A 576,716-nucleotide genomic window follows, 5' to 3' on the forward strand; every position below is an offset into this window, starting at 1 on the left:
GCTTTTTAAGAAATCAACCTAACATGTAAAAGACTTTTAGACGAACAGCTGTTTGTTTGGGTTTTTTCCTTTGTCCTTGCCCCTGGCTTCAGGATGTAATATATTCTATGTACTGGGACTGGCTGGACTATTTGTTTCAAATAAATCTTATTAAGAGTGCAGCCCCTTTTTTCTTTAAAATCCTGCAGCCCATATGTGTGTTTGTACATCCAGGTTGGCGTAACTTGCTGAGTGAGGGAGCTGCAGCTCCTGGAAGTCAGTGGGAGGCAGCTGCCAGCCCGCCACTGCTGACAGTCCTGCTGTGTCAGAGCATCTCCTATGCCGCATTTAATGTGAACCTGGACGCAAAATCCAGAGCTGTGACTCAAAGCAGGAGCACTGCCTCATAAACGTGGGGTTTATCTGCCCTTCAGAAACATGTGGGTTTGATTATCTCCACACACACACCCCTCCAGTTCACTTGGGCTTTGAGCTTATGCTTATGTTTTGCATGGGAGCACAGCTAGCTTTTAGCATTTCTTAAAACCCTCTAAAATTCACTTCTCAAAAGTAATATTTATCTGTAAAGGATGCAATTAAAGTGTGTGTGGGGCATGTTGCTGTGCATATCATCTGCCACTCTCTGGACTTCCTGCAGCTCACAGTGGCTTTGAAATGAAACTTAAGGGGAATAATTGACAACAAAGTGCTAGACAGGGGTTAAAGTGTCATTACTGCAGGAGGAAACCTTCAAAGATCCCCTTCAGTGGGGGCTGGCCAGGGCTGCAGCCCGTGGGGACTGATGAAAAGCAGCTCCCCCGGCAGCTCTTGGCATGCTGTCACCTACCTTCTCTCATTCATATATATTCATGCACATGAGCACACGGTGGTTTGAATTTGGTGTGAATTTTGCATGCCTCTTTGGCCATCCATGGGCGAAGTTGGCATCCCCAAGCTATCTCCATCTTCTTTGTGCCAGAGCAGGCGCTGGGCTCTGCAGCACCAGCCTGCCTGGCCACTACACTTCTTACACTGTTCTTCCACTAGAACAGGTTTAGTTACAAAAATAAGCAAGTGATGGATAACAAGAAGGTGTCATCATCTGCATAACTGTTGAGGGAATAAGTTACCCTGCATTTAAGAAGTCAATGGTAGAGCCATGATTGAATCCCAGCCTTCTGGATTCCGGTTTAACATCTTCAGCTTGATGCCATTGCTTACGCCGTTGTGCCTTACGTTGATTCATCTCTGGTTACAAGCATTTTTGCTCTTTAAGTCAACTTGCTTTACAAGCAAGATAAAACCAGAGCTTTAGGAAAGTGATTCCAAAGGGAGAAACAGTTGCAGTTAAACAGAAATGTGTAAGAAAAAAGGGTCACTGGAGCCCACATTAAGAGGCTGCCAGGTGGTCAAATTTTACTGTCCTGACTCCTCTTTTAAAAAAAACACCAAACCAACAACAACAAAAAGAAAAAGAAACAAAAACTTTGATGACCATAAAGTTAGCATTTTCTGTACTGGGTTTTCTGTGAGCTTCCCCCCTCCCCATACAGTTTATACGGTATCATGAGTTAATGTGAACCAAATCTAAACTGTTGTGGCATGTAAAAACAGCAAACAAAGGAAGGCAGCTTTTTTCCCTAACCCCCTGAGATTTATTCTGACAGTTTGCAACTAGATGAAATGGATAATGGAAGTCCCTTGTCACAATAACTCAGTTTAAATGTATTGTCAGATTAATAGACTCAGTTATCCACTCTTCCAAGGAGAAGAATGACTTGTGGTTTCAAATCATGCCCTCGCTTGTGGCATCCAATCAAATTAACCAAACAGGCCAAATTTTGACTCTCAGCAGAAGCCAGGCACTTTATGCATTGTGTCATAAAAATGAGTCTATTTCTTTATTTTTAATGCTGGCCGAATTATTTCCAACTGCTGCGGCAACCTCTGTCAGTGACTGCACGGCTGATGGTGTGCATGGAGCCCCGGTACAGTGTGGTGCTGCACTGCCCGTGCCTCGGGAGCTGGCGTGTCGAGGGGCCACGCACCTCCCCGCTTATTTTAAGTAGCGCTGCTTAAGCAGGGTGATAAACAACTCTTCTAAAGGGCTGGCGGGCTGTGTATTCTGCCTTCGAGGGATACAGAGTGGGTGTTTACAGCTGGTGGAAAGTCAGCTTGCTGGCGTGCTGCAGTTTGTAAAGTGTTCTGCATGACTTACCATAGCCAGCACACAGATACCTGCGGGAAGGCTCTCCCTGTCCTCCCCATTCCAGGGGGGAAGCACGGCGCTAAATAATCTCACGAGATAATGTCGGTCTGTGTGCCCGGTCCGGAGCTGGCTCAGGGCTGCACGAGGCAGTGGTGGCCCCGGCTCCGGCAGCCCTCGTGGCACAGCGTATGGGCTCCGCATCTGCACAACTGCTGCTGCGTCTTTAAGTGGGGTCGGCTGGGGGGTTGCGGGGGAGTTCTGATATTCTGTTATTGTGTGTTGTCAAAAAAACAAATCTGAATTAGTAGTCCATTCATCTGTCAGGCGTGGTGCTGCATTTTAGAAGCAGGGTCATTTATTAAGGCGTGTGGAGTGAATGGTCCTGATCTGCATCTGGAGAGTGGCAAATTGTTGGATTTAATAGCTGTAAGCTCCTCTGATCTGCAATCACTGTCTGCTGGATTTTTTCATCTGACAAAGCACTGTGCACAGTACTGTGAGGATCCTTCCCCAGCCTCTCCGGGGGAATCCTGCTGTCAGGCTGCGAACATACAGTGCATGAAGTGTGTAATTTTGAAGTCTAAACCTCTGAGAACTCACGACACTCTGAGGCAGCAGTTTGCCTTCAAAGTTGTCTCTCTACCTGTACTTACCATCTCTCGTGATACAGCACTACTGCTCACATTTCCTCTGCAGAAAGTCATAAGGTTTACTTTCTAAAAATCTCATCATCTTCTCTTAATTAGGCATTTTCACACAATGATCCATATGGGAGTCAACGACAAAGGTGCTGATGTGCAGCACAGCCTGGCCCCGTGGATGGAGATTGATAAGGCTGGCAGAGGGGCAGACCATCACCTTTGAAGACTGGATTTTCTTCTGAAACCATCAAATATGTAAAGCTGGCAGAGGAACGAAATGGCAGGGAGAGTGTGCAGTGGATGGAGCTCCTTCCCCACATCATCTGAGGGTTGCTCAGGTCAGTAGGGTTTTCACCCCAGTGCTTCCTTCTCTGTGGTTTTGGGGTTTGGTTTGGTTTTGGGGGTTTTAAGCCTATTTTTCCTAATGCCAGCTGCTCCTTACCCCCTGAATATGGCTGGTTTTAAGTGGCTGCCCCTGAGGGATGAAATGATGCCCAGCTCGCTGCCTGAGCATGAAGTCAAAGTCAGTCAGCTTGTCTCCACTGCACTAGTTGTCTATAAATCACTCCATACAGAAGGGTGATGAGACACAACTTCATAAATAACAGTTCATTAGGGGTACAGGTTTTAAACTTAAAGAGGGTAGGTTCAGACTAGGTATAAGGAATAATTTTTTTCCGATGAGGGTGATGAGGCACTGGCACAAGCTGCCCAGAGAGGTGGCAGCTGCCCCGTCCCTGGCAGTGCTCAAGGTCAGGTTGGACAAGATGCTGAGCAATGTAATGTAGTTGAAGATGGCCCTGCTCGTTGCTGGTGGGATGGACTAGATGGTCTTTAAAGGTCCCTTCCAACTCAAACCTTCTTTGACTCTATGATAAATCACGAGATTTTTTAGCTAGTTTAGCCTTCACTCTTGCACTCTTTCCTTTCCTGTTTGCCATCCTAGCTGATGTGTGGGACCTTGTTTTTCTTCTGCTTCCCACGAAGGCTCCATCTTCCATTTCATCTTGTCTTTGTATACCTCCGTCTTCCATTTGCTTCAAGAACGTAGGTACTGTGCCACTATTTTGGCTTTTTCCCCGCAAAGTAACCCAGAATTGTTACAAAGATTTGGTCAGTGATCTGAATTCCTATGTGGCATTATAAACATATTGATTTAGGAAAGCCCTTGAAAAGCACACGAACACCAGGTTTGTATTGAGTGGTTCCTGCACCAGGCTGTTGCAAAACTGTCTTCTCTGAAATGTGTAGGTGGTTGTGTCATTTCTGTAAAACCTCCCCTAGAACCATTAATACCCAGGAACGCCTGGAAGGGTTCTCCATGTGGCTGTGTGGAAATTGAAACCCACAGCATAGCCCTGGAGCACACAGGAGCTCTTTTATTTTAAACTGTAACCATGAAATAGGAAAAAAGCCCAGTGAAGCAAAAGCTTCTGCTTTTTTATTTTGTCTCTTAACATGTAAAAATAGGGGCACCTGCTGCCTGCTGGGCTTGTTAAATATGTCTTTTTATTTTCATAAATCACCACAGTAGAATTTGAATTATTTACTCAGTAAACTCGAGGCTACATTAATTTCCATTCTCCAGTTTTTTGTAACCAATTTTTTGGGCATTAGCTGTGGAGCTGTTTCCCACCCACCTTTTGTTCAGTGCCCACCTTGGCTTCCCAAGCAGGGTCCCTCCCCTTGGTGACTGCAGGGGTTTCGTGAACTTCAAAAGCAGCCTGAAATGTCAGCCACACGCAGCCCTTCTGCAGCCGCTAAATTATGGATCAGAATACAGCAGATCAAACAGTTCGGAATTATTCACTTGTGGGTCTTTGCTTGGTAAAGCAATAAAAATCTCTGCATTTCTTCTTTGGTAGTATGTGGGGTGGTTGTTAAAACATGCTCGAGAGTAATGTTATCAGGGGTATGGAGGGGGGTAATTTATTTTTTTTTTAAGCGAGGCACTTCAATCAAAGCTTCATTCTACTGTAAACCCAATTAGCTTCAGTCTGCCAAATCAGCTTGGCTGTCTGCAAGAATGTATGTAAGGCTATGAATAATTGCTAAACTCAGTTTTCTTTCTATCTAAGAAATGCCATGAGGCTTTTGTTACCACTAGATAAACCCTCTGCACTTGTCTCTGAGGTTCCAGCTGAAGACACCCGTTCAAAAATCATAAATGTGTTTGAATAGTATTTGGTGTGTGAGGAGGCTCAGTGAAAAGCGAGTGCTTGCTTTGCTTTGGAGCAGAAGGTTGCTGAGCCCAGGTCCTGGGCTCCTCCAGACACTCGGGGATTTTGCCATCAGCTTTAGTGGGGGCAGGGCTGAGAGTGTACATAGCTTTATGGCATGTGGCTGCAGAAGCAGCCCGTTGCTGTAGGAAAACAGTAGCAGGGCTGTCTCCCGTGTCATACAAGAGGAAAGGTTAGAAAATTAAATGCTCCAACAATATGTGTGGAAAATGGGTCACCCTACTTTGTGCAAGGAAGCGCGCAGGATGCTCTTGCTGTATTTTAATATGCCACGTGCTGGTTTCGAGCAGTTTGGACGTGGTTTGGCAGCTGGGATGATATCATGTGAGAACATCAGGCTGTGCTGGCGTATGGGGTACTTGGACACCCCTGGCTGGGGGGGCACAGCCAGCAGGCTGGGCTCTGAGGGATGAGATCAGAGGTGTCTGTGGGACTGAGCTGCACAAGCCACCCCCACGGAGAGGTGGGACACGCAGGGAGCCGCTGGCATCACCTGCTCTGAGTTTTGTCCAGGCTCCTTCCTATCATGAAGGTATGTGCTGTAGATCCTTTTGCTTTTGGCCAGTTGGTGAATATAGGATGTGTTTCCTAAAATAAGAAAGGCTGGCCGCGTTGATATATTTGGTTAGTTTAAATAGAACTCACCTTCCCCATCTGCAGTGGGTCCCCTTAAATACTTACTTGCCTTTCCACCATGCATGCACAATATCCCTGTTTTCCCTCTCCATCTCTAGGCTTGCCTAAAAGTCGTCAGAGGGTGGCGAGTCACCCATCCAACTGGAGCTGAGAGTCTGCTTTTTGCTTCTGAAACAGGACCATGATTTCTGTTCGTGTCTCTCAAGGTTGGTCATGTTCTAATTACATCTTGAAGACTCCCCAGCTGTTTTCTTTCCAAAAATAATTTTTAAATTTATTTTCCTTCAAACCTAAGGTTCAGGAAGTGATATACGACTCCGTGTGATGGCCATGGGTGGTGAGCTCTGTGACAAGATTTCAATGCTTCAGGGAAAAGGTTGGATGTTCTGCAAGATTTGGAAATGCTCAGAATTTGATTACTTAAGTGGTAAATGATGTGTATTTACAGTCACAGACATATAGGCAGCATTATTTAATTTTTTTTCGCCAGATACGGCATTACATAAAGCATCACGACGTTATTCCATTTCTCTTTTGTAATGTCTGCCAAAAGTAATATGTTTGCACTAAGACTGAAAAATTTAGATATGAAAATATTTCCAATGCTACAGGTGAAGATGTGATTTTGGCTAATTTTATTATAGCAGGTACGTAAGTGAGCGCCTGTTTTGACAACTATGAACTAAGTTGCACAAACTAGGAGTGACGGTGTGACTCCCAGCAGCAGAAGCCAGCGCCATACTGGTTTGTCACAGCTCCAGCTTCCCTTTTCCTACACAAGTGATGGTGGTGTCTGCTGTCCCCTGTACACAGCAATCTGCAAACCACTACTTTCTCAATTACTTCCAGTGTGTATGTGGGGGCAGCACGGAGGAGCAGGTGATACTTGTAATAGTATGTTATCAACAGGGGAAGATTTCATTTTCTTCAAATAGAGCCCATGTCTGAATACCTGCAAGACTCACAGACACTCTGAAATCTAGAGGGAAATTTTAGTCTTAGCTCTTTCTGTGGGATAATCTAAAACCCACACATGTCCTGTTTCTTTTGGGAAAGGTATTGACAGAGTGATGGCTGCTGCTGCTGTATCTGGGTGCGATCAACAGCACAGACCCAAGAAGACTTGGGTGGTCCTCTAGTGACTCTTCCAAGCAGTGTAAAGCACCACACAGTGTATTGGATCAGGGGGAAAGCCCTTAAAAATAGCTGTGAGAGGAGTTTCATTGGATGAAGGATTTGTCCCAGGCAGCAATTAGTAAGTCTGTTGCTGTTAGGGAATTAAAACCACAGGTTAACGTGATGAGCAGTAATTGAGCATCATGATTGAGTTGGGCCCTGCCTTTGTGCCGGGCAGACCTCATCGGTGCTTTTTTACCCAGAGGCTCTTCAGAGCACCCGCTCTTCACGTTGGTCCTTGGTCCTGGTGGCATCCAAGTAGGTGTGATTTATCTGGAAGGAAATAATAGATGTATTAAACTCGGGGGTTACTGGGCATTGAGAAATGCCATTTGTTATGTGAGGGGGGGGGGAGGTTGTTTGGTGTGGATGCCAGTTATTTTAAGTTGGTTTTTTTTTTTTAAAAAAAAAAAAAAAGAGGAGGTATGTCAGCCTCCTTCGTGAGCTATCAAGAGTGGCCAAAATTGTCAAAGGGCTGCGTTGGGGCTACAGAAAAATGGTCATGCTGCTGCTTCCCTATTTCATTAGTAACCATTTTGGTATGTTCGTTACCCAAGGACATCGTCATAAACTGTTTTGTCCTGACTGGTTATGCCATTCACTAAAATGTCAGTGATAGTGTGTAAAACACAACTGAGAAATTAAGGATAATTTCAGTAGCTGTGAATGAGCTACAGCCTTGCTTAGCGGATAGAGTCTTCAGAGAAAGGAAAGCTGAAGAGATTTTGTCTTTTTCAGTCTTTATACTCCTGGTGATATTACAGTTATTGGTTAGGAGCAAGAGAAGTTTTACTCCCACTTTTTTTCATTTTTTGCTGATTGTGGAGTCTCGGTGTGCAAACCCACTGCATCTCAGGTGAGATGCTCATGGCATGCATCCAGGGGAGCTGATGGAGCCCGTCCAGAGCTACGGGAATTGTGGCATGGAGTCTGAGCCGTGCCCTTCCACACAACCCAGGAGCAGGGCTCCATCTCCTTCAGCATTTGCTTGAGGCTTTTTACTTGTTTTCTGTTTATGTGTCGCTGCTTAGGATGAGTTCTTATAACTTGTTGCTAAAAAGTACTAGGAGCCTGGCACAGGTTGGGCTTTGTGGTGGGGAAGGGGTGGGATGCATGTCTCGGCAGAATTTAGCACGCTTATCTCAGCGCTTTGTAACTGCAGAGAGCTCTGGAATGGAAGAACATGTGGAAGCTATTTTAGATTTATACATACCTATATATATATATGGTGCTTTAAATGCAATTAGGGAGATTCAGCTGAAGGTTTTACATTAGCTGCTTGAGGCACGGCAGCTGTAAGTGATGCTCCCAGCAGTGAGCTGCAGTTTGCTAAATGGAGAGGGGCCACCCAGCTGCCCCTCTCCTGGCCATGTCTAGGGGCTGGAGCGCTCTGGAGGAGGTAGCAGACAGGCTCCTGCAAGGAATTCCAGAAATTTCCTCAGATGGATTTAGCAGCGTGATATGTGATATCATCAGTATATAGAACATTGTTGTGGCTTCTAGTCCAACAAACGACTCGAGCACAGCACGTGCAGGCATAGATTTGTGTGAGGAATTCTGGCAACTGGACTGATGATTGTAGCCAAAGAAAGAAGTGTGGGTTTTCACCTCGTTTGAATGTTCAAGCATGTGCCGTGATGTTTTGATTCATCAGGAGCAATCGGGCGGTACCCTGCAGTATGCCAAACTTGTGGGCAGCATCCACACTCCTCTCATGGGGCAGAACCTACGTGGCACCACAGAAATGAAAACGTTGAGGCAGCTCGGAGCTCTCGGAGCGTCTTTGGGACCGCGGCAGCAGCAGCGGGACCATTGGCTCTGCAGGAGCCCGGCGTTGGGGCAGAGCCTGAGAGGTGTGTGGGAGCCACAGGAGCACCGGGCTGGGGCAGGGACCCGGCCCCCAGGGTTGGCCAAGTGGAACAGATGTGCTTTGGCCACCCGTCACTTTTGATGGCTCAGCTCCGCTCAGCTGCAGCTTAGAGCCAATTAATTTTATGAATCCTATTTGTAGCTCATGTTCCTCCTTATATAATCCTCATTTGTTTCAAATGAGCAGAGAGTGTGCCCCTGAGATTCTAAACATACCTCTTTATTAAAGTTTAAACAGAGATTGTTGCCTACAGAAGCTAAACTTAGCACTAATATATGAAATGAGATGGAGAGAATCCTTTTAAATCCCCTACCAGGTGTTAGGTAACATGGCAGAGTGAAGCGGGGGGAGAAGGTGACTGCATAGTGTCGCAAACGTCAGCATTAATGATCTATTGTACTTATTTCTCCAGTAAGCAGAAGGAGATGAAAAACAAAAATGCAGGAGTTAATTGGGTGGTTGCACAGCGATCAGTCTTCGCTTTTGTTCTCCGCTCCCCGTGAAGCCCTGCGCTGCCGGAGTGACAGCTGTGAGTAGCAGCACGCAGCTGGGGCAGTGCCTTATCCGTACGGCTGCATCAAACACAGGGCAGGAAAACGATTTTAATGAAGCCTCGTCCCATTCAGATCTCAGGGAGTGAGCAGCCGGCGGTGGCTGGGCTGGAGAGGGGTCCGGCGGCTGCCCCCCACCACCCGGCCGGGGATGCCAGCAGCAGGATGGGTCTGTCCTCTCCTCCCTCCGCCCTCAGGAGGGGCTTGGAGAGTGTTTCGAGAGGAGTTTTATAGCTGACAGAGGCAATCGGAGATCACATGTTATTTTATATATATATATTTAGATATCTCTCACGTGAAACTGCTTTCCCTCATGCTGCAGAGGTCGCTGGGTGCCCGAGTCAGGATGTCGATCTCACCTGCAGCCCCGAGGTCCTTTCCCAGGCTTGTGGCTCATCTTCCAAGGATATTCCCGCACAACCCAAAGCGTGAGAGAAACCAGATTGTTTAAGGTATTGAAGTTTTTAATGAACCAAACTGAGAAGCGCTCAGCTTTTCGAATAAGCACACAGGTAAAGAGCACAAGGGGGAGAGGAAGGCAGCAGCCGCTTTGCACTTCAGGGAGCACCGGCTTTGGTGGCCACGGTGGCCATGGCACCCCTCTCTGAAATCGATGAAGGCACCCCTCTCTGAAATCGATGAAGGCACCCCTCTCTGAAATCGATGAAAGTCTATTCTGCCTTAGAGTGATAGATTGCTTTGGGATCCCCGTAGAACTTTTCTCCAAATTGCAAACTGGATGAGAGCCTTACAAATTATGAAAGCCCTGAATTCAGTGCATGTTGATTTTCTGGCCTCTGTTCTGTGTCGCTGTGGGAGCAGCGAGCAGAAGGGAAGGTCAGAGGTGAGCTGGGCTCCCAGCGGAGCTGCGGCACTGGGCAGAGCCGGGGGGGGGGGGGGGGGGGGGCGGGGGGGCTGGGACTGCCCCCAGGCACAGGTCCAGGGGGAAGGCAGTGTCACGTAGGAGTTTTTGGAGATCTACTTTAACAAGGTCTTTTCTATTCTGTTCTGTATTTCTTTTCTGTAGCCCAGTTTAAAGCTGGCTGGGTATGTGTAGAGGGCAAATTCCCTACTACGACGAGCAGCTCTCCCTGTAACAGTTGTCGAGTCAAATTAAGTTGCAGGAGTCTATACCAGAAAAGATTTGCTTTTCCTCTAAGGAACACTGGGATATTTGTCAATTCCTCTCCATTAGAAAGCTAACCCATTCAGAGGTAAAGATGAAAAGTGAAAAGCCCATGAAGATCAGATGGAAGAATCAGAATTATCATTCAGGTAACCCAGCTACCTTTGCACTGTCACCATGGAGATCCCCGTTATCTCCTGCTCCTTGCATGCAAAGTGCTGAGAAACACTGGTTTCATAATTGGCATCGTATTTCTTGGGGTATATTAAGCTTGCCTGTGGAATAATGCCCATCAGGTCCTGGATGGTTTCAGATAACTAGCAGCAATATATTGAATCAGATGATTCGATATTATGATTTTCAATCCAGGGATTATTCCATGTTTCCATGCGCAGTGCGAGGCTGGAGATGACTGACTGTAACTGTGCTGGGGGGGAGCTCAGGCGGTCCGGGGCTGGTGGCTGCTGAGAAGAAAATGGTGGTTTTGATTGACGAATAAAGTAGACTACATTACGCTTTCCTTGCTCTATGTTCCTTATATTTTTCAGATTTCTGTACTCCGACTCTGATTTTCCTGGATTTGTGACTTGGAAAATACCTTTGCTCTGCAGTGCTTGCTCAGAAGGTGTGTGGATCCAGTCTAAACTTTGCCTTTTTTTCTTTCTTTTTTTTTTTTTTTTTTTTTTTTTAATGCAGGTCAGTACATGGGGGCTCAAACAAATCTTTCACACAAGAAATACAATTAGATGTAGCTTTTAAAATTGTCTTTATGATCTGCCTTCAGTGCATTAAGTAGCTGTCTTCGATGAATTCAGCTGGTGCATTCCCTGCATTCCCTCCTTTTCCCATCCAGCACGTTTCAGGGCTGACAGAGGAAAAGTGTCACATTTGTGGCTGTAGCTTTAAATGAAATAAAAATTTGTCTGTCATCCTCTTGTGTCCCTAAAACAATTTAGTCCTACTGTAATTATTAGCATTCTCATTAAGAACAGTTTAGCTGAAAATCAAGACACAAAGATGCAGTGACTTCATCAAAGCAACTCAAATCCAGATAAAGCTAGGTTTCTAATTCGACTTCTATGCTTTGAAATAAATCCTCAGAGCATCAATTACTGTATCTGTTGTAAAGCAATTACTATCACCCCTCCATTTCTCCCCTTTACATGTTTTAATTTAATTATTATTTTTGCTCTGAAATATAGGGTAAAGAATTTTGTAGTTCCTCAAGAAGAACTAAAGCAGACAACAGATTTCCGTAAAAGCAGAAATTGCTTTCTTTTGTAATCAGGTTGATTAGACTCATGTATAATCATACACAGCAGGTGGGAAGATTAACATTTCACTAATTCCTAGTGGTCATTACTGCAAGGAAATTTAATCTGCAGAGTTCACAAGGATTGGAGTTGCATGCTGGTAAAGCTCATTTAAAAGACAGAGCAAAAACAACACAACTTTATATTCTGGAATCCGGTTTTGCTCAAAAATATTTTGGCCTGCGGGCAATACGTGTACACCCAGTATCTTCTACTTAATTGAAAAATAGATTTGTATTGATCGTGAGCACTTAACAAGCACATTCAGAACCCATTCCCGTTCCCAGTTACTTTGGTGGGGAATACAGGCATACCCTCAGCAGGTTAATTTGGTTGATAAGATATTTTTACAGCAAATGTATTTTTTTTTCCCTATGTGTGGGCTGTATTAGTACACAGCACTAATAGATTCAGTTTTCATATTTGGATCAATTTGGAATCATTCTGCTGAAGTTGAACAAGTTTTTATATTTTTTTCATATGAAAACAAAATGTGACATAATTATTATGATCAGATTCTGCTTCACTAACCAAGATGTGTGTGGGTTTAAATTCAAAGCTCCAAAATAAATAAAATGCCCAGCAGCTTGTGATGTGAAAGTTATGGTCATCTGTTAACTCTTGTGCCTACCCCTCTGCTCTCTGGACCACTTGCTTGTAGACTTTACATCGACGTCCAGTGGTGCAGCTCAGGGTGGTCTGTGACTAAGCTGGAAGTGCTTGAAGGAATATTGGATGGGTAAGTAGGGATGACTCCTCTGCTTCTTTACTTGTGTGGGGTCCAGCTGAGACTTAGCTACGTTTTCTGTCTCCCGTGAGCAAGAGCAAGGGGAGATGAAAGACCAGAAAGGAAGACAGTGTTAAGTCCACAATTACCAGCATTATTGAGCGGGAGATGGAAGCCGAGCGGGAGTTTAGCAGGGTAAGCAGCATGCTCCTCCTCCCTCGCCTGGGAGTGGCTCCTTGTGCTGCACCACCTGGGAGATCCCAAGGGTATGAACACCTCAGGAAGCTGGAGTAGAAAGATGGGGAAGGAGAGTTTAAACTGGGCACGTTGTGGCCCCTATTCTTGAACAAATCACAGCACCATGTGGCCCTACCATCACAAAACTAGTAGTCCGTGGCCAGGTGCCTCACTTCTAACATCGTTACCAGTTGAAGTTGCTTTGAAGACATCTAAAAAAGCATCTCGTCCTGTTCATGCCCACTGAAAAGCCTGTCTCTCAACACTGCCCACACAAGAAATTGGGAACTGCGCCGAACCCATGGAGCCTTGTCACTATTCCTGGGCTGCTGTGGACCAAGAAGGTCTTGGGGACAAGAGGTAAGGTGCCACCGCAGGGCAGAGCCGGCTCGGCTCAATGGTTGTCCCTCCAGCGGGACCCTGTCCTGCTGGTCTGCACAGAGGGATTTCTCCGGTCCCCCTCTAAACACGAGGACTGCAGCAACTCTCCTGTTGACTTAGCTGGGAACATCAGGCTCATTTTCTTACCTAATGCTTCAAAGGTAAAAATACACTCCTTTGATCTGTGCAGCTAAAAGTGTCATTGAGCTATGTTGTTAAAAAAATTTATAAAAAATGACCAGATGGCACAGTAGCTGGATTTGGCTGGCTTAGAATAGGGTATTATTCCAACACAGATAACAACGTATCCCTCCAAATAAAACAAGTGACCACAGAGCATATGTTTTATTGAACATCAGAGATTTTTACTGTGATAATTACAATGATACAATGCTGGTGTCCTTTATCCATAGAAAGCTTCGATGAGCCTGAGCCCCGGTGGGGCTGGTGATGCTTTCTTGTCCCTTGCAGGTCCATGAACTCGCATGAAAATGTGGCTGAGGCTTAAAGCACTGGCCCAACCCTGCTGCTCTGCCAAAGTTATGCTAAGCTCAGCATCACTGACGCTGTAATGTGGGTAAAGAAAATCAGAGTAAACTCCTGCAAGAGTTTACTTCCACTTGATTTTTCAAGTTCTGGGTGCAGAATAACAGCCACAAAATATGTGGCATAAATCAAAGCAAGTTAAGTGCAGCTAAAATAGGTTAATAGTGGTGTAGGTGGTGGTTTAAAAATCAGGAACAGCTGAAAATTTGACTGCACTGATGTTAATGCTGTGTTAGCCTGGGAAAGGGATGGTTTTTTGTAAGTCAGTCTTCAGCCAGTTCCAGCCTCAACCCTTGAATGCAGCCTGCTGTTCAGAAGGAGCTTAGCATTCCAGTTTAATCATGGCCAAAATACAAAGTAATGTGTATAGATAATTGGGTGTGTGCATGGTGCTTAACCCACACTGCCATTCATAGTTTGGAAATGTTATTGGGGCTTAAGTGATGGAGTCACCAAGCACTGCTGGAGGGTTTGCCCCTGCGGGAGAATTTACATCCCACGTAAAATCGGGTACCTTGAACCCATGATGGTGGTGCAGGTGAAATGGTGGGGTGACCCACCTGGACTAACAGGGTGCCCTGGGATGGATGGGTGCCTCGCTCCTGCCCTCCACAGTCTGGCATCCTGACTCAGTGCCTCAAGTTAGGCACATCCCGTCTTTGGGTTAAAAAAGGAGGGCAGGAGCCTTGAGGGGCTCCAGGAGAATGCAGGGGAAGAGCAAACGGGAAGACACCAGGGGACTGTCACTAGCAAAGATAACAAAATTAACAAGTAAACTAAGAGGCAAGTTAGAACATCAATATGCACAGCAATAAGTGACAATGAATCACCAGAGATCTGTTGCTTTAATGATGCTGTTGTTAAAATGATGGCCTAGAGCGATTTCAGACCACGTATACTGAATTTTGGCTGATGCTTATCAATTTATATGCAAGAAAATTTATAGCATGCAACCCAAATGAAACAGTCCTTTGGACAAGAAGAAATGGATTGCAGGTGCAAACAAGCATGAAATGAAAATCTACTAATGAGTTTCCATTAGCAGCTAAATACATAATCGAATAATTTTTAGCCAACATAGAGCAATGAGAAAATCAATTTATTCCTCATAAGTACTACTGTGTGGATTGATGCTCTAGTACATCTAAAGCTGGTTTTGTTAAGCGAAAGGCGAGCCTTGGGTTCAGTTAAAGCTCAGCTAATAGCAGCAGAGCATGGGTTAGGTGTTACTGAATATGAGTGCAATAGATTTTATTTGGAAACTCTGAATAACATGAGATAAAATGAGGTATTAGTATGGAGTATTTCCATCTGAAAGCTAGACACTAAAATATTTCAGCAAGATGAACTAGCACTGGCACATCTGAATTTACTTATGACTGTCCATTAATGAAATAAGCATTGTACTTCATCTGCTCTTGAAGCAACGGTATCCTCAATTTCCTTTCTTTTTGCCTTAAACAGCCTCTACCTGAGTTTTGCTTGCATGGTGTTTTCACACCTTATTCAGCTATGGTAAATATTTCTCCTCCACCTACGGAGACCCTGATTCCAAGGCTCTCACAGCCATAGATATAAACAACATAACTTTGAAAAGCCAGTTTGAAAGTGTTGGTGAGGGTTCTGCAGCAGAAGACACACGTTGGTGTCAAAGAGGCACCACTTCAGCAGCACGCATGAGAACGGCAAAACCGTGTGTTTGCGCAGTTCCTGCAGGGAGTGACATTTATACTGAGAAACTGGCTCGTATGTGCAGTACAAATAATGCAGTGTTTCTTCCAGGCCAGGTTCTTCACCTTTCCTCCCAGCAGTGTACGTGTCTCCTGGACCTCATGGGGATACTGGTGGAGAAAATGCCGTTCCACAGAGTGGAGCTCTGATGGGCACGATTTGGCCTCTGCTCTCCAGTGAGTTTAATTATGGAGAGGTTGGTGGGTGTCTGATTCACTCCCTTAGAAGCACAGCGCTGTGAATGAACTAAAAGCACCCCGTACTTTTCAGGGCAAAATACCGAAATTAAGAGGAATTTTAATTGGGATAGGCTTGGAGACTGACATTAATCACAACATTTTAAGGCTCAGTATTTTGTGAGTCAATGTATGTATAATATTTACCAAACCAGAAGTCTAAGGAAATAATAATAATGGAGAAGGAGAAACCCAAGATCTTTATAGCACCTTTTCTCAAGGAAGAATTAATTGTGATAGCTCAGCCTTACTAAGTTTTTTAAAACCCTGATTGATAGATGGGGATCCTAGATCAGAAGTAGTTACTTGATTGAGACAGGTTTCAGTGGACATTATTTCTCAGCAGATCTTATACACGGAGATTGAAGCTTATAATGAGCTGAAAAACAAATAGACTTGCTTGGACACATAATACTTCTAGACAAGCCTTCAATAAATGCATGGCTGCATATAAATCTCCTATTTTAGCATGACAAACGTATCCCTTCATAACAGAAACTTCAGCAAACTCCACGGAAATGCTCTGCCTGGTGGCAGTCCAAACGAGGAAGAAGCTGGAGCACAATTGAGCTAATCACCAGGCTGCATGTCTCGAGTTGGGCGAGCAGCTCTGGCACGCCAATAGCACCTCGCTCTGCAAACCGCCACGTTGAATTTGACGAAGTGACAGCTTGTATTCACGTAGCGCTTTGCATTTGACGGGATCCCTATTGGATTTGCAAATTTGTCAAACTGAAATATAGCCTGTTCACTACTGAAGCCAGCTTCCTTCGGCATGGAAAGCATATAACTCTGCGAGACAACGAGAGCAGGGAGTGATGAACAACGCGCTGCGCAAACTGCAAAGGGGAATTGGGGCAGGTGCAACGAACTAACTTGACATTTGGTGGGAACGTGGGAGTTCTTACAAGACAATTTCTGAAAAATACAATGTGGCATCTCTCGTGTATTCAGAATTCCAGGTGTGGGTTTCTTCTGAAAGCAGAGCCTCTAGCTCCAGGCATCTGTCAGATTCGCAGGCTGTAAGGCAGTAGGAAAAAAATCTTTTGACCCCAAAAAAGATGTCCAAGAAATGACTAAATGCTCTATTTCCTATATTAGAAGAGGTTAGCGACTTTTGTCTAGATCATACCACTGCCACAGAGTATGACTTCGTCAGAAAATGGTGATGGTGGTGAGAACGTGGGGTCTTCCCATGGGCTGCTGCCTGTGGCCATGCGTCTTCCAGATCATCCTTATCCTGGCATTGCCACTGCAGCGCCCTTTGCCCTCTCGCAGATGCACAAAGGTAGAGGTAAATCTTAAATCCATGGAGACTGCTGTTCTTAGGCTCACACTTGAGCTATTTCCTACAGAATTACTGTCACTTACAGCAGAACAAATGCCTGATAGAAAAGAATCAGGAAAGATATCTTTTTTTTATGGTCTTTACCAGTTATTATTGTAGTGATGATGGCTTTCAGGGAACTGGAGATGGCTGTGTCAGAAGTGGTAATGGCACTTGGGAGCTGTTGATTACCTCCACAGTGTGCCATTTTACCACATTGGATAAAGACATCTCTGTTCTCTGAAAGCCATTGGTGATTCAGTGATAATACAAAAATCAAATTGGATTCCAGGTGCTTTCCTGGCATCCTGTGTTTAAAACGGGATGTCCCTGTGCCGCATAGAGTGAGATGATTTGATTACAAACACGCCATAGAAAACACGCTGCAAAATACCTTGTTTCCAATAAGAACCTGTTTATATCTGAAATTTAAACCAAAGTGAGACATAAATTACTGGACATTATCTGGATATGGCTGAAATTTCTGCGACTTGTTTGACATGACTTGTCTGAGAAAATGCCTGCGTTTTGGGCCCAGCCTCCTGACAGTTTCCCATTGTCTCCAGCCTTAGTGTGTTCTACAGAAGGCAAACAAGAAAACAAAGTATTTCTGTGACTTTCTCCAGAACTGGGAATGCTGGGGTAACTTTGAGATACTGGCAAGGTCTCCCCGAATGCACCTGCATGGGTACTATGTGCAGATACGTGATGACAGGCAAGAAACCAGGAACACAAGGAAGAGAAAATGTTAGTTCCCAAGAAAGTTTTGTCAAAGCGCTAGAAATGTTTACACAGCCTACCTCGCTCCACCTTGGAGCACCAGCTAAAGTATATCTCCCTTCCCATCTTCCTCTAAAACTCTAAATGAGAAACAAATAAAATTTTTGTAACCTTATATAGCCACTGCCATAACCCTATGTACCAGCCAGCATCCTTTATCTCTCACTAGCTGGAAATCTCGCTTTTTCATTGCACTGAATCACCAGATGCATTCATCAAACATGACAAATGCCTCCAAAACACTAAATCACACCACTCGATCTCAATGGGCTACATAATCATTGTCGTACCGACAATAAATTTGAAAATATCTGTGTTCCAGACCTAAATACCTACAGCTTCAACCAGGGCTGAGAAACTGCAGAGGGAAAACTGAATCCTAAATTAAGTTTAAGAGTTTTTCAGTCCCTCAGAATTTTGATAAACTCATGAATTTTTGTGAGACTTTTTGATTTATTTTTTAAAAAAATATATTATTTTTTTTCTACCCACAGGAATGATTCATGGAGTAAGAGATATTTTCCAAGAATAAGTTTATATCTTGGTAAGTACAGAAATGTAGAAGAGAAAAACTATTTACTTCTCTCCTGGGGAGCTGCCAGTCCTATGGCCCTCCCCATGCATTTCTCCCAGGTGCTCCTGTGTCCCAGAGGACCCGCACCTGCCCCAGGATGGCATTGTAAGGGGTTGGAAATATCTTCACAGCTTCCAGGGGGAGAGAAATGCAGCAGAGCATCCTCCTCGCTCTGTTGAACAGCACCCTGCACCTGAAGGGCAGTGGCAGGAAAATGCTAAGGGCATCGTAGGTCAGACTTAGGTATTGCTGAAAAGAAGCTGGGCTATGGATGCATGAGCAAGTTGCCCTAAGGATCCCATATATATCAACTGACCTGTGAGAACCGTGTCCGTGAGAGCCAGGCAATGCACGGTAACTTGATAACCTTAATTAAAGAGATTCTCATTCTCTTTCTTTGGCATTGGTTGAGGCTAGAAATGCGGTGCTACCTCAGATAACCTTATTTTATCCAGGAGCACGCACAGGCAGATTATAGCCCACTGTGCAGTAAGGTGTTTTCACTTCCACAGAGCCAGTACTCCGCGGTCAGAGTTTAAACAGACGTTTTGAAACCAGTTCAGTAGAAGATGCATGAATGTAAACATTTCCTCTTCGATGTTTATAACCCAGATTCAAAAGCCTTGTGGTTATATGTGAGATTGCAACATGGACGTGTAGAAAGTCTTTGTTTTCAGTCCATAAGTGAACCTTGATTTTTTTAAAAGTATATTTATGTACATGTATGTGCAAACACAAAGATATTGTCTCAAAAGCAAGTATACCATTTGCTGCTATGCAATCATACAGCATTTTCTTAGATCTCTGATAAGTGCCGTTTATTGCATTTTTAATTTTAAGTCAGGTCAAAAAGGAGACTTGCCTGGGATTTTTCACTGTGGTTTGGTCACCCAGTTCCCACTAAAGCTGAGTGTGTGATTTTGCTGAAAAAAGATGCTGATTTTGCAAGAATGCAAAACCTGTGCTGACATCAGTGGGAGCTGTGTATCTGGAATGATTAAAGACCAACGCCAACGATATGACTGCATGGTATTAACCTGGGATCTGGGAAACGAGTACTTTTTGCTCTGCAGTCTTCTTAATAAAGGGCAGCTTAAGGTGACCAGAAGCCCAGTCCCGCTGATCATCTGCACTGTGAGCTTCCAAAGTCATCTGCTGGCCGCTGGTCAGTTCGACCTTGAAAGCAGTGATGAACATCAAGGGCAGAGGGCAGCTCTGCCCTCCCCTCCCAGCCTGGGTACCTGCCATCATGGGCCAGACCATCCACTGGCGGCAATGACAACCTTGTCCTCCCTGCCAGGCTCACAGGTCCTCACCGTGCTGCTTCTCCTTCCACAGCTCCTGGGGTGAGCTGAGCTCCTGGGGAGCCTCCCCACCAGATGGTAAGAGGATCTCTTAAATTGCTACGGCTGTAGAAAACTTCCACCACTACTTTTTCCCAGGCATCATCTGCTATACTCCAGTGATAAATCCAGTGTTCTGTATAAACAATTATTTCCCTGACAACCTAGTTTTCCATTAGAAAAATGCCCAAACCTGGGACTTATTATGGCAATTGACAGGTAAAAATTCAGCTTGTGTGGACTCATGCTGTTTAGCATATATACCCAAACAGTGAGGGAATGGCATGTGTCAAACCCACAGCCACCTTATTATACTGCGAGAACCACAGGGATGCACACAGTGACAGGGAAGCCAGATTCTTTTCAGCCCTCTGTCATATTCAGAGTGTTAACAGGGCTGAGATTAAAATATCTGAAATGTTTTTCACTGGTAAGAACTCTGGAAGTACTGATTCTTGCAGACTAATTGCCCCAAAAACAATTTTTTAACCCACTGTTTGATACAGCTTTACCTGTCAAGCTAAAGAGAGGTGTCAGAAAGTTAAACCTGTTTGGACGAGGCTTATTTGATGTGAAAAGCAGCCAGGAGCCCAGCAGGAGGGTATTTTCCCAGCTGAGAATTACAAAAGAACATCTTCATTTTAGAGACGAGCTCAGAGGTAAGCACGTAAACCAGCCAGGTGCAGTACCCATCAGCACAGAGCCTCGGCGCGGGCTTGGCCAGGGTGTCTGCCGGCATCCTCAGCATCACAGGTTGCTTCAGGTTTCTGTTTTTAGAGCTGAGCTTTGCCTCATTTCATGATGATCAGACGGTGGGTACTGAGGGTCTGCGGTCCCTGATTGTGCCTGCAGAGCCAAAGAGCCTCCCCGTAAGCCACAAGCTGCAGTTGCAGGCACTCTGGTGGCATGGGCAGGGTGTAATTCCTAAACACCCTTAGGGGCCCCTGTGCCATCAGAAGACAGGGAGGACAGGGCCAGCAGGCTTACCCCTCTTTCTTGTCGGCTGGCAGAGGCTCAGGAGTAGAAGACATGGACCGTATGTGTTGGGGGCTGTTCCAGACCTGCTGGAATGCAGTTACCTCCGTGGTGCTTCATCAGCGGTTTCCATATATAAAGGGTATTTTGGAAGGAGCAGAAAATCGCTTTGTGCAATTAAAAATATCCAAAGGACTGGGGATGGTAGAGTGTAAATAACTAAATGACCAAATTGGCTTTCTCTTCTTGGAAGAGATCCATAACACAGATGCTGTTGGGCATGTTGTTGTTTGGATGACTCTGTCCTGTTCCTTCCTCAGCTGCCTGTACCTCCTGCTCTGCCATGACACTGCTGGGCTCCCTGCATTGCTACACTCGATTTGTTCAAATAACAGTCTTTCAAAGAATAATGCCCTTTTACTCAAGGTTGAGAAGTGGCTGAATCAGTGAAAGCAGCGCTTGGAAGTTTTCCTGGGAGGTTACTGTCTCAAGTACTGGTCAGGACCTCATCGGCTCAGCCTGTTAGAGATGCTGACACTGCAAACCCTGCTGGTGAGATTTCAGACTCTCGTCTTTCCTGATAAAAAGCCCTACAAATAACCTCCCTTGCTACAGAATGAAATATGAACTTGTATTTTTTTCTGATTTCCACAAGTAAACCCATTGCCCTCTAGATGCAAAGCTGCTTTCCACATCAGCAGCCATCCAACCTAGATGCAATCTTCAAGTGAAATTGTCATTAATGTGGCAGTGCCTGTAAATGACAGCATTGAGTAGCTGCAGTTAAGGCGGCTGCTCTCACTTAGATGGGCCCAGAGCATTAAATCTGTGTTCTGGATATGTTTGGTCCAGAGCAGATGTGCTATAGTCCATGTCAGAATCTGCAAATGCAAAGCGATGCTAACCTAAAAAACACCACCTATTTTTTCATAAAAATCAAATCTAGCTCTTAATGAAGCAGTTGTATTTTTGGCACCTAAATTGTTCTTAAAAAAAATAATTAAAAATGAATAGTGCTAATAGTCATTTAATTATGGGAAATGCTCACACTTACTGCTTTGACTTTTTCCATGGGAATGCGTCACTAAAAGGAAAGGATCTTACTTTAATACTGGCCAAAGCAAAACTCAAGCCCAGCCGCTGTTGATGCAACACAGCTTCTCACCTGAGCAAAACAGTTTGCCTTGCAGGAGCTCCAAGAGCAAGTTTGTTCCTTTAAATTAAATTATTTTTGAACCAAAAACATTGATCAGCTACTGTTATTTGTCTATTCTTTCTGTTGATGCCAAAAGGAATCTGTTTTTTCTACCTCTGTGGAGATGCATGATCAGAGCATTCAGTACACATCCATTTTTGCTTCAAGTTTTGTGCATGGTGTTACAGAAGAGGTTGAGAAATGCTGAGAAATAGGACGTTAAGTGCAGGACGCTGCGTATATTGGGTTAGGAACACAGGAGAAACAAAATCTGCTTGGTCTTTAACCTAGTTGTCCCCATCAGGCTGCGCAGACCTTGCAGCCGCTGCACGGGACGGCTGTAGCTGCGTGTGCCTTTCAACGAAACCACCCATAGGCGAGCAGCACTGATGGATTGGGACCCAGCATGTGGCACCGATGGACAAACCCTGCTTTTTCAGACATCAGTACAGGCATCTGGTTTTTGCAAAGCAGATCTCTCTAGAATTGCCTTCACGTGGTATTTGGGGCGGTTTGTTCTCTTTGGGTATTGGCAGGCGTGGAACTGTGTGAGAACAAAATGTCACACAAATAAATGATGACATAAGAAGCATCAAGGTGTGGTATGGGTTAAGGAGGTGGGATTTCAAGTAGGAGAAAAAAATTCCAGTCTTTCCAATCCAGCTCACCAGTCCCCTATGTGTGGAATAATTTTAGAGATAATTATTACATGCTTTCCTGAATATAATGTACTGTTACCTGTGCCCTGCAAAATAAAGCCATGTCTAATTCTGGATAACCACAGGGGTGATTTCATAGTTACACTGAAATGAGAATACTAACTTGTTAATGATCTTTACAGATCACATCATTTAATTCTGGGCTGTTGGTAGTTAAACCAAACTGGTCACAAAGGGGTACGTGCTCCTTCCCGTGCAGGCAGCAGCCCCTCTCGATTCCGACGGCAGGGAGAAAGGAGGATGCCGCTGGTGGCACAGCTCTCCTCCGTGGGCCAGTGTCAGCCCAGTGTTTGAGACAAAGCATGGGATGATTTGCTATTTCGCTTGCGTAACTACTCCACAACCTGGAGCAAAGGGTTTAAAGGCCAGGTCCTGCTGCTGCTGGGAGCGCTTCTGAAGTGCTGAGAGCCTCTGCCTCCCCTGCCAGCGATGTGTGACATGTTCTGAAGCAGGTGGAAATTACTGCCCAGAAAATGCTCGCTCTCACACAGGGCAATTAGGAACAATGGAGCTGCCGGGGACTTGATGGGCTGGAGGTGAAAAAAAACCACTGTGGAAAAGTACCAACAACTCAAGAGGTAATGCTGCTATTTTCCTCCACTTTCCAGCATTTTCCTGGCTTCAGGTGTGATTCTTCACTCAGTGGAACCTTTGAGTAAGCTTGTGGAGGGAGAGACAAATCTTAAGGAGCGAACTACAGAATCACGTTTATCCATGGTTTCCAGAAGAAAAGTAGAAGGGAGCAATCTGTTCTCCTTTCCTCTCCAAAAACAGATCCAGGAGCTCATTACATTGAAATAACATGATGAAGAGGCAAAGTTCACCCAATAAGGTAAAATAATTATAGCTTACTGGAAATCATAGAATCCTTTAGGTTGGAAAAGACCTTTAAGATCATCAAGTCCAACTTGTTAAATGATTAACAGATCTAGATAAAATTTGTCAAATAGTTGTGAACAAAAATGAAAGAATATGATCAGAAAAAACAGCTTTGAGAGATGTTTCTGACTTTTGTTTTTGAAACAGTGCTTCCATGTCACAGTTAGCTAAAAAATGACATCTTGGAAGCTTTAAAGGACTGTGAAACCCAACCATGCTGGACAAAGGCCTCTAAGAGCCCTTGAAGTAAGTTTTTCAAACATTTAGTCAGTAAAACTTTTGAGGGGGGGAATGGGTAACCCAAAAATATATTCAAAAATATATTTTAATGACTTTTTTTTCTTTACTTGCTTTGGCTACAAAGTGGGGAAAAAAATGATGGAGATTTTGTAGAGACCATCCAGCTGGTCCCACCAACAGCAGCTGGTCAGGATTTACCACCAACTTAACTAGTTCTATGGTGTTTAGATTCAATAAAAAGGTCGAACTCTCTTACCAGCTCTTTTAAAAATCCTGCTCACTTTTGTTTTTGGTTTTTTTTTTTTGTTTTGGAAGCCTAGGAGGCACATAAAATGCAATTCTCAGCAGAAGGACGGTAATTGGGAGAAAATGTAATAGATGGTCCACATTTCTCTTTGAAGTTCCCATTGATCAGTGTTTGCTGAGACTACTTTTCTAATCCATAACTCAGGAACATGAAGGAATTGTCACTTTATTCTTTGGGTGTATATGGCTTACCTCCTAAGAAAATAAGCTCTGGACGCCTCAGTAGCCTTTATTCAGGTTTTTCTTGCAAGATGGTGTAAAATGGGAAAGCATCAGGACCCCAGCTGTAATATTTTCCTGAATACACATTTTCCTGATGTTAATTGAAACAGCAGCACTTTTATGGTTTCTTTTTTTATGTTTGAATTTTGTGTAAGAAAACTACATCTAATACCTTCCACTCAAAGAGTGTGCTCGAGCATTGGTGCTCCTGCCTGGAGAGGCAGCTTGTGCTGAAAACCCAAAGCTTTCACAAAGTGCTTTAGACCCTGTTAGACCAGGGAGTTACAGCCAGATGCTGAACCAGCACTGGGAGCATGGACACAGAAAATGTCCTGGTGTTGAAGGTGCCACTTGGATGTAGAAAAGAGTCTCTGCATGGTCAGGCGCTACCAGGTCTTGATTTTTTTGTATTTCAGTGTCTCAACTGAAAACCTGGCGACTTCCTTGGCAGGAGTTCCCAAAGAGAAAATATTTCAGGCTTTGAGGATCTCACATACGCCGCTGCTGCAGCCACGTAAGTACCTGGTATGGGGGAAAGCTGGTCACAGGGAGGGCTGCTGGCTTGGACAAAACTTCTGGTGGCCAGAAACAAAACTGGCTCTATGACACATAAGTTTTCGTATTCTGCTGCTCTTCCCTTGTCTCAAACATAGAGCAAAACGGGCTCCCCATGCCTGCTGCCCAAAGGTGGAAGCACTCAGAACCAGGAGGAACGTACTGGGGTTCCTGACTACATTTTAATGAGAGAGAGAGAGAGAGCAAGATTATACTTGGGAGTGAGGAAATTATGGTGATCCAGAATTCAGAATAAGAATAATTAGTAAATAATGAGTAGAGTTGAGAAGGAAATCAATTTTTCAAGGACTCTGAAAAACGTGTTTAGAGCTGCAGTCTGGAACCTGCAGGCAGAGTCACTGCAAACACCATGTATCTGCTCGTATTAGATTTATCAGAAGTTTGTTAATCAGCTACTTCTAAAATACCTTTTGCAGCTGATCCGGTATTAATGAAGTGGTTTGTATCTCCCACCCCTAGGAGTTCTCCCAAGTCACATACAGCAACTGTCCCCATGCAGAGGAGAGCAGGGATGGGCGAGGGCCAGCCTGCCTGTGCAGAGCTGGGTGCAATGCTGCTCTCCAGAAGCAGCAATGCTTTCCACAATTTTGTCCCAGTTTGAGGAAAAAGAAGGAAAATGCTGATTTCTTACATGGTCAGTCCTACCAAAGTGTCTTCAAGCAGCAGGGGTTTAAAACTCCCGTGCCTGTAATGTGTTGCCCTGTTGCTGCCCTGCTGCATACCCCTGCTTTGACATTCTCTTTGTGCTGAGCACACTGGTTCCCACTCGGGGACTGACTAGTAATTCTTCATAACAGCCTTTCTGGGTGGTTTTGGCATCTATTTTTGCCCAGAAATCTCCTCCTCTTCTCTCTTCAGGAATACTGTAAAATCCTTCTCCATGGTCAGATCCTTCAGGACAAGCTGTGGTCATTGTATAAGTGCAGAGCACAATCAAAATGGAAATGGAAACAATTAAATATACACGACAAGCAGGTATTAAGGTGAGCCTAGATATGTTAATGGTTCATTTCAACCTTTGAACTAAACTAAATGTTGCTTTCATCTATTTTTAAAGAAATGTTTGTTTTCAGTGTGTAGATGCCCTGCTCCATCTGTTCTTTAAATGTTTTTTACTTAATCTTAAATATAGCAGCCACTGGCCACGTTTGTACAAAGCACGTGTGCTTTTTATGCCACCATAGATGAGGATTCACACAAACCTATCAGCCAGTGCATGGGCTAACAGGCAGACTGAGAAGCAATTACCTCCAGATCTCTCATTTTGAAAGTCGAGTGCTCTGTATTTAGGTTGATATTAATTACAAGGTGCTGGCATGTTTTGCACCATTGCACTTCCAGGATGGGTTTTTGGACCTGCTCATTCCAGTGCCCCTCTGCAGCTTTGCCGGCAGTGCTGGAAGGTATGGAGGCTGCAACTGCTTGTGCCAAACCCAGCAGAGCTTCTCAGAGCCATCGAAGGACCCAGCCTGTGCCACGCTGAAAGCACAAGCTCTGCTTTCATTGGCGTGTATATGGCTGAGCAGCCGTGATGGGAGCTGGCCATGGGGCTCCTGGCAGTCGCTCCGCTCAGAGCAGCCCTTGGGAGTCTCATTCTCACTCAGATGGTCTGAAAATCAGGGGCTGGGAAACTAAAAACCGGACTTTGTTTCTGGCCCTGTGCTGATGACAGGGGATCTAAACACTCAGACGCAGCACAAAAAAATCAGGGGACAGCTGATCAAGGTTGAATGTAGAGAAAGCACATTTGGATCTTGCAGTCAGGAAAGAGAGGGAGCGAGGGTTATTATATTTCTTTGAGCTTTCAGGTTGCCTTGCTGTCTCTGAGCAAGATGACAGCGGATGTCTTGTAAATATTTAAAGACGGAGCCTGACCCACCCCGTGCAGTGCTACACTGCGTGAAGGCAAAGACCAGCAGCAATCTTCCAATATTAAAATATGTTGATTCTGAAAATGTAGCTGAATTATTTTTTTTCAGGAAAAAAATCTGAAAAAAAAGCTACTCCTTTCAGGGAAGCATTGGGGGTTTTTTAATCAATATGTGACAGTCTAATGCCACATAACATCTGTGTGGTATTTCTGAGATGCTGGTTAACTTCATTAGTGGAAACCGTTCAGACAAAAATGGGCAGGGTTTTCCCGGGGATGACAAGGTGCTGTCAGCAGAGGCTATGCCAGCATATGAGTCTTCTCTAGATTTTCCACGCTTTTGAAGCTTGCTGCATAGTGGCAAAGGCGTAACTGCTCTTCTGTCCATGGTGGATAGTGACAGGACGTGTTATTTTCTGGCTGGAAGAGTCTTTCTGAATAATCCGTAAGATGTTTTTTACATGTTGCTGTGCCAAAATAGGAAGGCAGCTTCCTATGTGTTCTCACAGAGGATGGCATCGCTTCCACCACGGTGCACAGCAAGGCTCAGGATGCTGGGAGAAAATGCTACAGGCATTTCTCATCTTCCTGGGCCTGTGCTGCACCTCTGATGTGCAGCGCTGCCAATTTCTTTTGCTTCCATCAGTGGGAAATCGGTGCTTTTTGGTGCGATCCCAGCACGTTGCTCTGTATTTCCTGTGGAGGGCACAAATATGCCGTTGACCTTGCTTTCCTCGTTTTCCCCCAGCCCTCCTCATGCCAGCCAGGGACCCAGCCCCGCAGGAGAAGGCAGCCCTTTGCTCCTGTAGCTGGAGTGGGATTTCCACAGCTGCAAAGTTGCCTTTCCAAGGCAGCTCCGTATGTATTTTCCTTCGCCCAGTCTGATTCCTATTATACCTTTTGTTTGTTTGTTTCTGAGAGTTCTTCACCCAAACCAGTCACCAGTAAGGGTTTAAATGACAGGAAACCAACTGAGCGGCTGGCCGGAGGAATGGGATCTCCTGGCCAGCGATGCTTTACGTGCACTGCTGTGGAGCTGTGCAGGAGCGATGGCAATGACAGCAGCCCTGCTGTTGCTGTTGCAGGGCAATCGTGAAGGCAGGTTTCCCCAGCAGTCACTGCTGGCACAAAGAGCACAGGCTTATCGGACGCTGCAAAGGCACGGCCTGCATGGCAAGGGCTGGGCTTGGGCCACCTCGGCGTTCCCAGCCCTCCCCTGCAAGCCCAGGGCTGGGGGAGGGCAGAGGAGGCAGGTGGGACACGAGAAGATAGTGAGAGCCCACGGAGGGTGGGCTAGTGAGGGAGGTGGAACAGGGAGTGTGGGAAAGTGGGAAGGGAAATAAAAATAACTGAAAATTAGAAGAAAAAATGAAAGAAAAAGACTAAAGTGCAGCACGTGAAGAAGGGAAGGAGAGCTGTGTGTTCTTCACTCTTCAGGGTAGCTCAAGCAGATGTATGTCGTGGTTTTGTCTCCGTTTGATGTAGCAGGCATTGGCATTCGGATTCTGATGAAGGTCTAACGGTTCCAACCCCTTGCAGGTGGGGTGAGGGTACGGAGGCACGGCTGGTGGGGTGGCCAGCAGCACCGGGGCATTCCTCGCTCTGCAGCCACCTCCTGCACGCAGCAACTGCCCCGGCTGCGCTGCACAGGGCAGCCCAGAGGAAAAAACTCCTGTTGTAAAACCCAGTCTGGGAGACGTACATATACTTGCAGTTTACCACAAGTACGTATTGATTAGGGCAACAATGTCATTTTGTTTTGTGCTGAACAATTCAGTGTTTGGAATTGAGACCTGTCAGGAGCCAAATGACTTAGCAGAGCAAATTGAAAAGAACAGGGCTATAAATTGCAAGGGAATTCACTTTGTGGTTAACACTCGGGCGTGCTGTGAGAAACAGGGCTGTACACAAACTGCCCTGCCATGCAAATCCCAATCAATGTGCTGACAAAGTACCCTGCTGAACCCCAGTGTCTCACTCAATATGTCTTAAAATAGATGTAATTTAGGAGGCATGGGAAGGCATATATTTTGACCTTAAGTGATGCACGGATGGGAGGTATTGTGGAACTAATGAGGAGTGTATAGATGAGCTTTGTAGCAGCCTTACCGCATTTATTTCATATATATACTGCTAAACGTATTAAAATGGCTCTAACTGAAAAAGGACCTACTTGATATGTATAACACCATTTTCCTTCTCCAGTGTGTATTCTGAAAAGTCAGTACAATATTTTTGCCTAAGTATAAATCCAGGAATTGTCAGAAAACTAGGTCAATACATTCATCTAAAAACCTAGTAACCCTCCCCAGCAAGTTCACTCCCTGTGCCACTCACAAACCCCATGCCACAGGCAGTCACTGCGCAGCACCTCCACCCTTCCACAGTCCCCGGCGGCTTTTCAGGAGCCACACATCTCTTCATGCACTGAGCTGGCGACCACCAACTCAGACCGAAGGTCTTACTCAGCTCCTTGAGTGTCTTGGGCTGGATGATCATTCCCTCCAACTCTCCCTACGGTGTTCTCTGCAGTTGTCACCACCTACTTCTTCATGCTGCTGCAAAAGATGGTGGTTGGAGAGATACTACGGTTTCAAGAGGTGATGGCCAAAGCGTTTTAATGTCTTACATCATTGCTGTTTAGTCTTGGTCGATTAGAAAAATCCAGAAAAACAAGCAAATGCTCACAGAGATATTTGATGCACAAAAGGGACCTATAATGGAATGGTACCAATAGTGGTTGGGCTGCTGATTCTTAAAAGCAGTTCTGTAGTTCTGTACAAGGAGGGGAGCACACTGCAGAGGGGAGGCGGGGTGGCTTTGGATCCTGGTTGTTAGTTCAGCCATCCAGCACAGCAGCCAGCTTTTACAAAATTCCTGCTTGACAGCAAGCCAAGCATCGATGAAGCAGCATCACAGTATCATTAAATTTACAATGCTCATGGTAGCAGGAGCCAAGGAAGTTACACAGTCTAATGGAGGGGACTTCCAAATGCAGGAGATTTCAAGAATTATTTAGATCCCTGTAAAACCTTGTTATCCCAGATTATGCTTCCTCAAATTACAGATTATCTTTCCCACCAGTGTGACCATGTCATGTTTCAACCCAAGGGCAATTTCTCCTTTACTGGAGGGGCCCCGTGAGTACGCTGAAGCCGTAATTCCCCCTTTGGGTCTGGGTCTGCCCTAGGAGGGAGCCGGCTCGGGGGGTGGGGGGTGGGGGGTGGGGGGGGTGTCTGTGCTCCGTGCACTTGGCTGCACTCCCTGGCCTGCTGCTGTATGGGAATTTGGGGGAGGTGGGGGTGAAAAACACAAAATGTAAGGAGAAGCTTGGACTGACACTTGACAACTTTCCTGTTTTGTAAATTGTCGAGGAATTTGAATTGCATGATATGTTTTCACTTGCAAATGTTTTGGATTTGTTATTTTTCCCTTTCCTACATATTTTAAGCTTATAGCATTGCATAATCTCTTTTTTCCTCTGTCCTTGTGGAGCCACAAGCAGATAGCAGTATCTCAGGAATCATTCCCTTGCAACAGCAGTCTGTTTTTGCCTGAAGACAAAATAATCCAAAAGATGTTAATAGTTTTAATTTCCAGGTGTGTAAGAGCTGATGCTTCTGGAAAGGTGTGGTCTTTAAACCTGTAGTAAACTCAGATGTCTCTGCAGAGCTCTGTGGGAGCTCTGTGTTTGTTAGAGGAGCAAAATATTGGAGCTATGAGGTGGTTTTGAAATATGGTACATTGTGGAAGAGCAATTGGAGAAGAATAAGCAGATGTTAAACTGAAAGGACTGCAGTGCAGTTCAGTCCTGGGCTGGTTTATGCTAAGAAAGGGCAGGAGAAGCCAAATGTTTAAGGAGGGCTGGAAGGGAATATTAGACAGCAGTCGGAGATGTTCAGATAAACAATAAACAGCCTGCTGAGCGCAAGGATTAAGAGATCAGTGGGAGAGAGATGTAAAAAGAGATGAAGGGGGAAAAAACAATTGTCATAAAATGCTGAGAGGATCCGGTCCTCAGCTTGTGCAAACTGGGTTAACGTCCTTGCATCAAGGATCACCAGCTCACGGGGTTGTCCCCAGCTCCCAGGGGCAGATAACACGCTCGCAGCCAGCAAGCAGTTTCTCCAAAGTGGTGGTAGAACACACAGGTAACAGACACTCATACATGTTATGGTGGAGAGGAAGATAGAAGGAAATGGGTGATTTTTTTTTAATGCCAGCTGGCACCTCATCTTTCATGGAAGAGGAGGAGGAGAAAGAGGAGGAGGTGAAAGGGGAGGAGGAGGAGGTTGGATCTTCCATGGGAGAGGAGGATGGAAGGATGGAAAGTTGCTGAGGAAACTATTATATTTCCTGGCATGATGCGATGGGGGAATTTCATCATCTTTTGATAACAACAGAAATGTCTTTGCAAAAATTCTGGGCTATCCTGGTAAAAAAAGTCAGGAGAGTTCAGTCCTGTGCCCAACAGAGAGGAATGGGATAAAGCGAGTGTGGCTTTTGAAGGTCCTTTGAGGCAACACACAGCACAGCGTCTCCGGTTTGCCTCCAGCCCACTACGCGATACGTTGCACACAGTGACAGAGCGGTTGTTACACAGGGACAATTCTCTGTTATTTTCTTTCCTTCCTTTTTTTTTCTTTTTTTTTTTTTTTTTTCATTACACTCCACTGCAAGAAATACTCCTAGGATACTGAAAATAAACATCTCTTTCCTGACCATTTACCAGACATTGCTTCTAATTCATGGAAGCCTCTGCCCACCTCGGGAGTGAGGAGGAGACCCTGAGATGCCACCTGCCCCATCTGCTGGCTTTTGCACTTCAGGCTCTTTGCAATCAGGTTAAAAAGCATTTCAGTGGGAAAAGCAGCATTTCCACCTTCTTCCACTGATTTAAGCTTTCCTGTTAATGGCATGCATTTTCCTTTCCGCTGTGTGCAGTATAAATCTGGTTTGAGCTTTGTGCGATGTTCATTGGGCTCTGTGGGCTATTGTGCACAGTTATTCCACTGTTGCTGAGAGAATCTGGATCCCTTCCTATTATTTGTCTTTATTCTAGGGAATAAACATGCCGGCATTTTTCTGCAGATGTGCCTCCTCTACCGAAAAAATCCCCCACAGCACCAGAAAGCATTGCAGGCACAAAAGACGGAGGTGGAAATATATTCTGAAAATGCCACACTGGCTTTTCTGAAATGACGGTGTTGACATTTTGCGTTTACATTATCAAAATCATTGCGTGTGTGCTTCGGGGAGCAAAGCCACGGGACAGGGGGGGTTGCGGGGGGTGCCAGGCAGTTGCTGTTCTCGGTCATCTTTGTCCAGGAGATTCCTCTCAGTTGCCAGTCTCACTCCCCTCTTGTGTTTTATTTAGAAAAGTTAAATTACTATTCCAGTGTGCTAGGATGAACATGATCTGGTCGCCGTATTTAATGTACCCTTGGATAACATTTAAATATGTAATGGCAAACCAAGCTGTGATAAACCTCTCACAATGAGTCAAGAGCAAGCTCATTTACAAAAGTACTTCAGTAGGAATTAAAATAAAATTTCCATCTTCCACAGTTACATTCGGATCCTAGTTGTCATTAACTTACTCAAAAACCCATTTGGTATTTCAAACTTTAGTAAATCATTGTGTCTTCCAATTAACTTTCATACCGCAGACAACATAATGTGACTAATTTCATTCAACTCTGTTGTTTAATAAACATCTAAACAATTCTTTATTTCTGAGTCACAAAGAAATGTGCAGTTATATTCTATTGTGCACGCAGTAATGGGCAAAAGGAAAATTACTGGAGAGAAATTAATCTTGTTCTTTTGGTTTATCAGCTTCGGAGGAGCAATACTCTGTGAGTGATGGGCACAGCCAGAGAATTAGCCACCCCCCCATCACAAGTGCAGCATTATTTGCGAGGAGAAAGTATTGCACTCTTGTACCAAGCCCTGGGATTTTTTGGCTGCCCAAGCAAAGGCACCACAGGGGTCAGTTGGATGTTTAGCAGCCCAGAGGGTGCAATGGATGCAGCAGTAACTATGAGCTATGACTCTTTCCATCAAAGAGACAAGTTAGGGGGGGCTGGGATGCTGGAACAGCAGTTGGAGATGGGCTGGCAGACTCACAGTGTCCTGGGACCAGCCCTGTGCCTGCACAGTGAGCCAAGCTAAATTCAAGTAATAAGACCTATTAAAGTGACATGAGCTAAACAACGCTACTTCAATAACACAGCTATGATGCTAAATTATTCAGTATTTAAGAATTAAGAGAACATTCTCGTAGGGGCACATTTCTGATCCCAGTGTTCTAGCAGATGCCACTGCAGCACAGCTGTGGGCAGGCACAGAGAAGAGCAGTGTATCTGGACAGAGGTTTTCTCACTGATGCTTTCTCGTTAAAAGTGGCAGGTTTTTTAATGTGGCAGTTTTTACAAGGTGGTCAGCACATGTGTGAATTTTTCTGCTGGTGTAATTGCAGAGGGCTCTGTGTGCTCAAGCGGGGAGGTGATCCTGCACGGCTGCTACGCCTCTGCAGGAAAGTGCAGAGTGCAGGCAGATGACCTGAAAAAAAATTATTAGCATTGAATAAATGTCATTCTTCCCGATTTTTTGTTTTAAATATGCTCTCCAGAAGAGTTTGAGCAGATGTCTAATCAGGGACGAGAAAGACTGCAGCGTAACTTATCAAACTGATCACACTTGAGTCTGAAATTTCAGCATCTGTGGCCTTCCCAGTGAGTAGAGCCTCAGAGATGATAAATCCGTTCCAATAATTGATGTCTTTCAGGAGCACGATCTCATCAAAGGATTCCTGGAGCACAAAGCAAAAAAGACTCAATCCCTTCAACACTTCACTAATTACTGACCTGGAGCCGGACAGTGGCGTGCAGACCCCGATCTTTGAGATGGAGGATTTTTGTGGCTGGCAGCACCCATGGTTGGGAGCATCAGCCTGAACGCACTGTGAAAAACCTTCTGGTCCATTTTACGCAGCAAAACTGTATGTATGTCCGTAAAGTGAGGAACTACAGTGCTGCCTGAGCTGTGGGAAGACATCTGCAGAGGCAGTGCTGTGGCGGAATGCGGGCAGGCCATATTGGAAAAAATAAGGAGTTTGTTTAGTGGTAAAAGCTCTGATGTTTTTTGCAAATGTATTTGCAGAGCCATTAAAAGCTATGTTTAATCTCTGCTCCATTTCCATTCTGGTATGCATTATGCTTCTTCTGCAAGGAGCGAGTGCAGTTAATGGCATCGGGCGGCTCTGCCTCTGCTGATGGGGAGGCTGGGCAAGATCTTGTGGGGGCTGCTCTGCCAGGGGACTCTGGAGACCTCTCTGAAACCAAAGCACAGGGCTAAATGCCACTCCATGTTTGTGTGTGCCAAACTAGGATGCCAGCGTTTGTGACTGAATGAAAACTTCCCTGAATTAGTAATGACATTTTTATTTTTAAGGGACTCAAGCTCAGGCAGCACTTTTAAAAATGAATCATGATTTTAGGTGATTTCTTTCTGCGTGGATGCTCAGAACTGTCTGAAAATGGTCTGTTAAAGCTATTAGGACTCTAATGGAGGTGCTCACACTCACTAAACTGATCGGCAAACAATGGCTGTAGTGTCTCATCCTCCTGATTATATTCCCTATTTGCATTTCCTTGGATATACAAAGAAAAAGCAAATCAACAATGAACAGCACAGTTAGAGCAGGAATAACCAAAGTGTGATAGAGGAATAACTGCTGATCTGGAGGTGTCATACTGCACTGCCAGACACACACCCGGGCCTTTTGCAGCAGAGCACCCCGCAGCTTCCTGGGCATCCCGGTGCTGCTTGGGAGCTGCTGGAGCAGTGGGGTGGCTCAGGCTGGTCCCCGACTCGTTCCCTGCCTGGGATGCACTGACAGGAGCAAGCAGTGCAGCTTGGCATGGCTCAGGTGCAAAATGCTGTGGGAGTGTTCTTTTTTGTCCTTCATCAGAAGGATGGAAGCCAAGGTTTGATATGTTAACACTTGGCCTAATATTAGCTAGGGAAATAAAGCAGGTGTACTACATCATATTAAAGATACAAGCAATCTCTAACGGTCTGTTATTAATGTGGGGAGATTGACTGAAAATATTTTGCCTCAATGGCTCTTAAGAAATTCACAGTTCATTTCCAGTCATTAAAATAATTAGGTGCTGCGCTTTGACTACTCCACTAAGGGCACAGCTATAGGGCATGCTGACCTCAGCGTGAGCAAGGGTGTGAGCTCGCAGCTCATCCCCTCCTTGCCTGGATAGCATCCACGTGGGCTCCCGCCCCGCACTGGAGCTGGTCTTGAAAAATGTAAGTTAACCCAGTGAGGCACTGTTAACGCTGTTCAAGTGACGTAAGGATGTGAGGCAGAAGGAGTTTGATAATTGCACTTCTCTTTCTGCACTAGCTTTTCAATTAGTTCTTAATCTGAAAGTCTTTTCTAGTTTTTGAAAAAGCAAAGAGATGTTCTTGTAATTCTGGTGTTAGGTAGCAGTATCTTGAAGGTATTTCTGTAAATACACTTGAAATGTGTAGAATTTGGCTCAGGGGCATTGCTGAGGGCATGTAGAGCTTTTGTCTGCATTGGCAGTTTGGACTTAGGCAAGGTTTATAGTGGTGCAGGGGTGGATGGTTTTGTACGGGTTAGGAATGTGATACCAGAGTCAGGTCAGTACAAGCACAGCTCCTGCTGCAGCATCTGTAAGGGGGCTGTAAGCCCATCGTCGATAACGGGGTGCATAGTGCTTCCATCAAAGCCGCTGCTCTCTGATGAATTAGGCATGGCAGACAAACTTGCATCAGGATCTGCTGCTAAAAGTAGCACCAAAAATTAAGGATGCACCAAAATGACTCTGCCGCTTTGCACTTTTCTCTGTGCCGCAGGGCTGAGGTGCAGGGGGATGTGCAGGCTGGCTGCTAGCTCATCTGTACTGGTGTGGCTGCTTGCCACGTCCAACTGGTCCTGCTGAACCAAACCCAGGTGTGAACTGGGGTGAAAAGCTCTCTGCTACATGACCATACAGGATCTACTATGATGGCATCTATGCCTTTGGGTAGAGCCTGTAAACATTACTGTGATACTATACATAGCGAAAGGAAAGATTTAAGTGGACCTTTCAGATAACCTTCACTTCAGTAAACTAATAAAAAAAAAATCCACTCACTTTAACGGGATCGGAAGAGTTCAGATGTCTGGGTAAGTTTTCTTTCACTATTCCCTTATTTAACTTTGATAAATACCACTCAGTGGAGTTTTAGAAATCTAAATTTTGATTGTGTTAGCGATAGGAAAATAAGCAATAAAAATGGCTGTTGAGATACTTGTACACTGATGAGGGAATTATCAAAACAGCTATAGCTGAGTAACTGTGAACAGCACCAATGTTTCCACTGAATACAATTATATTATATTATTCCCCAATTACAAAGATTATTTAAATGACAAAAGTTATAGAATAATATACACTAGAAGATGTACCTATTTCTAAAATCCCTGGAACCATACTTAAATCTTCAGAGTTATTGCTCACCTTTAACGTAGTTCTCATCAACTGCAGTATAAGCCTTAGAGCTGACACTTCAGATAAGTACATGATATAGTTCAGCCCTAAAACCCTTGACAAAAAATACATCAGGGCTTACTGTAAAATTTCATGGAGGTTTAAAGAAAATATTAAGTCAATAGTTCTTCAGTTATTAGGGGCTTTTACGGTAATCAATACTTTCCGGCCATATTAGTGCCTACGATGATGAAAGATGACATTAATATCCAGCTCTTCTTTTTTTGGTGTATTTGTGTCTGTCCTATCTTTACTCAGTCCTGCTAGAATCAATAGCAACACAAAGAATATGGTTATTTAAAAAATGCCATCAATATTGATTTGTTTATTACTGCCATTTTCAAGTGGAACTTGATTTCAGGAAAAAAAAATACTTTTTCATACAAAAGAATTAACAGTCACCCTAAAACTCTGGAGTACCACGTGACTTTGCTTATGGTGATTTTTCAGTTTAGCAGTGTACTAATGCAGCAAGAACTGTTTTAGGATTAATAAATCCTAAAAATAGGATTAATAGGATTAATTCTAGGAATTCTTGAGAATTGCATGACATTTTATGCCCTCAAAGCATTGCACAGATGTTAATTAAATTTAATTGATATTCAGTCCTGAACTTATATGCATGCAGTTACTAATGATTTAATGATTTTTTTCAATGGAATAGAGTCTTTGCCTTTGATTCTGTTTCAAAAAATTGAGACAGTCATCCTATGTGCAGTCTTTAGGCTCAATCCTTCTTATTCAGGTACCTCAGGAATATGGCTGGTCAAATGACAAAATTTCCGGCCCTTTATAGCAGCAGTGTTTAATGTACTTTCTTTTGTCTCCCACTGCTGGCTTTCTTCTGTGTTTCTCAGGTAAGAATTTGCTTAAAAATTCTGGTGATAACTCGGTGTTTGTCTCTGCGCATCTAGGACCTTGTTTGTGCTCATTTCCCTGGTTGTTCAGTTCCCCAAACCATGTATTTATTGACTGATTGCGGCTTACAGTTCCAATAAGACCAGCCAAAACAACAGAAATATTACAGACGTGTCTGTATCTCTTCACCTGTGATTGCCTTTGCCCCAGAAACTTCTCCAAGTAAGCAGTCAAGACAGAAACTTCCTATAAAGATAAAACCCCATGTGCCACAGGAATTTCAGACTGTACCCGTTGGTTCTGTCTCTGGTGAACAATACCCTGATGTGTTCATGGAAACTGACACTTTACCTGTTCTGTTGCCTTGATGGAAGGGTTTGAACTATGCTGCATCACCAGGACTGTTGCAGCATCAACAGCTATGCACGGCCAGTCCTCGTGTGCTCAGGACCCCTGCCAGCTTGGTCAGCTTCTGCCAACCCTGCACTCCTTTGCCCATGCCTTTCCTGAGCCAGGGAGCCCCAGGCTGGATGCACTATTTCAGATGCAGTCCAAGGAGTGCTGGATAAAGGGGGTAAGCCTTTTCATTGAGCTATTCTCCTGTTACACAGCTTAGGATGCTGCTGGCTGTTGCTGCTAGGGCTCACTGCTGGCTCAGGCTCAGCTTGCTGTCCCCCAGGACACCTGGTCAGCCCCAGCCTCAGTTACACAAGGCGGTATTCCTTCCCAGGTGCTGGGCTTTGCATGTGCCCTTGTTCAGTCTGGTACGTTTGTGGTCAGCCTGTGCCTCCAGCCTGTTTACATATCTTTGAGTCAAAAGCACATTGATTAGTCCCCCGTTTGATGCCATCTGCAAACTTGACAATAATGCCTCCTCCAGGCTGCTGCTAAAAGTGATACACAGGACAAAGCTGCAGCTGGAAAGGAAGGCTTGCCTAGCAGCTTCAGAGATCATGACTTCATCAAAGCACTGCAATAATTTAATGTAAGGTCTCCATTGAATGGCATCCTTTAGTTCTTTTGTAATTAACAAAATCATAAACATTGTCATCTAATTTAGTCGAGAGTGGCTGTGAGATCTGCAGTGTTTGCTATATATATGTTGCAGACAGTATGTGTCATGGATAACTTAACAGCAGGTCTGTTTAATGTAGCAGTTTCCTTGTTTGAACATGACTTCTGCAAGCTATTGTTTCTAGCGAAGCACAGGGTTTATTTACATGCAGTGATTGCTCAGCTTCCAAGTGAGTGTCAGTCAAATGAAGAGTGGATACATTTAACTGATTATGGAATGCAGAACTGCATTATTATGGCTAGATTTAAACAACATTGGAGTACAATTTTAATCTTGTTTCCAACCTGCTTTTACATTCTGATGGACCTAGGAACCCAGACTCTTACAGCAGTTGCCAGTTGGAATTTCCCTTGGAAATTAGCCCCCAGATGCCTTAAGATCAGCAAAGCTGTTTCACATACAATTTGGCCTTTTCTGACCCATTATAAGGCAGCTGGAAGAAGGTCTCATTCTAACTACAGCCAGATTGGAAAATGAAAGCAGCTCCTCCTTAAGAGTATCCCTGAATCCATTGCTTTTAGAGGCGGTATTGGGAAATGCTGCTAAACTACTCCCAAAAATAAAATGGTTGGAAAGAGCAAGAGAGTGGATGTATTATGAAACCACTGAACTATTTATGCTAAAACCAGTTACTCCAGCAGGGCTTTGCGTGGTGCATGAAGCCCCTGATAGGAAGTAAATGAGCTGCAATGCACTGGGAGCATTTCCCATATGCAAACCTATGAATTATCATCAACTTTCTAAACCTGTGTTCCTGGCTGTCAGTGTTAAAATCCTATTGTGTCTCTATCTCTAAACTACTTATGCAGAAAGTACCTTTTTCTTATGAACAGTAAACATCTCTGAAATGTAATGGGGAAGGTGTCTCCTCTGCAATATTGATTCTGCTTCCTCTGGCTGTCGTGGCCGGTCTGGGCTGAATACAATTAGATGCGATCCGTGCACTCAGGGGAAACAAGGCTTCTTTTCTCTAACTAAGCCTTCTTCAACTCCTAATAAATAGAGCATTAAAAGGGAATTATTCCATTTTGCATTTTATAGAATGGCTAGTCTTCTTCCATTTGAGAGTCAGACCCTAATGATCAAGTCAGTAAAAACATTTCTAGTCAGGCCTCTTTTTATTTCAATCTCTACTTATCTGGGGGAAGAACAAAACATAAAGAAACCACAGAAAACACAGCATTTAGCTGACCTCCCACAATACATCATTTGATAGCTTTTGCTCCATCTTTCCAAAAGGCCATTTAGCTTAATAGTCTCTTCCATTTTTCATTTCTTTGTTACAGGTGCTGGGGGGATGATTTTCAAAAGAACAATGGAATGACATTTTACCTGACTTTGGAAATGAATTCACAGCGGTGGTTTAGCAATCTCATGCCTTTTGTGCCTTAGATTTGCCTTCCATAATACGGAATGGGTAGTGAGATACTTTAACAAAGCAATAGAAAATTTAAAATGAGAGGGTACATACATTTTTCTATCCTATTACGAACTCCTAAAGCCATTAGTACATTGTTTATATGCTCATATTTGTAATAAAGGATTGACTAATTGAATTTTCATAAATTTTAGGCAAAGACAAAATGAATTGGCCTCCATTCCAGTTTAACTCAGTGCCCCAAAAAATTTACTTGTAGGCAATACATTATTTAAAAAACACTCTGAAGAAAACATGTCTAACTTTATGATACATATTTAGACAACATGTCTTTAAGCCCTGTATGGACCTACAATATTCAATTTATATGAAATAGAATGAATGAAAAAGGGGCAAAAAAATGGGTATTTACGTGGAAACTTGGACTGCAGTTTATTAATCTGTATCTCGGTATTGGTTGTTACTATTATTTGCCATTGATAATGCTAAGTCATTAAATGAAAGTCAGTTCCTTGTGGAAGAGTTTGTTGGCTTCTTCAGGGTCCTAAAACCTGTGAAGCGTGAAATCAATGACAAATTGTGAGGAGGTATTACAATTTTAAAATGTAGAGCTTATGGTGATTTGGAACATTGTAGAAAATCAACCATTTTGTGAATGGCTAACAAAATATGATATATTGCTGAAAATCTCCTTAAATACTCAGCTATTGAAAGAAATTAATCCTAAGTGGGACTTCAGTAGTAGAACTTCTAATTTGATGAAATTTTCATGCTTGACAGGTAGTGATATCAACTAATAACGTTAATAACCTTACTATTTACAGGTAATTATCCCTATAAATGAGCTGTGATGGTTTGAAAACATCTGTTTCCTTTTGGAATCAGTGTATATCTGCCCTTAAACAAGGTGAAAATTTGGTGTTATAACTCTGAGGACTAAATTTCTATATTTTTCCTGCGGTGCTATATTCCTTGCAATTAGGCAACAGCCTATATGGTAACAGCTTATATGATTACTGCATTTGTATGTATCGCTGTGTACATTATTAGAATGTGTTTCCTTAATCTCACGGTTTTTTTCTGATACTTTAGGCATTAAACAAATCATAGAGTTGATATGTTCAAGATTTTTAAAGGAATTGTTTTATTGTTTTGCTTATGAAATCCTTCCATCCTTTTAACGAGTTTTGCCATAACTGCTTCCTCCTTGGAGGCTCGGACCAGCATTGTGCATATCCACCCACACCTTCATCCAGACCTCTTGAACTTTCCTTAACACACACAGAGCCTGCACTCTGAATGCACAAACACAATAAAACTCTCAGTTGAGAGCTAATTTGATGCCAGCTGAATATTCAGCTAGTACTCTGAAACTACTGGTAATCAAATACCTGAAACATCTTGTGCAGAGTGAGAATTTCTATTTTTCAGAACCTATGTTGCCCTCCCATTCCCAGCAGAAGTTTTCACCATCACTTTATCTGAAGTCCTTTAAAGCTGTTAAGTCAGTTTGGCGTTTTGCTCAGATGTTCTCTCAGGTGGAGGAATCCTTTTAACGTGACAGTTATGCTAGTAAAGAGAAAATACTATTAAGTCATTTTGTAGATGAGAGAGGTTATCTGACAGAGGTTTCCTTATCCATACAGGTGGCAGCAAGATCGCTTTTTTCCTTCCAACAGAGACAAAAGTGGCAGCTGGATGGAATTTAAACACAGGGCAGTAGGGGGATTGGAACAGACACATCTCTCTCAGGCTGTAACTACCCCCCCCCCCCAAAGGGACTCAGCTGTACTGGGACGTGATCACAGGTTCTTATGCTGGGAAATACCAGAAGAGTACAACTGGGCTGGTCATCAATCCACATGGCTGAATCTGCGTGACATGAAGGTGACAGCTCTAATATTAGACTATAGACTGATATAAGCTCAGTATAGCTGGGGTGTCCAGTATGAGTTGTAAGGCCAGATTCTCTATGATTTTACAGCTCTTTCATGTCTCCCATGTTCTTCAAAGTGGCTGAAAAGCAGTGAGAAGGTTTCCTGAGATTTCTTGCAGAGCATGAACGTTCCAAAGCATCGCACCAGAAGATGGTAAAGAACACGTCAAGGCAGATAGAAAGTACAGCTAGTCTTGCTATGCCCAATATACCATTACTTGAGGGATCTAGGCTGCTCTAACCTTTGTGAGAGTCGAGGATGATGGACATCCTGCATATGCAAGAGCAAAATGAGAACAGCAAAAGCATAACAGCATGTCTAGAGTGCCTGTTCCTCTGCTCCTCCCGGCAGAAATCCAGCTGAGTTTGGCATTTATGTCTATTATATGTAGTTTAAGTCCATTACATTGTAGCATTTTTTCCCCACCATCTTTGCAGTGCAACTGCCTTTGGATTGGAGTGATGCAATACTTAGTACCAGTATTAAAAAAAAAAAAAAAAAAAAAAAAAAAAAGGTAGGAAATTATGTTAACAGTGTAACTTTCAGCCCAAGAAGTGGAGAACACCTAAGTAAGCAGACTGCAAAAAGTGTACCCAGTCTCTACTAAATTTCAATACTGTGTGATGAAAAAAACTCAGAAAGGTCTTTGTTTCAAAGCCTTTGCTGTGCCTGTTTCACTTTGTCAATGTTAGCTCTGACTGGGTGATATGTTTTCACTGCCATCACCTGCTGAGGTTACATGCCTTCTTTCCTAAGACAAACTGCAGCCATGTGAAGTCAGCAAAAGCCTCGAACAGAATCAAGAATGTTTTCCCCAAGATTAAGGACAATATTGTTGTAAATGTCACCATATTAACTTCTCTGAACCTTCCTGAGTGCTGAGTGATTTCTCTGCATGGATAATGGGAGTAGCATGCTCTGTATACACAGTGCAAGAAGGACAGTGCTTTTAACTTCTAAGTAGTACTCTGTATTTTAAACTGGTCAAATTTATTAACCAGTTACTTCTATCTAAATGTGTATAAAACCTTTTACATTATTTTACATAATATACAGGAGCAATTTAATTGTCTCTGTTGGTTAATACATATATGTATAAAACCAACACCGCTTGCACTGTGAGTAGGGATTGCTGAAGTGAGCTCTGCATAAGCTCCTGTTCAGACAGGGCTGGTTAGATCTTCTGCAACGCTGTCTAGAGCTATATATACATTGATCTTTGTGCTGAGATGGATGCTGACAGATCCAATAAGAACAACAGGGAAATAAATGTTACAGCAGGTAAGACTCAATGGAGTTAACTCTTGTTTATGCTAGCTAAAGATCTTGCCATCTAATTAACACAAAGACAACCATAATTTTTTTTTTTTTTTTTTATGGAAAGAAATTAAAGGAAAGATCAGACCCTTATCTCTGATAAACCTTTGCAGCTTACACCAGCTGAGGATACATCAGGTCTGTGCTAACCTCCATCTGAAAGCTATGGACACATCTAGGGTGGCCCAGGAGCAGTGCGAACCACAGCAGTTTGCAGAGCAGATTAAGGAAGCCCTAACAGAATTGGTTTCTTTCAAGAAAGAATCCCAGATCAGCAGGGTGTAATGGGAGCTCTGCTCAACACCACTGCTCTTCCCACTGGCGCTTCTGACAGTCTCTTCAAATTGCAGCTCCCCGCGTCTGTGGAAGGGAGGGTTTGGAGCAGCTCTGGATCTGGCTTTAGGGCCCATCTTTAATTTACATCAGGAATTGTAAAGCTGCCTATCGAGGACACAGATATACAGCTCTATTTGTAAGAGCAACAGTCACACAGGAACAGGTCTTGGCCCCTTTTCTCAGAAGGGTACGCTCATCTTTAAGCTGTCTGGAGGCTCTGGATTTATGTAGAGGCAGTACTCCTAAAGGCTGCCTAAAGGACATGGGGTCTCTTTGACTTGGTATACCCTTCCAGCTAGCGTTACCCACAAATGGAGGTTTCCTCATTTTCAATTCTCTTTATTGAACTGAATTTCTGTTTATAGTCGCATTTGCTTTCTATCCATGCTGTCTGTCACTTGTGTTGAATATGGGTTTTGCACACATGCCAAATAGTTTGTTACTTGGCGAGGGTTCACTGGCAAGAGAATTTGCTTCTCCGCATAGTAATAGGCATGTTTGGCTAATAGGCTCTTTGTCTGAAAGCCTTTTGCATATTCAGAGCTGCTCATTTGTCACGCTAGCCTGACCTAGGCAGCAAATATTAAAAGAGAGTTGTAAATATGCCCTGTTCTTACTAGAATGCCAACTGAAGCAAGCATTAGCTGGTTTGTAATGAACTAGTCATCTGCTGCTCTTCAACTTCGCAAGAGTTGTCCAACCACACTTATTTCTAGAGTAGTTCTCCTGTCCATCACAGATTTTTTTTGCTATTGGAATTGCCTCACTCTGTTGTCTGTGTTCCTTAGAGTACATTTAATATTGAAATGGACAACTCTGATGAGTACTAGTAGTTTTAGGCAAAATAGTTCTGCTAGTGAAGCTGACGGCTTAGGATCTGTTCTGGTTTTACCATTAAAAGAAGGAATTTCTCCCTATTTGCTGGGTGTGTGTACCAGGGCTCTCAAGTGGAAGTACTGCACCAAACTCCTGTGCTCACGTGAATGCCACACTCCAGGCATCAGCTGGCAGGCAATACCTGCATTACCTGGCACGTCTTCCTATCTGCGCAACGAAGCTGGGGCAAAAAGAGTCTTAAGTTCAACTGATAACTTGAAAAGCCAGGGATTTCCTTGGGCATGTGGAGACAGCAAGTGTCTTTAGTGTTGGGACTGCCTGGGTGTTGGTATGAAAACGGCTTTGTGGGTTTTTTGTAACTGGCTTTTTTCCACATCTATAAGGTATAGATTTTCTTTTTGTCCTGTAAGGGCTTTCTTACTGTCAGTACTTAATAAATTGTCTAAAGGTTCAGAATTGCTTTTTATTTTTAAATACTTAGACATATTGCTTTGCGTAGAACTAGCAGGTTTGGGTGTATAACAAGCCAATTTATTGGCAGAGTAGAAATCAATGGCATACAGTAGACAGACTTTTCCTATTTTAATTAGACTATACAGACTACTTTTTAAACAGAAGTACTCAAAACAGCATGTTGCAGAAACACACAAAAACCTAATTTAAAGGGATTAGGTTGGAGATCAAACTTCTCCATTGTTTGCTGTGAATCCCCTAAAAATAGAAATCCCAAAGCTAACAGTGCAGCACAGCTGACCGATTCTCAGAAAGAAGCAAAATCTGCAAAAGTCTATGTTACAGCACCATCTAGTGCCTCTTATCTCAGCAATATAGTAAAATTAATTTTCCACTTAATTCAAGTATGTAGGTGGAGAGGAGGGAGTGCATGAGATGCTTATACATTCTAAGAACTTATTTTCTCTCAACTAGTGCTGAGATAGGAGGGAGCTGAGGGATGTAAATGAGCTTTGGCATTTTACAGGGTGAAGATTTTGTCAGTATAGCTGTTGTTTGGTCCTCTTTTATCCTCTTACCAGCCACATAGTTTTTCCTCCCGAGGACCATAGGAAAGTGGACACAGGAGTGTGTATGTTGAGAAAATGGGAGGAAAAGTACTGCACTTAAATACCAAACTGACCAAATGGTGTATATATGGTGTTTGTGTGTGTGTGTGTGGAGAGGCATGTTTTTGTTAAAGCATATATTCTGTTTTGTGTGTATGAATGACTGACAAGTGGGAGGTTTATGTTTGTTTGCAAATACCTTTTGTGACAACTGCACCTGTAATTAATGTGCTTGTCTCAGGTAGACAGCACCAAAACCTTTGCCTTCTTCATGCCAAGTACGACTCTCAGCAACGCTAAATTAAATTTGAACTATTGCTGTGTTTTAATATCCTTTACATGGCTTCCCTTTTCTGTGGGTTTTTTTTTTTTCTTCTAGAAAGGTGATTAACATCCTCTGACTCCAAACTACTAAGAGGTTAACCAAGAGCAACTTTGCAATTAGCCAGTATTCCCAACCAGCAATTGCAAGAGACAAAGGAGACAATATGAATTTGGGCATTAAACCCCACAAGGTCGGGTGGCATGGTATTTAAACTTTGTTTCAAAATCAAGATTCTTACAAATAGTGCTCCTAAAATAAAATGAAAATTCATCACAGCTGGCTGTGTGTATCTTTGATAAACAGCTGCTAAAAAGAAAAAAGCCCTTCATCATACTGAAGTACTCTGACTTCATCTAAATTACAGTAATTTGGGCTACTCTCAGACAGATTGGCACTGACCAGATTAACTAACATACTCTGGGATATACATATACTTGCCTTCACCAAATTTAATAAAATAGCTTGGGATTTATGCAGTTGCTCTTCAGTCTGCAACCTGCTGCTTTCTGTTTTTAACTTGACCCAGGGTTAATACTGCTGGAAGAATAGGAAATGGCTTCCAGTGATTCCAGTCTGTGTTTGGGAGCACACCACATGCTAGGATGGATTACAGTGTAAGATTAATGACTCTCTCACTCTTCAACCTAAAGACTGCCTTTTGTGATAATAAATACGAACACTTATATGTTAAATGTATTTTCTAGCAGGTTTAGGTTTATAAGCTAGAAATCAGTCGTAACAGCACATTTAAATAAACATCCTAACAATAACATGTAACCTAACAGAAGTCACCTGTCTCAAAAAAAATCTTCACAGCGTCTTCACTATGTCCTTGTAGGAAAGGCTGGTGGATAGTAATGTCTGTATTGTATAGTCAGAGACTAAATTAGAGTTAATGCCCGGACTGAGGTTTTGGATTTAGATGTAAGATTTAGATGCAGTTACACATGCTGCACACAAATATAGCTCTTAGCAGTCATAAGGAGATGCAGTGTCATCCAAAATAAGAACTAGGGAAATCTTGGGGTTTGGTCCCAGAGTTTCCAGTAGCCTTATTTTTGTTAAGATTATTATTGTATTTAGTGTTTCCTAAAAGAAACCCCAGCTCGTTCAGTCATGTGAATTATCTGAGAATCTCAGTAGCCATAAAATCCCTCAGAACCGCAGAAGCAAGCTTAAAAGTATGACTCAAATGTACCCCAACAAAAAAAACCCAAAAGAAATAAAAATGCATTAGCATATCAAAAGAAGACAGAAATATTTAGCATAATGTTTTTTGATGAAACCCCAGGGTCTGGGGAAATGGCTTCTATTTTTTTTTTTTAATACTTCAGTTTGCCAGACTGCAATCCAGCCTGACAACAAAAATATTTAATTGTTTTATTATGGGATATGAAACAGATACAATACCCTGACATTATATTATATGGAAACAATGCATAAAAAGTTACAGAATCATAATTAATCATTGAAGTGATTATTGTATTCTTATAAATGCTTAATGTGTCAGGTATGTTTGTGATGCATTCCTTGTCTGGCAAATGTGATATTGACTGTTGCTCTGTAGTATAGTTCAGTATAGATAGATAGTAGTTTGACATTTCCATCCCCTGATGGTAAGGAAATTAGACTGTTGTTTGTCTTTAAAATGTGTTTCTCTAAAACACTTTAATTCTGAAATAAATAAATAAATATTTTGTTTGCTGTCTAATCATTGTTTTATTCTGTCACTGATCTAGGGAGAGTATTATTGCTGAACTGAAACTGAACATGTTGAAGAGAAAAGCAGAAATTACAGAATTTTGCCCTGTGAAAAAGGCCTTACTTGGGAGAAAACAAACAGAGCTGAGATACTGAGGAACTGTGAAATACTTGGGAGCACTGTGTGGGGTTTAGTGATTTGTAACAGTCTCCAGAGAACACCAACTGCAATAAAAAGGAAGCGATGTAATAGAAAGGGAGAAATCCCAGAGCCATGACATGACAGGCTGGTTGGTTTGTTGGTTGGTTTGGTTGTTGTTTTGGTTTTTTTTTAAGGGGAAGGTAATGGTAATAAGCGGTGGGATAGAGCACTTGTGCCAGAGCTGGGCAGCACGGAGGCAGCCCTACTGAACTGACTTTGTCGGGGTGTATCAGCCGGGATTGCATCCTGTGAACTGCTCCTGGTGATCACCGCAACCTCACGTCAGGGCAACGCTCTGCCGTTACAGCTGACAAGTCTCCACTGTTTTGTTTCAGCAGCATGACAAAACACAGTCTTATTTTTTTTAATGTGATTAAAAAAAATGATTTTTACTAAAATCTCAGTTCTCAATGAGAGGAAACCATTACCCTGTGCACCAGCGAGGCCCAGTAAGCACCACACAGGGCACCCCCGAGCGTGGCACTACAGAAGATGCTAAGCCATGGATGCACCTCCAACGCTGCCAGCCCTGGGGATGTTTTTCTAAGCTGGAGCCCGGCAGTGGCACTGCTCTTGGGGCAGTGATGCTGGAAGCCCACACTAAGGGCTCCTACAGCAGCTTGCAGAGCTGTGGTGACACAGCAGAGCTGAGGTGACAGGCTGGGGGGACAGGGTGGCTCCTCAGCTGCAGGACGCGGGTGAGGGAGGCCCAGCAGCGCCTGATCACAGGCACCGAGCTCTGTCCCACAGGTAACGCGGGGTGTTTCAGGGTATTTCAGCCGCCCAGGCCTTGGCATAGCTCCCCAGCTCAGCTTCCCCTCAGCGAGATCTGGCCTGCCTCAGGCATCTCTGTGGGGACTGCAGGCATCTAACCGGTGCGTTTGCATTTTCTCCTTCAAGAGATGTGCTCCCGAAGGTGACCCCCACGGGTTTTATTCACATCCATCCCCTCTCCCAGACCCCCAAGGGGGGCTCGGGCAAGAAGCGCCTCAGCAGCAGTTGTCACCCGGGGAGGCTGTGGCGAGAGCAGCCATGGCCGCGTCCTCCGAGCAGAGGCGGCGCCCGAGGGACCCGCACGGGCTCGTCCCGCTGCCCACGGCCACCCGCCGAGCCCCGGGCCTCCAGGCTGGGCCGGGAGCCCTGTCCCGCCACGGGGGCACACGGTGCCGGCCCCGCCGCGGCCGCCCTCGCCTGAGGGACAGCTCCGCGCCCCACGGAGCCTTTCTCACGGCCTGAGGTATAAAATATGGGCGCGGGGAGCCGGGCAGGGCGGCACACAGCCCCGAGAGCCGACCGACAGGCCCACGGCCGCCGGCAGCACCCGAGCGCCGCGGGAAGCGCCGCTAGAGGCCGCCCCCCGGGACGCGGCTGCCGGGCTGGCTCAGGCGGCGGCTGGGGCTGCGGCTCCTCCTCCTCCCGCCGCCTCCCCCCGCGCTGCCGGCTTCCCAGGCTCCTCTCCGGGTAAACAGCGATGGCCGCTGAGGAAGGAGGTGACGAGCCCCATAACAACATGGGGAATCACCTACAGCTGGTGCCCGGTAATGGCCGTTGCGGGCTGGGGGCGCGGGGAGGAGGCGCCGGGCGGGAGCGCCGGGCCGGGGAGGGAGGGGGCTGGACCCCGGTGCGTGGGCGGGATCGCGGGGAGGGCGGCGGGGCGGCCTGGGGGAGCCGGGGGGAGGCGGCGTGGGCCCGAGGGGGAGCCGGCGGGGCTGCGGGGAGCCCGGGCCGCCTTGCTGGGGCTGCCGTGGGGCGGGTGGAAGGCGGTGTGGCCTCTGGGGCGGCCCCCGGGCCCCGCTGGGCGCTCATAGCCGCCCGTAACGGCCGGGTCAGTCGGCGGTGCACGGCCGGGGGGGGGGGGGGTGGTGTAACATGCAGTGAAGGTGCCACCAAAGGGGCCAAACGCAGATACTCCTCTTGCTAAAGCTGGGCCTGTGTAAAAGCCCAAGTCTGAGGAAAGCATTCGTTGTTTTAGAAAGCCGCCACTCCACTTGAAACCCCCTCTAGCGCCATTAATAAGCAGGGAAGCGAGAGGTGCTGTGCACAGGACGTGAGAGCGGTGCTGGGTTCCACACGCTGTCCAGACTCCTGCAGGATTTATGGTGGAGTTTTGGCTTGGCTGTCTACGCAGACCAGCGTAATTCCTCATTTGGACACCTACTATGTAATAACGTGCGTTTTTCAGGTTTAGTCTATAGTGCCTCCAAACCGACAGGAGATGGTACGGTTTTGGAAGCAGCTCATGCTGAACTGGGAGAAGCACTATTTCAGAATAAGCATGCAGAGGAGAATGTAGCAGTAAGTCCTGCCAGTAACCAGTGTAACTTCCTATAGCAGGAGGTTCTTGTGAGCATTTTATGCCTGTATATTTAAAATAATATGAAAATCCTTCCCATATATTTTAGGAAATAGAGCCTTAATATTTCCTACCCTGTTCCCTTTTTTTTTTTTTTTTTTTTTTTTTTTTTTTAAATGGGGTTCATGTTGCCTCATTTCTGCACAAAGGTGTTGAGAGTAGTTTTGGTAGTGTTAGTGGGCCAGCATGAGCATCCGGGAACACCTAACCTGCCGCAAAGGAGATGTGAGCCTTGTCATGCATGGTACCTTTGGCATTTGCCTTTCCCTTGTTTCTTCGTACTGGAGGTCTCACTAATCTTGAAATTAAAAAAATCAGCAAAAAGATGTAGTTAAGGGTGTAAAAGATGCAGTTTCTTTTGCCTTCCGTCTCCTGTTCCTGTAGTGTGATCGAGGAGGAGAGTGAAGACGGTAGTGTTTTTTAGACATTCACATGGTGCTGCTGCAGTAAAATGAGTCATCGTTCCTCGCTGCCACCACACAGCAGCTAGTGTGCGTTTTTGGCAAGAATGAGCAAAAGTTTGCAGGGCACAATTCTTTCTAATCAACTGCTGTTAATTCCTTTTCTGTTCAGAAAAACAAGTGAAACGGCCTGTCTCTAAAAGGCTATTAAAACTGCTAATGATTGATGCAACTTGATGAGAGTACATGCAAGCCAAAATATAATTTTTGATTGTCAGTTTCCCTCCCCCCCACTGCAGTGATGCCCCAGAACCAGATGAAAACTTCACACTCTCCCTCAGTCATGCTAAGCAAAATGCTGGCTGTTTTGTACATCTTAAAACATTTATGGTTAGGGTTCCTAACTGAATATAATGTAAGAGAAATTTCATCTAGAAATGGAATATTTTTAGAGTAATTAGGAAGATGATATCTTATTGCTTAAAGTTCTGTAATTAGGTAAAGACCACAGAGAGTCTGTAACCTCCTTTCTTGTCATGCTGGATCATTTCTTGTTGAGATAAGTACAATATAGGATGGATCCATTACATCAGCATGTTGTGCTATACCTCTTACAGAGAAGGTTGTGTAAACTATGTGATATTAAAAAAGAAAAAAAAAAAGGTGAAGCAGAAAGGTGACCGTTGACTAAACATTTTGTAAAGAACACATTTAACGAATGTGTCTGAAGGCCAAAAAGGAAAAGACTTACAAAAACTAGCTTACAAAGTCTTCTTCATTGTTCTTTTGTCCTCCCACTCAGAAATAGTAAGATCTCAGTGAAAGAGGGACGTGGTGCTCCCATGAAGACTCCCTTCTGCAGCATCTTTCTTTAGTAAGATTTGCCTGCAGTACCTTTCAGATAGGATAATCACTCCACCTTTTAAATTTTCGACTCTGGAGTATTTCTTAATTGCAAAGGCAGCAAACTGGATACACTATCGTAAAGATTATTTTTCAGCCTAGCTTGTAATCTGATAGCTTTCAAGATCTAAATGATGTTTTTCGGCACCATTGGGATTATCAATTACTCAGCAGCTATTGGTGTAAGAATCCTGCAGACTCATTTGCAAAGTTTATGATAACACCTATTCTAGATATATCATGGTACATAAATACTGTTTGCGTTAACAGAAATAGGATCAAGTAGTAACAGTTACAAATGTGTCACAATTATATTGCTTTTGTTTTGGTGTTTTGTATGGTAATGTGCCAAACAGTCAGTGAAACCAGCATTTCAGAGATGGGTATATTTTTTATTTATTTCAGTGTGTTTTTTAATTGATTTTAGGATATCTACACGGATAAATGTACTATTTATGCTTCCAAACTAAACCATACTGTTAATTCAACTGTCCTCTTGCCTGAAAGTAGTTTTAGGATTAACACTTGGAACTGAGAAATGGGAAGAAACTTACTAATCTTTATAAATAATATTATTAAAAAATAATACTTGAAATCCTTTGCAAAGTCATATTATTTGCTTCTGTAGTAGTTGCTTTTGCTGGGTTTGCATGTGCTGTGGTTTGTGTGTATTTGGCATGCACACAGGAGAGGCTGGCAGCAATGAAACTTTCTAAAAAACCAGCAGGAGTCTTTGCATGAATATGGGGCTTCAGATTACTTTTAACTTGCTTTATGTGTGCAGTTGTTCAGGTTCGTACTACTTCCAGCGTTGTATTCATCATCCTACAAGAAATTATCTGTCATTCTAGTGTACAGACAGAAGATGTTTAGAAATGGGATAAGAAAGTACTACTATAGTGAAAATCTGAACTGACAGACTTTGTGTGTTAATTTTCTTCCAAGAAAAGTTGTTCTTTAGTGTTCCAAAAATAAATTACCAGCTTTTGACCCTTTCTATAGAATGATGATTTTGCTGTAACAGCAAGAAAATTATTTCTCACAAATACAAAAATTGCTTCCCTGTGAAAGGTTGTAACCTGGGAATATTGAATGCATTTCTGTGGTTCTCTGATTTCTTTTCAGTATCTGAGTCTTTGCTGATTGATTTCCACACAATATTCTGTATTTTCTTATTAGCAGAGAGCGAGGAAGAGGATGACAATGAAATGGAAGTTGAAGATCAAGACAGTAAAGAAGCTGAAAAGCCAAACATCATTAATTTTGATACCAGTTTGCCCACATCACATGTGGTATGGTTTTTTATATATTGTCCATTGAATGCATCTTGAAGAGATTTTGGTTGGTTTTGTGTAATTCTATTGTAATATCCTTAAGCCAAAGAGCTAGTTTTATTTTATCTTTGTAAATGACCAAAACTACTTATACTACTGTCATTTCCTTACTTACTGTTTTCAGTATTTAGGTTCTGATATGGAAGAGTTTCATGGAAGAACGGTGCATGATGATGACAGCTGTCAGGTGATTCCAGTGTTGCCCCATGTGATGGTGATGTTGATTCCTGGACAGACGTTACCTCTTCAGCTTTTTCGCCCTCAAGAGGTTAGCATGGTGCGGAATTTAATTCAGAAAGACAGAACGTTTGCTGTTCTTGCATACAGGTAAAATAACATGAGTGGGTTTGCTGATGGTATGCAGCATGTATTTTTAGCACAGTTTTCTTCAGCTCCTAAATCAAAAGCAGATGGTTGCATCAATTCTGTGGTGAATAACATAAGTTGTGGTTTGAAATTGTTTCACAAAATTTGTCTTCTAATACGTAATGAAAAGGTTTTCATGTCATACTGGGTAGCTGCTTGACAGTATCACATTTGTATAGAGAAACAGTGTTGATCTCCTTTCCTTGTTTGAGTATCCTCTCAGTTTCAGTAACTGAATGCGCTGCCCCATCTTGCTTGAAGAATAAGCCTTGATCTGAAATGTAGAAATCTGATTCTTGTTTTGAGAACTGTTTTGTCGTAAAGGTGTATTTGTTTGTTTGTGTATAGATTAACAAGTGCAGACAAATGTTTCATAATAGAGTTCAGAGACAGGAGGTGATAGAAGAGAGGAGGATATAAAAGCTGATCTGTGCCAAAAGAAGTTGCGAGTGTTCCTCTCTCTTTCCCCCCAATTTACTATGGTTTAATTATGTAGAAGGTGGGACGTTATTTTTGTGAAAGTCAAATCTAAGGAACCTTAGTACTTTCAGTATCTGCATTTCAAAGTAACATTGGTGATCCCTGTGTTCCAAGAATTTCACCTCTAGACCCTAAAATAAAGGTCAACTGCCAAAAGCCCCCAACCAAACAAAACATTAGAAGTTGCTTTTAAATTGGAAAAATAATGATTGTGATTAGTTGAAGATATTTCACCAAGTTTACTTTTTTGATGAGACTGATCATGTACAGTCAGTGCAGGTAGACTAACTTGTGAAATCTGAATGAACAGTGCTGTTTGCAGGGTAGGTAACCTTTTTAATTCTGATACTTTCAGTAATGTACGTGAAAGGGAAGCGCATTTTGGAACAACAGCAGAAATATATGCCTACAGAGAAGAACAGGAATATGGAATTGAAACTGTCAAAGTGAAAGCAATAGGAAGACAGAGGTTCAAGGTGCTTGAAATAAGAACCCAGTCAGATGGGTAAGAAAATTATGCGTTTAATTCTACATGCTGCAAATCTTGTTTCACCAAAACATTTATATTTTACTGCAGGTGCGTCTGCCCTGTCAGTCACACAAGTGACTAATTACTATAGATACAAACTGAATGCTTAATCAGTCGCTTCTCTGGTCGTTAAGGACTTCTGACATTTCTTGTTCTAAGACTTTCATGTTTTGGTTGTTAATAACTTGCTATAAAAGTCACTAAAGAGTATCTACGTGTAGCTTGATTTGATGTGTGTGAGAAAACATCTGTCAGATGACTTTGCTTCTGAAAAGTAAGTCAGGAGAAAGATGTTGATTTGCCTGCATTGTAAGTTCTAAAGCTTTATTTCATAATATCTCACATCCCTGTTTCAAACCAGATGTGAAATGAGAGAATACAATATCAAGTGAGTGCCTTCTGTTGTCTTGTGGAAAGCCTCCCTGATAGCAACCAGATTCCATTCCTTTGAAAAACTGTAGCTTTCATTTTCTGAATGGAGACCTTTCTAGAGATAGTCTGCATTGAACCTGTTCCACTTCATAACTTTATGTGCAATTGCAGCTCTGAAAGGCTGCAGGCAAGGGTCTGACACCACAGCTAATAACAATATGCTTGTGTATTCTTGTACTTTGAGGCTTAGTAGTTAAAGATCACTCAACAGCTTGCAGAAGGATTCAGCTGTGCGATTCAGATATGGAGAGGACAGTGTGCCCAGAGGGGTGGTGGTTTTTGTGAGAAGCTTCCCATGAAAGAGGAGGACTGGAGTCTTGATAATAATAATAATGGAGAAACAAGTTGCTTCTCTTATTAATTTTTTCCTTTGTAAAACAGAAAAGCACCTTGAGATTTGTGGACAAATACCTGAATATGGAAACAGGTTCTTGATTTTCACTAACTACAATCATCCCGTTATTTTTAAGTTTCTCAAATACTAAATCTTGTTTATTTTAACCATTGTCACAGTTTAGCACATCCTTACCTTCAGCAAGTCTTACCTCTTCCTTTCTGAGTGTTCACTGGTAGAAATGTGCTGCTGCTCCTGTTACTGGTTGACAGTTCTTTTCATGCGCTTGTCAAATATGCTCAAATCGGCTTTGATAGGAGTATTCTTTTCTATATTCTAGTCCTGTTCTTTTCCCTATTCCAGTGTGATACCTGTGATATTTAGAAGCTCCTCTTCTAGCCAGTTTTATCATTTTATATAAATAATACCTTTGTCCATTTATAAAAGTGACTAAGATCCTGAGCATTTAGTTAAAGAGTATGCTGAGTCGTCTTTTTCAAGTTCTTGACATCATGCTCTGCCCCATGCATTGCATCATGGGCCTCTGTCAACTCACTGTCCAGAGGTGCAGGTTCCAGACATTGATCCTGTGAGCAGAATTGCTAGAGGCTTTCATAATCTTTTCTGCGAGGCCTGTAACATCTTAATCCAAATCTGTAAATCTAATCATCTGTATTCTGCTATTGTTCAGTATATGGCATTGCTTTAGAAGGAGGCCTAGGAACAGTCTGAGCTCAGTTATTGTCATACACTTTTATAACCTGCAGCTGAAGAAATGAAGATGATGTGCGCTACTTGCTATTTCTCACTATGTGACATTTGGTTACAAATAATGTATTCCAAATTTTACAGCTTGGAAAAACCGTTGCTTGAACACAAGATGGCAGTACTTGGGTGACTACAGTAACGACAGCATTGTTACTGAGAATTCAGTATCCAGAAACAGTTAAGATGTACAGTGATTTTTGTTGTGCTGTTGAAGCATTTTATTGTGATGATTTTATATCGACTGACTAGCAGAGATCACTTAGACACAGCATGCTCACAAGCTTAATTCATAAATGCCAATTTTTAAAATTATGAAATAAAGGAGACTGATGTTTTCTCATGGCAAGCTCTAAATTTGTTGGAATGACTTTATATAGAGTTACTCTACTTTCAAATACTGTATGTTTTGTTGGTTTGGAGAGGCATTTAAAATAACATGTAGATTTGGTGCTCAGGGACATGATGGACTTGGCAGTCCTGGATTAATAGTTGGACTTCATGATCTCAAAGGTCTTTCCTGGCCTAAAAGGTTTTATAATTAGTGAACTTGAACCTCCTGCTATTGTCAGTGCATTTTGGAGACAAGAGTCTATGTTCTTCATTTCATCCTGAGCAAATTATCCTCTCTGGGTTATGAGATGCCCTCCAGACTCCTAGGCTTATGTGCTAAGTCTTTCTGTGAATGAACCTGGTAGTATGGCAGTTTGCTGTCACTTTTGACTGTGCATCAGATGGATGTGGGAAGGGAGTTGGACAGAAGAGTGTAATGTTCCATCTGTAGAAATAAATAATTTTCATTAAGATTGTGTTCCTATTTTTCATGTATTCAAGGCAACTAACAAAAGAAACAAGCATTACCAGTCTAAAATCCTTTTTGATAAAGAGGGAAAAGTACTGAGCTTCTTAGCAAGAAGAATATTTCCATGGTTCTTGGTGTTTCTGATTACTAAGTGCTTATGACAAAACATCATTTTATAATTTATAGTGAGTTATCTGAGTGTTGCCCCTGTAAGTAAAATCGGAAATTTGTGATGACGTGCATCTCAATAGTTGAGGTTTTCTGATGCATAATACTGTTAAAATGCAAAGTCCTTCCTGCTAGGCTGTATTCTTAGTAGCCACTGTTGCTGAACTCCTTGCGGAACAGGTGACCTGGTTGATGATAGGATATTAAAAGATGATCAGAGTCTATATCCAATTTCTGCTGAATTTGAACTCTAGGTAAGGACCTAAGCTTTTGTGGTTTGAAGATAGCAAACTGCATTTCAGCTCAACTTCCTTTCAGAGGGTTTGATATGTAATAGCTGACTTTTAGTTTATACCAAAAGTAACTTGAGGAGACAATAATCTAATGTACGGTGCTGAGATGGTAGCATATTCTGCTGTGTTGCCACTGACTACCTTTCTGTCCACCACAATGCTGACAGATATCTAGTGCTCTAAAATATGAAGGCAGCCTGTTGTATCCCATGGAAAAAGTAGCTCACTGTGAAAGTGGGGGGAACAGCAAAGAAACTTTTGCCGAGAAAGTTTAAGGAGTGATCTTTGTAGGGTTCTGTATGCCAGTGCAAAAAACATTTGGAAAACAGCTAATTCTGTTTTTTAAAGGAAAAGGAAAAACAGAGATTGATTCTGTTTTCAGTTTAGGTAGACCAGAGTCCAGTCAGTACAGTGGCTTTAATAATTTAGCCAAGGACATGAGATAATCTGTGTTGTAGAACAGTATTCATTTGGTTGGCTACAGATATACTGTATGTTCCCTAAGATAATTTGATTTACATTAGTACAACTTTTAAAGTCTGATTAAATGGATTGCTGCTTAAATTCTATAGTACTACATAGTAATGAATCTGTTACACCAGCCTATGTTTTTATAAGCAGTAACGTCCGTTTTTGTGAACTCTTGTATGTGTATATGTGTATGTTTCATTTGTGGTTTTTTGCCTTTTATCAGGATCCAGCAGGCTAAAGTACAAATCCTTCCTGAGCAAGTGCTGCCTTCAACAATGTCAGCAGTGCAGCTGCAGTCTCTCAGCCGATGCCATGTATTTCCTTCTTCAAAACCCACAGCATGGCAGGACCAAGCTATACATCAATGGTGGCAGAAGTATCAAAAGGTTAGAAGCTAGTTATGAGTTTGTTGGTTAGTTGTTGGGGTTTTTTTAAATTTTTGATGGTATTTTGAAAATCAGTATAAAATTCCATCTGTTCATCTTTAGGAGAAGATGTACAGCTGGGACACCAACCTCCTGCTTTTGTCACTTATTGTGATTGTTTATCAGGCATCAAAAGTGGGGAAATGCATGTTTTGTATTATGAGTTCTCTTTGGTTTTAAATACAGTACCATTAGATTACTATTACATAATCATGTAGTATTACAATTATTATTTTTTTACATAATCTGACACCTCAGAGAGAATTCTGGTTGGTAAAGCTTGTAGATGATGAAACATTGATGGAAAAAACAGAAAGTTTATAGGATATAATTTGTAGGCAGGTCAAAGAAGCATCTTAACTTTTACTGATGTTGCTTTGGCAATAAAAAATTTGGCAATCAGTGTTGACAGTGCCAGTGCCTTTGCTTTATACTTATCATAATGGTTTGGTTTTAAAAGTGAGAAGGCTTTTGTAACTTCTTCTGTAACTGATTTGGGTAGAAGAGGTTTTTAAAGAACAGAGGTGGTTTAGAGGTGACTCCCAGATTTCAATAATGGAAAGAAGACCTGTGATATCTCAGTTGTTTCAAATCCAAATTCCATTTGCTAATTTTGCTCTAAAATCTGCGTCAGTTAAAGGATTAACTTCTGTACCTGCAGTTAGTCATTTACAGAAAATGTGGGTCTGTGGTAGAATGACAGACTCAAGTTTTTTTTAACTCAGTCAGTTGTTATGTCAACTACCCATATGATTGTTGGCTGACAACTAGGCTGTACTTCACAGTTTTGAGCATGCTTTATGTTGCACTTTCATCATATATAAATTTTTATATAACATATATCTAAAATTCTTGCTGACTTTTATGCTTACTCATTACCTTTGTCAGATCATAATATTTCTATGCAATCAACTTATTCTGGCCAATTGCACATGTATTTTGAAGTCTGTTTTTTCATTTATTACTCTTTAACAGATTTACCTTCTGTGGTAGTACATAATGCACCTTATATTTTTCCTCTTTCTTTTTTTTTTTTTTTTTTTTTTTTTTTTTAACTGGATTTAGAAACTTACCAAAATGTTGTTATGGTACTAAAAGTGAAAAGACAGGAAAGGGTCTTTGAAATCTCTTAATTTTTTTTCATGCACTCTGCATATGTTGACATAGTAGTTACTAGTGGAAGATGATGCTTTTATACCCAGAGTGGGTGAATTAGCAGTTCCATGGTTGTATCAATTTTGTTTCCTAGAGCTGTTTTTAATACGTATGCAGACTTTAGACTTCTTTAGAGAGCTTCCAGAATTTTAGTTGACTGTGATTGTTAAAACAAACTAAACAAGTAGAGGAGAAATAATCATTATCAAGATGTTGGCATTGTCATTAGGGAATTATTCTGCTTTCCTATTTCTGCTTCACTGGCATAAATTCTGTCATTGCTTGTTAACACTATTTTTGCATCATGTCACTGCAGCAGTGGCAGTGCTTGGAATCAGGAGGGAATCACTGAGATTGTAGGGCAGAATTTTCAAGAGTCCTATGTGGCTGATGCCCAGCCTGAGCTACAAACTTTTGCATGGCCCAGAAGAATAATAAGGTGTGATTTGTGCTAGGCACAGCTGTGCTGTTTAAAAGGTGCTAAAAGATGGCTTTATACAAGTGAATGTGCACTTTTACCAGTATACAGCATTTTCCTTTAGGAGTCTGAAATAAAATTACTGTTGAAAGGATAATTTTGTTGGAATAAATGATGTTTCCCTTAATAAGCACCATGATAGTGTATTGTACTTGTATATTTATACCAGCAAAAGCGTTTCAAGTGTAAACCTCGCTCTTTCTCAGGCACAGTGCAGGCTTTTCAAAGACCAGCTATCATTAACAGGGGACAAATACACACAGGGAAGTTAATAGGACAAGAGTTAGCACTGAGGTCAGTAGGAGAGGATGTGGTGAAACAGGGCAACCTGACACTCTTGGTGGGGGGTGGGGGACAGACCGGGAGGGGGACGACACACATGACACACCAACGAAAAAAAAACCACCAAAACCTGAAATTGTGGGTTATTTATCTATTTATTTAGCGCACCATTTCAGTCAATGGCATAGAAAAGAAACTGTATCTTGAAGTCTCAGTATCAGTAGAGATCTTTAGAACTGCCTCCAACAGAGAAGCCTAGTAGCTCTCCTCATTGTCAGATGCAGGTTTGGGTTTGTTTTTTTTCTTCGGTGTTTTTGAACTCTGTTCCCCCCTCCAAAAAAAAAAACCTCCAAAAAACCTCAAACAAAAACCCTTCACATTAATAACAGACCTATTGATTCTCAGAATTATTGAACAAGTTCATCTGAGTTAACAAGCCCAGAAACAGTATGCTTCAGGGGGCGTGGAAATCCCTTTCCAAGTCTGATTCTATCAGGTGATAGCTGAAATGCAGTACACCCGCTTGTTGCAATAAGAATATTATTTTATGGATAGAGATGCAGATCCAGAGTAGGGACGTTGTCCTGTTGACCTCCATCACTCTAGTAATGTATGAGAACCGTGACTGTTTCCAGTATGACAGGCTGTACCTCTGTACGTTTGCTAATATAACAAGAAACATCAGAAAATGAAAGCTGCATTTTAAGAATGGTTTCTGCTCCATCAAGAGCTCCCCCTGTGTCAGCTGTACAGAAAATATACTTTAGCGCTAATTAGAACAGTAACTTGAGTTTTGGTGTTCCTGAATTCTTTCTTCAAAGTACCATTTATTTGCTGTGGATTTTAGTCTCTCTTGCCTGATTTTTCTCATTTGTAAAATAAGGATAGTTTCCCTCAAAGGGAAAATGAAAATTTACTTTGTATTTACAGAACAATTAAGAACTCCTCTTTTGGAAAGCAATGTGGCTGTGCAGTATACCGCTTTTTAGATTTTTGGTAACCTAAACCTATGAATTTAAATGTTCTGAAGTCACTGTAGGGAATTGGTTAACTAAGCAAATACTTTAACACTGCTGGAAATTTGGTGGTTAAGGAAAGCACTTATAATCTAGGGTTTCTTTCCTGCAGGATATGAATAAGCTACACAAGCTGAAGACTTTTTATCTGTGATGTTGGTAGCCACTTGTATTTTGTTCTTCCTAATCTGCTCAGTATTGTTGTATAGATGTTTTTGTACACAATTCAAGTGAACATGTTAGACTTCTTCACAGTGAAGTATAGTACCATAGTGTGGGCCACTGCTATTAGTAAAATTTTTGTTTTGAAGGAACACCCTTCAATAAAAAATAGTTATGAGGCCTTCAGGGGATTTTTTTTTTCTTGTTGTTGTACTCCTCCTCCACATTTGTTTTTACTCAGTGTTCCATTTGGGTCTGAATTTTTCTTTATGGGATGTTGTTAAATAGATACTGTACAATATTTTGTTCACTGTCTTCGGATAGTTATAATAAAGCTGTTTACTAGCTTTTCAGAAGGCTGGCACAAACACTGATGTTCAGTAACTGTAGAAGAATGGCTGCAGAAGCATGGCCTTAGAATCTCTGAAGATCTGCACAATCCAGGCCTGATATTAGAATAGGTCTGTAATCAGAATTGTACTGAAATTGCTGTGCTGAAGTTAACAAGAAAGGTAGCCTTGAGCTATTCTTGAATCCTGAGACCAAGTAATTATGTTGTGCCAACAGGCCGTGGCTGTAACAAGCTACAGCTGCTGGGAAAGCAGGTGCAGGGCCAAGAAAGATAGGGACCGGTATGGGAAAATAGGGAGTAACAAACTACAAGGCTGAAGCACAGCAACACCATTAGCTACATGGATAGAATGCTTATTTTAGTCATGATAATTAGGGGTGGGAGAACCACGCGCGTTTAGAGACTACTAACCAATTATATTTCTGCTTTACGAATATGCATGTGTATCCGTTCTATATAAGTAGTGTTAGAAACTAATAAAGTTGAGCAAGATGCATAACTCATATTGAGCGTCTTCTTGACTCCGGCGAGCCCTTCTTCCAACAAGTAACCATTTCTGAAAACATGATTTCCATTAAAAATAGATACTAGAATGAGAGTGGATAGCAATATGCAATTAAACATCAAGATTGCCCATGTTTTCTTAATCAGTAATTGTTCTGCTGTGAGAAAACATCCTCTGGAACGCCTAACAAGTGTGTTGGTATTTTTAGTTATGTTTTTAACAGATTAGTTTTCCACTTAAAAAATACCATCATACATCCTTTGAATTTATATGTGTCATCTTAAAATGCCTGATACGGCCCATTAATCTCCTCCTTTCATTTTAGTTACTTATGCATTTGACTACATTGATACGAATAGTTTAGTCACCTCCTAGTGATTTGCTGTGGTTGCTGAAGGATAAGGAACAGATGCACTATCTAATAGTACTTAAATCTTCTGAACTGTCTAGATTTCAAGTAGATGCTCTTTAAAAAGGCGTAATTTCTTATTACTAAACATTAACACTTTTAATGCTGAGACAGGTTTTCTGAGAAAATCCATGTTGTCTGTCTTGTACAGAAGTCTTGTCTCTCAATGCATTTTGAGAAGTGGTTTAAAAGTTTCACATTCAAGTACTAGTCCTGATGGTGATAATTTATTGTATCTCTAAATAGTCAGGTACCTCTGTTCTGTTTTATTTGTTTGAATAGAATGGCCCTAAAATCTGGTAATGTTAAAGAATACATATTTGTGGTTTTGGTTTTAGAGGAAGTTCCACTGTGCAAGTCTGACATCTTGGCCTCCCTGGCTCTACTCTCTATATGATGCTGTAAGTTCACCCTGTTATTACCAAATAATCTACAATTAGTTTTGTATGATTTAATGTATAATTATTGAATAATGTAAAAGATTTTAATTTTGTTGGCTCATAAGTTACACTTCAAAGAAGTGTGTAGTTTTCAGTTTACTGGGAGAAGAGCACGAGGGACTTTCCCCTCTGGTCATTCCCTCGTTCCAGAGCATGTGTCTGTGGTGGATAACAGAGGTTTGGGTTCCAGCTGTTTTGTCTCAGAGCAAAAACTCAATCCTCTGTCCCACATGCTCCAGGTGAGTGTTTTAACCACAAGGGTGCTGGGTAGTCTCCATCTTTCTTGTTGGAGTTGCTTTACTCTATAAAGAAATACATACTTCTTGAATACATATATATATTAGTACATAAAGTAATGGGTGTAAGAGAGGCAAAGCAGGGAGGAGGCTAGCCCTCTTCGTGTTTGTACAGTTCTAGAATTTGAATGGTTGCATCCTTATCTCAGATGAGAGTTATAACCACCATAGGCCATTGGTTTATTTTGGCCTGTTTCCCATCCTATCTTACTCTTAATTTAAAATATGTAGATACAAAATGAGTCTGTAATTACTTTAAGTCTTAAAAGCTAATGTCCACTTAGGGAAAATAGCTTACTCTACATTTTGCTTCCTTTTTTTTTTTTTTTCCTAAGAAAACAGAAATACCAATGTATTTAAATTAGGCTTTTCTTCCAACAAAAGGAAACCTTGATGGAAAGAGTCAAGAGGCAGCTACATGAATGGGATGAAAATCTTAAAGATGAATCTCTTCCAACAAATCCAATAGGTATGATGTTGAGCTTATGAACTCAAATTTGGTTTGGGGGTGGTTTATTAAGTTCCTAAGAAAACAAAGCTTAGATTATCTTTTTATTGGCAATCCATCCCTCATCTCCAGTTTCCAGTAAATTTTGATGGTTGACTTTGGCAAAAGGATGATAGAGCTTTTAAAGACATGAACATCCTCCAACTCTGCCAAAACATGTTCAGCAAAAGAACTATTGTGCTCCATAGTGGGAGGAATGTGATATGTTTCATAAGAAAACAAGAGCCAAAAGTGTACTAGATTTTTTAAATAATTACTGCATAAGTCTAAATGTTAGTATGTATAATCTCTTTGTTCTTATTGCTTCTTACCCAGCATGAGGGAATATAGCACCAGTAACTAGTCACGGAAAAGTTGGGATGAGATTTCATGCCTTAGCTGGTATTGGGGTTATGCCCCAGTGAACAAGCCTCATCTCTCTGCAGGTCTCTAGGATCTAATAAGAGGGATTTTCAGTTGAAGCCTTTCAAATGGGGAAAAACATTTTTTCCTGTGTAGTCTCTCAGATGCCTGATAAGGGGGAAGTTTAAACTTCAGCCTTGAGTTAAAGTCAGTTAAGCACCACATGCAGGCCTGGGCTCAATAGTTTTGATGTACTTGGAGCTCTCATTTCTGATTTGCTTAAAGTAGTGGTTGAAAGTACTTCTTCTCTGTTTTGCCTAGAGTGCTGCTTAGAGGACCATATATGGAAAGCATATGAAATAATCAGAAAACAAAAAAATGCAGTATTTTTTTGGCACATCTTTTCTCACGATTCACAGCATATTGATACTTTGCTGACTTTAATTTTCAGCTTTTGAATTCTTTTACAGGCTGTAAGAATGGGATGATTTCCAGCTTAGCCAGGCTTTTGTTAGCTAAATTAAAGAAGCTAAATTAAATTTTTGTTAGCTAAATTGAAGACTGTAGTAAAGTCCACTACCTTTTGTGTTTGTGCCTTTTGATACCAGATAGAAGTTGCTGCCTGAGAATTTACTATCATATTAAAACTTCTTTTTTTAAAAAAAGCCACAAGGTCTGTCTTCTTGACTGAATGTTTTTTGGACCTAAATTTGTTCTGCTTTCAAATGTGGGAAAAAAAACTCCAGAAGGGATTTGTATATAGGGTATGTCTTTCTCCTTCTCACAGTATGCTAGTGAAGAATACTTTCTTAGTACTAACATGAGTGATATAACTGGGGTGTAATTTATGGTGGAGGTGTATGTTTGGGGGGGTTTTCTTGAATTGTCCCTTCTCCAATAGAAACATGTCTTTATTTTTTTTTTTGGGGGGGGGGGGCGGGGAAGAGGAAGTGCAAGCATAAAGATAACCACTTAAGCATTGGTGGTTGGAAAACTCAGTAATTCACAGTCAAAGTGGAAGTCTGTATCAGGCAGTGTTCTCTGGGGGTCTGTTCTGGGTTTAGAATACATTACTTTACCAGCATTGTTCAGTCTCCATCGCTGGTGATCTTCAGTGTGGATTAGACAGCCATCGTAGAGGTTTAACGTGAGCATGATCCAGCCTTAGGGCAGAAGGATGTACTGAGATGCCCTCTAAAAGCCTATTATAAACCAAAGTTTTAGCATTCTATCTGTAACTGAGTAGAGGTAGTAGTTTCTGTTTCTCTCTGAAATTCTAACAGGCCTGCTACTTTCTGTTTTCTAGATTTTTCTTACAGAGTTGCTGCTTGCCTGCCAATTGATGATGCATTACGTATACAGTTGCTTAAAATAGGTAGTGCTGTTCAGCGACTCCGATGTGAATTAGATATTATGAACAAAGTGAGTATTGTTTTCTTTACTTGTCATTAACTTGTTCTCACAAAAAAAGAGTGACTGTTAAAATCTACTGGAAAAAAAGTGTATAACATTTCCAAGCAATACTTCTAGAGAGTGAATCTGTGTGTTCTTTTATTTCTTCCTTCCCCTTTAAAACTTTGCTCAAGAAAGAAAATACTCTCTCAAAACTAGACTTTATATTTGGCAGCAAGCAAGAAACATACAATAATGCTTGCTTTTGTTAGAAATCATATTTCAGCACCTCACAGTACTTTTTCAGCCAAGAGGTGGTGCTAGAAGTCCAGTGTTGCTCCTAACTATCTTACGAACATTGTAACCCCTTATTGATAGTATGAGACACCACAATCAAGTAGCATTGTGCCATGAAAAAATGTGGATTTTGTAACAAAAGATAAATCTTTGTAGTATTGAGCTAATGAGTATAAATAAATCTAAGTATTGGAGTGAAAGGATTTTTGCAAAAGGCATGTATTGACTTGTTAGGCAGTACCTTTTTAAGACATTCTAAAACTTGTCTTCTCTTTCCTTCTTTCCATTGTTATGGCCATGTATGCTCTAAATGTAGAATGTTACCTTTTTTTTTTTACATAGTACATTTCTTTATAATAATAAATACTTTCTTAATAATAGTATCTACTATAAGTAAATTATATATCATAACAGATAATGCAACTAAATGTCAGTCAACTTCATGTTCAATCTAACTGTTTTAGGAACAGTGTTGTCAACAGCGTCTCCAACAGCAGTTCAGCTTGCTATTCTCTTTCCAAGGAGAAAATGCTGAAAAGAGCTATTGGTATAAACACAAGTTTTAACTGTAAACTTCTTTGTGTTGGATAGTGGTAACTGGAATATTTACTGTTCAGCTATTGACTGGAGAGACACATTAATATTTTGTTAGTACACGCATATCGCAAAGAATACCTATGTACATCCTGATAAATGCTCGACTTGCTGGTTGTAAGCTTGCTGGGGATACCAAAGTACTGTTTCAAATATTAGTGTAGCGTAACTGCAGTCACTGTTGTGTTTGTCTGCTGGATATAGTGGGAACTTTAGCTGTTTGCCTAAAGAGTGCTGCTGGTTCCTGGGGGAAGGAGAGCCAGAGTATCATTTTAATATTGTTTCTCTTCCCAAAGTTCATGCATCAAAACTTTGAAAGGGAATATACGGAGAAAAGGAGACAGGAAACATCTCTCCCAAATTCTGGGAGAAAAATGGACATGATTTTTTGTGAGGCTCTGTATTCAGCTTAAACTTCATTTGTCTTTCCTGAGTCAGAAACTCTGAAAATATTATGCTGTTCAGATACTACTAAGAACTGATAATGTTCAGTATATTGTATATTCTATATAAATCCATAAGTAACATGAGGACTTAAGTTACTCTCATAAAATATAAGATAAAGTTGATTTTTAGCCTAGGTGTTTTCTTCATCAACATGTGACATTTTGTTCTGTAAATGTGTTTAACTGTTCTTTATTAGTGTGAGAATGGTGTGTTACGGTTTTTTAGCAACACTTATTTGGTCATTTCTAGTCTTATTAAGCCAGGGTTCTTTAAGAAGGGGTGCTCTGGCAGCATAGCATACATTTTGATGTACTTGAGAAGGATGGACTTAACAAGTTTCATTGTTCAGAATGTAATTTACGGGAATATAACTGATTGTAAGACCTGATCCATTTTCTTTTGTATTTGACATCAGTGAATTGTATTGCACTTTCAATAGCCTTTCCTTCTATGAAAGGCAGTTAACTGTTTCTGCGCTAATTTTTAAAGGAATGTACATCACACACAGGTATAACACTTCTGTGAATTCTGCTTGAGCATGCCAATTGTAATAATTAGATTGGTTTGGAAACGGAGGGATGGAATTAAGTAGCTGTCTAAACTGGAGTCTGAGAGGGATATATGAGCATTAGATTACAATCTGTAATTTAAAAGAGTGAGAGATAGTAGGCATTAAAGGTTCTTGGTAGGAGAGGAAGGCCAGGTGAGCTTTGAGAAGGGAAGTGGACTGGTGTATGATAAATAGTATCTGTATAGTGGAGCCATTTTCTTCCCTCAATCTCCAAGATTAAGTAAGACAGGGTGTTGAAAGTGTAGGGCAGAACCAGTGTCACCTGCAAGAAGGATGCTGGAGGGTGGTAAAATGCAGCAATGAGCCCAGAGCATTCTGAGTGAGGAAAGAGTAAGAGAGTAAAGACTGGCGTAAGCCTGTGTAGTACCACATGAGTGCAGGAGTCGGAGGTCGGGGAGAATCGGAAGCACAGGCTGTGATCTGTGGCAAGTTCTGAAAGGATATACGTTCGCACAGGGACTTGTCCAGGTGAAGATCCTAGGCTCCGCGTTTGGTTCCAAAATATAGTAGATCATTTTTGGGGAGTAGTTTCACATGCCTTAACCTTAAAAAGAGGTAGAAGTGATGCACCTCCTGAAAATTAATGGTAGTGTTCTACTAAACTGAATTAAATGCTTATTTTCTGGGCAATGTCAGTGATGAATTGTTTCATTCTACTTTGTAGAAATTGTAGATGATAGATTAATCTGTTATAATCTTTAAGTGAAAGTTCAATATGTCTTACATATTTTTCATGAGGAAATTAAAACCATCGATCTACACTACTCTCAAATTTTAGAAAGACTTAATGATTGCATTTGTACTCATCTACTTTTCCTGTGTTGTATTTTAGAAGAGCAAAGGTTTTGCTTCTAAATTAGCTTTTGGCGATCTTAGAAGGTTGACTCATTTATTATTATCTGGTGTAGTCAGATCCTTTTTTGTATGTGGATTTTTGGGGCAGGGGAGGGAAGTTTATAAAAATCGGTTTGTCTTTCAGATAACAATTAATGTTTACCACGAGTAAGTAAAATGCCTAGAAAAAAATGCATCCTTTGAAAGGGAAAGCATAAGTGACTGCTGCCCAGATAAACAAAGAAATTGGTACAAATTCTGTTCTGAGGGAAGGGGAGAGGCATTTTTATTATTTGCCACTGTGCTAACAAGCATCTGGAAACGAATGAAATTACCCTCTTTGTTCTTCTTTTCAAGTGTACATCTCTTTGTTGTAAGCAATGCCAAGATACAGAAATAACTACCAAGAATGAAATATTCAGGTGAGTTTATTGCTCTACATCTTCGGGAGGTTCTTGATCAGAAACATTGGCACAGCAAAACAGATTAAGCTAGGTTATGTCTTACAACTACTGTGTTTTCCACATCTCTAATAAAATTTAAGTAAATACTTATAGGGATTTTCCTTTATAAAACAAAGCAGGTTACTTGAGCTTTTTTAATAAGAAGTTGGTAAGTCTGAACATCATCGTGTATATTGTAACAGGAGTTAGTGTGAAAAGCCATGTTATGCCACCTAGTCCAGCACCTTGCCACTATGCACTCAGCGGTAAGTTTTGAAATATAAATTCGTTACGTTGGACAAAAAAATATCTGTTATTTCTGAATGAAGTTCATGAATTCCCCAGTTTTATTTCTCAGCACTTCATCCTGACTTCTGTGTGTCCACAAGCTTCAACAGCAGATTAAAATGCATGAATTGGGTGGTATAGATAAGCTCCCAGGATGTTGTCATGTAAGGAAATTGCCTATTTATGTCATTAAGCATTATGAGACCTTTTTTATTTTAACAGTATATGGTTATTCCTAGTAACTGTACTAGGCAGTATGTTCCCATTATGTCTTTGACCTATACAATATCTTCCATGTTCAATGATGATAAGACTATACATTTTCCAAATAATATTTGCTTCTGGTTGTCTTGTCACTATTTTAATGTTGAATAACTAATATCTGTCCATCATCTGTGATAATGTGAAGGTTAAAAAATTAACAAAGCAAGACTCCCCACAGTTTTCCTTTATCAGTGTGCTAAGAAGCTGATGTGGTAATTAAAAGCTATTTCTTATCTTCTAATCAAATAATAGATTCCAGAAACCATGATTCCTGCTGTGTCAATATGATGTACTTTAACAGAAGAATGAGAAGTTAGTGTAATGAATGAACATTTTTGCTTACTTTTAAAGTTAGATTTTAAAGTAGCAATATAGGTGTCACTTGGTTTTGTTGGAAAATGCTATTCAAAAGCAGCGAGTAAAATAAATTATGAGTCTATCATGTACTTTTTATACTGAGCTGTAGGTTTTTGAGGGAAAGATTATTGACTGCTTTAAATGAGGTAGATTCCATAGCATCCTGTCAGCTGTCCCCTAAGTAACTTGTCCCTTTTAACAAACAGCTGGGTGAAGTTCATCTGAACACAGGAATATTTTAATCCTTACTTGTGATAATATCTTCTTAAAAACCTTTTCTGAAACAGGGTTTTAGCAAATAGGTAACAGGAATAATTTATGTCAGTGACAAATGTGTGGGATTTATAACACTGGACACGTAAATTTCTGCACTTATAAGAAAATTTGACCAATGATACTTTACGTTAGTAACTTTTTTTCCCCCCAGTTTTTAATAATGTCATTAAAAATACTTTTTCCTACAGCGTGAAGTAGTTCTTCTGCTGCAGAAGATAGTTTTAAGCATGGTTGGCAGTTTTTCCTCCATTTACATTTGACAGCCTTTATTTTTCGTTTCTTCCTTGAACTCTGACAAAATTATTAATTATCTGTTATAGTTTATCCTTATGTGGACCCATGGCAGCATATGTGAATCCTCATGGGTACATCCATGAAACCCTTACTGTATATAAAGCCTGCAACTTGAATCTCAGTGGACGACCATCGACAGAGCACAGCTGGTTTCCTGGGTAAAAACATTTTAAAGAAACTCTATTAGTAAATGACAGAAATTTGGTTGTAAGTGTATTCCTGTGATGGTGAAATATTAAACATGCCATTTTTGAAAAATATGTCATCATTTTACTCATATGAAAAATAGGAAAGTAGATACAGACTTTTTCAAATAGGGAAAAAAATGGAAAATTCTGATAGAATGTTTTCAGAATTTTGCTTTAACTTATTTAAAAGTATGGGAGTCTTAGGATTTTAAAACATAGTCTAGCATCGGACAGTTACAGACAGGATACTGATTGTCTGGGACTTCCTTTGTGTATAGTTTTGATTAAGCTGCAACTAAAATTTTAATTGTTGTTTCCATGCAGTTTTCTTTGATCATTAAGTAAGTAAAATACAAGTGAAAACCAGAATATATAAATGCAGTTATTCTACTGAAATACTTTTTAGATCTAAAAACTGGATAAATATTACAAATAAAATAATCAGATTGATACAAATGTTAGTAATTTTTAGATTCACGTATTTGTATTAATCTGATTTCTTTTTTTTTTTATTTAGTCTGGCTCTCTGAAACAGTAGCAGAATTAACTGTCAAGATGTAAAAGTTTGCCTAATAATGACAGGTCTTGCATCAGAATGTCACCCCTCTCCAGTAGCTTAAATTTAATTTTTGTGGCTAGATAGGCATTCATTCTTCAGGCACTCACTCAAAAGTTTGAATATTTAACTCTTAAAAAGACCTGAAATGTCAAACTAGACTTGAACTTTAGTTTCATAAAAATATTCTTTAAACATATTTTCACCAAATCGTTCTTCTGTGTGGTCCTTTTTGTGCCAGAGAGTCAAAAATCAGTCTTCTGTCCCTTTTAAACCAGCATAAAATAATACGTTGCTGTATCTGTAGCCAGTCCGTCGTTCTTGACTAACACATGTATACAGTTACTCTTCCATTTTCTCATGTTGATCTTGGTGGGTCTTTCCTGGATTATCACACAGCACTGAGTAATGACTTGGAGGGTGTATGGCATATCTGTCACAAGACCTGCGTGCCTAGACTCCCTGAAGAAAACTTGTGGCTTATAATATCTGGAGTTCATTTTTTTTCTTCCTTATGTGTTTTCTCAGCTCTTGTCTTCTATAAGGGTTTTGAAATACTCATGTTCTGCCTTTCAGAACTGTTAAAGGAAAGCTCTGTTGCTTTGGAAAGTGCAGTTCCCTGTTAATCTAGGAGCAGTGCAAAAATCACTTTTTATTTCCATTGAGTAACTTACTTTCTCAGAATCATTTTCTGACTCTTCAAGGCAAACAGCATTTCATCATACCGTTGAAATGTTGTGCTAATAAAATACAAAATGCTTTAGTTGCCTTCTCTGTTTAGAGGCTGATCTTTATTTTCTTTTTTTTTTTCCTTTTTTTTTAAGATCCTCCCAGGTTTTTAGATGGGAGCACCTTGATTACCAAAGATTCTTTGAAAATGTAGCTTGAAACTAGTATTACCTTTTACCTGATGAGTGAGCTGTGTTCCAGCAGTTTTGAAGTGTCCTTTTCTTACATGTTGGCATCAGTTTGTTTTTTTGGCTTTTTTTGTTGTTTTTTTGGTAGGTATGCCTGGACTATAGCCCAGTGCAGAATCTGTGGGAACCATATGGGATGGAAGTTCACAGCTACCAAAAAGGATATGTCACCTCAGAAATTCTGGGGGTTGACACGATCTGCTCTCCTGCCTCGGATCCCAGAAACAGAGGACTCAGGCCATGATAGATCGCCGTTACTCTGCCTGTAATCTGGTAACCTGCTTTGGAGATGAACAGGCAGTAGTCTCTCTCTTAAATGCATCTGCTCGGTTCTGCTTCTGATGCTTACTTCAACTTAAAAAAACCAAGAACCCACACCCACACACAAAAAACCAACCAAACAGGCAGGCTTGCTACAGTTGGGTTTGGTGTGCATCCGCATTGCTGTGGTTTCAGCCGCAGTGAAAACTGAAGGTGGAATCTTTAGTATGACAGCTGAGGAGAGGAGGTGGCATGACGCACCAAGGAATCTTATCTGATCCATCTGGACAGAATGGACACTGAACATTCTCTTTCCTTGTGTAATTTCAGAAAATGTTTACTGCTATCAGCTTGCAGTGAAAGAAGGTGGGGGGAAAGTAAAATGACATATAAACAGAGTAATTTATGCAATATATGTATGATGGTAGATACCAGTTACTTGCTGCGGAGTATTTTCCATAGTATACTTAAATGTGTTTTCACTGAGAATCCCTGTTTCTAACTGTGTGGAGTACTTCAGATTTTATGCTTGTGCTGTTTCTCAGATATTCACTGAAAAACCATCGAAGAGAGTGCCAGCCTGAAGTATCGCTGACTGACACTGTGTTGGTAATGTCAGTGGCAGTGCCGTAACTGGCAAAAGCCAGAGTTCCTGCAGCTGGAACAATTCCATCACAGGATGTCCTTTGGAAGGAACCTGTGTGAGGTATTGGTCCTTACACGTCTGAGCTATTTAGTCTCTTGATTTAGGAGTCTTAAAATTTACACTATTTATACAACATATGCAGGTCAGTCCCAGACCATAAAGAAGTACTTTGGCATTTACTGTTGAATGTGCTTGCATTTACCTTTCAGGTTTATTTCTGTGAAGATTAGGTGATCAGCATACATGTCCAAGGTTCTGTGAAGTGCCCTCTAAAATACTTAACTATAGCAACTTTTCAGTAGTGTTTATTTTCACAAGGGGGAGGTAATATCTCTTAATATTTTTTTTCTTTTACATTTTCATATCATAATTAAATTTCACATTATCACCCTTACAGAGAGCAAGATTTTTGAAATAAAACAGAAATAAAAGGCAGTGCTTTTTTTCTTGCCCCCTTTTTTTTTTTTTTTTTTTTTTACTGAAATGCTGTCTGTGCTACAGAAATTGGGTGCCAAAATGGGGCAGCTTTTGTGACTGATTTATTGGGTGTTTTTTTTACCTCAGAATGCACTTTGGTGATGGAAACTGAAGATTTCTTCAGTATGTTTGTATATGTACGCACGTTTTCTTTTGAAGCTTTATCATTCACTCTTTATTTCTTCACAGTAAATCTTTGAGAACTTGTATTGTTATAATGGCACAAAACTACTTAAGATGCCAGCCACCGCTTGCTCATTCTTAATCGTGGCCCTACACCAGACATGCGTAGCACGGCCAGGTTACTCGGTGAAAGGCCAAGTCAGACCTGCGAGACAAGCCGCTGATGTAAATGTGGCCCCGGCTACAGTGCAGCTGAAGAAGTACCCTGATGCAAAAAGATGCTAGGTGCTGAAAGGCTGTTGGAGTAGTTTATCATGCTAGGTATGTAGAAACTAATGATTGTGTAACTCAGGTTTAGTTCTTTGAAGCCTTCTACCTCTGTGCTTCTGTGATAACTTTTGTTCTCTCCGTAGGCATCTTTAACAGTGCATTTAATTTTGTGTGCAGTGCTCTGACTTGCCAGTGAACTGTGAGAAGCAATACTTCTTTGAATACAATTCTGAACAAATAGAGGGTGAATGATGGCTCATTTTCTTCGAGAAAACATTCTGTATTTTGATTGTTTCTATCTATAATAAGCTCTCAAAAGGCTGAAGTGATAAGCACTAGTGTGAGAGTGAGACTGTGAAACCTTTGTGCTTTGATAACCGCTGAAATCATACTTGGCTTTCCCCACACACCCCGCACATGCACACACACGGAGGTGCACACCACAGGCATGTGTGCACACAGACACACACATATCTTAGTTGTAGACCTGGTTTATTTTTCCTTTCGAAGATCCCTAGTATCTGTTGTTCCCTTTACCCTCAACAAGGCTTGGTGGTGGCAGGAGCTCTGAGGGTGCTTTAAAGTCCCTTCTGATGCCATTCCATTTAAGTATTTTCTGAGGGTAGAGTGAGTGAGGTTTTCCAAATTATGTTCTCGGCTGTCGACGAACTTCATAAGGTATTTGGGGTTTTAGCCAAGTCTTTTGGATTGCCTCAACTAAAAATAGCATTACGTTGGCAATGTTTGAATACAAAATAGGCATAATTTTTTGTATTGTGTATATATAGTCAAATGTAAACTAATATAATGAAGTGAGGTAAGTCAAGAGTAAATTTAACACTAATTTAATTTTATTGTTAATGCTGCTGTTCCATCTGCCTAACCTTCTGTGTAATGTTTGCCGTTTCAAAGTCCATGACACTTTCCAGGCTGAAAACAAGCATGGTTCAGGTTGCTGTGAAGATGATGAGTCTTGCCATGGGGAAGCTGGCTGTTACAGTGCTACACATGTAAGAATGCTCAAAACGTACAGTATGTGACTTACAGGGTGGATGTGGAGTTGGGGATGGTTCTATACATTGGTTGTGTCTTTTCTCCTTTTTGGAGAGAAAACTTCTAGAAGGGGATTGTGGAAAATTATTACTGGCAAATATGGACATCGTATGCTTTTGAGAGCTAATACAAAGGAAATCACATTTAATGATAATTTACTACATTCATTGATGGGCGTGTAGCTTCATGCATTATTTAATCCAACTGACTGGCTGGTTGCTGCCAAAAGGGATCATTTTTCTCTTCTCCCCCACCGTAATGTCCGTCCTGATGTGAGCTCTAGGATTCGGCAGTCACAGGATTGGTGTCCTGGCTGTGCAGCCACGTCCGTGTCTGCTCTGACGGAGGGAGGAGGGATGAGCAGGTGTCATGTAGGGACAAGAGGGGGACAGCCCTGTGCAGCAGCAGGTCTCAGCTGGACTGCAGTACATGTAGCATAGAATAGCTTATTTTCAGGCCATCATTAAAATAGCATAAAGATGTCACACAATCAGAGCCTGTAATATTGCAAGTTTTCATATATTTTAGTTTTGATGAATGGGTAGAATCACACACCACACGTGTACACCGGGTCTAAAACACATTCAGATACTTTGCCATTTGTTTTTTAATAATGCCATTTTTGTATGTGCGCAATTAATTTTGTTCCTCTCATTGGTTTTTCACCTTTAATTGCTTTGTAAAAGCTGCGGAAAGGGTAGCAAGTTCTGCGCTTTAACTTTCCTCTGTCTGCCTTTTGAGACAACTTTTCAGGAAAACCTTGTTGCTTGCAAACATTTGCAAAGAATAAAATGCAATTTGTTTCAAAACTGATTTTTTTTTTTCCCTCTGATTGTTGGGAAGAATGAAAATGCTGGGGGTTACACTGTGTTTTAAACTGGTTAGCTTCAAAAAGCACTGTGTAAGGTGAAAGTTCTGGCTTCAGAGAATGTGCTGGCTCGAGTGGCAAAGGACAGAGAAGGTAAGAAACAACATGGAGACAGTGTAAGTTGTTATCCTGATGAATAACCAAACTGAAACATTAAATCCTTCATCTCAAGCTCTCTTCTCACTTATCTGTGCACTTACTTGCTTTAATCCACCTGAGTAATTCTTAGCTTCAGTCCCAAATCCTTCTGTATTAACTTGCCAACATCTAAGATTTATTATTATAAATTATATATTTTTTCTTTATGTGTGTGTGTATAGATATATATATATATATGTGGATTTGTATGTGTGTATAGGTGATCTGTCTCTCTCTGGCTCTAAACATTATTTTTAAGTACATAGTGCATGATAATAAATATACATCATAAAAAATATATACTAATAGTATATAACTAAAAATATATTTTTAAAATATATATATATAAAAATCTATGGTAACTAAACTTTTTATGTGTGTGTATATATATTGAATACCCATTATAATAAATATGTAATATATAAACCAGTATATATACATATACATATTTTGATATGATGACATATTATGTTATCTATTTATATGTAACATATACACATGTACATTATCCATTATATATTTATTTATATATATATATATATATATCTCGCATAGGATAGGGAAGTAGATTAATTTAGTGTGTGTGTAACAAATAACTGCAAGTCCCAGCAGAGGCCCATCCGGGGCAAGGAGGGCTGCTCAGGTGCTGCCCTCCACAGTGCGTCCTCCCTCCGCGGTGCCTAGGAGCACGCGTGGTGGTTGTTTTTCCTCTTCTTGTCTTTGCTTCAGGCCCAAGGTTTATGGGCTCTGCAGGGAGAATTAGCCATGCCCTTTCCCTTTCAAATGCATCCAAGCCAATCTGGCCTTTTAATCATTTTTACAGATCATTACATCTTGCGAGAATGGTTAAAAACCTTCATTAATCCTCAGAAGCCATCTGCAAGGAAAAGCAGTTTATATTATTTACCATTTTGCCCTTCACAGGCAGTTCCCTCCCAGGGCAGCAATGAGCACAGCAGGCGAGGGGAGCAGGCTGAGTGTGCAGGGGCTCTGGGCACCCGGGGAGGCTTTGCTCTGCATCCCCATCCTGCTGTGCCAGGCTCCGGTTTGGCTGAAAATTGGCTTCCCCCACAGGAACACAAGTTTGTGGCGTCATTATTCTTTGCAGACTTTCAGGATACACCCCCCAAGGGCAGGAGGGCGACTGGGCAGTGTTAGTCTTTTAACACTTTTCCAACAAACCCACAGTGATGGACTTCACATCAACACTGGCAGCCAGTTTCAGAAAGGGCTGTCACACTGGGGAGCCAGGATCAGCTACCAACCAGCAATGACACATGGGTGTTTCTGATGTGTAACTTAATTAAAACATTGTGAATATCATTTAATTAATCTGTTGAAGAAAGTACTGTACTTGACCATGTATGTATCAAACTGCTTCATCTCTTATCTCCCAATTTATTTAAATAGTTCATACTCTATAAAACAAAACACATCATTTTTCCAGAACTCATGCTGGTACTGCTTGCTTAAACCATGCTATTATTTTGATTTAACACAGTTTCGTTTTACTAGGGTTTAATTTCTTTGGAATATAGTAAAAGCGATGCTTGATAGACCAACTGGAAACCTCAAGCATACCATGATTTTTCAATGAGCTATTTGAACAAATGTGCCAGCTATGCTGAATTCAAAGCAGGACTGTTCAATTAACATGCTTTCAGAATAATCTGTGCTGTTTTTCAGAAGCGTTGGAGACAGCAAAAGTTTCGGGTGTCTGCCCTTAAAAATCCTCCCTCCGACTGGCATTTGACGCTGACAACAATTTTGGGTAACGTAAAGTGTAGTTGTGTTTTACCACCTCTACAGATGTTACCTTAAAAGATCAGTTTTGTGTTCTTTTAAAAAAAGACTAACTCGAATACTAAATTTTATTACTTGTCTCCCTCCCAAGATTTCAGTAGTTCAATAAATTGCACAAGGAGGCTTCAATTTAATTACATAATTAAATCAAACACAATCATGTTCTTATGAGATTTGCCTTATTAACAGAGAAAAACAGCACTTTTTTTCTTCCCTTGCTGTCTTTCTGAATTTCCTAAATACCTTCAGAATAATTTAAAGTAACTGACTTACTAGGAAAAAAAATGAAAAAGCAGCTGGGAAACTTGTTGATACAAAAGCATAAAATGCTGATTTTTTTTTTTCAGCATCTGGTATTACTGCTACCTCGTGTTGCAAAATGATAGCCAAGGAAAGGGAAATCCAAAGGATTTTACTATTTTTTTGTAGGAAAACTTAAACCTGCAATAAAATTCATACACACAAGAGATGCTCTCAGTTAAAGCTATTTTGCTGTTTGTTTTTTAAAAGCATACCAAGAAAGCCAGGAAGAGTAATACGCATTCAGTAAGACCAGTCAGCAACAGCACTGCTTCCAAAAACCAACTTCTGCAGCGTTACTGGATGGCTATGAACTCTTCATTGACTCCTCCTGAGTGACCAGGTAGTACGTGCAAACAACCCTCTCCTCATCTACATTTCCTTCCCCATCAACTTTAACTAAGAGTCAAACTCCTTTACTTCTTCTATTTTCCAAAATGTTATTGATTTATTGGTTTTGAAAAGAGGCAAGTCACTTAGAATTTCCCTTTGAACAGCACTTTTAATGTGGATCTGCTCAGACAGAAGAAAGGTATGGGTAATTAACACAGAAGCAATACGGAAGACCACTGTGTGACAGTTGTAGAATGTTAGACTTCTTCCCAAAATAATCCCACGGATTTAAACAGAATGCCTGCACATCGGAGAGAAGGTGAATGCCTCTGCGTCTCACTGCTCTGAGTTACAGGCACAGATGCATGGATAATTGCCCTGGCAATTTCTTGTGAGAGTTAGTACTCTGAAGGCAACACAGCTACAGGACTTAGCTCAGGTTCACTCTGTTTAGGCACACCAAACACCATCACCTGAATTCTTCTTGTACCTCACTGGGAAAGAAAAAGGAAAGAAAGTGTGAGTCCACTACCGGAGGTGGCAGGGGAAAGGCAGGGAACCTGGATCTCCCTCTTCTTCTATTATTGACATTAATACAGTTTCACACACCAAGCTGAAAACACACCATAGAACCCTTCACCAGTTTTGTATGGATGTAGTTACTCAGTGATAAACAAGGTACTGAAACACTCCCAAAGAGAAGAGAAGATTTCTGATCTAAAATGGATTCTGGCAATTATGGAAAATAAAAATCTTTATAGAAAACAGACTTGTTTTACAGGGTCAGACCAGAAACTGCTGGAGTGAGTACTTCAATCTGCTATCTAGCTTTAACCACAAAAAAGAGTCAGAGCTCATTATTTCTAGACACTTTGTCGCTATCATAAGCACAATCCCGCCCCCAGCCATGATTTTATCTAGAGGACAGAAACGTTTTAGTGGGTGGGGGTGGTGTTTCTTGGGTTTTTTAGATTTCGCAAAGTCCAAATGAGAAAAACCTTGGTGCCACCTCTAATGCGCCACAATCAAGATAAAATAGTCAATATTTATCATTAAAATACAACAAAAAGAGGTAGAAAATGTGGAATTTGGCAAAGAACATTTCACATCACTATGAAATAAAACTGCTCCCTGTAGAAATTACAAGTTAGCAACAGGAGATCCGTGCTGTCTGAATCTTAAATACAACAAAGGTTGCATTGCCTGCGAGTACAGTGACGAAATATTTACCAGTATCTCAGTTACGTTTAGAACAGTTCTCCGCTGTTACGCAATGTTACAGCTTCTTCAGGCAACTTAACAGTTCTTCTTTATCCATGTGGTATCCACTCTTCTTCCATTCATTCCTTAACTGCTGTAAGGCTGTTCCAATTTCTTTTCCAGAAGACACACCCATTTTTCTTAAATCATGGCCACTAACAGGAAAAGTAGGAACAGTCCATTGCTGCATTTCTCTTAAAAGATGTTCTTCTCCTTGGTATTTTAGAAGCTCAAAGATCTTGGAATTTGTATTAGCTTCCCTAGACTAACAAAAAAAAAAAAAAAAAAAAAAGAGAGAGAGAGAGAGAGAGGATTCACTATGAAATGGTAGAAACCAGCTCGAACTGTGCTCAACATTGCATTATTCCCCTGACATCTTATTAGGCGACATCTTACTAGGCAACACCTGGACAAAAAACTTGGAACTATGAAAGCGAGGATCTCTCCTGCCTCACAAGTTTTAAAACTTAGTCCTAACTTGGAGGCTCTGGAAGATCCTTGGAGAGTTCCTGAAGTCCAGGTAATAGCTGTAACCACCATTGCTGGAGACAAACCGTAACCCTTCCTGTGGGAGACAGGCCTCACTGCAGAAACTGCTGTCTCTTGCCCTCAGTCTCAGGTACTGGAATAAAAGTGCACGACTTCACCTGAAAATTACTTGAACTTTACTGTGGAAGAACATCACAGGTTGCCTACTTAACAGTATGCCTCACACAGAACACGTACTGATGCTCCAGGAATTGCACTGACTTTCAATGCACAATTCAGGGAGTTGAATTTCACATTAAAAAAAGATGGAGTCTCTTGAGGTCCAGATCCTGTCTCATGTTTTAATGCAGAAGGGGAAATCAGCTGGGACAGTACAGCAATTTGTCAGTCCCTAGGTACATGCACAAGCAACTTCTGTTTCAGATGACTGAATATGACATTTTTCAGCCCGACTGAAAGATTGACTTTTAAATCTAGTATAAAAAAAATTGCTACAGAACACAAGGTGCTCAGAACTGCTAAAAATATGGTGGGTTTCTTTGGTTGGTTGTTTTAAACAATTTCTTAAAAAATAATTTAAAGCCTCAGTATTTTGGATGCGAAAGAAAAAAAGGTTTTGAACCCAAGTATGGATGTCTCCCAGTTGTCCTCTCACAAAACTAAACTCTACTAAAGGAAGAGAATCTTTTTATACCAAGGTTTCTGCTTTATGTTGCAGAGACATGCCAGGACACTTGCAACAGCTCTTGTTAATTTCTGGTCCCTTCTCCAGAGGAAAAGCAACCAACCACAAACCAATGCCACCTTGGTTAACTGGAACTGGTATCAATAACACAGAAAGATATTCTTTCAGTTACTGTGACAATGTTACACTGGGAGCAATCCAAATCTGGCTAATACTTTTTGTCAGTACATCCACTTTTCTGATGAAAATATCATGGTCTTTAAAACCCTGGCACAAGTTTGCCTAAGACTAATAAACAAGCCTGGCGATTACTTGACGCTTAAGGCCCTTTCTTTCCACTAGCACTGTCATCTCTGCTACTCTGTAAAACTGGAAACTTACTTTACTGTGAAGAACAAAATAAAGCAATGTGAAACACACTTACATCCATTATGAAGTCCTGATATGGTCTCAGTGGTTCCGGACCCATAGCTTTGGTTAACTCTTGCCGGTGCTTCACTAAGAAAAACCCAAGGTTTTTTTCTTCTTTTGAGATTTTCAGCCTCAGATCAAGGTTTGTAATATCATCCTTCACCTTGAACAATGACATCAGAAGAGTCATCGGTTTTGGACACAGATTTTGAGTATTTTTAGCAACTCTGGCAAATTCCTCTAAATTTCCATCAAGTGGTAGTCCTAAAAGGATACACACAAAAAAAGTGCAAGACAGAGTGTTAATAAGAAATGTGGACGTTAATACAGGTGGGGCAAGAAAAATTAATTTCTGCATAAAAACAAGTTTTATCTTGCTTTGCCATGTTGCCATTCTGTTTGTATGATAAACCAGTAGGTAATCAATCTTCATTTCACTTTACCTATGTATTGGGCAATATCCAGTTCATACATAAGTTGAACCAAATGGTTTACATGGTTTCCAAGAAGAATTTTTTTCAGCTCCACCCAAATCCTTTCTCCTGATATTCCAGCCAAACCTTTGGCGTTTTCTTTAATTGCTTGCAGTGTGGTAGGTTCATGATCACCAGGTTTCTCCGCGATTCTTCCATAAAACCTGCCCAAATACAACCTCTGTATGTTAGATTGAGAACAGTTATTCCATTTAGAATCATTTAGATTGGAAAAGACCCTTATCATCAAATCCAACTACTAACCCAGCACTATCAAGGCCACCGCTAAACCATGTCTGTAAGCGCCACATCTACACATCTTTTAAATACCCCCAGAGATGGTGACCCCACCACCTCCTTGGGCAGCCTGTGCCAGTGCTTGATGACCCTTCTGATGAAAAAATTTTTTCTAACATCCAATCTAAACCTCCCCTGGCACAACTTGAGTCCATTTCCTCTTATCCTATTGCTTGTTACTTGGCACAAGAATTTATTACTGCTATTCAGAGAATTAATATCATGACAGTGTTAAATATCCTAATTTAAAATACAAGAGGAAACAACTCTATGACAATTACAACTCTTTACATCATTGATCTCTTTTTTCACATTTCTAAAACCTGCTGCAATGCTTGGTTCATTTCTTGATCTAGGAAAGGCAAAACCTAGTACCTGAAATATCTCAGGATTCGTAAATAATCTTCTTGTATTCTCTCACTTGCCTTTCCTACAAATCTAATTTTCTTGTTTTTCAAATCTTCGTATCCATTAAAAAAGTCATACAGCATCCCATCCAAACCTAGAAAAAGAGTAAGAAAAAAAGAATATGGGTTTACAAACAAGGTTGGCACACTTAAAACATGTCTTATTTGAAAAGGCAGAAGACAAGTTGTGTGATTTGAACTGGTTTGTCATACCGTCTCATGTATTTGTACAGACCTTTCAGCTGACAGCAGTAGAACAAACAAAATGGAAACAGACAGAGAATTTACCAGCTTAATTTGAAAGGCAGTGTTTCACCTAAATATTTGCTTTTGAAAGAATTTACCTAAAAACATGGAGTTGACAGTTAGATCCCTCCTTTCAGCATCCTTTTCCCAGTCAGTGGTGAATTCCACTTCTGCATGTCGCCCATCGGTGACAACATCTATTCTAAGAGTTGTAATTTCAAAATTCTGTTCATGGAGCTGAAAATTCCACAGACAGCATTACTTCAACATGATCATGAATATAAACGTAAAAGCTGTATATTTTTCTAGCTTCATGTTTGTATAAAGTTATTGCTCAAGCTGGATACATGCAAACCAACATGTGCTGTGTTTTCATACAGAGCAATCAAGAAATACAAACATCTGAAAATAATCTGTTCATTAATAGTTTTCTAGATAGCCTGCAGAAATCTTCCTGCAGAAGATGGAATATGAGGCAGAGGAAGCAAGGTAGAGGAAGCAAGACTTGGGAAATCAGGAGCAGGAAATACCAAGATCAACTTCCCCACATTATCTGAACATGTGGGTGGCCTACCTTCTCTTTTCTAGTGATAACACACCAGCGTAAGCATGTTACGCAGAGGTAACATGCATTAAAATATGGTAATTAACAAAAAATGACTCCAAACTGTAAAGCTGCATGTCATTTAAACTTATTGTGATACTTTAACAAAGGAGGAGCATGCTACCAGTCATCTGTCAGGTATGTGCACATCCACAGATACAGTAAGAAAAGATCCAAGTCAAAACATAAACCAACCCTGGCAGTAATGGTTCCATGTTTTTCTCCTTTGTTATTGATCAGACGAACACCAGCAGATGTGAACATTTCCTTCATCTCTGCTGGTGTAGCTGTAGTGGCAAAATCTATATCTTGTGGTGTCATTCCACTTAGTAAATCCCTCACAGCACCTCCTGCTATTCTCAGCTCATAGTTCTTCTTCTCAAACAATTCTACGAAGGAAAGGAAAAACCATTAAATACTCTCTCAAATAAAACCCATAGCATGCCGTCAGCCATAACCAATCTTTTCACAAATTGACATCATCAAATCATTTAGGTTGGAAAAGGCCTTTAAGATCATACTCAAATACATAGTAAGCAGCATGTAACTCACAGCTTCACACAAAATGCACAAATTAGGTGCACAGCAGAGTACCCGCAGATATTTTCCCTGTCATTTCTCATAAATTTTTCTAGGACATTTCTGATAACCTAAATATTAACAGGCTGCTAATTGCAGCTGGGGCCTCTGGGCTGTGGACCGTTTTTAGCAGTTAGTAGCTGACAAAGGAAACGTGCTTCGCTTACATATGGCAGGGCACAGTGAACCGTGACCCCCGATTTCCTCAGGAACAATACCCCACAACAGCTGATGAAAGCCGAGCTCTGCCGCATCTTCTGGGTCACTTCAAAGTTAACAGCGGCTTGAGCGAGAGAGCGGCACGTACCTCCCAGAGCACGGCAGCTGCCCGGCCGCCAACAGCCCTCTCTGCTTCCCTGGCGAGGGCATCAGGGGCTGCACTACAGCAGGGCCAGGACGCAGGGTGCTGAGCCCACACCCACCGCCCTGGCTCCCCAGGCCGGCATTTTGCCGCTCCTCACCCCACAGCAGGCGGGGACAATCAGTGCGCCGCTGCTGAGCCCCGAGGACGCCCAGACCCAGACCCAGACCCAGACCGACTCACCTGCCACGCTGCGGAGCCCCGGCGTGAAAAGCGCCTGGAACTGAGGGGACTGCAGCTTCATGGCGGCCGGCGCTCGGTGCCGCAGCCGGAGCGGCGGGAGCAGCCGCAGACCGGCCCTGCAGGGCAGAAGCAACACCTCAGCCCACATCTGGGGAGACACAGCCACACCGCGCGTCAGCCACGCCGCACGGCCCGGCCAACCCGCCCCACGGCCGCCGCACGGAAGGACCCGCTTCCCCCACCGGCACAGGGGCCCCCGCCCGGCCCGGCCCACCCGCGGGGCTACGGGACCCACCCGGGGCCGCCGACCCTACCCGCAGCTGCCTGCGCGCTGAAGCGGCGGCGCTAGGCCTGATGAACCGACCCGCGCCCGCCCCTGTTCCGGCGCCGCCTGATGACGTCACGGCGCCCCGTGTCCCGCAGTTTCCGGCGGCAGGCCGCGCTGGGGGGGGGAAAGGCCCGGCCGGTCGCTTGGTTTCCATTTAGAGAACGAAAAAAATTGATAATGTCCATGAAAAAAAAATAGACTAATTACATCGGCACACCACTGACAACCTCACTTCACTCGTCCCCGAAGCAGCTCAACGCCGTAGATAAGCTGGCGGCTGTTGAACTGTGTCCACCAGCTGGTAGTTGCTGAGCTAGGAGAAGCAACTCGTGTAGTTTAAATCATCAGGTTTATGTTTGTCAGTCTGGGTTGGTGTGAGTTTATTTTGCTGTGTGGAGACGTATGGACAAGACAGAATAACGAGGGAGTCCTGAAGATTTAGTACATTGCAGGTGTGTGTGTGTGTGTGTGTGTCAGTCCTCCCCCTCACAAGTGTAGTTCCACAGTGCAAGTGCTGAAATGTGGCTGCCGTGGCCTGCCCGCCCATCCCAGATCCCAGGGCTCATGGACCACAGCTCACCTTGCTCTCACCGTACTGCTCCTGCCAGGAGGCATCTCAGCAGGGTTGGAAGCAGCGGAGCCTGGAGGAGGCGCTCGCCCAAGTTCTAGTTAACGGGAGTGTGGATCCCTTTGAAGCCTGAATAAATCTTAGTCTTGGCGGAGTGCTACAGGTTTCTTGGTTATTGGGAAGAAACCAGACCTATGTAGCCTTTTAAGTACCTATCAAATCAGCACCTCGCTGCAGACAGAAGTATGCTTATGAGCAAAAAGGATGTGTTGGGCTTTTTTAATGACCTGTTCCAAAAGCGCATATGAGCTCTACAATGATGTAGTCAGGCTGTGTAAGAACATAGCTTTTTCTTACCCTTTTTTTTTGTGTGTGTGTGTGACTGCTGTTGCCTGTTAAATTCCTGCTTCACCTTTAGAAATTATCTCCTTTCTAGAGAAACGTTTCAATGTAGATGTCAGAGCTCTCTGCCCAGTAATTAGCTGTTTATTCAAAAACGTATGGGCTGGCCAGATCTTAGGAGGTCACCTAATTTATCTCTAATTATCTGTGCCTGATGGCAGGATTTGATTATGACTGTCAGTCCTGGTTGGTGTTTCTCTACAGGTGCCCAGTGACAGAGTGTCTTTCAGTCTTTGGGCACCTGCTCCACTGCCTCCCTATCCAAAACGGAAAGCTTTCCCTGATATCTAACCTGGATTTTAGTCATCGTTATCTTCTAGTCCCAGCCCAATGGACTTGGAGAGCATGTGAAAGCCTTAACATGCTACATTTCTCCCCGAGTCTTGCCTTGTTTCCTCACTGCTCTCGTAGTACCATTGGCTGTGTACTGGCTTCTCTGCATCTGCTCCATGCTTGCTGACATGCAGTGTCTGAGCTGGACGCAGCGCGTGTGAGTGGAGGCTTTATCAGCACCGTGCAGAGTGGCAGGATTACTTCATGTGTCTTGCAGACAACAGTCATTTTTCGTTCTCCTGGGGTGCCGTTTTTTCGCAAGTGCATGACATAGTTTATTTCTCTTCAGTTTAGGACCCTCCAAACCCTGGATCCTTTTCTGTGGAATAGATAATGAATCAGTTGACTGCTACTAATTTACAGGTGATAATGCTGAAATGCAGTTGAGAGCTCATCCATATTGAACTACACCCAATTTCCACCAATTTGTCAAAAACTTTCTTAATTCCAGTCTCAGCCTCCCAAGCACTCACTGCTCCCAGCTTGTGTCACCTGCACATGTAATAGGGTTTTCTGTACTTGCAATCTAGGTCGTTAATGAATGTAAGTCACTAGCCACCTTCTCGTCCTTCCTACAACTCCATTACATATAGCCCCACTTTCTGCAGGGTCTCCTCGAGGCCCTTGGGTTGGTTTCTGCTCCTTGTCCTGCTTGTGAGCCTGTGTTATCCAACCCCATGGATCACAGCTCAAAGCTCTCAGCATGAGGTGAGGAAACTGGTCTCACTCTGGGACTGATAACTTCTCAAAATGCCACCGATGTCCACATGGCTGTATGGCAAGAGCCTTGGACAAGATGGTATCAAACCACTGGACAAAACCTGCACAGTTTTCCAGCAACGTTTGGATTTGGTTTTCTAAGGAAAGAACAAATAGGGGTATTAACAGTGGTCTGTAGGTAGCTGGCTGTAGTTTATCTCTTTGTAGTCAGACATTAAGCATTCCTGCTCTTGCAAAGTTATTAGAGGATTATCAGGCTATGGTATATAATTAACCTTCAATAAATAAAGTAAAACTATTTCTGGGCTAAACTCTGTGCTTGTATGGAGCTTTCTATCCTGTGGTTAAATCTGTAGTTCCCTTTTTCAATGCATGCTTGTCTAACTTACCATCTACCATCATTTCTGAACTACCTATCACATTTGCACTTGAGAGACAGCAGTTTTAAAAGAAACTCACAGGGAGATGATCCAGGGGAGCTTTGAACAAAGAGAGCAGGCTCTTCACAGAACTTTTGAGACTCTACAGGTAAACTCCTGGGATATCTGTTGTGGTTTGGTTTGGTTTTGTCTTGTGCTTTGCTTGAAGACTGCAAAGGTCCTGCTTTTCAAAGTCAGGTTTGTCTTACACTGGGAAATGCATCTGGAATCTGCTTCTGACCAGTTGCTTGTGAGCTAGTAGAACACGTCAGCTATTGAGTAAGAAAATCATTACCTTTTAGAGGCTCTTTTCTATGGTTTAGATTTCTGTTGTGCTTTAAGGAGCATACCCTTTATGAAGAGAATACCTCCTTTACCTTCTGCTTATTACTTTTTACCATATATAATCAAAACATAATAAAATCAAGGCTTTTATATGTTCTCAGAACTAACTATATCAATTTTTGTGAGGAACATAATCCTCTTGTAGGTTTCTAGTTAACATCTTTATTTGAATAGACTTACTTTGATTCTCTTTTCAGTAATTTCTCACATGAAACACAAAAGGTGTCACAGACTGCCATGTGTCCTTACAGGTTGTGGTCTTACACAGCTACAGAAATACCTCTTCCAAAACCTGTATTTTCAATCCTTTGTCTTATAGCAAGAAAAAGAAAAAGAACGTTTTTGAAAACAAGGCAGGAAAAGATAAACCAAAAAGAACAGAGTTAATTGAAAACTAATCTGTATTACAGTGACATTTTATATCCAGTTTCAAATCAGTAAACTGCTGCTCAGATAATGTTGGGTTTGTGTCTAATACATGCATAGACAGCAAAAGTATCTTTGAAAAGTTGATCTTTAGAATCTTTTCAGAAGTATAGGGAAAAGAGTGTTCCCAGGAAGAATGAGAATCCTTACTTTTTGAAGGACAAAGTCAAAAAAATCTATAGGTCACCAAACCCACTTTAAGTAAACCCAAGAGAGTGCCAGCTTTTTTAGTTGTGCTAAGTGCCAGAGTAGTCCTGAAACCAACATACTCATGTTACTTAAGTTAGTAGATGTGAATCCTAAGCAGCTGTAAAACAGGAGGCTTTTAAAAGATTTTTTTAATAATGTAATGAAGTTACTGCATTAAAAAAATAAAAAAAAAAAAATGACTGCTTTTAGCAGTGGAACTTACGAAGCTTTCCTTAAGAAGCAAAGTCTTGTCATTGCACCTGATGTCTTATTTGATCAAGACTTTGATTGCAGCTGGGGAAGTGCAACCTGTCCCGCTGTCTCGCTTCTATGTGAGCGGAGTGCTCTTTGGTGGGTTCTCATCTCTTGCTCACTAAGGCACCTGGTTCACATTACAAGAGCTTAATTTACTTGAAACCGCTTCCTTAGCTGCTGGGTTTGGTTGTAGCTGGTTGCTGGGAGAGCTGCAATGAACATAGTGGGTAATGTTAATAGGCAGGTAGGAATGCAGATGTGCATGCTTGCACAGAAGCACATGCACACACAGCTGCGTGGTTACAGAGTTGTGTTCTTGGCAGAGTTCTAGTGGGGCTATTCCTAACATGAAAATAAGAAGCTAGTTTTTACATTCAGGCACTTGAAGTTGATAAATTTTTACTTTTAAATAAAGAAAAAAAATAGTGTATTTAATAGTTTCATCAGGTAAATGAAGCCATGTTTTTTGAAGCAGGAAAGAAAGCCTGATGCCAGTGATTTGTACAAAAGCATATTGGAAATGGTGTCGTGTTGTAGCAGGTTGTGTAATTGTTTTTTATCAGAAAAGCAGTATAGGTGTGGCAGAGATCAAGTACCACTGTAAACTTGCGTTCAGTCCACATAATACCCTCCAGAATAACATAACCTTGTGAAGCAGAAGTCTGCGTGGTATTCGAGCGAGAAAATCCAAAAGAACAGACTTTTCATGAATGGTAATGCAATAGAAAATAGTCTTGGAGGTATTGTGTAGGCATAAATGTATGGTGTGAATAATAATTACCTGATTGTTTGTGATTCACATACAGTTTGGAAGAACTAAAATGTCTGGCCAAAATGTCTTTCAATAACCCAGCATCCGTAAAGCAAACCCTGGCTCCCCAGGAATAATCCATTAGCAAACTCCAGAGGTTCAGTTAGCCTTGCACATACTTTGGCTAGCAGAATAGTAAGTACATATAAAATATGTATACAGATAATGAGTGGACTTGGACATTAAGAAACACACTGTATTGTAGATTATGTGTCATTTTAATGAGCTCAGCATTCATACACCATTTTGAAAAATAGTTACTGTATAGTGTAAGCACTCCAACTGTGATCAATTGGAGTGCTTCCAGTCCCTGGGTTATTTATTGGAGGTTCAGAGAGAACTGATGGGTTAAAAATGCTTTCTGTGCTCATTACCATCTGAAAATATTATGTTTTCCATACAAGCAATTGCTGTAGTGCCCCAGGGAAGTAGTGTGATAGGGCTGGGAAGGCACATTTCTCTTTGGCAAGAACATTTTGGAAAGCTGCTATTGTGTATGTCCATGTTGCTTATATTAGGTTACACATGAATGATCACACACAGATTTTTTTTCTCCCAGTACTTCATGAAACAATCTATAGGAAGCATAAGAACATGCTGGTTTTAAGCATTAAAAAGAGTCATTCATTTAAATTAGAAATAAACAAAATAGTTTCTCTTACACCCAAAAATTAACACTGGTGAATTAGCCTTGAGGTGAGCATTGGGACTGCTTCTTTACTGAGCTTTATTGAAATAGAAACTGCAAAGTAAATTCCAGTAAGTAGCCATTTTATATATAGTGGCAGCTAAAAATATGATTATTTCTGTTCTTCAAGTAAATGGGACTCTGCTGAAAGCCAATATACCTGAACTTGACTCGCTCCTCTCTGCGGAGGGATGCTCTGTGACTGCTGCTCTGACCATGCACACATGACAGTGTCTGCGACCAGCAGCTTTTTCAAAGAGGGCTGGCAAAAGCGAAGGGAGCACAATGAATTGTGGTCGGTGGTACTATACTAAATGTAGCTGCGACAAGATGCATTTTCCTGCAAGGAAAGGAAAAGAGTCTGTTCCCTGCAAGGTAGCAGTTTCATTCCTTTGATCATGTGGATATACCATGCTCCATGGTTTGTGTGCTTAACACTTGGCATTGTGTTCTTTTTTAGCTGTCAGCCTCGGTAAAATGTTGACAAGGCACATATGCTGGTACGTGGCCGTTCTCACTTACCATCTAAAGATTATGGCCAGTATGATGAAAGTCTCTGATCCTCCTTCAGACAGCAAACGTGCTCCAGCCAAGCATACCTCAAGCCGCAGGAGGTAAGGCCTTTTCCTTCTACCATTGTGTAGCTTTAGCACCAGGGGGTGACCATGGCCCCTCCACATGTTGGTCAGACACACTATTCTACACGTGAATAAACCAGCCCACGGCATGCCATGAGTACAGGACCGCAGATGACCGTGATGTGTTAACATCCTTCCTGGACCAGCTGTACTCTGTCCCAGATTGCTCCCAGCCAGTGCCTGAGGGCTATTTTGCTTTGAGAGGGAAGAACCATAAGGCATGTAGACACAGCTTGTGCCATTCCACTTCCCTCTGGCTAGACAGTAGTTCCTGGCCTGGTTTATTCAACAATTTAATCCTGCCAGAGCAAAGGCATTATTCTAGATAGCAATTTTACTTCCAGGAACAATGCTGCAGTTATCTGCAGAAACATGGTGACATGAAGCATCACTGGCATAATCATGGTGTATCAACAGCCTTAATGGGGACATTTTTTGTGGGCATCTCAACAAAGAATGTTTCAGGGGGATCAGTGCAGGGTGGTTTGCGTTGGAGTTTTCTGAGCCTTTACGAGGCAGTTTTCCTAATGCAAGGTGCATGCTTGAAAATTGAACTAGTGGGCAACAGAGGTTGAAACCATGGGAGAAGTGGGGACTGATGTCCCTCAACTGCCTTGGAGATGGCATTTAAGGGAGGGCAGGCTCTGAAGAACTCTAGAAGTGGAGGGGAATAGATTGATTATTTCATTGCCTTGCTATTTATAGACTACCATTTCCCCCCAGCATGAGATCTTCCTTATTTCCATATGAGCTCCAGGAATGCCTCTTCCCCCATTGTTTTAAATTATCATTCCCATCCTTCTATATTTTCTTCTATTTGTGCTTAATTCCTCTGTTCATAATTTTATTTCTTCTCTCACACATAAATTCTTGTGGCTGTCAGACTTATCTTAGAAAGCTACCCACATTTTACCCTTCTGCAAGCTTACGTGGGTGTGAATTGTTCGTATGTCGATCACTTGATCAGCCCCATTTCAGTCCAGGTGCCCAGCGCCTATGTGCAATGAGGATCAAACTGAAAATCCTGAACCTAATTAACAAGCCAAAAGTGATACATCCTGGTGATTTTTCAAGTCAAAACTGTTGTAAAAAATTATTTTTAGGCTAAGTTTTAAGTAAACTCTTATTTGATGAAGTTTTGGTTATTATTTAAAAATACTTTTCAAATATTAGAAACATTTCACAAGAAGCTGTTGAGAGAATATAATGTTGACATAAAATTAATTGCTTGTATTGCTCATTGTTTGTAAACAGCTATTGCTTTAAACAATCCACTGGCTTACTGTGTTATGAATGTTTTTGTTTTCTCCTTTACAGTTCAGGTTTTCCCACCTGTTAACTTCACCCTTACAGTCTCCGCATTAGCACAAGTACTTTTACAGTGGAAACCAAACCCTAATCAGGAACAAAAAAACTACACCATTAGATATGATGTGAAAATCCTAAGCCCTGTGCCTGAGGAGGTAAGATAGAAAATAAGTCCAGTGTCCTAAGAAGGCTGAATTCCTGCTGAGTTAAACTGTTGCACCAAACCAGGGTGCAGCAGGCACGATATGTATCTTGAACAACTGGCATATGGCATCACTTACTCTTTTATATCATAAACATATACTGTGAGCACTGGAGAGATTCCCTTTCAGCTAGGCTTGTGGGGACAGGCCTGCAGGGACAGGGGTGAGCCTGGGAGCTGGCAGTCTGCAGCGTTCATTTGGGGGGAAGCTGGATACTGCTTTCAGGTGACATTGCTCCCCGTTCAAGTCAGCTCACTTAATTCACATTAATGCCGGGGTATCGTTAAAATGCCAGATCATGTTTCATCACAGCTGTAGGCTGTAGAGAAATTTTCAGTAATACAAGTGTCCTGCTGTCTCTAAATAGGAACCCTTACACACTAGTGTGGATTATATGTACTCTCTAGCTTTATACACTTAATATAACCAGCTGAGCTAGCTGGCTCGTTTGCCCCTTTGCAAAGCCTGGATCAGTCTTTGCAGGTCCCTTAATTCAGCTTCCATCACCCATGATGCTTACTTGACATTTTATTTCAAGTATGACACAAAGAAGACTCACAGTATCCAAACAGCTGCACTTCACAATGGTTTCTCCGCACAAGTTCGAACGTTACTTCTCCACAAAGACCTTCAGATGAGAAGTGACTGGGTGAAGGAAGAACTCCCACCACTGCCAGGTATGAAGAAATGCAGGGGAGGTCCGAGTTTTGTGTTCTGCCCCGGTCTGTGGACCAGACATCAAAAGGTGACAAGTTTAAAACTTGAAAAATACAGCATTTTCCCCTCTACCTGCTACACTGATCTTACAAAACAATTTAATTCAGGCCTTTCTCTACTGCTGTGGAGCCTGAAGTACAAACTGCAGGTGCAGAACATGGATAAACGATATAAAATTTTCTAAAATTTCCTGGCTGAGTCTAAGATAACCTGCTTTCATACACTCTAGGATATTAAAAGATCATATTAAAAGTTGCCTTGGTGTACATGAAATATTGTAATGGTGCTGTGTGGTGCAGCTTTACACACACTGTTTACTTACACTTCATCCATCCATACTGATAGCCCAGCGTAATAAGGAACAGAACTGGATACAATAGAGATAGACACAGTTGGCCAGAGATTGTAATCAAAGTGTTTTAGCAACATGAGTTGCTTATGACTTTTGTAAAAAGATTTTTCTTTCTCTTTTATAATTCTTTGACTTTCTAGGTGCTCCAGAGACATCTGTCACTAATTTGTCCTGTGTTACCCGCATCACTGTTTCTAGTGCTGTTTCTCTTCATTGTACTTGGCTTCCTGGCCAAGGGGCACCAGAAGATACCAAATACTTTCTATTTTACAGGTTGGTGTTTTCTCCCATTTTAGTCAGCAATGAATTTCTGTAAGAGCATCACGTCTGACAAGTATTTTAATTTAGGTATGAGATGTACACTGAAGAATGTCAAGATTATAGCAAAGACAAGTGGAACAGGAATACTGAGTGCAGATTTTCCGTGACTCATATTGATCCTGAAGAGATTGACAATGTCATTGTAATACACATTAATGGGTCTAGCAAGTACGATGCAATCAAGCCTTCTCAGCAGTTATTTAAACAAAATGCCATTGGTGAGTAGAAACACATTAAAAAAATATTTAAAGATGTCTAGCAAGATTGTCAAAAGATTTGTGAGAGAATACCACTGGATTGAATGGTTCTTGATGCAGGTGCAGGTATGTGCTGGTTTTGCGTAGACATCTTAATGACATTGGAAGAGATTAGAAGACAGAAATGGATGGTTTTAACTAACTTTGATTTTGTTAACTTATTTTAAATTATAAAATGACCAAAAAATCCCCTAGAAAAGGCAATTAGTTATTATGTTTGTTAGCCAAAGCATTATTCTTAATACTAATTTTCAATTCATTTGCTCAATATACCTTCAAGTACAGTTTTTACTACCTTTTATTTTACAGCCTTTCTTTAAATGGAAGAAGACACGTGGTGTTCAAGATAACCGTGTCCTTTTAAAGAAAGGCATTAGACTGTTGAATAAAAGGTAGTATCACCCATGACTGTCTATCATCTATCATCTACCCAATAATTTCTTTTCCTTCATTAGTTCCACTCTTCACTTTTTTGTAAACAGATAACATTTCACTTCTTCATGACTTCACTAAGATAAAACAGCTGACATTTTTCTTAGAAATCATCCTTGTAATAGCTGCAGATCCATTCATTTGAATTTGTTCCAGGTTTTGGTAACTTTCCTGGTTATGTCTGTTTTTTTCCTAAAAATACGTTTTTCTAACTGTTCTATCATTAATTAATGCTTTGTGAAAATTAATTTAATAAATTCTCCCAACCACCGCTACCCTAGTTTTCCAAAACTTCTAAGTCGATTTTAGAAACTGTTTCCCCTTAGCTATTTTCTGCAATATAGTTATTCCTCCTAAATCCTTATCTTTTCTGTCCAAAATGTAAAATAAATTCAAGGATTACAGGTCCTACTTGGAAACACTATCAGGTTATAAAATGCTCCAATTGCTAGTATTTAAACTTTGCTCTGTAAATAACTTACCAGTACAGGTTGTTTTTTGTAGAGAAAGTGAATGTTCCCAGAAATGTCACTGTATTCTTAGAGCAAAATGATCTCCTAGCCACATGGGAGAAGCCATTTTCTCCTTTCCCTGAAGTGTGTTTTGAATATGAATTTTACCTCTTCAACTTGAAGTCAGGTAACAAGCAGGTAATTGCTTCTCTGATGCCCAAGTATTACACAGCATTCCTGTCTCTGAGCTGACTGTCCTGTATAACTAGAATTTGCCTTTATGCAACCTCGTGAAAAAGTCTTCACATTCATGGATATGTTACAGATTCTAAAATATTTAAAATGAAATGCGCTGCTAGCACATTTTGTAAACTATGGACTTTTGGTGAAACTTGTGTCCCATTTATGACTAAGGTTCAGCAAAACTAAAGTCTCATCAATTTTCATGTTTTCCGTCTTTCTCTGCATGTCATTTATGTCTACCACAAAACATCCCCAAGAGACCTAGGAGAAAAGAAGGACAAAAAGTGGAGTTACTGAGTTTTATGCACCTGGGTTCAGATCAGTAGGAGGATGGACAATCCTGAAAATCCAGCATTAGGTGTCTTAAGGAATAATGCAAAAATGAGGCATCTTTCGAGAATTTGCCCTGAAATATTGTTGTATTATGAGAGAAATGACACCTGTAAAAACAGAGATATTACTTCAAAAGCAAGGCCAGATGCTCACAGTTAATCTAGTAAAGAAGTTTTAAAAAAATAAAAAGTTTGTTTAAAGTTTGTTTTCTGAACTGTTTATCTTAAGTAATCTATAACAGCACAATACTGTTTTCCTAACAGATATTGAAAATATCCTCAAATTACTTCAGATTACAGATTGATGTTACTAGCAGGTATTCTATACAGATAAGAGCTAATCATCACATATGTTGTACAAGAGGATTTTGGAGTGACTGGAGTGAAATTATTTACGTTGGTAAGAATGATGTGCTTCTGTCTTGTAATGAATATTCTTACTTTGCTGGAAAGCAAATGCTGCCCGATCATAAGCATGGACAACACCAAGTAATTTTAAAAGAAGCCAGGAAAACAGGTATTTGAAGGAAAAAACTGACCTGTTAATGAAGGGGAGTTAAATCTGTGTTCCATTAAAATTAAAAAAAAAAAAATCTCTCAAGCAAATTTTGGGATGTACAGAGAGTTTTTCCAGACAGCATTTTGTTTTCACATGCTTATGTTTTCAGAGACTGCTTTAAACTAGCTTAAGGTGTAAGTACTAGTTAAAGCCTTTTAGTTGCATTAGTTTAGTTTTTACATGTGTTTCCCTGGCATCCATCATGAGGTTCATGCTGGAAGTTGATATGAGTGACCACGTCAACTATTATTTTATCTGAACTCTTAAATGTTGGGGGCGGGGCAGGGGGGTGGAGGGAAAAGCATGGTTTTAGCATCTTTGGAACATGATAATTTGCCCCACTTTGTTCTGTATTTCCTGCTTGCTGAACATGTTTTTTCTGGGAGTAACAGTTTCCTTATCACTGCACGTTATCAACTGTTTCTTCTTAGACATCCTCCTTTGTTCTTATCTTTTGAGTTTCTTAACTTACTGGTTTTCACTTTTTTTTTTAAAAAAAAGTCCCTTACACTCTCTTGTTTACTATAGTTTTCCTTCTTATATTTGCTAGTGAATGCAAATCTGCTGGTGTTGTGCCTCCTTACTCTAACACATCCCCTTGACCTTCCCCCCTGGCTCCATGGCACTGCAGAGCCCTTGGGAAGAGAGGCTCAGCAACCCAACTGCTCACCCTGGGGCAGGGGGGCTCACCGAACATCTCATTAATTAAGAAAACCACACTTGCTTATTAGCTTCATGCATCAATCAGGGAAATATTCTGATGAGACCAACTTTAAGACCAGTAGACCTCTTCTGAGCCCATATCCTAAGAAAAACACTGGTCCACCCTGCAGCAGCAACCCTCCAACATGTTAAAAACTGATTTTTTTTCTGGATCCTTTCCTTGAGCCGTGGTGCTCAGACCCTGCAAAATGCAGCCATACGCTGCCAAATCGGGTACTGTCAAACTGCACCTCGATACTAGCTCTCTAAAGGGATATTTAGCAGCGCTGCTGTCAAATGAAGCCAGATAAAAAATCATCAGGGCAGCCAAGTGGGCTGGATGCCTTCGTTACCTGCCCGCGGCAGCCCCACGTGAATCAGCTCTGTGAAGCGGCAGGTACGTGTGAATGGCTGCTGCCTGGGCTCACAGTTTAAAAGATCCACGGGTCACATTTGGGGCTGAGAGGTGCCTCAGCCCTTTTGTGCTGCCCTGACTCTGCTGTCCCAGCCATGCTGACAGATTTGAGGGCCCCTCTGTCAGCTGGAGCACTTGTGGGGCTGCCTCTGCTGCTGCTGGCTGAGCAACCTGGCAACGTTGCCCTTACACACACCTCTACTCAGGCACTACACATACCAAACATGGAAAATTCATTCTGATGGTAAAAAAAGTTAGTCTTTCATAAAAATTTACTAAACATAAAAAATACCTAAGGACAGGTCCACTTACTTTGGTTTTTCTTACGAAAAGGGGTTTTTAGAGGCTTGTTGCCGTTCATTGAGACAATACAGGTTACTGCGTAAGTCGCTGGGTTGCAGTACGTACTTCAGCCAGTCTTGTTAGTGTTGCTGGTAACTTGCTCTGTGGCTCCGAGGAAGTTTCATCTGTTCCCTCCATGTCATGTGTCACGTGGACACCCCTCACGAGGCAGGTCGCGGGCTCGTGCTGGTTCACAGTGGTGTGCAGGGCTGGGCTGGCACCTTCAGGTACATCTCGGAGAGAAGCCTGAGGAGGAATGTGCCGGGCAAGTCCCCAGAGCCTCAGCACTGCATCTGCAATTGCTGCTTCTCCTGCAGCTTACTCCAAGTTGCAGTGAGACTTAGTGTTGCCTGATCATGCCTTTTTGAGGCCACTGCCAACCGACATAAGATGGAAGAGACTTAGGACCCTTCCAGTTTTGGTTTGGAAAACAAGAGACACTTCCCAGCCATCATGCTGGGAGGCTTAAAGTTGGTTTATGGGACTTAACCATTTCCCAGTTCGCTGCCCCAGGCATCCTCAAGACTTAGACAAAGCATAACTTGCTGACAGTTACATCCCCAATCTTGTTTTCTTGAAAGGAAAGTGGTAACCCTGAAGAGAAAATAGACCATCCTAACCTGTTTGTAATTGCAAGGTTGACTGTGTACCCCGTCGGGGTGGTGCAGAGGTGCAGGATGGATCTCACAGACCTGCTCATGGCACCGTCCATACGCCGCTCTCGGGGACTGCCCTGCTACCGCAGCCATCGGCAGAGGTGCAGGCTCAGCTCCTCAGGTCTCAGAAACAAATCTGGCCACGACTGAATGTTGTTTTGCCTACAGCACCCATAAAGCCAACGCTCCTGCTGCTGGCCAGTTTACATCCTTCCAGTTACCCGGTACTGGCAGCGCTGACACCTTGATGCATAGGACCGGTAGTTATCATAAGCACACACGGGCTTGGCAGCCTTTGGAAAATGCAGTTCAATGTAAATGTTTTTGTTATATGGCATAATGTGGAAAAAAATAATGGTTGTGGTCACTGAGCAATGCCTTTTCAAAACAGAAACACCGACCTTGACAGAAATACCTGTGTCTGCTCACAGGCAGAGGCAGCAGAGAAATTCTTCCCGAGGAAATGTAACAGCAACTGGCTCGCAAGAAAAACAGGGGGTTTCGATGTCTTTTTCACAAGCAAGCTTGGGAACCCAGACAGATCCAGTTCCTGGCTAGAAAGGACTAACAGAAATGAAGAATGGTTTAATGGAAAACAATCAGTTTGTACCTGAGACCACCAGCAAAGCGTGTCTTTGCCGGCTACCAGCTGTGCGCTAACCGCGTGGCATCGTGTGTCTCGGGGCAGCAGCTAACGGGCTGGATTGTCCTCCTGGCCTGGCCCCTCACACCTCTTGGCTTGTTCTCTCCTTCACATCAAAATGAAAGGAATTTATTGCTGAAATTAGGAAGTCAGTTTGTGGAAATTGTTTTTGAAGCTTTGCGTTTCCTTTCTAATTCTAGATACCAAGTCTTCATCATTTGCATGTTAATTTATGATCTGAATATAATCACATAAAGCAGCTGATGAAATCTTTTGTAAGAGTGTGTTTAAAATAATCCACACGGAAATAATATATTTTATTTCTTTTTTTCTTGAAAGTCAGGGCAAAACAAACATGAGGATTCCATAGCCTGGATTCTCTCAGTGCTTTGTGTGTCCATGTGCTGCACATTCCTGCTTGTTGCTATAATATGCAAAATGTAAGTATCATCGTCTTCTTTTGGATTACAGTATAATTAAGGACTAGTTGTTCAACAAGTGGGTGGGGGATGTTACAAGCTTTGCTTAATTTTAAGAAAGGGCACCGAGTTTGGTATTGAAGCATAATTATACAAAGCAAAAGTACTGTATAAGTAATAATCAGCCTCATTAATTATCAATAATAATATTCAGTAAAATTGGTGGGGTAAGAGTGCTATCCAAGTTAATCTTAAACAAAAAAAAACATATGCTGAGCGAGGCAAATTTGTCTTTATCTCATTTCTTCACTTAAATGGATCTGGTTGGGTTAGTGATTTTCCCAGGAGGACTGTGTCTTTAACCCTGGTGAAAGCTGCTGAGAGAAGCTTTCATGGCTCGCACATACAGACCAGTATTTTCTCAGTCGTGCCTAGTTCAGCTTTCAGCCAGACACCCTGTATCAGGCCCTGGGCTTGTAGTCTGAATTCAGCTGACATCAAGGAGTGTGGTAGATGCTCTGAAGAGGTAAAAATTCAGTGCTTTTGTGCTTGCTGCTCTTCTTGACCTCTTAACAGGAGCAAGTGCATTGAACTACTGTTTGCTTTTTGAACTATTTGTTTAGTTTATTTTTAATTACTACAGAGGCTATGGATGCCATGTAGTAACAACAGATGCCATGGAGCCAAACTTCAAAAAACCCAGATACACTTTGGATTTCTGTAGTTATGACTATAGTCATATCATAAAAGTGATGAATTAAAGCATCTGTGTAATTACAAGCTTCTCCCCTGAAACATGTGGCAAGCAGCAATTACCAGTCCACAATAAACACAGCTCCCAGTAAGTGCTGTCCTTAACTGCTAATTTCTTATTAATTTCCTCAATGCCTTTTAATGTATTGGTCATTCTGATGTACTCTTGGCTAGTTTTCTTTCCATAGCACATTTGCTTTATCAAATAAAGGTCTTGTCTACAGGAACGTTACGTTAGAATAACTGATATCAACTTTCCTTAAAGTGTCTGGTGTCTACAGTAACCTGCTCTTAACTCAATTTAATTAGCATAGCAGGTCTCAGTAAGCAATCCTTTTTGGAACAAAATAGATTAACTCCCCAGTGAGTTTATTCATGTTGAGCGTCATACACACTTGTCCCCAACAGTGCAGCCTTCATGTTTTGGTGGAAATCCCCAGACTGCTCTTACTCACATGGCTGATTCTTTTATGGATTGACCTGTCCATATAGCTGTAGGTCCACCACTGCTCCAGCATCATCTTCATCAGCTCTCTCCTCTCCCTTTGGGACAGCAAAACACTGACATGAGTTAGGTCCAACACCAGTTAGTAGCAGTCATACCGCTCTGTGTTTTCCTGTAGAGTTCTGAAAGTATTTGGATATTATTGCAGCTACTCCCTGTGGAGAGCTTGAAATAGATACAGGGGGAGAAACAGGTATAGGGGAAGACTTCTACTCCAGGACCAGCTTGAAGATAATTCACTAATGCATTTTATGAACTTTAATACATTTGGCAAATTTAAGCTAGCTTTTCCAGGTTCATCTGCTTGATTGCTACATTGCCTGCTTCTAGGAGTTTCTCTCTGCCTGGCTAGTATGTAATTACCTAGCACCCAAAGGCTCATTCCATTCCATCTTTGCCAAAGTGATTAAAATTTTATCTGCCTGCTGCACTGAATTTCGTGAAGTTGCTAGCTTTACTCCACCCTTCCCAGGCTGCTTCTTGCTCAGTGTCCTTGCCACTTCTCTAATCCCCCAGCCTGCCCTGGGAGGAGGTGGGAAGTGTAGGAAGATGAAACACAGTGCTTAGCCTGCTCATTTGTTGTATCTGCAGATATTAAAAAACAGAAAAATAGAACAGGTTTCCTAAATCAGAGTTTCATTAGTACTCTGAGCTTTTACTGCTCTTGAAAATTCATGAAGTCTACCGTGCAATTCCAGCCACAGAATCATTTCAAATTTCATATGATTTGAAGTCATTATAAGGAATTTCATTATAGCTAAGAGTTCTATATTTTTTTCTGTGTACTTCCTGGTGATTGCAGGCATCAGAGACACAAACCACTGTTTAGGAGAAATGCTACAAGGCAAAGTAGCCCTTTGGGACTGTTTGGATAGTCTTTTCCCTTCACTTACTTGCAGTAGCTGATGGGGTTACTGTCTTGATAAAAAGCACAACTGAATGTTTTCCTAGTTTGCCCCCTGTCTTTATGAATGAGCATCTTCTGCACTTCCTTAGGCTGTGCCTTGGAATATTTTCTCCTGGAGGTGAGGCCACAGGAGGATGTCGTTACTAACTTGCTCCCAGCTGCTCTCCACTTAGTTGACATGAGGAGAGTCGGTAGCCCTCCATACCCCGAAATCTTGTGGTCATCCTGACCTCCACCAGGCACCTCTCCCTCTTCTGCACCCCACTCCAGTTCAGGACCAGCAGCCACCATGCTATGGGGAAATCATCTGGAAAATGTCAGGGGGAATCTCAGGGGAGGCAGGACAACACACTGTGAAAACAAGTATTTTATCAATCTCATTGTAGCAGTTAGAAGAGGGAAAAGAAGATCTTGTTCTCCTACTTATTTCTCTTTGTTTATCTTTGGCCTTTTCATGTCACAGCCTGTAGGAAAAGCGGCAAATTTCAGAAAGACAGTCACAGCACAGTAACTGGAGGCCCTGAAATGCTGATCTAAGGCACTGTGGGGTGCTTCCATATCCTGAAGGTCCAAGTAGTGCTAATGGAAAGGGCCATGACCCAACCTGTGTAGAGACAAACAGAGATGCCTGGAACATTCCCTGTGACAAGAGATTTAATCACGTAACTCCAACTTTTCAGTGTCCTGCAAAAAAGAACAGGACCATTCTGAAGGCACCACTGTCACCACCCCCACCAACGCCCTCACTGCAAAGACTCTTGCACCCAAGGGTCAAGCAGCCCCCATGAACACAAGTATGCTTCTGCCTCGTTTCTGTTGGCTTTTTGTACATCTGTCCTTAAGTGTTTCTATTCCAGAAGTGACATGTAACTAAACCTTTTTGCTGACTCAATAAATAATTTTGATGTGGCTCCATCAAAATCTTTTTTTGACAAACAGCACAGCTAGAAACACGCCAATTCCAGACAAAACCAAATATTGTTGGTTGCATTGCACAGCAATAGCATAAGTCAAAGCCACACTCAGAGCTGAAATAAGATGCAGGTGAAATCACGAGGCCTCCTTGGAAGGCTTGGGAGACCCCATGGAGTGCAGGAGCCATACAGACAGGAGCGCTTGCAAAGCTGACCTGGGTTTGGTCACAAAGACCTAACCCTTAGCAGGAAAGCTGGGAAGAGTAGAGATGATGCCAGGCACTGGAGTATTAATACTGGCACTCAGCCCAGTCCCACTCCTGAGTGACACCAGCAGCCACCCTACTGTCCCACTCTGCCGGTGGTGACCGCACAGCCTGACTTGCCCTCTGCAGCCAGCGGTGGTTGCACTGCATTCAGCATTGCAACAAAAGATGCAAATGTCTCCTAAAGCCAACACCCTGCTTTTCCTCCCCATGTTCCCACTTCTGGCTGTGCACCTCCACTACAAAACCTTGGCCATGTGCAGTGATGGGGAGACATCCCATAGTTTGCCTGGTCAGGTCCATCGTGTGAGAAGCGGTATGGCCCTGCCCTTCCCTTTGCCTAGTAATTAGTTAAGCGTCAGTACCTCCTCCAAGGCAGCAGCAGCTCAGCCAGGAAGGGTTAGCTCCAAACTGATAGTCAGAAAATGCTATTCCTCCTCACCTCCTTGGTGAGGGGGAATAATAGGATAAAAGAAAACTTGACAGAACTCAGAAATCTTTTGGAAGAAGAGTACTCATAAGAACATAAGCATTGAACTAACCAGACATCAGCCAGGAGAACTGTCACAAAAAAGACAGGGCAGAGGAGCAGACCTGCCCATGGTCCCAGCAGCCAGGGCTCCACACCATGGCCATGTCTCGGCCTCATGGGTGTCCACAGAACAGGCACAAGATGGTAATTCTGGGATAAATCCTATAATCTTCACTCAGGCCAAGTTCCCATTAAAATCTGGCTCTACTTGGACATTGTGCTATCCAGGGGTAGGGACAGTGAATGTGTTTTGGCGACTGAAATGTGAAGTCTGTACTCAGGGATACAGAAGACAAAAAAAAGTTCACTCTGCAGCACTTGCTGTCACAAACATACACATGCCTGTATGCTTCAGCTAGACTAAAGAGCGTCAGGCAGGGAAGGAGTGTCTCAAAGGGTGTTAGCAAAATGAGTTATTACACTGGTTAGCAGAATCACTGTCAGCTACCTCCAGTCCCATTTCTTGCCTCTTCCTCATTCCCTTGGCACACAATTATTTGCAGTTGTTCTAGCATGAGACACAGGTACATTATGTCCAGAACCAAAGTGTGAGCAAGATGCAGCCTGTCTTGACTGTCCAAACAAGGTACATGACAATGCAGCCCTTGGGAAGAACATAAGCATGAGCAAGAAGATCAGAACAATTACTTTTTTTCCAAGGCAGGCCTATTACTGGCCGTTCAAAGTCACGGCAGTACCCGTTGGGTTGCACCTTCCCGCCAAGCTCTGCAATGGGAGAGGCTGATGGGGGAGAGCATCAGCCCACCTCCTCTTTGTCATCTGCTTGTCCCCAGGGTCAGGAGTGACCTGTGAGGAATGGCACACTGCCTAGTCTTCGGGGTGTCCGCTGGTGGACTATTATCCATAACTTCGACCCCTTTTGAACCTGCTGCCGCCCTCAGATTCCGACGACTGAGTGGGAGGGGGGCAGGAGGGCTGACGGTACGAGGAGACGTGCCTCCTTGCGGGGCTAAACACGTGCTGCTTGTCGGATGTGTCATCCAGCGGAAAAAGCAATTCTTACACATCTCTCCACTACTGTTCTTTGCAGAAACCACGTATGGAGTAAAGTGTTTCCACCAATTCCAACACCCAGCAACAAATTCAGAGATCCCTTCCCAAATGACTACCAGGTAAAATAACATCTTAGTCACACTTCTTTTTTTTTTTTTTTTTTTTTTAGTAGAAGGAACGCTTGTGTTTGTGTGCTGCTCTCTCCCAGAAAGGCTAGGAGCATATAGCTTGTTACTGCTCAGTGAAAGCCTTTTGACCTCTTAGAATTGATAATGTTCCTATTAAATATGGAATACACTGCCAGATGTGTTATGCAAAACACAGGAAATGTGTTTTTCCAAATTCCCAAGTAAGAAACTCATGGGTGCAGTTAATATAACGATACACACAGCCTTTACTACGAGTACATCGAGTTAGCCATTGAATTTAGCACTTTGGGAGGCTGTTTTTGCAATCGTAACTGCTGTGGTTGGTTCTCACCTGGCTCTGTGGCCACCTCCTCTGCCAAGGACAGGTCCCAGCAGCTCTGGATCTGGCCTTGTTTGTAGATGAACTGTTTTGGGAAGGGTTAAAAAAGGACAAAAGGATGAAGTGCTATTGTGAAGTGCTCTTCCGATATGCAATAAATTTCAGGTACGCCTTGCTGTACCTTTGGCTCTGCCATTTGTATGGAAATGTGGTCGCTCCTTCCACCAAGCACAGCCAGGCAGATAGCTCTGCCTTGGCAAGGACTGGGGGTTGACTCTTGGAGAGCAGATTTATTTTGTGAAGCCTAACAATGGGAAATGTTTTGGTCCTACTGTTAAGCTGGTCTTAAGCCTTATTATGTTTGCTGTTACTTCCTGATAAATACATTTGCCTTACAGATAAGATAAAAAGCCTCATTGTCTGCTCAAGGGAAGTGCTGCTCAGCAACTTCATTTTAATTTGTCCCCTTAGAATAGGAGTTTGATTTTTTTGGGGTATTGTTCTTATTCCATGGTCTGGTCAAGGAAACAGGCTTAAAAAGATTATCGTATGTTTGTTTTTAATTAAAGCCACTGGTGTAAAATACCACGACTTAGGGTATCACAAATAAGAATATGAGAAATACCAAATATTAACGCTGCAGCTAGAAAATGTGAGCTTGTGAAGGCTGTTTCACATTACCAAGAGCAGCACTGCCTTGTATTTAGACATCTCTTCACTTAAAGTGAGCTGGGTGCCAGTAGGTGACGCTGGCTGGCACTGTGGCCACCAAGGCGGTGGCACCAGGAAGGGACAGTGAGGACATGGCTGTGGTGTCTCCACTGAGATCACCCAGAAGAGCGAAACCCCCAGCAACTCTTTGTTGTGGGTGTTCAGTTCCTAAATTTGTAGCATAAACAGCGGGGTGAGGTGACAAAAGCCCCGCACAACAGTGGCACTGTGCTTGGCCCCAAGGAGCAGCTCTGCCTCCCACCACCCCTGTGGGCTTCCCAGCAGCTGAACTGCTGCTTCTGCTTCCTCCGGCGAGCCACCCCCTCCCTGCGCACTGGCTCGTGCAGCTCTGCACGTACCAAGGGGTCAGGATGTGGCCCCACGAGTGGGCTTCGCTGCTGCGTATTCAGAAAAATTCATGTGCCTCCTAACACGCCCTCCAGCTCCTCCTGGGGTTCTTTGTCCTTGGCCACAGAGGGGTGTCTGGTGGGCAACTGTGTTGTGCAAAACATGCCAAATGGGAGGTTTGTGGGGTGCAGGGGGCTTCTGGCCCGAGGGACAGAGTGATGAGCAGCACTGTGAGTAGTCCGTTTGGAATGTGGCGAAATTCTTGTGTTGAACCCAATGCTCGGCTCTTACCTCACAAAATGCTTTGAGTGAATCCCTCTTTAAATGCACCAACTTGAAACACGGTGTTCTGCAAAACACGTTAAGTAAGGGTTTTGCAACACTTGTTTCATAACAAATATTCACATGCTTAAAACAATACGCTGTAACTCCTTTCTCTTAATTAGTGCAGTTTAGTTGATAAGCTCAGTTCACCTCTGTCGTGGTTTAACCCCAGCCAGTGTCTGAGCCCCACACAGCTGCTCGTGCATCTGTCCTGGCGGGGTGGGGGAGAGAAGCGAAGGGTAAAAGTGAGAAAATCCGTGGGTCGAGACAAAGACAGTTTAACAGGCAAAGCAAAAGCCAGGCACGCAAGCAAAGCAAAGCAGAGCAAAGCAGAGCAGAGCAGAGCAAAGCAAAGCAAAGCAGAGCAGAGCAAAGCAAAGCAGAGCAGAGAAAAGCAAAGCAGAGCAGAGCAGAGCAGAGCAGAGCAGAGCAGAGCAGAGCAGAGCAGAGCAAAGCCGAGCAGAGCAGAGCAGAGCAGAGCAGAGCAAAGCAGAGCAAAGCCGAGCAGAGCAGAGCAGAGGAGAGCAGAGCAGAGCAGAGCAAAGCAGAGCAGAGCAGAGCAGAGCAGAGCAAAGCCGAGCAAAGCAGAGGAGAGCAAAGCAAAGCAAAGCAAAGCAGAGCAGAGCAGAGCAGAGCAGAGCAAAGCAGAGCAAAGCAGAGCAGAGCAGAGCAAAGCAGAGCAAAGCAGAGCAGAGCAGAGCAGAGCAAAGCAAAGCCGAGCAGAGCAGAGCAAAGCAAAGCCGAGCAGAGCAGAGCAAAGCAGAGCAAAGCAGAGCAGAGCAGAGCAGAGCAAAGCAGAGCAAAGCAGAGCAGAGCAGAGCAGAGCAAAGCAAAGCCGAGCAGAGCAGAGCAGAGCAGAGCAGAGCAAAGCAGAGCAGAGCAGAGCAGAGCAGAGCAGAGCAGAGCAAAGCAGAGCAAAGCAAAGCAGAGCAGAGCAAAGCCGAGCAGAGCAGAGCAGAGCAGAGCAAAGCAGAGCAAAGCAAAGCCGAGCAGAGCTGAGCAGAGCAGAGCAGAGCAGAGCAGAGCAGAGCAAAGCAGAGCAGAGCAGAGCAGAGCAAAGCAGAGCAGGACAGGGCAGGGCAGGACATTCATCCCCACTCCCCACGGGCAGGCCGGTGCCCAGCCACCGCCAGGACCGCAGGGCTCCGTCACGCGTGACGGGCACTTGGGAAGACAAACGCCATCACTCCCCCATCCCCCTCCTATGGCTGAGCATGGTGCCATTTGGATGGGCTGTCCCTTGGGTCAGCTGGGGTCAGCTGTCCGAGCTGGGTCCCCCCAGCCCCCTGTGCCCCCCAGGCTGCTGCTGGGGGGGGGGTGTGGGGGTGTGGAGCAGAAGAGCAGCTCTGTGCTCAGCCGTGAGGGAAACATCCCAGTGTCACCAGCTGTGTTTCCAGCACAAAAGCAAAACACAGCCCCATACCAGCTACTAAAAAGAAAATTAACCCTATCCCAGCCAAAACCTGCACAACCTCCCTGCTCACCAGCTAAAAGCAGTGTTCACTTTCCAAAGAGCACACACCTGCACCAGCAAGACGGAGACCGAGTTCGGCAGCTTCACAGAAGATCTCTACTGCAGCCCCCTCGATGACTCTGTCTTCTGAGAGGCTGCGTGGCCCTGGCACGTCACCCAGCATCACTGGAGTGGGCTTCACATCGCCTCCGCTGCGGTGGTGTTTCCTGCGGGGGGCAAGGACTTGTGCCCATGAGGTGCCCTGTGTAACGATAAGCTACTGAACAAAAAGTCCCAGTTTAAGCAGGATATAAGTACACGGTACAAGGGCTGTGTTGGAAGAAAAAAAAAATCTGGAAAAGAGCTAGTGGCTTTTTTTCCTGGTTGACAGCTTAATCTTTTGGATTTTTGTTTTGTTTTAAAGAACTCTGACAAGGCAAGACGCAAAATGCAAACTGGGACTTGGTGCAGTCCAGTGTATGGCAGCAAGGTAACCAGCCATGGTCCCCGGCAGTGACCAAAGTGCATCAAAGACGAGGAAAAGAATAAAACAAGCTGTAGAGCATCCCAGTGCTGTCATCCCCAGTGCTGCATGGCTATAGCAAATCCATCATGCAAGTGAGGGCCCACACCAATCCGCTTTGTAATGAAACAGTGTGAATTCAGCCGACAGCCTGAATAACCCCCACGGAAATGCAGCTCATGGGTAAGGGAGGCAGCTGTGCGTGTGCGAGCCATGCAGCCAGCCCGCTGCCGCGTGGGGACTGCCCAAACGGCACGAGGGCCAGGCTGCACCCGACATGGCAGCACCTGCTGGTGCTGCATGGAGGTACCTACATCTTGCTTTTCACATCAACGTAGCATCAACTTTGGATGTGGGGAAACGGCTGTCTTCAGTGGCAGGACTTTATAAAATCCAAAAGACTATTTCAGAAAAGGTCGGTTTGCATATGCCACCGATGTACAATTGCTACTTCTGTGCGTGAAGCCCCCACCTTGCCTCGCTGCTTTTGCACACATGGGTAGCGCATCGCCTTGCTGTTCGTGTGCGCACACCCGGTGCCTCGCTGCCACGGGCACAGCGCCCAGAATCTCGGAGTCTGTGTGTGTGGCAGGTCTTGCAGGTAGCTTGGGGTGCTACGTGGGTCGTGTGCACTGCGGGCCTGCGAGGAACCACATTGAAACAGTAAATTCCCAGCCTGGGGACTGAAAACTAGTTGGGTAAATAGCTATGAAATGTTGCAGGAAAACTGACAGTTCCGTGATATTGGTAAAATTGCTTAAGCTTGCGTAGTTTCGCTGCCGTGCAGGCACTCGACTGCTGATGCCCTGGTGCCTGCTGCCACCTCTCCTCCGGTGTCCTGACTGTCCAGCATGCAACACAGTCCTTGCTGTTCACTTCTCTCCTGCCTTGTGGAAGTTTAGTTTTTCTTCAGGTTATTTTCTTCCTTCTTGTAGGATCTGTACAGTTTGCAGAACAAAGTAAGCATTTTTAATATCTTGGCTCCCCTGGGGCTTAAACATCACCAGCTTTTGGCTGTGTGAAGCTGGTGGAGCTGTGATGGCTGATGCCTGCAGGGGGATCAGGGCGGCTGGCCAAGACTGCAACCTGGGTGCGGCGAGACCCCAATTTCAGTATGAAGCAAGAGCTTCACCTGTGCTTCTTACTCTCCCTTCTTCTGCACTCCGGCATGGGGGGGCTTTGAAAGAGCATCTGTCCACACACCCGGTGCTCACTGGCCACAGGATGGGGGGAGGCATGGAAGGCTCACGGCTGACTCCTTCTCAGTCTAGGGCTCTTTTGCAGACTCTTGGATTTGGCATCAGCTGACAGCATCTGCAAAAGGACACGAAGGGACTGTTTGTGCTTCCTGGCACAAAAGATAAAAGCTGAAGTGGGGGAGAGGCAAAACGGTACAAACTGATATACGTCCTACAAAACAGAACACAGCTTGGGAATGCAGAGTTTTCAACTGTGCAGTAATTAAAAAGTGTGCCCAGGACTTCCCGGTGCTTTTCAGCAGCTTTCTGAGCCACAAGGAGCTGGGCTTCTCCTTCACGTGGAGCTTCAGCTGCCTTCAGATCATTCTGAAAACCCAAGCCCGATACTGCAGCCTGTTTTTCTTTGCTATCTGTTGCTCCATCTTCAGTGAGCTGGGTTTGAGACAGCGTCGGGTTCTGTTTGTGTTTTATTAACTTACATGGTGTAATCTGCTGCACGAGTTACCAAATAAACCTCCTGCCTGAAACCACTTGGACAACTCGGGCTTTGACCTCCCGGGCGGGGAAGCTCTCCTGTCCTCGCAGAGTCCCTCAGACTTCCAAGAAACCTCCCGTCGATCCAGCTGGCCAGAGATGGGGTTAAACACATTAAGAAAGAATAAAAAGAAAGATTTGACCCAGCAAATGAATTGTTTGGAAAGTGCCTAAAGTAATGCAGTTCCCAGGTACTACAGTCTAAAAATAATTATAATAAATGAGCTGGTTCTTATCTGGGTGAAATAGCACGGCTCCATCAAAATTAATGTAGCCCATTAATGTAACAATATTTGTGCCTCAAATGTCTCTCCTGCACGTGATTTTAATGGATTTGAGGTGCCCAGCTTTAGCAACCTAAAAATCAGAATTTCATTAGTAAAATCCTAAAAATGAGACTGAAGAGAATTCATTTACTGTAATGTATTTTATGTCATGCCTTCAAGTGGCCTAGTAACTAGGATTTCTAAATATAGTTTCATTCCCATTAATGGCAAGATATTGTGGAGATCTGGACCATATATTTAAGTGTATTTTGCCTTAAAGCGGTGTGTTTGGCCGCATGTGTGAATGCTTGGTACTTACTAGCGCAGGCAGCAGCAGGCTCAGGCAGCCGAGGCGCTCCCGGGGCATGTGGGCAAGTGGCTGGGGGGGCAGAAAATATCCTTTTGATTTTCAATGTCGTTGATAAGGCTGTGTGCATCATGGGAAAACCACACAAACAACTGCAGTGAGCCGGCGACGATGACAAAACCCACGTGAATGTTCATCTGATCAGCAAGGGGACGTCCTCGGTACTTCCCGAGGATGAGCACTGCTGGGCACAGGCAGGGCTCGATGGCTTGGAAGCCGGTAGGCATGTGTTACACTCGCTCTGGTGAGTAAAACCAAGCTGGTGTAAAGCAGCAGGAGCACCTTCATTTTCCCTGCCAGGCTGTGGGTCCAGCCCGCTCGCCATTGCTGGCTGCGGGGGAGCCTGACCTGTGCTCAAGGTCCGCCCGTGTAGGACGAGCAGAGCAATTCCTGGCAGAGCTGCCTGCTCACCGCCACTGTACCCGGGGCCAGCGGGCTTCCCTTCAGGCAGCCGGGGGGAAAGCGAGCGTGTTCGGTACATCCCAGGCAGTTTGCTCGCTCACGCTGCAGCGAGGAATGCAAAGGGAACAGTCCGTGCCCAGGGCTGCGTGTCACATTCTGCCACTATTACCGCAGCCCACACTGCCGGTGATGCTGTCTGTCCCCAGCCTCCCAGACCAGTTACAAGTTTTGTGCCCAGAGTGCAGAGAAATTCTAAAGTCCGAGGTTTTTTTTTCCCTTAAACCCAGCTACAAACCCCATGTGTTCCTCCTGCTGCAGCTCTTTCCCGCTGCCTCCGCAAGGGCAGCCGCAGGAGTGTGCCCCTTGCCCACCTCAGAGATGGCAACTTTACATTTGCTTTTTAAAAACTGAACTGTGTTACCTGGCCATTGTATTTTTAAGCTCCATTGATTGCAAAGCGCAGTATTGCTCCTTAGAAGCGCAGAGCACAATCACACGACTCCACGCTGCCACCCCTAAAAATCAAAATTAGAAACGCAGGTTTGGTGGATTTAGTGATTTTAAGCAGTGATCCCCAAAACCCTCAGAAATCCACTGGGATAAGCAGAGAAGCAGTGCTGTACCTGGAGGGTGTTTGCTCTGGAGCTGCTGCTGCCCACCTTGCTCCAGGAGGGCTGCGATGCCCACAGACAGACGCACGCACTCGAGGAGGGTGAATGCTGTTTTGGTCTTTTTGTTTGGTTTTTCCCTTTCTTTTTCCGAGCTTCCCAAGCTGTAGGAGCTCCACTCCAACAGCACCAGCCCACAAGAGCTTGGAAAGGTCATGACTGTACATAAAGAGACATCATCACCCCAAATTCACCCACGCAGATTTTTTTTCGGTCAGTTTTAGAAGTAGAATTAAACCAGAGATGTATAAATAGATATATTATTTTCTGCCTCCACAAAGTTTTGCCATAAACAAACTCTTCTTTTGTACCTTCACATCAGTGACAATCTCAGCAGGTGCTGCCTATTGCCGTGGTGAAATTTGTCACCAGGTCAAATGAAATGTGGAGGAAAAACACTCCTGAAAGACAGGTATCTTTACAAATGACAGAATATTTATTACCAATACCTTTAAAAAAAGATTACATCTGCTAGATCACTGATAAATATCATTTACACTGGGGAGAAAACTACAGAAGCTTTTTTTTTGTTCCATTTTTCTTTGTTTTGTGTTTTTTTTCTTTTTCTTTTCTCTCTCTCTTTTTTTTTTTTTTTTTTTTTTTTTTTTACATAGAAGTAACCATATCAAACTAAGAAAGGAACACAGCTTGAAATACTGACAATATTTCTCTGGTTAACACCCCTGACTTTTACACAAGTGGAATCCTGATTATGAGTTACTGAATAAATATATTTAGAAGGTCTAAAAGTTAACTGTATTATTTTGTAAGCAAAAAAGACAAGTTACAGGCAAATTCAAGCGATCAGGAAAAAAAATAAATATACCACTGCAGCGCATTTAAACTTGAAAATTTTATAGAAAATTCCGTTGCCTTTTACTAGCGTTATCCCATCTGAGTGAACTTACAAAATTACCCCGTAGTAACAAACAGTCCTTCTCTTAAGAAGAATTATTTTGCTGCGGATATTGTCGTTTTCCAGCGTGACTCTGTTTTGCCTTCAGGCATCTATGAAGAGTTTCTAACTAAATGCAGACTTCCTAGTGGAGAACCACCGGGAGCTGCCACCCCCCCGCGGGTGACCGAAGCATGGCACAGCCCCTCCAATGCTCTCGGTTCGGACCACATTTCCCAAGCATTTTCTATACAGTGGAGTTACGAAGGATGATGCGTTATGTTCCGATGCACGTGGAAAGCAAGCGCGTATTCAGACCACGAATCCAGGGCAGCTTGACGTCTCAGAGATGCTGTACTCTTATTTTCCTCGGAATAAAATCCCCAAAAGCGAGGTGGATTTAGCTGGGTTTGCACCCAAAGGCGAGAACCACGTCGTTCACTCGCTTCTTTGGGTACCCGTTCCTTTTTGTCCCTAGAGGCAGAGCTTGCGTCTTTGCAGTATCTTCATTCCCACCCAATTTAATGCTAATTATGAGAAAGACAAAGCTATTGCAAGACTGTAAAAATGGCCCCTTGCTGCACGATGCCAGAGTATTAGCTACATGTCCTGTAGTCCGCAAACAACCAAAATTCACGCATTTTTTTTCAAGATTATAGTGTTCTTACTGAGCATTTCAATTTTGTCTTGCTTAGACCTCCGAATAAAATAGAACATCTTGTGTGTTACAAGCACTTGATTGAACACAAGAATCATCGCAACCGCCATTGCAATACAGCCACGTTACGAACTGGATCTGGAACGGCTCTGCCTTGCGTAGCCTTGTGAAACTGTACAGTAAAGTTGCAGCCAATTTACTAAGAACAACTTTGAACTCTCCATCATAAAGGAAAAAATTCCAAACAATATTTTCATGATAATGTCGTCCATAGCATTTTATAGCAGAGGAAAAATTAATATCTACATCATATGTTAACTTTAAAAAATTCTATAAAACACTAAATATATAATAAAAAATATGCATATAAGGACATATGTAAACTGCTTTGGTAACATCATATTACAGATGTTTTCAGTGCATTGCAGAGTTTCCAAGGAAACTTCAGACAAAGCTATATTTGCTTTGAGGAAGTACTGTATAATGCCATTCCTAAAGAAGCATAAACATTTTTCCAGTAGTAAGATGTACTCAAACCACAATATTACTTAGTACTGGGTGTCTTCAAAACAACTAGCTAAATGTTTCTTATATTATAAACAAGAAGTCCTGTATGTAATTTTTGTCATAAACTGGACCGAGCTGTGAGCGATATCATTATTGTGCTGATGGCTGACAGTGTACAGGCATTGGAGGTGGAAGAGCCGGATCCTCTCGCATATGCACCTGCGCAAAGGGGAGAGGGGGAGAAAATAAGGCAGGGGTGAAGGGAGCCGCCGTCATTAACCGCCCGCGCCCCAGGTTTTAATTCTGTTTCCTCCGATGAAGCGAGGTGGTGGCAGAAGGGTCAGACCCCATGCGCAGTCCTGTCCTGCTTCAATGACTTCCTGCTCACTGTGCTTCGCTCCTCGAACTGCCTTTTTGGTGTAACAAATTCCTGCCACTGTCACATTGAGGTGACTTTCACAATTATATTACTCTGTGGCTTGTTTACCTTTTTTTTTTTTTTTTTTAACTATACTATATTCAAGCTGTTACTTATGGCACCAGCCTGGCACCTTCCTGTCCAGAAGGAGCTGCACCCCTGCTCTGCGGCCCACTGCGCTGAGCCAAACAGGAACTGGCATGTATTCCTGCTCTCCTTCGCTCTCCTGTGTCTGCTGATTAAATTCCTCTGTATGGTTTATACAGCCACAGCGTACAACCATGGTGGAGATAATTCTGATCTCAGTCAGGGTTTTTTTACATTGCTGTAATTTTAATGCCATATTCCTGCATTGCAGAGACGCCTGATTTAATGCAGCTTATAAACTGTGGCATTATTAATGGAAGATGGGACATGGAGATTTTGCAAAAGCAATGTTGTGTAATAAAATACTCTCCTCTCTGTTTGTTCTTCTACACAGCCTCATTTCCCTAAATAAATATTTATGCATCCAATGCACAATGGAATATGGCTATACAGTAGCCTTATATATTTAAAAGCCTCTGAACACTGCATTTTGTATTTTGTGAATAGTGAATTGCAGTGAAACAATATATTCAACATATATATACGAGTATGGAAGCAAGAGAGTGGAAAGTGTCTAGAAATCTTAAATACAAATACAGCTACTTATGACGGCGTTTCTTATGGTTTAACGTTGTCTCAGGATGAAATCAGAAATGTGGGCTGGAATGACTCCCAGTCCCGGGTAAGCCTGGGCTTCGGCTCCCTGCCTAGGACACAGCCAGCCCTGCAGCCTGCCTCTGCTCAGCCGCCAGGGTCTGGTTTGTCCCCGTCCATAGGCGCAGGGGTGATGGGGGGAAGCAGGTCTGCCCCATCAGTGGGCGAGCAGCGGAGGGGCTGGGGATGCTGCCCCCCTGCCACGGACCCAGTTTTCTCCCATTCTTACTTGACATCTTTGGAATTCGGATTTGTTCACTGCTGCTGCCATCGCCCCCATCACTGAACGGCTTTATCTCGATGATGTAGTCCTCGTCGAATGGCAGGGAGAGCTCCACGGAGGTTTTGTTCGTTTCTATTACGGACGTGCTGCTCTGCCTGTTCCACCTGTACAAAACCTGCAGCGAAGGGGAGAGAGAAGAGGAGGCAGAAGCGGCAGAGATGTCCATTGCCCTAAGGGCGTCCGGATTTGCTGCTGCTCTTTTCCTGCCCCCGATGCTCAGGCACACGGTCTGGTCACAGCATGGCTATCTAGGCTTTGCTGGGGACCCACACCAGTGACACCAGTGCCCGTGTGGGGAGGTGACATCGGGAAGAGGGTGAAGCTGACGCACAGCACCAAACACAGCACCGGTACCTGGTGGAGACCCTCGGTGAAATCTTTAGCTTGATCAAGCTAAAATAAATCCTGAGGCTTATTTATAGAGGTCAAAAGCTTCTTACCATGTTTCTTCAGGTAACTGAGTCGGGTTATTTGATGCAGTGCCACAAACTGCTTCCCAGAATAAATGGCTTTTTTGGATGACCTTCTAAGAGCTGGGAATTTTACTAATTTAGATCATCAATTGTGACACAAAATGTAAGATTTCCAGGAAAAAAAGAGGAAAAAAAGGCACTGTTTTGCTATAACTGAAGAAAGAAATCAATCTGGATATGCCATCCTAACAGTAAGTTAAAGGAGGACTTTTTAGAAACCCACTAGATGGAGTTTGTGTTTTCAGGGTGACAAGTCTCTCTCACCCTCTTTCAGCTGACTTCTTAATTTGCATTTCAAACCTAAAATATGTAGTGAAAAGTTGGCCCAAACTGCTGAGGTTCATCTGAGGTTTTGACTAAATACCCTGAGGAATTACTTGTTTTTGATAATCTGATACAGTGCACCAAAGAGAGTTAAAAGTTAGTGCAGAAATTCAGGAGAGCTGGCACAGGCTCGTAAAGCTGATGCCGCTGGCGTTCCAGATTGCGAACAAAACAAAAAGCGTGTCCAGGTTCTTCATTGTTCCTCGTTCCCTGGTGGGAAACATTTGCACAACTCAGCCCTCAAGGCAACGGCTGACAATTGCACACCAATGTCTTCTTTGGGCCAAATTAAACCCTCGTGTCAGGTGACAGAGCTGAATTCTTCCCAAGATTTCTCTCTAGTTAAATTATACCCTATTAAAACTGCTACTAATGAGCATTCTCTTTCTTTTCCTTTTGGCTTTGCTTTCTGAAGAAAATGGGAGCTATTAAAAAAGCATTTTATTTATCTGCAATTAAGAAGTCAACTACAGCCTTTGGAAGGTTTCCACCAAAGGCAGGAGAGCAGTCCTGAAGTGGGAGCCTGGGGGGAAGGAGCAGGTAGAAGGTCCATGGGACCCACACAGGTGCTCACAGGGGTGAGCATCGCCAGGGCAGGGGCAAGCATCGCTGGGGTGAAGGGCAAGCAGCTGGCAGAGCGTGCTCACTCTGCAGAGGAACAGCCTGTGTTTCTGGAGGAATGCTCCAGTTTTAACCTGGAAAGCCAAGCAAGTACCCTGAAAATCGCCTCGCCTGGTCTTACTGGACACTGGATTCATGGAAATGTTCCCTATAGCCCAAGAGCAGCCCCCGGCGAGAGCGGAAGCTCAGTGAGGATGACGCAGGGCCGGGGTGGTGCAGGACAGTGTGGTCCCGCTGCCAGGGCTGGCAAAGTACTCACTTTGTAGCCTCTCACTTCGGATTCGTTGTCCAGCGCTTTCACTTGGTCCCAGTTCAGTATGATCTTGGAGTCGGATGAATTCCAGATGATGTTCCCAGGGGGCTGACTTGGTGCTAGACCAAAATACACACAGCACTGTGTTACTAAGGAGCACCGTGCCCCAGGTGGATCCCTCCCAGTACCAATGAGGCTTCTCCCACCATAGCCGAGTGTGCCCAGAGTCCTATCGCTCCAGAAAGCTAATGAGCTGTTTCACTGATCTGTGTCCTCAAGGTCACAGGAGGTGTGACACACACAGTGCTCTAAATGAAAAAAGGATTCAGTCAGTTGCTCAACATGCCTGAGACCAGAAGAAAAAAGCCCTCTTGAACGATGAGATAAATATTTAATTTTCTTCACAGCTGTGATTTCAGTTTTGCATGCTCTGCTTACTTAACACAGGGAAGAGCCTTACACAAAAAAAAAACCCCAAAAAAACCAAAACCACAAACAAAAACAAAAAAAAAACCTTGGTAAGTCTTCTGCACAAAAACCTGGCAAAGAGTCTGACAGCAACTTCAGACTCCAGAAAATCTGAAAACGAGAGAGGGGAGCGCTGACAGACACCCTCCCAGGCAAGAGCCCCCCGTCCTCACAAACACTCACGTGGCTTTTTGGTTGTGACGTTGACGGCGGCGCTGGAGGGGCCAGTCCCAGCCGTGTTGTACGCCCTGACCGCCAAGTGATACAGCGCGTTGCCTCTCAGGTTGCTGACTTTTGTAGATGTTGTGTTGCCAACCGTCCGAATCCTTTTTGCATTTTCTTCCTTTTCGTCATGTCTCCAACACCTGACCTGAGAAGCAGAGCAGGCACATGTCCCCTCCACCCGTGGGCTGGCTGCACTAGCTGTGTCCCGTGCTAACTCTGGCGCTTCTGCCCGAAGTGCAGGTGCCACTAGGACAGATCCTGCGCCCTGCTGCAACCGCTTCTTGTTCCTTGCTGGAAAGCAGCCTGGCTGCAGCGCTCCCTCCCCAGGACCTCTGACCATGGAGGCACGTTCATGGAGGTCTGCCCCCAGCAAGCTCTGCACTCCATTTACCGCCAGGTGACACTCGGGAAGATGTGTAATTGTTTACTGTGCAAGAGAAATCTCTGCATACTGAAGAGCCAAAAGGAAGCAAACAGGCCAGAGGAACCCACCCGCCCCACGGCAGGCAGGAGCAGCACCGCAACAACTGCCCAGGATGTATCTCCACATCTCCTCAAGGCTTAGTGCTGAAAGGATGCTGCATTGTGTTTCCATACCTCGTATCCCTGTATTCTTCCTTTGTGCTGGTTCTCCCAAGGGGGAGCCCAAGAAACTTCAATATCTGAGGCAGAAAGGCTTCTGGCCAAAACAGTGGTTGGGGCTCTCGTCGGCTCTGGGTAGAGGAGTTAGAAATAAAATTAAGTTTTCAATGTTACATTCAATTAGTCCCAAAGTTCAAGGGTTTACTTTCGTCATTGCATGAGAAAAGATGCATGTGACCAAAACAAACTTCTGCATTTCAAAATGATAGCCTGCCAGCCTGTGCCAGACAGCACTGCTCCTCTACCTAAGAAATAATAAGATGTCATTACTAAACTCAGCCCAGGATACCATGTACTGTAATTAGGACAAGAGGGAACATTTTCTAATCAGTGGACATTAATTCATACTAAATCTCAGTGGAATTCTTTCCAGATTACATATTACTTTTCCATTAATATCAAAAGATTTCATTACGATTAATGTTATTTTAATGACTATGAAAAGAATTAATCATGGCTCGCCATTTATTATAAATCAGAGCAAGGATTAGGTATGAAAGGATATGTCAAGGTGGATACTAAACCCTGGCAGACCCGGTCAAGCCCCCCGTGTTGGGTGGCGGGGAGGAGGGATGAGGGGTGGGGTGGGCTCTACCTTCCTCTGCTGAGTAGACGACGGTCACGGGGCTGAAGGACCCTTCGCCCTTGTTGTTGTACACCCCGACTTTAACTTCATAGGGGGAGAAGGGCGGCAAGGTCTCGTTGCGGAAGACGTATCTGGCGGCGTCTGGGGAGGCCACAACAGTCTGCATCCAGCTGACGGTGCCGAAGGGGCGGAAGGCCACCACATACCCAAAGCCACCTCCGTTCTGCAGCTCCTCGGGCACCGTCTGTGGGCAGGCAGAGCACAGGAGAAACAGCACGTTCAGCAATGGCACGTGTTTATCTCCCCATCTGCATGCCGGGATTGCTTCTTGGTCTCTAAAGCTACTGTCCTAAACAGAGCATCAGAGACGGGAGGTGGCCGGAGTCCTGCTTCGCATCCAGCCTGAGCTCATCCCATCCCACCTGTGCTGGAGACCTGCGGCTCTGCGAGCTCCCTGCAGTCAGGGGGGAAGCAGCACCTCCAGAAGTCACTTTGCCAAAGACTAAATGCACCTTCGTAGCTGCCCACCTTCCTTCACGGACTAGATGGAGCCTCCAGTAACGATGTGAGTAATTTTTGACACTGCAGTGACTAAGAGTCTGAGGTTTGTTGGGGTGAACCAAGGACACAGCTCCTGCTTTCCCAGTGCAGATGCTCTCACACCTTTGGGATTGCATGCAAAGCCCTGAAAAACATACCCTGGCAATATGGTGGGGCTGGTGGTCCCTTGCTGGCCACAGTGACCCAGACCAGGTCAGACAACTACCCACATCCCACGTGACATGACCTGTTAGAGACCATGATGGCAGGGACTGACTTGTCACAAACATGATGGAGAAGGGCAGGTCAGAGCCAGGTAACAGCTAGAAGAAGCAACCTGTCACCTCCTGGTCACATCTGAACACACTGACACTTCCTACCCTCAGGCTTGCAGTCCCCTGAAAAGGTGCTTCAAAGCCCAAAGCTTCAATGTGTTAAAATAATCTGTAACTGTGGGCCATGCTCCCACAGATGTCCATGGCAATTACGCACATGCAGGGGTTATTTTTGGCGACTGCTTCTTACTCTGTATCATAAGGCTCAAAACATACACCAGACCATAAAGGAAAGACCTCTTGACATTTAAAACAGTAAACCGACTGTTCCATCAAAATACAAATCACATTTTGTGCAAATTACGACACAAATCAAAGGCTGATATTCTTGCCATGTGTGTTTTTGAAACATATTGCGGTATCTTTAGGAGACATAGTGTAGCTAATTAGTCCAATGGAAGAAGAAATTTAGCACACTGAGTTGTGTGGTAAGGACAAATCCCCATTTATAGTTTTTTAATAACCTTAAAAATATCTCTGGCGATTCATTCTGCCAGCCTGGTCAGAAATAGTGCTAAGTGGAAGTGTTAGCATGTCTAGTGAAGTTCATTATTAGGAAAAATATGCCAGCTGCATCGCATCATAACATGAAAATATGAGCAGACAAATGACTAAAGTTCTAACCCTGACTGCTTTAAGAAATATTAAACGTTTTTCATCTCTGTATCTCCTCTTGCTGGCTTTCATTAGCAGCAACAAAAGCCAATGTGCAATGCGTTGTGCTAACTCTTAACTATTTGCTGCTGTATATCCCAGTGCAGGGATGAGGGATGAGGCTTGGGAGCCAGCCACAACAATTCCCAGCCAGGTCAGGACGTGCTGAGCCTGGCTTCACAAACACTTTTTTATCCCTCAGGTGGTTTCTGCTCATCCATGTTTTGCCGTCTGCGCATGGAGAGGCGGTGAGGCAGGGGGAGCCGAGCTCGTGCTGGAGCAGCGATGCACAGCCCGTTCCCCCGGCCCCCTGCACAACGCTGCTCTGCTGCCTTCCTGGCTCAGCACCCTGGGGGTGGGGTGGGGGGTGGGCTGGGGGATGTGCCTCAGCTCCATTTTAAAAGCTAGGCTATTTTCATCACACAATCTCGGCTTTTTTACTGCAAACCATTTGAAAACTATGGAAGCTTCTCTGGGGTCTGGGGTGAAAGGCTGCACCTAGGTCACAACCGTATGAATGTTCCTCTTGGTTTGGGCTCCACTTACCTCCCAAGTAATGACCAGCTCAGACTTGCTCCCTCCACCCCCACTGACGTTAGCCGGGGTCACTTCAGGAACTGCAATAAAAACATGCGGAAGATGTATGTGGCCACTGAAACCAGAAAAGCGCATCGACATGGAACAGACCTATGCAGCAACAGGGCTCTGCCAGCCTTCCCCTGCTGGGTACCCGAAATGCTATTAGGGAATGTCTAATTTGCCATGGCAAACAGTACATTAAAAGTATGTCAATAATAGTATATTAAAAGCATGTCGATTAACTTGTGTATTCAGTCACTAATTGTTTAGTTTAAACATTTATCTTCCACAAAAAAAGGGCTTTTATTTATTTTCCTCTTTCATATTCTGTTCCATTACAGGCTAAAACTGAAGAGAGGAGCCACCTACCAGGGCTTTCCCATGCCTGAGGTACGTCACCCTGCAGCCACCACGAAGACCTATGCCTTGCCTGACCCCCCTCTGCCAGAGCCAAGGACAGGGATAGCACCAAGGAGCAGAAAGCTCTCACTAAAGCAGTGCCTGCGGCATCTGAAGACACAGCGTGGTTCTAGGACTCAGTGGTGTGTTTGGGAGAGGGTTCCAGGAGGCAGACCTTCACTAAGCCCATGAAATCATCCAACACACAGGGCAGCCCTGGGTGGATGCTCCAACACTGATGGCCCAGCAAGGTGGGGTCTAAGTTACTCCAAGAACCACAGAAGCCTCCAGGATCAAGGGACTGTGGACTCTCCAGCTGTGAAGCTCAGACTCCTGCTCTCAGCGTACTGTAGTCTGCACCTCAGTTTCCATCATGTCAATCACGGGAAAACAGAGGGACTGCTAGAGTTCACCTCTCTCATCAGTGGACACTGGGGCAGCATTTTCCAAAAAACTTGCCCAAATATTGTTTTTTGGAAAATCTTTACTTTCTTCAAGGAAAGGGCGTGAAGTCTTCCTATACTGCAGGAGTCATGGAGCGAGCAAAAGAGCCCACCAGGAGCTCCACACCTTACCCTGCCTGTTCAGTACCACGAGGGAGGAGAGCAATGGGCACAGAAAACGCTCCTCAGCTTCCTCCAGTGCAACGCATCCCCTAGTGCGGGCGAGCGGTTATTCCACAAGGTTTAACTCAGCTGCCCACCGCTACTTACGAGCTTCTTCAGTTCTCCTCTTCTCTGAAGGTCTGCTGGGTTCTCCAATCCCAATCATGTTGGCAGCCACTACTCGAAATTCATACTCGACCCACGGGTTCAGACCCACCACTGTCGCTGTGAATGTCCTGCCGTCGATGATTTCTGGAACTAGGAGGCAGCCACACGTCAGGAATGCAGCAAAACCCACTAAAAGCACTACAGACTGCTGAGAAAAGGTCACAGATATCCCATACCCTGAAAAGTGAGGGATTTACGAAAATAAAAAGTGGGTGAAGTTGATAAACCTTTTTCTAACATTTGGTGAACTGCAATGAAATAAAAGAGGTCGTGTTAAGACTGTTTATAGCACAGGAATTCCTGCTATTGAAGAGTTTCTTGCAAATCATCACTTTTTGGAAACAAAAGTGTCAAGACAACAGGTGTGAAGGGTTTTTATTTTCCTCTTTTTAAAACACGCTGTTCCCTCTATTTAATAGTTACTGGAACAAAATTAACCTCTGATGAAATGAGCAATTATATTCATGGGACTTTTTCCTCCATCAGGAAAATAATTCTACTTAAAGATAGGCCAGATGCCATGGCCTGTCCCTGAGGGATGTCTTTATAGACCACAGTTACTGTTGTATATCTCCAGTGTGGCAACAAAAGATAGGAATTCATCCTGTTCTCCCTTAAACATTCATGAGAAAAATGGATGAGTAATGGCACTGACTGCACCCTAAATCTCTGGGTTGCCAAACTTGAAACTAGTTATTAAGAGCAGAGTTCTGCAACCAGTGAAATTACTTTTCACTTCAGGGTGCAGAGCTGCTCCGCTCGGCCCATGTGTGGTCCCGATGGATGCGTTTTCCATCGGTGGAGCTCTCTGGGGGCCAGGCAACGACCTACCTGTGCTCACCGCCTGCCATCCCACCGAGAAGGGGGTCCTGGCTTGTACGACATACATTGTGATAGGGCTGTGGTTGTCTGCTCCTGGCCTCCAGGACAGCTGAGCGGTGGTGTCGGTGACTTCATCTATCGTCACAGCTTCTGGGGGACCTGGGGGACCTGTTGGAAGAATTACAGGAGAGGGGTGCTTGAGGCTTCGCAGTGACTCCAAGAAGGAGCACTCTGGCCTTCTTCTCTTACTCTGGACAGAGGTAACCGAGTCCCTGCAGGGCAGTTAAGTGCAGCCAGCTGTGGTTTAGCAGCTCCCATTGCCTAGATGAGACTGGGAGGCACGGGGGAGACACACAAACCCAGAGCTCAGCAGCTACACCCGCAGCCCCCAGGTCCCTCCGTGGGAGCAGCAGCGCTGAGCTCCCTGGCACACCGAGCCCCCCGGCACGCCGAGTCCCCCAACGGAGCCAGGCACTCGCTGCAGCACACGGGACCAGCTCTGCCATCGCACACCTCCTGCTTTAGGACCGCCCTGTGTACCAGTACGATTTCTGGCTACAGCCTGGATGCACTCGGAGGCTGGAGCAGAACTAAGGACCTGCCTGTAATTAGCATCATGTCCCAGTAGGGACCAGTATTTTCTGCTTCGCTCCTGGGTCCTTCTTAAGCAGAAAAGCACTGTAGGACACACTGGGGAGAGCACGGACCTCTCTCCTGTAGCATATGGCCACTGCTACCAGCAGTGCCACCTAAGGTGACGTCTCTCCCCAAAAGCACCATCTCAAGCAAACTCTCCCCTTGCAACACCGTGGACTAAAATTATTTCCATCTTCTCTCTGGACATGTTTAAATATCTTACATACCCTGAAACCTTCCAATACCCTGTCTTGCAAATGAAAGTTTCAGCAGGTCTAGCCAGATTTAATTTCTCAGAAATTAAAACTGTAAGTTGTTTTGCTGGGGGGAATAGCCACCAATGCAGTCTCACAGAGCAGTCAGCTCCTCTGGTCCCTCACTGCAAGTTACGCCAGAGAAATGAAAATTTATTGTATCCTTCACAAATTACTCCTACTGCTTGGCAGAGGGTGAAAACGGCTGTTTTCACTTCGTGTCTTGGCATAACCATGGTTATTCCCAACATTTCACAATATACTTCTTCGCAGGGTGCGGGCTACAGTAGGGCAAGAGAGGGAAAAATTATCAATTACTGATGTTCCGAGTATTTCAGGGCTGCTGACAGGCACGTGCTTCAGTTCTGACAGCGTGAAGAAATCCCATCCTGAACAAGTCGGCTGATCTGTGTGTACTAGCACCAGGGGTAGCTTCTGTATGCTCTTGTTTGCTGTTCCCTTACATAAATAGTTGATTTTTATTCTAGTATCTAATCTCTTTATATGACATAACTTGAATATTTTAAAAACTTCTAAAGATTATTTTGAAGGCTCCATTTATGCACCAACTGTTCACCTTCCCCTCCAGTCTCGCAGCCCAGGGTATTTCCCAGTTTTCATGCTGTTGGTGAGATGGTACAGCACAAGTCTCTGCATGGCTGTGGGACCACAGGCCTGGATGGAGATGTCCCTGTTGATGTTTTTAGGGAGCAACAAGATCCGTATTTTTACCATCATCAAGGGTCACTTGTGAGAAATTATTGTTCCTGCTGTTTGTTTACAGAACCAGCACTAAGGAAATTGCCTAACCGACGTGCCCATCAGCAGGCTGTTTTGAAATGCTTGTGCAAAAGGAAAAAAAACAACCCCACATTAATCTGAAATCCTGCTGCAGCAAAAACCCGAGAGCCAGAGCAATGGGAAGCAACCTTTAGGTGGGGAGAGCAGCGGCTCGGGGGCCCAGCCCTTTGTGTGGCACATGGCTAAGGATGCCTGCGCTCACATCCCTGCGGGGGAGACATGGTGAAAAGTGTCACGATATTATATGGATAAGAGAAATGGCCAGCTAGAGACAAGGGCACATTTACTTAGTGGAAGTTCAGGGCTAATCTTGCACATTTTGCCCTGGTACAGCTTTGATAAGAGGAAATTGCTTCTTTTTCACACTCTCCTCCTCTCACTGCGTTGCCCGAGAACTCCTGTTACACAGCAAATGCACAAACTATGATTTTGTTGGGCTCTATGAGGACTGAGGGCAGCAGCTACAGAGCAGCACCATCACTTGCTTTCCTCAAAGCTAACAAGCAGGAGAATACATATCATATTAATTGTAAGGATCCACACTCAGGTTAACTAATTGCATCTCTGTTAAAGTGATACTTACAGATCACCTGTGTACAGTAATGAACAGATCTTGGAATATCAGTGAAGTTACTAAATCACTTTTATTCTAGAAAAGGAACAATACTGCCTGGTGAATAAGCTGGATACTTTTTCTGCTGCGCTGTTCATCAAATAAATGAGCTCAGCTGGTGCAAGCTTTGCATTCAGGACATGAACATGTTCTAGTGTGTTTATCTGTGCTGTGTGTCTGGTGTATGAGTACGTATATATGAAAGAATCTCGATGTGCACTGTTTGAATACCTGCTGTGAACCCCAGCGTGTACTTAGAGCTTATTTCTTAGATTAATTACAAGATGCTGGGATTTCACTGAATGTCTCTGAGCCCAGGAACTGTCTTACCAGCAGCAGCAGATAGGAGGGGAAAAAAAAAAAAAAAAAAAAAAAAAAGAAGCAAGCATTTTACAAGAGCAACAGTAACAAAATTCAAATACCTCTTACAATCAGGTCTGCAGCAGCCGATAGCTTGTCCACACTTGTTTGCACCATGCAGACGTATTTCCCAGCATGCTTCAGCTGGATGCTTCTGATCATCAAATCACCAGCTGAATCCTGCTGATAAAGTAGGGAAAAGTGGTTACAATTACTTTCTAATGAGCGCTAAACATCATTATCACATGAAGGACACTGTGACTAATGGATTTACTTTACACTGGCTGATGAAAACATTAGTAATGCAAGCCGTGGCCTATTAAAATTATGTGAGTCTGCCTCGAAGGTAAGAGCGGGAGTGTTTCTAAAATTATGGCTCCTACAAGGGGCAAGGGAGCCCGGTTTAGTCTGCTAAGCAATTTCCCCATTAAAGCACGTGACAAAGCTTATGTAGGGCAGGTTCGCTCCGATTCCTCCTCCCTCTCTCTCTGGCCACCCAGTTTATCGCCTCTCTGGTATTCAGGTGCCCAAGTTGTGTCTACATCTACTTCATAAATGAAAACCAGCCCCAAACTATGAGACATCTGCAATAGTTTCACAGCTTTGTATTACAGCCAGCATTTTGATTGCCCGGCGGTTTTGTGCTAAAGATCATGAGAACAGCACTCTCCGAGGAAATCTTGCATCACCTAACAGGCGTAATTTGTTTTCCAAATGCCAAGTGCAAGTCTGATTAACTGTTGAATAGAACTAATTAGGTTTCTGTACGTATAGGAAGCTGAAAACTCTAAATTTTTCTCCAGACACAAAGCATTCAATACATTAGAAATCTCAGGGTAACCTTATGATTGTGACTTCCTGATTGAAGAATATTAATAAAGTTTGTAATTGTAGCTCTGCACGCCAATCCAGGCGCAGTTGCCGGGACGACCTGTTGGGCCTGCTGTGTGCCCCAGGCATCAATCTTCCAGTGCATCTTTTAATGACTTTTTTTTTTAGGGATAACAGCAAAGCTTGTAAATTGTATTTCCTTTTCCTTTCAGCATTAAATTTCACTCCTGACAGAAGTAAAGAGGGACTGCCAGGCTGCCTGAAACCCAGCGGAGCACGTGCCTCTGTAAAAACTCCCTTGGAGCATCACGCAAAAGCCTTGCAAGTTTTCTACCTCTGCTGAAAAATTGTTGCATTGCTTTCCTTATTTTTCTTGCTAGCTTCACCCAAGAAAAGCGGGAAAAAAAAATCATCACGAGGGATAAGAAAACATTTTAAAATTGCAGGTAAGTTAGAAATTAAACTCCTCAAGTCCTGCCTAATAACACCACAGGCTAAATTAGGTGAAATCTGAATTGCGAAGGAAAACATTAAGGTTACAAAGGAAAACAAACGTTCTACTCAACTTCCGCATAACCTGTGAAATCGCTGCTCCTCTTTTAGAAAAAAAATATTTGGAAATCAATTTTAGCCAGAGGAATGGCGTGAGAAGCTGAGGCAGGTCTGGCAGCCATGCTACCTCCTTGTGTGAACCCCCTTTCTAACAGTGTCCTGAGGTACCTCCTGTACCTACCGACCCTCTCTGATTCCCCAAATTCATGCCACAGCACCTCCAGGGAATCTAAAACTACCAGATCAGCTGAAACAACCTGCCCTTTACAAGTGAGGTAAAAGCAGAGAAAACCAAGCAGGGAAGGAGCGTCGTGGGCACCTTCCCTGGCTGTGGGCTGGCTGGTCCTAAACCTTCCTGGAGAGGCAGAAAACGGCAAATGACCCAAGCTGACTTTCTCCTCTCCTAATGAAGAAAGCAATTCCTACCTTCATGGCCTTTTCTACCCTGTACCTGCCACTTGATCATGGTCTGGAGCGACAGTGGCAGCCAGGGCTGTATTTAATGGGCAGCTGACCCATCGTCACACCTGACTCTCCTCCCAGCTATCGGATTCCCATGCACATGATCTTGTCAACCTTCCAATCCAACAATTCTCCTCACATTGCGAAAGTTTGCACTGCCAGTGTGTGCTGACTGGGTCTCCCATAAACAACCAACCAACTCAAAGCCACCAACGTGACATTGCCAGGAAATGTGCACAGGTAACACTGGAAGGAAATGTCATCTCTGACGGTCGGTGCTGTTTGTAATGCTACGCAGGTTATTTTGCGTAGAGGAAAAATACTTGTTCTAATCATGGGATCACAAGAGACAGATAAACACACCTACAAAAACTGCCTGAAGAACTCTGAGGACATCCTCTGATTTCCTGCTATTTTCTGTATAAACACAAACTTCTATAATAGTATTTTACATTTCTTTTACTATTACAGCCAGAGAAAAACTATTATGGACATCTTCCTTGAATGGGAAGGCAGTTCCTTTGCAATGAGAAAATATATTATAGGTTCCCTGACATACATCCCATCCCGCTGCCATGTGAACGCATGGTTCATGTGAGCAGGTTTAAGTCATGTCACTAAGAAATCATAACAATTCTACACCAACTATAATGAAGTAGTACACTGGCAACGTTCATCTTAGCCTGTAAGACACAAGATAACATCTCCTGCTATTAACTTAGCCAAGCCCACTCCTTCTATTAGTAGCCCTTTTATTTATTACCTACTTTTATTAATGTGAGGAAATTGCTTTAGTATTAATACTTACCCCTCCAACTCTTTCAAAGTGATCCCCATCTTTTTCAAAGTCTATCAGGTGTCCATTAAATGACCAGGTAAACATGATATCTAGCGAGTGATCATGAGATACCTGACAAGGCAAGACAATGCTTTCTCCAACGGTGACATCCATGCTGAAGGGTGACACCATAACCCGGGTTGGATCTACAAACAGCAAAGAAAACAAGGCGGGGGGGGGGGGACGGGACACGACATTAATCCTGTTCTCCTGAGAAATGGAGGCTTGTAGAGATGAAAAATATCCTAAGCAGTCTACCACAACTGCAGAATTGCCACCAGAATTAAAAAATGTGCAGTGGTCACTTTGGAAGATCCTCAATGCAACTAGTGATCTATCACACCTTTGATTTTATCCTCTAATACCTTTCTCCATTTGTTGGATTGAAAGGTATTAATAAACACTCCAGAACCCTCTTCTAGCCGCCATCCTGAAGAACAAGGAGAAAAGAAAAGGCTGGAAAAGAGTGCAGCTTGGTTAAAAAGCTTTGTGATCAGAGATCGTTTTATTTGAATCTTTATACTTCAAAGATTTGTTTCACAGTCATACGCTGCTCACCATGGTTATCAAAACCCCTATTTTGTTGTTCTTAAATTCAATGCTGCCTTAAGAAAACTCAATGTAAAATCTCCAAACCTGGAACAAGGAAGGTTATATTAAAAACATGAGTGATATCTGCTCGGACCTGGAAAGGGAGAGATTAGATTAACGTTATTGTTGTATGTTTATTGAAAACTTGGTGCTTGTTCAGAACACTGGCCACGTTCTCCATCTGACAGATGGTTTTTCACTGTGAACCCAGGTAGTTTTCTCCATGTGAGGAGGGCCGCTGCAAAGACTAAACACCAACGGTGAGTGACGCCAACCAAACCTGTGAGCCACGGAAGCCACAGCTCTGCCCCCCCGCGCCAGGCCCTGCGGTCGCGCCTGCAATCAGCGTGCTCCTGCCTGCAGTCACACTGCTCCCAGTGCGCAGCCCATCCCGGTCGGTTTGCAGGTCAGCCTGACGCGCTTTTTAGGACCTCTGTGGTCTTACAGGAGATGTCACTGGCCTGCTGAACAAGAACCGAGCAAGTATTTTGGGGAGGTGAAGCAGAGCAGGTGAGAAAGGACACTGTCCTAAACATGACGCTTCCAAAGGGAGGTCCCCCAGTATCGGTGAGGTACCACGCTCTGTCTGTTCACTACGGGCAGTGGCACGTACCAGCCTCATCTTGGGCTTCAGAACTAATCCCTTATTCATGGCTGGAGTTCACACGGATCCTTTACCACTGGTTCAATTGTCTATTTTTCACTTTAGTCATGTAGTATGAGCAAAATGGTGGCACAGAAAGATGAGCCATGACACATTATGCAGACTTCAGCTCCTCTTCTGTGCCCGTGAATTCCCTCTGCCTCTGAAGTTAACATTTGTCTTTCATTTCTGTTGACAAAAATGTAGCATTTTTTTTCTACAGGGCCTCAGAGGAAATGAAAAGGAGAAAAAGTATTGCTTAACAATGAGACCAAAAGTCTGAAAATTGTATACAGATAGATATTTTTGCTTATTCCAAAAGTCTATTCTGCACAGCTGTCATGCTAAAATACTACAAACGTTATTCATTCTCTGGTATATGAAACCAAAATCTTAACTACTTCTTCCAAAGACTATTGGCTGACTGCTTAATTCTCTGCTAAAGTAATAAGGATACAGCAACAAGGATATGCACGGGGCAGAACTACTCACCAAAACTCAGGGGATGCAAAGCTGTTCCTGGGTTTTCAAAGACTCACCAGAAGTGTACAGGAGGCGGTGAAAAAGATTTAATCACTGTCTATATAGGCTTCAGCTCAAGTCCTCAGGGACATGGCTGTATTACCTTGGACAAATTGAATTCATCTATATTTTGGTTTCACTTCTAACAAAATAGAGTAACTCTTAGCAGAAACACAGTGGGTGTTATGAGGCTTAACTATTAATACAAGTAAAGCATTTGAAATTTCTCAGGTATAAGCAGTTTAAGCGCACATTACTAAAATAACGTTTAATTATTGTCTAGACCTATGACATTGTTCTTGTGTAACTGATGTATCATAATTTTACAGTCACTTGGGATTGCTACTACTGAGGCGTAAGAAGACCCAGAGCATCCCAAGCTCAGGATGCTCCAGAAATGCCCATACCTGCACTAGGGCTCAGGCACAGAATCACTTACTGAAATTCCTTTCAGCATCAGAAGTTCATCCTCTGCCTTGTTCAAAGCCTGTATGAAATATTTATGAAGGACTTGACTCTGAGATGAAACGGGTGCCTCCCACAAAGCCCTGAGCTCTCCTACACGAGTCCCGCAATGATCCGTGTAAGCTGTGGTCCTTAACAAGTGTCAGCACCGAGGTTTTGCTGTAGCTAACCCTCGCCTCCACGGCGCTTTCTGCAAGAGGCGAGAAGCCCGCACCATAAACCTGATTCTTCTTGCTGCAATGCATGCAGTTTATAAACATATAAAGAATGAAACACGGGTGTTTGCTAAAGACCTGCTTTCTGGAGCAGCTTAACACAGCTCCTGTGGATGCTGTAGGAACTGCAAGTGCCCGGTGCCTTTGCAAATCAGGCCCCTGGGTTTCAATCCAGTCATGTCAAGAAGCATCGCCATCTCCTAGCGGGATGTACCAGGTTATGGGAACGGCTGCTGCAGCCTAGTGACAAATGATGCGCGGGGAGGGCTCTGACCCAAGCCACGCTCAGCAGGAGTGCGAGCCCCAGCAATGCACTTTACAAATCACCCCAAGGAGAATGCTTACCCATCTCTTCTCAAGGACTGGGAAAGCTGAAAAACAAAAACATCCCCTCCCCCCGCTTTAATAACCCCAGCAGAGCAGCAAATGGAAAATGTTATTCAGAAGCCAATTGAGGGCAGCCGAGTGTGGGCACACCTTGGCGATCCGCGGCCAAGTGGTAATCAAAATTATTAGATTTGCACTTTCAAAACCTGTGACTTCAGGCACTTTTTAAATTATGGTTAAGAGCTCTAATGACACCAAAATTGCGTTGGTTAACATCCAAGTGAAAAACAAAAAAACCCCTATGTTTTCTATTTTTTTCCCCTCAGCTAGCTACTCATTTATTTATTGTCCACTTGCAAGGCAAGAGAGGCAATCTAGGGAGAAAGATACTACAGGAGAGCTGATCTTAATGTGCTGTTACTGTCCTGTCCCCACTAAGCACAGGTTATTTTCCTCAGATGACTTTGCTTAGTAAGGGCACTATTGCCAAGGTCAGTTAATTAAAAAAAATAATTGTGATGTTGGTGATATTTTGAGATGATGTTCACCTTTGGAACACTGTGGCGCATTTTGAGATAGTTTTAAAAATAAGGCCGAAAGATTCAGTTGCTGATAAGGAGTAAGAATTTCTATTCCTAGCATCAGAAAAGAATTTCTATTAGAAGCATCACCCCTTGCAGCTGCCTGCAGGTTTCCGAGCTCTCCACAGAGGGAAGCGGCACCTGGCACTTCCCAGCTCTCCTGCAGAAAGAACAGACAAAAAACAAGCAAAAGTGTTCTGGGACACTTCTGGGAAAGTTTGTTTGGCATTACTGAGCTTTTAGAGGAGAAATAAGGGAATAGTGCATGCCAGCAGGAACGTTCTCAGGGGACCGAAAGCCCTCGGCCATCAGGGGGTGAAATAATCTGGGTTTTAGTCTCAAATAGGGAACGGGAAGAAATAATGATGCTGTACATGCAAGCGCATTCAGCAGGTGTCCTGTAGGTGTAGCCGAGGCAGTGCCAGCAGACGTAAGCGAGTTTCCATCAGCCAGGGCTTGGCTCTGCTACAGAGAAAGGGGAACCCCTCCTGCACAGCCCCACGAGGGGCCGCATCCAGGCAGGGCTCAGCTCCGAGCTGGGCTGTAACCTCTGCACGCTGGTTCGCCATGTCTGTAGGTGTCACTGAAGGCTCAGGGAAGCAGGAAAGCTCCCTCTCAGCCTTTCTTTCACACCGGCATTTTCAGGAGCACACTCTCGGTGTGGCACGAATGGAGCTTTTTTGTCCCACATGCCGTTGTCCTCACACGCCAGCCAGGCTGGCAGCTCACGGTGCAGCTCAGCCTGCAGCTTGTTGTCGGAGCCCAGACGGCTCAAACAGCGTTGACAGCTCCTGGGGATGGTTCTCAGCTGGAGCGAACCCACACGGCCACACTGGGACAGCGCTGGCTGCCACCACCACGGGCCCCGACCCCCTGGCAGGGTCACTGAGGCCAGCAGAGCTTTTCTTACCTATTTTTGTCCTCCGTTACATCCCTTCCTTTCACTGCTGCAGCGTATCGCAGAGGATGTGGTGTATTTCTGACCGATGTAACACATTTGGTTTATATTATGAGAGATTTTAACAAAGTTTCCTTGCTAGCTTTCAGTCTGTAAGAAGAAACAATGCTGAGCAGCACTTTCCGTCTGTAGGAAGGTGGGAATCACTTCGCTTTTGTCCCTACCCCTGGCTAAAGGCAGCCCATCATTACCTGCTAGTGCCGCCTGTGCTTCACGTCTCATGTCGAGAAGCTGTGATGCATTTCTGAGCTGCAAACCAGCAGGCTGCAGACATCGTGGGGATGGTCTGAGGGTAACAATTATCCAATCTGGAAAGAAACCATCCCACCCTGATCTTCTATTGATTGGGTGTCCATTAGGAGGGATTATTTGTTTAGGGTAAACAGCTCTACATTGCTGTGCTTGCTTGTTGTAGCTCATGCAGTGCTATGTTGTGTCACATTGATCTGGATGACATGACACAGTGGGACACAATCTACAGTGGCATGACATAAGTGACATAAAATGTATCAGAGACTGACACTCAGAGATAATGCATTTTCCTTTTTTTTTTTTTAAAAAAAAATAGGTCAGTTCAGAGCACGTGAATATCTTTTGAATGATACAAGAGGACCAGGGCAAAACACGAAGCGATGCCACATATATTGTGGCCATCAGCAAGATTTCAACTGACCAGAGGGTTTTTTCCACCTCGAGACAGGCAGACCTGTCTGCGTTAGATGGCTCCTTGGCATCCTCTTTCCAAACACGCTCCTTTCCAGTTTGGCTCAGCTGTGGTGGCTGTGCGCTCCCCTCCGCAGGGAAGGGATTCAGCGATGCTAATAACTGCAGTGCCTTTCACTTAAGGATATCAAAGTGCTTAGTAAACAATGAGATATGCTCTGCCAGCCCTGGCTGCTGAAGGAACATAAGACTATTTTACTTTAATAAAAGATTGAATTGTAACACGCTCAGGAGATACAGCTCCTGTTGTTGGCCTCAAATCAGTAGAATTGAGCATCTTGGAGACAGATTTAAAAAAAAAAAAAGAAAAAGAAAGAGATAATGTCAGCATTTACAATGCTGGTTTCTGAAACCAGTGCACCTAATACCTAAACGCTTATTTAGACATCTATCCCAGCATAGAGGAGCAGGTCATCGGCAAATGAAAAGAAGGGAATACTCAGGTTTTGACATACTTATCCAGAGCAAAAAACTGAAGAACTCAGCACTCCACCTGCCAAGACTTAATGGTGCCTTCAGACTGTACTACTTATAAGGGAAATTTTCCAAGCACTTGCAAAGGCTTGTTCTTTCTTTTCTCCTCCCAGCCTGGCCCATTTCACTTTATTCAAGATTTGTTTGCACTTTCATGCTGCTAGGTTTGATTAATGGAAGCTAATGGAAAATTTGTAAAAGATCTCCATTGAAGGTCTGCTGTATATATCCCTCTCTCCTTTTCTCTTTTGCATAAATAGGAAGAGTCTGTTGTAAATATTTATGGCTTTGGAGGGGAAGGTATTGCAAACGGACACAAATCAGCTAGTAAAAACTGCAACAGCTGCTTACGGACAGAAGAAACATGGTCTGATTCTTTCAAGCGGAAAAAACCCCAACAAAACAGTGTTCGTTTTTGCTGAGGAATATGCACATTTCCTTCAAGTACATAAGGAATATTAGTATCCTACCTATTACACTCAGAGGGCACGCCTGAGCTGAACAGCAGTGAGCAGCTCAGACGCACAATGGCCAGAGGGCTGCTGCAGAACACAGAGAGGAGGGCACTTATCCCAGACTGGACAAGAGGAGACCGTACAGACCAAAGCCATTCCAGCATACGAAGCTCTGACTCTCTGCATCATGTATTGTGATAGGAGCATGCCAGGGCATCTGTTAGCTGTTTAATGAAAGCCAGTGTGGATGACAAGGTAATTTCAGGTTCAAGCATGAATGCTCAAGTGCAAGAGTTTATGTTCAATTACCAGATGCTTCAAACAAGCGGCTAAGACAAAGGCAAGCGATGCCAAGCACACACGGCTGCATCCAACATGAGAGAAAATGGACAGAGCGCTGCTTTTCCGCCAGCTGAATTGCCATTCACGTTGCAGATATTCCTTATGTGGACCTACACAGATAAGCAGGAGTTTCAAGTTTGATTAACCATCTAGCTACCTCATTCTCTTAAAGAGCCATTACTGTTATAATGTTAAAGATCCAGCCACACTTTTTCCTTATCTGCATAAACCATTTAACGTACAAGATTTTAAAATAGGTTTTTCTTGTAGATAAACTATAACTTGAGCATTTGGGACTCACCACTTCTCTTTTTGGAATACCAGCACGTTTAGCATTTCCATTTTGGTTTTTATCAGAGGGAGTTAATACATGCACTGCAGATCAATGTCCTCTATTTGCAATGACATTTTACATTATCATATTGATTTCAAGGCAAATCATGTCTGGAGATAATAAAAATCAGTCCTGGAGGTAGAATCACCTGTTCTCTACACGCAACCAAAGAATCGAAGTCCAATGCCCGAGTACTCAAACGTGCTCTAACGTTTCTTTCTCTACTTGCGAATGAAACATTTATCAAAGCCCATAAAGTCAAAAGCATCTGAGATTTGACTAGCTAAACTTCTCGGAGCTCGAAGTGCTCTGGGCGCCATCAGACACCATGAGAAATGCTGAAGAGAGGAAAACATGGCCCTGAACTAAAGAGATTAATAACTGGTGAAGAACTAAACAGATACTATGAAGTAGCATAGCAAACTACAGCTATCTTAATAGCTTGAGTAGTTTATGGGGCATGGCCAAGATTAAGATTAAAAAGAAAGGGGGAAAGGTGAAGTTTTTACAATATTTGGCCTTTACAATATCAGAGATGTGAGCTGTGATGAGTCATGTACATGCTTTCAGGAAAGGCACATGGCTCTTATGCCAATATAACTCTTCTTTTCTGTATCATCGGCTATTACACACGTGCTCTTGCAAGACAAGTAACTGATTCATGAGGCACATTTCTTAACAGAAAATTCTGCAGCACTTACAGTATTCTCTGGTGTGTACTGTGGTAGTTCAGCCTAATAAAATGTAATCTTATTAAAAGCGAAAGGGACACTCAGTTCACGAAAGGGAATTCAGGCCTGGGAGTAAAGTCACTTCTCTGATTTTAGCAATACATGTGGCCAGTGCTCTAGATCTTTCCACGTAATCAGGCAGCACAGATTTTTGGCAGTGAAGGCAGTGATACACGGCCATGTATTTAATGGAGATTAAGGGAAGGAACATCTGACCTTTGCTGGAAGAGTGGAGACTGATTCAGCAGTACACATGGTTGAGCTGGGCATTTAGGACACGCTAAAACTGCTGTCCTGAAACAGGATCTTCATCTTGCAGTTTACATGGCTTAAATCTTGCCATATGGGACCCACAGCAGCGTGGGGGACATGCAGTTATTTTTAGATAGGGGCTTCAGCGTATTGCCCGAGCCCCTTTCGCTTGGGAAGCCTGTTTTCTGCCAGCGTGGGCAGGGTTCTTGAGGAGTCTGGGTGCTGCTCCTGGTGGCCGCACTCCTGGTACCCTGCCCGTTCTGGAGGTTCCCTTTCAAGAATGGCAGTTTTCTTCTCAGCTTCATTCAGAGCTGAACTGCAGTCCAGGTACAAGTTATTAACCTATTTCTTAAACTGAACATTGAAAAAGAGCTTCCCACAGATTGAAAGCTGTCTAAACTTGATATAAGAGTCTTCCTCCCAGGAATTAATGCCTCCCACCTCCCAGACAGGGACCAAGCAGTCAATCAAGGGATTGCGTTTCTGCATACTCAAATATGCATTCTTTGTGTGGCTGAATAATAGATGAAGAGTAATTTAAATCTGAAAACACATTAAGAATGGAATTGCATCAAAGGATACTGGGGAGGGATGTGCCATTATAGCAAATTCAAAGACAAAATATATGAAAATATATCCATTCCATTGAGAGTACAGAGAGTGTTACTTAAATAACAAGAGGGCACAATACTTCATTTTAACCTCCATTTTACCTAGTGCAGTGCAATCTTACCAAATCAAGCTCTCTCCATACAACTGTGACAAAGAAAATCATGTAATGGGGTTTGGAAATGACAATCAAATCTGTCACTCAGAAATGTGCACTTGCTCTTTATAGCAGCATGCAACAGTGCCTGATTACACTACAAAACCCAAACATCCCTTCTCTATCTCTTTGCATTCCAGACTAAAATAAAAGCTGCTTCACTTCAGAGGTGCCTTAAATGAAACTGGTACATTTGACAAACGATTCAACCGTTTGTGACATGCTTTATAGATAACTCGGTGAATTCGAGGTGTCACCTTTTGTGGGCTATTGATTGCAACTGGCTGATATCCGTCTTTTCAAGCGTGGACTAATCTACTGTCATTGCAAAAATGATGGCCATCTTACCGAGAAGGTTAATCAGATACAGGAGAAATCATACCTAATCTTTGATAAATTGCAAGTCACTCGAGGATCAATCACCGTTCTCCTTGTAACACAAGCCACAGGTAATTGTGCAAATGTAATGCCCTGCAGTTTGCCATGCAGCCCATGTACACAGTGGCCAACAGCATCTTGCCCCTTTGAGCAGTGTAGTCTGCTTTGATTTGTGGCACTTTAAGTATGTTTTGAAAAAAAATCAAAAGTTTTCAAAAAGAAGAGCAAGAGAGTTTTCAAAAAGTTTTCAAAAAGAAGAGCAGCAGCAATAATCTGATATGCAGGCATTCAAACTACAAAATTATGAAGCGGCTGGCACAGTCTCTGCATTTTTGTGGTACAGTATGTGTTTTAGGTCTTCCCTACCCAAGTTCTATGTCTATTATCTACACCCTCCTCATCAGGACCAAGATGTTAGGAATTAGATGACATGCAAGAATAAACCCCAAATTAAGACTCAATAGAAGCGGATGCCTCTTGAGCTGTCAAACTTACAGAATAGCATGAAAATCACTAGCTGGACCTTCCGGCTTCCCAAGGAATGATCCAAAGCTTAACCATCCTTAAGGTCATCCAGATCAAGGCTTACATGTGTCATGCATGTTTTGGGATAGGCTAGTCTTGGTGTACAGGTCATTTATTGAGCAGCCCAAGACACATTCATCTGCCCAAGTACCTGGTGTGAATGCAGTGCATCACCACTCGTATCTAAGGGGAACTGGATGGGAGCACCTACTGACACCTCTGAAAAGAGTCAAAGTTTTTACTTTTACATTAATATTAAGAAATATGGCAAATTCAAAATTATTCTACTTCATTTTCAATGTGTTTTAACTTGGTGAAAATAAACCTTTGCACTAAACTGCTACATCACTTATTTACTTATATATTTACTTAGAGTTAGCAAAACCCACATACATGCTGTAATACAGGTATCTGTATAAATACAATTTTATACAATAATGCAATTTGCAGGAAGACACAATACGTCTTGGTTCTCAAAATTACTACCATTATTTCTCAGTAATACACAATACCTTAGTATTATAATCAAACTATACTTGTTATAGAGCCACGCACAACACAGCCCTAGAGGATGTCACAGGATCATTCTGGTAATATCTACATATAACCTAAAGTAAATTTATTTTCATTATTATACGCATGCGTGGCTGTGTCTGTTCAGGGATGTCCCTAATTTACTTCAGGCACTACCTTCTTTACGTTGGGATTTTGGCTAGCTGCAATAAAAGACACAGACCTCCAACTACCCTTAAGCTGCATTCCACCACCAGGCGAAGGGGCGCACCTCCTTCCACTTCTGTCTGGTCAAGAGTCAAGGACCTACTGCAGTCACTTTTGGATTTGGTTTTAGGGACTTTTGGCCTTGCTTTTCCCAAGAAGTACAATTTGCTGCAGAATAAAAGCAGAACTGAATCTAAGATTTTACTTCTGTGGTATCAGGCTAAAGATCTTTCTGTAATTAAAAAAGGAATTTAGAAGATGTAGTGATTTTTTTGCCTGCTTTGCCAACTTCATTGCCTGGCCCTTGCAGAACCTGTGTTATGGACACTGACTGGAGAGACTTTTAAAGGACAGCACTTAGAAATTTAACTTAGGTATCAGAATTAATTGTTATATTTTAAACTACAAACTCTATGCTACACACCGGCAGAATATACCTAATATTTCTGCTGCTAACTTGGTTTGGCCAAGGTATCCTGAGGGATTACCCTGCATGGATGGAGAAAACCCTTAAGTCCACAAAAGAACAAGAGCTTTGTCCTTGCTAAATCGTCTTCATTGATTTCCTCCAACTGTGAATTTCTTGGTTATAGGGGCAAAGAACTGGGACTGACTGAATATATGCTCATTGTTAAATGAAAACAGCTCCAAGGACAATTCCAAAGTCAGATTTCTGCCATTTAGCAGTTCTACCACTTCTCAACCCTGCTTTTAAAATACAAACCCATTCCGGTTCAGCAGGTTCTCTGCTGCCTTAACCTTGAGGTTTGGTGGGTCTGTGCCACTGAGCTCTAATGAGCAATCAAGACTTGCTCCCTTACTCTACGTTTCCTCATCTCTAATGTACATTTCCTTTTTGCCCTTCCTCCATTCACCTCTTGTGTCATGGTCCAGCCCCAGCTGGCAGCCACGTACCGCGCAGCCACTTGCCCACTGCCCCCCACCCACAGGGATGGGGAGGGAATCGGGAAGGAATGTAAAACCCGAGGGTGGGAGATAAGAACAATTTAATAATTTGGGCAGAAAAGAAAGAACAGTAGTAACAACAACAATCATTGCCATCATCATCATCACAGTTATAATGGAAGGGTGGGCAAAGGATAAAATCCAAAGGCAAAGGGAGAAGGGAAGACCAGTGACGCGCAGGACAACTGCTCGCCACCCGCTGACCGATGCCCAGCCAGTCCCCCAGCCACGATCCCCTGGCCCCGGCCAGCCCCCCAGTTTCTGTCCCAAGCACGGTGTCCCACGGCATGGACTAACTCTTTGGCTGGTTCAGGCCAGCTGTCCTGGCTGTGTCCCCTCCCGATTCCTTGTGCCCTCTAGCCGCCGGCTGGCAAGGCCCGAGAAACCAAAAAGTCCTTGACTTTGTACAAATCTTGCCCAGCAACAGCTAAAACCATCAGTGCGTTACCAGCGTTGTTCTCACAGCAGAGCTGAACCACAGCACAGTACTAGCTCCTAGGAAGGGAATTAACTCCATCCCAGCTGAAAGCAGGACATCTTGCCAGATTAAAAAAAAAAAAAAAATCCTGACAGAAAGCAGGCTATAAGATTCACTAATTTTAGCAAGTACCAAACGTATTTGTTTATTGAAGAGTTTGAAACTACATTGGAACACAAAGCTCTAATTACAAAGACCCAAGAACAACGTAGAGAGAGTCTCCCACTGGATCTCATGGCTATCTGTCATTAGGAAAACCAACCACCTCCATTTTCACCACGGAGCGCCTATCTCCTGCTGGGATTGCGATGGCCTGTCTGCAGGGTGGGCTGCTGTATCCATCCCATGAATGCCTTCAACAAAGTATTCCTCTAAAGCAGCATCTGCTCCTACTATTTTATAATTAGAATATGTTCTCGCAAATAGCTCCCATAGAGTAATGACTCTGCCACAGAAACGAAAGATCTAAAATTCCCAAGCTATTTACATTCTACACTAAAAAGAAAACTGGGCATTTCTATGGTGCCTCAGGAAATAACATCTAGATGACAAGACATAATTAAGAAGTTGTTATGCACTGGGCAGGACGAGGCTTGACAGTCTGCAGGCAGGTAGGGCAATCACTTAGGCAAGCAACTTAAAAAATTATTTTCAGTTTTTAAAAAATCTTGCCAGGTCAGCTCAAGAGGTCAACCTCAAAAAGTCACCTCAAAAAGTCAGACTTTTTAATAAAATAACACTTAGAAAAAAAGTATTGCTGTTACAGGTAGCATCCCATTTCCTTCAAATAGAAAACACATTCCTCTAGTTAATGATAACACTGAATTGTTACTGAAGTTGTGCATATAAAAAACAGAAAAGTTTAAGCCTGTTCAGAACAACTCGAAAACATACGTTATCAAAAAGTACCCGCAAGTTTAAGTCAAGTGAAGAAAGTGCAATAGCACTTGTGCTAAAGCATCCAAAGAACAAGAGTCGGGCACCAGAGGCAGGAAAAGCAAGAGAGGGGGGACGGGAGCTCTGTTCAGCAGTCCGTAAGGAAGTGCATTCAGGCTTGCACATGGCCCTGCCTCGGCAAGCACAGCAGGGGAGCCAGCCTCCTGAGCACTAGTTTGACTATTTTGACTTTGAATCACAACCAAATGTGAACAATTAAGCTGAACAGAATTCCATGGGAAAGACGATTAGATAAGCAAAAGAGGAGGAAGAGCGCAGAGTGGGCCACTCTGTGGGTGAAGGCCAGCATGGGCACAGACCTCAGAGGGAGGGGAAGAGAGCCAGGTCTCCTCCTTGCTTTCTCTCTGACTTTCAGCAAGTCATTAAAAATCTCTGCTGCCTTATTTGCCCAGCCTATAAAATGGAAATAAGAACTTCATTATAAACTATTTTGTCGTCTTATACCACTGTGCACTGCAGATATTTTTATTTAAGCTTATCTTGAAACCCTGTTGAGCCTTTCAGGATACCACAGGCAAGACTGAAGCCCAACACCTCTATCTGAACAGATCAAGTGACACTAAGAACAGAACCAACAAAACAAACTTTGAAAAAAAATTCCCAGGGCCACAGAGGTCTAATTTGTTCCCTGGTGCAGGCGAGATGGTCTCCCAGTGTCCTGTGCTCTCTTGCAAGGATGTGTCTTGTTCCAGTTAATTTGTGACACACCGAGAAGACAAACCCTTCTTCTGACGGACGTGCTACTGGTTTTCTCTCTCGTTGGTTAAGCCCTGGTACCGATGTTACAGGAAGGGGCGAGATGGTGGCAGGATCACATGTGAAATGAAAATAACAACCTGCAAGAGCATTATAACATGCTCAAAACCTCCAGCTCCTACTCTACCAAATAAATATTCGACACAGACCATCATTAAAAAGCACCCCTGACATTTCTCCTGTTGCATGGCATTTTATTTCAAATTAGCCACAAGTTTTTCTTGTGTAAGTAATTTCGAAACAAGAATTGGGATCCAGCTTGCTAAGTACAGAGAAGAGAAGGCAGAAATAGCATGTCAGCGCTACCATCTCTCCTTCCAGGTTTCAGCGATGGACAAATTTGGCCTCAAGCACACAGCTTTGCTAGGGCTTCAGTCATGGTCTACAGCACTTGTCCGACACTTCCACTCCTGGTTCTCTGCTGCAGGGAAGAACGTTCATCGTCAACTGCACCAAATAGTTCAGTTACCACGACTAATGGATTCAGGCTTGAATTTTTATGGAGACTTTCTACTGTGTGCTTAGACATGAAAGGAACTGAAATTTTCACTAGTGAAATACTGCTTACTTCCTAAATGAACTCTAAAAAATATTATTAGTGGGATGTATTCGCAACAAGTCTAGAAGAAAACATAGTACTAAACCCTACAATTTCAAACACTAGTTGTTCACAATACACTTCACAACTTGAAACATAATGAAAGCAAAATTCACGTTCCAAATGCGTGTGTGACAGAGAAAACCAACCCAAGCCATGGCAAGTCAGTTCAGTGGGAAAACTTCCTTGTATTTGAGTCAACCTGCTTTGGAGTCATGACCATTTGTACTTGTGTCGTATTCCCAAACGACTGGCTTGAGCACTGCGATACAGTACACCTAGAACCTAACCCACTCCAGTGGTGCCCAGTACTAAACTCTCTCTACCATCATGATTTTGCTATTAAGACAAGAGACTCTAGTCTCCATACTAACTTTGATGTGATTGCTTATAATCTTGCTTAAGTTGCATTAGAAGAGGGGAAAATCGGGTCCCAGGAGTCCCTAATATTGAAGCCTCAGCTCATCATCATTCAGCAGCGCTGCAGTTACTCTCTGATGTGTCAAAACCCGTCACTCCTAGTCCTTATCCATGTGCCACTTGGCTATTATTATCTGATAAGCAACTTTGAGTAACCTGTTTGCAGTCCGGCTGGGCTCAGGTAGAAAAAGTCACAACAGCTGAAAACCTCATAAGTTTGGTTCTGCTAAGCTGCTTCAAAAAATGCTTCTGAGAAAATACACAAAAGGACTGATATTTCCCCAAGTCCTGTCCCAGATTCTTGTCTGCAACACTCTTATGCTTTTTCCTCCTATGATGGAAAATGTGCTCTCTAAACAATTCCTCTGTATCTTTGATGTTAGAAACATAGCCTTCAGGCCAGTCTGTTCTTAGTCACTACTTTCAAGGATATAACGTTCTTAGGATAAGAGACCCATTATCACTTTGCTCCTTTATTCTCTCACACCGCTTCCTTCATCTGTACCTGAAACGGAGATCGGCAGTCACTTTCTCAATGCATGCCATGCTCAGATCATTATCTCCCCCATCTCCATCCGAACCAGACTGAATTGCTTCTGTGTGGAGAGAATTGGCTCTAGGGAGACCTGCTCCCACCTTCTACAACAGCACCATATGCTACAATGATCTCAGTTTTCTCTGTTGTATTGTTTTCTCTTAGAGTATGGCCCTAATTTACCCAAGATTGGTGGGATTTCCATGAAACTCGTGTCTGGAAGTTCATCCCACTGCTTTGGAAAAGGATGAACTGTATGCATGTATGAACTGTATGTATGCATGAGCTGTATGCATGTATGAACTGTATGTATGCATGAACTGTATGCATGTATGAACTGTATGTATGAATGAGCTCTATGTATGCATGAACTGTATGCATGTATGAATTGTATGTATGAATGAGCTCTATGTATGCATGAACTGTATGCATGTATGAACTCTGGGATGAAGGCAAAACTCCTAATGTCAGTAGACTTACAGTGCAAGATCTTCTTGAGCAAGGAAGAGACAAGCGATCACATCCCACAGCAGTGCAACCATCACGTTTCCTTTTCTAGAAACCAAAATAGTTCCATAAAATGAAAACTCAAGGAGACAGATCTTCCCCTGCCAGAAATCTGAGGTAACTCCACTAAGACACACAAAGCTGCAGGAACTGATATGTCCCCTTATATCCAAGCCCAGCTGGACTCCTTTCTTCTTAAGCAGCCCATTTGTGTGCAGGGCAGCAGCACGACCTGCTAAGTGCCAGAGCCACCGGCACGGCATAGGTCAATCAGCTCAGCCACCTCCAGCTGACCGACTCTCCTGAGCACGCTTCTGGCCGGCTCCACGTGGCCGTACCGCCTCATTAACCGGGCTGTGCCACGCTGGCTCATACTACAGACCTCAGCCTTTCCTACTTCGTGTAGTAGCTCTTCTCCAAGGCTAAAGTAATCCTCTGCAACAGCCAGGGGAATGAGTGGAAAATGTTAAGGCAAACACATTCCCTTATGAATTTGTCCCTGTCCATGGTCTACAGTAGCTTCCAGTTAACAAGCTCTGGCTAGTCGTCTTCACTTATGAAATTAACTATTGCATAAAATAGTTTGTTGTTTATGTTTCATACGCAATCACATAAATACTATGTGATATAACTACATAAATACATAATCACATAAAACTACATAAATACATAATCAAATGCACCGCATTTATCTTGATTAAAATATCTATCAGAAGTGCCTGACCTATGGTTTCATTTTAACTATGCTGGGCTTCCATTTGTATTCAAAAACTGAAAAATATTTTAACCTTTCTGAAATGGATCATGTTAAAATAAATTGAAGCAAGTTGATGAAAAGTGTTAATTAACCTGCTTTCGTCTCATTAAGAGTCTGTGTTTAACCTATAGGTCACCTCCTCTTTCAGCTGATGTATGGATTTGATCTTCAATGATGAGATAAACAACCCAGTCTTCTATTGATGATTCAGAACTCCTGAACCTCTTGTTTTTTTGGGAAAGGACAAGAAAATTCCTAAAACAAAAATGCTGAAAATGCTGACCTTTTCAAGGAATTATTCTAACCCTTCTTTTTTTTCATGGCACAAAAGGTTGCAATAATGCTAACCTTGCAATAAATTGTGGGTTTAATATAAAAATACAGAACAAAAATAGGAATTTTTCTTTCCCTACAGGTTATACAGACATAATGGTTAAACTTCCCTAAAAAAAGTGGGGTTTCTTCTACATTATGTCCTGAATCAGGTATATTTATAAGCATCAGCCACTTGCTCTTGACTATCTTATTTACCTGTGCACCTATCAGTTTTGAGACCCCTGATGTGCCTGAAGGTGGGCTGGGTTGGAGGGACACTGCAGAGAAAGGAGAAGGTGGTGAGGAGGGAAGAAGGGGGAAGGAATCTGCTGCATTTACCATGATCCAGAGGAAGTATTTCACACCAGCTGGCACTCTGTACCTCAGAATCAGGCAGGCAAAGTACCTGGAGAAGCTGTTCTGTAAGAGTCAATATATTTGTATTTCTGTTTTTAAAAATATAACTCTAATAATGCTAGCAATAAGTCCAAAATTGGCAAGTGAGATAGGCTGGAGATCTATGCTTTTTAATATCAAGCTCTTCACCAAGATGACTTTTATCATGTTAATGGCTAAATCATACTGATTGTAAAACAGACAAAATGAGGCAATTAGTAAGGCCTGTGACAGCCACAGAAAATGAAACACACAAGGTTTTCTGTGCAAGCTAGATAGATATCTTCAATATATTTCTTATTGTCTGCTTGTGGTAATATGTTCAATTAAACTGAATCAGTACTACAGAAGACCCTTTGAATTGCCTGAAAGAAATTAATTGTCTGCTGCAAATTTAATGAAGCTTAACCGTTGCATTATGTTTACAAGTTTTATTTGTTATGATCAGTAAGTGTTTACAAGAAAAAAACCCTAACTTACTTCATTCAACTAGCCCTAAGAGCAAACCACTGGTATTTTACAGCTTATTTCATTTACATATTTCTTTGCCTTTTACTGGTTTTGTCCTTAGCAGATGACCTAATTTTTTTCCTTCCCAAATAAGAAGCCAACAGCTCTTGCCGTGCTGTTCATTCACAAGCTGAGTTACGTCTCACTCAACAGTCTGACGGCAAACTTGTGTTATAGCACGTCCCCAGTGGGGCCGATGGAAATGCCCAGCCACGGGCTGCTCAGTCTGACGCTTGCTACCATCCCCACCAGTGTTCCAACCAGGTCAGTGCCCTTCCCCGGCACAATGCCACTAATAGCTCACGGCTGTCATGTTTGACAAGTTGACATTAAGGAAATCAAAAGCAAAAGGCAGGTCTGAGCAGACCTGAGGAGAGGTGGCTTGGGGGAAGGCTCGATGGGAGATGGGGCATCTGCTTCTCATTTTGCCACTTCTGTAATCTCAGAATAATTACAACCTTTTTGCTTCAATTAACTGTCAAAAAAATGGAAATGTTGATATGATACCCAGCTATTTCATTTTCCCTGGGGTGCTTTGAGGCTAACCTGATTCTTCTGGTGACCTCAAGTTCTCACCTGAACGGAGCTGGGAGAAAAATGCAGTGTCCCCCAGACCCAGGTGTAACGCGCAGAGGAGACGTGCCTGCCAGCTCCCAAACACAAAGGTGAGCTCCCTCCAGCTGCAGCAGGCAGTCTGGAGAAGGCACTGTACAGCAACCTCAACCCTGGCTGTGGTTTGCAGTTGGAAATAAACATGGAAGTTGCCTGAAACTATAAACCACTTGATTAAGCCTTGTGTTTGAAGTGCCATATGGAGAAGAGCTGTTTACAAGCTGCAAGAACCCTGAGGTATCTACTAGATACCAGCTCCACCAGTTTCTACTGGCAGTTCTTCCACCCAGGGTTCATTAAGGAGCTCCTGCAAAGCACAGCCTGAAGCGTTGGGGCTACCACGTTTGAGAGGAGGGAGGCATATATGCGGTGGATGTGCAGCTCTCTCATTTATAACTGTGCCTTTCATGCAGTGCTTTGGGTCATAATTTTACTTAAACCTACTAAAAGACCCTTAATTGTGTTCTAGAAATAATTGGTGTTGGTGGAAACAGTCCAATTAGAGCTGAATACGTTCCTTTGCAGTTTTACAGCCAAAGATTATTGTTTTCATTGTCAATTGTTAAAATCAAGCATTTGATACTGGTTGTGAGTTAGAAGTCAAGAAAGATTTTTCAAACTTAGAAGTTTTATTTCCAGAACATGAGAATACAGCAACCTGTAGGCATGCATCAATCAGTGCTCACATAACACCATGGCTCTCTCTAACCCTTTTTTGCCTACAAATCCCTGATTTAGAGGTTCAGGAGAACAACAGTTTGTACTCTAACTTGACTTTTTCTCCCTGGTATTTTTTAAAACAATGTGTTAAGCCTGATAAGGAATATTCATTCATGTCTGGACTACACAGAACTGTGTCCAACTACTAAAAAAACCTTTAACGATTACAAAACTTCTTTTGACTTTTTCAAAGTTCCGAGTCTTTGGTAAGTGTTGGAAATCTTGGCTTTGGTACTGGACGAACACATACCTCGTGCTATCCAGCATAATTATAAAAAGCCCATAAAATATGGACAGCCCTAAAGCGCTGCTCTGGAATTATTACTTTAAACTCTGCCTCTATTTTTTAAATTATATTTTGTGCTTCCAACACCAGGTGTCATTTAACCAGGGCCTTTCTTAAGGGCTGAGGCATAACCAACATGAATTTAAATTAGATTGAGTTTAAGAGTGAGGAAAGAAAAATAACGACCTTGTATGACCTTAAACACTGATGGATCAAGCCAGACCTTGGGAAGAGTTACAGAGGGGCCATTCATGTTTCAAAATGACTAACCACTAAGCCCACAACACATGGATGGATGGATGGTATGGAAAACACCTGCAGCAGCTTTCTGGTAGAGCTTTCCAGATGAGCAAAGCAGCAGCAACATAACAGACAGGAAGAAATCAGGGAGGCAGAGAGTGGGTATCTGGTAATATGGATAGTGCTTAAATGGGTCAACAGAATTGAGTATCTGCTGCGTTTTTCTCCTGGTTAATGTAAAAGAACCACAACATCTTAATGTATGTCTTATTCCCCCTCTTGGGAAAAGTTAACACCCCCACCCCAAGCAACAGATATCCCAGTTAGTCAGAAGTAGTGATGACATAGTTGAGAACTGCTGGAAAAATTCATGGCACTAGCGTTATTTGTATTCCTCAATTACAAAAAAAAGAAAAAGGGGGGGGGGGGGGGTAAAACCATTACACAGTTCCTCTGCAGCCGGACCCACTCAGCGTGTGCACTGACAAGTAGAGACGCTCAGACGCTTGTTAATGCACCTAACGCCTCTGCAGAGGTCAGTAGATGTATTTCAAGAAAGCTGTATGTATTTTTGACTAAGGGAGAAATTAGGTTTATTAAACAGCACTTTTTTTTTTTACTGATGGAGCCAGTAGCGGCACTATTTGAGAACTCGCTCAGCTGTAGGCAAGTCCAGTATTTGCTGATCTCAGGGGTGCAAATGGCCATAGTGTTAGATTTAAGGCTGGCACTGAAGTCAGAGCAGATGCTAAAGAACAGAGTCAGCAATACCAGCTCTAGTATGCAGAATCAGTGTCTGTGATAACAGAAATAAATTGTCTTTAACTATAACCCAAGATATAAACAGACACATACACCATCCTAAGGATGGAAATAATTTCATAAGGAATACAAAAATGTGATCTAAAATTCATACACCACCACTGTGGATTGAGTTTATGAATACCCAACAACAACAAAAATCAGAATCATGGTAACATGTAAACATTTCCAAAAGAATAAAATAATTCTCTGAAAACCTATGAGGGATATCATTCAGACTGCATAATTCTCTATCTGACTTTGATCTATTTTCTGAGTTTTATTCTTTAGACTACTATAACATAAACATGGGATTAATTTAAATGTCTGTCAAGACCCTTGAATTTCTAAACAGAGAATACATTAAAAAAATATCCAATTCAAGGCTTTATACTAAGTTGTCTTTAACACAATTATGGGGGGGTTATAATGACATCTTCAAAGGTAGAAAGAGCTACAAATGACTGAAACTGCTCCTGTGAAGTTCAATAGCCAGCGTTCCGCGATGAGCGCGGCTGGTGCACACACACCTGTGACCAGCCCCTGCGCCGTTCAGCTTCAGAAGGCTGATGGGCACCAAGGTATCAAAGTCACCTCAGCCCAACCAAAGAACATTATGCACAAATAGAAAAGGAGGCATAAGCAATTCTGTTTGATTGCATGAGTGCTCGTTAGCACACACCAGCTTACTGTATTATGTGGAAATTAAGCCACAAATGACTTAAGAAACCCTGCACCATGCATTGTCATCCACGTTCAAAACAAAACTTCTGAAACACGCAATAGCAGACAGATGGTCAGTCATTAGAGAGCAGTGGCTCTCCACTGGTGCATACCTGTGGAGCTGGAAAACAAAACTCTTTTCAGTTCTTTAGAGGCAGTAGAACAGTCATAATCTCTGAAGATGGAAAAAATGTTATTCCTTATCTACTGAAACAATCCACAGCAGTATAAATCTACTCCAGCCCCATGGATACCAGGCAAGCGCAACACATTTTCTGAGGAACATCATTCCATAGCGATCAAGTGATGTCAAAATGGAGACAAGCACAGACTGCAAGATGGGCCGGGAAGACCATCCCATCCCACCGACACTATTCTCACAGTGTGTGAACACTGTGTCCACGCTGATCAGCACAGCACTGCCCGCGAACTATGAGCCCAGCTGTTTTTAAAGGACTTGAATAACACAGTAAGAATTGCAGGTTTAAAGGTAGTAACATTTGAGGACTCTGAAAAGTTACCTGATAATAGGCCAAAATTTACAGCATTTAATTAAGTGTTTCAAGTTTAAGTCCAATACACCAATTCAACGTTCACACAAAGGAATAGGCTTGGAATGGAAAATACGTAGTTTTGTAGAAAATAATTTGGATCACTGTGCTGGACAAAATCAAGACTATCAGTCTATTCAAGCATGAGGGAAAACTAACCTACCAACATCATCTTTGTATCCTTTTTCTGCTAAAGTAATGTGTATACCAACTAACAAACATTCTCTGGCTTTTATTGCCTTGAGCCCTCCCATGACAATCCAAAGGAGACAAGCTAATAGCAGTAGGAAAATGTTAAAGGCGCCTCATAATTAAACAGGTAAATAAAGTCATCGGAACTTCCCTTGTCAGAGACGCAACGATGTGACCAGAATTGCTGTACTTCCCAACCAAACCAGAAACATACGGCCTTGTCCAGGCACTCACATACAGCTTCTGTCCATTAAACCGCCGTGGTGAGGGTTGGAAAGGACAGATCATCCTGGTCTGCAGTCAAAGGCAACCGGATAATAAATTGTATGAAAAGTCACCTCTAGCAGGCTGGAGTGCTTTCAAACCTGAAAGCATCCCTGTTGTAGGACAACCGCTGCCACTGCTCCTGTGTGGCCAGTTCCACACCACACAGCTCCAGGTCTACAAGCAGCAGCAGCTCCGCTTACCTCTGCGACCGCTCGCCCGCCGGAGCACGCTACATCGCTACTGCCTGCCTGGAAAGTACCAAGGACCACACCACAGAGATATAGGCTGCTGAGTCAAGATGATTGATCAGATTTATAGATAAATTTATATTAAAAATAATATAAATACATCCATTAAGGTAGATAGATGGATTTATAGCCCAGAACACAGCCAAAGGGAAACAGATGTTTGAGAAGCAGCCACACACGTTCACAGCGGGTGCCATGATCCATTCACCTCCAGAATCACCAAAGCAAAGCTGGCCACAGGCTCATCAATATATTTAGTGTGTCTGCTGGGAAACAAGCTATACAACAAGGATTTTCCCGTCCTCTGAAAGAAGCGGTGATGATACGCTATTATTATCTGCATTCCTGTTGTTTGCTCGTTTCCACTGCTTCTTCTATACCTAACGCTGCCAGAGAAAACTTCATTGGGGTCTTAGTAATTGCACAAGCTGGGATGCCAGCATCAGGAGCCTCTCCTCAAACTTCCTATATTCAGAGCTTTTATTGCAATGTCTTGCAATTAGTTTCCTATTTCAGAGCTGCTACTATATAGCCAATTTATATCACTGCATTAAATAGAAATAAACTCATACTGTACGGTCCATGCCTGTTTACAGTATTTGTCATTTAATCCCCTGGTACTGAGAAAGCCTACAGTCTTTCTGTGTGTTGGAAGAATTGAACATTTATCCTCAAGGACAGGAAAAACTGGGAAAAGATGAAAAATTAATATTTATATACTACATGTAAACACATGCCATGTTTTACATAGCTCTGAACACTGTCTGTGGGATTCTTCTCTATCCTTACAAAGTCAGCCCTGCTTTTTAATTTAAAGGTAAAACCATACATGCAAGTTTGCAAGATTTTGGGTCTTGGAGACCAGAGCAGTTCTCATTTAGCACCAACCAACAGAACAAACCCAACCACAATCTCACCGGTTCAGAAAACCACCGAGGTTCACCAGTTCTGGCAACAGCATGTTAATACACAGCCCTATGGGCACCTGTCAGAATTTTGTATTTTTAAGCTGTCTACTCATGCATAATATGAATATTTATTCACTCCTCTCTGGTTGTTTGCCAGAGATTTATTTTAAGCTCCTTGGTTCCGGTGTAACAGATATTCTCCTCCTCCTCCTCCCATCCTTGCCTACACTGTTTTTGACACTGTCGGCATCTCTCCCTGGGAGAGAAAGAAGGGGGTGGGTGGGGGGGGAAGAGAGAGAGAACCTGCAATATTTATGGAAGAACACAGGAAGGTTAGAAAAAAATGTCTTCTGACCTTCACAGTTTTTTACTCAATGACATAAGATGAGGTAGAAAAGAATATAAGCACATCTTAGGTCTAAAAATTCATCAGCTGATAAATTAGTCTTTTTGTACACCACAAAACTGAGTTAAAAGAAAGTATTCAGTCACATTTCTGTCAAAACTTGCTGGTGTTTTACTTAGGGCAGAGAAACTCAAGCATTTCAGTATAAAATACAGTATTTTACACAGTTCATTTGGAGTTCAGAATAGTTTCTGCTCTTTTATACTTTTTATGGGATAGACTTTGAAATTGCATTTCTCAGTTTGCTGTTAATATCCACATCTCGGGCTTAAGAGTTTATTCTCTGCTTCATGCACATGTGTCGCTCCCATTAATGCTAATGGAATCGAGTTAAAACGGAGCACTGAGGGAGAAAAAAGTACTTGCTAATCCTTTATAACCTTACCGCAAAGAAAAGTGATTTGTAAACCACGTGAACCCAAAGATCAGGTACAATAGCTGCTGACTATTGTGCTCGGAGTTACGGGCTATTCCTTGGGTACTGCGAGGAAGAAAGGATAAGCCATGAACTACAGAAGCATGACTCTTCCGTAACAGAAACGAAACACAGTGCTATTTTCAATGATTGGCTTTTTCACAGTGGAACAAGCGGTCCCTGAAGCGCAGACCCCCAGTCAAGCCCTTGGTGCCTTGCAGTACTCGGAAAACCAGGACGACCTGAGCCGTGCCCAGCCCGGGGGTGCGAAGCCAGTGCCCCTGCCCTGGGCACGCACCACCCTCCTGCTGTCCCCACGGTGCCCAGGCAAGAACGTTTGGGCTGGGTTTACCATTTTGCTCTCCAGTTTTGCTCTGGGGCAGACAGCAGCTGATCGACACTTTTAATAATAGACAGGGTCTTTGAGATGTTCGTTTTTCCTCAGCGCTGCTTTCTTAGTTATTTGCTGTGGGTGCATCCTTAGGACAACACAGATTAAGAAAAGGCAGAGTCAGCTCACATAAAGATCTAATGCTGATCTTCACTTGACTGTTTTTATTTGCAGGAATCAACAAGGGCATGGACAAGTGCCATACAAGGTATCTGAAACAACCCCAGCCCCAAAGAACTCTTGGTGTCCATATGCTACAGCAGAAGACATGAAGGGATAACACAGTCCCCCACCCTGGGGCTGCACCGCCGGCCCCTTTGCGTAAGGGAAGCAGAAGGGCCAAGAGCCATGAAGCGCAAGCCCAGAAACATCCCATCTAACTATAAATACCTGACTGGCTAGCTAAGGCAGAGACAAACATCTTGCTCCGAGAAAAACCTGCTGCTGTATCACTGTCACCGGCAGTTTACAGCTGCAACAGGGGCTCACCAGCTTTATCAGCACTTGTTTGATCTTGGTATTACTTGCTGAAATGTGCTCCGACTATAAAACCCACAGATTAAAACCTTTGAAACATTGAAAACATTGAAACATTTTAAAATATTCCCTATATACCATATAAATAATTGATGGGGAGAGTCTCCAACCATATACTATCCATCAATGCCAATATATGGGAGAATTAAAACTGACAGCATTAGAGCTCTGTGATTGATTTATTGCTTTGTAATCAATCTTTCCTGATTTGTTATCCAATATAGGTTTTTCCCCAAATAAGGAGGAGATAGAAAATGATTATAGGTGTAATCATCTATATGTTCATTGCCTGTAATAATTCATCAGACATTGGACTACTCATAAGCAGGTTAAAAATTAATTTAAACAATGAGAGAGACCGGCAAATGTATCATCAAATGGTTACTTTAAATGTCTTTGTCAAGCATTACAGCTTTTACTTTTGAAAAAAACTCAACATTTGACAGATAAATTCTGAATACACATGAATAAACCCTCAGAATTCCTGAAATGCAGAAATTCAGCCCTGGATAAGAAATAATGACAATAAATCAGAGTTTGTGTGCCTTTTAGAAAACTATGACATTGTATTGCAAGGGTGAAATTCCTGCATCATTCTGCAACAAGACAAGATGTATTAAGAGTTCAAAAGGCTTTTTAAAAGATGATTGAAGTTTAGGAATAATAAGAATAAATGAAGTTCAATTAGATAAGACATGTTTCTAATGGACACTACCCAATCTCAGCATGCCGAGGGCAATGTTTCTCCACAGGAGTGCTATAGCTTTATACAAGTCCTTTGCAAAACTGAATCTTTGGATGCAGCTGGCTGCAGCAACACCGAGTATTTCTCAAGCATGACTAGCGGCCATTGCTAAAAACAAGTCATATAATGGCAGGGTCCAGGGACCTGGCTTTGTGTCACAGTTCCCGATTCGTCTGCAGTATAATTTTAAACCATGTGTGAAAACAAATGCATTAACTTGCTGTAAGCACCATCAGTCAGCGCAACCACAGACACCTCCTTGCTGTTAACGTTGTCTCCCACCCACAAGGCTCAGCAGGTTTCTGAGATGCAAAAGACACTTTAATCTCCCCAGGCTCCACTTGCATCAGCATCAAAGGGGAAAGGTGCAGCATGCTAGGGCTGCTCGGGATGCTCTTAAACACTAGAGATGGAGTATCAGTCATAGGCAATAAAAATGACAATTACCTTTCACAACCAAGCTGCCTGTGCTGCTTGCTGTCCCAAAGTGGTTTGTGGCCACGCAGGTGTAACTTCCCGCATCAGATTTGGTGACGTTGACAATCCGGAGGCTCCCATCATCCAAAACAGTGATTCTGGAAAGACAACAGACACAAGTTGTCGTGTTTTGTTTTGTTTTTTTCTTTTTTTTTTTTTTTTTAAGTCAACATAAAACTCCTTCAAGTCTGCGTGAATTATTGATGGTTTGAACAACAGACAGTCCATTGCACGTTACAGACAGAGTTTAGCTGACAGAAATCTCCCAGGACGCAGTTCATAAATACTGAATGCATCATTTACATGAGTTTTCTGTGTCTTTACTTGAGGGCAACTTTAATTTACACACCAGCAGCTTGTGTAGGTTTTACACGTGTCTATAATTTGATATTCAGCACTCACCATGACAACCCTTGCAACATGTGATACACAGGCTACATCTAAAAATCTCCACGCTCGCCGCTTAACAATGTAAAAGCTTCTGCCGAACAGATGCAATGAAGCAGGTGTTTCACTGCTGCTTTTTTTCAAGACGGCTGATGGCTTTCCAGCAAGGGTACCACGCTGCCAAGCTTCCCCTCCATGCTTTCTGCCTGCAGCAGAGCTCAGCCTGCGGGGCTTATCTGCAGCTGCACTGGCAGGTTAAAAAACATATAATAAAATCCTATTTCATTCCTACCCCCTCCTCACATATGCACTCCCCACCAAAATGGTGGTGTTATCTGCAGTGGCACATGGCTCCAAGGCTCACAAGGCAGGTGAGGATGACGGGTTAATCCCCAGGGTGACCCCCGGCCCCTCTTGCACAAGCGCTGCACGTCGGGCTTTCCCTGGGCTCACAGTCAGCTTTGTCTCCTCTGCCACTTCCTTCTGCTCCAAGTCAGTGAAAACAGAAAACCTGATTCTGCCCAGTAAATCCCATAGAAACATTAATGCCTTGTGCCCTGTGGAGGCATAATCTAAGGACACATCAGGAAAGCCTTTCCACCAGCCAAATACCACCGCTTTTAGCAAAATACCTGGTTGTCTGCTCAGAATCATGCCTCGCAGCACAATCTGCTTTCTCCCCTCCAGCCACTTTCAGACCTGTGCTGAAAATCTTGTGCTAATCCTGCCTTTTTTTGCTCAATTATTTCCCAATTTAACTAATTTGAGAGTAAGGAAAGCAGCCTTCCTGCATCTCTAATGCCAATCAAACTCTGCACAACTGGGCTGAGAAATCAGGAGGAAAGAAACTTCGCCAACAATACCTGCACCGCTGCAGAGATGCTAAGATGGCTCTTCCCACCCAAGAGCGCATGAATCGGCCTGAGGCTTTTCTGGCAGCCATGAGACAGCGCTGAGGCAGCTGAAGAAGTACCAGCGTGACACGAGGCACGACCACAAGCGCAAGGGACATCTGCCCACATCAGCCGTGGGGCTCCCCAGGCTCCAGCCAGCTGCAGCCTCCGAGCTGGACATGGTCTCCAGTGAGACTCGGGAGATGTCACCTCGCCTAAGGGCGCCGGCGCGGGTGCCCTTTGTCATGCCGTGTCTTGATGGGCACACACGGGCTGCTCGGCCCACATGTACAGACCTGCTTCGAAAAATGGGACAGTCTGAGCGTCTTTACAACGACGGTACTGAGCGAGGAGGAGGAAGAGGGTGCGAGATGCTCTGACAGCAGCCACTGGATCGCTGTCCTGGAAGCCCTCCCTGACCTGCTCTTGCAGCAGCACGACAACATGCAGGCCAGCTGGCAGAGGCCAGGGACAGAGGTTGTATTTCACACATCGGTAGCAGTGATATTAATAGAAGTTTCTCACCTAGCTTATAGGTCTCCAAATTGTTGCAGTCAGTAACATTCACTACTGTAATTTATTTTTGCAGGAGTCCAGTGCCATATATTTGCTTCTGTAGCAGTTGCTCCAGCTCAATAATTGGAAGAGAGCAGCATACAGCTACTTGTCTCTTATCTTCACTATTATGTTGGCACAAATCAATGCACGTATTACATTAAACGTCTGCTGGAGCACAGGACTTGCCACACTGGCCTCCAGTGCAGAAGCGTGGGCAGCAGCAGCACCAGGAGATCCCAAGGAATTATTTACTGCTGTTATCAATTTCAGGTCTTCGGAAACAATAGTGCCTTTCAGAAAGCTGAAGGTGCCCTTGGCATGCATTAAAATTCAAATCAATATAAACGATAGAACAAGCTCAGCAATATGCTTCAGCCCAAGAAGGACCACCCTGCTCCAGCACTGCCCCTGCCAGGCTCTGCACTGCCTCCTTTGGCATTTTTGCCATCCTTAGAAATCCAGAAAAAAGTGATGTTTTAGACTATTTCTGTACAGTTGAGTTTTTATTTTTATTTATTTATGTTTTACTTTTATCCATATGGTTGAAATCTATTTATGGGGTAATCTCTTCCATAGATCATTTTAATTGTATCTGTTGATGAAGCCAGCTCTAATATCAAATCGTAATGCCTTTTCTGTCTTTGTCTTTCTTATGCTATTGGTTTCCTTCTAACTCATCTTTATTCCCACTGTAAAATTACTTGGCAGTTAATTTGGACTGGATTGCTGCAGAGACCACCTTTGGATGAGGAGATGAGGACAGTCAATCCCCCATCAGCTCTGGTGCGTCTCAGGGAGCCAGTCCTGTCGTTACTGCCTTCCCTTTCTAAGCGGAAAGCCGTGGCCCCGCTGGCTTCACAATTTTAACACACACACATCCTTCAACCCTGGCAACATGCTGCAAAGAGTTCAGGTGACACTTGCACCGAGTCCTCCAAAGTCCCAAACCCTTTCCCCAGAGAGCCTCCAGGCACATTTAATTCTCATCAGGTAACTAAGTAATTCCCTGCACACCCCTGTAAACGACCAGCATTAAACCTGACAAATAATTGTGCAAGTTAACTAAATTTCTTTTAAATAAATCAGCCCATTAAAACCTTACTGTGTCTCATTGATTAGGAGGCCTTATGGTTATGTGGCTCTTTTTGCTGAAGATGCTTTTCTACACTGAATGTTTTGTCCTCTAATTTGAATCCAATGTGTTAGAAGTTAACAAGTAATTATTTTAACACTTTGAAATTTGTTACAGTTAGTTGAGGAAGTAGGAGGGACTTTCACTGATTTTGCTAATTCACAAATTTTCTTTGCAGACATATCTGCATTAAACGAGAGAAGACGCTCATTTTAGGCCACTGAGGATTCTCAAACTGCTAATTGGCTTGAAAGCAAACATCTCTTCATCAACCACTTTTAGCAGTTCGGCTCAGAAAGTTCTTTCAAGACATAAAGTTCAAATTAAATTAAGTACTCTTTGGTATGCTTTCTTCCTTCTCTGAAATACACCCCCAAATGTTTTCTAATAAGATGCCTAGGAAGACATAAAAATAAATGACATTTCCGATAAACACACATTACTTCAGAATAAAGTTTTGGTTGCTGAGTATGCACCTCTCTTCAAACCACTACAAACTTATAAAATGAGCTACTGACTTGCTATTGAATGCTCTGGGTTCCCTGACACTTCTAACCACCACAGTGGTAACAATAACTAAAAAATGTAAATCTCTTCTCATACAGGCTAATGCAATTGCTCTACCAATAACCTGGCTCGTGGTCATTGCTAGTATCAGAGAAAAATCAAAGAAGATAAAAATACCCGTTTGAAAAAACAGACGATATAAGATAGTTAGGCACCCTTATATAAAGAAAGGTCATCTATTTTAAACATAGCATTCGTAAGAGACAATCTATTGGTCTGTGTTGTCAGCTGGAGATTTCAGGTCCACAGAGAGCAGAGACACATCTGAAATTAGGAGATAAAAGGATTGTTTGTTTCCTAAACCAAAGCTTTGGGTTCTACCCCAGGAAGAGCTGACTTTGTCAGTGTTTTGATCAAAACTCTTCTGGGGACAAAGGACCTTTAAAAATGCTGAAAAACATCCCTCCCTAGCCTTCCTTGCCCCCCCCCCCCCTTTTTTTTTTTTTGGCACTGCTGTAGCAATCATAAAAAATTACAAGCTGAACACTTTGCATTACCCTAAAGAAGCCTGTCTCAAAACCGATGGGCACACACTTTCCACAGCAGCTTCTTGTTGATGCTGTATGATGTTGATGTTGACGACTGCGTGTGCCCTCTGCCAGCTCAGCAGCAATGGAGGCATCTAAAAGCATTTGTCTGGTTGGTGTGAACCTTGAAAAGTACACGAAGGACAAAGATGCATCTTTATGGATGGCAATTATTTAGGCGTGTGCTACAACTGCACAGAGCTCTGCTACGCAAAGACACCCAAGCTACCTAGAAAGGACCACCTTGGCATCATGGCTGCATCAGCACAGCCCTCCGCCTGGATCAGGACAGCAATACGAACCTGCTCAGTGTCTCCAGCAGCAGCTGGAGATGAATGGCAGAGGTCAGGCAGAGCTGGAGCAGCATGAGAAAAACCAGCAGCGTATAATGATTTTGGTCTGATCTATTAGCACTTAGTTTTCAGCTCATGATCCATCTGCCATACCTGATGTGTTACCCACCAGCAGGCTGTGTTACCTCCAACCCCAAATCAAGCACAAATGGTCTGATTCATGTAGCTCACCACAGCATCCCCCACTGCTGGGCAGGATTCCCAGGAGCAGATAAATATTTTGCAGTCAGTAACATATGCATTTAGAGATAGAATATGTCCTGTTGAGATCAGTAAGAGTTTTATCACTGACTTTGTGAAAACGAGATCAAGCCCTTATTTGGAATATAAATGACTGAAAACTGCAAACTCCCAGAGCACATCATAAAACTGAGTATCAGTAATTACCTCCAGCCCAGCTCCAAGGAAATCTGACCTTTGGGCATCCGGATGCATCACTTGCATCTACCAAAACATGCCTACGACCTGCTGCTCAGGCTTGACCTCATGCTTTGACACAGCGTTTGCTTAAAAATCCCAGGCTAATAGTATCTACTGTAACATCTTGCTCTGTTGTTTAATAAAAGAAAAATCTATGCGGGTCCAAGAAGCAAATACCTCAGCAGTGCACGGCCGGGGGTTGTTCGACCTCTCCTGCACCTTGCAGCCGCCCGGTGAAAGCCTTTGCAGGGATGAGCAGCAGGTCCATGCACTAACCTTTTCATTGCGAATTATTTTCTAACTCACAACGTACACACATCACTGACAGAAGACCTGCACCAGACAGATGATAGTGCGGGTATCCCTCAATATATTCTTCTCAGCTTGCCCTCTATTTTTCTGTTCAGCAGATGGAAACATGTGGAATATGAATGGGCTACAAACGCAGTACATATGGCAGGTTGTGTGTGCGACAGCAACAGTTGCATTCCCGAGGGATGCAGCACGCAGGCGAGCAGCGCAACTATGGGACTGCAGATTAGAGCTCCAGTGTTTCTGAAGCAAAGTGCTTGTAATTATAAAATGACTTTTTTTTTTTCCCTCTCAAATGGTTTTATTAGCACTGCTGCAATGAAATAACCTATGTTGCTTCTTATCTGATAATTTTAGCATTTTAATTTATGAAAGACAAGCATAACTACACTTGCTTTCACTGTTGATTAAACACATGCATCTGAAATATTTCATGCTTAGCCAAGTAAATATTCCACCCCCCCACCCCCCCAGGAAACAATGCTTAGGATGTCCGATCCTTTTTCTATTACAGGGAGAAAAGATGTCTTAGAGTAAGCATTTAAATGAATGTCAGCTGGAAGAAACACACACTGAGTGCAATTTGAGATAAAACTACCATTGATCCCTTCATGTACAGTCTTTGTGGCAGTGGTTGACATGGCTATTGAAAAGAGACTGTGGTGCCAGAGTTCTTCTAAGAGATAATCCGTCTTCTGAGAGAGGATTTAGGTTAAATGTACCTGTGAAAAACAGTGTATTTCAGGCGACATGATGAATGGCCTATTGTCCATCCTCAGCGCCTTGCTTGGGCTGGGCGGGTTGGAAGCAGCCGAAGAAAGCAAAAGCACCAGGCATACCCGACTGCAGTCTCAGCGGAGTATTTGCTCAGCCTCATATGCACAGCTCATAGACAGGAATATCTAGAGCAATTTTTAGCCTAACAGCAACTTTGCTTCACAGCACAACTCTACTGCAAATGTAAATGATTCCAGGCAATTGCATTATTTATCAAATTATTTCTGTTTCTATCACATGCCTTTGTAGCAGTTTATTACCTTTTTAATAACGCTTCCCATGCAATGAGGCAGAGACTGGGATTATTAAAATGATGTCATAAACGCGGTATTGGCCATTAGGCTATTTCAGGAAAACACAGTAAAATTTACAAGTACTCACAGGTTTGGCTGCGATAGAGAACTCACTGCTCAGAGCATAGCCCTTCCTGAAATCAGGGACACTGCTCACGAGTACCTGCTTGTCACTTGAAGAACGGGCTGGTTCAGAGTATGGTCCACAGCTAAGAATTTCTGTGGCCCTGGGACGCTGTCTTCCTGTGTGACTACAACCTTTATGGTGCATAAATAAATAACAGTAAGGTCAGAGCTTTCTGCTTCATGACATTAATCTTCATTAAAGTATATGCTGAGGTCAAAGCCAACTTCTTGGGGCTCTGCTCGACACCCTTGATGGTCCCTGATGTGCAGGGAAGACAGGGCGCGGGCAGAGCCCTGACCCTAACCCCCACGCAGTGCCTTGCTGCATCATCTGAGACTTCCCACCCTGCATCAATACCGGCCAATAATGCTCAGCATTCCCTGTCAAGCTTTCCAGGCTGGGACTTTGCGCAAGTCCTGAAACTTCACACATTTCTGAAAATAGGTGTGGAAGGGATGGTGTCCACACTGCCACCAAGGTGGGACATCTTGAGGGCTGTGTTCAGGCAACATGAGCAGATGGGACAAGCCTGGTTCACGTCTAAGAGCCGTTAGGATAAGTCCATCAGCATTACAATCATTTCCATTTGGTCATCCACCTAAACTCACAACTGATGTGCACAGTTATACCACGCAGTCTTCTACGCACCTGCAACTCCTTGTCCAGCACCTGCTAGTTTTGATTTAGATAACCACCTACAGCTGCTTCAGTACTTATTTGTCTATAACTACTTGTCTTTTCATGGTTCACAGAAAAGCCTGAGCTAATTTACAGCCTCAGTCAAAGCCCATTTAATTTAGTGCATGTCTTGGTGAAAGCAAGCATTAGATAAGGCCTTTCTTTTCCATGACAACTGGCAGGTCTCTTAACAGCAAACTCACTATAATTAATTTTCAGGTAAGAACTATATTTGCTCAAAATAAACTGAGGTAAAATCCTGTTGCATTGAGTTCAGCAGAAAATTTCCCACAAGCTTTGCTGGAGTCACATTTTAAATGGAGCTAAAGAGCCTGAGGTTGCAGTGTTTGAATTCCTGAGGTTGTGTGTGGCATAACTACACGGGGGTGCTGGGGTCTCTGTCGTGGGAGTGCTTCTCAGTCTAAAACCTAGATCTATTTTGTCCAAGGGAAAGCACTGGCTGGAGAAGGCACTGAGGGATGCCACGTTTGCACCATTTTTACTGGTACATTGGAGTCATGAAGGACACCAGGAGGTTTACTGCTAAATTACAGCAGTTGTGAATTGGCTAGACATCATGGTGCACAGAACTGGGGTTGACTTGGCATTGTCTGTGCTCTGGGACTACCAGAGGAAAGCACAAAGAATTAAAATTAATCTTTTGGAAGATCCTCTACGTAATAGCTGCTCTTGCCTTGCTGCATTGAAAAATACAGAGGACTACACTTCTTTTCTTACTTAATTCTCAGTATTGATCTCTGAGAAAATACTAAGAACACTTCTTCCAGGAGTGTGAACCGTTGTCTGTAAATGTGGTTTCATTTCAGGCTTTTCATTTACAGGCTTGTTAAGTATGAAGAATTAAAGGTGAGGAGAATATAAACTGTGATTCTTTCAGATTATCATAAAAACATGTAAATATTATCCCAGAGAGAGAAAAGAACATATTTTGCTCAGATAAATATTTTTGAGAATATACTAGGGGCCCCTTTGGCAACATCAAACAACATAACTCCACTGAATTCAGTATCAGCTTAAAGCAGTCACGGATCTGGCATCCTAAGTTCTCCCACAATTCTCTTTTTCAAGAAATTGTTTATCTGCAGTAATGAAGCAGTCCAAATAAATAATACTGCACCAGGCCTATATTAATATCTATAAACACAAAAGCTGTGTTTTGTCATCATCCTCACTTTTGTCCGTAAATTTTAAGACAAGTCTGGAAGTGACAAAACCTCACCCCAAAGGAGCGGTGCATCAGGAGGGAAAGAAGGGAGCACTTACAGATATTAGAGATTTCATGTAAATTGTTTGAAGATGCCTAGAGTCATAATTCAAATATAAAAATATCCCTAGGTTATTCAAGAAGAACAGTTCTCTACAAAATGTCTTTCTTAAGGGATGCTGATAACAGGAAGAAACAAATGAAAACCAAACACCAGCACTGCTAGGGACCCTGAAGGAAAGGAGGCGGCTGTGGTGAATTTCAAATAATAGAAACCTTTTGCCTTCTCTCCCTTACTGCTCTTTTTTCACTACGCAGAAAAATAAAACAAATACAGTAAGAAAGACCATGTCATGAAAATAAATATTTGAGGAAGCAGATCTGAGTAAAGCAAAGGAGAGCTTGTTTTTACAGCTTTCATTCCTGAGACATGAGGCAATGATATTTGAGCTATATGGGAAGATTTTGCAAGTCTAGAAGCGTCCAATGTACAAAGATCCAATTTTCCACCGATTTTGGTGGGAAATAAAGACCACCCCCCATGGGAAACTGCCCTTTGACATGACTCTTCAGCTTCGCAGTTTATTTTTACAGACTTATTTGGCCATTTGCTGTGAACTGTGAACACCGCAACAGCACCATGAAGGATGGGGGTGCTCTGCACCGGCAGCCCCAGGACTCCCCTTGGAGCAGCTCTTGCTGGTGGCAGTGGAGGGGCAAAGCAAAGCACACTTGCAAACCGGCCCGTGAAAGGCTAAAACGTCCCTTCATGCACAATTACCCACCCAGAGACAGGCTGCTCGCCGCAAAGCAGGCTCCTGAGGATGCAATGGGAACCTCACGCAGAAAGCAGCAGGTGCTGCGAAGCCACTACTGCATTCAGTCTACCTAATGTTCGGTGAAGTATTTGCTGTGCTCATTCTTCCAGTGCCTACAGCCAGAGGCACCGAGATTAAGTGACTTCTCCTACTCTATGAAGAGGGACAGTGGAAACCTGAGGAATCAAATTTGGAAGCACAGCCTCCAGCCACCCTCAGTGACAACTCCTTCCCCGGCAAGGACAAGCCATCCCCCTCTACCTACAGCAAACGCTTCAGAGGTTTGGAGAACAGAAGCATTAAAGAGAACTCCATGGAAGCTCATAAAAATTATTCTCTTATGAGAAAAAAAAAAATCCGTGCAAAATTTTCTGTGCATCAGCTGCTGACACAAACCATTTCTGGAAGCATTCGTGAGATTAGAGCAGAAGCAGTAAAAGCATTCTCAGCTTATTTGTTCCAGCTGATACCACCCGAATAGAAGCCCAAAGGCATAGTCTTTCAAAGATAACACATCTTTCCCTCTAGTTTCAATGCCCACAGTACAAAGATAAATTACCCACTCCACTTGTAATTGACATTAACATAATTTGCAAGATCCAAAGACACATTTACATCACTTAAAAATGATGTTTAAATAATCATCAAAAATATTACCAAGTCTGGTAGGTTGTCTAAAAAGTTCATTAGGACTCCTTTTCCCGCTGTAGACATATAATTATTGCCTTGGAATTAAAACATGCGTTTTAAAGTGTGGCCCTAACTGCAAAATCATTACCTTCTTGCTCTTAGTCATGAGAATATCCAGGAGAAGATATATTTGTTAATAATTTTTTCCTTCAAAATGCTACAGACTTACTGAAATCACTGTTAGTATTTTCTTCAACTGGCGGACAAGCGTGAACCACACATCAATTTCAAATTGCATTTAGGAGACTAATTACAGACATTTATTTTTGAAAGTGTTGGCTGCAGCGTGTGCTCATAACAGAGAGAAACCTGCCTTGCCGCCGGGAGCCAGGTCCTGCCGCCTCCGGCACAACAGTGCCGCGGGGAGGAACTCACTCCATCCTGGAGCACCTTTACAGACAGGGAGAAATAATTTGTAGCCGTACGCACAGTACCTCGAGATGAATTTAATATAATGATAAAGATGAGACACCTCAAGCAGGAAAAGCAGCAGCTATTTAACAGCATGCGGTGAGTGACAGCATTCCTGTTAAGGATGTGTAAACGTGGGACACATCTGACTGTGCTCTGAAGGGCTGATGCCTCCAAGATGGGGCTCACTGGGCGCTTCACCCTCCCCTTTTGCCTACCTCTGCATGCAGGGTTCTACTTTAAAAAATAATTTATTAATTTTAAAAATTAATTACAATATAAACATTAAGCTATAAAAATATAAAAATAAATTAATAAAATATTTTCTAATTTAAAAATTAATAAACAAGCCCACAAGGAAAAGCCTGTTGACTTCTCTAGATACCTTGGGTCACAGCAGCACCGCCAGTTCGGTCAACCACGGCTGGGCTGTGGTCACAAACTCATTCCAGCAGCGGTAGTAATGATGTCCTACATGTGTATCAATGAATACTACAATAACACCACGCTGAAAATAATCTGCTGGGGAAATAGGAACAGATTGCTGATGTTACAGGAGAGCGTGTCAAGGTGTGAGAGAGTGTCTCATGCCTGGAACACCAGCTGAAACTTGGCACAGGTTGGGGTTACACCAGCATCTCGGGTGTGCGCAACAACAATTTGTGGCTGGTTATAGGAAATGATCTCCGAGCTCTACAGGGGCAGATAAATGAATGCACAAATTTTAGTGATCAGCCTACATACAAAATAAAATTGCACCGAAACTGGATTCCAAATAAATCTCTAACTCCTCTGAGGTATCCTTTCGCTATAGACATTTGATCAAGAACAGAAGGAAAAAACAATGCAAGAATGAACTGAAATCACCAACTTCACCACCAGCGGTGAGGAAAGGTGCTTGTTAGCAAGCATCTTCCTTAAACAAAGCTGATGACAATCAGAAAGCTGCTAAAGCAAAACAGATGGACAGCCAAGCTTTGCGGAGAGACCATTCACAGGGTTGTGCATACAAGTATACGATAGATATCTCAAACTACCAGAGGAACAGAATTTATTATCTTTGCCAGACACACGGAAAGAAAACAGGTCCCTGTAACTACCCTTAGGAAGCAAGAAGATGGTGACGGTACAGCAGAACTGACTGGTTTTCACCGGCAGATTTCAGATCACACAGATCACTGGCTCTCAGCGTTAGCGCGCACTAAATGACGAGTGTTTAGTGTTGAACTGATGGACCCACAGCCACGACAAACTTAGGTTAAACAGTGATTTTCCAGAACAACACAGAGCCAAAACCAGCTGGGAAACAAAGAGTCCATGGCCATGAGACCTTCAAGCCTAGGACAGCTGTGGGTGCCCCATCCCTGGCAGCGCTCAAGGCCAGGCTGGATGGGGCTTGGACCAACCTGATCCAGTGGAAGGTGTCCCTGCCCATGGCAGGGGGGTGGAACTGTATGGTCTTTCAGGTCCCTTCCAACCCAAACCATTCCATGATTCTATAACTGCTTTCCAAGGCCTCTTGACTACTGAATCAAGTGGTTTCCTGGTTCATTTTAGTTCCCTTTTTGCAGAAAATTGGTTAAAGTAAGTTGACATGCCAGTTATTTCAGATGTTCCAATGAAGTAGAGCTGTCTTCTGCCATTGCCTTTGAAAACTAAGATGAATGCTGCATTGTCAATTCAAACTTCAAAAAGCTATTTGCAGGGTGTCATTTTTCATTTTGCCTAGGCAGGATGTAATGAAAACCCGACAAGTTATTGATGGTTTGGTTACCTGTCTGCCTTAAAGAAATTGCAAAGGTGCTTTATTTAAAAAAAAAACAAGACAGTCAACACAATTAATGCAAAACAATGATGGGAAGCATCCTTTGAGGTTTTATTTTCTGCTGAAGTGTCACTAGACTGTGTGTCCAAAAGCCATTGCTGGCAATTCATCTCTCAAGTAATCAGTATAAAAATATTACTACAGTTTGTACCCTGGCACCAGATTGGGAAAGATGTGCTGTTTGTCCTATTGCCATTTTCTTTTTGGCTGTTTAAAGTAATTAACCACTAATTAGGAAGTCTGAGGCAACAAATAAAAAATTGGAATTTATACAACCTGCTAAACTCAAGACACATTGAAAGATAAGAGAAAAGGCTTTCTCTTCTTGTCTGATTTCGTAATTTTTCCTTCTCAAAATGACATAGTGTCAAAGTGAACATGTTAAAATTCCCATTACAAAAATAATACCTGAGCGATCTGTAAATCAACAACCCTTTTAAGCAGGTCCTGAGGATGTGAACTCTCCAGAAAACCACGGCTAACCTCTCCCAGAAAAGTCTTGCTGAACAGTTTTGCAGTGCAGAAGACAATGGGAAAAAAACACCCCAACCAATTGAGAGCTTTCTGCTTTCCTTTGGCCACCGCCACTCCAGCTCCTGGGAGGAGAGGCTGCTGCTTTGGGCTTCACCTCGTGGCTCCTGCCAGCTCTGTGCTGGCCTGGGCACTGAGGACATCCTTCAGCATCCTCTCCGACGCAGCTGGCAGCGCTTGCCTGGGCTGGTGGTGTTCTTTATGAACAAATGAACATTCACTGCCCGTATTAATAAGCCGGCAGGCACAGCTGTGCATTAGCACATCCAAGAGGCTTTTCAGCTACAGCTGCCGGGTGTGCTACAGCCCCAGGCACGGGGCTCCTGATTGTCCCGGCGCACCCTGAGCCGCAGAGCACGTCACCTTCGCGGGGGCTGGGGTTACAGGGCGGCTCTCCTCGGGTTTTTGTACACGGATGGGCACAAAGCCCCGAGTCCGCATCGGACTCGCACTTCCCCTTCCCGGCCTCAGGTCCTCACCTGCCTTTCAGAAGTTCCTAGGGCACTGGGACTTTCAAAACTGAACCTACCCTTCTAGATCATCTCCAACTCTAGGCTATGGTGGACAGCAGCAATGAAATACTTGGAAGAACCTGAACCTAAATTACTTAAATCCTGAAGCACATAAGCCAATTTTGAACACAAATCTGGAAGTGCCTTCTCCCTCCTGAACATTATTTGACAAGGTCTGAGCTAACTGAGCACTCTTTACATTTCCAAATGCTTCTGTGACTGAACTCAATGGGTAAATGCCACTATATGTTGCTTTTCTGTGTTTCTATTGGTTTTCAGCTAAAAAATATATATATAAAAATCTTCCTGCTTTAAGCAATATGGCTTTGTGCGTGCAAGAGTGTGCTCATATATCACAAAGCTTGTCAAGACTGCAAGATAATGGGACCAACTGGGAAAATTTCCATGAAGATAGTGAGTGTGCCTGGAGTATCTAGGTCAGATCCTGCTCTAACAAAGTGCACTATGAGGGTCCCTTTATACAGAAACTTGTTTAATTAAGATAACAGATGTTGCTATTATGCAAGTCATACTGAGTGGCTGTTTAATTGGACACTTTCATATTCTTTGCTACCAGCACAGAACATCATTTGTTTTTTATGAATTTCTTTCCTTACAATTAAACTGTATAAACAATGCATGCACTGTATATTCACAGAAAAGAAACAGCTCTAATGATGTAAGGGCTTTACATGAACAAGAATGGGAGAATGGCAATTTGTTTTGGGGCTTAAAAGTACAATTATTTTTCTGTCCTAGACCCAGTGCACGTCTGGTGGCAGGGTAAATGTGACTTCCAATAGCTCTAGGAGAACATTAGGAGTGAAGACCATTGTGTACGTATTTTAAACATTTTTTACTTCAAAGGAATACACATTAAATTTTGACACACACAGCTCTTACCAAGGGCATGAGGGAGCTGGCAGCACTGCTGGCCCTGCTGCCCTCCTCGCAGCGATGCCCCGAAGCATCCCGGAGCAGGGCTCTCCCACACCGTGCAGCCGCCAGAGCAAGCACTAGCCCAGACCAAAATTTCCCACCCAGCTGCTGTACCACAGCCCGTCCCCCTGCTTTGGCTAATCAACACACTGGCTGACGAGGCTGGCAGAAATACAGAATTTCCCTAAACAAAAGCCATCTTGGTTTTCCTGCACACAGCTTGCAGTTGGGGGGCAGAGGAGCAGAAGCGCAGTGGGCAGCCAGGGTGGACCGAGAGCGGAGCAGGACAGCTCCCTCACCCGCTCCAGCCACAGCCTCCGCTCTGAGGAACGACAGTGCGGCCCTCCGACAGACTGAGATCTAAACTGAAACGCTCTGTGAGAAATGAATACATGTAATTATTACCATTACGGCATGTAAATTAAAAAGTCATTTCCCTAAATCCAAAACAAGCACCTGAGAAAAGAGGGAAGGCTGGCAGGGAAGCGATGCAAGCCTTGCCTTACCAAGCCACCCCTTTGCAAGCAGCCCTAACCATCCCTTCCAGCGCTACTCCAAGCAAAATCATCCCACGCCACGAGCAAAATACATCCCTTGACCAAATTCATGAGAAACTTTCTTAAGATACTCCAACAAAACGGCCTCGGGTGGTATGTTATCAGAAGACAGTTCAGCCTGCACCATGGAGTGACAAAGTGCCCCAGTGTGTCGGCGCGGACGACAGGACCAGTCTCAGCTCCAACGTTAAAGCCCAGAGCTCCTCCCGCCCAGCCCCCGGGTGCTGCACACCCACCCGGCAGCACCTGCAGGTTTCACGGCTGCAGTGGGGTTTTTTTCGTGGGCTATAGACAAACATATGAAAATTAAGGGAGATCTAATTGTTTTGAAATGAACTGCTTTAAATTAACTGCTGAATTAAGTGTTTTAAATTATTTCAAAAATGCTTTCTGGTGCACAGTTCAGAGAGAATTACAGTTCCATTGCAGGATGTTCCTCCAACAGTTTGGAGCGTGGGAGCAGATGTGACAGAGGCTTATTTTAATTTCAGCTGGCAGCGGTCTGTGTAGCTCCAGGATTTGTCTCTAATCACACACAGCCCGATTCTCCCCCCTGCACCCAGGAAAGCTGAATGAATGAACTGACAACTGCAGTGACTCCCGATTTTCACCACTGCAAGGACGAACTACTCGCACTTGCAACCGAGCACAGTTCTCTGTGGGAGTCACACCATAATTATGAAGAAATTGAAAGGTTTCTGTGATAAGATAACCTGAAAATAAAGGTTTTAAAGCACTAGTCTCAGTAACAAATTTATCTAATGTTGTTGCATTAGATGTAATTGAATTATTATGAAAGGATTAAAAAAATCCTGCAAGAACAATCTGACTGCTGTGACTTCCCTTCCCACTCCTGCTGATGAAAAATATATGCAGTGCAATGCCAGGAAATAATTGTCACAAATGGGAAATACTACAGACAGGAGGATGCTTGGCTTCAGGAGTTTAAAGGAAAGCCCTCCATTAAGGACTTGCTTTCATTCACTTATACAGGGGCTGTCAATTAATGGAAATTTTTCCAAACTTGTGGGTAACTATGGATTTCTGCTTTATATTAGTAAATCTCATGTAAAATTATCCCTACCTCTGTAACTCCCACTGATATCTATGAATGATTGACTTGGTTTCTGAGACAGCTTTGGAGCAAAGTATAGGCACAGTTCAAATCATCTGTCTTTTGCATGGTGCAACAATTGCAGAAGACCATGTCTCCGTATGTAATGCCTGTATGATGCCTATATCTCTGGTATACAATGCCTGAGATGCTATGTATTTTATATCCAAAAACTCACTTGACATTGACTACCTTATTTCAAAAAATCAGGGGGATGAAGGCTTAAGATTATAAGACCAAAGTGCTGCTGAGATGTAAATAAAAAATGTTAAGTCCTGGTTCTACAGTCTGTGCCCTCCTCACTTGACGAGTTTTTGCCTGGTTTCGAATGCCAGCCCTCCCTGGGCAGCTGGCCAGCAACAGCCCCCACCTCGATCTCACAGGATTCAGTCCAGCATCACTTCTGAGTCACATTGATGTAGCTGTTCAGGAGAAAAGAGAACCTAGGTAATGGGATCCCAGCTCTCCAAAACCTCTTCTCTCCTATTGTTAAGTCTGAATAAAAAGATCAGAGGATAGACATGAAAATGAATATGAAATATCAATACAGGAGAATCAAATGGTAAGTGAGAAACATTCTGAACTCAACTCAAATGTTTCTCTCTGAGGAACGTGCCCCGTAAGACGCCCAAAACCACATCACAGTTTTGCAATGACCAGAAGACACTGCTTCCACTTTGAGCTCCCTGGGCTTGCTGGCTTCTGGAACAACTCCCTGCCAGCTGCAGATCTCAACAACTCATTCAGACTTCCAGGTTATAGGCATAAGAGTGCATCCTAAAAGGGTAAAATGACTTCTGCCTGAGCAGTGTGCTGTGGCAAGTGGGTCCTGAACACTGCTTGTGCACTACTGTCTGCAGTGATGCAGCCTGCCCAGCTCTGTGGTGGCCATTCCTACCTCAAGGTACCCCTGTTCCTGAGCCAGGCTTTCCCAAAGGGCTGCGGTACTTCAGTCACGCCTCCTGTCCCGATGGTGTGGAAGGTGGGTGTCCTGCTTTCAGCTGGGATGGAGTTAATTCCCTTCCTAGGAGCTGTGGTTCGGCTCTGCTGTGAGAACAATGCTGGTAACGCACTGATGGTTTTAGCTGTTGCTGGGCAAGATTTGTACAAAGTCAAGGACTTTTTGGTTTCTCGGGCCTTGCCAGCCGGCGGCTGGAGGGCACAAGGAATCGGGAGGGGACACAGCCAGGACAGCTGGCCTGAACCAGCCAAAGAGTTAGTCCATGCCATGGGACACCGTGCTTGGGACAGAAACTGGGGGGCTGGCCGGGGCCAGGGGATCGTGGCTGGGGGACTGGCTGGGCATTGGTCAGCGGGTGGCGAGCAGTTGTCCTGCGCGTCACTGGTCTTCCCTTCTCCCTTTGCCTTTGGATTTTATCCTTTGCCCACCCTTCCATTATAACTGTGATGATGATGATGGCAATGATTGTTGTTGTTACTACTGTTCTTTCTTTTCTGGCCAAATTATTAAATTGTTCTTATCTCCCACCCTCGGGTTTTACATTCCTTCCCGATTCCCTCCCCATCCCTGCGTGGGTGAGCGGCTGCGCGGTGCCTGGTCGCCGGCCGGGGCTGGACCACCACAGTGGGGAACACTGTGGCCGCAGCACACTCACCGGCTCTCACTCTACCAGTGGCCCTGTGAGGCTGCTTTGCGCAGCGGCATTAGCAGGACTGAGGACCTTTCCCACAAAGCGTTAACAGCTGGTCTGCACCGCAATGCGAAGGGAAGATCAAGGACAGAAAACAACCTCTGTATCTTTACCCATACAGAAACAGTCTTAGTTTCCAAGCAGCATCTGCAATATATCTGTATCTGTGCTATAGCTGTTTCTATAGAAAATTTACCTTCTGGAGCCAGGCTACTAACATCATTTTGACTCATTTTGGCCTCCCAGGCAGGATTTCCATTATTATGGAGATGAACTGCCTTTAATGACTGCAATAATATAATTGTACCCCAGGGCGGAATTTCTAATAACACAATTGCACAGTTCTCAACCACCAGTAAGAGATACCTTCAGGGCATGTTATTCATTAGGGGTGCAGTACACGCTACCTCAGCCTCCAGAGAAGGATATGAAACCTAAAACAATAAAGCTCTCTTTTTTTCCCATGGTAGTCTCTGCTGTCTGGGCAAACACTGAACACACTTAGCTTTGCCTCCTGGACAGCAGTAGCCTCCAGAGCAAGAGTCCCAGCAGTAAAATCTGATGCACGCTAATTCCATCTCCAGCAAGGAGTCCCCAGAATTACACTCCACCTGAAAAGTCACACAAGCCCCAGGAGAAACGCTCAAGCAATCGCCATGGTAGCCGTCAGGTTGCACATCAGAATTCAAAGCAAGGACTGATACATTAACGTTGCTTTTAACTCCACCTGGAACTGAAAAGACCACCTATATCAATTAACCTTCACATGATCAAGTGCAGTTTGGAGAAGTATCCAGATGTTCAGGTGCCTCTCTGAAACTCAAAGGACCCTAACATCAGTTTAACCAGAGTTTCTTCTCCCACGCTCATCTAAAAGTTCTGTTTTGTGCCCCTACACGAAGAAATTTCTGCAACAGCTTTTCTTGGCATCTTTCTTCCTATATTTCAACAGATTTTTTTCAGCAGCCGAGGAAGTTCTTGTCTGAAGCCCACACGTAAGCGTGGGTGTAGGGAAGTACAAGGACTGGACTCCAGTCAATGCTGCTGTCCCCCAGGACACCGGGAAGGAGATAATATTTCAGCAACTGAAGAAATCAGAGGCACAGCAACGTCAAGCAGAGGACCAGGCACTTGGCCTCTCCTGCCCGTGAAGTCAGGCAGTGCTGATGAACAATGCCACAATCGTATAGGGCAATATAATTTTCTAATTCAGCATTTCACACAGCATCCAGGTCCAGACCACAAGGACGGTGTGGTTAATCAAGGCAGTGGCGAGGATTCAACACCCTTGTCCCCATGAGAGACACAACCGACCGTGTACAAGAACTAACCAGGTCCAACTGCCAACTCAACGGAGCGGTGCTCATTAAGATGTTTTTGCCAGATAGGCCCCGCTGGACGACCTGGCTGGCAGAAACCCCCTGGGCTGAAGTAGCAGGAAATTTCACACCTGCTTGGGCACATTTCATGTCTGGTTTCCCACTCAGGGCTCGGTGCCCGGGTGGGAGGCCCCCGGTTCTGGTGTGGTGTGCTTGGGGGGAGCAGGGGCAGCGTGGCGGTGAGCCCGCCACCACCACCACGACCGGCACATCAGTGGGTTCGTCTGAGCTCAGCACCAAGCTGCTCAGAGGCGTGTTGTACTCATGGCCCATCCTCCCAGCCACTGCCTGAAGCCTGGGCATGGGGACTGTCACCAGCGGGCAGCGAGGTACAGACGACTTAGCAAGTTTTTATGACTATACTTGCCTCTCGCCTACGTGCCTCGGGAGAAGGTTGGTCAGGAAAAGGCTGTAGGTACAGCCTTGCACAGATGTCTGCACCCTCCAGGGGTGCTCTGGTGTGGCTCCCTCATGTTACTGGGGTGTGACTTTAGGGGACAGTGTTCCACCAAGGGGAAATAACAGTGTCTCTGTTTCCCAGCTGGCTATTTTCACAAAGCTTTGAAGACACCTGCTGGTTTTTGAGGTATCTCTCTTCCTCTCCTAACCTTGGTGGAAACCAGCTGAAATATCTAACAGCCAGTTCAAATAACCAGTACCAAAGATATCTGTAAGTAAACGCACAGGCAACCCGAGCTCCCACCCAGCCTTACGCTACCAGTGCATGAGCCATATTCCCTTGGGAAATCAGAATCCAGAGGTTTATGCTGTGTTAGAGTGCTCAACTTTCAGGGAAGTTTGCAGATGAGAGAGTAGCGCTAAAACAAATGAAATAACCACTCTGTTGTCAGCACTGCACAGCAGTGACCAAGCAATAAACACAGCACTCAAACTTCTCTCCTTTCCTGAGCCCTTGCTCAAATAAACTAACGTTTTCTCTCTCACTCCTAAACTAAAATGAGGAAGAACTGGCCATACCTAGGAGAACAGTGTCAGAGAAAACAGCGTGTTTCAGCTACGGACTGTGCCAGCAAGGACAGGGACACAAATGGGACCTCATGGGGCTGACACTCCAAAACTTCCAGTATTTAATACTTCCTGTTCTTTGCACAATCTTCACCAGAAGAGCAAGTTATTTCAGTTTTAAAAATCAATATACCTTGATCTATTATAACTTTGACCTCACGTAGCTTTATACCCCGGCTGCTAGAGAAAGCTCAGTGCAATTGATCAACCAACTCTTCTTATCCCGAGAGACAAAGTTGAACAGTCCATAGACTACAGCTTTGTAAAGAACAGGTAACAGGAGCCAAACAAGTTAGAAATAGGTTGTTCATTATTTTACTCATCTGGCTTTAAATGAACTGCAGCTTTTCACATACTCTTCATATACATCACCATAATATATATTTCAACGTACATTAAAAGCAGGCTGAACGGAGCAAGACTAGACCTCCCAAGATAAAAGAACAGCTCTAACAGGTTTAAGCCTTTAAAAGTAACAATTTCCTGTAATTTCTGGCTTTTTGACCTTTACTAATAGGACAGGATTTTCCTCACCAGTCCTAGTGGTGCATGACATTTTGGAGGACTGTCAAGGATGGCTCCCTAGGTCCCGCTCTCAGGGGCTGCGTGAGCAGGACAGGTAACACAACCATGCCTCTATACAGTAAACAACAACTTACTGCAAAACCACGCATGTGAATTTGAAAGGTAGGGTCCTACTACCTACTAACGGTCTCCTTTTAAAATAGTAAAAAAAAAAAAAAGAAAAAAGACAAAAAGAAAAAAAAGACTTGGCCAGCCTGAAAAAGTCGCCTCCAATTCAGGCGTTAAGGCTGCCAAATTAATTACTGACCCCAAATAATTCCTGTTTGCAGGACACTGAGTAATGTACCAGAGCAGTATAATTTGCAGTGGAGTGGTTTATCTCCTGGGAAATTTTTTGAAAACCACTGGCTCTTTAGAGCAATGCAGAGGCAAAATATTTGCTTTTTAGAATGTACCGTTATCAGCTTCTGGGCAGGGATGCTTTAACGGTACACAGAGACTGGGATGAACACAATGGGAATAGAAAACTCCTTGAGACTGAACACTAGCTGTTCTTACATCTATTTGCAAGTCAATTTTGGGAAGCTATTAATGACAAATTTAGCTCTCATTGCTGAAAATCCCCGGGTTGGAGCAAGCTAATGAAAGAAATGGTTACTTTAAAACATTACCTCTCATTTTCTCTTAGGATGTCTCTTCCTTTCTTCCAAGAATAAGTAGGTCTAGGGGAAGCTTTCGGCTTACACTCAATGATTACTTCACCACCCACTTTAACAAGAGTTAACTTCTTCAAGAGTGTTTTGGAAAAGTCTGGACCGACAGCTGAAAAAAAAAAAAAAAAGATTCAGAATTCACTCTGGAGAAACCAAAGGCAGCCTCTTTTGAACATTACAATAATCCAGGGCTGTTTCTCACCTGCAATTCCTAAATGATCTTACTTTATGAACTCTGTGCATGTACGGATGGGGCAAACAGGCACCTGGATGCTTCAGCTCTTTGGTTGTTCAGAAATTCACACTCAACTACAAACCTCAGGACCCACAGTAACCTCAGCAGGCAGCAGAACCCCGGTGTCACACACATCTTATTTGGGGCAGCACCCCTAAGAACTATGCATGCATGAACTGTATAATGTATCTCCTTCTTTGTGTCATAACAGCACGATCATCGTTTTGTCAAACATCACTACGTGCAGAGCAGCAGCATACAGGGAAGTTGTCAGAAACGCAGAATCCATACAATTGATCAGAAATTATAGTATCTCCAGAAAAGTTGACATTTTTATGCATTATGTTCATAATTGCTGCATGAACTGGGTCTTTTATTTTAATGCCACAAAGGTGGGAGACCTTGACACGGCCAGGTTCTGGGCCAAGCAAAACAAGGCAAGACTTAAGCAGGCACCAGGGTACAAGGCACTCTTGAATCATCCTTTCTAGTCCCTCTAGGGCATGTTCTTCTCTTTTGTGAAAAACAGTCAGATGTTCATTGAAGCAACCACCAAAGCCCTGCAGACAGTCTGCAGCCTGGCCGTTAGGCAGGCTGGGGAGGGAGACAATGATTTGGCTTCTGATTCCTGCCTCAAAGGAATTTTAATGATTTATTTGATGGGACCCGATGACAGGCAGAGCTTTGAGGCAGCTGCCTTCAGACTGATTCTGGTAGTGAACTCTCCAAAGACGACTAGAGGGTTTTATTTATATCAAGTAGGACAATTAATTTTTTCAATACAGAAAGCTCAAAGCAAACAGGTGAGGCAGCTTAAGGGTTTTATGAACAACTCTTGCCCTGCTCACTACCTCGTTGCTGACAGGAGCTTGCTTTCTGACAGATCAGTGGCAGCAGACTCTGCCCAGTCCCCTTCTAATTCTCTCCATCCTCTTTGCTAGCAGCGTGCCTGCACCCTGTGCCTAGCACCATCCCCGCATCTCCCCAGCTTGCAGCATTTTCCTTGACTTGCTTTCTTGCTGCACCCTGTGAGGCAAGAGTTTAGATCACTGTGCACTGCATCTGCTTGATGCTCTGTAAAATGATCTAAAGCTCACCTGAAGCAGCTGGGAGACAAAAACCTGCCGTGTGACACAGAAAGCAAATTCATTTTCCTTAGGGCATCTCATCTGCCTCAATTCTTTTGGATATTGTTCCTGCTGCAAAAGCGTCAAATAAAACATAATCCTGCAGTGCTAATGGGATGGACTTTAGGATCGAACAGATCTTGTCTTCCAGTTTCAGAGTTCACTAATCTCTGCGCTTTCCTGTCTTCCGTGTCTAATCATAGACAGCTGACCTTTTATTTTAGCATAGAGGAAGACAGGTATGTTATTAAAGACTGTAAAAGAACCACCTGAAAACCAACACCGGCTACATAAAACATTTCAAAATTATAGGAGGCATACGAGGACAACTTCCCACCAATGTGTTCAGAACCAGACGGATTATTATTTATGTCCTATTGTCATAATTAATACATTATCACTTCTGGAAATAATTTCTCAGGTGATTTGGACAAAATTTATGAACAAAATAGATTTATTGAATAATACTGTTATTTCCATCTCTGCAATAAACAGTTCAGACCGGCTTTTTTGCAAGTCATTTGCTACTTCCCTCTTGGTCCTGTGTGAGGTAGAGCTGTTGCACGATACAGGTTTTGTTCTGCAATGTTCAAAATGTCATCTGGCACATGGAAACTGGGCTCGGTTCTCAGCACTGCCACAGCTTCCCTGTGCCACTTCAGGGGTAATGAATTTAATTTCTTCACACCTTGTTCATAAAATGGGGATTTAAATGACTTTTTTTTTTTCCACTCTAGGCCCACCCTCCATTATTTAATTTTTTTTAAAACATTATCCTGAAATAAGTCAATGACTGCATCTTACTACACTTTTTACAATGCCCAGCACAACAGGGTCCTGGTTTTAGCTGAAGGCTCCAGGCAATATAATTGACAACAATAATAGAGAAGAATCACTCTGAGAAAAGCCCTGTCTGTAATTTTCCATTTCTCTTTTTCACTTAATTTTGCTATAAGTCTCACTCGCTATTAGTGGTGTTTAATCATTTCAAGTACTTAACTTCAGGACCTCTTAAAATAACCATTTTTATACTCAGAAAGATCTGTTTAAAAGCTAACATATCTCAGTGAGGCCTCAGAATATTGACGACCTTCGAAAACTCTAGTGAAAAGGAAAACACGCTGTTTTTCTTCAAAAATATGCCAAATTAAATCACAGATCTATAAAAATTAAGCTGCAGCACACCATGCTGGTACTTTTCACGTAACATACAGAAGCAAGACTGCATAACCCAAACAAGAATTCACCCCAAATCAAGTTTTCTGGCAAGTTTTAGAGCAGGAGCTCTTAACAAAACAAACAAACAAACAAAAAAGGCATGGGGAGGCACAGGAGGAACCCACCAGCATGGGCTAAGCCTCCATTTTCTGAGGTCTGCCTTCCTCCCAAAGGCTCATTTTTACCAGGGTTTTGAATAGACAAGAGAAGCATCAGTGGTTTATTTAGATTTCTTTCACACAGTAATATGTCTAATAAATCTTAGCACCGTGAAGTATAATTTATTGAGCATTATCATAGTTTTCTTGAACAGCAACACTGACAATCTTTCAAATGATTTTTTTTTTATTTTTTTAATACAGGCATCTATCGCTGCTGATAAAAAATGACTGATAATTGAAAATGCCATGAGCAGGAAAGACCTCATGCTTTGTTCTTCAGGACAAAGGAGGGAATGATGCTAGTTCGTAACCATGAATTCTATTTAACCCTTTGAAACTATGTATCTGTGCTGATACATCTGTTTCCAGGCCTGTCACTTGCACTAGAGCAATGTTTGTGCATGAGGTACAGACTGGCAGGACCGCTGAGGCTGGCAGGGACCTCTGGAGATGGTCAAGCAGGGGCAGCTACAGCAGTTTGCCCGGGGCCACGTCCAGTTGGATGTTGAGCATCTCCCAAGGACGGAGATGCCACAATTCCTCTGGGCAAATGTTCTAGTGTTCAGCCAAGCTCAGAGTAAAGAAGTTTTTATGTTTAAATGACATTTTCTGTGTTTCAGTCTGTGTGCAGTCTCTTGTCGAACCCTGGGCACTGCTGAGAAGAACCTGGCTCTGTAATCTCTACCCCCTCCCATCAGCTATTTAACCACCTGGATTTGCAGGAGCTTCTCCTGATATTAACGGGGACAAGCAGAGTAGGTGTACACAAGACAGGTCAGGCAGAAGCTGTTATTCTTGGCAAGGGTTTGGGACGGCAGCGGAATGACTGCCATTAGGGTGGTGAAAGGTCTATTCAGACAGGTGGGTTTTCAACATTTCCTCATGAGAGTCAGTCCCTGCAGCCCACGAGCAGGCAGTTACTGCTCAGCGTGCCCTGAACCCCAATACCTGGGTTTCTCCATAAACACTTCTGACCAGCAAGAGGCTGAATGCGCTTGCCGGCTCTCTGTGCTCAGCCACCTGGATGAATACACGAAGGTGGGACGATGCAAAAAAATTCTGTTCTCTGTCTACCCACTTTTTCAAGTTTTCACTCCATGCCTTACTTAAAAAAAACTTGTCAAAGATCCACAGCAGCACTTCTGCTTCAGATGCTGAAAGTTGGTAAAACCATTCTGGGTGAAGGCTTTGCTGGTTTTGGAAGGTTTGCGGCGTTCAGGAAAGTGAACTTACCTATGACACTCAGCTCTGCACTGGCAAAAATGATGCCATGTCTGTTTTCCGCTACACACTGATACATGCCGGCATCCGACAGGCTGACGTTTGTTATCGTGAGCGAGCCCTGCTCTAGCTGAACTCTGCCCTGTAGGACACAGAAAAACAAATAAAAAAGTAAATAACGAGATCCCTCCTTGGAATATAAACCCAGCAGTTGTTGTGCTATATATTATACCAAGGTGGACAAAAAAAAAAAAAAAAAAGTAGCAGTAATGGGAAGAATTTGCATGCTCCAATCTATTTCTCTGCCAGCTAAATTTATGTTAGGTTAGATACTAAACGGTAAAACCAATACAGTAGTTGGTAAATGCAATTTAAATTGGAGGACTTTCCCTTGACTTCTCATTGATTTAATACCCAAACCATTTAGATTAATATCCCTTTCAAGTAGATAAACTTGAATCAAAAAATGCACTTTTGTTCCACAATGGCACATCACAGCCAACTGCATTCCTTGAAACATTTAAAACAACGGTATTCTGAGTGTATGTGGCAATGAAGGCTAGTAAGGCTGGCTGCCATTTTAGCCAGTGCAGAGAGAAATACTTAAAATGTTCTGCAGTTTACGGAAAACAATATAGATGTTAATAATTTAATGATCCTTTACTTCATATCAGCCAGTAATGTGATTTAAGTACAAGACCATCTGCTAGTGACCAGCATGAAGCAAGTAAAATTAGTGTGTGGAACAAAAGACCCGAGTATCATTTGTCAGCCTAAGGATATGGAGCTTGCGTTATCAATTTTAATAAGTACAGCAAAGTGTTCCCTCCCTCCCCAGGAGTTTCACCATTTAAAAAAAATAGTAATATAAAGAGCTATTGGCTTTCTACTTGGCTGTAGGGTGGAAATTTAATGTTTGAGCAGCCTTCATCAGGGTTTGATCAAATCTGAGATGCCATATTCTTTCACAATAAGCAAAGGGAAAAAAATGCCGGCTACCATGAAACCAATGCTTTGGTGACTTGTGTTGGTGGTTATAATGGGGAGATCGCGGGGCTGAGTGATAAACCTCCAGCAAACAGCTAGGCAGGCATTCCTGCACATCCCCCTTCTCTGGGCAGCATTTTGTGTCCCTGGCGATGGCAGGCCACGCTCTTGGTCACCCGCACAGGGACACAGCTTGGCACGAGGAGCAGGAACACCAGTAAAGACCACCAGAAACTTGAAGATCATAAACTAAAAAAAATAATAATTCATCCAGGGCGATCCTTTTCTGGCTGCAGGCTCTGCAGTCCCACGTGGCCATTCCCTCTTCCTCACCAGGCCCTCTCCACCTTTAGGTTTGTATCATGGATTGCTCCTTTCAGGGAGGACCTCTGAGGGCAGCGCTGTCGCGTGTCCTACCTGTCACTACCAGCCACCCCCTGAAGCCGCACAGAGGTGCCCGCCAGGCATGGCAAGCATCGCCTACGCAGCAGGAGCATCCCAGAGCCCCACCACCTTCCTGCTTCTATTCCCAAAGGAATCAACCACGCAGAGGTGCAAAAGCGGCAGCGACCGCGAGCCCCCTCCCCAGGAAGGTGCCCACCTGGGGCAGCAGCGGCTCCCCATCCTTCAGCCAGCGGTACGAGGGCTTCGGCCGCCCACTCGCTCGGCATTCCCAGGCCACGCTCTCCTCTATGGCTGCGTGGGCATCGCTGATTTTCTGGATCCAGTTGGGCTGAGCTGCAATGCAGAAGTAATGAATGAAGCATTGTTGGTGCAACCGACAGCATGCCCTCTCGGTGCAAACAAATCGCCATTTCTTTCTTTATTAGCACTTTTAGGAGTCAGATTTAATAACATGCCTGAAAATTGCTAAAGATTCCCCCAACCCCCCGAGTCCAGTTCTGCTTTCTGAAGGTGGCACATGCAGGATGAGATCCTGTTTTCCTATTATTTTTAATAAAAACACTTAATGAAAAAGATAAGCTTCAGAAATCGTGATCATCGTACAAAAACACAGCAAGAGTTTGTGTGCTGCCCCAGTGGAATAAACAGCACTGTTAGAACCCTGGTCCTTCAAAGAGAGACATTTTCTTCTTCAGCATCTATATGACACAGTCTTCAAAGCTCTCAAATTTAGCATCCAACTTCAAAACCTGTAGTTTAGAACTACCTCTGCATTGAAATTAAGGTTACTCCAGTAACGTGGGCCTGCACAGTTATAGGCACTACTTCAGGTCCAAATTCTCACTCTCGTCTTAGATCAGGGCCATACCTACCAGTACTGCCACAGGACGATCTTCCATCTGTACGAAAAATGTCCAGACTCAGTAATTGTATTAATGACATTGAACAAACCTACAAAGTCCAAAAGCAGATATTGGAAACACATTTTGGTAGAATCAGTGAAAACTGGCACTGGTAGTTTACAGACACTTACAAGATTATATTTCTAGTAGTGTTTCACCTGTTTTTACCAAAGTTTGTTGTTTGCTGGCTTCTTTTATAAAACACACCAAGTTTAGCCAGATACCACACGTGAATCAAATTCTGCTAAAATTACCACGTGTTTTTGGAGACCATACAAAACCTCTGATTTATGTTAAATACATAAATGCTATCTGCCTGGATACACCTAAAATACTTTTCAGAAAGTCCCACTAAAAAAAAGAGTGCGTTCACATTTTTTCAATGGTCTTTTGCCATATTTTGACACAAAGATATCCAAGAGACTTAGGAGGAACATATTACCAGCAGAGGTCTCCAAGAACCTGGGTAATACTTCCCCCACATAATCAGATAAAAACAATAATAATAAAGATTACTCAAAGACAGGTTATAACTTCACAGGTCTCCTTTGGATAGGGACATGGGGCCAGAGAAAGGTCTGGAAGCACAAGTTAAAAAAGATATAATCTCAAAACGCTAAGTTCAACATATAGTCGGTATGATTATACCTAAAATATCGGTATGCCTACCATGACATGATGCTGGACATACAGGTTCGGAGAGCTGTGTGCCTTTTATAGCTGTGCTCAGGCTGTGACAGATGTGTGCTTAACACCACACCTACCACACCAAAGCACAGAAGAAAGCTGAAGAATTTTGCACAGCTTCTTAACTCCAATGGGCTTGCAAAAAAAGAGCAGAAAGGGGAACTGCACGTACCGACAATGCAGAAGAAAGGAGTAGCTGAAAAGGAGAGGCAAGCAGCATTTACTTCTCCGACTGCCCCTCCTGCCCCTGTAATATTTTAAGCTTGTTTGTTATCTGTATCTAAAGAGATATGAAAGGAAAAGCTTCTAAATGTAGGAAGATGAAAGTCAATTCTGTCATGTGGAGTAAAAACTTGAACAATTCCATTGAACTGAGACATGCTGTGCAACTGCAGCGGCTTCAGTGGCTCAAGGACATTTGCAAATTACTCATGAATTTACGTATTTACTATTCTAACAGCATCCAACGCATAATTTTGAGGAGAGTCTTACGGTACTGTAAAAGGAGTTCTACAGAACCACACAGATCCATTTGCCTTCTTTGAGTACTGTGTTTTACTGATTTCCCACATAAAACAAACAAAAAAATTAGGCAACACAGCTGAAAGTAATCTGTAAAGCAAGAAAACCCATGAAAAGTAAGGTGTGCTCTGTAACTTACAAGCATATGCTATGAAAAAGAAAGATAGCTATTGTGTCAGAAGGGAAGAAAATTCAATGTTGTCCCTTATTTCAGGCCGACTCCCTGAAAAGGAAAAATCTCACCAAACACAGCAAAAGACTACCTGTTCGGCCCTTCTGGTGTGCTTGGCAGGTTGCACCTCCGAACTCCTGCCCTACATGACAGCGCTGAGATTTAAATGTGCGGTGCTGCACGTTGCCACCCTGTGCACAGGACTTCAGTCCTCAGCCTTGCACCGCACACCATTCCACACCCTGGTTCCTTCAACCTGTTTTTAACCTTTCAACCATTTATGCTGCAAACAACTGAAGAACAGGCACAACAGGTCAAGAAATAAATCTCAGTGAAAACTGGAGTCGTCCTTTGTTTCACAGGAGCTTTGTTCTCTGCCGCTCTTTGGGAGGCTGCTCTAATTAGGTCAACCTCTCCTTTCAACAGTTCATTTCAGAGAATAGCAGGCACGCTCTTGACTTAATCTTGGGTAATACACAAGGGTTGGTTCACGCCGCAAAAATGTTTGAACCACCAAATGAGAGTCGTCATAATATAATGAAATTTGACAGCATCCCATTGGGGATCATACCAAGACATGGTAATGTGACACAAGATTTCAAGCATGATAATTAAAATAATTCAAATAAGGATATGAAACCAGCTCCACGCTACAACATTTTCTGGTACAGCAACATTATTTGAGATAACGACAAGGTCTAATTTGTGACTGGTAGTAATGTTCCAGAAAAAGTCCTTTGGATCATTTCAGTGGTGCTGACCAAAGATGAATTCTTCCATATGATGGGTCTGGAAACATTTTGGCTCTATTTGGAGTACTCCGATATTACAGGCCTTGGAAACATCTCAGAGGAAAAATCCAATACTAAAGAAAAAGATTACATGGAAGCTGATTAGGAATTCATCTGAGTTGCAAGAAAAATTCATATGCTAATTCTATAAAGTGGAAGAAAAAGCTCAGAAATGTAAGCATGACTTTTGCGTAAGGATAGCTTTAAAGAAAAATATCCCCCTCCTAGGTGATGAGAGCTGTCTGGAATTTGTGCTCAGGAGGATGGAAGAAAAATGATGGCAGCAGTCAGAAAAAAACCCTGTTTACTCTGATCACCTTCCAGTCTTCACCAACGCCAAGTGGGGCATTTCAAACCAGGTGATTAGGAAAGTATGCCCAAATATACTACTACTTCTCCAAGACCGAAAAATCCAGAATGAGTCTGTCCTTTCATTGTCATAAATTGAAAGGCAAAAGTAGGCACTTGGAAAGGTGAACTAGAAATCACATCCTAAAAGACATTTGAAAATCAAATGACACAGCCGGTGATGATGCATCGCATCAGAAATGAGTAACAAAACCAAAGAATTGTGGAAGCAATGTGAGAAATAAACCAGAAATAAATCTGTAGGACTTTGCAGTCGTCTGCGAGTTCAAAACAACATAAAAGACTAAAGCAAATGAGGTACTAATACATATACAGAATCCAATTCTCAGTCGGTGTATATTGATTTCAGTGTTCCTAAGCCAATTTATAGCAGCTGATGACCTACTGTGGGTTGTGCAATTCATCATTAATGGCAGATGAAAGGCTGAATGACTTGTCCATTATTGTATCTATTCTAAGGAGATTGAGACTGAGCCCAGGATCAGAAAAGTCTAAGGACCAGAAAGCCAAGCATAAGAAGTAAGAAAAACAGATGGAGAAAAGACATGAGTAATTAAAAATAAAGATTGCAGCCAGTGTATAAGGTTTGTACAGACAAGTGCACATGTCATCCTGGTCCAAATGGGGATATAGCTTCTGTAAACAAACCCCTTACATCCCTGATTTGTTATCCTTCCCAATGATCACAGGAACATGAAACCAGACTTTATCACTTTTCCTCTTCCTTTCTTCCCCTCAATCCTGATCTCTACTGCCAATTAAGGACTATTTGAAATCTATACAATTTCAAAGCTGTGCAAATCCTCCACCAACGTCATTTGCTTGAATGTTCAACCTAAATGATCTCCACTTGTCTGCATCTTTAGCAAGTACACCAGATAGTGCCCCTTGGGCAGGATGCCTCCTTTCTGCCTCTTGAGAAGACTGACCATAATGAACCAGCTCCCAGTTCTGCTTTGGACTAAAATATTAAATATCAGAGGAAAAGGAACAGAGGAAAATCTGGAGTTAACCCAGCTGACAAAATGCTTAATTTGTCCCTACTTCTTATTTACCTCCTGTTCCCTGAACTACTATGCACCATGACATGACTTTCTCCCCAGTTACACCAAGTGCCATGGGGCTGTTGGCATTACAGACACATTCAGAAAGACTTCAGGGATTTAGTTGGTTTGGGGTTTTTTTGTTTGTTTTTTTTTTACCCCAGATGCTCTAGACTGCAGCTACCCAGGACAGTAAGGGAGGTGTGGGGTGCTTTATGAGTCTCCTTTATACCACACTTCTCATACCTGTTTGTATTTTTTCTTCTCCTGCTGGAAAGCTATTTTTCCAAGCCAAAATGAAAATAATTTGAGCACTTCTTCTGAATCTTCTACATATCGATTTCTCTATAAGCAGGTTTCCAGCAATCCCTTGGAAAAGGAAAAGCGGAGGAGAAGCTTTCCTGTTCTCTGTGCAGAACGTTGTTCTGGGTGCAAGACTTCCCTTGGGCAGCGACTTATTCAAAACTCAGTTACTCCCTCCTGCACTAAAGTCTGAGAAAATACCTATTTCACTGGCAGGAACCAAGACCCACCCCCCGCCCTAAGCAGCGATCTTCCCCAGGGCGAGTGTAACCAGCCAAGACTGGGCACCGCAACGGTTGCTCCCAAGGCCAACCAGCCCTTTCTGGCAGGGCAGATTTGGCTGCTGCCCAGTGTTTAAGTGGTGGTTAACCAAGAGTTAAATTGGCACAGTATCCTGAAACCACACAGGATCTGAGAACTCTAAATCAAATGAACAGGGAGATGCCTGAAGGTGAGAAATCAACTGGCAATGCATCTGCATAACAGGTAGCAAACTGGGTTTTCTAGTGAGGCATATAAATTTTAATCAATAATAATATATACTTGTCCTATTTATATGAATTTTCTTGTATTTTTATCAGCTCGGAACTAATTTTATTTCAAGCGGCTTTGAATTTTCAGCAAATTATTTGTGATCTGGGACCTAAACGGAGAGATACAACTGCCTAATTTTCACTTATGCAAATTTCCTTTTTAGACCTCTAACCATAATCAAGAACATAATATGATTTACATTTGAGGTTGTTTTATAGAGTGGCATAAAGTAGTTCTTGCACCAATAAAACACAGGTCCACTGATGAAAGGGGGACTCTATTCACTGCAAAATTAAGAAGCTGCATAAATTCCTGGTGGGACTATGATTTGAGAAGTATTTAATCTGAAAAGCGGTCCAGCCAGTTAAATAGCTTCTGCTGAGTATCTTACAAAATGCTGCAAAGAACTGTAATTACTTACAAATAAGTCTGTCTCTCTGCTAGTGCAGGTGCTGCTGTGCTGACTTTTAGAAACCATTTTAACTGCAGTTTTCCCTTCCTTGCCTTGGCTTGCCAGCAAGGTGCTGGGCAGGGAGGGGATGAGCTCAGGCGAGAGATGCTGCAGGATCCTGGAGCAACAGAGGCAATGACGAGTCAGCACCTGCATCCGTGACACATGGGCCAAAACCAAGCCTTGTCAGTACCTGGGTATTTTCCCTCTCTTCCAGGCCATGTAAGACAGTGTTGATGTGATGGGAAAGCGCAGTGCCAAACCACATGGGTTTGGTCGTCAATCTGGCAGCCAGATGTTCCCAGTGGCGGTGCAGCTCCTCAGCCCCAGGCACCCTTCCCTGTGCGGGGGTGCCTGCAAGGGGGGCAGCCTCCCCTGGTGCTGCTACTACCAGCCCCATCAAACCTGCTTATATTTGGATCACCTTGACCAGCAACTATTTTCCCTGTCTTCTGTTATTCAGAGAATACATGTCACTGGGGTGGGGATATCAAGATGTTGTGTTGTCTCATCAGACAGAGTCAATACATGCAAATGCAAATGCGCACTGAAACACAGCCCAAGGAGTAAGCACAGGCACGGCCATCTCATTTCACTTTTTGCATGAAAAAACACACTTCTATTTTAAAAAAAAGGAGAGAAATACGCCACTGTGGTGGTATGCAGACCTTTGATGATGGCCAGCAGGGAGAACCTGGCCAAGGTACACCAGCGGAGCTGCAAGGCTCTCGCCTGTTGTGGGGAAGGCTTTGAGCACAGGGAAGAGCAGCCGCAGCAACTGATGAGTTCTCTGTGCTTGTGGCACCTGCCCAGTGCCTCCTGTCCCACGCTCAGGGCCACCTCTGGGCTGCAACGGTCTGCCCGGCAAAGGAAGACCTGACTGAAACAGCACCTGGACTTAACGTGAATGAAATACGTGAACGTCCACAATGATAATACATTAGCATCTCCTTGATGCTGGTTTTATGAACAAAGGGCAAGTTCTTTTTAAATTAGCTAGTTAATATTTACTGTACTTCTGCCAAAAAAAAAACCCAAAACAACCTCCCCCCCCAGAAAAATTGGCATTGCTTCTTGCTCAGGATATAAATCTTTTCCTTGCCAAGGGTTATCAAATTTAAAATTTATGAGCAGACAGATTAAAAATAGAATCAGGTCAATGGGAGTGCTTCCGAAATGCTGCGGATCAAAACACACAGCTGGCAGCGTGGCGGCCGCTGGCTGCCAAGTTCAGCGGGAAGGCAGGTACCCGAGGCAGAGCCCGCGGAGCACCAGTGCGGCTGGGCTGGCTCTGCCCGAGGGGATGCTGGCTCACGCCAGGGACCTCACCTGCCCCAGCCACAGGTGTTTGGAGGGCCCGGGGTCTGCGGGCAACAAGCTGGAAAGGCAGGAACACAGCACGACGTGCATGTGTGGCTGTTAAATGAGGGTGGAAAAGACGAGGTTTTGCAGTTTCATTTGCTAATTCGCAGGAGGTGATTTGAGGTACACGGTATCTGCTTGGGAATGGCAGACAGAACAAGGGACTTACAGCAAGAAAACAAGTGATGTGTCGTTCAGAGTTATAAGTACAGGTATAAGTCACTGTAATTGCATTAACATTAACACATTTTCTATTGTGAAGGTCTATCTATCAAGTAGGACATACAGGACTCAGAACAAATGCTTTTGGAGAGCAATAAAACACGGCTGTTGCAGGGACTCCAAGCACAGAAAATGGAGGAAAAACAGATCTTGCACGTTTAATTAACCTTTCCTGCTGCAACAAGAATGTCAAACAACTTCAGTGTCACTGATATGCTAAGAGAGGAAAAAATAAACATTGATACAAGAATGAAATACAGCAAAAGTCAACCTTCCCTGACAACTTCCAGGAGCACTGAAAGAAGCTGACAACGAAGGCAATGTTGGGTTATCTACAGCGAGCAGGGAAATTTGAATTTAATTTTCTTTTTCATTTCTTTCTTTTCTTTTTTTTTTATTTTACACTATGCAAAGAGGTAGATAACCAGGTTTAAAGGAGTCACCATTGGAACCAGATTGTGATCTCCAGGGCACGCATCGTGACAGAGCACATCACCGTGTGCAGGCAGCACGTCCGACCACCCATATCACATCCTCTGGAGCACTCCCTTCTCTGGGTACCAGCCCCGACCCACCAAAAGCAACCCCAAAAGCTCTGCCAACATTACAGCTGTATTTCAGTAACGACATAACACTTCTCAGATTTAAAAAGAAAAATGATTAAGGAAAATGACTTTCAGTTTCATGATTTGTATAAAATGTTTACAGTTAAGTTACTTTCCCTAAAAAACCTTTGCTGTCATGTGAAACTCTGGACCCTAGCTTACGGAAAGCAAGGTTTTTTTTAAGTGATCTGTTTTCATTACTAGGTGGCTGCCAAACAAGTTATCCTTGAAAACCAAATACTTAGAAACTAGTAACTTGTCATCCTCAAGACAACAAGGATGGTATTTCAGTCAATTATCTTTAACACCAGTACCTAGCAGTGGTGGCAGGCTAACTCCTCTCCCCAGGGAACTCCTCTGCTCACATGAAGAAAAGCAGACGTAAAGATAGTTCCCAGGAGCACAGAGAGGAGGACACTCCTTTCCCCCCAAAGATCTTGAGCTTCTTTGCTGAAATGCCATCTCAAGTGTGAAAACCAGCCCTAGCCATGGTGACAGCTTTTGTGTAGGATCTGCAGTCCTCCAGCAACAGGATCCAGACTGGTAAATTCATTACAGTAATTAGATTATAACTTAATATATGCTGTGGTGGGAGTAGACCGATTTAGTGCTTTGCAAGGAAGGCAGGTCTGGCCGTGGGCTGAGCAAAACTGTGCAACTGATGAGTCTTTTCATTTACCGTCCACATGGGAAAAATCAGGAGAAACACGCGTCGTTTGATGAACAGAAAAAGAAAACTTCAAATCTTTTAATTAAAAAAGAAAAGAGGTTGAATCAACCCCAGATTTTTTCCCTAACATGAAAGCTTTCACGTTGTTCTTGCCATTTTACTCCTCCTTAATGTTTTCTCATTTTATATTTGACTCAATTTTAAAAGGGAAGTTTTCATTTGAAATGGAAGCCCCCAAAGTTCTGATTTCTAAATGAAATGTCTTCTAGAAATATTTCCAATTTTGAAACATCCCTACATATGCCTTTCGTAAAAAAAATATTACTCACCAAATGTAATCCAGTTTTGCCAGGAGGGTTAAGTTCCCAAACTCTTTTTCTGTGGCAAACATACTATAAATCAAACCCAGTCTTCTCACCTCTGGAATGCAACCCCATCTCCCCTGCTGACAGAAGCTGGGCCCTCAGGAGCATGTGGGGGAGAAGAGACTGAATTTCTCTCCACATGTCTGGCAGAGAACAACGCTCCATTATGCTTCTGAAGATGGTAACAGGGCAGCAACAAAACATTTTTATGGTGGTGGGGAGGTCTCTGCACGCCTGCAGGCAGGTTAGGTAACCTGCAGCCTTCTCACCTCCAAAAATACCAGACAGACACTAAGTACCAAACCAACAGCCCATTCATACCTCTAAATCTCCTCCCCGTGACTCTCACCTCCTCTACGTGGGTGAACCCACAGTAACCCAGAACAGGTAACACTTCCCCTGCGAGCTTGGTTCATTGCCTAGGAACATTTAATTTGCTTTGCAAGATGGGGCTGTTTCCAGCAGAAATCTGGGGATGGGCAGACATTTGTATCAGGATTAGTGGTACTAACACATCTTTTATTTAATACAGAAGGCCCATGAAGCTCAAGTTTTATGTTGTACCTGGCTCAATGGCTCTGATTTCAGTGTAAGAAGAGCAGGTGTAGAAAGCCTTTGGGTGAAGAGGAGTCTGCTGGCTCCGAAAGGGTTAAACCCCAACTTTCCAGGCTGTGCAGCCAGTGACCCCTCTTGAAACATTCCTTAATTGGTTATAAGCAATTAACATTTATTAACATGAGCTGGGGCAACACATAAGTAATAAATCCCAAGCTGTAACCAGGAGGATGCTCCATTGGAATACCTGTTTTACCTTCCCAGCTGCAGGAAGGCAAGCGAGCCGTCTGCAAGTGCTTTCTGCACGTTACCATGCCAATGTCCTTCCAGCGATGTGCTTTTGTTCCGACTACTCTGATTCTCAATTAATATGCACCATTCAGACAGGTTTTATTTCAAATTACACCTTTTTTGAGATGTGCTGTTTATAAAAGGAAGTAATTTTTAAAATACCCCCCAAATTACTTTCTCACAGAATATTTACTGCATATTGCACTTGAGACAATAAAAGCCCCTGAAAGCAGGCAGTCTGCTTACCATAAAATGTCAGTTGTCCTCGTGCCACGTTTTTCCCTCTCACATTTTCAGCTACACATTCATAGAGTCCAGCGTCTTCTTGCTGAAAATTTGGGATTTCAAGAAGTCCACTTGATCTGTGCCTCCTGGCTTTTCTGGGTATCTGTTTCCCATCCGCTCTCCTCCAGCTAATTGTAGGAACAGGGCTAAGTAAGAAAAATAAAGCAAGGTAAGATGCTCAGAAAAAGCTCTGGGTCTTGTCCAGATAAGCTCATCTGATCAACTTAATGCTGCTTCATGTTTGAGGATGATGAAGACATGGCCATTCTGAAGGCTCTAGGATCTGCAGCAATTTTATTATAGGTGGCTTATATGGAATATAAATATACACATGTATACTTGTGGTGAATTGCTCACATAGTCTTAAAAGCAGGAGACTTTGTATCATTAAAATGCTGTTTTGACAGAGTTGAATTTGGGGTTCTGCTGTGGCAATACAGTCATTTTCCTACCAGTCCCACATGTCAGTTCTGGAAGTGTTGCCAGTGTTTAGAAACAAGAGACATGTTTTACGCGTTGCATGAGACCTCAAAACAGGCTATGCACAAACAGACCTTCACAAGGTAAGTTACATCTCCCCTCTTCCATGGGACTTTGCATTTTTGATGAGCAAAGCCCCTGCTCCCTAAGCCCTTAGCCTGTTGTGAACGCCTGCAATAAATAACTCCTGCTGAGGAAAGCGAATGGTTAGGAAATCCTGCACACTCTACGATACAGCACGATGGAAGTGAAGAGCTGGAGGAATAACAGTAATGATGGATCAAAACTTACTTCCCCAAGGCAAAGCACTCCAGTTTCACCATTGTTCCTTTTGCAGATGGAACCGTTTCTGGGAACTGCACTTCTATTTTCGGCTCGTACTCTCCCATCACCCCTGTGAACATAAAATAGATGCTAAGGCTTGGTTGAATTTTTGCAATAAATTCGCAAGTGTTCCCGTGCTAGCACAGAGCTGTTCTATACATCATTACTTGCCCAATTAATCCATTCATTTTAAACATGGCCCGTTTCTAACAGCCGTGTAGTGTGGGCTCTTTTCCCATTTACTGCCAGAGGAAAATCTGAACCAGTGCTCCACACCATCTGCCAAAGATTAGAATTTCTTTATGGCTCTGTTACGTTTTGCTTTTGAATATTCAGGATTTTTGCAGGTAACTTGTGAAATAAGGAAAGCAATAATAAGGGAGGTTCACCACCTTCTAGAAAATGAAACGCGGAACAAATAGCCATTAGAAAAAGTTTTACAAGCACTGAAGCTAATCGAGGCTCCTATTAACTTCAAGGATTTAGATGCGCAGAGATCATATACACTTCGGGTAATGTCTTTGTTTTTACTGCCCCAGTAAATCACGTATCGTGGCAGCCTCTTTATGAAATTGTGTTTAAAAATTTGTGCACACAAAAAGGCCATTATATTCATGATAAATGGCTACATTTCTAGTCACTGTACTGTCTTAAAACCGGCACATATAATTTCACCAACAGTGATTATCAGCTAATTGATGATTGCAGTTTAAATCCTGACTGCGCGGCTGTGCCTGGCCATGGGCCAGGCGAGGAGCGGCTGGGCTGCACGGTGGCTGTGGGGCTGCCCCAGCCCAGAGGAAGGCCACCAGGATGTACCAGTGCAGAACTGAGACACCACAAGTTTGCAGAGACGTTTGGGTAAGTCAGGGCTGCTTATGGTGGCTCGTGATCCCAGCCAGCGCTGCTTCCTAGCCCCCTGCTTTGCAAAGAGGATACAAGAAAAGGCTTTTTTTCTTTACTTTTTCACAGTTAAGATTTTTAAAGCTGAAAACGCTCAGTATGATGCTTACATCAAGTCTATCTTTACTTGCTGACCTGTAGATTACCTGTTCTGGTGCAACAGCAGGTTACATCATCTTTCTTCCGACCCATTAATTGCAGATAAGCACTGCTGCTACATTATACAAAGAGTACCTGCTGCACAACATCAGTCACCAAAATTAAATGCATTTATTAACAATACAAATATTCTCTACACAGTCATGTCCTTGCCAGCACATATAGCAGGACACCCACAGGTCTGTCAACTCTCCAGCATTTACATATCACAGAAATGAGAATTACGGGACACGCTACTTGTTAGCCCCCTGCATGTTAACACTGCAGCCCTGAAGGGCTGGAAGGGTCTGTTACAGTTAACATCACAGAAAATCCTCTCTGTTCTCCCGATTGTGACTTGCCAAATCTTTGCAACCTTGCCTAAATTTCTCCAGACTCTGTGCTAAACATTTTCCGGGTAAGCTTCAGCCAAGCCAAGAACAGCTACTGCCCAGCGGTGTCAAGGGCAAGCTGGGTGCCAAAGTCAGGGAGCAGCAGCAGCGTTTTGCTGACATCAGAACTTATTGAGATCTTTTCCCCCGAGGGTATTTCCACGTTCTGCAATCAAGACTGCAAACTTGGCAGAGGAAGAGCCTTTCATGTCTCCCACAAAAGCCTGACCAGATTCAGGCAGCTGCATCACCTTGGAAGACGCCAGCTTTCAGGCAGGAGACCGCCCTGAAGAAACCACGGTCTCCATCACTCACCTCAAGATGGCTGAGGAGCTCCTCAATGCCTGTGCCACCACGTGACCCACCACAGCCCAGGCACATTAGCAGAGGGGACGCGGCTGCCCTCAGAACCACTCCTCAGCAGCCAGGCAGAGGGGGGGGGAGAAGACACGGTGGCTAAATAGAACGGGAGGGAGGGAGCTGGCCAAGGAGCTGCCTGCCCACCGCTGGCCAGCTACAGACTGGTCCTCGGCAAGCAGAACTCATCAGAGCCGTTCCTTCTGGTGCTTCCTCCGCTGCCAAGGCAGGAACTCGGTCCCCTTTGGCAAAGCAGGCTGCAAAGTACCACGTGGCTCTAACAGGGTATTTAGGAAATTAAGGCAGAGTGCATTATTAAAATGTTATTCACCTGCCAGAGCAGGAGACAGGGATGAGAGGGAGGAAAAATGGATTTTTTACCTTCTTTCATTCATTCCTTTTATTGCTCCCATGTTTTTTTTTTGTCTGACGCTGTGAGCAGAGCTCTTATCCCAAGGTGACAATCCACTGGACTCCCAGTGGGAAGGGTACGTGGGGCTGTAGGACACTGCTCCAGGCACCACTGCGAGGGCAGCTGCCTTACCAGCCGTACGGCAAACTCCAGCCACTTAAAAATCAGGACTTGTATCCGGAAAAATCACACGGCTCCCACTGCAATTATAACCTACCTACATATACAGATCTATAGGGCATGCTGTGAGTCCTGCCGTCTCCGCTTTTTAAGAGAAACACCAGTGCAGTGGAGATCTCTCCATCCTGAATCCAAGACCATTTCCACACAGACAGTCCTTATTTTTCCTGCAGTTCCTGGGTGACTTCACATCTGACTTAGCTGTGCAGGTGGAAGGGATGGGGGAGAAAATATAAGACTAAAATAGACACTGGGTAGCTTAGAGAACACTTCCAGTGTCATGGCACATCTATGTGTTTGCATTTCAGACGATTTTGTACTTTTCTTCCAATTTCAAGGCTTAAAAATGTGCTTTTGGATGAAAGTCTCAGGAATTCAGAAGCAAGCTAATTTGTCTGAGGAGATGATATGCATTTCCTGACAACACCTGTGAAATGTTAAAGTTTAATTGGGCTATACAGCTGCTGCTGATGGTAATTTTATTCCAGGACTATTTCAGTTCTTTCCTACTATTACTGTTTTAATTCTGATGTAAAAAATCCAAAGTGCATTTTAAAGAGAAGTAGTACAGTACTGCAGGAGCAGTGGCTCTCAACACCTGGGTGCTCCTATCAGGCTCTGGCTGGTGTTCACTGCAGGGCTGGGATGGCCCACAGGATCCCAAACGTGCTGTGGTGGGGATGGCACCCTCGGGTACCTGCTGCCCTTCCAGGCGGGAACGGTGCCGCCAGGGTTGGGGCATCCAGACAACAGCCACCTCCTTATTAAATGGAGGAGACAGCGTTGGATATTTGTTAACTCTTTCCACCTCCTTTCCAGTCCATATCCCTCAGTGAGCTGCCAGGCTTGTCTGGCATTCAAATTTAAATCCTTTTCCTTGTGAGCTTCAGTAAGTGTTACGGCCCTAGTGGACACCTTACTTCAGGCTTTAGGGTCATTCTCATTCTTCAGTGTCATATATATATTTAGCTATTTACTGGATTTCCCAATGTTAAAATAACTCGGAAAGCCCTTTCTCCTCAATGGGAAGTACCAGCTGGCAGTGTCAGGAATAACTCCAGTCCTTGCAGAACACAGGCCAAAACTCATCCTCAGTGCCTTGTGAAATCTAGAAAACCACACTACCTTGTATTTTTTCCTTATATACACTAGCACTTACATGATGCAAAAGGGAGAGCTGCTTGGCATTCCTTGGCATATCCCTGTGCTGGGATATGGCGCACACTTCAGGAGGACAGGTCCCAAACCGTAAATGTGCAGTTTTGGGGACCGCTGCACCTACATGACATTTTATTTACATCTTTCATCCATCTGCACGGCAAGCAGCCTCACCACCACAAATCCATAAAAATAGTTGAACAGGGGGTGATGGCATGCGTTTGTGGGAGGGAATTGAGAGGGACAGAGGAAAAACATCGTTTTCCCAGCACACCCTGTACTTTGTACAGTGCATTTATCATCATCACATAACCTCTGTCCATCGAAGCAGAGTGTGAGCTCACACTGACCGCAACAGCTGCCTCGGCGCAGTCTGTTCCTACCACCACCCCATAACCATCTACAATATTTATCTCTCCAAGGAGGAAAAGCTGTCTGAGGATAACTAATGGGATAAGAGGCACCTTCTGCTTCCACAGCACAGCGACAGGGAAAGAACCCCAGTTCTGTCAACAAGAGCATGTGCTGCTGGTTACAAAAAGCCACTGCAAACAACATCAGGAGATCTGTAACTCCGGAGCCTTGCAGCTGAAAACAAGCAAAAAACCAGCACAAAAGGCACAGGTGGGGAAAACAATCTGCCTACAGGATCTGATTTCATCCCCTGCACCCGTATCCTTTCCTTTTACGGATTACAGCTCAAAAGCCTGGCATTGTAAAGCAAGCAGCACTTTTAAAACATTAAAAAAAAAAAAAAAAAAAAAAAAAGAAACATGCTGAAAAGCTGTTTTTCCAGGATGATTACATTCAAGCAAAATAACCACGACAAAAATGGCAGGTATTCAATGCAAAAAGCTGAAATGATTCACAACTAAGTCTAGAAAAAAATTACTGCCATAAATCGTAGAAGAAATGTGAAAAGAAACCTCGGGGCTCTTGCAGATGAGATAGCAGCCCTGTGTGTGCCACCCTGCACCCAGCCCCGTGGTGGGGAACTGGGATGTTTGTTAGTTCGTGGGCAGTTTGAACACTGGCTACAGGAAGAATACCCACCATGTAATTTATACACATAGTTCTAAAAAAAATAATAATAATTCTTGATATCGAACTGCATAGGGTCAAGCCCAACCATGAGCACCTAAACTCTGTTTCCTTCCTACAGCTCTAGATTGAGAATTCTAAAAGATTTTGAGTGAGAGTTTATGATCAGCACAAAAGGAAAGAGTCTTCTCTTTTTCTCTCTTCAACTCAATTGAAATAACTTAAAAACTCCAAATATAGGTACTATTCTTAGTTCTAGATGACCAGTATTCCTGTTGGATAGCATCTAACTCCACCATTTGTTTCTTTCAAATTAACAGGGCTATTCGTCAGCTACAGGGACCTGTAATTCTGAACGACAGCAAAAATGTTCTGCAGTTTGAAAATAACTTTGATTTTTGAGAAAAACAGAAATTTCACAAAGAGAATGTTGTAAAGCACTTGGATTTTTTTGGCATTCACAGAAAGTATTTCAACATGAAGCCAGCCAGGTAATAACTTAGAACCTTCCAGCACATGACGGTTTTACGAAGAGCGCATTGGAGGAGGTTGGACTGTCCCAGCCGGGAGGCCAGCTCTCCAGCCCAGGGGTGGGGGGCCTCACAGCTGCACCAGCCTCCCTGTAACCCGGGAGCTGCCAGGGGGACGGGGACACCCACTCCCTCTCCCGAGCTGTACGCCGCCCCCCAGATGTGGCACTTTCCTGTCCGCCCAGGCGGCAGCCAGAGGAGCAGCTCAGTACATGTAAATCAATCCAGAGAGGTATGTTATGAATTTTTTTCCACTTAAATCACTAATAGAAATTAAATGGAATTGAAACATTAATTGTTGATGAGCTAGCCCCCGAGCCTGCTAATTTAATGATAAAGCATTGTAAAGAAAATAGCATGTCATATATACGAAGATATACTGGACGTGTTCAGATATGAATGCAAAAGATAAGCAGGACATGTTTGCCAGTGGAAATACAACGTGCCTCACATTTTACTCACTCTTGTTGTTCACACTATGAAGCAACATATATGATTTCTCTTTTCAACTGTGATAGTGCATTATCTTTGGATTTTATAGGAATACTCCATGTGGAATGAAAAATTGAGACCTGCTGATTTTTAAAATGAAGCCTGGCTGTAATACCAGTGCCATCCTATTTTAAAATAGACACTTAGCCCGCGTTTGGCTTCTGAGTACAGCCATCTTTGGCTCTACAGACACAACAGCACCTTTCTTGTTTAACTCAGGAATGTATTCCCCAGCCCCTCAGAGGTTCAATTAAAGTTTCATATCTTTAATAAACAGCAGAGTGCACTTCAAAGGAACGGGAGAACATTCCTGTGAATTACCTCGGGAAGGCGATGGGTCCCTGTAAATAAAGTGGAGCACGCAGAAGAGCGATGCGCCGGGGCAGAGCCCTCGGCGAGGCACTTTGCAATCAGGCTGCCCAGCAATCAGCCCAGCATCAGCCCCGACACGGCACACGAGCAGGCACCGACTTGATTGTGATAAATGGAAGCACTTTCAGCTAGGTAAGGTTTGCATAAAAGTCCTGTTAATGTAATATTTTAAAAATATTTCTTCTTCAACACTGCAAATGTTACTAAGGGACAAATTTAAATATTCATCTTTATCTTTCAAGCGTTAGATGACTGACTTGGGACTCAGAGGGACGGAATTACTGGCACTGCGTTTACAGAAATGCAGCCTGCCCTGTAAGGGAGGGCAAGCCTGGCCCAGCCCGGGGAACCAGCTGCCTTCGCCCCCGCAGCGCAGCCACAGTGCCTTCTCATTGCCCACGAGGTTTCCAAACTCCCTGCCTGCCAGAGCCGTGTCAATGCGAAGGGGACGGCGACAGGCAGGAGGCTGGCACCAACCAGCCTGTATTGTACAAGCAAGGAATTTTTGTCAAATACCACTAGGTGACAATGGATCTTCTTCTAGAAGAAGTTTCTAATAATGCATTTCTATTTCTGGAACAAATGTCCTAACTGTTATCCTTTAAACAGACAAATTTTAATTAATTTTAATTGCAAATTAACATGCAAATTTATTTTTCTTATCTGCTCAAAAATGACGACGATACAAATCAATTGTCTGTATAAATTTAGAAATCCTCTCTTGGTTTCTTCTTGCTTTTTTGTATTATTCCACAGACTACTAAAAATAGCACTAACTCTGCTGGGAAATACAGCCCAAGCTAACAGTTAGCGAAACACAAAGTGCTTTTGTTCACTTTTGGGCTGCATAAAATGAGCAAAACTAGTACATCCAAACTCTAAAAATCTATTTTTATTTCCTGTCTTTGGCCAAGTGTCATCAGGTTTTTCTGTTATAACCACTGCCTGATGCTGAGAGCTGTTCCAGTGGTGGGAGCAACCTTGGCCACTGAACCACCAACCCCACCACTGCCTGTGACAGACCCACAGCTAAAGCAGAGGTCTCCAGTCTCGATGAACCTCTGTGGAGGGGAAGATCTCTCCCTTTACTCTTGATATAAATATTCCAGGCCATTTCTTAATTTCTGGGTGACAGCCAGTCAAAGAAAATAAAACCAGCTCGCCAAACCCCATCCCCAATTCCCTTCTCTAAGTCCTACCATCGTTCCGGAGGATGAGCGGGGTGGGGGGACCCAGGACCCTGCTGTTGGTCACCGTGTTCGTCACCACACACGTGTAGTTGCCCACATCTGAAGCTTCCACCTTTGCAATGTACAAATTCCCAGTCTCTTGCGAAACGAAGCGGCGGTTGTCCTGGTGTACGAAGGTCGGGTACTCGTTGAAGATCCATGCGTAGGTGAGCTCTGGAAGCACAGGTACCACCAGCGTTAGTGACAGGGTGTACGTTCTCACGGGGCACAGCCTGATGCTGGGCTCCATCCCAAGGTAAAGCCCTGAAAATGTTTTTTTCCCTGTCCCCTTCAGATAGGAAAATTGGATTTATTGCAAGCCATGAAAAGATAAAAAGGCTAACGTTTTGCAAGGTCTCATTTTCATGGCTACAAGTATACATTTCCAATGGTGACACTTCCTGAGCCTGCACATGGATCTAATATTCTTGTTGCTCCTCCAAGTTCTTCCAACGCACAATGCAATGCATTTTACAAGAATCTCACCTTTTTGTCATGAATATTTCAGCCTGACTCATGACTTTTCTTTTATTCTTTCTTACCGTTTTTTTTTCTTTTAAAGACAATTCGAAGAAGGATCTGCCGAGCCATGTTATCACATGCTGTACATTTTCTTCACTTGGAATTTCTGAATCAGCAAAAAACTGAACACTAAATTAACCAGCTGTAATCTTCTATATGACTAATAAGACAGTACTCTGTGTTTTATAAGACATCTTTGGAAGTTATTTGAGCAATAAAAAAATCAGATGCCGCAAGTAGTTGCAGAGTTTGTAAGTGAGGTTAATGCAATATAACCCTATTATGTTTGCCTAAGACTAATGCCCAAACACCCTGAAAATGCTTGAAGAACTGAAGTGAATACAAGATCGCTGTAGTTTTCTAAGGGAACACTAATTATACTAAAAAGCATATTCTTATTTTAATACTCTAATGAGTCATAACTGTAATTGACCTCAACTACATTAGGTACTTTGGAAAATATATTCTGCCCTCATGTTCCACTGTTTACATATATAAGAAGCTGAATGCAGATTGTTGGGTTTTATTTATTTATTTTTAACAACAGGATTATAAAATGCCTGCTTAGACTTTTAGGAAGATATGATAATTGTGTTTATGTGGGAATATCTAATCATCATATTTACACATGTGCATCTAATTATAAGTAACCTCATGCTGATGTCAAGAGGATACTCAGAGCAAACAAGGTACCACTTCTCAGCTGGCTTATTATTTTCTGCAAGTAGTTAAGGTTTGTGGGGTTTTTTTTTAATTTACTCTTGGTGAACAATTATCTTGTTCCTCCAGAAGCACCCAGGAATAGGCAAATAAACATCACTGCCCTGGAACTCACAGAGGCATCTAAATTTGAGTGAATCTTCACGCAGCAAGTTTCCACCAAGCCCCCCCTGAGCTCCGCAATATGACATTTTGCGCTGACTGCAGAATGGTGAAGTGAGCACACATCCCTCAGAAAAACACAGAACTGGGAGGTCTTTCTGGACCAACCATCCCTGTCCCACCCTATCCTTCCCCAGGACACTGCACAGTCCCATTCATAAACATACTCTAGAAGCAGCAAGGCTTTTGGTTCCTACTTTTCTGTTGTACGTTGGTATTACTTTAATTGCTAAGAACCCTCTAATTTCCAGGTTAAGTATTTTCATTGCTAGTCTACAGCTATGTGCTTCTGGGCTAATGATGCCTTTAGCTTAGAAGAGTTCTTGCCTATTCACCGGCGAGAGCCATCAAGAGCCCTTCTGCCTTCGTTTTCAAGACAAGCTTTACAACCTTATGATCATTGTGGTAGCTTTTACTACCCTCTACTTTAGTTAAAACTCTTGAATATTTGTGTCATTTGAACTGATAGCCAGGTCGAAAACCTTGGGTAAGCAGGTCACAGGAGAGCAGAAGGCAAACGTAAAGTTCTACATAGTACGCAGTTGTCAAGAGCAAAGAGATCAGATCAAGGAGAGCACCAAATGGTGAAGTTCTGGGATCCACACAGAGGAACCCAGTGCAGTGGGCATGAAAGGAGACCTATTCCTAGACTGCAAAACATCAAACTCTCCCCAAAAGCCATCATGAAACTCTGTTAATCCAGTTACATAAAAGTAAGGAACATAACAAAGATCTGATGTTACAGCTCTCCCTTTCTTTCATTACAACAAATATTTGTCCAGAAAAATACAACTGCCTGAATTACACAGAATTAGTATTAGGAGTAGTCCATTATTGCTATATAATATTTAAAACAACCGGATAATTCTGTCTCTCTCAGATAGCATGGGACTAATGGAATATAGAGCACAGGGAATAATGCAGGCTGGAGCATCTATAAGTGCATTTGCTTGTGTAGCAACATGTAAATAAATACTGTATCAAACTTACTTTGATTTCCTTAGAGATCCTAGTGCAATATTTATGGCTTTTCAAACTTGATGGATCTCTTTTGATAAGGTTTCACATGCTAATTGCTCTGGAAGCGATACACAGTTCACATCCCACAGCCAATTTGTAACAACTGTGTAAACAGACACTTAAAATACAGCCTGAGATGGCTGCTGGTGACTGCGCGATTGAAACGTTTGCTGAAGTTACAGACACGGAGTCTTTCCATACAAAGAAAGAGCAGTCACAGGCAATTTGTGGTTCTCTAATTACACATTAGACTCTATATCCTTGAGAAATTTATTACAAACTTCTCCTTTATAATTTGGGGCCTTTTTCATGTAATTTTGCCTAATTTACAATGCTTTTAATTTCCCCTTCAAAGCACATTCAGGGTAGGTCTACCAAACACAGGATATTATCCCAAGATTCCTGACCCGTGCCTGCTGTCTGTAAAGGCAAGCAGAGGTGGCCAGCAGCCCCCTTGCCACCAGCAGAGCACCCGCCTAGCCACCGCTGCAACGCCCATCGCACCATGATGCCGTACTTCCCTCCGTTGCCCTGACGGCCTGGATCCTCATGGTAGACCAGAATGAGATGAAGGGTTTTGGGTGGCAGATCTTCACCTCTGTAGTGATTATCAGCAAGGACAGGAAGATGGAGAAGTTACTTAAGGTCTATGCACCCTGGCTTGAGCCATCACCAGACGAAATATATTCAACCCCAACACTTCTTGCTCTACTGACTACCTGAAGAACCTTTTTAGAATCATAGAATGGTGTGGGTTGGAAGGGATCTCAACCTAGTTCCAGCCCCCTGCTGTGGGCAGGGGCCCCTCCACCAGCCCAGGTTGCTCCCAGCCCCGTCCAGCCTGGCCCTGAGCACTGCCAGGGATGGGGCACCCACAGCTGCTCTGGGCAGCCTGGGCCAGGGTCTCACCACCCTCACAGTGAAGAATTTCTTCCTAATATCTAACCTAAATCTGCCCTCTCTCAGTTTAAAACCATTATCCCATAGATGTTCATCTACACAAATCCATGCTGACAGGTTACACACATTCCAGTATTTGAAATACCCACATACCACCACAGGCAGACGCTAGAAGGAGGAAAGTAGCTTTCTTTTTGCCAAAAGAACGCACAAAGCCACAAGTTGCTAGGTACTTGCTCTAATGGTCCAGAGCAAAGACAACAGAGGCGAGGAAGTGTGTCCTAAATTAATTAACATCACCCACTCATCACACAGGAGCCTGTGGAAAACCCTGCGTTCGTGAAGAGCAGCGGAGGTGACAGGTGTGTTAGCAGAAGCTGGATTTGACTTTGGCCAAGGCAGACGGCGGAAGCGATGGGCCCAAGCACGCCGATCTGCGCGTCACTCCCCGATCAGGCACGTGGCAGGAAAGCCCACGCCGCACCCACAGACCATTAACTTCTTCTCCACGCTCCCTCCCCTGCTGCTGCAGCAGAGGCTTTTAGGAGAAGCTCAATCACACAGAGGTAACATGGTACACTTACCGTTAATATTTATGCCCCTGGGTTAGTGATCGGCAGGAGAATGCAGTAGGCAGCATGTGGCAGCCAGGCTATATGCCTCAAACATCCATCTATGCAACATCAGGCAAACCGTTTTGATTTGAAGCTCCACCTTTTACTCAAGTTGCTATTTGCAAAGCTGTTTTCCTTAAATACAAGTGGCAACAATACCAAAAAAGAAGCCAGAAGCCTTTTTCTTCGCTCCTTTTAGCCTTTTCAGAGGCGATCTCACACCACTGCTGCCCCCACGCACTGCAGCAATCCTTGATGCTCAGGCTACCTCTGTGTTTCAGGACCAAGTGTACTAACCACACACACATACTGTGTATCACACACAAATATCAATGAATATTTACAAATCAAACCCAAGGCCTCTGCCACTACTGCGTGGCTAAATATCACGGTTTAACAAAATTTAGAGCAGCCAGCAGTTGCCATCAACTCTAGCAATTAAAAAGCAAATAAATTATTCAAGCTACTTGAATGTAGATTTAGGACATTTAAGATATGCCTCTTCAATTTCATTATCAGAGTGCAGACACACTCTTGCACAGCCCGGCAACTTCCCTCGCCCTGGGGAACATGACACACGAAGGAGCAGAAGTTGCATCACTTCGCCTTGTTGCATGGTTTTTTTGTCTGGATTTTGTTTTTATTACTCTTTTTTTTTTTTTTTTTTTCCTTTCGGCAAAGCACACAGCCCTCCTGGGTCTGCTTTTCCTGATGACATTCACATCTTGTCATTTTTCTAAAGCATTTTTGATGATAAACTCTATTAAAGCATGAGTCTCTCCTGTGCTGCCCCCAAAATACACTGCTCAAGACAAGGAACAAAGCTAAAGACACTGTAGATTTTAAACTTTTTCTAAATGATAGCAAGTGGCAAAAAAAGGTTACCAAAAGCTGGACAGAAATTCTGCTATGAGTAATTACTGTAATTAGAACATATGGTTTGCCAAAATCATGTTCTCTGGTCTTCTGTCTTGTCACACAAGTGCTATTGGGTTTTTTTGCCTTTTAGTACAAGAAACTCTTTTCTTGAAAAAAAAAAATTAAGTCTCTTCTATAAAGTCAGGGCTGCCACTTAAAAAGGTCTCTGTAGCTATTATGGGAAAAGCTATTAAAACATCAAGATTATGGTAACCATAAAGCTGAATAGAAGAATTAAATTTTGAAATTAGTATTAGCCAAAAAATGGGGATCATTTATCATTTTTAATAAGAACAGTGTGGTAGAATACACTATTATTTTTTACGGGCTTTACTGAAAGTTACAGAGATTAATCCAATCTTTAATGATTCCTATAACTTCTGTGTTATCACCTACTATGTCACTCAAGTTTGACAGGTGGGAACTGATTTTCAGTGTGAAACAAAAGATTTGCAGCATTTCCTGTAAATTTTGATGCACAAAAATTAGGCTTCACTATGCACGGCAGGTAACAAATACAAAATTAAGGAAATTATGAAAATCCTCCCTTTACAACAGTCCCAAGCAACCCAAACTATAATTGCAGCAGTATAGCATTTCGGAAGAGCAGTACGTAATTTTGAGACACTTTGAAATGAAAGATGAGGCTCATCCTGGTATGTTCTAAACAATGACAATTTAAATCCAGATACGGTGAGTACAGCTCCATGAGTTAGGTTTGCACTTCCCTTGATCATGCAGTTCTGTGAAATTATGTTCACTTTTTTATTTTTTCAAATACCATTTGTACCTAAGCATGGGAAGTGCCGAAGCTTTGCTGCCTGCTTTACACCATACCTCTACTTTCCTGGTCATAGATGGGCTTTTCCAGATACAGCCAGCAACAGCGAAGTCACAGTTTTTCCCACAGAGAAGCTCTTCCCTCCACTATTGCAGCACAATCCATGGTCGAGAGGAACTGGACCTAGCGCTGTGCTTTCACGGGACTCAGCGCAGGCACGCGTTTTAGGCTCTGCGTGTTACCGCCCGTGCCTGCTGCAATTACAGCAGCCGACGCACACCCGAGCCCAGCCAGTCTTCACCTTCCCACGCTTGCTGCACTCCAGGCTAGGAAATGCCAAGCGTTCACACCTGCCATTGATTTCATGTATTCAGATACTGTAGTATTTTGCCACACAAAAAGCCCAATCACAGCCTGTACCCACCCACAACCAGCTCGTAAAAGCCATTCGCACCACCAAGTCACAGTGGACAAGAGATAATTTTCACTTATTCAGAAATAGGACAAAGCAGCCCTGGATGGAGTGAGGGAAGAACCTGACCGCTTGTACCTTCAGTCGCCTGGCGCAAGGCTTCGCCCCAGCAGACCACGGCTGCGGTACAAGCCCCAGCAGAGCCCAGCAGAGGTGGCTGACACCCCCTCACCACCCCCCCTGTGCACCTCTGTGACTGCCCCCTGGGCCGGTAACATCTCCGTCAATGGCAATGTTAGATACACTTTCATAAAGGACTGGGTTTTGGTGAATAATTTCTAGGGTGCTTCCCCCCCCCCGATGGCTTGCATTCCTTCGTGTTCAAATTTCTCTTAAGTGGTACTAACAGGGTGTTTTGATGGTTACGGTAAACTGGGGCAATGACAAAGTATAACTGATTATCTGATGAGTGTCCTGTGAATTCATTCTGTACTCTCTCATTTTGCTTACTCAATTTTGCTGACTGTTTGTAGAGGATATTCATAATTTCAAATTTCAGTGTGATTTGATTAAGCAATCAATATCTGTAGCCCCACGACTAACAGAACACGAGCTGGAAAGGAGGCCCGATGCACCACGACACGCTGTCTGAGCGCACTGGCAAAGAGGAAAGAGGATTTTCAGGGAAAGACAAATCCCTGGCGGAATGTACTGTGTACACGGCCCTACCCAGACCCCCGAGGCTCCTCTCCACCCAGTACCAGTCCTCTGCTGGCAAGAGCACTGACAGCTTCTGGAGGTTTTGACCATTTTTCTCTTTCACAGTTTTATTTTAATAGTAAAGCTGTATGAATTATGCACTGTAGACATTTTTTGTGGGCTTACAGACCATTTCATTGCCCTGCTAGCACACTGGATCAATTTTTTATCTTCTCTTCTTAAATAATTGCAGAATAATTTAATGCAATTAACCTGGATGCAAACATCACTCAGTAATCCTCCTCTTGACTTTGTGCTCTGCCCTCTCCATCACGCAGGGATGCCCAGCTACGTCACACCACAGCTTCTGTGCCTCAAACACAGGTTTTAATAAGAAGAATAATGAACAAGATTAACTTAAAGTTAATAATACACTTCTGGATGAACCCTCATCTATGCTAAACCGGACGACACAGTTACTCAGCAGCCAGACAACCATTTGCACCCAAAGAAATGAGCTGTCCCTGCCAGATAGGACAGGGAAAAAGCACATGCCCTTCATCTTTGCTAGAATTAGTGCATCTGTTTGTAGAATTTGACTTGGAACAGTGTGAAAGAGGCACAACTCACTGTTGTCAGTGGTGATATGGTAATGATGGGAATCGTCATAAAGACATGAAATCATGGAACACAACAAACAGACTTCGAGAGGTCATCTATCCAACCCAAGGCACCATAACCATAACATTTAAAAATTTTTCTTACGAACCTCCAGTGATGACAATGCACAACTTCTGACACTGTGTACAGGGCACAACAGACACCCATGGGGAAATGGGACCGCACCACAGGCTGCATCGCTGGCATCTCCCCACCATGCACTAATGGTAACCACAAGCAGCCCCTTATCTACTTGGGGGGAGATAATTTTTCTTGTTAACATAACTGTGCCCGTGTGTTTGTTAGTGCTGGTTTATGATAATGAAAAGCTGGATGCTCATGTACATGGTATGTACATTAATGAGTCAGAAGCGTGTAAGAATGAGGAAAACATACAAATCAGCCAAATTCTGTGCAAACTCACTCTCACGGCAACTTGCAACGCATGCAGAGCAGTGGTTGCTTCCCAGCCCGTCGCCTCCATGCTCACCCAGCATGTAGAGCTTTACATATGGGTAATTAAAAAGGTGAGAGGTCTTCATTACCTGAAGCCTAATCAATAGTCACCTGTATCTGCTGCATCTCCATTTTTCTGTATCTCTAAAATAGTTAAATATTTGATGGCTGTACACAATTGACCTGGCTTATCTCTGGCAAACAGCTTCCAGCCCCAGTCGATGGCTAGCTATGCTGGCTGCCATGGCACTGGGAACATTAATGACTACTGCACCGTGCCATCGGGGATTTTGATGAAATTTTAACTTGGAAGTTCCCTCAGGGAAAAAAATCAACAGCAACCTTTATCTATCACTGACTGGAAAAAGTTATGAGATGGAGTCCTGTGCTGTTTTATTTACTACAGTTAAATACACAAACCTATTTCATAAACATCTAATGGGCAGAAGACACCCTTCCACACCTGCACCCATCTAGCACGCAGGCTGGCAGGTTTTGGAAGAAACTTTTTTGTGTGTGTGTCTGACAAACTTCATAAGCCATTTTATAGAAATTTAAAGCTCACCCTGGCCTTCCCTGAAAAGAAAACCCACAACCCAACCCAACCTGTACTTTTCATAAGAGCTTATGACATCTTTGGGGAACCAGGTTGGGTGTTTACTGAAACTGGTGAACCTCGCCCAGGTATTGGATTTGATGCCACTTATTTTCATGCATCTCTGGTTTAAACTCACATTTTTGGAGACAGGCTCTACCCAGCAGTGACCCAGCTGCTCCTGGACCAGGCTCTGTGGGAAGGGTCAGTGACCCCAGCCATGCCCCTTCCCAACGGAGATGCAAATGCGAACTGCACCAGCCAACAATGATGCTCCGGACACTCAAAAAGTTGGGTTACTTGCCCTGTCAAGAGATACTGATCCACTGATCCACTGAAGGGAATTATGAATTGGAAGCTTATTTCTGCTAAGGAAAGTTCCTGGGAAATTATTAGATGGGAAATCCAGGAATGAAACGCCCCCACCCCCCAGCATAAAGGAGTAACATAAAGGAGCCATGGCCCCTGATTTATGGGGAAATAATGCAGAAAGTGCTCACAAGTGAGTCAACAGCTATATATTTGCTACAGCCGTTACCCCTACTCGTCATGCAACACCGTACTGCTGGAAGCCAGGAGATGCATGCTTGGTCTCCTGTGACACGGATTCAAACCTAGATGATTCACGGCTTTTCCCACCGAGCAACGTATAGATCTGCATGATGCTCTCTCTGTTGGGAAGTTGATATCAATGAGAAAATTCTAGTACAAAAAAAGAGTAATAGCTTGATATGGTCCACAGAGTGGCATCAACAGCCTTGCAATGGAACACCTTCACCTGACAGCCTGAGACAAAGTACCTCTGTGGCAGATACTGTCAGTAGCAAATTGAAAGGACAGAGAGGAGAGGTCGGCCAGAAAAAAAAGATCAAGGGGGCTGGACTGAAGCTGCTAATCACTTAGGGACAAACATCAAATAAGAATAAATACACTGTAAGCTGGGCAAGTGCATAAACAGTGCTTACACCGAGTTTTAATTCTGTGCTGTATTTTTTCTGTGTGAGATTCAATCGGTGCTTACATTTCCCAAGCTTGTTCTATGTAAAGTGCTACACATATCACCTTAAGGAATGACTCACAGATTTAATCCATCAGTTTGTTTGCTGTTTAAAGTAGGAGAGAGTTAGCCTAAAAATCTTTTTTTTTTCTTTTTTTTTTATTTTTGTGTGTGTGCACTTGCTTCAGTAAAGCTAGAGGTCCCTGGGCTTGTTTTAAAAGGTATTTCAATGTGACCTAGCTAATCCTTTAATACCAGCTTTCACTACCTTTGATCAGCCTCTTACTGTAGCTGGAAGAGATTAGATCAAACCTTTAAAAAAAGAAAGTTGGTTGCAGAGAATTTTCTTACTGCAGTGAATTAATATTATGATAAACTCCAAGGCTGGAATTTCTGGCCAAGCAGTGCAGGTGGTATGTCTTTTAGGAAAGATCTCTGCACGGACAGGCACTGCTACATGATGCTGTGGCACTTGCCTGTAGTGCACAGGAAAATATTCTCTTTGCATATTTGATAGATAAAAAATGTTTTGGTATCTACCAGCTGAAAACAACATCATGGTTGCACTTTTAGACATAAAACTTAAACAACACCATGATTGCACATTTAGACATTCTGTATGTATCAGGCAACAGACAATGACAAAATCATAACCCCCATTTATTTTTGAACAACAAAATATCACTCCCATAGGAAGGAGAGCTCACACAGCCAGGACTACTGACTCGAAGCAGTATAACACAATCAGGGATCTGGAAACCCAAATTTGATTGAAAAAGTGGAGATACACCAATGCTGTGTTTGTGTCAACACCACACTTTCTGCTGTAAACATCTCAAGGGAGCTGAAAGTAGATCATCCTCCCTGTTGGCTTCCAAGAGCTTTGCCTGATGAGGCCAGCCAAAGCGGGCTTTGGAGGGTTAGGGCGGCTGCAACAGGCTTAGCAGAACTCGGGAGCTAGACTCATCTCTCTAATTTATTTTATGAAGAGATCACAAGATGTTACAACATTCAATAAATGCCTATTGACTGCATTCTGCCAAACGACAGATCTCACTCATCTTTAGCCAGCTCCTGCTGCCTCTACCCCCTTCTCAATATCATTTCAATCTTCATTTAGTGGTGACTGCAACTGAACAGGGAAATAAACCACATGACTAGCTTGCAGATGATTTCTTTTTAAAGATGTCAACAGCTGTCACTGATAAATAAAGAAAAAAAATCATTAATGTCACATTCCTTATTATTTTGGTATTTCCAGGGTTTTTACTGGAGAGTTGAGCCTCTCCCCTTCTAGCTCTGCGGGAGGGCAGTGTGCATTACACACCGAGGCGTCCTCACTGCCTGCCCGTGACAGCCCAGCTGGGGCACCAACACCGAACGGTAGGTGCTTGGTGGGAAGCTTGGAGCGGTGCCGGCACTGAAGGTGATAAATGACATGTGCCAGTTGAAAACTTGGGTCTGAACACCTTTGCCAAAGTCTGGATTTGGCTGTGACGCTGTTTTGCAACTCTTGCTCACCAAACCCATCCCTGCTGAAATGAGGCAAACCACATGCACTGACTCAGGTGCCGAAATTAGTGTAAATCTAAAATGAGCTTGGCATTTGTGTTACTGGAAGTTATTTGTAATTTCGTAAATTTCTCTATTAAAACAGCACTGCATGTTCTCTGTGCTGTCAGAGATATCAAGTCGAAGCATTCCCAAATTAGGGAAGAATTTATCCTTATCCTTTATCCACAAATATGTTGATAAACGTGTGCACAAACTGAATCAGCAGTTTTTGAGAAAGGATTATGTCAGATTAATTTTAATCTAATCCATTTCTATCTCCTGAGAAGCTTTCTACTTCTTGCTTTTAATAATTTAAACAGTGACTGTGGCATAGTATAAAAAATAAATGATAGGAGATGTACTTTAAGTGGAAGTTACAACTCTCAATCACTTCTTATTTAAATGAGAGTTTCATATGCCTGATTTTTAAGTTTAATGAAACCCATTTTTGCTGAACCGCAATAATCTTCAACACACGGAACCAGACGCAGAAAAATCTACGCTCTCCTGCAGCTCACAGCGCCGGGGAGGAAGCCCCAAGGCTGACTCACATGCTCTCTGTGAAGCTATGGGAAGAGACACCTTGAGTGAATCTGGGGCTGTCAAGAAGAAATACTGTCATGCTGCTGAGATCCAGTTGCGGCTTTCAGGAGCATCACTCCATCAGCTGGGACCTCACCTCGGAGTTATGCTGCAAAGCACTAGGAACTGGTGGGTTCAGGGAAGTCATTTTCTGGTTCTTGGCCTGACATAAGTCACTTGAAAGCTTTTTTTTCTCCACAGCTTATGCTCTGGAACCTGCTTTTAAAATGTTGATCTTCTTTGGACATGGGAATTTGACTACTGTACGGGGACGTGTGAGTGGCAGTCACTATTAAGAGGAAAAACTGATACCAGATTCAGATCTTTTTGATGCTACACTGCTCTCCTCTCAGTTTTCTCCATCTCCCACATCTCCAATATGCACACTACCTCCTTCTCCAATGAGCAATACCTAGACAAATCCCGTTTGAATCTCATCTTTTTCTATGCCAGGACAGACATCTGTGAGCTGCTGAGCCCCAGCTTGTGGGGAGCACCACCCTCCTGCAGCATTTTCCTGTTTGTTTGGAAATCAAGCCTTGCCTCTGCCATTCCCCACCTCCTGCAAGCAGGACTGTCCGTGCACAACACAGTTTAACCCCTGCCCCATGAACCAGAGAGGTCTGCACCACCTCCTGGTACCACATGTACCACATCTGCCAACACTGACCCTACAACCATTGCCACATTCAAGTATATCAAAAGCATCACTGACTAGTGCTAATGCAAAATATTTCCCTGACTCAGTCTTCTTTTTCCTTCCCAGCCCCAAGGGACAGTTTACCTGCTTGTATTTTCACTCCAACCTTCAGAGCAACCTACGAAAGGCTGCTCAATGACCTTGCAGCATTTGGACAAATAGTTGAACCAACTTGCAACCAGCTTAGCAGATTTTTTGCTTCGTTTCCTAGAGAAATGGAACTTCTGCAATCATGTTGCCCACCCATCTGTGAGACACTCCTCTCTAAATTAGCTTCTCACTAATTGGAACCAAATCTGACCAAGCAGCAAAGGCTTATGAAGACATTAAGGTAGGAGAGAAAGAAGAGAAACTATTAATGCCTCAATAAAGAGAAGGCAGTGGTAGATCAGCACTTCGGCGATCTGCTTGCAAGAGGCAACTGCCCAGTCCTGGGCACGTGGGTGGTGGTGCAAGAAGGACATTTTAAAAAAGCTCTGGCATACCACACTGGAAGAAACTGCAGGAAGATAAAGGCTGAATATTAAGGTTACTGTAGTGAAGAGGAGCAGGGACATATATTGTTCCAGGTTACCTGCTACGTAAGAAACATGGCAGGAGAAGCGTTCTCATCCTGACAAATACAGAAAGTAACATCACTTGTAGGATTCGGCTTTCCATTTCTCTGAAAATTTTATATTAATGGGAACACACCACAAGAAAAAGATCTGGAACTGAGAAGCTGATTTAACACTTAGGGGAACATGTGCTTCAAGGCTCTTGCCCAAAGCCATTCTGAATTGGTCAGCCAGCAGAAATGCCAGATGCATTTACGCAACAGCATAAATGTTGCAGAGCAGGCAGAACGGGCTGATGCTGCCCGGGTAGAATGAAATAATCCCCTGCTTTTAGGCAGATATTAGGTGGAAACATCCTTGGCCTCCTTAGCTACATGCTATTTCTAGAGTAATTTCTTCTCTTTCCCTTACCTCTTTCAAGGCTGACTGTTTTGCAAAGTTTTAACATAAACTTTGTTTAATGTTGACTGTAAGCACACCAATGGAGAACATTAAAAACGTTTGTTCCCATTGTTACTACAATGGCTCTAAACATTCATTAATAATGTATTAATTCTTCATACGTGACAAATAAAAAGGCAGTGTGACAGTTTTCAAAGGAGAGAGCGAAACAACCATGAGGTTGGTGCTGTAGGATGGGGAGTAAAAGGGCACAAATACTTGACAACAACTGAAGAAAACCATTCCAAAGCACTCCCTGCCGAGCAGCACTGCTCGGGGGGTGGAAGTCCCATGTGCTGATCCTCTGATGGTACCAAAATGCCTGATAAATGCCTTTTCCCTTCTGCACTGCTCTGAAGTTTTCCCAATTTTTCTCCCCTTCCTCCTTGCACTATGCAGCGGGGGCTGTACAAGCACAAGACGATACACGATGTGATGTGTGTGACAGATTATTTACTAGACAAACCCCTCAAACCATTCATCATGTAATAAAGGCCATCAGCCATACTTACAGGCAAAACATCTGCACTGTTTCCAGCCCATGAAGTGCCCATCATTGCTTTAAAAAAAATAATAATAATAAAAGGAGAGGGAAAAACTGACCAGACGAGTAAGCACGCACTAATCATTTTTCTGCAGAGCACGAAGTGGTCTCAGCACCACTGTAATCAGTAAAGTGCTTTTTGAAAACATGTCTGGTGTCTACACTTCACTACCTACCATACAGCATGAAAGGCTGAGATTGAGATGAAATCAGAATTGCCATCTTTTCTGTCAAATGTTAAAATTTAGTTAGTTCTACTTGATTAAGCTGTGCAACAGAAGTAAAAGTTCTCCTAGCTACCAGAGGGTGAAAAAAAAAGAAAAAAAAAAAAGGCAGGAGAGGAGAGAACCTGAACACATCCATTATGTGAAAAGATGGGAGAATAATTCTCTGTCAACATTTCAGCTCACAGGCATAGATTCCACGGCTGTGTTTCCAACAGGTAATGGCATCAGATGGGAAAGAGTTATTTGAACTAAGCTTTAATGAATCTCCTCCTCCTTGGGAAGATGGAATTTTACAAGTGGATTGAGAACATGGGCACTAGAGACAGACAGCAATCTCATTTTCCTTTAACTCCTGCCTCTGCTCAGTCAAAGAGAAGCAGTTCCCAAATGCTCAGGGAGGTAGCACGACTTCACAGCAAGGAGCAGAGGCACAAGGTGTCCAGAAAAACTGAGGTTCAGGAGTAGAAATCGGGGAGGTTCAGTTCCTGGGTCATCAGGAACTTTGTTAGAGGCCCCAACCAAGTGGGCAGGAGATGACGCATCTTGTAGAAATGTAGCCAGGTTTCCATCTGCATATCTAAGCACGTTACTATCTAAAAAAGCCATCAGCTCATTTATTTCTTGCACAGATTATTGAGATAAATCAGGAGTGAGAATAAATATGCCACAGATGTGGTGAGCAGTGGTGTGGGCTATGGACAGAGATATCTCAGAATAAAACATACCTCTGGGGATGCAAAGGGAACATGAAATTTAAATAATCAAGTAATTGAGAGATCATTATCACCAGTTCTCTGTGTATATTCAACAGTTTCACAGCACTTGGAAATCGCAATCTCTACATCTTCAGGGTTTTCCCATGAGGGCAGGAAGGCAAATGTCATGAGAACATCATGTATATAGATCTTCCTAAAGATGAACTGAGAGAACATCGGGGGCGGGGGGTGGTGGTGGTACAAAGGAAATCCTCAAAGCCAAGTTCATTTATCTTCCCAAGGAAGGGAGGGGGAAGGATTTACAGACTCGAGACTCGCTTGCTCTGCGTGCTCATGGGTGTGCTACCAGCCCGCCAGGTGAAGCGTGCATGCTCTCCCAATACAGTGGTTTTTTAATCTCCAGACTCACAATGACATGCTGGGGATGTTAGAAGGCATTTGAAAACTGCAGTTGTTAAAATATTAACTAACCCTGGCCTGACTATCAAATAAATCTAGCAGAAGTGGCAGTTAAACAACTCTGTTCCCACAAACTTAAATGAACAAAACTATTTAGCACAAAGGAATATTTTGGTCTTCAAATTTGGAGATAAAGTTAAAAGGACAGCGACCTCCAAATACTTCCCAGGCATATCCCCTCTGGAACACAACTTATATTCAGAGCCCTGAGAAACACAAGCCAGTGTTTGCTTTAGTTTTTAGGGCTCTTTGTTTGCCTGTTTCAATTAAGTTTATCTTAACAAATAAAATGCATCTTGGCAAATTTGACTAACAATACTGAAAAAAAAGCAAACCAGAAAAGCTAACCTGTTTTCCCCTGCAAAGCTCCTCTCAAAAGGAAAAGGTCTTCACCGACAGCTTACATTGAACACTCCAGTTTACATTTTTAAATGCTTCATGGTTTCTAAATATATCTAAATGCAATAAAAAGGCTTAAAGATACACTGGAATCAAAGACTTTGGACAAAACAAAGGTTGTTTCTTTTCCTTTTGTTTTGGCTGTAACCCCCCGCCAATCCATCACCTCTACAGCTCTTCCCTCTTCTGAAGAGCAGCAGCAGACAGCATTGATCCAGCAGGGCTTCACAAATGTAAAGCAGTAAGGATTGGTTTAGGGCATCCAAATTACAGAGCTCATCCTAAGACATACTGAGATACCTTATCTAGTCTCATCAAAAAAGTCATGAAAACCTTCTGGTGTTCCTCCCATTTCCAAACCCGTTATTGGGCTTCAGTTACTGGGGGCTGCCCAGACAACGGCCACCAGCTGCAGTGGGGACCCTCAGGCCTTACAACAAAACCAAAGCCGAATTTTAGCCATGCACATACTTTTAGGATCTTCAACTGTTCTCTTTTGTCCACTTAAATACCTTTAGCCACTCCCTGAGCTGCTACACGGTCCCTGAATGCCATGTTCCCATTGTCATGTTTACTCTTATCTTATTTTTCCCATGGAGCTTCACATGTAGAATGGTTGACACGACAATCATTAGGGCTTTTGATTAAAAAAAGGAGTGGAAATAATGAGGGAAAACCCTTCGCGCACAGGGTAATTATCTCAGAAAAATGCTAACAACCTAGGTAGGCTGCTTCTAGTTCTTACACTGATTTAGTGCATGTAAATGAACAAATGGGGAAGGCAGAAAAAAACCCAAAAGAACAAGCCCAAAAATAACCCCCCAAAAAGGGGAAAAGAACCTAAACCTTCTAACAGACAAGGCACCATAAACATGGCAGGACTGGCCCCAGGCACTTGAGCATCTACTGCTCCAAGAGCAGAAAATACGACAGAAGCAAATGTTTGATTTGCATTTATTCTGGTTTTCAGTCCAGGGACTTCCCAAGCTCCAGATGAACATTTATTTTCCAAATTTCCAGCACTCAGCATGCACTTCATCATAGGAGGCCACCACATCATTATGCTGCTTAACAAAATGTAACACCAGAATGCACTGACCTGACAAAACAGCGACTCCCCGCCGAAAGCAGGCTGCAAGAAACACACATTTCATTTTCATCTTGGGGAACCGGGGGGGGGGAAGCCTGGATTCATATGCTGAATCTCCAACTCACATTAAGCTAAAAATCGGGACAAAACATGGCGATGCCCAAATTGCTCTGTGCAAGCTGTACGCAGCCCATTTTGTGATGCTGAAAATACTTGTTAATCATTTGGACTCATTTTCAGGATGAATTTCTTACAGCATATGAACAGTAGGAAGCTCTTTATTTGGCATCATTAAGAACAAAAAAAAAGAAAAAAATAGAAACCCTCAACTAATGCATGTAGGCCAACATAATTTCACTTTTAGCTGCCAGCTCTTTAAATGTGGATGTTTCCAAGTAGCAAAGTATTAGAGCGAACTGCTGTTGAAAGGATAAAGGTCTGGACGCAGATCAACATCTTTTTGTAAAATCCACAATTTTTAAGGCCAAGATGACCAACAGTGGACAGAAAATAATTCCCTCCTAATTTACTAATTTTCTTTTATCAAATCTCTTCAGCTAAGGGGGGCTCTGAGCCTTGCCACTTGAGCCACCTCCAAAGAGAGCAAACGCTGGTGTTGCTCCCTCCTCAGACACTTGGGAAATCTTCCCCATCAGGCAAAAATTCTCGAGCCTGTGTCTCCGACACCCAGGAGGACAGCCTAAGTTCTGTGCTCAGGCACCAGCCAGGGTATTTTTTTCTAGGCTTCTATTATTCCAGTCAATACCCTCATCATCAGAGCAACAGCTGTTCTCAGATTGAACAGTTTTGCTTTCTTAAATTTTAAGACTTCATTTTCAATGCAGATCAGAAACTAAAGTAAAAAATAGTAATAATATAAAAGTATATTTCTTTTCCCCCAGATAGTCCTACACTTCAGTGTTGGTCATTAATGTCTCCCGGCACTTTTTGCAAGGATGATGAAGTTAGGTTGGCTGTCCTAATCAAATTCTAAAACCAGTAATTGCATTTTCTCTATCTTAATGCCACTCGCTCTTTCAATGAGATGTATTACTTTTCTCTTCAAACCCGAACGTTTTTTATTGTTACACTACAACACTGAATACTTGCAATGTTACATCCCAGCAGTGGCATATCGGGATATTGGAAAGAACTGATCTCTACAGCTTTGCTTTGCAAACACGGCCTTGGACCCCGGGGACGGAAGCTGCCCATGAAACACGGCCCTTCTCTGACATGCAGCTACTTCCCAGTGATATCTGATATTCTCTTATGAACCTCCATCTGCCCAGAGCTGGAACAGGAGCTAGCTGTGGTAATTGTGCAGTGGCTGCTGGAGACTGAACAGCTTCCATTACACCAGCAGACAAGCAGTTGGCTGACAGAAATGCGGCGCACATTAACTTTGCAGTTGCGACTTTTAAAACCCATCCTCATTTCTAAACTTAGGAGGAACGAAGAAGGAAAAGGAAAAGAAAATATTGCCATTGAAGAGATTAATTCCTGCAGAACAAGGGTCTCAGCCTGAATTAACTGGACTTATTTTGATTTTCCATTAAATACTTCCTATGCAAACCAGAAAACAACAACCGGCATGACTCCAGCCCAGCTTAGTTACAAAATCATAACAGTATCAATTTAGACCTATTGTGCATCTGGCTACAATTAAGATCATTTTCTAGCTGGAATAGAGCAGGTCATAGATGGTGGTCATGTAGGAAGTGATCTCTCATCCAAATGATTGAGAGAAATAATTACCCTTCAGTTTTCTGCCTTTCTGGGCACCAGAAACACGCTTACCTCCCGGTCACTGTAAGATGCTCTTTCCCACACACTGAACCCAAACTGGAAATAACACCAGCACCTTTCTGGAGTGTTTTTGTACCATCAGTAGACACACCCAGACCAGAACTTTCCCCTGAATCACCTGAACAAACTACCACAAGGTCCTTCTCGTTGCTTACACCAGCCACCACCAGTGCTGCATCTCCACACAAGGTGTTCATGCTGCAGTCTTCTTGCAGCAAAACAGAAAACTCCCTATAACCACAGAGCAAAGTTTTGCTAAGGAGACAAATATGCACAATTCCTGCTTCGCCTGTGCAGTGCCTGTGTCCCTCTAGAAGATATCAGCCTACCCGCCTGTGGCTCGGGAAGCAGCACCGCACAGCTGTGGGTGCCAGCAGGAGAGGGCTGTGCAGGTGGGGTTAGTTTTTCTCACTGAAAAAGGGCATAAAAACTCATGCCACAGCTCTTCAGAGCCCTGCAGCTCAGTTTCCAGCCACCCCAGGCCTTCTTGAACTTGGCCTGTTGATACCATCCACCTTTGTGGGGCACAAAGTCTGGGGGAGGATGAGGATGAGCGCCGCTTTTCAGCCCCATGCTGAAGGCTCTCAGATTTAAAACTCAGGTTTAAGGACTGTAATGCATTTCTGTCCCAAATCTCCCCTCCCTTCTTCACGATGGAAATGACGCTAAAAATGACGCTTCACACACAGTGCTGTAGACTGCAAGTGAGTTTGTAGCTGAGCCACAACCTGTCTCCATGGTTTTTGATACCTTTTTTAATACCGACCCTTGGCAGCTGCCTCATCAGGTGCGGCATGGAGACCCACCTGCAGGGGCTGAGGGGCAAGCTGCCTCCAGGCAGACCAGAGGGCACATCATTTTGGGGAACAGTTGACACTACAAGAGCCACTCTTATAAAAGTTAGATGCTGTGATAATGAGTGATTCTGTAGACTTGGTATCACATATTTAAGAACAATCCTCAAGTAACGAACACCAGAAATCTGAGATACTGAAACTCTTATGATAATATCTGAACTAAAAGAGAAAATGGCATCTAAGTCAGAAGATAAGAGAGGTCCTAACTGAATAAATTAAGTGGGTAGGTACACTTGCAGCCAGCCAGATGCAAGCGAAGAAGCTCCTCAAGCACTTGTCTCTTCCTATCTGAGCACTAAAAGCAGCCTAACGGCAAATGGCAATTTTCATCCAGCTGATGAGGACAGACAGATTTCAAAACAGGATCACAAATTTCTTTAAAAGGAACACAGACCCATAAAAGGCCACCGCTTGTTTGTGATGTACCGAACAAGCCCCTCGTGCGAGAGCCAGCTGCAGCAGCTGGTTGCTCGTGGCAGCAGTCAGCGCACGGCACATGGGGCTCATCCAGCACGCACACTCCACGCCTGACATGGCATCCAGCAAGGGCAGATGACCGACCGATTCCCTTCCTAACACTGCTTTTGATATAAATGTAACAAGGCAACAGGTGTTCAGGAAGTCAGCCAGCAAACGTAGGACTGGCACATTAAAATAAATTTGTGCTAAATTGAAAGAACCATTTTGTATTTGCTAAACATTTATATCATCCTCTTCAAGGCACATTGCAAAGTACTTGCTACATCGAATCATAGACTCATTTAGGTTTGAAAAGACCTTTAAGATCATTGAATCCAACCATTAACCCCAACACTGCCACGGCCACCACTAAACGTGTCCCTAAGCACCACATCTGTGCATCTTTTAAGCATCTCCAGTGTTGCTGACCCCACCACATCCCCAGGCAGCCTGTGCCAGTGCTTGGCCACCTCCTTTCGTTGAAGGAATTTTTCCTGATACCCAACCTAAACCTCCCCAGCGCAACTTGAGATTGTTTTCTCTTGTCCTGGCACTTGCTGCGTGGGAGAAGAGACCAACATCCCCCCGGGCGGGATCCCACCCGGCCCCACAGAGCTGCGTGTGTCCCAGTGGTGTGGCAGGTCACTGACCATTTCCCCTTGGACTGTGGGGCTTCATTCTGCTCCCTGTCCCTGTCTTCCAGCTCAGGGGGCTGCGTACCTGGGGAACAAATGGTCTTACTATTAAAGACTGAGGCAAAGGCGGCGTTGGGTACCTCGGCCTCTTCCTCATCTTCTGTCACCATGTTTCCACCCACATCCGATAAAGGATGGAGATTCTCCTTAGCCTTCCTTTGTTCCTAATATATTTACAGAAACATCTTTTACTGTCCTTTGCAGCAGTAGCCAGGTGAAGTTCTAGTCGGGTTTTGGCCCTGCTGATTTTCTCCCTGCGTGACCTCCCAACACCCCGCAGTGCCCCGAGCTGCCGGCCCTTCTCCCGCAGGGCATGAGCTCTCCTTGCCCCACTGCGTTCCAGCCAAGGCTCTGCTCAGCCAGGCCGGTCTTCCCCGCCGGCCCGTCTTTCAGCACATGGGGATGGACGGCTCCTGCGCCTTGAAGATGTCCTTCCTGAAGAGTGCCCAGCCCTCCTGGGCTCCTTGCCCCCTCAGGGCTGCCTCCCAAGGGACTCCGGCAACCAGGCTCCCAAACAGGCCAAGGTCAGACCATCTGAAAGTCCAAGGTAGCAGCTCTGCTGCCTCCCTCCTTACTCCTCTGGGAATGGAAAACTCTGTAGTAGTAGAGTTTCTCCATCATTCTGCCTAGACCTTCAGATTATGGTTTCCAGAAAACCAGATGTAGGTGTGAGCACCAGCAGCGAATACAGTGGTGTCTTCAGCATCCCTATGTAACTTGCTGGCACGTTCTTTCCTCCTCTCCTACAACACTCTCCCTCTGATAAAAGCAGCAGGAAGAAAATGTATTGCCATTCCAGAAATAAATAACCATATGAGACCTGGACAATTGCTAATGGATCCTAAGTACCCAGGAGACAAAAGCAGCGATAATGAGTGTTTGAAAAAAAATAATGAAAAGATGATGCACATAAGTTGCTCTGTCAGCACTCTTCAACCTTTTTGCAGAAGACACACCCAGGTCACATACAGAAAGGCTTCTAAAAGTTGCACAAGATCTTGGCCAAATCTTCTATATATGCAAAATATTGCTTTAGTTTCCATCAGTTCATCTCCTAAAGCACATACTTGTTTGCAGAAAAATTAGGCTCTTTCTCTGCATTTACATCCAAACCAGAGATCTCCCAATGCATTTAGTCAACAGGACCACACAGCATGACCCATTCAGTCAGGCCGGCACTGTCACAGCCTTCTCCTCTAAGGTGGGCCATTTTAAACTTCCTAGAATGAAGAATGAAGAAGGTGATTCTCCTGAGAATGACAACCTTGCAAACTGCTGCTGAGTGCTGAAAGCAAGAGAAGGAAACCACTTTACCTCCAGAATGTGGTGGTGGTCCACACAGCAGCACCATGCCCTGGCCCTGGCGGACAGACACCGTGCTTCTTGTTCTGGTCTTGAAGTTCTCAAGATCTGCCAAGAGAGGAAGAACTCAATTAATGGGAGTTTAATGGTTTCTCCTCATGAGAAGGACACAAGGTTCATCAGGACTTTGCTGCATGACATAGAAACAAAGCGACAATCAGCTTGGAAGGTGGGTTGGTGGGACCTGGGTGGAATGTGGGGCAGCGGGAGGCTGATGTGCATCCAAAGCAGTAAGTGTCTCCACAGGCTGCAGAGCTGCTAGAGGGGAACAGGGGCTGATTTACCCAGACAAAACTCCAGCAACCTGTAATGCTGATGAAGAGTTTTGTTATATGAATTTATGAGTAATTACTGCCTTAAACAAGCAATTATGTTACAACCCGGTCTGTTTCCCTTCAGCAGACTTGTTACTGATGCCCCTGCAAACCATGTGTAGAAACCCTTCCATTCCATAAAGAAGTCCCTTCTAATAGCTGTATGTTAGCTACACGGCACTTAGATAATTCCTCCTTCCACCTCTCTCTTCTTCCTCTTCTTCACAGGCCACACACTGCAAAAATACAACTCCCCCTCTTCTCCCCTTGTACAATAAATTCAAGAAACTGGCTGTTAAGTGACGAGGTGACTGTGAGCTGGGCAGTGGTACAAGTGACGATCAGTGCCAGCCGCTGCTACACCGGAGCACTAATGCACTGAATAACTGGTAGCCTTTTAACAGTCCCTTGCATTTCAGTTTTCTTTTTTTATTTATTTTGGCTTTCAGTATAGATGAGCTGTGGCTTGGTGATTACAAACCTGTTGTCACTGCAGTTGGGAACCAGAAGAAACAAACAGGTGATAAACACTTAACAGCAGGAACTAGTAGAACATCATTATAAGGTTAGAAGGATGAAAAATTAAGCCTTGATTTTTATCCTCTCTTGAAAATGTTTTCTGGAAGCATGGCATGCATACTTCAAATAAATGACATAAAATCAGAAGACATTACTGTTTCATTTTAGAAACATTTTTTGTGGACCCTTCCTACTAATGCCAATTTCAGGGCAAAATCCAGGCAAAAGTGGAACTACACCAGAAACAGTGAGTAACAATTTGTTCCAACACTAGTAGTCAGCATGTGATTTCCAGCAAAGTTCTGCCATATCCTTGTGCTGCACGTTGCATCGTTCCCTGGATCTTATTATTCTATTAGTTCAGCTTTTTCACCTGTATTCTAGGGGATAAATAATGTGGGGACTTAAAAAGCCTGCTGCACTGCAGTGAATTATTTGTGAAAACAAAACCACTGCAGAAGTGCTACCCTCCCACCTTTCTGCTGCTCAAGCCCAGGGCCAGCAGCAGTGCCTACCCAAACCCTTTCCATCAGGTGTAAGGCTGCTGCATTATCAAACCCTTTGGGCAAAAAATGGGCTCACACCGGAGGTTCAAAGCTACACTTGAGAATAAAACCCATCCAAATTTAACCCAGGTATCAATTTAACAGCAGGTTCACCAGTGTGAGCCATTCGTTCAGACTCTGTGTAGGCACAGGGAAACAATAAAGCATGGTTTCCCAGCCTTGAGTAACAGTCCAAGTCTGTAACTTTGAGCAGGGTGATTTTCTTTGTCCCCCTGTCCTTTTTGGCCTAGGAAGAAAAAAGACAGAAGGAAAACAGAAGATAACCCATTAGCAATGAAAATAGAGGGGTGTAATTTTTCCATCCTAAGCTCCATAAAAAAGGTGGAATGGCACTTTTCAGGAACCACTACTACATTCCTCTGGCCACCTGCCAGTCCCATAGATTTAAACATATTTTGACTGCACACAGGCACAAGATCGGATCCCGTACTCACTGAGGACAGCCACATGAAGAATAATAGCCTAAATCCAAAATAATGCCAGAAGGAATAAATGTGGTATTGGGAAACATTTTTACATTAATATTATTTCCAATAAATGAAGAAGTAAATTAAAAGCAAAACATGTCTCAATCATCACAACAGATGCTTTATATACATATATATGGACTAGAAAGAAAATTGCATAAGTATTGGTAAGTCCTAAATAATATTTAATGGAAAATTCTCCATATCTCAATTTAGCTATTTATATTTTCTTCCACATCGATAGAACTCATACATTATGCCATATGCATATACATTCACAAAACATTTTAGAGATGATACATAATTCACTTTTCAGGCCTGGATCCTAAAAAAACCCATATGCAGGTCTGCTTTGGAACAGACGAAAGAAACTGCACCAGCGCTGAGCCTGCGTGTGTGAGCCTACTTATCCAGTGCTCTAGGGAATTCTGTTAAACGCAGGGGAGGGAATGGGAAAGGTCTTTCATTACTAATTGTAAGAAACAGCCACCTGCCTGGTGACCCAGCAACTCTTGATTACTGTAGTATGGAGAGGCAGCGCATGACTCAACAGTGTAAATGCAAATCTCATCCTTTAACTTTTTTTGCAAGGCAGAAATAACCCTACTTGTTGACGAAAGACATAGCTACATATTTAAGATGAGAAAAGGACTGCTACCAGGAAAAATATTGCTACCAGTCTCTGCTTGGAGGAACAACTAGGAAACGACTGAGGAACGGTCACAATCAACTGGAGGCAGGAAACAAAGCAGAGCATCCACCACTACTGCTCGCAGTGCAAACTATCAAGCTTTGAAAGTCAACTGTCAGTTCTGAAAAGCCTCATGCATGCACTTAAAATCTGCCTCTGAGTAAACTAACAAGATTAAGATAATTGTAAGAAAGTCTCATCAAACTGATTAGACTGATTATGCTCATGCATTCTGAAATGCACACTTCAAATTTATTTTTGTGATACCTAAATTGTAACTTGAATTACCAATAATATGATCATGATTTTATTAGTAAGAAACTTCATTTAAACACCACCTTACAATCTTTCCCAAGAAATTAGGAACAATATCAGCACTGCTGAACAAAGCATACAGACCAGCAATGTGTGGATTCAAGAGGTTCTCTAAAACCTTTCCTACAAAATTTTGCTCAAATGGGTGCCCAATATTACACTGAAATTTTGTACCGCTGAATTCCCCATACATGGAGGTACGACCACTTGCTGAACAGAAGTTAAAAGCACTTGCTGGAAACCAACCCGCAGGACACTTCAATGCAGCAGCAGCACTCTGACGCTTCTTTCCCCATGTTTTCTATGTTCCTTCCAGGGAAACACAGCTGCCTAGTGCCTCTCTACCCCTCCCTGGAGAGCAGGCAAGGTAAGAAATTATTCTCTGTACTTTTGACGTTAAAAATCAACGGGCAGCAAAAGGAGGAGGAAAAAAACCAAACCATCCATGCTGCAGAATGACTGAATTACAGTGTAAATGGTTTGACCATGTGTCTCCCCTGATGAGAGCATTAAGTTCCACTTTGCCTTGCCCCTGAGCCCAAAGACCCTGGCAAATATATGAGGATTTTTGTTCTTATTTGCCAATGAAATGAAAGAAACCCAAACAAGCCCCCCAAAATGCCAGAAGCCTTATTAAGCCAGCAAGCTCAATTATTTCTATTGTGGAAGAAGGTTTGAAGCAGGAATACCATAGGTCCACAGTTCCCTCAATACCAGCTCTCTTTCCACTGGAAATCACACCTGAGCAGAATTAGGTGACACTGGACATCTGAGGTTTGCAGACGCCCGGCTGCTGGACCCACCACTGCACCCAAGCAGACGACCCCCATGACATGGCACGGCTATTCGGCATCTGCTGCTGCAGGGCTGGCCTCAACTTAGCTGTTTCTCACCGTGTCATACTTCACCTTTTTTTTTTTGGTTTCCTGCTCCTTCTTGTGACATTTCAGATTTGGGAGGGAGGCAGGGAAAGCCTCAAATAGGTCACTACTTTCTCAAACAGAAGCAAGACACGTCTGGTTTGCATGCAGAAGCACAGTCACGAGGAGACAATGCCATTCCTTTTTGGTTTGCTAACCCAGTGGAGGATGTAACAAAAACCTGTGGTAGGAAGCTGAATTCACGGAAATGGAGATGAGAAATTACACGTACTACGAATGATGATGATTAGCTGCTGGAATAAACTACAATAGAGAGCAGTGGGTTCAGCATCCTTGACGCTTGGAGATCAAGACCACCTTTGTAGAACATGTATAAACCCCACCTACACTTTTATCACACTCAAGCAGAGAAGTTCAGTTAGGGATCAGCTGGCGGAAAATAATATGATCAGTGATAAAGAGGAAGGCACGCTGCAGGTCACTGCACACACCTAGCCTTCAGGTGCATGAAATACTGGGGAGCAGGAGGGCGGCTGGAAGCCAGTGTGACAGTATGGTGGCCTGATGCCCACCAGCAGATCTGAGAGTCCCACAGGTTTGCTGCCTGGGACCTGGCAACACAGCATGTAAGAAATGTGAAAATAATCACGTTAAGATTAATTACTAAGTACCCCATGGGGTTCTAAATACCTCGTAATAGTAATAAAAGACCCAACCATTTCAGGAGTTTATAGTTAAATGTTAGACATAATGCAATGAGCATTAGTAAACAGAAGGGAGACAAGACAAAGTAGAACAATGCCTGGAAGTGATAAGTTCATTAAGTTTTAGCATGCAGGCATCCTTGTGACTTAATTGAAGTTTTTAGGGTGTGAACTGCTTCAATTACAGGGATCTATCATTGCATAGATCAAATAAGAAAGGAGCCTTAATTTCAAGAAAAATATTCATACACAAAACAAATAAAACACAACCGGAATCGAGGGCTGCTTACAGAAATAGGAACTGCTTCGTGTTAGAGCCAGGATCCCCGTATGAGCTTTTGGTGAAAGTATATCCATTCAGCAGCTTGGGGATTTGTGGCTGGCGTTGGGCAGCCTACAACCATGAAAAAATAGTGTTTCTATTCATAGGATCAAAAAGGAAACAACGCAGCACAGCACAGACAGGAAGGATGTACACTTACCCTAACTAATTAAAGCAGCATACGTCTGCAGGAGAAATGCTAGCTCGCTTGTAGCAACGAGTGACTCGCAGATCAGGCTTTTATTTTAAATGCATGACTTCACGTAATCAAGATCAGAGATCTGTATAACTGTTAGGATAAGAATACACTTGCGTAGTAGTTTTTCTCCTATTTAACTTGGACATTCTCTATTTAGAAAGCAATTGTCAAAACTGATTAAGAGAAACCACTGAGGACGAATGTATTAATGCTTTCCAATTCTGGAGGTCAGCATCCTGCCAAAGCTTGTTGGGAGCACACAGCACTAAAGCATGACTCCACTGAAAAATGAAAAATATTATATAAGCTCCAGTAACCCCAGCATCACATGAGGACACGGTTAGTAATGTTTTCAGTGCAAAGATGAGAATAAAACAGGGAGTTCTAACAGGAGTGCAGACAGGTTATCGAGACTACCAGTTACTCAGACCTTACTTAATGAAAAAGCGAGGATGCCATTTAAACTTCTTCATTTCCATAGTAGCAATTCTAAATCAGACTTAACAGACCCACGTGAGTATAAAGCTGCATGCGTTTAACCTGTGAAAAATACGGTGATTTGTACCAGACACCACTGTACTACAGATTGCATGACTTTGGGAAAGTCATTTAAGTTCTCTGCAACAAAGTTTGCCCATCTCTAAGGACAAGTACTTAAACTGTGACTCTCAAATGAGACTTAATTAGCTAATATTTGCACAAAACCTTGACATCTGCTACAGAAATGCACTGGAGTGTGATATGCTATTGGCACGTGTATCCTAACACCCATCCTTTAATGTGAATTTGAATGTCTTTTTCTTGCATTACCAGATTTTTCCTGTAGCCTCCATTAAAACTCTGCCTTAACGCTTAGTGATATGCCTTATGCAGGTACTGGCAAGCAACACCAGTCTGATATAGATGCTTATTGCTCAGAAACGCTCAAAAGCCCAGAAGGTGCTCGCAGCAGCTGTCAACCCCATCAGCTTTTCAGTTTGGGTACAGTGCTGCAATGAATGACCTCCTTCCAAAACCTCAAATGTGGTTTAACAACAGCTTAAACAATCTGAAATGATCCAAAGCCCCTTAAGACTGGGTAGTTTGTCTCAGTAAATGGCATATGGAAATTTTAATCAAAAGCATATGGCTTTTCATAGTAACAATTATCCAACTGAGGCCAGAGTAATGAAAAGTTTCCCCAAGTTTTACGTGCAGCAATCAGTACTCAGAGCAAAGAAGATTCAATTATAAGCAAAACAAAAGAGCTGTAGCCTTTTATCCTTTACTAGGACCTACTTGGGTTTGTATTTTGTTTATGAAATTTGGTAATTATTTTTCTAAGTGACCACTAGATAAGTCCTGGAAATCAAAGTTTGCTCTTTTAAAGAAATATTTCACAGATGACATTGAAGTACGAGCAAGTGAACAAACTCCTATCCGCTCACTTCCCCGCAAGTTCCCGCGGGCAGGGGCAGCGTGAGATTTGACGTCTGCTTTTGGTATTACTATCCCTTCTTGTTTACAGCCCCGTTGATTGTGCTGTCGTTAAGCCCTCTGCCCAAGTGGGGCGGTTACCATGCCCGTACGCCGGGCCTGCTTGGTTCCCATTATCGGCTGCAACTGGAAATAACTCGGCTGCTGAACCCGGCGTGCCCTGGAAACCAGACCGGAGCGAGCAGGCTTCCCTCAGGAGGCTGCAAGTCTCAGGTCATTGGTGATCTGACAGAGAGATCCCTATTTTTTATGAAAGCTAAGCTCTGTTTTGCCTGCCTTTGTTTGCCGGAGGAGGGTTTCCATGGTTTGCTTTTTTATTGTAATGTGCAGCGTATTTTTAGAATCCAAAATGCTTTTGTAATTATGCCGGTTCTGAAATTAAGAGAGAACTTTCTATGCAACAGGGCTATTTCATAACTACTAAATCCCGAAATATTATAGAAAATTACACGAATGGTAAATGATTCAAATTCATGGTGATGGGTGTCTGCCTGCCTTTTATAAAGCCAATTTATGTGACTATATCATGCAGAGAGGTAAGCAATGCTGTACATCGCCTTGGATGACATACTGTCAAAAACTCATACACCATTAGTGAACACTTTGTCATTACATTCAAGGGTTCTTTTTCCTAATTATTAGAAAAGCAGTGTCAATGCTGTTTTTATCTATTATCCCTGTATAACCAATACAAAACTATTTTTCCTACTACTACGTTCTAAAAAAAACACACATACATCAATCACTTCTTTATACATCACTGAATTTTAATTTCCAAAAGAAAACATGACTAATACTCAGGCTTAGAGGAAAGAAAAAAAAAAGTCAGTGGCTTTTATGCTGCTATATTTCACTTAAAGTCTATCTCTAGAGAGTTTTGTAAAGCAAGTTTGATAACACATCAGTGATATTGCTCTAATGAGTCATCGTTAACAGCAAGTAGCTACCGAAGCATAATACCTATATCTTTATGTCTATCTATATCTTCAAATGGATCATTATTCCTACAGAGTGACAAATTCAATGAACCTTGAAAAAGGATATATGTGCTTGAAGGAAAAACTCGGGATTGTGATGCAGGACCCCACAAATACAACCATGAGGTAACTGCGAAGGTCTTGCTGGTCCAGCTGCGGGATGGCAACAGATCCCTCCGAGGCACCAGCGCAAACCTGCAGCTCCTCCTCACCAATGGAACACAACCCAAGGCTGAGCAAAAGCGGGTTTGGCTGGAACAAAGAGAACCATGAGCAAGAACTCTATCTATATAACACAGAGATAGTACAGCAAGAGAGAGAAATCAGTGAAGAAAAAGCAGGTAATACAGCCGTAGTAGCAAATGTATGAAAATACCTGCCGTCAGTCTCAGCCATGGGGAAGCCCCCCGCCACCATCAAGCTCTCCTAACACAGCAACTCCAGGCAAAGGGCTGCAGCTGCCTTCTGAAAAAGCTGGCACTACCCAGCCTACATCCCGGAGGAGCACAGAAAGGGAAAAGGGCAGACGATACCTGTGCACGCCAGCCTGTGTGCATTACTGCAACTGCAGAGCTACTGCAACCAGCAGCAACCGGAGACTGTGCACTCTAGACTTGGTATCGTTGCAACTGTACTAAAAATAAGGCTTTGATTAGGTTACTAATACTTCAGCTTAGATTATCAACAAATCCTTGGATCAGCATAGAAGGGGCTCTTTTAGACTGTATATATTCCATGCAGTGTTTGGTATTTCACCCCTGAGACTTGGTTGTACTGCGGATACATGAAACTGAATGGTCAAAAATGAATCTGGTAATTTAACAATTGACAAATTAGAACGCTAAAACTTCTTCAATGGTAATTTAGAGTACTTCTGAGTGGACAAATCACCACCTTTACTGCATACATTAAACAAACTTCAAAGCACCCATACAACAGGAAGTAATGATGCAGGTAACAGGCAACTACCTCTTCATATATGTGGAACACACAATCCACTTCCATACACAGGTATAGCCAAGACACCTAAAGTCAATTTTCAAGCATGACTTAAAAAGAATTAGAGAGCATAATAGGGTTTGCCTTCTGATACCCCTTCTGTAATTTGGAGATGGTCCCAGCAATCTAAAATTTACAATGATGTTTAAGGTTGTATTCAGTCCTTGAACTCTGAATATTCAGTCAACAGGGGTTTTTTTCCTTTTTATTAAAAAACACACAACTTATCTTAAGGGGAATCTGAATAGGCTGCCAATGACATCTTGTTGAACAAAAAAACTGACCAGAGGAGGACTGGCCAAATCTTCCTGGTTTAGACTGAATAAAGAACCTTCTACCAAGAGACAGCATCTATGCAGTCTTCCAAATTTTTTTCAACACATTTGCATACCTCTCCGCATACAACAGAGCATACTTCCATATCCTGGACAAAATACACAACCAGATGGAGAGAGAAGTCATTTGCATTGCAGCCCATGGAATAATACGACTTCATTGGCTGTAGACTATAAACTATGCTAATTTGGCCCATAAAATAGTCTTGAAGATGAGATTCTAGTGCATCTCAATCAATTTCAGATTTTAGAGGACATTGGTTTGAAGAAATCATAGCCTGTCTATATGAAGGCAGGCTGAAAGCACTTTAACTGATGACTAGCACCCACAAAAGCATTAAAGCTTTTTGCTCTTGAAACACTTGACAAGATTTGCCTCCTGATATTTATGGCTCTAATATCTCTAAACACTGTCTCTATAAAACCTGTGCCTGACTTTTTAAAAGCAGGGGTTTATGTCATCCCTTTCACAAATACACAAAGATTAAGTTCTTCTGCCCATGTCCTTGCTGTTGTGTCAAGACTACACAGTGGGCTGTGCAGTTCAGAATAAAACCCCCTTTGATACAGACCTTAATAAAATTTTAGTTTAAGAGCTGGTGTTCTAATGAATAATTTTTAGAGTCACTGATTTGAGAAATGGTTTACAAGTCTGGGGATGAAAGCTTTCTAATTTGACCTTTAGAATAGAAATTTCACTGGGATTTCTACTTCAATGAAAAAGAAAGTTTTAGAGATAAACATCTAGCCATTCCCCCATCCTCCCTCCCCATCAGAAAATAGTTTTCCTTGGAATTTATTACTGTGGGTATTAAACAAGGTACCGCTCCTGCATTTCTACCAAGTGGCAAGTCCAGTTTGGACTTCTAGACTTTTCCTTCCCCTGATGGTTCCTGCACAGAAAACGCTGAATTCTTGCAAGATGCAAAAACTCTCAGGTGGGCCTTTGCTGTGGGGGTATCTGCAGCTGGCAGGTTTTCGTGGTGGGGTTTGCTCTGAAAGCTCAACTTAGCTACACCAGGAGAAGAGCTGTGTACCTGGAGGAGCTGGAGGTTGGAACCGAAACCAGATGTTCTCAGAGGAGGCACCACCTCCGGCCAGGGAGAAGGGCTTGCAGGTCCTCCGCCTGAGCCAGGAGCCAGCGGCAACCAGCCACACTTGGGTAGGGAAGGAGTAAGTTGGTATGTTGGTATGCGAGCCAAGATCTTCTTTTCCTTGTGAGCTCTCCTTGCCACTCGCATCTCTGACCTATGAAGCCTCTTGGACTTTTAATGTCTCTATCTGGGTTCTTATACTGAGACTGTTTAAATCCTCCCAAGTCTTTCTGACCACCGTGTCTACCCACACGACTAAAACTCCTCCTCAGGCTTTTACCTTGCATCCCAAAGACTGCCACAGCTTTTCCTCAAGCTGGCCAACAGGCAGCTGCCGGAGTCATGGATGCTCAGGCTGTGCTCAGACCGCTTTCTGCTTCCTCCATCACACGAAGCATGAGATGCTTGTCCTCACCAGGATGGCTCCTCCTGGCACACTATATCCCCAGCACCTCGCTGGGATTCGATCTTTGCTTCCAAACTAGCAACAAGGCAGCCACCAGTGGTTTTTTTGCCTTCCTTCACGCCACTCATCTTACAGGCGAACAGGGGCTCTCTGCAATATCTGCAAGGCACTCACTGTTCTCTTCCAAAATCAAATCACTCCCTTCTATGATGTTACAAAAAAAAAAAAATAAAATAAAAATCCTCCCTGACTTTATGTTCCATTTCATAAAAGCTGCCTGTTTACCTTCCTTCTATAGGAAATATTTCAGACGTTTGTTTTGAAGCAACACTTCTGCTTGAGACAAAATGCCGAGGACTCAGAAAATTTTATTTTATTACTTTAATCTGGAAAATCTGGGCAGACATCTCCCTGCGGGTTGACTCGAACAGAGTTGTTTCGCTCTCAGAATTCTTTAATATTTTTCCTAGCAAAACAATGTGTTATTTGCACACTTTCTCCCAGCACAGGTGGTTCTGCAATAGCCAGAAACCAGTACTTGTGCTGGCAGCAGGAGATACGGCACAGCCCCCTCCCACTTCATGGCTCAGCCCCAAGGTCGCAGATGCCCCATACGTTCCCCACTTCAGCATGCTCTGCTGCACATTCTTACTATGTGCAGCTAAACAAATGCAAATTCAGACTCAAATAATGTAAAAGAACGTGCCATAGGCTTGCTCACCTAGAAGTCTCAAAGAAAAATTTCCTTTTACTTGATAGAAACATAAACGGAGAAAACCCCATAGAGATCCTGATCCTCAGAGGGTGCCTGGTGGCTCAGCTTGCCTACGGAAAGGCACATTAGGATGCTAGGCAGCATCTCTTACAGAGGAGATATTTTTTATTCTGTTCATCTCTCACGTCTAATGAATTATGAAATGGCAGTCACGTTTGTTGCAGACAGGAAAACTAACATGGGACAACTTTTGACAAACATATTTAAAGCTCCTCTGTCCTTTGCATGCCAACACTGGCTCCCTAGGTTTGCTTTCCAGAAGGAAAATAGGAAAGAAAAAAAAAAAAAAACAATGAAAAAGCAGCCACTAGGTTAAACTGTTCTGCACTGGCCTTGCATCCCTTCAACATGAAGAGAAATTTTCTTACAGAGTCCACCTCCGGCCTTTGGATATAGTCTCCACTTGACTGGGGGTCCTGTAACTGCTATTTTCCATACATTTAACAACAATACTGATTTGCATTGATACAGAGTCAGTGAGGATCAACCGAAGGATGACTATTATTTCTTCAAACTAGATAAAGAGCATTATTTCATCTGACAGACATGAGGATTTACAGCCAAAAGGGAGGATGTTATAAGAAGCATCCTAATAACTGAGGAAATAACACAGATCTCCCGATTCCTTGTCCTATTCTCTATTCACTGCACATAAAAGACCAGAAAAAGTGGTTACAATATGCTACAAGAACACATGCTTATGGCTTTTCAGATGTTTGTGCCACCCTAGGATCAGTTATTGCAAGATGTTTGGAAAAATTTGTAACGGGAAAGAACCCGGACCAAAAGAAGCCCTAGCTGCAACCACAGATGTTTACATGGTTTAAAGCTCGTCATGGATTGCCCGAACAGCAACAGTACACAGACCTGACGCACCTCTAACGGCTATAGTGGAGAGAGCAAGCAGATGGAGGCTACTTGTTAAAGAAATGATGCCCCAGATGCACTCCTGCATGGTGAAAGAGTGGTGGATGCGTATGAGAATCCCGAGCAATGACCGCTGCAAGGGACACGGCATGCCTCTGCCCCAGCTGCCTATGACTACACTGCAGACAAAGCCTCTACAGTCTTGCTAATAAAAAGTGCAAGGTATTAACGTTTGCAGGAAATATCCTTACGAACTCTAATAATTAGCTGTAAGTCAGGGGGGAAGATCTATTCTAAATTTATGAGTTTGCAGTTGGCCAGGCCCCATTTTGTCTTTTCAAGAAAGTATGCTTCAATCTCACTGAATAACTGAGTTCACTGAAGGGTCACTGCACTCCAGGCTATTTCATTTATTGTCAAAATAATAATTTAAATTTGCAATTTATTTTCCTCTCTTATTTATGCGCCATTCTAGTTGTCATCAGAATAAGCCACCTGGACATCAGGATTTGCAGAGGTAAGACTGTACTCAGTGAAGGTAGCTGGACTATACTCCAAAGTTATGCACAAAAAACCCTCTAATAACATCTACATAGCTATTCAACTGTTCCGATCCTTGGCTTTGATTTAAGAAAAAATGATCAGAAAAATATTCTGTAAATACAGCCACAGTCAGAGGATTAATACTACTTCTAAGGATACATCAATATTCCCAGTATACTACAACAGTCATTCTCACTTTTAGCCTTCCAAGAGCAGAATAGATGTCAAGTGATGTGCGCTGATTCTCTAATAACCCAGTGGTAAGCAGCCAAACAGGCCACCAACGGGACCTACCTTGCAGGCAAGTTGCAAAGGCTCTAGGAATGAGAGCGAGAACAGGAAATTTTTGCTGATAAATAGCACAATAGCAGGTCCTGCACAAAGCCACGGGGAAAGCAGGGAAAGAAAGACAAAGTCCTGCTCTCTCCTCAGCTTACCGCAGGAGCTTTACACCATTTTCGTTATGATCTGTGCACTGAGCATATAAAAAGCAGAGTGGTATTAAATTAGCAGGTGAGATATTAAAGTGACTGATTAAGCCTAAGGTCAGAAGATCTTCAAATGGAGAGAGATCTACTCCACTTCAAAGTGAAATTGTGCCAAATACCTGGGCTCAAAACCTGAATACTTACTGCTTCATCCAGAACATCAGAGAAAACAAGAAATCTCTTTTTTATTTCCCTGCACATGCAGTCAAGAGTTTTCCACAGTACCCTGATATGATTTAGCACAACGATAATTTTCTCAAGGCTAGAAAAGAATTTCACATAACAGCAGAACTTTTTGCAAGAAAAGCTGACATCGTTGGATCTTGGCACACAGGGATCAAATTGGTCCATTTAGGCATTCATTTTAAACCAGCACCTACACATCTCCATTTAGCTCTTAAAGATCCCCTCCTGAATTAAAAGAATAGTAATTTTGGATATATTTTACTTTGCATATTAAAGACAAAATTAATACATATGGAGAGAGATGGGAAAAAACCACCTATCAAGCCTGTGCCTTGCTGTTCCCTAATTTTCTAAACTACACGAGAAATGGTGGCACTGGGACTGACCTGTGATCTAACGCTCTCCTGCCCGGCACGGCAGCTCCTGGCCACAGCCCTCTGACAGCTCCCCGCGCAACGCTCCCTGCTCCCAGCAGCACCATTTCTGCATGATATAAACTGAAATACACTTCCTAAATAACACTGCAGGTTTACAAGATTACTAGCTTTGAGAGAAGGTGCACTGATTATTTACAAATGCCCTGCCACGGCTTTAAGTAATAATGTATTCATCTTATTTATAACCCTTGGGTGTAAACAAAGCATGTATAAATCCTGTGTTTCTGTTCTAAGTTAAGGGTCCTTCTATCACAGATGAAAGTAAAGTAGGTTATATATCTATCCTTTGCTACATACTCCCTGTTGGTCCTATTCATCAAAAACATAAAAAGGAGAAAAAAAGAAAAAAGAAGAGCTTATGTGAGGCTTAGCCTACTTTTCCTCCCATTGGAGACTGCATGGCAAAGGTGCAGAGGTTGGGAGTCGGTTCTACAATCCTGACGACCACACTTCACACAGCTGAGTTAAGATTTCAGGAGAGAGAAATACTGGGAAATATGTGACTATAGAAAAATACAAATAAATTTCCCCGTTCCCTTGTTGAGCACACCCCCTGCACCCCAGCCCTGGGGGTCCCGGCAGCAGGAGGGTCTCACTGTGGATAAGTCCATCAAGTCCTTTTATCCATATAAATGGTATTTTGCCTTTAAAGGGCACTGGAGGAAGAATCGGGGACTCTACATGCGTATAGGAAACAACACTCTTGAGCCAGATTTGTCACAATTAGCTCCAAATCTTCTCTGATGGCCTAGTTAATTTTAACATTATAACTTTGCAGAAACAGGGACACAACAAATAGCTTGTGCCCTGCTCCTACGAGCTGTGACCTGACAGCTTCACGTGCATTGCTGTGCGTGGAGGCAAACAGGGCTGGCTTGCACGTCCCAGCCACTTCGGTGGGACCAGGGAAGCCTGGGAAGATGGGGCCTCCAGCAGCGGGCAGGAGTGCACTTGCAAGCTCCAAAAATAATGTTTTAATTGCAGAGTCTCAGGAGCTACAAAATAACTGTTCCTGTAGGGATAATGAAAAGTTTTGGAAAGCTCCCTTAAAAGAGAATCTGTACCCAGACGGATTTATTTATTGGACCCAGAATTTAAATTGTGTCTTGTACATCTGGGAAATGTTATAGAGAGTTTCTTAGCTTCCCTGGAATCTGAGCTAGGCTGGTCAGCCAGAGGAAGCGGAGGCAGACCCTGTGCAGCGCGGCACCTCGTCCTGCCGCCGCAGAGCCGCTCCAGTGCACCCCCGGGACGTGGCTCTGCCAGGCTGCAAAGCGGGGGGAAAGAGACAGCAAAGGAGATTCTGGGATACGTATGGTGAAGCAGGCTATGTTAAGAAAACAACTTCCTAAAGACATAAGAAAAACCCAAGAAAATTAAATTATTGAAGGCAGATTCATGGGCCCTGATGTAAGCAACTCCGGCTGCTGGCTGGGAGCGTTCTCTCAGAGCAGTGACAGGCAGCCGCTGATGAAAATGCCAAGAAAAAAATGAATTAACCTATGGGAAAAGCTGCAGATTTGAGGTCCAGGCTCTGAAAAAGCTGAAGGGGTACCTGAGCGAGAAATAGGCAAGCGTGCTATTTCAATACTGGGGTGAAACCCAACCCTGGGGCGCTGGCACGGACATCCCGCAGCGGTGGCCACTGGCAGGGGTGCCACCCCACCTTAGCGCAGGTGGGCAGCTCCCACCCCCACGTACCCCACAGGAGCTCTTCACAAGTGGTCTCACAGAGTACCTGAACCAGGAAGGAGACAGGGAAACGTGCCAAACTGGGTTTCTGCCCTTCACGAAGCAGAAAAACTCAAAAAAAATAGACATCCCGAAGAGGATGAGCAAGGGTGACCACTGAGGTGCCAAGGGACACGCACAGCTGCCATCCCAGCTGCAGTCTGACTCCTGAAAAAAAACCCAACCCAAACCCTCCGTCTACTTAATTTCCAGGACGTTTAAAACACATCATCTTTTCTCAACACTCAGATGTTAGTAATCACTGCGGAAATGATTTAATTTGCGTGCCGAATGCTTCATTCAGCCGAGCGGCAGCGCATCGCTTCATTGATCAATCAATGCGATTGTTGTTGCGCTTGTTTGTTTAGGCAAGGCAAGGCAGATACTTTGGTGGTTCTATGAAAATGTTTTCATTATTAATTGTTCTTGAAAGAATTACTTCATTGATCATTTAATTGCCAAAAAGAAAATGAATGCACTTCAGGGCAATAAGAGGGTACCACAGTAAAGAATTTGAGCAGCAATTATAATTTGTTTCTTAGCAACTAATAGCAAAAATTATGGGATTTGCTTGGGTACTAGATATAACAGGAATCATTCCAGCAATGGGAATACTGAAAAAAAATCCTTTTCAGTATAATGTTGGGAGTAATCTTCTTTTTCTACCATCAGAGTGAAATTATTTTGGGATGGGAGGTCAAAGCCCCAAAGTATTCTCATTGCAACCACATTATTTCTGTATTTTCTGCTACCATTTGCACTGCACAGTGCTGAGCCCTAGCTGCTAATTCATGCGTAACAACTATTTTCACAGAAACACTTCTATAAAACAAATTCCTTTAATAAAGTGCAGGGGGAAACAGTTTCCAGAAACAATAGTGTGGTCCCCTGCAGTTAGGAGTATGTTCACTGTAAAGAAGATGAAAGTTAGCGCTTCTATAAATGAAATTACACAATGGAAAACGTACAAAAGGTAAGTGTGAGGCTGCTGCCCTGGTTAGCGGTGGAAAGAAGCCCACCTCCAAACCCTGCCCTCCAGGCACTGTTTAATCTCCACACATAGTATAACAGTTCAGGCTAAATTCCACACACAAAATCAGCCATCTCGCTTGACCAGGGCTGTCTGCAGGAGGAGGAGGAGGAGGAGGAGGAGACCTTTCCCCTTTCATCTAATCTCATCTGCCCACAGCTCCCGGCTTGCAGGGGCAGCACTGCAATGCTTTGCTGCTGCTCCAGCATCCTCTGAGGATGCTGCCCTTCAAGCCCTGTGTCCTCTCTCCTGAGGCCTCATTTCTGTTTTAAAAATTGGTACCTCAGCCCTCTGGACATCTCAACATCATTTTTGCCAGCTGCAGAAAATACCCATAGCATTAGCACGGACATGTTAAATTACAGATTTGCAGAATACTCCTTCATAGAAAATTGCTACAACTTGGAAAGGCACTGATTTCAGAGAAGCACCTCTGCGCAGAGCAGGAGGAAGAACACATCCACTCCCCCAGCATGGGGGTGTGACAATGGGCAAAATGCTAAACCCCCTGAAAAGTAGATCTCATTTCTCTAACAACTCATGTTTCACAGACATCACTTTTCAGCAGTTTTTATAACAATGGGGGGCAAAACAATGGTATGACTGAAAAACTGCACCAATTTGAACTTGATTTTCCTCTTTGGATACTCATTTCAGAATCAACAACATGCAAAAAACATTGGTAGTGATGAGAAAGGCAACAGCGACTGCATGGCTACTCGCCCACTCTCCAGAGGGTTTATTTTTAAACCAGCATTACTGCAGGTAGCGGTGTCTTTGTGTGTTTTCAGGTTAAACTGCAAATCCTGCTGAGGAGTTTAGGGCCAAATTGAGTCTAGTTATCACAGCAGGGAAAGGATATTACATCTACCAGCACTGGAGATGGCTCCACGGGAGAAAACAGGGGTCATCTGCCAGGAGAGTCGAGCGCAGCCTTGGCCCCACCTTGGGGATGCATTAGCTGTCGCAGGCGGAGGCAGCGATGGAGCAGGCACAGTCTGGAAATCCCTGGGCTCGGGGCACAGGGAGCCCAGACTGACCCCTCTGCACTGCAGCTGGAGATGTGCAGAAATGGCTGGTTTCAAAGCTTTGGCGGTAAAAAACAAACTGCGGCCTCAGCAAGGTAAAATATCAAAGTTAATCGCTAATTAGAGACGTTATTCTATAGGTGCTCTTAAATCAGCTGCAAGGTAAGAGAGTGATTGCCATTCTCTTTGTTGGGGAGGGTCCTGTCTCGCTTATCCCATTGCACCAGCACAACCGTAAAAGAAAAGATCTGGACGTTACAAACAGATTACAAACAGAAAGGAAAACCTTACACGTAGACCTATTTCCTCCAAACCCACTTCCACCAGTGCTGCTCATATTGAACAGGTTTGACAATCTGGCCCCTTTCTGCTTTACAAACCTTTGGTTAAACAAGAGCAAACCCAAAGATGGTAGAGCAGCATCACCTGGAAGCTGGCACTCCCCACCCACGGTGACAGATTGAGGGCTTCTGCAAAGGTGTTTCTGGCGAAGAGGTCAGGCTCACCTGCCCCAAAGCACAATCCTTTGGACACGTACCCCACTCAGTGGTCAACAGAAAAGGAAGGAATAGGTTTTGAAAGCCTTTGGGTCCTTACCCTCACAGGGCATGGAGTACCAGCATACTCCGGATCATCAGTAGCTGTTAGCAGGTAAGCTTAGTGCTGGCAGAGGCCACTAAAATAACAGAAACTAAATTTTAATACGTAGTCCACCAAACACACACTCCTGAGAAGAGGCTGCGAACGCTGCCAGGACAGGCTGGCAAGCCTCCCAAGGGCACGGCATCAATGCTGCCTCGCACTGAGGACAGACAAGCTCTTGAAGTCTTTGCTTGGACTCTGTGATTGTATGTCTACGCAGATGTGGGTATAAATGCAACTTTCAGTGCTCATGTTCCATTGTGTAAATTATTTCACAGTCGGCAGCAATACTCCAGCGAGCACACTCACCAAAAGCGCATCCTGCTTGTGGCGCAGTGCCCTGCGCTGAGCTGGACCACTCGTGCCCACGGCTGAGAGCTGCTCAGCACCTTCCAGCCACACCAAAGAGAACAGGAGCTGAGCAGGCGGAACAACCTGCGCATTCATCACTTTCTGAGGGGTATGGTCCAACCCTGGTGCCACTAGAAAGCAATACAAGTTTTATCTTTGACTTAAACAGAAGCAGGATCCGGGCCATAGTAAACAGCTTTAATCATACGTCTGAATGGGTGGGAACATCTCTGAAGTGCCGCATCAGAGCTGCACTTCTTTCCAGCCATAACTTCTTATTGATTTCAGTGTTATTTCCGAACAGAAACTACACTACAGTGAATAAAATTGTCAAGCTAAGCCCCATCCCCTAAAATAAGAAGCACATAATTTAATCTAGTTCAGCTGTGTTTTCATATATCAGTTTGGAAAAGCCATTATTAGAACCCATACTCAGAGTTTAAAGCTTTTTTATTATTATTTTTGAGAGCCTGTACCACTATAAGCATAGGGTTTAGGGTATCATTAATCCATATTCTGTTACTGTGGCACAGCAGAATCCTCACTTTCCAAAAGTATATTCAATTTCAGACAACTCATATTGAAATAAAAAGAAAAAGCAAGCAAGAAAAAAAAAGAACATATTTGAAATGTAAATGACACATCACAAAGCAAGTATTGGGGGAAAATATTAGCACTTTTATCCTAATGAGTTTGTAACCTAAATACATATTTCAAGGATTAAATTGCTGACCCTCTCTGACCTCCACAGGAGGTTGAATAGTGAGATCGCAGTTTAATCTTCAGTGAAAACACCGAAGAAGAATAATACGGCCCTTGAAGAATGAATGAAAACATATTACTGATGCCCCAAGATTCAGAATTTAACCCTTAAGAGGAGGGGAAAAAAGGCACAACCCCCCAGACATTAGTCTCAAAAGACCCAGCAATAACCTTCCTCAGAAATAAAAATGAGATAACCAAAAAGCACAAAACATTTGCTCAGGATGGAGAATAAGATTGCATGGACGATGGGGGAAGCTGCAGGCAGGTCACGCAGCACAGTCCCGAGTCTCTAACCAAAAGGCTTTCTGTAGCTAAATGATGCTACGTGACACGGCGGGGCATGAGACCCCAGCTGAAGGGCTGGAGCTGGGCCAGGGGCTGCACGCGCAATCTAGGTACCAGACAGGGGTGTAACCTCAAGGAAAATAACTTGATAAAAGGGAAAAACCCTGGGAGCACAACAGAGAGCAAACGGGTTTAAGAGAGCTCTCAGCAGCTAGAATGAGCCCTCCCCAGTTTTAGGTTATTCCATGCAGAACCTACAGAAGGCATTCAAAAATGATCACGTTCAGAATAAAACCACATAAAGTAGTTACACGGAGCTGTGCTACTGCATCCACACGCCTTGGCCATCAGGGCTGAAACCCTCGCCTTACTAATACTGATGCCTGTTTTTACTGGTTCTTAGAGGCAGAGCTTTTGCAATTCGCAAAAAAACCCACAACTTAAACTACTCTGTGTATTTCGTAATTCAGGTAATTCTGGTTGCAATCCCTTTGACTATACAAGACAGGATGACTGTTTTATGAAAGCACAGAGCCTACCTTGATAAATGCTTAGTTTTTTTACTTAATCCAAATGTTTTGAATCTGATTATGTTGTTTTAACAATCTAAAATAAATCTTAGTAAAAAAAAATACATTTATTCAAGTTCCCTATCATTTCTTTAACTGGAAAAGAATAAGCTTTGTTTTTTAAATTCAATCTTCTTAACTAAGAATTAGTCAAACCGAAATTGTATTTGGGCAACTAGAAAACTTGAAAGATTTTTGCCAGATGTATCATCCATCAAGATAGATAAATCAACCAGAATTTAATAAAGACTTTGTATCTGAAGCAAAGATGAAATGTTAAATGTTTCTTATTTTTGCACAGAATTCTCTGCATTTGCAAGTTCTCTGTTAATAAGCACCTGACACTTTAAACAAGCAGGGAAGTTGATGTATCACTCAAGTAGTCCACAGCTACCGCACCTGCCAGCACCAGGCTCCTCCCTCCTAGTCCCAGTCCCACATCCTGAGCTTTGAAGCCTGGGACCGGCGTCTAAGGAGCTGCAAGCTGGCACCTGACTTGCCCTTGAACGATAGCCTTCAGCAGACAGTAGGAACCCAGCCAAAGGGGTGTGGAAGCACCTTGCTCTGAGTAAGGATGCTCCCCAGGCTCACCCTGCCAGTCACCAGAAGGCCACGATCTGTAAGACAGAGCCTGCTCTGAAATGTGCGTCTCCAGAGCAGCAGAGCAGCGCAGTGTTTATGAAGCGATCACCTTGACATACCGAAATCCAGAGTGATGAGCCTGGTCTTGAGGAGGCTGTTCATTACCCACCCAGAGTGAAACTGCACCCTCAGTCACAGGAAAACAAGTGGGTCATAAGCAAACGGATAATATATTGTAAATGATACGGGGCGATAGACTTGACTTTACCTGCAGAAATATTTCTTATTATAAATCATCTCTCGATATTTTGTGAACCTGGTGTTTATTGGCAATTTTACCTTTTCATTTTTGTAGTGGGAGCGCATCAGCTCCTCTTACCAGTCAGCCAAAAACATCTTTCACTAAGCTCCACTGAAAGCCCAGCTCACCGTTACTGATCGCTTCGTGTCTGGGAATGCACTGCCTTGAACTCCTGCGCACACACGCGAGGATATTTCATAGCAGGTCCTGCTGTAATTACTGCGCTGCTACATACACCCCTCCCAGGACAACAGCACCGAGAAATCACAGGGATGATGGATGAATAAGCCCCTGCATCTGTTCTCTGCCTATAAAAAAGATGACTCATGGTCCTGCGTTATCATCTGCCCACTCCTAAAGGCTTTATCCCATACTTCAAGAAGGCTTTACATAATTTCATATAATGCTCATTCACATCAAGACTTTTTGTTATCCTTAGCTCTCAACAAGAAGCTGCAACTCTGATTAAACCCAAAATAAACACAAAGCAGCCTGTTTGCCCTTTAACACAAGAATATCACCCATGCCTGAAAGTTCTTGTACCCACATACTGAAACGTAGGCCTTGCGAAAACTGTCATTGCCAATTTATTCCTTATAAAGAATAACTCCTTAAGAATAACTCCTTAATAACTCCTTATATTCCTTATAAAGAATAACTCCTTAAACTATTTTGAAGCTTTAATTTTCCAAGGAAAGGAAAAGTCAATGATGAGATCCCACTGGCCAGACACTTTCCTAGGTGGCCTCCTTCTCAGTAAGTAAGACTTTTTACCCTGCATATTACATATAATTTCAGCTAAATAATCATAAACCAAGGCATCTAGTCCCCATTCACATCTCCCCTCTAAATCCAGGCGTTTCCTCTGCTCCATGAACAGCTCAGGGAATACTGTGTAAAGGGTTAGGAAAGGTCAGGGAAGGAGGCATCACTCCTGCAGTTTTTCTAGCGTGCTGCAGGAACGGGGGCTGCGGCAGGACTTACAAGCAAACTGAAGCTTTGCTTCTCTGCTGACAATAGTTCCAAATGGGTTTGTTGCTACACACTGGTATGTTCCAGCATCTTGGGTTTTATTGGGATTATTGATCAACAGGTTGCCTTCCACCACGCTGTAGCGGTAATCCATACTGATGTCAATACTGGTTCCATTTAACTTCCACCTATAGCACAAAATGTCAAAGTTAAATTCTGCTAATATTAATGGTTACTCTTGGGTATTTGAAAATACGACACAAAGTAAATAAAGAAAGATTTTAAACATCTTTGACTACTTATTAAAAAAAAAAAGTATGAAAATGCAAATTTTCTGCACAGTATTGAGATACTCCATTTTTTAACTGAAAGAGCAATATCCTTGACATACATTTCGGTCTCTGATATGATTAATGCTTCTGTAGTTGCTAGTGCTGCTGCTCTTTGGAATTAATCATTTTGCAATGGGAAGTCCCAGAAACAGGATCTGTAAACCATCCAAGTCCACTGAGCCTTTTTTTTTTATCCCTCTCCTGACTTGCTGGCTGTTTGTTTTTAAATTTAAGAAAATTCACTCACAGCAGATGTTGCCACAAGCTGGGGCACTGAGAAATTCCAGCACCACGTTGCCCCAGTTACAGCAGCCCCCATCCCCACCAGTCCTGGATGGGGCACATAACGGAGCCCCAGCCACATAAGCAGCCCCCTTTGCTGGAACGTACAGAGAAACAATTTGAATATGTTTGCACCAGTGAATCAGCAGAGTTTATTGCATTAAATAGTCAGACATGTCAGAAGACAGCATGGTTGCTGAGGTCTGACGACTCTAATCGGTTTCAGAGTGGCATTTAGTTTGGTGAATAACATGAGAAAGGCACTAAAGGAAAAAGTCCCAGCAGCCTAAATAATTTACAGCAGCAGCAGCAGCACAGTAGTACAGCATCTTTTTTCTACGGATCCCAAAGCAGTTCCTAAAGCTGAAAACAATTATAGAGCTTTGCCCACGTTTACAGAAAAGGATGATGAATCTGGGAGCCAAGACTATTTATAATCCCTTTGTAACCTTTTTGAACTCTTGTCCAAATTCTGCAATTGCACTGCAATACGTGGTGATTCCCTGATGCTTGGGTTTGGGGTTTGGTTTTTTTTTTTGTTATCAGCACTGTGGTAGACCCCAGGGGCATCACTGAGTTACACCATATGATTCACGGAGGACAAAGGCTCTTGGGAGACACTGCTGTAGTGCGGAGATCATGCCAAACAAAAGTTAAACATTCAACAAACCCAATGGTTGGTCTGGGATTTCCTTTTACTTCGCAGCTCAGCTTCACTTTCTTCTCCTCTGAATCCAAGGGGAAGATCACGCTGTTGGGCTCCTGAAGGAAAACTGGCCCATGCAGTGTGTTGTCGTCTGCATTAAACAGAGGGAAAAGGTGACAGATACTTGACGGAATCTCCATGTACCCAGTGTTAAAACAAAACAGTACCTTAGCAGCATGAGCCCATGTATCATTCACCCTGGAAAAGATGTGATAATGACAATTTTATTTATATAACTTTTTTTTTTTTTTCCAAAAGCCATTGAACCTCATGGGGCGTCAACATTCACAAAAGTTTGTGCACTAAATAGAGCACAGACTGGAACTTTACCCAAAGTTTAAACGAATGTAAAAAGGCATGATCCTATCATCATAGCAAAGCCCATTCCAAATCTGAATGCTTAGTTTCACCTTTAAAAAAACCAAAATACTTTCACTGCAAACTAAACCCCCCACATTATTGCATACAGCTACAAGTAAAGCCAGCCAGAGGCTCACCAGCATCTACTGCCCCTCCATTACCAGGGGTGCTGCCATCCCTGCAGGGAAATCTTTTTGCAGCCACGGGGTGTAACTGAGCATCAGCCTAACTCCGCAGGTACTGCGCAGGATTCCATGGAATACACCGACATTGCTCAAAATGCCCACAGAAAGCTGTAATGTAAATTCAATCCATCCTGTTTGTATTAGTTTTATCTTCAGAGTAGCTGTTCAGAAGATAAAGGAAACCAAGTTCTCTTCCCTGAAAAGATCAGCTATCTTGATTTCACTGAGAGTTTTCCGCTCATCAGCACGATACCTACCTGCCTCCCCCATGCACAGTGCTAGTACGGACCCAGTGAAATGTCTCACAGCCATGAAGTCTTTTAGCTGAATGGAAGAAGCCTTGCTTTCACATTTTTTTGAACATTTTCCAATCACGTTCTGCCCTATCACCTTTACAGCAGACTTCTGTTCTTGCAGAGTACCGGTGGGGCAGAATACAATCGCATGTGAGGTCAGGGTGCTGCTGCCAGTACCCGCAGCTCCCGCGCTGCCGGGGCTCACAGGGATGCCGGCACTGACCTCGGTTTGGCCAGGCAGCTGCGCTGCCATCTCAACAGCTGCCAGAAGTCCATCTTGATGGACATGCAGGAAATTTGTGGGCATAGGAGGTCAGAGAAGAATGAATAAAGAAAATGTAAAGATGATGGGATATTCAAGGAAATGAGAAAGGAAAAGGAACGAACAGAGAAGACTATGGATCTTCCCGATGGGAGGAGGGCGAGAATGAATGTGAATAGCCCTCATCCCTCAACACTGGGAAATCAGCTGGATTTATTACGGACAGAACAATAGCTCTTTACCCCAGAGAGAAAACTCTGTCATCTCCACAGAAGGATTTCAGAGACACTCCGCCAGGAAGATTATAATGGAGCAACCTCTCCCCCATGCCTCCTCCCTGAGGCACCACCACAAAAGAGAATGCACTAAGCACACAGTTTATCGCTTGTATTTATCTTTATTTTTAATTATGTTAACGATATCTGACTGAGACTCATCTATTATTCAAAACACATTTCACATAATCTCTAGCTTTAAATTATACCTGTGTGCAACTTACTGTTGCTGACAGAAAAAGATAGTAATAACCATAAAGCATACAGGGCTAGATTATGATATCCTGACTTCTTTCTGAGACCCAGGGCTGCTTCACTCCTTGAAGAGTCTCATACACTGTAAAAAAGAATATTACAGTCTGGCCCATAAAGATTATAGCTCCGAGTACTCTATTAATGGGCTTGGAAACAAAAGAACTAAAATACGTTTTAATTTATCTAGTTTTCTAATTGTAAAATACAGAAGCTGGCTTGGTGCTCAGGTGGCTTTGTCTCCCATAGGCAAGGAGCTTGACTGTGCCAGGACAGGCACCAGGCAGACATCCCAGGTAACCCAGCTAGTGACACGTGCGGGCTCAGGTATGCACAGCATCGGCTGTGTCACCCACCTCACACCCCACAAAGGACTCAGGTCACACTACACTATCATTTGCTGTTACTTCAGTAATGGTTGGTCAATTTCTACCGTATCACATCGCACCAAAGGTCAGATTGTTGGTTCTCTTCCCATCATAAGAAAATACAGCTTGCATTAAAAAGTAGATAGCTCACCTATTTGAATCGTGAAACCCACACAAAAACAAATCTAAGGGTCCTAATGTGTCCCCGTATGGCTGGGACATCACTTGGCTGCAGGATCAGAGCCCAGACCATTATGGTGTAGCATCCTGGGGTGAGACACTGGTCTTCAAAGTACAATGAAACCAGTCCGCATGATGCAACGGAGTGTTGGATAGCGAGTTACAGTTGTAAGAAACATTACAATCTGCCTGTGTAATTAGTAAGCAGAGCACAATTTAGAAGAACACATCAGACAAAAGGTAGAGAACTATGAAGGTAGAAATAGTCACAAATAGGCAAAAAGACCTTTGCCTAAGCTTAAATTTGCCTAAGCTTGAATTTGCCCAAGCTAAACCAGAAGCTCACGAAAGAGCAAATGAAACCACTCTCCAAATATTACATCTGCTGGTGACACTGTTTAACATGCAGCAGTTATAAAAAATAAACACAAAAAAAAGCTTGTTCTTCCTGTTAGCCAGCAAGAAGTAACGCCCAGGTGCAAGTGCTACTTGGCTTTCAAGAGAACAGTGTTGGGTAAGGCAGGGAGAAGCTCCAAAAGCAGCTGCCAGCATATCAGGGGAACAGAAGAGGAGGAAAAACCTTGCAACACTGGGTAGATAAAATTATTTTGAGTGTCTTTCTTCTTTCTCTTATTGCTGCCTGTGTATAACCAAGATAAGCAAGTCCATACTATTTAATCTTCAGCCTGTAGAGTCCTTCTGCTACAGTCTAATGCGTGATTGAAATCACTGCAGCCCAGCTCCTAACGCAGCGTGTGACAAGAGCTGAGTCACAGTACCTTACAGAAGAGGAGGACTTGGTTCAAAGAGCACTACATAGTCACTAATAAATAAAACAAACTACTGCCTAGATTCTTACAGACAAAAACTAAAAGTACCTGTACTATAAATACTTCATTTTTTACTAACTTATGTTACTGGGTGGAAACGGATCTCAGATGTTTAGTGTCAGCACAAATGCATCTACTCTATTACAGTGGCTGGTTTTGTGGGAGCAATGCGTTTTGCTACACAGGTAACTTTGAAATGTGAATTTTACTCTTTTTTTTTTTTTTTTTTTTTTTTTTGTAAACAGAAGTGGTAACTTCATTTCTGTTGCAATAACGCTCAGGGACCTGCAGTCACAGAGCGATGATAACACATTTTTATCTTATCACTGATGAACACTACTAGCCAGCTGATCCACAGAAGCCCACTGATGCCAGAAGGAAGCTCTTTCCTGAGCTTAGCAGGCTTTTTCCCTTGCCCTTCTGATCAGATTGCATTTATTAGGCTCTCTTTTGCTCATTTAATCAAACAGAACGATGAAGCAGTGCATATATACACATATACACATGAAAGCTGCTCTGTTATTTTAACTCGCTTTGCTCTTTATGATATTCAGCAGCTATTGTGTAACCTGTGCTACTCCTTACACATTTGTTACTGTCTTGGGAAAACATAGCAAGCAACCTTCCCGGACAAGCTAACCGTTCAGACAATCTCCCAGTGACAGATTTTATTTTTCTGAGTTACGTTTCTTTTGCTCAAGCCCGAAATGAGCTGCCCTCAGCTTAAGACAAGTTGCAAACCAGATTGGTTACCAATAAGCATTTCCCCCTCGTCAGATGAAACAAGTGTACTACCATTCCGGGTCTGCCTCCTTCAACGGAGGTATATTTCTTCCAGTAAGATGCAGGATATATGAAATTTCAGTGGATTCCATTATACAATTTAAACAGTACGAGGTGTATGCCCATATGCTGTTGGACAGAATGTGATAGATCATTTAGAAGAACATTCTGCTATCCAAGCTTCTGCTGAGATACATATATTTTTTCCTAGTGATTCACAAAATTATTAAAAAACGCCAGATTAAATTCAACACATTCCAAAGAAAGAGTGTATTTTCTGTGTCCCTCCAGTACCCCAAACTGGAGAGCCAGTAGGATGCACGATGCTTGTTGCCTTACTGCACTTCCAAGGAACTGAAACATGAAGAATGCCAGCTGAGGTTAATTCACACAAACAGGTGAAACCATTCCTATTCTCTCTGAACATTAAGCCCAGTGACAGATATCGTTACCTAAATAGAACCGCTTTAATTTTCATTGTAAGTTATGGCCAATTTGAGAGAAGGTTTAATTGAATATTCCACACTGTAGGGAAAGATAATAACTAAACTGAAGAGAGAATTCTTGGAGTATATCCAGTATAAATGATAAAAATCCTCTCCCTGTTTGCTGCAGAGGGAATTGGTTTCTGCGATGTATGCTGGTGTGTTTTCATACAACGTTGCAAGTCAGTATTTCTTCCAAGACAAAACTGCACCTTGGGAGGAGCAACTCTTCAAGAAACTGGAAAGTGAAATGGATAGGGCAGCTCAAGGGCATCGCTGATTAACGCACCAGCCTGCTGCTCAAGGTTAGTCAGCTGCATTACGTCCTCCTGAGCAGGAAAAGGCTAAATTGGACAGCTCGCTCTTTATTTTTTGCCTATCACTTCTATTAACTTCAACTGCACACACACACTGCTAATGACTTTGGAATTACTAGAAAGAAATTTTTACACCAGATAGTTCTACTAGAAATAATTCTGTAGACTTCTCAATAAAAAAGACCTGCTAAAGATGCTTCCTATTAAAAAGAAACAGAAAATGTTTTCTTTTTTAAAAAAAGAGATTTAACAAGTCCAATACTAAATACTCGTTCTGCAGTCCCGCTGCAATCCCCTGAGCTGTGGGAGCAAAACATCCTCCCAGAGAGCTTGTCCGAGCCACACCTCGCCGGCTGGCCTCTGGGGTGAGAAGCTGCATGAGTAAGAGCCACCACTGACCCCCTGCAGCACCAGGCTGCAAGACTGGGCTGGTGTTGCAGCACCCTATGGGTCTCCAGCAGGGACCACGAGCCAGACGGCTGCTCCCTCCACCACTGTTCTTCTCTGACATACTTTTATTTCCCAGATCGCTGCTGTACCAAGTACAAGCACAGTTAAAGTGGAAAGCCATGCTTGGCAGGTGACATCTGATAGGCAAGCATCTGATACCTGACTTCAAAAGCAGTGTCAGGTATTCCTCAGAGACAGTAACGGAGCCATAAAAATCCAGAGGCTCAGAAGACAGGAAGAAATAAATCTTTAGTCTTGTAAATGCAGGCATGGAACAGCTCCAGAATTTGAAACGGAGACAGTAATGGTCTGATAACTCTATTTACGAGTGACCCAAGCATCTGGAGCAGTTCGAATTAAAGGCAAGGTTAGCACATCCACCCCAGTGCAAGTGTGCTCTGACTGCTGGGGGAAGCCCAGCCCCCCGAGCCCGGGGGGGTCCGGAGGTCTGTGATGTTGGAGCGATGTGCCAGCTCCAGGCACGGCTGCGGCTCGGGGAGCTCATCCGTGAAGCCTCTCCTGTTGGATTGTCTGTGCCACAGCGGTAGCCAAGTTTCACCCATCTAAATGCCACATGGTTAATTATAGCAAATGCCATCAAGTTAGCACTTTTCAAATAAAATCTTGCTACCTGATCCATACACACAAAAGCAAGATTTCCCCGTGCCTCGTCTGCTGGGTCTTGACAGCCGGGAGGAGGCAATTCCCAACGCAGTGTAATGAGGGACTTGTCCTATGACAAAAACCTTATTTAATAGAATGTAATTTGTGTTCTCTTAGTAAGTCAACAGCGTGATGATCATCACAGACGTTCCCTTCAGTCTACGATAAAAGCATATTTCTCCATTACTGCAGAAAATCACAAGTTCCTTCACCAAGCAGCCTTCTCCCCGAGTCATCACAGCCAACATCAGAAAAACAAATGGATAAACTTGCACAGCTCCATTAAGGATGATACCAGCCCATGAGAGACTTATAAATAATTATAAGACAACAGCAGTAATAATAACAATATCACAACAGAGCACTAGGGCATCTGCAGGTCCTCTGCCAAAGATCAGTTACAAAAGCCCAGGCAGAACCAGCTGCCTGTTCATTAACGATCACCTTATTTATTGATCTCCAGTGCTGAAGTAGTAGAAACAACCAAAGGGATATTTTTGAAAGATACCTTTAAATATGCATATAATAATCAGGCTTGTACTGATGTCTTACAAGTTAAGCTCTAGCCCTTCGGAAATCATTCAGCAGGGTTATGTATCCAACCCCAGAAACACAGGTTTATGACAGGAAATTAAAATACTGTTCCTTACCAAGCACAATACATCTATTGTTACCACTGGGCAATAATAACCAAAAAAAACCCAAATAAAAAGGCACATTTTTCTTCTTGAAGTAACAGAGACATATATTCTGCTTTGGAGATGAATAATATCACAGTTTCACCAGGGTTCTCAAAAGCTGCTGCATAACACATCCATTCTGAATGCGTTCAAACATATCCTGTCACTAGGAATAAGAACACTAAACCTACATTATCTAAAAATGTACCATAAATTGCTCCTCTACGCTTAACTATGGGGGATGTAGATGGCTTAAATTATCTTTGCTGTTGCTGTGCACATGCGGCTCCCATGAATTTGATCTGTGACCAGAAATCCACCTGCCAGGATGCCACCAGTGTGTTGCCGAATCGAGCCCAGGTCTAAATCCATGACTTGGCTCTTCAGTTGCTGGATAAATTTTTCTCAGTTATTTCCTTCATTCTCCCCTAAGACCATCGCTATAACAACTCGTGGTATTATGTCATTATTCAAGTGGTCAAATCTGCTGGTTACAAGAGGGGAAAAAAAAAAAAATAGTCACACTCTCACATTAGCTCACACTCCTTTTGTTTCACTAGTGTACATGGAGACAAAAGGAACACGCTCATAGTGACCAGACACCAGGGCTATCACAAGTCCTCTGTGACTGGAAGTGAGCTAACAGGTATGCTGGCCAGCACCACAAGGGCTGTGCTCATCCCCACGCACTCCACCAGCTGCAGCTGAGCATCCTGACAACGACGCTTGCCAACACAGGCGTCATTTCGCCACTCTGCTTTTGAATACTGTACAGTTAAGAATTGAGCTCAGAGCATCTCTAATGACTAGATTACACAGAGCCTTAGATAAAATACTCATGTTTAATCTGTTTCATGGTTTATGTATTTTTTTTTAATTCTTTCAACTCAGGACGTGACATACTTTCAACTGAGGAGGTCAGTCAGTGATGGAGAAATTGGTCCTTAAGGGAGATGCAATTGCAGCTCATGGTCTACTCCATTCACAGCACTAACCTTAACCACAGAACAGCAGCTCTGAGACATCCTGCCTCAATCCGTCACCCTCCGTGCAGGTGGCCTGTCACTGCCACAGCAGGGGTAGCACCCACATCCCGCGCCTGATGAATTGTGGCCTCAGGCTCGCACAGTCCTGGGCTTCCAGAGCTGTTTGTAACCTCCCAGGAAAGCACAGGCAAAATCCAGCCACAAGGAGCGTTCTCAAGGTGTATGAATCCTGACTGCACCTGTACCTCATAGCTAGGATGCGATACTGGGCTGACTTGCTTCCATCTGTTGAAAAAAAGTCCTGAATGCAAGGGGCAAAGACAGGCAAAGGCTATAGTTCAGGCTGAAAGTGGCTTTTGCCTAGTAAGAGACCTGACTCCGTGAAATTCTTTCAGAAAGCTGCTGCCAGCACCCTAGACTATTAGAAACCTTTATATTTACACCTGGTCGGTTTGACATTACCTCCACTTCTGACCAAGCCCCACTACAGCACATCACTTTGCGCAGAAAGTTGCCTTCAACTGTTCTTCAGCCTCCTCCAACGGTCTGCACATCCCTCTGGTGCTGGTTATTCTCATGTAGAACTATTTGTGGATAAGGCATTATAAATGTCTGTACTAATTATCTATTGATTTATTAGTAAAATTTAAGGTGCTGATATAACTGCTGTCTTCCAAGAACACATATTATTACTGTAAGATTTTCAGTTGTCTTGAGTATGACAGTGACAATAAAGTGGATATTAAAAAAACCCCAGAGTTAGTAGGTCTGTGTGCATATTTTAAAGCCACATATTTCCTTTCCGCAATACCTCCCTGAACTTCAATTGATTTTAATCTTTCATGTAATAAGGAAGGTGTGTAAAAGCCAGGCTAACAAATGCTATTCTCCCCACCCCAGTGGCAGACGATAAAAAGTTATGAAATACTGATATTGAAAAAGCCTCTTTCCTTTAAAATCCTGGAGCCTTAGAAAAGGGAAGTCCCTGGGGCAATAACCTATAATCTCTGTATCATCTATTGCTTGAAAAACAAAGACAACTCGGCGATGTGTACAGGCTCTCAAATGATTGAGGAGCCCATCGCTGCAGAAATCTTCAAGGTGAAAGGAACCCTCTCCGGCGCATCGCTGCAAGGTGAAGCCTGGGTTTTGTCTTCAGGTTTAAGTACATTAGCCGCTGTCAGAAGTAAAGCGGCTTCCTGCCAACTTTTTATCAGGCTATTTACAGAGAGGTTTAGGCAATGGATTCCCTTCTCAAATATTTGTGAATAAGCAGATTGAATTACCAGCACCTTGAGAGTGATGCAGTACCGCTCCCAGGCAGCAGCGAGTGAGGAGGGATAATCTGTCCAGCACACTCCACGTGAAAGACCGGTAACTTAATTTGCACTATGTCACTGGTCAGAAAATGCACGTACGGTGGTGCAGTTTGTCAACAGGACACTGTAAACCTGCTTGTCCTGGGTCATGGGCACACATTTTGCAATTACGGCAAGAAAACACAACTCGGTGTACAGGGGCATACATCAGGAAGGCTCTGACGTTTAGCTGCACAGCGTGAGGGGAAGCAGCGCTGAGAGCTGTCAGAACAAGCCCTTGCTTATGCCCAGAGTAGGCAGTGCTGCTGAGCAGTTATGGGAATACCGGGAATGCTGTCCCAGGACACCAGCATTCAGCCAGCATGCACAGCTTGCTGCAACCAACGAGCACAAAACTTGTAAAACTTGAACAAAGCAGAGAATAAACCAGGTATTTGTTAACTCAATACACAATATGCACACTTCTCCTTCTCTGCCCGGTTTTGGCAATATTTGAACATTTCCATATCCCTGGGACAACATTGTAATGGGACACAGGTGATGAAGTTTTATCTCCTCCACTTGTTGGGGTTGTGTCTTCTCCCAGGTTAGTCAGCTGAAGGTGCTGAACAGATGCAGTCAAGGTGTGTGGCTGTTATTTAATTGACAACTGTTTAACAGAGATGAGCATATGAAAGCAGAGAAGGTGCTAACATCCACAGGTCTGCCGATGGGGCTCCCCATCCCTAAATGTCTGGAAGAACAAGGTACCTGCTTGTCTCTGCTGACTTCAAGAATCTCTCCCATGGTATGCTCTGCCTCTGGTTCCTCTAGATTTGCCTGTGATTCTGTAGAAGAGCTATTTCATTTTCATCTAAAACAGTCTAGACTGCATTAGAAGCAGCAAGTTTAAATGCCTTCAAAAAGTAATTCTGACCAAGCCAGTCTGTTTTTATAAAAATCTGAAGAATAAAAGTAGTGTCCATCTAAATCAAGGCAGATGAGTTGTTTATTCAATTTCTTTACACTTTTTATAAGCATACAAACTTCAGAAAAAGGCAGCTGCTCTTCAGAAAGTGGCTGCTTTTTTTTTTAATATATGAGGGCTATCTTGGAAAAAAAACGAACATGGAATTAAATCGTAAAAACATTCCTGCAAAAAAAGCTTGAGATTTGCAATTTTTCTAATTGAACATCAATATAAAGAAAAAAATAAGAAAAAGTAAGAAAAGAACACAGAGGAGATGAGTATGGTTTCTCCAAAGGTACACACACATCCCACACCTGCCCGTTTTCAAGCCCTGGGAAGGCTGCAGGGACCACCACACCTGTACTCCAGCAGTGCAGCCTTTCGCGGCCCCTTCCAAACTCCTCCACTTGGGATACCTATAGCTCCCTACAGCATGTACATATTACAAATTCAACACGGTATTTCACACATGGCCCCATGAGCAAATAATACCCACAAAACTGAATATGAAGGTGAACATGGGTGGCATATCCCTTCTATCATAGACTACCGCCACAGGCACCTTTAAGCATCTGTCTCATTACAAATACTACACTCTGCATTTGTTATTATTTCTAGCAAGTTCAACCCTTGCCTTAAGAAAAAAGGACAATATTTCAATGTAACACATTACAACGTAACTGAAAGTATGGTGAGAGACTGAAAACTCCTCTTTATAATGTTATATATTTATATTTTTGGTGCAAAATTGTCAGCATTGGCTTATAATGGTGTCTGGCTGCCTTGAACGCAAGCCTGATGGCACCGTGGGTATCGGCAGTTTAAACGGAACTAATTTATGAAGGAAAAGAGAGTAATCTGCCTTTTAAAGTTAAACAAAAAGGTAAGCCAAAGCCCTTCTTTGGCAGCCCTCACTGTACTGCGTGCCCTCTTGAGACATGCTGGGCATCACACCACACAGCAGCACGATGCTGGGCAGGCTCCTGGCTATGGACGGGAAAATCTCACTAGTGCTTCCCACTGCTGCTAAAGCAGGAAACTGGTAATCCTGCAAACAGGATCCAATGCTGTAATCTCCAGGTGGTTACATTATATAAATGGATTTAAGGCATCTGAAGTCTGCTGTTGGGACACCGGCTGGCACCTCAGCAGGTGTAAATCTCTGTAACTTCATTGAAGTCAGTGGAATTGCACTAATTCAGAGCACATTTGAGGAGCTGTCCTTCACTTATTTTTTAAAAATATTTCTGTAACCCTCAGCAGGAGCAGGAACAAAAAGCATTCACTGACAATTGCATCCCTCCGCAGCATAGGGACCGGCAGCGCTCCCGGAGACTCCCCAACTCTTTTTTTCTGAGGGTCACCATTTACCCCCATTTATTCTGCTGGGTCATCCCTGCAGAGGGACCAGACCATCTACACACACACACACACAGACACAGATCCCACACAAATCCAGCATTAAAATTAACGTCACTCAATGCTAAATTGAGGGCAGCTTAAATAAAGTTCCTGGAGTTCAATGACTAAAACATCAAAAGAGCAACTGGGAGTACAATTTGTACGATCTGCTCATGGATAGCATGTATTCCTTTAATTTTCAAAAAATGTTACGAACTTTAACTAATGCAGCAGGGAAAAGATATCAGCAATAGCTGTCAAAAGCCTGACTTCTATGACTTCTTACACTGCAATTTAGCACCCTCAAAAACTACTTAGATTGATGGCATTTGGGAGTAAAATCTTTCTTCTATCTGGTGTAACACTACCAGGTTACGCTTTCAAACATTCGTCGCTCACCTTTAAAGAGCAGCGTGATGGGGTTGCCCCAGAGATAAGAGTTCATCTCCAACGGTCCGTTTAAATCTCTGCTACCCAGAGCAGCTTTGGGAAGAGAAGCCCCTTTTTAAGGTGTTTCTTACAACAGGAGAAAGCAGCTCCTGGAAACACAGTCCTTCATGCAATATAAGGGCATCAAACAGCAGCACTTACCAAACACACACAGCCCACCCCAAGGGTAAAACTTCACTTTTCTTTGCTTATGGAGACTCCTGGCTCTCCACTGGAGGATGCCGATACAACAAACACAAACGTTACACAATAAACGACCTGTGAACAAGCGCTTCAGATTAAACGTTGACCTGATGCAAATGATATTTTCTACAAACAGTCTGCAAACCAGCGTCACCGTGACAGACAGCCCAACACCTGCCAAGGCCATCCCACTACCGGGGTGACCCAGGAGAAGTCGTGCGAGCCACTGCCGACCGACCCACTGTGGCTCACAAGGAGTCGGTCCGTCCTCTCCACGCGCCTGCACCCTGACACCCAGAGGCACTGAGGATAAACAAAATAATTGCACCTCAAGAGATGACACAGAGCGAGTTGCCCCCCCCAGGAGCCTCTTGTTTTGTTGTCAGACCAAGGGCATAAGGAAAAGCTCTGAAGAAGCGTACTGCAATAAAATGACTACAGAGATAAAAAACAAATTCCGTATCGATGAGGAGAGCAAGTCAACAGTCAAATATAAGGGAGATCAGATGTATTTTCTCTAAGAGAAAGTCTTTATATAATTTAAAAACTTCTATTTATAAAAAAATTATAAAAATAAAAAAATTATTGCTTAACAAGAAACTATATATTTTACTGTGTTTATGTGATTCAGTGAAATAAATCTGTCACTACATAATGTCCACTTATGCCAAACCAGTAGGTTGCTGAAGCTTTTATAAAAAGTGATAGATTAGAAATCCAGTGTAAACTAATAAACATTATTCTTTTCTGTCTTACTATAAATAGCCCAAAATATCAGGAAGATGCCGAAATAGGAGTTGACTTGCGTTACTCATCTGAATACTGTGACCATCTGCAACACTTTGGCAATTGGAAGAAAACCAGCTCCAGGAGCGAGGGTTGGTTGGTTGTTTTTTTTTTTCTTTTGGTAAATTACAAGTCAGAAGTTAAAAGCAAGAAATTTAAGAGAAATCACGTAATTTCATTCTAGTGAAGAGAAGGCTTAATAAGTAATTGAAATAATGTGCACTGCTTCAACAATTTTTTCATTACAATTAAAAAAATAACAGCTTTCTCTGCTTTGAAAATTAAGGATTACACTGGATTGAGAACGCACTGCGAAGGACCTCCTGATTGTGTTTTTCGATGCCTCAAAGACAAATCATTTCTGTAAGCAGCCTTTTATCTGGAACAGAGAGCTTTGGTTTTAACTTCTTCAAGAAGTACACCACCACGCTCCATAACGAAGAATATGCAAACTAATTAAACAGTGAATAATTCTTCACAGATCGCTTTGGTAGCACTCTGCTGTCTCATCAGAGCATTGTTCTGCAAGCAGCAAGAAATCAAAGCCATGGAGGAAGTTTCTCTTGACCCGTTTGCTGCTCACCCATTGTATCTGAGAGCGCTACTGCTCTCAGCACTGCGGCTGCCGGAGAAGTTTATAGGAGTACTGAGGAGGCAGCCAAAAATAGTTCAGAGACATGAGAATGAATGCCTTTTAAAACTGTTGCCTTTTTAAATATGCAAGAGATGGAAATGATAATACATAATTAATACATGTGAGAATATATAACAAAAATAGTGCTACACTATCTGCTGATGCACATTAGAGGCAACATTACTGTGCAGGAGCATAGTACAGAAGAAAGTGCCCAGCCAGGTGGATAAACAGGATGGTTTATTTCATGTGGGTTTGACACAGCAGTGGTTTTGTAGTACAAGCACGTTTGTTACCCTCAGACCTTAAATATATACATCCTTCATTCTTCAATCATAATCCATCTCATATAGCAAAAAGTTCTTTGTCAATGCTGGAAATGCAAAACATCACTCAAACCTGGTCTTGTTTATTCTGCACCAACATAAAACTCAACCCTTCATACTATGGTGCTAAGCAGTGGTGTTGGCTGCAGAATGGATACTCCTCCATCCAGAAAAGTTTGCTCATTACTTATGAGCCCAGCCTATGTGCATTCTGCACCCACTGCCCGTGCAGGCAACGGCTGCGGTTCCCTGAAGAGCAGCACCCTGGGGGCTTCAAACATTGTCCCCATCCATGTCACCTGCAGTTGGTGAAGCCTTTGCCTAACAACTTGTGTCAAGTTTTCCATTGTGTTTTTCCCATCTCTATCATCCATTAAAAAAATGTAACAGATTTCAACTGCAATCAACTTGTTGACTGAAGGTTGTGTGACTTGACTTAAGCTCTGCAATTCAAAGAATGTACCTGAGCTATGCAATGAATAATTTTAAACCGATGTATTTTATGTATAGTTGCAGCCACTTGCAGACCAGCGACAACACCTTTTGCCTGGTGGTGTATGAATGAAAATATCCCCCTATAATTAGAACAGGAATTCACTGCAACAATCAAGCTGTGAAAGTCATGTGTTAAGTGCTGACTTTGCTGACACCTCAACAGGTTTCTGGTCCTTGCAATTAACATCCTCTAAATACAGGGGAAAAAATCTCCTTAATAAGTCAACTACCAATTAATTATTACATCCTCCAATGAACAAATGCAAAAACTCCCAGGTTTTGGGGTTGGGTTTTTTTTGTTAGTACTGCTACAATTTGAACTTTTTTTGTCCTTCAAACTTCTATGCAAACTTTTCCTTAACTCTTTATTCAGTATAATGTACACTTAGCTTCTGCCAAGCAAGCAAAAGCATGCTGGATTATTGCTGCAGCAGCATTACTTTGCTTGCCTCTAGAACAGAATTAAAAGTACTTTTAATATTAAAGAACAAATGCGTACAATAAGTAGTACATTGTGACTGCATTTGTGCACGTGGTAATACAGTAAATACTTCCCTTAAATATTTCTCTAGTCCCATAGATGATTTTTCATCTTGCTGAGTTTATTCAGCAGAAAACCAGCAAGATCCTTCTGAAACAAACCAACTTCTTCCTCCCAAATGGGAGGAGGGCCACCCAGGCGAGCGGCCACCCCGTGCCCCACGGCGTGCGCCCACGGGACCAGCAGTTTGCTTGGAAAACTCATTTACTGCCCGCGCGCCCCTGCAGCTCCCACCTCCCCTCCTACAGCTGTGCCACCAACTTCCAATTCACAAAAGCAAAACCTCTTTAGAACCAAAATAAATACTAATCTTAAATTCAATGTACCCTGACAGCAAATAAGTTTGCTGTGCTTACTTCAGCATGAATAAAAAGCCCGCAAGGAGACTCCTACATAAGAGTATATTTACAAGTTCCATTACCCACTGGAGAGATTGATGTAATAAACCTATAATAAAAAGCCTTGTGTTATGGATTTCTCTAATGTTTCTTATCAAACAGCCTGTATTATCTTGGCTTGTGTATTCAATTTAAAATAGGTTTTCAATAAGTGCCTTAGAGCTAGAGGTCATTTTCACTTAGTTTTCCGACATGCAGGGATGCGTACTGTCTTTTCCTGCCCTTAGAAACTAAAAGCTGTTTGTAGCTTGGTCAAGTACAGTTTACAAAGTAGGCAGACGGATAGATTAGAGGGAACAAGAGAGGGAATATATTATCTGCATACCTATTTCATATCTTACAGCTATAGCCAAAGCTACCAGGGGCACAGGCCCCGCTGTGCAATTTATTTTTATTACTCAGTAGAACGGTGTACTTGTTCCTCATGAGATAAAACCAGTACACAGAAATTGTTTTGCCACCAATTGTCACCTTATTTGTATTTCATGCTGTCTGGCTACAACACCACTGAGGTGTTTCCCGTGACCTGTGGGCAGACTACCTTGCATCTGCAGTAGTTACTTCACCTTTTAGGTAGAAATAGTACAAAATGTACAACAAATGCGGTGTTTGGAGATGCAGGCAATAACTAAACACTTGTACCTATTTTTTTTTCCCCCGGCACCAGATTTAGCTAATAACCAATAGTTGCTAATTAGGATCCAATGCAATTTACCTTAGGACATACTTCATATCACTGCAACATAATTATGGTAGTATTTTCCTAATTTGTTAAATCATTTAAACAGATTGCTGTTTTTATTTTCAGTTCCTAACCCCTTACTCCACAATGTCCCCTGCTCACTTTGAAGCAGTTTTATCAACCTATAAATGCCAAATTTTAGTTAATCTCCCTTTCACTGACAGAATTTCTGCAAAAATTAATTAGAGTTAACCATTCAGTCCCAGTACGATCCAGCCACTGTAATCACAGGGTGTTTTTCCTCTGATTTTGGACATGGGACATGCAGCCCAGTTGTCTACTGATACCAAACAGAGAAAAGGACACGGTATGGATTTTCAGGCTTTGTGTATCAACCACTTGTAATTACTTTTTCTTCCTAGTAATCAAGTCTTGCTTTCATTAACCACCCAACAGCAGTAATACAAGTCCACAACTGCAAGGCCTGCTTCTTACACAGAAAGTATAAAACAGGGGGGGTTTGGTAACAGTTAACATTTTGCAGAACAAGCTGCTCAGAATATTGGAATCAAGCAAACACAGAGGGATACGTTTAGGTAAAGATGCCATAAAGCAGTTGGGTATTAAACTGAAATCAAGACCCTTTGCTTTTATGAGAACCGCAGATACCTTTGCCACCCATCTCCCTGTGACAAGGGTGAAGGGCACTCGGCGGTGAGCAGCAAGCCCGCCAGCAGAAGAGGTTAAAAGCAGGTAGCTTATTGTACGTCAGCTGATGCACTAGACAGATGGACAGATATCTTCCCAAACGATAGAAGATTCTTTCTAGTAATGACAGGAACACGTCCAAAAATCTCTTAAAAACCTGAGGGACACTTTGAAATTGGAGGAAAAAAAAAAAAAATCAAGTAAAAAACCTGCACACCTGTGTGTATACATAAAGCTTTCTCACCCCATATGGAAGATGACGTGTGTGCACCCATGTGCACTATGGCAGCTTCAGCCTGCTAAAGCTCACGTGTTTTCAGGGTGGCAGTTCAGAGCAGCAGCGTGCCCGTGCCCTGCTGGTCTCGAGTTCATGGGTAATCACTGCATCGTAAGCGTTTGGTGAAGACATCACGCTATGCCTGATCTCTGCGCTGAGATCACCTCTGAATTAAAAGACTTGAGGTCAAACCACACTGTGAAGCTTGCACACGTGTTCCATGCCACATTTACTGCATGCTCCGGGTGACATTAAATGAAGACACCATTAAATGTTTAATGGTGCTTTTCTCACCGTGGCAGACAACAGTTCACCTTCTTTTTTCATCCACCAGACCATAATGACATGGTTCTGACTGACATTCCTGCTCCACAATAACAGGCTCTCACCTGCCAGAGCGGTCCCACACTCCTTTACATGCCTGCACTTTCACTATACTGAAATACCACTTTAATTTCAGGTCACAATGTATTTGTTCCGTCTTTTTATAATGACTCACCAATTTGTTTTTCCCCCATGGCTAACAGCTCTCTGCACCCAAACTCAAAACAAGCGGTACGGGTAACTGGGAAGCAGGGCTACAGCCCCTGTATGTCAAACACGCTGGAAACAAACTGGCTTTAGCATGTTCAAATGTGTATTTGGCTGGCTGACTTTTCAGCCCTGGTGATATCTCCCAAGCCCAAGAGCTCTCTATGCAGCTGCGGCGACTCTGCAGCTGGAACCTGAAGTCTGAGCACACGGAGGAGCAGCGCAGCCGTCGATGAAAGCCCTTCGGCCACAGGTCTGGCAGGGACGACCAAGGCTCTTCACGTAGATTTTACAAGCAGGGCTTGTGCCAAGCTGTTTCCTGACTCAGAGCAAAAATAGAACTTTTCTTGGACTACAGCTGCAAAATGCACTCCTCTGCCCAGCTAATAAAGCTGTAGAAGTCTACAGGAAGCTGCTAAAATGATCTCCTTTAGTACCGCGCAAAGTGACATTGTTTTCACCGGTGCTAAACACCTGCCTGTTTTGTTGAAATGTGTGGAATTTAGGGTGTATTAATACTTCTCAAATCAGGTCCCTCTTCTAGATTTTTTTGCCTGCCTTCTGCATTTCTGAATACAGATTTCAAGTGTCAAGATAGTCAAAACAATAAAGAGACGTCTTTAGAAGAAGTATTCTTACTTCAAGAGAAGCCTCCACGATTGACAAAAATCAGTGGGGAACAGTCGATCCTCCTACTGCTCACCAAATCCACTAACACCCTGCAGTGAACATTGCACACAGCCATTGGTCCCCTACAGACCCCAAACAGGACACCTGGAGTGCTCAGCACAGGCATGGACCTGTTAGTGGGTCCCGGGGATGGCCACAAAAATGACCCACGGGCGGAAGCACCTCTGCCGTGAGGACAGGCTGGGAGAGCGGGGGCGGCTCAGCCCAGAGAAGGCTCCGGGCAAACCTTACAGTGGCCTTCCAGTACATACGGTGGGCTTATAAGATAGATGGGGACAGACTTTAGCAGGGCCTGTCGCAATAGGACAAGGGGTAATGGTTTTAAACAAAAAGAGGGCAGATTCAGACTAGATAGGGGCAAGATTTTTTTTCCGATGAGGGTGGTGAGGCACTGGCACAAGCTGCTCAGAGAGGTGGCAGCTGCCCTGTCTCTGGAAGCATTATTCAAGGTCAGGTTGGACGAGGCGCTGAGCAACGTGATGGAGCTGAAGATGGCCCTGCTCATTGCAGGGAGGTCGGACTAGATGGCCTTTAAAGGTCAATGCAAACCATTCTATGATAAGATGATTAAAAAGCCTAAATCCACAAGCATTTGCTTTGGTCAGCTTAAATAGACCCTCATTGTTTTTATAACACAGGTTAGTTTTCTCTCGATTGCCTTTTTCCATGTTATTTAATGGCCTTTAAAAGGAAGTGGATGCTGAGGACCAAGTTATAATGCAACATCTTGAATAAATTATGGTAAAAGGAAACTTGAATCCTTGATAATTTGTTATTTTTTACTACTAATGTGAATCCAACCCTAACAAATTAAAACAGGAAGAATTAATTGGATATGCAAATAAGATTATTCACTATATAAATCTAATTACATACCAATTTGCTTTAACAGCATGAAAAGGAAAAAAAAAATGTTCTTTGTAAATTGATTGTTTTAAAAAATACCTGTAGCACAACAAAGTGGAAAGGCTGTATCTTAGAGGCACTCATTGTCAGCATTAATAAAACAAGGTATTTCGAAGGGCTCATCAAGAATACCTTTTTAACAGGCACCCTGCTTAGTCTTTGGATTTATGATTATTAGTTTTCAAACACATACCAAAGCACTGCCTCAGCTTCTGCTCTTCCCACACACACCCCCAGCAACAGACAGATGCAGACAAAACAGTCTGATCTTGGGAACGTGGGGTGATTTTGGTCACAAACCCTGACTTTTCTGGGCTGGTGCTGACCTGCATTCCCACCTGCCCGCAGCAGCACTGTCTGCAGCTGGGGGGGCACCGGAGACCCAGCGGACTGTGCCAGCAGCCGTTATCCCACAGCTGCTGGCTGCACCCACTGATCTCCTTCAGGTTTCTGTCACCTTTGGAAAACAAAAAGGGACAAAGGAATAATTAGCAGAACACCAGACTGCAGTGAAGAAGATTTCTCCAGGGGGGGAAAAGCCTGTTAACTTTGAGGCTTTTGTGTCCAAGAAGCAAATTACATAGATAGTCAATTTACCTCCTTGAATAACTACTTGTCAGTAAGAGTAAAAAATATAAATGAGATCACTGGAATTGATTAAGATACAGAACAGATGACTCCGTCATTAGTGCCCAGTGTGCCATCTCTGATAAAGGGTCCCAATCACCCGTTTTCATTGACTGTACATTGAGTTTGTCACCTAGTTCTGGCTCTTTGATTCTCAAATCGGGCATCGAAAATAATTCAGAGTAAACAGTATTAAAAAAGTGCTCAAAAGAATAAGAAAGGGAATACAGTGTTTACACTGGTACAGCAAGCAAGTATTGAGGAGATCATCTTATGAAAAGCAAGGTGTTATTATCACAGAAAACTAAATCTGATTGATATGAAATCTGAGCTGGATGTATACTACAAAATAGTGAGACATGAAAAAAAAAAGTAACTTATGGCCATAAATGGCCAAGGGAGCAGTTTTCATGAGAAAAACTCCTTTGTGGTGCCCCACAGAGCTGCATCTACTCTTCCAAGAGCACTTCAGCCCAGAGATGCTTTGAACCCCAGCATCTTCCAGCTTCCACTCCATTTTCCTGGGCATCCTAACTTCATTGTGTCCAATTTCACCCAGATGAGGTGCGTGGCTATCAGTAGGGAAGGCAGTTAAGTTTCATCTTGTACCTGTAGGTTTACGGAAGCAGCAGCTGTATCCAAATACACTGAAATCACTTGACAGGGATGGTCTGCACCCACTCTGTAAGCCATGTGTCAGGGCTGTGTTGGAAATTGAATGATCACTGTATGCACACGTTGCAGCCTTAGTTCCGGTGAAAACTAATGTGATCTTTAATACAGCTGATCCTCCAGTGAAGGATGCACACCACAGAGAATTAAGTTTTTATCACTGTATCATAGCTTCTTTGGGGAAATCAGACAGCTTTCTAATTAAACAGCCCCCACACACCCACCCCTACACTCCTGCTTTGAATGCATGTGCTGAACCATGAACACCTAATTCTGAATCACATTATCAAACAGGTTGTGGTTATGCTTAGCGTCATATGCATTCTTCCTGTTTTCCAATGCAACAGGAAAAAGTAATGGTTTACAAACATCTACTCTTTTATTGCTCACATTACTGAAAGAAAAGACTCTCAAAAAATCCTGTCTCTCCTGAATCTCAATCTTTCTTCCCTCTACATTTTAAAGGGAATCATGGTACTTAAAATTCTTTTTTTTTAAATGCACTTCTAAAGAACTTTGCAAGGCCTTGCCTCTTCCTACAGTTTCTCTGCCGCAGGGGGAATCCAATCTCATTTTTAATGGAAATGCTGAGATTTGCACATTAGCACAGTATGCCATGCAGCCTGACACCTCACACCCTGTAGCATCCCTCGGACAATTTGGTCACCCACCCCTGTTACTGTCTTCTCACTGAGTTTCATTCTTTGTCTGTCTGCTTTTTTGTAAAGTGCAATGAATCAAAAATTCATGATGCTCTGGTGTAAGTCCAAAAAAACAAATATTTGCATGTACACATTTTCATGACCATAAGACAGTTGCAAAATAAGCAGAAATACTCCTCTTCTCACAAGGGAACGGCAAGGCCAGCAAACTGCACCCTGCTCCTACCCATGAGAACGCTCTCCTGGCTATTAGTTACAACGCGCATTGCCTTCAGAGGATTGCCCTTGTACTGCTATAGATGAGCACTGAAAATAGATGCAGAAATTTAGGGGGTTTTGTCACTTGAAGTCTGTATATGTAGTTTGCAGCATTTACTGTATATTTTAGATTTATTAATTATGAAGGATAGCTCAAGTTTAGGGTTACACAGCTGCAGAGATGCTGGTAATACATCCATATGGTTTAGCTCAGACATTTTTCATTTAAGTACAGAGTGGATACTAATACATTCACATACTGAAACTAATACATTTTTTATTACTTTAAATGCTATGTGGGCAGCTGCATAGTAACTAATGAGTTTACCCGAGGTCTTCTGCAGTCTTTGAGACAACTCAAATAGTTTTTAAACTACTACATTCTCCTGTTCACAATAAACAGCAACCGCAAGGGGCAAGACCTAACTCCTGCAGAGTATGTCAGCCAGGCTTCCTCTGTGTCCTCGAGTATGACTAAGCAAAGCGGTGGGAAATGCTTTGCTGTTTCCCCCTGTTTTTTCCCTGGCCCTGCCAGGGGCAGCCAAGGCAGCCCGCAGGTACGCACATCACGGCTCAACGCACAGCAAGGGGGTTCTCTAGCTGTGAATTTGCTTCGTGTGTCCACTCAGAGCCTCGCTGCAGGCACCCGGGCTCAAGGTCCTCCTGGGGTGGGCTGTCCGCATGCCCATGGGACACGCTGAGAACCAGGGATGGCACAACCTGCGCTACCAGCACAGGCAGGAGGGACCAGAGCCCAAAACCCAGAGTTGCCCTCCGGCCACTGCATCCCGATACCCAGAGCCCCTCCAGCTCTCTGCAGCACTTCCAGATGCCGTAATTCAATTTCTTTCACATACATACACAAAAAAAGCTTCAGAAGAATACCAAGAATTAAACCGGACAAACGCACAATAAACATTAATGCAAAACTTCAGCCTTTCGGCCTCAGTTTTCCTACAGGAAACTTTTTGCCAGAATCTCTGTCCTGCTAATTAGTAAGCACACCAAGATCTTGGTTCCTGTAATTTCACTGATTTGGACTGGCACATTTTATCAGCTGACACACATTAAAAACACCTTTTTTTTTAAGTTATGTTATGACATCCCTTAAATTACATAACATTACAGCAGTTACCAAGGACTTAAGTACTATATTTTCATACGTCTTCCCCTAAATACTTCTAGAAGAAAGCAGTAAAATGCCAGAGAACTTAAAAATAAAAAGGGTGGTTGAGTTCTACCAATAATTGGATATCACATTAAGGGAAGTAAAATTAAAAGTGTTAAAAGCCTCTGCTGTCTTTTTAAACACAACACTTTGCAAGAACTGTGAATGCTACTGCTGACTCCAACGTGTGAGACCTAGCAGGCTAACAACCTTTCACAAATCAATCCTGTCAAACACCAACAGGCGCATTTAGCTTCTTCCACCGAGAAAAACCAACGCTGTAAGCATGTTTGGTACACAGCAAGCATGTTTCAAAACCAGCACAACCACACCTGCACAGAAACACCAAGTCCAGTAAGTGTCAGAACAAACTGAAATTGTGACTTCAAATAAAACTTTCAAAGTTTCAGTCAACACCACTAAAAAAAATAATTATGAGAAAGCACAGCAATTGGACCATTACTGCCCATAACAATGTTGTTAGAACATCTTTAATTCCACGAATAACTACAGTACCTGAAGGCTAAGGTGAAGATTTCTCTTCCCCAAATCCCAGGTCAGATGCCCATCTCCTGTGCTTTTATTCAGCTTGGTCAGGCAGTTCCTGGCCTTTTCAAACTTCCCAAGCAGTGCTGCAGCACCAGGACTTCATCCCCCTGATATGCTGCAGTCCACTGGCACATGCTACAGATGTTTGCAGCTGTGGGCTCATGTGAAGTTGGTCCTTAAACCCTTGCAGCCCTGCCCATGGTTTCTGCATCTCCTGCCTCTGGGCTGTACCGACTTCTGAATCTGCTCGGGATGCTCTAAACACTAAACGCATTGGTGTGCCGAAGACAAGGTTGACCTGCTTCTCCTCTCTCTCTGGGTTTGATCTGATTCCTGAGGACATTCGTAGAGGGAGAAAGAATATCTTGTTTTTCAAGCAGGATCTCATTGATTTTCTATGTCATTCCTACTCCAGAACAGAATTTACTATTTTTGGGTGAAAAGAAATACAATGTGATTCAACAATTCAACACCGAGACTACCAAATACAGACAAGTCCCTGCACCAGCTCCTGCTGATGAAGCACTGTGATTGTACAAATCAGCTCTACATCGTTCATCAGCACAACATCTGCGTGTCCGCTTTCCTGCACCCTGCAGCATTTTAATTAATGTGAGTAGTACCTGTTCAGCGCTGCTGTGGTATGATAGCGAATGGTATGCTTTGCCTCACATGGGTTTTGTGGCCTTTATATTCATTTGCACACATGTACATTTAAGAAAGGAGATATCAGCCACGTGCTTTCAGTGCCATCTGGATTACGAAGTAGCAGCTAAAACTGAGTGCAGAATGCCTCTTTTAGTGCTTTTCTGACATGGGTATAATTTTAAATAGTTCCACACATTCCTACCTAGTTTGTACTGCACACATGCAGTAGCATTAGCTGCACCTTCTAACTCCAGCTCCCTTTCGAGTGACTTTGGTGTGGTTTGCAGCGTTCCCATCTGCACGCTGATGTACAGCTCGGTGCCTTTCGCTGCCTGTCCCCGGCCCCATGATGTAACCCAGGCACACTCTTGCTGCTTCTCTCCTGTTGCCATTTCACAAGGGTAAAGCTCCCGTAATTGATCATCTGTGCACCGCTCCTGCAGCTGCAGTTGCAGAAGAGAACATGTTTGTAAACAAACATCCATCACAGCTGTTTGCACACGTCTGTGTTTTCTTGGCCTGTGACCTTTTTTCGCTCACTGATGTTTTGAGAAATACAACTGTGTTCGAGTAACCATCACCTAGTGTGTGCACTGCAATTAGCACCAAAAGGGGTGCTAACCAATTATGAGATTATTTAGTGGTTCGTACGTTGCAGCAAGTATTTAGCTAGTGGTGAAATACAGAAATTGTGCAAAAGAACATTAAGATGGAGGAAATCAGACACAGGATGGCAAAGCATTGAAATCCTGCATCATTAAAGCATAATGAGCCAGCTCCTCAGCTGATTTAAATTGGCATTCTTTGACAAGTCAATATAATGACTTGCACTATTGGGGTTATTTGTTAGGTCTGACAAACCTGTTCTTTCTCAAGCGGTGCAGGGGATGCAGGGCCCTGCAGGCAGCAATGTTGGACCATCCACGACCCTGCTCTCCAGGTGAAGCCAGGGTCTCTCCGCAGCAAATCTGCACAAACTCAAGCTGTTCAACTAAACCCACTCCCATCAGCACTGATCCCAAGTACCTGCTGATACACAGCTCCGTATAAAGATACCCCGTTGACCGAACATTGGCACAACATCTGTTGCACACGGCGGTGCTGATCCTACAGAGCAAACGCAACATGTACCTGTACGGCTGGAGCTTTGACAAATTATAAACTCAACGTTACAAAGCTGCTTCCTAGTTCTGGGAGCTTGTGAGACAGGCATATTAAATGAGCAATAAAATGCAACTTAATGGGGTCGATGTTAAATTAGTTTCAATTATCAAACCCCATTTTAACAAAATGAATGCCTGGCTCACATCCAGGATTCACATAATTTACATGGGAAAGTGCTAGGCTCTCTCTCCTCCCGCTAACTGATGGCATGTCACTTCCTTGCCTTTCATTAGGGAATAACTTCCAGATTCTATCCGAAGTACATGAACGTACCAACAAAACCCAGAAAAAAGAAAACACACAAGTTCATGCAGAAATGCAGCAGAGGTCAAGAAACGTGACTGTTAAACTTGATGAAGCAAAGTCAATATTAATAAATTTTGGAAAATTCGATGCAGATTATTTTCCAATTAGTTGTTTGAAGAATGTTATCGCAAGGATATTGTAATAACTGAGAAAATACAGAGACAACCTGTGCTTTTCACCAAGAGGATACAGGCTTTAGAACATGTACCATGCTATTAAGATCTTGAAAGTAAGAAAACGCCTTGCAGCAAATGTTATACATCCTGGCAATTAGCTAACGTATTTAGAAATGAGTAGCTGGCATTAGTGAGCACAGATTAATAAGGACCCAGAAGCTTCCCTCACCCCGGAAAGGGAGTGTGGACGCCTGTGCTGCCCAGCACCACTGCTTGCTCTCATGCCTGAAAAACCTGAGGATCTGCATGGGGTTTGCAATCTATAAACTGAGAGATGCAGCCACTGCTGGTAACTGCTCTTGGCCGCTTGACTGGAGAACTGCAGCTGGGCTTCCTGACTCAGGAGAGGCATCATCTTTATATTGCTATGGAGAGAATTTTTATTCCAGTTGAGGAATACCTATTTCAATACAAGCTTGACTATGTGCTGCGCTGCCTTTTAGACTTGTTTTTTCTCCTTAAGTACTTTAATGTTCCTAACCTAGAGGGACTCAAGAGAGCCAACACATGCAAACATACACACAAAGACAAAAAAACATCTTCCAGCTCAGTCTGAACCAGATGCCCTGGTTAGAGCTGGACACCTTGGGTTGTCCTTCAAGACCCTATCAAGCCTCAGACTCCCAACTCTTTCTGTTTTGATGCCCATAAGATATTTCTGGGAGTCTCTTTCAATCACTCCGCCACGGCTGTCACGTTAGCCATCATTTCTATCCTGGCAGGTGCACCGCTGCTCCGCCAGCACTCTGGTCTCACATCTATGCCTCTTTCAAAGATTCTTCTTCCCTCAGGAAGGAAAATGCAAGAATGAAGCTTACCTCTCCTCAAGTCTTTCTTCCTACATTTTTTTTTTTTTTAGTGGCACTAAGTATTATCCCCTTCAGCAATTTGTTTGCAGTTTAGGAGCTGCCTGTATTTACTTCCTCTGCATACATTCACAGTGTACTTGCATCAACCAAAATGAAGGCTGGGGACCACTGGCACCATACAGGCATCGGATCTATGTTACGCATTCAAGGGGATCACAAAATTGTGACAAATGCATGAGGTAAAAGAACGCAATGCTTCAATTTATTGCCAGATCACCACAACCTGGACTTCAGCAGTAAAGCTCAGCACCGTTATTTTATTTCATATGTAATACCCCTTTTAAGGGACATTATAAAAGACAATTTGACACAGGTTACTTGACACCCAGAATTTGGAAACAATTTTTCAGTAGCTGAAGAAGCGCATTATTTCTCATCTTCATTCCACCCGTGCATCCAGCTGCCTCCAGCCCCTTTTTATCTTGCTGTGTCTTCTGCATTACTCCCTGCTTTCATATCCCAGAAAGCCCAACTATCAACGTGCCTTCTTTCAAGTCCTCCTTCAGATGTGTTCCAGTAAAGCCCACACAGCACAAACCTAGCGAAAATGCCATTTCACACCGACCATATGAAAAATGGAAGAAGAGCGAATGCTACAGGAATAAAGTTTGATCTGGCTCTCAGCAAGCGTTTCATGTTGTCTGTTTACACAGACAGCAAGCTTGCAGGGGCAGAAATAATTTATTCTTCCAAGTCTCACTGAACACCCACTGTATTATCTGCTTTTCACCAGTGAAAACAACGATAATACTCTGAACTTTGTCAGGGATCTATTTTGCAGCCATGAAGGCTTAGAAGGTATGAATTAAAAGACGCTATAGCAGCCATCCCAGACAGAAAGAGGAAGCCATCTAACGTTCTGCTGTACCCAACACACACTGGACAGAGTTCAAGCAAGGCTTTCTCAGATGTACTACTTTTTTCCTTTTCAACTATGCAATATAGATATGGGATGCTTTATAAATACAGCTTCCCTTAAAACAGATGCAATCCTTATACATTTAAATTCAGAAAAGCAGAATTAAGACACATCAATATATGAAAAGATAGGTATATTTTTCATATTTTTGTGAACACCTGAAAAGTTCAATGAAGTTTAAAGTCACCAAATTCAGCTGGAGATGCTGACTGTTGGCTGGTTAATTAGTTGCCTGTCTCATTGATTAGCAGCTTCTTCAGTACTCAGTTATAAATGGCTGTAATGCTTGCACAGCCTAATTAATACGATAGACTATTTAACAATCATGTCTTGGTTTGATTTATGAAGATAAATACAAATACTTTATCGCAAAATAACATGTTCAAATACATAAGGAAAAACAAATCAGAGCACTGATGTGATAATGTGAGTTTCGCTTTTCATTGTAACATACAGGAAAACTTTTCTAAAACTTGCACTAATGAGTCAGTGCAGCCTGTCATAAGCACATCCTTAATTTCAGAGCACAGACTGTCACAGCATTTGACAAACGCTTCAATAAACTAGCATTAACCAACATTCAGATGAATGAGCTGCACCATAGAATAACCTATTCATTAAAAGCAGTATTTACTGCGAGCAGTGAGCAGCCCACTTATTTGCCGTAGACTGACTCTGAGCACAAACTTTCCGGAATACATAAACATCTGTTCTATTTAATGGCCCAAATCCTGTAAGACCTGGAGAACTTGGCAACAACCAGTGCCTAGCTGCAGAAGGCGATGTGCTTTTCTGCCAGAGACCCTACAAAAACACGCAGACGTAGTGAAAGGCCCTGCGCTCTGCTGTGGGTGATGCCAGCCAGCAATGCTCTGCCAGCCTACTTACATATTCAGCCATCAGTAAAGGGTAATTCTGTTATTGCCCGCATTTACAGTGCGGTAATTATCAAAGTTGAATTGACCCTTTCCCCCTTCTATTCCGTTTGGATGATCACTCCTGATTGCTGCTTAGCTGAAAGACCTTTATCCAAATAATAATGATCGCTGCCAACATCATTTTCAGTCAGTTAATGCTCCGCTGCACAGGTAAGGGCAGAGGCAACCCCCCAGGATTTAACCCCACAAGCCTGCGTGGAAGCTAATGGCTCCCCCAGCGGCTCTGTTGATATTCTAAACGATGAAAATACCCACAAAAGTGTGGAGAAAAGAGAAAGAAATGTTGTACCTATGCAGGGCAGCGTCAGGGGATGAAATGTTTACGCAGAGGCAGGTTCTGCCAGACCTTCCCCAGCAACTGAAGACAAACAGCCGTAAACACAAGCTCCAAAACTAAATCTGAAGAAGTGGGAGAACAGCGTCTCGCATGCAATGAATACATTGATCATGATTTCTGGATACACACCATAGCCCCACACCGCAGTTCTCAGGCCACACACAGGTGCCGTTGCCTAAACCGTACACAAACCCAAGCTCCAGCACCCACCCTGGCAGGTTCTGCACCGCACCGCATCCCTCACCTTCTTGCTCTTCTCAATGACCACCCAAACCTTGACAAAATGAGGTCCCTTTCCGACAATATTTAGATTTTTCTAAGAATCATACAGTATTTTACCTATAAAGCAATAGAGCAATCACCTGAAATCCTGACATAAAACTTCACTTCTACTGGCAATAAAGAAGAATTCTGGGTCCATATTCTCCCTAATTTGATAGATGCTTGCAAAAGTAGGTATTTTTCCAACTCCCTAAATGAAATTTAATTTCAATACCTACATACTAATTCAGATGCAAAGATGCTAAATTGAAAAAAAGGCATCCTACAAAACACACGGGGGATCAATACACAGCCATATAGTTGGAACATCTGCTTACAAAAATGTCTGTATAGTCTCTGTTTTATTTAAAGTGCATCATCTTACCTCCATAATTTTTGAGAAACATGTAATTAAACTTGCCCAGATGGACTTGCAAGTTAAACAGAAAAGCATAATATACCTAATCATCTGCATGTGAAAGAGAAATGAGAAAATTGCATTGATACGGTCTCTAAATTTATAATTTGGAAAATGATGGCCTAAATCAGAGTCAGGTCACATCTAGCGAGGACTTCACTGCTGACAGATTAGGAATGTAAAACGGGTACAGACTTCTTGCGAGGTTTAGTCAAGTCCCCCACAATCACAGAAAAACTTGCCACTTAATCCCTAAATAAACATAAATTACACATCATCACATACATTTTCTTTGCTCTCCTTTACAACTATGTACAGCTGAGCGATACTGTAGAAATCTCATTTTGGTGGCTAAAAGTCTTCTGGTTTTAGTTTAAATGAATTTTTGTCCACTTCAGGTCTAATTATTCTTGTCTCCGTGCCCTCTTAGCTTCATCAGCTCTTCCCCTCTGAAGTTTCTTCTCCTTCTCCAGCTTCAGTCACTCCAGCGCTAGAATTACATGTCCTCTGGATTCAAACCTCTGTACAATAATATGTAGCACCATGTTCACAGGAGTCATTATGATGGTTTTCACCCATCACCACTGCCGTCACCTCAACAGCACATTTAACTCCGTTTACACGTTATCTATATTAAGGAACCTCCTGCCCACCCTTAGAGACAGGCAGGGCTTGTCCAGGAAGCGCAACAGGGTGGCATTATGGAAGGAGAAGAAACAGCCAAATGAAGTTTCTCAGGAGAGTTTTCATGGCAACAGCGAATTTCGACAGGCTGGGAGAGGAAGACAAGGGCAGATGCCCTTAGAGATGCTAAGGACCTTACTTTGACTTTTTGCCCCAAACTGAAATGAGTATTTTAATTGTGCCGTTTGCGCAACTCTTCCCTGACATTAGGGGAATGTTTTCTGGTGAGAGTTCAAGACACTCGAGCTCTGATCAGCCATAGAAAATACAAGGAAACTACTTTCCGTTGGGACCCCAGCACAATCCCTGAGGGAGGGTCAGACCTCTGCCAGCTCCTGCATCACTTCCACAGCGTGTCTCAGCATCCCACGCTGCCAAACAGTACCCACAGCAAACTGTAACAGCACTGCCTTCACTCTACCACTTACACCTGTTCTTACCCCAAAAGCCTTTTAGAAAGCATGTGCTGTTAACAACTGCCAGCTGCAGCAAAATCGTCCCTTGACATGGCAAAAGCACCTTTAACACAGATCAGTATAACCGTATTCAACAGGCAGCAATGTTGCATGGGCCAGGGCGAGCTGACACCAGAGGCAAAGCGATGCTTAATAGTCTTGGGGAGTTTAATGCCACACTGCAGTCCAGACACTGCTGTGAAATGGATAAAATCCAATTCCACCACTGTTAAAAAATTTACAGGATTTGCCACAGCAAGGGCTATCCCCCACCAGAAGTGACCTGTACCTTTGCCCTCATGACCTCTCTCCATCCCACCATCTACTGTCCTCTCCTGCTAGCAACAGCCAGCCCCAGCTGTGGCCAAGGGCAGCCTTGTACTTGTCCAAAGCCCTCGGCTGGAGTTAACTATTCAGCACTGACTTTTACTGACAACTTAAAGCACGCTCCTAGGCAGCTTTTAAAAACTTTTCCAAGGGAAGACCAGTGCACTCACAGCAACAACGTCCAGCAGCGCCCTTGCTCAGATGGCAAGGTTTGTGCTAGGTATTCAGTTCTCAGTGGAAAACCTGCAACTCGCAGCCAGCACATGGTGGTGTTACGTCACCACGCTCCTGTGACTGCATCACCCACTGCTACGGTGTCATGGTTTAACCCAGCCCCACGCGGCCGCTCGCTCACTGCCCCCAGTGGGATGGGGGAGAGAATCAGGAGGGTAGAAGTGATAAGGCTCATGGGTTGAGATAAGACAGTTCAATAGGTAAAGCAAAAGCCGCACACACAAGCAATACAAAACAAGGAGTTAATTCACTACTTTCAATCAGCAGGCAGGCGTTCAGCATTTGAAATTACAGGAGCTTAAAGGGAACCAAAACCTCCTCAAGTAATTAAAAAAACCACACCCAACAAAACCAAAACATGAAGGGCAAGCCAGATCTCAACTGCAAAGCCTTCCCCAGCGAGCTTCAGCCACAGCATACCGAGCGCCGTGACGCCAAGGGCTGGGTTGTGTTTGGGAAGTGATTATATTAATAGGAGTCATTCGGTGCTTTATCTCTTCCAAGTGCTATGCAAACATTAATTAGGCAGTCGGGTACAGAAATGCAAAGTGCTGCAGAACTGACCAAAATATAAATTAATTAATCATGGAACAGCAACATATTAATCATTTTCCAACTACCCACTAACATCAAAGCACCAGTCAGTCATGGGAACTACACAGCACCAGAAAAAACATTGAACAAATTGAATTGCTGCATTGTTTATAGAAGACTGTCATTTAATATGTAGAACAGTACTTCCTGGTTTAATTATTCATATTCAAACATGAATTTAGCAGAATTTCTTTTGTACGTAACCTACATCTGCTTAGATAGAAGCAAAAATTCAAACAGGCCTGTGAATATTCATATTTGTATGAATTCTGAGTTTTAGTTTTTCATAGAGCTGGATACCTGATTTCATTGGAATGCATTGATATCGGTTATGGTGATTTTTGTCTAACAATGGAAAATACTTGACTATGTATTAGTTGTGTCGTGTGTGGTCGTCCCCGTCCCCCCCCCCCCGAATTACATAGCCATGCTATAAATATTCTGGTCTGAACCACTGCTGAGGTATTGGTTATGCTGTATCAACTTGTGACAAAAGAAGAAAGAATGCTTGGACAGGCATTTCTAAGGATATTTTCCTGTAAAAAAACACTGTTGGGGAAAAAAAAACCACCCTAAACCTCACCACACTGGAAATAAGCTCAACAGAAATATCTCCCTTTTTTTTTTTTCTTCTCACTTTGCTATCACATGCCTATTTCTACATTTTAAAACTGCATTTTTCAGCAGATAGAAGGTGAAAAAATGCTTTTGTTCCACCTTAATAAAAAATATGACAGAATTTGGTACTGAAAAATATGATGCTGTCCCTGGATTTGAAGAATTAATTGCAGGTGTTTCTGGGGTATCACGACACCAGCAACAGGCTTCCCTGTAATAACAGCCAGTAAAAAATGCCACTGCAACCCTGGTTCTGACGGCTGGAACGATGTACAGATTTTGCACGTGTGGTCTTCTCCACATTAATTCACCCTACCTTTTCAGATGTGAGAGGCAATACTGCTAATATCGAATTATATATATTTATATATATACATATTAATATATATTACACTGCACAGCTAGCTTTTTACATAACAGTATAGGTATGTGCAGAAAGTGCAGAGTGACCGATGCAAACCACTCTCGGGGAGCAACACAGGTATCTTTCGGATCACCTTCCACGTTTCACTAAACAATTGCCAGCAATCTTTGTACAAGCCATTTAACCTGTTGCAAAACAAAGGCTCACACAGCTGAGGGGTTTCACAAAGAAGCCAATTTAGCAGAGAGAAAGAACCGTGTTTCCTTATTCATTCAAATCGGTGTAAAACAAATACCAGATTCTGTGTTTTGGCTTGTGCTTTCTGGAGTGACTTCAGCCCCCGCACCAGGCGTGCGGCGCAGCCACGCTGTCCCTCTGATGGAGCACGCTGGGTGCAACACAAGTATTGTAGAGCCACAAGACAGACCGGTTTTTTGAAGCTACTGCATTTACGTGGTGCTTGCTAAGAAAAACAGGAGGGAGAGCCTTGCTGGCTGGTGCGTTTGTTGTGAGCACAGATCCTTCTTTTTAATCGGCAAGAACAAGAAGGCCAGGAACCAGAGCAGTGAGGGATGTTGAGGCAGGAGGGCAAGCCAGAGCCCAGGCACACGCACGACAGCAGACCATAAATGCTTCTCCAAAGCTACTAGGTTCCTTTTTTGTTTTCTGTCAAAATACGAGCGGACCTTCATGGTTAAGTTACTTCATAAAATATGCATATGCACATGCATGCTCAGACAGCTAACGCATCTATGCGGCTGCCGCTCGTTAACATGCAAATATGACTTCAACAGTGAAACTCACTGCTACAGGAAGTTAATGAGGCGAAGAATTGCATAAGAGTCACAAAAATACAGAAAATTTCCTTCCCTGCTTGTCCAGCACATTAGAGGCATACGGACTATGTCCCATCTTCATTAGCGCAGGTCTTTTCGGCTCATCCTGTGCGATGCCGTTTGGTCCCCATCGCTGCTCCCGGGCGGCACACGTACACCTTTCAGGGGATGCGACAGCTACGTGGGGCTGCCCAAGAGCAAAGTCACGACTCAACGAGCTGTGTGTTGTTTTTCACAGCCTATTCTGCTTTTCATCTTCCTCTACAAAACTTGAAGTTATCGCCACAACTGCTATTTAAGGAATCTGACAGCCCTAACAAATTTGGCACCAAAGGAATAATTTGAAGTTCCTGCTTCCCAGAGCTGACACCTGAAGAAAAGACTCCTGAAAACATAGCCAGAAACCCAGAACTGATATGTAATGACTATTGAGCCCAAGGAAAGCATTGTTAATTTTTATCAGTATGACCTCAGAACAGCCAGTGAGAAAAGTAGTCTGAAAAATATGGTCCCAAAATTGGGATCCCAAAAACTCCCCCAAAACTGGGTTATGGATTAAAAGGGGGTGGGATGCTCAGAAAGACCTTTAGCAGTGCTGCTGCCTTGTGAGGGAGGCTGGATACCTCCCGAAATGATTAGCAGATCCGCACCTCTAGGCAGCTGGTTTAAGTACGCCCCGGGATTGATCTAGCTTTCTACCCGAGTGTTTTATCCTCCTGTGAAGAACCGCAGTACCTGAACACCCAGCAGACAAAATCAATAGCAATATCCTGGGCGGACGGTGAGCAGCTCTGCACGGCTGTTGGCCCCCGGCACATTGGCGGCAGTGGGTAACTGGTCCCTTAACCACACGTTTGGATACCCTCAGTGCTGCGGGTCTGACAGCTGTTTAATGGCTTGGCTGGTACGAGTTTGGAAGTTTTCATGCCGTTTCCAGTGAGCAGATGTTCATTTAAAAAAAAAATAAATCTGAAGTAGCTGCTGGGACTGGCAGTAGCTGGAGCCCTGTGGCTGTCCCCGAAGCGTGCCAGGGCCACGGCCGCAGGGCAATGGCAGGGTGCTCGCCTCCACGCAGCATTTTTGCAGCGTTTTGACAGGGCGACACACAAAAAGCTCATCCCCCACCAGCCAGGCTGTGCTGCGGCAGGGACAGGGAAGCGATGCGGTACCTGGGCTCGGTGCCCGACACTGGTTGGCAGAACTAAACACAAGTATGTCATTTTAAGCTTATGTTCACAGGTAACTCAATACTTAGCAGAGTTTTTCCAATCATTTGAGGGTCCACAAGGCACTACGGAGGGTTGTTAGATAACTTTTCTGCATACTATTTTTACTTTTTTTTTCTTTGTATAATTCAATTATTAATTTGTTTTTTCTTAAGGATGGCTCAGTAATTTGAGCAAGATGAAACAAAATATTCCTTCCTAGCTTTTTTTCCTAACTTAGAACTTAAGAATTTCAGAGAAGAGCAATCTGTTGTAGACAGAAGGACAGTTTCCATCCCTGTGGGGCAGGCTTGGAGCAGAGCCACCACGCAGGGCAGCGGAATGAGCAGTGCCCCAGGAGCAGGGCCAGCCCCAGGCTCCCCTGCACCTCCCTGCTGCTGGGCAGGAGACAGCTTGGGAAGCTCCCAGGCTCCTGTCAGCTTTTCCCTTGGGATCAACACTGGAGGTTCTCCAAGAGCAGCGTATATGCTAGCAGAGGCAAACAAGCCTCTTGAAACTAGTTTTTTTAAAAAAAAAAAAGTTGAACATAAAAATATAAAAAAGAAGAAGGGCTGAAGGTTTGTTTATGAACTTTGATGTTTTACCACTTTCTGCCTTTTGCATGGAGCTGCTAAATCACAGCTACTAAAATTAACTACCTCAGGGTCACCCCCTCCTGCCTTGCAGAGCGCACCGATGCAGAACAAGACAACGCAAGGCATCCAGTACAGTTTCCTCCTTAATTCTGGAATATTTAAGAACCAGATCTGGATAGTCCATAACACCACAGTGCTACACGAAACACTTGCACCTGTCTGGGAAGCATCCTGAGCGCGCTGGCTAATAACAGCACTGCGCCTGACCGAGTTAGCCCTGCTCTGTGGTAACACCATGGCTCGTGCAGCAGAATCCCTTCCACACCTGCAGCTCGTGCAGCTCGCAGGCAGACACGGCCACTTCCAAATCTTGTTGAAAGAAGCCGGCCCAAACCACGTCCTTCAGCAAAATGAAACAACTTCCACACTCATCCCCTAATGTAAAACTCGCACAAAACTTTTAGCACTCCTCTCCTGTAACTCGACCAAATCTCGCTCCGCGGGACAGACACACTGATGCCATGCCCTGAAGATACTCAGTGCACTGCAAAGATGAGAAAAAGTGCTGTTGCAGAAGGGTGTGGGGAAGGCCAGTGCTTATGAAATGCATTTTTCTAAAAAAAAGATGTAAGAGATAAGGAACTCCCTCCCCCACACACACATATTCTCCTGAAGCTTTTTTGCTGACCCTAGACATTTTCCAATATATCTTTTAAGTATAGAAATCACAGTGAAAAAAAAAAAAAATCATGCTTTTGTTTTCCCACTGTTTTGTTGATTTGCTTAAAATAGAGGGCCATACTTCATGTATTCCCACAGTCTAACTTCTCTAGGGTTGCAATTCCTGAAGCACGTGTGGCACTGCATTGCAGAATGTCTCTGCATCCAATTTTCTGCCAGCTCAGAAACTGTCATAGCACATTTCGAAAGACTTGGAACCAAATTTCAAAAATAGGTACCCGTAAGTACCGGAATAAAAGTGGCTTTGTGTTCAGTAGAGCTAAGCAGAAGAAAGTAAACACTATTATAAGTAGTTTGCTGTTACTTAAAATGCTGAGAAAGTACCCTGACAATGTGCACATATAAAAGGGAAGAAAGCACAAGTTACTAAACAAAGCAGTAAAACACTGAGCACCAAGCAGCAAATAAATTAGAGCAATCCAGACGAACACCAAGGTGACATAAACATTAATTAAAACATAACACACACCCCTCCTCAGAACAAAATACATGTTAAAGAATAATAACACCAAGTCAAGGAGGACACATTCTGAATTATAAAGAAAGTCTTCAGCAGCCCTGGGGTGATGGCAGCACCCGCCAGGAGGCATGGGGGGTGACAACAGCCCGGCGCCCCCCGCTCGCTGAGCAGTCACCTGCAAGTGACTCCCTGCACACAAGAAGGTCAGCGTGGCTTTGGGGCGAGCTCTGGTGACCCTCTGCCAATCTGGAACATCTTCAAGAACTGTTTCAGCTCCAGAAAAAGGGCACGTTCCTTGGAAATCTCATTTTGCTGGGAATGCTCAAAACATTGCAGCTCTCCGGGAAGAAAAGGTTACACAGGGGCAGTTACAGAAGATGGTTATATTGCTAAAATATGTTATTTTAATTATTTGTTAAATGGAGCGAGGTTTTAGCTGTAGTGTAACACCATTTTAATGTGATTTAAAGCTATACTCCACGTAGGTTTAATTGAGCATTGAAATGCTTAACACAGAACACTGAAAACAACTTCCATCAACAGCAACTTTGAACTGGAAATGAGGGAGCAGCCCTCTGAAACACTGTGCTTTTACTGTGGAGATACTGATCAACAGTAAAAGGAGCTTGTTCAGAGCATCAACCTGATCCGTTCAGCAACCCTCCCTCACACCAGCCGTGGAGCAGGGAGTTATTTTGCCATTTTATCACTGGCATATAAAGTGCGGCACATTTTTGCATTGGTGTCAAATACAGTGGCATTCTTAAATCAAAAGTTTTAAAATGATGCTGTACCTGCAAAGCACACCATGAATGATTGCAGCATGAGCAGTTCCCATAGCAACCTCATCTTCAGCTTCCCGGGTCAGAGGAGACCAGCCCAGTGACTACAGAAGAGAACGGGGCTCCTTGGAAATTTTAGGCAACCTTTAATCTGTAAAAAAGAAAAAACAGATTACAAGGAGATTTAGGATTGCCGCTCCTTCTATTTGTTGGTAGAGTTGTTTTTATTCTTTCTGGGAAAGTTGCACCTGAAGACCAACAAAGAAACTTTTTTAAACATTCCATGTAGAGTCATTCTGAGGAGCGATACGTGACCGTCTGAGTACACTGGGCACCAGATGAGGATTACGAATTGTCACCCTGTATCTTGGGCACAGTCAGATTTTGTCTGTCTCTCGAATTTGTCATCAGCAGATCCACTCACTGCCTCTCTGGCGTAAGTGAAGTGTAATTAGTTAACCCTGTACATCATGGTTAAGAGAAAACTTATGGGAATTACATCCAATTTTCTTTACAAACACCACCCAGCACATGAAGGACACATCTCTGCACAGGCAACACTTTCTAGGAAATGTTCCCACATTGCTTGTTGGAGGAATGCTTTTCCATTTCACCCCATTCTGATTGCTCTAAACATCTTAAAAAAAATATATATATCCCTTAAATTATCTCCAGACCTGATCATTTCCTCACACTCCATTACAACTTGTAACTAGTTAAATTCTGTGAGCAGGCAATTTGAAGACTTCCTCAGTTTATCACTGCAAAGTACCCCCTGCAGTGCAACCCAAGGTGGAAAAAACATGCCTCCTTTTATGAAAGAAACCTTCTCCAGAGCAGGCATTTAAATATTAAAAATAAATAAATCAAGTCAGACACATATTCTTATAATTTATTCATATCACTGAAGGCTGGAAAAGTTAAGGGGCCTTAACGCTTGCAAGACAAACGGCATGACTAACAGGATGTGAAGGGGTATCATGAGAGGTCTCCGCTTGCTTTTGTGAGTTAAAATTGCTAAGATTCTTCTAATAAAGTCAAGTTCCATGCACTGAGAAATCTAAGAATCTTTATCCTCTGAAGATGCAGCTTGGAAGGGGGTAGAGATTAATTGCATACGTTCAGCTGTTCTCACACAGACTGATAAGTCTAGATGGGGGTTAGCAGGAAGGACTAATCAATGAAAACTAATGACTTAAGTGAATGATTGGAGTATTAATTATTAGTTTTTTGAGGGAAAATGTCTTCATGGACTTTTATATTGATTGACATAGTTAGGCAGCTACTCTGTGTTTACAGCAAACTCGAGAAATGTATTTTCTTTACCCTCTATAGTCTTGATATGCGGACAAATACTCTGTTTCCTCTACCAAATTCTGCTGGTTATAAGTGCACCTACACAGCAGATTCCCACCAAAGGCAAGTCACCCTTTATTTTACACTAGTATAAGTGAGATCGGAGATAGAACTTGTGTTCACCAGCAGCTGCTGAAATTCTTTCATGTTCTCATTTTCCCACGTATTAGTCCCATCCATAAGCCCATCGTGTCACTTTATAAGGCTTCTCTTCATTACACGGCAAGGCAATGCTTCACGATTATTCTCCTCGCCCTCTGCAATAAGCTACGCGGGACAGAAACAGAACAATCGCTTACAGCCTTGGATACCTAATTAAAAACACAAGAGGTATAGCACTTATCAACTTAACCTACTGCCAGGAACCCATCTAAAGCACCTGCAGCCCCGTCTGCAAGCTGCCAGCACGCAGGAGGGATGACCAGAATCACTCCTGCTATGTGGGTTAGTAACAGCCTGAAGCTCCTCAGCTGTCCGTAAGCAGTGCTGCTGGCAAGGAAGCGGTATACCTGCCTTTCGGTTAAAAACATGGGAATATAAACCCCCAAATCTGACCAAAGTCAAGCACAATGCCTCTACTTGTTCCACAGGTTTTGGGGATGGCATGCCAGGAGACTCAATGGGGATGAGAGACACTTCTCTGAAGGACCATGGAGACGGCTGTCCTGTTTGCAGGTCCCAAGGCTCTTTGCATCACATCCCTGGTACCCTCTTTGAACCAATAGTGCTGTTTTGGTACTTTATTTCCTAGTTTTTCATAGCTGCAGGAAAATTCTTGAATAGTCTTCAATTTATTACATTTCCCCACTGCACTGCAACTTCTCCTCTTACCAGAGCCTCTCTTGACTCACCACTCCTTTGGGAGAAACTCTGGCTACTTTGTGGTTTTCGCAAACTGATTTTTTTTTTTCCCCCACTTGGGAAATCATGCTTCTCTAAGCATTTTAAACACTAATAACAAAAGATTTCAAAATTCCTAATGTAAATTAGTCTTCAGCTTATAAGGGCATTAAAAATAGCAGGCTAGGCTCTTACTTTCCTCCCAAGATGTTTTGACACAATCACTGGGTCTTACATTCAGCCAAAAATAAAAGCTATGCTAAAAATATCCATTTTTAGTATTCAGCACATTTAATTATTAAGTCCAGTGAAAAAGCTGAAAGTCCTCCCTATTATTTAGTTATTCAAAACTCGGTCCAGATAATCAGCAGGCAGCAGAGGGTCACACATGCAGTTAAAAAAAAAATAATAAAAAAATTCAGATACCTGAATGGAAAGAGTCACTTACGGTATTACCAGACTGTCTATACGTGGCACTGTATATATACTCTGCGCATTTCCGTCGATGCTAATGGCAACTCCATGCGCTTACGCAGACAAAGTACATACCCAGTAATAATTACCTTACAGTATATTGCTAGAAGAGGTTCTAGCATATATTTTCTAAATATATGGGATCATACATCGTTCTGTTGCTGGATTAATATTAAAGCTTCAGAAGCAGCACTGCCCTGGTGCTCCCCAAGAGCCGCCCCAGGAGCGGCACTGAAATGGGCACTGGGGGCTCGGCTGCCAGCCCCCCTGCCCTGGCTGTTACCGATACAGCCACGGCAAGCTAACGTTAGGGGAAGTTTCCCAAAGAGAAACGATGCTTATCTTAGCATAAAAAGTAGTGAAAAGCGAGTTAGATGATTACCATTAAAAATATTTTCCTAAGGTTAAAACATGGTGGTATTCGAGCTGGGGCTGCGATTCCGTTTCTCGTGATAGTTCCCCATTTCACATGTGAGTGAGTCCAATCTTCAAAATGTTTTCCCGTAAACATTGCTGCTATTCATACCAGCAGGCCCGTTGTTCAGAGCAGTGTAAAAACTGTTGAAACACGTTGACTTTTTATGGCAACAACTTTAGGAAAGGCAACATTTGTGCATGAGCAGAAGATATATAATTGAAAAGATCCTTCCTATTTCTAAATGTTTTCTGACTGTAAAATCCCAGGGGCGCTCATGCTGCTTCTGAAGCAGAATATGAGAGTCCTGAAAACTTGCAAAGTTTAATATTTTATTTCCAGAAGGAAGCATATATAGTGTCAGCAGTGTACAGGTTGTTTTTTCAAGATGAAAATGAGATGGCTGTGCTTCAGTTTGGAAGTGCATCCCATTAGAAAACCTAGTGCCAACACACATGTGCAGATGTCTTTTTAACTGTACTTTTGGCAATGCATCCACTGCAAATTCTTTTGAAAGGCACCTTTTGTTTGTAATTGGATTCTGACGAAGAAAGTTGACTCTAAGAGCTCTGACTACAGTCAGGTATGAGGAAAAAATAAAAAGATGCATGTAGCAGAAATATCTGTGGTGAATTTTTCTAAGTTAGCAGGCATAGCTTTTTGTCAATATTTCATTTGGATGTTTAATGATTAGCACTTCTAAAAAAACCAAAAACAAAATAGAAATGAAAAGCCTAAGGCTAAGATATATGGACGCATTTGGAAGACGAAAAATACTTTTGTATGTATAATTTTCAATATATGAATTCACATTTTTGTGACTATTATATTGTGAAGGAAAATTTGAAAAATACGCCTAAGACCCCCAAGTTTTGCAGCAGTAGCAGCAAGAAACAAGGTTTTAGCAATCATCTCACATTTTCCTGCTGCCCCTTGGTGTGCTGCACAGTGCCAATTCTGCTAAACTCCAAAATAAATCACTGTTAATGAAGCATGCTGCACATACAGACAGCAACAGGCATCTTTTAATCACCTCCACAAAGGAAGAGCTAAGGGAAAGCACAAACCACTGTGAGCACTAACAGGCGAGTGGCTCAGTTTAAGGTGGCACCAGCCCCTCTGACTGCCACGGGTCTGACCCGAGGGCGAGAGCAAGCATCTCACATGAATCCACGGCTTTCCTGAACGGCGACATTAATTCATGGTGTCAAAACCTCCGAAGAATTACCAAGCTTTTTAAACAGAGGTATAGTATCATAAAAATAATCTTCAGGCTTGGATGCAGAAGAGAGAGCAGAGCTGTGGGATACCCGAGTGCTGTCCGGTGACACACAACTCGGGGCCATACAGCTGCTGAGAGCACAAAATGTTCACAGGTCTAAGGACAAAGGCTTGTGGCAAACATATGCAAGAACATCAGCAGTGGATGCATATGGCAGATCGAGTCTAGAAAGACTAGTCCCAGCAAAACCTGGGAAACAAAAGTTTAGCATAAACTCAGATTCAACTTGTCTATGCAAAAAAAGTTAGAAAAGTCACCACTGAAGGTTTTCTGAGATCCAAAGAAACCTTTTTCCCTAAGAGGGAAGATACCTTCTTCTAATACACATGCACAAAAAGATCTATATCTATCAATGATGTGGTTGCTAGGTGCTTCACAAGCCCTAGTAACATACCTAACAAGAAGTCTGCAAAACTACACCAAAACGCTGTTCTCCATTTCCATCTCTCCAAACACACTAACACTTTCCCAAAGTTTATGGACTTTAAGGACCCAATCAGTGCAGGAGTTAAGCCCTGGTTTTCTTGACAAGCCATTATAACACGTGATCATTTAAGTTTCTAACACTTAAGGAGCAGCGTTAACAGAGAAATACTGAAAAGCAAATGGTTCTTTTTAAGTGAAATAATTTCAGTTTAGAAGATTTTAAACCCTTTACTTCAACTCTGATTTTTTTATGCCACCACCACCACATTCAGTGGAAAACACAGCTAGTGGTTTTTTTTAAATAACCACAATGAGATGGACTGGACATCAGCTGCTTAAGAGCCCCTTAATACTCTAAAGAATGAGGCATCATCTCTGGAAAGAAACATCCACAAAAGCAGAGTTCACCGGTAGCACAGCTCACCTCACCCTCTGTGCGGTACGCCTGCCACACTTCCCTCAAATTGCTTTTATAAGAAGGAAGGAATATGAAAACTTCAACTTTGGGAAAGGAATTAACATCAACATGAATTTCTCCTGCTCACTACCTGGCAGGCAACGTTACCTGCTTATTTTTAAAAACAGATACGCGGACAGGCTGCCTGCAGCCAGTCTATTTGTGATCTGAACCCACCCCTGCAGTCCTCTTTGAAGGACAGGTGTTTTTCCTATTTTATCACTTTGGAAATTTTCAATTTAGACTTCACCAGAGGCAAATACTATATCTTTACTGAAGGGCAGATATAACTTACTGAAAAGCCACAGCTGGAGAGTAATTACTGAAAGTTCACTGTCAAAATGAGTCTGTCTTTGGTCTTATGCTTTTGAGTATTTTTATTAATCACAATGGTGGCAGAGAATGTGTGCTTATTCAGTCTGCTGGTGACACTAACAGGCTGCAGGTACCTCTGAAGATGTGAATGTAATTCACAACCACCTTGACAAATTGGACATAAAAGCTGACTAAAACAGAAGGCTGGATCTCTGTAAGAGACAAGTGCTGCATACCACAGTAAATAGGATGCTGCATTAAGTAGCACAAACATATGCTGGGGGGCAGGCGGCTGGGTGATTGCTCTGCACTGATCCACACGTGGCTGAACATGTCAGCCATGCCCTGGGACTGTGAGCAGCAAAAACCCTGCCTGGGATGTATACACCAGGTTTGCGGGTCCTTTGAATCTGAAAATTCCTGCCAGGTAAGCAACCTGTCGCTCTCCCCACCCCGCACCATGGAGCCCCAGACGCAGTACTACAGCCAGGAGCTGATGCTGCTTGTCAAAGATTTGCCCCAACAGAAGCATCCAAAGAAGAACACCACAAAGGATTAGAAGTCTATAAATGTCCTATAAATAAAAGCAAATGGAGTTGCTTAGCCTAAAGAATAATGAAGAGAAAAACACCTATGGTATTAAAACATGTAAAAGACTGTTGCAAGTAGAAGGAAATAATTTGTTCCCATGTCCCAAACAGATGTGACAACAATCAATACGCAAAAAAGATTAAGGTTTAGACTTCAGGAAAAGCTTCTTGTCATGCTAAGGCCAGCTGAAGCACAGCTACAGGCTGGCTGAATAGCCTGCAGAATATCCATTACTGATGTTCCTTAGCAATTAGTAAGATAAATTTAAGTCCAGAACAACCTAGACAGTGAGGGCAGAGACAGTACATATCTTGCTTCCAGAAACACCAGTATTTGGAAGGAGATGGAGAGACTTCCCAACACTGGGATTGTCCAGTCCCGCTGCTGCTGGCTGCAAGGCAAGGTTGTTTCACCCTCTGATTCAGAAATTGGAATAACAATAACCTTGAGATTCTGGTAATTGGGAGTCACTCAGACCAAGGCACCAAATGGTAGCATAGAGCCATCTTCTGTGAGTGAAGGTTAAAGAAACTGTCTGGCTTTCATAAGGGGTCATGGGGCAGAAGCAATGAGTGTATTTTTTTTCACATAAAAGATAAATAAGGTTTCTCCTAAATTAAAGGAAATTACTTTATCTGTGAAAGAGATTAAGCAGTGTTATTCCAGGGGAGCAGCATGAGGAATTAATTCATAACGAGGTTGCGGCAGATACAGAATGCTAAGAGCAGTTCAGGAAAACGGCGCGATTAGACCTCATTCAGTGGGGCTGCATCAATACATCAGCCCATAAAGATGCGACGTTATCCTTCCTGCAATTTAGTGTCCAAAAGCAACGTGGAGGTTGGACACCTTTGTGAGTGTGAAGGGCAGGAACCGCATCACTGGGGTAGACTAGTGAGAAATCAGCAATCCTGTAAGGGATTCTATATGATTCTATAGAGCTGTTAAGATTCAAGCATTATGGGTGGCTTTTGAGCATGCGGCTCAAATAGCTGGTAGCCCACACTGCTAGAGAGCATTGCTGTGGTACATCCCCCTAAGGTGCACCCTGAGCATGGGCAGCTGCGGATCCCTGCCAGCCCCACTTCCCAACATTGCTTGTGGCCCCAATTCAACAACACATCAGCCTTCTAAGCCTGACCCAGCCTCTTAATACTCTGCTGAATGCGGGCCTGTGGGTCGGGAAAGGCACCAGCTCTCTTTAGCAGATGCAATCAGTGACCCGCAAAACTGATCGTCCAGAAATAGAAGGTGCCTAGAAAGTGTGCCCCCAAAAGCACAGATCTTCGCAGCAATACTTTTTTGATGCACACATCGCTGATTTTTTTTCAGCACTTGAAAGATAGAGGTTTTTTTTCTACTGTGGTAGCTGTTGTCATAAGTCCTGAGATAAATACTGGCCCTGGGAAAAGGGAAAAGAAAAGGGAACTTGAAAAGATGGCCTGGGGAGATGAAGGGTAGTGGGTGTGTGCCGGTGGCATCTCTCACCGAGCTCTCCTTGTTCTCACAGCACGTCTGTCAGATCCTGATCTATCTCAAGCTTCTTTGCTGAAATTATCCCTTCTGGAGTTGCACTTATACACAATTCATGCATTATGAAATATATACAGGCATATTGTGCCTGATAAAACAAATGACACATACGCAGCACGTCTGAGACATGCTTATGATAAATGGGCATGAAATGCTTCAAAAAATTAATTATCTAAAGAAAAAAAGACCAAGAAAAACAACATCAGTTTTTACATGGTTTTTCCTCCTTTGGGCATTCATTCACATTCACTTGATAGAGATTTCATTTCACTATATCAAGGAAGTTACAGCACCTCAACAGATGCAAGTTCCCATCTCACCCCAGTCATTTGTATTTGTCAGGCTGGGTTTGGTGCGCGCCGTGCTGGAGCCACCTCCCCACCGCCCTCGCACACCTGCCACGGCGGGGCGCGTGCCCGGGGAGGGTGCCCAGGTACACACACACGCGGGGAGCAAGGATTACATGCAGATTAAGACAATAAACATAATTCTAACCACATTAGCAAAGGCAGCTGAAGGAATAACTCAGTAAGCACCCACTGCCGTGAATTACAAGCCCTGGAGTTTAAATACAGTTTCTTCAACTAAGTTTCTTTGACGTAAGTGCTCTGTAGGTTATACTCATGCTATATATATCCCAAGAAACTGGCTGGTGGGCCAGCTCCGTTCACGGTGGGGCAGGCAGGGACACTCTTTGCTGCTGATGCATGAGAAGGTGTATAGAAATAACTACCCCTGGCACCATCCCTTTCTGACTTGTTACATCAGAAACTCCTCAAAGGAATATACCTGGTTTATCTCTATGCAGAACCTAGTGCCACTGCTTAACCTGACTAGAGCCTCTGGATTCCATGAAAATACTCAGCTAACAACAGACATGCACACCTTGTATATTTCACCGCGTTGCAGTATTCCCTGCACGCCTTCATCGGGAGCAAAACGCAGCTTCATGGAAGCAGCAATCCGTCTCAAACGCTGGATATTCCCAGCCATGCAACACATCCCTTCACCTTCTGAACCAGTGAATCAAAGCACCATTTTCCACTGAAGAAAAAAATGACAGTAATTAATAACTACCACACATCACCCTAGTACAATCCTCACTCTTCGCCTCTTGCCCCCAGGAAATCATCGTTGTCCTGTAAAACCTGGATAATTTGTAAGCATAAATCATCTCTAGGTAAGGAGATTTGGGTGACTAAAAGCAAGACTAAATTAAGGCTACCGGTGTTAATTAGGGGTCACTGTGTTGTTCTACCTTTTCCATGGAAGGGATATATAGAGAAATGCTCACCTGAGGCAGCACCTAGCAGCCAACATCCAGCCTCTCCCAGCCCAGAAGTCCATTCACACCACGAAGTCGGAGGCACTTTGCTCAGTCAAGGAGAAACTTTATCATCATAAAAAACCTGCAAGCAGTGAAAGCTCGCAGTCTGGCATTTTCTACAAATTAGAATTTATTCTTTTTTAGAGTCTTTTACCGAAGACTGTCTAGAACGGTTACCTTAAAACTCACCAATTTGAAAACAATTCGCAATTCATGCAGAGTAAAATTTTCAACACAGTATTTTGCAGAATTAAAATGAATGCTACCCCATATATCCAAGCAATAAATGACAAACTGTGCATAAAATGCCAGCTTTAGGCATAGCAAAACTCACTTGAAGAGAAAAAGATATTTGACTTGGTATTCAATAGGTCCAGCTCTTCTCTCCTAGCTGTATCACTGATCCACCGTCAAGGGAAATGGTCTCTGAAGCCCACTACATATAAAATGAATATTTTTTTTTCTTTTTTCCAATAGCAATGACTGTCAACACGAGACCTGAATGCAGAGCAGAGCACTCAACCAAAGCCAGCTGCCAGGCAGGACGCTGCAGCCATCTCCCAAGCAAAGCCAGCCCATCCTGGTCTCCAAGCAGCCTCTTTCCACCAGAGAATACAGACGTACTGGCAAACTCCAGGATACAAAAATAAACTGTCAGCTAAAGTGGAGTATTAACCTCCATCTGACTTTTGATCATAAATTTCCTAAAGAAATAAGGGTTAATTTATCACTGTCTCAGTTTGACAGAACGATGCACAGAAGAAGCAAGGCTTGAAGAACTCTGTGTGACAATGAAGTTCCGTTTATCCCTAGGTCACTGCTTCCAGATAATGAATCAAGACAGTTTCACAGTCTGAACAGATAGAAAGGTAACATTCAAAGTTATCATTCACTTTGGAGTGAGTTTGTTCCCAAAATATACATTATCAGAGAGAATTATCTTGTCCAGGAGACAAAAAATTGATGTGAAAAATATTAAAAATATTTCCGTGATGCCCCTAAAATCAGCACCTTAATGACATTTTACTTTTCACTTCTGGAGCTTGCAAAATAATCCATTTTATTTCAAAGACAAAAGGAGAGCTCTCTCCATAGGAGTTCCACAGGGGGAAATCAAGTGTATTGGACATGCACACGTTATGAAAATGCTTTACCCAGCCTGCTGCCTCCCTGCAGTGCCCACCTGAAGCTTCCGAAGGTGTAAAACAGAACTTAGAAAAGAAAAACAACAGGTGAGTTCATTAACTCTGAAAAGTTGCTAAGAAGCCAGTCTTGTACTCTGCATATTCCTGGGAACACAGGCTAGCAAAACAAAAATTCCTTCATCACTTGTGACTGGCAGAAGGTTTCCAACCCAGGGAACTGAGATACCTGGACCTGGAAATGGTTTTAACTATTTTGTTAAATTCAAAAATCACCGGGGGGGGGGGGGGGGGGGGGGGGGGACGACCAACAAAACAAACCCACTTACCACTTTGATATCCCCGTTACAAGATTATTTAGCTTTTTGTTTACCCTTCAAAGTTTATTTTAAAAAGTTGCCTGGAATTTGGGCATTTGAGGGAACTTCCCTCTGACTTTCCCAAATAGAAGGCTAGGCACTTAGCACTTCATTTCTGCTGGGATGCCATTAAAGTTCCGCTCCTCTCCAACAAAAAGAAATCCTCCCTGATTTTTCAAACTAATGGCATCCAGTGAGCCGCACAGATATTTTTTTTCTTACTGCCAAAACCAGGCTTCCTATGGCAGCTGGAAGCAGAAGGAAAGAGGTTGGATTTATCCCTCAGCATTTGCTGGCATATCAAGGCCAGAATTCCAGCTCTCAGGCATTCTTTCAAAAAATTAACACAGTCCAAATTAAGGGCTCCATAATTACTGGCAAAAAGTTTAATGGGTCTGGATTTATTAAAAAAATGAAACCTATATACTTGGGTGATCACATCCTGTAACAATTTTTGTGGCCTGTGAGATGGCACTGCAAAATATTTTCTGAATTATTATTTCTGGCTGCTAACCCCGGTTTAACCCTGTATGTTTATTCAGTTTGAATCTGAAAGATTCACACAGCCTGGGAGAGCAACGTCCCAGAAGGCTTATGCAAATAATCACAACAAGTCGTACATCACAGATTCAAAACGATAACAAAGCTGATGCAAAGGATGGGCCACCCACGGCGGGCACCAGAGCAGCGAGTGGCCGAGCCCTGCGCCCAGCCCCCCCACGCTCCTCGGGGGTACCTGGCTCTCGATGAAACCCCGCCACAATCCTGAGCCATGAAAAGCGAGCTGCAGAAAACATTTCTCACAGGTTCTCGTTAAACCTGTTGTTGTATAAAATATTAAAAATGGATTTTAACCTCACTCTGCGAAAACTTACATACATTCTAAAAAAATCCACTACCCTTATTTTTGTCATAAATGTACCTTAGTTTTCACTCTTTTAAAAAAATAATTTAAAAGCTATCTTTGTCTTTAATGGGCCTATTATATAGCTACGTTTAGCATTATCTGTATGATTATTTTATTCAAGTAGTAATATGATAAAAATCAATTGGGTACAATTTCATATATATATATTTATTTTTTTGTAACTCCTGGCAGTAAGTAGAATTGAAATAATGAACTCAAACTCCTGGACCTGAGTCTCAGAAGATGCAATGCCCCGGGAATAGCTGGTTATTCTTGAACTCGGAGAAGACTTTTTGCCACTCAAAGCTGTTCAGCATTTTCTTCTAGCAGAATTTAAGGTAAGAAAGCCCAGAACCATCCATAGAAGAAAGTGAAAAAAAGAAGTATATACAGTTGGCGATATTTTACACAAAATTAAGAAAAAGTTGCACAGCCAAGCTCACAGGCTCGTAGCTCCAATGGGTTTTACAGAGGTACCAAGCTGGAGCTGGGGTTGCTCTGCACCACGTTTCAAGCAGGTGGTTAGGAGATGGTGACAGCCTTACCTCCAGGGCAGCCCAGAAACCTTCAGTGCATCTTAGCTGCACCCTCAGTTACATCATGTTTAAAGTGAATTTCTGCATGCATACTTAAACCATAGTGTGGCTGCTCTACCCTTGCCTACGGCTGTCAATCGATTTGTAAGAGACAAAACCCATCTTGGGGCGGTTTCACCGCTGCACTACAAATGAGCCCTGACAGAAGTTTAACACGAGGCGTCTGTGAGCATCCCCTGCTCTGCAGGTGGCCTTCGAGGGAGCCGCTTCCTTGAGAGGAAAAGCCTGGATCACATGGGCTCCTTAACACAGGAGCCGTCACAGCCACTCGTCCGACTTGCCTGGCACCCTGGTTCCGATCCTATATACAATATTATACATATTTGAAGGCAGCACCAGCCTTGCACTTCAGCTGCTCTCAGCAGCTCTCCTGCCTGCTGTGGGTGCTCCAGCTCCCACCACCCCTCCGTCCGCAGTTGGTGCTGGCACAGCCTGTGGTGCAAAGCCAAATGGCTCAGCTCCTCGTGTGAAACCAAAGAACCCATGCAATGAGACAACACAGCAAAATATGAGAATTCACAGATTCCCAACCTGCTTTTCCTCCTGCTGTCAGCGGCTATTTCCAGCAGTGAGGCTGGGATCACACACAGGATATCAAGTGAAGGCACAACACGCCTCCTGTGCATCCTTTGGGATCTTTCTGACTGCAGAAATACTGATGTCACTGTTTACTTTGCAAATCTAAAGGCACAGCTGTGTCAAAATCCTGTTTGCAATATTTTGCTATCAAATAGTCCATTTTTACACCTAAACTTTTTAGTTGCATTAAAAAAAATGAGCTTTTCCCCAAGAAATCTAATAAGGAAGCAGAAATTCAGAGGTCTAACCTTGACCATGGCGGTCCAAAACAGGCTAATTCAGCCTTGAAATCATTCATCAGAATGGCTCCGATCAGTGTAGAACAAAGAGTTTTCCCTCCCACTGGGAAAGCAAATCCTCCAAAATCAAACCAAGCAAGCAGCGAAAGGAAGATGGCTGGAGGGATCTGCTCACCTGACAGCAGCTGAGATAAAGCAGCAGTAAGGCTGGGGGTGTAAAGGGAAGCAAGGGCTGCTGCCTAAACGTGCTGTAACAGAAAACATGTTGGTCTCTTTAGTATGTAGGAACTTTGTCAGCTGTTTCCAGACCTCAAAATTGCAGATGACTGCAGTTAAAAACAAGCGCCATGGTCACAGCAGAGGGCACCTGCCAGATGCGGCCAGAGGTTACGGCCACCAAGAGCCCCCCCTGCCCAGCCCCTGCCCCAGCTGCACCGGAGAGGGCTGGGGACCCCGAGCTGGGAGAGTCACGGTCACACATGGCTTCGCACCTAGGAGCTCCTTGGAGATATCTTCTGCAGAGATTTGTTGTCCTGCCAGAAGATGATTAAAAATCGTGGCTGAACCCAACGTGACTTGCTACAAAGCAAGGGGGGGGCAGGAGTTCCTGGCGATCTCAGGCGAGGTGACCTGTCTCGGTGACGCGATGCGTGGCTGGCAGCGTGCACAGCACAACGCTGACTCCTGTGACACCTCCGGGTAATCACTGCTATTATTTGGTACACTTCATAATGCAATTCTTTTGCTCTGATTTAATTACTAAACATAAAAGGAAATAAACTTCAGAATGAAAACAAAGAAATTGCACTGCATGTAATTTATGGGAGCTATTCTTCAGCTGAATGCCATAAAACCCTGCATGTTTATGATACCCTATTAGAGGGCTGAAAACACACTTGCATTTGCTTATATTGACTATGCAGATTATGCGATATTACTGCCTGTTTCTGCCTCTGCCATTTTTCATAGAAGCAGCGTATTTGTTTAAAGACATCCTTGCACTAAGCATTGGCTCCTGCTAGGAAAAAAAAAAAATAAAATAAGACTGGCGATGTACTCTCTCATCGCCAGAGGCTGGCAAGCTGGTAGGCGCCGAGCAGCTGGCAGAGGTACGCAAAAGAAGGGGGCACCGCACACAGTTTTGTTTTCAATCTGGAATATCAATTATTGGAGGAAGTAACCCCACAGCCAGACAAAACAAGAACCATCCCTGCAGTGGATAACTATGTCAAATGATGTGAGCCACATGGCACTTCAGGAATGGCTGCACGATAGCATGAGGATTCATTGAGATATCGCATTAAGCCCTTGGTTCTCGTGTCATAGGAAACAGATGAGAGGAAGTAAGGTTTGCAAAGTTGACTGCAGCTTTGGTTTCTGTATAACAGCTTCAAAGCATGTGAACAGAAACGCACCTCCCTGTTATCCCCGGCTCAGCGCTCTGCATACCCGCCACTGCTGCAAGCAGATGACCGGGAGATGGTGGCTGTTAGGAGTGGAGGATGCTCCCGCTGCCTCTCAGAAGCTGCTCTCCCTTCCCACGGCACCGCAGTGGCCCAGGAGGAGCTGCCTGAGGCTCCTCTGCTCATCACCCAGGTTGAGGGCACCGCACGAAAGGAAAGGAGCTGGGAGGGACATGAGGTGAGGTCTCGATGCACACGCTATACTCCGACACTGAAGCCATCTTCAGTGTATACATTTTCAAGCCTTGCCCCTTTTTTAAGCCCTTGAACAGCAGATTCTTCTCCCATTTTGCATGGATGGAGCCAATATAAAGAAATAGGATGAGTTCACACCAAATTTACTGTTCTCCAAGGAGGCAGCAGGACTTCACCCCTTACCAGCTTGCAGACAGGCCCAGCTACCCTACTGAATCACATACAGGCCATGCATCCTAGTACTGCGTCAAAACATTCCTTTTTACTGCCTATTAAACCCTGTTTTAATATCTCCTAAAGCGCTGTCAACTTTTCAACCTTCGTCTGCATCTTATCTTTATGTGCCAACTCATTTCCAGCCATAGTCAATATTCTCCACTTTTCATTTTGCATAGATGGAGCTGTCAACTCAAATTTAATATGTTCAATGTTTGGCAAAACTTCTTAGTAATTTCTGGGTGTTTCCAGACAACTTCTTTTAAAAAAATTTGTAGCATCCTGAATTGAAGATAAAATTGAGTCCAAAACCAGGAAACAAAAGGGTATGAAATTAGAAAACTAAGACTGAGAAAAGGATGAAAAGCATGTCTAAATAAAAATATTCCCTCCAGCTTCATAGGTTTGAAGTTAGGAATCTGATCATGCTGAAATTGTTAGCTTCGCCATTTCACATAGTCACTCCAAAGGCAGGCACAGATCCCCACCAGCTCTAACTGCTGTGGGAGGCTTCTCCTGTACAGCCTTTTCTAAATTGTTATCCTAAAGCCAGGGCTGAAAGCAGGATAAGAAGTCAGGTTATTTAACTGCAGGTGGCTCTGTTTTGGTTTTCTAGCAGGTGATGGAGAGTAGTCCTAACGCGTGGCTTTTGTGGTTCCTTGCCAGCCTGGCATTAGAGCCCCGGCAGCGCTGGCAGGGCTCAGGCGAGCTCCGTGACTTGGCAGGGAGAAGCCACCCCCCACGGTGGGGTGTTTCGGTAGGGGTACGGGGGGGGCACGGGGAGGGAGCGCTCCAAGGGACAATACTGCTGAAATGAGGGAGAAAGGAGGGCACGATGCAGACACACAGCCTGGCAGGAGAGAACCCGGGGCACAAAGAAACCAGCACCGAGACCCAAGCACACAGTCGGGGCAGGGAAGAGGAGCGTGAGCACCCTTGAGCCCCGTGGAACCCACGGCACCGGGCAAAGCCACCCTGCAGCTGGTGGGAGACTCCCAAAGCGCAACAGAGCACAGACCTGAGGGGTGGGTTGAGACTCCAGCTGTGAACAAGGAGGACAGACCCACATTATATTAGGGTTCTCCCTTGCAATATAATTAAAGTGATCTTTTCAATAGCTAGATAAGAATTTACTGCATGTAGTAAAACTTAAATTCTACAATTTAAATTACAACGCTAGTATGTTAATTTATCTCCTGTTAAGACAGTTAAAGCAATGACTAGTAGCTATAACCAGTGAGCAGAAATAGCCCATTTTACAGCCTGACTTACAGATCATTGATGCTAATAGCCTATTAGCTCCGTGGGCTTTGGATAAGACCATAGTGGAAATAATAGAAACGCCACTGGATGGAAAAAATACTGTAATGTGATAAATACCTGCATCATAGGATTTATCAGTTAAATCAGGTCTGTGTGTAGGATACCCACTGAAAAAGAACGATACACATTATAAACCTTAGCCGACATTAAACAGGGAGCCTTATTTCATTTTATTTTAATTAAAGCAACAGCTAAAGGCACAACCATTACATTCCTCAGTATTTTACGACTACCACATTACCAAGGGGAAGTCCATGAAATACCCAAAGTGAGCTAGAAGTTACAGATAAAACAGGAGAAAGATAAATATTTCAATCAAGTGATGCTTGCAAGAAAACTATTTCTTCTTTTATTTTTAAATCACTACGCCTGAGAAAGAAAATCACAGTAAAGGCACAGCAGGCACCGTTACTGAGTGCTAATCAAAAAAACAAATTGTTCTGAGTTTGGAGATATAAAAATGTTTAATTTCAGTCTACAAAGTTAATGGTTTTAAATGTGCCTTAGTTTATCTGTCTGTTCCTTCTGCCTGCTCACATCTGCAGAGGTCCTCAAGCCCAGCAGTCTTCAGACTTCTAGGTTTGTAAAAATATTAAACTCTAAACAAGGATCAATAATTCTAGAGAGCTTTGCCTGCTTTTAAACTCAGATGTGAAACTATTGCTTTCTATAACGATGAAGACATGACCATTCGTTGTTTCCACATTTTCCTTCAGAGAAATCTTCACTCAAGCTAACTAGGAAGTTCAGAGAACCTATAAGTAACCACGCAGTGGGTAATTTAAATGTACTTTAAAATTCAGACAACTTCCATGAATCCTGACCTACATTTAAAAAGTATTGCAAATCTTCATCAAGAAAATTTCCTTTCGGCTGGAAGCAACACTGCAGATGTGTCACAGCCTGTGATAAGCAATTCTTTGGCTTAGGAGCACACGGGGGCTGGTGTGCGGACCTCTGCACGCTGGTGGCTTCAGCTCCACGCAGACAGACAGGACTGGCCAATCTGTCACATCTTTAACCATGGGAAACATGTGTCTCCAACATAATCCATGACTTCTAATGCATGTGACTACAGTTAGTAATTCTTAATAACTCACAGCATTCCCCCAGGGCTCGCCAGCGAGCAGACTTCGCAGTGAGAGTCTGGGGGTGTTAGACAGGAGCTCTGGAATGACATCTCCCAGTTGCAACCGTGCTCTAGATCACAGTCACAAATCACGTTCCAGGAGCCAGGCAAGCTATCCCAAACTTCCCTCTCTGGTGTTTTCTTCTGGCATACACTTCTACAGAATAAACTTAAAATATGATAAATGGTAAGAACTTCACCCTTGGCTGGGAATTCAAATTATCATATTGATTAGCTTTGCCACATACAAAGTGGAAAATATTCACAAAATTGACAGGCTTTAAAGAATAAAAGTTGTCACCTTGCAAATGCAGAACAGCAGCCAGGGTAGAGCTACTCAACTGGCAAACAGCTTTCTTCCGAACCAAAAAATACACACACCCCTGAAAAATCACATCCTCAAATTATTTCACTGTAATATTTTGAATATTGACCTGTTTCCTGCCTGAAACGTGCCCTCAAACCTCACAGACAGAAAGTCAATCTGCCGATTTAATTTTCTGAAACAGGAGCATGTTTGTTAATGACAAACTCGATTAGGAAAGTACCTGCTGGCAAACCTAGGGAGCAGGCGGTGCATGCACAGGCACAAAAAATGAGGGATGATCCAAACGGGCTAAATATTTTCTAGATTAAAGAAAAAAAAAAAACCAAACAAAAACACCAAAACCCCACCATAAATCAACTTCGCACAACACAACTGAAAATTAGAATCTAAACAGCTCGGTGAGGTTTTGTTTCTCTCGGCAGAGTTATACTCAGCACTCGGCCTACGCACGGTCGCTCAGAGCAGTGGTTAGGAATGCACTGAGCCCAACCGACAGAACCTCCCTGAACTCCATATGCTCCAGAAGCTTTTTCACAAACCCTGTTCTCGGTCAGCCTCTCAAGTACCGCTGGGGAAGCCTTGCAGAACAAGCGCATCCTTGGAGGACAGGAGCAGAGCCCTTCAGTCCAAAGAGCGAAGCAGGTCCTGCTGTCAAGGGCTTGCCTCAGAGATGCCTGCGGATGCTTCCACTGGAAAACCAGGAAACGTTAGCACAAAGCTTCAGCTGGCAGATGCTAAGGAGTTAGAAGCAAAGGATAACTCAAAACGACTCAAAATTAGGAGACACTTATCTGCACGAATCTCCTCCTCCAGCTCTGCCATCCTTCACTCAGCCCCTGGTTCTCCATGCTGCACCAAAGCATTTTGGATGGCCAAGCCAAGTACACCAGCCTCTGCTTTCAAGCATCACCCTTCTTTATGTTCTAACATAGAAAACACCTCTGTCCGGAGAACTCCGAAAGGCCACTCGATCCTTTCCCTTTCTAGTAGGTGCTGTCATCATACTCTTGACAGAGGTCAGGGAAAAAAAAGTAATAATAAAATGTCTTTCCCAGAGCTGTCCCTTGCAGCAATAAACCACGCAAAGTTGCAAAAGAAGCACAAGCCTTTTATCGGGTCTGTCAGATGTTTCCTCCTAGCAGTGCCCAGCCAGCTCACAACAAAAAACACAATGCTAAGGAGAATAAAGTTTCTGCTCCAGAATGACAGCAACAAAACCCCAGAATTTTGCATTTCCACTTTTAAGTGGAGATGTGGCATTTCCACTTTTAAGCTTTTTTCCTAACCCCTCCCTCAGACCTATACAGGTACCGCAGCAAGTCTGAGGACAGAGCGATGATACTAAAAGACTAGGTGTTTTTTACATTTTTTTAGAATATCAAAATTAAGAACATGAAACCCATAAAACAGGGGTTTATGGGCTCTTCAGACACATTCTTCTTTTTGCGCTTTTCTTCTAGTTGGAAAGACATCTTCCTGCAGCATGAGCTTCTGCAGCCCAGCGCAGGGCCCAGCGATACGGTGGCACCGCGCGCAGCGCTGCGCCCGGGGGTGGGGGGGTGCAAGGGACGCTTCTGCGCTGTGCCAGACTGCTCCTGAGCAACCGCACATCAATGCCTCACAAGCAAAATTTTCAGCTGAACGGATTAAGTACAAATGGGAAATCTACTTACTGCATCTTTCAAATTCAACCTCCAACCTTTTCAGTTGCTGAACTAAACTGTATGAAACTTTGGAGAAAAAGGAGAGCTAATATATAATGTTTACATGATATTGAACTGCTGTTATATACACAGCACATTAAATTCGACATCCTGGGAAACAGGAAACCTATACTCAGGTGTGCATAACTCAACAAATTGATGAAAAACTCAATTCATTGAATTTATATCTTTAGCCATGATGGAAAGTAAGAAATTATGCTTCAAAGCAGACAAGATTTTAAGACCAAATATCTTTGCTGTGTCTCCAGCTAAGACAGTTGGTTTATTTACTTTTCATCCAGTTGATTCATTTTTAAGAAATATGGAAGGTATATTTGAAGGAAAAGGATCTTTTGTTTCTAGTATAATAATAATAAAAAAAGATGTTTCCAGCTGTTCGCAGGCTTGGGACATGGGAGGCAGCAGTATAAGTGATGGATCAGTGACCAAAGTGCAACAGAAGCGGTCAAATGTACGTGTTAAAGACAATTTATCAGAGAACCTCCAGAGCTCTACAACACATCCCGCAAATAGCCTTCACCAATGCACTCTTTTCAGTGTGTTTCACTACAGCCTGCTACCTTTTTTAAGAGACACAAAGCTCCTGAAATTAAGTTTTCTTTCCTGGCTTCTCTTGGTTCTTGCTCACCCAAGCCAGCCTGTAGCAGGCAACCTCCTAGCAAGCCACTCAGATTTGAAATCGAGCATAATGCTTTTATCCATCCCTAGGCAGGGTGGATTTTTCATGCATCTGCAAAATTGGTCATAGCGAATAAAAACCAGAAGTTAAAGCCGGGCCAAATTTAGTCCCTAGTCATTTGGATAACTTACCTTGATACACTTTTCAAGAGACTGATTTTCAGAGGATGGACACACAGCAGCCCATTGAAAGTCTATCACGATACTCATCTATAACCACTAATCTCAGCCTGGGGACAGACCATGATAATTTGGTCTATGCAGGTGTGAAAGACAGGTTTTTGGTTGTAGTGCCAGAGGAAATGCAGAGAAAAAAAGCCTTCACAGACATTTTCTCAAGTCCTAGCTGCTGCTCAGATAGTGATGTTACACGTGTCATTTTGTAATGAAAAAGACTGTGTGATTACGGTTACACATAGCTTAGCACATGTAACATCTAGGCAATATGTGGAAAGAAACAGCATTTAAGGGAATAACAGGCTGAAAGCAAGCTGCACTCCAATATCAAGCACAGAAATCATTCTGGAGATTTCTTGTGGGAGAATTACACTAAACCCTAGTATTGACGTAAGCTTAAAAGGTATTCTAAATCAATTGACATTTAAGGCTGCATCACTGTTAGTGTGTCTGAAAAAATGCAAAAACCTTGTTAACCCTCATGTATGGGCTTTCAACTTTAAAATGCTGCCTCAGACTCATACTAGGAAAAGATACTTAGGATAATCGGGAGTTTTTAGGCTATTAAAACAGCCAGATAATATATTTTCATTTTAAGTAGCACAGGCTAGGACCCCAACTTTCATAAACCAGCCGATGATTTCACCCCTGGGGAAATGCAGCACCTGTGCTTCTTGCTTATCCAGAGGAGGCTGGAAGGACTCAGAGGAGAAATGATTCCTACAGCGTCACCCCAGTTCTCCTTATTTCTGTGAGCCCCTAACTATTTTCCTCCCCCCAGCTGTGTTTGAGAGCTGCAGCATAATCCTACATTATCTGCTGCTTCACGTGGTGTTTACCCTTTCCAGCCACTGAAGAGAGTTTAAATTATTTCCTCTTTCTTCAATCTGGGATGTGGTCACCCGGCTGTCTCCAATGCTTCCACTCCAGCAAATACCATTATGGCTTAATGATGCTCTACCACCCCTCTCCTGAGAGCAGATGGTGAGTACATGCACACAGACACAGCTAAAGATACACGACTTCATCAAATTTCTTCAAATCCATAATTTATACACAGGGAAATTCACCAGCCATCTAACCTGATTAGGTTCTCATGCCCCACTTGCAAAAGTCAGAGATACTTCCAGAATCATTTATAAATGAGCGAGAGGTGAACCAGTATGCAAGTTCTAAAAGAAGTTGTATTTGAAACTGGTGCCCAGTTTTGAGTGCATAAAACTTCACAGCTCTGCTCAAATGCCTTTGCACGAGGGCACCAACACGGCGCCTTTTGCTCTTTAACACAAATTTATTCATTTTTTCTAAGTCCAGTTTGGAAAATAAATTCAATCATTTGAGAAACCAATCAACTCATTTTGAGGAAGACTGGACCAAGTGCTGAACTTCCAAGTTTAAGGGCTACAACAAATAAACTCAGCATCATGAAAGTATCATGACAATTCACTAAGCCCCCATCCCCTGTCTTTTTAGCTGTGAATGGAAGCTTTGTGTGTAAATCAGCACGCCTGCCAACTTAAGATGATAAATGAAACTGCATTTTTAAATATACATGCTCCACTTACAATATGTTTTTGAAAGCAATACTGCCTAAATTCCACAGTTCACAGCAACTTCATTTTTTTTAACGTATCAAAAAATATTAGCGTAGCCAATATAGAATGCTTTATGGTTTGATTTATTATTTTGTGCCATGCTCTTCCTAAAGACAACACCTTGCACAAATGAGAGCGCCCTGCAATATTTCCAGCATTAGTACAGGGCAACACTGCTGATTTGGCACAACTCAGCAACTGTCCTGTCACCTTCCCTCCAATGTCATTTCTCTCTGCTGGTGAATGCACATTCCCAGACAGTTGTGGGGCAACTGGTAGCTTTTTATTAACTGCAGCTACTTGGTTTTACTTGGGCAAAGAATTCAAGAAACTGTAGATATTATCTAGTAGGACCCCAGTCCTATCCTGTGGACCACGTACAATATTGGATAGTCTTGCATCTATGGTCCTGATGAAAATCTAGGCTGGTATTCTAGTTTCATCACATATTTCACACAACAATTCATAAAGATGAAAACTGCAGAAAACCAAAGTAATTTTATAACATCCATTAACACAAATGCGACATGACACATCCACTCAAACATATTTTTGAGTAGTATCTCATATAGTTTCATTATATTTAATTTCAATTTGCTTTTCCCCTTACTAGTGTGATTGTAGCTACAGTATATGGTATTTGTTTTGAGTTTTTTTGGTACCCTATAAACTTGTCAGACAAGGTGTTTCCCTTTGAAAAAGCTTTAAAAAAACAGATTAAGTTTCCCTGCAGGGAACAGGGCAAAGAAGATCCCTGCCCAGCATCTCTTGGGCATTACAGCTCCCTTTTCCAATAAACACAGCCAGAGCTAAGACAAACAACTAAACACTTCAACACATCTGAATTTCAGAAGAGCTGAAAGGGAATAGTTTTATCACAACTACGGCTAATTAGCAGCCTCGCTTAGTATGAGTCTTGCATTCCGCAGCCAAAACACACTTTACTGCCTGCAACTCTTAGATTACTTGGGTTCTGATTCTCCAGCTAAGAGACTACAGCACGCGGTCTCTTTGCTAAACGCATTTACCCATACCTGAGTAGTCATCACCCATCCACAACAATGTCCTTGCCTGTTAAATGACTCCATGCTTCCCTCATGCTCATCAGGATAAGCTGCCATGATTTGATTGCATGCTTTGTGTAGATCATTTCTTCTTACTTACTGACATCTACCAAGCAAATGTCTGCACAAAAACCAGCAAAGGTCCTGTGTTTTCAGCAGCCAAATCCTAGCACACCTCTAGGGTGACTGTTACAACTTCCTACAAAACTACGGGGTCTGCTTTTTATTACATTTTTTTTTTTTAGCTTATACAGATATATATTTTAAAATGTGTTTAGGCATCAAAAAGCAGCTAAAAACAATTACCTCTCAAACATCTCTTCTTACTATAAACTATTCAAGTTTCATAATTGCTCATACAGTAACTTACCAATGCATGTGACAGCTGTGCCCAGATTCCTCCCCAGTGGTCTTGTACTTGGTATTTTTCCACTTACAACACATCCACTCTCTGCTGCATGAAGCTGTTTCTCTGCGTTTCATTTGACCACACTCCTCTTAGATGTCTACTGCTTTATTTACATTTTCCTTGCAGAGCACTTGAATTTCTATCCCCTGATATAGGGTTTCCTTCTGGCAAGTCTTAAATTTGTTGTCTTTAGTCCATTTGCCAAATGCCTGGGATAGTCAGCTTCTGTAAATTCTGCCATCTCCTTTAAAACCTACACCACTGCATTTTATATCTTGCTATAAGATATACTTTAGTTCTTTGGTATCCTTCTGATGCTTTCCTCTGACATTAAATCACTGGTTTTCCTTACTCAAAACCAGGCTGATACTGGTACAGCCCTTTGCTTTATAAGCAGAACTACTTTATAGGTTCCCTGAGAATATGTACCTTTTAATTGTAGTAAAACAGATCTCTAACAAAGGCTTTCCATGCAATAAATACAGGCAGGTCTTACCTGTGATTTATAGCTTGCCTCCTACTGTACAATAAAACTGTCTGCTGCACCGTTGGAACTATTAACTAAGCAGCATTGAGCTGAACATTCAAAAATCTTCTGATTCATTGGTTCAAAGCCAAATGTATGATGTTGCTGAAGTCAATACATAAAATTGCAGCTAAGAAATTAACAGCTTAAAGAAATCAAAGATCCCTGTCATTGTTACGCTCTGCGTAACGGAGCCTGGGTAGCTGGAAGTATACTTTGCTTTAAAATGGATGTATGTTTCTAAGACGGAAAGAATGCTGTGAAGAAGGGCAGATCTTGCATCAGTGCTTTCTCTTAATTAGGTCTGGCTTGTTCAGCTAGGCTATTGATACTTTGAAACCCAAAAGCAATAGGATTTTCATTGAGCTCATAAAAAATTTAACTATTTCATGGTTCAATATACTATACCATCTAAGTTTAATCAGAAATGACATTACCAAAACTGAAACTGAGAAAATCTGAAATGGTATCTAGCTCTCTCAGCAATAAAGGGATCCAAATTATGTGCAATAAAGCATTTAAAGGATACTGAAAATACAGTTTTCTGTTATGTTCCTTAGTGGTTTAAGAATATGAGGGATTACTTTATGCAATCTTTAAAGAAACCTTTCATGAAATAATTTTTACACCCTACTTTTGAGCGTAATGCAGATAATTTCACATTTTATTCCACCTGCTGGTCCAAATCTCTCTCCTTTTCCATCGCTACACCTGCAAAGGAGGAGCACAGCACGCCCGCGAGCTTCACACAACAAGCGCTGCAGCATTCGCTACACGGCAAGGCAGGAGGTGCGCTTCCCAGCTCTGGGCAGGAGCCATCTGCGAACCTGATACTCGCACGTTTCCATACTTTTCATAACTTAATATATTGCTCTTTTTAAGACCAGTCTAGCCTCTCCTCTGCTTAACCACACCACGCTGACAGCAGATGTGCTACTGTAGTTTGACAGCACAGCGCTCGCTGATTTTCTCTCCAAACTCCCCATTTCCCCTCTTGCACGTTTCCAGGCAATTGGAGATCCAATGCAAACCCTTTGCTTTCAAACACACTGGTACATGGTGGCTTTGCTAGGAACTGTGTTGTCGGCTACCGCATGCACAGTATGGGGAGCATTTTGAAGTAATCCAACTTCTGCTTTCAATAAAGCCAGACTGTGTTTTGCAAGGGGATTGCAGCTGCTTTATTTCTCAAGGTTTTCAAACAAGTTTCAACTTTTTTCCTCCATAAATAACAGCACAAGGCTACTGGTACTCAGCATTTTTGTTCTTTAATGCAAACCAGAAACAGAGGAGATCAGCCCTATAGCTCATTCTAACATCAAAATCAACTTGGTGTCTCTGTTTAAAGTAAAAGCCAGGTAAGTGACAGGCATAAAATATTACTTAGAGAATTAGGTAAAGTTTTGCCTAATTGTGCTAGGGAAGTTTGGCAGTCAGGTCCAGTTTCAGCAACAAGATAAAGAAAAAAAATAATGTAGAAGCTTTGGTCTTGTAAAAGCAAGACCTCAGCCTGGGTTTGTTTGTTTATGCTTTCAAAAGAAAATATATATATATTTGCAAAAGCCTGACACATCACTAAGCACACTGGGTTTCACTAACGTGATGCGTGCTGAAGCAGTACCCCCTTCTTTCCTGCATCTGCTTATGATCATTGTAGAAATGCTGAAATTACAACATGCCTAAGAAAATAAATTATCATCATCATATTCACATCAGCCCTTTCACTGGTGCACATCAGGGATGCCTTTTATTCTGAAACAAGGGCAAGTTCTTCTTTCAGTTAGGAAAAAAATGCTGAAAACAACAAACCTTAAACATACTCATCGCACATGCTTAATCCATTTTACTTACTTATTTACTTACTATTTTCTGTGAAAGCAGAAAGCTTCACAATAAAACCCCAGTGCACCTTGGCAGGGTAGGATGCCAATTCCCTCAGGTGCACACCTAATACCGCATTGATATTTCACCATCTCTCCTTGCTCTACGTTACATTTTTCCTTATTCTACTCCTTGGGCTCCTTGGCTCCAGGAATATCTGCAGCACAGAGGTAACCAGATACTGCTGCTCTTTTCTTCCCTTGCTGTTCTCCTCATCCAAAACTAATGAGAATATACCCTGTCCTTACCAGCGAGACACTTCCATATTCACAGCCTGTGGTCTTCTCTGCTTAGAGACTTATTGCCTACTCAGGAGAAAGATTACCTGCTCTTTTGTATGTACCTTCTGCACGGCAGAATTTCATGCAACTTGTGCAACTGCTCTGGCCCTCAAATAAGACCAGTTCAGGGTGGCTTCAAAGTACTCTGAGGCTTTCAGCTTCGGCCAGAAGAAAACAAAGTCTGGAAACAAAGTATTTAAACCAGCGTGTTGAAAAGCATATGAAACCACAGAGTGAAATTTAACTAACACTGCGCAATGCCTCCAAAAATCTGTGCACCTGGATACGTGCTGTTATCAATCTTAAATGTCACTACTCCTACTCAGAAATTGCATGGCCTTGCAAAACCCACGGCAATACTGAAATGTAAGGTTAGTATTAGAGGTATTGACTCATGCTCTTTGCCAGACAGGGTTCAGTAGGCTGAAGTAAGCATCAGTACACATCTCAAGTATGTGGAGGAGAACGGTCCAGCCCTCAGCCATCAATGGCCACTGCAAAAGTGCAATGACAACTCTTCCTGCAAGTGCAGCATTAGCTTAATGCATCTTTGTAAGTAATTTAAGTTGCTCGGAGTATACTTAAAAGTTTCATGCTTTATTTTATTAAGCATAGCGTTATCTAGGCACACGGATGTATTTGTAAGAATAAAAGCAAATACTTAATTTCAGCCATTTATCATGCAGCTTCAATTTCTGCTTTCATAAGACTCCAAGAAACCAAAGTGAAAAATCTTCCCAGGCAAAGCACATGCTTCTTTCAACTGACTTCTCAGCATTTAAATGAAACAAATCAATATGGCTAACATTCTATCAGCAAAGCCACAAACAACCCCAAAAGTTTTGAAACATAGTGGAAGGCATGAGACACTGCACTTCCCCACCCCTTCAATGCCGATGGCCCCAGCTGCTCTGTCAACAAGTAGTTTCTATATTCTAGTCGAGAATGCAACAGCCAGAAAAATTCAACTTATGCTAAATAATGTGTCTTACTTTTGTCCCTGAAATACCTGGCTGAACTGTTCATGCTTGCTCTTAAGAGTTTTATTGATGCTTGGCTCTGAGACAATGCAGTGCTATCTTGCACGACAATATCTTTTAAGTTTTGCAGAAACCATTTGGTCTAAAAGATGGCTAATTTGCTTAAATGAATCAATTACGTGCCTGTAAAAGAAAAGCCGAAGGAACCGTCAAGCTCTGAGCAGACGATTCCATCTCACCAGCTTGATTCAGCGAAGAGAAGCAGAACAGAAAACCAAAAGCAGCTGGCAGGGCCCCATCCACAGGCAGCTGTGGAGCAAAACCGGTCCTTCCAGCACTGCACAGTGAACTGGCCCAGTTCTGCTTCACACCTGACAGTGAAGCAGCTGCAGAACCTGCTCCCTGCCAGCCCCCCGCTCATCCCCCGCTGCTGTGTCCTCGCCTGGGACAGGCAGGGAGGCTGCCTGGTCCTCCTGGGGACATCCGTGATGAACAGCTGCATCCCAGTGGTACCCTGGGCAGGAGCAGCACCCAGCCCTCCCTGGGCACCCTCCTGCCAAGGCCAGCCATCCTGCTCGCTCAGCCGCTGCTCTGAACCTAGTACAACTCAGAATAAAAAAATGCAAAAAACTCTACTCCCTCACAGGTTTCAGTGCTGGCTATAATCCTATCGCCACTGAAAGATGATTATAGAAATCCCTGTAATTAAACAGCAGGCTGCGTGTCCACAGCGGGCTGTGCTGCCAAGGCTGATGAGCGTGTGCCACCGCTGCAGCCCTGTTCCGCTCTGCACGGGACTGCACCTGCTGCAGCATCACCTCGCTTCCCTCTGCATAAACCCTCTCGTTCTTTGTCGGTTTAACCTTAGGGGAGCAGACTTAGAGTCTCCCCTTTAAGGGAACCAGCAGAAAACACCTTCATACATCACCACAGTTTTTCAGGATTTTATTGCAGTGAGGGCAGCTAGAGATGTTTCTTTCTCCTACATATACTGTGGGTTTATTGCTTTATGCATGTTTTATTTAAGCATCAAATCTACTAGTTCAGAAGGTCACCGTAACAAATATTTAATTGCCACATTTATTTTTAAGTAAACAGATTCTTTCCCCACGGTCCTTTTGAATGACTAAAGATGGCACTTAAGCCTCCTCAGCACAGCCTCAGGAACCAAAACACTGCACTGCAATTGTAATAACTAAATTTACGTCCTTGCAGATGTACAGAAACACGTACATCAAACCGATGGTGACAAATAGTTAAGGAAAAGTCAGGAAGCATATTTGTTGAAGGCAGTATCTGGAGAACCTCTGCAGTACTCTCATCCCCGATCCAGAGGATGCCCAAGGACACAGATCCCAGACTCAGCACAATCACCCCCACCTTGCCAGTGGAAACAGGGACCGTCAGTGTTTTAAGGAAACCGCTTGAAGACTTCACAATCAATATTTACTTTATGCAATATATACTGGAGTAAATCAAAGCCATTCACCTGAGGTACAGGAAAGGACCAGGACTAAAGCTCATCAAAAACGATAGACAAATAGACCAACATCTGGCTTCCGTACAATCCATACGGTGTTCACAATATATTGCCTGGGATTACTGGGTACCAACTGCTTTGTAATTGAGAGCAGAATACACGTTTCAATTTTGTTTGCGTGTCAATTAGATATTTCTGCATTCAGTTATTATAAAATAAAAATTATATTATTCCATTTTTAATATAATATTCTGAAACGGCAGCTTTTGAGAAGATAACCACGCTTTTATTATAACTTTATGTAAATTGCCACAGATCCAGTGAATTCAATTAACTGAACTGAATTCCAATTCGCAGAGAAGCCTGGTCCAATAATTCAAAACCTGCATTTCTTAAACATTTTTTAATTGACCAGTGCTTACAAATCTGTCATTTCTATTTTTTACCACTGTTACATAGCTGTCAGCACACATATTTCATAAAAACTGTGAGATGCCCACAAAACCCAGGTTATTTAAGGAGTTCTCCTACATCCCAGTCATATTAACAAGCACACCCCATGAGCAAACCAGAAGAGAAGCAAATGAAAATATCCTGAAGTATTTATTCCGTAATAAAATGGAAATAAAAGACTTTAATTGCCTTTAAGTTCTATTTAGTCTTTGCTTCCTTAACAATTACATAGATTCATTTTTATGTTGTTCTTTGGGTTAGATTCACTGCGGCGCCCTGTGATTCATGTTTGTTTCGAAGTGGTGGCAGTAATTAGTAAACACAATTCCTGCTAGTCCTGTTTACCCCTGTTGGGCTGTATTCCCTCGGAGACAGGCTATCGGAGACAGGCTATCAAAGACAGGAAGACTTGTGGCTTTAAAGTGTACGATGTCTCAGTGATTCCTTTAACATAGAATTCATTGCAATAAAGTAAGCACAGCATTACTGAAAAGAAAGCACGTATTCATTATTAAGTTGCTCCACATGTGTAAGGAAGACCAACAAAACAGAAACTGATGGCTCCTGTGTAAGAGAACACTGTCAGAGGAGGAAAAAAAAGAAACTACATTAAGTGGTTCAAAAGAAAGTGTTGAAGTCTGATAAAGAAACCACAGCAATCTCACCTAACAACATTTTAAATTACTCATTTTGTAAGACTGTATAAACCACCAGATGATTCTGCTATTAGAGCACCGTGGCAGTGCTTAGGGAGAGCAAACAGAAGAAAGGAGTTACTTATTTTCACACGAGCACAACAGTGGTGCGGACACCCCTCTGGGTCTGTCCAGGCTGAAAGCCCCTTGCCTGGATGCTGCTTTCCCCCAGCAGCAGCACGCTGCCATCTGACCGCGGACATGCTCACTCCCACACCCGTTTTATAAAGCATTATAAATTGTAAAGAAATTATAAATTCCTTTCCCAATGGCAGAGCCCTCCCCTAAAAGAAACACCCAGCAAACTTAGACCTATTTGCTATAACTCTCCTCCTGTTACTGAAGTTCCTTTAATGTTTTTCAGAATTTTTGTCTCTGATGAAGAATAGATTTTCCTGTTGGGAGTGAGACAGCTCAACAGTGTCTTTTTTGTCCTTTGTGTGAAGGCACCTATACTCTTGGTTATCTGGTTTTATAGTGATAAAAAAGAAATAAATGAAGAATTCAGGTGAGAAAAAAAATGACCCTGCGATTAATAAACCATACCAAGTCTCAGGATCTGTGGTTCTGTTTCTCAGTCCTTTTTAAATGACTCAACATCCCGCACCTACCAATCGGGGCTCACAGAAAATGGTTTTGCACAAAAGATCTAGGCTTCTTTGGAGAGAAAATAACCAACTTTTGCATAGACAGGCTCCTTCACCCCTTGGACACAAGCTAAGCCCCCTCAGCCAAGACGAGGAAAGAAGGCTGGAAGGGCAGCGGCCCTCGGGGCACGCACCCCGCGCTGCTGGACACCAGAAACATGCCTTGCTGTCCCCCCACCATACACCCCCTGAGAAAAACCACCCTGCCCACCATCCACAGCTTCTTACCACTTTCTGACCAGATCCAGTGCTACAGAGGGAGAGAGCATCCCTACTGTGCCATGCAGAGACCCCCAGGATAGCCCTGACCTGCAGGCGCCCATCACCCCGGGCAGCACGGCACGCTGTTGCAATTCAGACCCAAGAGCGCTCATTTGGGATTCACCTCCATGTGCCTAAAATGTTTCTGCAGGACATCAAACTCTGCACCGAAAATCCTTAGAAAAAAATAAAATAAAACATTATGGGGTTTATCTATTTATTTACCCATATTTTTGTTATATGTCCCATGCCAGGGAACTGCTGTACTGTCTGTTAGAGGAGATGGCTCACTGCATCCTGGTCCATCTTGCAAGAGATGAAGGTGAAAGTGCAGAGCATGCAAAAAAAGATGAGGTGGTTACAGGAGACAGCACAACACTATCTTTTTAAGGCCAATATTAGATTTAAAACAAGATTTAGAAAGCAAAAAGTAGACAGAAAGGGTTTGGACAACATTATGATAAACCAGCACTTCCTCCCTTGATGGTATACATCTATCACGTATCACTTCAGCTTGGTGATGGCAAGGATGCCAAATAAAAGACAAAATTCAAGTGCCAGAATGCTTTCCAGAACGGGTTGGGTTTTTTCCCTTGTTGTTGTATATGCCATTAAGGAATTTGCTAGGAGCAATGTATAAAAAAGAACATTCAAAGTACAATCCTTATTCTTTTATGATTCAGCTAAGTCCTTTCCAGTAAATAAGAGAAGTCAAGAATAACTTTAATTACTCAGCTTCAGCAATTTCTCCCATAAAAGATGAGAGCTATCAACTGAAAGTATATACTGTATGGGTAAGAAAAAAAAAACACATACTGGAAGATTCACAAAAAACCACTTATGTTTAGAAAAAGAAGGAAAATTACCCTACGTGTTATTTTAGACTATATAAAGACGATGGTCATGAAAGGGTAGATTTATTCTCTTAGATCTCTGATGACTTATCAACTGGATCACAGTCATCAAAGACAGAATAGTGATGCTTTTTAAAGCTCATTCTTTTAATGCTACCCACATTTTTCTTCCACTGAGACTTGAACAAATAACATTTCCAAGATTATCAGAAAATACTGAACTGTTAAGATAACTGGTTCATCATTCCACCAAAAAAGAGAGTGTATTTTTTGAAATCTGCAAATGTTTCATTTCATAATAGAAAAATAATTTGTAAAAAGACAAAGCTGCGTGCCAAAGAAAAGCTAATGCAAGTCAGCAAGTCTCAATATGGCAACGACAAGACGAATGGTTTGTCCCTTTTGTATTATTTATTGTGCCTTTATATCTGTGAATTTCAAACTATCTATTACCAGAGATGGTGCCCACCCTCAATTTATATAATATTGTGACAGTCAGTTGTTTCCATCATTCCTAAAAGCCACTTCAACTGAAGCTGATGTTAATGCACTAATATCAAAGTTAGGATTTATGCTGCCTCCCACGTACGCTGTAATTGTGTATGAAAGGGAAGTCGCTATGCTATGGAATTACTTTTGCTCACTTTTTCAAGCAAACAAGACCTTGAATCGCTAATTGTTAAGACTATGCATTTTAGATAATTGCTGATTACGGTATTTGAAGTGTAAGTGATTGTTAAATGTGCTGTTTGGCTAATGCCCAGAAAGCCAATGTGATATCATGGATAATTATAGACAGTTTAATTGCTTTGGGTCTTTTTAATTGGCAACGTACACGGATGATGAGAGACAAGATGAAACTGAAAGGTCCGCTGAGCCAAGGAGGCCTCCAAAATTGCATGCCATGAGCTGACCCTCTGTATTTTGGGTTCACTCTTTAGGGACCAAAGTAGGATAAAAGGAGGTGACATCTTTTTCAAAGGAAAGCCCTAACCTGTCCTACCTCTACAGCTAGTCTTTGCTCGCGAGAAATGCCTCTGCCAAAAGCTGCCTCCTATATTTTCAGCCCTGTACGTTACGCAGGCATGAATTCCTGCAGAGATGTTGTCACTGCACCTTGTATCACACCCTGCCTGTCTTCTGCTGAGCTTACTTGTTTCATCTGGTAGGGAAGGTTCCCAAGAAGCATGGCTTTCAGCCACAGCAGCAGCGGGATGTGGAAAAGCAGGAACTTGCAGAGCACTCACGCCTGCAAATTCTCCTAGATGGCAATGAGTTTACAGTAAGAATTACAGAATTTGGCTCACGAAGTCAGTCCAGCCAGCACATAGAGTGACATACCCTTTGTGGTTCGGGTAACTGTTCTAGCACTCCTGAGAATTTGTGAATCTCCCATCCCCAAAAGTCAGTACAGAAATTTAAAACATTAAAGTTTTCAAAACAACACACTATGGTTTGTGCTCAGTTTTGCAGAGACTGCAAGCCTGTGTGCCTTCTAGAGACTGCAAACATTAAAAAAAAAAAAGAAAGAAAAAAGGCCAACATAGAAAAAACAAGCTACTACCATCAACTGATACTAATTTTTAAAATACATAAGCGTATATATACATAGGTACACACTTATGTATTTATTGAATTAATTCAGATCCCAGAAAATTTTCTGGAACCATCTCCTGACTACAGCAGCTATTATAAACGTTTGCATTGCAGATGCTTTGTAGAGAAAAACAAAGACATTCCATCACAGAATCAGGATGTGGTTGGACAGGGTGTTAGATAACCTCATCCCAACTCCCTTTCCCACAAAAGCTTGGGCTGGATGATCTTTGGAGGTGCCTTCCAACCTGGGCTGTCCTGTTGTTCTTTCACCCCTGCCAGTGCCCAGATCTCTTTGGGGTTCACCAAGCCCATGACAGCTTGGCCAGCCTGAGACAGCGCTGGTGGGAGCGCCTGTCTCTCCTGTCTGACCAGGACTGTCCATCCCCTACCCCAAACCCTACCTGTGCCCCCCACCCCCGCACCAGTAAGGATGCGGGAGCAGATCCCTGCTCTGTGCTAACCTGAAGACTTTCATTTCATACGTGCCACCATGCCAACTGTAGGCAGTGCCTGCATCTAAATGACACTTGGGTGTCATTTAGTTCTCCTGGTGACGCCCTGATGGCATCTACTTTATGCAAAACTGCAAAAATTAGAGCTGGAGAAGACACATTAGGTAAATTATGTTGAATTACTGGAATGGGATAGATGGAAATAACGGGCTTAGCACTGCTTCTCATACCATGCTTCTGATGAGTCACAGCCGTGTTCTGGGAAGAAAACATCAAAGAGAGGGGAACAAAGACTTGTCCTACTTTGACAAAAATCCTAGTAGACTTTAGAATATAGTAAATCTATGACCATTTTTCAAATCACCGTTCCTCAAATGCCTGAATTATCTCCAGCTATGATGAATTGTATCTTCTTTCCACCATTCACTGAAAATACCCAAGCAATGGACCTTTCACCACCTCCTTGAGATAACATCCTGCAGCTCTGTAAATCACACACTCAGAAAACTTTCTCCATTGTCATGTTTTCTTAATTATGTTTTCACCTTTCACTCAGTTATAGTCCTCTTTGTACAAGCCTAAATGGATGCTTTTCCAGCATGCAGCTTTCCTCTGATGGCTCTTGTTCTTTTGATTTTCAAAGGGGCTGCTATTCCCTGCTCAGTTTTGCCTGTGAAATCCTGGAAGATCATGGGGTTTCGCAGGTGTAACTAAAAGAAGAATTTGTCCTTTATTACTGATGGAAATGTAGAAGCCAGAAAGATCACAGCTTGAGCTTCAGAGCTCATATAGTGCTGGAAAAGCTAGCAGCTAGGAGAATGAAAAATACCTTTTCCCTGTAAACTGAACAGATTGAGGAACAATAAACCATGAAATCACACACTATACCACTTACAGACATTTCTTAGAAACGCATTTTGATATAAAATACAATATAGCTATTTTTCAATTGTCCTAGCCTGGACATTTTGTTTACAGCTAACAATACATAAGAGCTTTTCAGCCTCGGTCACTTTGCTTACAACTGTCTGCAGCAGGGCTGAAATTCTCTTCTTCACCTTAAAACGGATTTCCTATGGAAGCACCAGTGCTTCAAGTCTGATGACAGAAAGCCAGGCTACATACAGATGCTGGAAACATTATTTGGAGATGAAAAGAAGGTATGTTCATGTCGTAGGCTTAGGTTGACCTTAACCCGCTGGTCTTTGCACTGCTCAGTTCTCAGACCCAGACCTAAGCCTCTTGACTCTGGATTTGAAAACCTCTTGCCATCCCAGGATCAGCAGCTTGTCTGTACAAGTAGAAAGCTTAAATGTAGCATATTTCAGGTATCTCCAAGGCTGTTTTTCCTGTGAATTTTCACAGCTTTTTTCTAAATACACTTACCCTTAGACACCACCTACTTCCTAGCCCCACCAGAGCTCATCTTCACTTCGCAGGTTGTCAAATGACAGCTCAGAGCCTTGGAAAAAAAACCCAACCCATTCTCTGAAAAGTTCTGATGTAAATGTTAGCGGGTAGCTAAGAATTAGCAATGATCTATGGTTATGCAAAAGACAATGAGAATTAACCCCTTGCAGAGGCTGAGAAAGCTTCATAAAACATTGCCTCTCTAGATCTTTTCCTTTCTGCTGCTACTTAGCTAACCACAGTGTCTATAATCACCAAGTCTGTTAATGTAGCAATTAGTTATAAAGGCAAGCAGAAGTGATGCTACGTTTACCACACACTACACACACTTATACTCCATTGCAAATCATTTATAATAGTTTTATTATGTCTCTGAACACCAGACTACACTGAGAAAAACAAATTATTAGAGGCCAAATGGAGAACTCTGTCACTTGCCTTGACTTGGTGGTAGCCCTGGACCAGGGGTTCAGCCATACAGTGAGCACAAACCCCAGGAGCTGCAGCGCTGACAGCCCCTGTTCTAAGAGGTGACTGAATCTCACCCTCCATCCTTCCCTGACCTGGAGCTTCTGGACATCACGGTTAAATCTGGCATAAATTGAGGCACCAACGCATCTCCCAGCAAAACACAACCCCGTGGCTACACAGCACTAGTCAAAGGACTAAGCACAACACACCTCCTAGTCTCTTTTTGCTGCAGTAAGTAAAGATCTTATAGTTTGGTATTCTGTATCTAAACACATTCAAAGATGTAGCAAAGATTTAAACATAGACAACGAAGACTTTTCAGGCAACGGAGCTGGTGAACGGGACTGTGACAATCCCAGGACAGTAATTCCAGTTCCACCATCAACTACTATTAGCTTATCTAAAAAGTAAAATCAAAAAAGAATAACTGAGTAAGAGCACTGAATAGATTACATCCTACAAATAGATTATGGCTGATTTCCTGTTTATGATCCATTACATTAAGAAAATATAGCCATTAATTTATGCCTGCGATGGAGAAAATTTGCAGTGATTCAATATACCTTGATAGAATTGATCGTGTCATCTATAGGAAGTGTGATGTTACCAGAGTATCAAATGTAGAGCACTCTGAAATATATAAATCATTGTTCGATGTAAGAGGTTGCACCCAGAAAAGACTGGCTATCAGGTTAAAAAGCAATCTCAGAGACAAGCCGGAGGGCTGATGGATGCCGGGGCCACAGGGCCGGCGAGGGCTCCCGCTGGAGCCAGGACATGGACGGCAATGCTGGCACAGCTTCCCCGTGAGATTTCACCCAGCACCTGAATGATTTGCTGTGGACACCAACAGGAAAGTACTGAATCCTCTTACTTGAAATTTAATTCCCTTAAAGCAAAACATCCAACAACCCAACAGTGCGTTCTGTCTGGCACAGCTCCGCTCCCCCCATGGTAGGTGCAGGGTGAGGCAGAGGAAGGTTTTAACATTAAATAAAGAGCAGACAAGCATGGCAGTAACACCTCAGCTCCTATTCCTGCCCGTTTAAGTTCTCCCCACAAAAAGCACCAAACCCACGGACCCTACACGCCTACGTTTCAGAACAGAGCACACCAACTGCCCTTGGAAGACGACATGGGCGAGACCAAGTAGCATGGACAGGAATGAGCTTTCCATGGAGGATACAGGACAGGCACCCGTTAAATTAGTGGAAGAATATTCTTTGCAAAACAGCTTCCAAGTCTAAACTCTCACCCTTGGTTCTAACAAAAGCACTAAAACCACCCTAAAAATATTGTCTTGCCAACCGCAACTCGTGAAGGACTCAAACATCGCCTTCACACTGAGCTCTCACACCCAACCCGCACTTCTCTTCAACACTGCTGGTTCAAAACCTAAGGAAGAATACGGGAACAAGTCAGTCTTTTTTAGATTTCTTCCATTCTTTTTCTCAATACCAGTAGTTCTAGTGAAAGCTGTAACTCCTGCCAACAAACTGCACCTAAAATCCGCACAGAGCGCTCCCCTGCCTGCCAGAAGCGAGGAACGGGACATGCCTTCATGTCTCAACTGCTGCAAATTCTTTAATGGGATTGGAGAGGTTTTTTTGTTGTTTTCCAATATGCTGAAGTACTTCAGGAATTTTAGGACTAGTCTGGAGATAAGGATAATTTGATTGACCTGAAATACAGCAATAATATCTGAAACTACAGTATGAAACCCAGTGTCAACAGGAGGAAGAAAAAACCTGGAAACAGATACAAGAAGATTACAGAAAACATGAGGCTTAGATAGTGAAGCTCTCCACCGACCACCACAGGTAAGTTTAGGGACAGCTATAAAAGCCTAATTTAAACAGTTTTCTGTAAATGAAAGCAGGCACCACTTAAAAAAAAAAAAAAAAAAAAATGAACTGTGATTGTAACGTAATCGCTAAGGTTGATGAAAATACAAAGATGAAGCTTTAGATGTAGCAAAAAGATGCTGATTATTTAAATCAAAGTGACAAGACTGCAAATAAAGTTCTGATGACAGAAAATAAGAAGCCTAACACAGAAAAGTGAGTTTTGCATTATAAACCCAGAGAAGCAACAGGAAAAGCTTGCATTAATTTTTGAAAAAGGAAGGAATGTAAGAGCCGAGTACAACAGGGTAACTCAAATGCAATACAATTAGCACAGAAGTTACCTTAAGTTCTATAATCTATGTGATGTTTCAGCTTACTTAAATTACTTTTACGTAAAAAAAATATTTTTAAGAGGCCTATTCTATTCCTCAGACTGAGTTAAATTGAAATAAAAACAGCCAGGAAAAAAACCGAGTATAGCAGAAAGGTGTCCATCGGCAGTAACAGGACGATGGGAAGAAAGATAATATCGAAATAAAGGGAAGGCAGATAAATACAACTTTTTTTCTTTTAAAAAAGGCAAGGAAACCAAAAAGCCAAAGTAAAGCAAATGGAAAAAGCTGCTTGGTAACAGGAGTAAAAACCCAGAATAAAGGACTGCAGGAAGACAGCCAAGATGCGGGACTCCAAAGTGAGCCGCTGGCCGTGCTGGCGTGCGCAGCAAAGCCACGGGCAGAGCTGGGCTCCAGCCGGGCCCCAGGCAGCTGCGCCGGGCACAGCGTCCCCAGCCCATGCAGGAGGAGGAAACACATGTGGCTATAGTATGATAGTTATGGGAAAGTACTATTAAAGTAAGACTGGAAACAAAATACTGACAAGTAATTGCATGGACCTTTTGCCTGCACTATCAGTCCTTGCCCATCAGATTTACCTGATTCTCTCCTACTGAAAAAGTAACTTCAAACTAAATTTCAAAGCAGCACTGGATTCCTGCTGGAAGGCTTTTGTAACTGTTGATTACGGTTATATGGTTTGTTGTGATTAACATAGGGTGATGCTTTGATAATTTATTATCTCCTTGATGAGAAACAAAGACACGAAGGAGGTTTATTTCAGCTCCAGATCTGTATGACCAGGGAGATGGGTGAACAGTCCCCAAACCTCTCACAGGGCAACAGAGCTATGGCGAAGGCACCTTTCATGAGCTTCTTCCCACCGTCATTAAGGCCAGCGCAAATTTTGCAATTCACAGGCAGAATCACACTTTAATAGAAGCTAAAACTGAATGAGATTATTAACGACAGGTGAAGGTTCAACCATCAAACAGGCTCTAACTTATCAAGGTGTCTGCAGGTCGATTCGGATTCCGTGATGACCAACGGTACCTACTCCAGGTTTTTCCTAAGGTGTGTTACATACGTCAGAGCTAGGGATAGAAGAATACCCTAGAAAGAATACTTCAGGAATAAGTAGTGTAGTTTATCTTTGTTCTGAAACAATATGGTTGTTGGACCAGCAGCAGCAAAGCATGATGTTCCACGTAGGTGATGACCAAAATCTGCTGATGGGTACCCGGCTCAGCTGCGTAACGGCTGGTGAGAAATGAAGCTTTATGTTTTCACACATATTTGAAATAGCTCAATTACTGTTTCTATTTGCACAGTATTTATGGACTCCAGTCTTAAACTAGGTATGTTAGCCAATGTGTGAACAGGAAAAGGAAAAGGAAAGACAGTCCCTCTCCTGATCCTATAATTCTTACAGAGAGAATAAAACAGAATAAAGAAGGAGGAAAAAAAAAAAAAAAGCAAACACAAAGAAGTGATCTAAGGAACAGGGAAACAGATTTTATCAGTGTAACAAACAAATTCTTTTCATAGACATAAATATCACATTTACCATTGCTAAACTACGTAACATGAAACAGATATGCTGCTTCATGCTATTATATAAGTAAATTTTTAACAAAATCACGTGATCAATGCTTAAAAAAATTTTTCAAACTAGTCATCTGAAGTCATGCAATACTAACAGCAACAAGAACTGAGTATTTTGTGATGCACCAAAGACTTAGCATTATCTTAGTAATCAAGCACTTAAAGATTATAGCTGATGAAAGGGCAGGAAAATGGTCACTGTCACTTTAGCTGTCATTACTACTAATGGCTGGTGACATTTCAGGGTTAGAGGCACGGAAAGGTGTGCTGTGTATCCAAGGGCATACAGGCAAGAAGACCTAAGACTCCCACTCATGCTGAAGGCCAGGAGCAGAAGAAAAACAGCCAGCATGCTATTTTTCAAGCAAGTAAAAATCAATAGTTACCAACTAGTTTAGACCATAACATTGTGCCTCGGCTTGCCTCATTTCCTTACCCTCCAAAATCAGAATTCGCTTGCATTTAAGTTTCTGTGAAGTAATCGTTTTCTATTAACATAGTGAAATTGAGTTCTTATTTCAAACAATATGAATTTCAACATCTTCAAAATCCAGGCTTCCAGATGTCCATCTCTTTATTTCCCTGCTTCCACAGGCTCAGCGAGAACACAACTCATCTGAACCAGACACTGACAGATTTCAGGCCAGTTTTGCTCACTGGTTCCCAAGCACATCACCGATTATCAGAATAACTCTTTTTTGAGATCTTCCTTAAATATACTTTCCCTTATGTCACATAAAGTCTCTGAATGTCAAAATGTGCTTTATTAATAGGAAAAAAAATAGTATCAGTAGGAACATTTAGGTTCATCAAGTGACAAATGCCCCCTTTGATAAGAGCATGGCACACCTACAATAATTACTGGAGAGAGATTAGCAAGCCTTTTCTATGCTCCAGCGGCTTCGTGGAGTGTTGGTTTAGTGCATCGAAGTGCATATAATAGATTTAATTCCCTGCTGTTTTCTGCAGACAGCCAATTACAAACTACCTGCACACTTGATGCTTTTGACCTTGCCCGTAACAACATCTGAACTGATGGACTAAGTGACTTTCAAACGATAAAACTTCGCAACAAAAAGCCAGACGCTCCCCCCTCCAAAGAACATTAGGACATTTACAGTAGGATTATTTTAATTAGTCTCTTAAACCTATAGTATTTACTTTAAATCCCTATAACCCACCTTACTCTATTGGAAATGAGTAGGAAGGTATCACAAATAATTTATTCAGATGTAAAAAGAAAACCTGCAAAGCAAAATTTACTTTTTGCAAGCCAAAACTTTTAGCATTTCCAAATAACCAAATTCATACTCTGTGCCAAATTAACCGATAGCTTCAGCCTAAACCGGACCAAAATATAGTCGCTTATCACCCACAGCTGAAAAAAATCTTTCATTGTTATTAATGTCTGATGCAGATCATGCTTCTGTTCAAAAGCAGATGGGAGCTACGTGGGCTGCTAGAATTTATTTCAGCGTATTTTCTTCAAAAGTCCTTCATTAGTTTTAAGACTGAGTATTTAAAGCCAGACATTCAGAAACGGCAGTCAAAGAAAACGTGCTATTTTTGTTTTACACAAGTTGGTGGGTTTGACTGCCATACCCGTATACAACTTCTATTCTGCTCATGTTTATAAAAATGAGCTGGAATAAATTTCTTCGGAAACAGTCTCTCCTCATTTTTCATTTTCCTCCTGTCAGAAGTCCTCTAAATGGAAGTTATTATTGGCTTTGTAATTTGTAACTTCTAAAACTCACAAGGTGAATACAGAAAACTTATTTTCTGTTTAACATTATTGTGCCTTAGCTAACATTGCTTTTGAGAACAGTATCTTCTAAAGAAGACTGCCAAAAATAAATACAAATAATAATATTAAAACTCCCTCAATGGCCAATCCAATTACAGATGAGATTACTATGGTAGGGTTTCATGCAAAAATAGGTTTATGATCCCTTATTGGGTTCCTTATATCCCTTAGATCATGCAGAGCAAGGAGGGGGCATATTTACATGTCCACATGTATTGGTTTGAGACCGAATCTCCAGCCCTCTGTATGTACCTGCTGTTTCATTTCTTAAGCAAAGGCACAGCAGCCGGGCCGGGGCTGGGCTCAGCAGATGGCACTGTTTCTCCCACTCAGCTTCACCAGAGCTCTTTGAAAAATTAACTTTTAACTTTTCATCTCCTTGCCAACAGCCCTGCAGCCCTTGGGGAAAGGCTGCACCATGCCTCTCAGACATGGCCAGGGGTCCTTGATGGGTGGCGTGTCCTCAGCGAGGCCACCTGAGGCATGGTGACACTGCTGTTGGGACATCCTAAACATATCTACCGCAACGATTAATGAATGTATCCTCACAGCAGCCCATCAAAACAGCATATCCCATCGAACTACAACCCATGACTGCTCTGTATACCAACAGCAGATAGGCATGTATTTACAAACAGGTGCCACCACCGAACAGAATTGTTGATGTTTTCTTTATATTGTTGAAAAAATATCGCCTTCTTTAATATTGCTTTCTTAAAGATCGCACCATGCTAATACCAGTCATTCTAGCAGCTGAAACCCCCAAAAGCAAACAGCACTGAGCCTGGGACTCATCATCACACCCAACGTGCACAGGCTACACAGCTGAGCTCTGCACCCATCGCCCTGGCCTCCCCTGTACAAAGACACCCCTGCCCAAAGACGTGGGCAGCAATGGCCAGGGCCATGGGGAGAGCGCCCAGGGCCCCCATGGTACACCTCCATCCCTCTCAGTGCCAACACAGAACTCAGTAGGATGGCAAGTGGTGGTGTGTATTTGAGACCAAAAGTCGCCTATAAAACACAGCCAAGTGTTGGCCTGGACTGCTCTTCCAAATGTTTCATCACTTCTACCAATTCCCTAGACCCAGCACAGGAGACCCTGCCATGCACGCAGCCACGGAGGGAGCCATGCAGGCACCGCACACGCCAGCTGTTCTGGCAGGTCAGGCCAATGCAGTGGTGAAACAGTCACAAAGTATTTCTTCTGTTGTACTTCAAAATGATAGCATGGCCTTAACGTGGCAAACGCACCATTAGGTGCCTTGGAGAAGGAGTTGTGTACACATTAAAATCACACTTGAGATTAGTATCTGAAAACCATGTAAAAGTAAGTACTTTCACTATCCAAGTTTTCCATTAAAGGCGCATGGACTAATAAAGTTTGACCTACATTCATTTGTTTAAAAAAACATTTTCCTAAAATCTACACAAAAGTCATCTAGCATGGAATTTTAAACCTCCATAAATATATGAAAGTGCTGAAGACTATTCCCTCCCATTAGACTTACAGAGAAAGTGTTAATAACCCTTTTTCCTTGAATGATAACACTGCTCCTTGTAGATTCTTTCGCTGAGATTGCATCTCACTTGCCTTAGGTATTAAGCCTATGTAATTTTCTTAACCATGGGGTACCCGTTTATCAGATTTGATGCTGATTCCTTTTACTTCAGCTGGAAAAAAAGGCTTATTTTAGAAAAAGGTTATTTAAATGTGACTATGAATAACCAGAAAAAAAGCCACCTAAAGCTATCAGTAGATCTAATGCAGTAAAATTCAGTGACATCTGGAAATACATTAGGGTAAGCCAATAGCCTAAAACAATGCATTATTAGCTGTATCTAGCAATTCACGTTAGTCCCCATTACTTCATTCGCAATCATTTAGTAGAGCCTCTAATGAAAAAAGGCCAACAGAGAAGTACTTTCAACTCCACAAAATAAGTCAAGAAAGTTATTACGCTTTCTTTTATTCCTAGTCCACATAAAATAATTGCTAGTGTTTATGGATGCTGCTTTAGTGGAGAAAATTAATTTGGGGAAAATTCATTAACAAACTGCACCGGCATGCTAGCATGGCTACCACAAATGACCACCACTGACTGCTAGCAAGAGGAGAAGAAAGATAACAGCCAAATAAAATCCTTAGTTTTAACGAAACCACCACATTATGGCCAAATATTTGACTATTAAGGGTTTTTAATATTTTTTTAATTGTAAAATAAATAGCATACTGAAATAAAAGGAAAACTCTCCCTATAACAAGATGCACGCACCGCTAGAGTGTTGGCCACCAGCTCAGCCCTGGTGCAATTCCAGTGTCCTTCTCCTGAACTTTATATTAATAAATGCACGCGCTTAGCAATATATTATGTAAATCAAATGCTTGATATTAAGGACATTGCACATTTCAGTGCATCTGCTAGCATAGATTAATTACCTTTATACAGTTTGTACCATTAGATCATCACTTGGATAAAAAAAGCACTAACAATTCCCAGGACAATATGATTTCATCACTTGTTTTTCTAAAAAGGACGCTGGGTCCTCCCTGGCTGGAGGTACCTTGTCTCCCAGGCAGCAAGGGAAGGTGATCAGGGACCCTACCCTGAAGTTTACCACTCCTGAACAAGGTAGTTCACTTCCAAGTAACTCATTTGCCTCTGTCCTTCCACAAAGACGACACAACAGCCCTCCCTGCTCCGGCGGCGAGCCCCTTCGCGCCTGGCCAGCATTCATGCCGTCCATCATCCCCACCGCACGCAGCGGGAAGGTTAAATTTCCCCGGAGAAATGAATGTTCTCGATAACCCAATTCCTTGCAGGTTCCCAGCCCAGTTAGAGAGCTGGCAGAAAACCGCACAAGACACTGAATGGTCCTTGAATTGGGCTCAGGTTTCAGAACAAGTGCAGCTTAATACTTTAAGGTTTCCCTGAATAAACATAGAGGACTTGTGGGTCAGAGAGATCCTTTATGAGTTCTACAGGCTTATGACTGAAAGTGTTTTCAGGGCTTGAAGGGTGGCAGTGCTGTCCCTATACCTGGCAGCAGGGACATCAGGGAGAACGAGTGAATGACAGGATGCTGAAGGCTTTGGGTGCAGAGTTGGCTTTGGGATGAAAATGCTAGAGAAAGGTAAATAAAGTATAAAAGTAAATTTAAGGAAGAAATTGAATTATCCCAAGGAATGGAAATAAGAACAACAATAGAACCAGTCACAGCATGCTATAAACCACATCTTTTAGGTCTGGAAGAGTTAGGATTTGGAAGATTCCTAGTGCATAGTCTTCTAAAAATCTCAGCATCTGTGGACCCTAACAGTGGAAAACCAAAACCATTTTTGGGAGCGAGATAATCTGGCATCCCTCCTGCACCAGGCTGTCACTTGCGTTTGCATCCTCTGAAGGCAGATTTTGCTTCAGAGGTGAGCGGAGGCTAGCACTCGTGCCGCTGAACAAAAAAGGGAGCAAGGGACTCTGGAACCACGAATGAGCTGGGGCCACCTCCGTCACCTCCTCGGAGCCGTGAGAGGGTGAGGTGAAGCAGATGAGCCAGGACCTGCTCACACTCAGGGGAAGGTTTTCGGCTTGGCATGAGTGGGTCCCCGACCCAAGCTCCCTCCCAGTACAGCCCAGTGGCTGCCTGTCTGGGACTATCCCTAGGGCTTGTCCGGAAGATCTGCAGTCTTGATTTTATTCCGTGCACAGAGGTCTCTAAGGCAGGTATAAACACCACCTTTGCTGTTGATTCAGTTATATACATCTGGAGGGAAGTAATATTTAACATTTGCTACATTATATATTATATACACGTTATATAAGAATATTCTTCGGAGTATTAAAATCAATTCACCTCCAGTATCTTCCCCTGTGAGTTTATTTTCTATGCCTCACGTGCTACCTATGTCTATGCATTTTCAGGTCACTGAAAATGCATTTTAAAAGTACACTTTGCAGAAAGGAATTCTAAATACATTTTCAGCATGTGTTCCTACCACAGGGTTGTTTTGGGTTTGGTTTTCTTTTTTTAAATTAGACTTGTGATTACTCAATTAGCAAAGAGAAAAAATGAATGATAACCAATAGAAAATGCATGCTGCTATGGAAAATTGAATCAACAATAAGTGATCTAGAAAGAAAGGTCATTGAGTCATTTTGAATAAGTACATTTGAGATAATTGTTATATGCTTTGAAGACATTCCAAGAAAAAGAGGAAAAATTAATCAGATACATTAAATTATGAATTATTAACTCGGCTCTATTAAATATCAAACAGAAAAGCTTTTTAGGATTAGCTATAGTTTTAGAAATTCTACTAATTACACAGTCGATTTCTTCCATGTAAAAACTATTTTTATTTACATTTGAAATGCAAGAGAGTCCTTCTGGGGTGACCAAAGATTTCCAGAAGTGGCGGATCACTTCTATGGGCAGGGCTTACTCTGAAGCAATGTAAAGATCTTCATTCATTTACACTGACCCTTTTCAGACCGAAATGGGCATGGCACACATAAACCAAAGTTTATAAGTTCCTAAAGACAGAGGTCTCAGACTCCCAATTTTGACAGCACTCGTGATCTGTTTTAAATGCTGCTTTTGCTGAATCTGTCAATCTCAAAGTGAGTAGTGGCAGCTCCCGTACTGCTGCATTCATCTCAAAACAAACGCAGGACTTCTGTTTCACATCTCCCACAAGGCTTTGGATATTTTGGCTGGTTGGTACAAGTGTGGTTTTTTTAATAACACATTCCTTGGCAAAGTCAGCCTTCACATGGAATGATGCCAGAACTAGTCATGAAACAAGTTGCCGTGTCCTTAAGTTAAATCAATAATGCTGAATGAATAATGGTGGTTGCTGGATACTGATTTTTCCTGGCTAATAAATAGTTCTCGTGCCATTTCCTGAGCCACGAAGTCCCGCTCCAGCCGCTCAGCACGAGGAAACGCAAGCTGCGTTCCTCCAGCAGAAAGGATGTCACCCCCCGCTAACGGCCTGCAGCGGCGCCTCAGACGTACCACGGTCTCATTTCCACGCCATCTATCAATGCGTTTCGCTTCTGTCTCTGCAACTGCCAATAGCTGTAATGCAGCTCGTATTTAGCCATGCATCTACTGTTCTTCGATATCCAGAAAACGTGTTTGAAACTATCTCCCTTTCTATTACTAAAAGATTTACGTGATGACTGCAATAACAGATTTGACCAAAGTTAAGCACCACAGGCTTGGTTAGTTCTTTAGAAGTGGTATTCTCTCAAGAAGAAAGCTTCTAATGTTAAACACCTAATTGTTCTTATTTATTTTAGCATCTCAGAGCATGTGACGTAGAAAGGCAGACTGAGCAGCAGCGTGCGGGTGCCTCAGCTGCCCCAGGGGTTCTCAGCTCTCCAGCTCCTCTTGAGCACCAGCCCCGCTCCACTGGCACCTTCCATATGGAAGCCCTTCAGAATAAACGTACCCGTAAGCTGCCTACTTCAAAGCTGAGAGAGAATTCCATGCATGCCAGGCACACTTACCTACATGCTAACTACAACTGGTATTAAATACTTGAACTGTTGCCCTCTGAATTTGCATCTTTGTTCTCAACGCTGGATTCCTGTGCACAGTTCAGAGGGGGGTAAGAGTGGCCGCACAGCACTCAAGGCACTACCGCAAAGCTTGCAGCAATTTGTTATGTTGTTTGATGATTCTGACATAATTGATTTGGTTCCCTGTGAGTTAATCATACAATTACAAATTAGTGAATTATTTTATACTAGAGGATTGTATCATAAATTAGGTCACTGTCGTTTATCATTGTAATTTCTTTAATCAACACATCTGATCCTTTGATCTGTTAACATCTCTTCTCTGCAACGTTAATATACACTCTCAGTCATCACCGTGACACAACCAATAACGAAGCTCAAAGTTCACCAAGCCAGAAAAACACACTGCTTTCATTTTCCTCATTAGCAGGCACATGTGGACCAGTAACAGCAGCAAACCTTTCCAAATCTTCTCCTCATACAGAGCATGCACTGAAAAACCATGTGTTTTCCCTTGCAACATGAATCTCACCCTGGCTAAGGCACCTCTTTCCTATTTAGCAGCTAATCAGATTTTTTTTTTTTTTATCAGTCCCAGTCTTCCCCTAAACATGCTTTCAAATTATTCTGCATCTTTCCATGCCTCATCTCCTTCAGACACTTGTAGGAAGAAACTGTTCTGAGAGCTGTGCTCATCCAATCAAGATTTAAAAGAAAGTAATCCTAGATTGAGCCACACATCCAGTGAAAACTAACCATCCATCTCTTAAGCTTCTAACAAACCAGGATAATTTGCAGGCCACAAGCTATTCTGTATTGGTTTAGGGAAAACTTCAGAAGTTCATTGATGGATAATTCAAGAACTGATTGAATTAGCAAGTCAGCGAAGATTACCGGCTAAGCTCTGGATGACAGCAAACACACAAATTCCAGTCAATTCACTGAAAACAGGGGAAGCTGCACACACAGATGAGGACTAAATTTAGAACAAAATACCTCATAGACTTTAATTTTTTCCTGTAAGTTTTCCATGCATAAAATTATCACACTATTACCTCCAAGAGGAGGAAACATGGTCAGGTGAAGGAAGAAATGCTCTCAGTGCCAGTGACTGTAGCCAAGGAGACAAACCAATTTTAGTCTGAAAAATGCCAAAGCAGGCATTTCTTCACTGGTCCTTTGCAATGCAAGCTATATGTCAGCAAGCTATATGTCAGCCCATAACTTATTTTAAACAAAAACTAAAAAAACCCCAACAAACCCACACATTATACACAGATATATTGGAAAAATATCACCATTGTGCTGAACTTCCATCCACAGCCTATTCTGGTTAGGCTGCCATACACACCAGGCACAGAGCTGACATCCCTACCACGAGCTTTACATGTTGCACTCTGCTTAATCTGAACTAAATTAGTCTGAGATATTATCTATGAAGTTTTTGACTGAGATTGGTTTCATTGTCTGTCACTGGATCAATTCCAATACCTTTTTTCCAGTACCACCACAGCTGCTTCTTCAGAAAGTTCTCCTGGAACTAATTAAAAAATACAGAGACTGATGCATTTCTATTTATTTATAATTTGGATGGACAGGACAATAAAAAAACATCACTACTACTCTCTTCTGCAATGAAAATAAACCCCTATCATCTACATTCCTCCAGTGACATGCAAATACATCAGGCAACCATCAAGCCAGTGAGCAGGGGTGGGGACATACATACTCCAGCCTTGTAGTCACCTTAGAAATGGGTTTCTTTCAAGTGATTGTAACTGACTCAGAGTCCTTGGTCTAACAATAGGAGAAACAAAAATCCTAATCTTGAAAAGCTTTTTAAAATATTCCCAAAACAGCATACGGTTTAGCATGTTGCCTATAACCTGCGCTGTGAGGATAACAAGCAGTTCTGATTGCACTTATTTATTTTATAAGGCAGGCTCAGGAATTCAAGATTGTATTGTAAACAAAATACTTTGTTTCTGTTTCTTTTCCGAGGCTAATGAAATGGATGAAGTTTTCTGGCATTGCCACTGAATTATATAATCCTAGAGAAGACATTAACGGCTGCTCTAAAAATCTAATTAAATTTTAGAGCACTAGTAATACAGCCATAAGGCCCATGTAAGCCATTATCTACATTAATAAAAATTAAAGTCAAACAGTATCTATGTAGTAATAACGTACCTGGATTCAAGGTCACTTTAATTCCCTTACTCCCGTATTTTTCTTTATTGTTGCTATAGATATTACTTAATCAAAATTTCAAATTTATGTACATTTGTTGCCCTGAATTGTTCTCTTAATACATGGCACTGAGACAGGAAGTAATTTAATTGTTTTCCTTAATTGTTTATTTTCTCCCCCTCTATGCAATATAACTAACTCCTATTACTAGCATATAAAAGGGCGAGAAACTGGGACAACCCACAGGTACTTTTTTAGATACCTAAAAGAAATTCTGGAATCCGTGCAACACAGGCATGACTCCTCAAATAGTGCCTGGGATGCCGGGTCTGTGCCATTATATTTAGATATTATTTCTGCCTTTACACTCTGCAGATTCAAACAAACATATTTTGTTTTCCTATTCTGAATAGCAGAGATCACTGTGCATTCAAAAAACATCTCTACCTACCACGCTGTCTTGTAAATGACAGGACAAATTGCAAAGATGATGTTGGTGTAGTATCTTGAAGATGGAGGATTTCTGTCTCTGAAGCTTGGATTTCTTTGGATAGACTGAAAACAGCTGGAAAAGCAGAGCACAGACTGTCCCAAGCAGGATCACCTGCATTGCTTCTAAGCCCTTCTGCAAACCTGGTCCCCCCCTTAATGATCAGGGTGAGATTGCATCAGCCTCGGCAGTCTGGAGTTTGGCTGCATTTAACGATCTCTCTGGCTGTTATTAGGTGAAAGTGCATTTTAGAAATCAAATTATCCTCAAAATGCCACTCCTAAAATCATGCCACACACAAATCACAGCATGCCAAAGGTGTTTTAAATCAAATGCCCTATCTGAAAAGGGCAAGGGAAAAGGGAAATGTTTGCATGGGGAAGCATCCAGCTCCAGGATCCCCATGCAGAGCGAGGCAGGGGACCAGGCAGGGTCTCCCAACTCTGCCCTCCCAGCAGCTGTAACAGCCAGCTACGCCGGTGCCTAAAGAGTGGGAGTAGCTCCCAAATGTGACCAAAACATTCAGAAATACATGGATTTTCATTAAACTTCTAATCACTGATACGCACAAATTGTTTACTGAGTGCATAATTAAAACCTCAAGTGTTTTCCATAAAAATATTTGTAAATTAGGTAAATAAATTATTCAGTGGTCATTATAGAAATTAAATCTTCTTGCTACCTCACAAGCAGAACTCAGAGCAATGCGGCTGATTGTTCCCCCAGATGTAGCAATACAATATATGGATGGTGCTTCAGCGCGGGTCACAGCCAAGGACCTCACAGATTCTGTACTACGTGTGGCTCTTTGGTACACGCAGCTCCAGTCTTCCCCTCCTGGATATCCCACGGGAATACATGATACAGACGTTAAGTCCCTAAGCAAGACCATCAGATCTGAAATTTCTTTTTCCACTGTCCAAAGCATTCACCAGCATCTCATGAAAAAGATCAAGGCAGCTGCTGTGGCCATGTCACAACTCTTAATGACCTCGAAATGCTCGTATCTTATACCCAAAGTGATAATGTAAGAAACTTCAGACACATGTTAAGAAATCAGAGGGACGGAGGTACTCGTGCTTTCCATCACCAAATCCAGCTCAGGGAGCGTGACATACAGTGATGTTACCTGTACAAACGCTGCATCCCAGAATAATGAATTCCCACTCATTTTTTAAGCAGGTTCACATTCCTGGACACACTACCCATTCAAAATTATTAAGGATGAACAGGACAAATATGGGGATAACATACTGGGACAGCTATTTTCTGAGTTCTGCCGAGAGGACAGAGAATGGTTTTGCCTGGGATAAACAAACACTGAGTTTTTCCCGTCCTGTTCACTTATTTCCAATTCTAATCCTGGCTGGCACCTGGGGAAATTAAAAATACCTCCCCCACATTTATTCACCATGAGAACCTCGCCTCGTGTAGCCGCGGTACTGAGGCTAAATACTCCAGGGATGGAGGAGAAAGAGCTAAAGGATGGCATGTTTTTTTTACTGGAATAGTTCGTTCACTTCTAGTAAACATGCCACTTTCTACATTGGTTTAGAACTACTCCTGGGTTACGTATACAATTCAGTTTACACACCCAGATGATCTATGTTCTTTTGCATATATCCCTCCTGTTTTGATTTTCAAAAGTGACAATATGCAGGAGCTCATAAACAACCAGAAATACCAGCTCACCAGGGAAAATACAGTCTCTGCTTTGCTTTTCCCTTCAGTTTAAAGAAAATAAGTTAAGAACACAACAGCTTTTACAGCCCAAAGACCTGCACTTAAAGAGAAAAATTCTTCCATCGTTATTTCTCTCAAGCAGTCATTTCACCAGTGGGCATGTTATGGAAACAATTTTTTTGCCATCTTTGAAAAATTATTTCTTTTTAAACACCATTTCTTAGAAAAGATGCTCTGAACTGCATTTAGAAAATGTTGGAATTGGTTTGTTCATTCAAAATTTTTTGACAAATAGGTACGAGAGTGTTTAAGTTTTTATTTATTTTTATTTATTATTTCACTTGAAGCAGACTCCTTGATGCACAGTTTCATTTTTAAGTACAAGAAGCCCCACTTAAGCACTCTACATTACACAAGGAACTTGTAAAATATTAATTCTGCTTTGAATTTTGCCTCCCCAATTTCCCAGCCATTTGTCCTCGCTGCTTCACAAACCTCAGCGGAGGGGAGGGGAGGACGGATGGCCGGGAGGAACAGGGGGACGCCAAGGCTGACAGAAGCCACAGGCTCCCGTTACAAATTACACCATTTCTTGCACCATTTCCTCCTGTCTTCAGGATGGGCCACCGGTAGCTAGAAAGGAGCCCATAAATCAACTACAGCAAGCAGAGAGATCCCAAAAATATTTTCTTTGTACTGTACCAGCAGGGATTAGCCATTTGTTATTTAGATTTTCACTACAAACTATTTTATAGTTTAGGCATATAAATTGCTTCAGTAACTAATTGGAGGACAATGTTTAGATAAACCCTGTATTTCAGGTGCTGCCTGTACTTGTGACTCTCCTTTCAGCTTAGCTGAGGTTTGGCTTTGAATTCCTTTGGGATGATGAAAAACAACAAACAACCCACCAAACAAACAGAAAGCAAACCTTGCATATTTGTGTTGCGAACTTCAGAGATGCAGCCCGAAACATCTGGGTACCCGAGAGGGCATCCAAAAATCTGTCTGCGTGTGCTAAACTGTGCTGCTGCGGCTGCCCGTGACTGCGCTTCACAAAGAGCCTGGCTGGGAGCAGCAGGTATTTCCAGACAAACACGGTATCACCAGCCTTCAGGAAACCGGCACATTTCAAGGTTATGACAGAAGGATCCCTAAAATCATGGCAGGCAGTGCCTTTGACCAGACTGACCTCAAACTGCTTTGCAGCCATTTCCAACAGAGACACGCACCGTTTCACACCCAGACCCGGTTACTGGCTGTTCCAACGTGACTCTACACTACAAGTGACCAGCGCTGAACCTTCACCGGCAAAAACCTCGAAAGGAAGCAAAAAGGCACAAATAAATTAATCTCATCAGAGGCCACACTGCTCGTCCCAGGTCATCCCCGTGGGACAGGAGGGACTTCGTGGGAGGGCCAGGTGGGATGGTGGGACATCCCATAGCACCAAGACCACCGTACCTCACCAAAGCTGGGACAGAATGGGGCAGCACATCCATGACCTCCCTCTTTTCTCTCCGGTCACCCACAAAGTCATACCTCAAGCCACACAACAGCACCCGAGAGTTGTGGTATTTCCTGTTTGTAGCTGAGATAAAACCAGAACACAAAAGATCACGGCACTACCCCAAACTTGTCTTTCCAGTACTCTTCATGAAATAGAATTTCTGTAATCTAACCTGAAAAGCAAAATCTGAATTACCTCTAGACGAGCATTTAAAGACAAACTGATTAAAAGATCTACTTTATAAGGCTGCAGCATAATTTCTAAATGAATCACATCTTGGGACCCACCACAATCAACAGCTCTGTGCCCATGTGGGCACCAAAGCTAATGCTCTGTGACCATAGCTATGACCTGGCGATTTCATTTACTCTGATTAAATAAATTTCAAACTTTATATCTGGTGGAACGTCTGCAGTATTTTCTACCTGAAAAAGATGAATAATTTACAAATGGTGTTTTGAATGCTCCAGATACAGGTTATTTTCCCTTGACCAAATGGAAAGGTTTTTTGTTTTTTTTTTTTTTTTAAATAGTAGGAAAAAGACCTTCAGTTGTCTCAAGATCTGTGCGCCTCTATCTAAGCTCTAAATTGGTGAACAGTTACATTATTCCCCAGACAGTATAAAAACAGAGCAAGATCTATACCTAGGCAATTATCTTTCTTTGCTCCACCGACACTCTTAAGAGTTGTGCACAACCCTGGGTCTCAAATGAGTGCCTGGAGCAAAGGGCATCCTGCAGCACCCGCAGCGACACCAGACCGGCTCCCTGAAGGACAGGGGCTGACGCATTTAAGGTCAAACCACACACCCGCAGGAAGGAGCCAAGACCCAGGACCTGGGCTCCCACAGGGCAACTTCAGACTGGTCCACTGCCGCTCCTCTTTCCTTCCAACTCTTCCACAAGCTGCACCGAGTCACTGTCACCAGAGGCTGGAAATCCAGAGACAGACAGTACTGTCTGCCAGGAAGATGCTCCGTCTGACTCATTCTGTAAAACCCATGTTTCTGGGAAGACGTGCTACGCTTCATCCGCCACATCGTCAGCGTTATTTGCATGTCGGGACTCTTCCTTGGCCCACTATTAGTCAGATAAGAAATGAAATGTAATATATTACATGTATCCCCTGCACACGTCGCTTGGGCAATTTGCTCCCTAGCTCTCCCTGAGACTCCTGAAATTCACACAAAAACAAAGAAAACACAGGAGCTGCTGCTCTCTTGTTTTCAAAAAAGCAGTTGCTCTATGTGCTGTTCAGTGCCAGACCAGCAGATCTGCACTCTGCAAATCCCGGATCCCAACAGCCAACCAAAATTTTAAGAAACAAAATGTGCATACAATCCTCATGAATCAGCTATCGTTAAACATTTGAGTTCGCTTTATTGCACACTTAATCAATAATTTCATTTACTTGCTTGTAGAGGCTCTTCCTATAAGCCTCTTCCCCTCTGGCACCAGGCACAGAAAGGAAAGGTTCTTCCTCTCCGCAGGCTCATTCCCATCCGACCTCTTTTCTGCAAAGGAACATCTGGCATTAAAAAGTGCACTCGAGGTCTCGGACCTCTTCAGGCTGCAGATGAACAGGAAGCCTCAGGCTGCAGAAATCAAAGTTTATAAGTAGAAACCTATAAGAATCAAAATATTTTATTATTTTTGTGTACTTCATTGCTTTTCCCTGGACCTGACAGTCTCATCTACCCACTGCCATACACTATCGTTATCCGTCATTGATCTTGGTCTTCCTCCCCACCTTAGAGGGGAAATTTAGGAAAGCCGGATAGAATATATGCTTTTATTTTCTATAATAACAAGGCTTACTGTAAAAGAGACCACCGTGTGTTGAACGCTCCATAGGTAACCTGGCTCATTTATTGATGTTTAATATTCTCCTTTCTTGCTCACTGTAAGCGTTGGAGGAACATGGCAGTGCAGAGGAGCAGAATACAAAAGAACTGAGCCACTGTCAACCTGAGCCCCGGGGGTCTCCAGTGATGACAAAAACGCTAATCAGCTCTGCCGCTGCAGAAGACAAAACCCCATCCATCTTCCCCTGGCTGTCCAATTGGTGAGATTCTACTTTGAACAGAGCTTGGAAATTCCCTGTTAAATAACAGTTCTAAAAGATCATTCTAATTTGCAAATACCACACTAAGAGACACTGCAGGGACTGCCGAAGGAGCGGGTACCGGCCGTAAAGAAACGCAGCGACGAGCGTGGGGAAGCTGTGGGCACGGCTTTGCTCGGGGTGACGCACTGCACTTCTTTGGAAAGGCACAGAAATACGTCAAGACATTAAACAGAACTTCACATTGAGTGGTGGGAAAGGAATAAAGACAATAAGGAATATATGAAAATAAGGAAAAAGAACAGTAATAAATCTCACATCCCTGAGCAAGAGCCGTCCTCTGTCCAGGGGTGGGAGCCTGCTTTGAACACCTCACTGGCTACACCAGTCATGGATTTTGCTCCACGCATGGCACCAATGCTATCAGTCCTCACCCTCCAGCCAACAGGTCCCAAGGAGCTGCCACTGTTGGACCAGCTCACAGACAGATAACCTGTTTATAGCTCTCTGCCTCACTGATTATCCATTCCCTTCTCACAGACAATTTAAGATCCTGTCCCTCATTGCTGCCTTCATTCAGTTGTATTTGAACTAAACGGACCAAAATAAAAGGCACTGCTTGAGCCAGGACCTGTGCTGCACCTGGCATTGTATTATATAGAATACAAATACGTAAAAGTGATTTTTTTAATGCTAAACATCCCATGGATATAATTCTCCCATGGATACAAAATTAGTTCTATGTGGATCATTTAAAAAAAAAAAAAAAAAAAAAAAAAAGAGACTTTCAATATCTCTCCGCCTGCCCAGAGGGAGAGCAGCTCATCTTCATGCCAGCATCTCAGCCCGCAGTGAGTGTTCTCTCAAATGGTGCAGCTACAGCCTCGGCTCCTGGTCTGCCCCACGCGAACACCATCTCCAGCCAAATCCCTCACGTCCCCGCCGGGAGCTCGCACCGTTACTCCTCAGCATCAGTCATCCTCTCTCTAGCAAATAATTGGAGAAGTGGAGCTGCCCTGAGGGGAGGCAGCAAGAGGAACACGGTCCTCGAGAGCCGGGAATTTGCCAGGGAGGTCGTGGCAGCAAGCGGCTCTGCCTGATGCGATCCTGAACCACGAGCTGCCCTGGCCAGGCAGGTCTGCTGCCTCCCTGCCCACACCACTCACAGCTTCAGAAAATGCCACCATAAGCCCAAAAAAAGTTTTCATGTCATACCAGAAAAGCTATCCATTTGGTCGATCATTGTCAAGGATCAGATGTGTGAATAATCACCTGTAGGCTACTGGAAGAGGCTTTACAGGCTTGTTGGAGGCAATGCTGAAGGCATTCGATAATTACATCTTGTCATGAACCAAAGCAATACAAGCGAAGGGAACTGCTGTTTGGAGTCCCCAGGTGGAAATCAAACAGAAGCACTTGGAAGCAGGACATGATTTCTACACATTTCTGCAGCAGGAACCAGATTTCCAACGTGTTGCATGAGAAGGCGGCTCCAGCCCCACTGGGAAGGTCCACACTCCAGTGATTTCTGGCTTGACCAGCTTTCTTCTGCTTTTTCCACTACACAGAAGCCCACAGCCCCAATACAATATACCACAAAATATTTCAAACCTAAGAAAGATATGAACCTAAATTTGAAGAACTTTTTTGAACAGCTCCTTGGAAGAAGCCCAACGAACTGGCTATCAGATCTCAAACTGACGCCACTACACAACATTCAAGAGAGGAGAGTATCTGTCGGCAAATTGTCAAGTTTTATAACCACAAGGATCTTAGAAATATTTATTCTCACTCAAAAACTGTCAGGAACTTTCACTGAATAAATTATTTCTTGGTTTACCCTCAAGAAAGCAGGTTAACTCACAAAAAAAAAAGGCCTAAAATAATTTCTTCAAAGGAAAATGACAAAATTTATCAAATTACTGGTAACTATAACTCTGATCCTATAGACTAAAAATACACTAGAAGCTGCCAGTACAAAGTCGGGTAATTAGGATTATCATCTGATTGCTCTACTTTGACAGTCCCTGTCTTCCACAAATTCCAAGCCAACTCAAACGCAAATTGTTATTTTAAAAATAATTTGAAAAGGCAAGGGGGGTGGGGGCTAAAAGTCTACTGGATTGCACTCCTAGTCCCTGAAGAAATGAAACCATCTATGTTATATGGTTTCTACCTTCAAATACACAATTAAGTTGTGAAAGCTCAGCACCTTGCAAGATCATTATGTAAAAAACTTTTAAGAGTGACTCCTAGGCTAAATTAGCGTTATTCTTGCAGTAATGACCTATAGATTTATTTCCTTTTGAGTACGGTCACGACAAATGCAGAGACTGCAGATCAATTTATTTGGTTGCAGACTGCACTTGGGTCCTTGGTTTAAACTAAACATTGGAAAGCTTTTATTAAAATCAACATATTTAATATTTTTCCTTTGTCTGCAGAAATGTAGTTTCTTTCAATCAGGAAACACATTAAATTTGTTTAGAAAGATTTCTTTAATGGGTTTTTCTTTTCAATAGCCACAATACATTAAGAAACATAAGCTACCGCTATATATTCCACAGTATCCACATCTATTTTAGGTACTTTCCCTGAAACAGCCCATGCAGGAAGGGGTATTTAATGAAAGAGGACTTAAAACAAGTGTGGCGTTCTTAGACCACATAACAGATTGCTTCTCTGTGGGGTTCCTGAAAATTATTTGTTGATTAGGGGTTTCCCAGAAGATCTTATATATCCCCATCATCACACCGTGCTTTCAGTTTGTATGTCTTATAGGATACATACAGCAAACTGTGCCGTACACAGAAGGAATCAGCTCTTAAAGAAGGATGCGACTGTGTAGTTTATTGACTGGGTCCCCATCTGTCTGCTCTGAGCGCTCAGTGCTTCAGGGCACAGACCCTACAGACCCATGAGCTGTAGTTCGGATTTGGCAATGCCACGCTCCTACATTTCACACTTTGTATTGCCTGGAATGGCAGAAGAAAACCGGTAAGCCAGACCACTCATTCAAGCAAGCAAAGAGATCATGGTTATTTCCCTAAATGACATAACAGAGTTCTGCACGAAGAGCCAGAGAACGGTTTGTTTTCCCAAAGGTAATACCAGGAAACTGTTTAAAGACTATTTAAAGAAAGATATTCGAGACAGCTTCAAACTACAGAGAATAGGGGGTTTGAAACTAATTTTAAAAAGTACATAATATTAAGAAAAGAGTATACTGAGAAATTCTACTCTTAAATAAACCTTCCAAGATGACCAAAATGAATGTACAGATTCTGTTCTGTTTCAGTAATAATTTTTCAGAGATGGGAATTATTGAATAATTCAGGTTCATCCTAAAGACTATAAAATATTACAAAAAAAAAAAAGAAAGTTCACACTGTGTTTTTAAAAATTACTTCACATTCACTTTATTCAAATAAACGTCTGGGTGAACATGATCAATGTTCATTAAAAGCTATGAAGTGACAGGTACACAACCGGCACTTGGCATTTGCACAGCTAAGCTTTCACAGCTGTAATGAATAAATGGAGCGTGTGCTTCCACACGCAGCTGACACCATCCATAACTCTGTATTTGACACTTGACTGCCCTTAGGAAGGATCTGTTTTTCAAAAATAGTTTATTTGCAGGGAAAAAAAAAATATTACCAGAATAACCTCCTCAGTAAGGTGGCTCTGAAATACAGTTATAAAAGAAATGCCAGAAAGAAAATTCTTTCAAGTAGTAAAGTTTATGTGAGATGAAACTATTGCTTAGTGCACACACCGGAGCTTATTACCATACAAATTCATTTTAGATATTACATAAAATCACATTTACGTATTTCCTTAAGTAAGTATATGAAGAGGCAGGCATTGCTTTGGCAGGCGAGCATCCCACCTGCACCAGCCACCTCAAGGTCTCACCCAGCCACCAGTACTAGGGCAAGAGGTAAAACCCAAGTCCTGCTCATCCCCTGCTAAAACCCCATCAATTCCCAGAAAGTCACAGCATTCAGGACAGGATATACTTTCTAGGACATGATGTCTTTAATTATTACAGACACACACACGCGGCAGCCCTTTTCCCTGATAGAAGGGCCAATCTCCTCTTGACATCCTCTTGGAGGGCTCCTCCAAAGGCATGTCAGGCTATTCATCACCCTTCTTTCCTGAAAAAAACCCTGGCACTCCAGTCCTCTAACAAAATACTTAAAAGTTTTCACGGTTTGTTGGTGGGGTTTGGGGCATTTTTTGGGTGGTGTTTTTGGTTGTTTTTTTTTAATCTACCATCAAGGTAGACTTTTTAGATTACAAGTCTTCTCAGGCATCATTTTTCTCTTCTAATGGTATCAAATCCGCAAGCAAGGTCAGGAAGGAAAATCCTAGCAGGTTGCACAATGAATTTGAAGAACCAGAATGAATTTCTTTTACATCAGTTCCACATATCACATCATCATGTTTCATTTTAGGAAAACAGAATGAAGGAAAGGAAAACAAAACACGTACCAACAAATTCCCTCTCACTACTCCTACATAATAAACTAACTCAAACTGCCATGAAATCTGGCTACAGCTTCTAATTGCACAAAACCAAACAAACATGCAGAAACCCACCAGTGCTTTGGATTTGTGAAGAAATCCCCAAGCAGCAGAGAAACAACTGTAATTTCACAATCCTTTTTTGCCTTGGGTATGTTACGGTCAACAGAAGCATGAAGCGCATCTCTCCCCCTCCCTGTAATGAAAGCACCAAAATGGGAAACGTTTGACTGGCCATTTTCAGCCCTTTTCAGGTCTATCTGCCCACTGAACTCATAAAATGCCTTTTGGGGCATGTAAGGATTTGCATCCCCTGGGAGCTGTGCCCTGGCAGCGGGACACCCTTTGCTGTATCCCACCTTGTTACACTGATCAGCAGCTGCAGATGGTAATTAGCTGTGATGGGCAAACCCTGTGGGCAATGTTGGAGCTCATCTGAAGCTAGCCAAATCCCCCTGGGTTTGGATCTTGGGAAATTAGACTTCGGGAGGATTTCACCATTTTATTGAGGTTTGGCAGCCCTGGGAACACAGCGAGACAGGCGCCTGCCCATCCTCCTACAGCACCAGTGCGCTTGAGCACTGCCACCAAGAGATACACCTGGCTTGGAAGGCGGAAGGCAAGGAGGAAACCTGCCACGGACAGATGCTGAATAGCATCATGTTCCATTCTGGGCTTTGAAAGAAATGAAATTTATTTGGCTTTCATTTTATTTCTTCATTTTGTTGATATATAACAAATACTGGCAAAAAAGAAATAAGAAAAAAATAATCATCTGTGACCTATGGTATTTCTATTTTGTTCCTTTGAAAAGTGCTCAAAGATGGATAGCCACTCTTGGTAAATTCAGAAATATTTTAAGTGGTTGATAGCAGAACGTGATTAAACTGCACAATTACTGCATGCACAACTGTAAACTGCAACAACGAAGAGAAACAAAGTCTTCTGCTGACTCTCAATGATTTGTATTTTGTTTTGAGCTGAATATTAACGGCCATTCATGAACCAACCTCAGCATTACCACTGTGGTGAGGAAGCACGTTTGCACCCATGCTCAGGGTCACAGCAGGTACTCGTTCTAAAGGATCAGAGTATATACATACATACAAGATGCATGACTTGTGCAACTTAGGTTATATTTACAAGACCACCTTAAATGTTAAAGATGCCTAATTAAAGAAGGGCTAAAACCTGGCCATCACTTCATTCAACAACTGGAAAGCTGTGCAGCAGCTGGGATTAAGGAGCAAAAGTCTCAGTGTTAAAGGCATCTCGCACCAAGGATCAGTTATCAAATTTTGACTAAGACTAGAATAATTGAAATACTGACTCAATCATTTTGTTTGCAATTTATACACAAAAACTATAGCTTTCTCAGATTTCATAGTTGTTTCCTAATGAGTATCTGATCCTATAAATGAGTGGTATGAATCATGCACAAATCTCAATTTGTGCTATTTATTTTTGAGTGGATGAAAAGGTAACATGCAATTTTTCTCTCCAACAGATGTGAACAGTTGCTGTAATTACCTCTGGAAATTTCATTGTTCTTAATTCTGGCTTTATTTTTTGAAAAAAAATAAGTAATACTGTCTTAAAAGTCACCATTTTTCACTACATCCTTGCCATTAATCCCACTGACAAAAAATTAAAAAAAAATATTCAGAGCAAGAGTAGATGGGCTGAAAGGTGGGACATGGAGCAGGAGCTGGGGCAACAGAGCTGAGCAGCCGTGTCCATCACGTGGGCACCCCCCACCCACGTCAGGGTAAAACCAGGCTTAAGGTTCCAAGCATTTCATCCGTTTGTTGGGAGTTTATTGCTACCATGCCACAATAAAACTGTCCTGGAAACTATTGAAACTTCACACATCTCCTCAACCTCCTTAAGCATTTCCCAGTGCAGAAGGACACCGTGGATCTATGCAAAACATCACACATTGTCCACACAGGCAAAAAAGAACAAAATTTTTCATATCCAAACCTACAGCGTCGCGAAACAATTGACTGGGGAGCTGAGATACCCTCCCTCAGCCGGTCAATGCCGTTATTTTTACACAAGCATGGAAACAATCTGAACCAGCCCAGATCTGAGCCAGAACCGATCCTCCCAAGGTGTGTAAGGCCAGTCTTCCCTGTGCCACAACACTGCCGAGGATAAAAGGTGAACTGCCTCCCACTGCAGCAGGCTGCTATAAATACCAAGAGACAGCTGCATTATTCTAAATCTTAATGCAAGAACACACTGAAATATTTCACATCACACAGTAAATTGTTTGAAGATTGCAGACAAAGTAGTCGGGCTATGAATAACTGACAAGAAAGTCTCCAGATAAGCACACAAAATTAATTATGCTGTACCCAGAAAGAAATAAAAAACACCAACTCAACGCTAACAAAACAGCTGGTAATAAATAATAACAAGTAAACATCTTAATGCACTTATTTTGGTAAAATCAATGTTCATGCAGCAACAGCTATTAAATAATACTTACTGGGGAAAAGTCTGAGAAGCTTAAAATCCAGTACCTTGCATGTCAGAAACCAAACCACATAATGAGAAACAGCTGGAGCTCATAATTTATACCATTTTGAGGTCTTAAGGAAAAAGGCTGCCAAAAAAATACCAAATCTTCGGGGCAAATTGATCTCATAAAAAACGGATTAGCGTGTGTGAGGGTAATCAAATGCTTCATGTTGGATTACAATCCCACTTAATAAATCAAGCTACTTGCTACTCATGAAAAGGTTCATTCTATACTCATTTGATTAGTTACACTAAAAATAAATCTCACACAGCAGAATCAAAAAATAAATGATTGGCCTTCTAAAATAAATGCCACCATGAGTCCTTGTAACAACTTGACCATGTACGCTGCCACGCCAGCCCCACGTCTCTGAAGAGCTTGGGAAAACTCCAGCTCAACCACATCGCTCCTCATCACATCACCCCCCCTGAAGTTTAGCCTTTCTCTAACAGCGCCCGCTCTCCTGGCCCGACCCCGGCTCCGACCCCTGCCCAGCATCGGCTCCGACAGCACCCGTGTGTGCAGCACAGTAGGAGGTGACAGGAGATACCACGGAAGATAATCCAAGTTTGGCTCAAGAGGATGACTACAGAGGGTTATCATCTTCAAACCGTCAAGAAAGGATTAATGGTGTATCATTTTCTATTTTCACTGCCTGATGCAGCGAGGTTGGATGAACATGACACCATACCCTCTGCTGATGCGATGCAGTTTGAAGATGACTGCAAGAGAGAGAAGGCTTTGTGTCCTGGTGAGGCTGCTGCCAACCTTGTCTGGAGAACGGATAGATGCTGGTGAGCATGTTCCCCTCACAGCATCAAGTCTGCTATTACTCCAATATAATTAGGGACCTCTATGTTCTCAGAGTAATTTTTCCTTACAAGAGATGCCAGCTACTCACTCTTCTTATTTTTTTCAGGGACAACATCTGTGGGTGACAACATGACTTTACAGCAAAAAGGACAGGAAAAAAATAGTAACCTAGTTTCTTTTCAAAAAATAAAAATGAGTTTATGTTCTCACAATGGTCTGCTCTCCTCTGAAAGCTGAACCCAGTCTTTGCTGTGAATCATGGCAGTTTGCTATTTTATTTTGACCTTTACATCATTATGCAGCTTGATTAGCTGAGCTGATTGCTTTCATACAAGAACAAAACCAGCTACTTAAATAGATAAAAGAAGAAAACGATCAAAGTATTATTTCATATTCTCAGAACGGTTGAGTTTTGGAAAAGAAGTGCCACCAGCCTGACATCACTGAGAAGTAAACACCTTTCAGTGCAGCAGCTAAAGACAACCGCTCCTCTCCTCCAGCATTGCTGAAAAGGCTTTTCAGAGGGATAACGTAGCCGAGGGACAGCTGAATTACTGCTGAGCATCTGAGGGACGCGCTAGGGCTCAGGGGGCTGCGGTCCGAGGTGGCAGCACTGCAGGTCGCAGCCATGCAAGTGCTTCAGCCAGTTTCAACAGGAACTCCAAGGGCAGAATAGGAGGAAGGAGCTGAACTTGCAGCATACAAAAGTGGTTGTAATCACAGATGCAAATATCAAGAAACAAAGCAAGGACCTGCTTGAGACAGAGGCACAAACACCTTTCTGCATCCCGGTCCTCAGGAGTATCCACAACAGTTTCCAGACCCAGAGGAATCAAAACATATAATTAAAATGACTCTCTTGAACAACAGCCTCCCTGTGCTCAGCTTCCAACTCTGCTTCAAGCCACCAGAGCAAGTTCTAGGAGAGGAACTGGACCCCTCCAAGCTTTCCACCATAACAGGGCATAAAAAGAGAGATTTGTTGTGCTGACAGAGACCTCCCCAAAACACAAACCTGGTAGAAATGCATCGTTTATGAGAACAAGTTTTGGATACATACGTATTACCCACACACGTGTCTATAGGTGAGCTTTATCAATGAACTCATCTATCTACACCACAAAAGATACCACAGATGCAGAACAAGAGGTGCCAGCTAAGGCTGCCATGGGACAGCAAAAGGGCATCAGCTGAGATGCGGCCACGGGTTATCACCAGAGATGGCTCACAGCAAACTACCAGTACAAAAGAGACAAAGCCTGCTGTGGGGCAGCCAAATGCATGGACTTTTGTTAAAAACAAAACACCCACCACCAAATAAACAAAACCAATCCCCAAATAAAAACACCCCCCCCCACCCCCCCCAAAAAAAACCCCCACAACCAAAAAAACCCCAACAACCACCAAAAAGAAAAAAACCCCAACAGAATGCCACCAACATCCAAACTAAAGAACCCCCCAAAACCCCACTTCTATTTGCATTCGCTTACTGTGAACCTTACCGCAAATCTGGCACCAAAGCATGAAAGAGCAAAACAAATTCTCCAAACCCAGGTAAAAAAGCCTTGTCTACCAGCAAATTGAGTCATGATTTAAAGCAAGTAGCATTTGCCAATGTAGTAACTAAGCAGCCAGTAAATAAATACAATTCAGTAATGAGACACAACATCTTTAAACAATTACAGTATTTGTACTTGACTTCAGTATTTCTAAGGCAGCAAGAGCAATACTGCAGCACGCAGTGTCCCAACACGGCAGCATTTAGCATGATGCAGTCACCCCATACAGGGCTCTGTCACTCACACTTTAGCTCCAAAATAACTGTGTTATTAGGCTTGATTAGCTGGTGCTGGTGATCAGAAAACATTTTGCAAGTATCACCTCAATCTCACAGATCCAGTGACTGAGGCAGCAATGCAGGGCCGGAGCTGGTGCTGGCAGGCACGATGCCAATGGGATGCTGTGGGTACCAGGACTCTGTGCTGATAGGATGCTGTGGGTACCAGGACCTGGCAGTGCTGGCACAGAGCAGGAGGGCAGTCCAGGGGGGAAAGACACGCTTGCACAGAACAGCAACGTTCAAACTTCCCTGGGCAACTCTGCACAAATTACTTTTTTTTTTTCTTTTTTAATTCAGATTTTATTACACCAAGCCACAGGCCCAGATACATGGATTGAAAACTCCATGCATCTATTATCTCTATTTATTACATGAAACCACAATGATGCTTTAACAGTCCTTTTCACTGCGATTCCATTAGCAAAATATTGGCATGACTTCCTCTCCCACTTCCCCAATGACAATTATAAAATATACCCCCTAACTACTTCTGTTTTTTAAAAGTACATTTTCCTAATATTTAATTTATAAATCATTTCCCACATGTATTAGTAATAAATGTTTAAAGGCGGCAGACAGGAATATAACAGGAAAGCATAATGCTTGCTGTTTACTAGGAGGCCTCATTAAAAAGGCATCAAGAGCAAGGAAAATAAAAACAACCTTGTGAACCTTTGTAATTGGTCTCAAGAGAAACGTAACACTGAGGACATCAATGCAGAAATGTCCCAGCCCACTCTAGTGCCAGAGATTAGAAAAAAAATCCAATTCACTATGTCTTCTGCACTCCTCAATTCTTACACTTATTTTTTTTATTAAAACAAACTTTTTTATATTTTTATCATACCTGTAACATCTCTGTAGATGAGATGTTTGATGCTGTGATATTAAAAATCATACTTAATCATTAATTCCTTTCCCAAAATTCATTATTTTTTGGACAGAATAACTAGAGGGCATTTTAATTCAATTTAATTTTTGTGAGTTCCACTGTGGTGGCACTCTCCATATTGCTGCCTGGTACAGTCTGCTGTCTATTCTTTTAATCATCTCTCCTATACATACTTGTTCTTTTTATTTTAATAATTCTAATGGATAAGTTTGTTATTTTAACTTGCTATTTGTCATATGTATTGGGCAAAGAACTGTTATATTAAGACACATTTTTAGCAAAAGAAAGGGTTAATCCTCCTCTGAGCTGAACAGTTAATGTGACAAGCCCTCCCCCTTGCCAGCCAGCTTCCCCTTAGGCCCAGATGCCACTTGCAAAGCTTAATTTTTAAACCAAACCCAGCACACCATCTACTACTGAGCAGACTTCAAAACTCATATTTAAACCCAACAGGTCCCAGAGGCTCCTTTCAGATACTTTGGGGCTTCCCAAAAGACTCGTGAAAGTTGATTAAACTAAAAATTGCATTTCATTTTCCTGTTTTGTTTGCATTTAAATGGAGAAACTTGCAGCTGGGTAATAGCCATATATTTTCTGATATACTTCCATTCCCAGCAACAAACATTTTTTCATGTTTTCCGCCACTTAAAGTGTATAGTTCTTACTGCTTCTCAAACACAGAGTAAGTATTTCCCTCTGCAAAACCACACCACAGAAACTCGAGTAAGACTTTCCTAATAGGTTTAATTTGTGAGACTCAAAAGCCATCCAAGCACAATGATTTGTAACATCTTCACTTGGAGATGTGTTTCAATGCATGAAGACTTGCATTGCAAAAATTAATCCTGTTCCAGCCATCCAACCTTACGGGTGAGTGCTCGCAGCCTGGCTGGTTTCCTTTGCTCCAAATCCGGGCAAACCCCCAGGACATGGGCACTGCTGCAGTCACCCCCAGGGCACGGGTACAGCGAGGAGCCCTGCATGGCTGCTCAGAGAAGGGTGAAGGACAGTGCAGTGCTGGGCTCCCAGCACTGGGATCTTCTAGGGACACTTGTGAGGAGCTTCCACCAAACACGAAGCCATAACCCAATCTCCCTCTCTGAAAAACAAGACCACCTTGTAACGCCCCAAGGCTAGCCACTACAGGCCTCATCTTTTGCACTGAAACCACATAAATGTCCCCACGCTGCCGTTTGGGGAGCGATGCCTGCACACCACTCCCATGCAGCTTTACCGAACTGCTCCCTCCATGAGCCCTGCATGCTGATGCCAGACCCCAGCAAGGCGAGCTTGTCTGGGGGGGGGAGCAGCGCCCACTCCCCATCCCTGCTTCCCTCTGTCACTCTGGGCTCCCAGGTGCAGTTATAAAACACTTCAGATGCCAGATTTTACACAAAAGATGCAAAAACATTACTCAGCCAAAGAGCAGATCTGATAAAGCTAAGGTGCAACGTGAAAAAATCGCCACCCTTTACTCAACTTCAATGCACGCTGGTGAGACATCTTTGCACTATTGCTACTGTTCCATGTGAAGAAAGCGGGTACTTCTCCAGACCCTGTGTTCAGGATAATACCCAAAATCCGGTGCTTGCACCATTTTCCTCAGCAAGCTGTGGCCAGCAGCTCCAAGAGGCACCAAAGCCAAGTTTCAAGGATCCACAGGAAAGCTTCTGGTGTGCATCCAAAGGCGTGATTACATCACAGCCTCGCCAGGCTAAGGAACAGGAGTAAGCATGGCAGCACAGATGTCTGTGCAACATGTGCTCATCCTGGGGGCTGACAGCTCTCAGTCCACAACAAAGACACCACGGTGGTGGCTTTGCTTTGGTAGTCACGGGGCCAGCTCTGCTAACGTGAGCTTGGGTACAGCGATCCACTGTGCAATGGCACCCTCACACACGGCACAGGCATACCCTGGAGCTGGACCAATGTACATGTGGAAGGCTGGAAGTCAAATGAGCCTTTTCCACTCCCTTACAGTTCCAGAGGGGATTAATTTTGGGAACAAAAAGGCAACTGAGATGGCAGAAGGCCACCTGGCACCCATGCACGCCCGACCCTAGAAGAGGCGCGCAGTGGCAGCAGCTCCAAGCCATGCCCAGCACGGACCTCGCGGCCACCAGCTCTCCTCTTCACAGCATCACGGCCCGGCAGCTGTCACAGGATGCAAGAAGTGTCTGAACATATTTTAAATTCACAGCTCTTTGAGGGAAAAAAATTGTACCCCTAAAAGCACTGATGAGAAAAAGGCATCCAAATTTGTTTTCATCCATTTAAAAGCCTGTAAACTTTAGTGTTATTTATTGGCAGATCAGTCTGCTGCAAGCTAACGCTTTGCAAACGGAAGTGCCGACACACGCTTTGATGCGCTTTCACGGGTCACCCCCCAGAGCCACATGCAGCCCCCAGCAGGCTTCAGCTGCCTTTTAAGAACCTTTTGGCACATTTCTGGTCAGTTTTACCACACCATTTGTTTCCACACACTATAGCGTCCAAGATTAAGACTTACATCTTTAGTCTCCTCCCTATCTTTCTTCCCCACCAAAGGACTTTTCCAATTTCTTGCATGAGAGGCTCCAGTTGTGATGGGTGCCCAGGCCACGGTGGCTGCCTACGCCGGCTGTCCCGGGACAATGGGATAGCAGGCATGTGCACTGCCAGCACGGCATCACTGTCACAAGCCACGGCAGTGCCAGCGCTCAAGCTGCATGTGCCGCAGGCACCAGCTCTTCCTCCCCATCACCCTGCACGCTCGTCCTGTTTTGCACAAATCTATGCTAGCGTGCCCAAAACAAACCTAATGAAAATAGCTGGAATTCATGAGAAAAATAATTCTTAATGGTCTCTGTCACATTAATTTGGGTAATGTGCTGCATACAAGCACCGCTCACCTGGAGGGATGGCGTAATTAATGCACTCCCTCTCTTCACTGCCCAGAGATGAAGAAAGTGTCCTGATTACTTTCACATGTTAAGCATCATCAGAGCATGATTGTGCAGTTAATAATGAAGGTAAACCTATTTCCCACACCAAATGAAACCACCTCTGCTGCCTCTCCTCCTCAAGTAACATTTTACCCACGGTGCAGGTATGAGGGGCATCCACAAGGCAGGGGCTACCCCTGGTTCCCTGCAAGCAGCACGATTCCCACTGCAGCCAGCCCCCCGCCCACGCCTTCCTGCAAGCTTTAAGAACTATGTCTAAAAATTCATTAATTATCCTGAATACGAAATGGGGATAGGAAAGCTATGACAGATCAGCTCCCCACACGAGCCCTGTCCTCATGCATGCTTCCCCAGACCAAGTTATTAAATCTGCTGATATACGAGTATACTTAGCTTAACAGAAATATGCAAGAAATATGGTTATTAATAATTTCCCATAGGAAATCTGGGTTTTGCCTATATATTTGTACTGAAAATTCAAGTAAAATCTACAACAAAAGGGGGTAAGAAAATTAAAGGAAGATTTCCAACTTTAATTTGCAGTATCACCCACCAAATTCTTCCCCTTTGACATTAAAAAAAGAGAACCGGGGCAGGGACTTACATACTTCATCTGAATTTTCAGACTAATTACTTTTCTGCAACCAGTGTTGCAGGCACTGGCGCTGATGAACTGCTCTTTCCTAACCCTGCCTGGTCTGTCTGCATCAACAGATGGGAGCAAAATGGCCCCTGTAAATCAGACACAAGTGACAGCAACTAGATTATTGCACAGTCCTGTGAAACAATCTCAGGTAAAATTCACATTAGAATGTCATTAGGATTTCTCCCTGAAATATTGCTTTACATAAATTTTGTAGTATAATGGTTATTAAAAACCTCAATAAAAAAAAAAGACCTAATCAGTTCCTTAATACCCTTCTCCTAATTTGTTTATAAGTTAAATCATATTTTTAAAAATAGGTTATGATATATTGCAGGAGACATTCCTTATTTTAATAACTTATCTTTAGCTATGGAAAGCAGTATTGCTAAAATAATATAAATGCTAAAATGAAATTTCAAAATTAGAGAAGCACTGAAGTATTTCGATTTTCCATTACACGCACTTAAATTTTGCAAGATGGGATTCAATTAAATCAGCTACTGCACTGAACTTGGAAACTGCCAGCGGCAGATTATATCTGAGAAGGACAAAGTTTTGAGAAGAACCTTTAGGATTACACCAAACACAAAAGTCATTTAAAACAAGAATTTAAAACACCTTTTTGGGGTTTTTTGGCCGGAGCAGTGACATCAGAGGACAACACAAGGGTCGCCTAGGACCGTTGGTATGGCTGCAAGAAAATTAACACCAGCCTTATGTAGTACCACAGCATTAAACCAGAAAGCTACATTATTTAGGAAGGAAAAATTTTACTTACAACACCCGATGCCTTTGTATTTGTTAAATGCTACCTTTCATCCATTTTAAGCTTAATTTCAAGCCTCTGTCGATTTCTTCTTTTCTTTTAACCAGTGCAAGCAGCCAAAGCCTTCCCTTTTCAAGCGTGCTCTTTGAGCTGGTCTCCCTCACAGTGATGCTTCACAAATGGAACAGCTTCAACATCTCCACCAGTCCAAACCCCTGAGAAATCCACATGTATTCATTTCTTTGAAATTATTGGGGGGGAGGGAGGAAAAAAAAGGCACTTCCTCACTTTGTGTTGTATTTCAGAAAGTTTAAATGGTCTAATATCCTATTCCTTTTCAACATACCACAAAGTGCTAAATGGTAAGAATTACATTACTGCCACTGCTTAGATCTCAGCTGATAAGGTGAGCCTCTTACATTTATACTGACTTCTGAAAAAGCTGTTGCTATACTGGTCTAATAATTAATAATTCATGGAGCCAAATTACAGCTCTAGAAGGATACAGCCATTTTTACTAGTTCTTTCATACTACTGTGATTTATGTATGACTAAGTAGGAGACTGAGCAAAGGAAAAAAATTAAAACTTAACACTTCAGGTTTAAAATTAAATTGCTCTTCCATACTCAGAAAGCACAGACAGAGCAGGTTATCACAATGCTTCTCTTTAGACAAGCACGTGTACAACACTTCCGAACATATATTAATTTTATTACATAAAAATACCTTTTGCAGCTATTGAAACTGTAGATGTTTAAAACTGGAAATATTTACCAGTGATGGGACTTCCAGTGTCATGGGAGTACAACAGAACATACGAGATCTCTAACTTCACCACAGTCCTCCTTTCACATCGTCCTTGATGAATGGACTAATCTTTCTGCCTCTGTATCTATCCTCTCTTTGTTAAAGACACATTTTTATTGATCCACGAATAGAACGGGATCCACCTAAAGACAAAGATCAGCAAAGGAATCAATTTTGTTATTTTTTTTCCCAGAAAGGGGGGTGGTGGAAAAAAGCTATTCATAAAATGATCTCTTTCTCAACCTACCAAGGACAACCTAGCTGACATTTTCACGAGTGCCTAGATGTGTTCTGGAGGATAAGGACACAGATGATGATAAAACCAAAACAAACAAAAGAGCAGTCATCTAAAGATACAGGCATATACTGGGGCTTTTAGAAGTGTTTAGTCCAGTGTGGCTTTCTATTGACTTTTTGTTTTCCAGCATTTCACCCTGAGACACCAGCACTGAGGAAATGCTGCCTCGGACCTTGGGAGAACAAGGAGACCTTTCTCAGTAGATATTCCAGGCTCATGCTGAAAGCACCCAAAGCTGCATCTCCTTTAAATAACTATGCTGATCGCAGTCAAATTAGTGTTCCAGCATTGCTAAACAGGAAATTCTGAAGCTTTTTTTTTTTTTTTAAGCTCGTAATTTTATTACCAACTAAAAGATGAATTATTGTCATTTAATGGTTTGAGAAACTGCTACCTCTACACAGCTACTACAGACTCCAGAAAAACACACACACACAGAGCTCTGTTAAACAGATGGTCCTAAAGGTTGGTGTACCCTCTCCTGCCCTCTGGTTCACTCTTTTATCCTCCTCCGACACACTTGGTCTCTGGTTATTTCCCAGATTACCTCTGCAGATGCAGATTCACAACACAACCACTGCCCGGTGCTCTGATGCTTGCTGTTGTTACACCACACATTAAACTCTTAAAAAGCTAAAGCTGCCTTTGTCATTACAGCCAAGCTGCTGAAAGCCTACAAGAAGCACCTGTTTTTAATAAAGAGTTTAAGGCCAAGTAACAGCCATCAAAGTTTCTGATTAGCACATGTTTTAGAGCTCCAAAATACACTTGAACAATCATGCATCTTCAATGGAAACAACACTTCTTGGAAGTCCTCCTGTGTAAGGGATTCAAGCTGAAGTACATTTGGCAGCGCAATGAGAAAACTGCCAGTTTCTAAAAGATGCCTCATTGTTCACACTCATATGGGCTGCTGAATTCCTGGCTACTGGCTCAGCCTTCAGTCTGCACATCACAAATAAATATCTCTGAAAGCCTAATTAATGCAGCTAGACTGTTTAATCTTTTTAAGAACAAAATAAAAAAATTGGTGCCAAGAAGAAAGAAACTTACTGCTTTGGTTTTTGGGAAAATGCGTAAGGGCAACGTTTTCATAACTGTTAAAATAATTAGGTCTTGGATTGAGGTTTAGCTTCCTAAGAGCGTAAGTTACTTTGAAAATTGTTGATTCCATATCATACACTATAATCTAGCAGTTCTACATTACCACTATCTATTTATGTCTTACTTATTTTGAGTTCCAATATTAGTGATACGAAGTCATTGAAGCAGAGAACAGACCTGGGGGGCTGCACAGCGGCGCTCACCGCCACCAGCGTGCTTCAGTGCAAACAGCAAATTGTTCTGCTGGAGAACAAAATCATCTAAAGCACCCTAAAACAAATCCTTCACCAACCTTTTTGAAAGCAACCATAAGTTATCTACCAGACACAACTGCTAGATGTGCCATCTCTAACATTAAAGTACTCGCTTTTACACCAAAGATGAGAGCAGGAGAACATTATTGTGAGTGTGCATCTTCTCCAAGGCTGGCTAATTACTACTGCTAGACCAATTTTTTTTTTTTAATTTTTTTTTTCCTGAACAATATTACTTTTCTCTTCACCAACCCACCTCCCTCAATGGTAAAATACTGCAGCAGGTAGTCCATAGAGGTCACTGAGACCTTGGAGACACTCAACACTCAAATGAAAAAGTCCCCAAGCAACCTGACCTAACCAGACCTTCTTGGAACAGGAGGCTGGAGTAGATGATCTCCAGATTGCCTCCAACCCACATTATTCTACAATTTTAACTGCACTTAGACATAAAAACTCATTGAATGTCAGAGGCCGGAACTGGGAATGAGCAGAAGAAAGAAGCAGATGCACACAGACACATTTCTGTATTAAGAAAAACCCACAAAACACCGAGACTTCTCGTGAGCAGTTCATTCAAAGAACGTGGGTTACTTATTATTTTATATCACAATAATATCTTTATTCTGATCTGTTACTAAGACTAAAAGTTACATTTCAAATGAAAATCATCTGTTGACACTAACAGGAGTCAGTGATGTTCACCACATGGAAATATTCTGCACCCTGGGGCACTTCCCAAAACTCAAACCCAGCTTTTAAATTAAATCCTGACATCTTATTTGGCCAAGAAGTGACTGATCCAGTCATGCCAGAGAGCAACTACAGAGAGGCGGTGGGTTACTGTTAATTTACCACAATTCAGTTTTTAAACCAGTTCTGTTCACGATAATTCCAGAGGAATGTGAAACCTTGGTTTTGCCTCCTGGAAAGGCTCAAAGGGCATTATAATTGGAGAGTCATCAGGGCTAATGGAGAAGAATGGCAGGAGATACCTCAGAGAGGTATTAGATCGTTTTGTAAAGCAGAAACGTCACAGAAAAGCCTCTGATGAGAAATAGTGACCTTATCCTCAAAGAATCTAATTCAAGGTGAATTGAGATGCAGAATTTTATCAAAGACAATTTCTTTTCACTAACAATTTTGTTTACATCTTGGGTTTTTTTTTCTCCTACCAACTTAATCGCATCCACTTCTCAATGTGAGCTGTATCCAGCACGTGCAGAGGGCAGCCTCGCTTCTCAGTTCACACGTACCAATAATTAGAAGCTTCATAACTGTACTTAGCTCCACTTACTGCGATGAAAGATGCAGATGTCTGTTTTAACAGCCTCTGATAAGCATTCAGTTTGATCAGCCTGTACAAATACCCTGCAACTTGTACTGTGCAAAAATTTCTTAACCCACAATTCATATAAAAGTACACACTCCCAGCGTTTAGACTTCTGAAGCTGAGATTTCTAGGCCACTCAAGAGATACGAGTGTACACCACAAACAAGTCAGTAGCTAAGAGCACATTTTCCAGAGCCATTTGGGGTCCCAGCGAACTTCCAAGAAGCACTTGAACAGCCCAGCAATCACCACCGGTACCCTACGTTGTGCTGAAGCACCTCTGAATATCTCTGAATTATCTATTTATTTAATCTCAAAGTCCTTAAAAGCCAGCAGTAGAAATGAGTTAGGCTCTCACCATGAAAAAGTATGTCCTAAATATACATACGCAACATATGTAAGCTAGTCACCTAAAATAAGCTAGTCAGCTTAAAGACACTGCCATCAATTACACCACCATTACAAAAGCAGCTTAAAATGCTATAGAAACTTCTGGAAATAGAGCTTTGTCATTTCTGGAAGTGTTATGACAAATTCCTGATTATTTTAATAAGAATGATTACTTAAGCTTCCTTACATTATTGAAAATCCTACACTGACAATAGAATTGTCTTTTGTGTTGGCTAAATAAATCAGCACAGTAAACAAGGGGAGTAATAATCATTTTCAGTTAGAAGGTGAGAGCAAAGTCAAAATGGAGAACACAGAAAATAATCACAGCCTTACATTTTAAAACACAGCTAGCATTCCCAAAATCAGTTAACATGGTTTTTGTCTTTTCCCTCAGTTTTAAACTGCTTTCTAGCTATGAAAGCATTGTTGTGCAGAAAACACTGGGAGAAGGAAACCCATTAACGTCTACACATACCAGGTTTATACAAGTGCACAACAGGAATAAATTAGCACCATCTCTAGTATCCTTATACACATATACTCATAACACTGTGAAAATCATTTTCCACCACAAAGGTGAAGGACCGAGTCCATACAGGACCAGGTGAGCAGACACGGGGGTGCAGGAAATCAAGCACGCTGTCTTGTAACTAAATATATTTTAAATTAGTCTAACACGTTTATTGTGTTGGAAATGTCAAAAGATGCTTGGAGTATGTAAGTGTTCATTCATAACTTTCCAGTAACGTGTAAGTTGAATATGACAGTAGAAAAATAAATGAAGAACTCCAGCTCAGATAAAACTCAGCTCTTTGAGACTCAGGCCATGCAAGGGCATGTCTGCTGAAGCTGCAGGTAGGCGAGAGGGACAGCTGCCCTGGTTACCTTTTCTCCCTAAACTCAGATTTCTGGTTACCTTTTCTCCCTAAACTCCGATTTCTGGTTACCTTTTCTCCCTAAACTCCGATTTCTGGTTACCTTTTCTCCCTAAACTCAGATTTCTGGTTACCTTTTCTCCCTAAACTCAGATTTCTGGTTACCTTTTCTCCCTAAACTCAGAGATTTTTGCATAGGTAACAGTTTTTGAAAAATTACTGCTAACTTCCAATTTTTCCTTTGATACAAGTCTAAGAAGTAGCCTGCAGTAACATCTCCAGTACTAACTAAAAAACTCTAGGTAGAACTGTCCACCAGCTGACCCTGCTATGGTTAGGAGAGCATTAGGCAGCCTGGCAAAAAGCCACATCCAGTTTGAAATGGGTACTGAAAATTTCCTCTGTCAGATGAATCTTTAATCTATTTATAATCTACAATGTTTCCTCTAAACAGCACTCCATGTCTTACCTTGTATCATTTTCCACATAAATGCCATGCCACAGAGCTAAAACATATGTCCAGATAGAAAAGTGGATTTATTTTTTTTTTTTTAAAGCAAAACGTTTAAGAGGCTGAACTTATTAGAATTTGATCTACAGTCATTATTACCAGAACAACTCGAAAGCAATTCCTGTCATCCTCCCCGCTGCAGTGTTTCAAAGCCAGGGCCCAGCTACAAGACGCAATCCTTTCCTTTTGGCAGGTCTTTTGATTAGAAAACCAAAATAGCGACAAAAATTTTTACACATCTTCTGATGCTTCTTTCCAGGAGTAAGGGTCTTCAACCCACATTCTTGTGAAATTTGTTTACCTAACAACATATTTTTAAAATTCTTCAAACAGAAGGAATTTATCTGACCGTAAGGCAGCTGCGTCCTCCCGCCCCGAACCCCAGACCCCCCTGGTGCAAGAAGGGGCCGAGCAGCAGGGGTGTCCCGCACGGAGCGGCCGGGTGACATGGCGTGGCAAGGAATGGTCTGCAATGGGAGAAGGTGTTTTATCAGCAAGTGGGAAAAAAAAAAAAAAAAAAAAAAATGTGCTGTCGTGGATGCAAATGCAAATGTTGGAGCTATTGCCACTCACGTGCCTCGCTAACAATCCTCTAGGACAGCAGGCACCCAGAAATTCGGTTTTCTTGCACACAGCTTCATTACGTCTGGCTGTACAGAACAGCAGTAGCAACAAACAAGTTTGAAACTACAAAGAGCCTTTCAATAGCTATTTTACTCTTGTACTACCATCTACACAGTACTTAGTTTCTGTAGCTTCTGAAAGGAATTAACAAAGAAAAGATGTGCTGAGGTTTCACTATGATTATTTTCTGTATCTGATGATGCACCATTCACCGTAGCCAGATTTAAGCCAAGCTGCTTAAGCTGCATGTGTATTCAGCAGAGAGGATGGGTTAAGCTTTCCTCTCTCCGAGCTGCACATGATGGTAGCTGGCTTCTGGAGTTGAATTTGGAGTCACTGGTAGCACCGGCAAGCCTCACCCAAGCCCAGAGACCACCTCTCCACATCAGTACACGAAGCGCAGCAGACAGTCCTTGACCAAAGGAAGGACACGAAGGAAGTCCAGCTGTGACAGTCCCCACAAGATGTGCGTTGATGTTAGGGGATCTCATTAACAGCTGTTGATGTACTTTTCATTCATCAGACAAAGTTTTCATCTCAAAACCACAAAGGCCTGACCTTTCCCAGACACACATCATGCGGCCAAGAACTGCAGCACTGCACAGCAAAAGGGGCAAAATGGGGACCAAGGGTGGACGAGACAAGCACCCCGATAATGCCCTCTGCAGCACAGCACAACCTGGTACCTGTGCCCCAGATGCTCAGCCAGCCAGGTACCTGAGCCATTCAGTGCCTATCAGACAGCAGGGCTACCAGGGGAACTCTCCATCTGCTTCGTGTAATGCCACTGGATAGTGTGTATCTGCAATTCAAGCGTTATGCTGGTACTCTTGCTATTTTAGTTCCTTCAGCGATGCATCGGCCCTCTATCTGCATCTCACATGGGTGAAACACAGGAGGCAGGCAGCGGGAGAAGGCAGCAAGTCAGCAGCTATGTAGGATAACAGCAGAGCGAGGCAGAACCATAGAACTGTTTAGGATGGAAAAGACCTTTAAGATCAAGTCCAGACGTTAATCCAGCGCTGCCAAGGCCACCACTAACCCATGTCCCTGAGTGTGCATCTACGACTTATTTAAATACCTGCAGGGACAGTGACCCCACCACCTCCCTGGGCAGCCTGTGCCAGTGCATGGCCACCCTTTTAGTGAAGAAATATTTCCTAATCCCCAACCTAAACCTCCCTGGTGCAACTTGAGGCTGTTTCATCTTGTCGTCCCCCGCCTATCCCACCCCACCCCACCCACACCCCTGCCAGGCATCTGCCGAGAGCGATCAGCCCCCCCAGCCCTTCCTCTCCAGGCTGAACCCCCCCAGCTCCCCCCGCCCCCCCTCAGCCTTGTGCCCCAGCCCGGCTCTGGACATGCTCCAGCCCCTCTATGTCACTCTTGAAGCGAACCCCAAAATGAACCCAGGGTTCAAGGTGCGGCCACACCAGTGCCAGGGACGGTCACTGGCTCGCCACACTGTTTCGGACACAAGACAGGATGCTGTTGGCCACCTTGGCACACTGCTGGCTCACGTTCATTTCACCATGCTGAACACAAGAAGCCTGGAAAAGCTGCAATCCTGGCAGCAACACTGCACATAGCCTCACTGCAACAGTGAAATGACTTGAGACGGTTGGGCTTTTTTAAATTATAAATACTTGAAATACTTATGTCTCAGACAACATGATGCTGTGTATTTCCATTCACACCTGCAATAATTATGCCTGACACTGAGATAGTAATTATTTTTATGATGCTGCTAAAACATTAAATTTTACCATGCATATTTAAGCAAGAACAACTTCACTTTTCTTACGATTGACAAAAATACACTCTCCTAGAAAAAAAAAGGAACCCTTTACTCTTTATACTGCTTTGGTTAAACCAGGCTCCAAACTAGTCCTATGAGTCCTTGAAATTTTCTGGAGTCAGGTGCCAGTAAGGAACAGAGGAAAGGACACAGCCCCTAGTTCCTGTTCTGTTCCAAACTTCAAGACTACCTTTTTCTTGCTGTTCATAATTTTTCATCTTGGCTACAGATATGCATACGATTCTTTAATATCTTTCTTTCTGTAGGTCATATTCTCATTACATTTAGGTATGCTCTCTAAAATATACTGAATGAGAGCTTATTACTGTGCAGTTATTCGGATGTTTTGGGATCAACGTTCCCTGATCCATGAACAGGCTGGCACAGGAGACTGGCCATGTACCGGGAGAGGAAAATTCCAGCCATGCAGGACAAACTGCTCCTCTTCAACAGAGCTAGAAGCTATGTGAACACCTGGAGCAAACCCAAAGTATTTAGTATGTCCAAGAAACTCAGTTACCCAAAAGAGATATTTTTTTCCCCTGTTTTACAACATTTCATCTCTTTCTATGATTTTACAGAATTCAGATAACATAAAATTTCTATAGTTTCACATTAGGAAAACAGCGTCAAAGACTACTAGAAAGAAAAACCAAGAGAAAGCCCTGCTGCCAGCGGTGTTAAATGTTGACTCAGAGAGAAGTCCCTCTGCTTGGAAGGACCAAACACTGTTCCTCAAGCTTCTCGTTCACTCCTCTACAGGAACGCTTTGGACTTGGCTCTAAGCTTTCAGATGACAAGAAAGCCACCAAGGCAACAGCAGTTGGTGGAACAAGACTAAAAATGCCCTCCCTGTCCCCTGCCCTCCTCCATGTAGTACCTACGTTTAGGACAGTTGAGGGCTGTAAGGGCTGAAGTCCCCTCTGGTGGGCAAGGCCTGGGCCAGCAGGTTGGTCTGCAGGAGACACGCGGGCAGCAGGCAGAGCCCTTCAGGTATGAAAAGAAACTAAAAGAAAAACCTAATTTACCTTTCACTTTGGTGTTCTTATGGAGACGCACAAATACATCTCAACTTTTATAGCCTTTAAGGGCAACACATCATGAAATTTAGTCTTTCAAACTGAATTCAAATGCATCCTTAAATTACAGAAAAAAGGATTTTGTTCCCATAAGCTGGCAATCAAAAACAGACACACTAAATAATGTGGCTGTTATAGGTCTAGGCAATTTTATTTTCAATACAAAAAATCCTTCTTATGCAAAAACTTTGATTAATTATTTTGCATCAGGAAGAATGAATCTTTTTTTAATTGTAGCAAAAAACCTCATTATTGATTAAAATGCCATTTTAAGTAAGACGTTATGGAACTGAAAGATCATTTCACTTTCCAAATTAAGCATACAAACCTAAAATGCAGACTGTAAGTAAAATGCCATATATTGCATTGGAATGAATTTCCAATAATAGTAACTATTTTACATTGGTACAAACAAACTTCGTCCTAATTAGATTGACCTTTAAAAAGCTTCTTAGGCATTTGAGAATTGTAAATACTTGAAGTATGATGCATTCACGTCCCCTTTTACTCAGACAACTCTGAAAGCCTTGAAGAGCAGAACGGGGGCCAATTCCATCCATCCTGCAACTCTGCTGGGGTCAGCACAGCCAGGCCTTGGACGAGCTTCATCCCTTCTGACCCCGCGGTGCCCTGGGGGCGATTTGGACCTTGTGCGCACATCAGCACGGCTGGGAAACACAGCAGAAGCTACAGCAAGTAGTTCCTTGGGAGATGAGCAAGTGGTTAATGGGGCTGAAGATGAAGAGGTGTCGCTGTACCAAAAGAAGTAGAATTTGTGTCATTTGCCCATTTTCTTAAGATACCTGCTTTGCAGCACGCACCCAGACCACGGCACACGCCTTCCCGTGCGGAGCCCACCCAGCCTGCTCAGCACACGTTGCGTATGCCGGCTTGCGAAATGCTGCGTATGGAATACTTGCAGGTCCACACAGGTAACTTGCAGATACGGTCTCAGAGCAATTTTCTTTTATTGATGCTGAGCTTATCCTTGCTAGAATGAAGAAGTGCATTTGATATAAGGGAATTTATTTCACCAGTTTATGATGCCGTTTCACAGTATGTGGACCTCACACATCAGAGGACAGCAGAGCTCATGTTTCAACACTCAGACGTGTCATCTCGCTCTCCCCACACCTCTCCTGCCCAGTGACCACTGCACAAACCACACAACCAGCATAATAATAAATAATAGATGATCTTACTCAGCTAGCGACTGTGTACAGAAGGGCTGTAGAATTTGGAATAAAACTGACAAAACATAGCAACAAACCCCAGACTTTGCCTGCAATGGAGAACAGAGACAGATGTGTATTTTATCAAGTCTAGGAAAACTAGAATCAGACCCATAAAAGTGTTACTTATATATACAACTACACCATCATAAAACCAACACAACCCTGCCCAGGTTGTCTGCGATGGGCAGGTATGTGCAACCTTCCCTTCAAAGGTAGTTTGCATCCTAAGGATGCATCGGTGCCAGCACAGCTCACCAGCAGCGAGTGCATCACTGCATCAGTGCTACGACTCCCTTCTACCTGCGTCCACGGAAAGCCTACTGCACCTCATCACCGCCTGCACTCCTGATTGTTCGTTTGAAACTGTCAATTTAAAACATTTCTCTTATGAACTTTAGCTCTAACTAGACTACAGAGACTGTGAGTGTTCCTGACAATAAAGGAAGATTAAGGCTGAGAAGGACAAGCAAGTATCATAAAAATAACAGCGTATAATTGGGTAGCCTACCATAGCTGGGGAAGAGAAACGAGCAGGTCAAGCAATCGAGAACCAGGAGAAATGACCTTAAGAAGTTCTGTCTGGGGACAGACTGCCAATGGTCTCATCAGCATTCAGCTCCACCGCCACAGTCTGGAGGAGGAAACATAATGCAGAAAATGGAAAGGAGGGAGAAAGAAGAGCACTGGGGAGAAAAACATCTTTCTTAATTCAGCCAGGGAGGAGATGGAAACCAGCCGGCTGCAGCCTTTTTTATTATTATTTTTCAGTATTTTTTTTTTTAATGCATCCTCTGGTCTGTAACCCGCCCACTAATACATTTTCAGTATCACATGCGATCTTTAAGAAGAAATATTAGTGACTTACAAAGAAAACAGTTGGTAGAAAGATGCTGTCAGATCTTTTACTGCATACTCCTGTTGTTCCATGCGAACAGAGAAGGGCTTTGGGTGGGATTTTCAACAATGCTCAGCAGACTGAGGTACTCAGTGATTTTCAGCAAGAGCCAGACACCAATCTACCTTTTATGTCTTTGAAAATCTACTTTTACTTGTAGGCTTTTCAAGACAGATTGTGGTTTCCTAGGTGTTTATATAGCTCCTTCAGCATTTGGGTGTTACAGCAGCATAAAGTGATATTGAGAATTGGCTGTTTTCTGTCATCTAGCTTTTCCATCAGGTTTTTACAGCTTTTTATAATGAAAAAAGATTTTTTTGGGAAAAAGGACAATTTTGTAAATGCATACATATACACAATTTTCATACGTGTTTACAGGTTATCAGTAAGAATCTGAAAGCCTCCAGAATTTTTTTGTTATGTTGCCTTCAGAGTTCCATTTTTCAACCATGATACTTTTGCCTGCATATTTTCAACAAGAAGTGATCTTTTTTAAGTTTTACTTCTCAGCTTTTCCAACAGAGGAGAAAATAAATTGTAGGTTTAACAAAACAAGGGAATGCCACTCAGCTAAGAGTCCCTGCACATGGGAAGGGCGGGTGCTCCGCATCCGTGGGCTGCGTGGGAGCAGGTTTTTGGACACCAGCTGAAGCCCCTGCGATGCCTGTTCCACACTCCCCCCAGCATACGCTACCCAGCGGAGACTCGGGTCTAACTATGCCCTTGAGGTAGCACCTGCCCAGCAGCCCCAGAGATTCAGTTTGCAGTTTCCATTATTTCATTGCAATGTGATCATAATCAGATAATAGTGACTAAAGACACATGATGAGGAACTTCCTCATAACCTCAATCGCTTATGGTACAAAGGATGAAAAATAAGGCAAACACTGGCAGTGCTGCTTGCCTTCAAACCCATTTTTTTCATGCTCTGGCATGAGTTTTGATTCAAACCTTCAGATAAGGAACGGTGCAGAGCCCCTGCACACACACGGAGTTATTCATACATTAAGGTTTATTCCCCACATTGTTGCTTCAATGATGTAAAATAAAATATGTTCATTTTCAGCAGGGATAAGCACTCTTAGGAAAACACCATCCCTAGGTGAAATACATATGCAAAAAGACAGAATCAAATATTCTCACCAGGCAGGTTCCCTTCTACTCTGCTCGAGTCAAACATGAAGACAAGCTGCAGGAGGTAAACCCATATCTGCTATGCCATATGTCACCCTATCATACTTATCCTCAGACCAGTTGCCTCTTTCAAATGTCATTAAAACTGACTACACTGAAAAATACCTTAAGATCACAGCATCTGTGGCGCTCCTGACCCATGATATTTAGGTCTACAACAGATTTTCACCAATATGCTATGAAAGAGCAAGCACATGCTCCATTCATAGGTATGCAAGACTTGGTCCCTCAAGGTGATGACAGCCCTCAGCTCTCATCAGCCTTCAAGTGATGAAGATACTCAGCAACTCCTAAGATCTGCCCTGCACTGGATAAAAAGTTGTACAACATCTGGAACTAAACATATATCTCACGTAACTTAGCTAACTTCTCACTGCAGCTAACAGAAGTGTAAGATTTGTTATTAACACTGCACTCTTTTCATATTAATAAACAATTAAGTGACGCATTCACTCACAGTACACTCCCTCTTACTGCATTTATTTTCCCATAAGGCTTTTAAACAAGTTGATAGGCTGAAACCTGTGCAAAATCTAAAGGAAAACAGCTGGGCTATTTCTCCTATGGAAAGTTGAATGAAATCAATGCTGCACTCACTATGTCCTAAATCATCTGGGATTCACCTGTCCCTGTTCTCTGTGATGTATCAGCCACGGCTGGCACTTCAGCTCACAGGTCCCACATTTTCCAGGCCAGGAGCCCAGCGTTTTCCCTCACCAAACCTCATTCTGATGACTTTTTTTTTTTTTCCTTCCACCCACACGCACACTTTTTCTGGAAATTTGGCTGAGATGCAAAGAGGTGTGAGATCTGAGAGGCTTCAGAAAATGCAGTGAAACCCATGTGATCATTCTTACATTGATTCATTGGTGCTCATTTTCACATCGGGATGATTTCGGAAAGGACTAACAACAGATTAGCTCTGGCACTTCTAAAATACAAACTAGTGCCTTGAGTTTTCAACAAGTCTTATTTTGCAAATGGGAACCAATAAACATAAAGAAGTTCTGAATTTGGTGAAAAAAAAATCTCTATTGTATATACACTTAATTCATTTTAGATACCATCAGCTCCAATTAATACATGATGCTGAAGGAGAGGCCACCAACTTGACCGCATTGGGCTGCTATGAATCACTCGTCCTACAACTTCATGGAGCTCCAAGAGCAGCGTTTACAATTAAGACCTGCACTCAGCTCCACCAGCCGCGGAAAACATGGAGCACTGGCACAAAAGCTGCCAGGAACACAACAGCACAATGAAAAGCAGAGTCGCTGGAAGCTTACAATTCATTTTAAGAGCATGCCTCCCCCTGTTCCACATTACCGGTGATGGCTCTTGTAGAGAAAAACCATACTGAGCAAGACGCAGGTGTCGTTTATGGCAGAGATTTGTTCTCAGGACTTCCAGGGATACCCACGGGCTCAGCCAGATGGGACAAAGTGGAGCCCATCTCCTTCGGCCACCGCTCTCCCCTACTGCGATGCCATCCAGACACAGCCATAGCTGCCATCTCAGTGTTATACCAAGAGTTTCAGGAAATGAGCAACTAACAAAACAAGCAACAGGATGGAGAGTTAATTCCATGGAGACCTGGCCATCCACAGCTGAATTTAGGTGAAATGAATCCATTCAAAATCCAGCCCACTACTGAAAATAGCTACAAGACCATCCAGGGATTGTTTCCTGTAAACTACAAAAAGCATCACAGTGCAGGTGCAGAATTTGGGTCTGGTCCCCTAGTTTAAAGTGGCTGCAGTTTCAGTTCACCTATTATCAAAATGAATTTAATACCTCTTTATAAAGCATTTGCACCTGCCATCTCCAACTAAGCACTGTGTTATCATTATGTTACAGACCGCCACGTATGCTTGTGCCAAATTATATGAGACTTTAAATCTGTCTGTAACATGCAAGAGGCCCACTGCTGACAAAAATCTCCTTGAGCTAACACAGAATAAAAGAAGATTGCTCCTACGCCCAAGTTCATACAGTCTAATTTAACATAGGTCTAGGCACACTTTGGCAACAGACCTATAAGAAAGCACAAATTTCATTAATTCTCAAGTACTAGAAAAAATACATATAATTCCAACCTTTGTGCAACTTGTTAACACAGTTCTTCTTAAATTCCTCTAACAACAACAACAAAAAAGATTAATTCTTTAATGTTAGACTTGAGACCTGAACAAAATTACCGAGGATGCACGCCATACAGATGTCCTCAGGCTCCCCAGCAGGCTCGGTTCTCATCTAGCTGACAGAAATCCAACTACAGCAGCAGTGGTTTCCATCTCCTAGAAGACAGGGTTGCACTAAAAATCTTTTTGCTTCTCTTGCAACATACACAACACAATGTTGTGTAGATCTGCGTTGTCCTATACATTAGAGATGTGTACATCTCAATTATTTGTTTGCTCAAGAGACTTTTCCAAATAGAGAGCAAAGGCTGACTGAACACCACCTCTCTAAGGGCCGTGTAACTTGTTCAAATAACACATGTGGGCTTTGCAACATGAGATGAATCATAAGCCATCAGCTACGCAAGAAGCGTGGAGTGATGTACTTCATTAACCACATATCCTGCTGGATTATTACTGCTCCAACAAATAACAATTCCCGTGCCTATTACTCACTTTAAAATTCCCAGATACAGAGAACTCTCCAAGGAGAACAAGGAGTGACCTGCGTTCTTCTCCACAGTGCAGCACCACGCTGGCCCTGAGGACAGTTTGGTGATGAGCTTCTCGTACTCCAGCTCTAACTCTTTGCTCTTCCACCCTCCTTGTTGTCAGAAGTAATTACACTGTTCTTTTTCCTCAAACGGGCTCTCCTCGAGGTTTCTGTCAGCACAACCACAGGGACCGGCTGCAGACCGAATCCAGCTGGAAACAATCCAGCTACTTCATTCACATCCTTCTCGTGGCCCCTCCATAGTCCCAGTGCAGCAGATGCTTACACGGGTGATGTTCTTAAAGCATGCAGAGAGCACTCGAGTCACGGGGGGCTACTCGGATACTTACCTGCATTTCACAGTAAGATGTAAGAGGGCAAAATTATTTTATTTGCAATATGGCAGTTGCTTTCACTTGAGGAACCCGACTACACCACTATGGAATTGAAGCCATTTCTTATTTTCTATATCATACCCACTAGAACATTTTTACAAGCCATGAATGCAAGACAAATACCTTGCTTTTAGCGTTCTGGAAAATGCTTTCATCTGTGCAGGTGACAGGTTAAACAGCTATTTCTAAGGCTTCTCTATTTGCTCCAAAGACCTCAAAATGCCCCACAACTTTTTGGAAGAGCCCTGAGCTCAAATGGTTAGGGAAGCAAAACACTGTTTAAATTTTAAAAATGATCAGGTTGCCAAGCATGGAAAAAAAAATAAAAATCAATTGCTGAAGTTCAAATACAAAAACATTGTGGTCTGAAATGAGGTTTCTTATTACTAAGTTCTGCTTCAGTTGCAGCAAAATACTAATTCAGACTGGATTTTCAGGCAGTGCAAACAAGTAGAGGAAAAAACCCCAAACAAACAACAACAAAAGCCCACAAAAGAGGGCAGATTCAGTTTTTCATTGCCATGAAGTCCACAGCTAAGATTCATACAAGCTAATTGCATGACAAGATTACTCAAAACATTTCACATTACATAGCAGGTTTTGTCCATAAGCTTCCTAGAGAGCCTAACAAGCAATATAGGAAATATAAAACCTGCATTAATTTTAACTTCTGACTAGACCAATGAAGAGTCCATACAGTTTATTAGCATCCTCTTATCCCCACCAACAAGACATGGCAGACAACTCCACAGAAGAAACAGCAGAACTATCACTAGTGACCTTCCTACATTCAGAAAGAAGAGGCCAGATTTCATTAGTATTCCTATTAAGACAATAGAGCCTCGCTGTAAATTACTGGTTATTAGCAAATTAAATGGTACAGAACAGATTGCTTCTGTGAGCAGCTGCAGCATCAGACTCTGCGGCTCTCACCCTCACTCTCCTACTTGTCAGGGCAGGCTGCAATGGAATGATCCCTCAGCGCTAGGAAGAATTAATACATTGTGGTGTTACTGAGCTTGAGAGCTCAAACACAGAAGTAACTGCATGCACATTTGCTGCTTCCAGAAGATGATGATCATCAGGATCTCACCAACAGCTGTGCTACCTCACACCAGCATGTCATTTACTGTTTCCAATTGCTCCAGTCATCGTCCTACCAGAGGAGCCTGAACAGCTCCGGAAGAATGAAGACATGAGGTCGGGGTGTGGCTGCTCACTGCACTCAGGATGCTGCAGCTCATCTAGGACAAGTGAAGCTACAAACCATGAGTGGGACCAGCAGACCAGGAACCCATGATGAGCCCTAGTCACGAAGCGGGAGGGAGGGAGAGAGGGAGGAGACCCCACCACAGACTGCAAAGGCAACCAGGAAGAGCTATGAGAGAGCTCCAAAGCCAGGGGAGCAACGCTGTTTGGCTCCTTGTCTTATTCAGTACTTTATTTGGGCTCTGGACCTTCCAGTTTCACCTTTTGAAATCCCCCCAGAATACTTTCATTATTTAACAGTTTTGTCTCTGTGATACAGGTTTGTTAACTCTACACATGTGTCATGGGACGTATGCAGGCAAATGGGAAAACCACCCCATCTTGCAAGGGTTCCCTGGATCTCCCACTCATCAAATACAAAATAAAAACAAACCCCACCACAATCTTAGTAAGTAAAACCTTACTCTCCACACAGCAAATTCTAGAAGGAACCATAGATGTTAGAATATTTTTGTACGATAGCATTATATCCCTGGTAGACTTTTCCCTTCAAGTACATCTTTTCTTTTATCTTCTCTTGGTCCTTTATCATACAATAAAGATTAATTTTGAATTTCTACTGATTGTATGATCTTGGACTTCATGAACAAAAAGCTCTTTTTATGGGAGACATTAATATTCACAGTGAAAGCCCTGAACTTCCACTTTCAAAAAGGTTTAATAATTTCCTAAACCCTCTTGATTTTGTCACAATGAGTTGTATTCAGGCTAACTTTTCTACTTGTCTTGGGCTATGTCATTTACCCTGAGCCTTGTCTGGGTAATAAGCACTAGTCAAGTCCCTTATTCATTAACTGCAATTTCTTTTCCTATTATCTGTAACAGATAACTTCTGCGCAGAGCAGAAACTTGGGAGATAAGTGGTATGAAAGTACCTTTCCTCTTCTCTTCAGGCACTGTCCATGTAATCCCATGCCTCTGACCCAAAAAAACCACACACACACACAAAAAGGACTTTAAAGGTAGAAAAGGTGAGTGAGGAGCTCGTCATTCCAGGCTTTTCCCAGCTTGGTATTACCCCCACTCCAGAGATGGCCAGGTACTCCTCTGGGGCATCAGCAAGGGGGAAGAAAACTCAGCTCTGAACATAAATCAAGCAGATGCCTTTGAAATAGGGCTCCTTTTGCCAGACCACTTCGAACAGAAGCTACATTCCCTGGAAACCTGGGGGCACATAACCCCACTTCTAGAGAGGGCTCCTCACAGCAGGCACCCAAGGTTAAAGAAAATTCAGTAAAGAGTTTCTTAGATTAAAATGTCCCATTTAAGCAGGGCATAAGCTTTTGAAGGGAGATGAAAAGCAGATGGGAATACATATCATTGAGATGCCTCCTCCAGTGAAGTCAGAAAAAGGTGGGTTTTTTTCCTTTGGTTGAAATACTTTGTTAGTAAAAATTAGGAAAAAAATAATTTGGACTTGGGGGAAAGAAACTGGCACATACCAACAGTGTCCTATTTTAGTAAACTTGGCTTAAAAATACGTATTTGCTTGGCTGTCTTGAACCTGCGGTGCATGATTGGGATCAGGGGATGAGTATCTCCTGCCTTCAGAGAAAGCCAGTGGTGCACCCAGCCAGGACAAACAGCATGGGCTGCAGCGGGATGAGAGCACAGATCACCAGGATGCTGCGCATCATCCAGCTCCTCTTCCCCAGCTGCCCCAAAGGGTCATTCGGATGATGATACAATGCTTCACTAGAGACTCAATCCAGTTTCCTTCCAAGCCATCTTTTTTCTGGGTGCTATCACATGCCTTGAGTAGTGATAGAATTAAGTGCAGCTGCTCTCCAGATGACATACCACACTGAACATCACATCTCTGATGATTTCATACTGACAAAAAAGCTTTGAACCACAGTCTAAATATTTTGTTCCTTAAAATATTTAATAATACACTCATTTATTATTCTGTACTGATCAAGAGATTTCAGAGAATCACACAGTAAATTTCTGTAGCAAAGTTGTTAGCGCTGGGCACAGCTAACTTTTAGCAGTGCTGCTCTGACAGCTTTGATCTCCTTTTTGTTTCATTGCCAGTAGCAATACAGGCGTTTTTCCCCCCCCATCCTTATTTTTGCCTAGTTGAGTATTGATGAGGTTAACAGGATTATTCACTAGCTGCATCCTACCACCTGCTCTTCTGATCCTTGGCTTTCAGGGCTTTGAATACATTGTACACATACCTTGGGCTCAGTTATTACAAACACTGATAATCTTCTACTTCCTCCAGGCTTGTTTCCATCTTATTTGAAGATAGCTATAATTAATAATCTCCTTTTAAGGTCTAATTTCTTTTTAGTTTAAGTCAACTTTCATCTCATTACTAATCTTCCTTTTATTTCCAAGGAGACTAAAGTAAGAGAGTGAGCAATAACATCTGTAGAAAATAATGACATCTGTGAAAAAATATTTAATTACATTTCTTTAAATACAGGAGGTTTTACTTTGACTTCCAAATAACTGCAGAACTACTCTGATATTAGCGTTCAGCACACCCTTCTATCCTCCCCCACTTCCCTGTGCTTACTGACAAGAAGTGCTCCATATCCTAGTGTAGAAAGACTGTTTCCACACCTTTTTGCCATTTTATTTCACTTGTATTTTTTTCTACCACTTTCCCATATACTGCTCCAGATTGATGACAACTGTTTCTTTCAGTCTGCAACATTTGTGGTATTGGAACAGGAATTTTTTGGTTCTGGCTTTGGTTTAATCTACATATGGAAGACAGCATCAGGTAGCAATCAATCTTGTATATTGGCAATAAAACACCCAATAAAATAGCATTCCTCCAGTCTATGTCTAAAGGAGGCGTATGAAAATAAATTTTAGTACATTTGATCGCATTCTTTCTAAACAAAGTTTACTTCCACAAGGCAAATCATCAACATAATTTATGGCCAAAGTCCTTCCAACAACGGAAAAGCTTTGCTTTTCCTACTTCCCCATCTAGTTAAATTCTCTAGGGGTGGAGCTGACAAGCTGATTCTTGACCTCATATCCTCTTTAATGTCTCAAGATCATCTAAGTCTGCCTCGGTGAAACAGCAAAAGAGCACGTTTTCTCTCTTTTTCACATAGAGCAAATAATCTGTAGACTATTTATATGATGTAACTACATTGTAGGTCATATAGATAATATAATACTCCTAACTGAAGGAATGGATTGACGTTCAAAGGAGATCTATTGTTACAATGCATGGAAGACAGTGTATACACTGCCTAAGGATTCTAAAAATCTTCAGAAGCAAAGGTATGAAGTAATAGCACATTAAAAGCAGTAAAACCCCCATCTGATCCATATACAGAGCAAGGCAATTTAATAAACCAAAAAACAGTATTCTAATAGAATACAATATACATCATATCTATTAATACAATATATTTATTTAGGATTGTCTCCTGGACAGAAATTCAAATCCCCCTTCCCCTGTTCCACCGTCTTAGTGAAGTTAGATGATTATGCATGCAAAATTATGCATGTGATTTCTTACATTTCAATCTTCTGTAAGATTAAATGGGTCACATCAAAAATTGTCATTGACCTGAAGCTGACTGGTTATCTGCTACGAAGGTGGTATTTTAATTACCAAAGTTAATTACCATCTCTGTGGAATGCAATTTCCTAACTTTGTGCTGTTGTGCAATAGGAAATGGAAAGCACAAGCAGTGCAGAATCCACAGAAGGTCTACACAAAGGCTTCTGTATGACTAATTGGTCTGAAATTTAATCAGTTAAATTTCTGTTTCATGTTCCTTTGATAAGATTATCTTAATTACTTTTTACAGTATCTAAGTAGGAGAAATAAAGAAAAAACAATCTGCTGAAGGGAAAAACTAATTCGTAAGTCTAAAGGGAGAAAGGAAAATAAGGGGAGGGGGAATACACATCTGTTGATTAGGCTATGTAAAGCTCAGATGTTATATTACCAGCACGTCATGTTTCCAAATAGTCACGAATATACTGAACTGTTCATGAATTTCAACTTTTACTTGATCAACCTGCACAATTTTTTTTTGTCCTCATCTTCAAAAGGCTTCACGTGAAAACTGGTTATACAAAAAAATATGCCAAAGTAAGAGCAAGAATCATATTGTCCCATCAGCTCCAACCCTACCCTTGTGATGTAATAACACTTTCTGTCATTTTACGCATTTCATATGATGGCTGTACTGCCTCTACCATGGCGGTGGGGGGGGAGTATGATATTTGAGGCACAAAGGTTGAAGATAAAAGAGATTTCATCTGCAATATCAAAGGTCCCACAGGGACTTAAGCATCTCACCAGCGGAGAACCCAGGGGCACTTTTCATTTTTACCTTGTCTCAGACAAAAGCACGACTCACGCTAAGGATGCCTGCGCTGCCAAACGCCAAAGTCAAACCCGGAGTTCCCTCTGGAAGCTTACCTTTGGATTTGTCTCAAGAATAGTTTATATATGCAAACTGCCACATCAATTCTCACACTCCCGTAACATGTAGCGAAGGAGCAGCAGGGAGAAGGCAGCGCCACGGCCCAGGAGCGCCGGCAGCCCCCGTGGAGGCTGTGTGCAAGGTGCGAGCAAGCCCACCCCTCCGCAGCGCTGTGCCGGGAACAACTCCATCACGCTGCCCCACAGGGAAAGCGAGGAGGAGGATTTATTTTCACCTATCACTGCTAATCTTCCTTCTCTCCATCACTTCCCTGCTGGATACTAAGGTGACAGATTTGGGCTCCTCTGATCTTCATAACGCTCCTCAGGAAGAGGGCAAGCTCTCCAAGCATCCTTGCCCAACTGTCACGATATTCAGCTCAAAAGGGAGCCGGCACGCACAGCCAACAGAGCTCCCCTCGCGCCTGGCCCTGGAGAGTCTCCGAGCAAGGAAATGCTCTGGGAAGCCCAGGAAAGTAGCTATTCATGTGGGTAGAAACAAAAAATCCAGCCCCACGTGAGAACAGTCCTGAGCGGGCACTTGCAAACTGCACTGGAAGCATGTGCGCGCTGACCCCACCGAAGTGTTCCCATCGGACCATCACTGTCCTCCCTCCACATGAGCCCTTGGATGGAACACTGAGGGGGACCAACATGTGTGGTCCCATTACACTGCTTCAGTACTATTTTAGAAGAGATTTGGGATCATCTCTCCAAACTCAACAAACTGCAGACTTGTTATTCAGACACAGACTAAGCCACTGGTCAGGGGTTCACCGTGCTCACAGGGCGCTTTACAAGACCTCTGCAGGTTAATCCCCCTCTCCTTAAAAACCCAACCACTCTACATGCTTCTGATTTTAAAAGTACATTCTCTTCTCTATTCAGATATGAACTCCTGCATTGGAGCCAAATCGAGTTACTCAGTAGTATGTAAAAGCTGTTAGACTTTAATTTGATAGAAGAAGTTCAGTATTTCCAAATATAATTTTTTGATAAATGTGATTTCTATGAAATTAAAAGAGAGTAAAATTAATGCCTGTACTTATTTTGTTTCAATTACGTCAACATTTCATTTGCATAAAATATTGTTTTCATTCCTCTTTAGTGCAACACATAATAAAGCTTTGTATTTTTAATTTATCTAGATGAAAAAATATGAAGGTTCTGCAGCAGTGTGGAGAATCTTGTTTAAGAATAATTTCAGGTTTGGCTTTAGCTGAAAAACAAGATTTGGGGCTGCCAGAACTTCTCTTACAACACAAGTCTGATCCTTTATATAACACAATTTATGTTATTTTAAGTCTGTACCTTTTTAGGCAAATAGTCGCTTGAAGCCTGCCTGTCAATATGACTGCAGGTCTCATCCTGTTACTGTTTTTCTTCTGTGGTGGAAATAATCCATTACATTATTAGCAGCGAGATATATTTGTATTAAAAAAGAATAGGCAATAATTAAAATCGAAAGATCCCTTATCCAAATCCTCTGAACTCAAAGGGCTGTCCTCACCCATACTCATGGATACTGAGTAAGGTCCTCTCTGAAATTAAATGAAGACTCTGAACAACCAGGAGTTTAATTACACTGCAGACACATCCACAAGTGCAAACTGGAAATGACAAGAGATAGAACATGATCCCAGTTTTTTGCTCCTTGAGTCCTAGAAACTAAAGGAGAGAGGAGGTCTTTGAAATATTACATTCTCATATTTATTCAAGAAAATCAACTGAATCCCAGAGGTGTTTGAGCCTCCTCATCCTCATGGAATTTTTTACGCTTGTGATAATTAACAAAGAGATGGACTTAAAAGGAAGACACCTTTCTTGTTGCTGTCCATAAGCCATTTATGAATTGGATAAAAATGCTGCAGCTAAATGCTGCAAATAAGCTGGCAACCCCACTGTTTTCTAGCAGTCCTCTCAGCTATTTTGATTCTCCAGACACGTAAAAGACAGGAGTTATGCATTAATTATCATCCAATATTCTTAATCAACATCAACTATAAAATTCTTAGTCAAGCTCTTGATCACAAACTTAATCATGCCTAGCCCAAACTGAGTCACCCTGTTAAGTGGGATTCATTAAGAAGGCTCTGCTGTCACATCATCAGACACCTTTCAAATACGATACTTTTTTTAGTGACAAACATCATCCAGTTGAAGCAATCACTACAGGGGCAAAGACCGCATTTAATTAAATAGGATGGACATTTGGCTTCGCATGAGCTAAACAGCCATACAAGAAAGTGGGATCTAATGCTCCAGCTCCATCACTTATGTATTATGAGCTATTTCTGAAGACCCTTGTGATACCTATTGGTCTAGCTAAGAGAGTAGAAACCTGACGAAGAAAAACAGCAAAGTCAAATTTATTTTTTGTAGGTGTAAAAGGTAACAAGTCATTCTCAGGGTAAGCAATAATTGGAGGAGTAATTACAGCTCCCTTAGGGTGTTGATGCACATCTTACTCCAGGTAGTTTAAATACCGAGCTCCATTTGTAATGTGCTGTCTTCTCATTTAAACATACAACAGCTCTCAGCAACAGCAAGGGTGGCCAGGAGCTCCCAGGGCAGCCCCCACAGCCTACACAACTGGAATCGTGTTTTCCATCGCTGGAATAGTCACTGGTCCCTCCCATACACTGCAGCTGAACACCCTGGATCAAAATACCATGCTGCCCGTCACACAGCATCAGTGGAATGTGTGCATTCCTGAATTTATTATGAAGTCATTTTTGTTTCTCCCCAGAGTTTTCTGTAGGCACAGGGAACAGGACATGGGGGAAGCATTATTTTTGATTGCTTGATACCTGACAGGATTAATTCTGTATTGCTAATATAGGGTCAATCAAAATGCACAGATGGATAGTTAAAATACACATTGGGGTAGCAAGAAAATCAGGCATTTTTTTCTCCTATCAAATGCAAGCAGATAAGTCTTTTTGATGGACAGCTTGGAAATCCAGGCTGACTGTTCTGTAAATCACTACAGTCTATAAAACAACACTAGGATGAGGTAACCACTATGGCAAGTAAGCACTTAATAAAACTTTGAATTGTTTTTTCTATGTCTCAGGTAAAGACAAAAAGGAATCATAAAAAAAAAATATCAAAATATGTTGACAACTGAGAAATTTCCATTCATCCAACACATGATATGTTCTAAATACAACTGAATTCCTTGGACAATTACAAGTGACTGGTTACTGTCTGAGAAGCAATCCTTTTAACATTCATTAAAAGATTTATGCCACTCAGAAGTTGCAGAACAAACGGAATTTGCAGTCTTTGAAAATTAAATGCAAGCTTGTACCTGATTTATTACAGAGATGTTGTAATCAATAATAGAATTGAATCTTAAAAGCACAAGATCTCATCTGACAGTATAGCATCTTCTTCATCTGCCCTCCCTGCAACATCTAACTTGTGATCCACGGCATCTTTGGTAATACGAACCCACTTTCTGCCAAAGAAGAAACATCTCTTCTTATTGATTTTTTTTTTTTTTTTTTACACCGACTACCTAGGTAGATTTAATAGTGCTCTTTCACCCTATTTTGTATGTGCACAGAATCTAATCCCACTTTCTAAGTCATATCTTTTATCAGAAGAAAAATGGGTCTGAATGGGCACTCAGGCAGCATTATCTCCAAAGAAGATCCATCAGTTACCCTTGTTAATTAACTAATGCATACCCTTTCTTTATCGATGACAAAACCTGGTGACTTTGACCTTTCAGGTCCCAATCAGACCATTATTCACTGTTTTTGTCATTAAGGCTTCCTACTTGGTAGGGTCTCATAAGATCTTCAGGCTAAACATTCACTTTTCTTGGTATGGGGCCATCCAATTTGCTGGTTGTGCTTCACTTCCACACCTTCCAGTGCTAGCACAGGAGTTTCCCTTCAAACACCACATGGATAGATTTGCCTGCTACATCCCGTAAGCCTGTTTTCACCTCGTGCTCTCCACCATAGCTCCATGCAGTGCAATAATGTTATCTGGGACACAGGGTCTCCCAAGCAGCAAGTCCCCATCCCTGTGGGAAGCTCCCCAGTGGAAGAAGATGACATTTTCCTATCTGATAACTAGGCAGGTTATGCGTATAACTGCGATAACTAGGCAGCTTACATGTATAACCGTGATAACTAGGCAGGTACCAGTATTTCCCACTTGTGGGCTGACCTCCAACAAAGACTGGAGGGCCCGCTGTGTATCCCAGACCTATGACTCAGCAGGCAATATGCTGCATTAACAAAAAGGTCTGATTAACCAAAAAAGAAGAGTTAACCTCTGTTTTCTGGATAACGTGACAAAAGCTGTGGCTACCTTTATGTCCAGCGATCTGGACATCAAACCCCATGTTAAAAGAAGAAAAAAAGATGACATTTAAAACCCAATACTTGAAGGGAAATTTTGAAATCATGCATAGAATGCTTCTTACAGAATGAATAAGAAATTTAATGAGTAAAACTTCTGCCGCACTTTCCTCCTTCAAAGGAATTTCTTTCACTGACAAGTATTGCAATTGAAATTTCATCTTTTCAGACATCTGTATTGTTCAAATACATCTCATGCCTACTGTACACAGCCTCCACGCAGAGGCACAACCTCTGTGGGCTATATGCAGGTACAGTGCACAGAACAGACATATACAGGAGCATCACACAGCTAAACTTTCTGTACTATAACCTAAGACGATCCCCCTACAAGCAAACAGTAGATCAGCATGCCATGCATTAGTCTGCAGCACTGGTATATTTTAAGGTTATGCAAAAGTATTCATAGCTTAATGCATTAACACATCAGTGCTACTTTCTATACATTTCTATGCACATACACTGCATTTTATTCTTAAGCAGGAAGCTTCTACTAATTACTGCAAAGACTTCGGAACTTTTTTCAAATCTTTTTCTCCAAAAATAACTTTGGCCTTCCTCCAAAGGTCTGCTCTGGGAGTACAGTGATAGAAGACAGCAGAATATGTTTCTCTCTGCTTAACTCCAGGCCAGGAAATCATTTATTCCCAGTACATTTTTGCTTTACGAACATGCCCATATACTTCAAAATAGTTCTTTCTTCTATTGAAATCCAGTCTGTTAGCTTGGGTACATGTTGTTAAAACACTGTACTGCCACCTTGAATTCCAGGCACCTTCAGAAAATCCAGCAGTGTCATAGGTGTTAGAGAACTAACAAGTTTCTGGTAAGAAGGAAAGAGATCATTTGGATTTGAAAGAGCCTGTGTTTGCCTCCAGCATTCCTGTTAACTTTGCCTGGTTAAAACCATCTGTACCCTGGAAGCTGCTGAAACACAAGTGGAAAGAGAGGTCATTTAAATACGTTCACTTTTCTTCAGTACCAAGTTTAATATGTTTGGGACTTTAATCTGGCTGCCTGGTACCAGCAAGCGAATGGTCACTTTGTTCCTATCATTACCACAATGAATGAAATCAACCTCAGAGACTACAAAGGCTTTCTCCACTGTAAGTAAACAAGGCTTAACGGGCTAGAGAGAAATCAGGAGATAATCGCATCCTTGGGACATTTAAACGGGCATGATAAGTACCACTGCCAGAATATTATTATCTTCTGATAACAAGAAACCCTGGAGTTTTCACACTGCTGCAGAAAACTCATTACCAGGATGAAAACCTTTATTTACAGCTCCTGAATATGGAGCTGGCAGCTGAGAGCTATGTGCAGCAGTTGCAGCAGAGTGATTTTTTCATGGCACAAGCTCGAGGTGGCTACCCAGGTGCCGAGTTGACCCCCTTGGTTATCCAGAGCCAACACCCCTCATGACACACAGAAATGAGCTCGTGCAGCACTTAACCCACTCCCATGAACCCCACCGAGACACAACTGACTTCCAGGGAGAATGAAGTTGTTATCTGACCACCAAAAAAGAAAAGAATTCCACCAAAAAAAAGGAATATAGGATGGTCTTGTGAATAATAATAATAAAAAATAATCCTTACAAATACTATCACCATATTTGCCCCAGAGGTCATTGGAAGTGTGTAATTTCTCAGCCCTCTCTACAATAAGGATATAAATAACAAGCCTCTACGTGGAATAGTTTTCCTCTTCTGCCACCACAGCCTCAGTTTCCAAAGGAGACCCAGCTCCTGCCAATGCACCTCTGTTCTGGGACAACCTCCTCCTCCGGGAAACTTTCTGGAAGTGAATGAAGGCCATCTGTTCCAGAACAGCCATTTCCTCAGCTGCTTTAAACTACATTAATGTGTTTTTTACTGTTGATTAACCTTAACAAAAACCTGGCATGGAGGGTTGTTTCTGTGACATCTTACACCCCCCAAGCCCAGGTATGGGCTCCCCAGCATCAGAGACAGGGACATACTGGAGTGATGGAGACTGCGTGGGCCATCCTCACTCGAGGAGAGGTTGAGAGAGCTGAGGCTGATCAGAAAAAGAGAAGGTTCAGGGGAGATCTTATTTGGTGGGGGGTTATAAAGACAGAGCCAAACTCGTCTCTGGTACATTTAAGCACAGGAAATCACCTTTTTTTTTCCTGCAAGGTTGTGGCCTCTCCATCCTTGAAGATGCTCAAAGCCCAACTGGTCACAGCCCTGGGCAACACGCTCTGGCCGCCCTGACTCTGATCAGGGTTGGACTGGATGGTCTCTAGCAGTCTCTGCCAACTTCAGCCACTTTTTAATACACTTCAAAGATATCTTTCCCAATGGAAACCATAATATATGTTGGGAGCGGGGAGGGAGTGGAGTTTTTTTTTTATGATTTAATCTTCTTCAGTTAAAAACACTGCCAAAGGACTCCCAATCACAGACATATGAGCACAGCTTCAGGTGTTCAGACAGAACATCTCTTTCCCCACCTGCTACCAGGCTCCCCACCTATAGAGACAAACAGAAAGATGGCCTAATTCACTGCCTTCAGTTTCTTGCCAAAATCAAAATCAAATTTAAGGACTGGATAGCATCCACACAGTCAGTACTGTTTTGTCCTATCAACTCTTATTTCACTCAGCAAAATGGCAAGTGTATGTATCTGGACAAGAGGTTTCTGCATCATAATCTTCTCTTGTAAGCACTTGAAAGCACTTTGACTCCTGCCTCTCTGTGCACCAAAGGCATGAGTTTACCTGCAGAGATGCCCTCTCTCCTCTTCATCATCCCCGAGGATGTTATTCCTCCCTAGAGCCCAGCCTACTGAATTGGAATGACTGAAGTGATTTCATTTTTAGTTGCAAGTGCTTTGTTTTATTTGTATTTAGTTTCTCCAATAGTAAACCCATCAACCAAAAAGACATCCCCTTTGCAGCTGTGGGGAAACACTTTTCTCCTAAAACAAGGGAAGAAAGAAAAGCAAACCAGGTTTCACTCCCCAGCAGGGCAGAATACCTCAAATAAGGATCCATCGATCCATAACATATTTTCTCCCACACCTTTGTGTCACATCGCTGCTGATTAAGGGGTCACAAAATATGGAGATACTGTAAATTGGGAACGTGATAATTCCACAGGTATCTATCTACCTGTCCCCTCATGTAACAAAGATCTAGCTTGGTTTTTTCCACAGGTAGCAAGTAAATTTATGTAAAGCCCAAACTGCTCATAAGAACCACTCGTCAGATTATCATTCTGAACAAGATCATTCAATACTGTTATTACAGATCGCTTTCTTACTGAAGTTTAGGCTTGCACAGATTAAGTCCTAAAAACAAAACCAAAAGACTTTATAAGCAAAACTTTGATTTATTTTTCTTTTCCCTAATCCAAGAGCAATCTTTTCCCAATCCTAGAACTTCATCCTCAGCACATGTTATCAATAAAAAAAATAAAAATATTTTAACAGCATTATGTTTTAGAACATCATTTATACGGCAGGCATGATTAGCTAAAATCATTTCTATAAATTCATGTGATACACAAAATGAGCCAGATGCTGTTTATACAGAAGGTACATTTTCTACTATAGCTTCCTTCCCAACTGATAAAAGAATGACTAAACACCCAGTTTTTAACCATCCTACGTATTCTATTCGAGACATTACTGTAAATACCACAGTCTAGTCCATGATGAAAACATGCCCACCATGTGAGAACCTTGGCAGCCCAGTCAGGAGAACATTAAACACTCTTCAGAGAAAGCAAATCACACAAAGCTCTGGTTATACATAAAAGATTTGAGATACACCCATGCAGGACAGTGATTTCAAAAGTAGAAGTTGGCTTGTTCCCTATTCCTGTAAAATGTTTTTCTGATTCTCAGTGAATTATAGCTAATTACTGCCACGAAGAACACGGATAGGCATATCTCCCTCCCTGTGTTTACAGAAAGCTCACTACACTAATCCAAATGACAAATGAAAGTTTTCCACAATATTTTAGAAAGATAATTGTACCATCTGGGAAGCTGTGTCACAGCTGTATAGAAGTGAGCAGGCCCCAAGATGTGTAACAACTCCTTCTGTGCTGAATTAATTTCAGCTAATATATTAATCTTGGAAATTTTTTTGATTTTTTTTTTTTTTTGAGAATGCCCTGGGACTTGGAGCATTTTAACAGGGCTGCAGCAAACTAGGTCCCTCAAACAGGAGGATACAAGCATGATTTATGTAAGCACAAAAAAAGCCTATACGTGCATTTGCATGTACTTTTTTGTGAATCGAGAAAAGAATCAAGTGGGCAACGTGGGTGACAAAAGAAATACAACAGGAAAGTATTGAGGAGATCATTCCAAGTTTTCTGCAACTCTGTAGATATGTTGGGTTTTTTTAAAAGGCTTTTATTATACATATTATACCAGAAGTACATCTGTATCTCTTCACAAGATCATTATCAGGGAACTACAAATAAATATTTCACCATTTCATCAGTACCAGTTGTTTTATTCCTGCAGTCCCATGCTATTGCTTCTGACCTTTATAAGAAGGGGATAAGAGAAGAACTTAAGAATAGACAGTATTTCCCAAATATATGAGTCATTATGTAGGGACAGCTATATTACCAAATGAAATACAGAATTTCTCATCGATACTATATTTGGATAGACCTCAATAAAAATCTGCACAGGTAACATCCATGTGTTTTCTCTAATCGTATGGCAGTTTAACTAGAGAGCCCAAGTAGATTCTACCTTAAGCTTAATATTTTTCTTCTTTTTGGCAATTTGTCTATTTTGATATCTTTACCATTGACTACAGCTGTCACCCTGTCTCAAAATAGATCTTTTACATCTGCATATTCAGCCCCAACACCAGCAGACAACCTGCCTCCTCTTAGAGCTGTTATTAGGGTGCAAACACCTGAACATCTTTCCAACAGGACATTAATGGCTTCAACTATGACCAATGTGATTTTCTTTCACTTTTCAAATAGCAGTAGATACCCTCCAAAGTTAAAACTACTAACAAAAAGATAGGAAGAGACACTGAAAGATACTGACTTTGTATGGACTCCACTCCCTGAACCTGCAATTCAGCTTGGAACCTATTAAAGCAGTCAGAGAAGTTTGCCAGAATATGGCGCTTGATCAGTGCCATACTGAAAGGGTGAAGTCAGGTTTGTGCAGCCAAGGCTTTTCATCTTAAAAAAATAAAACAAAAACCCCAACAATCTCAAACCATTTTGATTAATATAATTCTTGAGAGAGACACCTTCAAAACTAGGAAGGGCTCCATGGCAGAACCACGTGCACAGTATGCCTGCTGCTATCTTTAGGATACCTTTGTCTGAGCAAATCCAGACAGTTGCAACACCATCGTAAGTGTTAGAGCCATCAGAACCGCTATGCTCTTAAAGCTGGATGACAGACTGCAGCAGCAGATTTGTTTTTATGAAAAGAAACATACAAAGATTATTGAAGTTAATTACTTTTCCACTTACACAGACAGTTTCAGCTTATGTTCCAGAAATGAAAGTTCCTATTTGCAAGCCATATTAATCTAAAATTCTCATAACAGATTATAAGCCACCATTTATTTCTGAAAGATTGCAGGCATTAGCACAAGATTAAGTAGCAAACATTATCCCCAGACAATGCTGAGGTATAGAGAGTGACACCAACTTCAAAAGGGCTTTTGCAAAAATCAGTGGAGCCATAAATAATGCTCTTGGCACAACCTGCACCTGGATCTTCTCCCATGAAAAGCACATGGGGAAAGATTTCTCTATCTGTGGCACTGCAGTAGCTTAAGTCCAACTAGAGCAGCCTTAATAATATATATATCTTTATACCCAAGTGCAAAAAAAAAAAAAAAAAAAAAAAAAAAATCAGGGAATTGCATCTAACCTGGTACTCTCAGCCATTTGGAATTTGGCAGAAAGTCTTAGTGAAAATGCCAAAAGAGACTTTCTCCCAAGGGCTGGGGCTCATCATCATCACTCCATTTAGAAGCAGAGGGAAAGCCCCACGCCTATTAAATACTTTGTCAAGAAAGTAATGCTGCATCAGAAGCTACGATGCAGAAAAAGCTCCAACGATGTAAGGATATGGCATCACCACATTCCATGCAGGAGCCTGTAAGGAGCTGAGGACACTGTGGTATAAACAGCATAAACTGCTATAATGAACTTAGCATTTACATTGAGTTCCTATTAAGACAAACCCACAGCAGCTGGGATGAATCAGTACACAATGCCAATTTAATACATATGAGAGTAGGAGGATTACGTGTCACACTGGGACCATGAAATTTCCATATTGGGACCTTAAAACTTCCCTTTCAACAGCTGCAGCTCATATCGCAACGCTCATTTTAATTCCTTGTTCTCATGCTGTGCAATATAAAGGCACACAATGACGTACCAGAGCTACACTTCTAAGAGGACCTCATAAATCTCAAGCCCAGCAGAGCAAGTCCTAGAAGCACGGTGGTCCCTGCAGCCAGCCCTGCACCATCCTCCCATAACCACCCATGGAAAAACCCCCATGGATTTTTGAGAGAAATGCTTAAAGGCAACACTGGACATGAGCAGCAGCCCTTCATATCTTAGTTATGCTGAGTAACTCATCAGTGTAATGAGACATCACAAGCAACCCGATTCAGACAGACTATTTGCTTCCATGCTCATTTTCCCTCTTCATACCCAGATTTGGGGCCAAGCTCATGGGTTTAGTTTCACAGCAGGCTTTCCCAACACCAGACTCTAAACAGAAATAACCAGAATTTGATGTGCGCTCATGAAATCAGAAGGGAAAGACTGACTTCCCTGGCACACGCCTTCTCTTCTAGACAAGTGCTCAAGCTTCTCGCAAGGGCTGCCTTGACCAGCAACAACATCCCTGCTCACCCCCACCAGGCTCCCATGCTCAGTGCAGCCCCCGACCCACACAGCGGCAACGGGAGGTGAACCACAGCCAAACCCAGCGACCTGACACGCTGCCCAGCCTTCAGCCTTACTGCTGCTTCTGGTTTCAGTGCGTTTCCCTCCAGCCCCATAACCCCTCCGCTCTTTAAAACAAGTGCGAACAAAACGTGTGGAAATGCAACAGCGGCAGAATGAAGAAACCAAGGGCTGAGGGACTTCAGACACAGCGGGGAGAGGAGGGCTCTCGGGTGACCCTTGCAGGAACCTGCTGAAGACAAGCAGAACCTCCACAGGAGAAATACTCCAAGTGACAGGTCTATAGAAAAGACGTAATTGAAGACTGTATTATTTTGCAAAAATACTCCATAACTAAAATACAATCACATAGGCAACATTTCTAACCTTTTTCTGGCTTCATAAATCCTTCAAAGTTGTTGCAACATTTCTTTGTGTATGCATAATACTTTTAACAGGGAAGAAAAAAACCACCTCAAATTCATGCAGAACAAGTAGGTAGATAATGTTCTTATCTAGTCAGTAGGAATGTTTAGTGCCTTTTTTATAAAAACACGCTCAGAACATCCTACAAAAAGGACCAATTAACCACAGATTTGTGCATTTGTTCTGAGCAGTAGCATTGATAATTTGAAAACACAGTGGTACACGCAGAGCTGAATTCACACTGATAATTGCTTCAGTGTAATTTATGTCAGTAGGTGCTACAGAAGGAGTATAGTATACTAGCAGATAATCATACAGTAAATTAAAAATAGAGTTTGCATAAAATTAACGTACCATTAAACTTAGCGATATTGATAGGAACACGTTGGGAAGGTCAGCAGCAAGAACTGAAACTCCTAGGTACACACCAGTTTACTGACACGTGAAGGGTCATCTGAAAACCACAACACAAGTTTCAGCACAAAGATGAGCAAGAGTCACAGAGAGAGACCAGAAGTCATACTCGGACCTGGTGTAATTCCACTAACTTCAGGGAAATTGCATCAGGCTCCACCAGAGACGCTGGATTTGGCACCAGTTCTGCAAAACAGACGCTGAATAAATGCACAGGACTTGGTGCTTCCTGCTGGCTTGTTCGAGTGGCCTCACTTTTGCTGAGTTGTTACAAAAGTTACTGTTATTTGGATTTGGAAGCAATACAAAAACGGTAACCCTGATTTAATATGAAGCATGCTTATTCATTAACCTAAAATGCAGCCAAGTATTTCCTATGGTGTAAAACATTATATATAGTTATTCCCCCATTTTTCCATCACTGAATTAAAAAAAAAAAAGTGCAAGTGTGCTTAAATACTATCTGAAAAGTGTATTTCTTTTTTAAAACACATGGCCATGAGAGGCCATCACACTTCTCTGCTAAATCACTTTGCACTTCCACAGAGAAATCATTTTTGGTTCACTGAGTTTCTTTGTAGAAAGAGATGGAGAAATAAATATTATGCTAAGAGATATTCTACCCATTACTGGGGGCAGAACAGGAAAAAAAAATATTCCCTTCAGGGCTTCTAAATCATGACGGCTCCAGGAGAAATAGTCAGCCTCCAGCCGAGGCTGAAGCCCACGTCCACAAAGCAGGATGCTCAGGACTTCATACTGAAAAGATAGTGAGTGTTCTGACTTTTGTAACACGTCCCATCAATATATTTCATACTATATCTGAGTACTCCTATAGAAAACCTTATGTGATTACCTGGATAAGACTAAAAACAATCTTTAGAATGTATCTGGAATACAGACTGTTAGACTGAGAGAAAGCTCTACCAAAAAAAAAAACCTGAGAAAGTTGCGAAACTGTAAAAAAAAAACAAAACAAAACAAAAAAACGGGTGACATTTTCATACTGTCCTTCACCTAAAGAAGAATAAAGTTTAAATTCACAACTACTTATTACAAAAGCTATCATTAGAAATGAAGAATGCTTTTAAAGTGATTCTCATTGTACACAGATCCCCATAAACTATAAAGTGACAAACGTGGAATTTTCACCCTGTTCTTCTGAACTGTTGCAGAGGCAAATGGGAACAGTAGAAGAAAACCAAGTAAGCTGAATTATTGCACGTGACCATTTTCAAGCACATGTTCATCCCAACCACACTGGAAATACCATGTGCCTCAGTTTTCCACTTTTCACAGTCTCAGCTGCTTGGATATCAAGTCCAAGAGTTGGAAGTGATGCTACACTCTACCAATTAAGAAAATAGTAAGAGAAACACATTCTGTTTAAAGAAGCAGAGCTATAATACTAAAGCACCCACACAAGTCCATTTTGGGAACAGTTTCTAAGAAGGCAGCACCACACTTTCTAGCTGACAGCGTTTTGAGCTTGGGAATACCCTGGCATTGTATGCAGCTTAACATACCGCTGTGATCGATTCAGCACATCACTAAGCACTAGCAACAGCTTCTCACTTTCTGTACTTCTGAGCTGCAAAATGTGAATAGAGGCAACTATGTCCAATACATGATATTTAATAATTCCAGAGACTGACACTTACATACGAAAGACTTCTTCGGGGTTTTTTTATAGTAACTGAGGAGTTTACAATGACTTACAGTCAACTCCTTGGATGGCAGCAGCCTATGCCCGCTGCTGTTTGGCCACCAATATTACCACCATAAATCAGGAATTCTCACTGCTAATTTGTGTTATGAAATCCCCTCAGGATCGTGGAACGAGGCAGCTTCTTGCCACAGAGCATTTGCTATTATTCATAAATACTCTAAGTGTTAGATCTGAACCTGAAGAAAATCTCAAAGGTCAATTAATGTGGCTGCATTTGAAGCTGTGCATGCAGCATCCACCCGAAGGAGTCCGACTTGCATGACACAGACGGATCGGAGCAGGCAGAGAGCACAGAATTAGAAACAACAAACTGAGAGCTTCCAAGCACCATATTTAACAGGCACCACCAAAACATGGAAACAAATGAAAACGAAGCATTTAAACAATGCAATCCTCTTCCATGAGGCACGATGACAGCTCCCTAGGATAAGGAATCACAGTGCTGGAACATCAGTGATTTTAAAGAAATTACTGGCACGCTGTGTTTGGTTTACTGTCTCCCACCTTGCATTTTACAAACTGTATCAAAGCACATAGTATAACAGCTCCAATTTCTTTCACAGCAGCTACACCATGTGAGAAAAATTGACAGATTAAATAGAATGTAACTGCCAGAGCAACTGTGAACTATGGCTGCCCAAGAGAAGAAAATGATGTTCCTGAATATCATGTTAAGAAGCACTTTTGTGATCAAATGCAACAACAGTCCATTTCATTTTAATAATCTTGGGGGGAAAAAAAAGCTCTTCTTCCTTCACCGCCTCCACAGGCACAAAACATCACTGCAGCCCGTGTAACCCTCCCCTCTTCTCATCCGAAGAGGCTGTTGACTGGAAGTGCCACATACAGAAGAAACATGTACAGCATTTCTTTTAGCTATGTTTTATTTTGATGAATTCTCAAGCGTGACCTGCTTCAAGTAAGAAGGAAAAAAAAAAAAATCTGGTCCTAACAGAAATTGATGATGCTGTGTTAAATGAACCCCCCATCACTTCACTGACGAGATGAGTGCTAATCTAGTCAAAACACTGGAAGTTCGCTCCTTTATCAACGCTGACATGCACATGCCTAAGTGCCAGTGACATATGCACACATGCGTTATTTATCTTGCTCTGCATTCATTAAGTGGACAAATTGATATCTCAAACATTTTAAACTTATGCTTGTCTTCTCAAAAGTATTACGGGCTCAGCAGAAAAGGCCACCACTGCTTCAGAGGCCAGATGCATTAGCCTCATTGCATACATAAGGTATGGAAAGATAAAGGCATTTTATTGTTTATGAAACAAATACCAGATGATACCCCCCCCACGCACCACAGCACCGCCCAGCAGGGTCACTTCACCCTGCATTACACTGAAGACAACTTAAAAAAGGGTTTTAATAGCTCATAATTTAGCCATTACAATAAAACTTGCAACAATCCATTTCTAGGCTATGTTCCTGTTAAACCTACCAGTGAGTGTGATTTCTTCAGCCCTTTACTGAAAGAAAAAAAAAAAAAAAAGGCAGTAAATAAAACACTGGCCTTTTGGGTGCTCTAACAGAGGTGGGCAAGAAAAAGAATTCCAATGCTCTCCAGGGATCGGAGTGATGAGCCCAGTTCGAGTCATTCAACAAGCCTGACTGGGCAGCACAGCTATTCTCTGGCATGCCAGCCTCTAAATGAAGGAAAAATGGGTATTTTAATGAACCATCTGCATTCCTACAGCTTCAAACTGAGCCCAAGCATAGTCTTAGTGACTCATGGGTTTCTAGGTGAACTGTGGTCCTTCATTAGCGAAGTAAAATGCCAAGGAGTCAAACCACAGCATCCTTAGGGGAAACGGATACTCCGGCGCCCTTTGTGATATGCCATTTAGTTGACTTTTACTAGACTGCAGGCAGGAGTGAAACCATCCCAACCCCAGCAGCCAAACCAGCAGCCAACTTCATCCTGAGATAGATGCTCCCCTCCCCACACTGCTGCCCGGATTGCTCGATATGCTCTATACCCGTGCATCAGCATCTATATTTCCAACTGAAACATAAACATTAATCCAACAATTGACTCTTAAGGTTCTCTGTTTTGCCAGAATTTTTCAGATTATTTCTAACTAATGAGATTTCTTCATTGTAAATAAGAGGCAATTGGCCAGGTTATTAAGCAAAACCGCATTAAGAGGTTAACTAACGTGTTAAAAATACACAGCAACTTAGTGGAATGTTAAAATACTTGAATTATACATTAAACAGAGCACACTACTCAGTACAAACTGAATACTGAAAATAATATTAAGCAGCTGATTTTAGATGAGAAGAGTAAGAGTATTTCAAATCAAAACAGACAATTCATTATGAACAACACTCTCCATAACTCTGCCTTCAAGTAGCTGCTCTTAACTCCTTCAAGCTACAACAGGGTGTGTTGGAACAGTGTGAAAGCTGGGAGAAATTCCTTGCTTTCATGAATTCCAGTCAGACTTTAATGCTGTTATAGGGGAGGCTGCTTCTTGTTTTCACTCTTATTAAAACTCAGCATCTTCTCCTGTCTTCAGGTCTCACCACATCACCATTCTGCATGCCTTTAGTGCAAGCCCTGGTGTCAGAAGCTGGCCACCCTGCCACGGTCACAGTACCACCAAGCCCCTAATGACAAGGGCAGGGAGATGATCCAGCAGCTCCAGTTGTTCCCGTGGTGTTTTAAGAGGCCCTTTTGGAAAACAGCAGCCGTTTTACAGCAGCCTTGCAGGCATTACCAGTCCAACCTGTCACCACCTCACCTCTAGTTTGCTACCCACAACCAAAGTGATTTACAAAGAGGAATACGAAGCACATCCGCACATATATTATATCAAGTAGGGTCAGTTGTAAAGCACTCAAATCGCCTGTGTACAAGTCAATAACCTCTGAAAACCCTAGGAAGTGCGTGCTGGGATCTCTACATGTCATCGTTCCCTGGCGCTTCCAGCCTGGGAACACACATGTGAAATGGAAGATCAACCAGTTTGTGCCGGGCCCAGCACTCACACCAACAGCACTGCTAATTAGGTTGGAGCTCAAATGTTCCGTGGATTTAAGGGGACTAAAGCAACAGCTGTACGCTTGTCTCTGTACAAGTTCTGTTTCACAACATAAATAATTGTACAGACTAGGGGAGTAAGAAGATAGAATAAGATCATGATGAATGTTACAAAAATACCAGCAGAGCAATTATTTCTAACTGAAGTATTTGGGGTTAGTGAAAAGCATTTTTGTTTTTAAGTGTAAGTATCCGATGGAAGCCAAAGCTCAAGTATTTATGAACTTAGCTGTCCGCACAACTGGATAATATACTGTGGACTTTTGTGCACAGGTACGCGGTGATCTCTGCCCTCACTAGAGAGATGGGTTTGCTACTGCGTTCCTCCCCATCATCAGTCTTCCCAGTAGCAGGTAGTACAGGCAAACAGCACGTTTTATAGAAGGGAAATGATTTAGAGTAGCAGTGATCAATGATAGAAAATGGTGACCCAGGGATACGAAGCTACAGTTCATAAAATACCATCGTAGATTATCAGACACAAAGTACTTCCATTTCAGTTGTTTTGACCTTCAAGTTGAGATTATATTTCTTTTTATTTTATTTCCTTAAGCCCTTTACATCTTGTATTGAAAATATCACTATGTTGAATGCTGGCCTGCAGCAGCATTTAGATGACTTTACTTCTGCGTGGCTTTGATGCAATTAGGTGGTGGGATTTCTCCCACAACACATGGGTGTATTTGGTTCAGAGTAAAAAAAAAAAAAAAAAAAAAAAAGACGACTATGTAAAAATCTCCACAGCAACCTCATTTCAAGACTAACATACACATACATAAAGCAAACTGCATCCACACTGGCTCTGCTTTATTTTCCCTTTGAGTAAGTAGTGCAACACGTAAACGCTCTGAAGATACGCTGCTGTTCAGCCAAGTGAGGCCACTGAGCATTACCAATAGTGGTGTCAGAAGAAAGACAAAAGGAATGGAAAATGTTAGGCAGGTCTGGCTGGTCATTACTCTGAAAATAAAACAATAAAAATGAGTATGACGAGAAAATTCAGCTGCTGTTTAGCTTCTGGGGCAATGCAGTAAGCAAGTGGTCAACACCAGCTTTTTCTTCAAGATAAATGTCCACATAAAAGCATTTTAAATCATAGAGGACATCACTCACAGTAATACTGAATGATGGACATTTTACGTTATGCCAGAAATGAAGGTTATTTTTTTGCTGAACTAGCCTACTGAGAAGCATAAGAGCTTAAAACAAAAATAAGCTTATCACACCTTCAACGCTTCCAAGAAGAAACATTAAATAAGACAAGATAAAACACATTTTAGGCTAAGAAGTTCATGTGTGATCACCAGAAACCAAGATGACAGATGTGTCTGTCTCCAGCCAACCTCCTCTTCACCCAGAAATGTTTCAGAAATAAACATACATAACACGTACCACCAGTGTTATTTTCTTGTCATTCCTTATTGCTTATATCTTTACAAAAATAATCCAGGTTCTTAGACCAAATGAAATAGTCTTATGTCTGACCTGTGGCTGACATACCGGTATGAAATGGGCTGCAAAGAGCTTTGACAGTATTTTTCCACTTGGATTCTGACATCTCTCCGGGTGAGTTAGAGCAATAAAACAAAGGGGAGAGTTTCTGCTCCTTGTTTCCGTAACTTTAGGCCACCACCACTCAAGGAAGGAAGCATGATCTGCAGTCTCATCACTAAATAGTTAGAAATAATAATAATAGCAGAAATATGATTTTATCATGCACCTCAGATCACCCCAAATCCATATCTTCTGTTTTCACACTTTCCTATCCATGCAGAAGTAAAGGAGTCTCTTCTGCATCTACCAATACATGGGTGATTCCTGAAATTTTATCAGGTAACTACATGAAATTTCTTAGTGTTTGTTTTTGCAAACTATTAACACAAGATACTGAATGCACTTGAGCCTTCCTACCACAAAACCCTATCAGGAGCGGTGGCATCACTGCCCGCCCCTGCAGCAGCCCTGTCCCTTGGGTGCTCGCTGGAACACGGGCCAGCCCTGGCTCCGGTTCCTCCACCTCCCTTACCAGCCCCTGTGCTGTGACAACCATCAACTAATCTTACACATGTGTTTCTGGCAGCTACACAGAGACTTTTCATTTTCTGTTTTACCATCAAAATGCCCTAAATAAGCGGGGAACATTCTTTAGAAAAAGGTGCCAGCATTGAGAGCTCTGGACATTTAATATCATCATCTTGATGCAAAACTGATCTCAAAACACAAACTCTCTCGAGCAGTACTTTGCTACAGGTTTCTACACAGTATATATCAAGATGTCATATGACACATCATTTTATGGGTCAATATGCCTGGCTTCACCATCTCATTCTTCCTGATTGCCAGGGCCACCCATGCAAGATTTAAATTATGTTGCAATCTGAAGCAATCAGAAGTTATTTCCACCCCTTGTCCCATCTTCCATTTCAATTAAATAGCAGATAGTTTAACCATTTCACATAAGTTGAACTATATCCACTATTCCCAAACACTAGCAAGACAGCCTGGTGGAACCTCGGACACCCTCCTCTGCCAGGATGGAGGATGCTCACTGCCACTGATATTGCTGTTAAGTGTGTTGTTTCTTTCCGATCCGTGGGTACACACAGAATAGATAAGGAAGCATTTATAAATGAACGAGGTGGTCAGAGGCTCCTCAAATGAGACCTCTAAGTCAATAGAAACAAGTGATATGGCCTTTCTCTGATTATGCACTCCAGAGACGAGGTGAAAAAGAAAGCTAAAGATGGAGAGATTGTTGTTTTGAGACCTTGACTCTCACATCCTTCTGCTTAATTGCCTGCAGTTTATATGTACTAATACTTTTAATTCAATGGAGTTGTCCTGGTTTATACCAATGGAACTACTGCTCCTCATCCTGCCCCATTCACTACAGAGACACCTGTTCTGCCTTGGGGTCCAGTTCGTTGTTACAGCACACCAACTGGAACAGATTTGACACCAATAACCCCTTAAAGAGTTTTCACCCTCCAGGTTTGGGGCCCCACCTCATGTATTCACTTAAACGCTCAGTTCCAGATTTACACCTTTTGAGCAGATGCTGGAAGCCCATCTGGTGCCTCAGTGGCACCCTGAGCCTGACGCATCCTGTGGCTCTCCGAGCAGCAGCAACAGCACTTGGCCAAGTGAACCTGCACCGCTGCTAGTGGAGAGCACATTTATAACAAGTGGCTAAGCTCCTGCTCTCAGCTACACAGAGCTCCTCAATTTTACCAGCCTCACCCAGAGGAAGAAGGTTTTTTCCCCATTTGGCTAGTCCCAAGGAATGACCAAGGAACCAAGATATTAATCCAGAATTAGTTAAAACAGTGTCTTTACCCAGAAAGATGCTCTACCAATTTTAACTTCAACTCAGGCACTGGATTAGGTACCATAAAAATGAAGCGGCCTTCTGAAATAATGAGGTCATTGTACTTCATTAACTGAGAAAAAAATTAATTGGGTTCACAAGAAAAACCACACTGTGTTAGAGTCCAGCTTTTCCTTTCTCATATAGAAATATTGAAAAAAACACTCGCATAAGGAAGTGAACATTACTGCCAGCAGCCAAGAGCATGTAGGACACAAACAAATAGTACAAGCTCTGTGCTCCACAGGAGGTAATAGAAAGGATGATAAATAGGAAAGGATGAACTTTTATCTAAGGACCTTTAGCAACCTAAAAGCAAACCAGAAAAAAATTCACCTCAAAAAAAAAAATCTTTTTTGGTGCATCCACTGCAAATTCTTCAAATTATGCACTTTATCCTGCAAATGAAGGGGGATGTTCTCACCTGGGAGAAGCTCACCTTCTGGAACCAGATATTACCCCCAATGCCACCACACACACACACACACACATTTTGGGGAAACCTAGTATCTGTTCTGAGGTTGTGATTGCAACAACTAGAAAAAATAAAAGGAAAAGCCGGCATATGCTTTTTGCAAGATGTTTGTGGAATAAGGGTGGCTACCGCTTTGCCCAGCATCCTCCAAGTTCTCCATCTTGCAGTACTGGAAAGTATTTTGTACCACCCCCTAAATGGATTCCCTTCTCTTGCTGGGACTATGACTGCTGCTCAAGGCAGATAATCAAATTCCTACATAATCACAAAGGATAAGACATAGGTGAGGCTGTTAAAAAACAGCCATCAACAAAAAGGTTAGGGCCTCTGGCAATGAAGGAAAAAAAATTACTCATGTAGTCTTCAAACAGATTTATTCTTGATATAAAGCAGGACTATTTACAGCTCAGCAAAATTTTAAAACTGGTAGTAAAGCACATTACAAGCTTTCTTAATTCAATTTTCTCTGGCATTTATTGTGGTTAATAAAACACCTAAATGTCATTGAGATTTATAAAAAAATATTTATAGGTTAATAAATGCATAAACCGGATTATTCACAAAAACAGCTTACAGAAAGCCTAGCATCCTAAATTGATACAGATTTTGGGTTTGTACCGTGTCAGAGGGATAATTAGTGCTTATTTACAAAGATTTTACTTTACAGCCCTGTAAAAATGCATCTGCTTACTGCCACTGTTCTCAGAGTTCATGCTCAGCTTCACAGGATCTATGTTATCTTAACTATGAACTTTTATGCGCCTAGATAAAAGAATAAAGGCTCCTCGAAATACCCTTTGCAGCCAGCTCTTTCAGGAACACAACCCTACTACTCAACAAAATAAAGAGGAGCCGTAAATCCTTAAGTACAGGGTGAAGGTTCGCCCGGAGCTGTGGTAATTAGCTGCTTATTAGGGGCAAGGGTCTTTGTTTTGAATTTAAGACAGTAACAAGGAAACAGGCACTTAAAGGTGCCGAAAGAAGACGGGAGTGACAGCAGTCTTTGCCTCCACATTTCTGTCAGGTACCTACAGCAAGTGATGGGGGTTTTCCTGCCCAAGGGGCTCAGAGCTGAAGGAGAGCCCTCGCTGGCTGTCACAGCCCTGTCAAGCCCATCAGCTACTCCCGGTAGTTACTGGTCAGCCTGTGGGTACCTACAGACACAAAACCCTAGATCATTTATTTTTGTCACCCCTCAAAATGGAAATGAAGGCAAACACTAGGTCACAAACATTCCATGCTATCCAGGCAAAAATGCACTACAAGATTCTACGTATTCCAAGTATACAAAGAACTACAAACCTATGTGTAACTATACTCATCCCAGAAAGGGATTTTGTCCCGTTTTCTAGCTCAGTAGACAAACTCTCCTGAAAAAGTTCTGTCAAACATTCAGACTTACTTTTTTCCCCTCTCTTTAATCTGAGGATTTTAAATTCAGCCTTTTCATTTCTGTTTTCAGTTATCTGTCTTACCCTGAGTCAGAACTTCCTTGAAATAAACTTTAGTGTATTTAATAATATCCATGCTAATGATGATGATTGGGAACGGTCTGGCTTTAACAAGTACTTGAACATTTAGCGTAACCAAAGCTTTTATATGTAATTAGTGCTCTGAGCTGAATTCTGGTACAATACCATTTATATCCAAATTATTTTTAATGACTGTTTGGATGCACCAGACTAGAGGACTACAGGTTTAAAAGACAATATATTAATATTTTATTTAAAACCCATTTAAAATGCATTTATGTAGCTAAAAAACAAAAAATAAAATAATTGCTAAGATAATTGACTAAAAAGAATATTTTCAAACTTACAAAGCACTGCACGAAGTTTCTTGTTCATTAGTGCACAACTGTAGGAGTGATTTATGAATGCAAATAGGCATACTTTCAGGAAGAGAAGAGACCAGGGATGCATATATACAAATAACTTACAACACTGCTAACTTACCGGTGCGTGCTCAGCCTTTTAAGCACTGAATGGACAAACAATTCAAATGCACTCATCCATTCTAAAAGGTATTTAATATAATGTAAAAGCATCACGTTTCCCAGAAAGCTTTTATATACAGGCCATCTTATTTGTGCAAATGCTTCCTGAGCCCTCCCAAATACAGTAAGTTATAAATATTCTTGGTAATATAGCTCTTGTTCCAGAAGCTGCCATTTTTAAATTGACACTTCTGCATTATAGAAATAAAGGACAGTGCTTTTGCCCACACACACTTTTTTTTTTTTTAAATACCTTTCATTTCCCTTGAAACTTATCAGGGAATTACAGACATTTCCAGGCATTAGTGTTAAAGGACATTAGCAAAGAAACATTTCAGTCCCTTAATGCCACAACTTTTAGCAGACCTCCAGCTCTTTAAAGCCAAAGTAAAACTGAAAACGCCTAAAAAATGTCCGACTTTAACATTAAAACCAAAGCAAACAGTAGAACTAGGCCTGCTGCATATTTTGCTTGTTTCAGCAAGGACTCTACTCCATTAACACAGCCCAAAATTATCAGTTAAGGGAAATAGCCCAGCACCTTTTTCCCAGTAGATTCAAAATACCTCATACATAACACTTTTTTAACTATGCAAAAAGCTACAGTAAGGTTTTTCCAATATTTCAGAACACTTGTCTATTATTCCCGGGAATTTAATAGTGCTTAATCAATATGCAATTACATTTATTTACTTCATAAGACCTCTAGAGAATTAAATAGGTATTGCAAACTATTAGACCTTGGTTTTTCCATAAAACATTTTGAATACTTTTATAAAAGTGATAAATGTGTAATAAGTGAAAGAACTGGTACAAAAATAGTATCAAGAACTTTGAAAACACTTCAAATCAAGACTCACAATTGTGTTATATTACCAATAGTAAAAAATATGTAAACATATACCTCTCTTCCGTAATTTACACCATTAGAGCTGTTGCATTATAAACAATGCTTTTTAATTTCTCGTCCTAATAAGTACCTAAACAAACATATGGCACAAATCCCACTGCCTTTTCATCAACTTTGTTAGGGTTTGGAACAATCCCGAAGTGCCTTGTTTTCACTAATTCTAAGCAATTTTAAGTAACACATTATTACTGAATGAAGATCTAACCAAAACAGTGCAAACACTAAACTGTCAGAAGGAAAAGAGACAAGATACCAAGCACTCAAACCTGGATGTTTAAAATTGGGTATCACGTTCTGAATGATTCTATAATCCTGCAAAGCAAATAAATGCCTAGATTTCATTAATCTTGTATCTTCTAGCATCAGCTTCGTTAAGTGTGTATGTTTAGCCAATAGTCTGCCAAAGCAAGTGCCTGTACTCAGCTTGCACAATCTTTCCTTTGGAGAAAACTCATTAACAACCGGTTATTAGCAACACCCTTTGCTATCTGGGCTCAATATTTCAGGTTCTCATTCACTGATCTTTTGTACTGTGACGCAGTTCTTTAATGAATTTGTGTCAAGCTAATTAAGGTCTGCCACCAGACCACAAAGCAGTTACAGTAAGTGCAAAACCTATTGCAAATTCCACCACTTAAATTCAGCAAGTTTCAATCTTACAGAATTGATGGCCCACTCTTTGGGATAAACAGCCCCTGACAACTTAAAAATCAGAAGCTCCTGTCATAATGGAGTTTCACTGGGTTAAGAAAAGGTACTCTGATTTTCCATTCCATTTAATCTTAAAACCATGCAGCTCCATGATAGAGTTGCTTCTCCTACTCAATTTGATGGTAAAAGTGTTTTGGAAAATCCGTTTTATTCTTACATAAACATCTATTCAGGACTGCAAAAAGCTCCACTTCATTTAAAAAACTTTGCAAGATACAGTACATCTTGGCAGTGTCAAGTTTTCCCTTTCCAAGCTAAGGGAGAGATTGCCCTTATGGACAATTACCACCATTACTACACTTCCTACCACAAGCAGCAGATTTTTTTTAATTATTATTATTTTTAGTAAGAGTCTTTACCACCGTTCCAGAGACATGTGGGTGCAAGCTCACTCCTGCCCTTTACCAGACATTAACCTCTGTTGGGGTTGTAAGCTATGCAAAGAAACCAAGCTTTTGGCTTCCCTGGTTTCCTCCATCTGTATTCCCAGTCTTTAATTAGCTTGAATTATAATTCGTATCATTTGCATTTTGTATCTTTTCTCTGGGTGCTCACCCTTCCCTCGAGGAATACATTGCTTTAGTGATGACGAGTGAAACAGCGAGGATGGGTAGATTCACTCCAGAAGAGCTCCCAGAGAATTTACAGATCTGTCAAAAAGTTACGGTTTAGTCAAAGGCTTTTTGATACAAGAAGAGAAAAAATGAGGAGACTGGAGACTCAACAAACTTTTCTTGGCAGCTTCTAGGCCTTTTAAGTGACAGCGTTTCTGAAACAGCCAAGCACTGAAGTGCTCTGTGCAGCCTCCCTTTCCCCGGGTAAGGTTTTGCCTCCAGACTGAATGAGGAGCAACTCCGTATTCTGCAAACTGTACTTTTTTTGAATGGCTTTCAAGAATAGCAGTGAGTTTTTAGATGATCTAATTAACTCAATCATAACATGCCTATCCTAATTAACCCTGCATGACTCAAAGACCACTTGTGCATCTGATATGCATACAGCTGCACACAAAAAAAAAAACAAATAAAAAGACATGTAGCCTAAAAGAAACCCACACTTGGAAAACAAAGTTTCATGTCTAGATCCAAAGTACATTTGACCCAGTGGAAAAATACCACCATTTGTGAATGGGGCTTCACAAGCCATTTGCATTATTTTTAGGAAAGATTACCTTAGAGCAAAGATGCTGAAACACACTTAAGGAGTCTGAAGTACCACTCAAGACCCAGTCACAAAAGCTTTATGCAGACAAAATTCTCATTACAATCAGCAGGGGTTTGCTTTCATAATGAATATTTGAGTCAACTGATTGGAGTACTCAACTTCTGAGATGGTTTGTGCACAAGATATTCTTGACTGTATGGTTTCTCTGTAACACTTTGTAACATACAGCACTGATTTCTTAGAAACAAGAAATTGCCACAGGGCTGAAAGGGGTGAAAATGCGTAAAGTTCAGGTTACTTCTCAAAGTCCAAATTGTTCATACTCAACTGATACCATTCAAAGTCCCCATCAAGTGAACGATCCTATCTGTTGTAACTCTTTGGAACAGTACAGTCAGGCCGCAATTCTCACCCTCTCATGCAAACAAACTTGGAGAAAAAGAACTTAAGGAGTTCTTGTCCTCTTAAAAATCTAACTTAATTCACAGGATGATAAAGATGTGAACTCTGTCACATCCAGAGCAGCAATAAAAGGAAGTTGAGTTACAGTTTGTAATAACCAAATCCCATACTGAAAGTTCTTAACAGCTCATGTCATTCTCAATGGATCATAACATCCATCTACTGATTTTAATGAACTAAGAGCAAATTGCAACTGTCCAATAAAAGCTTTTCTAAAATCATGGCTGCATACTTTCATATTTGGCCACCTAAAATTCTCAGCATATAAACCAGTTGCACAGAATGTCATTTCAATCAATTTTATTGGTTGCAATAAACCACCAAAATGTTTTAGGATGATTTTAGGAACTGATTATGTTTGCATAAGAACGTCCACCAAAGCTCTTCAGCCTGTGCACTTTACCACTAAGCCCATTTACTCCTGTGGAGTTAAGAGCAGTGTACAGAATCAAGATCAGACTCTAGAGGTTCTTAAAATATTTTAACACAACTGAGATCCCAGGCTGGATGCGTGGGGGATGCTCTGTGCCCACCCTCGCCTTCCTCTGAATTGCTGCTGAAGTGCTTCCAGCCCTTACACTGGCACTGGCCGCCGCTCAATACAAGCTTGACAAAGCGCTGGAGAGACTTCTCCGTGGGATATTGCAAGCAGTACAGGGTAGTTTATCAGTTCTGCATGGTGGTGGAATAGGGGAGGACACTACTTTTTGAAGAAAGCCTCTCATGTGCCTCTCACAGAATGGTCAGGGTTGGAAGGGACCTCCAGAGATCATCTGGTCCATCCCCCTGCTAAAGCAGGGTCACCTAGAGCAGGTTGCACAGGGTCGCATCCAGGCAGGTTTTGAACATCTCCAGCAACACTGCAGCTGTGGTACCATGCAGTCACAACTTTGCTAACATGGAGCGTGACAGCAGGTGAAAGCTACTTACAATAATAAAGCCAGAGATAGGATTTATAGAAACCCAGAGCATCCACAGTCTGCTCAACTAGCATAGAAAATACTCAACTGCATTAGGAACAACAAATGCATTGAGGAGGATCACACCACATCCCAGGTAGCCCCTCTCCCCTTCCCAGACAGCTTCCTTCCCCCCCTTAAAAGTCTTCCAAGTCCACCCTTCTTTACCCCAGAGTTCCACGATAAGCCAATTTGGCCACCAAAGTCAATATAAAGTATTTCTGCCTCCTCTCCCCCATTTAATTCTTCCTCCCTATGGTCCAATTTCATCCTGTTCTCCTACAGCTGCTTGCTGAGCTGTTTCCATCAACTGGATCACAAAAACCAACCTTTCTGTAATCATTTTTTAGTTTAGTTTTACATATTTAAATAGGCTGCCTAAGTAGAAGTTTACATACCCTTGCTTTTTCCGTTTTTTCCCCAGAATGGAAAATATTCCTAGTATTTTTGTATTTAAACAGGTACGGTAGATTAATTAATGTATTTAGTCTCTGGAAAGCTTGTAAGTTCTGTCTAGCAGGAAGTAGCCATGAAGTTTTCTAATTTTTTCCCCTAATTAGACATAATAATTAGCACAATAATGCCCTTGTTAACATTCTTAATTATATGCAACTAGTACATCAATACCTCCTAGAAGGAAGCTGGTTACCTTTCCCGTCTCATCTGGGACAGTCTGCATCCCCACAGGCACAACAAACCCGCATCCTGCGTGCTGAGCAAGGACAGACTGCAGGAGCCAGTCTGACACGCAAATCAAAAAGGAAAAAAAAAAAAAAATCTTTGCTCTAAAATAGCCCTAACATAAAAACTACTTTATATAAAAAGTCATAAAATAGCTCCCAGCCAGGCAAAAAAACTCAACGTTCAATAAACCCAACGCATCAAAAGCATCACCAAGTTCCCCCAGCGCTGAAGTTTACCACTTGTTCTTCTGGAGTAGACCTACTCGTTAATCAGCTCCAACACGGGCTGTGGGCTTTGCCTTGGGTCTGACGACATCAACTCAGGGACCACTTACACTTTTACTGCATATTGCCATGTCACCAAGCTGTTCAGATTAGCTCTGCTGGGAGGCTGTCTCATTCCAGGAATAGAAATTAATTAATCAGTATATTTTCCGCCCCCGTGCCAGGAAAAACATCTCTGATTAAAATGGTGTACTGAAGGTTGGTTTTTTTTTTTTTTTTGCAATCACTGCCGACATGACTATTGATTAAATGAAAGCCTTGTGAGCACTTACTCATTTTATAGGTGTATTTAATTCCTCTCAAGCTCTTTTGTTTTAATTAAAGAGTATATTCTATACACACTTTGATTACTATACATGGAAAACACCTTTGTAAATCTAAGACATCTTTTTGAAAGAACAGTGCTCCATATATGATGGAAGTACTTCGCTCCCTGGTCTAGATTCTTAAAACTTCATCTAGTGAAAAGCTTGCCTTGGAGGCAAATACTGAAGCTTAGCGTGGAAGCTCCAAATACATCTACAGCACTGCTCCTGGCCAGGAAAAGTGCTTCACACATCGCTATGCTGACGAGTCGGTGCATCCATAACTAAATCCCACAGAGACTGCACGCTTAGCAGGATTTGCATCTTGCTGGACTGAGCTCCCGGTGAACATTTTTACCCAACAAAAGTACATTTACGTGAACAGTGGTGGGTCTGGTCTCCCTTTGAATACGCTGGCAGGAGAACCATGCTAGCTGGGACTAAAAGTTGCGATGGAAACTCCCCCAACGAGCTGACGCCCCTGAGCCCTTCTGCTTCAAAGGTGCCACGGTCCCTATTAGCACACTATGGAGGAATGTCCGATATCAAACTATTAGATTCCTTCCTGGTGCTGTAGACCAGAGGGGCCTCAATAATTAGAAGTTTACTGGGCTGGATCGCATGCTACTGCCAGGCTACAGCACCCGCTGCCACCGCATGTAGTCATCAGACCATGCTCCTGAGAACCAGAAAGCTTGGATTTTAGTTTGGCTACGTTTATAGATTTTATCTAATATCTTAATGAAACAGTGTGCAGAGCTGAGAACAGATACCTAGATCTCAGGAAGGGACTGCAGCCTGTTTTAATGGTTCCAGACACCTCATAAGATGAGCAAAATAAAAAAAAAATATATACCCAAAGGCAACCATTCCTATCACTTAAATGGAAATAAAAGAGACAGGGACTCTCCTTTGGCCCCAGTCTCCATGAACGCAGTCCTCACACGCGTAGCATGCAAACTCCATGTTATCATCTCTGTACTCCAAAGCACTTCTGATGGAAGCTCAGTCCAGTTGCTAGCACCTCCCAGCTGATTTCTCCATACTGCCTGCTGCCAGAGATGCCACTCCTTCAGGGCATGGTCTGGCTCCCATGAAGTGCTGCAGGGGCTGTAAGAAGGCAGGACCTTAAGGGACCTTAAATCTTCATTATAAATGCCTGCATTGGAAGGTGCTCTGGACACTGACCACCCACCCTGTGCTCCCTCCAAAGCCAGAGATCTCTTTTTCAAACTCAGTTCCCATACCTTCCCTCTTGCTAAGGTTCCCCCCCACAGTATCTAATATGAATCTTTCCTGATGCAACTAAAGCCCTATATCTTGCATACATTTGCCCCTACAAGCTAAACGCCAAGGCATTCTGCATTTCCTAATGATCAGAGATCTAGAAAACACCAACCTTCTCTGCTAGGCACACTAACTGGTCCCTGTACTGTGTTAAAATAATGCACTAAGCTTGCAATATCATATATGATATATCATATCAGCAATATGTTAACTTTTGATATTCACAACATCTGACACATCTTCGGCACATCTCAGTCTGCAGGGAAATCAGGAAGGGTCCCATGTGTACAGCCCTAGGAATCTGGGAGCTGCTTGGACACTTGCTCCCTTCCCACAGTCACACAGTGGGCTGCAAAGTGTATTTCACTGTATTCCCTTCCGGGGCTTTTTAGGGAAAGCCATTCACTTTGCCCCATCTCTGCTCCTTCTTACTCGTGAAAGCACGGACTGGGGTTTCTTATTCTGGCTTGTTGCAGAAATGAGCCACTGACCTTCAATCTCCTCTCACGTTTCAGGATTGCAGGAGCATGGGACATGCAGCTAATTTCAGTGAAGAAAAAAGGCTGCTGTGTAGTTCAGGGATTGTCTCTCCAGTTATTACCACCAGGAAAAAAAACACAAACCATGACATCACGCTTGTCCAGACCTCTCCCTGTCTCAGTGCTTTCCTCTGCATCTTCATGGAGACAAACATTCACTGATTCATTTTGAAAATATAAGATATTAATCAGCACATGTTCTGTTACACGGAAATCATACTAAATAGCCCAATAATTACAAGCTGTGAATTATCTGGTCAGGTCTGATAAATGGAGAACAGCAGGGAGCTTTAGACACTCTATCTTACACACCTCATATTGCCCAGTATTTTACCTATTGCACAGCTGCACGTGTATGCTTCGGGAAGAAGATTCATATCCATTTACATCTTTTAGTCACTTTGGATTTTCTAAATTTACCCAAACTGCACATCACTTCCGAAGTTGCCTAGAACATTCTCAGACCTCGATGTACATAAATTAGTGGTGCTGCATAAGGAAACCCTGATTTATGCACTCACTACAGACCCAATTAGTTCTTCTGTAACAGAATGCCAAACAGATTTTCTTAATAAAGCAGAACATATCACATCTAATATTCATATAAAATGCAGAGTTTTAACTCTGTCACTTTGTGTTACTGAATTCTGAAACAGGCTTTTTTTTCCATGACCACCACTGGCAGAACACGGGACAGATGATCAGTTCGGACAGATCAACGCCACTCCAGTGCAGCTAAGAGTGACATGGATTCACAGCAGCTGAATGCACGGCATGCCTGCGTGTTGCACAGCAGCTCGGGGAGGTCCTGCAAGCCTCGTGGGACAGGGGTGGGCAGGAGCACACGGTGGGGGCTCTGCAAGCTCAGCCTCCTCCTGCTCAGAGCAGCCCCTTCACCTCCGTGGGCATTGGGTTATACCTTAGTGAGCAGCAGGCAGCTGTCAGGGGCTCTCTATCTTGATTATGCTCTTGTTAATATTTTAATCTCCTCCAGCCCCGATGGCTTAATTCCTTGGGTAAAGCTGAGACATGCCTGAGCGCTTGCAAGCTGAGGCTTTATCAAGAGAAGCGACATGGTGAACTGGGAGAGAGAAAAAAAACAACCCACAAGACAAGTGGCAATCACATTTGTGCCTCTGATATTTCTCACTCAAGCTGGGAATCACAAATCCTGTCAGATGTCCATGTGCTGGGCTGATTCTGCATCAACACCTCTATCTGCACTGGTAATCTGCTTCAGGTACCTCTCACGTGTTTTGTCACTCCCAGTATCGGCTGCCCCCAGTGCAGAGGGCACCACATCAGGCTGGCCAAGCCCTGGGCTAAAGTATTAGGTTTGCACAGTTAAACCAAAAAAATATGTATGGGATAACAGCCAGTGCTACGTAGATAACCTGGATCGGTGTCAGACAAGCTTTGCCTATGAAGTGGATCACAAGCTGATCCCAGAAAAACAAAAAAGGAACATGTGAAGTGGGGGACTGCTTCTCTACATCCTCTGTGAAAATGGTAATTCAAGACATTACTGTCCCACATGGAATATGCTTGCAGTGGCTACAAGCAAAAACAACATGTCTGATGCACACTGGCAGAATCAAGTGCACCAAGTCACTTCAGATGACACGCAAATAGTTTTTTCATCCTTTTGGTATTTATTTCCAGCAAATTAATCAAAATGAGTCAATTTGCTTTTGACAGATACATGTTAGCTTCATTCTTTTACCTAACCACCTCTAGTCAAGACTCTTATAAGACTAAGATTATTACATAAACATTTCAGAGCAGAAAAACAGAACGTTTCACATTATTTTTACAGTTGGAAGGAGAGTCCCACACCACCAGATGGGTAACAGGATCCACCTGCGGTAGTTGAGCCAGTCAGTGCTCACATCCTGCAGCCCACAAATACCAGGGATCTAGCCTTCCAGACCAAAGTGATCCTAAGTTCTGCATAAAAATCCAGATTTTTGCTCAGGTATGTTTTGTTTTAAGCAATACAACTACGCAATGAAGTTTGGCATTCCTTAAGCAGAGGGCAGTATTACATCAGTAAACTGTTATTAAAGTTACCTAGCCTACAGTATGTGAAATTACATTTCTGCAACCTAAGAATACATATTCCAGGTAACTGACTTTTAAAGTATCTATCTGTGTGTGTATATACATATATATAGTTTCAGAAGCTACAACTATACTCAATTACTGCAGAAAATTACATGCAGGGAAGCATTCCAGTCTCCTCCCACACACACACTTTGCTAAGAAACCCCCCCTACCTCTTTGCCAATTTACTTTACTTTGACCAACTCCCTTTCCTAACTCCTTTCTCAGCCTTAGTCCCAGAAGGTCTACTCTTCTCTCCTCATCGTATGTCACAATTACCAGTTCATTAAATATAAATGCAAGAGCTACTCTGTCCACTGTTACCCTCTAAACCCGCACACCCTCCTGCTCCACCCGGACCTGGCACCGCAATCCACTAACAGCAGTAACTGTGCCGAGTCTCCCTTTGCTTCTATGATGCTTTGGCCCTTCTGGCTCCTGTAATCCCTGAGCACTCTGCTGACGCTGTCCCTCTTAATGGGAAAGTTGGAGCCAAAAAACCTGCGGGGAGATAACATTCACCAGCAAAGTCTCAGCCCTAAAACTTCTGCAAGTGCTTTGACATTTGTGTAACATTCAGAAGCTGCTTGCTCACACAGAGACGTTCTTCTCTACCAGTGAAGCACTTCAGATGGAAAGTATTATCTATTCCTAACTGACATCTTCCACTAAATGGAACATTTAATTAATTTGGTCCTAGGCCAGTCTGATCTCTTTTGCTTGCATGAAGACGAACACGACTTGTAACTCCTTGGCACCGTTTCTTCTCCTCCTCCTCCCCCTTAAAAAGAACTTTAGTTGTTTACAGAATAGATACAAGAAAATCCAAGCTGGTACAGTGACACATCATTAGTTAAAAATACACCACAGCATAAAGAGCTTTAGTGCAGAGAGAGCATTGGAATGCAGAACTACACAGAAATGGCTTAGGAAGGAAAATGAAAGTCATCTGGAAACTGATGATTTTTTTTCTGCTATGGACTGTAGCAGAACAAAGACTGCAACCGCTTTGTGTATTACTATAGAAAGTGAACTTGGTACAATTAACTGAGTTGAAAATATTGTATATGGGGTTATAAAAATACTTGAAATTATCTCCAAAATGCAGATGGTAAACACAGGGTATAAGGGTAAAAAAAAATATGTCTCGGAAGATAAAAAGCAAACCCAAACTTACAAGAGTATAAAAACTGCATGTCCCTGACCAGAGCCAGGCTGGCATCACCAGCAAAGGTAAGTGTGATTTTCGACCTGCCGTAAGTTGCAGAAAGCACTAAAGAGAGCGAAATGAAAATCCAGCAAAGATGACAGCATCTCCTTGGGAGATTCACTGTGCAAAAACCAAAGTTACTTAGCACGCATGCTACGCGTACAGTCTGGCAGATGTACGTGATGAGTTCTGACAGTAACAAAGAGATAGCATAAAATGGAGATGCCCAGACCTAGTCCAGATCTACAGTTCTGCCTGAAAAGCAAAGCAACTTCCAGATCTGAGCAGCACTCTAACGGAGAGAGAAGTAGCACATCTCCTGTCTGAAGTTATTTGTAACGCTGCATAATGACTTTGAGCTGCTGCAGACTCTCAGCAGCTCAGAAGTGCAAGCTGAGGTCCCTGTTTCTAAGAAGAGATAAATACAGCCAGAGGTCCTCACCAAATGACCATGTACACCTTGCTCTATCTAGAAATACAAAGTTTACACTAGTGCAATTAATCATGAAAAACAGGAGATGAATTTTAATAAGGTAACACCCGCCTGCAGTACCTGCGCCATATCCACAAGCCCTTCTGCTTCAGAGCACGTACACATAGTCCAGGAGCCTCGCCTAAGGAGCAGCTGAGACTCGGAGGCTGCATATAACCATCCCCAGCTTGCGTGTAGGTTCGCTAAATGGCAACTGTAATTAGCGCACAACACTGAAGTCTCAAACAGATGCTGAAGAAAAAGAAGTGTCCTGCTAAAGGAGAGACAGTAAGGAGCTTGTGCGTCCTTGGTGGGTCAGTCATTCCCTTCCAACATCTTTCTAGCTTAAAAAGAAACCTGGCAACACAATCACCATAAAATCCCCATTACAAATTGATTTAAAAACCACTGCAGCTGGCTATGGAATGGTGTACAACAAACCACCACAGAAGTCAATGATTAGGCAAAAACAATAGTAGAGAAACTCGGGTGGGTTTTCACATGTGTTGGTGGGAACAACCAACATCTCTGAGCAAGGGTATGCTGAGCCACAACAGTTGTGAGCCAGCCCCAAGAGCATGCAAGCCCTTCAGGATGCTTGAATGCTGAAGACTGAGAAGTTTAAGGTCTTGATGGATAAGAAGAAGTTACAAACAATATATTCTCACAGCACTATCAAAAAGAAGAACTACTAATATGGGATCATCAATGGTGAAGACTAAAGTTCACGTTCAAGTGGCATAACTCAATGCAGTAGCTACTGCAGCTCCACTACTGCATACCTTTTGAAAGCAGTCATCAAGAAAAAGCGAAAGATGCTACAGTGACATTTTACAGGGAGGAAAAAAAAATAAGAGGTAATTCTAATCATCAGCCTCTGAAGAGGTGTTTTAATTCTAGGATAACAGACTGTGGTAAAACCTAAACAAAACTAAAGAAAATCAGGACACATCTGTTCAGCATGAAAACAGCTTTTTCTGTCTGCTTCTTGTGGAAGAAAAAAAAAAAAAAAAAGACATCAAGGACTGTGCTGAATATACCATCTCACATATCAAAGCAGGTGATACAGTAGAATTGTGATAATTCTTGTGGAATGAGAAGAACGAAGATGAAGAAAATGAGGAACAAGAGATCTCTGAACTACTTTGAAATAGGGCGCCACAAAACTGATACAAATTCCCATTAACTTTAGCAGTGCATGAAATGCAAATATTGGGCAGTTAAACTACCGAAATAAGTACTTAACAGTAGGTGACAACTAACATACATTGCTGCACACTCATAACTGGTAATGAGTCACCAGTACAAAGGAGAATACAGAGCTAATAGAGTGCTACAGGAAAGAATTGATGGAAAGGAGTTTTATGTGAAGAGGAATGAAAATAGTGGCTGTGAGTCTAAAGTGATAACTTCTAAAAGATTTAAAAGTGGCAAGGGAGCTGAAGTGATAAAAAAAGACCAGAAGGAATTACATACTGGAGACAAAAAATGAGTCATATTCTGATTCCTTCTTCATGCCACATGGTGTATCGAGGACAGCTGCCACTCAATAAGTACTGAAATAACATTTTACTAGAAAACTCTGAGCAGGGCAGTTGCACTACATCATTCCTACAGATCCCTTCCAAACTCTACCATTCCATGAAAACTAGACTTGCAACATGCTATACAAGAAGTTTTATGATTCAGAAAGAGTAAGATTATGAGAAATCGAAACAAAAGATGTGTTTCCAAGCACGGAGGCAAAGATGTTCTTCCTAAGATGGTATAAATAGGTGTGATGATCAGGTTGAATTAAGTAAAACAAAAAGATTTTATTTTCCTTCTCAAAGGGGATACTAATATAACTATGCTCCTAAGTAAAAGAAACTAAGACTCAGAATTCAAAAGAGACTTCAAAGTTCACCCTAAGGAACGTTCCTTTGTTTGGCAGACTGATCCACTGAAGCAATGCCTCAGTTTGCCAGAACACTGTTGTTGGAGCAAGGGATGCAAACATACACTTAAGACCAATATAGAAAAAAAACCAGATAGACCAGGCAAGCGTTTTTCAAGAAGACTAAGTCAAGCCGTTACACCTTTCTGCAGAATCATACAGATAGTATTTTATACTGATAACAATAAAAGGGTGATAGAACAGGTTCTAGTAAAGATAAGACTAAGTATTTTAATCTGCAAAGAAAATATTAATTTTAACTAAAGATTTCCTGAAGCACCTTAATTTCTAAGTTGTTTATTTCTTGGGAATTGAATAAAAAAAAAAAGAAAAAATGAAGTATGCCACAAAGAACCCTTAGGGATAGACAGGCTGTGATGTTTCATCCAGACATTTGTTTAGTTTGGGATTTCCTAATTCCTAGCCAGAGGTATCACTTTTGCAGTTTCAGAGTGCTCCAGCACCATGTATCTGAGCAAATATCTTTAGTATACTGGTGCAGCATCAAAACTGGCAGCAATCGTTTCATATTTCATAGTTTTAGCACCAAAAAACATCTTTGTGTTTGTTGACTTTAGCATTTTTTGCCTTATGAATATTGGGTTAAGGGGCATGTGACATGCAAAGTTGGTACACCTCATTTACATTTCTAAAGTAAATGTTTAATATTCCAGTATTCTGAAATTAATTTCCTAAATGTTAATTGATGCTATTGAAAATTGCTAAGGGCACATTCAAGGCATTTCAAACAATTAACACAAGATTTGATAGCAAAGCAGCCGTTTTGGTAATGGTCAAAACCACTGCCACATCTCGTCCCACCTGTAGGAAGAAACATTTACTTTTTGTGCTTAGTACAACTCTTGATTAACAATCTACTAGAGAAGTGTCAAATACGTGAAGACCAAGCAGCAGTCCAAACTCAACAGGCGCATTGGGAAAATGCACCTGTCAATAAATGGAGAATTCTGTCATTCCAGAATTCTCACTACAGCATTTTTCAGGAGCTCTACGCTCACCTAAGTAACCTTTGAGGCACCAGCCACCACGAGATACAGAATCATGCATTTACCATCTCAAACAGAAAATCCTACTGTGATTTTAATTGAATTACAGCAGGATTTTATTTTTTTTTATTTTTTTTTTTTGCAGAGCCTCTAGACTCTATTAGAATCAGATCTGGAGTTGGAAGGGACCTATAGGGATCACGAAATCCAACTCCCTGCTCCTCACAGGGCTACCTAATGCTTGCTTCCAGTGATACAGCAGTTTATTTCTCAGTACACTAATCCCTCCAGAAGACAGTTTCTCATTCCTTTTAAGTAGTGCTTCTGACAGCAGCTACCTATATCTTTGTTGTTTAAGGCTCTGCCTTTTTTATTAAATAGAAGTAGTTTATCTCAGACATACTTCTTTTGCTTTCAGCCTCTACCACTTGTACACCCATGAGCAGGCTCCATCTTCTAGCAGTTCAGGAGTTGTCCTCACAACGTACTGCTCCTCTACACCTGTAAGCTCACCTGATGACAGTGTTGCAGGAACTAAAACAAAAAAAAACAACATGGAGACAGAAGAAAGGAACCCTGAAGCCCAAAGGATAAGCAGCAGGCAGTGACACCCACCCACAAACATAAGCCAGCTGTGAAATGTATTTTCCAGATATTGTGAAGAACATGTTTATTCTGCTATTTACAGGGGACTCCAATAAAGCTGCCAACTGGTTATTTTAGTTGCTAACGTAAAGGGTGCAGAAAGTTCAATTAATAGGAAAAAAATGGCGAAGTAGGCAAAAGCAACTGCCAGGACGTGCCTCTACCCAAGCAGGAGCAGGGAGGTGTGTGCAACTGTCATTCAATAACGCCTTTGAACCAAGGTTGATGCATCTTGACCTGGCTGTTCAAGCAATGGCTTAAAACCTGATCAGTTTAGCAAGTCCTTATTGCAGTAATGAGCTCTTTAAAAATGCCAGAACAACTTCTTTTGACCATAATAATCCAACAGCTATTAGCTGTTTATCTCAGAAAATTAATCCTCAAAGGGTGACCCTCATGTCCAAAATATGCTCTCAGTCGTGAAGAATGATTGATAGATTATTCCAAGCCAGTCCACAGAAGCACTGTTAGTGGCTTTTAATCAAAGTTACTTTCCCCTTAATCAAAGGCTAATGCAACGTGAAATCCTTAAACATGGGCTGCACCATAAGATAAAGTTATCAACCTTGAAAAGGCTGGAAAATAGCAATTTGCACACACAAACACAAGATTCAGAACTACCATCATAACATGCATCATCAATCACAACCAACAGTGGCTTTAGCAGGACTATTTTCAGAGTATATTAAACTTCATGACATCTTAACCTTCTTGTAAGGCCAGGACCTCCTCTCAGTATCAAGCAAGAGCAGAAGGGCAGATTTGCTTCGTGCAGAAATATTCTTTCCATCAGGTTCTGCAGAGAAGAGCATTGCTGCCTTACCAGATGTTCGTTGGGTGTTATTTTCAGCTCCGCACACCCACTCAGGGATCACAGACAACACATCTTCACATACTCTGAAAGACAATACACCCTGAAAGCTCTGTACCAGCCAAGGGAAAGCTCCTTGTGGCACGGGGCACACCTTCGGGCTGCCAAGCCAGCCTGCCAGGGGAGAGCTGGGCAGGTGCCGTGACTTTTAACGGAACTATTACAACTTTTTCTCAAGTATCCAGTTGGTGCTTTTGTAGTCATCACGCTCTTATGAAGAAGAGTCAAGCCAGGAGTACTCCATCCTAAATATTACATAAGAAACAGGAGACATCTCAAGCAAAATGCTGCCCCTGAAATAATTGTAACTCCACTTATGTGTATCAAAAATTGTCATTTCATTCCACTGTAAAGTTACCAAATTATCTGAGGTGCAACGGCAAGGAAAGCAGAGACCACTCATTTTTCGAAAGATACCAATAAACCCACTGTAAAAATAGGAATTTTGCAAATTCAACTTTTTCCAATTCAGTTTTAATTGTTTGAGCTCTCCACACAGAGGGAAGCACTGGTGGCACGAGAAACCCAACGCATACAAGAAGCAGGTGTCCAAGGAGAGGGCTGGCAGGCACAGAGAGTGCCGAGGGGGAGAAAGGAACCAGGAGGGAAGGAAACCAGGAGGCCATAAGGGAGGAAAGGACACAGCAGATACTCAGGAGAGCATCAGGGAAAGAGTAAGGGGACTTGGTGGCAGACACCTGGCAATAAGGAGCCTAGGAAGGAGGACAGTTATTTTCCATGGACCTTGAGAAGCGGAGGGATGTCTGGAGATGACAATTCCCGTCTTTGAAGGAGTGCTGTAAGGTACATACAGTAAGACAATATCCAAGTAATCCTCTTCCACACCGACCCGCAGTGCTTCCACCCAAGAAAGTTTCCACCTGGAAGGGGTGGCACTTCTCCAGATCCCAGCAGCCAACAGGTAACAAGACACAAACACTCACACACCAAGCAAGGGGGATGCTACCGCTTCGGTGCTGGATGCCAGTGGGGGAAGAACAACCCTACAGTTTCAAACCACGCCACAACTAACTGCTATTCAGACTATGAGGCAGAAAGCATATTCCTTACTATTTCCTTTCTTAGAGCTATTACCCAGCACATTCAGTATTCCTACACAGGCAAGGACATTTCTCCAACACAACGCTACGCTGTGTCTGCTGGTAATATTTCTAATTAAAATTACACTGTAAGCCTGGTTGTTGAATACAATGCACAGATGCCACAAGCTAAGACGACTGTTAGCCTGTAACTGTTTTAATTAGCTTGACAGGTAATAAAGTAGAATTTTATAATTATACTATTACAATGCACAAACGTTTCCTTTCAAATCTGTACTTACTGAGTCACTTAGGTAAGCAACAGCCAGTTTTGGCTCACCAGACCAGAAGCAAAACCGCAAATTTGCCTTGCTTATGGCTTGGCAAGGACCACATGCTGCTCAGGACTGTGGGTTAGCAAATCCTCCCCTCCCTTAGAAATGCAATGTGTATAAAACATAAAAATTGCAGTCCCCATCATAGTATTTTTGTTGAGCGTAACACATGTGACCCCTCCAATTTCCTAAAAAATTGTGTTGTGCTCACTTCTTTGGAAGCACAATGCTGGATCTCAAGGTATGCTGCTAGCCCTGCCAGCAAGGGGCGAATTTTAGACACAGTTTGCACAAGCTCTCTGCTCAGGACATCTCAGAGCTTAGATCAGACTGCTATTCTGCCTCCCCCTTCCCACAGAAGGCAGCTCTGGCTTAGGGTCCCATTATCAGACCTAAACATCACACGTTGCATCACTGAACTTTTAAGCATCCGTAATATTTGCCGAGCACTTCTCCACACTCAGCTTTTTTTTTTTTTTTCATCACCACTTCACTACAAACACCACACAGGTTATATATCACAGAACTGAGGCATTTAACACAAATTCTAATCACATTCTTGCTAATGAGAAGTGTTTACCAAATAGTTATGTTGTTCTGTAAACAGAAAGCAATTTCCATTCTTCTGTCTATAGTGGTGTCAGTATGTGCAAGCCATTACTACTGTGCATATAGCTGTCTACTCCAGTCGTTCACACTTGCTATCAAACTGGCATTCAAGGATTTGGAATGCAGAACACAAGCCTGCAGCCTAAAAATAATATCCTGAAATTTGATCCTGCACTTCTTATTCAGGCTCAATTAATCAAGGTTGCCTAACTCTTCAGAAGTACTTTTCATCAGCAAGATTGAAAACACTTTCCAAATGAAATGGGTATCAGTATCTCCTTTTTACTATGGGGAACCTGAAAATGAGATTTCACCTGAGAAAGGGCTTTGAGGCTAATTTAGGAGTATTGTCCAAAGGGATGAGGAGTCCATTATTCAAAGTTATCTTTTATATTAAGAAATAAGCTTTTCCTTTCAGACTACTAGCAAGTGATACATCACAGAATTTATCATACTGTCTTTGAAAACCTCACACAAAGATAGCTTTGCAAATTTCAGAAGGCCCAGGCTGAATAAAAATATGTTATTTGATCTACAGCAGTAATTCAGTTTTCATTGTAAACACCACCAAGGACTAAGGAGAAACTTCCTAATCACTCAAAAAAAACAAATTAAGAGATTAAATATTTTGATCAGAAGGCATCTGTAACATCTCTGAACAGATAGGACAACAATGCCTAAAACTACGAAGGAAAACCACATATTTTAAAAAAATATTTCATTGTAAGCTCTGGAAAGTTGTTTGGTTTTTTTTTTCCTCCTTTGGAGATAGCAATTCATACTTAAAAGCATGTTGTTGTTTGATAGCAGTTTTATCCGTGGATATTGGCTACATGGAAGCCAAGCTTGGCAGGGCAGTTCTGGACAGGGCAAAATCAAGGTAGTAGGGATGCAAAGGAGGGCACAGCCTTCTGTTCTTGGCTGGACCAGAGCTGACCACTCCACAGAGCAACTTATTTCACACTTAAATTTGTGTTTTGTACTTGATACTGTTCCAGGGGTTGAGGGGGAAAAAAAACACCAAAACAATAACTACCACATAAAAACACCCACAAGATGATTTCAGCTTATATAGGACAAAACCCACCTTTCAACTAAGAATATTGATTCCATTAAGAAAATCTGAGTTTCAGAGTGACACAGGTTTGTTTGGCCAATTCAGCTATACAGTCAATCATTCAATGATTACGCAAACACCAATTTTGAAAGCCTCTTCACAAGGAAAATAAAAGCCTAACCAGAAGAAAACCACTATTGGTAACAAGATATCAATATCCTTCTGTAAGAAGTTCAATCTTCATATCACATACATTCTTTTAAACAAGGGTACATTTACAAAAATAGTTTTCTGAAGTTTGTCTTGTTTAAAGGCAAGCTGTTCCATATCCTCCATAAACCTTCCGATGTGGAATTGGATAAATGCAAGATATACACCCTAAAGAACTTAAACGCAGACTTTTCATACTTTTTTTTTTTAAAAAAAAGGTACACAAAACCCACTGATAGTGTACTGAGAAATTAAGGGGCAGATTCTTCAGTCCAAAGCACAAGCAATGCAAAGATTTTGACATTCAATGCAATGATATTAAGAAGAGAAATCACCAACAAATCAAAATTAGTATTGAAGTACTATTACCTTCTCCAGTGCATGATATGTAGACTTCAGTCAGATTTCCAATACCTGAAAAATAGAAATTCACATGAAAAGTCATTTCTACTGAAACTGATACTCAAGTCATTCTTATATGCATCAACTTATCTTGAAGAGAAAGAAGCTCTTTGATTATTTTTAGTTTTCTATTTTCATAGTACCACAAGATAAAAGCAGGAAACTGGTCAGACACTCTGTGAATCAAGCAGTAGAAAAATTCTGCAGTTCCCCCCAAGTCCACCAAGGTCTCCCTGCCTGCGGCCCCTGCCAGGATGCACCAGTCACCAGCCCCTGCTCCAGACGCTGCACTACCCTCCAGCTTCTCCACCTGGCACTACCTGAAACTTATTTTTTCAACTCTGACTTCACTAAGGTTTGAAATTCCTCTGGCTCCTAAAGGCTTTCGCAGTGAATCCCCATCTTCTCCCACAGCTCAAACGCTCTCAGTCTCCCAAAGCTGGCACAACCCCCCAGCTCCCCCCATTGCTGCTAATTCAAGGCTACCTCCAGCTGACTACAAACCAACCCAAATCCCAAAAAAAGGGCTGAAGCACAGCTGTTTCCCAAGGCAGTCCAGTATATCTAAACTACTCATTGATCAGATTTTGAAAAGGAGAAAAACAACGGGAAACCTGTTTAATAGGTATTTTTAATCAGATAGTGTCACATGTTCAGTAGCTGGCTATGGGACACCAAGTACATATGGTAGATGCAGAAGATACATGACACACGTATGAAATGAGAACTGGGTGCGCGCTGTAAGGCAGCAAACATGCCAAGAAATACAATCAACACATCCCAGACGGCACAAAAAAATAAAAGTCTGACATTTTGGCCTAAAGATAAACATTGGTCATCATTTTTCAACTGAAGGGCTGTCGGCTGTGTTGTAACTTGAGGTGCGGTTACCACTAGAGCCAGAGAACCCCTCCTGCTCCTGTTCAAGTGTGCAACACAGGCAATACTCAAGTCCCTGAGAATACAAAAGGCTTCTACACCACATGCTCTCACCAGTTCTGCTGTGGGAGATTTTATGCCAAGGAATTACGTTACTGGTCATCTACAGGCATATGATGGCTTCATTTACCAAGGACGTACCACTCACAAGCAATCAGCAGCTGCCAGGAAGGACCTGGCAGGACATTTCTCAGCCTGCACTTCAGAGTGACACGAAGCAAAAGGAGTCACAGGCTGGCCCGTCCGTGGTTTTGCACAGCACTGCTTGCCACCCGCGTTTGCCGGAGAGAAGAGCTCCCTCCCAGTTCAAGAGACCTGATGGGCAACTGGCTGGGATCTGGCGCCAGTGCTGAGCATGGGCAAGCTCACTGCTAGAGGAACAGGCTCCGAGGAAGGCAGAGCCAGATGGAGCACCACCAAAGTGAGCACAACACTGGGTAGAGCGGATAAATATTTGACATACAGAGCTACGCTAATTAGACATCAAGAAGAAATGAAGGGTTTCATACCAATCAAAATATTACTCTATTTACTGTAACTGCTTGACTTATCGCTTCAGTCATAGAAAGTTTAGGAGAACAACTTGCACAAGTTAAGAAACGCTCCAACGCCAACATCGCTGCATATTTTTAAGACACCTACAAATCCATCCCTTGCTGCTGAAAACAAAGAAAAGCTCCCCAGTTTTTTACTTGGAAAACTCTGATCTTCTCTGTACTTGCCAATCCATCCCTGACAGACCCCTGAGCTTGCGTGGGCAAAGAGGGCAGAGAGCCAAAGCAGAAGGGAGGTTTCTTACACAACACCCACCACACAACCTTCAGCACTGCATCTGGGTTGGGTTTGGGTTTGTTGGTTTTTTTAAATCCCCATCATGCTGGAGTGCGTAATTGAGCTAGGTTGGAGGGGTTTTTTTGGCACATGTGGGAGACACTGGATCAAATCTTCCTTTTTCTCCTCCCCCACAATCCCAGCAGACGCACTTACTACTGAGCCTATTCCTGCTTTCTTCTGTTGGAGCTGCTCACATCGGTTAGATACTCACACAAGCAGGATATCTTCCCATGTGCCCATTGAGTGCTTTGGATACTGAATAATTTGGGGGTAGAAGTAACAGATGACTGGTTAAAAAAAACAGCTCTCCATTATGACTTCTCTCTACTTAACAGATCAAACCAGCAGCATGCACCTACTCAAATCCTTCAGAAATTTCAGCTTCCAACAACAGAAACACTTCTGTGGGCAATTTCTTAAAACACTTTGCACTGGCAGAGATATTGATTTAAACCGGGGAACAGGCAAATTCAGAATGTTTTACTTTCAGTACAGTATTTCATCCCATAACAACTGCAAAAGGCTGAACATCGCTGCTCTTAGTCAGGTGTTCCAGATGGTGATTAAAGTAATTGTACATTATCCTCACAAGCAGCACTGAGCCTGGACTTTCAAGCTTGAAAACCTAAGGCATTTAAATTACACGGCCCCCAAGCATTCAGCAGTGCCCAAGCAATTTTGCTAAATAACAAAAAAAAAAACCCATAGCCTGGAGGATTTGGCCATAGCTTCCAATCAATTCAAACACACACCTTATCCCAAGCGAAGAACAGACTGGAACAGGTACTGAGGGAAGCAGACAGTGCTCTCTCCCCTAGGTGACACTATGGAAGACAGCACACTAAAACCTGAATTTAGCAGCTTCAGTATTTTCTGCATCCCTTGTCAACAGAAGGCTTTGAAAATAAAACTTCATAACACAGATATGAAGTTGTCTCCAAAGGAAAAGGCAACAACACTCTTTTAATGTGGCTCCCCAGTCACCACTTCAGTTGTTCTCAAAGCTGTAGCTTCCAAGAAACCTAAAAAGAAATTCAGGTTTGTGCAACCCTCACTTCATGTAGAGGCACAGCACATACTTCAAGGAAAAAAATCACTTAATGATGGAAAATAAAAACAGAGAAGCACCACTTCATTTCACAGAAATACAGTGTAATTGCACCAAAAAAAAAAAAAAAAAAAATCTACTTTCCAGGTGGAGGCAGTTCTTTGGGAGCTGGCAACAGGACGCACTGATGAGAGCCTGAAGCGCTGTTCTCTCGTCTGCTGCCAGCAGAAATCCGCATGCTACGTTCCAAATTTATATTGACACACTAATGCAGACCAAGCTGAGAGAAGCTATCCCACAGAAAGCTGAGGTGCATTTCCCACCTGGAAGTTTATTAGTATAATACGTAAATGCTGACAGTTCCTAATGCATCTTTCCTCAGAGCACTTACGCGAGGTAAGACTGCAGAGTAAGGGTGATGGCATTTCTCTATGGAAGGAAATCAAGCCTGGTTCACGGCAGGAATGTTACTGATGCATCAGGCTCTGAATCCCCTAGCCAAAAATTTCCCTTGGTCACACACAACAACTAATTTGCTGATGCTTTTTCATCTTTTTACTGTCTCTAGCTCTATTCTGGGCTTAGGTTTATTGAACTAGCTTACTCCAGCACTCTCCTGTATTGCCTGCCAAACCACAGCCTAGTCTTGTCCTATCTTCCAAATCCCATTTTCAAGAAAGCTTAAATAAGGAAACCATGAGACTTTGCATCTGTGCTTCACTCCAGAAGCCCTCAGACTGCAGGTCTGTATCTGAAACCCCCTATATAGCATTTAAGAGCTTTCTCCACTTCTGTTTTCCAATATGAACTTGATACCCTTCAAACATTTCACTTTCTATAAATGCAATATTCTTCCAAAAAAGCTAAGACATAGGAGAACCACAAGCCTGCTATCCTGTAGGCTTATTAACACAGGCTTATTTAATAACCAAGTGCATCTGAACCTGCTCTTCCTTATTTTCATTCCCAGCAGTCCCACCAACCTTCACTAGGAAAGATGTTCCCTGCAACTGTTCCTATTGCTGTCCCTATTCCTGCTCCTGGAGGACATTTCTCAGAGCAAAGCCCCCCCACACACACACACACCTCTTCCACCTTCTCAAAAACAGCCAGAGGAGACCAACTCGGATGTATCGCCCAGCTTTACTACCTATATCAACAGACCACCAGCAAGTGGTCCAGCCAAGGTGGCACTGGGCATCAGCCACATCCTTTCCTTGCACCAGGCACACGTCTCGCACGATTTATCTAGCATCATGTACCAGCTGCAGCAGAGACATAGCGCAGCCCTTCTTCAGTCGCGTTCGAACCCTTGGCTTGCCTCCTGTTTGTGAATTCAAACATTGTTATTAACACAACAGATTGATTATGGGAGCTAAACTGAAAAGGCAGTTTTCTGAAGCTGAAATATAAATCCAGTGCACATTTGTCACAGAAGTATTTCCTGCGCTTTTAAACGTTGTTTAGTGAGTCAGCCAAAAGCGTTTTGCAAGTGTAATCTATTTCATGGAGGAAAAACCCAAAAAGCCTAATCACCATTATAGCTCTCCCAGGGTTTGATAGGTTTAACTTCAAAGTAAAATGCTATGAAAACAGAGATCCCATGTGGTTTATCCCAACACAAAAAAAAGTGAAAATTAAATATTTCAAAGTGTTATTTTGAGGTAGCAAAATGCCTTGGTCTCATCAAGTGGGGATGAGCATTACACATTCATATTGGATTTTTAGGCTTTACAATGCCACTTGTTTGGTGTCATTTTCTTCTACAAATGAAGAGAACATTGACCTGCATGATGCATATTGATAGTAAATCTTTAGACACCAGAATTCTTTGGAGAGATTGTCAGATCTTGAAGTGATTCACCAGCTGGTTCATAAATTGAACCTGTAAGCTACATAACCTTTAAAATTGTCTTCTATTACTTAAAATGGGCTTCCCTGCCCTGTAGGAACAGGCGCGGAGCAACTGCTTACTGACTATGCAGGGAAGAGGCACCTGTTTGGAAGATGTTCTTCAAAGCTATTTTCCCAAAGAGATCCAGGTGAAGTGTGCATCTATCAGTAGAAAGCCCGGAATAACTACAGCAGGTGGCACTCGGAGAGGATGACGTGTTCATCACCTTTCTACTTTAAACACAAAGTAATGAAATGCATTAAATTGCTTTGCATTGTCTATGAGTGATATTCTAGTCTCTCTGAACTGCTGATTAAGAGATCCTTCACTCATTTGCATATAGTGCATCAACCTAGCCACTTACCAAAGGTTATTTTAACTGAACATGTCAGGCTTTGATGACACAAAGGGAAAATTCACTTCAGAGAGGGTCAGGTTTTTTTGCATGTTTTTTTTCATTACCAAGATTTAACAACATCACTGCAGCCTGTTTTCCAAGCCACAGACGGGGATGGGTTGTACCAGCTCCTCACTAAGGAAACTATCACATTTTATCCACCATCACCCCAAGCTGCAGGTTTATAATCTTCCTAATTTTTAATGAGATCTCAAGAGCCCCTGCAGTAGCTCTACTGCCGTAGAAGACCCAAGTTTAGCTCCTTCTCCCCAGGGAATGGAGGTTGCACGAGCTCTCCAGACCATCCCCAGCCCATGAGCCACTCTGCTGGCTGCTGACTCCCAGAAGAGTCCATGAGTCCACCACAGCTTCACAAAAACCAGATGGGATCTTTCAACATTTCTGTGCTTTCTTTTCAAGTTTCTACTTGGCCCAACGCCTGCCTCAGCTGAAGGACACGGCACAAAGGATATTGTTCAATGTCACATCTGAGCGATTCTTTGCGTGAAAGAACAAGCAGAAGTTAACAGGCTATACCTACCAGGGAAAGGAGGAGACCATTAGTTCCCCTTCATTTCTTGTTCCTATCACTCTCTCATATTAAATCTTTTCTTACTGAGATTGAAGTGCCAGAAGCAAAAATTATAAGTGATCAGAGTATCTCTAATCATTTGTAACCAATCACAAAATACCAAACAAGAAAGGTCAGCTATAGAGAAAATAATCAGGTACTAAGTAATTAGTGTCTACACAACTTGTAATAATTAGCAACCTTGACAGTTAATTTCACATTTTACCATTCAGTTTTTATTTGAGGTGACAATTTAGTGCTTATTTGCAAGCTAAGGTATGTATTCGCATAGTCCCCTGATTGCTGTAAACGAAGGCCTTAAATATTTACTGCTGGTAAAAACATTTTAAACTTTTAGCGAGATTATCTTCCAATACTCAGCAGTGAGAGTTTTATGACCTTCTGTGTTGAGGAATAATCTTCTGCAACTAGATAAAATGGATGTACGCCCACAGTCCATACTTGCTAGAGCTGCAGCTCCATCACCATTAAACTGTTTGTTTTTCTTTTTAATTTGTTCCTTGTCCTTGTAAACCAGAAGACATTTCAGATCGCCCACATACTCCCTCAGCACCACATTCTCCAAAAAACCAAGGTCTTTTGCTTTCTAAGCCAGTTTCTCTTAAAAGTCGCTACGTTACATAACTGGGTCACGCAGCGCGGCGATACATGAAGCCTGCAGAAGGTTTTGAAGTTAAACACGTCCACACCAACCCCAGAACAGACACCTCCTGGTGCTCACCCCCATTACTTTACACAAAAAAGCAACAGCATAAAGATAGTTGGCTTTATATGGATCTATTCAACCAACACAGATCAAGGTCCAATGAACAGAAGATGCAACAGTGACACCACCAAAAAATAAAAAGTAGAATCAAGGCTGCAACATTGAACTAGAAAGTTCCTAATGGCCTTATCACAAACTGTAGCGTGTTTGGTGCCACCAGGGTGAGCCTGCTCATCTCAAGGGTGCCTCAATGTAACAAGTTGAGTGTTTGGGGTTTTTTTATTATTAATCCTATTGCTCTCTGAAGTCTTGGGGAACAAAGAGGTGGATTTGAAGTTTCAATAGTCCGTGCACCATTGTATTTCCATTTATTCACATTCCGAATATCAGCAGAGGGATATCAGCAGGCTGCTCCTGCTCTTGGAGGCTCACCGACAGCCCAGGCTGAAGCCAGGAGAGCAGGCGCCTTGCTGGAAGAGCAGCGCTCCGCTCCGTGGAGAGGCAGCGGATAACCAAGGGAACACCTCTATGTCTAACGCCTGGAGAAAAACCTCTTGTTTTTTTAAAGTGCTGAATTGTAACTAAACACAACTGTTGCATAATCAATCTCCAAGACAATCAATTTAGCAAGTCCTGGATGCCACCAGGGAAAGCTAGAAGCAATACCCACAAAAGCCACCTTGACCTTAACAGCCAGCTAAAAAAGGTGCTTATATACAGTATTTTGAGAATTGGAAACCAATACATGAACTGCCAACCGTTTGCAGTCTTAATATTCAGCAGAGAACTATATAAAAAAAATATTTTTACCTTATCCAGTCTGCTCTAAGCAGGGCACGGCAAGGAAAGCAAGTAAGTGCAATAAAATTAATAGTACACACGGCAACAGCGAAAGCCTCACTAAAACTTCCCAAGTGCAGAAGAATGTCATTAGCAACTCGGGTACAATAAATGTCACTTCCCTGGAAACAGCATTCAGGATTTCTTGTTCAGAGTAATTCCATCACTAATCAGAAACCCATGTTATGAAATTATATCTCAGTCAGACATTTCCTCCAAAGGATTCATAAAATACCTGAAAATAATGAAGAACTGATAACAAACCACAATCTTTAGTTTTCCAAGTTCCTTCTAATTTATCCATTTATAGATGACGCTAATTAATACATCCAAAACTCTCAGTATTTAGTAGCAGCACACAGCAAAGCAAGGCAAGTACAAGCCAAAAACGAGAGAGCAGGAGCAAAACCAGAAAGGCTGATAGAAGTAACAGAGCAAAACCTTTACATTTGAAATAAGCCAAAGGAGTACGTGCCACACAAGCGGCAGAGATGAGACTGTCCCTCATCTGTGACAACTGAAGGCAGTACATAAAGACAAAAGTCCAGGAAATCCATTTATTTAGTGCCATCTAGTTAATGCACAAATTGCATGCTTATTTTTATACCTTTAAAAAAATAAGTCCTGAACAATAAGACTAAAATACTTTGAAGCAAGAGATGTTTAAGTGAAGGCCCACATACACGTACCACCTACAACCAGCACCCCCTCTAAATACCACCTGTAAAATCAGAGGAGCTTAACACACAGTAGCAAATTGCTTCCTTCAGATTTCAACTAATTTTGTAACTGGTTTTTTTTTCTAAATCTAAACAGAAACACTAACAGACCTCAAGTATTTTTCATCCAGCAGGCAGGCTACCTCTTTCTCTTTACAATTCCTACTCTGCAGCAATACCCTGCAACAGAACTGGGGAATATTTTATCAATTTATTCTCTTAGAGTCACTAGGTTATGACTGGGAGAGGGGGGAGGAATCTGTTGCAATGTAATCTATCCACATTCAGAAGCACAGAAAGCTATTAGTCTGCGTCCTAGTGATACCAAGCCCTTTTCATACAAACAGTAGAACAAGCTAAGCTACCCAGCCTTGACATCTGTCAAAACAGAACAGGTCTCAAGTAGTAATTTATATGGGTAGCTTTTTTCCTCCTTTCCTTCCAGTAGTTCAATTATTGCAGCAGCATCATGAATAAGTGGTATTATTTTCAGGGAAAATTAGAGGAAAAGAAAAGGAAATATAATAAGCATAGGATTTGCCAAAATCCTTTTTTTTTTTTAATATATATATAAATTACTCCCCTTCATTGTATTCTACTTTTGCGAACATATCGGTTCAACAATTTCCTCCTGTTTCAGATTCATCAATTTGCCGTGATGTCTTCTCCATTATTCAGTCCTATTCATCTTAATCACACAATTAGTTTGCCTACATTAATAGATGTACAGGATGCACACAAAAAAAAAACCCCAACGATGCAGCTCTCAGTCCTTACGCCTACACCCTAGGTAATCTTAAAGTATTAATGAATTTAGCTATAAAAATTAGCATGTCAGCACTCAGTCATGTCATTGTGGAGCACAGTCATGCCTTCAGGCTGTGGTTTTACACACGGATAATTTGTGTTATCTTAAAAAGCAGGCCACGTTTGTTTATACAGCCAGTGGTCCACGTAGCATCAGCCAAGCACACACAACATCATCTTCCACAGGTATTAAAGCTGGTGCAGGTGGGGAAGTTCTTCGCTTGTTTTGGTCATGGTACCATCCTAAGTGCCAGGGAACATAAAGCCCAGTATTTTTCAATTAGCAGCTGGGTTCTTTCCTGCCCTTAGTAACAGGTACTCCTGCCTTGATCCTTTGGCACCTGAGACAAACTCTAGCAAGAGCTAAGGCCACACGCAGTACCAGGAGCACACTAATAGCAACATGCTTCTCAAAGGCTAAGACTCCCAGCGGCTTCATTCTGCTGGGGCAATGGTCTCTTAAGCTGATGCAGCCCACAGGGCAGAGGGATCAAAGGAGAGGAGCAGGGCTGGAAGCCACAGCTGGACCTGCTCGAGGATCACAAATAACACCCCCAAAACCCTGTTTATGAAGGTCAGGACTGGGACTTGGCAACCATGAATCCCACAAGCCAGGATAAAAGACTGAGCCAACCATGTCGTATTTTGAGCTGCTTAGGCAGAACACCTAGGAGAGCAAATGTGATCCTGAGCGCAGCAAAGCATCACTAGGTTGCATTTTGATCCCACTGATATGCAGAGGATCTGAGCTGGCTGCAGGAGAGTTACATTACAGTACTGAGTACTGTCAATAAGGGCAAAGCATCCAGGATCTCAAAAAAAAAAAAAAAAAGAAGGAAAGAAAAAGCAAGCTGTAAGAAGAAAAGGACGTTTGGTTCTAAAACTTCAAAAATATTTGCGTTTTAAGGGGGCGGGGTGGTGGTGGGTGGGGGTAGTACAAACTCACAACTTTTTTCTAACTAAAAAACAGGAGGAAGCTTTGACCCCCTACAGATGAGTGGAAACTACGCTGCAGCATGGCTGGTGTTAACAGCAAGTGCCAACGTTCACACTTGGCCAAGACACCGCGATGGATGAGCGGAGCTCAAGAGAGACAAAACCCAAGAGCCCTTGCAGGTTACTTTTAAACCTGCACACTTATTTTCCATTTCACCAATATGCAGCTGAAACCTTTCAAATGGCAGCACCTTTTTCCAGCTTGCACCCCGCGCCCCAGCGTTGCCAGAGGCAGCACCAGGGGTCTGCAGCTGTGCCGGCAGTGACAGCATCCCAGGATCCTGGATGCCACCCAGCCAGGCCGGCTCCTGGCAGCATATGCTTGGGAAGCCTGAACAGTTTGGAGCAGGATTTGATCCCCTCCCAGCAGCTCCACTTCCTTAAATGCAGCCTCCACGGCAAAATAGCCAGCTGGTTAATTACATTGTTCCACCAAACATTTATTATTAGTAAAACAGATTTGTTGTGGCTGCCGGGCCATGATTGGTGATGTGAAAATATGTTTTGAAAGCCAAAAGGAGAGTACCAACTTTCCCATAACATGGAAAAATCTGAAAATAAGAAAAGATCTTCATAGCATCTAATATGAAGTGTTAATATTCAAGGTATACACAGAAAGTATAAAGTTACCTACATATGCATTAATGTGCTTCTTCATAAAAATAAGAAGGGCCCTGTACAAAATGGAAATACCTTACCTCTCACAAGAAGGTATAAGTATATTGTGTATATCTCTATATATATCCCACATGAAACGTGCTGAGAAATTTAGCTCTATCAAGACAGGCACTCATACTCTGAAAGTTTCAATAAAGCTGACGTTTTATTATTTCGTGCATACATTACAGTTATCTTAAATAACATACATACCTACAGCCTCGGGTCAAGTGCAGCTTAGAGATAAAGAAACAAGTAGCAAAACTGTTTTGTTACATCTACAGAAATCAGACTCTGGATTTCTGTGTGAAGCCTCTATTACCACTGCAACAAAGTCGACTAGTAAGCACTCAAGAGAAATTAAAGCAAGGCAGGTCAAAGTTTTTTCTACAAATGTCTTAAGGTATATGGACTTTCTATAGAAGTTTTGATCTCATCAAGTATACACGTTTTTCTTAAAAAAGTGTCTGTTATAGCTTTTCCTTTTTTAAAAAAAAAAAAAAAGCTTAGGTATTCGGCAAGTAAGCCCATCTTTCTAAGCTTCTGATTTCCTAGCCAGTTCTACTAAAAATGCACTTAATTTAAAATTCCCATCAGCATCAAAATCGATAGTATCTTTTGCTTTTAATTCTACTTGAATCCACTGCTCAAAGGTGGCATGTAACATTAGGGATCTTGCCATGATCCAGCTGGAATCAAGTGCAGCTGATTCATCTGCCCTTCCCACCCCTCTTGAAAGAGTTAAGTCCAATATCTCCACCTTCAAAGTCATTATTCTATCAATAAACTGAATAATTTAGTAGGCAGCTGTTTGACTTGACATTTCTACACAGCTCATAAACTCGCTAGTACACTGAAACCTATGCCTTAACTAGTATTTCCATGGGATAAGGCTGCTCAGGGACTAAGCCTCACACATGCTGCTTGCAGTCACGCACCACGGCACTGCAGGAGTTTCACCTGGCTTTGTAGCCACTTTATGCATATATTGATGAAAACAGCCAGTTCCCCCCCTCCAAAAGCCATCCACTGCTATTTACACATTTTTAAATGAACACTGATAACATGAACTTTCTTATATCTGTGCAATGTTAAGGATGTTAATCCTCAAAGGCTAAGCAGTTTATGATTAGCACTGGGCTGTCTCAGATTAGGGGAGTGAGGCGTGTCAGGGGGTTCTTTTGGGCAACAGCTCCTGACTGCTCATCCCCTGAGCAAGTCACAAGGGAACTGGCCAAGTACCTAAAATAAGTCATTGTTTAAGAGAGATGGGGGGGGGGGGGGGGGGGGGCGGGCACGACAGACACAACAACTATCTAGCAGCTTATTTACTGGATAAGCTGTTCCTATTTCTTTTCAGTATTCCTCTCACATGCTTACTGAAATGCATAGAAATATGAATATATGTAGTATAAGAGAAGGAAGGAATAAGTAAATACAATGGCACGGAGAGCCAGGAACAACACAACACAGAACTCACCAACGCAAAAGCTCCAGTGAAAAACATTGTAAAGCCATGTACTTTTCTATAGTTTGAGCAGGAGTTATAAAATATCCCCCAAGGTCTTTACCAGCTTTAGACCCCAACTGACCACTGTATGCTGTGTATGGCTTGCAACCCAATCATGCAAATAAATATCAAGTACACTGTTAAAGTAGACCCCAATGAGTCAGTGAGAGCCCAGCTCCTAGATGTTTCTGAATACAAATTAATCCTATTAATCCTTATTTACATCCACCACCAAAACAGCAGATATTAGAGACCACCTTCCAGAGGTCAAGAGCATACAAAAGTGTTCCACAGGAGTCTCATTAGCTACAAGGCTTCTCTGACTGACATAATAGTAACTACTACCACCAACACACCTGGAGACCTCTCAGCAACTTATGTTTGTTAATTCTTGTCTTCACATCAGCCCTCCAGCACATATCAGGACTCGTGTTTCTTTTATATAAATGAAGAGGGCTTGTCTGCAGGACACTAAGCAGCAAGTCAGTAATTAACTCCAGGTATGTGCTCACATCTTCAGGAAGCCAAAGTATTATCTACACACCAAGGGAGCTGTGTAGGATATACCAGGGTAAGGAAAATAAAAGTTCTGAGAAACAGAGCTCAACAGTCACACAAACAAACACAGAGCCTGACCCTGCTTTTCCACCAGCACCATTTACCCAGTGCTGTAGTTAATCCTCAGACAGACACTACCCTCTAGCAAAAGGCTTATCCCCCCCATCTTCTACAACCCCCAAAACCCTTTTGAGAGCACAGGTCTCCCCTGAGCAGAAGGGGGACCCCCCGCCAACTCACCAGAAGCAGGTCCCGGGGAACCCCTCCAGCTCTGCCCCTCAGTGGGGGCCAGCAGCAGCCTGCTCACCCCCCAAGGAGAACCCGACGTCTGCCAGCCACCTCCTCTCAGAGTTACTGCAGAGCTCCATCTGCTCCCACCCCACTCCAGGTGTGCTCTGACCCTCCCAACTATCCCCAGCTGGGCAGGGGACAGAGAACCTTCTAGTCACACAGCTGGCTACTGTTAACACAGATTCCTTCCCACACCTGTGTGGAAACGGGGAGATGGGGAAATGCTAAGTGATGACAAAGGCTGAGCTGAAAAATGTCTTTGATGCCACCTACCATTCACTCGGGCAGAACAGGAGAGGCATCTCTTGGAGCTTCTCCATCGGTCCCTGCAATGAGGTGACTGCTATGGCATAACGTTTCTGGACAATATGTACCTGACAGTGGCATGGCCGGCAGCTATTTTCTTAAATGCAGAAGTAGCAATGAGAAGTGAAAAGATATTTCTCCTTGAGCGGACATAAAATCATTTACTAAACTCAGGGGTCTAGCCAGCAAAGCAAAGAAAAAACCCTTCATTACCAAGGCACCCAGCAGCTCCCGCCCAAGAGGAGACAGGAACTATCCTGCAAGATAATAGCATCCTTCGTGCCACTCAGAGCTGTTTTGTGAATCCCAAACATTCCCCCACATCTTCAGATAAGAGAAACACAAATGCTAATGAACTGGCCTTGAGCAGGCAGCAGCATGGGGCATCTTCCTCCTCCTCCAAAACCCTTCCCAGCAGACAAATCGCAGCACGTGTAACGACGCAAAACTTTTCCCAGAGCTTTTATAAAACCAAGGTATGCTTTCTGCTACGTGGCAAGGGGGACAAAAGCCCCTAACTGGATCTCACAGATCCTCTGTTACGGTACCACTCACAAAACACTCTGTTTCTCCTAAAAGGACAAGGGCTGTAGGCTGGGATGGCAAGGAATGGGCTGTGACTGTGAAGTCTGGCATCAGAGTGACTCTAACTGGGGTGATGGGGGACCAAGGGAGCGAGGGTAGCAGCAAGGGGAATAAAATTACCATCACTAGTATTCGACATGAAAGCCACCATTGCCCTTAATGGCATTCATAAAGTATACCCTTAGCAGGTATTACTGTAATAGGGTAATATTTTTTGTTAGAGCTGCTACATGGAAAGCATTCATCCATGCCAAGAATGGAGGTCACTCAGCGCTTCCTCACGGGATGCGCTGGGATTGCTACTCGAGAGACCCAGCCTCTCGTCTACTAAATTCCCTTTTTAAGGAGGGGCAGGCCAGTAGTGTTAGGAGACAGAGAAAATACCTGAAAGTGGAAAATGGATACAGGCCAAAAGCAAAACGCAATCCCACATGCCTAAGCTCCCAGAAAGCTCTCCTCACTCACCCAAAGGAGACCCAACTTTGTCTACACAACAGCAATTTTGGCCACAGAAACTGTTAAGACACATTGAAAAGGAAAAAAAGTCAAAAGATCTGCTCTCAACTGCAATTATTTTAACTACATATAAATACATCACTTTCTTTACAAGGTATAAATAACTATGTGCAATTACATGCTAATTACTTACAATTAAATTGCAGTGTAAATACAGCAATGCGCAAAGATAATCAGATGGTTACTTGTACAATGTAAATTAATTGATAACAGGAGATTTACAATTGCAAATTAGCACGATTACATTTTGAATACCATGTTAGATGTTACGTATTACACACAGCTCATCACTGAGCTTCCCACCCTCCCCCACGGGGGGCGTTAAGCATTAGCCCTGGCAGCAGGGTACCCCGCTCTGGGGTGGCGAAGGGGGGAAGCAGGTGACAATAGTCTGAGTCAGCACGCACCCCCTCTGCTGTTATTTTCAACATAATTATCTGACATAATTTCCATCACTATCTGTTATCTGCAACATTCTCCTGGCTGCTGGCAACAGGATACTTAGTCCTGATTAGCCTTGGAGGCAGAAATTTTTACAACCTTATCTTTCACTTGCATTTCTGATTCCTGCTCCTCTTAGCTCCATCCGGCACTCAATTTAGTCTCACTTGTGTGGCCGTCTACAGCTATAAACATAAACTGTCTGCAATTTTACGCCTGCAAAATCCCAGGATTTTTTCATTATTTCACCAACACGCAGAAGGCAAATCTACCATCTATTCATAAAATAACAGCAGTGGGTGGTTTTGCTGCTTACTGGAATGTGTTTGTCCTTTTCTTAAAGGTTGTGCATGCCTCTATGTGTGTATTTGTGTTGTTTCCAAGCGTCTGCCTGTTGTCCCCAGCTCCTGCTAGAAAAAAGATGTTTGTGGTAGCCGTTTGTTGATTTTCTATTGACTTCTGTTTGAGGCTGAAGGTGTTTCTCATTACTTTGTTATAATACACTAAGGATAACAATTTGGCGACGTTGACCTCGCAATGATGTTTATTTTTCCTTGCATTAGTGCCTGCGTCAAGCACAGGTTTTTATTACTCATTCTCTGCGTTTTGCTGATTTGGGATTCCATGAAGCAGCTCGTACGCTTGGTGTACCAGCCCACGCGCGGTCCGTGATCTTGAATCAAGCCTTGATGTTACAGCCCTGCTATAATGACTTCCAGGATTTTAAGATGCAGTTCAGTTGATGGGACAGTTCGGCTTAAATGCACCTGACCTAAAAGCCAGAACTCCAACAGATAATTTAACACTTCATCAGTGTCAAATTAGGCAGTTACATGGCAATGCACTGTAGGAAGAGAACAGTAACCTGTTCTTTGGTATAAGCACTCAGAACATCATGGCCAACCTCAACCGTTTAAAGTAATTTTCAACATAAATCTGCAACAGTTGAATTTTTTTTTTTGCCTTCTGGTTTATGACCCTTTCTTTTTCATTTTATAATTAAACTTTTCAAACTTCATCCTGCAAATAGTGAGAAACATATTTCAAGTGGAAGGGGAAAGTGCACCATGCTGTGCCAACAGAAATAATGAATTCCTCCTAGGGTTGTTAAGGCATGGAGTGATTAAAACTACATCTGCACATTGCAAAAAGAGGTCGGTTTGGTACTCTAAATGGCTGAATTTTTATTATTTCCTCAATAAAGATAAAAATGGTGCCAGAAGGATTATTAAAAACTAAGGTCTCAATTCTCTCTGAATGAGGTTTTTGCACCCCAATGACAAACGTAACTTCACAAATTTGAAACATGAATAGATCCAACGGGAAATGCATAAACACTGGACAATCCGGAGGAATCTGTTGCTTAAGCAGCTCTGAATGCATCCATAAATAAGATCTTCAGGATTTTTAGGGTGTTCAGAGATAGTGAATTTCAAGCAGAATGGGAATTTTCTGACTATTTTTTCCCTGCTGGTAGTCTCAGAGACACAGAATTATCTCAGGCTCCCATAACAAGCTATTTTGTTATAGGAAAAGTTGGCTTTTTTCAAATTATAACCATGTATTTTTTTTTTTTTTGTAATTTCTACATCCAACCCAAACGCTCCAATAGCTTTGAACACACTTTCTAGCACGCGAATATCTTCCCCATGCCCCAGCTTTTACATCACTCCCTTCTAAGCCAGAGCCTGGTGTATCTTGGTGCTACAAAACTGAGCTAAGATCAAACACAGAGGTCTGCAACACAGGGGAGGGAGGGATGGAGGGAGGGAGAGGGGGACTCACATATCTTCCCTCCGTAGATGTCTGCAGCAAGTGAGATACCCATGAGCACACAGTGAGTTCTCCCAGCGTCCATGACCACAGGGAAGGAGAAAGTTGAGAAGAAACCTACTGTGAGCACCCATCAGGTCACCTGGAGCTTGTTTTTTGGTTAATATGGAAAGAAAAGGCTCCCAAGCAAAGCGTGCCTCTGGTTTCATTTCCCTGAGGGGTCAGGTATAAGACCAGGGCATGGTGGTCAAGCTTGCACGTGCTTTACTTCTGTGGTTTGGTTAGTAGCGAGGTAGAAACCTCAACGCATGAGACAGGACAATGCAACTGGAGATCTCTATTCAAATTTTTGCTTACAAAATAAGAAATTATCAGCTCTATGATCTGTAGGTCACACAGCTAGCTAGGCCATGTAACCTGCAGGTTAAACATGCATGATTATATATGGCTTGTTAGAAGTATGACTGAACTAATTGATGGGAAAATCATGCTGCACCCAACTGACCTTATCATTGTTCAGATTAAGAAGAGGTCCCTGCCGAGCAATGACAGCCAGTGCTTCAAGAGTGTTTTCATGTCTAATGCGATATTTTACCAACACGCAGGGACATTTCACACTGCAGTCACCCCTAGCAGCATCCTGCATCAGATGACAGAAAGGAACTTGCCACCCATCACAGGAAGCCCGCTCAGTAATCCTCTCAGAGATGCTGTACTGGCACGATCATTAAAATGCATGACATGCAGTCTCGATGCTATCAGAGCAGCAGTGCATGGGAATATGATGTCTATAACAGGGAACATACTGGCTCCAACCTTCGTATTCATCTGGGATACCTTTACTACATCACAGTTGGGCTGACTTATTTCATAAAGGGGAATCGGCTTTATGTGCAGGTCTCCAGCTGGCAAGCGCCACAAGGAAACACCGAAAGCATACGAGCTGCTTTTTACAGAAGGTCCAGCAGAGAATGAGGTTATGATTTTCAGTTTGCAAAGTATTAGCGTATGCACGGGTAAGAATATAAAGGTTCCCTTGCAAGAGAGAGGGAGGGAGAGAGAAACAGAGCACATTTTACTTATTCTTCAGCTCTATTATACTTTCTCTGTAGGAGGTGAAAACTGGCAATTACTCTTGAAGATGCACAGGTAGAAAGATAGAACATAAATCAAAATACAAAGAATATGAATACATTCTCTAGTTATTCAATGGATATTTATTCAACCAAGGTGCTTGGGAAAGACTGTTATAGCAAGCCACACAGTACATCACGAGAAGTCTCTCCGATCTGCTTCATGTTACTTAGCAATCAGAAGAAAAGGAGACTAAGAGAAGCGACGATATTGTATGCGGCACACAATCCAAATAAGCCATTTGGAAAGAAAAGGTCGGCACTGGTGGGGTTGACATGAATAGTATCTCTGTAAGATGCAAGTAGTTCATAAATACACAGATGAATTTTGGGAACACTTAAAACAGTTCTATTCTTGCACTCTAAGGAGGCTTTAAGGGAAGAGAGGAAGACATTCATGTGGACAGTACATAATTTTAAAGACCATATTCTTGCTCTAAAAAACAGCCTTTGTGTATTTGAAGGTCAGAATTCAGATGAACTTGCTGGAATTCATATTCACCAGGAAGAAACAAAGTCAGTCCTGAGAAGCCCATTAAAAAAATATAATGTGCTTTTTCCTTAGGAATTACTCTGAAATTGGGTGTCATGTGTCTGACTTAATGCTCTAATGGTATAACTTGAACACTAAGAAAGGATTTACAGGAAATATCTGTTCCTTATCTGATGGTAGAAGGAAACCAAAGTCTCGCAGTCTGACACTCCAAGGTGGCTTGTGTCAACCTAAACCTCCAAAATTAGCTATTTATCATTGGATTAAAACGGAGCTCGGATCAGCCACTTTGTTCAAGCTCAAAGACTATCAGATCCCAAAGGAACCGACAAAAAAAAACCTCCACAAAGCCAGGCAGGAAAATACAGAGGCACAGAAATTGAGGTGACCTGCCCACTATTTCATAGTGGGAAACACAAGGCTGGCTCCTCAGGCCAGACCTACAGCCACCACCGCTTTCCAAGTTACAGGCTGGAAATTGTGACAAACTGACCTTGGTGGCAGTCATTAACGGAACAAAACACCTCAAAGAACAATTTCTGTATAAGAAATGATTCAGGAGATTGCCAGCTATCAAGAAATCATTCAAAAAAACCTTTTTGGGAAGCCTCTCCTAATGGAAGATGCAGAAGCTCACCACCAGAGTCTTGCTTTTTGCAAAGAGCGGTACGGAGGTTTTGTCAAACCTGGAGCTTTGCAGATGTGATTTTATCTTAAAAGCAGGTCCTTGAAAACAACCAGGAGCACGCCAAGGAGGCATACGTGCACTTTGGGGATCTTGAGAAGATATCACAGTATAATTTGCCTCCTGCTATATATATGAGAGCCAAGCTACATGCAGGGGGTGCAGCACCTGACAACCCCCTGTGATGGGGGCAAACGCCTGGCAGGGGCTGCACATCTCCCAGCCTCCATGGCTCACTCCAGCCCTGCTAGGGTTCCCATGTGCCATTGCTGAGTGATCTGAAAGATTTACACCCCAGTTCCTATGCTTGTTTGGATTACACTCAATCAAATATCATTATGATTTTATTATAATATATTCTTGTATTATTATATTCAATGAATAAAGCCAGCAACATCAACAAGCTATATACTCTTAACTTACAAAATCTACCAGTAGTAATTAGAAAATAATTATGTTAAAAGACCAAGGGAGATCCAAGGAAAATCGCAAGACAGCAGCACCGTTGCATAAAAACTTCAGCAGTACACTTAGGGTAGTAGTAGAGTGGCAAAGGAGGAAAGTTAAGGTTCAAAAAGCTAGTTTTAATTTTAAAATTTAAAAAAAAAAAAAAAAGATGTACTGGAAGTAGCTTCTGAGAAGAACTGTGCTGTCTAAAAGTGCAGAGCCTGGAGCTGAAGCAGGCAGCCACGCAGAGCAGCCTGCCGGGTGCAGCTGGGAGCAATGCCCGCAGGCAGGAGGGAGCTGCAGGCGCAGGCTGGGTGACAAGATGCCAGGAGAGAGGCAGGCAAGAAAATAATAGATGTTTTCAAGCATGTGTACCTTCTCTGATGGAATATTTCTAATGCAAATATCTGGAAGGCTGAGGACAGAAGCTGGAGGTTTTTAGCAAGTGGGTAACTAGGATGAGATTATTTATGCATGAATGCAATATTACAGTGCCAAAAAAGCTAACAGTGAATTAATTCCCCTGCCTACTGATTTAAAGGACCAGGTCACAGCCCTGTCAGATGCTTTCGCATGTCAGCGAGTGGCCTGTAGGAGCCTAGCACTGCTGCTCGTTGGGTTTTGTGTCACACCACCACCGTAACAGACAGCTCGCAGACAGGTAAAGACCAAGTCTCTGCCCTGATTTCCTCTCGGACCCGCTGACCCGCTCTGAAGGATGCAGGTGCCCCACGGACCAGGCATCCACAGCCTAAGCTTAACACTTGCAGGGCAGCTGCAGCCACTGAAATGGTCTGATCCTTCCTCAGCTGTATTGAGGAACTCCTATGGTCTGGCACTCAAAGCTTATCTCTACATTCATCAGTGCTAGACTCCAGAATGCCTCGTTATATACCCCACAACCACTAAATAATATGTCATGCACCATATGCACGGTACTTGCATAAGGGGGGTGGAAGCAAACACCATAATGCATCAGTGTTTAGTAGCTTCTGTATCACTTTAAAAGGGACCCTAGCTGCCACCCCAGAAAGTTTTTTTAAAAATAATCTTAATTGGGCTTCTTCACCTTTATTTGAAGAGTATGAGGCACTCAATCTTGAATACAGAAATAACATGTCTTTGCCCAAAACAATATGCAGCATGAGGGAAATTCAAAGTGACGCTATTTCAAGGAGGCAAAGAAACTGATTTAGCCACTCTGACAGGCATCTATAAGCAAAATAAAATGGGAACCTAATTTCAGCCTGCCATGCCGAAATAATATGCAACGTGTTTTGATGTCATAACATGAGTGTTTCATACATGAAAAGTATCTCAGTTGGTAGCGAGATGCTTCCAGACACCTGCGAGAGGAGGTCCTGGGAGACAGGAGGCTTAATTGCGATTTCTCAGCGAGCAACCCAGCAGTACAGTAACTTTTAGATCCTTATTGACTTCTTAACTGTTTTGCCAGATGTCAATACACAAAAGTTTAGAAGTAAAAACCATGACTGAACTTTTCCTTCTAATTAATGCCTGTATTGATCAGCTAGGCTTCCTCTTGCTTCGTGTCACAAAAAAACACTGGATTTCAGAAGGGTCCCTGCCAAAGAGGTATTTATACATATGGCTTGCTAATAAAAAGTGAAGACTGAAATCTCCAGCATGCTAACAGCATCGCTTTTTAAAAGTGCATTGATAATGAGCAGCCCAATGAACTAGGGCAAAGTTGGGCATTTACAGTCTCAAGAGCATCTTGTTTTGATTTTCATTGAGTTTCAAGGTTCAGCAGTTTAATAGCCAGCATGGCCACATTCTCATTTCCTTCATTTCAAATTTAGGAAAAAAACCACCACAAGGCTACATCTCAAAGAAGAAATCAATCCCAAATTCCACCTGGCAGTTAACCAACGTGTGTAGAAAACATTGTCCAGCTTCTGCTGAAGTTCTGCTGAGTTTTGTTACAAAACATTTGCACAGCCCTTGAAGTTGCTCAGTATCTTCTAGCCTAAAACTATAAGCAATGAAAAAAATGCACATAAATTACACTGAATATTTAATAATGGTAATGACTTAAATATTAGAAGCGCTTTGATGCATATTTCTGGGGAAACTGTGTTTGTCCTTGACCTTTGCTTACTCATTATTTTGTCTACACATAATTAACACATTCATAATACCATATAAATGCCACTTATTGATACTGTCCCACAGGCAACTAGTTATCTAGGAAGAACATGGACACATTAACATTTACTAACTCATTTAGCTTCTCTTCCGCATGGAACTGAGGAAAGCCATTTGTCAAATTGCACCAAAATGTATATTAAACAGGCAGTATTTAACAAGGTAGCATTTTAAATGTTGGCAGACAACAGCCAGAGCCAGTTAAAGGGGCAGCCCCTCACAAGGCTGCCGCTGAGCACACAGGCAGTGGCATCCCCTGAGATTGTATGTACAGCTTGTCAATACAGACAATTTACTTACTTTTTTACATTTTCCCTTAATTTAGCAACAAAGAGTTACCATGTATACTGGATAAAAGCTTCAAATGCATCCTCAGTGACCCATGCCCACTCCAGAAGGTAACATCGCCCCCAAGGCACCAACTCCAGGAGGTCTGAGGTCCTTCAGAAGTTCAGGTATTTAACCATGTTACACACCATTGTTGCAGTCAGAGTCCAACTCAACCGGCCCCACACGGGGCACCAATTGTTGCAGCACAAACTAGCAGACTGCAGAGGCTTTACCACTGGTCAGATTCTAACATCTGTGCTGTATCACCTTCCTCCAGAGGTCAGACCACACTGCTCCCCCTCCATCTGACCCCCTGTCCCACAACACTCAGGGCTATTTAACCACTTAGCAGGAACAAGCTACACCTGCACATTGTCCATGTCAACCAACCCACTGCCGCTGCGGCACAGCCACAGCTGCATCTTATCAATGCCAACAAACCCACTGCCTTCACTCCTCTCCACACCATCTCCTTACCTACAGATTTCACTGCTCTGCAAGATGCCCAGTGTGTCCTGCAGCAAGGCCAAAACCAAGAGCCTGGCAAAGGGGTTTCAGGAAAATTTATAACATTTTTTTTTCTCCAGAACACATTCTCTATTATTCACCAACACAACTAAATATTAAGGGCCACTTATAATTATTTTGAGCGTTTTGTTCACTCCACTTGACTTTTATCCGGGAATTATTTCGAAAGACTTTCGTAACAAATATCTGGTAACACACATGTCAGCACTTTGGCAGGGCTGGCAATTTTTTAGTGAGCTCGAGTTAAATTTAAAATGGAAATTGGACTAATTAATTACTTGAGATGGAACAAGAGGAGGATTTCAGCATGCGACTAAATGAAACAATGGGAAAAGCAACGATTGGCGTGATTCCAGCAAGCAGAAGCACGGGCAGCGCTTCCCAGGGAGCGAGTGCAGGCAGCAGCCTCCCACGAAGCATGCAGGAATGACCCTGAGAAAGGCACAGAGGAGTAACAGGCTCTCAGGATGACACTGTGACATCTTCCCTCCTTAAGGGAATGAAAATAATAACACGTCAAACTGAGAACCGATGGATACTGGCAGGCCCATCACCAGTGCTTTAGGTATGATGAAGTCCTGGGGAGCAGGACTGCAGTACCAAGGCTAAGGGCTCTCTGGCCGTGGTTGTGCGCAAGTGTCCACCTGTCACACTCATGGGACATGTGCAGGGTCGGACTGCTTCGGAAGGAAAAGATACGGAAAGTAATGCTGGAAATCCATCCGCATCCTGGATGCACTTGTTAAGTGCATAAGCAAGTATGGCTCTGAGTAATCTGTGTTAAAAGTTTCCTGCTTCCGAACCAGAATCTTCCCATTCAAAAAAAAAAAATAGAGGAAATGTGCTTGGTAAACAGGCAAGGAATGTACTACACGAGGCTTCAACAGGGGAAAAAAATGCATAAAGCAAGAAACAGCTACCAAGTTTTCATTCTGTCTTTCTACAGTAGAAGGAGGAACAGAAATGAAATATAACCTAAGTAAGGTGATGTAAGGAATCAATACACAAAGTTATCAAATAAGCAAAGCTGTCTGCTAGAAGAGCCCTTTCTGACAGATCCCACTGGAGGATATCCTGAGCATTTCAGCATTAAAAAATAAAAAAAATCATAATCAGCCCTGGACAAATCACCCATTTTTCTCTGCTAATGTTGATTTAAAATATGTAAATGTATTCACAAGCTAGAAGGTGTGGATAATGACTGTTAAATGTGCAGAACAGTGACCATTAAAACAATAGAAGCAAATGCACAAAAGAAAACAGTTTTCAAATTTGATTTTTCTACGTTCACCATGGAAACCTCTCTCTAAGCATTGTTGTCAAGTTCAGCTGAAGAGACACAACAGGCAAAGTTTTACCCTCCTTTTTATTTGCGAAGTGGAGGGCAGAATTTTCTCTTATGTTTTTTGTCAAAACAGTTTGAAATAGGAGTGTTTGTCTATCCATGGAAATAAACCCACAAACCCCTCATAAATCAAAGATCACCCATTACAAATTCTCAGGTTCCGTTTATGGGGGAGAAAATGGCAAAAAAGGTTAATTTGAGGATGAAATACAGGAAAAATGGATGAAGTCTGTTATCTGCCCAGCCGTCTCTGCACAACATTCCTCTCTTCTGGCAGGACCTGCACAGAAAATGCATCTGGAAGTATCCAGGGTCTCTGACAAGGTACTGACAGCTGATGGATGGATCAAATCCAGTATCTGGAATACAAAATGATAAGATTCAGTAATTAAGGGGATGAGTGACAGTGGCTAAGGAAATGAACGGACATCACAGCAGAAGGCTGCATCTCCTTTTTCTTCATGAAGGGGATAATGAATGGGTTGACCACAGCAGGAATTTATTTTTAACTACAAATATTGGTCTTAAAAACACTTTACAGTGTTTTTATGTTTGTGTTAGCAGTGTTGCTACCATGTTGAAGGCATTTAAGACTTTATGAAACTCAACTGTGACCAATGATTGCAGGTGTCTGTGCCCACACGCTGTCACATTTGAGAGCTGGAAATGCTCTCTAGTCCAGCCCACTCGTACTACCGACACACCATCACTTTACTCCCTTCCCAAAGTCATCAAAGTCACCTCCAAGACAGTTTTACAATTTCTAAGCATGTTCAGATTCAGAAAATTATAAGAAAGAGTTTACACATGAATAGGACCTAAAGAGTAAAAGGATTATAAAAAAAAAAAGGGGGGGGGTGTGCATTATGGATCAAAGCATATTTTCTGCTGTGAACCACTTTGTCCAATGTAGCTTTTAGAATTTTTAATAATTTGGTATGTTGTATCATTAGTAGAAATAAACAGTCTTAGAAATCAATTCTCAGGAGAGCCTTAGTTCACTGACATTTTCCACTGAAGGAAATTGCTCAAAGGGTAGTTTCCAAAAAGCAACGCTTCTCTGGACACATCCTTTTTTCTATTGCAGCTCCCTCCCCCTGAAGCCGAGCGTAACTCTGCTGTTTCTGTCACACTGCTATTTTCAGCTAATATATTTAGCCATTTGCAGATGTGGAATATGCGGAGCCGTCCCAAACAGACACACATTTCCTGCTTGTTTTTCAACAAACTAATTCTCCTTTCTCCCATATCCTGCCTGTACAAACAATATCCTTCCTGCAGACCAGTCTGCATGACCACAGTACCATTTAGCAACCAAAGCATGGATGCTCATTATCTGCTTCTCCTGCTATTTACTTTTTTACCCTCCATTCACCTTTTCTTCTAATCTTACACCATATTTGGGTCAGCAACTTTCAGTTCTTCTAGTTTTGCATTGCCTCACACACACTGGCAAGTGTTACAGGAAACACATCTATTCTAGCTGTATTATTAATTTATCGACATTTACAGAAATTACACAGACATATACCCTGCAAAATCAAAATACCCCTGGGACAGTTGGCCAACTTCAGTTCACAAATACTAATGACAACTTTCCTCCCCTCCCCTTTTCAGATTATATGTTTAAGAGGATTCTTTTTTTTTTTTTTTCCTGCAAAAGAATCCAAAAGGCCTGAACAGAAAACAAAGCAAAAAAAAAAAAAAGTGTTTGTTTAGAGAGGGGGAAAGAAGGATCAAGCTGAAGAAATTATTTTTTCTGGTCCCAAGGTAACCCTGTGGGAAATCAGCGCAATTCAAAGAGGCTGTTTTTTCCCCACCTAAACATCTAAGTCAGCTCATGCTCATCTGAAACTCAGTTTACTTCAGAAAGGCTGACGAAATAAAGCAGCCCATCAATTATTTAAAGTGTTTGGCCCTGATCCCGTAAGGGCTTGGGTACATGCTTAATTTCATCACAGTCTTAAAGCCGGAGTCATCCGCAGCCAGAGGTTTGGTCAGTGAAGTGGCTGGAAAAGAAAATGCATGAACTGGCATTTTTGGTGAAAAGAGCCATTCTGGTCGTGGATGAAGGATCCTCTGAGCAGAGTCTGGATGAATCCAGACCCAGATTCTCAGGGCACTGTCCCTGCAACCCCAGTAACCCCCTCAAGCTCAACCACTTCCATCAGCAACCATCTCACGGAGGGGTCAGAGCTGGACAGCAGGGTCCAGATGTGGACTACTGAGTGCCGGGGGAGGGGTGACAGTCCCCCCCCAGCCTTGTGGCCACGGGCCAGACCTGAGGGCGGCTGAGCCTCAGCACCAGCTCACATTCAGCCTGCACCACCCAGGGTCCCCAGGTCCTCTTCAGCAGAGGTGCTGAAATACAGATGTAGAAATTCAGAAAGCACAGGTATATAGTTAATATATATAAAAAATATATTACATTATATAAAAATAGAAGTGTAGCTATTGCACATAATCTTTGTCCTTACAAGAAGTAGATTGCAGTGGAGAAATGCATTCTTCTGTTCCATGGAATTTAATTAGTTACTAAATTTAGATACCGTCAGTATAGTTACAGAGGATTCACTGCAGCTGGATTTAAATATTGCATGATATTTTATATTTTACACAATACTAATGGATGACATTATGTTAGTATAGATATTGTCAAGTATTTCTATGTGAATGCTTAGGTCTACTCATAATGTTTCAGACAGCTAAATTGTGTTTGATTACATTTTCAAAAATATACTTTCAGTCCCAAGTATTGATAGTTTTAAAGCAAGTATTCAGAGAGATCCTGAATCCCATGCAGGTGGGAAGGACTGATCCAAAGCCAAAACACAGGTGGAAAAATAATTACATCTGGTTTAAGCATAGAACGGAATTATGATGCAATCCATGGAGAATAAGAAGTCGGTGTTAAAATTTCTCCTCTGGCATAAACTTAGTATTTTTAATAGCTCAGTACCCTAAAATCCAAAGAATTTGGATAGAGATTACTAGAAACTGAAGTTCCTAAATATCTCTGTATCTCTGACCATCTTGGGATGTGCATCTCAGTTCCTCATCCCCAATAAAACAGCACACAACCAGCTCAGAAGAATTCCACAAGGATAATCAAAGACCTAAAATGTTAAGTCCTTTCAGGTACTACAGTAATATGGGTCAAGTAAGTTCTCAAGTTTAATTGAAACTGCTTCTACTTCCAACTGCAGAACTTCACAAGGTACTTTCTCTGGGACGCTGGGCTTCGCTATAGTCTGGCCTAAATTTTTGGAGACTTAGTCAAAAGTCAAAGTCACTGAGACAAACAGTATCTGCCATTTCAGACTGGTGCAATTTGTGAAGGATGTTATAAATCCTTGAAAAGCATTCCTCCACCTTCTTTTGTTCTTTTTTTTTTTTTTAAATTGAGAAGATTCACGCAGCCCAACCTGCTCTGCATGGTCATGCCATGGCAGCAATGGGGCTGACATCCCAGCTCCGCCAGAGACAGACGCCACATGATCCAGAACCAAACTGCCATTTGAAAATGTGACCCTGAAGTTTATTTTTGACAGATGGGATTTCCCAGGTATAGCACTGTGCTGTCTCTGTAATATCTGAACTCAATTTAAGTTTGATCTATAAAATTATTTTCATTTCAACCCCTTTGGACACTTGCAACAACAATATTTCCCCTCTCCCTTACACGAATCTAATTTGGTCTTGTACTGCAACTCTGCTTAGAAAGCTGTTTAGTGGCAATGTTTCAGAAATATGAATCAAATTTTCTTGAGTGAAATAGAATTAGCTATCCAGGAAAGGATAATCCACTTTTCTAGGGGCAGCAATTCCGTATTTTAGGTAATGGTTCTAAAATACAATAATAAACATAATAAAATGGTTCTGAGATGCAGTGCGGGCTGATAGCAAGCAGGCTAGCCGAGGTAGCCTTGCTGTCTCTGGATACACTGGGAATGATCGGAAGCATTGGCTTGTCCACAAAACTGTACACTTACACCACACATGTCAGAACCTCCTGATGTGTTAAAACAAAGGAAAAAAGCAGCAGTGTAGCAGCTGAGGGTTTGGCCCTGGGGCTGGTTTCAGTGTGGGGACCACTCCAGTGCCAGGTTAAATCCTTTTAAAACAGGATTTGAAGGATCTTCCTCCTGGACCAGAACAGAAACACCTGTGCTAGATGTCTTCTTTGGGCAGGAGGAGCACTCCCATCCCTCAGCAGCCAGGAGGAAGGTCCCTGCAGATGGAGGAACTGGTCCAGCTAACCACTGTCAGTCCCTCCTCTTCGGAAGCAAGAAAGCCTCTTTTGGCAGCAGACCCACCAGAAACAGGGTTTTTTTGGCAAGTCTTACTTAGATTGTGCTGGCAAAAGAGAAGCATCCGTATTTCAGTCTTCTGTGGGCCACTGTTCTCACTGCTAGTTGCCTGAGACATTGCACGAGCCTCCACGCGGATGGAGCCACTGAGGCAGTAAAGACAGTAGACTCTGAGTAGAGGAGAAAGGAAGAATTGAAAGGGAAGATTTTTTTTTTTTCCTGGCCTTTTGAAGTTTTCTTGACATGCCACATGCTCTTCGTACTTCTTCCACCTCCTCTGTAACTCCCACACCTTTCTTCTCCCAAAGCAAAGAGGTGACAGAGCCTGCAGCCATCCATCCTGGCTTCTTTAAGCACCTTCCATCTCCTTCACTCCTGCTCAGCCCAGACTGGCTGCGCAGGCACGTGTATACAGACAAGCAAACCTAAAGTAATTAAATAAACAGTAGCACAAACACTGCACTTCTGTCCATTTATGCTAGCTGCTGCCGAATGGGCTCCTCCGTACAACGTCTGCAGTGGAGCTGTGATCTATCACTTAATCTACTGTAAGGACTTTATTCATACCACCCGAGGCTGGGCAATGGTGTGCTATTCAGCTCCGCTGCAAACTCCCACTTACACAGGATTGAACAAACCAGAAGGTATTACTGAGCTATTATTGGCATCTTTTGCCACATGCTGTCAAGTTTCTAACTTCAGTGGTCCAGAAGATTGAAGCAGAAAGCAGATGAGACAGTACAATCATGCGGTAGACCCGGACTTTATACTGACACACTGGAAAAACACTGACTGACCTTGAAACTTGCTCTTCCAAGGAAAAAAAATCAAGATTGAAAGCAGATGAGAAGATCCTCAAACCCTACCCCCCTCACCAACAACCAAAGCCACCCCACCCTGAAGGAAACAGGAGCAGCGACCAAACCCGCTCAATCCACGTTGGCAGCACAGCTCCGTGCAACGACGCAATCCCTGCATACTCAGATCATGTTGGGACACAACCGCTTCTGTGCCTTACATCAGTTTCAAACACGCATCTAGAGTGCTCTCTGCTTTTTAAAAGACCATATTACTCATCATGTTTTGTTTTCTGGAGAAGGGCATCTCCAGCTCAGCCATAAACCTGCGGTGAGAGCAGGTGACCTTGTTTCTGGTGGTTTTTCCCCCCAAAGAGCAAATGTGGGCGTACTGAACTGCTCAGTATGCTGCAAAGGTGCTCTGGACAGCTGACTGATCCACCAGACAACGCAGAGCCTTCCTGAACTTTGGAAGTGCAAGTTCAGAACTGAAAAAACTGCCTGACGTGGCCAACACCACGCAGTGGCAGCATTCAGCAGCCACCCAGTTCTGCACGTTTTCTGAAGCCCTCTCGGTGCAACTCAGCTGCAGATTCAAGCCGCTTCACTACGACGTCATCCATCCCCCCATCTATTTGTTTTCTCAGTCGTTGCTGCATGTTTATCTTCTAAGCCCTTGAGGGTGATTGAGCCAATTACCAAATGTACAGGCAGCTCTTCACGATGAAGTGCTCAACAACTCCAGCGATGAAGTGCTCAACAACCCCAGTCCACATCCAAGCCTCAGGAGCTGCTGATCACTTCGAACAGGCTGACCTCACCCTGCCTAAAAAACACACCACCAAGTAAACTGTCACTTCAGAGCATCGTCTCTCCTCATCCCGTATTTCTTAGCTATGCCGCGTCTTTCAGCACACCCAGTAATTTGGCAACTAAGAGGACAGGAACCTTTTCCAGAACTGGTTTCGTCTGCCAGTAAGGGCGGCAGAACTGGAAAAAAGGGTAAGAGCAAAATCAGGGCCAGGAAGATGCGGGGCTGCAGCCCTCCTATGGCAAACAGTCTAAACCATGAGTACTGCTGAGGATCCTGGAGAGGTTTCTGGTCTGGAAGAGCCTGCATGGGATTGTCTATGGCCAAAGCGCTCTGTCAACCCAGACCTACCTGGGAGAACCAGTCGCTTGAAGGCGATCACATATGCCTCTGCAACGCACACACCTTTCCAGTGGCAAAACTATCAGCCACGGTATGCAGCCTGTGAGTGTTACTGGACGTCCTGTGCTCATAGCTTTAAGGTTTCTGTTGCAGTGTGACATGATAAAATCTAGAGTACGTGAAACCTTCCCAGTCAAATCCTTTCCCTTCTGTGGATGCTCCCTGAAAAAAAATTTCTGCGAAAACAATTGCATCATGCTCCCATAACAGCTAACAAGCTGGTGGTTTTTTTTCCCCTTTCAAGTCATTTATAGGTAAGTACCTTCTACAGTGAAAAACACCAGTCCCAGGCAGCTGGCAAGAAGTCTGTGCTTTTCATCTCCGCTCCAGGGATGAAGGACATGCAAACTCCTAACCCACACACTTGTTGCACAAAGCCCTCGGCCGGCAAGACCACACCGTTCCCTGCTTCCATTTAGCTGAGCAAGTGAAGCCGGGAACCCATTAATTTGCTGCATGAGTTATGGTTCCCCGCAGCACCTTTTGTTCGCTGTCAAGGTTCTGCAACAATGACGAATGCAGCTACATTCAGCCCAAAACTCTAGAATTTGATATACTAAATCATTCTAGATATTAAATGTCTCAGCGATAAGCCTAGCAAATGAATTCCTCTGGAGCCTACACATTTTGCTGTACACGAGGCAGAAGGGACTCCCGATATAGTCCTCTATTGTTTCATGGAAAATTATGCAGTTTGGTAGCATTGTCACTCCCAGGAAAGAAAGCAGGATCCCAGAAAAATCCACACAATGTCCAGTGGCTACTAAAAGAAGCTGCAAATCTGCCTGAATAACAGAGGCAGCAGAAGGCACCTAGTAAATAAACAGTAAAGACCGGAGCAAAATAAACAAACAGGGAAACACAGTCAGAATGCTTAAGCAGCAAGACACAAGCAGGTTTTCAGTCTTACTCTTACCAACCTCACTATTAATCTTTTTGGTTTAAAATTATCTCCTCCCTTTAGCGACAGCACACTGAAGTCAAGAAAACTGAATAAATTTCATCTCAACTAATTCATAAAGAACATGTAACTTTTCAAAGGAATCCTAAATCAAAACAGATAAAGGCAAGAAGAGGGTGGAACAACTGTTACTTCATTTTTAATTTCTCAAAATCACCATCAGATCTATCACAGTGGTTAACACCAGAGAGATTTTGCAAGCTTCATAAACAATAGAGGTATTACCCATTATCACACAAGTACAAATTAATTTGACCTTTCCAGATTTCTCATACTAGGTTTCCTTTTTTCCACTCGACTAGAGAAAATATTGAGTCAATCCCTGTTCTGCGCTATTCATTTACAGCTGTATTTGACTAGTGGTTGGTTTTTTTCACATCTGCAATTAGAAGAGACCCATCAAACACTGAATTCACCCAAGTCATTCCTTGACTCAAACCAGCGCGTTACTGGTGCTCCCCAGGAGACACCCAGCCTGACGCTTTGCATTGCTCTGCATCTGCTTTTCCCATCTCTGCCTCCCTGGTAAAACAATGTGTGATATATTCATTTAATATTAATTGTAGGAAGTGTTGGCAAACAATATGAAAATACTGCTGAGATCAGAGACGGAAGGATGGTCAGCGCCTTCCATCTGCCCTGCCAGTCCTTTCTGCCCACTGACCTTATCCCTGCCCAGGAGACACCTGCTTGATGCCCACCAAAAATGGAGCTGCCAAAGCAGCCGGCAGACCTCTTCTGCCACACAGATTTTTGGACTGGACTAACGCTGAGCTATCCTTACCAGGACATCCCTGAAAGCCTTCCTGCAAGCTGTCGAGCAGAAGAACTGCACACCGACAACCAGCCCTCGTGCCATGCACCGCGCAGGACAGCTTCTCCGCACACACCACACGCTTGCTGCTCGTCACCACTGATTTCTGCAAAGTTTAAAACCACTCTTCATGAATAATCGGCGCTTTCTATTGGCAAGTCTAACTGTGCTGGATCCCACAGAGGAACCCTCTTGAGCATCTTGTGTTGAAACCAAAGGAGCTGGGGAGGAGCAGAGAGGGTGATGCTGAGCAAGCCCCCCCATCAGCCACAGTGTGAGAGGACCTGCTGCGGCAGGCTGTGAGTGAAGATGGATAGTGGTGAGTATACAAGTGGTGGGAAAAAATGAGGGGTACGCTGAGAAGCAGAACGGCCTTGTTGGTCAGCAGAGAATCATGAAACAAAGATGTCAAGGAGAAAAATGATGCATGGTTTTTTATTGATTCCTCAGAATTAGTAATCCTAAGAAAATTATACTGTTGAAATTGTGTTATAGGCATAACATTCACTATCTGCCTAAAACCTGCAAAGTGGCACCAGTTCTTCCCCAGGCCTGCAGAGAAGGGTGCGCTCCCAAAGCTCCCAGGCTGCGTGGCCGTTCTGGCACCAGGATCTGGCATCCGGGCAGGGGGGTGCAGCAGGTGGGATGCGCTGCGGGATGCACTGGGAGGGCCGGGCAGTGGGATGCACCGGGAGGGATGCGCTGCGGGATATACTGGGAGCGATGCGCTGCAGGATGCAGCAGGAGGAATGGGCAGCGGGATGCACGGTCAGGAGCTGGGTGCTGCGGGCTGAGTGCTGCCACCCTGTGGGATCCGTGCCACTCGTGTCTCCGAGTGCCACGCTGCTGTGTGCTCTGCCCTGCTCCTGACAGCCCACCCGTACTGGGGAAACTGGGGGGCTCTGAAACCCAAACAAGCTGTTTCCAGAGAAGCGTAACATGCTGAAATACATTTGAACATGAATTCACAAGTTGGAAATGTTTATAAATATGATTTGGAACAAAAAAGTTACTGAATTCTGGCCAGAATAAGAAGAAATACTATAATTCAAAATAATTTGCATCTCAAAGTTAACGATCTGATGTATTTACACAATTCGTATTTACTCACACGTATCAGGGCCTGGATTGAAATCCTGTTTAGTACATTGCTAAGAGCTGATTCTGTTTGAAATTACTCTTCTGCTGTACTTCATATTTCATTCATTTCTACTTCCAGCTATACATGCACAACAGAAGGCATTATACATCTCCCTAATTGAACAATACAGATCAATTAAATATGAGAAGTCATTCCTGGACTAAACCCTCATAGGCAAATGTTCTGCTCTTATGATAAGTAACTCTTTTTAAAAAGCTAAAGTTGAGTGCTCTTTGGAAGCTTTCCCCGTCCCTCCAAAAAAAAAAAAAAAAAGACTGGGAGACAAAGACCAAGAAGATTCATCCATTCATTCATGACAAGAGGACAGGATAGTTTTTGCCTTCATTTCACAAGAGCAGGGAGCAGTGATAAAAAAAAAAATAATTTTTTTTTTTATTAAATGTATTTGGTGCTCTGTGCAGGAGGTGAAGAACCCTCCTCTGTTCAGTGCTCAGCATGCCTTTCAAACACCTCTCATGGGTCACACCATTAATACCAAGCACAGTGTTATCACATAGTACCCCGGAAAAAGAAAATCACATGAAATGAATTTATGCACCATTGGTAGCCCACCAGATCCAGGTTCCTTACACATATGCTATATAAAATGTGGGGGTCCCACAAAAGGTCCAACGGGAGAAGATCCAGCACGTCAGCCTAGCAAAGAGCTCACACCTGGTGGTGTCAGAAACCATGGCTGCCATGGATGGGCCAAGACCTGCTGAAGGCAGCCCGGCACCACGGCAGGTAGCCAGGATGTTTACTTTGCCCTTCACTCACCTACTTTTCAGTGAGTTTTTACAATGTTCTTTGCTAATACACAATCTGTCCCATAAAAGTAACAACATCAACCCCGTGCAAACCTCCAGCTAAGTTAACAGCAGAGTCCAGCTCAGATATGAGCCAAATACTTCCAGTCCAAGGAAGGGAAACCTGGCTGCCAGCCACCTGGACAGCTTCTGGGCTTCCTCCAGCCCCTAAGGCCAGCCCTTAGCTCACAGGCAGTGAGTGGCATTTAACTCACGAAGAAATTAAACTACTCCCAAGGAAGCCTGTGGGCGGTGCAGGGACACTGATGGAGGAGTCTTTTGGACTGTGCTACTTGTGAACAAGGACCACAAAAGGAAGATGAACCACCGCTGAAAACTAGAGAGGGACTTTTTACAAGGGCATGTAGTGACAGGACAAGAGGTAATGGGGCAGATTTAGGTTAGATATTAGGAAGAAATTCTTCACCGTGAGGGTGGTGAGACCCTGGCCCAAGCTGCCCAGAGCAGCTGTGGGTGCCCCATCCCTGGCAGTGCTCAAGGCCAGGCTGGATGGGGCTGGGAGCCACTTGGTCCAGTGGAAGGTGTCCCTGCCCACGGCAGGGGTTGGAACTGGGTGGACTTCAAGGTCCCTTCCAACCCAAACCATTCTACGACTCCATGAGCATGGCAGGGAGTGCTGTCACATTGCCCTCCTGGGTTAAAAGAAATCTGGAGAAAGCCAAGCCTAACAGTTGCTATTTCAGCCACATCTTACTCTGCAAACAAAATGGGGAAAGCCCACGTGAGATGGTTAATAATGATCGTGTCCACCGTGAGATGGTTAATAATGATCGTGTCCACCAAGTCTCACTGAAGCCTGGCTCAGAGCCTCTGGAAAAACAGAAGAGAAAAGGTGGTGAAGTGCCATTGGGGGACTTGACTTGCATCTTAGGAGAGCTTGGTATGGGATGTATCAAAACTTTAATTTATTAATAAAGATGTTTGGCCATATTGGAGGCATCTCCAGCAAATCTTCAAGTAACAAAGTATCAACTGGGAGCTCATGGAAGAATTAATAGAAGAAACAAGTGTGGTAGAACCTCAATTTTGAAACCTTGAGCTGTTTAAACAATGTTTAGAAAAATACTGTAAAGGTAATTTTAAAAAATTGATGGTTGTAGATTATTTTCTTGAGTCCACAAGACATTTTTTTGAAGTGGAATAATGCAGTAAGTGTAACACTTACCTTGCTGAAGTCCACATGCTGATACATCTGTGCTGCAATTACGTACCTGAGCAAAATTCCCCGTTTATATTGCAAAGTCAAAACTTGCTCCTTATGCTCTAGCTTCCTAAATTTGAATCATGCATATGAGAAAAGTCACTAGATTAATTATTTCGAAAATACTTTCACCCTGTTGGTCCTGAGGGTTTGACTTTCAGTGATTTAACCTAACAATTAAAAGAACCCAAACCAACAAAGCTTTCTTTTTCTTGGTGTCCTGTTGAAACAGATTTTTATCCTGCAGATTAAGATACAAAGTGACTGCTTGTCTCTAGGGAAAAGCAAAGAATGAAGTTATTTCCCAAGTATAACACATACAGTACTGCAAACTTAGTGCAGAAAATACTGTTGTTTTGGTTCCTAATGAAATGTGAACCTCATTTATGCTAAGATTGCAAGCAGATTTTACACTAGAGTTTTAGTTTTAATATCACCATTTTTGGTGGATGATGGTAGGGGACAGGGAAGAGTTGTGTGTTCACATGAAAGAGTAAATCAGTCGGATGTCATTATATATTTGCTTTGCTAATAATAAAAAGAATGAATCACTACTGTCATGATATTCATATTTGTATTTGAGTAACCACTGTAGCAGATAACAGTAAAGATGTGTGCAAGTTTAAATCTTGGCAGCATGCCTAGATTAGAGCTTCAGAGCTGACATTTGTGGATTTTGTGTGATTCATGTTACTTTTCTGTGTTTGTGATTACCTTCCTGTCAGGGGCTGCACATCACTCATGCACCAAGCAGCAGCCTTCCAGGTTCTGCATGTGAAGGAAAATTCCCAACTGTTGCACCAAACCCTCTTCAGATGGAGCCCCGTCCCCTGGATGGTAATGGGGCTGAACAACAGGTCACCCACAACATCAAAAGGAGCGTGTAAACAGCTTTTACAGGGACATTATCGGGTCGTTTTAGGCCGCAGATGGGAAGAAACCCCAGACTAGCTATAATCTAACATGGCTAAAAATAGACCTGTGATGATTTACGAACTTTCAAACGCAGCAGAGTATTTTTAAGCAAGAGCATCTTCTCCGGCACTGCCTGCAGCCCGAGCTGTCTGTGTGGCGCCAGGGCTGTGCCCACCCGTGCCCCTGGTGCAGAGCAGCCGGGGGAGCTGGCACCTCCATCACGCTTCGCCAAATAAAATTCCCAAAGACAGTGAGAGAAAATTAAAAAGGCAATGATCTAGCTACCTTGTGGTTAATATCCTTCCCTCAGCTCTGCCTTGCCTTTACCTCTGATTTTCTAATTTTTTTTAAAAAAAAATCAAGTTAACTGCACAGAACTGCCAGACAAAGCCAACTCCCTAAACCCACCGAAATAAGTCCCGTGGCACAAGAACATCTCCAAAATTCTTCCGAAGTTTTGCACCTCTGGTAGAAATTATAAAGGACCTTACACCTGTTTTCTTCGCACAGAGGAGCATATTTTAAATCAAAGAAATGTTAATCACAATAAAAATAAAGATCTGCATATCAACAAGAAACTTTCACACATGACGAGGTGCAAGTTTGGGAACCAAGGTGAGCTCTTTCCCCAGCTGCTTGCTGCCTTCCAGTGCTGCTGGTCTTCCCTCTAGAATAAACACTCCTCAGCTGACCGTTTACATTCAGCACTTGGGAAACAAGCGACGGAGGGGTTACACTGGAAATACGACGAGGGCCACCCCAGGGAAGGACAGCTGTGGTCTCAGAGACCACCCATCCAAGAAGGCTTGTGCCACATCACAGTCAAATGTGTCCTCCTGGCTTGGAGAAGAGGAGACGATGACGCTTGCCCCCTCCCATGACCCAGACCACACCAAGGGCATGCTTGCCCCTCATCGGACATCCATGGTGACCTCAGGCAAGGGGCTGAGCAGCTCCGGACATCACTGCGTGCACGTACAGTTAGGGTTTGAAGGCAGTACCATTTCATCATGTTTACTGCTTACATGCTAAGGGAGAAGCGAGGCTTCTTGCAAAGGTAAGCTTTTCTTCTGCTGTCATTCACATTCAAAACATCTATTTTGTCATCATGTAGAACAGCACCAGCTTAAAATTCTGGGAACACTAGATGGGCTAGAGAGCTCGACTCCGCTGCAGAAGATAAGGATGGGAAAATTTCCAAGTCACAGAATCACAGAAGGTTTGGGCTGGAAGGGACTTTACAGATCATCTAGTTCCAGCCCCCCTGCCATGGGCAGGGACACTTTCCAAAGTTGCCAGAATTTTTTCCAGGATCATTCAACTCCACCTACCTGCAGGCACACCCTGCTTTGCTCCAGTCCCCCCCTCGCCCTCCCCACCCAAGTGCCTGCCCCCGGGCTGCCAGTACAGGGGCACACAGGGCAGGAGACCCTCCCAGTAGGTGCTACCTACAAATACACACAAAGATTTTGCTGTGGCTTCTTGCGAAGGGTACGTGTGTTTGATGGGGTCTGATGAAACACCTCCTGAAATCAAGCAAAACGTTGTCAGAGGTATTCAGCTCTGCCCAGAGTTCAGCACGGGAGGGAGAGGTTGCTGCACGCCAGAGGAAGCCATTGTCTAAAGCAGGCTGCTTTGGGAAAATTAGCAGTGTGCACACCTCTAAATGAGGCTGTACAGCAAGTAAAAGAGGGATTAGCCATGTAAAGTAAGTCCTTTTGGTATTAGATTAAAGAGGGGAGGTGACTTTGAAGGATTATTCAAGAGCCATTTAAGCAGTTTGCAGGGACTTACAGACAGGGTAAAAATGCAAGCTCCTCAGGTCCAGAAAAGAAGGAAAAACAGTGTCCTGGCCAGGAAAGCAGCAGAAAAGGCTGCTGGAGGGTCCACCAGGCTGCCCCCAGCGCAGAGCCCCCTCACCCTGCCTCCCGCGGCAGCAGCGCGGGGAGCCCCGGCGTGCGGGAGCCGGGGCTGGGGGCTCCGTGTGCAGCTGGGACGGAGCAGCCGGGAGCTAGAGAAACGGGGGAAGGGGCTGCGACAGCTCCGCCGCCACCGGGACGTGCACGGGCCGTGGCATCCCGGCTCCCCGGCTGAGCAGGAGCGCGGCAGCCGCTGTCAGGATGTCGGGAGCCGTGCGACCATTGCAACGGGAGCGTGACACCAGCCCCTGCGCCCATCCACATGATGGATCGGCCAGGATGCAGGTCCCGAACTGAACCATGTAAAGGGGAGGATGTGCAAGCACAGGCACAAAACCTGACTTCTCTACCGCCACACGTTCCCCTCCTTCCCTGCACCTCAGGGTGCCTTATCACCATGCTGGCTCCTAATCCTTTGCCCACTTTAATCCAGCAAGGGAAAATGAATACGTTGCTGCAAGACATCAGACTCTTTTATTGAACCCTCCTTGCAAATAACAATAATTTAAAAAAACCCAATAAAAACCCAACACGCTTTTGCTTAGTCTAAAAGGCAATGGATAATTAGTATGTAAGATACGAACTATTTCCACTTGTTATGCAAGCAGCATCGTTTAATTTGTAGTTTAGAGAGCAAGTCATTCCTGTCTGGGATAAATAAAACAACATGCTGCATTATGTTTCTCGCAACACGGAAGCAACATCAGCCTGGGGAAAGCTAAAGAAGCTAAAACTCGAGCACGGCACCCTGGCTGGATCGAGCAAAAAGTTACGCATGCATTCCTGGCGGCCGGGGGGGGGGGGGGGGGGGCAGTCCCCGCCCGCAGCCACGCACAGCGCCCCAGCCCGCGCTCCCCGCTGCCAGTGCCCGCGGACCCGCAGCCAGCCCCCTCCGCGGAGCCACCGCGGCCGCGCTGCGCTGCGCACCCCGCTCCGCGGGCACGGCGGGGAGCGCGGGCGGCAGCACCCACCGCGCCCCGGGCTCCGCAGCGCCCTGCCGCCCGCACCCCGCGCCCCGCACCGCGCTCCCGGCCAGCCGCTGCGCGCCGCCCCGCGCAGCCCAGCCGCGCTCTCCTTCCCCAGCGCCGCAACCGGTTTCCTTATTTATTCCCCTTTTAATTTTTTGTTTGGTTGGTTTTGCCTTTTCAAATCTGCCTCCCTCCTCCTTCCGCAAAGCCGCGCCGCGCTTACCTGGGCGGGGCGGGGGGCATGCTCGGCTCCGCGGGCGCGGGCGCTGTCTGCCCGCCGTGCGCGGCAGCCCCGAGGTGCGCAGCTCCCGCAGCAGCCCGCGGCCGCAGCATTGAGCGTCAGCGGCCGGGGAGCCGGGCAGCGCCGCGCAAACCCCACCCCCCAAACCTGCGCCGTGCGCGGGGGGCGGGCGGAGGAGCCGCGGAGCCGCGGCCGCCCTCAACCCTCCTCCTGCCCCGCGGCCCGGGCGCGGCCCCTGCGCGCAGCGGCGCACCCCCCCCAAGCCCGGGGTACAGCGCTCGGCGGCTCAGCCCCCACGCGGGGGGCAATTCTGCCGCCTGTTTTGTGGCCTTATAGCCCCGGCGCGGCGCTTCCCGCCGGGCGCAGGGCACATCCGCACCCGCGGGCTCTGCGCACCCGGGGCGGCCCCTCCGCGGTGGGGGCGCCCGGTTACTTCCCGCTCCCTGCCTTTTTCCCACCCTCCGCCAGTCCGGGTCCCACTAAGGGGGGACGTGAGAGTCCCACATTACAGCTCGGGGCATTATTTTTTTTCCCTCCCCTCCTCTCTCTGCGTTGGCCTCCGGCATTCATCTCAGCTTTCCCGTAATTGTTCTCACTCTTCAGAAGCTGCCCCTCTCCTCCATCCGCCTGCTGTGCCACCCTCAGCCCCTTGCAGGACTAGCCCACCCTCCCCTTGCACCCCCTTGCTGACCCTCCTCGCCCGGTGCGGGGCGCAGAGGCGGCGGAGGGGCGAGCGGGGCAGGTACATCCATCCCTGCTGCTCGCCAGCCGCCTGGCCACCGCCGCGCTGGGACCTTGCTCAGGATGGCTCCTGAGGGTCTGCGCTTGCTGCTGCGATGCAAATAATGAGCCATGAACCGCTTTGAAAGTCAGAGTTCAGGCTTCATAAGCAGAGTGATCCAAAGGCATAAAGAAAAGGAAAAAAAAAAAAAACCCAAACCAAAAACAAACAAACAACAACAACAAAAAAAAACCAAACCAAAACCCACCCATCCCAACCGCTCTTCAGAAGCACAGGTGGAACCTACCTTTCCCCCTGCCCGGGACCCTTGTACCTCGAATTGCTCTTAAATGGCTGTGCAAAAAACTGCCTTTCAGTGCAAAGAGGGTATTCAGTCTTAACTGTGCCTCCCCTGGGTTTTGAGGGATTAAGTGAAACCCTTATTATGTTTAATTATCTCTAGAGCTGTTCTCTGTGCTTGCTGCCTTGCTTTATGGTTTAATAAACTGCACATCGATATAAACTGAATGACAATTAACATTAGTGCAGGTTGGATTCGCATTTATTGCTGCTTACAGGTTCACACTCGACGTGCCTTCGCGCGGATGTTTCACTGCCATCTATCAGCACCTCTTTATTAGCACAGCTCCCAGATCCCAAAGACAGTTGGGAAGCACCCTGAGCAGCTCGGGGGGGGCGCTGCCGGGACCCCCAGCTCAGCCGCACATGGGGCTCGGCTGCACGGCTCCAGGGGGCTTGGGCAGTGCTACACGCAGCAGTGAAGCAAGGCACCGGGGCTTCTCCAGTGCCTGGGGGTAACTGAGCATCTTTAGTTGGCCCACTCCTGACCAGCCGCTATGTATCCCTGCCCACAATCCCTTAGGAATGCTCAGCTCCTGTGTGATGGAGAATGGCCCCAAAAAGCCTGCTGCTCATAGAGGGGGCAGCGGGGGCCAGTGCTGCCTTTCCTGAATCCTGTGAAAGTTTAAGGTTGGACCCAACTGCAAAACAGAGTCTGGAGGAGGGAGAGTCTGCTCTTGAGCGAAGTGTGAGAGGATCCCCTCATGTTATGAAATGTTATCTAAATGTTATGTATTTTTTGTGTAATCTCATTCTGATTTATACAATAGTGGAGACTGCTCGGTAATCCGAAATAAATATATTTCAAGTTTAGCGCCAAGTGTTTTCAATTTGGGAGTGCCTGTGTCTCCAAGGTCACCTCATAAATCCTGGCACTGTGGCACGGTGCTGCCAATCTGTGTGGGGTGTAATAACTCTTGAGGGAAATCAACACTGAAAATGCTTCCGAATTTTTCAAAAGGAACATGCATAGCATACATCATCATAACCCATCTGAGCATGCAACATCCTTTAAAGCACCAGAGAAAAGCATCATCCACCCTCAGCTGGGTGGCAACCAAAAGCAAATAAGATCTGAAAGGTAAACCCATGGAAGCAGTGTGTGCGGGCAGATGGCTTCCCTGAAAAGCCTTTTGGTTGTGCCACCTTCTCTGCATACATTACAGCTCGCCACTGAATGAAGAAGTAAACCAGGTCACCTGCTTTTTTTTTTTTTTTTTTTTCCCCCAAACCAATCCACAAATAAGGCCAAAGGTAGAAGAGTCAGCAATGAAAGACTCATGTTTAAGATTCAGACATTATTATTTTTTTTTAGCAAATAGTCTAAAATTCTTCATAGATCTGGCAAGAAAAACTGCCCTGCAGGTTTTTGAGATCACTTGTAATAGTAAAGCTGACACTTTGAATAAAGCCTTACAGCACGACCTTCAGAAGCACGCTGCTGCACAACTGTGTCCATGATTGACAATTGGGATACTTGTGCCAGAGCATCACTACAGTATTTAGCATGGTAATATTAATTACATAAAACCAAACTGTTTTTAATTACCATGAAGGTTGTCACGCAAGCATGCAGTCAAAGCCAGGCAGAAGACAGAACTGGCACTATCCCCAATGCATCTGCAGTGTCCTGCCCCATGGTTGCATTAGGGGTGTTGGAGCCCCCAGTGCTGCCGGTTGCTGGTGCTGAGCAGCCAGCAAAGCAGTGCACAGCCCTGCAACGCTTCTGCAACAATCCGTAGGGGTAAAGCAGAGGTAGGACCAGGCTGTGATTTATGGATGCTGAACTCGCAGCCTGAACTTGGCAGAGGCTTCTTTGTCTAGGCTGCAGTTTGTGTAAATCTTAGAAAGGGTTTGGGCATTGTTTTGCTAATACAGTAAGACTTGGTTAAAGCAACTCCACTTTAAATGACTGCTACAAAACATCTCCAAGGGTTACGCTGTAGTTTTGTCTGACCTTTAATTAAAATAGCAAGACCATCTTTACAAGGTGATGGCTATTCGTGAAGTCATTTGAGGGGTTGTGTAGGTCCAGGGCTGCTTATATCTCAGTGATACAGGGAGCGATACAGCTTACAAAGAGTTTTGGAGAAATTTGCCTTTCTTTCTACCCATCACCAGCCTTACACCATATGAGTTTCATTTTAGGACGATGCATCAAAAATGGAATTTTTAAGGAGATACAATGAAAAAAGAGTAATCAGCAACTGGTTGTGAATTATTTGTGATAGGATCTGTAAATATTCCCAGGTCCACAGATATGTGACAACACAGATGGTGATATGTAGGAGAATAAATCTTTTATACAAAGTTAAATTATTTTAGTGCAATGGAAAGGTGGCAGCTAGCTGGCCTTGGAGGCTGATGTCCTATTAGGGAGCAAAGAAGGAACCGAAGCAGAACCTCGGTGTTTTGCCAGCATAACCCAGTGCTTGTTTCAGAAACTGTTGCTTGGAGCTGCAAGGCTATTTTTGCTCCAAACTGATTCAATCTTTGGCCACCCTGGTGAGGCCCCTGCCAAAGATGCCAGCTACTGCCAATTCCAGTGAAGTATTTTGAAAATGTGGATATTTATCACTAAGAAAATGGTTGAGAACCAAAGATTTAAACCTACAAATTCAGCATCATCAAGTAGTCTTCAGATGTAGCTTCAACAATTTCACTGCCCAAGAATAAAACAACAGCTTTCAAGGTGCAGATTTTCAAAGAATCTTAATTTCTTTAGTGTAATTCCAAACTCAGTAAAGTCTCTGGAAGACAACAGTAGTTCTTCCTGGATCAAGGAGCTAAAAATTATAGCTGGGGAAGAAAGTCTTCTGCAGTTTTAAAAGCTCAGCCTAAGCAGCAGCTGAGTCCAGAAACTTTGTGTGTTTTTCATTGGACTTTCTGTACCCAAATGCTCCCTGGACCTTTATAAAAACCCCTTAAGGCTCACACTTCCTTATCACACTTGATAATAAAGCACATTTTTATGAGCAAATCATGAAATTCAGGATTTTTGAATGAAAATTATGCAATTCTCAAATGGTAAAACTATAATTTATAACTCTAAATTAAGGCCTTAGGTTGCAAAGCAAAGAGGTTTAACATTAAAAAAAAAGCAGAACGGGAAAACCCTGAAGCTTCTTGGTCTAATAATTATAAATTATTTTTGTCATGATTAAGATTCCAAGGCGATACCAACTGCTACGTTTTAGTAGTTTGACAAACACAATATATTATCAGCAGTGATTTTTTTAGACTAGATTTAAAATGCAATAATTTAATTACTTCAGAAATCAAAAGAAAAACTCACCATATTTCTAAATCATTGCAAAAGGGAAGTTTCAAATGACACAACCTTAATAACACACACGTTAAAAATGTTAAAAATAAATACCTTTAAAACCACACAAAATTCAGAGTGTGTTGCCACGATAAGGTGCTGACATTTATAAATGCCATGTGATTAGCATGTGAAGAAGAGATACACATTCATTGTATGCTAAGACATATTAATCATCCATCACCTGATAAACATACAGCATAATGCCCTCCCCGTTCCCTTTCAAAGCCCTAACAAAGATGGCTGTTGGCGCTGATAACTCAAACACTCCTTCAGATCCATTAGTTAGGACTTTTGGTAACAAGAACTTTGTGCGCCAGCTGTGCACAGCTGGGATGGAGGAAAGAAGGAGCGTCAACCAACTGCCTCACCAACCATGGCGCTGTGATTCTTCTGTCAAAGGCACTCTCATGCATTTTCTGTTGTAAATGTTCTGCTGAAAACATGGGTACTTGGCTTTCAGAGAATGTACCTACACATTAAGCTTCCAGGATGAAGCCCTTCAATCATCCCCACTGATTCCAATGTGCCTCCGCATGATCCTCCATGAGACCAACTGTGTGATCCAGGGAAAAGTGACAGCTTTCCTACCTAGGGAAGCCTGTGGGGGTGGGCTTTCCAAGCCAGAGAAAATTCCAAGTATCCAGAGAAAAGTCAACTCAAGGCACTAAGGAGTTAATGTCATAGGATGAGAATTATCAGATGAAACGTGGACTGTCTTACCTAACATCTTGCCTCAAAACATGGTTGTCTTGAGTTGGTCCAGGGAAAGGAATGAGAAATCATAGAATCCTAGAACGGTTTGGGTTGGAAGGGAACTTCAAGCCCACCCAGTTCCAGCCCCTCACCACAGGCAGGGACACCCCCACCAGACCAGGTTGCTCCAAGCCCCATCCAGCCTGGCCTTGAGCACTGCCAGGGATGGGGCATAAATGCCTGCTTCCTTGGGATGCAGGTGGATGTCCTAAAGCATGATGTTCAGTACTTCTGTGTCATCGAACATCCTGCCCATGAATCTGATTGCCATCAGCATCACAATCACAAGTCATGTAAGAACTCTTGTGAATAACTGCCAAAGGGGAAACTTTTTACAACATACATGTGGTTTTAACTGCACCAAATGCAGGAACGATAATGTAGTTCTTCAGTTTTTGTACTGGCACTTCAGCTTTTGACATACATCTCCCACAGCTGCCTGCTTTCATCAGCAGAGCTGCTGAGTCCAGAGCAGCATCATGGGCCTGATGTGGTCCTGGTGCAGGCCACCCGTGGAGCTTTCATGGATTTAGAGATATAGGATTGAAGTTGTAGGTAGCTAACTGAACCCCCTTCGAAATACAAACCGTTCGGTAATGAGAACGGGAAGGCCTTTAAGACTTTCCCTGGAATGGGAGCCACGGAGACGATTCTGAGCAAGACATAGCCTATTGTTAACGTACAGATAAGGAAGGACAAAAATAGAACTGTATTAATTTCAGCACAGAAATACAGAGAAAAATGTATTTGTGCCAAGGAAAAAGAAAGTAATACAAATTTTTATTTGAAAGATTTCTATAGAGGTCATTGAAAACAGCAGAGGGGTGGAAAAAAAGGGAAAACATCTCTCTGCAGCTTATGAATAACCGATAAACTTTATTCCAGTAATGATAGGGTAGGGTTTTGTTTGAAGAGTAGTAGCCTGCCAATAATAAAGATAAATACAAATACCGTTAGAAGAATAAAACCAAAGCTGACTCTTTTTTTTTTAATTGAAACAATTATTTTTTCCCAAAGACAGTTGGGTACATTTGACAGATAAGTTATTAACAGTCACTTTTGAATTTTAGCTTTATACAGCAGTTACCAGCACACTGATTCTGCATACATAATTTCCTAAAAGGGATCATATTATTATGGAAGTCATGTTAGCAGTATATGAACATGCATATTCCCATTTAAGTCATTATCTGAAAATAATATCCTGAACTGGATACATCCTGTGGGAGAAAACAAACCCAAACAGCTTTGGCCCAAATGTATTTATGATATTTAAGTAAACACAGGAGAGGTTTTACGTATATGGTGAAACCAGCAAAAAAGTCAAAACAGTGTAGACGTGTGTTAGAGGGTTCAAAATGCTGTAACACCAAGACAATGAGACATTCAGTGGGTGCTAAGCTTAGTTTTGCTAATCCACATATCCACATCTCCCAGACTTGCAAATACCACTATGAATACTTCACTTGTGAGAAATTATCATCACTTTAGGGACTACATTAAAAGGAACAGTTCCGGAGCTGCTGTATAAACCCAAACGGGAACACAGCGTTAGCATCTTCTGCTGCACTTGCCTGATGGTGGGTAGATGCTATCTGAAATGTTGAGATTTATTTCATGAGTAGTTGCAAAAATAAGTAGTTCTGTAATCACAGATGTCATCAAAATTAACTTATGTGCTGCCCCACAAGAAGTTTACTGTTTAAGGGGAAGTAACATGTAAAAGTTGATGTAAGAAAACAGAGGTCCAAAGACATGAAGTGCTGTGTCCTGTATAGAGAAATAACAAGCTGCTGAATCTGCCTGTTCCAGCCTCAGGGTCTCAGCAGCAAGCAAGCCCCTGTTTGAAGCCACAGACACTGCCACCACCTCTCATGGTCTCCTCTCCTACTGACTCACCTGCTGCTCTGGGTGCCTGCGTTCAGAGGGGCCTTTTCCTCCCCAGAAGATGCTGATCCCACTTCTTCCTGCCATTGCCTGGAAGTGACAAAGAAGAATAATCCAGACATTTTAAATCCCCTGCTTAGATCTTCCCTTTCAAAGCCAGACCCATGCAGAGAAGTCACCGAACCTCTGCACAGCCTCACTCGTGCCCTGGGTGCTCAGAATCCTGATGCTCGTCTGAGCTACAGGGGCTTCAGCCACAAAGGTGCCAGTGCTGCTATTTCTGCAGTAGGTAGTGCAAGTGTTTCCAAGAATTCTCATTTCTGGAGATGAATGCAAGTCTTCGATGTGGTTTATTTCAGCTGAGCTGAGTGTCTATAAGGTGATGGTTTGCTACTGAAATGAAGGCTTGCAGGATGTCTTCAGGAGAAAGAAGCCCATAGAAGCAAAACCTCTTTGCAGCAGGATCAGGGAGTGCATTAGTGTTAACTGATAAACATAAATGGTCCTGAATTCAGCTTTTTGTATTCTGCAAGCTTTATGGACCTTCCTGTAGGGAAACAGCAGCTAAACATTCATTACAAGGAAAAAGAAAAGAGTGGTTGAAATCTTCCAAAAACTAAGTATTGGGTATTTTGTTTTTTTTCCCCTAAAGAATGGATTTAACTCTGTCAAAGGAAAAGTGAGTGAACCATTTGAAACCCTAAGGAAACACTTACTCCTTCCTTTGCAATGCTGGGATGTGCCACTAAGGCTTACATTATTAAGAATCTTCCAATGGATTTATGAACAGAAGATTACATTCTTAATGCTGCTTCTCAGAAATTGAGTGAATAATTCAAGGCACACCAATATACTACGGAAAACAGAAAAGTACCTTACAGCTTGGAACCTGACAAAGAAAGTGAGCCTCAAGCTCACTCAAGCTATATAAATGTGATATATGTAGCATAAAGACCACTGCAGCAGTATGAAGTGAGGTGGTGTAAAGCACTGAGTGGGAGCTACAGCATGTGTAAACAATTGCTGGCAATAATGCACATGTATAAGGTAAGATTGATAGCACTACCCATAAAAAACATAGTAGTCGGACCATTAATAAGATCCTTTTGTCCCTCATATTGACAGATTTAGAGCATCTGCTCATCAGAAGTCAAAGAAATTAGAGCGATAGCCCAGGGCAATGAGTCAGCTACCAGGGGAAGTTCATCTTCGTGTCAAGAGGAGGAAGGAGCAGCAGTCAGAAGCTGCATCTAAATACCTGCACTGTACTCGTTTAACAATGTGGGGGTTTCCCCTTTATGAATCCTCATGGCAGATAAGAACAGGCTTTCATCAGATCTACCAGGGCAGAAAGAAGCCATGTTACATAGCCGAGACACCGGAGCTGGGAATGGCAGCGTTCCGCTGGATGTGACAACAGGGAGCTGCTGACGTGGGAGTGGTGTGAAGAAACTCAAAACGGAACTGGTTTGATCGATGGTTATTGTACACAGCCTGGATTTTTCTGAAGTAAACAGTAAATCAGTCATCCTTACACATTAATTCCTGCTGAGGTGTGAGAAGAGGCCCATATCCAAGGACCGGTGGAGGCAGATACCACTGCAGACCTAAGCTAAGACATTAAAAGAGAGGAAAGCATACAATCACCAAGCCACTGCATTGAGGTAATCAAGGAATCACCTTTTCCTTTCTCCTTCTCTGTCAGAAGTTGGCATCACTGATCCTTTCTGTCCCACCCCAGAGGCTGACAACAAGCCTTGATCTCCCATGTGGAGAAAGACAGCCCGACCACAGGATGCAGGAGCTGGGCTGACCCCCGGCAGCACCACGGGAGCAGGGATTTGCCGAAGTGCCTTTCCCGGAGGGATGAGCACTGTCTCCTGAAAGCCAGGTCGGAGAGGAGCTGATGCAAGGATGCAATAAGCCAGCAAAGGGATCTCCGGGCAAACATCTCGTCAAAGGTTGACGGTTTAATTGTAAGATGGGGACTGGTGTTGATTTGCACGTGTCCTCTGTGAACGCTTCTTCCCCCAGGAGTGACCATCCCTGAGCGCTAACCTGATGGCTTTCCCATCAGTCGCTACCTGCCAGAACTCTCCTCAAAACGCTTATGTGTCTGCTCAGCCGATCATCTGAGGAGTGCAAGGGGGATGCCGAACCCAGGATGCCACCAGCGTTCTGCAAAGCATTCCCCACAAGAGCTGAAGCTGCTGGGGGTGTGCCGGGGCTTAGGCTGTGCTTCCCAGAGCCAGCTCAGCCCAGCAAGGGAAAAAGACATTATCAAGGCACTGGTCATGAATTTGCCAATTCAGAGACTTGGTGCTGATGGGACTCAGTGCTTAAACACTCCCACGAGAAAGGTCCCTCGCTAGGTTTGTCACCTGGGCCTGCCTGAGCAAAGCGAGGCACTGATACCCATTTTCTCCACCTTCAGTATAACCTCTGCAGGAAGACAAAAGACGGCATAGAAGAGTTGATCCAAGCCATCTTTACCAGAAAGGAGCTTTCCCCTTCTCAAACCTGCATGTCTTGATACCTGACTTGATATGACAGTTAAAATTGATCCCCGTGTGATGTCCCAAAAGCAATAAGGATGAAGAATGAGTGTCCTTTACTGCTTTTAGGCTACCTGTTTCCTTGTGTTTATTTTAAATTACAGATGATAAATAAAGAGAAAGAAAGAGGAAAAGAAGCCTCTAAGAACAAAAGATCATAGTCTTGTCTGTCCTGTGGAGCGATCCAGCTGATGTTAACTATGTAGAAATGTTTGATGCCTGCTGCAAGTTACTTTGCTGTATGCTCTGTTTAGCTGTGTGTGGTTTGTTTCTCTACTGTCTTGCTTTCTGGATTATTTTTAGATCTGAAAAATGTTCAGCAATTAGGTGCTTTCGTACTGTGGTTGTTCGTTACCAGGCATTTGCAGGTTGCCTTTCTTTTTTGCTGGAAGCATAACTGGAGCTGCCGAATGGCTTGGCTTGCCTTGCTCCATGCAGTCAACAGTGAGGCGAAGGGATGCCGGTACCAACCCGTCTGCCAGCACCAGCCTCCTGCATGTGTTTGGGTAATCTGGACACACAATTTTGTGTTACACACGGGCACTGCACTGCCTCAGTACCCCACAATGGCAATAACGGTTCTCTTTAAAAAGTGTCTTTTGCTGCTCCGTGGTATTAGTGTGGATAAATTCAGTAATAATGAATTTGCTACCATCAGGTAAAGGAATCAAGCAGAGGTAAAAATTATATGTGAGTGAAAGCTCAGTGCTATTTGACACACGGACAATTCTCCTTTCGCTGCACAATCCCATCCTCCTGAGCTTTCCAAAAGTCTCAGATCTACCCCATGCAACATTCATCTGATGTGCATTACACGTAGCACATGAACGTCTAAGCCCATTCACAGACTGCAGACAAGGCATGTAACTGGATATTTGTTTAATGCTTTGGCAATATTAATGACATTCTGATTTAAAGTCTACTCCCTTCTGATTTTACAGGCAATTATGACTCAGTTAAGGCTGTCATATCAGCCTGACTTTCCTTCCTCCCTCTCCCCTTTCCCTTTTTATTCCTGCATGTTAATCTGTTGGAAATTTGTGTCAAAACCTGTTTACACTCATTTCCAACCACCACTTACATGGGCACTTTAATAATGCTCCTTTGTTCTAAGCACGTTACAGCAGCTCTGTTTCATGCAGAGAGAGACAGAGACCACAAATGAGTAAAAAACACATATTACATTCCATGGAAATAATTTATTTCCAGTCAAAAAGCCAATGAAGGACCATGTACTATCTTTGCCCTACTTTGAGCTTTCGACTGTGAGGCTGGTACAGTGAAATGTCTCTGAGCTGACTCTTGGCAGAGAAATTTTTCATATTTTTATTAGTTTTGTTTTCCTTAGAATTAGTTGAGTCATAAATACTGTTATTTCCCCTCAGAAAGGAGGGGCCATGAGGTCAGGTGATAGCATCCCCTCGGACAGTATCCACTAAGACCCCTGTAAAATTATTTCACATCCTTAAGCACCCAAGACCGCATTGTCTCATCAGCAGAAGTTGCAAAGCAATGTATCTTACACAGCAATACTTTGGCCCAGTATTTGAGAACGGTAGTTTATTAGAGTAATTATTTTTGTTTTAAAACACAAAGCTATCTCGCTGGAGCATTAGGTCCTTACCACTGACGGGCGTACTGTGCACTACTTGACTAATGTGTTTTGTGTAGTGACTAAACAGTACCAGCTCCGGTACATGCTCTGTTCCTACTTGGTTATGAAACGCTATGTACACTGCTGAACGCTTATGGGTGGTAAGTAGTAGAAGGAATAAAATGAACCAGATTTTTTAAGTGGAAGAAACTTCCTTTCTGGAAGAGAAGTCAATTAGCACAGTCCCAGTCAACCATCAGCTATGCCCTAGTTAAGACAGGGCAGCTATGTGTGTGCATGCAGACATATGCACTCACCTTAGTCTTTTTAAGCAGCGTGGATTTATGAAACAGAGCAGGGCAGGAGGGGCTGAAAAAAAGTAACACCGCTTGCTAACAACATATTGTACATTTTCACTTCCACCCCCACATTTTGAGCCGGCAGAGATCTTACAGGCTTGGTAGCGCATCTTTTGACGTGATCATACTTGCTGGGAGATACTCCTGCTCAAGCAGGACCAGGAGGGCTGTCCCAGGCTAACCAAGGTGCTGTGCTGGGATTTCACCTCCAGGTGCCCGCACCAGATTACAAACCATCACACTGCCAGCGAGTTGGGTAGAGAGGGAGCATTTCTCAGCTGGCACAGCACTGCATTGCAAAATTAAATCCACAGAGAGGGAGAAGCAGCCCACACATGATGGCAACAACAGAACCCGCTCCCTGGAGGAACTGGTTTCACTCGGCAAACCAGGACAGGGGCTGTGGGAGCAGGAGGGTGCCCGGCTGGCTGCTGCCGCTAGCTCCCTGCCCAGACCGCAGGAAGGGGAAAGTGGTGGTGGCGGCAGCAAGGCTGGGGTTTAGTCCTTGCATCATGTGTCTGCAGAGCCCCTGTGCCAAATGCTGCTCGCTGTCTGTCTGCTAATAGAGGGGAGGTCAGCAAGGCTGATCTGGGTCATCTCCATTCATACGTCCCCTGTGTATCCCCTAGGAGTACATAAGGAAGAGTAATCCTCTGAAAAGTCTTATTTCACCCAGTCTTGAATCTCTGCTGTTATGCCTCAACAGTAACATCCCACAAGTGAAAGTGAAGCCATCTCATCTAAAGTGAAATAAAATAAGAAAACTATGTCACACTCTCATATCTACCAACTTTTATAGTCTGATATTCACAATCAGATCATAACAGCTTGGATCTTTTCTGTCATTTTGCCCAGCACACACTCTAAATAGCAGTGGAATTTAAACTACTATCTGTAATATTTTTATTGAAAACTGTATACAAAGAGGGCTATCTTGCTGAAATAAGCACCTTAGCCCTTTCTGCATTTCGGGGGTTTTCATTTTTGATGACACACACTGCATATGAACCTTCATGACATACTGGCTAGGTAGTGGAAAGCAAGCAAAGTCCCGTGCAGCCAAAGGTGGATTCCAACATCACTGATATTTGTAACCAGAGTGAAGAAAGCAGATGAAGAAAACTTTTCATCTCTAACCTTCCTGACACATCATCTGAGCCTTGGATGACCTTCACAAATGAGTATTTTGCACAAGCTTGTCTGAATCTGTAGGTTGGCTTACAGCATCATCAACAATATGCATGGACACCTTTCACTTTATTTTGCTAATGAAAGACTTAGTTCAAGTTTAAACTAGATTTTCTGGAAACCTACACTAATGCCTTCTTTGATGGAGGCGCTCTTATCCCTGTTGAAGGGAGTCTCATTTTCCAGTTTAGGCAGCAACATTAAAAGCTGTGACTAGGTCTCCTCCTGAGATGTGTCTGGAACAATGGTCATAGGGAGACATTTTAAATACGTGGAAAAATTGAAACCTCGGTTATACTTTTAAAAATCTAGCATCATCATATATTCACTGCTTTCTGAGTTAAGACAACTTGATTAGCGTGCAAAACATGTTCTTCATTTATCTTTTGTTTTCTGCTTGTTGTTAGTGTTTACTTTATAAATAGGCGGCATCTCTCAACACGTTTGCTCTGCTTTGTGTTCTGAACAGAGCATACAGCAGTAAGGGAAAAAGATACAATCTAAACAGAATGGCTGTATTCCTCTGGGAATTATTTTCTGTTTATTTTACATTTCCTAAGACACCTTTTAGCATCCTGAACTAATACTTTTCCAACTTCTATACTTCAGCTCATTGAACCCACTTTCCACTGTCACACCATCAGCAAGAAACAAGAAATTCTGAGGGTCAGTGAACACAGCAAATTCTCCCATTACTGCAAGTGAGACTATTGAGTTTTGGGTTATTTGTACCTGTGATGCAGTGTGACAGTACACTCGGATGCGCTAGGAACAACACTCCAACATGCAGTTTGCCTGGATCGGCATTGGCATACAGATTCCTATTGTAAAAAAAGTCATAGCTCAAGAACTTGGGCGAGGATGTTTTTCCTTTCAGCTGCTCCTGTTTTGCTTGTTAACATCTATCGGTCTTTTTGACTTTATTAAAAAACAACAACCCGTAGATACCACAAAAACAAAACTCAAAGGCCAAGCAAGCATAGCTTTCCAAGCTGACCTCTCCATCAGTCTGTAGCTATGTACGTACGTCCAAGCCTTACGAAGTCAGGGTAGGTGAAACGAGACATATTCTACTGTTCAGCTAGCAACACTTCTGTTTGGCAGACCTTTCAAGATCTGGTTTTGCTCTGCACTGGAGCAAAAATCCCCCTGCCTACTAAATTCAAAGAAACCAATATGTCTTTGTCAAAAGTCAAATGTGTCAAGACTACCTGTCTGTGTTGAGAACAGTTTAATACACTTACAGCATTTACAAGTGCCTCAATCTGTCTTCAAAATGTTTCCCAAAAATATGTGCAAAGTTTTGGCCGTGCAAATAAAATTGTTAAACCCCAGAACAATCATCAGCACTCCACAGAGTGCAAGGAGTCTAGAAAGCTGGTGCATAAATCACTGGGTCAACACGAGACACATGGCACTGTTCCAGTTCAGGCACCAGTCCTTGAACCTTCTCTTGGTGGTACTGTTTGTTATTCAGTTTGTGATGTGGGTGACCATAAAATTAAATCCTGTAGGCCTTACAGCTTACTTGTTTGGTGTATCAAGAATATGTTAACCTGTAATTTTTGAGCATAAACTATTGATTTGGTTTTAAGGTCAAGTGGTGGAAATACTAAGTATCTAAAGACTAAAATATCAAAACGGCAGACTAAGAATCTCCATAGTGATAATTTACACAACCAGATAATACAACCACTTGGAAACAGCAGTCAACTGATCTCTAGTTATCCATCACCTCTCTCGGAAACCCTAACTGAATGATTACATTTATACTAAATGCGTATGCAGCGCTCATATTTCTTCCAGAACTAAACACACAGCGTAAATATATGATAGCGAGATCTGTGTGATTGTTTCTGACGCCATATCCGAGTTTGGTGTGTTCTTCTTTTCTGTTTAAAATACAGCAGAAAAAACCTGAGCTGACGTGGGCACTGCACCCAGCGGAGGGTGCCCCTGTGACAGCACCTCCAGCCCCAGCATGTGGGAGGGCTTCAGTGCCATTGCCACCGCCCCTGGGTCTTCAGCTGGGGGGGGATCTGGGTATTACTGCTTCTCTTTCCTTCATTATATGCCTTCATTTCTTTTGCTCTTTGTGGTTTTGCTCACCAGAAAAATGCACTTCAAGCATAATACCGGTGTTCTATTAAAAAAGACAGTAATAAAGGGAAACCCTGGAGTGTTGTGGAGAAAGGTGACCTTGAGCTATGGGAACTGTCAACATATCAAAGATATACGGCTAAGCTTTTGTTTTGGTTCTCCCTTACATTTTATGCTGATTTTTTTTTGCTCCTGTCCTCACTGTCTCCTTAATAAAGTCCATCAAATTATCCAATTTTACCTGATTTCTTCACAAAACAGGATGACCCACGTGATGGAAATTTGATTCAGTCTAAGTAGGAATCTGATTGACATTGATACTGTAACATTACTCTAATGAAACCTGCCCAGTTCAGATTTTAACAGAAAAACATATGCGATGAGTAATAAATAATTCTCACAGTCCTCAAAAGCCTTGCCCCCTGAAACACAAGTAAAGAAAAAAATGGCTCCAGTAATTACATTATGCATAAGTATGTTTTATCGGTGGTGATTAATAAAATAATGACAATATGTGGTTCTTGAGGGCTGACACAACAGTTAGCTATTGGCATCGTTCTGCTGAAGGAGGCTGAGTTACAGCCTGAGCCTATAGTCCAAACAACGCCACTAAATTAGCTGCCATTAAAAAGTAACTGCTAGCACTTTTACTGTTACAGAATTCATCATCCTTTTTTAATTTGGATGTTCTCATGTAGCCCTGAGGGCTTAAAATGTTGCATGTGTTGTCATAAGCATACTAGTCCGTAGTACAGGTAGTTCAATAAAGAATGACACTTTAGGCTGGTCTTTTGAGAGAGCGCTTACTTGAAGAATATCCTTCTCATCGAGTTATATATATTTTTAATGCACCTATGAATAACTAGTAGCAAAATTAGTGAGAACTTTCTGAAAAATTGAGAGACCAGTTCAAAATGTCCTGCCAAGCCTCTGTGAAGGCGCCTGTGAAGAATACGGCAGGTATTTTGCCTTCCTTTCATCCCACAGGGACTCGTTGCAGCCTGTGTAACAGCCCCAGTACCACGAAGGCAGGCAGACTACTGAATTTCCCATCACCATTCCCCAGCTGGGTCTCTGCTTCTCCTCTCCAGCAGGACCATCAAATTCCTGTTTTCTTCTGTCACCAAGTTTGTAATATTAAACATTTCTCTCCGCCTTGGTTGGACACCCAGTGCCTTGGCTTCTCACTAACTTCTCGTCAGCCCTGCGTGGCTCTCCCTGCCCGTGCCTGCTTTCGAGCCCCTGGGAGCAAAGGGGCACGGCCAAGCCTTTGCACCTGCACCTCCTGCTCGCTCGGCTCCCACAGTAACCACAGCATGCCATGGTTTTCCGCAGTGCATCCAACCCCATCTAGAAACAAGCTGGATCTCATCACGCCTCATCTTCTGATTGAAAGATTGCCCCAGGACCTTATTTCTACAATGCTTAGTTGCCTTCTAATTTCCAGCCTGATTTCATTCCTGATGAATCCAGACCCATGCTTTTATGCCTCCATATAATACTCTGGCTTAACAACATCTGCCCTCTGGGATGTTCAGAGAAAGCAGCCATGCCCCCTCCCACCTATGCGTATCCAACCTTTGTTCAGTTATCCAACCCCACTTTGCTCTCTTGGTTTTCTCGTGTCCGTCAGCCAGTGGCCACATCCCCCAGGCCACCCTCCTCTGCACTTGCTTCGGTGGGAATTCATTCTTCCTGAAGGGGTGACCAGAACTGCAAAACTCAGGTAGGGAAAGCACAGAACTTCAGGATAAATGGGGTGCATCTGGTAGATCCACTCCAAACTCCTTTAATTTGCTTGACCAGCACTTACTCAGCAAATACGTGCAGGTCTGCATGACCTTGGCTGATCAGGAGGGTTTGCAATGTCACGTGGACAGGCGCTCGGCAATAGTTTTGTCAAAGTACCAGCTACCGCGCCTGACAGCAGCCTGTCACCTCTCCACATGTACAGCTTATTCCCCCACTCTCAAGACAGTAAAGGAAGCGTTACAGTACCATCTTTTATTTTAACGCTAGATATGCTTTTGGAGGGCAGGCTGTTCTCCCAGCACAACTCTGCTTTCTCTCAGCCTCCCACTGAAGCGTTGCTTTGGCCATATGTGTGCTTTGGGGGGGGGGGCAGGGGGGAAGGTGGTGCTCCTTGAGAATGCTCAAGTCATGGGGGAGTTCAAATAACAATCTCCTCTATTGATCTTTCATATTTCTAAAATGAATGGAAGGTAATCTTTTCACTGCCTGCCCTAATTAGACTAATAAAATATTTCTGGGGAAAGCACCAAATAAAAAGAGAGATTATTATTGAAGTCTCTTCCTCAAAAGCATCCTGGCTATAAGCAGGACCTGTCATGATACTAATGTATGTTTTATAATTACTCAATACCTTTTATATTATAAAAGCGATGGCACTGAAAACCAACACTGTACAGAACGCAGCACCCAATACTTGGTTTGCACGGATTTAGCCTTACAACAGCGGATTCACCATATGTTAATAACAGTAAATTATGGAAACACAAAGACTGGAAATAGCTGAAAAAAATTCAGAAACTACCAAACAAAGGATGTATCACTTTCCTACAGCAATCTGGAGCAGATTCCCATGCAGCGAGAGCGGTGTGTACTGTGTGCAACCGTCAGCCTGTGCTGGCGCAAGCCCTGCAAGCACCCCACAGGCAGGAGGTGATGTACTGGGCACCCACCCACAGGTACCATGGCCTCGGCTTGCACATCCAGAAGTCAGCTAAGTAATTTAGGAGGAGATACATTTTCAACAGAGTCACTTCTTCTGGCATCTAAGTGTCCAAATACACCCCAATCACGAATAGACTGTTTTCCTCCTGTGTGTACATGCAAGAAGTAATTCTACCCGGTTTACAGGTGGGGAACTGAACACAAGTAGCTTAAATAACTTACACAGTTTAGGCTGGCAAATGGTGGGGGAAGCAAGAACTGATCCCCAGTTCCCAAAGCCTCTGCTCTCTCATCTGCTGCTGCTAAGGGAGCCCAGGAGGGCTCTCCCCACCCCAGCTCCAGGGCAAGGGGCTTCATGAGCAATGATGGAGAGATGCTTGGGGGCCCAACACACTGGCCTGCTTTGTGGTGGTGGGCAGCGGGTAAGGGAATGAACGTTATAAATCGTTCCCTCAGCTGTGGGAGACACTTGGGTACGAGTACATCCAAATTACGTCTTGACTTTCCCACACTGAGTTTGGTCTTCAGGGATGTTCCTACAGCTGCCTTGCCCAGTGTGTGCGTGCATTAGCACAGTGTTGCAGGAGCTCCCCAGACAACTACCTTACTTTTCATTAAATACTCCCCAGCAGCTGCTTTCCTCTGAGCTGTCAGCCTGCAGTGACATGCAGCATGACATCACACAGGTGCAGGTGTAGCCAGAGGAATATTTATCCCTCTTCACCCTACTTCGTGTAGGAGACACATTATGACAACAGCAGCGATTGCATCTGTGTGATTTACTCCTTGTGCATACGCCGTATTTACAAGTACAGATTTCATTCTTCCATATGTGATTTATATTTACCTGTAAAAGAATTCCACGGGAGATCTATCAAAAGTAATAGGAGACATAATATTTTCTAAGAAGATAACATTTTCTATTTGCACCAGCGAATGGATCTGTAACAGGTTAGCGCAGAGCACCGCTGCACACGCAGCTGCACTCAGCAGAGCACAAAGAATTGCCCAGGAGGTGAGGCTCCGTGCCCGAGCGTGCACGCTGACTCCAGGTGCCCACACTTCCCCTGCTCTCCAAATCCTCTAACTCTGCTAATTTATAATTATTTATTGAACTTCACGCCTCAGGACTGCTTTGGAGGCAAATCATGTGATTAGAAATTTTTCTGGATTTCAGGGAGAAGAATGGAAAACCTGCTCCTCAGTCTGTTTGAACTGTTCCGGCAGAAATAGAGATGTAGGGCTTGAACCCCAATTACATTTGAATATTTACATACCTTTGGACTCAATCTCCTTTAGATTGCCTCGTGGAGCAATTTACATGTTAATGAACCCTAGAAATAATTCCTGAATCAAAACACGTTTCCTATCAAAAAACATATGGACCTTGAACAGAGCTGTGTGGCAGCTTCTGATTCAAACACTTTAAAGTTGAAAGGGATCAACAGCATTTGTCACTTGTAACTTTACTTATTTTCTTGGGGTCTATTTTGAACAAACTCATTCCATAAAGTCATGGGGGTAAAAAAAAAAAAAAAAAAAAAAGCAAGCATTTCAGATAATAATAACAGCAAATATTTGGCATATTTTGAAATTAACATGGCTTTGGGAACTGTGGCTCACTAGACTGAGACCCTTATGCAGCACAGTACAGGTGCCGTGTTCGCTTGTACTTTATCTCGTCATCCACAGTGATCAGACACCCTCATGAAATACCAGTTTCCTTCTCTGCAATTTGTTATTTTATGTAAAATATAAAGCAGCAAGGACCACCATCACATGCAGGAAACAGATTTTGAAAAACAAGGTCCATGAGTCATTATGTCAAGGCTTTTTGTAGTTTGTGCTAAATTATATTTACCGGGGGGGGGGGAAGCACATGAAAATTGAAACAAATTGAACTTAAAAATTCAGCTGCCTTAGCTACTGAAATCTTTGGGAGAGGCCTGAGGGACCACGGATGCTCCGAGCACTGGAAAAGTGTTTCCCTCTGGCCAGCCAGGAGCTGTGATTTTTTGGTGGGACAGTGAGGAGACGTGACCTTCCTCACCTACAGCCCCTCAGCTCTGCCCCCTCCAGGTCCACCCAGCAAATCTGAATCCAGCAGATGCAAACAAGCATCCTGACAGCAGAGTCTGGTTTTGAACATGAGTGCGGAAGGGCAATGGAGACCGTTTCGCAGAGTGGTGAGCTGCTGGGAGCCGTTAGACTTGGTCCTGTTGGCACAAATTAGTTACAGAATATGTGAAGGCAAGACCTTTCTTATGGAGGTAGTTGGTGCCTTGCTGTATGCAATGTTACGCTCCATTATTTTGCTCTGCAGAAGGAATAAAATTGTGTGGAACTAGATGAGAAGCAGCAGTAAGGAGGGAGAGGAGCCTGTGTGTGCTGCTGTAGACTGGGTGAGCTCATGGTGGGTCTGGGCTTTGCTGTATTCCCAGGAAAAGCTTCTCCAGGCCGAGCTGGCATGGATTTTGTCACTGGCTCTGATTGCTGCTCAATATTCAGCTAAATCTCCAGGTGAGAATCCCCATGATTTTTGACTTAAACTTTCACAGTGAGGGATGGCTGTTTATGATGACAATTTGTCTCCTCTGTGACAAGCACTAGAGGTTTGGAGGTTTTTTGCATGCTGGTATTTCATTTAGTTGCATTTAGACTTAGCTTGCAAGCAGCATCACAGAGCAGATGTAGCCAAATATCTCTGTATGAGCACTTCCACACAGCCCCGGGACTGTATTGCAGCTCCTCTTCTGTCTCACACAGCACAAACCTGCATGCTCTGTGCATGCCAGCTGTGGTCCCAGCTCCATCGTGGCCCCAGCGAGGCCTTTCCCCAGCAGCTGAGCCAGCTCCTGGTGTGTCTCTACACAAAAGTTTGACATATCAGGACTTGAAGATGCAAAAACATGCTCCGAAATATGGGGCCAGCTGATGCCAGCAGACATCTTCATTGCACCTCCTGAGATGCCAGTGTTGCTGACCAAAGCTCAGCTGCTCTCCCAATGCCTTCCTGCTGTTTCTGTTTTTCAACTCTTCTCATCAGGCAAACCTCGAGGGAAGGTACTCAGTATTAAAAGGGATTTTCCTATGGCACATTTTGGCTAGCAAACCAACGTCTCCTCACTTTTACCCGAGTCCAGAGATGTCTTTCCACATGGAGGACTAAGGCACTGAAATTCCAGTCTGACCTTCAGCTCCCTCCATCCGTTGCTACGATGGCACCAGGCCTCCATGGAAACACTTATCTCAGACAACTCCATTTTTTCCCCACTGGCAAAACTCCTTTCAGTGACTGTTTCAGCAGATTTATGTTCGTAGGATGGAACATGTCCTTTGTGCACAAGCCAAGCACAGTGACTGCCCTGGTACCAGCACAGTGACTTTTGCTCTCACTCATTCCCCACAACAGTCAAGATCTCTGTGGTTTCCTTGATGTTATATCTGTTTGCTCTTGAGCATCCAGGTTCAAGTCAGACTCCAGTGGGTAAATCTTCAGTTCATTGCCCAGCTCCCTGCATGCCTCTCCTCATGCCCTCATGATGGGGAGAGCTGATGATGGGGCAACTTCCACGCTTAGTGCGATGGGAATCATGTCATGTTGCCCAAATTCAGGCAAGGCATTGACAAGCTGAAATTCAATGGTGTGGGCTCTGCTGACATCTGAGCCCACAAAAATAAAAATATTCAATTTTTCTGCTCAAATTCCTGCTGATGAGCTGCACGTCTCTAGCAGAGATGGTGCTGTTTTGAGATATCCACATAATATCATAAATAATTGCTTCATTTTTCTGTATTCTCTTTTTTGACATTGGCATGAAATTATTAGAATAAGCTTTAAATAAGATGATCTAAAATAACTGAAAAGGCTAAAAAAAAAATTTCCAGAGCATTCTTTTCTTGATCTTGCTTGCTTTTTTAACATCCTGCTTTTTGGTCTAAAATCTGGATTACATTCACTGGAAAATCATGATTTTTCCTCATTTCATTCTGTAAACTTATCTCCAAGTGAAAAAAGATCAACAAGAAAAGAATAATTTCTGAGGGACAAACGTAAAAGGTCACCTGTGATGTAGGATACCCAGTGCTAAGGACAGGGAAGAGCACATGCACGCGCAGCGGTATGGTGGGGTGTGAGAAGGAAAATAAAAGAAGTTTACGCAAGGCTTTCCTTACGTAGATGTGAACACAGAAAGGGCAAGCCCATGCAGGAATATATAAGATTATCCAGGGCATAATTTATCTTAGTCGTGTATCCGTGGAACTGGCCTTTATTTGAAAAGCAGCCTAATTACTGAAATTACTGCTGCCGAAGTCCTGTAGTACAGCAAAGGAATCTATATATTCTCTGCTGTTAGAAAGTTTCACACACTTTCATATAAGTTTCAAATAGCAATATTGATCAGGCAATTACCAGATTAAAAACAGCAGCAAAGCCCACAAAAGAAAGCAGGGTTTCTTTCTGCCCAAAAGCATCTAAAACACATTTGTGTGTGTGTGTGTGTTTTCGCGTAGTTGAAAATTAAACCAAATCACATCTTGTGTTCCAGCAGGTTTATTTTTCAAATGGGGGAAGAAAAATCCTTGAAAAAAGAAAAGCTGCCCTGATGCTGTTCAAAAAGCTTGAGGCAGTTTCTACCCCATTTATTCGTCTGGATTTTTCTCAGCCCCATCTGTTTATTTTCTATCGAGCAATCAGAGTAGAGCAGATAGCCAGGCTATAAAGATCTGAGAGCAGGTGGGATTGGGAGATAATTTGTGAGGCACAATGCTATGTTCTCTGAATATAGCACTACTGATTTGATGACTTGACTGGTAACCTAATTTGTCTGCTTTTATTTATTTATTTAAAAATAGAGATAGTTTGTGCGTCAGGGAAACGTATTTGCAGTTAAATACTGAGGGGAGCTCACACAGATACTGTGCCAAGGAACATAGTTTTCTGCCAACTTACCGATTTTTCAAAGGACCACACCTCATGCTTCTGCACAGAAGCCAAAAGCAGCCTTAAGACTCTTGTTCCCCACCCAGCCATGTACAAAGTGTCATCTGTGCACAGCATCTTGTTCAATCAGGTGGCAGCGCATGGGCGAGGTGTCCCTTGCCTGCCTCGTGGGTCTGATCAGAGGCAGCTCAGAACACCCCATCTCTAAGGGCAGAAGTAGGAACGCATATGCAGCTACATAGGTCTGCGTATAAATACACACAAATATATGTATATACATATTTAAAATGGGTTTAGGAAAAATAATTTGCTGCTTAAGGGTTTTTCAGTGGTGCAACATCTGAAGTGAAGAACTGCTCTGAAGGCTGAGCAGGTTTCCTTTCTTCCCTGACCGGGAGCCAAAGTGTCTCCCCCCCACGCCTGTGGGTATGACCACACCAAGCTGTGGACACGTCCTTCGAAATAACACAGAATTGAAAGGCACACACAGTACAGCCAGTCCTGCTGGTACAAAGCAGCCAGGGTGTTCGTTGCTTCCAGGCTTTGTGTGGCAGGGACTGCACCATGCACAATTGCCTTCTTGCTGCTACCAGGAGCAAGAGACTATATTATATATACATACAACCAATATAAAGCACCAGTGCAGCACTGGTGCTTCTTTTAGAGCTCAAAGGAATCAATAGAATATCCCACTGAATCATGAATGTACCTGTGGTTGGTTGTTTACTGCACCAGACATTACACATAGACGGATCCTATGAGGATCGGTGTCAGATGTGCTTTGCTTTCTTCTCTGCTGCTTTACCCTGCTGCGGACAGCAGCGCGCTTCTGCAAGGCATGCTCTTGTTTGGGATGTCATGGGCTGCAGAGTGCCGTGCCACCAACCCCAGAGGGATCAAGCCCTCCGTGGTGGAAGGCTGAGCACGAAGTGGCTGTTGGGAACACACGCCTCGTCTGGCTGGGGACATCCCCATGCTGTACCTAGCTTTGCTGTAGCTTCTCACCGTCCATCGGGGAAGGAAACACAATGACAAAGTCATGAGAAGCGCAAGACACTAGGATATCCCCATGGTACCTTAGCCAAATTCTGGTTCATATTTATCCCTTTGCTGAATAGTGGGGTCTTAGTCCTATTAAGTTCTGGTTTTTAAAACAGTTTCTTTACTACGTTTTTACAGTGAAAACCACTAAGCACTCCTCATCTTATCTTCAGAATCTAATAAAATTGGCACCTTAATTACATTAATCTGATCAATGTACTAATAGAGCAACTATGGTGTTTCTGCCTGTACTGGAGCTATTGGGCTGACGGTGTAGTATGAAAATTTAATGCTCCTGTTTCTTCTATCTTAATTATGCCTAATGAGCTACTTGCTTTAATAAACAAGCAAATTCCAATATCCTGTCTATATTTTTCCCAGAAAGACAATATAATGTTAGATGAAATTGTCTTTCTCAATAATTGAACAAGTTTAAGAATAATAAGTAATATGATCTATAAGGGTGCCTATGTGGTATAAGCTGGTTCCCTCCATGGGTACTGATGGAGATGTTTAGTTTATTCATTTATTTATTAACAAATGTTTCTCCCTTAGGCAAAGCTGGTCCCAATTAAGAGCCATATTTTCAAATGATAAAAGTAAGTATTCTAATAAAGACACTAATTGGCAAGCATGTTCTTTAAAGATAGTCATAAATTAGAATATCTCATGGCAAGTGATGCCACTTCTATTAGCATCTCTATAATGCAAGACACAATTTCCTTATTAACAGGGTTTGCATTTTACAATGCTGAGAATGCTGAATGCAAATACCCTCCAGGACATCAGTAAAGCAGCCACACTTAGGAACTTACCAATGGGTAGTTAGAGGCAGTACCTAATTATCACTCTTTCTGAATTCACAATTAAAAGGACAACAGACAAGCAAAGTAAACTCTAGTAACCCAAAAAGTTACTGAGGGCTCAAGCACAAGCCAGAAAATGCCAGAAAGGCTTTATACAAAACGAATTTTAAAAGAAGATTAAAGATGAGACAAAAGTAAGAAACTGGGGGGAGGGGGAATTTTTTAGAGCAAGAGACATAACAGAATATAAAAAATGAGCCCCAGTCACACACCTTCAGGAAGACAGACCCAGTGGGCTATTTACCTGCAGATCTTGAAAAACTCCTTATAATTTTACGGAACAAGAAACCCACAGAACTGAAAGCCATGAAAATAAAGGGCTGATCAGTGGAGTTACTTCCATGGCTGAGGATCCACAACACCTCAGTCCGCAGGGCACGCTGCCTCCAGCTCTGAGCCAGCAGCACGGCTGGGCACGGCGGCCGAGTTTTGAGAGCCCCCCAACACCTCCCTCCGTGCACTGGTCCCAATCTAAGGGTTCTGGATCAGAGCCGAACATGTCATCACAAGTATTTTTAGAACCATAGTCAAACGGGTTGTGGACAACTTGATTCCTGATAGTCAATTATGTCATTACTTCATATGGGCATTTCTAGGCAGAGAGGCATAGGGACCGCTGATGAGTAAGAGCTAAGCACGAGTTCTGCAGGACTGAGGCAGCTGTGCAAATTGCATTAGAACATACAGAAAAGTATGAATTTCCTTCATTCATATGTAAACAGTTGCTCTTGCACCAGCTCTATCACAACTTCATTTTAGTTACTCATTCAACAGTCTAATAACGATCTACATGCATTCTACTTTATCCTTTGTAGCTGCCTAAACAAGAGGGAAATTCTAGGAGACTGTCTTCATGCAATATTTTATTGCAAATAAAAACATTTATTGCAATATCTTTTATTCAGTCTGGCAATTTCCTGGTTTTGTTTTTTGCTTAAGATACAAGAGGTACAAAAAGATATACATCGTATTGAATTTAACTAACAAAGATGGGGAAAATTTAGTGAATGATGGCAGGCAGGGACCAGGATAACAGCTGCCTTCCAGAGAGCAAAATTTACTTAAAACAACAAAGCTTGGCACAGACTATTCTTCCCTGGTCTGCTCTTCCTTAGCTGTCTCCCTTCCAGAAAACCACCATCAGACACCTTGGCAGGTGCCTCTGGAACTGCCAGATTCTGCTCTTTGCTGAGATCCCCTTTCCAGGCTGCCCAGCAGCACGTATCCCCCATCCTACCCACACTCCTGCTCCCAGGGAGTGGTTCCCTTCATGAAACTCCTTCCTAGGCCTCGGTGATCTTTTCTTCGCATGTATGGATGGCCAGAGATATTATTTTCATAACTATTCTTTAAGTGACAGGGTTTGTTTTTTTCCTGTTTTCTCCCCTGGTCCCTTAATGCTGTTGCGTTACCTGAAAAGAATAAGGAGCTCAGGGGTAACACGCTGCCTTTGGGAGCTGGAGCTCAGCCCGCTGACCCTCCCAGCACAGGGGAAAAAAGGAAAAGAGCATCAATATGGCTGCAAAGGTGCTGTCACAGGGAGGAAAGACTTTTCCTTTTTAACTAAAGCATAAATGTAACCTCTAAGTGTCCTACACATCGTACCTGTGTGTAAGCAGGTTGCGCCTTAGCAGGGTGAGGATGAGGAGAAAAGGCTCACAGCTTGATCCAGGGGGAAAAGAAGAAATTGTGTATATGTCTGCTCTATGCATCCCTAAAGCTATTGCCTCAGGGCCTTTCTTGCCCAGCAGTGACTGCTTTAAGAAAATCTGCAGGTAAAGAAGGAGCAAATAAGAATGAAATACAAAAAGCTGGAAACACCTTGATGTACTTCTTTAGTAGGGTACAGCAGGCTTAGTAAATACTTCAGGCTTTACTGGTTGTCTGTGAGTCTACTTCAGAAAAGCTTTTATGGAAGTAAGTAAAATAAGAATTGTTTCAAGTCCTGATTTTTGCTGGTGATGTTGGAAGAGAAAACAGATTTGCTTCCCTGTAATAAAAAAATATGGCTTGTCAAGTCAGGTGTGCTAGTGAGTGCGCTCGCACCCAGTGCTTGACGAGAATACCCTGACTGATGCAATCTGGCATCTCAAATGAAACAGATAGCTGAGGGATGTGCAGCCGTCTTTGAGAAAGTTTGAGAGAGTACATTAAGAAGCAGTCTATCAATAGACACTTAATACATCAAATTGGTGAAAACTCTCTTTGGAATTCAGAATCTTATAATGCAGTAAATAATTAGCATTTATATACTGGAGACCTTTGTAAATGAAAACACAAGTCCATGTTTATCTGCTCAGCTGTCACATTTTCTACTCTCCCATCTGATTTCCATATTGTCTAAGTATATCTCTATATTAAGAGATGTATTACTTAGCTTTATTTAATATTTTCCATTCATAAATCTCAAAGCTCTTCACAAGGCAGTCAGCAACAAATTGCTTTGAATGTATGCTCATACTTTATTTAAAACATAACCCCAGAAAGTAAAGTTGCTGCATTTCCCGTGCGTTGCCCATCCCCATGCTGCCCCAGGCTCCGCAGCCCACCCATTGGCCATCCCAGGGCTCCCTCAGTTGTCTGTCCTCGCGGGGCCTTGACCTTGGCTAGCCATGGGGGGGTCATGCCATGGACCTGGCGGTGCCCCCCCCAGCTGTCCTGCTCAGTGGCAACGAACACTTGCAAAGCTTTGACTGCTGGGACTTAATATGGAGCTCTTGGGGAGAAAATGAGCCAGTGGCAAATAAGATGTCCTTTAAAAAAAAAAAAAAATCATTTTCTGGGGGAAAAGAATCTCTTTACCTTATACTTGAGCCAATATGGTACCATCCTCTCCCCTTTGCATACAGAAAAGTGAGGTGAGATAGGCATGGAGAATTTTATAAGGTACAGGGGGCTGTGGAACTAGGAAGAAACCCTCTGGGGTTTCATTCACCCCTTTATACAATTTATATGTCTCCATTTGCACTTCCCAAGAGAAATTGTTATCTGCAGTGGAAGAAACACAAAAATGGAGAAGTACCAGATGAGTGTTAGAGGGTCACGCAATCAAAGGGAATTGGGTAACTGCAGAGAGCGGTTCTCAAGCGAGCCATGAGTGGATGGATTTTTACTGCGAGGGTTTGATGCTCATCTTCATTCCCTTCTCACTGGCAGCAACCCACAGGTTTCAGTGGAGTAACTTCATTTTTATGAGATTGAAATCAAACCCAAACACTCGGTACATAGAAATGCATCAGTGTTTTTGGAAGCTGCTTGAGTGATGCAAGGCAACAAAAATTAATTTGTTTTGGCTGTTCTGAGTTTCTAGGTGACTTATGGCTGTGAGCAGGATAAGGGCTTAATGGGAAAGTGGAGAACTTGCAGTGTACTATGTGCTTTATGTTAAAGGTTTCAGTGTTTTTTAAGTGGAAAACAAGAAAAAGAGCCAAATTGATTGCCCAGGTAATATTGGTACTATGGGTACCAAATACACATAGTTTATAAAACAATATTTGCAGGGTTACATCAGGTAAATCAGATTAATGAAAACTGTGCCTATGATAGAAGTGATGAATAATTGGAGTGAAATTCTATCACTCCACCTTACACCCATGAATTTGCATAGTCTTCATAATCGGAATAACAGTGTTAGCTTTGCTGACAAAGTATTGCAGTCCATTTGGTTTGGGTATGCGTTGGGGGTCACTGAAATATTTTCTCTTTGTTTCGCTTCTGGCCGTGCTATTCTGATACCCAGTTCCTACCTGAGAGGTGTTGATAAACTCCTACTGTTGATAATCTCTCTGCCCTGGAAGATGTACTATGATATTGCTCTGGCTTTTCATTTTGAATAATTTATCAGTTGGGGGGGGGGGGGGGGGGGGGGAGAAAAAGCTGCTAACCTAAACGCACATACATAACCTTGAAGTATGGATGTAGATAGTAGTGTTGTGGGCTTTCACTTTTTGACCTGATGACGACATACATTTCCACGGAAAAAAAATAAGTCTCAAAACTGTGGTTACTTGGGCTTCTTGCAGTTCCCTCTTTTTTTTTCCCCCCAAAAAAACATCAGTAACACTTCTACGTGTATATTTATAAACCATAATATGAAAGGGGTTAGATAAATCTTATGTTTAACTGCAGATTTCACGGCTGTTGGATCATGAAAGCTAGAGCCAAGTTACAAGACAGACCAGTGATCTTTACCAAGTGGAGCAGTTTTATACTGTTATCGCTGGCAATGAGATTTTGCAGAATTGTGTTACACTTTGGTACAGATGAATGACCTGTAGTGTTACAGAATTTGTGATGCTCTGGCTTTAATTAACCTCCTTTACAAGTGAAGCTGAACAAGAAAGAATACAATCCTTTTTATAAAGGAATATTTTTACAGTCATTAAATGCACATTAATACTCTTCATAATATATAATTTTGTGGGTGACATGGGCACTATTTCTACAGCTGTTCTTTAGAGAAAGAATGTTTCTCTTCATTAAAGACTAATAAGTGACATTACATTTAAGTGCTTGCATTAGATATGCTTCTTTGAATTTAATGATGGGGCAATGAGGCCTTTAATTAAATAGTCAAAAATTTCTACTGGGAGAAACAAAAACAAATTTATCTACAGGTTTTCTTCTCAATGTAAAAATAAAACAGAACCCATCTGGTAGATAATCAATGCTTTTATCCCTAAAACTAAGCCTCACACAATTTTGACTTTCAGAATTTGTTTCTCATTTCTGAAATCAATGCAATGGGATGAAGAAACTCATCTCACCAGTAGATGTAGAGTTCCGTTCATTGATGCCTGCCTGATCTTGTGTCTCTACAGAAGGTTCTTGCAGGAAGAGGTGGCAGAAGTACATATCTATTTAGTTATATTTTTACACACAAAAAGCTCTCCACCATAGATCAGAATAGTATTCTTGCATATTTGCTGGCATTGTATAAATACTTCTCATTTGAATTTCATTCAGCCAGTCATTTAGAGACCCAGTAGATACCATAGACTATAGGTATTACCAGACTTGCAAAAGAGGCTAAAAATTGGCCAAGTTATCACGCTGTGGTAACCACAGTCACCTGTGATGGACTTGTTGTTTGAAATAAAAATCAAATTAAGTGAATTTCACTAATTTTTCTTGGTAAAATTTTCAGGTTTAATGTAAAATTAGATAAACTTTCTGTAATCATCAATAATAATAATAAAAAAAAGCAGGGCCAAGTGGAAAATCTACTCGTTAGGCAGCTTAGATTTCAAAGCCGTTGTTCAGGTAAGCTGTTACTCCTTAGAAACAGCATTGCAAGAAATTGCATTGAAGAGTAATCCAGGAGCTTCCCTGAACTGTCAACAAGTGACAGCTGATGAAGTCTACAAAGGAAGTTTTCCTCCTGGGACACAAACGGTGATCTGAATCGCCCCATTCCTTCATTGTACTGTATTCTTCTGTTAACCAGAATGGGATACTACTGTTTGCTTATTTTTATCACATTGAAACGTATTTGATGAAAACACAGCAGATGTTACTTAATTTTCAATCACAGTTGCCTTTTGCAGTAGGGCAAGCCAGTTGCAATACTAATCCCTCCATTAATTTCTGTATTGATTAGCAGAATGACGCTAAGTTTTGAGTGGCAGCCAGCACATTTGTTAGATGACTTTCCCTGTGCTGTATCCTCTTATCCATGGACAGGAGACTTTACATAAATATGTGCAGTTATGAAAGTTTGAACAGGAAGACATGGATATTTCTGATTAACAAGACAAGTGATGGGACATCCCTGCAGCTGGGGTCCCCTGCCTTAATTCCTCCATGTGGTTAGAGGCATCATGTATTTTATGCACTTTCATACTAATTGAAAGCTTGATTTTTGCTAACTATTGAGCAAAGGCATTCACTGAAATAGCCTGGGAGCTGAGAAACCAGTACATCTCTGCACTCATCCCTGAGTAGTGCTTAGCCTGCCTTTGAACTTAAGATTCTTGAAAAATACCAAAGTTCTTACTTTTCTAGCTTGCATATTGTTTAATGAGAAAATGAAGAAACAAAGCAACACCATCAGCCAGAATCAAAGTATCTTATCATGTAGAAAAGCATTCACAGCTCACAGCTCCAACTGCTCTACCAGTGAGCATTAAATATTTTTCAAAAATTCTAAGCAATTAGAAAAAAAAAATGAACTTAGACAGTGGCTAAGACATCATTCATTTTTAACATTATACTTGAAATGTATTCCTATTACTAGAACACCCAGAAAGCTAAAAATAGTACATGAATAGTAAAGACATGCTGAAAATCATATCTAACCCAGCAAAGAATTAAATACGCACAAATGTGTTCTCACACATACAGTTGTGAGCTTATAGATTCCATCCTGAAAATTAATATAACCATACTGAATTTTAACTTCTTTGGTGGTGACAATTTTAATGTATCACCTTGCAATGATAATCTCCAACATACATAAATTTATTAGGCACATGGCTGAGGCCCTTCCCAAATTAGATTCCAAGCGATTACCTGTACTCCAAAGCTCTGGCACATGATTGCTCCATCTGAAAACTAATTTTCTGTAATAACTGGAAATTCATGAGTATTCTGACAACTGCTAGCTAGAACGGCAACAAAAATGCATTATTTTCAACAGCTACTGTCACACTATCAAAATACTGTGTAGATGTGCAGGTATTGTATGTTGGTGTAGCATCGTGCATTGTGCAGCTATCAGTCCTAGAGGCATTCAGCTGTGCAACTTGACAGTTCTGAAAAGAGAATTAGCCACAGCTAAAACAAAATTTGAAGTGTCACCTCTTAGAATTAAATAGAATTAAAATACTCAAAGGTTGTGGATGTTTGGTATTGGTCCTAAAGACATGGAGAAATGTACGGAATGTAATAAAAGAACGAATCACAAAATGAAGAGCTTTTTAATTGTAACACAGAGCATCGTAAGAGCTGTAGTTTCCTGCTTCGTACCCAGGTTATATGTAGGTATGATTAATCTATGCCTAGGCACCTAAAGGCTGCAGCTGCAGCTGCAGTTTGGGACTTCTATGATTTTTAAAGGCCATGCTTTGGAATGCTAGGGAAAAAAAAAAAAAAAAGAAAAAAAAAGAATCATAAAGCAAGTAGAACGGTTGAATTGTGTAGAAGTCCTGAGAGAAAGAGCTGCAAGAAGTCTCACTGCGGAGTACGCTGCGCAAAGTACTGGAAACCTAGCAATTATTTCTACACATAAACACAATGTATATTCCAAATATAACAGAATAATGCATGTATTTCTATGCTGAACATAGCTCCCCATGAGAGCTGAGTATGTCCTATGCTAAACATGTGTGCAGGAAATTTGCCTAATTTACAGCCCTTTGGTATAAGTTGGGCTACTGCTTAATTGTCAGAGTGAACATTTCTTCCTCTAACACTTGTGAAAGCTTCTATTGGACCTGCAGTAAGTGTTGAAAATAACCTGAACTGAGAACTACTGGACAAATGGTCAAGAGCTGAAAAGCATAGTTAGGGCCTGGGGGCATGCAGAACTCTTCTAAATGAACAAGGAAATCAGGACAGCTAAAGAACTTGCTGTTTATCCAATCCAAAGCCGATGGCCTCTGCTCCAGCGGCTCTCGTTAAACAGTTCAGGTCATTCTCCTGCTTCCTACTCTTGCCAACTCATTTTCTGATTAGAAGATACTGTTACGTTTACACTCCGTCGTTATCTTTTACTAGCAAACGTTGTCTGACGGGACATTCCCTGCTAAGGTAATGCTGTGCTCACGGTTCATCTTGGCTATAGAAACATCCCAGACCTCTGTTTAAATCAACGCTAACAGAAAATCTATTGCACTTTTCACTGTAAGTTTGATCCAGTTCTTAGCTTTAGAGATGTTAGCAGCATTAGTGAGAATAAATAAGACCAGAATGTGTGTGCAAAGGAAACTCTGTTTGAGCCACGTAATCCATAAAACACATTGTGCATGAAAAGGGATTAAAGACATGGTATAGCAAAACATCCAAGATCTAATAGTAATAAAAGAGCTGATCTCCCCATAACTCAGCCCACCTTCCCAAACAGGATTTCTGTATTGGCATCTAATTATCTAGCTCTTCATTCACCTCTCCAACTTTCCATCACGAAGGAGTCAATTAAGAGACTACCATTAAATGCGAAGTATGGATCTCATTAACTTTACTGGTGCAGACACGCATCTATCTCTTGTGCACTTCATTCTCTGTTGATTGTTTAAATACTATATCTCTTTCTTTCCCGTCTTGTTTTCCTGTTTTATGTAAAATGTAAAGAGCAGCTACTCTGTTACCCTGTGTCTTTGTATGGTATCTAAATCAATGGTGCCCTGCTGGGTTACTGCCTTTTACACTGCAATACAAATAATAATAATACTGATCGTATCTTCTCAGCTCTTCCTCATATAGAAGAGGACACTTAGAAGCCAGTTGCATAATAGCAATAAACATGAGGTATCATATAATAGATCTTCAAAGATACATCAATAATATATTTCAAATCACTGCTGCTTGTGTAGTGTTACTGCAAAGAAAACTGCTGGGAAAGAGGAATGCTCTGAAAATATCCATCATCTTTTACTGTCAGTGTAAATGTTTTGAAGATAGGCTGTAAAACTGCATTAAGTTTACAATAAATTTCAAGGCTCCTAACCTATTACAAAGTGCCAAATGCCAGTGTTCATCCACTGAGGCACCAGGCTGCCGCTTTTGTAAAGCTTTTATACTTCCTTCCCCCAACAGCAGCACCGCATTTCACTTTATTTTGTGATTCCCAGTTGCTACCCAGTGGCAGGCTGGTTTGGGAGGAGTAGGAAAGTCAGAAGAACAAAACTGCAGGAGAAGCTTTAGTGATCAAGTGGACCGAGTGAGGTAATAAACATTTTTAGTTCTAGGTTGTATTAAAGAAAATAATTAGAAAAATATATTTTAGAATTTTTTTTGTGCACGCTCTGTGTGAGTATCTCCCCACGGAGATTGGGAGATGCTATATATGACAGAGCAGAAAACTTGGTTTGCCCAGGTTATTTAGAAGCAGGGGAAATGCAGATATCTACCTCAATGAGAAGTTAAGTCCTCTCTTACTGCTGATCTTTCAGTAATCTTAGTCAAGTTTTGCAAGGCTTTACCACGCTGTGCTGTAGGAAGCCAAGAAATATCAAGATCATCTAGATAACACTGTAACATGCTTTTCCCTCTGGAGAACGAGCTTTGCAGGATAAGATATAGGCTAGCTTTATGCTCACTGCTCACCAAGCCCTGTAGTCCCCAGCTACTTTTTAAGGATGAGAGTGCTGCATGCTCAGTATTCTGGTTCTTTTAGTGTTCTTTATTATTCTCCATCATCCACTTGGAAGCAATTTTTCTATCTTTGGAAGGGTGAACACAAGGCGTAGAACTTACTACTTCTGCTGATAAGCATCTGTTCCCTTGAAAGCTTCGTAGTGGGAAAGCTCTCTGAGCTTCCCCATGCCGGGGGGCGGGGGGGTGAGCATGGGGAGCTCCGTGCTGAAGCTGTGCCCTGGCAAGCCGGCTGAGATAGAGATCCATCTTTAGTGCCAGCAATTGTGTCTTTTATTCTTTATTTTCATACCATTTTTTAAAACCTTAGCAGACTCTGTACTTTGTGCCTTTGCAAATACGGGTAAGCATACAGAGATAGCTAATTAAAAGTAAACAGCTCTATATTTAAGGAAGTTTAATCTAATAGATATTTAAATCACTTTTCATAATATTGTCACTTGAAGGTTTTGCCATTTAGAATAGAGCAGGTAAGTACTGATTCCTAGTTACAGTGGGTATGGGGCTCAAAAACATAACTATCAGCTTTATGGAGAATTATATTTCAAGTCATTCCAGGGAAGTATGATTCAAGTGTTTGTACATACGCCAGAAGTGTGATTCACAGTCACATAACTGACCATTCTCTACATGTTGGCATTCAGTGACCTCCTGCTTTAATTTGTGGCTTAAACCTGTAGAAAGCAGATATCCCCAGGTTAAGAGGTGAACCCAGAAAATGCAAATTAGGCATCTGCCCATGAAAACATTATGCTGCCCTCTAAACTTTCATTGAAATCTCACTTCATTTAGAAGGTCCAATATCTCATTATCTTGGCTGTGCAAGGGGGACAATGCAAAGCATTGGACTCTGTTGGACTGCAAGTGGGTGACCTTATCTGGGAACACAAGTGGGTGATAAATCACACAAAGCACCTAATAATTCTTCCCATTGCTGTTCTTGGCTAATGGAAGGGACCAAACCCAGCCCCCCTCACCCTATCCAGGCTGGCGCTAACCAAGTGGCAGAGATATTCCAGGAGCCTTCTCCCTGATGATGATAGATAAGCACCTTTACCAGGGAGGGATAACAGAGGAACTCATCTTTTCTGCAAGTCACTTTCCCCCAGCTTTTTCAGAGCTGTCCTATAACCTTCTGATTTCTTAGAGACGAGACCTTTCTGAAACAACATCTGCACACTTGCCACCGAAAAGTGTGAATGATTGAGCCCAACAAGCAGCTCTCAAGTTCTTTCCCTGAAATTATCTCAGAATATACTTGACCAGGTTGTTCTGTGAAAATCCTCTCTCCTCCGGCACATTCTGACAGGTGACGCCAGCTCTGTGCGCTGCATGCAGCTGCAGCCACCTCCCACCCTGCTGCACCTCCTGGCCTCGGCAACCCGTGACGTCCAGGGCAACTTGGCCACCAGCCCTTCCCTGCTCCCTGCTGAAAAATCCATGACCACTTGCCAGAACAGGTCAACAGTTGGGTCTGAGCACCGCTCTATCTTGTCGCATATATCAACCCGCATCATCAAATCCAAAATCATTTATACCATCTCCGATGGCTGCTCCCAGGCAGCAACAGAAGATGAAAGGAGAACCATGGACCAGGTCAGTGGGACCTGTGCGATAGCATTGACAATGTCAGCATTGACAGCGGGGCTTTTCTGGGGTGCAGGCATCTGGAGATAGAGAGGAAACCTGTGGTAACCTGCCTTCTCCAAGAGGAGGAGAACCTGAAAGCAAGTAACTCCTCAATAATTTCTTCAACTGGGCTGTATTTAATTTCAGTTTTTAATTACATCTCAGTTACATATATTTAAATCATTGCCTGCACAACATGCACTCTAAAAATAAGCAGAGGTGCAGTCTCAGACAGGTATGTTTAATTTATGCTTCAGCTACTCTTGCTGATGGTGTTACAGACGCAGAGTGTTGCTCAAAGCTCCAGAGGGTGGGTGAGTATGTTTTTATCAGACTGTGACGTTCTTCATTACTCAGGCCATCCCGACCCTGATTTCACCTTATATCAACTTTGTGATTGTGAATGACCCCGTCCCAATATTTGCAGTGAATCATGAGATGTGTAACAAGTTGTCATGAGTTCTTTTCGATGTTTTTAAAGAAAGTAACAGACCATGAACGCTTTCTGCTTTCATAAGATAACTAAATAAACATTCAAGTGACAAAGATAACATCACTATTTACAATGCTCAATTTTTCTTTTTTAAAACAAAGCAAGGAAAGAGAGCGGGATGAAGGAATATTACAAGCAGTGCTAGAAATGAATGAGTTTATTGATCAAATGCATTCTTTCTCTAAGATTGTTTACTGTGCTTGCTTTTCCTTTTTTTTTTTTAAAAAAACCCCTATGAATTGTAAATATTTCAGACAGAAACACACCAAAAATCTATTTTTGCTCAAGGTTTCTGTTTTTTCCTTAATCGTCACAGAAACATTGTTTCTCCATAGCTCAAATGTTAAGTAATTGGTTTTCACTTGGATAATTGAAGGGATAACATTTCTGTAAAGAAAGGTGTTTAGAAAGACTTCTCTGAGTAATTGTCTATTTAAAACTGAATCAGAGCTCTATAATCCAAAGCTAATGGTTTTTACCTGTTTCTAGGTAATATCAAGTTTGGTAATAGTTAAATTGTATTTCTTTAATTTTGTATTAATTCTGTTCCTAGGATGTGATTAGAATGAACTGTTGATGGATATTGATAATGAATATCAGTGTCCCACAGTGTGGTTTGGATTTAAAGTCTTTCTGGAAAACCATGGAAGAAGGAAAGCCCATATTCATCTCTGCACATGGCTAGATGTGTTTGGTGAAATTGATTTACTTTCTGGGTTACATTAATGTGAAATCAGATAATAATAACAACAACAACAATAATGATTCTTCAATCAGTGGACCAGCTCATGCCTACACTGAAGTTATTTAGGGGTGGACAGGGAAATATTCACGCTGTAAAGAAGCTGTTCATTTAAGGATTCCTAACAGCTTAAGAACTTGTTGTCTGAGCTGCTGGAATGCCACTGCTGCGCTTCCCAGCACACCTGGGGAGTGAGCTTGTCCCAGAGCTTGGGACCTGGACTTTTGCTACTTCTTTAAAAACCCCAGTTGGTATAGGAACTAATGTCTGAAGCAGGCAATAAAAGTCGTCATAATAAGACGTTCACTAAAACATCAACAGCAGATGCAACTCCCCATTTGAGAAGTGGTGTTGGGAAACGTTTTCTAAGAAGTAAACTCGTGAGAACTTCACTTTCATTGGAGAGCATGCTTTCATATCATGCTCATATTATTAATTAAAAAACCCTCTGAAACCAGAGGATTTTTTGGTGGAAATGGATACTATCATAAAAATTTCAACTTATTCAAACAGCTAATTTTGTGCTGAAACTTTTTTTTTAAATTGCAGTTTAAAAAACTCAAAATAAATATTTAATTAAATGAAACAATGGAGTTATTGATCGCTTATTGGCATTCAGATAACTTAGCTTTTATAGCCAATTTAAATACTAAAGCATATTTTGGGATATAGATTTACTTAATGGGTTGCTCTGTCAATGAACTATGTGGAAAACTTGCTGCTGCTTCATCTTCTTTCGATACTTCTGAAGTTAACGAGAGGGGATTTCTTCCTTGACAGGAGAGAAATAGACCTTTCAAACTCATTTTATTCTCTCAAACTATAGCCTAGTTTAGTTCCATATTTTAACCTAAATATACCTGAAACCCCAACGACAACCGAAGTGGGAGTGTAGCAAGCCTGCCTGGATTTCTGGAGGGACCTTTTCCAGCTGCCTCTGTGGCCACATTGCTATGTGAAGCGAGATTTGGGTTAACAGCTGTGTTGAAACAGGAGGCAGGAACTAACAAATGGAAAGAAAAACTGAAGGCGGCAGCAGCATTAGGTTATAAAGCAGAGGAACAAAAGGTAATTAGGGGAGGAAATGTGAAAAATGACCATATAATCATACTACTGCCACCTAGACACTCGGAGCCTCAACAAAAAAACTCTACGTATCAATGGTGAAGACAGCTAGCATCAGGTCTGGAGATCTAGAGGGGATTTGTAAGGATGTAACAATCCCCTTCATCACTCTCAGTTCTTCCCACAATAAATCAGTCCAGTCAGGAGGGTTAGAAAGCCCCCTTTGTAGGGCACTGCATGTTTTCAATTTTCCCTGAAGGTAAAAGTACGAAGTGCCTGGTGCTGGTCAGAGAACACCCTCGATTTTGCAGGCTGGATACAACAGACTTGATCCCAAACACATAACGATCAGCGATACGATTCCCAGAAGATTTCCTGGATTTTAGACTAGCCTCATCATGCAGTGCTTGATCCTGCAAGGTGTGAATCTTGCTTCTGCGACACAAAAACTTTTTTGTTCGATTCAGTGAGCAGTTTTGCACTAGGAGCTTGATCCAAAGCCTGCTGAAATTAATAAGCAGCTTTCTGTTGAACTTAGCAGGCTTTGGATTATGCTTTCTGTGAAAATCAGTTCACTGACTTAACCAAGGAATATTTATAAAGTAAAAGCCAGAAGAAACGTATAAAAGAAAAATCTTTCATTTCATGTAGTATCAGTTTTAGTGCCAAAAATATAATAAAAAATCCTGCAACATTTTTCTTTTTATCATCATCTTTACAGGCTCCATGAACCTCATCTAAAAGGTGCTCTAGGTAAAAAGTATTATCATTTTGATGAATGCCAGCCCTTTGACATGAGGAAGAAGTCTTTTGTTCTCTGACAATGTCCCTGCCAAGCTAAGTAGAAGATGTAGGCAGAAAGCTTTGGGGAACCCCTGATGCTGATGAATCAGAGCTCCCTGCTGAGAAGCAGCCGGATGATACCCACCATCTAAACAGTTTAGTACCTTTTCAGCAGGTATAAGAATCAAGTTTGCCTTTTTGTAAGATATTTTTTAAAGGCTAAAGGCTGAACCTGAACCTGGCTCTTCATAGAAGGATGAAATCTGTTTCCCATGTATGACTTTCTGCCTGTATTTTCACTCTTAAACCTTTGAGGACATATTTTTTTGTTGCCTTCTCTGAGGGATAATGCTGCACTGCCAGCATGCATTGCCAGTTGTGGGTAGGATAGCGAAGATGTAGACATTGCATTCTCGGGAGCTGGGGTCTTACAGAGCTCATCAAAACGACGTGGACCTCCAAAAGCAAGTCAGAAAACTCACTTTTGATTAAGCACTTATGGTCCTTTCTATTTCTAACTGCCTGGAAATACTGCAAGGATGACGCCTTCCTTAATTTTGGGTTAGCTTTTTGCTCTATATGTGTCTATATGGACACTGATGACATCTGGAACAGTAGAGGAGAAATGACAGTATGGAAAATATTAGTCAATATGTTAAAACACAACAACCTCATGTGCCATTCACTTTGATTTTTGGTTAGTTACATTTTTTCACTGTGTTCAGCTCTATCCCTATCTAAAGTTAAGTGCAGCAGCTGTTTATGACAGATTATTTGTATGAATGTAGTGCCTGAAAGCCTTTACATCAAACTGGGGATTCACTACACCAGGCACTGAATAAACTTACTTTCCTATTAGGAAAACCTTATATGTGAAGTCTAGCCAGAGAGAAAATCACTTTCCATCTTACATGTGCGTTGTTTTTACATATTGTTACCAGATAATGTAAATACCATATTATTTATTTCCCCCCCCATAATAACTAAGAGGCTCTCCCAGCCTGAAAGATTTATGCTCTAAATAGATGTCAAACTGTGATACGGGAAACAGAGGTACAAGAAATTGAAGTGAACTTTCCAAAATATCAAAAGAGCCCTGCCACATAGGACAGGTTTTCTATTAAAAAATATGTGGAAAAAATATTTTTCCACTGGTAATACTGGTAACTGAAAGTAACTAAACTTCTGGTCAACGAGAAAAAACTATTTTAAAAGTCAGGAAAACAGATCTGTCCCTGTGCCCAGCCCCACATCCAGCACCCTTTTGCCTGACCCGAGTGCCTGGGTTCCCAATGCGTCTTGGTAGAGCACAGTGTCATTCCAAGGAACAAGGTGTTTCCCTCGGGCTGTCAGGCAGAGTGCATATTAGAGTTTGTTATTAAATATTTTGGCTGCTCTATCTGTGTTTCTTGTTTTATCCCCAGTTCAGTAACATGTCGCGTATACTATATTATTACTGACTTTAAAGCACAGAACAAGATCAAGCCTTGAAAGAACAGTTTCTTTTGGGGAATTGGAAAATTGGCAGGAGAAATCACTTCTACATTCAGAGGCAATGGCAGAAGCAGATGCTGAGTGCATATTGTGCAAGGATAGCAAAGCAGAAGCAATTGGAAGAGAAACTAATACAGAGATCACACAAAATCTGCAGAATTTAAGCAGCAAAGATACATACACTGCCCACCTACTGCTCAAAGCACAAACTGAAGCAGACAAGGTGAAGGAAGGAAGGGAGCAAGCTGAATACTTTAATCACTTCATGTGAAGAAAGCTTGCTGTATAGGTGCCAAAACTGTGGATATTTAGGAAGTAGAAAATTGATTATGAAGAGATAAGAGTGTGCTAGCTCAGAAAAGGCAACGTGGATACAAACGAAACAGAGGAATCATTGGTATGAAATTGTTTGTCATGGTGCGGAGGAGAATTTGCACGAGGTAATGAATCAAAACTTCAAAGTCAAGGACAAAAACAAGGTAAGAAGAGACCAATTACAGCCATCAAGAAAAGCTCATTAGAAGAGCTTGACTATATACATCAGAATTTTTAAATCTGAAGGTTTTGGCTTAGCAAGCACTTGGGTGGCTGAACTTCAAAGAGTTATTAGATCTTCTGAAAGGTTTGGGTGCAGTCAGTGTCTATGCATCTGCTTTTCCTCTCATTATCAATACTATGAAGCACAAACAATTCCATCCATGATAAAAGAGAAATATCTGACCCAATATCTGGTGTGTCACTGGGATGGCTGAGAAGGAAAGGTACGTTCTCCTGGTTTATTTTAGCCGGTAGGATTCCTGCAAGGGAGCGATGCTAACCTCAGCTGCTAGAGGAGGTGGCAGCTCGTACCAGCAATTGCACCACCTCTGCAGTTTCAGCTATAGGCTTACTACAAGGTGGCACTCGTTATGTTATTAACTAGGTTTCTATTGCCTAGAACAATGCACAGAACCTCATCACCAGCAAAATAACTGTGAGTATCTGTTCTGAATATGCCCATTCCACTTTTTGCAGCTTCTCAGTGGGAAGCACTGAAGGCTGACCATGGGACGGTCCCTCTAACCAAACCTCTTGTCCTAGATGGCTGCTCAGCATCCACGTGTGCCCAATAGGAATCCTCAAAGTTGCCAAGTGTGGAATAGGTTGGAGAACCTATTCAACCTCAGGCAAAACATTTAGATATGGGTGAAACTGGATTATTCTAGATGGGAACATGAGCACAGCTAGGGAGGATCTGTGTGTTCGTTAAGTCTCAGAGTCCAGACCTAAGGTTGGTCATATTACAGTGCACGTAAACAAGAAAAAAAGAGCAGGGGGCAAATATTTTCCCAGACAACACCAATGTTTGTCCCCATTGCCCACACAGCGTTTTCTTTTAAAAATATTTTAAAAATTTTATTTCTACACCCCCCAAATCCTTAAATTCTAAATAAAGGCATCAGCGTCTAAATACTCTAAGAGTAACAAGTACAAAATGGCTTGCTGTGATTAAGTTACAGGTGTAACAAAGCCTAATAACCTTGTAAATGTAGGAGTGAGAAAAAGTCAGCCAAATACTGTAAAGTATTTTCCTCATAGTTTATAATAACCATTCCAGAAGCTTGAAATCTGTTTGCTTACCAAATATTCATTAGCTAATATTTGTACAGTGCTTTGAAAATGTAAAGCACTAAATATGTGCTAATTATAATTACTTATTATTATCAAACTCTTCTCTTTGTTCTATGTGACTGTGTCTATGAGGAGGCACAGAGACTGCTGCTCTGGAAGCATCTTTGCCTCTTATAGGACTGAATTAAAAGCATCTGTTTCCTGGGGAAAAAAGACAAGAATAACCAGGACAGGCTTGTGGAGGGATGGGAGAGGCAGCAAAGGTGCAGAAGGTATGAGCTTCACTGGGGCTTTTTGTTATATTTCTGTTTACAAGCTTTATCCAACGCTGTATATATATCATGAACTGTCTGGAAGACAGGAGTCAGGATTAATGCCTTGTTTTCCAAGGGACAAATGATGGCCTTTGAAAGGCCGTTAAGATGCCTGTTGTCACCTCGGTCCCGCCGGGGAGGATGCTGTGTAGATGCTGTGAGGTGTGGGAGCTCAGCCCTGCCCTGCCACCAGCCCCACTTGGTGGCTGCTGCTTCCACCAGCGATGACTCCCGGGAGCATGCTGTCCTGCTCATCACTGACACCTTCCTTACACAAACAGCAGATTGCATTGCAGCTGTCTTTTTGATATAGTATAGAGAGGGGAAAAAAAATCATCCCATTCTGCTAATGCTGGAGTCCTTTTCAGATTGCTTGGCAATGGCACACATGGGCCTGCGTGCCCGTCCCCCTCCTCTCATTGCTAGCTCTGCTCAATACAGCCGTTTCTGCAGGCCTTATTTCTTCTGCAGTCCCTATTTCCCCAAGTGATTCAGTGTTTTGCTCCCACTATCTAAAATTAAACTTTCCCATCACCATTGCCTGGCAGCCCCGGTCCGGGCGGCTGCCAGCACTGCGCACTCCGCCGCTCCTTCCCTTCCCAGGGGCTTCACTCGACTGCTTCATGCTTTCTGTGTGCTCTTCCTGGCACGAGTTTAATGAACTAAATGCCATGTTTTTAATTTGAACTTGCATATATACACTTAAAGAAGGAGGCCGGATTGACAGCACTGGAAAATGAAGCCTCCTGCAGGTCTGCAGAATGGGGGGAGGGTGGAGAGCTGCTCCCAGGAGCCAGGCCAGCTGAAAGCCCTGGGGGGAGATGTACCTGCCTGCACTTCGGGGCAGCCAGCATCACTCTGCTGCTGGAACAGCGTGATCGTTTTGGGAGGAGGAGGAGGGTGCTCCTTGTCTGTAAAGGATCTCTCGTAGTTCTTCACAGAACGTTAAACAGACCTGCTCTGTGCACGCACCTGTACAGCGCTTGCTTTCTGTCTTGTCTAGCATGAAGTGACACAAGAGCAATACTTTCTATAAATAACTTCCAAGAAGAGCTACTAATTATTAATGCAGAGAACTCCAAAAGAGAAGGAAAACAGCATTTCACAGCAAGAACTTTTAATGAGAGTGCCATTAAGGCAATCAGTCTGCAAACCACAAACTGAATTGTAAGGCAACCTTTGCATTTCTTCCCCTTGCGCCAAAATCACAACTGCCTTTTTGGGTGCATCTCCCTAAGTGCTGGTCAGATGTGCCCAGATGAACCAGAAGGATGGTGCCAGCTTCTGGCCAGCTGGCACCACGTGAGGGGGCCTTTTTGGATGGCATGTTTGCCTTGTGCTCTGGCAGGCCAGCAGAGCAGTCAACTGCAGGGTTAAAACTTTGACCCATGCAGAGGCTTGCAGCTGAGAGGGGTGGAGAACCCTCAGAGGTTCACCAGGTGCTGTAAGCCTGTCAGCCAGCTCACCCCCGCACCGGCAGCCTGCCGGTACCTCTGGGGCCAATGGCCCCCCAGACCAAAGGCGATGCGGTACCTGGGTAAGCGCCGGCTGTCCAGGACGAGCCCGTAAAGCAGAAGTGGCTTACTGAGTGCAGGGCGTAAGGCCGCTGCACAGAGGGCCCAGCGCTCCTATGTGCAATGCCAGCTGTCTTCCTCTAAACTATAACAAACGGCTCAGAAGAATTACATTACTGGCAAATACATTTTGTAGAAACCCAGTGCAAACACAATTGTACTAAAAAAAAAAAGTGTTAGAAATTTGCTGTCTAATCAACTCCTGATTTCCAGTTTTATACAGTATTTGTATTAAGTATTTTTCATTAAATATGTGTATATTTGCAATAACAACTCATTTATGAAGTTTAGTTTTAAGCACTATCATCCTCTTAAAGTCAAGGGTTAAGTTATGGTCCTATCACCTTTAGGGATTTAACATCCCTAAGATATGCAGAAGTAAAATCCATTTATGACATTAACTCCAGATTGAGGAGAAAATAAAAGAGGGATTGTGGGAAAAATAAACTATAAACACACAGACTGGCACTACATGAAATTAAGTAATGTGAGTAGATGGCATTTTGATTGTCAGTCTGGGGTATTTTACCATAGCTTACCAACCGAGACAGGATTTCCAAATGAGGAAATAGGAAATGGGTTTGTATCCTACAATACTTTAAGGTTTAAACACTTCATTTGCAAGACACTTGTTATTACTCTATTTTCTTGTAAGTGGATGAATACTGACTGTTTTGCAAGACAAAAGGTCCCTGCTGGTTGCAGATTTTGTCAGGTTTGGAGCATCCACATTTCTGATGTTCTTGTGAGACCTTGTTGAATTAAAAAAAGCTTTTGCTTCTTACTAAGTGATTCCTATTATTAATATTTCACAACTGAGGTCTGAGGATTATGAACCTGCTCTCACAGTAGTATTAAACAAATATTTTAAGAAGCATGGTGGTTTTGCCAAACAGAATGTAATTTGATGAATGACTTAATCTGACCCCAGATGGGGTAAAGTTATTAAAACAGAAGTCACATTTGTTTAGAAGGGAATGATGTAACAGAGAGTAAATGAATGGAGGCAATCTGGAAAATCCAGGGGGAAGTCTTTTAGATAAATACAGTGCAATGGAAAGGAGAAAACCCTTGAATATGAGCCCTAAAACCTGAAAGTCTTCCTTGACAACAACTGAGAAGTCCTATTCAGAATAAAAGAGGCATTAAAATATGTAGTGACATGTCAACTCTCCTGCTCAGGCATTTCTTTTTGATCATCCTTAGCAGCTGGGTGATGTTTTGCCATGTGGGTAGGTGAGTCCAGAGAAGCAAATGTACAGTCCATGTGTAGTTCCTGTCATTCCCAAGACAGCTTTTTGTTGACAATGGAGATGCCAGCCTTCTGTCAGAGGCTTCATGTACTTTCTGACTAGTGGACCAAGAAGTGGCAATAATTAAAGGAAAAAGGTCTTAGGAGGGAAATATACACGAGAAAAAGGAAAGTGAAAACAAAAGGTTAGGCAATTTCTTTGCCTTGCAATGCATAATAGAGAAGCAGCAAAGAAATACAGGCAGCTGTTTGGGCATATTGCCAGAGGAATTGAATATAAATTTAAAAAAAAAAAAAAAAAAGAAAGCTTTGTCACTGGTGTAGATTTACCTTGGGTAATGGAATTGGTCATCGCAGAATAACTGATGGATAATACAATGTTTTTTGAAAAAGAGCAGTTTCAGCAGAGAAACTATGTCAGAGATCCTGGTTGTGAAGGAAAGGCTAAGAAAATTAATTACATCCTCACTGCCAATAATAAGAAAAAAAGACAACTTCATAATAACTTAATTAGGTGGTTATAAATAAATGAGGAGGAAAGCGTATATGAACAGTCCTCACATGTATATGATCATGCCTCACATTGGCACCAGAACTCCAGTGGGGAAAATGCCTTCCATACATGCACCTGAAGCAGTGCGAGGAAAATATGAAATTCAGAGCAATCGGCTTGGAAGCATCCATCTTTCTGTATGGACCTTTAACAATTATTACAGACCTAGCCTCTGTTTCCTTCCCAAAACTGAAAACCCATTGTAAAAGAGGTTTTTACTTAATCCTCATGGTGAGGGCCAAAGTCATCTTGTACCCAAATCAGAATTATCCAACCAAAGGGAAGTAAGAGCAGGTTGAAATATTACTATTTTCCCTGAAACTCTGTGGTATTTTGATGCAATGTCATGCCAAGAAATGTATAGCTAGACCATAAATAGCTTAAGTTTACGGGGGAAAAAAAATCTCATTAAACTCTCTAAAACCAGAAATAACTCACTTTTTCAGATAGAAATGATAGTCACAACCATGCTGGGGAAGGGATGGCGTTGTAATGTTGTAACTGTCACAGAGACCTGAGTCCCCAGAGCGCCGTTAAAGTCACATGGCGCAGGAGGGGGCTCCAGGAGCTCAGCTGGAGCAAAAGCATTTAGCCCTGCTCTAACTTCAGCCCTGAGCCCCCCCAGCTGGCTCCAGCCTTGCCTCTTAACAAACACTTTTCTACATGGAAACCATGTGCTCACCTTGTTGAGGCTCCAGATTGAACAGACACGGGCTGAGGAGATCAGAAGAGCACAGGGATGGCTGTTCCTTGCGGTGGATTAGAGAAGACCACCAGCTGGGAAATCACAAAGGAAGCTCTGGGAAGGATTCAGAAAGGTTATCATGGAGCATCCCACACGTGACGGGTGGGAAAGAAAAATTCAAACACATCCCTCATCCCTGCTGGTAATGGCTCGGTGGCATGCCGATTTCTCCATCCCAAGGAGCCGTTATCCCTGCGCCGACAGCACTCTCTGTCCTTCTCGTAATGAAGTTCAATGAAAGAGTTGTAAAACCAGGTGACAGCACCGAAATGTTTTGTTCAGATTAGAGAATGAATATGAGGTGTGCCTGTGGTTGCAGAAGTAGTTTCATCTGCACTTTAAATGAAAAATTAAAAGATACTCAGCTCCCAGCCTCAGCCACCAATTGCAGCACAAAGCAGTTATTGTAACCATGCAGCTGCCTTCTCTGGCTGCTCTCACATCTGGCCAGTTGCAGTATCTTGACCCTTAGGATAAGCAATTACATGCTTCCTTTGGAAGACATGAAGTACCTCACATGCAGTCATTTTTGTGCTTTTAAAAACATTATTTAACAATTAACAGAAGCCCATATTTACTGCTTTTCTCTATTTCTACAGGATTAAAAAGTTAGCCTGGGGACTCCGTATAAAATTCTGGTCAGTTGCTCCCCAGAAAAAAAAAAAGGAAAAAAGAAAAGAAAAAAAAAAAAAAAGAAACTATCAATTGATTGAATTAAATCTAAAATTCATGCAGAAAAACGTTGATTGTTCCCTAGATGAGGTCCTATTTCTAAAGCCCAGAAACCTCTAGCAAAAATGACTAGCAGCAGCTCAGCTCATCTTTATTTCATTGAGCTCTTGCTGGGCTGTTCTACTGCACTACTTCTGGTTGTACGGACTAGCCCTTATCACCATACATTAGTCCTCAACAAAATTTTGGTTTTGTAAAGCAAATTGTACTTTCCTGATCTGTCAGCTGACTGTCACGAGCTTTCATCCACACTCTAAATACCATTTTGTTATTGTTTCACCCATAGGCAAGGAATCAGAAACAATGAGAAGGTCACTTGCCTTTTGATTTTGAAGTGCCATCTTTGTCACTGTCTCTCAGCTGAATTTTTTTGATGAGGGCATATGTGAGGTCATGGCAAACGTGGTCTTTGCAGGCTGTTGAGGCCTTATACCAGTGATTGTTTGGACTTGTTATGGTTGCCATACATGAAATCTGCTGGTGCTATATCTGAGTTTACTTGGTGGCCTTTTAAGAAAATAGCAAAACCCCCTTGCTGTTGCCATGGGTGACTGCCCTGCTGGGACAAGCCTGAACTGCACTGCACGCAGACGGGAATACCTCCAGTTCTCCCTGGCTCACGCCAACAACATATTTGCTCCAAAGCAGCTGGCCAGGACCCCAGGGCTAGTCAGATTGTCACTTGTACCCAGATTCAGACTGGCTGCCAGGTAATGGAGTTAATGGATTGTCTTCATCCTGGCCCTGGTAACAAAGCTCGTATGGCCACATTGACGTATTGCTGTGCGCGTTAATCCCACCTTGTTAGTAAACTGGCAAAAGATGTAGGTGCACATTGCTGGCAGCAGGGCAGTCACACACCACTGCCTCCGTGATACACAACTGCAGTGTGGATGGCAAGAAATTAAAACATTAAGATGTTGTAAGACTCTCAAAAGAGTTAGCTGGTTTCTTCAGCATGCGGAGAAACGAAACATACGCATGTGAGATGGACTTAGAGGTAGAAGAATGAAAAGAAAATCAGATGAGGAATTTCTCGGGTGAGGGGCAGGGTGGGGAAATCAATGAAAAGAGACCCTGTCACATTTCTGGAAGTAAGTTTAGTGGCCTCAAAAACAATAGGATTGTAGAAAGGGAAGGAAATTAACCTTTCTGCGGTATTCTGTATTATTTATAGATGTTAAAAGTAAGAGTTTTGAGAGTGTGCAACATACAAATTTTTATTTAAAAAAATGTATCCTCATAACTGGATTAAAAAACATAACTTGATGATAATTGGTTAAAGATAGGGGCTTCTGAACATTGCAATGTATTAGCTGAATCAAGACTACCTCAGTTAAAGTCAGTGAGTCACATGGACGATAGACCTATAAAAATGATTGGAAAATCTGGTTCATCCATTCAGAAACATAAGCTTTTTTTTTTTTTTTTTCTGTTTTGTTTTGTTGTGGGTTTTGTTTTTTGGGGCGTTCTTTTTTTATTTATTTTGCTTGTTTGTTTTCCAGTTTAACACTTGACACCACTAATACAAGTCTGCCTATTACTGTGATGCTTTAAACACAGCTGACCAAACAAGAGCCCCATTCCCAGTTGGAAAGCCTGCTTGCCAGCTCCCACTGCCGCTGTCAGGTTGTGCTGCTAGATACCAACTACACCTCACCCAGCTCTCATTCCTCAGTGTCTGGGCCAATTTTTTCCCCATGATTATCTAGCTTAGGCTGAGAGCAAGTCCATTGACTTCAAATTCTTGGGCTACATTGGAGTGAGGATCTCCTGCAGCGAAGACCAGATTCCCATTTTCCAGAGGCTACACAACCTGTTTTTTCCCCAAATACCCAATCTGCTGTCATTTCACCGGTGGCTGCCCAGCCGCTCGCTCAGTGAAGCTCTAAGATTCCTGCCAGACAATAGAAACAATGACAGAGAGCTGCGCTTGGGTTAGTGCATTTTGTCTTGAGCAGAACAAAACACGTTGAGATAGACTTTTCCTTTTGGTTGCCCAGAGGATTCCATTTATTTTTCTTTTAGAGAGATGCTCTGTAAAGACTGCAAAAGTAATTTAAGGTTACTGATACTTTTCTTTGTTGTGCTGTTCGAAAGGGAATGTATTGACATGTTGCAAACAAAGAAGGAATAAGCTACCCAATGCTCCCATCACAACCCTGCACTTCTTTCCTGCTGGATATTATCCTATTATCTTTATCTTCTCAATAGTCTATATTTGGGTGTTCTCATGTTTAAGCTCTAAATTGAAAAATAAATGGAGAAAGTGTCAATATTGGCAAATAATGTAAATTCCAGGGGAATTAATTCTTTCATGAGGTTTCCTCTCACTACTTTCCAAGTGTTATATGATGCCTTAAATACAACTCATTGTGTTAACGTGCGAGGGAAATCGTGTTATCATCCAGGTAGACCCTTGTCTCCAACCTTCTGACAGGTCACTCCTAAAACTGTTCACATAAAATGATCATTTCATGCTTTCCCACTTGAATGACTACATTCAGAGCAAGTACATACTGAGTTTAAAAAAAAAAAAGGGGGCGGGGGGGCAAAACCCCACCCAGATATAGTGCAATTTCGTTGGGTTGGTTTCCATCAACTAGTAAACACACCTATCATTATTTCTTCAGTGCAAGTCCTAAATACTAAAGAGTAAGATTTCTCTGGTGTCTCAGACAGAAACAGAGAGTAAATGAATTGGAAACGGGCTGCTATCAAAACTGCAGACCGACCCAGGAACTGTACACGTAGATAGTAAGGTAATCTGCTTTTACTAAAGCTCACAAAGCTTGTTCAGCTGCACAGATATAAAAATTCATCAGGTATCTTTTTGCATATAGGCGAGGTGATACCTACAGTATTCCTGAAAGGGAAACTAGTTTACTGAATGTCATATACATATTAGAGCACAGATTATGTATTTGTTTTGGAGATTTTTCACTTAGCCATTGCTGGAATTTTTGATGTGGTAATAAAAATACAAAGTGTGTATTTTTACCAAGACCAAGAAGAATATCTTATTTATGCCATCCTATTTAGTATTTGCAACAATGCTGATGTGAGCTAGAAGTATATGTTTGTCCAGCAGGCTGTGACATAAAAAACCTAGTTACATGTAATTGCTGCACATGCAATTACATGTAGCCTTTGATAAAGGTGCCTTCCACAGATCTGAATTTTTTTATCTGTTTTTCCCTTAAGATTTATCACGAGAAAACAAGTAGCTTGCTTTGGATGACTTGAACTTCTCTGAAAGGCTGTACTAGCTAGGACTGTAGGCATAAAACAGCTGCCTACCAGATTTCCATCCCCTCAGTGCCTACACTTCCGTGATAGCCGAGACTTCTATAAAATAATAAATTATACCTTACAATTCCATGGCACTCATCAATGGCAGACCTAAATACTTTTTTTACAAATAACACAGAAGCATTATTAGCCCCATTTTACCCATGGGAAAACTCAGACCAAAAATATCAGGTCTGTCTTTATGAACTAATTAGCCTGAATGAATCATTATGTGCAGATTTTTACACATACATCTATATAGTCATTAATATTTTGGCTAAATTTTTTTTATTGGTTTTGCATAATACCTAATCCAGTTTGCAGTGGTATTCCTGGGAAACTCTGACCCCACTATGAGCTTTTATTGGGATGCTTTCTTCCAAAGACAAGTTTGTCTAGGACTAATCCATAATACCACACTTGGACAAAAGAAATCCAACCCTCAGCCCCAAGGCCCTACAGCAGTTCTATCAAATATTATTTACAAGATGCTTTTTTCTTTTGCACTTCATACTGTAGGTGAACTGGATTATCACAGTGATGTCTTGAATGCTTAATTTCAGGATGCAGGTGTTTCTTTTCAGGAGCTCACTTATTAAGGTCGCTATTCTAAAGATGAAAGTGAGACATAAAACATTTTCCATTTTTTTGTTGCAAAATCTCATTTCTCAAGAGATCATCCCATTTGGGAGGTGTCTGATTCACTATAAACGCTATCCCCTTGCTTGAAAGAAAAGCACTCAGGTAAGGGGAAAAAAGGACTAAGAATAAAGGCGGCATATAAAGTGTAGTTCCTTTTATTTTAATTAATTGGTATAAAAATTTATGTAGAAGTTAAAGATTGCTTCAACCTAATGTGCCAGAATTCATAGATACAATCAGATAATTACTGCATTTTAATGAATATTAGAATATCAAATATTCAGGCCTTGAAGTTTACTTTATTTCTAGCCTTCTAACATTTTAATTTTTGCTGTGTGTAAACTCAGTGAAATACATTCAAGCACAGAAAGCCGGCAGCTAGATTTGTAATATCACCCTGGCCCTATCTGAAATCTCAAAGAAAGCTTAGGTGAGACTTTAAGAGCTACATGAATTTGTACTCATATCTGCAGAGACGCCAGTTTCACTTTTTATGACAGAGTAAATGTTTGCCTCGGCTCCTTAACCGCCAAGATATTGCAAATCCAGGCCACTATACCCAAGTGACAGGGACACCTGGAGAAACAATATAATAGAAGCTATTGCTGCTCTTGGCCTCCCAACCACCCCCCTGCCCAGCTGTCCCCGTACACCTGCGTGCAGGTCAGCTCTTCTCACTGCTGGTACGTCATGGCAAGAGCTTGTAGCTCTTCCCTCTGCCCTGCCGCGGATATGCACCAACCCTGTGTTAAGTGAGCTCTGCACCCACCTTGTGTCTGTTTTAGCCTGTGTCCCAGGGTTCAGGAGGGGTTGAGTACAATTTTCCCAGTGATTCTTCAAAAGCCTCACCCTGTGTCTTATTGAAGCTCTAATCAGTCTTCCTTGCCAGTCCAAAAACTCTTTGCATAATTGTTTTTCCACTCCCAATTCTATATACAAAAGGCCCTGTAATGATTTTACACCACTGAATATTGGTCTTCCTTAATAGATTTCTAGAAATAAAAGTTATCTGCAGAAAAAAGATAACATGTATTCTCTCTGTATAACTGTACCATCATTTTCTCCTTTATGAATTTGCATTAGTAATTGACAGTGCTATGTATTTAAACTACTTAAACAGTGTATATCTATGGTTACTGACTTCTGGGTAAGCAGCTTCAAGGTTTTATTAACTTTAATTATCAAATTAGTTTTACCTATTTTTTCAGCCAATTTACCACTGAATAATTCATGAATAATAGAACAGCCAGGAATAACCTCAGGTACTCTTTGAGCTTTGCTCTGCAGCTGGGTGTCACCCACCACAATTGCCGAGTGCGGTGGCGGTGGTGGGAACCAGAGTCACACAACATCTGGAATTGGAAGAGACCCATAAGGATCTTGCAGGACCGACCTAGAACCAAACCATATGAACTGCCATGTAGGTACTGTTAAAATTTGAAAGAAAGAGGAGAAAGGCTGACTATAGCTTTTCTAACTTTGTAATTAGAAACTACTCTTTTGAAGGCTCACATAAATGGAAGAAGCAGTGGAAAAAACCATGTCAGGACACAATGTCCATAATGTAAGATGTAGCATTTCCTACTGCACGACTGGTCTGCACTTGTGTGGTGTCATTGACTTCATTTCGATCGTGACCTGGGGAAGGTCTGAACACAGAGATCTTGTTATCTCCACCACTGTAATCAGGGTCCAGCTATTCTGGGATAATTCTCCTTTTCTTGCCCTCCACCTGCCTTTTATTCCTCCTCTTAAACTGAAGAATGAAAAGGAGGGGTAGGAAAAGGACTACAAGGATAGCAGAAACTGGGAAGAGAGGAAGGGAGCTGAAGTTTAGTGCTGTCCTGGCTAAAGTGAGCTCAACAACAAAAATGGATATACACAATTCTCGGCCTTTCATTCAGCCAGATTACACATATAAAAGTCAGACTTGTAAATGCTAAAATATCAAAGGAATCACATTCACAGAATTCCTCTCTGCTTTGAAGTCTGTCACACAATCTGTCATTTTAGCCATCGCTCATCACTGCTGGATGTACTACTCATCTCTGAACCTATAAATGGCAGCAGCAGAAATGTTTTACGCATCATCTGGATTAAAAGTCTTTATTTTTTGTTTGAAAATGTCAAACATGCAACACCTATCCTTTTCGGATAATGAGTTGTGTGCAAGGAGACAGTAGGATTCCAGTAAAGATCAGACATTTATAAGAGTAATGAGAATGACCACTCCTTTGCTATTCAGGATTAAAAAAAAAAATAAAATATATAAAGAATCACAACGTTTCTATTCTAACTACTTACTGAAAGAGATGGAAAATTGCATTCTGTGTGGCATCCAGATTGTCTGCAGGTTTCCCCCTTTTCTCCATTACCTGGTTGACCCCCGTGGGCCAAGCAAATGCCATCAATGCACCTGATTCTGCAGAATTTGCAAGAAGCCTGCCAGCAGCTGCCACCAAGGGCAAAGGCCCGTTCCTGGTGGCTGAGAAGTGACCACTGGCTATTCTCTGCGGAGCCATTGCAATGCAGCTGGGAGGTGTTCTGTTAGAAGGGAGGGAAAAGAAGAAAAACCCATGAAGAAGAGATTTCCCCAAATATTAAGTATGTGGGAAATCAGAATACTGTAAGAAGAAAAAAAAAAAAAAAAAGAAGAAAACACCTTTTTATGCTTTCAGAAACTTAAATAATTCTCACTGACATTTTTGATTACTATCTCAACTTTTCTTATCTGAACTTTGTACCCTTCAAAAATTCGATAAACCTAGTTTGGCAATTTTATTTCTGCAAGAGGGAGCTTGTGTCATTACACAGTGTTATATAACGATTAAAACCTGGGAAAATACATGGAATCTGGAAAGAGCCCAGATTTCAGCTGCATCCTTGGAGCTTATCTGTAACAAACACATAGCTGTAATAAAAATGAACTGGATGGGAATGCATGAGTAAGCTCTTCAGATGTAGCAAACTGACTTGTGAAAAGAGGAAAATACAGTGGTGCTCATGAAACCATACTTTCTTCTGATCATAACTTTAATGCTTGGTAGAGGAGATGGAAAGCTACTGACACAAATGTATTCCCAGCATTGTGATTTAAATAACACATCTGCACTGCAAGACTGTATCTACATAGACATAACCAGCACCACTGCTTTTCTGATATCACTCACAGGGAATGAAAAGGACTGGGCTGAAAGCATCATTTATTTCCTTTAAAACTGAAGAATGAGGGGCTATTTATGCTGTAAGAACTATGTAAGAGATGTCTTGGGAAAGAAAGTTGCCTGTGAGCAAAATTCTCATTGAAGTTGATAGCGGATTGTTTTGATTTCAAGAACGTTTGTGTTTTGGTGCTCCCTGGCTCTCTCCTGCCTGGTCCAGTCTACTGGAAGAACTGGGTAATCCTGCCCTGAGGGAACTGTATTTTCACAGCAGAGCACATGCCTTTGCCCTGCACTGGCAGCTGATCTCCTGTGCCAATACGTGATTTTGCTGACTTCTTCCATTATCGTAAACAGGCATTGTGGTTTTCTTATTTATTATGAAGCTTTTTAGTCTTGCTTTGTTTGCCTTAATTGTATGGCATACTGCGTTTTCAGTTAATAGCTAGGAGTGCCCAGAGCGTATGATGGATGATTCTTATGCTTTTATAAATTAAAACAAAGAAATACATAATTAAATGCAGAAACAATGGCCTGTAGTAAATATTTTTCATTTTCTTATGCATGTGACTAGTGGGAGATGAATCAGACAGCTGTTTGCACATCTCAATTTAAAAATGCTGTCCCATTCTTTTGACTGTTCTGGAAGGTGGATGCTAAAGAATCTAAGAGGGAAAGGGAAAGAACAAGGCAGAGATTTGGAAAAAAATATTTCCACTAAAACCTCTGAAACAGTGCACTGTGTTATAACAGAAATAAGCTGCTTCTAATGATTCTTAATAGCACAGCTCCCCCTTAGTCTTGCATGCATTTATTCTTGTAAGTGCCCTGAGGGCAGGGAAATGCTATTCCACTCTGGAGTGCTACATTTTGCTCAACTCTCATTTTAGGAGGCTAATGCAAAATAGCAGTCCCTGACATCTCACCGAACCGCTGCTTGTTCTGCAGCTGACCAGACTGAGTGCCTGGGCAGCCTCCGGAAAGGTTTGCTCTTTGGCATCTCTGGGAATACTTCAATCTTCAGTTCAAGTAGCCTCAGTTCACACTCACGCGTGAGTTCTGTGGAAGTACAGCTGAGCAAGGGCATCTAACAGGTCTTCACGGCCTCGGTGCCCATAGCTTGCATCACCACTCGGCTGGCTCCCACACTGTGCACACACGTTTCAGCCACAGCTAACGTCTGCTGGCTGTGACCAGACCCCCGGCAGATCGCTCGCTGCACCCATTACCAAGCAGTTGAGTTGCAAGGGACCTCTGGAAGCCAATGCCCAGCTGCAAGCCTTCCTCCAGAGCCCGAGTGCATTATCAGCCTCAGAACCCACCCCATGAACCCCACAACAGCAGCAGCAGGAGGGAGGACTAAATATTTCATCGCAGCTACAAGGCACTTTAAAATTGTCACCAGTCCTTCAGAGGATTTGGCTCAGCTCATGGAAAGGGTCTGCAACAGATCCAGGACTCTCCAATGCTGTCAAAATGTTAAAATAGGATCTATCCATGTACTCCATTGTATTTGTGGGGGAACACATACTTGCAATCAGAAGTTCTGCTGTCAGATGTAACCATTTAACCATTTTTGTGGACTTCAATAGCAGATCTCTTGCAAGAATGTCTTTATTTGTTAATTTGGATTATGACAGCTCCAATTAGAGTGGAAGAGTGTTGCTACATTTTCCTTAATTGTTTTCATCCTACTGTTTTCTCCCTACTGCTATGAGCAGGTACAAGAAACAAAGGCACTTACTGTCCCTACTGAGTACAGCCATAAAATTATCCCCAGGGAACAAGAACAGAGGGACACAGCCTGTAATGAAGAGTGGAGAGCACAAGCAAAATGTGAATTCCTTTAGAAATTTTTAGGCAAAACAAACCACTTCCCAGTCGCCCCTTCTTGTGCATAAGAGGCCCAAGAGCTTCTGGAAGAAAGGAGTCAAAAAGTCTTCTGATACGCAGTAATTTTATCTGTCATTTCACATGTCAGCAGGATGCAGATAATGATCCATCCAGTATAAACTATTTGTACAGACCAGGAGCATAAGCTAGTGGCATGAGCTGTTGCTTGCCAAAAAAGTTTTAGAGGAGAACAAGCAGAAGGCAACCCACCTCCTGCTCAGATTGCCTCAGAGCTCAGCAGGGCTGTTCAGTGAGAGCTCGCACACCTCTCAAACCCAGGTGGCTCACACCGCACCCCTTTGATTTCAGTCTTTTAAAGAAGTGTGCACATAGAATTACTCAGATCTGCATTCTAGTTTTCCTGTCCCATTTTTGGACATTTTTGTGAGCAAGAATCCTGCTCTTTATAAGACTTCCCTTTCCTGCAGAAGTAAAAATAAGCAAACAAATGCTTGTGAGCAGCTGCCTGAAGAACACAGTATTTCTGTGAACTCTTCCGCTGCTGAATGGAAGCCTTTGCTGACTACTGGTACATCCACTTTCGTTATGGAGAAAGGGCCATTGTGTGGCTGCCTGTAAACAGATCCTGCCCCCCCCTATCTTCACAGCATTATCAGGTCCTAAAATCCCCTCTGCTTGCTTTCCAAACTCTTTCCTCTTTCTTTGAAAACATCTCCCAACTACTTGCTTGCCCCACTCTTTCTTAGGGGGAAAAAAAAAACCAACCCAAAAAAACCCAAACACAAAAAGAGTTAAATTACTCCAAGCCCCGCCCTATAACACCACCAGGAAGGGGAAGATAAAGTGACATTGCTCAATGGCATCTGAAGTGGCAGCAGACCAGCCGGACTCTCAGGCATGGACCTGTGTGGGAAGTTCAAGGAGAGCAAGATGAAGGAAGATAACAACAAAGAATGTAAATGGTAAGTGAAAGACCAAATAAACCTGTTCAGCAGGTGAAGGAAGGGAACATGGGATTGACACTGGAGTTTCAAAGTGACCCAGGCAGCTGAGCATAGGAGGTTTGGTTGAAACTGTGCAGGAGCATGAAGTGGGGAATCAAAACTGCTGCAAAAGGAAGTCATTAACCAGACAACTACCTCCAGCATTTGTTTATCTATCTCTATTACTGTTTGCCTTGCTTATTAGGATTATAAACTCAAGAGGCCGTACCAACTCTGGAGCAACTATACTGTATTTCTCCCAACATAGCCTCAGTTCCTGATTACAATGCTTCTCTAGGGTGCTACTCTAGGCAAATAATATAATAAATAATGGAAATGGACCCAGGAGGAAACTTAGATGTTAACTGTGTAGAAACAGGAAACCTGAGGCTTCATTGCTATATAAATTTAATGTTGGGTTTAAAGCTCATGCTGTTTGACGGGTAGGTTTTTAGAAACCTGAGCAGGAATACGATGCCACTTTTAAAATGAAAAGCACTAAGATTTCCATTCTGTCTGCTGCTGCATTAGCACCAGCTCTGTCTCTTCAAATGTTTCCTGCTGGTTCTCCTAGAGCACAGGAAGCAATGTTCTGGTGATTAAGCAGCAGTATCATTATAAAAGCCAAATGAATAATCATTGTGTTAATGAACTTTATCTTAGAAAAGATTAGGTTTTTTTAACGTTAAGCTTCTTTCCATATGAAAGAGGAAATGCACTCTCATTTCATTTAATCAACCCTGAGATGATCATGATCTATACAATTTAATTTTCTGTCTGCATGTATTCTTCCATATATGCATATCCAGTTGCTTAAATGATTATTTCAAATCAATTTAATACATCAGAGACAATGCACTTTCCTGTTTGTATAAACAGCAAGTAGGCTCGGCTCTGTTTCCCACATTACTATTGAAGGGGTTTCAAGAGGTCAGAGTCCCAGACCACTGGCTGACTGCTTTGTGGGGAGCAGTATATTGTCTAGCTAGGAAGTACAGTGAAAACCGTATAAGAACGGGATACTACACAATATAAGGTGAAAAACACTCTACAGGTGAAAAGATCAGGAAGGCTAAGGGTTGGAACCACAAAACTAGGGGGAAAATGATGAGTTGGCAAGATTCTGCTTTCCAGTTTGAGAGACCAGTCACTTCTTTCCTCTGCATGGGAAGAGCTAAACCTCATTCTGCAGGAGAACGGCTCCCAGGACAAGCCACTGTACAAGATGCTTTGAGGTGAGGTAGTCAGCTGTTGGCTTTGACTATTTGTGCATGCCTAGCATCTTCTTTAAGAGGGAAATGTAAGATGTGAGTGACAGAGATATCACAGTGTGATATTGTGCAATAAAAAGTGATGGGCTGAGTTTATGACCATATCAACCACTGTTTTCAGCTTGTTTCTGTGAAAGCTCCTATTCAAATCATATCTTCAGCTCCCAGAAAAATCCTGATTCATGAGAGAGAAACAGAATACCATGAGAGGCCAAAGAGGAAAGTCCTTCCCAGGAGCTCATTGTGGCTGGATGTGTCTGGTCACCCCTCCTGCTGCCTGGGAAGCCAAGCTGGTCCATGCTATGTGTCTGAGAAGCACCGGGTATGTAAAGGGAGAAGGAAAAAAAAAAAAGGGTCCTTTCATAGATATACGCTTCCCAGGCTAATTTTCTAAAAGCAAAAAGCATAAGGTCATGGAAGTGGTCTAAGGAAGAGGATAATCTTCTTGCTGTGATAGAACAACTGTCTGAACTTTATTTGTAGTCGGGAAAAAATATCAAACTGCTTTTACCAGAACATAAACATCTCAAATTCCAAATGGCTCTAATACAAGAAAGTAGCTGCAGTTGAAAATTCAGTATTAATTTAAGTCAATGGATATCAGTCAAACCAACACCCAATAGCACCAGATCTGGCCTTCAGAAAACACATTGTGACAGCTAGCATTTAAATATGAATTCTTTAATGATCACAAGGGTACCTTTATTAGAAATATAAAGGTACAGAGATTAGTTGGGTCAAGGGAAACATTTGTCGTTCATTTTAAGTTCTCAAAGAATCCACTTGCCTAACAGCAGTGGGAAACAAGCAGCACACAATGTGTTTTCTTCCACACATTTCCTCAAGTGGCAAACTTGCACCACCATTGCACCTGCTGCCTTTTTCCTTTCTGCTCATCATGCAGCAAAAGATGAAATTGTTGAGTGTCTTTAATTAGTATATGTTGTCTGGTAATCGGTACATCACTTCATTGTCTGTAACTGTAGCATTGTGTTGCCATGGCATTTTTTTTTTACCCATGTAACTTAATGAATGACACAATAAACAAAGACCACACTGCACGTGAAAGGGTACTTGTGCAGCCTTGACTCCCCATAAGTTATCTTTTATTGGTTTGTAATAGATTTGGGAAATGGATAGCATATGCTGTAAAGAGAGAGCCAGACACCAACACATGCTAAGAAGTCCAGAGGGAAACACACAGATAATTACAAGCTTTTTGTGGATTAATCAGCCTGCGAAAATGTTGGAGTGGTGTTAAGCACCCAAACACCCATCCAACTCCCACTAAAATAAAAGGCAAATCACCCGTAGTGAAGCTGCTGGTTGCCTTTTCTCTTCTACCAACAGAAGCGTGACCATATCTGCCTTAACAGGAGACCAAAGCCATTTGTGCAGCTCCCCGGCACCAGCCTCCCTAAGGGACAGCAGGGGTGGCACCGCGGCGTTATCTTTGCCATACCCTCCATGCAAAGCACTAATGAAAGAGGCAGCATATGGAGCTGCCGTGTTGGCGCCCTGGCAAATATTGATCCCTGCTGTGACAAAATGTGACAAAAAGTTTGCAAATGACAGGATGGTCTGGTGTGAACCTTTTTTGTGTTATTGGGACAGGGAAGTATGGCCACCGCAACTGGATGATTTTATTATTATTCTGCTCATGGTAAATCTGTCAAAATAGATCATTATTAAGGAAGCTGAAAGCATTCAAAACTGAGTCTGGCTTAAAGAATGCTTTTAGAGCAAGAAAACAGAACAGGTTCATTTGAAAGTCTTAAATGATTACTTCTGGAATACTTCCAAAATGAACTAAGATGTCTGGAAAAAGAAGAGTTTCACTTCTGTTTTCAAAATGCTGTATTTTAACATTTACATTGTGAACAATATTTTCTTCTTGAAATGTGGGTTGTTGTTTTTTTTAAAAAAAGAGAAAATACTGTGGTTAAATAACTTTTTAAAAGAAAAAAGTTCTATCAAAGATCAGTCTGACACACCCACTCCCCACACAATTTCATTGTAAGAACTTTCTTTGGATTTCACTAAACTGATTTTTTTTTCCTGTTAATTTTTAGTTCATGCATGAATCTCCAAATTCAATACCTTCAGTTCTAATAGAGAACAACGGACCCAGTGTCATGATTACAGGCAAAACCAAAACTAAAGTGCATAATTTCCCCCCCCCTTTCCTGTTTTTTCTTCCCCTTAACTTCTCACTTGTCTTCTCTTTGTAAGTCACACTTAAAAATTATAGAGAACAGAATTTTTTAAGTAAAAATATTAATTGGGTTGAAAGGCATGAAAGTTATTCTTCAAGAACTGCTTTCTCTGAGTTCTAGGAAAAGTTATATAGAAAATCTGACAAACAAAATGCTTTCTGTGTAGGCAGATGAGGTGAGCCAAAGGTAACGAAGTCAGAATATAGAAGTGGAGAAGAAGAGAGGAAAAGCAAAGAGAAATCTGCCATTTTATTTTTAAACACTCTATTTTGAAATAGAAGATCAGAGTGGGAGAAGCTATTAACCCAGAAAAGAGAACAGATTGGGAGGAAAGAAGGCAATGGTAAATGCCATCTGTATTTGTGGTATTACCTACCTAAATAGTGAAACTGGATTGAAGTTTTCAAAAGGAATTGTATTCAAGTCTTTCAAATACTTTCTAGGACTAGAGCAAATTGTTTGAAGAAAAAAAGAGTTTTAACTCCCCCCCCTACCCCCCCCCCCCCAAAAAAAAAAAGGAAAACAAACTTGGCAATTTCTTCTTTTTTATGTTTCTAAAGTAACCAACAATTTGAAAGTTACTTCCTAAGCATGATACCAGACTTTCCCTCTCGTGTCTTTGTCTTTAGAGATCGACCCAACAGCTTCCATCTGAACATCTGATGCTAACGTAAGTTATAGGCTGTTTATTTCTCCCCTTCCCAATCGTTAATAAAGGAGGATCACTACTTTTATAGTTACAGTTAAAATAAATCAACATGTTAATTAGGATTCAGGTAGGGACCTGCAACAAGCAGGATGGAAAAGAAAAGGTCTTTAATTTTAACTGTAGCCTTTTACATCTGGACTAGGAGTTTACAGCTGGGAGAGAGAGGTCAGGAGAAGACCATCATTCTTCAGACTTGTCACATTAAAACATCCTCCTTGCCCAGCTGCAATCACCCTGCATGCATGCACCAAGGCTCTCAAGTCCTTTTCTTCCTTTTCTTGACATCTGCACCTCATCCCGTGGCACAGTGAGCACTAAGCCCAGCCACGTCTGTATTGCTCACAACTATTTTGTATCTCATTAACGTGCGCATGCCATTAGGGGGACCAGATACCAACACTGTCACCATCCAGGAACATCTCCACAGCTGTTGTAGTTCCACTTCCCTCACCCCTCCCAACAGGTAATGTGGCAGAGCTTGTGAGTAACTCTTCATGAACATTATTTGTCTCTCCTGTCCTTCTTATGGGTATTAGGTACTTCTGTTCTAGCATGTTCTCAGAAGTCCCCAGTTGTATATACATGCTGGAGGACCCACTGGGCTCTCTGAAGGATTTGGGAAGCTGACAGGTTCCCAATTTATGTAGATGCTTTTGGTATGTGAAAGCAATATTTCAGCAACGTACATGAGCAGTCAGTGAGCTGGTATTTGCTGTCAGAGTGCTCATAGCGCCATTGTAGGAAGAGGGTTTTGGAAGCAGATGCCTTGTCAATTTTAGGTTTTGCTTTAACAGGCGAGATCAAAGAGAAATGGTTGTGAAAGAAACACAGTTGTCAGGTACAGACTATGCAGAGCTCAAGACATTCACGGTCAGTCCACGTGTACCAGTCACTTCTGTCTTTCAGGTCCAAGATAAAATATGCGGTCACTGGTCACGAACCCATTAGTGCCAGGAAATGAGACCATAGGCAGTAGAAATGAGATTTTAACTAGTCAGTTTAGGGAGTCTGGAAGGTATTTATACATCAACAAAATGTGTCTATACATCCTTTTCAAATTTCTAGAAGGTTCATTTTGGCTATGCAAAGGTGATCTGTTTTGGCTTTCTAAGGTACGCCTAGGTACTGCATTTTTCAGGGGGTGTCAGAGCCTGCACTGACGCCCCAACTGAGATCACAGCCACACCATGCTGACGCCAGAGCACACTCTGGAGTTAAGGACCTCACTAGCCCTGTCTGATAGAGCTGTGCGAGCAGAGGGTGGTACGTGCCACAGGGATCGCTGCCCATCAAGGGACTGCTCTCTTCCACCCAGTGACTTCACTGTGCAACTCATTCCCACCTTATTATTCAATAGTTCCCTCCTCCTCCCATTTGACTACTACATTCCCAAACACTGAATCATGTTTCAAGTATGTTTATATAGAAAATATATTGGGGAAAAAAAAAGAAAAAAAAAAAAAGAGAGAGTAACTGTTATATTAAACTAATTTCAGCAAGCAGCAGTTAAAATGTACAGAATCTGTAGCTTCTATTGGGTTCTTCTTTTCCAGAAATTTATGTCCCAGAATAGAGGTAAGAACAGATAAGCAAAAAAATCTAGGTCTAGAAAAAATAGACCAAAATTTATGCCACTCAGTTTCAGTGAAGCCCATGTTTCAGTAGTGACGGAGCCAAAGCAATGTTTAACCTAGCAGTTCTAAAACATTTGAAGCTGGTCTCCCTTCTCCAAATTTTCCTCAAGCTGATCTAAAAAAGCTCCTAAACAAAATGACAGACATCTTCATTTATTATACTGGCATCATTCCTTTTCATCAAAATTTAAACTAATGCACTGAACCTGGTATACCTTTATAGATGAAGAACAGGTTTAGATTGGAACAAGTCCACAGAAAGCGAAGATGCCAACTACCAAAATAGCCATTTACCTTGTCCTGCACAAGCAGCATTAAGCAAAGAGGTTCAGAGAGCAAATAAATGCTTAAAAAATTCAAAACCAACGCCGCCCCCATACACACATACCCTCTTATGTTAAAGTACCAGCTGACAGGAAGGTTGGACATGGAAGCACCAAATTGCACAGCTGGACACAAGCTAACAGCCAGCAAGATGCACCAAATCTTTCTGCACATGCAGAGTTAAAATCCATACATCAATGGCAAGTTGCATCAGAGCAACTGCTATTAATGTGGGAGATAAGACAACAGATTTACACAGCTAATGAGAACTGTTACTTAATGACAAATTGCCATCAGCCTCTCCAATGCCTACCCTGCAAAAGGCAAGATAACTGCTGACCTCAGCTTAAATCTACTTGTTTCCAGGGCAAACATTTTAAAAAGCATTTCAGTAAAAGTTGTCCCATCAGATCCACATTTGGCGTGCCCCCGCTCCCTCCCTGACCCCACAGCACCGGCCCTTTCTCAGCCTACCTGGCCCCCGGGGGCTTCCCTCCGTGCTGGGCAGCGCTGGGGTCCGGCTGCAGAGCCGCTGGCTGAGGGCCACGGGCAGCACAGCCTCCACCTGCTGAACAGAAGGGTTATGAGCATCACTTGGTTCTTGGTTGCTGAAATGATTTGTATTAGGATTCCACCCCCCCACCCCACCCCGTTATGAATAAATTTTGCCCATGGAAATCAAGTGCCCATCACAACATTATGTGAAAAATCAATGTTCCTTTGACGGGAAAAGGATACATCATTTCCACTGGACCCTTGCTATAGATAAGCATATCTCTGCTTTGTCTCCTTGTACTGCTGAGCTACAATAAAAGAAATTAAACTATTTCATGCAGCCTACAAGGTTATTTGCCTAAGGATTGAAAAACAGAGGCAGGAGAGACACAGATTTTATTTTTTTTTTCCTTAGGAGATTGTCTGATTTTATTCTTGCTAGCAGACTTGCTTTACTATTTTCAGGGCAGCTTAGTGTCAGATAAAGCATACCAAAACATATTATTTAAAACCTGTCAAAGAGAACTTGGTTATGTCTGTAGTAAGAATCTGACACACTGCTGAATCCTAAAGTTTGCTTCTGCTTCTTGAAGGGAACACAATAGACTGTGCTTCAATGACAACAGACGTCTTTCCCTTTTGTATGCTGGAACAGACTAGGCAGTAGATTAATAATTCAATGCTCATTAGAAAGTACAACACGCAGTAAGCAATCAGATATAATTAGGCAAAAATATATACACGACTACAGAGTGAACAAGATCTATGAATCTATTTCAGGTGAAATAACATAATTTCAGTGGAAGGGTCAAGAATAAACAGCAATCCCATAAAATACTAAGTTTAAACACATTATTCCCCCCCACCCCCTTACCATCATCTGTCTGTTAGAATAATTTTGCACTAGGAGCATACTGCAAGTACATCCAACATGTTCAGACTCACTCCAGGTTTCTTTTCTCGCATTAAAATCAATGAGAGAGTATGTTTCTCCTCAAGATCCTTATATCAAATCAGTATACCTCGAGGCAAGTATATGACCACATAATTGAAGCAGTAAATTGATGACAATTAGCACATTAGCAGTGAATAGCAGCAAGTGATAGTCTTAATTGACAATGCAGTGGTTAGTAATTGATGTTAATGACTCAGAAGAAGAGGAGAATAGTGACTAATAACTGCAATTTTTAGCTGTTTTCCCTGCTGGTAAGTCTTGTACAAGCTTGGGGCAGGTGGGGATGTAGGCTGGTCAGAAAGCATACAGAATTGCCGCCTAACAAACCAGAGGCTGAGGATTTAAGCAAGCATTTTGTGCATTACTGAGAAGCAAATACAGCTTTCTATGGCTCAATAAAATAAATTATAAATTGCCCTGGTGTTCAACTGCTTAAAGAAAGCTGTTAGTTTTTCCACCACTTCCACATTTCATAATTCTCAGACATTTTCAGAAGAATTCTGCCAGTTCTGTGCAAGGTCGGCCCTGAGCAGTGTGAATGCAGTCCCTGAGCGGTGCACACAGCAATTAGGGGGGATGTTCCTCCCTCTTCAAAATGTATTAATGCATGAGGAAAAAAAAGGAAAAAAATCCAACAGGCATAAAAAACAATGCCTACTTAAAACTTTAAAAAGGATTGGGCTGTGTTGTCTGGACAGATGGTAGATTTTGAGCAGCCTGCCTTATCTGGGGGACCTCCTGTCGCTATAAACAACTCATGGAAACCGAGACCTTGATGCCATTTACGGGGCTGAATTTTACCCAGGAGATTGGTGGGATTAGGAGCTTTATTTTCCTGTTACACAGGAATTTTCCTGTTCATAAAGATGTATTCCCTGCATAAAATACTTATTGTATTGAAAAAGAGGAGAATTAATCATACTTCACAGTAAAACATATGGATAACCATGTGGGTAGCAACAATTATCCAAAGATACCTAACACGATGACACTGAGAGATGCCTAATTATAGCCTTGGTCTTCCCTTCAGTAGGTGATGTACAACCACATATATGGAATAATCCCTTCCTTAAGATTGGTGCCAAGACCTAGCATGGCAGATTTTTCGACATATAAATTGTCTTCCTTACATCAAAGCCAAAAATGCTTAAGAATGAACTTATTATGAAGCTTTTTATTTTTAATGTTGTAGCTCCTATGCTGAATTTTAAAATCAATTTTGAGAACGATTAAATGCCAGTCCATGGCTGGCTTTGGTATGAGTGTTATAATCTTCAAGGCAATCATTTCCACCAGAGTTTGAATGATAAAGGACTCCCATAAATTTTAAAATGAACTCAGTTCTCTTTATATTCCTCCTCGAGTGCTCATTACTTTGATCCAAATTGTGGAGAGTATGTCTCTGCAGCCTTGACATACCTTCCCATGGCCAGTCTTTAACGCACAGAGCCAGATTCCCAGCCACAGTAAATCAAAGCAGTGAATGAAAGTCGGTATGTTTAGGCTGATTTACACCAGGCAAGGCTCTAGCCTGGTCCTTGGGCTGCTGGTGACTCCTCAGGCAGGGAACCATCCCCTGGTGTCACCCCAGGAGATGCACGATGGGCTTCCCCAGTGTTGCCAGCTTCACCTTGGCGTGAATTCAGGAGGTGCAGCACTGCCACAGGTGCTACAGTGGTCCTATTTTCTTCCCATTATCATGAGAAGGGATTTTTTTGTCCCTTTTTGTTGCAGCTGCAGACATAGAAAAAGAGATGGAAATTCTTCCTGCTGCAGAGCTGTAGGGATAAATATTCATTGGGTTTTTTTTTTTTTTTTTTTTGCTTTCTTTCTTCCCTTTCTCCAGAGGGGATCATCCCTGGGGGAATGCTACACTTCTGTGGTTGGAGAAGAGTCTGGTGGCAACAGGTTTTACTGCAGCATGTCTTTCTGCTTAGAGTTGGAGGAAGACAGATGAATAATCTATTAAGGGAAAAGCAAACACAAATAGCTAAGGGGCCACTCCCAGGTGCTGGGCATATAGAAAAGCCAAACTGTGAAAATTATTCAGCTGCACTGAAAGTCCAAACTTTTTTCCTGATCTGAGGTAGTTTTTGTAGGTAACTTGCCACCATGCAGACCCATAGATTGCTGCATTAATGAAAGAAAGTGTTTCATTCCCAGAAAGTGAAAAATAACCTGATATTTTGGAAAGTATATTAACAACCAAAAAGTCAGGGACTATATACATACAGCTATTACTTCCTACAATACAAATATTTTTAAAGAACATTTTTAACAACGCTGTGCTTATATCCTGTTATGTAGGTTTTTCAACTTCAGTGCCTAAAGATTGTAACAGCTTTTGTCATCAGTAAATGCATTCATTAATTTTTTATTTTGCAAGAGGAATCATTCATTAAGTAGGATTCAAACAAACACTATGAGGTGAGAACGGTCCGTGAATTTTCAGAAAGTGGAAGTCTCCATAGCTGGTGCTGGGCTTCAGCTTGTTGAAGCTAAAGAGGATTCTGGGGATGCTGGGGCACAGATGTAGCTTTTCTCCCACTCAATCATTCCTCAGGTGTAGTAAGAGTACCACAAGACTATCCAACACAAATCACAGGAATGGTGTTTCTGAAAAGACAGGCATCCGTCACACAGAGTGAAGGAGGTTTGTGTATCACACAGCTATAAAACTGCTGTGTGGAGAAGGAACCTCGCTTTTGTCTGGCTACTGGTACAAACTCAAAGACATCTCAAGTCTGCCATGTAACATGAGTGACTGAAGCATCTTAAAGAGATGTCGTGGCAGGCTTTAATGGTAATGATCAGAGAAACAAGCAATCTTCCCCTGCTTCCCTGGTGTTATTTTAAAATTTTATTCTCAGCAGCACAATCCTATTGCAGAACTGAGGACAGACTTTCCCATAACTGGTGTTTCCAGCCACCAGTCATTTTCTCAACCTATCTAAGGCAGAGGTGTGAGCAAAAAAAGAGAGACACTTGTTTAGGTAGGGGAAAGAAAACGCAATCTCCATTTTTAATTTCCGAGCCCATTTTGCAGAGTAACGCACAGTGCTTCAATACCTGCCCAACAGCAGGTGGGATGAGCAGGCTCCCTGTGTGTCAGAGAGGCAGCATGTCATAACAACACTGGCCTGACAGGAGAGATCATCCTTTTGTTTGTTTAATACCATTCCTGAAGCGCAGAGCCCCTCTGCAATGAATTACAGCGTCTGGGCACAGAGTTTGCACTGGGCGGTCCATCACTTGCAGATCTGATGCTGAGGACAGTCACGAGTGAGGATGCCAGGTTTTTAGTCAGGGTAATTTACTGTGGGTCCATTAGCCTCAAAAAGGCTGTGTGGGTTCAGACCCTCTGAACAAGTCCTCTGTAAATCTGGAGACTATGTCAGGCAGCTCCACCTGCAATGACAGACCCCGATGCGTTTTGCAGCTACGAATTGCTTTCCTCAACACCTGTGACAAATTTTTATCAATGTCAATGTGAGCCAAGGACCTGAAGCAAGTTTCGTTTTTCCTACTGATTAAAAGAAAAAGAACGAAGGGAGGAAGGAGAGAGAAAACCTAAGAGTTCAGTAAAATTTTTAAGTGTTAGTATTGCCATGATTTTAATAGCTGTATATTGAAAATAAACACAGCATAACTGAAATATATCTCAGTGACATCTCAGTGTCCAACTCCGCTGATGCATCTTCTTGGAATTATTCATTTACTTTGATCACAAAAGCATTTCAAGTAGCTTGTAGAAAGTTAAATAAATACAAGAAATCTGAATTTGCATATTACTTGAATTTATGAGCTTTTATAAATCTATTTTGTGCATTTTGTGCAAAACTAATTACTGTAATGATTGCTGAGTAAGAAGCAACACCATACAAGACCTAATTCAAACAACATTTTTGTTATATGCTCTTGTCTTAATTTTCTGTCTTTGCTGAATAACTAGAAATCTTTGCAGCTGTAGCAAAGTGCCTCATATATAATGTATAGATCACATCCTCTTGCCATTTTTCACAGGTGTCTGGCTATTATATGGCTCAGAATTCATTCATAGTGCCTATTAGAGGTCTTTAAACGTAACTGACTTCCTTTCTTGAATATTTATAGCTTTTATGAGACATTTATGGGTAGACCCAACAAGAGTTTCTAAGGAAATACTGGGAAATAGTTCTGTATAACATCATTAATATACTGTTCTTTGATGGTAATGGCCACAAATGTCATCTAATTGCTATATTCTTACTTTGTCTAAGCTTTGTATTGATGGGGAGCCTGCTATAGAGAGCCTCTGCAGTCTAAAAAGCCTTCTGGGAAACAGTTTGGCTCTCATGGCAAGTAACACATTTCATTCTAGAAATTAACCATTCCAGTCAGGATATCTGTACCAGTGATCACCGTGGATTACATCAAAGGTTGCAAACACTTGAATGAAAGACAAAACATAGATCGTATGTGTAAAAATATTTGTTAACCCAGATAAGATTAGTTTGGGTCATGTTGTAATAAAGACAGTCCTAAAAGCACAAGAAACATTGCAAAGACTATGACTCATTGTTTGAAAAAGAGAAATGCTGGTTTGTAGAGTTGTACATTATAGCGAGATTGAAATTTTAGATAATATTTGCCGGCAAATTCAGAAAGGCAATGCTCCTTATCAGAGATACCTCAAGGGTTTAAGACAACATCTGCTCCTTCTAATAAAGTTATATTCATCAGTGTCGTCAATGAGGTTATAAAAAAATGACACATTTTCCTACTCCACCTTTATTAGCTACTTAGGTTAGAAAGGAGAATTGAAAGTGCGTGTATTTATATACATGCACACATATATCTAGTATTTTGAGCTTTTTTCCCTGTAGGTTTATGGATTTACCTGTTGAAGTGGCTTTGGTTTAGACAACATTGTATAAAAAAAGAAAAATAAGTGTAATGTAATTAATATGCGTATGAAAGCACAAAGTCATATTTTTCCATCCAGAAGTACTGCAGTGAGAGTGTTTCCTACAGGAGGAGCTGTAGGCAGCATGGTGTAAAGCAGAAGCTATGGCACCCGCACTATTGGAATCCCAGAGTTGGCCACATAAGTGGGTTATGAGATCAATTTGGGTATGTGTTAAGACATTTAAAAAATCAAGCAAACAGAACTGGAAGAGTTTCTATGGTTGCAAAGTAAAGTATGCCATAACATATGAACATACACTCTTTTGCTTTTGCTCACTGTCTTAAAATGACAACTCGCTTTCTATACTTTCTACATGGAATATTAATAAATGAGGTGTGAAATTTTGTCTAATTGCTGATATTGAGGGTAAACATATTTGCTTCTTTTAACTTCATGATATAATTTTCAAGAAATGAGGTGTTCAAAATAGTATTTGCTTATTTTTGGAGGCAAACATTAAAGGCTTTTTGCATATTTTTCCCTTTGTCCCTTAAGCTGCTCAGTGCACTTTCATACCACTCCCCGTTGCTGGGATGAGACTCCTCTCTGGAGTAGCTCCTGGCATCTGGAACAGCTTTTCTGCAACTTCTATGCTTCACCAGTTCCATCTATTTTTATATCTCATCTCTTCTCCCTTGACTATCTCTTTTAATTTCTCTCCATCTGCTTTTTATATTAAGTTTATAACTCCATATAACATTTGTGATGCAGTTTGCATGAAAAACACCAGCTACCCGAAATAATGTTGAAGCTTACTGTTAACCCTGGCGAATGGATCTGCTCCTGTGGAAGGCTGGTTCCTCCTCTGGTGCATGCAGGAGCAGCTCATTGACAGCAGTTAAAGAAGAGAATCTCAGCTTTTTAATATTTCAGTATTAATCCTCAAGATGAAGAGCTGATTGCACTAGCTACTGGGCAAACATAAAACAGGAAAGTAGAGCTTGCAGCCAAGAAGTGTGAAGTATTTATAAGCATACTGGTAGCAATGATAGAAGAAGAGGCATAGAGAAAACATTTTCTTATTTATCTAGTACATGACTGTGTCTAGAACCTGGTTAACTATTAATGGAAACTGCCTAAGTCCAGTGCTTCACTATTCAGCTTTTTACCTTCTCTAACTTGGTCCAGCACATGCTGTAGATTTTAATAGTACGTGAGCAAACTTCTCCCTATACAGAAAAAATCCACCTCTTTCAATTTACTGAGGGATGTCCATGGGCAATGTTTACAAGAGGTTCCAGGTAGGTCCTTCACCATTTCCAATACTGCAAGTGATTTAAGACCATTAAAATAAATAAAGAAGAGTGGACTTAGCTGGTGGTTGTAACTGCCCAGTCAGTTATAATAACAACATAACACAGAATACAGTAGCTTTAGAAGTAATCTGGATTAAATTCTAGATATAGAATTAATCTAGTCAGTGTAGGCTGATTTCCGCATGCTTGGGAAGCCCTTTAGTGTTTCAGTTGCTGCAAGCTGCACATATACCTACACTTCTTGGTCTCTAGTCCAATAACAATTATTTACTGCACCTAAGAAATCTTCAAGGCCATGTAACCTGTGTTTCACCTGCACTGACCTATCACACTACTTATCAGAGCAGTGTAAAATGCCATAAGTATATTTCCCTGTGTATTGTGCAATGTCGGTTTTTCTTTTTGATGTTGCTGAAGTTCATTCTATCTAGTGCCAGTATATTAAAAATCTATTAATGTTTCACACATAAAATGAACACAAATTGAGCCAGTGTGAGATTTATATTGCAGTGTACAAAGGCCCAAAAGTAACTCTAGCATTATTATGCCCCTGCCTGTGCCAAATTGAACTCCTAACACTACTGACAAATGTTTCAGAATTCCCATGTATTTCTTCCTGACCGCTCTCCCAGCCCGGAGCTCAGAGCTGTTCTCTCTGCCAGCCAGCTGGTGAATTACTCCTGCCACAACTGCTTCCCAGTCCTGCTAAGTGATGTCCTCACCTAAGGAAAGAAAATTCCTGAAGGAAATCCAGATGTGTAGAATTACTTCACTAAAATAGATACATTATCCCTTGAAAATCAGGCAACATCAGCCTTCCCACTATTATTCCCTGCCTGCCTTTGGCCGTACTAACACGGAGTCCAAATACTCATTCTTCGCTCAGTCAGTCAGTTCTCTTCCCATGATTTCTTTCTCTATGTGCTCATGGCTTTAAAACTTATTTATGCCTCTTCTTTTCAAAATACCACGGATTACAGTCATTTTCTTCTCTTTCCTTTTTTGGCGGTACTTCAAGATGTCCAGCTTAGCCTGGTGTGACATAGTTTATGAACTTAAACAAGTAGTACAAGCAAACTACTGAAGCTGAAATCACAGGCTAAAGAATTAAGGAGTTTTCAATGTTCGTGGCTTGAATACAGTAGAAAATTGGGCTTGGAGAGATGCAGAAAGACTGCACGATCCTTTCCCACTGCCGGAGGGGACCAGCACTCCCTGAACCACACTTGACAGATGCTTCTCTGACCCGTTCTTGTCTCCTATTACGGAGAGCCCGCAGCTTCCCTTACCATTTTTTTCCCAGTGATCACCTTCCCAAACTATTAGGAAGATATTTTTTTTTTCCTTAAAAACTTAGGTATCTCTTACTGCAATCTGGATTCATTACTTCTGTGTCCAGTTCACCGCGGGCACAGAAAACAGCCTGATCTCTTCCCCAAAGTGACCTTTTAGGCTTTTGAAAATTGTACGTCCCTTCAGGCTATTCTATCCTGATAAAATCACTCGCAATCCTTCCATCTTTGCTTATAGGTTGTATTATTCATAAGAGGAAGAGAAAGAAGGGTTAGTATTTGGTGGTTGGTGTGTGGGGATGCTGGTCCTAGAGCTCAGGCGTTGCTCAGCGTGGAGAGCGGGTGCTGGCTGAAGGCCGGGGTGAGCGGGACCCTCCTGCAGGGAAGGACCTATGGCTTACCTGGTGAGGGCCACCAGCTAGACCAGGGCTCTTTGCTTTTTAAAGTCTGCTAACATTGTGTTTCTCTAATGAGTACAGGTTCATCCTTATGTTCTATAATGTCTGGATAGTGGAAAGCAAATAGAAAACCATATTCCTCCTACGAAGGAAATACCTTTGTTATGTCTTTCCTTCCCACCCTTTGTTGCTTTGTTTCTCCATATTGATTAAATCTTCATTTAGCTTCATGGTTTTTCTTAGTTTTCGCCTCACATGCTCACTACACCTGGTTTCATAATCTGTTGTCATGGAAATCAGACAGATGTCAAAAACATGGCATTATCACTTAATTGTGTGAACCACACAAGAGAAAGAATACGGAACCTGATGGGAAGTTTTGCAGGCTAAAGCGCCACAAGACAATGGCAAGGTAAAACCCCAAAAGGTACCTTTTACATGTAACAATGTTCTCATTAGTGCCACTGGAAAATGAACATTTGCAGGTACTCATTTCTGTGCTCGTTTCTGTTTATTATTTTACGTGTTGAACCTTCTAGGCTCCTGATCTCTGTCCTTCACATGACTTAGTGGTGCATAAGGAGCTGTGACTGCGCAGGGAGTACCCCCGTGTGGGATGCCTATACAGTTAGGGCTTTGCAGGTGTTTGTCGAGCTCAAACCTAGCAAGTAGTGCAAGACAGTACATACATGCTATTCCATCATTAACAGCAAAACAAGAATAAACCCAAAGGTCATTCCCCTCAATGTCCGGCAGGGCGGGCAGAGGAGTGTTAATTCTATCACAAAAATAAATGGCATTTCGGTTTTTGCTTAGGACTACACAGCCCCGTTGAACATGGTGAGGTTCAGCGTCACTGAACCGAGGGTGATGTCCCACAGAGCGTACCCAGAAGTTGGACTTGCCCCAAAATTCTGTGTCCTGTCAATATGTTTTTAAGCTTCGCTTTAGGGATAGGGTGAAAATCCATTCTCAGAGTAAAATGGTGTCAAATGAGGCCAGTGCAAGGGCTGGAAACAGAGGCTGCCCTCAGAAGTTGTGATTCTTGTTCAGGCTACAGTCCTCTGATGACCAAGGTGTTTATCATATCAAAGTCCACACACACAAATTAAGGAATTTTGTGATTTTAATGCCACTATCTCATCACCTTGGTTGAGGATGTCAACTTCCATGTGCATATTTGTACAGCAGTTTTCCAATTAGCTAGTAATGTTGTTCCCTTATACATTTTTATCAAGTTTCTACTAGGCAGAGCAGAGATCTTTTTAATGATTGTTGCAAAAGTGGTCCCATGATCCCTGCTTACACATCTATTTTGAAATGTCATCCAGAAAAATGAGTCTATCTAAAATAATGCTGGATGTACAGAAATTTCCTACATACAGGAAACTTGCAGTGCTTCCTTTGCTTTTCAGAGGGGATATGTGTACTCTGACGAGAATGGGTGTAATTGGATTCTGCTTTGTAAATTAAGCACATCAACTCCAGACTTGTCATCTCTGAGTGTATTTAGAAACACACAGTTTTCTTTAGGGTATAAAAATACACCTGTATCTTTGTTAGCTTAGCTCAAACAGTGAAATGAAAGACTGAAATCAGGATGGAAGAAAGGATGGAAGGAGAGAAGGAAGGAAAGAGTGAACCCAGCTTGAGCCTCAAATCTTAGAATGAATTTGCTGAATCTGGCTGCTGAAGAAACAGCCTTGAATTATAAATTGACACATCTGCGCAGGAATCACCAAGAGACAGTGCACATAAAACTCGGTGTCCACAGTTTTGCACAGTCGCTTTCCAGATGAGAGCAGCATTTTCTGTAGCACAGGACCTGCAAAATATGCGCTGAGAGTCTTCCTCCATGCTACCCACCCCGGTGTGCTGCAACCCCCTGCATGCCATCGACACCTGCCCCCCAAATCACTCAGCTTCAACCTGGCATAAGCATGATGATGACTACATAGCGCCTGCCTGTCTTTTAATGTTTTATACAACAGAATGAACTGTAGCTTTTCAGTATTAATTCCTATTGCAGCAACAACATTATGGTTGGAGAAGGGTAAAATTAACATGTTATTTATGCTGAAATTACATTGAATCACAAACAGTGTTCCTGGAAGGCTGAAAAACTGAATAATTTTGAATAAATTATTGATGATTTTAAAAGCCTTTCTTATTGATTACAGGTTATACTCTTAGATTAAAAGAGTGCAGCTAAGTCCTGTCAGAGTCTTTCAGAGTTCATCAGAGTAAAAAAGTATCACTGTGCTGTAATCCAGATCAGCCAGAGGAGTAAAATGCTAACAAGTACATTGCTTTAGAGTTTAAAGCTCTTCTCTTTATTACTATTTTGCTTTCTAAAAATTACTCTAGAGCTATATAAAACAAAATTAAAGTACCTAAGTTGTGGCATGTCGTCTGCAGTCCACCCTTGACTGGATGAGTGTTGGTGTTGGGTGGCACCTTGGTCCACCAAAGGAGCTGCTCCAGCTGTGAGCACTGAGCGATGTGAACAGCAGAATGGCAGCCACCCTGATAATACTTAGCTCACATATTTTTCTCCAGCCTCTTGCAGCCTGCTTACCAACTGGTTCTCTAACAATGCTGCGCTACGTCTGCATTGTTATAAAGATCCTGGCAGTACTACCACAGGCTGTTCCCAATTTACTTCTGGATAATTGAAGCATCCTATTACTAACAATGTTTTGTTTCTCATTCTGTTTCTTCATACAGTGTGCTGTGGTCATGTGCATTTCACCCTAGAGGTCTTTAGCAAATTCCTGTAATTACTTCTCCACATCTCTTGTTCATTCATTCCAACTGAAATTATCTCTGAACATTAGTTCCATTTGCTAAATCTCTTCTTGCTTTATTAACTTTAATCAAACTAATATATACTGCTAAATGGAAGGTGGTCTAGGATGCCCATACCTGGCTCAGCCCTCTTCCCAGGGGTAAACACCCTCTTGAAACAGCGGCCCAAGTTAATTCTGCAATTATCAGAATATAATTTGGCTGCTGTAATTTCAGTTGTTGAATACTTGCCATTAATGCCATTTAAAAGCTGCATTGCAATTGCAAAATAGATCTGAAAAAAATTCCATGTATAGTCACTTGAATTTCAAAGTAAGTTCACTCTGCGATGGAGATTGCATCTCCATTAGTGTTTGCTTTTCACAAAGTTTTGAGTGAAAGAAAATTCAATTGGGCAAAGTGCACTCCCTACTCATGGAGAGGTGTGATTAAAGAAAGGAAAGAGAAAGGGTTTGGCTTTCATTTCTATTTATTTTTAGAATTTGTGAGGTGCACAGATTCAATGGTATTGAGAAAACACAAAAGACTGGTTGAACACTTTATAACTCACATTGCTGCTAAGGAAAAAATTCTGAGAGGAAAAAAATGAGAAATACGGCAGCTTTAAAAATCCTCATTAAAATCAACCTAACGAGACCTCTAAAAACATTTAGACTTCAATTAGTCTGCTTTTCTATGTCAAATACACATTAACGGCCCAATCCTGTTCCCATGGTAGTCAGTAGAAATATTGCCCCTTGTCTGAATAGGAGTGAACAGGAGTTCAAGAGTCAAGACAAAGATCTCTGAAGAAGAGATAAAAGCTGAGCCTCAAGCTCTCAGGTTTTCAGAGTGTGTTCAAACTAAGATGATAACTAGAAAAGTTGATTTTTTTATATAGCAATATATAAAATACAGAGATAAATTTATCAGGGATGTTGCTGCTGTTCATTGTATAGTTGAATTATTACATGGAAAGATGAAGAGAGGAGAATGTCCTTGTTTGTGCCATCGTAAGTAGCATGGGCTTATAAGTAGGGAGGTGTATTTTTGTCAATTATAAAAACATTGCTAAAGCACACTGCGGGTACGTACATAACATATGGATTAGACACCACCCCAGCCAGTTAAAATGGAAACCTGGAAATTTTGTACAGTGAGGCACATGGGAAACAACAGAGGACAGGTCTCCTAACAGCTAAAAACCTTGTTAGTCATGGTCCTTTCACTCAAATTAAGTTCGTACCTACACATTTCTTTGGAGCACATTGCAGGGGACAGTGAAGGTGGCTCTCCTCCGACAGGTACCCACCGCGGTGCGCACTTCTGCTTAGGTCTGAAAGAAGGCAACAGAGTAAGTCTGAGGAGGGACTCTAACACTGTGCGAAAATACCACCTTGCAATTGCTGAATAATAATGGCTCTAACAGGTACATAAATGTGTAACTGTGTAGGGCAACTATTGCAGCCAAGTAGCCTTTGATCTTGAAGTGTCATGTCAGACTTTAGGATATTTCCCAGTAATGAACAGAAATACTTACTTTATTGCAATAAACTGAGGTCTTTCCAATCCACATCGATTTCGTGTGTCAAATATTGACACTGAATTAATTATTTGCTACCTGGAATTTGATTGGGATAAACACCATGAGTCATGTGAAAAAAAAAAAGCTTGTCACTGTCGTGATGAAAAGCATGGCATGGCACACGATTCATAAAGCTTCTGTGTCAACAAAAACCAGCAGAAATCCAAAATAGATTCTTAATGTGAGATTTCTGAATCGTGCTCTGCTTAGACAGCTACTGGTCAGCTTTGATGTTTTAAGGCCATCCTTGAAATGTGGATGAAGCTAGTTCTGCTTTTTAATTGGAGAACAAAAATTGTCAAGCTCGTGCAATAACACCTAATAGCCAACTATATCAAATATGACTTTGAAAATGACTGAACTTATAGCTTCTAAGGAGTGACCTATTTCAATAGCAGAATATACAGTTAGTGAATTTTACTGAAGGATTTTGGGTAATAGACTGAACTCAGAAAATTCCCTGACTTCGGGATAACAGGAGGAGATATTTATTGATATGTTCTGAAGTTATTGCAAATTTTTGGCTTAGCTAAGTGGAATTTGTAATCCTAGAAATAAATGGGGAAGAGTCTGCTATATAATGTCAGCACAGGGCAGGATCCCAGCTGCCAAATTTGATTCTTGCTCTCTGTGCAAGTACGCTGCATGCTGTATATAGCTTTTTAACAGCACAAATAAGGATATTTTTCATTTAAGGATATATTCCCAGTGGCAATGCTGTCACAGGATGAATTCAGGCAGCGTGCAGTTGAAGACCCATCCCACTCGGGTTCCCACTCTGCTCTCACTATGGACTGGGAGAGTGTCTATAGGAGCTGCCTTCCCTCCCCTCCCTTCCAGATGAGAAAGCTTTAGCAGAATTGGGAAGAAACCTAGATTCTTTTGCACAACAATCTGGGCTTGCCAATTAAAAATTAATAATGCAAAGCAACAGGGAAAAATAATAGCAATAGCAAGATAAATAAATAAACAAAAATTATGTTTCCAAAACTTTTGAGTCTGCAGCTTGCTTTTTTTTTTTTTTTTTTTTTTTTTTTTTTTTTTTTTTCCCCAGGCATCTATAATCCACACATTGCTTCCCAAAGAGAGTTTTCTGACCTGTAAGAGTTAGAGAGCTGGCCTCTTTTGTCCTGAATTTATCTTTATAGGAGTCCCCTCGCAGGTTTTAAAATTAATAACAGGACAATTCTCATACCTTACCTGAGTGAATTTGATGTATTTTCATGCTGTTCATCTTCAAATGTCTGGACTGGTACTTTCCACTCTCCCTCAAGAGAAGATTTAAATCTCTCAGTCACATACTGGGAGCCAAGTTATCATTTTTAAGGCTTTGTTGTAAGACCTAGACTCTTGCTGGTCTAATTATATGGTAGATAAAAAAAACCCAGAAGACGTATATCTTTTACATCAGTTGTCTTGTAAAATCAGATATCTAAAAGAACCCTATGAAAGCTGATAAACCAAAGGAAAATAAAAGCCCAGATAACACATACGAATAGGACAGACCTACATTAATGTGTATCTTTTGGAAAAGGCTAGAAATTGTTGAGAATAAGGAAACAGTTTTTGACGTTTCTGAACTTGTTTCCTTTAAATCAAAAGTCACATTTAGTATAAGGCTTGTAATAGATGGATCATTCCTGAGGTTTTAAAATGTGACAAAACTATAAATCACCTTGAACCTGCATTTCAAGCATTATATTATATAACATTTATATTTTGATCCTTTTACCATTTTTTTGCCATTAAAATGTAAGTCTGAAAATATCAAGGTTTGCTAATTAACATCTTAATGTGATTGATGTGTTATCTTGATTACTTCAATTTTATAGCATTTAATTTTCAAATGTGCACAGGTCTCTCTCTTCCATAGCTGTATCACTTATACAAACAGTGAAGCACCCTTTCACAGCAATTTTTAGTAAAGAAAAATTACTCTGACCCCGTAAAAAACATGCAGGTTGCTGCAACTAGTTGTTTAAAGCATTTTGTTTTCAAGATTATTTTAAAAATTGGGAATCCTAATGGATGTGGTAGCCAGTGTCTTCACAGAAGATATGATTCATCTTGCTAAAGTAACGGTCTGCTTTACAAACAGAATATAATTGCCACGGGGAACAGCTAAGAAAAAATTAATTTGCTAAAAGTAAAAGTACAAAGTGCTTCTGATGAAGAAAATGGTAAAGCTATACATAAATATTAAAAAAAATATCTCTGTTCTTACATTGGTAAAAAAATTCCACATGCAATGGTGGAACTAGCATATGTTAAATCATGACATTTTAGTGTTTAGGAGATGGACATAGCACATGGTATGGCCATTTCAGTAGTGGAGCAGGGCAGAGGTGGCAGACCTTTGGCCAGGACACCAGGGATACCTTAAAGGCCTGCTAAAATTATAGGCTTGAACTTGAGTAATTTAGGGGTGCTGTGAATGGGTGGCTCTGATGGGCTGGGCATATGAAAAGAGGCTTAAAATCAGCAAGCTCGTCTCCTTGGTCTGTGTTTGATAGTTGATCGGAGCCTTCAGAAGACGGGAAATGTGTATGAACATTAGCTGAATGTCCCAGGGGATTTGTGTCTTACTGACTGGGGAATCAAATCAATTCTGGCCAGGGACAGAGTTCAGACACTGTATCTGCAGGGCTTTTGCTGAAAACTTTTCCAGATACTTGGCAATGTTAAGACATTATCTATTTTCAGGGTTGTGGTTGTATTGGGATCAGAAGAGAGAAAGTGATAAAGCATGGATAAAGCATTCCTCTGTGGCCCAAATTTCTCGGAAATACAGCTGAATGCTGCAGCAGGAGCATTTCTCATACCCGTAGTACAGAAATATCCTCAAGGAGATCAAGCCAGGCTGCGGCATAGGGGACACTCTTTCCTAGCTCTGTGTACCTGTTTGTCCTGGAAATCAACCCCAGACTGACAGCTCAGGGAACCTATAAACACTGCTCCTGGTTCTGCCATTCACTCCTAGCCTAGCTGAAAAATGACAATAAAAAATAAGAAAAAGAAAATGGAAAACCCCTCACGGTGAGAAGTAGTATGGAATAAAACAAAACGAAGGGGGCTACTGTTCTGTGCATACAGTGGGGAGACGTGGGAGCTGGGCTGCAAAGGCCTGATGCCACCCAGGGGTAGGAAAGACCTACTTAAGACCTGACTCAACATGGAAGCAAAGAAGGTGCCGCCTGATTTACATGGGTGTTGATTAAATTCCCATGAAAGGAAAGCTCAGTGAGCGTATTTTACCATCTTGCAAAAGGCTTGTATTCGAAGACAGAAAGAGAGCAAGGTTTGAGTCATCTATATTACAAAAATATCTGAACGAAGATAAGCAATGCAGCTTTCCTGACAGACTAAACATGGCTTAAAAAGAAAAAAAAAAGGAAAGCTTCAGTACGTCAGCAAATGGTGTGGTCCAAACCACGCTACTGGGTTTGGAATACGGTTTCCTTTATAAATCTCTACATAAACTCTTCAAATGGGCGTAAACTTCTCATTGACTTTCCTACAGCCCGGCTCTTACCTGCAGCCCACGATAAGCAGCTGGCACTGGGCTTTGCTCAGCAGATGGCTGGCACAAGGGCTTACACGCATTTGCTCGTCTCTGGCACTAGTCAGGGATGAATGATACAAAAAAATTCTTCACAGTCGCTGGATGAAAAAATACAGTCTGGTCCATCTGAGTGGAATTGTTATTTTCAATGAGGGCGATTTTGAACTTGGTACATTTTCAAAGGTCAGCTGAATCCCTTGGGGATCTGTGAAAGGAGATCAAGAAATTGTCTGATCATTTTTATTAGGATTAATAACAGTGATGCTGGTCATTTTTTTAACCAGGAGGATTCCTCTGGCTCTTGCTTCAGTCAGCAGTTAGGAGAACTGAATGTATGCTTCAGGGAGATTTTCCATGACACATGTTTTCTTAGGAACGCTCTATCTCCATTAATACAGAGAGATCAGTTTTTAATCATCCTAACCAATTGTTAGGAGAAACAAGAAACAGTCATGAAGTAGCAGACTTGATTTCAGCAAGCGTCTGTCTAACTGGTGCATTATTAGTCTCTGGTATTTGGATGCTAGGCTATTTCAAAAATACCAGCATTTCATGTGTGGTCTATGCACATTTTATACATGCCCTAAATAATACAAGAGAGGAATCTGTAGGAAGGAGCTCGTGGAAGAGTGAACAAAACACAACTTTGTTTATTAGGCTTTAGAAAAAAGAAAAGTGAGGAAAAAAATTGTAATTTAACTGCATCTGATCTTGTGCTCTGTGATAGTCACAGTTTTTCAGTGCACGGCTCCTTGTGTACTTCCCTGCAGGATGGCTGTAAAAGGGGGAACGCTGCGAGAATCATGTGTCCCTAGTAGGGAAAGTAAATAATAGTCTCTCCAAAGCAAATCTCAAACTGCAGTCAGTGCTGACTGCAAACTCTTTCCCTAATTAAAGGGTCAGGAGAAGTTCAAAAAGTTGAGTTTAGCCATGATGTGCTGTCCTGCAGATATGTATGTGAAACACAGAAAAAGTCTCACCTGTCAGGCTGGGAGAGGAGTCTTCCTTACATCTTCTCATTTTCAGTGTGCACTTCATCAAATGCTGTAAATTTAATGATTTTTTTCTTTTGCCTACTCAGGGTACATATCTGCTCACAGAGTCCCAAGCTTTGATAGATCCATCACTAGATAGAAGTAGTCCTTTCACAAAGCAATCTTCCTTGCTTGTGCACTTCTATTTCTTCTAACAGTCTGCTGTTTCATCTTTAGCTAAAAACGGTAAGGAAAAAAGTTGTAGGGTTTTAGTGAAAAATATAACCCTCAATTAATTTCTGTGTCTATTAGTAAAGAGCTTTTCCTTAAGGCATGGTCCACAAATATCTGTAAATCTCAAATTGTACCTTGGCTTAAAATAGATTCTGTAAGTAAGACTCTAGAAATGAGCAAATAAAATGTGTTCCCATCTTTACGAATTTCTTTCTTCATAGAGTTAGACATTTTTAAAACATTGGGCTCAACTCCGCATTTCCATACAACCTATGATGAATGCCGAGAGGGGGCTAAGTTGCCCTTCCACCTGCAAGAAGCATCTGATGAGCAGTGAAGTTGTCAAACTAAGCCCACATTGCCTGTGGTGTAGACCTGGAGTAGCGACCTCATGATGAGAAAGGTTTGGTAAGTACCTCAAAGCTGTTTTTTTTTAAGTTCTGCCTGAGTTATGCAGACCGCTGGAAGCTGCTGCTGCAGCCAGACATTGTCGATCCACACCTCCTTACCCTCCCTCATGGTGGCCTTCTCCACCTCTGCCCCAAGGGGCCACTTGCTCCCTGTGGGACAACATGTCTTTCTAAGAGACAGAGGAGACAGGAGCAGTTGGTCTTTCTCTGCTGGAGGATCCCTGGGGGCTTTAGCTTGTCACTGGCTTCATCAGTATTTGCTCTGAAACCTCCTGGGGGTCTCTGAGAATGTGTAGGGACAGCACTGCCCATGCCCTGGGGCTGCTCAGGCTGCACCTCATGTCCAGACCCTGTTGGGTGGCCATCCCCAGGGCCTGGCAGGCACCAGCGCTGAAGGAGTTCTGGTGCTGCAGGTTTTCCCTGTGCTTGGGGCGTTTCTTCTGGCAGCATAATGATGCGAAGCCTTGGGAATAGAAGGAGAGCCTCTGTTACCCCCAGAAACCTTGATGACAAAGCAGCCTCCTCCAAGCCAGGCTGGTTTCTTTCTGGTGAAGGTTCCCCAGCACAGCTCTGCCCCCAGCAGGGAGCTGCTGCAGCCTGCCTAGGCTGCTCCGAAGTTCGGACGTCTCTGATGTTCGGGACGTCTGGGCTTACCCTAGTCTGCCTCTGGGCTGGCCACAAAGCCCAGCTACACCAGCAGCAGGTCTCAGCCGGGTGACATGGCCAAGCAAGTTATGACCTGTATCGCTGCTAAAAGCAGACATTTCAGCTTCCTATAATGGGAATAAATGAACTGGAAACCCTGAAAAATGACGGAATACGTAATCCCCATATCTAGCTTTTTTCCAGACACGACACATCTAGAAACCACACACAAGTGATGGAATTAAAGAGGAATAAATAAATGTAGCAACATAATTGGGGCACAAATAACCACAGATCAGCAGAGCAACACGAATGTAATGGATAGAGGCCAGGGCAGCATCTGCTTCTCTGATCTTGCATATACGGCGAGGCAGGTATAGCGGTTTGTTACCCTGGAGCCGTTCAAGCATACAGTATGCGGATTTCCAATAAATGGAGACCTTCTGCTTGAGCTTATGTTGCTTTCTTCCTGCTGCTGTTCTGGGATTTATCTGGAGTTCACAGACTGGGTAAAGTGTCCACTAATCTTATGGCAGCACACTGAGAATATTTTCAGCAGTGCAGCTGGCGCAGGGGAAGCCATTCATAACCAGGCACAGGCTGTGCAGAGGAGCCAGCTGTGTGGATTTGGGAGGATTTTTCTGTACACACAGGTGAAAGCAGATTTATTTCTACCTGCAAATTCTAGGGAACAAATTTTGGGCTCGCTTGGAATGTGGCTTCTGACAGGAGCCAAGCACAAACTCGAGTTTCCAACTTGCCCATGCTGCTAATGCTCCTGTACAGTTAGGAAAAGGATTTTGTGTGTGAATCAAATTACTGCATCCTCAATAGCTATGAGAAACCACATGCATTGGAAAAAAGCCTCTGCATATAGAATAAAATTTTAAGAGAAAGGCACCAAGCAGAGGAGAAAATACTTTTTCAGAAAAACCTGGTGAAGGCAGGTTTAAATGAGAGTTGTGCTGAATATTATGGTGCTTCATTTAGCTCTGCTAAGGATATACCGTTTGTTTTGCACTTCAGTAAGAGAGAAGCAGACTCCTGGTTAGGCATCCAGTGTGCTATACTGTCAGTCAATTTACCTCTGCACTTCCCTTTGCTTCCAGTCACTAACTGTGTATTGGGTGCTGATGTCTAGATATAAGCTTTTTAGGTCAAAGAGATGCTTCCCTGTAGTTTTGTGCTTGCACAGCTGCTGGCATGGCTAGCCCTTCATCTGCCACTGCTCCTGGAAGGTGATACTGAAATCAGAGCAATGAGGAGTGATTGGAGCCTCCAGGAGCGAGCCCCGTGGGAGGGCATTGACTCCCAGCAGTGAAACAAATCCGGTGGGTTTGCCCAGGATGCACCTTGGGAGTGCAGAGGGGGGAGAAGTCCCCGCCCGCAGTGCTCTGCATGGCACCTGCTGAGATGCTCCTAACATATTCCAAAGCATGTTTCAGAAAAGTGGTTGCATCATTTGAAACATCAGTGTAAAACGCCGACATAAATAAATTGAGCACAAACCCACAAAATCTTGGCTGCTGGAGGCTCACAGGCACCTGCAGGGAGCATACAGCCGCCCGCAGGGGCTCAGGAGTCCCCCCGAGAGCCACAAAACCCCAAAGGACCAAACCCTGCACAGAGAGAGAAACCCGGGGCAGGCTGCGGGGCCGGGGGGGGGGGGGGGGGGGGGGGGGGGGGCGACAGAAGGGGGGGTGTTTTGTCAGCAAAACAAAGGAACTTCTGACTGCAGCCGTAAGGACGATGTGTGTGCAGTCACCCAGGGTTCCTGTCTTGGCTGAACACGGTGCCAAGAACAGCAGAAATCAGATGTGCTGAAATAATTCCCCCTTCTGGATCTCAACTTCCTACTGTTCAGCATTCATTGTAGGCCAGTCTATATTTAGCAACAGTAAATTAGACATAATGTAATTAACCTCGAATATTCGTTATTTTTCTATTGTAAATGGTAATAACAGTAAATTATCGTAAATAATTATGGACTGCTTACAGAATTTCCATAGACAAGACAATGCGCTCTTATTTGATAAGATTCTATAACCGTATAGACTTTATAGCTGTAGAGGTAAATTACTTTTCCTGTGGTTTCAACATAATGGGCTGTGCAGATAAAGTATTTTTGTGGAAATATGAATGCTTCCAGATGTTTCACATATTTTTCTCATTGATTTAAGCTTAATCTTCACATGACTGTGCATAGGGAGTTCATGCAAAGTATGCACAAAAGGCACAAATGCACAGGATTTGGAACTAGAAAATGCAGACTTTTATAACAGTTTTAAATGCAAACAATGACTTGATTGATTATATCTAGCCAGGAATGCTGTTAGGTGTGAAACTTTGTGTTATTTCCGATATCATGCTAAGAGAATTCAAATCTATAAAACTAATAAGCTAATTGGAATTGTGCCAGTTTCAATACGTGCCGTCTAAATTAAGCCTGAGGGTACTTGAGGTCCAATTTCAAGATTTGCCTTGAATCCAAAATTTGCTAAGTAATTATGAAGATATTTGTTGGGAAACAATCCAAAATTTAATCCAAAACCCTGCATCAAATAGTAGGGACACAGAGACCTCCTCAAAGCACAAATATATGTATTTGGTGTGTGTGTTTCAATAGACAGACTTCTGTGACACAAAGTTTCTTTAGCCCATAGATATTTGAGTGTAGGTGTAGAAGAAAGCAATTAATAGGGTGATATTTCCTTTTTTTTTTTTTTTTTTTTTTTATTCCTAGAAATGTGAGCAATAAATCATCATGCCAGAGCATAATGCTCTGGAGGGAGGGATTTTATGGGAATAATATGAGCATCAAGCTGGTGGCTGAATCCAGCTTGCAGGAGCACAGTGTGGAAATACGTTTTTCCGACCAGACAGCTGCATCTTGGCAGCTGCAAGGGGCGAACTGCTACAAAGGGAAGTTATTTTCTGATATCATTTCAGTCTGCTTACAACAAGGATATTCACAGTCTAGAGGACTGGTACTGTACACAGTGTTTTATTGTGGGTACTTTATTGTTGAATCAAACGTATTGGGAAGAATATTTTTTTTTTCCTTAATTTATTTGGATCAAGGAAAAACATGTTATTCTTTTGAGATCCTTGCTCATGCACACGGGTTAGTAGCTTGGTACAAGACACCATTTAGTCACAGGCTTACCTTCAAGCACACGCTTAAATCCCATTGAAATCAGAGAGCTTTAGAAGTGCGATTAAAGCTAAGTATATCTGCAATGCTTTGCTGCAAAAAGGGCCATGTGCTTGGGAAGGTATTTAGTGTTGCATATAACTTGAATCAGACAAACTTTAGGTTATTACTTGAAGACTAATTTTTTGAAAGCACATTTCCCATCCATGTTAAATGGATTATCTGCAAAACTCTCATAAAAAATATGTAGCAAGAATAAACCACACAGTTTTCAATGAAAAATGCCAGCCAACTGCTTATGAGTTTAGATAGTAAAACAATCCTGCAAATCTGATCCTAATTCTCATTAAAAATCAAAGGAATGTCATTCTGTTAAATGGGTGGCTTACCAGCTGAAATAAAACACTGCGACGTGATTTGAAAGTTTATCATAAACTTTGCAAATAATTTGAAATAAGATGTAAATTAGCCTGTGATAGAAAACCAGTCTTTACTGAATTTTACTTGAAATATTCTAGTGTTAACTAAAGTTAACAGAAGCACAGAGGGGCTGTCGTGGAGAGCAGGGGAAACCGGGCTGTGTGCTGGCCTCGCCATGCATTACGCTCCTAAAACCCAGCTCCTGGTCTGGCGGAATATCCCCCCCCCCCCCCCCAACCCCCCCCAACCCAAGGGGTTCGGTTCGACTCCCACCCTGCCTCCACAGCAGCCTTGCAATGAGACCGCTAATTTCAGCAGATTTCAGTTGTGACAACAGAACCTGGCCAACTAATTTAAGAGAACCTGGAAGGAGAGTTTTTACTTCCAAATCAGTTTTTAGAGAGAGGTTTGAGATGATTCTTGCAATTACTTTCGTGGGAATGCTTTACTAACTCCGTGTGAATGTTTCTGATGAGCAGAGGACAACAGTGTGATAATTCTTCCTTAAAATAACCTGAGCAACTCTTGAAACTATGGTTTTTGAGGGGTTCATTGAAAACAAATAACGGTGCAAGAGGAACATGTAGATGTGCAGAGGTCTGACTTGCTCATTTTCTAGTCATCTTTTAGCCATCAGCCAAGAGGATATTGGCAAACATTGTTAAGTAGAAAATAAAGTACTAATCTTTATAAGGATATCCATACCCTTCTAAACCTGTAGGATCTTAAAAACCACAAAGTGATTGTGAATATAGGGCTCCTAGGTTAATAGCTGGAAATCAAATGCATTAGGAAGTCCAGCCGGAAGATGCTGATAAGAAATATTCTTTGTTCCTTTGGAAACAGCAATACTTAAGATAAAAGTAGAGTGCATTTTAGAGTGGAGATGAATCTAACTTCCAAATAAAACATGAAGTGAATATTGAAAAGAACAGCAGGGAAAGCACTTTTGATTTTCCTCCTAAGTTCAATATTTGAACTTCCAAAATAATTTATTTTTTGTTTGTGTTGATAGCCCTATAGTAAAATAAAACCTCAGGGTTTCCAGGCCTCTTACAGTTCACATTGTTCTTTTTTATCTTATTTGCTGTTGTGTTGTGTGTGTGTGCGGTTCCTTAAAGCAATGCTCTCTGTTTCTACATTATTGACATAAACCAAAGAATACCCAACATACAAATTGCACAATAGTTTCAGGAAAAAGCAAGGTATAAGCTGATGCCTAACTGCTGAAAACTGAAATGTCTATTATACGTTAGCACAAATGATTTCAGTACGGGTATTTGGGAGTCACACCTCACCCAGTGGCAGTTCTGGATATTTGGTGTTGTCATCTGCTGATGCTCAGGGAGCCTTAGTAATGAGATGCTTTTTTGTAAGGGAAGGAATTACACACCGTAGCCATCCATGGCAGCAGGAGGTGAGGTTCAGAGGTACGGAGTGGCTGCTGCTGTCCTAACACCCCCTGTACCCCTGCTGAGGAGCTGGGACAGCCCCAGCCCCTCGTTACTTAAGCTGGCAGAAAGCCTTCATTTCAGACTGTACAGCGACACCGTGCCATATCGCCCAGCAAGCAGCCCAGCGGTCCCTGGGGCCTGCAGATGCTGCTGCTGTAACACAGGTGGTAGGGGCACGGCGCAGGACGTGGCGGTGAGCTGCCCCAGGCTGCCCGCCGGGCTCCTCCGCAGGTGCTGGAGTTGGCGTAGGAGGAAGGTGGCAGGATGGCAGTGATGGCCCAGGTGCTCCACGGAAACACACACCAGCCAGGGACAAACTGAGACTGTTACCCTGCTCTTTCCCACACAGTTTTACCACCACAATGCTGTGGCCTGTGTTCCTCTTGCATCGGCCCAACGGCCCCATTCCAGCTGCAGCAACTCTCTCTGTAGGTGAATAAAGCCCATGGCAACAGCTCTGAGATAGGGAGCCTCCTCTTCCATCTATCTGCTTTACAAGCAAAACATGATTTGTGAGAAGTGCAGCAAAATGTAGATCTAGCATGCCCAAAACATTCCAGGAGATATTTGAAGCAAATTCCAGAGTTCTTGATCTTTGTCAAAACACCAGGTATTCGTGGTCCAGGTGACTGGATCATTTCTTCCACTTGCTAGCCAAATTCTCAATGATTTCTTTTCCTAGCTATATTCAATCACCTCACCACTTCCTTTACATGAGCAGCCACTTTGTTTCACTTCACAAAGAGAATTGTAGGCATTGCAATATGCTCAGAATATTAAATGTGGGAGCACCTATCTGTCTTTTATGTGTTCATCACTTCAGGATATTAGTAACATTCCTGAGGTATTTAAAAGATGCATTGAAACCTCCTTTACTCACAAACTACATCAGGTTTTCAGCGCTCACTCTGCTGAACACTGCACATCCCATTTTTCGGCGAAGGATAAGTAAATGGGTCTTTTCAACGGAAGGGTAAGTGAAGAACATGACATATCTCTGATCTGGGTAAAATACAACTTCATGGGTTTTTGCTGTAAACTCTTATGAAAATGTCCTTCAGAAGTCAGGCTGTAGCTAGGACAAATGTAGGGGTAAAGAAACCCCTCCACCTTCATGTAGAGGTCCCACACATTCTGGAGAAACAAGACTCGAAAAAGGTGGAAAGAGAAGCAGTGTGTGGAAACTAGTTTCTTTGGTTGTTAATCCTCTCCCTCTCAGATTTTAAAAATAATTCCCTAGAATTCAGCAGGGAATCTCAGCCATGAATCTTTAACAGTGAGTGTTTCAGCTCCTCAGGATACTCCATGGGACTTTCTTATAACAGAAAGCCCATTTTATGGCTCCAATTTATTATTTTATGTGATGTTTCGCTGTATTAGCGTTGGCAATACCAACAGTACCCCTCAGTCCTCCCGTGAACATATTGTGTTAAGACCTATGGACCCCAAAACTTTCTTTGCCTCTCTGCTCCTGTAGGGTATCAGCTCCAGTGGGACTTCAGCAAAGCCTTCAGGCTGGAGATCAGGAAAACTGATCTATTAACACTGTTGAAGCCAAACTCTTAAGCTTGAAATCACCTTGTCTCGTGGGTGGTCTTTTGGAGGGATTCTCATTTCAATCAGAACCAAGTTCTCCAGCCATAAAGATCAGGGATTTTGTAGAGTTCATACTCTGATGCCAATAGAAAGAGATTTCTGGAACCTGATGGTGGGATGAGACAGAATTTCATCTTCTACCTTCGGGCTCTGAAATGAATAGTCCTTTTACAAACAGAAAGCATGAATGTTCCTGCAAACCTCACGACCAGACCTGGGTGTTACGGGTTAGGGGATAACTTCACTCAAAGGAAAATTTGCTTTTTAGTTTCAGGTGTTGGTATCATGGATAACCTTATGTGATAGACATGAAATATGAGCCATCTGACTCTTATGAAAGCCAAAAAAATATTTTAAAACTTCAGTGTCTTCAGTATTTTGCTGTTTAAATCACTTGACCTTTAATGGGAAAAATTGGCAATATCTTGAATTAAAATAGAATTTCATAATATCAGTGCAATAACGTAGAAGATGCAACTCTGATTTCTTTTCAGCGATCTATTGCTTTTCTTACTGTGGTGGCACTGTGATGTTATCTGCTGCAGAAATAGGGCTGAATTGGACAGTTACTGTTTCCTCATCGTGCAGACAATCTCTCTCTCTCTCTTTTGTTAGCTGGTGAATAATTGTTATCTCCCAAAGATGAACAATGTTATCTCTGATGAGTGGTGTAAAACTAAGGATAGGACAGAGAGAAAGTGGGAGTTGCTCATTCAAGTCAGGGGATTTTATAGCTCACTCTTAACTTCAGGGAAGGAGGAAAACACACCTCTTTCAAGCTTGGCTGGATTTGAAATTATCTATTGTCATGCTTCCTCTAGCTCAGCATCCTCATGGGCTGTTCCTAGTAACATCTTCATTTCAGGATTATATAGTCTATTTAATGCATATGCAGCAGACATCTAATTGCCTTTGTTGCAGCAATCCTTGGTCATCAAATTTCTCTCTCAAAGGCTGGTGTACACTCATGGAAAAATGCTTGTTCCACAGCAGGTTTGCAACTGGGGCAAACATGAGGAGCTGGCAGAAGTTGCAGGAGGAGGGAGACAAAATTGGAACATCTCCGGTGAAGCTGTTGGATGGGAAAGCAAAGCCTAATCCCTATGCTACACATAAAAATTATCAGAAGGAAGAAAACAGGAGGTGTCTGCCAAACCTGTAGTGGTGCATTCACAGGGAGAAGTAGGTCACATATGAGGGGGGCTGTTATTTAAGGATTTGTGACTTAGAAATGCTTTTGGAGTTAAGTTACCAAGCTAAGGAAGTTTCTTGGCTTTTTTCCCCTGATGCCTCATTTCTGGTGGAATCAAAGTGGAAGTGCAGAAGCCCTTGAAGGCTCAGATGTATCTAACAAATGCAATTCCACCACGTCCTTTAAAATTGTTGACCATCATGTTAAAATGGGATTAGATAGGATCCAACTACTATAAAATGACTTTCCATTCAATCTCTCATCATGTTTCCTTCATTCAAAGCTTAGCTGAACTGGGCATGTATATCTCTCTCTATCTCTCTCTATCTCAATGGTGTGACTTTTGGTGTTTATATATTTATCATATTCAATTCTCATTAAGACTTGTTAGTAAGTCTTGTTAGAGTATCTATTTCTTCTCAGCTAGCAACAGCAAGCCTTAGTCCCATTTACATCATGCACACACCAGCAGCATCATTCAGCTCACACCAGTACTGCAGCTTGACCTGGCAAGTGCCGGAGAAGGGTGCTATTAGAACCGTCCTTATAGTTTTATTTAACTAATAAAACCAGTTGTGAGTAACAAGACTGACATTTAAACACAGGAAAAGCATTGCAACCTTGTTCCCTTTCTGTAATTGGCAAAAAAAGTGTCGCTAAAATCTTTCCCTAAGACAATAAGATAGCGTCTTATTAAAAAACATAGCTGGCCACCACTCTCCTGATAACTTGTGTCTGGGGACTACGTAAGACCTATTTATTCCTTATGTGAGTTCTTTTCAAAGGAAAAAGGCTTATCAAGATCAGCAAGATTTCATGTCAGATTGGGCTGTTGAGCCAGAGCATGAAATCCCAATGTTGGAAATGTCTGGAGTAGACCCTGTGTGCAAGGCTGACTTGTAGCTACATGCCCATCACCTCCTGGCCAGAAAGCAACAGTTAATCGGTGAGAGAACAACTACCACAGGGGCGGTCACCTGCTGCCTCTCCAGGGGCTCTGGCTTTCATATCACAAGCTTTTATGTGAATCGTGGGACCTAGAGAGTGGTTACTTATCACCTGTGCTCCTCCCTGAAGAAGAATAATATCAGCTGTACACCTCGAGTGGCAGAAGGTCACAGCCGTAATGCTGAGCAGCCGTTTTTCAATGATAGCCTGAAATGTGTCTCTCCTGTTGCCCTTTCTCCCCAGAGGTGCCGTTTCTGGCTTTTGCCAAACCGTATAAATCAATGACTACCACATTACCCTGTCAGCATTTTTCAGCTTTCTTACGCAGGGAGAGGCACCATCTCTAAGAATAACCTCCAGCGAGAAAGAATTATTCCTTTTTCTCAGCAACACCAACTCCACCAAAGCCTCACATTTTGCCACCATCTTTTAAGGCAGGGCTTTAAAAAACATGTTGCCACTGAGTTTTAGAAAACCCTCCAGAATCAGATTTATGATCAGCTGAGGTTGCTGCAGTGAGGGAGATATATGCAATTGTTAACATATATATTTTACTAATATTGTGCATATTTTTAGCTTGTGACCTATATTTAACAAACATATGCAATGTGACACATGCCATCGGAAATTAGATATGTCATTATGAAAATATAAAGAACGTGACACACACCATTAACACGTGTCAAAAATCATTAGAGTCCTTCTCCATTAAAGCTACCCAAGCACTTCTAAAATGAAGAAGCCCAGCCTCTTTATAAACACAGAGTTTAGCTGGTACACCTTTCGCCTTGTCTTATAAAGGCGCCTGGCTGAGTCCTGGGTCCTTATTCTATAATCTTTGTTTTATAAACCAACATTCCATCCAGCCTTTCCTGCAAAACACGGTCAGAGAAGTGGCGGCACAGAAGCACGTTTCTGGTAGTACTTGGCACATGTTGATGGGATTTATGTAGATTAAAATGCAAAACAAGTTGATAATCTAATGCAAAGTATCTTTCAGCCCTAAATCAGAAGCAGAAAACGCAGCAGTCCTGTTTTCCCTCTCACTAAGTCTTTCAAGATCTTGAACTTTGCTCTTCCTCCCCATAAAAGCAGGTGATCCACTTCACACTTTCTCCATTCTCAGTACAAAGTAATTAATTAAAATTAAATTCTTAGAAGTGTTAAAGGGGTTGCATCAACAACATGTGTTAATATCTCCAGTGCTGTAAGAGTCATCTTCACTTTAAAGAGGCTCTTTGTTACTAGGAAAAAGTGGATGAAAACCACTTTTAAGCCAAAATAGCTTGTCTGCGAGGGCTGCGTTAACAACTGGGTGTTAGAGAAACCTACCTTTATGATCACTCAAACCAAGGAATAATAGTGTGTGTGTACATATATGTGTATATTGTTATTAAGGGAATAATAACACTTTGAGCATCACGTCAGGCATGTGCAGAGGGGATCTCTGAACTTCCGCGCAGCCAGGCAGGGGAGGCGGGATGAGCTACACACAGCAGAGCTGCTGCTGAATTTGCCACTTGTTCCTGCTGAGGATATGTTTTGGTGCCCAGGATAATCCTTTTCCTGCCCTGTCCTTTGAAAATCCTTCTTTGGACTTGGGAGATAGTTATTTTTGCTCTTGCCAGATTTTGGGGAGGGAAAGACGAGGTTTCAAAGCTCCTTGACGTCATTGCATTTAGAGAAAAAGAGTCCCATCCTCTGTCAAGACTGCGGGGGGGAGCAGGGGAGTTCCCGGGTCTCCCCTGGGATGGTTTGGCACAGGGGAGCAGAGGAAGAGGATAAAGCTGGGTTGCAAACATGGTCCTATTTGTAGAAGGTGGGAAAATGAATGAGCACCTTTCATGATGAACTACCAGTGAGTGGGCAGGTAAATTTAAAAGCTTTGTCAACATCAGCTTGCTTCCAGCCTTCCCTGATGTACAGTCTGTGGTGTCTCAGGAGCTGTCCTCAAGAACTTCTGATCCTGAGATCTCATGCTCTATTTGTCCCTGGTGACTGCCGGCCTTTGATTCATTAGTGCAGACAAACTGATTTCCTTCTGCCCCTTTCCTCTGTGTCCTGAACCCAGGATTCGGCTTTTCTGTGTGCACGAAAACATGCCCTAGGAAGTCCTACAATGAAAAATGTTTACATCGCAGCTTGCTTGCTAGAAAAGTCTTATTCTCTCCTGACACATTGATCTTTTTCACACTGCTTTTGTTCTCTTGTTAGCATACACAGCTGCCTGCATTATGCCATGCCGAATGTAACACATGCAGTATGTGCTTGTCAGTGTGTCAGGCTTGAAAACCTATGATTAAAAATTATGTTGCTCATTAGTCATTGCAAATCAAACTGAGAACAATGCTCTCTGGCCAATTTGTAAACAAACATCCTGTTCAACCTGTTCCATGATTTCTCTTTAAGGAAGAGAATAGAGGACCAGCTCATAAATAAATAACTCCCTAATTCTGCTGGAGACACACACTCAGGGCATCTTACTAGATGAATAAATATTCCATAATTTCATTTGCTACAAAATTGTCTCCTACAAATTTTGGCTTCAGATATCCCTAATGCCAATAATGATTCATAAATATTTTATGAAAGTGAGCACTCTGTCTGTGTGTGGTATATGTCTGTTCTCATGTGGACAAAGAATTATTAAAAGTAACAAATTAGTATCCTGAGAATACTGTCAAGAACATCACATTAGTGGAAAAAACTTCAATCTGAAGACAGATACATGTTTCTCTTCTGTTTGTGAGCACACACAGCCTATGTGAAAAAGTGTCAATATTACAAAAAAGGAATTTCTGGTATAATTTCTGCATATTTTCTCCTCCACAAACACTACTTCAGTTCTCTTGGGCACCCGGAGGTCTAGGAAGAGCTTTGAAATCAGTCGCATAATCCCCTCACGTGTGTAAATTAACATTCATGGCCACAGAGAAGGCTGAATTCAGACAGCAGCCTGTGCCTAAGAAAAGCACATTTTCTTAGACTTCCAGCAGAGCTGAAGAGCGTGGAAGGTGGCACAGTACCATGGACCTTCCTGAGAGCACAGGGCAGGAAGGTCCATGGTAGCTGCCTATAGGTGGAAAGAGAGCACAGAGTATATACGATACTGTACATGTGAAGGTATTCAATGAACTGAGCGAGCGCCACGGAGGCAGGGCTGCAGCCCCCATCCTGCCTGTTACCAGCACCCATCATGGGTGAGCCGCTTCAAGCGGTTCTGAATCTGGCTTAACTTGCAATGCAGCCATTTCTTCACAGTCAGAAAAACGGTTCCAGATTTGGTTCAGGGCACAGGAATTAGGAAGTGGCCGAGCACCACGCTGTCCCATCCTCTCTGCCAAGGAGGCCAGAACACTGGAACAATGGGCTGCCAGTGTCCCCAGCAGACAGCTGCAAAGTAACGTGCTCGCGGTATTTCTTACCCTTCCTTACTGCTGCTAATTAGAGGTTGTTTAATACCTGGAGGCATGAAGGTTTTTACTCTTGAAATGATCCTGTTTGTTTTAGTTGTTACCAGACCCATTGAGAACACTGTTACAATCTCTGCTTAATGTTCTTGATTGATTTAGTGACATTTGTGTATATACAAAGCGATTACAACATGGGAGTGAGTGCAAGCTCATGTGTAGCTCCAGCCTGAGGACTAAGAAAAGATTTCTTTTTTTGGTCGCTGATTTTTTTAGGAGCAAGAGGTGCTATATGATCTTTGTCTTGATTAGGTTTTAGTTCATCAGGTCAGCATCTATTTTGGTTTGCCTGTTTGCCGAAATGGTGTTCTTTACTCAGTAGACCATAGTAAGTCATCAGCACCTGCTATAGTCCATTATCTTGCTCACTTTTTGCTCCCAGATCACTGACCCAACAGAAACAGAAAGACCCTTCGGAGCTGGTCTGGTCTGTGACGGCAGAGCCATGGCTGTGCCCACACACTGGGGGCACTGGGAGCTCTAGGCTGCTCCCTGCTCTGCAACGTGTGCTCTGGCGTTTTCTCCAACAAAGCACGTGTGCTTTGCAAAAGTTCATTTCCAGCAGCACAGGATGATGCTGCATCCTATATTCCCAAAGAGCAGGTAAGTCTCACTGCCTGCATTCCCTGATTCCTTAAAATTGAGCAGAAAAGAAAACATTTCTGTCAAATCTTGTTACATGGTACACTGTGGTGTAGTACGGAAAAACATCTTTTCCTGGTTTCGACTCAAATGTGTATGAATTCAGTAGACTAGCAAAAAATTATTTACTTTTTAGTATTGGATCACTTAAAACTCTTTGTATTCCTGTTGGGAGGTCCTGGTTGAGCAGAGCAGCTCTGCTCCAAGCACCTTTAGGGAACTGAGACAACATGACAATGAAAAACAGGGATCGGGTCAGATAAGCAGAGAGAAACTTTCCAGTTTGAAAGGACAAAGGTCAAATTCTTCCAGATAAGCCCACTGACAGTGCCACGTGCGTTTTATGCTCAGGAGGTTTCCACCTCTAAATGAAAACCCAGGTACCAGGTGAGACTGCATCAAAGAGAGTTTGTCAGAATTTCTGTGCAGTCTTTTTAAAACACTGGAAAAAAACCCCAATGCAAGTCAAGCTACTTTTCCTGTTCAGGACTTTCCATGCTGTTTCTAAACTTACTTGTCAGACAAACAGATACTCATCCTATTTCCTTCAAATTCAGTTCCTTAAATCCTCTCCATATCTGAAGTAACTAAAATAAGAAAACTGAGAACTTACCGGCTGCTTGGAAAAGTTTCTTGGACCGCTTCATAATGTTCTTACCAGTTTCCCTATTTGCAAAATAAAAATGTAAGTTAATATAAACTGCAAGAAAATATTATGGAAGTATAGTAAATACATAGAGGTCATAACAGAATTTCAGAAAATTAAGGCTGTGCCAACAAGTATGAGCTTCACTATATCAAAGCCATTTCTGAACAGCATACCTTGCTCTTGAAGACCTCCCAAAAAGGACAGCCCAGCACCTGCACACACTGTCCATCCCATTGCTCTACTGCCCATTTCTGGAAAGCAGCCTTTTCCTGGTATATCTAAACAGAATTTCAGGATGTAACATGACTTCCTTGTGTTACGCCTTTCAAGGACATGAAGTACACCGCATTTACCTTTTCTGCAGGCTAATATGTACTAGTATGAACTCCCAGTTCCTCCAAGTTCACAAATTTCATAAGAAAGTTTTCTATTCAGTCATCCGAGGCCATTAAAAAAAAAAGAAATTATTCCTACAGAATCCCATTTGATGTATTTGCCTCTTTTGATAGGGAATCCCAAATTCTTTAAGTATGTTTTTCTAATGAGTTTTGCAGCCAATTCTTGTTTCATTAGATCATGGTTTATAAAAACTTAATAATTATCAAAATGCTAAATTATAAGAAAGGTTGAAAAATGGAGAAATTATAGCAAATAGAAGTTGGCAATATTTTCCATAGACTCGATTCCTTAAAAGCCTGTTCCTTTGCTGAATTATATTCTCAGGATGATTGCTTTTGTGCTTTAAGTCAAGTCCATACCGAAATAATTTCAGGAATTAACCCATCATTTAAGACTGAAGCATTTTGAGAAAACTGTCTAAAATACAAGACAAAATACTGTTACAATTGTATAAATATTAATGACTGTAAACCAGTGATTTCAGTAATAACACGGATGTTAATTACGCCAGCAAATCGTCATTCATCAGCCATGTTCTTCTCCTGGTCTTGAAGTGAGGAAGATTATATTTTGAGGTACATGGATAAAACTATTGCTTCAGTAAATAAAAGAAGATGAGATATGAGCTCTGTATGCTGATAAGCTCCTCATTAAAACAAATGTATTGATGGTAGTATTGTCTATTAAGACAATGTAATATATAGACAGCTGGATCATATATAATTCAAACTGTTCTCACTTTACAAACCTGACAACTGAACAAATATAATTGATTCATGTATTGTAATATACATTCCATTAGTTAGAATATATATCCAAAATTGAAGATGTCAATCAAATAAAATGAATGCATGTTTTCATAGAGCACTGATTCCTTTTATTAAACCAAGAAAAAAATCAATCACTATTTTTGGATTCAGATTCAACGAGAGTGTGACTCCTGTAAGTTATGTGGCAATAAATATACATGTTTATTTTAGTCATGCCAGGAAATTACTCTGGATACCTTTGATCTATTTAATGTGTAAGAAAATAAGCTATTTATGATAGCAGTGTCTATGAACACTTTAAGCAAATAGTTTCGCTGACGTATAGGTAGAGGAGATAGTACTGATTCTCACAGCAGTTTTACACTCTGTTGGTTTCAGTGAAAGTTACTCCAGGTTTACACCAGCATAAAAGAGACTGGAGAAGCCTTGTATTTTAACAGCTGACTTTCACATGCTGATCTGTGGCTCCCGACTTGCAGGATGAATAATGCTGAAGCAAATATTGCAGGTTCTGTTTGCATTTTTGTCGTAATTTACTTCTGAACCTTGGGAATAAAACCTGAAATCTGTCATAAACAAAGCATTTATTTCCTTCATCTGGAGCTCTGTCTGTGCCTGCTGAGCAGGCCTGCTCTGCTTGATGTCTAAAACATGCTGTGAGGCATTTCCTTTCTCTAACAGGATGCACAAATGCTTTGTTAACAAGTTTGAAGTTCCCGCTGCCTGCTCTCAGCTGAAGGCGTGGTAAGGCCACACGCACTGCCGAACGAGTGCAGCTTGGATCCGAGCAGGTGTAACCCACTGCGGGCATCAGCTCCAGCCGCAGCGGCACTCACTGCAAACCCCTTCTTGACAGACGACAAGAGACAAGGGGAAGCAACATGAGGAGGAGGGAACTTCTCAGAGAAACCGAGATCCGCGGTTTGTAAGGGTCTTGTGGTGGTTCGTCTCATCTGGCCCGGTCACTCCGGTCCTTCTTCCCTTTTCCATCATGCTTCTCCTGCAACAGCTGTGGCCTGCACAGTACTCAAGGAAAGGATAAACCTGTGCAGCTTCTCCCAAAACAGCGGTTTATATTATTGTGGTGGTTTGAACCTTTACGTGGAGTATTTCAGTTTTGACCTCTCCCTGATATCCATGTGCTGCCTTAGGCACATGCAGTGTATTACTGCTGTCCCTCCTCACCCACGGAGGATGGTATGGAAACCATATGTGTGTAGGATATAGCATTATATATAAATTTATATTATTATATTGAAATTAGAGACATTATTATACTGTTAGTATATAGTAATACATTACTTTTATAGAGAAATCTATAGTATTATATAGATTATATATAATCTATAGTATTATATCGATTATATATGATCTATAGTATTATATAGATTATATATAATCTATAGTATTATATATAGTATATATAACACTATATATACTATATATAGTATATATAGTATTATAATATAGTACTATTAAAATAAATGATACTGAAGTTCTTATTACATGTCAACAAAGCTCTTCCAGCTGGGATCAGACTACAGGCGCTGGGTGCAGTCCCCCTGAGCAGCAGATGATCATCCCCATCCCAGAGTTTCCCATGGCCACCGCTGCTCCCCATCTCAGTGGTATCTCAGTGACGTGGCGCTGCTGCAGTGCAGGAGGAGCTGGGAAGGGCCACGGAGAGCGATGCTCTGCCTTCGCAGTAGGCAGCAAGGTAGTAGCACTCAGCTGAGCATGATGAAATACATGCACAAAAGGCTAAATAATATATACTTAACCACACTGCAACTTTTAAACATTAATACTGCTTACAATTTATTTCCTAAGCATTAACCTGTAGCAACAGGCCCTGACATGATCTGCTGTAAATGTGCTCAGTATCGCTGAGAATTTTTGCATGCAAAATTTTCTAATACTATTAGCTGGTTCTGTGGACAACCACACTGGGGGTTTCTGCCAGTTTATCCTACCTCAGTCGTGCTACAGCAGACCTACATATCTCCTTGGAATATGACTACATATAAAATTGCACAATGATTGATGGACAAAGAATTATCTATATTCTTTCACTTTCTCACGCTGTTATATGTTGTACGGTGATATGGTGCATGCACCTCTGCATGTGAAAAGATCTCGATCTCTTCTATGATGGCTCTGTGGTTTAATGCAGCAAGCTCCACGCAGCCCTTGCACGGTATTTTGCTGTGGCTGAAGCAGTGAGACCTGGGAGGGGCTCTGGCTCCGGGGCCACAGCGGCCACTTGCATCGATGGAGATTTTCCTTCTTGCACAAGGAAACTCGCTGCAGAGAGCTGTTCCCACCCTGGTTTGCCCTTCGTGGTGGGTTCAGCCCATGGGCTTTGCTTCGCTTTAAATACATCCTTCCATTTTCTGCTCGGGGCACACTTGGGTAGTGCCAAGCTGGGAGCACTTTGTGGGGTCAGTGGAGATTTTGGGAGCCAGGGATCCAGGCTTTGAGCACTGGCTGAAGAGTCCTGGCTCCACCATCCTTTAGGGTGAAAAAATTTGTGAAGTTGTAACACTGGCAGCATCTTTTTCACATTAAAAAAAAAAAAAAAAAAAGTGTTAGGCAAGATGAGCAATCTATGTAGCGATCTTTTCTGCCTGGGAAAACCTTATTCCTACAGAGATATGTGGGATTTAACTATCGTTGTAGACTGATACCTTACATGATGATGCAATTACAGAATGTTCATATATATGTGAAGACTCGCAGCTATGTTAGGAGAGAAAGACAAAACCCCTCTTTATTACATCAAATTAAACAGAGGCATTGCTGTTTCAGTATGGGAACCCTTTGTATCCCTCCAGCTCAGCTGTTCCAGCAACAGGCTGTGCTATGGCCACATCCCAGGCAGGGAAGCTGAGAAGGAAAGGAGATGGTGTCCAATCCCACACTCTAAATATTGCCTGAGAACATTTCTTGCTGGTCCATTTTTCAAAGTTGAAAGATTGTCCCTTTTATGTTCTTTCAGGTATTAGCTGTCTTAAAAAGAGAGCGCAGTGAGGAGCAAGCGGCTCACAGCGCAGCAGGCAGTATTTTCCCTCCCAGCTCAGAGGGCTCTGCTTAACGCCCATTCATCACCCCTCAGTAATGTGGTCGATGTTAGATTAGGGTTTTGTTTGCATGTGATCACAGAAATTCTTTATACAAGGGCTGGTCAGCACCCGGGTGACCAGGGTGCGGGCTCTGGGCTCACTCACGTCATGGTGATTTGTGGAGGACACAGGAGGACGACTCAGGGCAGCAGACGTGGTAACGAGCGATGGCATTTATCAGATGCTCGAGAGGGGACACAGCTCCTGAGCAACTTCTGATAAATGCACAGGAGGGTCTTTGGGCCAGACACAGAAAACTGCTTATTTTCCAAATAGGAATTCTTTAACCAAAGAAAATCCAGGCCACTGAGTGGGGCGAATCCTCACCCCTGCCAGTCCACCCCACGCCAAATGGGTCATTCCCTGCCAGCCCTGCTTTGCCATCCAGCAGGTCTCATGGCTTCTAGGATGAACCAGCCCCACAGTGTTCATCCCAGGCCCTGCAAAAGCCGTCTCCCTTCCATCCCATCTGCACGAGCCTGTGCCCTTGTGCCAACACACCAGGAGCTTTTCCCAAGGATCTCCCCCATCTCCCCCATCGCTCCCAGGCTGCCTTCCTTCCCTGGCTGTCCCAGCAGAAGTTGTCCCCATCCCTCCGGCAGGTCCTAGGCCACAAAGTGGCATCCAGGAAGGCACCAGCAAGGAGCTTTCCCCTGCCTCCGCAGACATATCTTTATATGTAAAACAAAATCTGCAACACATATATGGTAAACTGTGAACAACTCAAACAGCTCAGCCATCCATCACAGCGCCATATGGTTGGATGTAAAAAATAGGTCCTAAAGATTATATTATAATGAACAGAAAAGATTGTCAGAAAGGAATTTAAATAATCAAACCTCTGTATATGTATACCGATATATATGTATGTGTGTCCCCTTCATATTTTTTTAAAGTATATATACATGTATATAAATGCAGACCTAAATCAAGCAATTGATTTAATAGATGCTTACAAAGAGGCAGGAATCAGAGCACCCACAGGAATATGCTTCAGAGGGTCACACATCAGTCAGAAAAAAAACCCCTGATTTTTTTATTAGTTTAAATGAACCTATATTTTAAAGAAAAAGCACTACATCAAGTCACAAATATCAGAGTCTGCCAGAATCCACCTGGTAAAAGCAGAATTTCTTAGGAGACAGAAGGAGTGCTGTTCAGTGCCATGCCCGGTGCCGGCAGCCGCGCAGGGGAGCACTCCAGCTGGGAAAACACCTCCCAGGATGGGCACCACCACAGCACCCCGCGCTGCTCCCTGGGCAGGCTTCTCACAGCGAACTGAATGGAGTCCTTTTTTCTTTTAAACTACCTCTTTCTTAAGATTTCATGAACTGAAGTGGTGAATCTACTTGTCCTGCTCTTACCTGTCCCTGTTCTGCTGTGCTCACAAATGGTTTCCAGATCTAAAACACCATGAGAACTTCCCTGCAGGATTTCCACCAAATACTAAGCAGGAAAGAAACCAAGTCCCCAGTGGAGAATTTGACCAATTTTGACAATTTTAAGCAACATTTCTAATGATAAAGCTGGTATTGCTATGGTGTAAATAGGGAAGACTTGTTAAGGCATGACTGGCAGACTTCACCAAAAACAACCAATTCCCCACTCTGCCACAGAAATATCTGGGAAAAAGATGCAGAACAAGCCAGGAGAGAGAAGGAAAAAAAAACCACCACCAAACAACCAAACCCACACATTTTAACAGGAAAGTCCATTAAGCAAAACAATTATTTCCATTCTAAAACTGTGGTATCTCTATCACTGGAAATTTCTAAGGACAGGTATGATGTGGTTAATCCTATTGCAAATAGGGTCAAATGAAATAAATGGCTTTCTGAAATCCCTCTACCTGCATTTGGTACAATTCTGGTGACCTTGATTAAGTATCTCAACCATAAAGCTGTGATTCTTTGGAAGAACTCTGTTTTCCTCTTATTTCTGAGCACTGCTTCATTCCCAATAGGTATGATAAGGTTGTTGACATCTCAAGACATAAAGAATTGCTGTGGGATAGGAAACAGCCTGTTCCTTATCCATCTGTATCTAGATTGCTGAATTTTCATCTCTAAAAAGTCAGTTTTGACCAAAATGGCTTCAGTGATAAAAATAGCTAATATGTTCTTTTCTTTACATCTCTATTTTTCTATATATTGGAAAAAAAAAAAATAGGAAAAGTCTTAGAGAAATTGCCTGTGTAAGACCAGGAAAAGTTCTGGCTGCACACAGCTTCTACTGCACTCATGAATGTTGCTTTGCTCATTAGGAGAGAAGAAGCTTGAGTCTTGTACTGAGTTCAAACAGCAGAACTGCATTTTTTTTGGGAAAAAACCAACCCAAACCCAACAACAAACCAACCACCAAGCCAAAACGGGAAAGATGGGCTCATCACAGTTCGGTATGGCTTTTTTTTCCATCTGTAAAGACATAGCAGTTTTCCTCTTGGCACATTTTCCATGATATCTGTAACGTGTAAACCTGTTTCAAGGAGCTGCCGGCAGTGGGCTAATACAGTGTAATGGAGTTGTTATCCTTTATTCTGCAGCAGGTTTACAAGTGAGTAAAAATGATTTATGGATGATACTGAAAGCTGGATGTCTTTCTGCCTTTTATACAACCTGAAAACAGAGGGACAATCTAGGGCCACAGAAAGGGTTGCATGCACAGTTAGTGCATTTTCAGGCTAATTTGCCCATGGAACAGATAGACACAGGGAAGCAATGAATTCAGGAACATAATAGGAACCGAAAGTCCTGAGATGTGGTGTAAACAACAAAAAAAGAAATATTATTTGCAAATATTTTTATATCAACATCTTTTAAGACAGGTATCAAGATATCACCCCTTTTTTCCTGGTGAAAGGAAAGAAACGAGCAGTCAGGTTTATCCCATAGCAACAGTGTTTAGTACAGGATTTTTTCAGCTTTACCTCTGGACTAAACAGATCACCAGCACTGAAATATCTGTGCTCCCTTTCTGAGCTAAACACTCCATGTAGCTTTTTATTTTAGTCTTTATCACAGGGATGCATTTCTTCCTATCAAACTCATGCTGAAACCTCAGCAGGACTTCTTACTGGCATCAATGCTAGGTAGACTAACAGTATATTTTATAAGTACTCATAAGAAGAAATGTATTTTCCCTGGAAAAAGTACAATATCTGAAAATATCTGGGAAACTTTTCAAACTCAGCTACCATGAGGACAGAATTGGTTACAGGCAAATTGTGCATTTAAAAACTACACACGCAAAATCTACACAGTAAAGCGTGCATCGGTAAACGGTCATTTCCTACAGCAGACGGAGGCAGGAGCTCACTTCAAAGCCTTAATTTTGCAACACGAAAGCAACCCAAAAGATCAGGAGCCTGGGGGGTAATTAGTGCATCAGTGTGACCGGGTTTGTTTGCACTCTTATAATTGTTTTATGAAGCCTCTATGGTAATTTGGAAAGCAGTTTTTAAATGGATGGTTTTAAGAAAATTGCTTAGATATTACAGGCTGGGAAAGACCAATTTGTTTCAATTACTGTAACCCAACATTGTGGAACTTCTGCAACAGGCAAGGTCCCTGTTTCTTCATTGACCTCCACTTCATCTAATCAGGAGCTGGCATAAAGCAATCTTACGTGATGGTCGTTTATGCTCTGATGTCAATGGCTGGTAAATCAGACCAGACCTGAGTCTGCTTTATTAGTGCTGGTTTTGCCCCTGTTACTGATGGCATGTGTTCAGAGCCCCTCTCACCAGGGGAAGCTTTGGGAGGGCTCTCCAGGGCAGAGCTGTCAATAAACGTGAAGTGGGCTCTTACCGTTTCACAGCATTTCTGTGGTTAGAAAGTATGTGTGCTGAAAAGTGCAAAAGCCACAGCATCTGCATCCTTGTTATTGGGGTGTCCTTTGTGTGGGGTGTCCCTGGCTTTCTCTGAAGCTGTCTGCTGCCCTCATTCTCACAATCTGTTGGTGTTTCCTCAGCAGTCCTGCACCACCGGCACCTCCTTGTGCTCTCTGCAGGCTTCCTTGGCTTTTATTTCCTCCTCCAACAGCTCCTTTGGCTAGAAACTTGCTCTTTCTAATCTGCTTCTAGTCACACTGAAGCCTAAAGATCTTTATTTTAGAAGAAAATAAGACCATTGTAAGGAAACTCAGTGAAAACAGCTGGCTGATCAAATATACATAAGGAAGAATCTGCTGCCTGGTCTTTTATAGCTTTTTCCTGTAGTCATCATCCAACTCTCTTTTTCCCTGGTACAACATTATAGCGTATTACATGACTTGTCTGTCAAAGGCCTTGCCTGAAACTCGCTCTCAGCATTAAACTGCTCTCGACTTCCAGATTGCCGTGGCTCAGGACAAGGCATTAGCTTAGATGTTTGTTAATCAATAGGTTTCAGATCTATGACACAAAATAAAAATATTAACAAGAGAAATAATGGCCAGATTGGCTAAACCCGAGTTTTGCTGCAAGCCAAGGAGCAGCACTCAGCTGTCTTGTCCTCAGAGTGAAGCGGGAGCGGCATTTTTAGAGATTGCTCTGGTGTTCTTCACAAATTCAGTTCTGATTATTCCTTCTAAGAAAAAGCTCTACCGGGCAGGTGGGTGACAAAGCAAAATTCGGCTTACTGCTAGGCCCTTTATCCCACCTCTGTGGATGTTATTTGTGATGTAAGTTGCTTAGGACAAAAGTGCATACTCCACATCTTTATCCAAAAGACAATTGAGGCAAGGTTGAAATACTGCAAACATTCCAGAAGTCCACATACAACGCTGCAATATTGCACAAAACCGACTATAATGTACTATGACATAATAAAAATAATTTTGCGGAATATTTCTGTGCTAATGAAGATAAAAGAGAGGCTCAAAGACATCACTCATTTCAGGTGGACTGAGTTTTGCACCACTTGAATCAATTTACATTATCCCAAATTTAATGTACTGCATTGCATTAATTTAGAAAACTGAACGCATCAGTATGATCAGCAATATAGTAACTGACTCTTTATATGGTAACCGAGTTACCTGAAAAGCAGAATTATTTCATATTTCCAAGTAAAAATAATCTGCACAGTTAGGGCTTTTAATGACTAGATCAAGTGGAAAAATTGAATGCGTATCCATCAGGGATTGTACGCATAGTTAATTAAGTATGAAATAATAAATGCCTGATTTCTACAAGATAGGGTAAATATCCAATTAAAATAAGATGCAGTGTACACTTTTCCTTCGTATTAGTCAAAGCATAAAGCATTTTAACATTGCCTAAATAATTTACTTGTATTAAAATAAAGTGAAACGCTTAAAACATTAATAGGGTACTTTACAATGCTGTAGTCAATAAGTTGCTATATGAAGGTAATGTAAATAATTTATAGTTCTATTCAGCAGAAACAGTCTGCAGTTCTCAGTAGAGCAGGGTCCCACCAAGGTGAGGGAATAGGCACCTGGTCAGGTTCCACTCAAATCACAACTAAACCCCGCAGACAGTGGCAAAACCCACCGGCAACTTAGAACTCCGCAAGCAGAGCCTGCGGGTGTCGAGAGCAGATGGCGGAGCTCCCGCTGCCCCGGGTCCCTCCTGGGGTGCTGGCACCCAGGACCAGTCTTGTTGGGTGCGGGTTACACTGTGCCGTGCCCTCAGCTGTGCTCAGCCCAGTGTAACATCAAAAATGGGAGCGGTGTTTTTTAACATGGAGGAAGAAGCGGTCTTTTAACCTAGAGATGGTCTAAAATGACAGAGTGGCATGGACCCGAGCTGGGGGCTGCTGAGCCACATTTGCGACCCTGGCCAGTGGTTCTCCATGGCACGGCCTTAGGTAGTCCACGCATTGCAGGTGATTGCTGCTGTCACCGGCAGCAGCACCATCCCTGTCCCATGCAGTCCAATTAACTGTATAAATATTTTGTTTCCAAATCTGTGGATTTATAATGCATTTGGTCAACTTCTGTAAGCACGTGTGCTGGACCATAACCCTTCCCTGAACTGAGGGCAAGGGCAGAATTCTCAATTTTCGAAAGCCAGATGGGCACAAGTGGTTTTAGAGCTGTGATTCTGAATAATCTGGGTTACTGATATGCAAAACACAGCAGGCATTTCAGCTTCAATTTTCTGCTAAGAGTCAAGGTATGGATTTTAAAGCTGGGCTCTCTGGTGAGAAAACACATGTACTGACTATCCAAGCAGATTGCTGGATCCCGTGAATTAGGACTGCAGTACATCACCAGCAAGTACATAATAGGTTTGTGCAGCGAAACTGAATTAACATACTTTTCCCATGGATCATTTTGCTATGTAGAAGAAATTTCCCTAAAATGTTTCGTTATATAGCTATAGCTATAATAAATAAGAATTAATTTCATAATAAGAAATTATTAAATACTGTCTTTTATCAAGTGATGTAGGTAATATCCTACTAAAACTTAGATTTATAGCTCAGATAATATATAGAAACACGGCATTTGGCTGGGACAGCTTTTAAGATTTTTCAAATGCTAGAATCACTTTTCATTAAAAGTGTGACAGAAACTGAGAAACTGGCGCTGTGCCTTTTCTTATATGTACATTAAATCATGCATTTCGTGGCAGGATTTTTACATTTTTTTCTGTTTATAGAAGTCATGTACAATATCCTCCTTGAGTCACACCAAGATCCATCTGTACAAAGAAAGATATATTTGGCTTGTAAAGAGGTGAGCGACAAAAACGTGCCGCCCCCAAACCCTTTGTTGCTGCAGGCGCCGGCAGGTCCAGCTCCTCAGTGCTGGCTGCTTTGCCTAATTGATACATGAAATTATTGAAAGGTGATTGTGGACAGGGCCATGCCTACCCCAGCAGTGCTGCTGAGCAGGGGGCAGAACCTCTGGGTACATGGGTGCAGGAGAGCGCCCGGCACCGAGGGGAAGCCCTTCCTTCTGCAGGTGCCCGCGCTGTTCAGCATTCAATGCCGTACGGAACGGCAGTGGCTCTCTTCTCTTGGGTCTTGCCGTGCTGCAGCACCTTTTCTTTACTAGTTATGTTTTTATGAGAAGCTGAACTTATAAAATGCATTTTAAGGCCCTTTTGCGATATCCTTTTGTAAGCTGGGTATCATATGCTGGGGAAAGAAACCAGCTTTAGTCCTGAAAAGACCTTTGCCTTGGGGAATGACTCATTATTTGAAAACAGAAATGATGATTAGCACAAAACAAAGCCATTCAAGCTGAAAAATTCTGCCTACGGTCTCCAGGGTCTCTCAGTAAGGTGAGGGAAGAGGGATGTGAACCTTTCCTAGGGCTGCCCGTGTGAGGTTGCTCTCCTTGGGCCATGCTGCAGGCAGGGTCACTTTTGTGTCCGCAGTTGCAGCTTATGAGCATCACTGAAACCTCTTGGAAGCGAACATGCTTTATTTCTCATGATCCTCGTAGAAAAGGAATGAAAACACCATTTTCTTCAACTTCCCAAACTATTCTGTAGCTATGTAAAAGGAGAGGACCTGCTCTCGCTATCTGCAACTCGCTGCTTTCTACAGGAGTCTTATTTCTATGACAAGGCTGGTGGAAGACTAAATTAAATTTGGGACCTAATTTTAAACAGAATCTCAACCTCCTGAGTAAACAATAGATGGAGCCTGCCTATTAAATCATCATGTTTTAATTAAATTCTTTGCAGCTTGTGAGTTCTTTGAACTGAGCTAGGTGATAAATGCATTGTAATTTTAATAGGGTTATATTTTGTGCTAAACTCACATAGAGCAGTGACACAAGATATATACTGTGTTACCACAAAATACTGCATGGTATTTGGCTGATAACTGTACACTTGGTATATGACAGGGTAGCTTCACGGAAGAAACAAAGGCAAGGTAAAGTGGGATATTTTCAATTACAGACTTAAAGATTCAGAAGTACATGAGTATTTGTGGTACTTGCAAAAAAACCCAAAACATTTATTCTTCATATTAATGGTTCAGGCTCCACTGAAACCAGAGGGAAATCCACCTATTTATTGCTTTGAAAGGCTTTTGAATCAGGCCCTTAGTGTGTTATTGAAATAATAAAATAAAATAAATAAGAAAGTCACAAAAATGGAAGAGACAAGTATGGCTTCTCTCAGTAGTACATGAAATAGTATTAGATCTGAATGAAAAAGGCTCAAAGAAAAATACCGACAATTCTTTTTTACTTAAACAACACAGTGGGGCTTAGGAAGTCGATTAAAAAAAGAAAACGTTGTAACTTTAAAATGACCTCCAGCACCATCACTGAATATCTCTGCTTCTTTATCATAGCCTTTGAGAAGTGATCTTCCCACAATGCTCCTGGCATCATAAAGTTTCCTGGTAGAAAATATGACACACTCTTAAAACATATGTCAGAGATTTCCAGAATTGCAAACATGGTATTTTAGATGGCGAGATTTCTTTCCTCATAAAAGCATCTTTAAATTGTCTGACAGAGAAAATTCATATCAGGAATAAAATCCTGGCCCCAACAGAGTCAATGAGAGTTTTATGGCTGATGCAAGTGGAACGAAGATTTCATCTCCGCTTTCTACAGTTATTCCTGTATGTAAGTACATGCTGATGGTATCAACATCTGCCTTGTCACAGAGGGAGGGTGAGTCAAAAGGGCCACATTCTGCCTCCGAGCTGGGCTGGAGCCCACCGTGCCTCCCCTCTGCCTGCGACTCCCAGGCTTGCTGATGGGCACCGCTTTAGAAACCTAAAAATAAGTAAATAAGGCACGAACACCATACACTGACATCTATGACTGATGCTTAGAAACCATAATATATAATGCCATAGTTGATAGGTTTCTGCTTGTAGAGACCTGATTATTCCACCTGGATAGTGGCTTAAACAAAAGAACCACTAGACAAAAGAAATATATGTGCAAAGTCCAAGAATCAGGCTATTATTTTCAATAGAGGTGTTGTGGGTTTTTTTGGTTTTTTTTTTCCCCCTGGCATTAGCTGCAGTAAAATGAATCATGCAGAGCAACATTTTTCACAAACCCCAAACATCCTACATTCACATAAAACTGATGTACACCAGGAATGTTCACTGGGCTGTAGAATGGGAACAAAGAGGGCTGCAGACATACAATTTGTCATCCTGATTTTATATAATAACAGGATATAAGCATATAAATGGATAGGTTTGGCAGGTGAAAAGGAAAATTATAGGGAGAGAGGAATATTGTAGCTAACTCAACAGTAGCCATATTGCCAATAGATCCTTTTGCCATTTGACAGCTGTCTTACGAAAGGGCTGAAAAATCATGTTTACTCAGATCAGCCTGATCTCTCTTTTGGTTATTTAGGACTCCACATATTCCATGAAAAAACCAACCCTTTCAGCTTCTAACTTCAATTGAATTACCATGAAGTGCACATATTTGAGTATGTGCTTTCTGAACCTTCAGCAACAGGTCTGAGCGACAAGGTGTTCAGGTGAGCCCATTATCTTGCATGTAGGAGCTTGCAACGCCACGTAAGAAGAGTGGCTTTTCCTAGACAGGCAAAGGAATAAGCACAGTTTAATTTTTCCAGCCTGATACCAGTATTTAGAGCTCAGTAGGTGGTCAGTATGCAGAGGAAGCCAGTGAGCTTGGGAAAATCTTTCTGTAGGAGAAATAGGCAGGGAAGCCCACGAGGGCTGCTCCCTCCACTGTGCGTAACACAGCCCAAGTCGATGCCTCTGCGGACAGGTGCTGGGGACAGCAACGCAAGAGTGACTTGAGGAAAGGCTCAGTAAACATCTGACAGATTGCTGCTGCTGCTTCTTTACTGGAGGGCTTGTTTTGTACTGTACTGAGAAACTTGTAATATTGGCCTGAGCTGAAACGGTGACATTAAACTAGGTCCTTGTGCTTCAGGCTAGGTCTAGTGTTTCATCCAAAATCAGATCATGAATAGTGCTAACTTTGTTGTTGACAGACCTTTCATTCATTGTGAGCAGGTGCTTGGGGCGGTTTTCTGATGTTGACCTGATCATTGGCATTTGGGGTAAGAAACTTGGAGAAGAGAGCATTACTTTCACTCCAATGAGATGGCATTTCTGTGAGCTATCTTCTCCTGGTGAGAAAGAATTTGGGAGAATGAAAGAAACCATGTAGTGCAATAGCACTTTGAAATTATTATTTTTCCCCCCTAAATTTTCCAGAGTTGTGCTCAACAGTCCCTGTAGCAGGGGAATTTTTTTAAAGGGTGTTGACCAAACCACTGATTTTGCAGTCCTGAGTGTTTGTGTATATAGACTATGGATTTTAGACATTCACCTATCTGACAGGCAGATGCAGTCAGGTAGATTTGATGTTTATTTGAATTGAACTGGCTTTAAATGGAAGAACAAAACTACTGGCTTAAAAATCTTTCTTCTGTATATGATTTATCCATTAAGCCAGCTGAAAGCAGAGGTAGCAAGCCAGCCAAATGCATACATATATATGTAGAGACATAAGGTCAGAGGAAGAAAGAATGTGAGGTAGCTATTACAGAGGGAACAACTCATGATTATAAAGCACCAAGGAAAAGAATAATGGATGAACTCAACAGAAGCCATTAAAGCATCAACAGTAACATTGGCAATAGTTTAGCCAGCTTATACTAATGAACTTGGAGCGGTTCACCTCACAATAAATGGATAATGAGTATATAAAAAAATTGCATACATTAATATCTCTGCAGGTTAAAAACACTGGTCAATGGTTCCTATATGTGTCTACTGAGAAGCAGTAGGACAGGGTAAGTAAATAAGAAAGCATACACTACACCCTTATTGATCCCTGTGGAAGTACAGAAGGAGGCTTCTCAAGTTCCTGTAGTGGGGTAATTTTACAGAGTAAATGAGATGTATTTGTTTGATCCAGGTCACATGCAACTCTGGGTGGGGATGCTACTCTCTCAGTGAAGATTTAAGGATATTTTTTTAAGTTTGTGTGTAGCTTATTTCAGGTTTTCCTCTACCCTCCCAGACACACTTCTCATAACTGCTGCCAACATAGGTCAATGCACTTTCACCTCCGCTCACATCCAGCAAATCCCATATCTAATGTGAGAGTAAGAAAAAGGAAGGTCTGCCAGCGGAAACCGTGCAACTGAAGAATTGTTTCTCAGATGTGGATTTTAATGCACAGATCAGCCACAAAGTGAATCACAGTGTGGTGGAGTGGAGTCGGAGGCTCCACAAACAGGTACCAGAAGGTACCTTCTTGGTACCAACTCCTCCTTGTCCCACTTCCAGACAACTGTTAATATCTACAAATCTTACTAAAAGGGGACATTTTTCCATGCTGTGACTTTCTGCAATTCCGAGAGCATATAGTGCTCCTGAATTGTTCATTATGGCCAGTGAAAACTTCCATGCAATGCATTTACTGAAGGAATACTGGAAACTGCCACCCTCTGTTACCCCTCACCACCTCATGACACTAGTATTTCCCAGTCTACTAGTTCACAAGGCAAAATGAGGTTCAACACATTTGTAAAGTGTAGGGAAATACGCAAGGCTACAAAGAAAACTTTTGGACCTCTTTGCAAATACCAGCGCAAGGTAAAATCACATCTTAATTCCTACAAAAAGATGATTTTGCCTATTTAGATATACCAGCGTCAGACTCAGAGAGAAAAGAAAGCAGCTTAGTGGAAGAGGTGTGGCTTGTGGGAAGGTGTGTGGAGGTTTTTGCGAGTTTTTTTCTGAAAAGGTATCGGAAGAGTCCCGGAGGCAGCAGAGCGCCCAGCAGCAGCAGCCTCCAAAGGTGGAACGTGAGAAGCCTTCAGGCCAGAGAGGGCTGGCGTCAGCACACAGGTCTGAGCAGTACCCCTGAGCTTTCCGTGCATTTATGTGATATCCATGCTTTCAGTCAGACTTCTTATTTTCTATGCAAAACTGCCAAAATATGGGCGAGACTCTAAAACATGGAATAAAGGAATCTCCCAGGGAGTTATCTGAAATAAATATTACAGAAGAGTTCATTTTAACAGAGTTAATCCACCCAGAAATGGATAGCAGCAAGATATTTAATCATGGCATATCCACTTTAATCACATTTAGAATCCTCTGGAAATTAAGCTTATACAACTTCCTTAATTTAGAGGACAGTATAATGCTTAAGTATTTAATCTCCTTAGGATTGATATTGGACTCTAGTCTTTTGCAGAGTCTCATGAATAGATATAACGCTCCTTATGTTAGAAAACTTCAGAAGGAGCTCAAATTAATAAACCATCTATTTCTGGTTAAAACAAGATAAACTTTTTAAAATTATTTTTTACCCTCAAATTTATAATGATTTGGTTTTGGCACTGAATATTGACAATTCTGGCATTAAGACCACTGTTCTTTCCATTGGGTGTCTTAAGATGTATATTGCAACACAATGGTTCCCTTCATTAACATATGGCCAAATGAATGGATGCAGACCCTTCCCATGCTTTCTGGAGAACCTTTGCATTTTATAATTTTTAGTCTGTGCCTAGAATTCAGCTGCACTTTAAGCTACAAGTTTATTTTTGTGAAGTTTAGGATGGATATGACACGCCGCAAGTTATAAACTATCCATCACTTTGATTTTGTTTAGCCTACCCTGGATTTCCATCCTGCTGTTCATTCTATCATATAAAGCTTACAAAATTTTATGTAAAATGCCTCAATTCTGGTAATTTATTTCAGAGCAGCTTCAGAACAATATTTAGTCCTGTTCAGTCCTTGTTTCCAGGGAAGGCTCTTAAGTCAAAGTGATTGCTGTTGATGGTGCAAGTGATGGAGGAATATGGTAGTCATAAATATAGTATGATTTTTCATCCTTTCTATTTTCCTAATGAGAAATCTCACCAGCCCGCAATGGCTTAAGTATGCTTTGTGTAACAGGGAGCCTGCAGACCCGCACAGCCTCAGCCTGCCCCTCCTTGCCATGTAAGGGAACTCCTGTGACAGTACTGGTCAGTGCTTATTCGCAAAAATAGCTTCCTGAAAACAGCAAGGCTGCATAAGGCAGTTACTACTCATCAGTATGAGTAATATGTTCAAATTTGGATCCTAATTAAAAATAGTCAGTGCAAAGAGAACAAAAAAAAAAAAGGAAGCACTGAAAATAACACTAACAGAAACAAATTAACAGTAGCAAAAAATATTCACTAGTAATTACATATTTCTTATATCACTCCTTTAACCAAAAAAAAAAAAAAAAATCACTCCAAGTGTCTTGTACACACAGCTCTAACACCACTCTGGCATTGAACTACATCTCATAAAACAAGATGATGCCTTGTCTCAAAACGTACTTTAATAATATAGTATTTGAGGTTTTATGCCTAACAATAATTTGATTTTTCTGAATTTATTGATGAAGAAAAGACTGTAAATTCAGTATGAGTTCTTTCACTAAAGAATACAAAATATTTCCTGCAAAAAGGGTGGGGAATAAAATTGAAATAATAAATTCCAAACTCATCCAGGCAGGCAAGTTCAATGCTAAAGTAAATTCATTGACAGATTTACAATTAAGTTCCATATGGAATGGAAATAATAATAATTATAAACTCCTAGAAACACTATAGCAGCTTGTATCTTGGATTCAGCAGGGAGAAGTAACTCATATTTAGTTCCAATAAAGGTGTAATTCCTGATCCCTTCAAATACCTTCTAAGAGTGGCTTAATTTAGCATATTCTTTGAGAAACGTGGATCTGTTTAAAACAGAATACTTCTGTAGGCAAGAAAAATAAACTGTTTCACTTCAGAGGTGGGAAAGCTCCTTCAAACCCCACCTTCGAGAGCGAAGCCATGCCAGGGCATGATGCTGGGACTGTGCTTAGTCTTGCCTGTGCTGATGGAGCATTATTTTTGTCCTGTATCAGGCAAAACAGACCTGGGAGGGAGGGTCTGATGGTGATGGATATGAGAATTAACCTGTTATTGCCCACCTAGCAGCGCTCTTAGCAAAGAATCATCTGCACCGCGGCTACTGTTGTTGTTACATAGGGTGGGGGCCTCCTCTATGTATTTGACTGCACTTTAATTCCTCAGAATATATTTTGAAATGTAAATTATCCTCAAGGGGTATATTTGTTTCCTAATTCTTAGCACGTGAAGCCTCTTCATATCATAAACTTTACCTGGCTGCTCCCTAACCTGCAGGGTTTGCCACTGGCTGAAGCCGCCTATCAGTGCACCAACACAAGCAACTGATGGAAATTATCAAATTATGCTGTTAGCCTTGGCTCTAATAATTTGGTTCAGATTTAGTTTCCTTCCCCACCACAGCGCTTTATCAGGGTGGCTACAATGAGTCAGAGCTGCACGGGCCTGTGCCAGTACGGCCAGGTTTAAGGGGGGTGCGAGGCACGAAAACACCAATGCACCCGCTGATTGCACTGCAGGTCAGAGGTATCCATGACCTCTTCTACAGCCCAGTATAAATCAGGACAGCTGCATTAATTCACAGAATTGTACATAGCTGGGCTGACAGCTTCATCACTCTTTGCTTGCCTTTAGTAAGAACTTAGTACCTGAACACGCACCCATCCAATGACCCGTCCAGAGATGCAGCAGTTCTCTACAGCAGAATTAAAAATGTCAAGATGCTAGGATAAAAAAACCTCCCTAAAACCATTCTTCAGAGATTTTCATTGTTGTGACTTGTTTATAGCTAAGATTTTCTTAGCAAGTTAGCTGTATATGGGCCTAAGGGAATGTTTTTTCTAATGTTTTGTTTTGGTTGTTTTTTCCCCACGTATTTTTACTTGGCCTAGAGAATTGGAAGAGAAGTTAAAAATCTGCTTTGAAAATATAAAACCTACTATGAAAACTGAGTGTTGCATATATGAATATATTTTAGTTTTATAAATGAAGAGATAAATTTCTTGTAAAGATATTGAATGTCATTTTGACTCAGATCCAGAAGAATGCTAGGAGGTAAAGTGTTTGCCCTTTATGTGTCTCATGACACAAATTTTCACCACAGAGTAAGGAGGTTACAGACTTCACCTCGTATATCTCTGAATGTCAGGTTAGCACCTTAAAAGATTACTTTTTACACATGCATTTTAACTAAGATCTTATGAATCATATAGATTGATCAAATATACTCCTGGTTCTTAAGAATTTTTGGTGAAACATTTTCATCCAAACCTATAATTTCACGAAAACTAAAAACTATGTAGAAACGTTAATTCAACAATTACATTACTTGGAAAAAATCTCTTAAAACTAAGGATTCCCAGTTTCATTTGAGTGGAATACATTAATTGGGAACCCGGTCATTTTGACTCAAAGTGGGTGTTTAATCCAAGATCACTTTGCAAAAAACAAACAAACAAAAAAAAACCAAAACTCAAAAAGATTATCTTCTCTTTCAAAAGAATAATAAAAAGAGTACTGCTCCTCCAAAAAAGCAGTCATCCCCTAGCCAAGTATTTTGATTAAGCTGAACCAATCTTTTCCAAATGAAAACGAAGCCTGTAAGTAAACGCAATGTAGAATCACTTTGAATAGCTGGTAGCTTCACCTAAAAAAAGGTGTTGAAGCCATGAACAAACTGACTTTTTTCTTAAACAGATTTTTTTTTAATTATTTCAGTAAATATATATTTTAATCTCTTTCCAGTAAAATGCTGGAGCTCAATAATGACAATAGATGTGTACTGGGACTTCATTTACTGGCTACTCATCTCTCTTCTATTGGTAAAGATGAATAGCTTTGCTGAGCTGACATTGTACAAAGCAGATGTTGTCTGTTGAAAAAAAAAATATGCATTCTGTTTCCAATTATTCTGAGTTCATGGAGATACTATTCATTTGCAGTAGTACTACTCACAGTGTATTCATTCTCCTCTTTAGTACAGGGATTGTAGGTGTTCTATGCACAGTCTCAAGTAGCTTTTTTCCACAATTTCACTCAGGTATGTCACTCCCTGAATATTTGATTGCATTTAGATATTGAATCATTTGTTAGTTGAGTGCTACTCCGTTCAGGACCAGCTGAACCCAATGGGAACTTCTGATTTCAAAGGGCCCATATTTCACTCGACATCTGTAGAGATGCATGATGAAGCTGTCCATGGTCTGGATCTGCAGTGAGAAGGGCTCCCTTGGGAAGGGCATGATCTAGTACCTGCCCATAAACCTGACAAAGCAACCGGCTGAAAAGGGTTCCCTTTGGGTGCGAGACTTCCCACTGAACTCGGGTTGTAATTTGCTGCCTAAAGAGCCATTTAAGCACACTGAGAAATCCAGATTTGTCTAATGGCACGGGAGAGAACTGAAACTAAGTTTTTTTTATGCTTAATGATCATTTAAACAAAATGATTTGAACAAACCAGCAATATTTTGCATTGGTAACTTAAAGCTTTCTAAGCTAGCTGCAGAGCTATGCTAATCTTTCCTTATTACAACCCTTAATATAGTATGCATGCTATTTTAAAAATCTGTGTTTGCTATTCAGGTGTGATAATGAGCTTTACTTTAAAGGCTTCACAACAAAATGAAGACTCTAATGTTGAAAAGACAATTGCTATGTGCAGCAGTAATCAGTAATGACAGGGAATGTTCTTTAGAACAAGGTTTGACTGTATTCGAAATCCTATACCCTGAGTTGGACAACAAAGACTTGAACACAAAAGCCTGCTACAGAGAGCAAAACAAGATAACTGTAGTCTGCAAACAAAGAATGTCTAATTTTATTCTCATTAACTCCTTCCCCCTGTTCTAATAAGGAAATTGGCTCTAGATGAGTCTTTTAGCACCTCACTGGGAGTAGATCTGGTTTTATTTACATTGATGCAAATTCACAGGAATTCCTAAATAGCAGATCCTTACCTGTGTTGAGAAAGGATGAAAGTGGACCACAAAAGTAGACCTGAACTCAAAGTTGAATAATCTTTTCTACGTAAAGCTGAGTATTTTCTACATGAGCTAGAGAGCGCTTAGCTACAGCGATGGTGGCAGCGACATCGCGCTACAGCCCACGCACTTTCCCTTCTCACTGGTCAGGGGCTGTAGAGGAAGCTGGGCAGATCAGGGCCATCCTGTGGACTGCTAGTCATGGGGTTTCTTCAGCTGATTTTAATTTGTTTACTTGAAGTAGGCTACTCTGCTGTACAATCTGCACTAACCCGCAGAAAGGTTGTCCTCAAAGCCTTCCAGAGCCCTGTGCATCTGATCTGTGTATCACAGTCCCATGGAAACCACTGCTAAACTTCTTTAGGCATCATTTTCTTCAACATGCTAGGTTATTTGCTGACAGTTTATGTAAAATACATTTAAATAAGGGCAGGTTTCATGCTATTAAATCCTGTGCAGAGATTCAAATGCAGTCTTTCTATGAAGAAGTTTTCTTCAACAAAAGCTGGTCCCCAGATCTGACAGGTCTTCCTTTCCGTTACTTGCAATTAAGCAGTCTGTACTCCATCATTAGAGCATAGAAGATGTCTCCTTCCAACTAACATTCCAGCAGCTGTATTTAACATTTCCTGTCCTAGCAGCAGTGTTGCAACTTCTGAAAAATATTTCCATTGCACAGGAGCACAACTGAAAGGGCTGACCTGTCATGCATGGTGCTTCTGCCTAACTGCTTCCCTACAGCAAAAGTTGCTGATGTTTGCACAGGTGAGGTAAAGACAGCAGTTGAAGGTATAGACAGAACACAAGGCTTCCAACTTTATATTAAGGAATTACTGCATTTGTTTGGAACATGGATGCCTGTGAGCCTACCACATGGCAGAGCTAAATATTTGGCTAGATTAGCCATCTGATATTCTTTTGGAGAAAAGGGAAATCTGTAGCAGAAAAAGCTTTTTGAACTGCCTTTCAGAAGGTACCTTTTTCCTCTGGCAGATGTATTAGTGGCAGAAAGAGGTTAGGCTATCCTGAAATTTGGGGTTGTGAAATTTCAGTTGTCATTCTGAACTTCCCTATGACTGCATAAATCTTGCTGCAATTGTATAGATCCAGGACTACATAGCCTATAGACTATGGCTGGAATAAACTGTTTCAGGGGAAAGCCTGCCACTTGTTTGATTTTAGGTCGTATCCATCCCCCTCCCCAATTCCAGTAAGAACCACGAAGTATATTCACAACAGGGAATTTAAATCAAAGTGAGATACAGAAAAACAAAAGCTACAAATTAAGTCTGCTGCCCAGACATTCTATCAAACTTAGTCTGCTTTTTCTGCCAAAACATGACCGTTTCTGATTGCAGATGCTGTATAATCCCTTATCAGTGTTATCACTACTTCACTTTTTTTCTGCCCAGTCTTCTGGCAAATTCTACACCCTAGTATTTTAAATCCTCAGTTCTTTTTCTGGGTCAGCTGTGTCTGTTATCTAATAATATTGTACTTGTCCTTGAAAATGTGTACCTCCCATTCAGCACTTTTACTGTGCTCCTAGCATTTGTTTAAATAAGATGGAGAGAGCACGTGAGAGACCACATACATGCCAAGGACAGATTTTCTCTCCCAGTCATCTCTTGCTATCTATCTTATGGTACTTTTCATTGTTAAACAATTGATGCATTACCTTGGAAAGTGGCAAGTTACCTTGGACACTCAGTACCCTTTACTATCAACACAAAACAAAACCGAGATTGGCCTGATAATTTTCCCTTTAGTAGCATGTCTCTTTCTCTTCTTACACATAAAGATGGAAAGTTCAAGGACAGAGCAAATGACTGCAGAAATTCCGAGTCATTCAAAGCACAAACTTGTAAAACACAAGAGACAAAATGGGTCATCTCTTTGAGGCCAATTCTGATACTTGTATTGATGTTTAATAAAGTCCTATCATCTGTCAGCTTCAGTGGATATGAATTCTTGCATTCAGTGTAAGGAATAATAACCATAATCATCTACAATTATGACTTTAAAAGGAAAAGGGCCCTTCAAGAGATTTCACTTTACACTTTATTACAAAGCCCTGGTGCTCTTTGCTCTAGTCAGTGGTAACATTACAGTCAGACCTTGACTCACATACTGGGAACTGATTGGGGTTTCTGGTAAAGACAGAAGGAATTATTTTCTCTTAATGCTTGAATATAGCTATTGTACATGCTTTGGATGATGGATGAAATTGAACTGTTTCAGGTTAAGCATTTAAACATTGGATCACATCTTATACATACTGCTTAAGTCTCAATATAGCAAAGATTCACTCAGAAAATGGTACTATTTTCTTCTTCCAGCTATCTTGGGTCATAGACCGTAACAAAACAAGACTTTGTTGAAAAGTCTTTTCAGTTCTTGCTTGGCCTAACAAGAGAAATTAAATGTTTTTTAAAGATGTAGAAAAAAAAATAGTTAATCTATGGGATTACAAGCAACTGCAAGAAGAAAAAAAAGCAGCTTTCTCTTAGAGACTCATATGCTGTACTATTATTGCAGGAGACAAAGATCTTAAGGAAAAATCACAGTAGAACAAATCCATATTGAAGGAGAAAGATTCATTTCTGAAGAATAAAAGCCACAACAGAAGTTAGGACATAATTAGTATTCATATTGTAAAGCAAATAAAACAGTTTCTGCTAATGGCTTCAGGCATCCCCTGTGGGCTGAATGCCCCCCCCCCCAAAAAAAAGAGAGACTTACACATGTTTCTACCTCAGGAGTAGTTGGAGAGAACACTACTGTTTAGAGTAGATAGAAAATAAGATGAGCTAAATATTAACATTTCAAGAAAACAAAATCCACAGGAGATCACTGATGGTCTCTTTAGCCTACTGAGTATTTTAATGGAGAGGTTTAGGTACTTTGAATGAATCACTGTTATTTATTGCTTCAGAACACAACAGTATGATAGGGAAGGGCTGAAGACTTAGTATTTCTATTCTAGCATATCTCTTCCTTAACAGCTGTAAAAATTATATACACACCGAGTCTTGGCATGAAAGACTCATCAGCAAGCCGGAGCACCTAGAAATAGGAAAGACAAATATCATGTGCATTTAAAGGTGAAGAATAGTCCATTCACAGCACCTATAAACATAAATGTCAACGTCAGAAAAGTCAATGGCAGTTGCTTGTAAAGAATCAGCTTTTCTTAAAAGCCCATTCTTTCATCAGCACCACAATGCATCAGCCAGACATTCAAAAGCATTAATCTAACCATTACTTATGAAAATCTGTCCATTGGCACTGAGGCATAGAGGGGGAAATTGTTCAAGAAAAGGGTGATATTTTTGTTTAATCACCCTCTTTTTGACCTCAATAAACACCTCCATTTCCTTCAAAATACTTATTACATATGCCAGTACTACATCTTTGTGCGCAAACCCTATTTTGATCTTTGAATACAATTATTTTGAAGCTTTCTATTCCTAACCTGCAGACATGTGATAGCTATAGACAGCACAAGGCCTCTTCTTTTTGGAAAAGTCTTGTAGCAAAGAGTCTATCCTCGCCAAAGGTGAAGAGCAGCAGTAGCTGGTGTAAGCTCCTGAGAATAGTGGCAATGCCCTTGGGCAATATGTTTACCAGTATCTCTGGCTTTACCATCCTATTTCTCTTACTGCTTCCACAGCCACCCAAGGGCAGGTTTGCCCAGGCTTGGTGGTGTAGCAGCACATGTGCTGGCTGACTCTGTTGAGTTTATACCTGCAGGATGGTTTCAAGGAGGGTTTGTGCTACCACAAACTAAGTGCTGGAGCAAAAGCGTGTGGGAGGAGGAATTGGAGGCCTTCCTGAGAGTTGTGTGGGTGCTTGGAGGAGGGCCACCCTCAGTACCACCCCCACTGAGTGATGGCAGCCCCCAGTGTGAGTATTGACAGGACAGTCCAGCACAGAGCCTTTCTCCAGGGCAGTTCCATGGGACACTCAACCCAACAGTGCCCATAAGGGCACCCTCAGCCCTGCTGAGCAGCACAGCTCATCCCAGAGAACACAGTACTAACGTGGTGCTGGTCCCTTTAAATATTTTGATTGCCTATAGCTGTGCAGTTAAGATATCAGTTCAGTACACTTTAATTAGCCCAGAGGAAATCACAGTAGGGATTAAATGAGTTGGGTTGTTATTCTTCTGTTTTTACTAACAGCAAATAAAAGCATGTAATTGGCTTTTTTAAGGCATTTTCAGGATCTTAAGGTTATCATAACTGTAAACAATAGTATATTTATCTATTCTGAGTGTAGCACTAAGTATATTTTAGTTCTGAATAGGAAGCATTAAAATTACAATTGGTCTACAGGTTTTTGAAAAATTGTTTTTAGGTTGGAATATGCAACTCAGCAGCAGTTGCAAAGGAGGGTCTTAAAGAAGGTTTTCAAGCAAGAAATGCATGATTTCCTGATTTGGTTTAGCAATGTCAAAATATATCTTCAGCAAAAAAATAAAAATCTTGTTTTGATTTAGTCAAATTCGTTTATATAAAATTATTGGTTGCAAGAATGTATTAGTGTGTACAATGTTACATAATTCAATCTGAAAGGCTAAGCTTTATCAAAGTAATACTCAAAATAAATTTTTAATCACTTCACTGGGGTTTTCATATAATGGAAATAAAATAATTTGCTGAATTTTTTTGAGGGATTTCCCCCACGTTTTCCACATCATCATCAATGCAAGTGTCCAACCAGGTTATTCCACTCCGCTCCTGCTACCTGTATTGCAGATGAACCCTTCCAGCCCGTTTTTTTTTTTTTTTTTTGCAATGCTACTGATGGAAGTCAGGAATTGTTCAATTAAGTCACATCACCATGGTCAAAAGAAGAATTGGATCAAATACACTTCACTGAAATATCATGTATTAGTTGTAATAACTTCCCCTTACAAGCTTTATCTGAAGGAGAAATTGCCAAGCTGTCGTCTTCTGGAGAGTCTTATGGGTAGATTTGAAACCAAGAATTGGGGAAGTGGTTTAAAATGGGAATTAAAGACTGAAAGGGAACAGCTGTAGGGAACAACTGCAAACTGGTCTCATCTAACAAGTATTGTAGGAGAGATTTGTGCCATTACCATCTCAACAATAACCGACCCCAGCCTGCAGCCAAGACAGAGGTGCTGGAGGAAGGCGCATCTTCAGGAGGATTAAATAAAACTTCACAAGAAAGTTGGCTTGCTATTTTCTAGGGAAGGCATGGTGCAAATTAAGTCTCTGAAGGAAAATTATCACCAACAGGTTCCTTAAAAAAGAATATTGTTTCTTTAATGGAAAAAGCCTCAGTGCTTAGAGTATCCATATTACAAGCCTAATGGGACATGGAGAATGAAGCACTGGGCTCCTGCTGGGTTCGCTATTGGTCTTTGTCTTTGCATTTCATCTAAATCCTACACTGAACTACACCCGGTGCCAGCTGTCTATCTGGGGCACGGCAGGAACCAGCAGAGGGATGTACTGGGGCCTTCGCTTTTGAAGGACCCCAAGTTCTTATAACATTTGAAATCTTATTATTAATCACCTATTGTAAAGCGAGTAATATCCAAAACCTATTCCCTCCTTGGTAAGAGAAACGTATACACTGTTACCAATCCTCTTGCAGTACTTACATTAGGAATCTCTTTCCTGCTTGTATATGGATACCCAGTAGTTTCATATTTCAACCCAGACAGAAAAATCCATGTGTTTTGCAAATTAGATAAAGTGACAGCCAAATGCAGTCACTATCAATACTACAGATACCAGCCCAGAGGGAACTGAGTTTGTGAGAGTTCCTCATCAGAGGGATTAACACTGAACACCCTGCACAGGAATATTGCAATTCATGTACCCTACATGTCTATCTTGTAAGGTCAGTCTCATACACACACATTCTTCCTTAGCAACAGTATAGTGATTTTCTAGTCATTTTACCCCACAGAACAAACACATCCATAGCTGAAAGAAACTTTCTTGCTCCTTTTGATGACTATACATGAAATATATCTTAATACAAATATAAAAATAAAAAAATCTTAATACAGTTTTGATTTCGGCCAGGTTTTATGAGCTGAATTTCTACCGAGGCACCTATTCTTCATTGCAACTAGTGGGAGCTAGATACCTAAAAAATGGTTTTGGGGCATCTAGGGTGATTACTGCAGCTGAGCCAGCACTCCAATTTGTACTGTAGAACCACCCCCCCCCCCCCAACATGAATTACTCTGGTCGCCATTAGGATGCAGAGGGGTTTAACCAGTAAGGGAAACAAACTGCAATAACTCTCAGTTTTGACTTTGCAGGCTGGAAGCATAACAAGGCAATTGCCTCCAGCAGGAATTGCTGGCTGGGTTACCATTGGTACCAAACCACACAAAGCCTCCCCTCGCGCCCCCCCCCCCCCCCCCCCCCCCCCGCACAGGCTTCCCCTGCCACTTAGGCAAAAGTTCCTTCAGTTCTTACATACCTCCCCAGTATGCACAGATTGTCTGTTGAACGTCAAGTTCTGGATAGAATAACCTAATGAACTTTTCCACATATCACTCTGACCTTTCCTAAATAAATACAGTAAAGACTTATTTTTTCCCCTCATATAAAAAAAACCATTCGTCTTGCAGTAATTCCATGATAGATGACTGCATAAAACCCCCACAAGATTGAGCTACCTGTAATCATTTTCTTGCAAAACACCGCTAAATTCCTGTCCCATCAGCATATATTGATAACACCGTGGCTGATAACATCTGCAACCCTGCAGAGTATATACTGCTGTACAGCCCTGATACTACATTCAATTTCCTTCTTTTGCTATGTAAAAAAACTCCAAATACCATAGGATTTATTTTTTGGGTTAGTATAGAAAGAAGGAAGAGATGAGTACCACCATTATCCAAAATCATGAATGCTCCTCAGAGCTTCTGGAAACTCCCCCCCACCCCTAGAGGATGAGATAAAGGCATTGGCTCTGAAGGGTATACCCAAGTTCAGCAGCCGAGAGGGCAAGCACTACACACAGCCAAATTAGATGCTAGCTCCAGTGAGCTTCTGTGGATGGTAGAGATACTGCACAATGCAAAGTGATATCAATAGGAAATCTATCATTTTTGATTCTTATCCCTGATGAAGCTTTTCAAGAAAATATTCTTGTTTGTGGCCTCTGCTTCGCACACCTGCTCACAGCAGATTCAGACAAAAAGCTAAATGGACATCAGAGATCAGCCTCTCATCACCAGCAATGTATTGCCAGCCTGAATGTCTATTTTAAGTCAGAATAATGAGAACATTTAGCCCTTTTAAGTTCTAGTTTTACTTCAACTAAAGCAACTACACATCAACTTAATGTCTTTCTTTATTCAGTGACACAGAGGTCACTGCTGTGAGATTTATTTGATTTCACAGTTTGGCTAATTAATTTGCTCATTCTGAGCATACACCATCAACATTGCTTTTGGAGTAGTACTACCAAAGCAACAGATTAATTTACATGGTACAGTGCATCTGGAATAATTATTACCCCCGCAGAATTGTTATTGCTCAAAATCTGAGGGGAGAGGGAAGTATCCTACTGTGATAAGAGGGCTCTGTTGTGACTTTATCAGCTGAAAACAACTACATGGACCAAATTACAAGAGTAGCTTCTTGCAAGTGTTGAGCAGCACATATTCCAGGAGTCCATAAAGCTGTTACAATATCAAATTTGTTTCTGATTTAATTCTTACCAAATTGTGCTGACAGGTTAAAAATTCTCAAACCACTCCCATGCATCTAGCAATATTAACAGCCCGTTCACCAATCAACGCCAATTAATACAGCAGCATTTTCCTCACTGCTAAAGAGTGTTGCTGACCCCCTGGTTTGGAAGGAAAAACCCCTCTTTTTATAAAAATGTACTGGAGAACTGCAGGAGCACAGGTACAGAAAGCAGAAGATTTTAAGGAGACAGTAAAGTGTGATTTAAAGCATCAAGATAGTTAAGTAGTTTGAGAGCTGGACAACTGATTGACCAAGAAGGGAGCAGAGTTGGGGTTTTCTGCCATTAAGAGCTGATCTAAATTATCTGGTTCCAGTTCTTAGGTCTTTGATTTGCTGGAAGCCCTTTGCTTTGACCAAGTTAATAGTCTTTTCACTACACTGTGTGAAGCAATCATTCCTGACTTCTCTTTGGACATCTAATTCCTACACATCTTTCCCATTTCTGTAACTTACTGCTTGTTCAGTGAAAAAGTCAAAAAGATTGGATGGATCATATGGAGTATTTATTTTCCAGTATTCACAGAAATTTGTAGCCTGTGTTGTAATGCAGTGATATTAGCTGTAGGTGTTTACTCTTTGTACCAGCTGAGAGTAAGTGGTAGGATTTTTAAGTTAGAGGTCGGAGCAGCATACCACTTCTATTACCAGAATTTTCAGTATTACAGTAGTGATACTTATGGCACACATGGAAACCAGGCAAAGCTAAGTCCAGAGACCGTGGAGGTAAATCCCAAGGGAGAAGCATTTAAAGGCGGAGAATCAGGTGTCAGGCAGATCTCACTATCTCCAGAAAAAAGTGCGCAAGTTTTAAAGTCTCTGGAATCCCCTGATGAAGATGTGAGCAGTTGACAAGTGAGATGAAGTAAAAGGTAAGAAGCCAATGATTACCCTTTCCCAATTAACCTTAGGAAGAGTTTGAATAGCTGTCATCTAGTCAAGTGAGCTAAGAACAGGTTAAGACCATTAAGCTCTAACAGGTAATTGGCAGACCCGATAGCATGTAATTTGCAACCAATTTGAAACCTCAGATTAGCAAAATGCTCCACACTTCTGATTTCCCTGGGCAACACAGTAACATTGTATTGACCCAAGTGTACCCTGTATTTACCCTTTCATCCCATTTCTCGCTTTGGAGAACAACAACTATATTTACAGTAAAAAATACTAACTTGACAGGCCTTTCCGGTCCTGCAAATGCAGGCAATTTACACTTGAAACACTACTTCGAGTAAGGCATTCAAACTAATAACAATATGGGATTTTTGTGACATTCTTCTAGGGTGTTCTTAGGACAAAAGGCTCCTCCTGGCGAGCCACAGGAGCCCACAATTGCTTCATCCTACAGGAAGGAGATGGCCTGTGCTATGACAGCCCACAACAAGCAAGAAGAGTAACCAGACAAGCATTTTTATCAATGCTCCTTATCTGAAAGGATGCAAGTAACAGTACTGGATGGCTTTCAAGGACTACAGTATGTGTTGATGTTTTCTTGCAACTTCTGTAAAAAAGCTGCTGCTGCATTGACCACATGTAGTTCAGAGAGGTGATGCAGAAAGGTGACAAGACCCTTTGATAAAACAGGCTGAGAAAGATTTTTTTCTCCCTCTCTTCCTCATATTGACAAAGTCGCTGAATATAAGTATAAAATAAACATATGCCATCCTGGAAAAAAGTAATCTTTAATATTAGGCTCTTTATTAAATATGTTGACCCTCTAGTATTAGCAGTAGACAGAGTCACTTCCTGATCCTTGGTGTGTATGCCTCTGTACATCAGGCATGAGCAAGAGGGTATTTGCAAGTGTAATTTGTCCTATTTTGACCCTATTCTTAAGGTCAAGAGTAACACTACACATTTACTTTGGGGGATTTTGAGCTCCATCTTACTATGGCAATTTAATAATACCACAGGGAAATCAGCCACTCACTGCACATTAGAAAAAAATGCAGCATTGCCCCCATTTAAAATGAACTGGTCAATTGAATTGAAATATTTGAGGATTAAGAAATGTATTGATACCATAATTCTGTTTGCATATAATGCAGACCCTGCAATTAGAAAAAAAACATTCACTCTGCATGAAATGCATACTGATCCTTTTAGTTAAGTCTCCTCTATAGTTTCCAGGAATCTTGAAAGCATAAACACAACAGTAAAATCCCTGTTCTTGGTTGTAAATGCACAAGAACTTGCCCAATGTCAATAATTTAAAACTTTGGCTTACAGCAAAAGGTGAAATACTCAAATAAATCAACATCTTACCTTGGAGTTTGCATTTAGAAAAAAAGACAACAGCAGAGTTCTCTGGTGCAGCCTCTTTATCCAAGACATTCCATCAGATTTTCATGACCACAGCAGAAAACAAGTTAAACACATCACTTCCACTACACCCTCACTCTTCTGTTGTACCCAGAAGATGTAAACATCTCGCTCAAGCCTTCACTCTTCACCAAAGCTATAGCCACCACAAACTCCATTGCCCAGTCTCCAGTAACCATGGTACATAAAAGTCACAAACCCCTCTGCCCCCAAGCAGCCCCAGTTCCCCCCAGGACAAACACCACCTCCTCCTTGTGACCAAGGAAGCAAATGCACTTGCCTTCAATAGGCATCACCAGGTTTGGCCCACAGGTTCAGTGAGTTCTGGCAAATTTGAGGGGAATCAAAATCACCTGTGTAACTCTGGGTTTCTACCAGTGAGATGACAGTGTATAACATGGTAATTGAGAGTGTAGGTAATTATAGCCACATGAATGTCAATGGCAGGCTATTGCCCGAAGGACTGAAAATATGTACAAATACATATATATATACAGAT

General features: G+C 42.4%; 4 protein-coding genes and 4 long non-coding RNA genes across 20 annotated transcripts; 5 read left to right on the forward strand and 3 right to left on the reverse strand.

The window, feature by feature from the left end:
• The first annotated feature begins 2,741 nt into the window (after positions 1 to 2,741).
• On the forward strand, positions 2,742 to 46,903 carry LOC130148959 (uncharacterized). Of its 3 annotated transcripts, XR_008821723.1 has the most exons (15): positions 2,742 to 3,167; positions 5,804 to 5,911; positions 6,001 to 6,081; positions 9,625 to 9,754; positions 10,498 to 10,577; positions 10,977 to 11,053; positions 12,403 to 15,539; positions 18,201 to 21,150; positions 23,121 to 23,344; positions 23,539 to 23,637; positions 24,576 to 24,673; positions 25,594 to 25,718; positions 27,354 to 27,463; positions 33,396 to 37,612; positions 39,400 to 46,903. It is a non-coding gene; the product is annotated as an uncharacterized LOC130148959 (long non-coding RNA). The 3 variants fall into 3 exon arrangements; XR_008821721.1 differs by lacking the exon at positions 23,539 to 23,637; XR_008821722.1 differs by lacking the exons at positions 12,403 to 15,539; positions 23,539 to 23,637.
• Positions 46,904 to 48,333: 1,430 nt separating this feature from the next.
• Positions 48,334 to 74,569, forward strand: CRBN (cereblon). Of its 3 annotated transcripts, none has more exons than XM_056334393.1 (11): positions 48,338 to 48,745; positions 52,047 to 52,156; positions 52,323 to 52,525; positions 53,400 to 53,549; positions 57,062 to 57,224; positions 61,961 to 62,023; positions 62,743 to 62,827; positions 64,515 to 64,630; positions 67,701 to 67,765; positions 69,292 to 69,423; positions 71,015 to 74,569. In XM_056334393.1, exons 1-11 carry the CDS (start codon positions 48,679 to 48,681, stop codon positions 71,193 to 71,195), a joined length of 1,335 nt encoding a protein of 444 aa, XP_056190368.1. In that variant the 5' UTR covers positions 48,338 to 48,678; the 3' UTR covers positions 71,196 to 74,569. The 3 variants fall into 3 exon arrangements, with proteins under 3 accessions (XP_056190369.1, XP_056190368.1, XP_056190367.1); XM_056334392.1 differs by having other exon boundaries at positions 48,339 to 48,745; positions 52,044 to 52,156; XM_056334394.1 differs by lacking the exon at positions 53,400 to 53,549 and having other exon boundaries at positions 48,334 to 48,745; positions 52,044 to 52,156.
• A 2,778-nt stretch (positions 74,570 to 77,347) lies between these two features.
• TRNT1 (tRNA nucleotidyl transferase 1) lies at positions 77,348 to 83,690 on the reverse strand. 3 transcript variants are annotated; one of them, XM_056334390.1, is made up of 9 exons: positions 83,508 to 83,690; positions 83,194 to 83,341; positions 82,266 to 82,459; positions 81,565 to 81,703; positions 81,189 to 81,315; positions 80,487 to 80,680; positions 80,057 to 80,307; positions 78,429 to 78,723; positions 77,348 to 77,692 (listed from the first exon to the last, which is right to left on the reverse strand). In XM_056334390.1, exons 1-8 carry the CDS (start codon positions 83,673 to 83,675, stop codon positions 78,475 to 78,477), a joined length of 1,470 nt encoding a protein of 489 aa, XP_056190365.1. In that variant the 5' UTR covers positions 83,676 to 83,690; the 3' UTR covers positions 77,348 to 77,692; positions 78,429 to 78,474. The 3 variants fall into 3 exon arrangements, with proteins under 3 accessions (XP_056190365.1, XP_056190363.1, XP_056190366.1); XM_056334388.1 differs by having other exon boundaries at positions 77,348 to 78,723; XM_056334391.1 differs by having other exon boundaries at positions 77,348 to 78,723; positions 83,194 to 83,309; positions 83,508 to 83,631.
• Positions 83,691 to 83,979: 289 nt separating this feature from the next.
• On the reverse strand, positions 83,980 to 106,805 carry LOC130147381 (uncharacterized). Of its 2 annotated transcripts, XR_008821228.1 has the most exons (11): positions 106,701 to 106,805; positions 105,933 to 106,125; positions 104,378 to 104,435; positions 103,040 to 103,112; positions 98,877 to 99,038; positions 95,921 to 97,160; positions 93,909 to 94,040; positions 91,386 to 91,550; positions 88,838 to 88,939; positions 86,004 to 87,387; positions 83,980 to 85,143 (listed from the first exon to the last, which is right to left on the reverse strand). It is a non-coding gene; the product is annotated as an uncharacterized LOC130147381 (long non-coding RNA). The 2 variants fall into 2 exon arrangements; XR_008821227.1 differs by lacking the exons at positions 88,838 to 88,939; positions 106,701 to 106,805 and having other exon boundaries at positions 105,933 to 106,071.
• IL5RA (interleukin 5 receptor subunit alpha) lies at positions 88,933 to 108,115 on the forward strand. The gene is given in 12 exon segments (XM_056334395.1): positions 88,933 to 89,231; positions 89,233 to 89,291; positions 90,633 to 90,778; positions 91,365 to 91,503; positions 92,036 to 92,168; positions 92,244 to 92,434; positions 93,410 to 93,555; positions 94,197 to 94,332; positions 97,593 to 97,689; positions 102,597 to 102,678; positions 103,928 to 103,931; positions 105,926 to 108,115. Coding segments are annotated over 12 exon segments (1,299 nt in total). The 5' UTR covers positions 88,933 to 89,154; the 3' UTR covers positions 106,015 to 108,115.
• Positions 108,116 to 110,237: 2,122 nt separating this feature from the next.
• On the reverse strand, positions 110,238 to 449,353 carry LOC130148520 (contactin-4). Of its 5 annotated transcripts, none has more exons than XM_056337222.1 (24): positions 449,180 to 449,353; positions 410,316 to 410,360; positions 278,086 to 278,224; positions 241,522 to 241,648; positions 240,250 to 240,425; positions 218,373 to 218,468; positions 196,484 to 196,687; positions 189,277 to 189,379; positions 188,467 to 188,651; positions 178,573 to 178,709; positions 176,997 to 177,126; positions 172,981 to 173,131; positions 152,052 to 152,179; positions 126,336 to 126,511; positions 123,745 to 123,862; positions 121,028 to 121,186; positions 120,137 to 120,286; positions 118,992 to 119,062; positions 116,926 to 117,160; positions 116,286 to 116,401; positions 115,647 to 115,833; positions 115,002 to 115,114; positions 113,271 to 113,439; positions 110,238 to 112,101 (listed from the first exon to the last, which is right to left on the reverse strand). In XM_056337222.1, the coding sequence occupies exons 3-24, from the start codon at positions 278,138 to 278,140 to the stop codon at positions 112,001 to 112,003; spliced, it is 3,087 nt and encodes a 1,028-aa protein (XP_056193197.1). In that variant the 5' UTR covers positions 278,141 to 278,224; positions 410,316 to 410,360; positions 449,180 to 449,353; the 3' UTR covers positions 110,238 to 112,000. The 5 variants fall into 5 exon arrangements, with proteins under 5 accessions (XP_056193197.1, XP_056193193.1, XP_056193196.1 ...); XM_056337218.1 differs by having other exon boundaries at positions 123,745 to 123,865; XM_056337221.1 differs by lacking the exons at positions 410,316 to 410,360; positions 449,180 to 449,353 and adding an exon at positions 361,818 to 361,913 and having other exon boundaries at positions 123,745 to 123,865.
• Positions 193,154 to 196,475, forward strand: LOC130148521 (uncharacterized). 2 transcript variants are annotated; one of them, XR_008821568.1, is made up of 4 exons: positions 193,154 to 193,473; positions 194,211 to 194,652; positions 195,190 to 195,416; positions 195,527 to 196,475. It is a non-coding gene; the product is annotated as an uncharacterized LOC130148521 (long non-coding RNA). The 2 variants fall into 2 exon arrangements; XR_008821567.1 differs by having other exon boundaries at positions 195,190 to 196,475.
• Positions 449,354 to 505,677: 56,324 nt separating the features above from the next.
• LOC130148982 (uncharacterized) lies at positions 505,678 to 547,485 on the forward strand. Its single transcript, XR_008821737.1, has 5 exons — positions 505,678 to 505,797; positions 507,211 to 507,411; positions 509,935 to 509,975; positions 530,680 to 530,866; positions 546,889 to 547,485. It is a non-coding gene; the product is annotated as an uncharacterized LOC130148982 (long non-coding RNA).
• The last annotated feature ends 29,231 nt before the right edge of the window (positions 547,486 to 576,716 follow it).

The sequence above is a fragment of the Falco biarmicus genome, chromosome 4, assembly GCF_023638135.1.
Source record: "Falco biarmicus isolate bFalBia1 chromosome 4, bFalBia1.pri, whole genome shotgun sequence".
Classification (NCBI taxonomy): Eukaryota; Metazoa; Chordata; class Aves; order Falconiformes; family Falconidae; genus Falco; species Falco biarmicus.

Bases quoted from the DNA above. Each gene is read 5' to 3' on its own strand.
- CRBN (XM_056334392.1), top strand. From the start codon at position 48,679: ATGGCCGCTGAGGAAGGAGGTGACGAGCCCCATAACAACATGGGGAAT. The intron at 53,550-57,061 runs GTAAGAAAATTA...GCCTTTTATCAG, and splicing joins ATAAGAACCCAGTCAGATGG to GATCCAGCAGGCTAAAGTAC. The intron at 69,424-71,014 runs GTAAAAACATTT...TTTTTTTGGTAG, and splicing joins GAGCACAGCTGGTTTCCTGG to GTATGCCTGGACTATAGCCC.
- TRNT1 (XM_056334390.1), bottom strand. From the start codon at position 83,675: ATGGAAACCAAGCGACCGGCCGGGCCTTTCCCCCCCCCAGCGCGGCCT. The intron at 82,460-83,193 runs GTGAGTCGGTCT...TTTCCTTCGTAG, and splicing joins GGGGCTCCGCAGCGTGGCAG to AATTGTTTGAGAAGAAGAAC. The intron at 78,724-80,056 runs GTAAGTGTGTTT...TTTTTTTGTTAG, and splicing joins ATCAGGACTTCATAATGGAT to TCTAGGGAAGCTAATACAAA.
- LOC130148520 (XM_056337218.1), bottom strand. From the start codon at position 278,140: ATGAGGTTGCTATGGGAACTGCTCATGCTGCAATCATTCATGGTGTGC. The intron at 189,380-196,483 runs GTAGGACTTAGA...TTATGTTCACAG, and splicing joins GCTCATCCTCCGGAACGATG to GGGTGATGGGAGAGTACGAG. The intron at 126,512-152,051 runs GTAATTGTCATT...TGCTGTTTGTAG, and splicing joins AGGCAGCTTGGTTGTGAAAG to ATCCAACCCGGGTTATGGTG.